Source organism: Dasypus novemcinctus, chromosome 5, assembly GCF_030445035.2.
Source record: "Dasypus novemcinctus isolate mDasNov1 chromosome 5, mDasNov1.1.hap2, whole genome shotgun sequence".
Classification (NCBI taxonomy): Eukaryota; Metazoa; Chordata; class Mammalia; order Cingulata; family Dasypodidae; genus Dasypus; species Dasypus novemcinctus.
Genome location: NC_080677.1, coordinates 60,325,830 through 60,902,545, shown reverse-complemented (window position 1 = coordinate 60,902,545; position 576,716 = coordinate 60,325,830). Strand labels below are relative to the sequence as shown.

General features: G+C 37.3%; 5 protein-coding genes, 1 non-coding gene and 3 pseudogenes across 27 annotated transcripts; 5 read left to right on the top strand and 4 right to left on the bottom strand.

The window, feature by feature from the left end:
- The first annotated feature begins 30,432 nt into the window (after nt 1-30,432).
- On the top strand, nt 30,433-232,937 carry AKAP9 (A-kinase anchoring protein 9). Of its 8 annotated transcripts, none has more exons than XM_058296998.2 (51): nt 30,665-30,940; nt 66,849-67,094; nt 74,541-74,585; nt 79,142-79,195; nt 79,563-79,733; nt 80,856-81,011; nt 82,338-82,535; nt 85,657-88,047; nt 93,756-93,969; nt 95,845-95,924; nt 98,327-98,465; nt 99,053-99,138; nt 107,935-108,040; nt 108,499-108,700; nt 121,849-121,945; nt 122,892-122,984; nt 140,765-141,118; nt 142,428-142,652; nt 143,716-143,856; nt 144,350-144,453; nt 147,203-147,408; nt 158,688-158,920; nt 171,891-172,053; nt 173,054-173,266; nt 174,610-174,648; nt 176,603-176,835; nt 177,719-177,838; nt 180,807-180,983; nt 181,582-181,686; nt 186,094-186,246; nt 187,465-187,644; nt 188,255-189,328; nt 190,226-190,366; nt 190,899-191,387; nt 191,782-191,845; nt 191,933-192,054; nt 192,515-192,706; nt 192,964-193,152; nt 199,939-200,083; nt 203,256-203,466; nt 211,037-211,187; nt 213,420-214,085; nt 214,317-214,525; nt 214,838-214,943; nt 219,902-220,084; nt 221,059-221,259; nt 223,746-223,978; nt 228,610-228,695; nt 230,364-230,493; nt 231,059-231,198; nt 232,382-232,937. In XM_058296998.2, exons 1-51 carry the CDS (start codon nt 30,893-30,895, stop codon nt 232,417-232,419), a joined length of 11,742 nt encoding a protein of 3,913 aa, XP_058152981.1. In that variant the 5' UTR covers nt 30,665-30,892; the 3' UTR covers nt 232,420-232,937. The 8 variants fall into 8 exon arrangements, with proteins under 8 accessions (XP_058152983.1, XP_058152984.1, XP_058152986.1 ...); XM_058296997.2 differs by having other exon boundaries at nt 230,343-230,493; XM_058297000.2 differs by lacking the exon at nt 79,142-79,195 and having other exon boundaries at nt 30,433-30,940; nt 230,343-230,493.
- LOC139438962 (THO complex subunit 7 homolog pseudogene) lies at nt 112,931-121,297 on the top strand (annotated as a pseudogene).
- LOC111759765 (small nucleolar RNA SNORA68) lies at nt 178,641-178,760 on the top strand (annotated as a pseudogene).
- LOC111759761 (small nucleolar RNA SNORA8) lies at nt 226,345-226,483 on the bottom strand. The gene has a single exon (XR_002793653.1). It is a non-coding gene; the product is annotated as a small nucleolar RNA SNORA8 (small nucleolar RNA).
- Nucleotides 232,938-235,032: 2,095 nt separating the features above from the next.
- Nucleotides 235,033-269,125, bottom strand: CYP51A1 (cytochrome P450 family 51 subfamily A member 1). 2 transcript variants are annotated; one of them, XM_058297004.2, is made up of 10 exons: nt 268,959-269,125; nt 264,420-264,518; nt 257,952-258,128; nt 256,804-256,930; nt 254,459-254,633; nt 251,035-251,154; nt 250,454-250,649; nt 244,634-244,729; nt 243,927-244,095; nt 235,033-235,976 (listed from the first exon to the last, which is right to left on the bottom strand). In XM_058297004.2, the coding sequence occupies exons 3-10, from the start codon at nt 258,102-258,104 to the stop codon at nt 235,798-235,800; spliced, it is 1,215 nt and encodes a 404-aa protein (XP_058152987.1). In that variant the 5' UTR covers nt 258,105-258,128; nt 264,420-264,518; nt 268,959-269,125; the 3' UTR covers nt 235,033-235,797. The 2 variants fall into 2 exon arrangements, with proteins under 2 accessions (XP_058152987.1, XP_004475780.1); XM_004475723.5 differs by having other exon boundaries at nt 268,453-269,026.
- A 36,165-nt stretch (nt 269,126-305,290) lies between these two features.
- Nucleotides 305,291-336,377, bottom strand: LRRD1 (leucine rich repeats and death domain containing 1). Its single transcript, XM_004475722.3, has 5 exons — nt 334,369-336,377; nt 326,033-326,231; nt 310,661-310,822; nt 306,343-306,460; nt 305,291-305,660 (listed from the first exon to the last, which is right to left on the bottom strand). The coding sequence occupies exons 1-5, from the start codon at nt 336,304-336,306 to the stop codon at nt 305,474-305,476; spliced, it is 2,604 nt and encodes an 867-aa protein (XP_004475779.1). The 5' UTR covers nt 336,307-336,377; the 3' UTR covers nt 305,291-305,473.
- Nucleotides 336,378-353,646: 17,269 nt separating this feature from the next.
- Nucleotides 353,647-388,288, bottom strand: KRIT1 (KRIT1 ankyrin repeat containing). 10 transcript variants are annotated; one of them, XM_058296990.2, is made up of 19 exons: nt 387,770-388,239; nt 386,399-386,500; nt 385,943-386,062; nt 385,712-385,815; nt 384,086-384,245; nt 381,103-381,195; nt 377,460-377,589; nt 376,597-376,840; nt 375,956-376,071; nt 375,611-375,754; nt 371,224-371,380; nt 370,627-370,734; nt 365,535-365,691; nt 363,483-363,634; nt 359,903-360,069; nt 359,237-359,324; nt 358,562-358,768; nt 354,879-354,995; nt 353,647-354,117 (listed from the first exon to the last, which is right to left on the bottom strand). In XM_058296990.2, exons 4-19 carry the CDS (start codon nt 385,811-385,813, stop codon nt 354,049-354,051), a joined length of 2,211 nt encoding a protein of 736 aa, XP_058152973.1. In that variant the 5' UTR covers nt 385,814-385,815; nt 385,943-386,062; nt 386,399-386,500; nt 387,770-388,239; the 3' UTR covers nt 353,647-354,048. The 10 variants fall into 10 exon arrangements, with proteins under 10 accessions (XP_058152973.1, XP_058152978.1, XP_058152972.1 ...); XM_058296995.2 differs by lacking the exon at nt 363,483-363,634 and adding an exon at nt 363,327-363,418 and having other exon boundaries at nt 387,770-388,237; XM_058296989.2 differs by lacking the exon at nt 386,399-386,500 and having other exon boundaries at nt 387,770-388,252.
- A 399-nt stretch (nt 388,289-388,687) lies between these two features.
- Nucleotides 388,688-575,800, top strand: ANKIB1 (ankyrin repeat and IBR domain containing 1). 5 transcript variants are annotated; one of them, XM_058296987.2, is made up of 21 exons: nt 455,528-455,604; nt 467,490-467,760; nt 472,991-473,270; nt 485,970-486,270; nt 498,307-498,489; nt 508,430-508,547; nt 521,849-522,057; nt 523,199-523,287; nt 525,261-525,405; nt 526,860-527,026; nt 541,348-541,436; nt 547,648-547,778; nt 552,342-552,476; nt 552,779-552,865; nt 552,952-553,018; nt 554,647-554,792; nt 563,835-564,013; nt 564,976-565,027; nt 568,749-568,863; nt 570,052-570,185; nt 570,537-575,800. In XM_058296987.2, exons 3-21 carry the CDS (start codon nt 473,083-473,085, stop codon nt 571,275-571,277), a joined length of 3,276 nt encoding a protein of 1,091 aa, XP_058152970.1. In that variant the 5' UTR covers nt 455,528-455,604; nt 467,490-467,760; nt 472,991-473,082; the 3' UTR covers nt 571,278-575,800. The 5 variants fall into 5 exon arrangements, with proteins under 5 accessions (XP_004475769.2, XP_004475768.2, XP_058152970.1 ...); XM_004475712.5 differs by lacking the exons at nt 455,528-455,604; nt 467,490-467,760 and adding an exon at nt 388,688-388,825 and having other exon boundaries at nt 568,767-568,863; XM_004475711.5 differs by lacking the exons at nt 455,528-455,604; nt 467,490-467,760 and adding an exon at nt 388,688-388,825.
- Nucleotides 466,378-467,339, top strand: LOC139439027 (mortality factor 4-like protein 1 pseudogene; annotated as a pseudogene).
- Nucleotides 575,801-576,716: the final 916 nt, after the last annotated feature.

Here is a 576,716-nt window from a genome sequence, read left to right as displayed (position 1 = left end):
TGTTTCAATCTCTTTACTCGAGATTGGCTTATTTATGTCTTCTCTTTTTTCTAAGAGAGAAAACCACTGTACGTGGTTTGTGTATTTCTAGGAATCTGTCCCTCTCCTGTGCATTGTCTAGTTTTTTGGCATACAGTTTTACATAGTATCCTTTTATGATCTCCCTTATTTCTATAGGGTCACTGGTAATGTCCCCCCTCTCATTTCTGATTTTATTGATTTGCATCTTATCTCTCTTTTTTTTGTCAATCTAGCTAAGGGTTTGTCAATTTTCTTGATCGTCTCAAAGAATCAACTCTTGGTTTGTTGATTCTCTCTATTGTGTTTTTTTGTTGTTGTTCTCAATTTCATTTATTCTGCTCAGATCTTACTCTTTCTTTTCTTTAGCTTGCTTTGGGATTATATGTCTGTTCTTTTTCTACTTCCTCCAGGTCTGCAGTTAGATTTTCAATTTCAGCTCTTTATTCTTTTTTAATGTAATCATTGAGGGCTATAAATTTCCCTCTCAGCACTGCCTTTTCATGTCTCACAGGTTTTGATATGTTATGTTCTCATTTTCATTTGTTTCAAGATCTTTGCTGAATTCTCTGGCAATTTCTCTTTGACCCACTGATTATTTAAGAGAGTGTTGTTTGCTCTCCTTATATTTATGAATTTCCCCTTTTTCTGTCTCCTGTTGATTTCCAGCATCATTCTGTTATAATAAGAGAGTGTTTTGTATAATTTCAATCTTTTAAAATTTATTGAGACTTGTCTTGTGGCCCAACATATGGTCTATCTTGGAGAAGGATCCCTGAGTACTCGAAAAGAATGTATATCCTGATGTTTTGGGGGGTGTAATGCTCTATAGATGGCTATTAGGTCTAATTCACTTATGATCAAAGAAGATTTAATACCAGTCTTACTTAAAGTCTTCCAAAAAATTGAACAGGAAGGAATGCTACCCAACTCTTTCTGTGAGGCCAATATCACCCTAATACCAAAGCCAGATAAAGATACTATGAAAAAAGAAAATTATAGACCCATTTCTCTAATGAATATATATGCAAAAAAATCTCAACAAAATATTTGCTAATTGAAACCATCAACATTTTAAAAGAGTTATTCATCATGATCCAGTGGGTTTTATACCAGACATACATGTGTGGTTTAACACAAGAAAATTAAACAGCATAGTAAACCACATTGATAAATCAAAAAAGAAAATCACATGATCTTATCAACTGATGCAAAAAAAAAGGCAATTGACAAAACACAGCATCCTTTCTTGATGAAAATACTACAAAAGATAGGAATTGAAGGAAACTTTCTCAACATGGTAAAGGCCATCTATGAAAAACCCACAGTTAACACTGTATTCAATGGTGAAAGACTGAAAGCTTTCCCGTGGAGATCCAGAACAAGACAAAAATGCCCACTGTTAACACTGTTATTTAATATAGTGCTAGAGGTTGTAGCTAGAGCAATCAGGATTTTTAAAAATTAAAAGTCTTCCAAAACAGAATAAGTAAAATTTCAGTATTTGCAGATGATATGATCTTATACCTCAAAGTCCCGAAAAATTTACAACAAAGCTGCTAGAGATAATAAATGATTTCATCAAAGGACAGGGTACGAGGTTAATATGCAAAAATCAGTAGTGTTTCTATATGCTAGTAATGGGCAATCTGAGGAGTAAGTAGGAGGAAAAAATTCCATTTACAATACTGACTAAAAGAATAAAAGAATAAAATAAATTTAACCAAGGATGCAATCACTTGTATTCAGAAAACTACAAAACACTGCCAAAAGAAAAATTTAAAAGACCTAAATAAATGGAAAAACATTCCATGTTCATGGATTGGAAGACTAAATATCGTTAAGATGTCAATTCTACCCAAATTGATATACAGATTCAATACAATCCCAGTAAAAATTCCACTAGCATTTTTTAAAGAAATGACGAGCATAATTAACAAATTTATTTTGAAAGGTAAGAGCCCCAGAATACCAAGAAACATCTTAAAAAGGAGGAGTAAACTCAGACAACTTTCACTTCTGGACTTTAAATTATATTACCTAGCTACAATGGTTAAAAAAAAATCATCATGGTTCTGGCATATAGACACATAGACTAATAGATCCAAATTGATGGTTCAGAAACAGACACTCACTTCTATAGTCCAATGATTTTTTTGGACAAAGCTGTCAAACTCACCCAGCTGGGGAAGAACAGTCTATTCAACAAATGGTACTGGGAGAACTGGATATCCATAGCCAAAAGAAAGAAAGAAGACCCCTATCTCATACCTTATACAAAAATTTACTCAAAATTTATCAAAGACCTAACTATAAAATCTACAACCATAAAGCTCCTAGAGGAAAATGTAGGGATATATATTCAAGACTTGTGGTAGTTGGTGGATTCTTGAACCTTATATGGACAACACAAGCAACAAAAGAAAACATGGATAAATGGGACCTCCTCAAACTTAAACACTTTTGTGATTCATAGCACTTTGCCAAGAAGGTGAGAAGACAGTTCACTCATTAGGAGAAAATGTTTGGAAACCACATTAGCAAAAAGAGTTTGATTTCCATTGTATATAAAGAGATCATACAACTCAACAATAAAACAGCAAGCAATTCAACTTAAAAAATGGTCAAAAGAGAAGCGACTTGGCCCAGTGGATAGGGCGTCCGACTAACACATGGGAGGTCCTCGGTTCAAACCCCAGGCCTCCTTGTCCTGTGTGGAGCTGGCCCATCCGCAGTGCTGATGCGTGCAAGGAGTGCCATGCCATGCAGGGGTGTCCCCGTGTAGGGGAGCCCCACGTGCAAGGAGTGCGCCCCGTAAGGAGAGCCACCCAGTGTGAAAAAAGTTCAGCCTGCCCAGGAATGGCACTGCACACATGGAGAGCTGACACACAAGATGATGCAACAAAAAGAAACACAGATTCCTGTGCCGCTGACAACAACAGAAGTGGACAAAGAACACGCAGCAAATGGACACAGAGAGCAGACAACTGGGGAGTTGGGGGGAAGGGGAGAGAAATAAAAAATAAAAATCTTTTTAAAAAATGGTCAAAAGACTTAAATAGACATTCCTCTAAAGAGGAAATACAAATAGTGAAAAGGCCCATGAAAAAAAAATGTACAGTATCACTAGCTATTTGGGAAATGCAAACCAAAACAACAATGAGATATCATCTCACACCACATAGAATGGCCATTTTTAATGAAATGGAAAACAATAAGTGCTGGGGAAGATGTGGAGAAATAAGAACACTCCTTCACTGCTGGTGAGAATGTACAATGAATCAGCCCCTGTGGAAGACAGTTTGATGGTCCCTCTGAAAGCTAATGATAGAACTGCCATATGATCCAGCAGTTCCTCTACAGGAATATATCATATCCAGAAGAACTGAAGATGATGACACAAACAGACATTTGCATACCAGTGTACACAGTGACATTATTCACAATTGCCAAAAGATGGAAATAACCTAGTGTCCATTAACCAACGAATGGATAAACAAAAAGTGGTACATACGTACGATGGGATACAATGCTCTTGTAAGAAGAAATGAAATTAGGACACATGTGATAACATGGATGAACCTTGATGACATTATGTTAAGTGATATAAGCCAGACACAAAAGGACAAATATTGCATGGTCTCACTAATATGAATTAAATACAAAGAATAAATGCATGGAGTTAAACCTAGAACATAGGTTATTAGGAGATAAGAGGAGGGTTGAGAAGGGGTACTGATGCTTAATGTATGTAGTAGACGTTTTAATTAGCTTGACTGTCAAAGAAATCAATAGAGTTGATAGTAACATTATAGTGAGTAGAACTAATACAGCTTTGTTTATAAATGGGATTGTGGCTGAAAAGGGTAGTCTAGGAATGTAAATGTCAATTGAAAGACAGAGAATAATCTAGGGACTGAATAACATAGCGAACCCAGAGGTGGATGAGAATTGTGGTTAATAGTACAAATACATGATGATGGGGGAGAGTGTTACTGTGGGGGGAGTGGTGGGGTGGGGGCAGTGGAGGCGAATGGGGACCTCATATTTTTTTAATGTAATATCTTTTAAAAAATGAATAAATTGAGTAGAATTTGGAAAAAATAAAAATAAAATAAAATAAAATAAAATAAATTAAAAAATTTAAAAACATAGTACAAATACAAAAATGTCCTTCTATGAAACAGAACATCATCATTGCAAGGTAGTAAGAATGTGGAGAAGCGTAGGAAAAATACAATTAATGTAACCTATAGACTATAGTTAACAGCAATACTGTAACATTCTTGCATCAATGCCAAAGATATACTGTGTTAGTAATAGGGAAGGTATGGAAAAAAATATCAAATACACACTATAGACCATAGTTAGTGGTAATATTTTGATGATATTATCTCATAATCTCTAAGAAATGTTCCACAACAATGTAGTGTTTTGTTGGGGTTGGGTTGTATTGAATTCCACACAAGTACATGACTGTTGTGTAAGTTCAAAACCTCTGTAGTAAAAATATATATTTTTAAATTAACCTAATTATATAATTCTGGCATATTTTACTAGGAAATGTAAGCCAAAAAGCATGACTACAACATAGGATACACATCACATGATAATGAAGTTGCACTGATCCTTGTGGAAAATGTACAATAAATCTATTAAAATAATTGAATGCTTATATTTAACAGTAATATTAAAACTTCTATCCTGATATACTCAGAATAGTATGTTCATCATCATCATCACCATTTCTAGCATCAACATCATCTACTATGTGATTATAGAGCAATAAATTGTTTTAAGCTTAAGTGATCAATGATCCTGTTGTCTTGAAAACACTCTGATTTCCTTCTGCAGCTATTTGATGTTGGCCATCTTTAAGATGTTCTGGAATTTTTTATACAGTATAATCTTTTTCGAGGAAGGTAACATTTCACACAATTCAGGAGTATAAAGATAATTTTATATCTCTTCAGATAAACAAGTTTCCTAGTACAAATGTAGAAGTCAACCTCTGGATTTCTGGAATAATATATCTTACATGTTTCCCAGATGTTGCTATAACAGAGATGGACTAACTGGCAACATTCTGGACTACTTTACTGTAATGTCTAGTTCCATTATTTCTTAAAATGGCTTTAAAAATGAAAGATTAGAATGAATGGTGAAAATTTAAATGTTTACAAATCATTTCCCCCTATTACTGTGTTTCTATAGTGCTGTCTCAGCTAAATACAAGATCTAGACTAGACTAATATCCCATAGGCATTTATCACCTACTGTTCCTATGGTTTTCTTCATTCACATATTAGTCTCATAAAAGTCATTAAATTTATTATAAACAGATCATTTAGCCACCCTGGCAACTAATATCTGTATTATCAATCAAAAAATCATTCTTGCAGGTTGATTGAATTCATCTATTAAAACAGACAGAAAAAAAACAGTGAAGTATTTCTTTTTCAGATTGTTTAAGTATTTTGGAAGCAAACATTACAAAAGGAAGAAATTACCCAGATTTCTAATTATATTTCCTAAGCACTTCGCAAAAGATTCTAAGATCACAGTGATTTTCTATAGCAATATCTATAGGTAGTGATTGCTATCCATACATTGTGTCATTTGTCTTATAATAACCCTGGAAATTAGAAATTATTATCCTTGCTCTACAGGTGAGGAAATTGGGACTCAGAAAAGTTAAATAACTTGTCTGCAGTTATTTAGTTAGTAAGATTGTGGCAGAGCTGGACTTGCACCCAGATCTATCAACTCCAAATTCCTATGCTTGCTTACTTGTGAGTGAAAGCAAAGATGTTTCACAGATACTCATCTCCAGAGAATAAAACCAGAGGGAATTAATTTGAATCATAACATGTAGCATATTTGAGTTAGCTATAGGGAATGCTACTTTATCAAAAAGGATGGGGCATGGGAAGGAGCACCCAAGGAGTTGCAATGGTATTGATAATGTTTCAGTTCCTAAGTTAAATGGTGGGCTCACTGGCGTTTATGATACTATATCAACACACTTTATCCCTTATGTGTGTATTACATTTTTCATTGTGTATTAGGATATTATGTAATAAAAATATTTTAAAAGAAAAAGAAAATTTAAAAGAAAAGAGCTGTTGAGGGAGGTTGTCAAATCTTTTTCTAAGTGTCTGAAAAAATAAATACAATATTCTTCCCCCCAATGTAGTCTTTGAGTGGGTAGTCTATGAGTGGGTTTCATGCTGCCTTGGTACACACAGAAGCCCTTGAACATGAGCTTAACTTTCATTATTGTTTTCTTTGCTTTTACTGTGGCAGAACCCAAATGACTCTAGTGGGGATTAAAGAAAATCTACCCCTAAAATAAGATTAGAACAAATCCCAAAAGGATTAATCCTTCCAGGAAGGTCACTTCAATTCAAGTGTACAATTTCAAATTTGGCTTTCAGCATTTGGATAACTCACATTAAGCCCAAAGTCACCTTTCCTTGAGATTAAGATACTAGGTTGTGTTTTTTGAATGATAAACCATTGTAATATGGTTATGTTAAAGTGCAAAAATGTTCAATTTCTCAACATAGTCTCTCTCTGTTGGTATATGCTCTGTCAAAGTGACCCCAAAAGGGCAGGTTAATCTACAATTATTTTCAGTCCTATCCCATTCTCACGGGATATCTGATAGGCCAACCTCTGTTGGAGTTTGGTCTTATTTATTTAACCTTATTGTAAAAGCAATCATGCTTTTGTCAACCCGGGGCTCCAACAAAGGTCCTTGATGAGTTCCAGGAGATGTTGGCTGGAAATTTTTCTCTGAATGCTAAAATTACTTCCTCTTTTAAGGCATTCAACTGATTGAATAAAACGTCACTCATTGCTGACAGCAATCTCCTTGGTTGATTGTAGATATAATCAGTCATCTGTACAATAAAATCACTGGTGACTTAAGTCCATAAATGTCCTTGTATTACAATTAGCCTAGTGCTTGATTGACCAAACAACTGGGCACAATAAAGTCAAATAATACTACAAAGTTTATAATGAAGAACAACAGCCTTTGAGTGTCCAGTCCCTCTCAATCTCTTATGCCCGCTCTGTAGAGACAACTTCTTTCAACTCTTTTATCTTTTTCTTTGACTATTTACGTTCATATTTCTAAATAATATGCTTATACCACTATTAAATATTTTCCATTTAAAATGTTTATATATCAACTTCTTGCTATGAAAAATTTGGCACCTGTATGCCACTTCTCCACATTTCTTTTCTACTCAGCCTCACAGTTTTTGGTCAGATCAGTATTCATTTTTATATTATTACTATATAAATATTACAACTGTGTTGTGGTTAGGTTTTCTTTCTTATGACTTTTTTGTTTTAATTTTTATATTATTTGTTTAGTTTTCTGTTCGCCGATTACTGATTCTTTCACAGACTCTCAAATAGGACTATAAAAAAAATCCTCTCATTGTGAACAGAAATATCCAGTGAGGTATAAGTTCTGTTTTTTTCTAGTAAACATCCTCCTGGAGTTTGGTCTTCCTGCTGCAGTCTGGACTAATTGCTGTCTAGAGCTGGGGCAGGTGATAGCCTAGAATTTTCCCTAATCTCTATCCTGGGTTTTCTTTTCACTCTCTTCCTCTTGAATCCCTTGTGTCTTGAAACCTGCCTTCCTTTTTTTGGTTTTCTCCTCATGTTAATGGAGTCTATTTCCTGATAGCTAACTAAGAAAGAGTTCAAGGGTGCAATACTTTTTTAAAATATTGCAAAACTGATAGTGTCTAAAATTTACTCTCCTACTTGATTAACAGTTTGGCTGGATATAGAATCCAGGTAAGTTGGAAATAATTTCCCCTAGATGACAATTGTCTCTTGTCTTACAGCTTCCAGTGTTGCTGTAGAAAACCATGCCATTCTGGGCTCCTGAATCTGGTTTTTTTCCTCTATGGGAGTCTTTAGAAAACATATACTCATTAACAAATATTTACTGAGCAGCTATTAGTGTGTCAGGTTCTGTTTTAGATGCTTAGTATTACAGCATTGAAAAAAAAAAGGGCACACATTCCTGCCTTTGTGTAGCTGACATTCTAGTGGGGGAGACAGCTGATAAACAAGATAAATAAGTAAAATATATAGTGTGTTAGATAATGCTAGCTAACAGAGCAGAGAAGGAAAATATGTGGTGTTGGATGGAAATTTTGGATAAGAAAGATCTCACTGAGAAGGGAACTTGGAGTAAAGATCTGAAGGAAGTGAGGGAGCAAGCCATGCCCATGTCTAGAGGATGACCATTCTAGGCAGAGAGAAAACTGTACATCGGCCCTGGGATAAGAGTGTATGTGGGTTTTTTGTGATACAGTTGAGGTACAGTCTGAGATACAGTCCCTGTGGCTGGATTAAAGTGAACGCGTGAAAGGCAGAAGGCAATGAGGTTGGAGTGATAAGAAGGAGCCAGATCAAGTAAAGACTTGTCTTTTACTCTATAAGGGATGAGAAGCTATTTGAATAGAAATGTGACTCAATCTGACTTTTAGTAAAGAATTTCCTGATGGAGGGAGGGAGAGTACTTGGGAGGATATTGCAATAATCCAGGTGAAAGATAATGACGGCTTGGACCAGAGTGGTGGCAGCAGAGATGTGAGAAATGGTCAAATACTGGACCTATTTTAAAGGTAGAGCTAACAGTAATTGCTGACTTACTGGATGTGTGTGAGAGAAAGAGAGGAGTTGAGGATGACTCCCAGGTTTTTGGCCTCCAAAAACAGAATAAAGGAGTTCCCTTAACTGAGTTAGGGAAGCTGTTGGGTGGAATAGGTTGTGGGGGAATTATTTATCAATAGCTCAATTTTCTTCATATTAAATTTGAACTGCCAAATAGAAATACCAAACAGACAGGCTGGAGAGAAGTCCAAACTGAGAAATAAATTTAAGACTTTTCAGTACACCAGTGGTATTTAAAGCCATGCAACTGGGTGAGATCACCCAGAAAGGGGGAGTAAATAGAAAAGAGAAGTCCAAGGACTGAGCTCTGAGGAGTCAGCAGTTAAAGACTGAAGAGATGAGAAGGGATCCATGAAAAAGATGAAGAGATTGAACTACAGGGAAGCTGAGATTTGTAGTCTTCCAAATATGTCTTGACACTTTCGAACACTGGTTGCCAACCAAGTCCTGGCAAAATATTTTTCTTTGTTGCTTTCCTGCTTCTTTTTCTGAAAAATTTTCCAGCCCACATCTTCTCTTTCCTGACCTTAGACACTTTGGATGTCCAAAGTCTATTCTTCTTAACCCCAAACTTCTCCTTATGCTCACAATTTCAATTTTTCTCACTCTCTTCTTCTTCAATAATAATGATACTGCCTTGAGAATAACTGTTCTTACAGCTGTTAAGTCAGAGTGATCTGACTTAATGTGAAACTCTAATTGATGGAATTTGAAGGAGAGAGATTTTTTATCCTTCAGTGTCTTTTCCTCCTACCACATTTTTTCTAAAGTAGTTGTAGTTAACTGCTAAAGTGACGCAGACCTTGGTTTGAATCCCAGTTGTCACTCAATGTCTGTGTAATAATGGAAAAATTATTTCACCTCCTTGGGCCTCTATTTGCTTATTGATAAAGTGGAATTAATATTTATTTCACATGGTTGTTATGAGGATTAAACAAAATAATATAAAGAATATTTTTTATCTAGTTTTATTCAGTTTGAGTTGGAGGAAGGAGTATGAAATTAGCCCTGCTACAGAAAACTATCCCCCACTACTCATCAGCAGTTTCCATATCTTCACAAGAGGAACTCTGCAAGGAGTCATAGCTCAGAGAAAGATCCTGGGCTGGTCCAGCACATTGTTCCTAAACTCCAATTGAAAAGCATTCTGTAGGAACAATACTCCATCTGTGACAAGTGAGGATCTTCATTACAATCACATAGTGTCTTGTGTTGTAGACATAGATGGTATGGGACCCATAGTTTATTCCATATTTCCCTATGATGAATTTCACTATTTAATCCCTTGAATAGATGTTGAATATCAGCTTAACTTCTTTTCCCTTACCTATTCTCTTAAAGATGAAGAATTTATATTCAGCTTTATGGCTTGCTAAATATGCTGGGCAACAAGCATATTAAAATTGCAAAATCAAATAAACAAGTAGTTTCTTTTCAATAAATCCTTAGATATATTTAATCCCTATATGTTTTCTTTCTTCTTAGAAACATTCAAAATATTCTAATTAGTTCGATATCTGTAACCACTACTACTTCCTAGGTACTTCAACCCACTGTAGCTCATTTTCTCATGAGGAATCATTACCATTTTTTACACCTTGGGAATCACTGAAGAAATAACACTTTTTCAAAATCAAGCAATTCAAATACATTTTATGCTTTCTTTTGATCATTAGTGCATTGTTTTGCTGCATTCTTAAATGTTTAGATGAGCTGAATAATTGAGGCTTGACAACTAAATACATATTTATATGACACATGGAAGATTTATATAAGAAATTTTTTTTAAAATTCAATATCATCTACCACGTGCCAAACTTTTGGAATTCAGCAATGAACGAAATAAGCAAAGTCACTATTTCCAGGGAACTTTGGGCAAGTGATGGGGGAGAGACATAAAATAAACAAATGGTGTGAGGTCACGGCAAGTGCTATGAAAAATAAAAAGCCAGGCGAGGAATGGAGAAGAACATCTTTATAGGTTCTTAGGAAAGGCCCTCTCTGATAAATGATAATTGTGCAGACAGCTGAAGGGGATTAAGAAGGGACCAATTTGCTATCTGGGGAAAGAACATTCCAGGCAGTGGAAATAGTGAGAGCAGAGGTCCTGAGGCAGGCATATGCTTGGCTTTTTTTTTTTTTTTTTTTTTGAGAATGACCAATCAAACCAGTGTGGCTGAATCAGAGTAAGTGAGGGGGAGAGAGTTTATGAGGTCAGATACCAGATCTGGTAAAGATTTTGGGTTTTACTCTAAATGATATAAAATGTCATTAAAAGGTTTTGAGAAGAGGATGATATGATGTGACATCTTCTGCAAGGATCAGTCTGACTGCTATGTTGGAATATTATATGATGAAGCAAGAGTAAAAGTAGAGAAATCAGTTAGACTTTATCAAAAGTCAAAGTGGGAGATGATAATGGCTTTGAGCAGGTGGTAGTTGGAACAAGTGGCAGGATTATAGATTTTTGTGAACACAATTTGCCGTTAGATGAAGTATAGGTTATGAGAGAAAAAAAAAGAGATGAGGGTGACTTCAAGATTATTGACCTGGGGAACTTATAAAGTAGACTTAACATTTACTGGGATAGGAAAGACTATTGGAAGAGCAGGTTTGGGGGGATTAGGGGAACAAAAGTTTGGTTTTTTAGACATACTTAAATGTCTACTACACATTCAAATAGAGTTGTCTAATAAATAATTGGCTAGATGACTTTAGAATTCAAGCAAAGAATTCAAGCTGGAAATATAAGTAGGCAGCATAAAGATGGTATTTTAAGCAATGGTATTAGATGAAGTCATTAAATTAGTGATAGACAAAAGATCTGTGGGCTGATTTTGGGTACTGCACAATTGAAAGGTCAGGAAAATAAGAAGGAACCAGTGCTGGATTTGGCAACATGTCAGGAATTGGTGACCTTGATAAGAGCATTTTGGATAGTGGTAAGGATGAAAGCCTGCTTTGAATAGGTTCAACAGAGAATAGAGGAATTGGAAACAGTGAGTATAGGCAACTATTTTTAATTAATTGATTGAAATATATCACCCACACACAAACATACATAAACAATAAGTGTATAGTAATAGTTGTGAATTTACAAAACAAACATGTATACCATCATACAGGACTCTCATAACTCACCCTTCCCCCAACACCTTACATTGTTGTTAAACCTTTTTAACTAATGATTAAAGAGCATTGTCAAAGCATTACTACTAACCAAAGTATTTTCCCCCAACCCTCCCTGTTATTATTATCTTTATGTCATTTATATATGAACATACATAAACAATTAAGTGTATAGTAAAAGTTGTGAACTTACAAAGCAAACATGCATCAGATCATCCATGGGTCTCATACATAAGCCCTCCACCAACACCTTGCATTGTTGTGAGACGTTTGTTACAAATTACGAAAGAATATTGTCAAAATTTTACTACTAATTATAGTCCTTATCTTACATTTGGTGTATTTCCCCCCCAACACACCTTATTATTATTTTTAAAATATTTTTTATGAAAGAAATTTTAAACTTATAAAACAATCATGCACATATGCAGGATTCCCAAGCAACACCCCTCTATCAACACACCACACTGTGGTGGAACATTTGTTACAGATAAGATAATATCATCTGATTGTTACCATGCCCATAGTATACATTTGGCTCACATTTTCCATACTGCCCCATTATCAACTCAGTACATCTTTGGCATAGATGCAAGAATATTATATTATTACTGCTAACCACAGTCCATAGGTCATTCCAGTTGTATTTTTCCCATACATTCCCAACACCCTGCTGTAGTGATATACATTTGCTCTAGCTCACAAAGGACACTTTGCATCTGTACCATCAACCACAATTCTCATCCACCTCTTGGTTTACTGTGCTATTCAATTCCTAGATTATTTTTTAGCCTTCTGTCAATTGGCATTTATATCCCTAGACTACCATTTTCAGCCATACCCTATTTGTAAACTAACTATTACTATTTTTACCATACATTCTATACATTTCCACTTTTACATTAAAGCTAATAAAAACTTCTACATACATTAAGTATCAGTAGTCTATCTCAGTTCTTATCTCCATTAAGAACCCACCACCTACCATGAGGTTTATGGTTCTTGCTTTTATTTTTAGGTTTTTGCTCCATTTTGAGTTAATTTTTGGATAAAGTGTGGTATGAGATAGAAGTCCTCTTTCCTTCTTTTGGCTATAGATATCCAGTTCTTGCAGCACCATTTTGCTGAATGGACTGTTCTGCCCGAGCTGTGTGGGTTTGACAAGCTAGTTAAAAATCACTTGACGATACATGTGAGGGTCTGTTTTTGAGACATCAATTTGGTTCCATTGGTCTATGTATCTGTCTTTATGCCAGTGCCATGCTGTTTTTACCACTATAGCTTGGTAGTATGATTTAAGGTCCAGAGATGAGGGTTTGTTTTTCCTTTTATGATGTTCCTGGCTACTCAGGACCCCTTACCCTTCCAAATAAATTTGATAATTGTGTTTTCAATTTTTTTTTAAATGCTGGTGGAATTTTTATCAGGGTTGCATTGAATCTGTATATCAATCTGAGTAGAATTGACGTCTTTATGATATTTAGTCTCCCAATCCATGAGCATGGAGTATTCTTCCATTATTTAGGACTTTTAAAATTTCTCTTAACATTGGATTGCAGTTTTCTGAATACAAGTGCTTTACATCATTGGTTAAGTTTATTCCTGACTACTTGAATTTTATCTGTCATATTTTATTTTTGCCACTCTTTTGACACTTTTGGTTACTTTTATTGATATAATCTTCATTTCTAGACTCTCTTCTAGGCCTCTCTCTCCTGTCTTTTCTTTTCAGGCTCTAGTACACCCGTTAGTATTTCCTGAAAATCTCTCTTGCTTAGAGATTCTCTCAGTTTCTGTTTATCTGTGCATATTCTAACCTCGCCCTCAGTTTTGAAAGACAGTCTTGCTGGATATAAAATTCTTGGCTGGAAGTTTTTCTCCCATAGCATCATACATATATTAGACCACCATCTTCTTGCCTCCATGGTTTCTGGTGAGAAATCAGCACTTAATTTTATTGGATAACCCTTATATGTTATGCACTGCTTTTCTCCTGCTGTTCTCAGAATTCTTTCTTTGTCTTTGGCATTTGACGTTCTGATTAGTATGTGTCTCAGAGTTGGTCTATTAGGATTTTTTTGGATGGGAATACGTTGTGCTTCTTGGACATGGATATCTATGTCCCTCAATAGGGTTGGGAAATTTTCTACCATTATTTCTTTAAATATTCCTTCTGCCCCTTTTCTCTTCTCTTCTCCTTCTGGGACACCTATGACATGTATGTTTGCATGCCTTTTGCTGTCATTTAGTTCCCTGAGACCTTGTTCAATTTTTTCCATCCTTTTCTTCATCTGTTCTTTTGTATGTTCACTTTCAGAGGCCATTTCTTCAAGCTCACCAATCCTTTCTTCTGCCTCCTCAAATCTGCTATTATATGATTCCAATGTTTTTTAAATTTCTTTTATTGCACCTTTCATTCCCATTAGATCTGCTATTTTTCTATGCATGCTTTCAAATTCTTCTTTGTGCTCATCCAGTGTCTTCTTAATATCCTTAATCTCTTTAGCCATCTCATTGAATTTATTAAGGAGATTTGTTTGAACATCTATGATTAGTTGTCTCAAGTCCTTTATGTCATCTGGAGGCTTATCTTGTTCCTTTAACTGGACCATAGCTGTCTGTTTCTTGGTGTGGATTGTAATTTTTTGTTGGTGTCTTGGCATCTGGCTTGCTGGAGTATTTATTCTGGGTGCAGTTTTTCTCTTTATTTTGGGGCTCCCTACCCTTTCTTCATTGCTGGTTGTGCAGTAGAAGCAAAGGATGTAATTGGTGCTATACACTGTGGAGACTCAAGCTGCCCTCATTGCCACAGAAACCAATGAAGCTTCTCCCAACTTTCTCCTTTACAAGAGGTAGGGACAGAGTCACAGTTGTGTGGAATAATCCAAGTCATGCAGGCCTAGACTGTAGTTGCCCAGAGAGCCTGATGAAGCTTCACACTCCTTTCTCCCTTGCCTGGGGCAGGGATGGAGCTGCAGATGTGGGCAGCAATCTATGCAGTGCAGGTCCAAAATGACTGCAGTTGCCCCAGTAGACTTTTTTTTAAAGATTTATTTTTTATTTATTTCTCTCCCCTTCCCCAACGCCCCTAGTTGTCTGCTCCCTGTGTCCATTCACTGTGTGTTCTTCTGTGTCCACTTGTATTCTTGTCAGTGGCATCAGGAATCTGTGTCTCTTTTTGTTGCATCATCTTGCTGCATAAGCTCTCTGTGTGTGTGGCGCCATTCCTGGGCATGATGCACTTTTTTCGCACTGGGCAGCTCTCCTTACAGGGCGTATTCCTTGGCCAGTTCATCACATGGGTCAGGAAGTCCTGGGTTTGAACCTTGGACTTCCCATATGGTAGGCAGACGCCCTATCTGTTGGGCCAAATCCGCTTTCCCCAGAAGACTTTTAATTGTTCAGTCTGTGCCAGCCACAGGTACCCTCAGTTACCTGGATAGACTGGTGCTGAGCTAGCCAGTCTCCTCCCTCCCAGAGGTGGGACTGAAGCCTAGGCTAGAGCTGCAATCTGACCTGGATGGAAAGAAGCCAGTCCCCACCAGCACTGGGATTTTCAGCCCACCCTGCTTCCCTTTGTTCCAGGCACAGAGTTAAGATGGCAGCTCCTGGCCTTAAGATGGCAGCTCCCAGCCTCCTTCTGACTTGGACAGTCTCAAACGTTAGCTGTTCTCAAGAATATACTTTAGCTCCCTGAATTTTACTCATCACTAGCTTAAGTTCGTGCCCAGCGGTCTCTTCCTCTCCCATTTTTGGGAAGAGCTTTCAATTCCTGCCACGGAACAGCTCCCAAGGCGACTTGTGCTTCCAGTGGAGTATGGACACTGACCTCCAGGGCTTGGAGCCTTGACTTATGAGTCTTCTCTGCAGATAAGCAGCCTCCTTCTTCCATTCCTTCAGGGATGTTGCAGGATGCACTTCTAGCCTCTCGAAGCCCCCAAACAGGTGCTTCAGCTAGCTCCAGAGAGCTCTGGGTGTTTGCTAACTGCCCTATAGCAGGAGCTGACTCTAGGAGCTTCTTATTCCTCCACCATCTTGCTAGCTCTCTATAGGCAACTATTTTGAGGAGTTTTGCTGCAAAAGGGAGCACAGAAATGGTTTGGAATCTAGATTACTATATGATATCAAGAGAGGGTTTTTATTTATTTTTTTAAGGAGATACCAGGGATGGACCCAGGACCTTGTACAAAGAAAGCAGGTGCTCAACCACTGAGCTACATCTGCTATCCTGTAAGAGTTGGTTTTTCATTTGTTTGTTTGTTTTAAGAGGAATCAAGGATCAAACCCATGACCTTGTACATGGGAATCAGGTGCTCAATCACTTGAGCTACATCTGCCCCTAGTTTACTCTCTTATTTTTAATAGGTTTTAAAAAAAAAATTTAAGATATATTTTTATTTCTCTCCCCTTCCCCCCCGCCCCAGTTGTCTGCTCTCTGTGTCCATTTGCTGTGTGTTCTTCTGTGTCTGCTTCTATTCTTGTCAGTGGCTCCAGGAATCTGTCCCTTTTTGTTGCATCATCTTGCTGCATCAGCTCTCCATGTGTGTGTGGCACCACTCCTGGGCAGGCTACACTTTTTTCATGTGGGGCAATTCTCCTTGAGGGGCGCACTCCTTGCACATGGGGCTCCCCTACACAGGGGACACCCCTGAGTGGCATGGCACTCCTTGCGCACATCAGCACTGCGCATGGGCCAGCTCACGACATGGGTCAGGAGGCCCTGGGTTTTAACCCTGGACCTCCTATGTGGTAGGCAGACACTCTATCTGTTGAGCCAAATCCACGTCCCCCTAGTTTACTCTTATATCCTTATGGGAATAATCCAGAATAGGGGAAAGTGTAGGTGAGAGATGGAACAATTGTTGAAACATTGTACTTGAGCAGAAAAAAAGGAATGGGATCCAATGGAGGAGTTGGCCTTAAATAGGAGCTATGTGATTATATATTGTTACAGGTGGGAAGGAATTTGTAGAGTAAAGAGGATGTGGGTACACTTGCAAGTAGAGATGGTGGCAGGAACACATGATTTTTTCTGATTATGTCTATCTTCTTAGTAAATAAGAATCAAGGTCACATCTAAGAATGAGAAGAGAATAAAAGGTGTTGGAAATTTGAAGAGAGATAAGATAGGAATTAAGTCAACAAGATAATGGAAAAAAGAATGGGTTCATTAGTAAGATTTCCAGGCAGTTCCCAGAGCAAACTTGAGGTTGCTGAATTTAAAGTAAGACTTGTCACCATAGGTTAGTGTTTTGTTTTCAGCCATGTTCATCTGCTGGATGAGTTTTATTCAAGTGAGGGAAAGGAGAGAAGCAAGAGCAAGGAAGTTAGGACTTATGCAAGGAAAGAATACAATGATGCCCCATAAATCTTAGCTGTGTAAAGAACTAATGAGCACATGGTAGGTGCAAGAAGGTAATGGGCTACATGTCATGATATAAAGAATGATTAGGAGTTGAGGTCCCAGAGAAAATTAGCTTGGAAAAAGAGAGTGAAATACTTCAAATTAGAATTATTAAGCAGGTGCAGACATTAGTAATGGTGAGGTCCACAGGTAAGAGTAGTAAAGGAAAGCTGAGGTAGGATGGAGGGCAAGCTCATTGGAAGATAGAAGTCAACTAATGAGAGGTCAGAATACTAGAAGGATCATCTACATCCTGGAATCACTCAGAATTATGACTGGAAGTATAGTACACTGTTGAAAATCTTCAAGGAATGAGTGACCAGGATGTACAATAAGGAGGGTTGGTAGGTGGTACTGTCTGATAGAGTGAGCTTCAAAAGGCTCATAGTGTTGGATACAGCAAAGAGCAAGAGTACTCTTACCCCACCTCTAGGCCCAGTTGTACAAAGGGTCAGGAAAATAAGAAGGAACCAGCGCTGGATTTGGTAACATGTGACCTTGATAAGAGCACTTTGGGTAGAGTGGTGTAGAGAAACAGCCTCCACTTAGAGGACTGCAGGGAAAGTAGTGTGGTAGAGGAGAGCTGAATTTGAGCAAATCAAGGTATATTGAAAGATCAGAGAAGATATTGCAGATATGGGATTTTGCTGACTCTGATTCTAAAGGGCACACTAGAAAGGTTTGATTTGAGATATGAAAGAGAAATAGGGGGAGGAAAGCCAAAGATAGGGGTGTATTACAGAAAATATGAAATAGTCTCTTTTTAGTTTTGTAAAAAAAAACGAGAATTGAAAAACATTAGCTGAATGATTCCATTGTTTTTGTGCCTTCTAGATTATTGCATTAAATCTTCTCATTAGTGTGTTTTGTGTAGATATAATTTACATAAATTATCAGACATGAAACATGAGATTAAAGAGAAGAGATCAAAGTTGTATACAGGTTCTGCGGATTCATTGTTTCCACTACTTACTCATCTCTAGTTCCTAAAGACTGCAGTGGTGACTACAATAATTTAGATTTAACTACATGGGATAAAAATTATCACAAGAAATAATAAAACCCACTTCATGTTTTTCATTAACTGAACAGGTAATAGAAAAGCAATCATGACAAGTACAGCAATAGTGATAATAAAGTGCAGATCAAGTTTCCAATTTTATTTCATCATACCTAAGATATATATATATATATATTTTAATGAGCCCTTCGTCAGTCTACACAGGATTGAATTTCATTATATCCTGGGGTATAGAAATGAAAAATTAATCAGATGTGCATACCAGAGACAAAGACAAATTTTGTGAAATCTTTACTTATACCAATATATAAAGGCAACATGTTTTTAAAAATATGTTCAAACAAATGAGTTGTATATTTTATATTATTACTTTTTTGAGGGTTGCTCAAGCTACAAACATTCTTATAAATAAAATGAAAATAAAATATTGGCAGGCAACACAATCAATCCAAAATTTACAACCAATGTTTGTCAAGCTATAGAAAGTATCATTCTGTATAAGGTCTGGGAACTGGAAATGTTTGAGCTCTTCTAACAATAAAAAATAAATGCCTTTGAATTATAAATTGAATTCTATAAACACTACCTTTATTATTATATTTACTGTTATGTTTTGCATATCCATCTCATTAAAATTGATACTACTTTCTTAATATCATCTAATACCCAGTTCATGTTCAATATCTTGTGTTGTCTCCGAAATGTTTATTTTCAGTTGTTTGTTTGGAAGAGAATTCAAATGATGTCCATAAATTCTAGGACTGTCCCCTTTCTCCCCTCTGTTAGGGAAATATGTTATGTAGAATTAGTCATGTACAACGTCTCACACTCTGGATTTGACTGAGTGCTTTCTCATGGTGTCTTTTAACTTATTCTTCCACCTCTTGGACTTTCTATAAACTGGTGTTAGATGTAGACGTTTAGTAAGATTCAGGTTCATTTTTTAAGGAAAGAATACTACATTGGTGGTGCTACTGTACTTCTAATTGTATCACATTATGGGACACATAATGTCTGGTTGTCCCACTTTGAATGGTGATGAGTTGGATCAGTGGGTTCAGGTGGTGTAGCCTGATCCTTTCATTATAAAGTTCTCCATTAGTCTTACAACTAATTGTTTTAACATCCATTGATAAATGTTCTCCAAATCCACTATGTCTTTGTGGTTTGCAAATGGTTATTTTCTAACTTTGGTACACAGTAGGGATCATTTGATTTTTCTTTTTTGGGGGTGTGGGGTTAGGGATTGCTTTTTTTGTCCATTTTGATTTAATTTTATCTTATGCAAAGCATTGCATTTAGGTACATTCAGAGAAGTCTAGTTTTACATCTCTGTCTCTTCCATCCTCTTCCCTCCCCTCCTTCTATAGGTAATCATTTAAAAAATAAATTTTATTGATATATATTAATAAAGTATAAATCCATGCAAAGTGTAAAATCAGTGGTATTTGGTGTAATCACATATTTGTGCATTCATCACTTTAATAATTCTTAGAGCATTTTCATTATTCCAATAATAATAAACAAAGAAAACTCATCACCTCTCAATCTCTCTATGCTTCCCCTGCTGTACATAGCTATTCTTTTTCCTTCTCTCTAGGATATTTGTATTTATATTAATATTTTGAAAAAACAGTCATATGTGCAGTATCACCCCATATTCGTGTTTTACATGAGGCTTTACTATCTTACATAGTCCTATAGATAACCAATTTTTAAAGTGCTTGATTGATGCTTCCATTGTTTCTTTCTGAAATTATAAGAAATACATATGTATACACATGTGTATACCCATATTCCTTTGTAAATCAGAGACGGCATACTATAAGCATTGTTCTATGAATTGCTTATTTCGCTTAAAAATAAATTCTGGAGATTGTGCCATATCAGTATACAGAGATTGTTTTTATTCTTTTTCACAGTTATAGAGTGCCCCATGGGTGGCTTCACCATAGTTTATTAAACCAGTCTTTTATTAATGGACATTTGGTCTATTTCCAGTCTTTTGCTGTTATACAACACTGCAATAGCGTAATTGCTTTGGGTATATATAACTTTGTATTTTGCCAATGCATCTTTGGGATGGATTTCTAGAAATGGGATTACTGCATCAAAGAGCAAATACATACACAACCTTGCTAGTTTTTGCCAATTCCCCTTGACAGGAATTGTCAATTTTGCCTTCCTACCAGCAACATATGAGTAGCTCTTTCCCCATAGCCTTGCTACCAGAGTATGTTGTAAAATTTTTGGATTTTTGCCAATCCAATTAGTATAAAATTATTTCTGAAGGTAGTTTTAATTTGCATTTGTCTTATTATGAGCTAGGCCAGCATTTTTACTTTTAAAAAGGATTTATTTTATTTATTTCTCCCCCCTCCATTGTTTGCGCTCACTATTTGCTCTCTGTGTCTGTCTTCTTTTTCAGGAGGCACCAGGAACCAAACACAGGATCTCTCATGTGGGAGGAAGGCACTCAGTGACTTGAGCCACATCCATTCCCTGCTTCTTGTGTCTCTTGTGTTTCCTTCTTCTGTCTCATCATTGCATCATCTTGTTGCATCCTTTAGTTGCGTGTTCTTGTTGCGTCAGCTCATTGTGCCAGCCCTTCGTGTCAGGTTGCTGTCTTGCTCGTGGTCTTTAGGAGGCACCAGGAACCAACCTGGGATCCCCCCCATGTGATAGGCAGGTACCCAACTGCTTGAGCCACATCTGCTTCCCCCAGCATTTTTCATATGTTAAAGTACTATTTACATTTCTTCTTCTGAGAACTCTCTGCAAATATCTTTTGCCTGTTTTTCTAACTTTCATTATTATTTAAAGATGTGCTTCCCTTATTGAGAATTACATCAAACATACATTTCCCCAAATATAAATTCTATAGCAAAAGCTATAACTAAAATTATGGAAACGAAATTATAATTTCAAATCTGCGTTGGTACATATGTGGTAGATGATTGCTCATAGAATAGAAGCCCTTCCCTCAGAACATCTACATCCTTGTCACCTGGGCTGCTTATGAAATGTGCAGATTCCTGAGTCCCCTTACAGACCTGCTCACTGAGGAATTTATATTTCTAATAAGTACTCCATGTAATTCATATACACATTACAGTTTGCAAACTACTGTGTAGAAGGCATGAAATCAAGAAATCAACAAGTATACTCTGGCCCTTAACAAAATGTCTAGTTTTTGTTTGTTTTCTTTTTGCTACTATAGAAATGTTTAAAGATAAAAGTTAATTCCGTCTTATAAAGGATTATCAGCATGTCTATAGCTTTTGAGATTCTGTTTTCTAAATTAGGAATTTAGGAATTTTTTTTCCAAAAAGTGGCACTATGTCATAGCTCAGTTTATTTGTCAGCATAGGCGTCAGATTCAATTCCTTCTAAACATTAACTCTTTTGGCTTTCAGGGTAGCTTTTGGTAAGCCATTGCTGCAGAGTTCCAAATGGTACTCTAGTATTGGATTAAAAAGAGAGGTTTGTGATGATGATTGTTGACTATTAACTTATTCCAAGAGACTCTCTGGTGAAGTTATATAGACTACTATTAATACTACTACTCCACACATACACATACACATGGGTATAGAAACACATTTAGAATGACTTACATATCTTCACAAAGGCTAATTCTATTCCTAGATTCTTAGATGAAGGATGGGAGAATAGAGAATAATGTGAAAATAAATATTAATTCTGAGGATATAGAGAAAGTTCAAATATTTTATATTATTTCTCCCATTTTTAATAGCATACAACTTACATAAGATCTATTTGTTAGGTTCCTTAAAGATGCAAAGAAAAGTCATACTAACATCACTTTTGACAATGGAAGTTTTTCTGTAAGGACATAGTGGGATAGGGAAACGGACTTTGGCCCAGTGGTTAGGGCGTCCGTCTACCACATGGGAGGTCCGCGGTTCAAACCCTGGGCCTCCTTGACCCGTGTGGAGCTGGCCCATGCGCAGTGCTGATGCGCGCAAGGAGTGCCCTGCCACGCAGAGGTGTCCCCCGCGTAGGGGAGCCCCACGCACAAGGAGTGCACCCATAAGGAGAGCCGCCCAGCGGGAGAGAAAGTGCAGCCTGCCCAGGAATGGCGCCACCCACACTTCCTGTGCCGCTAACGACAACAGAAGCGGACAAAGAAACAAGACGCAGCAAAAAGACACAGAAAACAGACAACTGGGGGAGGGGAGGGGAATTAAATAAATAAAAATAAATCTTTGAAAAAAAAAAAAAGGACATAGTGGGATATAAGGTAGCCCAGGACCTTATCTTCTTAGTCATAGTGTTACTCCAGATAGTCCCAAGACTGGGAAATACAGCATGGAAAATTAGAACCATGCCTGAGCTCCAGTGAACTGAGTTCTCATAATTCACAAGCCATCTTACTTCCGAAGGAGAATATGTTTAAGTCTATACATCACCATTAAAAATGGAGTGCCACAATTGGTTAGAATTTTATGCCACACTAAGTCACAGAAGTCACATCTATAAAATGTAGATCATACACCACTAGGTTTCCTCCTATTTTCAGCCTTTACAGTGGTCCAAACATTTACAGACCAGGAAAAACAAAGTTAGTTTCACTCAAAATCAGCATAAACCATATCAACTCCGGGCAGTTGCCTTAAGAAAGGACTTGTAAGTAGAGTGGGTGTTTAAAGTTTCATGGACTTTGGTCTGAAACAGAAGAGACAATAAAAAATTAATTACTTGAAGTTTCCTTTCATATTTTAACTGAATGTATCTTGACTCTAAACACTACATGGATCCTCAATCAACGCTTTTGGAACGTCATTTAGTTTACATTCTGTAACTGCTTAGCAGTACGAAAATACTTGGAGTTCTGAAATTCATATATATCCTATTAATCAGTAACCAACTGTAACATCTTATATTACAGGTTTATAATTCTATCCCATGTTAATAGTAACCACCTTACATTTCTTTAACCTTCATTAGATTATAGGCTACCTCAAATGGGTACTAGATTCATAAATTTAGAATCTTAATACTAACAAATTTGTCATAAATTTTATTTAACACATTCTGTAAGTGTATATTTACTCTTTTAAAACTCTTTTTTTTTTTTTAAGATTTATTTATTTATTTAATTCCACCCCCTCCCCTGGTTGTCTGTTCTCTGTGTCTATTTGCTGCATCTTGTTTCTTTGTTCGCTTCTGTTGTCGTCAGCAGCATGGGAAGTGTGGGCGGCGCCATTCCTGGGCAGGCTGCACTTTCTCTCGCGCTGGGCGGCTCTCCTTACGGGGCGCACTCTTTGCGCGTGGGGCTCCCCTACGCGGGGGACACCCCTGCGTGGCAGGGCACACCTTGCGCGCATCAGCACTGCGCGTGGGCCAGCTCCACACAGGTCAAGGAGGCCCGGGGTTTGAACCGCAGACCTCCCATGTGGTAGACGGACGCCCTAACCACTGGGCCAAGTCCGTTTCCTTCTTTTAAAACTCTAGTACTGATTTTATTTGAGGATCAGTTTAGCAAAATGGAATAAGACTTGAGTTAGGAGTTCTGGGTTCTAGTCTACCTAGTACTTTGCTACCCAACCCTGGAAAATTGGACAAATTATTCAACCTCTCAGACCTCCAATGTCTTATTCTATAAAATGTAGAAGATTCACCACTATGTTTCCTCCTATTTTCTTTATTTATATACCTTTCATCTATATTAACTAGTAAAAAAAAAATCACTATTTTTGGTTTTAGCAGTTGTTTCCTTTTCTTCAGCTTAACCCTAATTTCAAGGGGCAACCGTCACATTTGCAAAATAAGCTCAACTGTATGTCCCATGAATATTTGTCTCATAAAGACTGTGACACTGTGTATGGATTTCTGACATTGTATAAAATGTGATTGAGCAACCAATGCATAGGGAGCCCAGGGAGCACCCATGTGACTAGAATGGAGAGTTGGAGAGGGAGTAGGTGGAGTTAGGGTACATAGTTAACCTGGATTATGGACGGTCTTGAATGATAGCTATAAGAATTTGAAGTTCATCATATGGGTAGGAGGAAGTCATGTTACAATGGAATTATTTAGTTAAAGTAGTCTTTTAGAAAGCTAATTTGACAGAGTTATGAAGACTGGAATGCAGAGGGAAGGAGTGAATCAAACATACCATCTTGGCATCTTCTGAAAATTTCCAAATATAAGATAATATGGGTTTGGTCTTCCATAGTGGTAATAGAACAAAAGATGGAAAGGAATCAAGAGACTCTAGGAAAGAAAATACTAAGGGACACAGTGCCTGATAAGACATGGAGAGTAAGGTGAGAGGAATCAAAATTCAGTCCAAGATTTCAAGTTTAGGAGACTGGAGGAAGGTCATGAACTGAAGTAGAGAAGTTTGGAAGTGGTACCCTCAGAGGGAAGACCTTGAGCACAGTTTTGGGAAGAGTGTAGCAGGTGATGGTGGGGAAAGTTCAGTGGAAAAGGTAGGTGGCTATGTCTTCTTAAGGGAAGGAAAGCCATGAAGGAAGACAACATGGTGAAACAGCCAAGTAAATAATTATTCTATTTGGTTCAGCAGAAAAAATCTCAGATGAAAGTTTTATCTAATTAATTTTGGTCTCTGAATAATTTTATTAGCATAGGATCTTGTACCTGGATCCTCAGTGCTATTAATCAAGACTTGGAAAAATTGAAGGAAGAAATCAGCAAAATCCTTGGAATTTCAGTTCACAATAAATACTTTGGAAAAATGAGAAAAATGGATGCCTATTTATGAAAAGTCATTTGTGACACATTTGAAGGAATTTGACTCAGTACAAGGTAACATTTTAAAATGGTTTGCATAACAAAATATATCACTCACCAGGGGATGCAGTGCCTTAAATAATTGGATTCAAATTCCAAAAGCCTATATACATTTTAGAGATTTGTGGTCAAGAACATGATTGAGTTGCATATTGATTATTTATTCAGATGAAAATCAGGAAAGTCTCTAGAAAGTCACAAGCTAAAGAGGAGATAAAACTGGCTTTGTAAGGGGAAAATAGGTCTGCACTTAAATTAGGCATGAAGTTAATAAATGAATCATGAAGTATTGTCATTAAAATGAGACACAAAAAGGAATTAAGCATGTCGGAAACAAGATAATTGTTCAAACATTTAATGAAAACCATTTGGTTAATGTAAATGAGTTATAGAGAATTTGGCAAAGATCCAGAGAATAACAACTGAAATATTCAAATATATTTTAAGGGGTGCTCCAGAGGGCTACAGAAACACCCAGGTCCTATGGTCATGGCAGATGACTCTGGAGTTCAGTGCCTTGCCAGTGGACCCTACTTTGGAATATGTGCTCCTGAATATGATGGAGTTGGACTCAGATGTGACCTCTCTGTGGTTGGTCCTGGGGTTGGTGTATACTCAGGAGAGTTGAATCTCTGGACTGTCTATGTGCCAGCCAGACCCTGAGCCTCAGCAGAGTTGCAACACCTACTCTCCAATTCATCAGACTTACCCAGGTCAGCTAACAGGGAGGTGAGGATGGTCAAGCACCACACCAGGGAACTGAGAGAGTCTACAACTGCAAGCCCGAGAATCACATCCATCAGCCATGTGGGATCTAAGCCCCCTCTCGATTTAGAGGTGGCGTGGACATCACCATCCCAAGGTCCTCAGGATGGAGGAATAAAATAAGTCCACTAGAGTGGACTTACTGGTATTCTACTACAGAATTATTGTGACTCTAGCAATGGAAGAAATTATGTCATTAATGTGGAGACAGTGGCCACAGGAGTTGCTGAAGGCAGGGAGAGGAAGAGGTATGATATGGGGGCATTTTCGGGTCTTAGAATTGCCCTCAATGATATTGCAGGGACAGACACAGGACATTACATATCCTGCCATAACCCCCTGAATGGACTCGGAGAGAGTATAAACTACAATGTAAACTATAATCCATAGTGTATAACAATGCTCCAAAATGTACTCAACAAATGCAATGAATGTACCACACTAATAAAAGAAGTTGTCCATGTGGGAGAAGTGGGGGTGTGGGGAGTCAGGTATATGGGAACCACTTATATTTTTTAATGTAACATTTTGTGTGATCTATGTATCCCAAAAAAAAAGATATTAAAAAAATGTATATATATTTTTAAGGGAAGTGGATGTGGCTAAAGTGACAGGGCTTTTGCCTACCATATGGGAGGACCCGGGTTCGATCCCTAGGGCCTCCTGATTAAAAAAACAGGAAAAGAAAAAGCATGCCTGCGAGGTGAGCCAGTGCCCACACAACAGGCCAAGTGCCCATGCAAGTGAATCATGCAGCAAAATGATGACGCCAACAAAAGAGAGATGAAGGGGAGAGTCAAGGCTAAGCGCAGTAGAGACTAGGAACTGAGGTGGCACAATTGACAGGGAAACTCTCCACATCAGAGGTGCCCAGGTTTGAATCCTGGTGAATCCTAGAGGAGAGAAAAAAAAAAAAAAAAGAAGAGAAGACAAAAAGAAAAATAGATACAGAAGATCACACGGCAAATGGACACAGCAAAAACAGCAGGGTGGGGGAGGGGAAAAATAATATCTGTATATATTTTTAAAATATACCATATGAGTAAGAGCCAAAGAAAAATTATTTAATCCAAAAGAAAAAAGGCTAACAACAAATTGCAATTTCACTCCTGAATTTAGGAGGTATATACTGTCCCAGAGAATATAGGAGAGAACTATCTTCTATCTTTTTTAAAGAATTGAAGGAATTACTTCAATTGCTGCAGCGTCTTTAGTGAGGTCAAGATCTGAGGATATGTATTGGCTACTAAAAAAGAATGACTGATAGTTTGTACCTGACCACTTTGGGAAAAATCAAATAACATGGAAATGGCAATCACAGTATATCTTGTAGGAGGTCAGGGAAAATATTCTCAAAATATGATTTAGAAGCAGTATAGTACTAACTCTACATACATTAGCTTGCTATCTTGCAAATAAGGAACTAGCATTATTTAAGTGGAAAATATAAAAAGTACCCTTAGAGTCTTGAATTTTATTCCTCTGGGAAAATAATTGTAGTGCAGTAGTCTCACTCTTGAGAAAGCAAGTCAATAATAAAGGAAGTATAGTTTAATTAAATTACGATTTTTACAGATGTTATAACAGAGAGTCAAGAATGAAACTCCAATCAGGGATGGCAAATAGATTTCATTCCCATTAGAAGTGACTGCCAGGGGGCTCTTTGTTGAGAAGTGTACTGAGGCAGTGGTTGCACTCAGTAGGAAAGAATGTAATGACTGATTTGCAATGATTTCCATGGGGGTCTCCAATGACCTCTTTCATTTCTCAGTCCTTGTTTTACTTAACCTATTAGCAGCATTTGCCAGTTGATTATTCCCTCCTCCTCCTTCACTTTCTTCATTTTGCTACTGGTTTTCCTCTTATCTAGTTAGCCACTGTTCTCAGTCTCATTGGCTGATTTCTTTCACCTTACCTTCCTCTTAAGGTTGGAGTGCTCCAAGACTCATTGTATCACTTCTTTATCTAAACTTGCAACTTAGAGCACAGATGTCCTGTACAAAAACAATGTGAGCCACAAATGTGAGCTACATATGCAATTTAAAATTTTCTAGTAGCCACATTTAAAAAGTGAAAATAAACTGGTATAATTAATATGTATTTTATTTAATCCAATATACTTAAATTATTATCATTTCTACATATAATGATTATAAAAATATTAACAGCATATTTTAAGTTCTTTTTTAAAAAAATACTAAGTCTTTGAAATCCAGTGTGTATTAAGTTTACAGCAAATCTCAATTCAGACTAGCCACATCTCACATGCTCAACAGTCACATGTCATATTAGTGTACCCTAGAGGATCTCATCCAAACGCTTAACTTTAAATATCATCAATGGGTGACTACTTTCAAATTCTAACTTGGACTTCTTTCCTAGACTCAGAAATCTAAGTGTGACCTTGGACTAAGTGCCATCACTTCTTGGATGCTTAACGTATATCCCTAATTTACCATCTCCAAAACTGAATTTGTGGATGCCTCCAAATTTGCTCTTCCCCATTTGTTACTGGCAACTCCATCACTGCAGTTGCTGAGGCCAAAAATGCTGGAGTCAACTTTGACTCTTCCCTTTGTCTTAAACCTCACATTCAAAAATATAACTTCTGTGAAGCAATTAGTTCTATGTTCAAAAGATATCCAGAATAAGATCACAATTTAACACCTCCACTACCACTATGATGGTCCAAACTGCCATCATCTCTTGTCTGTATTAATGCAATTGCACCCAAACTGATCCCCCAGTCTTTAATAACATAAACCAGATCATGTCACTCTGCTGAAAATTCTCTAATGGCCCTCATTCTGACACAAAGTAAAAGCCAAAGTCCTAACAATGACCTTCAGAACTCTATAGGAAGTTCTGACCCCATTACCTCTCTGCCCTCATCTCCTACCATGCTCCTTGCTCACTTCACCTCCTGCTGTTCTTTAACACACCAACCGTGCTCTAGCTTCAAGACCTTTGGATTGCTGTACCCTCACTTATTCCATGGCTCATTCTCTCATGTCTGTCAAGTCTTTGCTTACAAATCATCATCTCAGGGAATGAAATGAATTAATGAAGGACATGAATGAATGAATGACAAAAATGAATAGGTACCACAAGGAGAAACCATAGCACGAGTGCCGTGTGTTTGCCCTTCTCAAGGAGGTCAACACAAGTGATATTCAACATTTATTGAGCACCCATTATATAAAGAACAGATATGTGTCTGACTTGGCTGCTAATTAGTAAAGGGAAACATTCAAATAATCTTGTTGCTTTAGAAGATGTTCTTGAATACTTTCAGCACATACTGGCACAAATAGCCAACTTCATTAGTCACTGAGAAAGCAGTATCCATTAAAAAACAGGAATGTCTTCTCAGATACCCTGGGACTTCCTCCTCTTAGGCAATCAGAATCTACAACCATAATCCCTCAAGCCAAGCAGTATTTAATTCACTGCACCATTAGAACACTTGGTCCTAGCTCTACTCTTAGCTTGATTCGCGACTGAGCAAATCACTTCTCCCTTTATTATCTCAATTCTTTTATTATTACAATAAAATGTCTAATCTCACCAGTTCCCAATTCAGGTTAAGATAATAGGACAATATGTAATTTACCAGCTGGCATAATTATGTATACATTGTGGAGCTTGAAAAAAATTTTTACTTAAATCTTATAATTTCTAAATCAGGTCTATTTATAACTAGCCTTAAGTTTGTGGCAGATTTAAGGGTCTTTAGTCTCTCCCTTTTTCTTTTTACTTATCCTCAACTTTCACTCAACACAACTTCTACAATTGAATTCATGGTCTATTTTAGTTCACACCTGCCAGTTTTTCAGTCCACCTTAGCTCAAAACAAAGAAAAACCATGATCAACTTGAGTAATCATCCTGAGACCTTAAAATGTGTAGTTCATCTCAGGAATGAATTTGGAGGTAGGGTACTTAAAATATCACCAGAATAAGAAAGGAAATACAATGAGAAAGAAAACTGTACATTTAATGGGCCAGGGGTTGTCACATATAATCTATTTAATACTAACAACCCTTCCAGAAATTCCAGGTAAGCAAATTGGAGCTCTGGGAGGATGGGCACCTTGCTGAAGGTAATTAAAACTAGAAAGTTAATGTAGGCTGGCTTTGTCTCCACCCCAGGCTCCGAAGCTCATACCCTCTTCAGATCACCTTGCTAAGGGGAATCTCCGAGGAGGTTTTGGGGCAAAGGCCTGAGGGAATAAGCTATGCTTGCAAAGGTCCCCATTGAGGTAGAGGGAATAATAGAGATCAGAATAGCTATTTGGAGGCGGCACCTCAGGTGGGCGTTGAAAGATGAATAGGGTATTGGGCGAGTACCAGTATGGGAAGAGGGAGGGACTTTCAGGCTAAGAATGTCATTAATGAGAGCAGTCTTTGTAGGTTGAAAAAGTGACGCCCCGACTCCCCACCTTTTCCATTGGAGCTTTTCATTGTTTTCTAATTTCACCTTAGATATATATTATTTTTGTAAATTTGAAAAACGCAGTGTTTTAAAAGCAACCACAGACTCTTTTGGACTGTGGCTGGGGGTCTGGCCAAACGCCCTCTTCATCCCCAGCCAGCCGCCACCTGAAGCTGTTCATCTCCGGGGAAGGACAAGAACGTTCCAGGGCTGGAGAAGCGCTCGTTCCCGCGGCTTCCTCTCGGGTTAGAGGCGGGGACCTGCGTGAGCGGGGGTCGCTCCCGCGGTTCGGGCTGGGCTGGGCGGGTCCGCCAGCGCACCTGCCCAGCCCGGCGGGACTCGGGGCGGCTGCGCGGACCGACGTCCACTCCCGCCCCCGCCTCCCTCCCCAACCCGCGCTCCGCCGTGTGTTTACGTGGAGACGAAGATGGCGGCGACGGTGACGGCGCTGCTCGTGCGGCTGGGGACGATCCGCCAGTGAGCGCCGAGACTTGTTCCACTGCGGGCGGGGTGGTGCCTGGCCCGGCCCGGCTCCCTGGGCCTCGGAGCTTGCCGTCCCATCAACGTCGGAACCGACCTTTCGTTTCTACCCCCGATCCCTTTCCTGTCTTCCCCCACCCTTCCCCGCAGAGGCCATGGAGGACGAGGAGCGACAGAAGAAGCTGGAGGCCGGCAAAGCGAAGGTAGGAGAGGCGGGCAGCCGGTCCCGCGGTGGGAGGCGGCGGCTTGGAAGGGTAGGAGGGAGCCTGCGAAGCGGAGATCCTAGCAGCCCCAGTGCGCTGCCTGAGAGGGAGCTGCTGCAGGGGTTTTAATTTACCCTTCGCCACCTCGTCCCTCTTTCCAATAGGGAAAAAAAAGCCCTAGCGAAGGATACTTCCGTGATGATTGGATCCTGTGGCTCCTTTCTTGTGATTGTCCAAATGAAACCCTTCTTTTACTGTATTGCTATAAGCTGGTATTTATTGCTCTTACATCTGCAACCTTTCACTTTTTATTTTATTTTATTTTTTAGGGAGTTTTCTGGGTGGTGCAGGCATAGTGTTTTCCAGGGCGGAGATTTGGGGCTTTTCTCTAGTCTATGGGGGGATTTGTGCGCTAATTATCAGCTTTGACTTCCTTAGGTGGCATGCTGGCACTCTTGGGTGTGTGTGATTGGCCTGTGACAGCTGCCACAGTAGAGGCTTGAGTGTGCCACACAAGTGCCAGCTGTGAACTCCGCGTTAGGGGCGTTTTTTATGCGTGCTTTGTATATTTTTGTTGTGAGGTCTTTGTCATGGCATGCGCTTTTGTATTGTGTGGAATGTTAATGCAGTCTGTAAATGGAACTTCTGGGGACAACAGGTTACGAATTCTAAGCAACACCTATAGAATGCCTCCTTCAAATACTTGGACTGTTTCTTATATACGTATGTGTGTGTGTATTGGTTGAATCCTGATTTCATATATATGTGTATGTGTGTGAAAAAGCCTGTGAAGCACACAATACAAAATTATACACAAGTGTCCCTCATAGGGCTTAATGAAAAATTTGACAGACAATATAAATTAAATAGCATGTTTCTCTTAAAAAATTAATGTTTGGGCATATCTCTTGCCTCAAAGACGCTCTGCAATGAAGTTGCCTTTTGTAGATTATATTCTAATTGTCTTATTAGAGGTAATTGTTAACAATCATACTTGAATCACAATTAAATAATAGCTGTTTTTCCTTTCTTCTTCCTCTCCTCCCATATAAACACAAACAAAGGAAACTGGGTCAATAATTTGGTAATCAGTGAGGGGCTGTACTGCACAGATGCGGTAGTAGATGCTCAGCACAGGGTTGTTAAATGTATAAGTATGTAAATTAGTTTCATATTTCTAAAATACAGCAGGCTTTTCCATAAAATCCCACAATCAAAAGTTAAGGCTTTAGTGCTTAGAAGTACCCAGGTAAATTATTACTTTAGAATCTGTAAAGGGCGGGGGATGTATTCCTCAGAATCCTAAAGTAAATTGTTTACATTTTCTGCAGCTCTGAGGGTCTGAGCCAGCCCTATGCAGCCAAGGAAGTGGAGGTAAATTATGTGCCCCCTTCCAAAAGCATTGAATCTGATTAGGTGGATTATGTTTTGTCTATTACCTCAGAATTTAAACTGCCTGCCCCAGAAATATCCTTCCTAAATGTATGTGAAGCAATCCTATAAAACAAAGTTTACTTGAGACATAACATTTCATAGTATTAGGGGATTTATTTAAATTGCTTGCCCCAATAGTTGATTTGGCAAAATAGAATATTAGTTTCTTTGTATGTGTTTTTTTTTTCTTTCTTTTAAAATTCTACCTATTGAGGTAAAACATCTGTTTCTTTTAACTTTAACTTTTATTGTAGAAGATTATCTTATAATGTTGAGTCCAGTATTTCCATTGAGAAAGAGATACATGAGGATTACAAGGCAAGGTTTGTCTGTTGCAGAATTAGCTATGTAAAATAAAAACATTGGAAACAACCTTCATAGATAACATTAGGAGAATAATTTTCTAAGCTACATAAATGGGATGGCATATTATACAGCCATTAAAATTTTGAAAACTGATAGGAACATGGAAAATAGTGTGAAAACAGCACCGTCAAAAATAGTGTGTATATTATTATTTCAATTGTTTAAATGTGTGAGCTTGTAGATTAGGATTGAAAGGCTCTATGTTATAAATATAAAGTCAATCAGCAAACCTATGTTGAGCGCCTATATTCTACCAAGAACTGGAAATATAAAGATGTTGACATAGTTCTATTCTCAGGGGGATCACAGTTTAGTGAGAGAAACAGATACTGGTTAATAAGTGTAATGAGAGAGGAAGTATGGAAGGATTTGGAGTGATTTTTTTTTTACATTTGTTAAAATGTATTAAGTTCTGCTACTTCATCTTTAAGAATATTTTACAAAGAAGGCTGTTAATATTGCACTAGTAATGCAGCCTAGCATAATGCCTATTAAAATGTTGGTACTTGATAAATATTTGCTTAATGAACGAATGCGCAGAATGACCAATGACTGGATAATATGTGCTACTTTCTTAGCATGGTTGTAATTTAATGGCAGTATTCCAGGGTTCTCTTAATCAGATGTCAGTTCCTAACGGTTGTCACTTTAGTGTAGCCTTGGAACTGTAATTCTTATTTCAGTGCTGCTTGGATTATGTAAAGTTGGCATTCTATATTATTAGATATTTATTGATCTCCTTTCTGTTTTTGTAGTTCTTATCCCTCCTTCCTTGCTATCATTTCTCATTGCTGTGGACTTGTTTACTCTGCCTTGTTTCTCCTCATCCATTTCTTTCCCTAATTTGCTGTTTTAGATTTGCTGTAACTAGAGAGCCCAGGCAACTGAGTTTGATGGAATGGTTTATAAAAATCAAAGGCTGGTGGAGCCTGTTGCATGAGCTTTATGACAGTTTATTTTTTTTGCTGCCTGGAGGTTTACTATTCTCAGCCATGCCCTGAGTCCTCAGGTATTTCCTTAGTACTGATGTTGCAAGAAGCCTGACCCATGTAGATGTAAGACATTACTGCATTATTAAGTAAAAATTTCCAGAGCTGGGGTGACCCCATTTAACACAGGCTGACCAGGACAGCAGTGCATAGATTTTCCTTGTATTGAACCAAACAATTCTAATTTCGCTTTAAATGACTTCATTTTTCCAAGTAAAATTATTCAGAGTTACTATTTAAAGAAAGTGTTAAAACTTTAATGAACAAACTTAGAGGACAGTTGTGTAGTATAAAATATTCTGTAAATTTATATTAGATATACTTTTTTTTTAAGTTCTAATCTGTAGCAGAATTCAATAAAACCAAAATTTTGGACCAAGTGTTTGGCATTTTATAAATTGACATTATTTGTCAGATAATTATCAAGACAGTTTGAGTGTTTTCTGTTTGAAGAGAAGTGATAGTTGTTTACAAAAAAGAACATTGCTACAGGAAAGCTATGTATTTGGTTATTCATTCAATTACCAATTCTACTCAGACAAATAAAGAAAATAATGGGGTAAAATTGTTCTTTGCCTATTTCAGACACACTCCTCCACCACTAAGAAAGTTGCTAGTCCTTCTTATTTCTTTTAAAGTTTTTAGTTGTTTTTTTTTTCTCTTATGCTTATATAACATAGCTTACTTAGCTTTCAAAGTGGATGCAGCAGTTTGATACCTTGAGCAATATTTGTTACAACATCGATTCATTGCCTGAAGTTTAAAACTGTAATGCAAGATCTTCAGGCTTTGCTGGAAAAAAAGCATGGTTATCTTAGAACAGGGATTCTTAACCTTTTTTGTTCCACGGACCCCTCTGCATGTCAGGTGAAAACCATGGACCCCTTACTAAGTCCACACTATACTGTGTATTATTTAATAAATATATCACACCTGCACCAACACAGCCCCACAAGAGTAATATTTTTTTGAATTTCAATTCAAGCTCACACATCCCTTGTTAAGAACCTCTGTCTTAGAGTGTGAGCATTAAGAGAGAGAATATGGAGAAAGGAATAGGCAGGACAAGCTTCTTGAAGTGTAGATTGAACAGAGGTCTCTGAGGAGAATCCAGGAAATTCCAGAGACAGGGATGGAAAAGTGAATGGGATAAAGGACCTGAAGATACAGTGAAGGGAGACTTAGCAAGGAAGTTTCTGGTGTCCTCTAAGAGACTGAATGTTGAAAGATAGCATGTAGAAAAGAGAATATGAAAAAGATAGGATACATCTAAATGCTCTGAATATGACAAGATTGGGGCAGAAAATGTTTTCAAGCAAAACAAGCTCTTATTTTTGTAAAAGGATTTGTAGTAAGACTTAAACTATGACTGCATTTTTATTTTAGGTTACTGATTCTTGAAATGTAAATAAATTTCAACAGAAAGATTTAATCACATTTATCCTTGTATGTAGAAGCTAGAAAAAGTTACCATGTAATAGTAACACTGTATTTATTTTCAGCAAGATTCCACTAAAATTAAAAACTGAGCATTTTATTTCGTTGGTTAGCACCCCTTAAAAAATTTGAATTTGGAAACACTACAGAATTTTAAAAAATTTATTCATTTAGGTTGTTTTGCTCAGATTTTTTGGTGAACTTATAATATTGCTATTTGGCGTGGTAGAAAAGGCACTAGCTTCAGACATTGGAGACATTTATTTTCTCATTTGTTCAACCAGCATTTCTGAACGCCTACAACTATGCAGCTATGGACTTTTACTTAACAAGCATTTATTTAAATTATAACTTTTGTGCTTTACAGTCTTTGGGAAAAATCCTATCACTGTATATGGATTTCACTGGTGTTTTGAAAGATAAATGAGATAATGATTGACAGCTTTTTAAAAATTCTTTTGGTGTTATATATAAAGAAGCTATGATTATTTTTTGACTGCTAGAGTAGATTTACCCCCTTTGGTTAACTTTCAGCAGAGTCAATTGATTTCAACTTCTGCTGTGGATATGATACATTGTTAAGCTCCTGACTTTCAAAAGATGACCATGAAAAATTTTGTTTTTTAATTAGAATATCCTAATACTCAGTCTAGGGCTGTATTTCTTAAGATGGGGTTTGTGAAACTGTGGGGGAGGGGTGCTTATTAAAAAAGCATATTTCTGAGTCCCATTCATACCTCTGAATCAGTCCTCTTAATAAGTACCCTAGGTGATTCTTCCCAAAAGTTTAAAAATTACTTGTATATAGTGGTGAAATAACTTAATTTTTAATAATATTTTTCAGCAGTTTGTAATTAATTATTGCTAAGTGCTTAAAAATTACTTCTATCATTAACCCACTGTGGCCTTTTTTTTAGGTTGGTCCTTTTTAAACACCTTCATATATATATGTATACACACATACATAAAGACTCAAAAATATACACAGAGAGAAAGAGAGAGAGAGATTGCTCTCCAGTGGGATTATTTTACATCTTGTTTTTATGAAGCCCTTTGGGTTTTGCCAAAATATAAACTCTTGCTTCCTTTGACTAATAGGTTCTTGGTGAGTTGATTAGAGCATGATTTCTGTGTGGGCCAGTGAGTCATTCCATTCCACTGCCAGCTGTTTTACAAGTGCATGCTTTGGTCAGAAGGGGCACCTGTTGAGTTTTTGGCTTGAGCATAACCAGTCCATATCCACTGTGGGAAAAAATAGTTTAGTCCTCAGTACTGAAGAATACTGTCATTTTATATATAAACGCAGTAGGTCTGTACAGATACTTCACCAGTGTAAGATATTTTTGGTGTTGTCATATTGATTTCTCTTTTACTTTTAACATTTTGGTCATAGTAGTTCCCAAAATATAATTTAGGATACTAATGCCAGTATAGGGTTTATAAAGTTTTGGTTAATTTACACATGGATTTGGCATTATTCAAAAATTTTGCATTGTTCTATGAGTAGTTATGCCTAGGTTATTTATTTAAATTTATAGATTCTTTTGTGCTGTGTCAAATTCCTTTATCCCCTTTGTTTGTGAACTGTATAGTGTTTGTTCTCAGTTGCCATCAGGGTTCTGATTGTTACTGTGGTTTTCTGTTCACTGAGATTTTTATGTGGTCTAGAAGTTTCTTTGCAAGTCTAAGATTTTTTTTTTCTTTTTAAGAGATCATTTTTTTAAACCCCAAAAGTATGATTATTCAGAACTACATTAAGTGTCACTATACAAAGTCCTAGTCTATTAAAATTTGAATGTCTAAATTGTATTGATTGAATTGGTTCTCTGATTTACAGATCTCTGAAAAACTAAATGGGTATAAAGTCTAGGATATCTGCTTTCTATTCTATTTCTGAACACACAAAAAATTCCTTGTTGTTAACTAAGGATTGCTCATTGTAGGTTCTAGGATTAGAGCATATTTATTCCTCAGAGTATTTCTTTTAATCAAGTTGATGTTGTCTCAGTAGTTGCTTCCTAAGGGAAGATAGAGACAGAACCAATTAATTATAAGTAAAATATTAGATCTCCATATGTATCAAGAATGAAATTTAATCTGGGAAAGTATGGGGGGAGATTGGCAAGGGGTAGGGATGGTCATGGAGCAGTGATCTCTGTTTCATCCTGACACTGTTTATGTTCTATTGACTGTATATGAATATCTTGATTTCTTTAGTCACCATTAGTAGGTGTGTAAAAAATGTGTAAAAACTGCATTAGCAAATAACTCCTGAAAGTTTACATATGAAATAATAGTTTTTGACAGAAAGTTAAAGACACCCTATTTTCTATTCATAGGTAACTTAAAATATATTTAATTTATTGTAAAGGGTAAGAAAGATGACCAGTTTTCTGACTTGAGTAACTGAGGTGATGCAGGTCTTTGAAATAGGGAATATGCATGAATTTGAGGGCAAAGGAAGATTTAAGTGAAATGGGTCTCCGAGATAGGAAATATGGGTGGATTTGGGAAGAAAGAAATATTTGAATAAGATCAAGATGAATTTTGTTTTGTATATGTTGAGTTGGGGTACCTACAGGACATCCAGGAGGAATGGCCCATTGTGAAGCTGAATAGGAGTCTGGAGCTTAAGACAGAAGCCCATGCTAGAGATATGGAACATAAAAATAATAGCTGATAGTCCAGGAGTAGGGAGCTCACCCAGGAAGAAGGCTGAGAGGAGGTGCAAACAGAGTTGAATCCTGGGAAGCACCCACATTTAAATAGCAGGTATAAGAGAAATATCTGCAAAGGAGACTGTGACACTGACTATTCAGAAAGCCTGTGAAACTCAGCGAAGACAGAGTTTAGGTATAGTGAATGACCAGTAGTTGTCAAATGTGAGAAGTCAAATGTGACGCAACATGAAAAGTGACCTTTAGCTTTAGCTACAGTTGGTCAGAGTAGGTACAATGGAAAGTGAAATATAGAATCTAGGTTGCTGTGGGATAAGGAATGAATGGGAGTCAAGAGAAGGAGATGGTGAATGCCAACTGTTTTTTCAAGGAATACAATGTTAGTAAGTTATGAACTTGGATTAGACCAGGCTGCCTGTATCAAATCTTGACTCTACTAATTTTAGCTTCTGTGATGTTAGGTAAGGTACTTAACCTCGCTGTTTCCCATTCCCCACCTATAAAATGAGAATAATAACATTCCTCACGTTGGGGTTGTTGTGAAGATTCATTTAAATACATATAAAGTACTTAGAACATTGTCAAGCTATTAAAAAGTATTCAAGAAGTGTTAGCTATCGTTATCATCATCATTGTCATTCTGGATCGTAGAGGATAAAGTTTTAATCAATAGAGGATTCATTAGGCAGAAAATTAGATTTGAGAAGTAGTCTGGGACCAGATAATGAGGAGCCATATGTGTCATTTAAAGTAATATGGATTTTATCCTAAACGTAGCAGGAAACTTTTAGAATATGTGTTTGGTATGTTTAACCTCAAAAAAAGTTATGCCTTTCTCAAAAAATAATTCCCATATTGAGGTAGGTATACTGCTACCAGGTGGTATTATATGCTGCTGATATTCAGATGAAGCAGTGAAACCACGCTGTTTCTTTTCTTCTCTTTTTTTAAAAATTTATTGAAGTGTATCACTCACACACAAACATACATAAGCAATAAGTGTATAGTAATAGTTGTGAACTTACAAAACAAACATACACAGCATCATACAGGATTTTCATAACTTACCTTAGCACTAATACATTGCATTATTGTTAAACATTTTAAACTAATGATTAAAGAGCATTGTCAACATATTACTACTAATGAAAGTATTTTCCCAACCCACCCTCTTATTATCTTTATATCATTTATATATAAGCATACATAAACAGTAAGTGTATAGTAAAAGTTGTGGACTTACAAATCAAAAATGCATAACATTATACAGGGGTCCCATACATCAACCCTCCACCAACACATTGCATTGTCGTAAGACATTTGTTACAGATTATGAAAGAACATTGTCAAAATCTTACTACTTATTCCTTATCTTACATTTTATGTGTTTTCCCCCAACCCACCTTATTATTATTTTTTAAATGTATTTTTTATGACAGAAGTTGTAAACTTATAAAACAATCATGCACATGTGCAGAATTCCCAAACAACATCCATCTAACAAACACACCACACTGTGGTGGAACATTTGTTTACAGATAAAATAATATCATCTGATTGTTACCATGTCCATAGTGTCCATTTAGCACACATTCTCCATACTGCCCCATTATCAACACAGTACATCATTGGCATAGATGCAATCATATTCATTATTACTGCTAATCAAAATCTGTATGTGTCTCCAGTTGTATTTTTTCCATGCTTCTCCACATTCCCACTACCCTGCAGTAATAATGTACATTTGCTGTAGCTCACAGAGGACATTCTTGCATCTGTACCATCAATCACAGTTCTCATCCACCTCTTGGTTTACTGTGCTATTCAGTTCCTAGATTATTCTCTAGCATTCTGTCAGATGGCTGGCATTTACATCCCTAGACTACCGTTTTCTGCTACATCCCGGTTATAAACTAGCTGTTACCCACTATTTGTTATCATCCACTCTCTACATTTCCACACTTTTACAGTAAAGCTAATTAAAACTTCTACATACGTTAAACATCAATAGTCCATCTTAGTCTTCCTCTTATCTCCTTTAAGAATCCACCACCTACCACCAGGTCTTGAAGATATTTTCCTGTTATTTCTTCTAGAATCTTTATGGTTCTTGCTTTTATATTCAGGTTTTTTATCCATTTTGAGTTAATTTTTGGATGAGGTGTGAGAAAGGGGTACTCTTTGCTTCTTTCAGTTATGGATATCCAGTTCTTTCAGCACCATTTGTTGAATGGACTGTTCTGCCTGAGCTGTATGGGTTTGACAGGCTAGTCAAAAATCACTTGACCATACATGTGAGGGTCTGTTTCTGAACCATAAATTTGGTCCTATTGGTCTATGTCTGTCTTTATGCCAGTACCATGCTGTTTTTACCACTATAGCTAGGGAATATAATTTAAAGTCTGAAGGTGAGAGTTTGCTTTTCCTTTTTAAGATGGCTATTCAGAACCCCTTACCCTTTCAAATAAATTTGATTATTGCGTTTTCAATTTTAAAAAATGCTGGTGAACTTTTTATCAGGATTGCATTGAATCTGTGTATCAATTTGAGTAGAATTGATGTCTTTATAATATTTAGTCTTCCAATCCATGAGCATGGAATGTTCTTCCAGTTATTTAGGCCTTTTTTGATTTCTTTTAACATTGAGTTGCAGTTTTCTGAATACAAGTGCTTTACATCATTCGTTAAATTTATTCCTGTTTGAGTTTCATCTGTCATATTTTATTTTCCCCATTCTTTTGATACTTTTGGTTTCTTTTATTGATAAAAATCTTCATTTCTAGACTCTCTTTCAGGCCTTTCTCTCCTGTCTTTTCTTTTCAGGCCCTAGCGTACCCTTTAGCATTTCCTGAAAATCTGGCCTCTTGTTTAGAAATTTTCTCAGTTTCTGTTCATCTGTGCATATTCTAATCTTGCCCTCATTTTTGAAAGACAGTCTTGCCAGATATAAGATTCTTGACTGGAAACTTTTCTCTTGTAGTATCTTAAATATATCATACCACTGTCTTCCTGCTTCCATGGTTTCTGGTGAGAAATCAGCACTTAATCTTACTGGGTATCTCTTATATGTTATGCATTGCTTTTCTCACTGTTTACAGAATTCTTTCTTTGTCTTTGGCATTTGACATTCTGATTAGTATGTATCTTAGAGTTGGTCTATTCAGATTTTTTCAGATGGCAGTACGTTGTGCTTCTTGGACATGGATATCTATGTCCTTTACTAGGTGCTGCGGCCAGCGGGGGCAAATCCAGGGACCTGGGGAAAGAAGCAGGGTGGGGCAGGAGTCGAGAGAAGAATGGAGACAAGACAGGGTTCTGATCAAGCCTCCGTTTATTTGGGGTAAAACACAGGAATATATAGAGAAGGAAGGGAACGTGTACATCGGTGATAGGCTGGTCTTGTGGGTGGCAGACGTCCAAGGAGGGGATTGGCCAACAGTTCGCGTCGGGTCTGCAGAGTCTCGCGTCTTGCACATGCGTATTGCTGTGGTCGCCAGAGTTGCGGCGGGAAGGGGAGAACAAAGAAACAAAGAGAGTTGTGGCGGGAAGGGGAGAACAAAGAAACAAAGAGGAAGAAGAACGAGGAAATGATAGGGCAGATTTGTGAACTCTGCCATGTTGTGAGATCCGCCATGTTGTGAGATCCGCCATGTTGTGGGCAGCTGTAATTAGGTCTCACAGCGGGTGGCTCCCCACAGGTCCCCCTTTTCTGTTTAATGTGTAATGAATTGAAGAAAGGAACAGCCGGCGACGGCTCACATTAGAGTAGGGCTTATTTTCAGTAGTGGCATGCGGCTGCAAGGTGCTCCCGTGCTGAAAGGGGGGCTGTGCCTGTCTTAGGTCGGGGCTGCACCTGGTAAGCGATTTGCCTTACCCGGTATGCGATCAGTCTTACCCGTCATTGGGAATCATGGCAGCAAAAGGCCACGTCCCTGTCTTAGATTAACTGATGGGTCAGCCCAGTTGCCCGTCATTGGCTAACCAGTCCAGTGCCTCAGCGACAAGTAAGCTATAGCGGGGAGTTCTACACCACGCATGACATGCATGATGTACTGAGATTAGTGGGTGTGGCCACACCTGCCCCGGTCTTGTCAGGCCAGAGTGCCCATTGCTCATTCGAGCCGCTGGATCTTTGCCGAAGCTGTTCAGTGATATCAATTAAACAGAGAAGGTTAAGCCAAGATAAAGGAGGTGGTGACTGTAAGGGGAAAACAGGCAAAGAAATGCTGTCAGGGTACAGGATAGCAAATGAAACAACATAAGAAATTTGCATTTTCAAAGGTCGGCTGTTTGTTCTTCGGTCCGGATGGGTTGGTACTGATGAACAGCGGCAAGATACATCACGTGGGCCGAGATTTGCTTCATCCTTTCTTGGAGAAATTTAAGGAGGCAAGGTGCAAATGCACAGATTAATATGAGAGCGATTAGGGGGCTGAGGAGGGGAGCCAGCCATGTCACGAGAGGGGAAGTGAGCCAGGCTGACAGGGAGGAGGTTGACTGGGAGGGCAGTATCCCTTCCCACAATTCTCGTAGAATTTTAACATTTTGCTCAACAATACCAGATTCATTTATGTAGTAGCAGCATTCCTCCTGAAGGAAAAGGCAGGTTCCCCCTTTTTCCGCTGTAAGTAAATCAAGGGCCCTGCGGTTTTGAAGGGTTACTTGGGCAAGGGAAGTAAGCTGCCTCTGGAGGGATTCAAGGGATTCGGCAGTGGATTGTAGGTTAATCTGCCGTAATGCTTCAAAATGTTGTCCCTGCAGGACAGAGTGTGCCAATCCACCAGCGCTAAGCCCGAGGGTAGTGACTGCGCCTGCAAGGGCCGTTCCGATTAGGATTGGGAGTAAAATGACTCTGGGCTGACGGGGGGCTAAAAGACTGTGCAATTCCCCCTGCATATAGTAGGTTAAGTGGGGGGTAAGAAGAACCGGAATGCAGGGAACAAGGATAGAATTGTTGATGCAGCGAGAGACGGTACCGTTACACCAGTAGAGGAGTGGAGGAGAGGCACAGGTAGCGTTGCCAGTTAGATTGAGAGTACATTTAAATGGGGGGGCAGAGCGAACTGTCGTGTTGAGAAGTATACAGGTGAGATTGCCCTGAGGTGAGGCAAGGGGGAAAATTTTGGCGGTGTCATCTGCGGCGAGAGAACTGTTGAATGAGGGGGTGGCGCTTAGAGGGATTGGGGTAGCAATTAGCAAGGACTGTTGGAAGGCAGTGCAGAGAAAGCAGCTGGTGATTTTTAGCCAATTGGTGTTATTTAAGAATGTCTAGAGTGGTTTGAATAATCTCTGGCCATGTAAGTAAGGGTGTGCTAGCAAGGCTTGCTTTTAAGCTTAACTCTTGTTGCTTTATATCTTCTGCAAGGACTGAAATGTCCCAGGTAGTATTGTACTTAGAGACAGTACAAAATACAGAGATAAAGACAGTGGGTTTGGAGTGCACGACTTCATGGTAGAGAGCCCCTGTGACTCCCGCATTCCACTTACCATATTGGGATCCTGAATATGGAGCCAGGTAGTACCGTTGTGGTGCTGGTGGTAGATACACCATTTGTTGGCGACGCCTCTGCAAGATTGCGGGCGGTCTATGGTACATTGCCAGTAGGGGCACCTGCCATATGTCTTGTTATAACCATGTTGGGTGCAGAAGGTGAGCGTTTGGCAGTGGGGCCAGCACATGTATGAACCAAGGGCAAACAACCCTTCTCCCTTTCTCCGGGTTGCCCTATTGATTACAATGTCGAGGGGACCTTCACACTTGGTTGGACCGCAGTATGCCGTTCCTAGAGGTTTAGAATTTTTCTGGACTAGTGGGTCAGTATATGAGTAAAGTACTGAAAAGATAACTGCATAGTGATCCTTTTTGACCTTACTTGCTGATGTCTGTGGTGCAGGGAATGAGAGAATTAGAACAAGGGTGAGAGAAAACACAAGGGAGTGCATTATGCGTAGGTGGGCTCAGATAACAGGCGATAGTGAGAAGGCGGCAAATATACGTTACGAAGAAGAGAATTAGCAGAACTTTCTCTTGCGTGGTCCAGTCGTTAGGTGCTCCGGTGTAGAGCAGGAGGGCTTCTATGATGATGCCTCCACAGATGAAGAGAATTCCAGGAACGGTGCACGCCTGCATGAAGGTTGACGATTACCGAGACGTCTTCCAGGGAATAGGCAATTCCCTGAAGGTCTCCTCCGCCCAGGCTGAAAGCTCAGGTCTTCCGCCCAGGCTCACGACCCAGGTCTTCCTTATTTACAAAAACCACCTGCGCAGGTTTTCCTTTGTGTATCGGCTTGCTTCTTCCCCCGGGTCCCGTAAACAACGGTGGGCGGGGCCCACGACGTTGGGCGCCACTTGCTCCGGCCGGCGGGGGCAAATCCAGGGACCTGTGGAAAGAAGCAGGGTGGGGCAGGAGTCGAGAGAAGAATGGAGACAAGACAGGGCTCTGATCAAGCCTCCGTTTATTTGGGGTAAAACACAGGAATATATAGAGAAGGAAGGGAACGTGTACATCAGTGAAGGCTGGTCTTGTGGGTGGCAGACATCCAAGGAGGGGATTGGCCGACAGTTCCCGTCGGGTCTGCGGAGTCTCGCGCCTTGCACATGCGTATTGCTGTGGTCGCCAGAGTTGCGGCAGGAAGGGGAGAACAAAGAAACAAAGAGAGTTGTGGCGGGAAGGGGAGAACAAAGAAACAGAGGAAGAAGAACGAGGAAATGACAGGGCAGATTTGTGAACTCCGCCATGTTGTGAGATCCGCCATGTTGTGGGCGGCTGTAAATAGGTTTCACAGCAGGTGGCTCCCCACAACTAGGGTTGGGAAATTTTCTACCATTATTTCTTCAAATATTCCTTCTGCCCTTTTTCCCTTCTCTTCTCCTTCTGTGACACCCATGACACATATGTTCATGTCTTTTGCCGTCTTTAAGTTCCCTGAGACCCTGTTCCATTTTTTCCATTCTTTTCTTCATTTGTTCTTTTGTATGTTCACTTTTTGAGGCCACTTCTTGAAACTCACCAATTCTTTCTTCTGCCTCCTCAAATCTGCTATTATATGATTATATGTTTTTAAAATTTCATTTATTGTGCCTTTCATTCCCATAAGATTTGCTGTTTTTCTGTGTATACTTGTATGCTTTCAAATTCTTCTTTGTGCTCATCTAATGTCTTCTTAATATCCTTAATCTCTTTAGCCATCTCATTGAATTTATTAAGGAGATTTGTTTGAACATCTATGATTAGTTGTCTTAAGTCCTTTATGTCATCTGGAGGCTTATCTTGTTCCTTTAACTGGGCCATATCTTTCTGTTTCTTGGTGTGGATTGTAATTTTTTGTTGGTGTCTTGGCATCTGGCTTGCTGGAGTATTTATTCTGGGTGCAGTTTTTCTCTTTAATTGAGGGCTCCCTACCCTTTCTCCCTTGCTCGTTGTGCAGTAGGGGCCAAGGATATAGCTGGTGCTATAAGCTGTGAAGGCTCAAGCTGCCCTCATTGCCCCAGGGACAGATGAAGCTTCTTTCAACTTTCTCCTTTGCCAGGGGTAAGACAAGTCGTGGAATAATCCAGGTTGTGCAGGCCTAGACTGTAGTTGCCTAGAGAGACTGATGAGGCCTCATGCCCCTTCTCCCCTGCCTGGGACAGGGATGGAGCTGCAGGTGTGGGCAGCAATCTACGCAGTGCTGGTCCAAGAAGACCTCAGTTGCCTCAGTAGACTTCTGATAATTCAGTCTGTGCCAGCCAAAGGTAGCTGTAATTACCTGAATAGGCTGGTCCAGGGCCCACCAGTCTCCTCCCTGCCAGAGTTGGGGTTGAAACCTAGGTAGGGCTGCAGGCCGATCTGGGTGAAAGAAACTGGTTCCTACTGTCACTGTGATTTTTGATCATCCCAGCTTCCCCTCATGCTGGCAGTGGAGTCAAAATGGCAGCCACTGGCCTCTTTCTGACTTGGACAGATTCACACCATAGCTGTTCCTAGGGCTATACCTTAGCCAGCAGAGTCTGCTAATCACTAGCCAAAATCAGTGGTCAACTGTCTCCTCCTCCCCTGTGTTTTGGAAATGGGAGCTTATAATTCCAGTCACAGAATAGCTCCCGGGGCAACTCACACTACCAAAGTAGGAAAATCACCATCCTCTGCAACTTGGCTGGTAATTTCCTGGAGAGGTTGGCACAGGTACCCCCAGCTTCTTCCCTCTCAGAGATGGGGCTGGGGCTTAGGCTAGAGCTGCAATCTTACCTGGATGAAAAGAAGCCGGTCCTCACCAGCACTGTGATTTTCAGTCTCCTCCTCTCCCCCTCACTTCCCCTCATGCCAAGCACGGAGTTAAGATGGCAGCTACTGGCCTCTTACTGACTTGGACAGGCTCAAACGTAAACTGATCTCTGGATTATACTTTAGCTCGTTGAATTTACTCATCAGCAGCTGAAGTTGGTGCCCATTTGTCTCTTCCTCCCCCATTTCTGGGAAGTGGAGCTTTCAAATACAGCCACAGAGCAGCTCCCAAGGCAGCTTGTGCCTTCAGTGGAGGATGCGCACCCTGTTTCTTTTCTTTTTAAATGTAAAGCATTGACTGAATTAAAATAACTCTTGTTGTAAAATAAAGTGGAGAGAAAAGAGGTCATTGTACATGTTGGAGAAAAACAGGCTTACTGGGACACGAGAGTGATATGACCACAGGCAGAGAAAGAATTTATTGGGAAGCTCTCTCAACAGAGGGGGTCTGAATAACAGACTTCAGCCCCCCCATCATGCTCATGAAGAGAAACTTCAGTCTATTCCTGGAAGGGGGGATTTGAATTTATACAGAACTTTCCTGGGCGGGGAAATGATAGTTGGTGGGAAGGGATTGAGGGTCCAAGTGAGGTGCAGGGGCCAATAGGAAACGCTAGAGGTGAAAATTTTCCGATAGTGACTAGAAGATAGTGGGTCAGGGAGTTATGGTTTCTTCAAATGCTGCAGGAGCAGATGTTTCTTTGATCTGTAGGGATTTTATCTCCCTCTGATATGCAGGTAGGGAAGGTTTCCATTTCTCTTTACTCCTGTCTCTATGTGGTTTCTTTGTTTAACCTGTGGGGAAGTGCCATGCCCTTAGACAATGTAGGCTTATGGGGGATGGGATTAGCCTTTCCCCAGTGCATATCAGGGGAAACTGAGCTATAGCTTGTTAATTATTGCAAGACTAACGGTAGAGATACAGAGATTTCCAAAAATGGTCACAGAAGTGTGGTTGATCTTCCTAGAAATTAAAAAGCCCTTAGGAACTGGTGCTCCATCAACTCTTACTTTCTTTCACAATATCTGGTACTTCTCTCTTTGCAGACCATTTTTCTTTGTTTCCTATCCATTTGTGCACAGCCAAAATTGATGGGATGAGTCCCCAAATCTTCTTTGTCCATTGGAGTTGTTTCCCCATTACTAAATTTTGTCTAGGTTCTTGACTATGCTGCAGAAATGAATTTCAAGAGCACATTGGGTGAGTTAGGCCAGTAATTTATTAAGGTAGGGAGGGAAGAGAAATGGGAACATGGGTCCCAGATAGAGAGGAAGGGTCTGAAAAGCGATAAAGCAGGCCGATTTACAGACTACAATTCCCTATTATAGATTATAGATGCCCAGGTTTTACTTGCATGGTGACCATGGCAGGGGAAAAATGGTGAAAGTAGAGCACAGAAGGCAGGAAAGGGGTCCAAAGGCAAGAAAGTGTTCAGGCCTTGTGCCTGGTTTTTGAACCATTAATTATTCCACCCTTTTGCTAATGGCAGGGGAGGAGTTTCAGCTGTTCGATGTTTTGATTGATTGCCCCACCCATCAATCCCCTAGGAGGGAAATGATAAAGTCCTTGAGGAATATCCTGGCTTCTGCAGGAAATGGCAGAATCTTGTGTGTGGGGTGTTCCAGCAGCCATTTTGGGGTTATTGATGTCCATATGAACTTCTTGCCAGGTTCTAGATCCATCTGTTGATTCCCAATCTTACTTTCCGGCTTCACCACTGTGTATTACTTTTTTAAAAAAAGTATGTGTAAAATAGTAAAAGTAATAGTGAAAAGAACACATTTATACCTATCAACTTGTTTAAGAAACAGACCAGTACAAATATATTTGAAACCTTTTCTTGTCTTACCTATCACCTCACCACCTGAGGTAACTGCAATTCTAAACTTTATCATTCATTACCTTGGTTTTCTGTATCACATATGAAGGTGTATATAAACATAATGTTTTCCTGTTTTTGAACTTTATATAATGGAATCATATTGTAAGTAGTCTTCAGTGATTTGCTTTTTGCTCAGTGTTATGTACAGCATATTTACTCCTGCATAGTACTCAATTATGACTATTAATTGTCCATTCTCACATCTATGAATATTTGGTTTGTTTCTAGTTTTTTTGCTATTACAAATACTGCTGCTGTGTTCCTTTTTTTCTGTCTCTGGTGTACATGTGCAAGGATTTCTCAATGTACAGCATGTTCCAAGGACTTAGAGGTGTCCAGAGACCCTGATCACATGCTCTCTTAGTCCTTGGAGATAACTGACTGTTGGGGAATGGGTTAGGAAGAGGAAATGAAACCAAAAGCAAACTGATAATTTTGAGCTTATTAAATGCCTCTTTTCTTCACATAAATGACACTGTCAGAAATCCTTTGGAGCTGTTGATGGACACTGGATATCAGATAGAATAGGCCAATAACCTGACCAGATGTAGCAATCCTTTTATTTTTTTGTCCATATTTTCTGCAAAAAATATTTGTATATCAGAGGAATAATCCTCTATATCCTATGGTTTATAAATGAGCAAACCTCTGGTAAACTAGGCTATGTATTTATGCTATTGTGAGATATAGTATCTATTTGTTATAGATATATCTTTTTTAGAATTCTTCTTTATGTGAATTGTGTAGTGTTATTTTTATTTATTTTAAAGATTTATTTATTTATTTCTCTCCCCCTCCCCGTTGTCTGTTCTCTGTGTCTATTTTCTGCATGTTCTTTGTCCGCTTCTGTTGTTGTCAGCGGCACGGGAATCTGTGTGTCTTTTTGTTGCCTCATCTTGTTTGTCAACTCTCCATGTGTGCAGCGCCATTCCTGGGCAGGCTGCACTTTCTTTCACGCTGGGCGGCTCTCCTTACGGGGCGCACTCCATGCGCGTGGGGCTCCCCTATGCAGGGGACACCCCTGTGTGGCACAGCACTCCTTGTGCACATCAGCACTGTGCGAGGGCCAGCTCTTCACGGGTCAAGGAGGCCCGGGATTTGAACTGTGGGCCTCCCATGTGATAGACGGATGCCCTATTCACTGGGCCAAGTCTGCTTCCCTTGTTTATTTTTAATGAAATTAAACTTCCTTGTACACAGAAACTAGATAAGTTAGGAGAAAAATGCCATTCTTTTCACTGTTCATTGTTAGCAATAGCAATAACTAAGGTGATAATGAAATGAAGCAGAGATAGATGACATCTGAATATCAAAGTGTAATGACCTGTTAGCGTTGGCCAGTTAGTGCTTAGGTGGCATGGGAAAGGTGATGGGAGAGGCTGGTGAAAAAGACCAGGATCCAAGATAGCATATTCCTGGGGCTTCTGCATTATTTCTATCTTCTGGATGAGATTTCTATTAGGTGTGTAGTTGTATTAATATTACATTCTCTTTAAAATAGGGATACTAACATTTGGGCCTATTATAATTTTGTTAGTGAGTATTCCTTAAAGATCTGTGGGGGAGGTAGGCAATGAAGAGCTTTCAAAGAAGGAAACAATCACCCATAGTCCCATAGCCCACAAGTAATTACTGTTAGCAATTTGTTTCCATATCTAAGTATATATATTTTTAAAGATTTATTTATTTATTTTATTTGTCTCCCCTCCCCTTGTGTCTTGCTTGCTGTCTGCCCTCTGTTTCCATTCTCTGTGCATTCTTCTGTGTCTGCTTGACTCCCTTTGTTGTGTCATCTTGCTGTGCCAGCTCTCTGCGGGCGTGGGCCATAAGCTCTCTGCGGGCGCAGGCTGTCAGCTCTCCGTGGGCGCGGGCCAGCTTGCCTTCACAAGGAGGCCTTGGGACGTGAACCCAGGGCCTCCCATATGGTAGACAGGAGCCCAATCGATTGAGCCACAGCCGCTTCCCTCTAAGTTTATTTTTAAACTTAACTTGAATCATACTCAGTATAAAACTTAATCTTTTTTCTTTTTTATCCAACTTTATGTTGAGCATATTTTCCCACAATGTTAAAATTTTTTGAAAAAAATTATCTTCAATAGCTACATAATATTATGTTGCATGGTTGTGCAGTAATGTAACTCTGGACCTATCTTATTTTTAAAGATCCTATACTAGTATTCTGAAGTTCTGAAGAGTAATGCCTACAATTATTGTTTAGTGGTGGCTCTTTTATGAAAAAAATAAATTACTTTTTTTACTCAACAATTATTTATTGAGAGCTGCATTATTCTAGGTTTTGAGTAAAACACCTTGCCTGTCTGGGGCATGAGCCTAAAACAATGTTTTGGTAATTTTATGTATTTAGAAGATTTTTGTTGTAAACACTGTAATGGAACCATTCCACTTTTTATTCTATGTCATCTTTTTTTATGTTTGAGAGCATTTCATAATGGATACAGTTTATTGAATAGTTTTCTCAAACAGTTGTCTCTTTTAAAACTTTTCGTAATGTAGAATTTTAGTTTTTCTCCTTTATAATTAAGTTGAGGGCAGGAAGAAGAGAAGGGAAAGGGAACAATTGAAAAATTTCTCAAAAGCAAAATAAAACAAAAATAGTTTTATCTTAAAAGTGGAAAAAACTTGAAAGAGCCTTCTGATGTATCTCTTCATTGTATATTTGAGGAAACCGAGTTCTGCCAAGGTTAACTGACTTGTCCAGTGTTACGTAATTAGTTGCTAGATAGAGTCTTGGTAGACACAATAGTCTGGTAGTCTATTATATGTAATTTTGAAACATTTTTTTCACTCAACAAATATTTGTGCCTACTATGTGCCAGGCAATGAAATGTGTTGTTAAAGTCAGTATTCCTTCAGTTGCAGAATCTGTAGTGTTCTAGAACCTTTATTTAAAAAAAAACAAACACCACCAATGCCTTGAATGAGATTGTAGGATATAAATAAGACCAATGGCTAAATAAACGTAAACTCCCTTGTTGTCTTTTCCATTCCTGATATCCTTAGGTCTATTTTGTTCTGAAATTTTCCAACAGTTTGTATCTTTGTGGTATTGTTAGAAATTATGCTTCAGATCATCCTTAAAATGTTGCTTTAGCCTACTTTGGCTTTCATTTGCCCTACTTCAGCTCTACATACAAATGGTTTTTAGGTCAACTGGTGCATTCTTCTTTTTGTTTCATAGTTAGGCCCCTGGAATTTTGTTGTATTAGTTGATGTAACATTTTTTTGCATTATTCATTAGAAATATTAAAAAGGTTTAAAGGCAGCACTGACTAGTACCAATGGATACCATAATTAGAATTAATTAGGATTTCTGAAAATTTCTATAGCAGAAAACATCAAAAATGCTCCACTTATAGCTATTTTTTAAATTTTATTTTTATTTTTATTTTTTTTAAAGGTTTATTTTTATTTATTTCTCTCCCCTTCCTCCCTGCCCCATTTTCTCTTCTCTGTGTCCATTCGCTGTGTGTTCCTCTGTGTCCGCTTCTATTTTTGTCAGCGGCACCGGGAATCTGTGTCTCTTTTTGTTGTGTCATCTTGCTGCGTCAGCTCTCCGTGTGTGCAGTGCCATTCCTGGGCAGGCTGGACTTTCTTTCACTCTGAGCGGCCCTCCTTATGGGGTGCACTCCTTGCATGTGGGGCTCCCCTACACGGGGGACACCCTGCGTGGCACCAGACTCCTTGCACATATCAGCACTGCATGCGGGCCAGTTCCACATGGGTCAAGGAGGCTCTGGGTTTGAACCGTGGACCTCCCATGTGGTAGACAGATGCTCTATGCGTTGAGCCAAGTCTGCTTCCCTTATAGGTATTTTTGAAAGCTGGAGAGAATTGATAATATATTTCTTTTTTAAAAAAAAATTTTTTAAAAGATTTTATTTTTATTTCTCTTCCCTTCCCCCCCTCCCCCCCCCCCCGCCCCAGTTGTCTGTTCTCTGTGTTCATTCTCTGAGTGCTCTTTTGTCTGCTTCTGTTGTTGTCAGCGGCATGAGAATCTGTGTCTCTTTTTTTGTTGTTGTGTCATTCTTGCTACGTCAGCTCTCCGTGTGTGTGGTGCCAAACCTGGGCAGAGTGAACTTTCTTTCGCGCTGGGCGGCTCTCCTTATGGGGCGCACTCCTTGCACGTGGGGCTCCCCTACATGGGGGGACACCCCTGCGTGGCACAGCACTCCTTGTGGGCATCAGCACTGCACATGGGCCAGCTTCACACGGGTCAAGGAGGCCTGGGGTTTGAACCACGGACCTCCCATGTGGTAGAAGGACATCCTATCCATTGGGCCAAGTCTGCTTCCAATAATATATTTCTTTAAACATTCTCTTTTGTGTGTGTTGTACTTTTTTTAAGTTTTGTCAGAAAAGCATTTGTTGGTTTGGTGATTTCATTTGGTTTATGCCTTTAAAGTTAATGTTCTAGGATTATGAGGTGTAATGACAAAGGCAGAAAAAGAGTTCACAGTACATAGAAAGCAAAATATAATGGAAAGAATACTGATTTGGAATTAGATGTTTGTGTTTGAATCTGTTTTGCCACTTAGTGATCGTGACCTTGGGCAAGTTATTTTGAGTTTTCTGAAAGCTTTCTCATTAATAAAATGAGGGAAGGAGAAAGTATTTTTATGGTGTGAATGTCATTTATTAAATAAGTTTGTATTATTGAGTGGTTACTCTGTGCTAGACACTGTTATAGGCACAAGTCAAAATATGTGGTCCTAATAGTTGGATCTTTTGTCCAAGGTCAGCCTCTTATTTCATTGAGTTTTGAGAACTACGTGAGATAAAAGAGAGTCTACGGGTTTCATAAGCTCAACAATTCTATATACATTTAAGAAGATAGTGTGGGAACTCCTCTTGTCCTGATTTCTTTAAAGAAGGCTTTCTAGAAGAGGTATGGTTGAAGAGTTTCTAGCTGAGAAGGAAATTACTTGGCATATGTCAGGTGGTCAGTATTCATTACTCAACAAATATTTATTGACTTCCTATAAGGTGTCCAGCCCTGTGCTAAAGACAGGGCAAGTAGTGATAAATAAAATATCTACTTCCATAGATACAATCCAGGAAGGAAAAACAAATGAAACAAATACAGATAACACACAGACATATCATTTCAACCGATAAAATATGCTTTGAAGAAAAAGTATAGGTACTAGTAGAGTATATAACAGACTTAATTTGGATGGGAATTTGGGAAGAAGTCAGGAAAATGCCTTATTGAGAAAAGAATGTGGAAGCTGGGATCTGAAGATTATCAAGAGTCTGCCACGTTGAGATTGACATTGATGTTGTACTTATGAACCTTGTTCTTATGAAATTGAAGCTTAACCTAGTATTACATATTGTCTAAGAGATACCTCCTGAAAGCCTCCTTGTTGCTCAAACGTGGCCTTTCTCTAAGCCAAACTCAGCATATAAACGTACTACCTTCCCCCGAATGTGGGAATGACTCCCAGGGATGAATCTCCCTGGCACTAAGGGATTATCACCAAGTACCAATTAAAAATGCATTTGGAAAAAGACCTTGACCAAAATGAAGAAATATTAAGTAAAAATGAGTTTTTATGGTTAAGAGATTTCAAAGTGAGTTGGGAGGTCATTCTAGAGGTTACCCTTACTCATACCTCAGAAGATTCTCATTGACTGCCACAGTAAACCTTGCTTCAAGCAGTGTGTTCCTGAAGGCTCTAGAGACATCTAGACACTTATAAGCAGGGCAGACAATCTCAGGAATTTGGTACCCTGTCAGTGAGTCATACCTTGGAATAGTTGTTCCCCAGTGTATCAGAGTTAGTTAGACTCATTTATAATTTCCCTGTATATTGCTCTTCTGCCCCTTTTATTTGAACGTATGATTAGCACTATACTTGTGAAATTTATGACCCAGAGACAAATCTTCAATCTGTACATATGCTGGTTAAGCCTTGAATCTCAGCAGAGTTGCAACACCTACTGTCTAATTCATTGGAATTGCCCAGGACAACTAACTAAAGGGTGATTATGGGCAATGGCTATCCCAAAAAACAGAGAGTATCTACAACTACAAGCGAGGTGGTTCCATCCATCTGTCTCATGGGACCTAGGTCTCCTCTTAATCAGAGACAGAGTGGGCATCACCATCCTAAAATCTTCAGGATTGAGGAATGAACAAACATAAGGGAGGAATGCAACTGTGGACTAAAGTAGACTTAAAATTATTCTAGCAATGGAAGAACTTGTAACACTGATATGAAGACAATGACCAGAAATTTTGCAGGGAGGGAGAGGGAGGAATAGGTGTAACATGGGGCTTTTTTGGGGCATTGGAATTCTTCTGAATGACAGTGCAATGATGGATACAGGCCCATTTTACATTTTCTCGAAATCTATAAAAATGGGCAGTGCAAAGTGTAAACTGTAATGTAAACTATTGACCATGATTAGTAACAATGCTTCAATATATGTACATCAATTGTGACAAATATACCACACTAATGAAAGATGTAAATGGGGGAAAGTGTGGGAGGGGGAGGGGATGGAGTATATGAGAATCTTCCTAAATTTTTTTTTTCAAAGATTTATTTATTTTATTTAATCCCCCCCCGTTGTCTGTTCTCTGTGTCTATTTGCTGCGTCTTGTTTCTTTGTCCGCTTCTGTTGTTGTCAGCGGCACGGGAAGTGTGGGCGGCGCCATTCCTGGGCAGGCTGCACTTTCTTTCACCCTGGGCGGCTTTCCTCACGGGCGCACTCCTTGCGCGTGGGGCTCCCCTACATGGGGGACACCCCTGCGTGGCTGGGCACTCCTTGCGCATATCAGCACTGCACATGGGCCAGCTCCACACGGGTCAAGGAGGCCCGGGGTTTGAACCGCAGACCTCCCATGTGGTAGACAGACGCCCTAACCACTGGGCCAAGTCCGTTTCCCCTTCCTAAATTTTTGTTGTATCATTTATGTAACCTAAAGCTTAAAAAAAAAAAAGAGAGAGAGAGAGATAGGAAAGCATGGGACAAAAGAGCTTGAACAAAGGGTGAGGCAGAGAGTACTATCTAGTACAGTCTTGAACTAGAGAGACAACCTGGTCATCAGGGCCTTATAGATTGTGAGACAGCTTTTTTGTTTTATCCTACAGGTAGTGGATAGCCACTGAAGGTTTAAAATGGGATATGTATGTTTCAAATATAAAGAGAAATTAGAAAGTAGAGTGAAGAAAGGGGAGCAAAATGTGATTTAGGGATATAGGAGCAAATAGTTTTTGATAGAAAGTTAGAGTGAAATATTTGAGTTTGACTCCTATAGAAGTTTAGAGAAGGTAAACTTCAGTAGAGTTGAGACTCTGAGTATTTGATAAGAATGAACTAATTTTGTGTTGTGTTTGTACTTGGTGGAAAAATCTAAATTAGAAAGTTATCCTTGATCCAAAAGGGGAAAAGATAAAGACAAATGAGTTTATATGGCTAAGAGACTTGAAAGTGAGTTGGGAGTTCACTCCAGAGGTTACACTTATGCACATCTCAGCAGGATCTCAAATAGTAGGCCTCCTGAGGACTCTGGAGACATCCAGACACTATAGGCAGGGCAGACAGCTCAGGAGTTTGGTGCCCTGCCAGTGAGCCCTACTTTGGAAATGATGCTCCCCACTGTGACAGAGTTGGACTCAGTTCTGGTTCTTCTGCCCCTTCTATTTGAATCTATAGTTAATGCTAGAGTTGAAAGATGTTTGTCCCAGAGACTTAAATCTTTAGGCTGTCCATGTGCCACTGGGCCCTGAATCTTAACAGAATTGCAACACGTACTCTTCATTGGACTTACCCAGGACAACTAACAAGGAGATGAAGATGGATGATGGACGATGGACAACGACCATCCCAAGGAACAGAGAGAGTCTGCAACTGCAAGCAAGATAGTCCCATCCATCTGCCCCATGGGATCTAAACCCCTCTCAATTAAAGGTGGAGTAGTTATCACCATCCCAAAATCCTCAGAATTGGGGAATGAATGAATGATGGACAAGAGTAGACTTACTGGTATTCTACTATAAACTTCTCGTGATTCTAGTAATGCAAGAACTGATATCATTTATGTGGAGGCAGTGGCCACTGGAGGTTCTGAGGGCAGGGAGGGGGAAAACAGGTGTAATATGGGGGCATTTTCAGGACTTGGGAATTGTCCTGAATGACATCGCAATGACAGATATAGGCCATTATGAATCTTGCCATAACTTACAAAATTATGTGGGAGAGAGTGTAAACTACAATATAAACTATAATTCATGCTTAATGGTAATGTTCCAAAACGTGTTCTTCAATTGTAACAAATATACCACACTAATGAAGGATGTTGTTAACAAGGGAAAATGTGGGAAGGGTAGGGAGTGGGGCATATGGGAATCCCCTACATTTTTTTATGTTACATTTATATAATCTAAGTATCTTTAAAATATATATATACTAAAAATAAAAAAATTTTTAAAATCCCACCTTAATTAGAAAAAAATAAAATAAAAAAGAAAGTTATGGGGTTAAGTAGCCCCAACCAAACCACCGGGAGTTACTTATTGCTCAAGATGTCTTTTCCATACCTTGTTTTCTCTTAAATACTATGGGAAATACTGATTTTAAAAGTTGATTTACCAAATAGAGACCAAATAAAACAGAAAATATGAATAAAATGAAAAGTTAGACAATTTCTTCAAAAAGAATTGAAATTCTTGAGTACTTGGAAAGGATTATTTTATCATTTTTTCCCAAAAACCTAATGGCATTAAATGACTATTCAAAACCTCTAGTAGTAATTCTGCTTTAAAATTAAATTATTTTTTAAAAATTAAGATTGGGATTCACCACACTGTCTTTTTTTCATTCATCTTGTATTCACATGTTTATTAAGCACCTTTGTGCCAGATGCTGTGCTGGATGGTTGCTCTCCATTCATAGGCAAGTGGTTCATAGCCCTTGCCCTAATCAAGTGACACTAAATTGTATATAACAGTATGGTGAGGAAGTCTAATTTTTCACATCAGGAAGTAGATAAACTTTTTCCATTAAGAGCCAAATAGTAGGTATCTGGTAGTGTGAGAGCCAAACTTTTGCATGCAAAAGTTTGGCTCTCAGTAGTGGACTACCATGCAGTCTCTGTTGCAGGTATTCAGTTCTCTCATTGTTACATGAAAGCAGCCATTGATGATATATAAAAGAATGGACCTAGCCATGTTCCAATAAAACACTATTTATGGACTCTGAAATTTTAATATCATATAATTTTCACATATAACAAAACTTAATTTTTTCAACTATTTAAAAATATAAAAATCTGTTTTAGTTGGTAGGTCATACAAAAACATGGGCCCACAGTTCACTGTCTCATGTTTTATAGCGATAAAATGTGAAAAATACTATGTAAGAGAAAAGCAGATTGCTATAAGAACACAGTGGAAGTTCCTTTGAGGTGATGTAAAAGTTGGGGCAATGGATATTAGTGATGATAGAACAGTATTGTGAGGTAATTAATACAACTGAATTGTACATTTAAAAGTGATTAAAATGGGAAATTTTGCGTTATACATGCTTTACAATAAAAAGTAAAAAAAACCCCAAAAACATCTTTGTTGAAGTAGGAAGGCTGTGCACAGAGGTTCTGCAAGTGCTTCCTAAATCAGTGCTTCGTAAATTTTAATGTGTACATGAATTACCTGGGTATTCGGCTAAAATGCTTGTTCTGATTCTCTGTGTCTATGGTAGGACCTGAGATTCAAGCTCCCACATGATACAGTGCTGCTGGTCGGTCCAAGGACCACACCTGGAATACCATGGTCCTAGGGAAAATGAGTGGGATCTCTCCTCTCCGCCCACCCCCCCCCCCCCCGCCACCCCAACTTGGCTAGCTCCAACTCATCCTCAGACTTGGCTTTAAATAACACTTTTTTTTTTGGTTGGTCTTGCCTTTATTACTTATAGAACCTGATGGCAGCAGATCAGGGGGAACTCCACACTATCTCTTGGAGGGTAGGTGCTTATAAAGATATTACAGCAGAGAGGAGAAGGGGCAATCCTGGGAACAGCTTTAGAAATGCTACAGGAATATGCTTGTGCATGCGATTCTCAAAACATTCTCATCACATTTTTGCTTTTATCTTCAAGGGCTGCTCGCCAGTTCAACCTGTCCACGTTCCAGGGCCTCGAGTTCATGGAAAGGGCATTTTGCCTTCATTTACCCCACACTCCACCCCAATGCTTTTTCCACCATATAATCTGCCCATTAGATCTTCTGTGATATTTGAGTGGTCAAAGCATTAGAACATTGCATTTACATTCCATAGCAACAATATAAAAGACAGCAGAATAATAGGAGTAACATATACACAACATTGAACATTAGTGCTTGCCAGTGGAATACACAATTCTGGGGGGTTTATAATAATGTTTTGGGTGACTTTTGTTTACCGTGGGCCTCAAATTTCCAACCAGCAAGGCTGCGTAGGCCAGTACCAAAGCCAGAGGACCTTGTTTTACTCAGCTTGTATAGTTGAAGACATAGGCAACAATAGATGATTATTACTTCCCCTTTTGGGCTGTAGGGTGGCTGGCCCTTTAATGTATAATCTCAGTACACAGCATTGGTTTTACTGTTAGCATTTCAGCTGGAGCAGGAATTCAAAAGGGTTAAGGCTGACTACAGTGTCTTAGTCCATTGTCGTAAAGATCCATTACTGCCTTTTATTTGTTCCTTTAAAAGACCATTCATTGTTTCTGTAAAAAGTTCAAATGGTATCCTAGTTCATAGCTCAAGACTGGGTGAGGTGACAGGTAAATGGAGTTCTTTCGTCACTGTCAATTTGGACTGGCATCCCATTTGGGCATTTACATTTTCTAGGCAGTGAATGGTATCCGGCTGGTTACAAGAGTCCCATGGCAGTGAAAGCATACTTTGCCTCTTCCAAAGCAAGAGGGGACCATTGTAATCCACTTGCTGTTGTGCTGCTAGAGTCTGTGCTCCACCACTGTGTCCCAGCTGGTGAGGTAATTGTCACAGTTGTCAGAATGAGCAGGTGGACACTTGTGAGTGATGTCCATGAGCTGCTGGCAAGTAACAAGCAGCTGGAAGTGCTGCCATGGGGTCTGGTAGCCGTTAAGTATCACTTCTTTAGGGAAACTTTCCCTATTTCCTCAATCTATGCTAGACCCCTTTTTGTTGTGGCAAGTGGTAGTTTTCCTCTAACAATAGAGCATTGGTAGTTGTAAAAGATGGTAAGCTTTAATGACTCTGAGGGGACCCTTTTCCCTCCTTTTTTGAAGATTACCAAGGAGTCGTAAGGGAGTTATTTTAGGCCTAACCTTTTCTTATTAAACTAGACAGACATCAAATAGTAGCTGGTTTTTCCTTTTTTTTTTTTTTTTTTAAGGAGGTTCCAGTGATTGAACCCGGGACCTCATACATGGGAAGCAGGCAGTCAACCACTGAACTACACCCACTCCCCTGTAATTGTTCATTTATTTATTTATTTATTTATTTATTTATTTATTTATTTATTTATCTTCCCCTCCCTCCCCCCGCCCTGCTGTTTTTGCTGTCTGTGTCCATTCACTGTGTGTGATCTTCTGTATCTGTTTCTCTTTTTGTCTTCTATTCTTGTCTTTCTCCTCTAGGATTCACTGGGATTCGATCTTGGGATCCTCTGATGTGGAGAGAGGTTCTCTGTCAGTTGTGCCACCTCAGTTCTTGGTCTCTGCTGCACTTCACTTTGATTCTCCCCTTTGTCTCTCTTTTGTTGCGTCATCATCTTGCTGCATGACTCACTTGCGTGGGTACTGGCTCACCATTTAGGCTTTCAGCTTGTTGCGCAGGCACTTGGCTCACCATGCAGGCACTCGCATGGGCACTTGGCTCGCTACATGGGCACTTGGCTCACCACATGGGCACTTTCACAGGCACTGGCTCACTGTGCAGGTACTCACACGGGCACTTGTCTCACTACGTGGGCACTTGTGTGGGCACTTGGCTCACTGCGTGGGCTCTCGGCTTGCCACGTGGGCACTTGGCTTACCACATGGGCACTCATGTGGGGACTCAGTTCACCACATGGGCACTTGGCTTGCCATGCAGGCACCCACATGGGCGCTCGGCTCACCGCACAGAGACTCAGCTCACTCATGGGCACTTGGCTCACCATGTGGGCACTTGACTCTCCACATGGGCACTGGTTCGCTGAACAAGTGGGCTTTTTCTTTTTTTTCAACAAGAGGCCCCAGAGATCGAACCCAGGTTCTCCCATATGGTAGGCGGAGGCCTTATCACCAGCCACATCCACTTCCCCCCTGTTGTTTTTGAAGTGACATTATGAGTACAGCAGTTAAAGTCATTTTATTGAGAACGATCATTTATAAAGTTATAAATCTTGAGTTTTAGGAATAAATTTTCATTTATTTTTAGCCATTCATTCATGTTCTGGCAGGTTAAGACATCTGCTTGAGATCTGAATTTTAAAAGACCAACTGTATATGGACATAATATCTTTCCAGTAAGTCTTGCAACTATTTCTGTGCCTACATATGTTAACATTTTATAATTGGCTTCCAAATGACAAACACAGATGGCTGTAGTCTGAATTTTCAGCATGTTTTTGGATAAATGTTTTCCCAGTGCATCAATTCCGTATCAGATGATAAGCTAATTGAGTAGATTTTCTGATTTTTTCCTTATCTGTTTAGCTTGCTATTTTTCAGATTTGAAATAAAAATAGCTTAGATGGCTATAAGAAATGTATTTATGATATCTTGTTCCCTCTCTCACATTTTTATGAAACAGAGCTCTTACTAAAAACTGTTATGGTATTATTTTTCTGAGAAGAAAATTAGAAAAAAATTTTTCTTTACTGGAGGAGGAAGATTATGGAGAGAGGGATTATATTGTGTTGTAATTCATTTAATAAGCAACTTAAAAATTGTTTAATGCTGAATCTTTGGAACCCTTTTGAGTAGAATTAGATATGCTTGTTATATCATTGTAGCTTTCAGTTTCTGAGTAACAGTGCTTAAAATTATTGCTTAGTAGTGACTTTTCTATAAAAGTTATCTTTTCTCTCTAAGTACATATTTATTGATTACTGTTCTTGTCTTTGAATATATAGCAGTGACCAAACAATTCTTTACCCTCACAGAACTTACCTTTGGTTAATTGTTTTGAAAAAATAATATGATTTCATATAATCAGCAACATAGGTCTAAAACAGATTTTGATACTTTTATACTTAGAAGTAATTTGTTCTAAGTACTGTAATAGAACCATTCCAATTTTTATTTCATTCATGTTATCTTTTTCATTTGGGTTCATTTAGTATTGGATATTTTTTGTCTCAGTTTTTTTTTTAATCGAACTTTATAATGTAGAATTTTAGTTTTTGTCATTTATTATGTATTTATATACATGAATATAAATATAAAAAAATATAAAATTGAACAGAGTTGGAATCATCTTTGTCCTGATATCCTCTGCTTTCTGAATAAATTTTCTGACTTACAATGTGGAATTTCAAGAATTTTGAAATTAAACATAAATGTCATGAATGTCATTGTAAATTTTTTTGTGGCTTTGCATTTTCTCTGAGGGTTCTTTTCTTTTTAAATGATATATACTTTTATTCTTTTTACTAATATTTTCAATAATGTTCCAGTTGGTTTATTTTTAAGAATGAATTTGGTATTCTTCAAGTAGTTTAAATGCATTCCAGCAGCTTAATAAGGTACAAATAGAGACAACTGTTCTTGCACCTGTTCCTTAAGCAGACCTGAGGTGGACTAACTTGCTGGTTGGTAACTAACTGGGGAAAAATTTAAATGTGATATGTTTTTTACATTCCACAAGGTCACATAATGAGAAATTTCTGATTTGTGAGGTAGATATATCTTTATTAAATAGTGTTTAGCTATAAACTTTTTTTGGTCTACTTCAACAGACACAATAAGTATAAAATATGTTTTATGTTATTCTATAAATTCTGATGTTTGTGATATATTTTGTAGTCAATAACAATACCATAATTAACAGGATTACCTTAATACTTTGCTTAATAAGAAATTTACTGTCTATCTTATAATTGGTCTAATAAATAGATGCATTAATATTGGTAGTAAATTTCTCCTTATGACATGAAAGAGCTTACACCTCTTTTTATTCCTTTGTTTCTGTCCTTTCAGAATGATTAAAGAGCTTAAATTTAGGGAATTAGTGGTTAGTAACTGCTTCATATAAATATTAGAACATTTGTTGTATAAAAAGAAAATTTCAATTGAGTACAAAGAAAATCCCCCTGTAATTTCCTGTAAAGTCCAGAAATATACCAAAGTTATTACAGTTACATTCTTTCAGAATTTATCTATACCTGTATGTGCAATGTTGTTATAATTCAAGTCTATTTTTGTTTTTATATATATGTCGAAGGCTATGTTGAGGCCTACGTTCTCTTTGTTAAAAAGGTGCGTGTAACTTTCCTTTCATAAAAAGTTGACTATACTACAATACTATTTTATACCTTCTGTTGTGTCATGAACATCTTGATTCTCAATCATGGTTTGTGTTTTGGTTTCCTAGCTGCTGAAACAAATACTATGCAATGGGTTGACTTACCAACAAGAATATTTTGGGTCATGGTTTCAGAGGCTAGCTAGAAAGCTTGCTTCCTCCTAGGGTCAGTATCTTCTGACTGGGTGCAATCTTTGGGGCCCCTTGGCGTTTCTGTCACATGGAAATGAATATAATATCATCTTCTTTCTGTTCTGGGCCCCATTGTCTTCCCACTTCTTGTTTTTCCCATCGCTTCTTTCTCCATCTGACTTTCACTCTGCTTATAAAGGACAACTGTAATCCAGATTAAAGCCTGACCTGATTTAATTGGGCCACACTTCAACTGAAGTAACACCTTGAAGAAATCCTATTTATAGTAGGTCTGTACCCATCAGGATATGGACCAAGAATGTATCCAAATTTGGACAAATTCATTCTACCACGGTTTGCATTAGTATTTTTTATTTGTATTCAGCGTGGCTAACCCAGTGTTACCCAAAGTATAAAATCATACCTCTGATTTTACAGTGATAAGATATTTTAGGTGGTCTCCTGACCCAGTGTTAAATAACTGGATAATATGTAAGAAAGTTATTACTTTTTCAGTTTTCTCTTAGTCCATCTGTTTATGACATGTCAAAATCTGTTTGATGCTACTATATTCTTAACATCCCCTTAACATGTGCCCATTTTTCTCATTGCCTTAAGCAATGATATCTAACTAAAATTTAATAAAATAATTTCATTTTTGTTGTATTTATTTTTCTTTACCTTAAAAAAAAAAAAAAAGGATTGCAAGTGATACTGGCTTTTAATTCATACCAGGGATAGAAAGCTTTCTTTAAAAACAAATTTTGATAAGAAAAGTACACAGGTTAAAACATGTTAATAACAAGTATAGATGGGACTAGAACATGCAAAAATCTTGATGGTGATATGCAAAAGATTAAGGAGTTGCAAGCATTATTCTTTGAGATTTAAATTATTTCTGATTATTTTCCTATTATAAAAAGGGCTGAACTTTTGAATAGCTAAATCTTTTTACCTAGGCTAATATCTTTACTACAAATTAGTAGAAGTCCCAGAAATTCCATAAAGCCAATGCATTTAGAGCTTCTCATTATATATATTTTCATGTAATCTCAAATCCAGAGATTACATTCTTACCAAACAGTGAATGAGAGTGCCTGCTTCCCTTTTCTATCCAACTCTGGGCTAATTAATTTTCTTCAGAAATGGTATTTTGAGTTCTTACTATTCAGTATTCGAATAGCATTCATTGAAAAATATCTAGATTCTTTGTAATTCAGTAGTTGTTCTTATATTAAAGACTGCAGTAGTTGTCCTTTATTTCAGAGTCTTTTTTTTTTAATTTAAACTTTTAAATTTGAAATACTTTCAAACATTACAGAACAGTTGCAAAAATAATACAAACCTGATCCAGAAAATTCCAGTATATCCCCATCCCCCCAGATGCCCAGATCCACCAATTTTAACATTTTGCCACATTTTCTGTATCATTGTATCTAACCCTAAGCCTGACTGTCTCTATTTATCAATCCATTTTCAAAACACTTAAGTGTTCCTTGAACACTTAATATGTTAATACATTTTCTAAGAACAAGGATATTCACTTATGTATCCACCTTAAGTGCACCTATCAAGTTCCAGAAATTTAATATTGATATGAAATTTATAGTCTTGTTCTAGTTTTTCCATATGTCCCCGAATTATCCTCTTGAACCCTCTCTCTTTCCTTATTAGATTGTATCCAGTATCATGTGTCACCTCTAACTGTCATTGACACTTTAGTTGTTCTTCTTCTCCCCTTCCCACCTCTCCCCTCCCTTCATATATACAACGTAAAATTTCCCATCTCAAGCACTCCAGAGCATACCATTCAGTGAGATGAATAACATTCAGTATTTTCTGGTACCCTTACCACTTTCCGTTTTGAACTTGGCCTTCTCCCCAAATGAAAACCCTATAACCATTTTGCATAACCCACCCTCTATCCCCCAGAACCTGTACACTTCATTTCTGCCACTGTGAGCTTGCATGTTGTCTCATATTTATTTGTGGCTATTATGTACTGAAATTTAAATCCTAAATCTGTAACAATCTCATTGCTTTGATAACAATTTAACTTCAAATAGTATACACAATCTATGTTCCTTTACCTCTCCATCCCCCACCTTATGTAGTGCCTGCCACAAATTACATTTATACATTGTAAGCCCCAAACCACTGATTTATCATTACATTTTATACATTTCCCTTTTAGATCCTGTAGGAAGTAAAAAGTGTAGTTATAAACCAAAAGTACAATAATGTTGGCATTTATATTTACTCTTCTTGTAACTCTTATTTCTTCATACAGCTTCGATCCATTGTCTATTGTTTTTTTCATTTCGATCTGCAGAAATCTTTAGCATCTCTTGTAGAGCTGCTCTAGTAGTAAACTCTCTTAGCTTTTATTCATCTGGAACTGCCTTAATCTCCTGCTCATTTTTGAAAGACAGTTTTGCTGAATATAGAATTCTTTGTCAGTAGTTTTTACTTTCCACACTCTAAATATGTCTTCCCATTACTTTCTTGCCACTGTGGTTTCTGATGAGAAATTGGCTCTTAATCTTATTGAGGTTCTCTTGTATATGATATGTTGCTTCTCTCTTGGATCTTTCACAATTCTAGCTTTATATTTGGCATTCAACACTTTCGATTATAAAATGCTGCAGCATGGGTTTGTTTGGAGTTCATTTAGCATTTTAGATGTGTGTATTCACATCTTTTGTTAAATTTGGGAAGTTTTCAGCCATTATTTCTTTGAACATTCTTTCCTTCTCTTTCTTTCTTCTTCTTGTGGGACTTCCACAATGTATATATTGGTATACTTGCTGGTGTCCCATGGGTTCCTCAGGTTCTGTTTGCTTTTCTTCAGTTCTTTCTCCCTTCCACTTCTCAGACTTGATTTCATTTGTCTCATCTTCAAGTTCACCAATTCTATCTTCTGTCAGCTCCAAGCCGCTGTTGAACCCCCTCTAGGGAATTTTAATTTCTGTTACTGTGGTCTTCATGTCTGGTTCCTTTTCATTGTTTTCTTCTCTCTATTGATATTCCCTTTGTTTTTATCTATCATTTTCCTGATCTCCTTTAGTTCTTTGTCCATGTTTTCCTTTAGTTCTTTGAGCATATTTAGACCATTTTTAAAGTCTTGTGTGTCCCAGGTCTAGTCCTCCTTATTGATGGTTTCTATTACTATAATTTTCTTCTTTGCCTGGCTTATTCCTTCTTGTTTCTTTGTGTGCTTTGTAATGTTTGGTTGAAACCTGGAAATGTTGATATCTTAGTGTATTACTTGAAGAATTTAAATTCTGAGGCTTCTGTTTCTTAAGTTTTTATCAGGCTAGTGTTAAGATAGAGCTTTCCATGAATGCCAAGTGCTAATTTAAAAAAAGGGATAAAAGAAAACACCTTTCCCGTTCTTTGCTGATTGACCTGTGCAAGTGCTTTCTTCAGAGCTTTATCCATACAATGAGTTTATAGAATATCTCCGGACCAAGGTGGTGTAGGGGCCTGCCTGATACCTTCTGTCCATTTATCTTTTCTTGGGCTTGTATTTATGACTCTAGGAATATCCCATTTACACAGATACAAATGTCCCTTCTTCCATAGAAAACAATTTCCTCATCATCTTGGGCACTGCATTCTTTATCCTACATCTAGCAGTCCCTTGCCCCGGGCAGCATGATATGACTACTCTCCCACAGCATTCTGGTTACATAGGTTAGCTGCCTTCTATACACAGGGCATGTTCTAAGTTGGTGTGTCCCTCAGTCACCACCAGACTGATTGAGCCAGACATACATGCTCCCAATATGTAGAAGAGGGTTACTCTGCTTCCTCTGGAACTGGAAGCATGGGCCGGCTCTGCACCAAGCTTGTGAGGGGAGGAAGTAGGGGAATGGTCAGCCAGGGCACCATGAGATCCAACTGTCTTTAAGTAGCTTTTTTCTTGATTTGGTGCTCACACTCTTACTATAGTCTTGCAGCTGTTTTCTGGAGCTTTGAGAAAGATGTTTCTGTCATTTCCTGCTGATTGTTAAAATCTTGGGGGCGGGGGAGAGGAGTGAGGGAGGACTGAGCCCTGAAGCATCTCACTCTCTAACTTGACCTGAGAAAATATAGTCATTTTAATTAGTGATAATTTGATCTTTTAGAGAAAGTGATTCTTTTTTCTTTTTTTTTTTTTAGTGGCAATAAAGAAAAATTATCTTTGATGATAATGACAGTTTCTTTTTTTCTGTAGCTTGCCCAGTTTCGACAAAGGAAAGCTCAATCTGATGGGCAGGATCCTTCTAAAAAGCAGAAAAAAAAGAGAAAAACCTCAAGCAGTAAACATGATGTGTCATCACGTCATGCCTTGAATATGGATCAATCACAGAATGATGAGATGTACATAAATAGTTCTCAGAGAGAAGGATCAGCTGTGATTCCTGACTCCACAATAATGAGAACTTCGCACAGTGGAGAAATAATCAAGCCTTCTGTTGAAGTAAGTATTCATCCAGATTTGTAAACTGTCATAGCCTAAAGAGAAAGTTGTAATAACAACACTCCGTACCCTCTGCAATTTTATTATTGTTTTTTAACTTGTATTTTGAAATAACTTCAAACTTACAGGGCAAATACAAAACTCATACAGGAGAACTTCAATATACCTGCCACCCAGATACCCAGATTCACCAACTTTTAATATTTGCCATGTTTGCTGTATCTCTCTACCCATCTACCTATCTATCCATCATTCCAGCCAGCCATCTATCTGTTTCTAAACATTTGAGAGCGGGTTGTTTACATTAGATTCCTTGAACACTTAATACTTCCATGTTCCTAAGAACAAGGATATTCACTTATATAACCACCTAACTACAGCTGTCAAGTTCAAGAATTTTGATATTGATGTGATGCTTACAGTTTTAGATTCCAAGTTTTTCTTATTTCCCGATAATGTCCTTTTGTGCATTTTCTCTTCTGTTATTAGATACAGTCCAGGATCATGTATTGCATGTAATTGTCATTGTCTCTCTTTTTTTAAATTTTGGAAACATGTATACAGCATAAACTTTCTCATCTCAACCATTCCCAAGCATATTACTCAGTGAGATTAATCACTTTCACAATGCTGTGCTACCCTCACCACCATCCACTACCAGAACTTTCCCATTACTACAGACAGAAACCCTGTACCCACTATGCATTAACTCCCCATGACCCTCCCCACTGCACCTGATAACCTCAACTCTACTTTCTGTCTCTATGAATTTGCATATAGGTATTTCATGTAGGTGGACTTACCATATCTGTCCCTTCATGTCTGACTTCTGTCACTCAACATGATGTCTTCAAGATTCAAGTATCAGAACTTCATTCCCCTTCATGGCTGAATAATATCGCATTATGTGAATATACCACATTTTGTTTATCCATTCATCTGTTGATGGACATTTGAGTTGCTTCCAACTTTTGGCTTTTGTTACTAACGCTCCTATGAACATTGTTCTACAAGTATCTGTCCATGTCCCCGATTTCAGTAATTTTGGTTATATATGAAGAAATGGAATTGCTGGGTCATATGACAATTCCACATTCAACTTTCTGAGGAACTGCCAAACTGTCTTCCACAGTAGTGACTGCACCATTTTTCAGTGCCATCATCTATGTGTAAGGGTTTCAATTTTTTTACATCCTTATTTTTCTGTTTTTTTTTTTTGAAAATAACTATTCTACTGGTATAAAGTGGTATCTCATGATTTTGATTTGCATTTTCCTAATGACTGGTGATGTTGAATATCTTTTCATGTGTTTTTTGGCCATTTTTATATCTTCTTTGGAAAAATGTCTATTCAAGTCATTTGCCATTTTTTAGTTGGGTTATTTGTCTTTTTGTTGTTAAGTTGTGAATATTCTTTATACATTCTGGATATATAAGCAATATAAGGTTTTGGTTAGAATTTATATTCTCCCATTTTGTTGGTTGTCTTTTCACTTTCTTGATGGACAAAAGTTTTTAATTTTGATGAAGTCCATTTTATCTGTTTTTTCTTTTGCTGCTTGTGTTTTGGGTGTCTTACCTAAGAAGTCAGTACTACAAATCCAAAGTTATTAAAATGTTTCCTCCTATTTTTTTTCCTAAGGTTTATGATTTTAGCTATTTATGTTTAGGTCCTTGATCCATTTAGAATTAATTTTTGTATATGGTGTAAGATAGGGTTTAACTTCATTCTTGTCATATACATTTGTGGCCAACTGATTTTTGACAAAGGTACCAAGTATATTATGGGGAAAAATGGCCTCTTTAACAAATGCTACTAGGAAAACTGGGTATATACTTGCAAAAGTATTATTTCATTTTTGATATATTCTCTCTGAACTAAGGATATTCAGTATTATAAATATCAAAATTAAACACCTGTGCTCTTATTTTGGGGACTGTATGACCAAACCAAATTCATTTATCTTTTAAAATATATACCATTGCTCATACTTAGTATTGCTGATCCCTAATCCCTTGCAATAGGTCCCTCACCAATCTATTATTAATAACCTATATTAATAATTTTATTTTCTTGGATGTAGTTACATTACACTTTGAGTTCTTTTATCATGGGTATACAACCAGCAACGAACTCTGAATTTTGAGCAATAGAGAATCTGAGTAATATAATGAAAATTAATAGGCATATGATATTTGCTGGATTTTTTAAAAATTAAAAAAAATTTTAACCGCCATCCCTGGTTATGCTTTTATGCTCACTGTCTGCTCTCTGTGTCCATTTGCTGTGTGCTCTCTCTGTCTGCTTGTCTTCTCTTCTCATCCTCTCTTTAGGAGGCGCTGGGAACCAATTCTTGGTCCTCCGATGTGGGAGAAAGGCATTCAATCACTTGAGCCACCTCAGCTACCTGCTTTGTTGTCCCTCTTCTGTGTCTCCTTTGTTGCGTCATCTTGCTGTGCCAGCTCTCTGTGCAAATGGGCCAGCCTGCTTTCACCAGGAGGTCCTTGCGTCCAAACCTGGGACCCCCATATGGTGGACAGGAGCCTACTCACTTGAGCCACATCCACTTCCCCATTGCTTTTATTATGAAGTAATAATAGTTACTTCACTTTGGGAGCTGTTATGTACCTTGTTAATAGCTCTGAGTGATTCAAGTTAGTTATATAGCCCTATTTTTAGTCCCTTTTTTCTGGTATAGCCATAGCTATGAATTTGTAGATTAAGTTGAATCTGTAGCTTAATTTATACAGAAAGTACTTAATATTCTAAAACGAATCCCCACGTACAAATATGGAATAATAATGATAACTATGAGAGAAAAAGGTTGACCTTTTGATATAAAAATTCTGCAATTGCTCTTTTTGATCTTGCATAGGCAGGGTTGTAGTTTTTCACCAGTCCTCCATCTGAGCCCTATTATTTCTTTTATTTTCCTTCTCTGATTCCATTTTTCCTACCTTAATCATAATTACTCTGCTCATGTGCCTACTTCCTAGTTGCTGGTTTTTTGTGTTTTCTTTAGGCCGTTTTCAAGTCAGCTTTCAAATATTTGTCGACACCATCTGTTTATAAGTTCTTTTTCAAGCTGCACCACCATGGTCCAGACATGATCGTCTCTCCTTTTCAAATCTAAGGACTTAGCTATTCCTCTTCCCTCAAGCCTATGGTGAAGCAGGGCATAAATACCTAAATCTAATCTCTTTTTTCTGTTTATTTTGGTAAAATATATAACTCAAAACGTTGTGTTTTAACCACTTCCAAGTGTATAATTCAGTGATATTAATTACATTAACAAAGTTGTGCTGTCATCACCACCATTTATTACCAAAACGTTTTCATTATCGCATACAGAAGCTCTGGGTACACATTAGTGGTTTTCTCTTTAAAGGTACTTAGATTCAGAAGAATAGGTTGGAGGTAATGGGAGCCTTTAATAAAAGCATGGTAACAGGGAACTTTCCATTAATTATTATTTTGGAGATAACCAAAGAGTTTATATGATCCTAATGTCAGATTTCTCAACCTTGGCACTATTGACGTTTTAGTCAAGATAATTCTTTACTGTCAGGGGTTGTTCTGTACGTTATAGGATGTTTGGTTGCATCCCTAACCTCTACCCACGAAATGCCAGTAGCATTCCCCTGTGCCAAAGTTTGACAATCAAAAATGTCTCCAGGCATTGCCAGATGTCCATTGAAGCTCAGAAGACACCCCTGGTTGGGAAGCACTCGTCTAATATAAAAAAGCATTTTTTGTCACAGGAATCTGATTCATTTCTAAGCTAAACTAACTCACATTTATCAGAGGCCTTTAGATATATTCCTTTTGTCTTAATTGTTTTTTCCCAAATTTTCAAATGACAAAATAGTCTATCAAAAATATCAGAAAAGGGGAAACGGACTTGGCCCAGTGGTTAGGGCGTCCGTCTACCACATGGGAGGTCCGCGGTTCAAACCCCGGGCCTCCTTGACCCGTGTGGAGCTGGCCCATGCGCAGTGCTGATGCGTACAAGGAGTGCCCTGCCACGCAGGGGTGTCCCCCAACATAGGGGAGCCCCACATGCAAGGAGTGCGCCCCGTAAGGAGAGCCGCCCAGCGCGAAAGAAAGTGCAGCCTGCCCAGGAATGGTGCCGCCCACACTTCCCGTGCCACTGACTACAACAGAAACGGACAAAGAAACAAGATGCAGCAAATAGACACAGAGAACAGACAACCGAGGGAGGGGGTGGGAATTAAATAAATAAATAAATCTTTAAAAAAAAAAAAAATCAGAAAAGAACTTCCTCCAGTAGTCAAATCTCAAAATTAGGAAAGTATATCAGGCATTTTAAGGCTTTCTCTCACCTCAGAGTTAAAAGAACATACTCTCTATGTATTTCCTACAATATAGCCAAGGTCTCTCATAACCACATGACACAAAATAAAGCCCAAACTTAAAACCCTGTCTTTCTAGAATGAGGATTCCATATCTAATGGAGATTTAATGTAGTTTGTAATCATAGCATCACAATCATAGTTTCACATTGGTATTTTAATCCAATTTGTACTCAGTATTATTGCAAGTCATGCTTAGCAAAATGCCAGCATCTTTAATAAAAGTAGAAATTAGAGCAAACTGTAGAAGTCATCCCTTGTCTCAATGTTTCCCAGTCAATATGGACCAGTGTGCTATAGTAGTTCATGGTGGCACTGTGCTACCAGTGAGTGGTCTCCTCAGCTTGTGGAATAGATGGTTAAGTAGTGCTTCAGGCGAATAGATTCCTTTAGAACTCTGTAAATTCTCTGGTGTGCTATACAAGTATTATTTTTGTGTATGTATTGTGACTTGAGAAATGTCAGAAATCACTGCATATACCAAGAATGATATGACTGTAATCCTGCTTGCATTGCCAATTTCTTTGTATAAATTCCCCACTATTTATGCAATTTCATTGCATAAATTTGGGTATGAAGTAAATAAGACAGAAATGGTTTCAAATGCTAGTTTTAGCACTTAATTATTTGCATGGCCTTGAATAAGTTATTTAATCATTTTATCCTTAATTTCCTTATTTGAAATATCAGGTTAATAGTCACATTTATAGGGTTGTGGTTTGAGGGAGAATTAATTTCTCTCTCATTCTTGGCAGCCTGTCCCACATCCTGTCACATTCCAAGGTTCAAAAATTGGTTCACAACTAATAACTGCACTCAACTACAGTTTTAAACTGGCTTTAATGTAGGATTCTTTGTCCTGTGGCCTTTCCATGCCTCTATAGCAGTTGCTTTAATGTGCTTGAGGGAAGAATCAACCCCAGAATAAGAATTCCCTAGAACTTTTCTGCCAGCCATTCTCTGTACCCTTTATTATATTCTGTGTCATTCAGTGGGTAGAAGTATTCCTTTTAAATGGGAACATGATAACCTTCAATTTAGAAATTTTCTTGAGGTAACATAGTAATTTCTAGAGGCTTAAATTATCCTCCCTGCATCTCTTACTCCAAATTAGCACAGAATCGTTCAATCAGATTTATGTGTTTCTCTTAAGTTAGAATAAACTTAGGTTTACAAGTTTGTTTCACATTCTGGCCTCAAGTAAAGAAAAAATTGTCAAGGTACCATTGAGTTTAAGAGGTACATATTCACATTAAGACAAATCATGCTTTTAAATTTTAGAAATGTAACAAGTAGGTTCACTAATATTGAATCATTCAGAAGTAATTTATAACTGAAAAGTATGTGCAGCACAATTGACCGTAAAGCATCCAGTAAGCACCAAATTCTCTTGCACTTCTAGGTATTTGCATATGCTGTTCTCTTGGTCTAGAATTTAGAATGTTTATTTGTACATTGGTTAGTATTCTGATATGTGATCTATTAGACAGTATCCTAGTCAGGAATAAAAATAAGATCAGAAGCACTTGTAGCACTTATCTCAAACTTCACTTCCTTTTATAAAATTGTCTCTTTTATATACACCTTCCCTACTAGATTGAAAGAATTTAAGGGCTCTGTTGCAAATGAAGTTAGTTCCTTTGGAAAGAGATTAGGAACTGTTTTATGCCATACTTAGACTCACAGGCAGAATCTGTGAGCCAGGGCTCAGGAGCTGCAGATGTAGACAATGGCAGGGTTATCTCTGAATGACACCCAATTTTAAGAGCTGAACACTCTGGAGAGGAGGCAATAGCCTGAAGTTTTCTTAGCTGGCCTCTCCTGGAGTGGAACCATAGCTTTAAATCCTGGGCAAGAGCTCTTGAGGCCCCAGTATTCTCAGCAGCACCATGCCCAAGGTCAAGCCTCCCTTCCACGAACTGGGGCTGGGCAGAATATGGGACCCCCGCTTCTACCTCATGACTGCACTCACCCCCAACTTGGCCTCAGCAACAGATAGCAGGAGGAGGGGTGCAGGATGAGGAATACAATGAGATTGTTAGATTAGATGACATAGGGTAAAAGGTGAAAGGAGCACTTTTGGAATCATAAAATCTAGATTTTGTCCTTGAGTCTTAGTATTTATTAGCCAAGGCAATCTTGAAATGGCCACTCATTTCATTCCTAACTCCCAGGGATGTAAGATGAAACAAGACTACCTTTGAAAGTGCTTTGTAAACTGCAAAGGTATTGTTATTTTTTTTCTTCAAGTTGTTACTACTTTTCCAGTATTAAGATCTGGTGATTCTCTCTTTTGAACAAGTTGAACTTTTCTGATAGTAACATTTTATAACTTCCTTCTTTTAAAAAGTAGGACAAGGATTAGAAGAATGGTTTCTTATTTGGAGTTTTTGATTTACAAATATAAGACCCTGTGTGAAAGTACCTCTTGATATGTTTATATTTAGAAAAAATATCTGTTGATGAATTTTAGATGTGCAGTTTAGCCATTAGATTAATAATTGTTAAGTGAAATTGTTAAAGACTTAATTATTTTTATTAGTTTTTTAGTGATAATTTAAGTGAATTTTTGCATATGGTACCAATATGGTACCAAAGGCTTGGTAAAGCACATTATTTATTTATTTATTTTTAAAAAAGATTTATTTATTTATTTAATTCCCCTCCCCACCCCCACCCCCCGCCCCCCCGGTTGTCTGTTCTCTGTGTCCATTTGCTGCGTCTTGTTTCTTGTTTCTTTGTCCGCTTCTGTTGTTGTCAGGGGCACGGGAAGTGTGGGCAGCGCCATTCCTGGGCAGGCTGCACTTCCTTTCGCGCTGGGTGGCTCTCCTTACGGGGTGCACTCCTTGCGCATGGGGCTCCCCTGCGTGGCAGGGCACTCCTTGCGCGCATCAGCACTGCGCATGGGCCAGCACCACATGGGTCAAGGAGGCCCGGGGTTTGAACCGTGGACCTCCCATGTGGTAGACGGATGCCCTAACTACTGGGCCAAGTCCGTTTCCCTAAAGTACAGTATTTAACCAAAAAAAAAAAAGAAGTCATAATTGTAATTACATTTCATTTTTGTTTTAGCCGGAAAGTGAAATTTCAACCACAGCAGATGATTACAGTTCAGAGGTAAGAATAAATGATATTATATAAAATGTAATAAATTAATGTGATACTTCACACTATTGCTGACATTTTTTTATAGGTAGTTGGCACTTTATTTATTGTAATTCGCGTGCTTCTCTGTTTTTGTAACTGTAAGTTATGATACAATACTATACATTTCAATACAATACAGTAAAAATTACTATAAAATCTGAAGATTATGCTTTACTGATAGATTTTTTTCCATTTGTTAGCTAATGTTTTAATTCTGTTTGAATAACTTAGTCCTTAATTAGAAACCCTGTTTTAGTTTCTGAGAATATTTTTGATATTGGGTTTCTTTGTTATTGACTGTTATAAGGAATCTATTTAATAAAATAAAAATTTCATAACTAACAGTATTTCATTTTGAGTAATGCTTTTTACATATGCTTGAATTCTAGTTAGTTATATTAATTCCTTTATTGAAATTAGTGTTGCAATAGTGATTTTTATTTAAGGTGATAAAAGCTAGTATAGGCATTGACCACTTTAGGAAATACCTTCTTTATGTGTTGGTAATAAATATGTCATTGTGTTATCTTTTTCTTATTCTTTTAGATGTGATTGTCATTTCTTTGGTCCAGCATTTGAGGACATGGAAAACTATTCCTTACTCTAAATGGTTCAGCAGTTCAGTATATTCCATAAGTCTCAATTTATTGTAGGTTTCTAATAGGAAAACAACAACTACATTATGTTCTTAAAGGAACATATTACTGTTATGGATTGCTAATGAAAGTAAAAAACTTCTGACACTTCAAAAGTTTAACATGGCAGAGAATATACTTAGTCATCTAGTTGGGAAAATGATTAACTAATGTTAAATAAATTGAATCAGTGCTGGATTTAGACTACATAAAGTTACCTTAATGGAAAGTAGCTTGATTAAAAATTACAGCTTGCAATTCAGAGCATCAGCCCTCATGACTTTAAATTTAGAGCTCATATCTGAAAACATTGTTTTTTCCTTTCTATAATGCCTTAATTCCTATAACTTGTCTTTCTTAATTGACAGATTTCAGATGTTCTGGTGCTAGAATTACCTATGTCTTTAGGGTAGGCCCCACAAAGTTTTTTTTCTCCCTACACCAGAATGAATTTTCTTATGTGCCAGGTGGCTATAGGTCAGAATATCCCATGCATGCCCATGAAATTTAGCTAAAATTGATATAGCTGTTTTCTCACATTGGGGTAACAGATCAAAATTTAATTTTATTTATATAGCTTTAAAAAGCTAAAAACATCTAAGTGATGATTTTCAGATTCTCTTTATGAAATATCAATGAATAATATTGGGAATTATTATTATATTAAGATGTTCTTTGCTTAAATTTTTTAAGATTAAAAAATTATTGAAATTTGGGGGGTCCGGAAAAATGTTTTGAAACTATGATACCCAGAAAGTATGATGTGTTTCAAAATAACCTACAAATAGTATTTAAATATACGTGTAAATAAACATGTCTATATATTTATATTCTATATAAATAAAAGTATAAATAGTACTTAACTATAAGTATTATTTAGACATAAATCTTAGAACAATGTTTTTCATACTTGTTGACCATGGTTTACAGTAAGAAATAGATTTACATATATATGCATGTGTAATTATACACACATACATATAGTTACACATATGTGAAATTAAGTGAGTGACAAGGATTCTTTCGATAAATTATTTTTAGAATGAATTAAGATCCTTATTAATTGCTTAATTAGAGCTTACTTTGGATATTGTATATGTGTAGGTATGGTGTGTATTTAATGTTCATGACTGCTATGGCTATTACAATCATTTGGCTGAAGCATGGATTCAGTTCTAGAATGAATCAGTCAAATAATTTATTCTATAATCTATCTCAGATCTTTTTTTGGTAAATATATATCTAATAACATACAGTAGAGAAATCAGACCAAATAAAATATACCCTTCTGATGAATTAAAGTAAATTATGCACAGTCTCTTCAGAGCTTGGTGAAAGGATATGGCATTTCATGTCCAGAATGCCAACTTTGCATGAATTATTTTTATTGACACCCTTTGATCAGCATTCTTTGGAGAAAATTGGGAATGCCAAAGGCAACATTGAGACTTAAAACAGATTAAGGGAATAAGTATGTTTTGCTATGTCTAGAAAGATGAAATGATAGGGCATGTAGTCTCTTTGTACTGATTATGGATTTCATCTGATTATTCAGGACTTCTTATCCAAGATAGCTTGTGTTTTGTATTTTTTAAATTAAAACACACACTGTTTCTGAATGTATGTACTTCCAAATTAGGTATAATAAGAATAATGTATTTATCATAAATAAATTAAAGCATGAGTTACTCTTTTGTGTTTTTAAACTAATGTCCACTGAAGGAAGGAGTCTTGTTGGAAGTCCATTTGACAGTTATATAGTGAAAATTATCTTTCATCTGATTCTTGCTGAAAAGCAGTGATATAGTGTTATGATATGATACTTACCTCTATAGAACTGTTTTAAAATTTAAAATGTACCTTCCTTCCACTTTCCCAGATCTTTCCTTACCTATATAGATTGAGTCACTCTGTGAATCCAGAAAGAATATATAAACAACCTAAAGGCTGAATAATTTTGACAAATGCCCTAGTGAATTAGAACAAAAGTTGGACTCTTTTCAGTTGAAGGTGTCTATTAATCTAAATTTCATGTTTCAATCTATTTACTTTCTTATTAAGGTCTACTAAATATAATGTTAGAAGGCTAGTGTTAGAAGAAGAGAGAATTCCTTTACCCTTTACTAATAAAATAGTTGTCTACTTTAAAAAATTAATTTATTGCTAGCTGTTAATAACCATAATATTCTGTTGAGTGTTCCTGCTCTAATTTTGGAATATAGTTGGTTTTAGTTTAGTTCTGGTGAATACTCTTTTATTACCTATTCATATGATATTAAATTCTTAAAAATTATTAATATTGACAAAGTTTTTACATTTATTGTAACATAATTAAGTTTGGAAAAAATGATTTAACTTAGGGTTCACTGTGTTGTGGGTCACATAGTATTTTAAAAAGACAATAAATGTGAGTTGTTCAAGTATAATTTTGCTTATGAAATCTCCTACCTGAATTAGATAAAAATTAAGCTCAATGTTGATTTTGCAGTATTAAATATAAATATTTATTATAAGCAGGGAATGAATTTGCATAATACTGATACCTTCACTTTAAAGGAGTAGCAGTTGCTTAATATGGTATTTGCAGATATTCATGGAAATTTTTTGATGATAAATTATTTATTCATACAGATATTCACTCTCCATTTTATTACATTGTTAATCTAAGTTAAAAGTTTTAGTGGAAACTTATCAAATTGCTTCATTTTAGAACAAAGAAAAGCTAATGAAATTTGGAAGTATTTCATTTAAAAGTTATTGCAAGCGATTTGATATTTATAATCTTACTAGATAGTACTGCTGTTTTCTGATACTTTTCATAAATTGCAATGTTGTGTTACCGTAAAGAAGGTAATTTTTAAAAAATTTTACTTTGTTTTCAGAAATTGTCCTTGGGAGAAACACACAGGAATCAAATTCTGATTTTTAAAAAACTTCTTGATTAGGGCCTTCAATTTTTTTTTTTATTGAAGTAAAATTCACATCTTATAATCAATCATTTTAAGGTGTACAATTCTTGGTATTAAAACATTCATAAAGACCTTCACTTTTTAAAGTATATGGCCCATGTGGGTCTAATCCTAATTCTGAGATAATCTACCTATATAATTCAACATTAAAAAACATCATTATCTTGTATACTATTAACATATAATTCTGAAAACTACAATGTGGGCCAGCATGAAGTTCATTTTTTTCACTTTTAAGGGGATCTGGGGGTTGTTAAATGGATTAATTGGCCTGAAATTGATCTCCCACCAGGTGAACCCTGGAAGCATATTCTTTCACCCTCCTTCCCCCCACCACAGAATGTCTGTGTTGGAGCTAGGCAGTAATGTAATATGGAAAACCTCCACATCACTCAGGGTTAGCATGACTATTTTAGTGCCACCCCCAGAGCAGAATTCTTGGGGTAGCATCCCTCATCTTCAGTCTCTTCTGTCTCTTGGCCTGCATACTAAACTTAAAGGAATTTGTACCAGTAAAATGTTTTACTTGAAAAGAGATAGAGCTTAATTTAAAAAAAAAACACAATTATTTAACTGACTTTAAGGAAACCACTGTAGAAGAGGATCCAGTAATTTAAAGTTTATAGTTATCCTTCTGAAAACAAAATAGAAGCCATACTTATTTGAACTTTAATTTGCTTAAATGAAAAAAGCATCATATAGTGTCTTTTTGCATTATAAACATTCACATTATTGGAGGATTGGTTGGCATTTGAAATTGTTTTTCAGATGCTTCAATTACATTTAATCACCTTTCTGTTTTTGTCAATGCACCTTTTTCCCTAGATATAAAAGATACATAAATACAGTTAGCAGAAATATGTTAGCTTTAAATAAAATTCTATGTAAAATCATAATATATCAGGAAATTGTTTTTATACAGGTAAATGGTTGCAGTTTTGTGGTGAGAACAGAAAAATCTACAAATGTATTAAGGGTACAGTATTTAAAACTACTTGTAATACTAATGTTTTATACTGTTTAAAACCATGTGGCTTACTAACAAAGCTTTTTCCTGCATATACTTCTTCTATGCCTGATTTATAAATGCTTTTAATATTTTACAAAACAAAGTTGCTCACTTTTTGTTGTAAAACTCAATTATAACAGAATTTACAGCTATCCTTTTATGCTTTTTGAGGTTATAAATCACATTAACAATAACGTAGTTTGCCATAACAGTAAACTCCCAGATGATAAATGATATTTTAAAGTTGACTTTGATATGGAAATCAATATTTGAATCCCTTCCTGGGGAATGTTGCTAGTATTATTGAATTATTTAAAACCTTGGATTGACTTAGGAAGAAGAATTTGGAATTGATGATTCTTATTCTGGACATGGAGCACAGTATAGTCCGACACAACAGGAGCTGACAGAAAATGAATTGGTTCGAAAACAGCATGAGATTGAGGAGCTAAACAGAGAACTAGAAGAAATGAGGGCCACTTATGGTACTGAAGGACTGCAACAGGTATGCTTACAAAACAAAAAAACAAAAATCACTAAAACAAAAATAGGAAGTTTAAATAACTCATTTAAAGCTAGGATTCCATTAACAAGGCTAATAGAAAGTGAATTCCGTATTTACTGAATGAGGCGCCTAGGCCTTGGTTGCTTCAGTAGGATGAGTGTTTTTGTGATCAGCCTGAGAGAAAATTAAGGTACAAATAATATCAAAATAGTATGACTTAAACTCATTAAGAATGTCAGTGAGTCCTTGTAAGTAACCTCTTGTGGTTCTGATGACACCTGCTCTCCTTGGCAGTCAGTTTTTTTTCTTTTTTTTCTTTCTCTCTGTTCCCCCCTCACCATTTCCCTCACCATGTCTGCTCTCTGTGTCCATTTCACTGTGTGTTCTTCTGTGTCTGCTTGTATTCTCATTAGGTGACTTTGGGAACTGATCCTGGGACCTTCTGGAGTGGGAGAAAGGCATTACTCTCTTGCACCACCTCATCTTCCTATTCTGCTATCTTCTTATTTTCTCTCCACTATGTCTCTTGTTATGTCATCTTGTGCCACCTTTCCGCTTCGGCTATTACTCCTGCATGGGGCCACATTCCTGTGTGGGCTGGCACTCTGCGTGGGCCGGTTCTCTGCATGGGCCAGCTTGCCCTCACCAGGAGGCCCTGGGATCGAACCCTGGACCTCCTATGTGGTAGATGGGAGCATGATTGGTTGAACCACATCTGTTTCCCAGGCAGTCAGTTTTGAAAACAAGGTGAAATAGGACACTGGTGAGAATGACAGAATACATTTCAGTGACATCCTCCCCAGAAGTAATGTCTATATGGATTTACTGAGGAACAGTTTGGGGGTTCCCCTAAATATAAAGGCACCTGTCCTTCTAGAAGTAGATGTAGATAAGGCAGGCCTAATGTAGAGTGTTTTCCTTAGTTCAAATAATTTTCTCAAATTTGATTTGAAAGTAAAATTCCCATAAGCTAAGAGTGTTTTAATATGGAAAAGACTCCTTACAAACGGTAAGAATTCTGCCAACAAGTTTGAATCTCATTTTCTTGAAGAACAGTTACTTGTAATAATAATCAATTTTATTTAAGGAAAAAAGGCTAATATTTTCACTGCTTTCTTTTAGTTACAAGAATTTGAAGCTGCCATTAAACAAAGAGATGGCATCATAACCCAGCTTACTGCTAATTTACAGCAAGCAAGAAAAGAAAAGGATGAGACAATGAGAGAATTTTTAGAATTGACAGAACAAAGTCAAAAATTACAGATTCAATTCCAGCATGTAAGTATTGCTATTAGAACAAAATTGGTCAGATTTTTAGTAGTGAATTTTTCAGAAAATTTTCACTTTCCAGAACAAATCTAAATTTGTTAAAGAGCCATTTGTTTACTAAATATTGTATTGGAAAACTTGGTGAATGCCTACTGCTAACCAAGAATTTAATTCATATTTCTTGAATGATTTCCTGCTATTAGTTTTCTTAGAACTTCTTCCTTCCTGGTCTGTATTTTGAAGTCCTATAAAACTTTATAAGGCTGATTGGGTAGATTTTTGTGTAAATTAACCCATAGTCACAACGTACATTGCTACACCTATAGTGGTTTTATTTTAATTAGGTCCTACAATGGTAACTAGATTGACTATATTCTAGTTACCTTTAGTTGGAGCCACAGAAATCTAATAGCGTTACTCAAGGTTTCTAATGGCAAGTAACAGAAAATACATTGAGATAACTTAAGCAAAAGAAAGGAATTTAATATAAAGATACATGGTTATCTTACAGGACTCAAGGGCAGAAATACAACTAGGCCTCTGAAAGGGATTGGAACCAGAAACTAGAAAGACATCAGGAATCCAGGAAGTAATATCTTTCAGGCCATACTTCTCTCTGTATGCCTGCGTTAGTCTCCTCTCTTTTACTAGATCTGCTTTTCCTGCTTTACAATGGTGTTTTGGTTTGATAGTTTGCCAAAAGGCAATATACCAGAAATGGGTTGGCTTTTACAATGGGGATTTATTTGCTTGCAAGCTTACAGTTCTGAGGCCATAAAAATGTCCAAATCAGGGCGTCATCCATGATGCTTTCTCCACAAAGACCAGTTACTGGGGATCTTAGACTTTTCTGTCACATGGCTAGGCACAATAGTGATGTCTGCTGGTCTCTCCTTTATCCTCTGGGTCTCGTTGCTTCAGCTTCCTGCTTCAGTGGCTTTCTCTTTGTCTCTCTTAACATATGCATCCCATTTATAAAGGACTCCAGTAAGAGGAGAAAAATCTACCCTGGGTCTCGCCCTACTAACGTAACCTAATCAAAAGGTCCCACAGGCATGGATTAACTTTAAGAACATAATTTTCTGGGGTCAGTCCAGCATTAAACCGACACACATTGGAACCATAATTTTACAGATTCTCTTTGGGTAATATGTCTGTGAGTCATCCAGTCAGCCATGGTAGCATGTTTGCTGGGGTCTCACACCTGTACTCCAGCCATTGTGAGCTTAGTAGTACTTTAGAAGCAGTATCTACTTCACTTACTCTGCCATTGCTGGTTGAGTCCATTCTCTAATGCAGAATTTTAATACTCAGGGATTTCTTTCTACTTTTAAGTTACAGGCTAGTGAAACTCTGAGGAACAGCACTCATAGTAGCACAGCTGCAGATTTACTGCAAGCCAAACAACAGATCCTCACTCATCAGCAACAACTGGAAGAACAAGACCATCTATTAGAAGACTATCAGAAGAAGAAAGAAGACTTCAAATTACAAATTAATTTCTTGCAAGAGAAAATTAAAACATATGAAATGGTATGTTTATTTTTAAAAAGTCAACCAACTTGCAGTAGCTTTGCAATTAACTTTAAGGTTCTTCATGCAGGTATTTATCTTTTTGTTATACATATGAATCACAAAATTTCAAAATTAAGAAAGGGTTGTTAAGTATATAAAGTAATTAATTTATTTCCAAAGCAACTGGAAGTCTCACAATAATAAGGTAATACTTATTACGGAAAGTGATTAGCCCATGTTAAGTTCCATTCTCAGGCGACTATTAATAAGCTTATAACCAGAATTTCTATCCTTTATTTTTTTTCATCTAAAGGTATTTCCATTTATTGTAGCCATTGTTATAAAATTATGAAAATATTTTTAAAACAATGAATTTCAGTTAGAAAAAATAAATACAGATAATACAGTACATTTTATGAACTTAAGAGTTTCTTCTTCAGCTAGTTGAGTTCAGTTGGCATAATACTGGAAAATGAAGAAATAACCGAGATAAGAATTTTGTTTGGGTAATAATAAAAAAGTATTAGGTAGCATTTATTAATTGTTTACTCAGTACCAGGCACTATTCAAAGCATCCTACGCCTATCAATTCATTGAATCATCACAACAACTCTACGTTGTTTTACAGATGAGGATACTTAAGCAAAGCAAGATGAAGTAATTTTTAACTTGTCCAGTATTTAATCAGTAATAGTAAGTTGGTACAGCCAGATTTCAAACTTAGGTTACCTGACTTGAGAGACTGTGCTCTTAATTTACTATCCATGCTGCCTGTTTAAGAAAAATAGCAAATTTACAAAGTGAAGACACTGAAATTATGAAATGGACAATTTCAAATCAAGGTTATTTAAAACTAATTATGTAGATGTTTACAAGAACACCTTTTTTGTGGCAGGCCCCTGGGAGTGGTACTGTATTGTTTAAGCTGTGCCCTTTTCTTAATGGCATTCATGGTTTAGTAGGGAAAACAGGGCATGTACACAAGGTACCACAAAACAAGGATGAATAGGTAAAAAGTGTTTTGAATGTTCTGAGTAGGTAACTTCTGGCTTTATAGGGGAAGCATTTCAGGGTAGGCTTAAATAGGGAGGTGATATGTGAAGTGGAGCTGTACAAGCAATTTAATGGTATTCTGTTCCCCACAACTGGCATACAACAAAGTAGCTACTCAGTACTTATTTGGTAAACAAATGAATATGTTGTGGCACTAAACTGCTAGAGGTGGGAAGAAGGACATTTTATTTTAGACAGGGAATAGAGCAGTAATAAAGAACTAGGCTGAAACATGTTGAAAATGTGCAGGGAGCAAAGAACAATTTAATTTGACTAGAAAGACAATACTCTTTGAAAGTGAATCTCTAAGAATGGACAGACAGTCTAGGCCCAGGTTAGGAAAACCTGGAAATTAGATTTTATTCCATAGGCAGTAAAATTTGACATAATTTTGAATTCAAGTAATTCATTAGGCAGAATAACCTTTGATTACTTGCTTAGCAAGAATAGTGTTATTATCAGTTTCTCTTTCATTATATGTTTATTTTAACTTCTTAATTTCTTCTTTCTTGTTTTTTCTTTCAGTTAATCCCCCCAAGTGGTATTTTAGTCAGAGTGGCTGACTAGGGCATTAGCTGAAACTGCTTTGGTTCCCTAGAACCCTGCCTTGACGATCACAGGCTTATTCTCTCTGTCCTAATCCTCTGAAATTCCCAGGGTGCAGTAGTCACAGGCTGGAAGTTTATTATTCCCTACTCAGCTCTATGTCCAAAAAATAGAGAGATTATATTCTCAATCACAGAACTGTCTTTTTTGCAACACAAAATAAGTGGCTTAAAACCATGTACATTCAGAATAAAGAGTACTACAAAAAGTAAACCATGATAATTGAATGAAGAATTAAGGCTTTTCATTTGTAATTGTACCAGGAGTTGGACAATTTTGGATTGTTACTTATATATGAGCTCCCCTCCTGAAAAAGAGGAAAAGAAAAGTTATAGAGTTTATAACATCATTTTTCAAGATTAATTACTTATTTAACAAGCTGAAGATGACCATCATGAACTGATTTTACTTATAAGTTCCATATGCCCTATAGATATTTTCCAGTATATAAATAAATTATATATAGCACATTAAGAATAAAGTACCTTAATATATTTTATTTCATTTAAGCTCTTAGAGCATATTCTGTGAGATAGAGGAAATAATATCTCTGTTGTGCAGATGAAAATACCAGGATTTAAAGAGATTGTACAAACCTAACTATATTTTGATTCATTTTGTGGATTTTATTTATTTCTTTTCCTTGAGACTACAACTCTTAATTATGTAAAACAGTAAGTAAGAAGCAAAACATTGGCCCAAGGGTTTCTGTTTGACTGTATGCTGTAATAGTCCTGTCAACAATTGTGATAACAGATATGCCCTGGCCTCTCTTCTAGGTTTAGCCTTATCTATAATTCAATAACAGAGTACTAGATAGGAACTGGGAAAAAGTACCTGCCCTACCTTTAAATTTCTATTTAAACCAAAAGTCAAGGACCAAGTTGGTATGCCATAAATGGTTGGATGTCATTTGAGGTTCAGCCACTTAAACTACATTTCTGAATCACTGAGGAGTTGAGTGAAATTAAAGGAGACTCATAGAAATCTATTTTTGTTGTTGTTTCTCTCTTGTCATAGCACTTGACCATGAAAGACTTTCAAGTTACTAGAATACATGGGAGGAGTCTTGATTTATTTTTATAATAATTGTGTCTAGAGAGTATGTAGAAAATACTAAGTAACTAGAATGTTGATCAGTTAATAAGAAAGATGAAAATATAATGGCCTAGCTATATTTTAATTACACTGGATTTAAAAATATTAACTTTAAATTATTTAGCCTTAAAAGCAATGCGGAGAAAGTTTTTCTCCAAAGAAGGCCAAGACCTACTGTAGTGTCTGCTCATTTCCAGAGCTTGGTACACAAGTCCTGAGTTCATTGTCTTGGAAAAAACTGAAGGGTAGGCCCAATAATTACTTTGTATAGAATTATGTAAAAAACAGACTTCTATCAGTCTTTCAGTAATGGAGTTAAGTGATAATACTTGCTAACAGCTACAAATGCCATTCTTATGTTTTCATTTTTTTCTTTCTTAAGGAACAAGATAAAAAAGTAGAAAATTCAAATAAAAAAGAAATACAAGAAAAGGAGGCAATCATTGAAGAATTAAATACAAAAATAATAGAAGAAGAAAAAAAAACTCTTGAGCTAAAAAATAAAGTAACAGCTGCTGATAAATTACTAGAAGAATTACAAGACCAGGTTGTACAAAAGAACCAAGAGATTAAAAACATGAAATTAGAGATGACTAATTCTAAGCAAAAAGAAAGACAGTGTTCTGAGGAAATAAAACAGTTAATGGGGACCGTTGAAGAACTTCAAAAGAAAAATTATAAAGACAGCCAATTTGAAACTGATACGGTACAAAGACTGGAACAAGAAACACAAAGAAAGCTAGAACAACTCCGGGCAGAACTGGATGAGATGTATGGGCAGCAGATAGTGCAGATGAAACAAGAGTTAATAAAACAACACCTGTCTCAGCTAGAGGAACTTAATATACGACACAAGGGAGAAATGGAGACTGCTTTAAGATCTTATCCACATATTACAGTTAATGAAGATCAAATAAAGTTAATGAATGTGGCAATAAATGAACTGAATATAAAATTGCAAGCTACTAACTCTCAAAAAGAAAAACTCAAGGAAGAACTAGGAATAATTTCAGGAGAAAAGTCTGTTCTACAGGGAAAGCTCAAAGATCTTCTTGAAGAACTGAGCTTTTCAAGAGACCAAATTCAGAGAGCTCGACAGACAATAGCTGAACAGGAAAGTAAACTCAGTGAAGCACATAAATCTCTTAGTACAGTGGAAGATTTGAAAGCTGAGATTGTTTTTGCATCAGAATCCAGGAGGGAACTAGAATTAAAACATGAAGCAGAAGTTACAAATTACAAGATAAAACTTGAAATGTTAGAAAGAGAAAAGAATGCTGTGTTAGACAGAATGGCTGAATCACAAGAAGCTGAATTAGAGAGACTGAGAACACAGCTTCTGTTTAGTCACGAAGAAGAACTTTGTAAACTGAAGGAAGATTTAGAAATTGAACATCAAACAAATATTGAAAAACTTAAAGATAACTTAGGCATTCACTATAGACAGCAAATAGATGGCTTACAGAATGAAATGAGTCAAAAAATAGAAACCATGCAGTTTGAAAAAGACAGTTTGATAACTAAACAGAATCAATTAATTTTGGAAATTTCAAAGCTAAAAGATTTACAACAGTCTCTTGCAAGTTCCCAGTCAGAAGAAATGACTCTTAAAATCAATGAACTTCAAAAAGAAATTGAAATACTCAGACAAGAAGAAAAGGAGAAGGGTACACTTGAGCAAGAAGTTCAGGAATTACAGCTTAAAACTGAATTACTGGAGAAACAAATGAAGGAAAAAGAGAATGACCTTCAAGAAAAATTTACAAAACTTGAAGCAGAGAATGATATTCTTAAAAGTGAAAAGAGAGCTCTTGAAGACATGTTGAAAATATATGCTCCTGTTAACCAAGAAGAAAACTTAATTTTCCTAGATTCTATTAAATCTGAATCCAAAGACTATAGCTGGCAAAAAGAAATAGAAATACTCACTGAAGAAAATGAAGACCTCAAAAAACAATGTTTTCAGCTAAATGAAGAGCTTGAAAAGCAAAGAAACACTTTTTCATTTGCTGAAAAAAACTTTGAAGTTAACTATCAAGAGTTACAGGAGGAATATACCTGCCTTCTCAAGGTAAAAGCTGATTTAGAAGACAGTAAAAACAAACAAGAAGTAGAGTATGAAAGTAAGCTTAAAGCACTTAAGGAAGAGCTTCATCATTTGCAAAGACTAAATCCAACTATATTGCAAACAAAAAGTGTAGTCTTTGATGATGACAAAACTTTTATACCAGAAACATTGGAAATTGGTGAGGTTGTTGAGAAAGATACAACAGAACTTATGGAAAAACTTGAAGTAACCAAGAGAGAAAAATTAGAACTGTCAGAGAGACTATCAGATCTTTCTGAACAATTAAAACAGAAACATGGTGAGATTAGTTTCCTAAGTGATGAAGTTAAATCTTTAAAGCAAGAGAAAGAGCAAGTTTTATTGAGATGTAGAGAGCTAGAAATCATAATTAACCATATGAGGGCTGAAGATGTAAATGTGTTTGATATTCAGTCACACTCTTTGAAAGATGGAGTTGTGACTATGACAAGCAGGGATTTTAGAGGACTGATATCTAAAATAGATAAAGATTTTGGTGAAGAATCAGAAATAACGGAGGAAGATGAAGTTCCTTTTGAAAATCTGGCTGTTGAAAAAGAAAGCAAGCAAGAACAGTTACTTTTGAATCACGTGCCATCAGTGACAAATGAATCAATGCTTGGGGCAATGGAACCAAGTGAGAATGATAAACTTCAGCAGGAACTCAGTGTACTTAAGTCAGAACAGGTATGTTGACTTGCTTATATATGGTAAGCACAATGAAATGTACATTTCTTACTAGCAAAAGTTTTCATCCTTATAAAACAAATTAGCACCCTTGTAAGAGAATGAAAGTGAATCCACTAAAGTAATTCTCATTTATCTTTTTTTTTGAGGTACTGAGGTCAGGTATTGAACTCAGGACCTTGTGTAAGCCAGCACTCCACCACTGAGCCACATTGGCTCCCCTGAGTTGATTTTTTCATTTGTTTGCTTCATTTGTTGTTTGTTTTTTTGTTTTTCGGAGGCACTGGGACTGAATCTGGGACCTCCTGTGTGGGAACAGGTGCTCAACTGCTGGAGCTACATCTGCTCCCCTTTTATCATTCTTTTTATTTAGTTTTTTTAACCATTATTTCTTTTCTTTTGGTTAATCTGTGTTGTACATTCTGCTCAGGAAATAAAACGTACTAATGATTTCACATTTCCTTTGTAAAAGTAAGAGTTTAAATTACTTTGTTGAGAGTCTGAGCTTTAAAGAAGTTATTAATTTTATTTTGTGATTTTTGTTGTAGTGCCAAAGATTGATTTTAGAGTGTCATTTCATACTGGGGTTTTCAAGGTACCATAACTAAAAATTAAGTCTTAAGCTTTTAGTACTCTATATAGTTGTTAAGTAGTTATGGAATTCTATTTCCCTGATAAAAAAATCTAGATTTAAATTCTAGGATTTTCTTAGAGTCTTATTATCCCTGAAGGGGGAAAAAAGTTTTAACTCTAAAAACAGTTAAAGAATGCATATAATTCGAGTAATAATAGATCATTCCTGACAATTTATATTTATCAGATAGTGATATTGGAAATTACAGGAAAAATCTTCCAGGTACTTACTGTAGAATGATGCTATCTAGAGTTATATGGAGGAGTGGGTGTAGCTCAGTGCTTGAGCAACTGCTTCACATGTATGAGGTCCCAGGTCTAATCCCTGGTACCTCCTAAAATAATATAATAATAAGGCTGTATGCATTTCTTCATTTATTCAACAAGTATTAAAATAAATCTATTGCCAAGCATAGGAGTAGGTGGCAAAAGGAGAGAGAAGGTTCCTGCTTGCAAAGAGCTCATATTCTAAGTGTGGGAGACGGGCAGTAAACAAGGAGACAAGTAGGGCATTTACAAATAAGTGATAAATCCTATGAAGAAAATTTAAAGCAGGATAATATGATAGAGAATAATAGAAAGATGAGTGTAGTGGTGGCAGCAGTAAATAGGTTGGCCAAGAAATGTCCTTGGAGGAATTAACATTTGAAATGAGAGGGAGGCAGGAGCCTGCTGCATAGCGATTAGAGCAATTGCAAAGACATGGGAATGAACTTGGGGACTTAAGGAGCAGAATGATGCACAGTATTGTTCAATTTGAAGAGGCAGGGAGAGTGAAAGAAGAGTTTGAAGAAGTAGGACCTTTGTAAGTTTAGATTTTATTCTAAGTACAGTAGAAAGCCATTGGGAACTTTTTTAAATTTCTAATAAATATTTACATTTTGATCTTACATCAAATGTAGAGATATTTTACATTTTAATTACCTGTTTAAGTCAAGAAATTCAAATTGGTTTACTATTAATGCTTTGTAAAATATCTGGAATTTTTATAGAAACAATAATGTGTAGTAATTACTCCTAAAAATGTGACATCCCATGTACAAGGTCCCAGGTTCAAGTCTCCCTACCTCCTAAAAAAAAAAAAGTGATAGAGATGATTTAAATTTTTTAGAAAAGCTGTATTTGAAGAGGACCTGGATTTGAAGCACAGCTGTCAAGTGATCAAATTCAGCAAGGATTTTATTTTCTCTATTAAAGATGTTTTTAGTGGCATCTACATATCTTGCCTTTAGCATTAACTACACAGAGTACCTTAGGTATGAAAATTTCAAGTGAACAAAGTCCAAAATACCTTCTTGACCTGTTTTAATTTTCTTGCCCAATACTTTTTTCCTTTGGATTATCATCCAACCTTTTAAATAAGTCTGTAGACTGCTTATTTCTACTGTTCTTCTGACCTGCTGCCCATCAAGTCTACAGCCTTAGACTCCATGAAGTCAGAATTCACAGAGATGAGATGCAGATTATTTTTTTGTATAATGTCTTAGTAACTTTTCACTTCTGTTAGTATATACTTCTATGTTAAAAAAATAACCTTTATAAAATTTGTCTACCATATGGTAACAGGGTAGCTTATAAAGTTTTGCTTTCACTAAACTTATGCTGATTTTCTTGAGAAAGAAATGGGTTTTCTTCAGAAAAGAAGCAAAAAATCTGAATAAACCAATAACTTAAAGAAATTGAATTATTAGTCAGAAGTTTTGCCTCCTCCTCCCTTCACCACAAATACTAGACTGAGGCAATTTTGCACGTGGATTTTACCAGTTCTTCAAGGAACAAATACATAATTGCTTCCTAAAATAAGATTTGGAAAAAGAAAGAGATAGGCCATCCACTGTATTTTATGAGGCTGGCATAATATTGATATCAAGACCTGACAAGAACAGTACATGAAAGTAAGATTATAGGCCAATCTCACTTATAAATGATTGCAAAAATCCTAAATAAAATATTAGCAACTTTTTCTAAGAATTCGAATAACGTTTAACATCTGATAAAAATATTAATAAGATCTCAACAATCCTACATAGCAGCAGAAAGCCCATATCATCATTTTAATAGGTGCTGAAAAAGAATCCATAAAAAGTTCAATAACTCATTTACAATTAAAAAAAAAAAAAAACAGCAACCTGAAGTCAGCAATAGAAGGGAAATTCCTTAGTCATGATAAATATTTTCTATCAAAACACTGAGCAGATAGCATTCCTAATAGTGAAGTTTAGAAGCATTCCCATTAAAACCAGGAATAGGACTAAGATATCTCCTATCAACTTGACTAATTCAACATTGTCTTGTAGCTCCTAGCCAATGCCAAAAGACAAACACAGAAAATCAGAGATTAAAGGATATGAACAGAAGAGACAGAACTGTTAATTGCAAATGATATGATTTACATTCCGAAATGCATAAGCTATAGACTATCAAGATAATCTACAAATAATTGAAGCCAATAGGGAGAGAACAGCTAAAGTTGTTCTATGTCAGGAATGAACAACTAGTAAAAATAATACAATTTCCAAAGGAACAAAAGCCATAATCTAAAAATAGACATTCCAAAAAAATGAATTACAAAGAAAATTTTAAAATACTGAAGGACAAAAAAATGTGAATATATGGCAAGATATACCATATTCATGGTCAAAGGGTATAATAAAAAGAAAGATGTCAGTTCTCTACAGATTCATTAATTACATACATACTTATATATATATACATAGATACATCAAATTATCATTCATTTAATGATACTCAGTGAGTATCTCCTTCATTCTAGGCTCTGTACTGGATACTGGGGATTTAACAGTGAATAAAAATGGGCAATAAAGAATGAAGATTGTATTTTAGAGGGGTTAGACAGGTATCAAGTAAGACAGACAATAAATAAATAATGTGCCACATGGTGATACATGCTATGAAGAAAATGAAAAAGTATGTTAAGAGGACAGAGATCTACTTGGGTGCTTTTTTAATTAGTCTTTCTGGGAACACCGCTCTGGTTGAGGTGGTATTTGAGCAGACTTGAGCAAAGTGAAAGAATAAGCCTTATCAGCAGGAAATGTTTATAGTGTTCAGTAAATGCCTTTTGGACAATTTACCTTTTGATATTGGGAGTAGGAGGATAGGATAGAGAATTAGATCCTTACTTTATATCCTACAGAAAAAATAATCTCCAGGTTGGTTAAAGACTCAAACATAAAAAGAAAATGGGACCTTGAGATAGGGAAGTATTTTTAATAAAGGAAACCCCAGAAGATTAGTGAATTTTATTATTTTCCAGACAATACTATAAAACAGGTTTACAGGATGGAACATATATTAAATGCAGTATAAAAGGATTACTATCAAGAATATGTAAGAAAAGGTGCAAAGATGGGCAAAGGAAATGCATAGGATTTCAGCATAGGAAACCAAGATGGCCTGTAACACATGAAAAGATACTTTCAACCTTACTAATCAATACAACCATAAAATAGCATTTTCTCCTTATTAGATTGACAAAAATAAGTCTAACAGTAAAAGACATTGTGTGGAGATGGATACTAGAACTGCTGATAGAGCTGTGTAAATTGGTACAATTGCTTAAAAATAACTTGATAAAATCTAATTGAGTTAAAAATATGCATTACCTATGAGCGATCAGTTACTTTTCTAGGTGGTTTTCAAAGTGTGATCTTACCAGAAACAATGGCATCACTTAAGAATGGTTTAGAATGCAAATTCTCAGGCCTCTCCCAGACCTCCTGAAAGGGAATCTCTGAGGGTGGAACACAGCAATCAGTTTGTATAAGCACTTCAACACTTCAGTTGATTCTTTTTTTTCCTTGTTTTTTTTTTTCTTTTTATGAGGTACCAGGGATTGAACCCAGGACCTTGTACATGGCAAGCAGGCACTCAACCACTGAGCTACACCTGCTCCCAATTCAGTTGATTTTGATGCATACAAATGTTTGAGAACTACTATCATAGAGAAACACTAGCACATGTATCCCAGGGAACATGTATAAGAGTTTTCCTGCAGCATTATTTCAAATACCAAAAAACTTGAAATAATCCATCTGATCTCCAGAAAGAAAATGGGTAAACTGTGCTAGTCATATGTGCTATACCACAATTAAATTAAAATGTATCTACATGGATAGAGCTCAGAAGCATTCTTGTTTTTAAAGATGTATTTATTTATTTCTCTCCCCCGGCCCCCACCCCGTTGTCTGCTGTGTCCATTCGCTGTGTGTTCTGTGTCCACTTGCATTCTTGTCAGCACCAGGAATCCGTCTCTTTGTTGCGTCATCTTCCTGTGTCCGCTCTCCGTGTGTGCCGTGCCACTCCTGGGCAGGCTGCCCTTTTTTTACGTGGAGCGACTCTCCTTACAGAGCGCACTCCTTGTGCATGGGGCTCCCCTATGTGGGGGACACCCCTGCGTGGCATGGCACTCCTTGCACACATCAGTACTGCGCGTGGGCCAGCTTACCACATGGATCAGGAGACCCTGGGTTTGAACCCTGGACTTCCCATGTGGTAGGCAGACACACCATCAGTTTGAGTCAAATCCACTTCCCATCATAAGCATGTTGAACGAGAAAAAGAAATTTGCAAAATAAATATAGAATACCATTTATGTGAATTGTTAAAAACATGAAATAATGCACTAGTTACAGATACATGAGGAGTGATAATAAAGAAATTAACTGGACATGGTATTAGTATTCATTAATTTGGGTTGTGAATTCATACGTGTTTATTACATTGTTCTTTTATTTCTCTACATTTAAAAACTCACATTATAAAACATATATAAAAGGTAGGGTAGTACCAGCTATACCCAATATTAAAATTTACTATAAAATTGAGATAATGAAAACATTGTGCTACTTTCCTAAAAAAAAGACAAGTAGATCAATACAACATAAGGAAGACTGAGAAAACAAATCTAGATGTCAGCTCTCTTATATAAATTATAACTTAATTTTACAGATTTTCCACTTGCATTCAGCGTATACAGAGAAATAGACATTATTTGATTTGTCATTGAAAGTTTTCTAATGTGTATGTGTGTGTATATATATATTCACTTTAAGGATGATTTACGGCTACAGATGGAAGCCCAACGGATATGTCTCTCTCTGGTTTATTCAACTCATGTGGATCAGATTCGTGAATATATGGAAAATGAAAAGGATAAAGCTCTTTGTAGTCTTAAAGAGGAGCTTATATCTGCTCAAGAGGGAAAGATCAAGGAACTTCAGAAAATACACCAGTTAGAACTACAGAATTTAAAAACACAACAAACAGGTAAATGGTTTCTGACAAAATCATGTAGTATGAGGCAAATGAGTATCACCTAGAGTTAACCCACCACTTATGGTTCTGTTCTTGTCTTAGAACTTGTAGAGGAAGGTGATTGTAAATTCCAGTCTTGGGGCCATTGTCTTAATGTTCATTGACCATTCATTTAAGTGCCTAAGAAAACCAGAATCCTTGAAGTCACAATCTTGTAGGAACGCAATGTACAGAAAAGTTAACTATTGAAACTCATAGTACTGTGTCTGCAGTATCAGAATGAACAGAGAGGATGGAAGGAGAAAGGAGAAATTTCTCGGGCTTCCTAGGAGGATGAGTATGGTGAGGTGACGGGTAGGAGTAGGGAGGTTGGAATCTTAGGGAGACCTCCAGAATCTTAAGCGTAGATACATGAGAGTCTCGAACCATTCTGAATAATTGAGAGTTCAGGATATGTGAGAAACTAGTGGGGAATTAAGTCTCTAAGAGGAGCTTGATGAGAAAAAAGCTTAATATATTCTGAATGAATCATTCTTAGCTTTATACTACTGGTGATAAGACCTACTACAGGACTTTAAGCAGAGGGGGAGTGACATGGTCAGCTTTTAATTTAAGGTAACACCATTGGGATGAATTGTGGGAGGTGAGATTAGTGCTTGGAAGACCAGTTAAGCAACTTTGGTAGTAATGCTAGTAACCAGTAAGATATTGAACTAAGACAGTATCATTGAGGATGGAATGGAAAGAGAAGATGAAGAGTTAAAGAGGTAGGCTGTAGTTTGCAGTTAGCATTAGCAGTGAAAGGGGAAGAAATTGAGAGTGATTCCTAAGTTTCTGGCTTGGGAAACTGGTTGGAGGGTGGTTCTAGTCACCAAGAGAGAATTATGGGATGAGGAGCAAATTTGTAGGAAAAATATAATTAATTCAATTTGGTACATGGTAAGTTAAAAATACCTGTCGACTTAGAAAAAGAGATGCCCAGTAGCTGTTTGAAAATACAAATCTGAAACTGAGGGGGAAGGTTAAGGCTCATGGTAAAGATTTGGATACCAACATAGAGGTTATTTGAGGCCAGGAACAAGAATGAGATCCTCCTAGGTGACTGTAGACTGAGCCAGGAAACTATAAGATGGCACTTTGGGGCACAACAACCTTTATGAACCCTAAATGGGAAGAAGAGGAACCTGTTTATGGACTAGCTACAGTTAACTTTTTATCTTTAATAATTATTTAATTACTTAGTTAACTAGGCTTCCTCTGCTTAAGGCATCTCTAGGCCTCCATTGTTGCCAGTTCTGCATTTGCGAATGAAGTAATCCCTCTGTTTGTCCCACGAAATTGCTTTATTGAACAGAGTAAAATTTAGAGTGGCTTAAATAAGAATACCACACTTTTTGCTTCAGTAGTTCTTTGGGTTTGAACGAAATATGATTTTAAGCATGTATTTTATGTTTATTGGTATCCTCTTCATATGGTGTCTGTCCATTGTTTTTCAGACCATAGGTTATGACTCATTTTAATGAGCAAAGAAGTTAATCTAGTAAATAATAACTAGACTTTTTTAAAAAAAACAAAAGAATAGAAAAGAACAGGAGTGCGTAGCATGTAAAAAGGGTAAAAATTGGTTTGTGAAATTCTTATTTCAGTTTTATGTGAATGTGTGTAATAGACTATGATGTGCAATGTGTTGCTTGTATTGAGTTAAAGTAAAAATGTTTGAGAGTCACTGCTTTATACTATTTTATAGAATAAAAATGTAAAATCTGACAGAAAGAAATTAGGAATTTAAAACTAATCTTCTTGCAGGGACGTTTCCAGTTGAAACATAGATTAAATATGATAGTAACTACAGTTGTAAACTGAAGTGTTTTTAATGCTATCTATTAGGTGATGATGTGAAGCCTTTACAGATACTCATTGGAAAACTTCACAAGGCAGTGTCTGAGGAATGTTCTTATTTTTCACAGGTAAGGTATTAGTTGAAAAGTACTTTTAGACAAGAAGAGCTAAATTTTAAATTGCTACTAATTTGATGAGCAGAGAATCTCCAACCCGGTTTTCCCCACTGTCTTATTTCAGACCTGCATTTGAAAAGTATTCCTGAGTTTTTAAAGTTTAAAATGAGCATTTTCAATTCCTTCTTATAATCAGTTTGAAACAAAAGAAATTCAGGTCAATTATTCTCACTAATAGAACAGACAAAAGGTATCGCTGATACAAAATAATGAACTATTGGAACCTCAAGCAGTCCTGTTTCCTATCTCCCTCTCCTTCCACCCCGTCTGCTTTGGCTGTTGAGTGAATCTGATATTCACCTGGAGCTTGCACAAGAATACTAGGCAGGATTTCACGCTCTTTAGATTGCCAAAAACTAAAAATTTTAATTATACCAAGTGAAAGTGGAATAAAACAGGCACTCTTACACATTGCTGGTAGGAGTATATAGTACTTCGAGAAACTGCTTGGCAAGGTACATCCCACAACCCAGCCATATACTTCTAGATAGTCACATATGTGCACAACCAAATGTGTTCATTCCTAAGAGTTTCTATGCTAAGTTAAAAATTGGAAATAACTAGAATTTCCATCAACAGATAAATGGATAAGCAAATTGTGATATATCTGTATTTGATAAATCGATGTGGATAAATCTCAAATGAAAAAAAACTATAAAAACATGCATGGTAGAATAATCACCAAATAGTGTTGGGATTGTCTCTGGTTAGAGAGGAGGTATATTAGTTGGGTAAACAGTACTTAACATATAGAGCTTCAGTTTTATATGCAATGTTAAATTTCTTTTTAAAATATGAAGATAATATGACAAAATATTAGGATTTATTGAAGCAAGGTTGTAGATAAACTTCTTTTTTTCTGCAGTTTGAAATAAATCAGCATTTAAAATATATGCCTAGGCTTGTCACAGATCTTCACCTTAGCCTGTGTATTTGTCAATTGAAGAGCGGTATCTGGGTGGGTCAGTATAGCTGCCTTGCCAATTCTGAATACTTATAAAATAGACAATTCCCAAAACAGTATTGGGGGGGAAATTGGAGTCAGAAATAACCACACAGAAGGCCTGTATTCATTCAGCTGCTCTTCATCCTTCACCTCTACCTCCAACCCTGCCACTGGCTTCAGGCACTGAATCCTTTGTTAATAGTCAGTAAATATGCAAAAAGAGCCCAATTCACAATATTAAGTTCATAAGCTGATATAATATTTTCTTTTCTTCCAATAATGTGTTTTTCTGACCTCTAATTTCAAAGTATGAAGCACCGTGGTATAATGGAGTGGTCCTCTGGAGTTGTCAAGGAGCCTGGTTTTGTCATTAATCACTGATGTTGCCATGGATGAGTTAACCTTTCTGGATTCCGGTTTCTTAATCTTTAAATTTGGTGATTATTAAGGTTTCTACCAAAGTCTAAAATGAAGAAATTCCATCTTAGGAGCTCAATTATGAATTGAGTCAATTATAAACTCAATTATTAATTGACAGCATAGTATAGTTTAACTTTTAAACAAATCTCAAGAAATTGCACAATAAACAATTTGGTTTTTAAGTGAAGTTGTTGCTATTTTCATTTGTGGGAGGGGCAATGGTATTTAGAGGGTTTATGGAATGATTATAGGCATTTTTTGTTTTAAAATATTTTTAGAATTATCTTTGCTCAGAAAAAAAATCAGAATAATGTGCCAAATACTTTAATTCTGTGTATGTGTAACCATAAAAAACTGCTCACATGTTAAAGAAAAGCATATGAATAGGGGAGTGGGAGTAGCTTAGTGGTTGAGCACCTGCTTCCCATGTACAAGGTCCTAGGTTCAATCCTTAGTACTTCCTAAAAAAGCTTATGAATGTAATAGTAATCTTCTGCTTGATGTATTACAGTTTCTATAGAATTTATAGAATTTTTTCAAGAATAGTTGACATTGCATGATAACATTAGAATAGGATCAAAGCTAGAAATGGTAAAGTACAAGATAGAAGGAAGCAGAAAAATTTATAGTTTTATACAGTAAAGATTGTTAGTATTTTCCTGATGTAAGAAGACTCGTGTTATAGAGAAAGATTTAGACATAGTTATTTCTTTTGGAGATTGATTTGGAATATGGAGAAATGTGTGTATTGTTTTTTTAAAATTTTCTTGGCTTAATAAATTTTATCTATCTATCTATTCTATATTTATTTTAGGAGGTATTGGGAATTGAACTTAGGAGCTCAACCACTGAATTACACCCAATCCGCAGGAAGAGTATTTTCTTACTGATTTTTTCCATGTCATTTTGACTATTTGATATATCCAGGAGAATAATTTATAATGATCTTTATTCCTTAAAATGCTACATCCAATTTTGTTGTTAACAGACTTTATGCGGTATCCTTGGTGAACATTATACTACTGCTTTAAAATATGAAGTAAATGTAGAAGAGAAAGAAAGTTCTGGTGTTCACACTTCTGAAAATCAAGAAGCAGAATTACAAGATTATAGATATGAAGTTCAAGGTAATAAAAGCTTAGCATAGTATTGAACAGAGTATTTGATTTCGTAATCAGTTGATGATAAAAGCGGACTGCAAGATACCTTGTCTCTTTATCCTCTGTTCTTCTACTCCCCATCTTTATCCTCATTCCAATTCTTTCCTTTAACTTTTTGTACCATATATCTAAACTTATAAAAGTTATTAAATTTACCAAATAAGTTTATATCAATTGTTCATTGTTTTAAAAATGAAAGAAGAAAGTTTTATCTCAATTTAAATCCTGTATTTGTTTAACAAATCACACCCTCAATTAATTAATATTTTGGAGTTCCTTCATAGATAAAATATTTCCTATCCCTGCGCATTTGTATGGAAAAAGAAGAAAATGTTTACAAATTAATGAATACCAAAATTAACATATTTTAATATGAAGTTGTGAGTTATATTTGTAACAGTAGTTTAGAATTATTAAGATTTTAGTCTTTGGTTACTAAAATATATAAGGTTTAGTTTTGGAGGGCAATTTTCTGCAGTTATGGATATATGAGTAATTATTGAAAACAGCAGACAATGGAGTGAAATTATTTTAATTGTTCATTTATTGTCTAGACTTTCAAGAAAACATGCAAACTCTTCTCAACAAAATAACAGAAGAATACAACAAACTCTTGGTACTTCACACACGATTAAACAAGGTCTGTGAAATGGAAATGTATTCTAATGTTTGTATTTGTTGTATGCCTCCTGATTTGTAAGCTGCTTAACAACCAAGAATTACATTTCATGAACATGAAAAAGGAGATTAGGGAAAAAATGACATGTTTATCGTAGGGAATTTGTGTCAATAAACTAAAGGAATTTCTGAAAGTTGAATAATATTTATCCTATTAGAGAGTCTTAGAGATCATGATAAAACATCAAATTATAAACCTTGTAACAGTTGCATTTAATTCTACATATAACATTTTTTAAAGCAATGTCCTTTTTTAGAGAAAAGTAGTGATTAGTTGTTTAGAACATAGCTATTTAGCTTTACATGGTGCTATATATGTCAAAATTTTCAAGGTGTTATTTAAACGTGTGCACAGAAAACTAGGTAAGAGTATCGATGGCCTGCTCTTTCCGTCTTCACCTGCTCTCTTGCCTTTGCCTCCCTGCCTGAAACAGCACACAAGTAAAATGTGGGCATTTGTAATGGGAAACTGTAGTCTGTATATCAGTCTTTTTTCTCTCTTTTCAGCCTCTTCCCCTCTACCTGGGACCTTAATCTGTTATTTTCTACCATTTTTCTTCTCTCCATTCCTTAATAAATTACTGGCCTAACTTAAAAAAAGAGAGAGAGAATATTGATGGCACAGCCTCTTTTTTAACTATATCAGAGATGTAATTTACAGCATATATTGGCAAGGATAAGCATTGTAATCATCATGTTGTAGAAAAGAATTCCAGAAAGATATCAGTGTAGGTTTCTTTGGGGAATTTGGTAATGTTAAGTTACATTGAAGTGTTTGGGTAGATTTAAAAGATTTAACTGATAGGTAGTGAAAGTTACATTGCTAATGACGAATTCTTGTTCTTTCTTTTCCTTTCTCTCTTTCCCCTCTTTCTCCCTTTCCCTCTCTCTCAATTTCTCTCTTTCTTTGTCTCTCTCCCTTCCTCTCTTCCTCCCCACCTCCTGTACCACTAAGCACAATTGTGTCCAGTTTTTCCTAAAACTACACTACCTTATAAATAAGTAGAAAGTCAAGTGATTAGATAAAAATCCTTCTTTAACTCTGCATTTCCTTAAAATTATTACCTTTCTTTCTACAACCGTTCATAGTCAAAATGTTGAAACCTGTTCAGGATAATTGTACCATATTCTTGCAAATACCCTTAGGAATCTAGATCTCTTGTTTTTCTGCTGTCCTTATCCAGCCTCCAAGGACCCTACTTCTCTGCTTATATCTGGTTGTCTGAAGGCTGCTAAGAAAACAGATGGTAATGTGGTTTAGTAACACTATGTAATCATGACCTCTGACCTCAGCTAGACCTTTAGAGTCACTTATTTGGAGTCTTTTATTTGGTCATCTTTCCTTTCGTATTCCCCTGAATAGATATTCTCCAACTTTTACAACTTTCCTCAAGTCACATATTCTACTTCTATTCCCAGTTTTTCTTTACAGATGGCTGTGTCTCCTAGTTCTCTGCAAATATCAGAGCTGTCAATTATAAATTCTCAATCTGAAAATACCTCAATTTATTTTTCTTCTGTCTCAGTAGAAATTATCCCTTTTCATTACAGAGATTATTTTATTTCCTGTGTTCTTGTTACTCTCCCCATCCACCTCTTCTAAGATTGATGTCATGTCCTTTTTCTCCCATGTATTCAGCCTCTATGTCTCTCTCTTTTTACCTCTTTCTTTCCCCTTGCACATTCCTCATTTCTCCCCTATTTTAAATCTAACTAGTCTTCCCCCAATCTATTTTCTCCCTTTGTCTCTAGTTCTCTCTCTCCTTTGGAAGAGTGAACTACAGCAGAATTTCCCATCTCATCTTCTGCTCTCTCCTATCTACTGTAAACAAGCTTTCAGTTTATACTCCACTGAATTTACTTTGGCAGAGGTAACCAGTGAATTCTTTTTTTTTTTTTTTAAAGATTTATTTTTATTTATTTAATTCCCCTCCCCTCCCCCGGTTGTCTGTTTTCTGTGTCTTTTTGCTGCGTCTTGTTTCTTTGTCCGCTTCTGTTGTCGTCAGCGGCATGGGACGTGTGAGCGGCATGGGACGTGTGGGCGGCACCACTACTCGGCAGGCTGCACTTTCTTTCGCGCTGGGCGGCTCTCCTTACGGGGTGCACTCCTTGCGCGTGGGGCTCCCCTACGCGGGGGACACCCCTGTGTAGCACGGCACTCCTTGCACGCATCAGCACTGCGCACGGGCCAGCTCCACACGGGTCAAGGAGACCCGGGGCTTGAACCGCGGACCTCCCATGTGGTAGACGGACGCCCTAACCACTGGGCCAAAGTCCGTTTCCCAACCAGTGAATTCTTAACGATCAAATGTCCTTTCTGCTTTTTTAACTTCTTATTTTTTTTCTTTCTTTTTAAAATGTATTGCTCTTCTTTACAGTAATACACAGTTGAAACTATTGAATAGCATAGGAGGGCTTATAATAAAAATTAGGTAATCCACAGTTGCCTTTGTCATTTTCCCTGCTTTTTTCCATAGGACAGAAGCGGAGAACAGGTTACTTTAATGAGGACATATGTCCCTTCCCCAATGCCAGAACGTGAGAGGCTTTACTCTTGAACACACCTCTTTAATTCTCCCCAGAAGGTTCTTTCCATTTCGTTTGAGAAGAGCCTTTATTAATCACCAGACTTTTGCCTACCTGAGTCAGGAGAAAGGGCTGTGCTGTGATTGATTAAATATCAATGTACTTATTTTCTGATCCCCTTCTCCTTCTTGCCTGTTGTTGTTTTTTTTTAAAGATTAATTTTTTATTTATTTCTCTCCACCCCCTCCGTTGTCTGCTCTCTGTGTCCATTCGCTGTGTGTTCTTCAGCTTCCACTAGCATTCTTGTCAGCAGCTCTGGGGAATCTGTGGCTCTTTTTGTTGCATCATCTTGCTGCATCAGCTGTATGTGTGTACGGCACCACTCCTGGGTGGGCTGTGCTTTTTTTACACGGGGCGGCTCTCCTTGAGGGGCGCACTCCTTGTGTGTGGGGCCCCCTGTGCATGGGTGCCCCTGCATGACACAGTACTCCTTGCGCACATCAGCACTGCGCATGGGCCAGCTCACCACATGGGTCAGGAGGCCTTGGGTTTGAACCCTGGACCTTCCATGTGGTAGGTGGGCGCTCTATCAGTTGAGCCAAATCTGCTTCCCTCTTGCCTGTTATTGAACCTTCTCTCTCTGAGTCTGTGGTCTCTCTGAGGTTCTCCTACCAAGTCAATGGTCAGTGGCTCCCTTCATGTGCGCTTTAGGAGGCTGCTTCCTCCTCCTTGCTTGACCAATACCTTTCCACCCCTTTTCTGTCTTCTAGAAATTGCTTGAAATCTCTCTTAGTCTCTTCTCTTATTTTCTTGTTTATTTTAGATTTATACTTTTTAAAGAGTCTTAACTATTATTTAATTGAGACGTGGTCACAAGTATATGGCAGGTTGGGGCCACAATTATAAATGCCTACAGGAGTTTAGCTCACAAAATAAATGAGGAAAACCCAGTGGAACCTGGAGAAAACATGCCTCATCTAAAGGGAGCAGAGGCTGCTCAGCTTCAGCCTATTTTTGCCATATGTAGGAATGAGGGTCTAATATCACCAGTTCTTTCAATTTACCAATTGCTGAAGCACAGAAGAAGAAAGATGAGGCAGAGGTCCAAATAAATCACTAGCATGTGCACCCATGAAGACCACAGGAGCAGAAAGATGGCATGCCAGAGGCCAGGGACACTGGTTAAAGGTTATCGACTGCATGCTACTGTCTAGAACATCTTTCTCGATGGATTTAGAACTTCCAATGCCATATAAATCTCTGCAGACACCTCTTGAGAATCCCACCTTGCTCATACCAAGTGTTCCCTTTGGTCCTTTTTCCTGGACCTGTGACATTCTGGACAAATTCTTTTCTCAATTGTGACTGGTTGTAATGCATGTATAATAAAATATTTCTTCTGTTTTAGCTGTAGGAAAAAAACAAAGTTGAGAAACAATTTAAAAACAAACAACAACCAAAACCAAATGACTATATAGCCCCAAGAGAACAGTATTTCTATAGTCTGGATTTAAAATTCAAGCCACTACTTTGCAATATTAGGTATAAACACATGCCTGTTGAAGTGCCTTGTACTAGTTTTCTTTTTAATTCTCTTATTTTTTGACTTTGAAGTATTTGCTTCTTTCTTAGAACATTTTCTTTCCCTCTCTTCTGTGACCTCAATTCTATTGCTTTTTAAGACTCCATTGTGGACTCTTCCCACCCTGCATATAGTCACCAAGGATCTGTACTTGACCCTTTTGTTCTCGTCCACTTTCAAGGCTTCCAAATCTCTACATCTAGGTCAGTCCATACTCCTGAACTGTAGAGCCACATATCTAATTAGATCTCTACAAAAATGTCCTTTAGGCATGTCTAACTCAGCATATTAAAATTTGAATTTATTAATAACTGCTTCCCTTTAAACCAACTTCTCTTTTATATTCTCTGTTTTGAAGAATGACATCCAACCAGAAACTTGGGGATCATTCTAGAATATCCTCTCCCCTCATTCCTGTTCTTAGACCATCCTGAAATATACTCTGAAGGGAGCATAAAGAAATGAAAGATATGTGCCTTGTTCATTCATTTATCCAGCCAATAATTATTCTTTGCTAACTGTGCTCTGTATACATTCTATGTATGGAGATAAAGCAGTGCACAATGTAAATGAAATCACTGCACTCAAGGAATTTACAAATTAATGGAATCTGATGTATGCTGTATTAGCCAAAGGAGTGCTGATGCAAAATACCAGAAATTGGTTGGTTTTTATAAAGTGTATTTATTTGGGGTAGGAGGTTACAGATACTAGGCCATAAGGCATAAGTTACTTCCCTCACCAAAGTATTTTCACATGTTGGAGCAAGATGGCTGCTGATGTCTGCAAGGGTTCAGGCTTTCTGGGTTCCTCTGGGCTCAGCTCCTTTGTTTTCTCCACAAGGGCAGCTGTAGTCTATGAGGCTCTCCAGGCTTTGCCTCTCTTCATCACGTCAGCTGTAGACTATCAGGCAAACACCTCTGTCTCTTTCCCCTGGGCTCTAGCTTAAGACTTCAGCATCAAACTCCAACATGAAGAACCCTCAGCTCTGTCCTTTGCCATGCCTTTCCTCTGCGAGTCCCCACCCACCAAGGGGCAGGAACTCAATGCCCTAATTACGTGGCCCAATAAAGCTCTAATCATAACTTAATCAAGCCCAGGTACAGACCAGATTACAAACATAATCCAGTATCTATTTTTGGAATTCATAACCATATCAAACTGCTACATATGTCTACAAATTAGTTTTGTCTATAAAATAATTATCTGAGGCTATATGTAATTAAGTATCTTAAAGGGAAGTATAACCTCAAAAATTTGAAAATAGAATTACCATATGACCTGGCACTCTCATCTCTTGGTATTTATCCAAAAGAATTAAAAGTAGGAACTCGAACTGATATGTTACACCAGTGTTTATAGTGACATTATTGGCAATAGCAACTCAAGTGTCTATCACCAGATGAATGTTTAAACAAAATGCAGTATATATACACAATGGAATATTATTAAGGCATAAGAAACAATAAAGTTCTGTTTCATGCTAAAACATGGGTGAACCTTCAAGACATGTTAAGCAAAATAAGCCGGAACACAAAAATACAAATATCGTATGATATCACTTATGTGAAACATCTAGAAGAAACATTTCATTGAGACAGATAATAGATTATAGGTTACAGAGCTGGAAGAGGGCAGGAAGAGGGAGTTATTGCTTATAACAGAAACAGAGTTTCTGTTTGACATGATGAAAAGGTTGGAGTAATGAATGTTTGGTGATGGTAGTGCAATATTGCAAATGCAGTTAATACTACAGAATTGCATACTTAAAAGTGGTTAAAATGGGAAATTTTGAGTTGTATATAAGAACAAAAAGTTTAAAAAAAGAGTGAAGTATAGATAAGTACCGTTAGGATTAAGGAAACAGATAAGTGAGTATAGGTTGAAAGAATTAAGAAAGATTTCTTGGAGAAAGTGGGACTTGAATTGAACCATGAAAGATGTGTGGGTTTGGATGAGGAATAGAGAGGGAGAATAGCATTTTTGGTGAGAGAGGTGATATGATCAAAATCTTGAGTTGTAAGTGTGATATATCTGGGATGTATTGCTGAGTGCCTAAGGAGCCCTGAGATTAAAGAAGATAGACCATACTGAGCTTTGGATGTTTAGACTGGACTTTTTCTTTAAGATTAACAAGCCATTGGAAGTTTGCGATCTTGGCTAGTCATTGTGAAGTTGGAATGTTAGAGGAAATTTATTGATAGCAATGAGAGGTGGGGAAAAAGGGATGGTTCATAAGATATTTTAAGGAAGAATTAAAAATTTTGTTAGTTGGTTGGGGGGAAAAGGAGTGAAACAAGGCCAAAATGACTCGTTTTTTCTTCACTGAGGCCAAGAAAACTTTGGCCTCAGATGGCTTTATAACAGGGCACAAAGTTTGGGGTATTTCAGGTATCTCTAAGACGACCCATAAGTTTGGAGATTTGCTAAAAGAACTCATAAGACTCAGCTTATAATTGTAATCACTGCTAAGATTTTTTATAGCAAAAAGATACAGAGCGAAATCAGTAAAGGTTTGAAAAGGCACATGGGGTGAAGTCTGTTGGAAATGAGGCACAAATTTCCAAGAGTCCTCTCCCAGTGGAGGTGCACAGAACACACTTAATTCTTCCAGTAATGTGTTGTGACAACATAAGTGAAGTTTTGTCTACCAGGGAAGTTCATCTGAGCCTAGGAGTCCACCCTGGGTTTTACCTAGCACATACCAAAATCCAGACTCCCAGAAGGAAGGCAGGTGTTCAACATAAACCATGTTTGCGGAACAGTCTAGGCATAGTCCTAGCCACTCTTACTATTTAAGGCAAGTTTTATGTCAGTGTAGATGAAGATGACAGCATAGAGCTAAGTTCCTGATGCTAGACAAGCCCAAACTTGCAAGCAGGTCTTTCTAAGTATAGCCAGTCTTACATCTGCTTATGTTAACTGTTCTGCACAATAAATTTCACATTTTAACACTGTGATTTAACTACAATGTATAGGCACTCCAGAGGTTGGTTGGGATGAGAGCCAGGACATTACTGCCTAACTTTTTGGTCTCACATTCTAATCCTTCTCCTCCTCATTTCAGCCATCTTAAACTACTTAGAGTTTCCCAAATGTACTCTGGTTTTTCATACCCCTAGCCTTTTTCTCACACTGTTCATTCTGCCTAATACTGTCCCCTCTCACTCCTCCCTTAGTCTGCCTATTTTGTTCCTATTGTTCTTCCTCTGGTCCTCTTCTTTTGCTGTCTTCCTATACTAGACATTTCTTCCTCTGTTCCCATAGTACAAGCTCATGTTTATTGCACTTAACCATTTTCTGCTTTTTAAAATATTTGATTTCCCATCTGAGTTCTTGTACAAACTTGTATTTGTATCACATTGCTTCTCATGTTATTAGAATTATTTGTTTACCCTTCTGCCTCTTCCATAAGATTGTAAACTTCTCAGAATCAAGGAGTCTTCTTAGAAGCACAGTGGTCCAAAGGCTTAATAAATGTTTGCTGAGTGAGTTACGTAAATTAGGTGAAGAGAAAGTAAGAAAAGAAATGTTGTTCTGGAAACTTATGGCCAGACGAGGGAAGGTCCTCTGTTGAAATGTATGCAGGGAATGGGAGTGGGGTAGCTGACTTGATAAAAGTAGTAAGCAATTAAAACAGCCTTCATGGGAAGTACCTTTACCACATTGATAACTTCTTTTACAGTATCCTTTGTTCATTTAGTCCAGCAAGTTCAAACTCTTTCCCCTTGCTTTTGAGGTCCTCTGTAATCTAGATCTACTTTATTTATCTAGCTTTATTTCCCCCATTTTATCCAAATTGCCCCCCTCTCACCAAGATCCTTGTCTTCACTACTTGCTCTGTAGGTTACTTTCCCAAATGCTCTTATTCTTTACTCCTTATAGCTTTTTAAAATCATTGGCCCAAAATGATTGAGGCTCAAATCAAATTTGACCTCCTTTATCACAGTGCTGGCCACACAGTAGATAATTATTACATATTTGAAGAATGAGTACATTAATAAACATAGGCCTCTGAATAGCTGACATATCGCTGTCTTTTCTTTTTTTCCCTCCCCCTTCCCCCAGCCTGCTGTTTGTTTGTTTTTGGGGTTTTTTTGTTGTTGTTGTTGTTGTCTGTGTCCATTTGCTGTGTGATCTTTGTGCTGTCTGGTTTTAATAATTAAGGAATTAAGCTACAGTTTATCTCTTTTCATTATTTGCCTGCTTTGTATGTAAAGAGGAGCATACCAATTATACTGGCTGTACATAGGATATAATCAAGAGGTAAATAATAGTTATATTATTAAGTTTGATAATATAAAGCTTACTGTGTATGAATTGAAATTTCAGAGACCAAGGCATATTATGAATACTGTTATGAGCTTTCTACCAAAATTCTGTGCAGTGGCTATTTTTCTGTACTAAAATGAACGTCCTTTGGATTTCAAAGCACATTATACTTACTGATACAATTTCACTGCTATGAAGGGAATGGGACTTGAAGCACTTTAACATAAGAGAATATAGAATAACTCAGAAAAATATTTGTGTCATAATGTCACAATTGTAGATGACTTTGAAAAAAATCTTAAATGTAAAGTTGCCTGAGTTTTTAAAATACTGGATCATATATTTATGTCACCGCTTTTCTTCTGTTATTTTCAATAGATTCAGACTGGTGGCGTGAAAATTGACTTTGCGGAGGAAAATATACTGAAAAAGGAAGTGGAGCTTTTATCTGCCCATTCTCAGATGACCAGTTTGCAAGACATTGGTAAGTTTTTATTTTATACCACAATGTGGTATTTTTATACTGAATATTTAATAATTTTATTGTTTAGTTTAAAATTTGAGACAACCTAGTAACCTTGGGCATTTCAGTATAAGCTTTCTGCTCTCAGTTTTCTCATCCTTAAAAACAAAGGTTGAACTACTCATATCTTTGATTACTTTCCACTTCTTACATTCTATGATTTTAAATTGTTTTAAACTTCAAGAAATAAAATTGGTAGATTTAGTGGTACTATAGTCACAAGGATAGAGGAAATGATCTTGAGTTGCCTTATTCATAGTTTCTTGTTTTCATGAGTCAGAATGAATTTAATTTGAAATGTGAGTTATCACAGACATTTTTTTCAAAGAATTGAATATTCTCTGCAAAAGAAGTGATTATGTTACTTCAGTCAGAAATTTCTGTTGTAATCTGCATTTTCTTCTATTCCTATAACTTAGATGTTGATTATAAAAACAACTTACCTTCTTTGCAAAATACTGAAAAAATTAAACAACTCAAAGAACAAGTTCAAGATTTAGAAAACCTCACATCTTCTTTACAACAACAATTGAAAGAAACTGAAGAAAAATATGGGACAGAGATTCATTGCTTGCAGAAGAAACTTCAGACTGTTAGTGAATCCGCTCTTCAGAAGTCAAGGTATCTTTATATTTCATTCAGAAGTGTTTATAGTTCAGTAACAATTGCAGTACCATCTTGGAATGGTTTTATAAAGAAATGTATGGAATAAATTTTGGTGTACACCAAAGACATTTTATTCTAGGAATTTTACTTATGTCTTTATATTATAACAATGCTCATTGTTAGTCTACTGGATTAAACCAGGTGGTTTGCATGTTTGCTTGTTTTTTATTTATTGTATGCCTGGAATGTAAGATTTGATAATTCCAGTCTAGAAGACTGGACTTCCTCCACATGGTTGTCCAATGCTCAAATTCCCATGCCCAAAAATAAACTCCTGATTTTCCTTGAATACTTGGAATCACAGATTAATGGGTTTTACATTGGAGAGTCAGGCTCAATAGCTCTGAGATGGAACCAGGAAATTTATGTTTCTAATAAGAAAATTCTGATTAAGGCAGTCCGTGGATTGACCCTTAGCAACCACTTCAGACCTTAGACTTTCTCAGATGATGGAAGAAAATAAATACATCTCAAGAACTCTCTAATATCCAGCCACTATATTTCAAGTAGTCTTCCATTAATTAGTGGTATTTTCTTTCTAAAACATGAATAAAAGGGAGGTTTCATGGAAATATGGGCTTGCTTTGTTATTTCTGCATTTGAGCTTCTGCCAATTTATCACCCTCACTTAGTTTCTATAATTCTTTTTTTTTTTTAATTTATTTATTTAATTCCCCCCCACCTCCCCCGGTTGTCTGTTCTCTGTGTCTGTTTGCTGCGTCTTGTTTCTTTGTCCTCTTCTGTTGTTGTCAGCTGCATGGGAAGTGTGGGCGGCGCCATTCCTGGGCAGGCTGCACATTCTTTTGCGCTGGGCGGCTCTCCTTACGGGTGCACTCCTTGCGCGTGGGGCTCCCCTACGCGGGGGACACCCCTGTGTGGCGCAGCACTCCTTGTGCGCATCAGCACTGCGCATGGGCCAGCTCCACACGGGTCAAGGAGGCCCGGGGTTTGAACCGTGGACCTCCCATGTGGTAGACGGACGCCCTAACCACTGGGCCAAGTCCGTTTCCCAGTTTCTATAATTCTTAATGGAAATGTATTGATAAAACTTTTCAACTAAAACCATTCTTCCTCATCCTTTCCACCCTTCCAAAAGAAAGAGGTTTACTGACTGCCATGCAGTCTCCTACTAACAGTAAGAAGTTACAGTTATTTCTTGTAAATATCGTTGCATCTTTTGGACACAACTCGAAAACATCTTGAATAAAGTGCATACTGTTCTCCAAATGTAGGTGTGAAATAGTTTTAGAAAAATAATTGAGTTACCCATTTAACAAATATTTGGTGACTTCATACTAGAAACCTCTTTAGGAATTACTATGGGACTAGAAATACCATGGGCTTTAGAGTCAGACAAACCTATATTTGACCCCTCATTTGACCTTTTGCTGGCTCTATGATCTTGGACAGATTATTTAAACATCTCTAACTGTAATAGGGATAATAATAACTGCCCTTAAGGCTCTGAGGACTAAATGAAATAGGGAACAGCCTTGGCTAGATGACTTGGAAGAAGATTTAGATATATATCAAGTGACCCTTTCCTTCAAGGGACTTCAATCCAATCACTGAAATAATAATTTACAAACTAATAATTTCAAGATGTAGTGGTTAGAGATTATAACAAGTTGATACAACCAAAATGCTGGAATTTAAACCCATGTGTGGCATTTTTCACTGCCTGGTGCTACACATTTCTGTGAGACTTCCTGTTAAGGTGGTACCAGTAGAAATAGAAATGTGAAGAGATGAATTTGAGGCACTGGGATGGGAGGAATGGTGGGAGCAAAGCTAAGTTAAAAATCAAAGATAACTCCTTGTTGCTTGAGTCTATGAAATATGGAGAATGATGTTGCATTAATATAAATAGGCACCTCAGGCTAAAAGAGAAGGAGCTTATAGGAAGCGGACATGGCTCAACTGATAGAGTGTCCGTCTACCATGTGGAGGGTCCAGGGTTTGATCCCCAGGGCCTCCTGACTCGTGTGGTAAGCTGGCCTACATGCAGTGCTGCCGCTCACAAGGAGTGCCGTGCCATGCAGGGGCATCCCTGCTTAGCAGTGCCCCATGCACAAGGAGTGCGCCCTGCAAGGAGAGCCGCCCCGCGTGATAAAACTGCAGGCCACCCAGGAGTGGCATTGCACATGCTTGCTGAGAGCTGACTCAGCAAGATGATGCAACAAAAAAGAGATGGGGTTTCCCAGTGCCACCAGATAATGCAAGCAAATGCAGAAGAACACACAGCTATTGGACACAGAGCAGACAACGGGGGGAAGGGGAGAGAAAAAGTAAATCTTGAAAAAAAAAAAAGAGAGAAGGAGCTTAATTATAAGAGGGAAGCAGTGAATTCATTTTTTAAAAAGTAGTTTTATTGACACTACTTGTATTCACATACAATCCACTCAAGGTGTACAATCAGTGGCTTTTATTGTAAGCAGTGTTGTGCACTCTTCATGACAAAAATATTTTTTTTTTCAAATTATTTTCACATTTGCTTTTTTTTTTTAATTCATTTTTTAAAAAATATTACATTAAAAAAATATGAGGTCCTATTCAACCCCACCGCCCCCACCCCACCACTCCCCCCACAGCAACACTCTCTCCCATCATCATGACACATCCATTGCATTTGGTAAGTACATCTCTGGGCATTGCTGCACCTCATGGTCAATGGTCCACATCATAGCCCATACTCTCCCACGTCCATCCCGTGGGCCCTGGGAGGATCTACAGTGTCCGGTAATTGTCCCTGAAGCACCACCCAGGACAACTCCAAGTCCCAAAAACGCCTCCACATCTCATCTCTTCCTCTCATTCCCCACACCCAGCAGCCACCATGGCCACTTTTCCCACACCAATGCCACATTTTCTCTGTGGACCTTGGATTGGTTGTGTCCATTGCACATCTATGTCAAGAGGAGGCTTAGATTCCACATGGATACTGGATGCACTCCTCCTGCTTTCATTTGTAGACACTCTAGGCTCCATGGTGTGGTGGTTGACATTCTTCAACTCCATGTTAGCTGAGTGGGGTAAGTCCAGTAAGTCAGAGTGTAGGAGTTGAAGTCTGTTGAGGCTCAGGGCCTGGCTATCATATTGTCAGTCAGAGATTCAAATCCCCTAGATATATCTTAAACCCCAGCACCAACTACAATTCCAGTAAAGTAGCATGAAAGTCTTGTGAAAAGAGATCCCATCTGAGTCCAGTTCCATCATGCAGAAACACCAGCTCCAAAGAAGGGCCAACTGACATGGCAGTGAACCCCATCTGCCATGACCATAGAGCCCGTGGGTCTCTGTAGCCCTCAAAAGAACCAATACCTGGGGTTGTATCTACTTTATCCATGACAAAAAATTTTTATAACAATTTTGTTATGTGAAACAGAAAAATTCCACACCCCTTAGAAGTCACCTCTCTATCCTGCTATCTGTAGGATAACGTAACCACTAATCTAATTCCATCTTTATAAATTGATTTATATTTACATTTTATATAAATGGAAACATACAATATGTAGTACTTTGTATCTGGTTTCTTTCACTTAGCATAATGTAATTTTTTTGTTTTTGTTTTGTTTTTTTGCCTGATATTAACATCTTGTAACATTAACATAAATTTGTTCATTTTCAAAGAAAAGCAGTCTTACATATGCAAACTCATATTTCACATGAGCTTTCACTATACTATAGAGTCCCTTGTTGCATTTTTTAGTTTTTCTTCTAACAATATACATGACCTTAGACTTTCTTTTCAACTATTGTCATACTCATATAAATAGCATTGCTAGTTACAGACACTATGATATACTTCCACCTTTTCTGTTCATTTCCAGAGATTAATAGACAACAGTTTCACCAATTCTGCGTAGATTAACCCTCAGCTTTCCATTCTCTAATGTCATTCTATTTTCCGGACCTATTTTCTACTTATTAACTTCATGAATTTATGCAATATGTTTAGTCCATAGTAGTGAAATCATACAGTATTTGTCCTTTTGTGTCTGGCTTGCTTTACTCCACATAAGGTACTCCAGGTTCATCCATGTTGTCATATGCTTCACTACTTCATTTCTTCTAACAGCTGCATAATATTCCATCGTGTATATATACCAGTTTGTTTATCCATTCATCAGTTGATGGACACCTGGGTTGTTTCATCTTTTGATAATCTTGAATAACGCCAGTATGAACATTGGTGTGCAGATGTCTGTTCATGTCACTAAGCTCAGTTCTGGATTTATACCCAATAGCAGTATTGTCGGGTCACGTGGCAAATCTATATTGAACTCCTTTAGGAACTGCCAAATAGTCCTCCGTACTGCCTGTATCGTTCTACATTCCTACCAACAGTGAATAAGTGTTCCTGTCTTTCCACATCCTCTCCAACACTTGTGGTTTTCTGTCTTTTTAATAGTGGTCATTCTAATAGGTGTGAAATCATATCTTGTAGTTTTGGTTTGCATTTCCCAAATCTGTAGTGATGTTGAATATTTTTCATGTGCGTGTTTTTGTTTCTGTTTTTTTCCATTTGTATTTCTTCTTTGGACAACGTCTGTTCAGGTCTTTTGCCCATTTTTCAATCAGGTCATTTGTCTTTTTGTTGTTGACTTATAGCATCTCTTTATATATCCTGGATATTAAACCCTTATTGGATATGTGATTTACAAATATCTTCTCTCATTGAGTTGGCTGCCTTTTCACCCTTTTGACAAAGTCCTGTGAGGTGCAAAAGTGTTTAATTTTGAAGGGGTCCCATTTATCTATTTTTTGTTGTTGTTATTGCTCATGCTTTAGGTGGAAGGTCCAAGAAACCACCACCTACTACACGGTCTTTAAGATGCTTCCCTACCTGGCAGTATAATTGGGCTTTATTTTCAGGGAGGTTTTGGACCACAGAGGGGTTTGATGGTGGTGGGGGAGGAATACTGGTGTGGGGTGTTATTGGTGGGAGAGCGCATGGTTGGAAGGTAGTTCTCCAGGGCATATGTGCACAGTGCATAAAAATGTTTGGATAGGGAAGCGGACTTGGCCCAGTGGTTAGGGCGTCTGTCTACCACATGGGAGGCCCGCAGTTCAAACCCCGGGCCTCCTTGACCCATGTGGAGCTGGTCCACGCGCAGTGCTGATGCATGCAAGGAGTGCTGTGCCATGCAGGGTGTCCCCCGCGTGGGAGAGCCCCATGCGCAAGGAGCGCGCCCCGTAGGGAGAGCCGCCCTGTGCGAAGGAAAGTGTAACCTGCCCAGGAATGGCGCCGCACACATGGAGAACTGACGTAGCAAGATGACGCAACAAAAAGAGACACAGATTCCCATGTTGCTGACAACAACATAAGCAGACAAAGAAGAGCACGCAGCAAAATAGACACAGAGAACGGACAACTGGGGGGGGGGGGGGCAGAGGGGAATAAAAAAAAAAAGTTTGGATATTTTCATAATGGTTACAGTTGGGAACGATGGTTTGGGGAGTGCTGAGTTCCTGGCCGGGGGAGCTCTGTCACATTCCCCAGTGGAACAGCAACAATCCTCTGAGTGCAGTGGCTAAGACCAATAAAGAAGGATGGTCTAACAATGAGCCCTGGATGCTAATGACTATGCTTGTGGACCTGTGTGCCTGAAATAAGAACTAGGCCTAGAGCTGCAGGGTGCCTAAGAGTTACCTCCTGAGAGCCTCCATGTTGCTCAAATGTAGCCAGTCTCAAAGCCAAACTCAGCATGTAAATTCCCCCAAGCGTGGCACATGACTCCTGGGGATGAACCTCCCTGGCACCGAGGGATTACTACCAAGTACCAGCTGATAATGTGGCTGGAGAATGACCTTGAATAAAAGGGCCAACTCAGACCAGCAGAATATCTCAGCCTACATGTAATATCAGGAGTTAAAAATGCTTTTCTGACCCTGAATAAAAGGGGGAAATGGAAAGGACAAATGAGTTTATATGGCTGTGAGTCTCCAAAAAAGAGCCAGGAGATCAGAGGGGTTGCCGTTACACATACCTCAGCAGAGTCCCAGAGACAGCTAAAGTGGATACAACCCCAGGTATTGGTTCTTCTGAGGGCTACAGAGACCCACAGGTTCCATGGTCATGGCAGATGGGCTTCAGTGCCATGTCAGTTGGCCCTACTTTGGAGTTTATGGTCCTGAGTGTGATGGAGTTGGACTCAGGTGTGGTCTTTGTTCACAAGCCTTTCCTGTCACTTTTACCGGACCTGTGGTTGGCGCTGGGGTTTAGTGTATACTCAGGGGACCTGAATCTCTGGACTGTCCATGTGATAGCCAGGCCCTGAGCCTCAATAGACTTGCAACTCTTATCCTCTGGTTTATTGGACTTACCCCAGCCAGCTAACAGGGAGGCGAAGAAGGTCAACCACCACACCAGGGAGCCAAGAGTGCCTACAACTGCAAACAGGAGAATTGTATCCATCGTCAAAGTGAAGTCGAGGCACCCTCTCATTAGAGGGGTGGAGTGGACATAGCCATCCCAGGGTCCACAGAATGAAGGAATAGAGTATGGTTTAGAGTGGACTTACTGATACTCTATTCTGGAACTAATGTGATTAGTAGTGGAAGTAAATGTAACACTGAGATGGAGAAAGTGACGTGGTAGCTGCTGAGGGTGGGAATGGGAAGAAGAGATGTGACATGGGGGCATTTTCAGGACTTGGAGGTGTCCTGAGTGGTACTGCAGGGACAGTTATTGGACATTGTATGTCCTTCCACAGCCCACTGGGTGGACTGGGGGAGAGTGTAAACTCTAATGTGGACCATTGACCATGTGGTGCAGCAGTGCTCAGAGATGTATTCACCAAGCACAATGAATGTCCCATGATGATGGAGGAGGTTGTGGTTATGGGAAGAGTGGGGTGAGGGGGGTGGGGGGTATATGGGAACCTCATATTTTTTTAGTGTAACATTAAAAGTAAATAAATTATTTTTAATAAATGCTTCTCTGCATTTTCTTCTAGTAGTTTTATGGTGCTGGCTTTTAAATTTAGGTTTGATCCATTTTGAATTGATTCTTATATAAGGAGTGAGATAGGGTCCTCTTTCATTTTTTGGTGATTGCTATCCAGTTCTCAGCACCATTTATTGAAGAGACTGTTTTGTCCTGATAACATGGACTTGGTAGGTTTGGCTGTAGAAGTGTGGGTTTATTTCTGGACTCTCAATTCTATTTTACTGATCCATGTTTTCTGTTTTTGTGCCAGTACCACCTGTTTTGACCACTGTAGCTTTGTAATATGTTTCAAGGTCAGGCAATGAAATTCCTCCCACAGTGCTTTTCTTTTTTAGGTTGCTTTTGGCTATTCAGTTGCACTTTCCCTTCCAACTGAATTTGTTCTTTTCTATTTTCCAACTGAATTTGTTGCTTTTCTATTTTTGTAAAGTAGGCTATTGGGATTTTGATTGGTATTGCATTAATCTATAATTCAGTTTGGGTAGGATTGACATCTTCATAATACTTAATCTTCCAATCCATGAACATGGAATGTCTTTCTATTTGTTTAGGTGTTCTTTGATTTCTTTTAATATTGCTTTGTAGTTTTTTGCATGTAGGTCTTTGTACTTCTTTGTTTAAACTGGTTCCTAGGTATTTCAGTCTTTTTGCTGCTATTGTAAATGGAATTTTTTTCCCTGATTTCCTCAATTGTTCATACTAGTGCACAGTAACATTACTGATTTTTGCATGTTCATCTTGTATCCTGCCACTTTGCTGAACTTGTTTATTAGTTCAAGTAGCTTTGTTGCAGACATTTCAGAATTTTCTAAATATAGGGTCATGTCATCTGCCAATAGGGCGAGTTTTACTTCCTTTCTTCCTATTTGGATTCCTTTTATTTATTTTTCTTGTCTAATTGCTCTAGCTAGTACTTCTAGCACAATATTGCATAATGGTGACAGTGGGCATCCTTGTCTTTTTCCTGATCTTAGAAGGAAAACTTTAAACTTTTCCCATTGAGAATGATGTTGGCTGTGGGCTTTTCATATATGCCCTTTATCATATTGAGGAATTTTCTTTTTATTCCTGTCTTTTGAGTGCTTTTTTCAAGAAAGGATCCTGGATTTTGTCAAATGCTTTCCTTTTCTGCATTGATCAAGATGATCACGTAGTTTGTTTTCTTCAGTTTATTAATGTGTTGTATTATGTTAATTGATTTTCCTATGTTGAACCACCCTTGAGTACCAAGAATAAATCTCACTTGGTCATGGTGTATAATTCTCTTGATATCCTGTTGGATTTGATTTGCAAGTATTTTCTGTATCAGTCTGCCAAAGGGGTGCTGATGCAAAGTACCAGAAATCTGTTGACTTTTATAAAGGGTATTTTCGGAAGGTAAAAGCTTACTGTCCCAAGGCCATGGAAAGTCCAACTCGGGACCATAAGAGGTACTTTCCCACCATAGTCATCTGCCATGTGTTGAAGCAAGATGGCAGGTGATCTGTGTTGGGTTTCACCCTTCCCCTCTGGGCTTCCTCTTCCTCTTGAGGTTCTGTGGTCCCAGCTTCTTCCTGATCTGAGCTGTTGGCTGGCATAGGGCTTTTCTCTCAGGGCTTCCTATATCAGTCATGGCTCCCTTTCCAAGGACACTTGTAAACTATCAGGCAAATGGTCCATCTCTCCCTGGGACATTAGCTGTTTCAACCTTCTCCTTTCTGTCACATGGCAGGATCAAAATAAAAATTCTTTCCTATGTATCTTCTTGTGTCTATCCATGTGGGTGTCTGTTATATCAGACCCACCAAGGGGGTGGGGACTCAACCTGAGTCACGCCTTACTGATGTGGTCAAATCAAAAAAGCCCTAGCTCAATCTTTTTTTTTTTTTAATTTAATTTAATTTAATTTTTTAAAAAAATATTACATTAAAAAAATATGAGGTCCCATTCAACCCCACCGCCCCCACCCCCCATTCCCCCCACTGCAACACTCTCTCCCATCATCATGACACATCCATTGCACCTGGTAAGTACATCTCTGAGCATCGCTGCACCCCATAGTCAATGGTCCACATCATAGCCCACACTCTCCCACGTTCCATCCAGTGGGCCCTGGGGGGATCTACAATGTCCCGTAGTTGTCCATGAAGCACCACCCAGGACAACTCCACGTCCCGAAAACGCCTCCCCATCTCATCTCAATCTTAACAGATAATCTAATCAAAGAAACCTCTGCTGAATTTAATGTAATCAAGGGGTATCAAACCTAGAGGAACAGACCAGTTTACAAACATAATCTTTCTTTTTTGGGATTCATAAAATAACCTCAAACTGCCAAAGAGTATAATTCTCTTAATATGCTGTTAGAGTCTATTTGCAGGTATTTTGTTGAGAATTTTTGCATATATGTTCATTAGAGAGATTGGTCTGTAATTTTCTCTTCTTGTAGAATCTTTAACTGGTATTGGGGTTATGTTGACTTCATAAAATGTATTGGGTAATTTTTCCTCCAGTTTTTTAGAAGCATTTCAACAGGATTGGTGTTAATTTTTCTTGAAATGCTTGGTACAATTCTCTTGTGAAGCCATCTCATCCTGGACTTTTTGTTGGGAGATTTTTGATGACTGTTTCAGTCTCTTTAAATGTGATTGATTCGTTGAGTGCTTACATTTCATGTAGTCAGTGTAGGTTGTTTATGCATTTCTAGGAATTTGTCCATTTCATCTGTATGGAATTCAGGTTTAACCAGACTTTTATTTTTACAATTTAGGTTAAACATTTTCAAGTACTGTAAAACTTACAGAATGATGTCATTGTGGACTCTGTAGCTCTTTATGGAACTTAGTTTTAATGATTGGATAGCTAGGAAATAGAGTTGAGAATTTTCTAAGCATTGAAAATAAGATTAAGACATGAAGCCAGGGATCTGAATAGTGTATGCAAGGGGCAGGGAGGAAAGAGGCAAAAGGTGAGAATGACAGAAGAACCAGGAAAAGGCAAAGAAGATGAGGGAAATAACTATTTGAAACATGGGATTAACACAGAACATGAAAAGGCATTTCACAGCAGAAGAGTTTTAAATGGCCAGGAAGCATTTGAAAGGACATATTATCTTAAAAATAAAAACAGGCATATTCTCCCCAAAGTTTTAAGATTGTTTCAAGTCCTTGTTGCTGGGGTTTTGAGAAAATACTTATACTATTATGGGAGAAATAGTAACGCAACTTTTTGGAATATGGCACTACCTATTAAAATTTTAAATAGTTAAACCTAACCATTATAAGACGTGATCATATAGAAACATCCACAGAAGTGTGCAAATATATACTTATGAGCCTCTGTATTTAGCTTTGTATGTAACAGTGAAAATTTGGAAACAATGTGAGGTTTAACAGTAGGGGGTTAGTTAGGTAAGTTATGAAATGGGATGATATAGCTTGTATCTAGCCAATTTTGGGCAGAATGAAAGGTGGAAGAGAATAGGAGAAAAAAGGGAGGGATGGGAAAGGGAGAGTGAAACGAATAAGATAGCATGTATCTATGTGAAAAGGGGAGTGAGAAATTATATTAGCCCAAAATGAAAATTTTGGTTTGCCTCATTCATCTTTTTCCCTTGGTTTCTTTTTTTTTTTTAATTTTAAAAAATTTATTTCTCTCCCCTTCCACCTCCCCCACCCCAGTTGTCTGCTCTCTGTGTCCATTCACTCTGTGTTCTTCTCTGACCTCTTCTATCCTTATCAGCGGCCCTGGAATCTGTGTTTTTGTTGCGTCATCTTGTTGTGTCAGCTCACACCATTCTTGGGCAGGCTGCACTTTCTTTCGTGCTGGGTGGCTCTCCTTACAGGGTGCACTCCTTGCACATGGGGCTCCCCTACACAGGGGACACCAGTGCGTGGCAGGGCACTCCTTGTGTGCATCAGCACTGCACATGGGCCAGCTCCACAGGGGTCAAGGAGGCCCGGGGTTTGAACCACAGACCTCCCATGTGGTAGACAGACGCCCTAACCACTGGGCCAAGTCCACTTCCCTCCCTTGGTTTCTAAATACTATTTTAACCTTTTTATGATCTGAGTTAAGCATTTTTTAAAAACTTTTTTTTACAGTATAATGAATGCTTGTAAAACTATACAGAATATAGACATATGAATACTGAAAGGTATGTGAATAAATAAAATTTAAAGGAAACGGACTTTGGCCCAGTGGTTAGGGCGTCCGTCTACCACATGGGAGGTCCGCGGTTCAAACCCCGGGCCTCCTTGACCCGTGTGGAGCTGGCCATGTGCAGTGCTGATGCGCGCAAGGAGTGCCGTGCCACGCAAGGGTGTCCCCCGCGTAGGGGAGCCCCACGCACAAGGAGTGCACCCATGAGGAAAGCCGCCCAGCGTGAAAAGAAAGAGCAGCCTGCCCAGGAATGGCGCCGCCCACACTTCCCGTGCCGCTGACGACAACAGAAGCGGACAAAGAAACAAGACGCAGCCAATAGACACCAAGAACAGACAACCAGGGGAGGGGGGGAAATTAAATAAATAAATAAATCTTTAAAAAAATAAAATAAAATAAAATAAAATAAAATTTAAAAAAATTCCGAAGTAAATATGTATGAAGTAAAAATCTTCCCTTTACTGCCACTAAGGCCTACTTGCACAGAGGAAATCATTGTTAATGTCGATGTGTATTCTTCCAGACTGTCATATATACATATGTTAAAATAATTTTTAAATAAAGGTGAGATTATAAAAAAATTTTTTAATTCAGTAATATATAATCGTTAACTTTTAAAATGTCAGTACCTGGCCGCAGCCCACCTGGCCTTCCCACCCCCCCCACCCACACGGGCCACGGGGCAGCAGGCAGTGGTGCGGCGCAGGGCAGCTCAGGAGCCGCCGCCTCCTCCTCCATGGCTGTTGACCCCGCTGCTTTGCGGGGATTTGACCGTCGCCTCCTCCGCCACTGCCGCCTTAGCTTTCGCCACCGCCGCCGCGCACGCCATGGGCTCTGTGACTTGACGACTAAGTTACACCGAAGCGTCTCCTAATTGATGGAGATAGTGCTGTGATGATCAGAGAATTCATCTTCTAGCGAAGAGTTTAATTAAATGGTGCAGCTCTGGATCCCAGGAAGAGGGATATAGCCAGTACCAAGGTATACTGAGCACCCTGTCACAATGTGACTTTTCAAGGGCCAAGACCTTGTTGATATATGACATGAATCTCAGAGAAATGGAAATTAAGAAAAAATTTACAAAGAAATAGAATGTAGCATTACTGGAGCACATGAAAAAATTGCTGAGTGCAAAAAAGCAAATTCTTCAAAACGAATATAAAAAAATTGCCAAAAATATGATGGTTTGGCAAAAGTGATCCATCATCATCCTGACAGGCATGAGACATTAAAGGAACTAGAGGTCCTGGGAAAAGAGCTGGAGTGTCTTTCACATAGTGAAGAAAGTGTTGAAGATAAGCTGGAATTGAGACTGAAAAGTTTCACATGTTCCTTTGCATTTTCGACGAACTGTAGCAAACCCTGAAAAATTATGAAAAGCTCTCAGAGGCGGAGGAAGCTCAAGAGACAAGTGTGGAAACAAATCCTAAGCCATAGAAAGTATGATTGTTCACCATTCCCAATTATATTGAAATAGCTACATAATGTTAGTGTATTTAGAATTTGTCATGCTGTTGAGATATTTAAAGCTACTTCTTCAGTGAAATAATTTAAACTTTTAAATATTAATGTTCGTTTCCTATTTCTTCACAAAAAGGAATGTGACATTAGTATAGATTTGGTTTTATTAAAATGTTTTTTTATTCCTAGATGTTGAAGGTAGGAAGCAGCACTCCAAAAATGTTTACTAAAATGTTTTCAAACAGGGGGAAAAAAAATGTCAGTACCCATGGAGAGCTCCATGCCATCCATTTAAAAGTAAGCTTTATAAAGTGGTATAATAATCAATGGTGTTCTGTTCAGATACTCCATCATTCAGTTGTGTTACTTTACTTTTAAGTGGAAAGATGAGTCAAAAACATGGTTTAATTTACAGTATCTATAATCCTTGATTATTATTTTTGCTTCCCCTGCCCCAGTCCACCTTTTATGCAGGCTGTAAATTTGGACTAACAGTAAAACACACACATACAACTTAATCCTTTTGCCCTCTTTTATTTATATTTAGTTTCTCCATTGATTCAGTGAGAATTACTGAAACTGATGTACAGAAAACAATATACCCTGGAAGTTACCTTGAACGGAATATTGATGAGACAATAGAGGTATTATATCTTTACTATCATTTTTGTGTCTTTGGTTTAGTAATTATTGAATAAATACTTGCTGAAAGTAAGCACAATAATGAGAATGGTGGGCCTAATACCTTATATAAAAGACCTGAATGAATTTGTAAGTAAAGAATTTAACGTATTTTCGTAGCATACAGAGAGAGTTAAATTAGAGGGGTTGGGTTTTTTTTTGGTTTCTGTTGTTAAATGTTCTAGTTTAAAATTTGTCTTATTTTGTATATCATGTATAGACCATGTGACAATTTACTTTAAATGCCAGTATAGATTCTCTTCTCATCTTGCAAAGTTAATCTAGAGATATTCTAAATAGTTTAAATATTTAATCTAGAAATAGATTAATGTTTAGGAATCCCCAAAATCTAAAATTGTTCTAAGCCAAGGACAGAGGATGAGGCCTTCTCCACCACAGACCATATGTTATATAAAAGCCATTCATCTTTTGAGGTATATGCCATCTAGTTAAATTAGCTCTCCTCACTCTTGTATATATTGCCAATTTATGGCCACTGTTCTCAAACCCCGACTGCCAAACCCTGGTCTTCACTGAGGAGGTTTTTAGCTTCTGAATCCTAAAGAAAATAAAGATCATTGCCCTCTCAATCTGGATACAGTGGAGAGATACTGATACTTGATTTTTTCCCACACTCATCCCATATGGAGTAATGAATGCAATTCACATAATCTGTCATTTTTCATGCTGAGAACATCTTTATAATTTTTAAAAATACATCTCTTTTTGCATCTTTAATCATTAAGTTCACAGTAGTAAATACAGGTACTTAGTGGAATTACTGACTAGAATTATTGTTTTTAATTAAAAGAGCACAAGTAGAATTTATTTTTTGCTAAGAGTATCTAAAAATCTTAAGTTGGAATAATTACTGTAAATAAATATATCATATTTTGCTTTTTAATTTAGTTTTCTGATGAGTTTGGAGTGAGACAGGAAACAAATATGGTTAAGATGCTAGAAAAAAAGTACCAAGAACAATTAGAAGAAGAAGTAGCTAAGGTAAGTTTATAGTTTATCCTGAATTTTACCTTTGTTTATGTTCCCCTCGAAGCTTGAAAAATGTAGATTTTATTGATGGTAATGCCCTTTAGTTTTAGTTAAAAATTTCATGAATAGTTCATCTTTAAGTTGTCAGATAGTAGAATGCTTTTAAATGGAATGTTCTGTGCATTTTTCTTTCAGAAGAGCATTCCTCTTTTGATGTAGAATAATAATTAGAAACTTTACAGAATGCCAACACAAATCTTTTTATATTTATTACCTTATGAGTAGGATTGAAAAAGTTTGGCCTTCTTTGAAAGTGGGGCAGAAGTTAGGAAATGAGAGGAAAAGGTGTTTGACCCGCCATACATTACCTTTGCCTCTTCCACCCAGGTAAGTTACTGTGATGTTAGATAATGACTGCAGATACCAAGGAAGGATAGCTACTTAGCATTAGCACTTGGCTAAGCAGCATTTATCACTCTGAATTTTGTTCATCTCTACATCGTTAGTTTCTGTGCTGAATCATTCTTTTATAGTTTTAAATAGCAATTTTATCACCTAGCGTACCATAAGGGTTCCTTTTTTTTTTCTTTATACTCCCATTTTAAAACATATCCCTTATTGGGTTTATTATAATGGGACAATTGAATTATGAGTTTGTCTGCTTACTTATTTTTTATTGTTTCATGTTCCACTGTAACAATCCCAGTGGGAAATATGCATTTTAAAGGGGGAAAATTGATGAGATATGCAAGAAATACATAAGGAATTGGAGAAAACACAAATGAGATGAGGTGTCAAGACCCAGGGAATTCTGAAGGTCTCCTGTTTACTATGGCTGAACTGACTGTTTAATTCTGTGCTTCCTGGGGATCAAAGTTAGGCACCATCATTTTTATATCACTCTCATTGTTCAGTTCTTCAGAGGAGTCCAAGGTTTCTCTTGTATTTGGCTCTTAAATTCCTCAAATGGAATAACAGGGCATCAAAGTATAGTGACTAAGGGCATGAGGTTTGGTATAGGATATACCATGCTTTAAATTCTCATTCTGGTTTTACTAGATTTGCGAACTTAGGAAAGTTACTTAACTTCTGAGTCTCAGTTCTCTCTAAGTTAAAAGGGGAGAATAGAAATAATAGTTATTGTTTTGAGGATGCAATGAGCTAATGAACATAAAGCACCTGGCAGATCAATTAATATAGTAAAGACTCATAAAATGATGTTTTAAAAGTAGTCTTACTTTGATGATGGCAGTGATATAAAGCTGCTTTGTAAGTCATCTCACATCCAAGCTGGTAGCAGAACACCAAAGTGCAGAACAGTGAAAACTATTCCAAAGGCAGCCAATGTAAGTGTCTGTACATTGATAGTCCAGCTTGGTCCTAGAATAACATAGATTGATAATAATAGTCACCAGGACTGATGAGATTGTGCTGTGTTCCTGAGATCAGCTGTTGGAAAAAAAGACTGAAAACCTCTGCTCTAAAAATACAAACTGTATAGATGAAGCCTAATGAGAATGTCGTTCTCATAGATTGAGAGTATGATTTTGGTACATACTACTGAAAATAGACATTCGTTTACATTTCGCTACCAGGCATTGTTCTAGGTGCTGGAAATAGCAGAGAATATGAGATTAGATCTTTGCTTCTTTTCTCCTTACATTCTAGTTGGGGCAGGTAGGCAATATACAGATGATGATATGAGTTGTGAAGAAGAAAAAAAGCCAAGATAATAAGACTAGGAAATTGCATGGAGAGTAAGGTGGTGATATTTTCTATACAGTGATCCAGGAAGGCTTCATTTTAAAAGTATACTAGAGGAGAGTCCTAAAGAAAGTGAGGGAGTAAATCATGAAGATATCAGGTTGAGGACCTTTCAAGGAAGTGGGATGCATAAGAAAGAGAAGAGTTAAGAATTATTCCAGGAGACATTTCCAATAGATGTCCAGGGAAATTTGGCTAGAGTTTATGAAGTTCACTTGCTCAGCTGCCAGCTCTGCCCAGTTTGTTTCATTTTTCCTACCCCCAGATTCATGGAACTCTTTTCATGAAATATTACGAATTCCTGGCACAGGTTTATTTCCTTAGAAAATGTGTCTGGATGTGGGAGGAAGAAATAGAGTAAAATGGGCAAGGGCTGGCCTTTTAGGGGAAAAATTTCTCCAGATTATTTGACTTGAACCCCTGAAAGTATGGAGTTGCTGTTTACTGCAGTGAATTTAGTAGAATGGAGAAGACCGCAAAGAAATAATTAATTTTTGGAGAGGAGCAGAAGACTTACAAATTCAGCTTTTGATACAATAAATACAAAACATTTACTATATGTTTAAATGTAATTGTGGTGGAGTAGTTGGATAGATAATCCTAGAGTTCAGGAAATAAAATAAAATTATAGAGCTGTAGATATGAGAGTTAGCATTTGGGGTTGTGGTTTTCAAAGTGTCTGAGTTGTAACCCGTTTTTTTTCTTCAAATCAATTTAGTGGGTTATAGGACCTATATTTTAATATTAATAGAATGGTTCAATATATAAACACACATTTAAGTACATATTTGTGCTTTGGTCACAATGTAAAATGTTTTTTACTATTGTGTGTATGTGTATGTGGGGGGGCTTACTTGCTTACCATGGGTTGCATTGAAAAAAGTTTGAAACACTAATTTAAGGAGAGAGTCTCGAGAGAAAACAGGTCCAGTGGTGAACCTGGAGCATGCCAGTATTCAGAGGTAAGAAAAATGAGGATAAACAATGGAGACAGAGAAAGAACAGCAAATTAGAAAGGGGAAGAACCAAAAAAGTTGCATCACAGAAGCCAAGGAATAAAAATATATCAAGAGGAGTGCTTATTAGACTGTGTCAGATGTTTCTGGTAAATCAAGAAAGATTAGAACTGCAGATTATCAGTGGATATAACAATGTGACATTGGTGACTTTCACAAGAATACATTTGATGGAGTGGTGGAGACAAACTGATTAGATTGAGTTAGAATGAGAATGGAGGAGAGGAATTATTTTGAGGAATTTTACTTCAAAGGGGAGCTGAGAAATGTGGTAGCTAAAGGGTTATGTGGTAGGTTCCAGTGGTGTTTTTGTTTAAGATGAGAGATATTACATCATATTTATGTGCTAATAGAAATGACCCAGGAGAAGGAAAAAAACTACCGATTTCAGGAGAGAGAGGAGCAGTTGTTGGCGCAGTGTCCTTGAGTAGATGAGAGGGGATGCGATCCAAGGAAGGGCTGCCCTTAGGTAGGAGCATGGCAGTTTAATCTATAATTACAAGATGGAAGGCAGAGAATATATATGGTTCATGATTCAGTTGTGTTTTCAGATATGGTAATTGGAGCCTGCGGAAGTTCTCTTTTGATTGCTTCCATTTTCTCACTGAAGTAAGAAGCAAGGTCAGCACTTGAGAATGAGAAAGAGAGAGGAGCTATAAGGGAGAAGAAAGAAGGAATAAAAATGTTATTAGACTAGGGAAATTTAGTAGGATTGCCTGGTATTACTAAGGGCCCATTTTAAGGCTAATGGTGATAAATTTAAAATAAAACTAATCAGTTTGGTTATACTTTTTATTCTTCCCCAGTTAAGTTTGGATACTCAGGTAGAGCCACAAAATAGAGAATTCTTTTTTTTTTTTAACTAGAGAAGTTGTGGGTTTACAGAAAACCATGTAAAAAATGCAGCATTTCCTTATACCCCCTATTGTTGACATTTTACATTAATGTGGTACCCCTTTGTTACAGCTGATGAAAGAATATTAAAATTGTACTATTAAGTAAAGTTCATAGATTACATTAAGTATGTATTTTTCCCATACTACCCTGTGTTAGTAACACCTTGTGTTAGTGTGGTACATTTGTTATAATTCCTGAAATAACAATTTTATACTTGTATTATTAACTGTAGTCCATTGTTTACAGAATGGTTTGCTGTGTTATTCAGCCCTACGTTTTAACTTTTAATTTTTATTCTAGTAGCAATATATGATCTAAAATTTCCCCTTTTAACCACATTCTCAAATACAATTCAGTGGTGTTAATGACACTCACCTTCATCCATTTCTAAGACTTTATAGTCTAGTAAAATTAAACAGAAATCTTTTATTTAAATAAAATATTAACTCCCCATTCTCTACTTGAATTCAGCTCCTGGTAACCTGTATTATAGATTCTAAATCTATGAGTTTGCTTTTTCTAATTGTTCATATCAGTGAGATCATAGCAATATTTGTTGTTTTTTGTCTGGCTTATTTCAGGGTTCATCCATGTTGTCTCATGTTATCAGGACTTCATTTTTGTGGCTGACTAGTATTCCATTCTATGTATATATCACATTTTGTTTATCCATTCATAAATTGATGGACAATTGAATTGCCTCCATCTTTTGGCAATTGTGAATAATGCTACTATGAACCTTGGTGTGCAAGTACCTGTTCAAATCCCTGCTTCAGTTCTTTTAGGTATATATACTTAACAGCATTGCCAGATCATATGATTACGTAGCTTTCTGAGAAACTGCAAATTGTCTTCCACAGTGGCTGCACCATTTGCATTCCCACCAGTAGTTAATAAGTGTTCCTATTTTCTGCATCCTCTCCAACACTTGTAATTTTCTGTCTTTTTAATAATATCCATTCTGGTGGGTGTGAAATGATATCTTATTGTGGTTTTGGTTTGCATTTTCTTTATACCTAGTGAAGTTGAACATTTTTTCATGTGCTTTTCAGCCATTTGTATTTCCCCTTTGGAAAAATGTCTATTCAAGCCCTTTCCCCATTTTTAAATTGTGTTTTGTGTCTTTATTGATTTGTATATTCTGTATATTAAACCCTTATCAGATATGTGATTTTCAGATATTTTTCCCATTGAGTAGATTGTATTTTCATTTTTGTAACAAAGTCCTTTCATGTATAGAAGTTCTTAATTTTGGGGAGCAGATAGAGCTCAAGTGATTAAGTGCTTGCTTCCCATTTTTGTGGTCCCAGATTCGATCCCCTTTGCCTACTAAAACAAAAACAAACAGAAAACCCAACTCTCATTGGGGAGCAAATGTAGTTCAGTGGTTGAGTGCCTACTTCCCATGTACAAGGTCCTGAGTTCAATCTCCGTTACCTTCTTTTAAAAAAAAAGGTTTATATTTTGTGGAGGCCCTACTTGTCCATTTTTTCCTTTTGTTGCTTGGTGCTTTGAGTGTAAAATCTAAGAAATCATTGCATAACACAAAATGCTAAAGATACTTCCGTACATTTTCTTCTAGGAGTTTTATTGTTCTTCTTCTTATATTTAGGTCTTTAGACCATTTTCAGTTAATTTTAGGGGTCCTCTTTCATTCTTGTGCATATGGATATTTAGTTTTCCCAGTACTATTTGTTGAAGAGACTGTTCTTTCCCAATTCAGCGAGTGGACTTGGCAGCCTTGTCAAAAATCATTTGGCTATATATATGATGGTCTATTTCTGAACTCTTTAATTTGATTCCATTGCTCAATACATTTATCCTTAAGCCAGTACCATGCTGTTTTGACCACTGTAGCTTTTCCCCCCATACAATAACTTTATTTATAGAGAAATTTTACATTTAAATTATAGGGGGTTCCCATATACCTCACCCTCTTCCCCCGTCTACATTTTCCCCTATTAATAACATTTTATATCATTGCTGGACATTTGTTAACATTTGATGAACAAATAATGAAGCATTGCTACTAACGAAGGTGTATAATTTACATTATGGTTTACACTTTTCACTGTATAATTTTATAAGATTTGACAAAATATATAATGGTCTGTATCCATCATGGCAATCATCATGCAGAAGAATTCCAATGCCCTAAAAATGCTCTATGTTCCACACATTCTTCCCTCTGCCTCCCCACAGAACTTTTGGTAACCACTATCTTTATATCAGTGTTACAAGTTCTTTTGTTACTACAATAATAGTAAGTCTACTTTGGTCCATGGTTGTATTCCCCACTTGTATTTGTTCATCCCTCAGTCTTGAGGATTTTAGGATGGTGATCACCATTCAGCTTCAGACTGAGAGTGGGGTTAGATTATATGAGGCAAATGTAAGGAACTATTTTGCTTGCAGTTGTAGACACTCTGTTTTTTGGAATGGGGATTGTCTGTCGTCATTTTGTTTATTGTCCTGAGCCAGAAATTGGAGAGTAGGTGTTGGCTGCAATACTGCTGAGATTCAGGGCTCAACTGGCATATGAACAGACTGAATATTTAAGTCTCTGGGACATACATTTAATGGGTGTAGTGCTAATTGTAGGTTCAAACAAAAGGGGTAGAAGAATCGTGTAGGGAAATTATAAATGAGTCTTAACTCTGTTATATTGGGAAAATAGGTTATCATATATTCAAGGTAAGGCCCACCAGTGGGGGCCTGATTTCATGGGATTGTCTGCCTTGCCTATAGTGTCTGGTTGTCTCTAGAGCCCTCAGGAGCCACCTCTGTTTCAGTTTTGTTTACTGTGGCATTTAGTGAGATCTGCCTGAGAAGTGTGAAAGTGTAACTTCTGAAATGCTCTCCTGTCTCACTTTGAAATTTCTTAGCCATGAAAATGATTTTGTATTTAATGATCCCCCTTTTGGTTAAGGTCTTTTTCCAAATGCATCGTTGGTTGGTGTTTGGTATTAATCACTTGGTGCCAGGGAAGCTCATTCCCAGGAGTCATATCCCACACTGTGGGGAAGGTAGTGCATTTATTTGCCGAGTTTGGCTTAGAGAGAGGCCACATTTGAGTTCCAAAGAGGTTTTCAGGAGGTCCTTCATAGGCAATAATTATTATTAGGCTAAGTTTCAATTTTACAAGAATAAGGTTCATAAGTACAAGTATTAATATCGTAAGCTTGGGATATTGGTCAGTTTTCATTTTATTAGTCACTGCCTATGTCCTGAGTTCTTGACGCTCTATTTGAGAATGTAGCAAGACTTCCCAGGATGGGAGTTTAATACTTTGTTGGTTATTGTGTGGGTCTCTACCTACTGAGATAACACCCTTTGGCAACTCGAACACATTCATATTCCGTATTCCCCAGGTATACCCGTCCTAACACATCCCCTCATCACCAACATCCTGAACCAGTGACCCTCTGCTGTCACACATACCAAAAGAACACTCTCACAGTTGTATTCTCAACCACAGTCTGCATCGTCCTCAGAGTTCACTTGTTCCTTCCTCAACCCTTCTTCCAGCTCCATGAATGGCCTAACTCATCCCACCAGTCCTTATGAGCTCATACTCATACTCATACTCTAGCACCATCAACCCCACTCATAACCACTATATCCCCATCACCCACGTTCACTACAAACTGCCGCCATCCACCTTATCATAGATTCTGCCAAGATTAAGCATCAGCTCACCATTCTCTACTCTGTTATATCTACTGGTAACCTATCTTCCAGATTCTACCGCCTTTAGTTTGCTCAGTATCTTTAGTTCATATCAGTGAGATCATGGAATGTTTGTCCTTTAATGACTGATTTACTTCACTCAACAAAAGGTCTTGGGGTTTATCCATGTTCTCACATGTATTTCTTTCCTTCTTAGAGCTGAGTAATTATCTATGTATATACCATGTGTATTAGTCAGCTAAAGGGGTGCTGATGCAAAATACCAGAAATTAGTTGGTTTTTTTAAAGGGTATTTATTTGAGGTAGGAGCTTACAAGATACAAGCCATAGCATAAGTTACTACCCCACCAAAGTCTATTTTCATGTGTTGGAGGTAGATGACTGCCGATGTCTGTGAGGGTTCAGGCTTCCTGGGTTCCTCTGGGCTCAGCTCCTCTGTTTTCTCCACAAGGTCAGCTGTAGACTATCAGGAAAACGGGTTTCTCTCTCCCAGGGACTCCAACTTCAGCATCAAACCTCCAACATTAAAAGCTCTAGCATCAAAAAGCTTCAACTGTGTGCTTTGCCATGCCTTTTATCTAAAACCCTTTTATTTAACACCTTAATGACATGGCCCAATCTAAGCCCTAATAATAACGTAATCATGCCCGTGTACAGACCAGATTACAAACATAATTCAGTATCTCTTTTTGGAATTCATAACTGTATCAAACTGCTATACCATATTTTATTCATCTCTTCATCTGTTGATGGACATTTGGGTTGCTTCCAACTTTTGGCAGTTGAGAATAACACCAGGATGAACAACCGGTGTGCATATATCTGTTTGTGTCCCTACTTTCAGTTCTTCTGGGTATATTCCTAGTAGCGTGATTGCTAGATCATATGGCCATTCTATATTTAACTTCTGAGGAATTGCCAAACTGTCCTCCACAGTGGCCATTCTACATTCCCACTAGCAGTGGATGAGTGTTCCTGTTCCTCTCTATCCTCCCTAATACGTGTAGTTTTCTGGGTTGTTTTTTTTTTTTGCTTTGCTTTGCTTTGTTTTGTTTTAATAGCAGCCAATCTAGTAGGTGAAGGATGGTATCTCATTGTAGTTTTGATTTGCATTTCCCTAATAGCTGATGATGGTGAGCATAATTTCATGAGCTTTTTAGCCATCCTATTTAGAAAAGTGTCTATTCAACTCTCTTGCCCATTTTTAAAATGGGTTCTTTGTCTTTTATTATTGAGATGTGCTAGATTATTAGACACTTATCAGATATGTAATTCCCAAATATTTTCTCTCATTCAGTAGGCTGCCTTTTCACTTTTATGACAGATTCCTTTGAAACACAAATGTTTTTAATTTTGAGGAAGTCCCATATATTGATTTTATCTTCTGTTGCTAATGCTTTGAGTGTAAAGTTTATGAAACTATTTCCTAGTACAAGATCTTGTAGATGCTTCCTGACATTATGTTCTAGGAACTTTGTGGTCTTGGCTCTTACATTTAGGTCTTTAACCCATCTTGAGTTAACTTTCGTATAAGGTGTGAGTTGGTGATCATCTTTCATTCTTTGGATATGGATATCCAGTTCTCCCAGCATCATTTTTTTAAATTCATTTATTTATTTATTTTTTAAATAAACTCTTCCATTCCTTCTCACAGATACTCAGAATACACAAATGTTACATAAAAAAATATAGGGGATTCTCATATGCCCCACTCCCCTCCCCCCCACATCAACAACATCCTTCACCAGTGTGGCACACCTGCTAAAATTGATGAACACATTTTGAAGCATTGCCACCAAGCGTGGACCACAGTCCACACTGTAGTTTACAGTCTCTTCTGCAAAATCTTGCAAATTAAGACAAGATATATAATAGCCTGCATCCATCCACCACTGCAGTGCCATCCAGGACAATTCCCAAGTCCTGAAAACTCCCCCATATTACACCTGCTTCTCCCCCTCATTGCCCCCAGAACCCCCAGTGGCCACCACCCCCACATCAATGACAAAAGTTCTTCCATCCAGCAGCATTTGTTGAAGAGACCATTCTTTCCCAATTGAATGAATTTGGTAGCCTTTTCAAAATCCAGTTGTGCCAGTACCATGCTGTTTTGACCACTGTAGCTTTTTAATAAGCTTTGAAGTCAGGAAGTGTGAGTTCTCCAACTTTTTTCTTCTTTTTCAAGATAATTTTGGCATTTGGGATCCCTTACCTTTCTAAATAAATTTGATAATTGGCTTCTCCACTTTTGCAAAGTAGGCTGTTAGAATTTTGATTGGGAATGAATGGAATCTGTAAATCATTTTGGGTTGAATTGACATCTTAATGATGTTTGGTCTTTGAATCCATGAACACAGAATATTCTTCCATTTATTTAGATCTGTGGTTTTTTTTAGATTTGTTTTGTAGTTTTCTGCATATCCTTTATATCCTTGCTTATATTTATTCTTAGATATTTGATTTTTAGTTGCTATTATAAACGGAATTTTTTCATCATTTCCTCTTCACCTTGTTCATTACTACTGTACAGAAACACTTTGTACCCTGCCACTTTAATGAACTTGTTTATTAGCTCTAATAGTTTTGGGTCAGTTTTTCTGGACTTTAGGATCATGTCAATTGTAAATAGTGAAAATTTTACTTCTTCCTAACTAGAAAAAGAAGAGCAAACCATTCCCAAAGAAAAAAAAAAAAAAGGAAAGAAATCATAAAGGTTAAAGCAGAAATAAATGAAACTGAGAACAACAAAAAAGAGAAAATCAACAAAACCAAAATCTGGTTCTTTGAGAAGATTAATAAAATTGACAAACCTTTAGCTAGACTAATAAAGAAAAAAAGAAGATGCAAATAAAGTCAGAAATGAAAGAGAAGTTATGATTGATCCTACAGAAATAAAAAGGATCATAAGTGAATATTATTAGAAACTGTATGTGAGCACAATAGACAACCTAGATGAAGTGGACAAATTCCTAGAAACACACAAACAACCTACATTGACTCTACAAGAAATTTAGGAACTCAACAAACCAATCACAAGCAAAGAGATTGAATCAATCATCAAAAATCTTCCAACAAAGAAAAGTCCAGCAACAGATTGCTTCATAGGTGAATTCTACCAGGCATTTTGCGAAGAATTAACACAAATCATGTTTAAACTCTTCCAAAAAATTGGAGAGAAAATTACAATTACCCAGCATATTTTATGAAGCCAATATCATCCTAGTACCAAAACCAGGTAAAGATACTACAAGGAAAGAAACTTACACATCAATTTCTATAATGAACCATAGACGCAAAAATCCACAACAAAATATTTGTAAATCAAATCCAAGAGCACATTAAAAGAATTATATTCCATGATGAAGTAGATATTAATTTGGGTATACAAGGGTGTTTCAGCATATGAAAATCAATTGATATGATACACCATATTAACAAAGAAAGGGAAAGATATCACATGATTATATCAGTTCATACAGAAAAGGCATTTGACAAAATCCAGCATCCTTTCTTGGTGAAAACACTTTGAAAAATAGAAATAGAAGGAAACTTCCTTGCATTAGTCAGCCAGAGGTACTAATGCAAAGTACCAGAAATCTCTTGGCTTTTATAGTGGGTATTTATTTGAGGTAAAAGCTTACAGTTTCAAGGCCCTAAAAAGTCCAAATCAAGATACCCTAAGAGGTACTTCCTCACCAAAGTCCATTGTCACGTGTTGAAACGAGATGGTGGGTGATGTCTGTGAGGGTTCAGCCTTCCTCTTTCCTCTTAAGGCTCCCTGGTTCCAGCTCCTTCCCATCTCAGCTATAGGCTGGAGGGCTTATTTCTTTCCAGGCTCAGCTGCTCTGTTCTTTTCACAAGGTTGGCTATAAACTATCGGGCAAATGGCTCACTCTTTTCTCAGGGCCACAGGATCAAAGCTATCTCCTCTTCTGTGTCTGTGGTGCTCTCCCTTCACTTGCGTATCTTATTCTGTGTTCTCCTTGAGTGATTGTCCATTAATACAGCCCACCAAGGGACTGGGGCCCAACCCTTCATGCCCTAATGACATGGTTGAATCAAAGCCCTAATCTTAACATAATCAAGTTTGAATTTAATATAATGAAAGGGTATCACACCCAGAGGAACAGACCAGTTTACAAACATAATATCTCTTTTTGGAATTCATAAATAATCTCAAACTGTTCCTCAGCATGGTAAAGGGCATATGAAAAACCTACAGCTAACATCATACTTAATGGTGAAAAACAAAGTTTTCCCACTAGGATCTAGAACAAGACAAGAATGCCCACTGTCACGCTATTAGTCAGCATTGTACTGGGAGCCCTAACCAGAACAGTTAGGCAAGAAAAAAAATGAAAAGCATCTACATAGGAAAAGAGGAAGTAAAACTCTATTTGTGGATGACATGATCCTATGTTTAGTAAATTCTAAAATACCTACAACAAAGCTACTTGAACTAATAATAAACAAGTTCAGCAAAGAGGTAGGATACAAGATCAATGTGCAAAAATTAGTAATGTTCCTGTATACTAGAACAATGTGAGGAAGAAACAAGGGAAAAAGTCCCATTTTCAGTAGCAACAAAGAGATTCAAATACCTAAGAATCAATTTAACCGGAAAGCATAGGACTTATATGCAGAAAACTACAAAACAATGCTAAAAGAAGTCAATGAAAACCTAAACAAATGAAAATACATTCCTTATTCATGGATTGGAAGACTAAATATTGTGAAGATATCACTCTTACCCAAACTGATTTATAGATAATGTAAAGCCAATCAAAATTCCAACAGCCTACTTTACAGAAATAGAAAAGGCAATTACCAAAATTATTTGGAAGGGAAAGTACAGCCAAATAGCCAGAAGCATTCTAAAAAAGAAGAGCAATGTGGAGAACTTTAACTGCCTGACCTGAAACATATTACAAAGCTACAGTGGTCCGAGCAATATGGTATTGGCCTAAAGACTGACTCATCGATCAGTGGAACAGAAATGAGAGTCCAGGAATAAACCCTCACCTCTATAGCCAACTGGTTTTTGACAAACCTTCCAAGTCCACTTCCCAGCACAAAACAGTGTCTTCAACAAATGGTGCTGGGAGAACTGGATATCCATAACAAAATAATGAAAGAGGACCCTACCTCACTCCCTGTACAAGAATCAATTCAAAATGGATCAAAAACCTAAATATAAAAGCCAGGACCATAAACCTAGAAGAAAATATAGGGTAATATCTTAAAGACCTTGTGGTAGGTAGTGGTTTCTTGGGCCTTACACCCAAAGCATGAGCATCAAAAGAAAAAATAGATAGCTGGGACCTCCTCAAAATTAAACAGTTTTTCACCTCCAGGACTTTGACAAAAGGGTAGAAAGGCAGCTGACTCAATGGAAGAAAATATTTGGCAATCACATATCTGATAAAGATTTAATATCCATGATATAGAAAGAGATCATACAACTCAACAATGATTAAAAAATGAATAAATTGAGTAAAATTTGGAAAAAATAAATAAATAAAACACTAGACCAAAAAAAAAATGAAAAGACAAAGAACCTGATCTAAAAAGTGGGCAAAAGACTTAACAGACATTTGTCCAAAGAAGAAGTATAAATGGTAAAAAAAAAAAAAAAAAATGAAAAATTGTTCAACATTGTTAGCGATTAGGGAAATGCAAATCAAAACTACAATGAGATATCATTTCACACCTATTGCAGTGGCTACCATTAAAAAGATAGAGAACTACAAGTGTTGGAGAGGATGTGGAGAGATAGGAGCACTTATTTCCTGTTGGTGGGAATGTGGAATGGTACAGCCCCTGTGGAGGACTGTTTGGCATTTCCTAAAGAAGTAGAATAGATTCGCCTCATGACCTGGCAATACTGATACTGGGTAAATAACCGAGAAGAACTGAGCACAGTGACACAAACAGATATCTGCACACCCATGTTCATATTGGCATTGTTCACAATTGCCAAAGTTGGAAACAACCCAGGTGTCCATCAGCCAATGAATGGATAAAGAAACTGTGGTGTGTACACATGATGGAATATTATACAGCTGTTAAGAAGAAAATGAAGTAGCGAAGCATATGACAACATGGATGAACCTGGAGGACATTATGTTGAGTGAAGCAAGCCAGACACAAAAGGACAAATACTGTATGATTGTACTACTATGAACTAAATATATTGCATAAACTCATGAAGTTAATAACTAGAATATGGGTCACCAGAAAATAGGATGAGGTTAGAGAATGGAAAGCTGAGGATTAACTTGTACAGAATTGATAAAAAGGATGTGTGTTAATCTCTGGAAATGAATAGAAAAGGTAAAAGCCCAACATTATGATTATAAGTAGCAGTACTATTATGTAGATATGATAGTAGTTGAAAGGAAAAGTCTAAGGTAATGCATATTACTAAAAGGAAAGCAAAAAATTGCAGTATTGAGGAAGCAGATGTGGCTCAAGCAATTGAGTTCCTGGGTTCAGTTTCCAGTGCCTCCTGGAGAAGGCAAGCTGATGCGATGGGCAGGCATGGCAAGCTGATGCAGCAAGGTGATGCAACAAAGAGAGGCAGAGGAAAGACAGTGAGAACCACAACAAACCAGGGAGCTGAGGTGGCTCAAGCGATTGAGCGCCTCTCTCCCATGTGGGAGGTTCCCAGTGCCTCCTAAAGAGAAGACAAGCAGACACAAAGACACAACAAATGGACACAGAGAGCAGACAGTGGCCTCAAACATTGGGGAGGAGGGGGAATAAATAAAAATCTTTTTTTAAAAACTTGCAATATGGAATTGTATAGCATAGTAAAACTGCATATGAAATACAAATATGAGTAAAATTGCATATAAAAGACCATTTTTCTTTGAAACAGAACAAATGTAAGCTTTACACCACAAGATGTTAATTTCAGACCAAAAAAAAAATGCTTAGTGAAAGAAACCAAACACAAGATACTACATATTATATAATTCTATTTATATAAAATGTAACTATAAATCAGTTTATAAAGATGAAATTCAATTATTGGGCTGGAGAAAGTGGGATTGAGAGGTGACTGCTAAAGGGTGTTGAGTTTTCTTTTTGGAGTAATGAAATTGTTTGAAAATTTTTTGTGGTAATGAATACACAATATTGTGATTATACTAAAAGCCATTGGTATACACTGTGGTAGATCATATGGTTTATATGCAAATGTAACTCAGTAAAACTGCTTAATAAATATATAAATGTGCAAGAATAGCCAGAAATAGCAACTTTGTATGGATGGATAGTTTGCTTTATTAATATGTATCAGTAAAACTAATTTGTGGGTTTTTTTAACTTTTTTTATTGAAGTATATCATTCATACATGAAGACACATAAACAATAAGTGTATAGTAAAGATTGCGAAGTTACAAAATAAACATACATGACATCACACAGGGGTCTCATACATCACCAACTCCTCGCATTGGTGTGAAACATTTGTTACAAACTATGCAAGAGCATTGTCAAAATATTACTACCAGCTATATTCCTTATCTTACATTTGGTGTATTTTTCCCCCATCCCATACTTTTTTTTTTAAGTATTTTTGTTACAGATATTGTGAACTTGCAAAACAATCATACAGTTGTGGATTTCGCATACAACTCCACACCATGGTGGAACATTTGTTACAGATTATGAGATAATATCATCAGACTATTACCACCAATCATGGTCCATAGCATACATTTGGCACACTTTTTCCATACACCTCCATTATCAGCACAGTATAGTTTGGTATTAATGCAAGAATGGGATTGTGACAGAAAAAGGTAGTCTGGGGAAGTAAATGTCAATAGAAAGCAAGCTAAAGAATAATTTAGGGACTGAATAACACAGTGAACCCAGAGGCGGTTGAGAATTGTGGTTACAAATGCAAGAGAATTTGTTTTTTTTAAAAGGTGCTTTTCCATCTAAGTCAGCTGCCACGTGTTGAAGCAAGATGGCTGCTGATTTTTGCCAAGGCTTAATTAAACTCAGCTGAGGGTCACCAGGCATGAGCTTACCTCTTTCCCAGGCCTGCTCAATCAGCTACTCTGCATTCTCCCTGAGTTCAGCTGTAAGCTGTCAGGCGTATAGCAGGGCTTGTTTCCTCTTGAGCTGTTCAGTGAGTCTAGCCTTTGGGGGCGCTTCCTGCTTAAGCAGTTCTCTCGCTAGTCCTCTCTCACATGGCAGGGTATAAAATGGCAGCTTCCTTTTTTCTGTCTGTGTCCCTCTTTATATGTCTCTGGTTTTTTTTTGTTTTTGTTTTATGCCACAAATCCCCCCCCCCCCCCCCCCCGGTTGTCTGTTCTCTGTGTCTATTTGCTGCGTGTTCTTTGTCTGCTTCTGATGTTGTCAGCGGCACGGGAATCTGTCTTTCATTTTGTGGTGTCATCTTGTTGTGTCAGCTCTTGGTGTGTGCGGCGCCATTCCTGGGCAGGCTGCACTTTCTTTCGTGCTGGGCGGCTCTCCTTACCGGGCGCACTCCTTGCTCGCGACACAGGGGACACCCCTGTATGGCAGGGCACTCCTTGCGCGCATCAGCACTACGCATGGGCCAGCTCCACATGGGTCAGGGAGGCCCGGGGTTTGAACCGCGGATGTCCCATGTGGTAAACGGACGCCCTAACCACTGGGCCAAGTCCGCCGCCATGTGTCTCTTTTTATCAGACCCAGCAAAAGGGTGGAAACTCAACCTGAGTCTGTCCTCACTGTCCAATAAAAAGGCCTAAAGGGATCTTATCAATAATCTAATCAAAGGCCCTCCACTGAATTTAATGCAGTCAAAGGGTATCACACCTTCAGGAACAGATTAGTTTAAAAACATAATCTTTCTCTTTTTGGGATTCATAAAATAACTTCAAACTGCTATATCTCTGATTTATATATCTGCTGTAGCATTTATTAGATATGTGACCTGTGGCTTAGTTCCTAACTTCGCTGCATTTCGATTTTCTCAGCATCAGCTATTGTTATAATTACTCCTCAAGGCCAGTTGTAGCATTATACATCTAGGCAGATTTTTTCAGATGTGGAAGTAATAATATAATGTCATGTTTTCAAAGGTGAGTTAGTAAGATTGCAAGTTTTCAAACCCCAGTTTCCACCATTTATTTACTTTGTGTTTTGGGGTCAAATTACTTAATCTCTTGCATTCTCAATTTCTTCATCTATAAAATGGATAATAGTACCTACTTGATAGGATAGAGTGAGGATTAAATGGAATAATATAAGGACTTAATAGATGATTGCTGCTGAGTTCATGGTTGTTCTTATTATCATCCATATTATTTTTATTGAAGTAGGACTCCACTTAGCAGCTAGAAAACATAGCATCTGGAAGGAAGGAGGCTGTCAGAAACCAGATGGGAATCAGAATCTTAGATAGCCTCTTCAGGTTCAAGACAAGAAATTAAAGCAAAATCCCAATTATACTGCCTAGACCAACAGGGAAACAGAAGACTGAAGCTCAGTAGGCACACTGGTTAACCCCAGTCATGCTTTATCCTGGCTAATGGTAGCCAGGCTTTTTCATTATATGTGTAGAGGAGACTTGCAATAAAGTTACAGAGTACAGTTGGTTCTCAAAGGCTTAGGGACTTCTCAGAGCCAAATCTGCTGTTCACATTTTCTAAGTACCTGTGCTTGGGTAGGATTAAAATAAACAGGGATTCAGGATCATAGCTGTAGTGGATAGTCAAATTGGATTAGATTAAAATATATAATCATACTTACTGATCATACAAACCAAATGTTCCATTTCTGTGAATTTATCATAAGGACTACGTGCAATGATACAGTTATAAAAATTTGATTATAGTGTTGTTTAATAAGAATGGGGCCTAACTCCCTAATAAAAAAGAGAGTTGATTGAATAAATTTGTAATATATCCGTATGTACAATATGAATCTTTGAACTCTTTGAAAATTGAAAACCCATATAGAAATGTTTTATAAACAATAATTATTGTAGCTAAACTGTAAAATAAGATTACAATAGTAGAGTATGATCTCATTTTTGTAGGAAAAAGTACATATCTGTGTCTATTTGTATGAAAAGATGAGAAAGATTTGGAAAAGTATAAAGTGTTTTTGTGTTTATAGTGGAAAAGGAAAATGTAAGAGCATTTCTTTTTTCTGATATCTATAACATGGCTTTTATAGTAAGCAATTTATATTTTATTTAAAAAGGCAGGCAGTACTATAAATACTTTGACATCATTGGCCTCATGTAAATAGAGAATCTTTTAAAGAAATTTCTATCACTTTATCATAAGATTTCTTTTTGTTAAAAACTCTAAGGAATGCTTTTTTCTAATGAACATAATTTTGAGTGGTAACTTGCTTTTTAAAATTCCTCCTGGTGTTTATAAATCTAATCCTTTTTTGTTTGTTTTATTTCTTAGGTTATTGTGTCAATGAGTATAGCATTTGCTCAACAAACAGAGTTGTCTAGGATATCTTGGGAAAAAGAAGATAGCACATCATCGAAACAATCACATACTTTGTGTCCACAAGAACAACATATTTTAAATAAAATGCAGCTATCACAGGGTCAAGTTGGTTTTCAGACTTTTGAAACAATGGACATGGAATTTAAAGAATTTAAGCCACTTAGTAAAGAGTTAGGAGAAGATGGAAAGGAAGTTCTGTTATCCAATAATGATAATCTTGATGATATTCTGGAATTAAAGGATCATGAACTGACTGTATCAGAAGAAATGTTCTCCAAAGATAAAACATTCATTGTCAGAGAATCTGTAAGTATGTCTCCTTGAATATAAAACACGTATTTAAAAAAAAATTGTAGCTTCCTTCACTAAAATTCTTAGCAGAAATGCTTTTTAATGGAGAAGCAAAGTATCAAATTAAATCTTGACTTATGATTCACATTTTTAATGTGTTTTATTAATTGTAAGGTATATAACTGTGTGACTTACTACTTGTATTAAATAATACAAGTCTGGTTCATAGTATTCCTGTTTGTCTTCTACCCAAAGTGCATGGTAAAATCGCATTTTAAGTTTTATCTACATTGATTTTGTTTTAACCAATTGAAGATGAACTACATTCCAATTTGGAAATATCTCTGAATAAAAGATTTGGTAAATTAAATATGACATTAACATCACAAGGAAATAGTTACTTCTTTAAGGAGACAATTTAAAGCATTTTACTATTTTTATTCTAATCCTCTTATTTTTTTACTTATCCATTAATGGAAGATCTATTCTGTGTCTATATGTCACCTATAATATAACAGAAAATAATAAGTACTACTTCTTTTAAAATTATTTATTTTCAGATTTTTGATTAATGATCAGGATAGCTAGTGTCTCATGTACAGAGGCATATTCAAATAAAATGTCTACTTCTTTTAATGAAATACAAAACTTGTGTGGTCTTAATGAAAAGCCTCTTTAATTTACCAACAACTGTTCAAGGTAGAATGAATCATTTAAGTAGTTTCTCTTCAGGAATTGAAGTACTCATAGAAACCCATTAAGGAAGTAACTTCTTGTGAGTATGAGAACCTGAAATATAAATCTTTTATTTTGAAATAAAATTTATCGAGAATTGTTTCTTAACAAGCCATTCCCTATAGTACTGATTATCACTACATAATATAAACTTAAGAGGTAAAATTTCTCCTGTTTTGTACATTTAATTTAAAAATGTAAATATTCCATTGATATTATTTCTCCATCATAAAATGTCAAGAGAACTAATGGAATTATGCTTCATTAAGTGTAGAAGGAATCATGAGTATCTTTATTCTTCTCTTTCCTTAAAATTAAATTATACTAAAACAACTGATAAATTTCTATTTTATTTTTGAAGAATAACATGTATTATGATAAATTAATTTCAAGTTTATTTGGAATAGTAATTAAAACAAATGCTTTTTTAGTTATGTTTTATTTTAATAATGGAAATTAAAAATGAGGTACTTTGTGGGGTTAATAGTAGAATTGCTTTCATATTCATTTAAAAATACCAGTGCTGACAGATTTTCATAAAATGCATTTGGTTAAATTATTTTTTTGTTTTGTTTTTATACTATTATAGATTCATGATGAAACTTTGGTATCAAGCATGGATGCTTCTAGACAGTTAATGTTAAATGAAGAACAATTGGAAGACATGAGGCAGGAACTTGTACGGCAATACCAGGAACATCAACAGGCAACAGAGCTGTTAAGGCAGGCACACATGCGTCAACTGGAGAGACAGCGAGAAGACCAGGAGCAGCTGCAGGAAGAGATTAGGAGGCTTAATAGACAATTATCCCAGGTATCGGACTAACAGTCCCCTTTTCTCCCAAGTAAAATAAGAATATTCATTATTTAGACTTTTTTTTTTTTAAGTGAAAATTATTTTGCCAGATCTGAACTACAAGTATTATACATCAGGAACAGACTCCAGCAGTGCAAAAAGCCATTGTTAGGGACGTATAACTCAACCTTGCAGTGCATTGTTTCCCTACCATTTTGTTTAATTGCTAAAAGGTTGTGGTTATTTTTCCCTCAATCATTCCGTTGACCATTCATGGCAAAAGCACTTTGACAATTTTGGAAATATTTTTTCTGTGGTATTAAAATATGCAGTTGATATCATGCAGTTTCCCCCTATTCATTTACAGTTTTGTGAGCCCTCCAATTAGCATCACCAAGGTTTAACTTTCTCTGTCTTTGATCTACTTTTTAATCAAGAATGGAAATCTTCTGAAGTAGTATGTTTCTGGAACTTTCTCCAGTGAAACATCTCTTTTTGATTTTAGAAATGCAAATTTATATAACATTCTTATTCCTTTTCTTGACTAAATTTAAAAACTTCCTTGGTATTTGGGAGCTGGATTCTTGTCAATTACCGTATATAATATATTTTCAAAATCATTGCAGAAAAGCAAGAAATATTTATATTAAAATTCTTTACAGAGACACTGAATTTTGAAAATAAAAGTTAAAACAGAAAACTCTTAATATATATGCTTTCCAATATAAAATAATAGGAAAATTGAGAGTTGAGAATAAAACATGTTGGAAAAATTAACTTTGCTTTTCTTCATTGCATTTTGTGAATTTGAACTTCTGAATTTTCAATATAAAATTGTCAGTAAAAATAATCCTAATTGAACTACCCAAATTCTTGAATATTATACTTAATATAAACTAAGTTTTTGGAAGTTTCAAATTTTGCGTTGAACTTTATATATGCTTTTAACCCCTTTTAATGGGTTATGGATCATAGAATCACGACCTGTTGGTCCTAAGGGGTTAAAAGAAATCTGCTTGATATTTCTGCTTTTTTCCTCTATCGCAAACAATATTCTCTCATCACCTTTTTTCTTATTTAGAGATCCTCAATAGATAATGAAAACCTGGTTTCAGAGAGAGAGAGGGTGCTTTTAGAGGAACTGGAAGCACTAAAGCTGCTGTCTTTAGCTGGAAGAGAGAAGCTGTGTTGTGAGCTGCGCAACAGCAGTACGCAAACACAGGTAGTATGGACTTTGGCCCACCTAGGAGGAATGGACCAACAATGCAGTAGAATTTGTTTGTCTTTGTTGGTGGTGTGATATGTATTTTTTATAGGTATTGAGTTTAACCTATTTGGATTGCCGACACTCAAGGTAAGTGGAGTCCAAATGCCTTACATTCCATTTAAGGAAATTCAAACCTGATATTGCTATAGCAGCAACTGCTGTTGCACCATGGAGCATTCTAACAAACTTTATTTGTAGCACTATACCAGGCATTAACTTGAGCCCATTAAAAAATTTTTTTCATCTGTGCACTGCAGTGTTTTATATTTCTTTGTTAATTCTAATCTTGTGATAAAATATAGTTAAATATTACTTTAGACAGTATCTGTTTCATGCGTTAGAAGTTTCTGTTTCACCCTAGTACATAGTAGAAGAATGACATGCTATTTCCAAGATGACAGGTTTTCTTTCTGTCTTGTCCTCTCTGCCTTTACCAAAACTTAAACAGAATGGAAATGAGAACCAAGGGGAAGTTGAGGAACAGACCTTTAAAGAAAAGGAATTGGACAGAAAACCTGAAGAGGTGCCACCTGATATCCTGTCTAATGAAAGGTATACAGAATGTGTACTTTTTCTGTACAAAGTGAATTAAAATATTGTTTTGATGTATTAAACTTACCTGTCCTTATTTTTATCTTGTACATTTATACTGTCTTAAAAATCATATACTCTATATACGAAACATGTCCTTCCTATATAATATAAAGGATTATCAATTTTTGATCATTAAAACATAAAAATTTTTTAAAATCTTTTGTATATAAAGTAATTTTGGATTAGAAATATTGATCGTATACAGTTATCAGTAAAGCTTAATGCATTATTTGTATACTGAATCTTTCTTGATTAATTTTTCTTGTTCTTATATGCCATTTTGTGTGCTAAAAAATACAGATGTGATTGTAAGTTTATTCTTTCACTGTATGGACATGTCTTCAGTGTAAGGTACCCCCAGGTTTGTTTATGCTGAGAAAAGCATTACTATAAATGTGAGTATTCCATATTTAGCTTCTTTAATGCATTTCCTGGGTAACAGATGAGAACTTTTAATACATATCCCATTTCTTAGAGAAATAAATTATCAGATGTTAACAAAATTCTCCTTTGATTTTGTAAAGGGTAATATAAAACTGTAAAATATTAAATGAGAAGTGTTATCCCACAGTAATATTAAGGATTTTAAGCACAATATGTAAAAATTTGTTTTGTTCAAAAGAAAATAATTTCTTTAATTTTTAATTTAAACTAATATCTACTAACTTAATTTCATCCTTTTCCAATTTCTGTGACTGCCACCTTCTTGTGTCCTCCTAACCTCCTTCCTCAGCTTGCATGGAGGAATTTGGCCCCTAAGATTTTGGCTTCCCCATTGGATCATCAGTATGGAACACAGTCATTATGGAATTCAAACAAGAAAGACAGTGTATGAAAATTAGTTACCATGGCAATATAAAATAAACATTTTGTTTATTTTATATTATTTTATCTCTAATTGGTATAAATATGTAGTATTTAATTTTTAGGAATTTTTCTAGTGACTGCTGGTAAAAATAGATATTCATAGTTATTTCTTTTTACCAGCATATTCATTTTAACTCTCTTAAGTAGAAATATTTTCAAATTTTCCTAGTCCTGGGGTTTGAGGCTTGAACTAACCTCAGAAAAAGTTAAGGAAATAAAACTCTTGACTTACCTTTACTAAGTAAATTATTTAAGAGTTTTATTTTTAAAACCCTTGCTTACATAAGCAGAGAACTTAATCTAGGTATAAAAATAGAACTCTTTCCCTTGACAAATGCATGTAGAAAAACCTTGTCTTAAAATAGGGATGCCATGTACCCGTGAAAACAGATACCTTTAACTTCTTTTTGGTTATCTCCTACTACAAGATAAAGTTGAGACAGAAAAATATCTTAAGACAGAGGACATTTACCATGAAACTCTCTTATTTTGTCTGCATATATTAAATATAAATTTTGCCACTGTAGTATCTTTGTTGAATTACACTATTAGAAAGAGAGAGTTGTTTAGTTATTCAGAAGAATAATCAGTTCATCTTCTGAGCTACCATTTGTAGAAATATATTTCTTAACATGAAAAGATGTTCATGTAAGTAAAAAAGAAGCTTATAAAACTGTCTAGGATGATCCCACTGGGGAAAAGTCTAGAAGGATAGTCATTAAAATGTTAATAGTGATTATTTCTGGGTGCTGAGAGTTTAGATGGGGGGCAAGGATGGTTAATGGTACTTTCAAATTTTCAAAAACTAAGAATGAACTACTTGCATTTTTAAAAAGAGAGACACACCATTAATTCCATTTGGATGAAAATAGGAAGTTCCTTCTACTGGCTCAAATGAACCTGTTGTGTATAACTTCAGAAATTTGTCTTTGGAGCAGATACATTAGAAAGTGGTCTGTGATATTCTCTCTAGTGTTGACATATGATAAAATTGCACTGTAAACATGTTTTAAAACAGGTCCCTACCAATCCAACTAATATTTTTTAAAATTAAGACATTTAGAACATCACCATTAAGTTGTAATTTCTTTACTGGTGGAATTCTTAAATAATATTTTAAAATATATCATTTAACCATAAAAAAGGTTAAATTTCAACATATATGTTTGTATGTATATTTTGTATATGGTAAAGCACAACTATATAATGAATAACCATGAAGTATTACTGGCTTGATAGCTTGCATCAACTTGTATACTACCATACTTTTTAGAACTTAAATTTTGCATCTCCTTAAAATTTTCTTCTAATCTAGAAACTCTGGTAGCTCAAAAATGTGGTTTATTGGCTTCTTTCAGGTTAATAAAATGCTATACAATTTTTGTTTGCATTTTTTTCTTAATTTTATTGATGCATATCATGCATACATGAACATACATAAACAAGTGTATAGTAAAATTTGTGAACCTACAAAACAAGCATACATAACATCATACAGGGGTCCCATAAATCACCCTACCACCAACACCTTGCATTGTTGTGAAACATTTGTTACAAATTATGAAAAAATGCTTTACACTTTTAAAATGTTATAGTTAATTTATTGATTAACATTTTTCAGAAGAAAACAAATTAGTTTATAATGTATTGTAAAAAATATATATCAAAAGCCAAAAGCACTTCATTGTAGGTGCTACTGCCTATTATTTTAGTAGAGAGGATCATCTGATACTTTTAGTTTCCAGATGAGATATTTTGTAGTAAATTTTTGTGGGACAGAAGCAAAGTGCTTGCTTTAAAAAGATTAAAACATTTTAATAAAGTTTCTTTGTGTATACAGGTATGCACTACAGAAAGCTAATAACAGACTTCTGAAGATCCTCTTAGAAGTTGTAAAGACTACAGCTGCTGTTGAAGAAACAATTGGTCGTCATGTCCTTGGGATTCTTGATAGAACTAGTAAGGGCCAATCACCTGCCAGCCTAATTTGGAGGTCAGAGGCAGAAGCACCTATAAAGTCTTGCATCCATGAGGAACACACAGGAGGTACTAATTTTAGATACTGTTGAAATTATCATCATGTTCAAATCTTCCTGGTTTCAGATTACTTTGCTATGTGTTGAAAATATAGAAGAGAGAATATTAAAGTATTTTTTAACAAATGGACCTCCAAGCCCAACATATTAGAGGTACTCTTCCCAAAATGCTACTGGAAAGTGAGTGTCGTAAGTTGTCATCGTACATACCTGGAGTTGCTACTGTGCCTACGTAAACCCTAAGGTCGTTCCATTTCTTCACCAATGAAAAAAATTCCACTTCATCATTGAGGACTGTTATCCATATCTATGATGTATTGGCAAAATGCGGAAACTACTCTACAGATTAAGAAAAGTCAGGAATAAAGAGCTTTTAAGCAAGCACCAATTTTACCTACCCGTTGAGATGGTTAGAAGGGGGTCTTCTTCCATCCCAAGAAACCCAAGGTTTGGTCTTATCTTTGGACTATTCTTGCCTGGTCCTTTTCTTTCTTTTGGAAAATTATTCAAAATATGGCTGACTGTGTATGGATTTGGAGATTAGGTCCTGTTAATGACATAGCCATCTTTTTAGCTCTGTTTTCTTCCTCCAGCTATGTCGGCTGGGCTCTTACTTCAGTTTCTTACCTTTATGTTACTGACCTGCTGTCCCGCTTATTGTTTCAACTCCTTAATTCTTGCTGGAGAAGAATTGAAGAAATCAAAAGGGGGAACATTTCCGTCACATAGAAAAAGATAGATCTGGGCTCTTGGGTCAGAAGGTTAAGCCCACAGTTCACTACCATTCCACACCCAAGCACTTCTCCCCAGTTAGAAGCAGACCTTCTTTAGAAGCATTTTGAAATACCCAGAGTTTACGCAAATTTTAACAACCTTCTCTTGTTGAGTTCCATGTGGAGCAACAAGGAGAAATTATCCCATTTCCAGAGGGATTGCCTAATTACAGGTTGGCTAGTAGCATGTTTGTAAGTACAGGGAAAAGCTTGATTTGAAATTTTAAGTAAAAATGATTTAAAAACACCACAGTTGAGGTCAAACTCGGTTTTAAAAACTGTTTATTCATAAAATAAGAGCTGAAAGAATGCTGTATATTAACACCTTTCTAATTTACTGTATTTTTCAAGTCAACTTTAAGTTCTTAATGAAAGCTATTTCATTTTTGCCTGTGAACCTTGATGTATTGAGAAGAATAAGGTGATATTTTCTTGTCCTCCATGTAAAATATGTTTAGCAAATTATACTTTTAAAAAAAATTATTTCATAAACTTATTTCTCCTGCCGTGTAGGGAGGGATTTTGCTGTTCCTCTAGTAAGACTTATCAGATTGACACAAAAGACACTCTAAGTAATGTTCTGTAGATTACAAAAACATTTTGTTTACTAGTTCTCTTAGACATTTCTTAAAATGATTGCTGAAATCCTTTGCACTTAAAAGGCAACAAATTACTTTCAGAGCAGTGTTCCCATAACTATAAAAAGACATAGATTGGTAAATTAAATCAAACAGTGAAGGATTATATTTATGTTCATTTTCTAAGAAAAAGCAGACCTAAAATCACATCTGTCTCCCTGCTTGCTTTCTTGCATAGTTATATCTAAAGCTTCCAACATGGATGAAAAGTTGTGTGTCCTGTTTTAAGCTATCCAGTATTTTTCAGTTGTAAGCAGTTTTCTCATTTCAATTCTACAAACATATATGAGCAATTTCTCTATGTTCTCTGCCTTACAGCAATTCATTTTAGTGAAGGGGGCATTGAGATTCCAAATCAAAGCAAAATAAAGACATTGTACTTAATATTTTACTTAAAACCACTTTATATATATATATAGAGAGAGAGAGAGTTGAATCAGTTCACCCTTCTAAAAAGTTAATTATTTAACTGTTGACTATTCTGAAAGAATAATATTAAGATACAAGAGGAAAAATTAATTCACTTAGGAAATATAGTATATAAAGAACAATGTAACAAATAAGGATTTTGCTGGTATTAGCATCTTAGGTTATAATGTGCACTTTCCTTTTAATTACTCAATCTTTATGTTTTGGTGTTTAGCAATGATGTGCTGGTTTTACTAATAAAACAAAGATGACAGCTAATACTATTGGGGATCCAATTTAATATATCTGAAAGGATACTGTAAATTAATAGAATTTATAAAGTCAATTTTCTCATAAACCTTGAAGATAATATTGGCTTAAAATAATGACACTGTGTTCTATATGTAAGAATATCTTCTTATGTTCAGTCAAAATTTTAATGAGGTCATTATGGTAAACTCTAAAACATACTTTAAAAATAGCTTTATGTCTTGTTATAACAGAAAAATTAAATCTCATCTAAAAATTACAATCTATTTAAGAAACAGTTTTTACTTTTCTGTTTTTATATATGAGTTTGTGTTGTAAGTAACACTATGAAATATTCTCAGCCTTCAAGTCTGAACTTGTTTAGTTTTTAAACATGTGTAGACTTGTCACCACTCTAAAAAATAATTGATTTGCTCCCTCATATACATAATAACCCAGTTTATGAAATTGAAGGGAAATTTTGAACCAGTGTGAAACAATTGAACCTAAGTCACAACTAGAACAGTTAAAAAATGAGTTCCTCCAGAACCTGTTGAAAGATTTTCTTTAATCCTGCTCTGTGGTGATTCAGTTGTGGAGTTCTTACCTCTCCCATGGAACACCAGGGACTAAATCTCATTTACTGCATTTTCATTTGGAGCAGGGTGATGTTATAAAAAGAATGGTGAGTTCGTAATCAGATAGCTTTTGTTCTTGTTCTGTCTCACTGTGACCTTGAGCAAATCTCTTAATCTCTAGGGCTTCAGTTGAATTTTCTTTTCTATCAGGTCAGACTATAGTCAGTGGTTTCCAGGTTTTAGCCTTCGGAATCTTTAAGAGGGTCATTGGGGTAAAGGAAGGAAGGTTCTTTCATATTACCCACCCTGCATTAACCTAAGGATCTTATCCTATTTTTAAAATAAAATTTTATTAAGTGTATCATTCATTTATGAACATACATAAACAAGTGTATAGTAAAATTTGTGAATTTATAAAACAGGCATGCATATCATCATACAGGGTTCCCATACATCTCCCCACCATGGACACTTTGCATTGTTATGAAACATTTGTTACAAACTATGAAAAAGCATCATCCAAATATTATTACTAACTGTGGTCCATATCTAACATTTGGTGGATTTCCCCCCAACCAACCCAATTATTAACACCCGATGTTAGTATTATATTTTTGTTATCGTTCAGGAGAAAATGTTGTCATATTTGTCCTGTTAACCGCAGTCTATCATCCACCACTGGATTCCCTGTGTTATCAGTCCAGTGCTCTGTACACTCCATTCAAAGTGTACACTCAGTGGCTTGCATATTCATCACAGAGTTGTGCTGTCTTCACATCAATTTTAGAACATTTTCATTAGTCCAAAAGAAAGAATCCCATTCTCCTTATACCCTCCTATTGTTATCCCTTAGTATTGAAAAAATATCGTCTTGCCATTGCTGCAAAATATTACAATACTACTGTTAACTATCACCTGTAGGTTACATTGGTTGTAAATTTCCCGTGTATAACCGAAAGAAGAGCGTTTTTAAAAAAATATTGAGTACCTTTTTTTTTGAAAGATTTTTATTTTTTTATTTATTTCTTGCCCCTTCTCCCTGCCCCCATCTCCCTTGTCTGTTCTCTGTGTGCATTTGCTGCGTGTTCTTTTTTGTCCTCTTCGTTTGTTGTCAGCGGCACGGGAATCTGTCTCTTTTAGTTGCATCATCTTGAGCCAGCTCTCCGTATGTGTGGCGCCATTCCTGGGCAGGCTGCAGTTTCTTTCGTGCTGGGCGGCTCTCCTTACGGGGTGCACTCCTTACACTTGGGGCTCCCCTACGCGGGGGACACCCCTGTGTGGCAGGGCACTCCTTGCACGCATCAGCACTGCATGGGCCAGCTCCACAGGGGTCAAGGAGGCCTGGGCTTTGAACCGTGGACCTCCCATATGGTAGATGGACACCCTGACCACTGGGCCAAGTCCGCCCCCAGAAGAGTATTTTTATATTTGTACTATTAACCACAATCTTCATCTACCACTGAAATCACTATGTTATACATACCCTAGATTTTTCTCTAGTTTCCTTTCAATTCACATTTACTTACACATACTACCCCTTTCAGCCACAATCACATTCATAGTGTTATACTCATTATGTTACTCTCAACTCTATTCATTTCCATACTTTTACAGTTAACCTTATTAATAATGTTATATACATTAAACACCATCTCCCATTTTCAACCCACCTTTTATTTCTGAGGAGCCCGTACTCTAGAGTTTAGCTCCGTTAGTTTACTTGTCGTATTTAGTTCTTATTAGTGAGACCATGCAATATTTGTATCTTGCTTATTTCACTCAATGTAATGTCGTCTAGGTTCATTCATGTTGTTTATATGCATCTAGATTTCTTCTTACAGGTGAATAGTGTTCCGTTGTGTGAATATGCCGCATTTGGTTTATTATCCATTTATCAGATGATGGACAGTAGGTCTGGTTCCATATTTTAGCAGTTGTGAATAATGCTCCTGTGACCTCTGGTATGCAAAGTTAGTTCACATCCTTGCTTCAGTTCTTCTGAATGTGTTCCTAGTAATGGGATTGCTGGATCATACAGCAGTTCTATGTTTAGCTTCTTATGGTACTGTCAAACTGTCTTCCACAGAGGCTGTACCATTCTACATTCCCACCAACAGTGAGGGAGTATTCCTGTTTCTCCACCTCCTTTCCAGCACTTTTAGTTTTCTGTATTTTTAATAATGCCATTCTATAAGGTGTGAAATGGTATTTCATTGTAGTTTTGATCTGCATTTCCCTAGTAGCAGGTGATGTTGAGCATTTTTTCATGTGCTTTTTGGCCATTTGTATTTCCTCTTTGGATAAATGTCTATTCAAGTCTTTTGCCCATTTTTTATTGGATTGCTTGTCTTTTTACATTGAGATGTATTCTCTCTTTATATAACATAGATATCAAACCCTTATCGTATATGTGGTTTCCCAATATTTTCTCTAATTGAGTAGCTTGTCTTTTTATTTTCTTTAAAGTCTTTTAAGGAACAAAAGTGTTTAATTTTGAGCACATCCCATTTATCTATGTTTTCTTTTGTTGCTCCTGCTTTGGGTGTAAGGTTTAAGAAACTACTGCCTACCACAAGATAATTGAAATTGTTTTCCTACATTTTCTTTAGGATTTTTATAGTTGTAGCTTTTATATTTAGGTCCTTGATTGATTTCGAGTTAATTTTTCTATAAGGTGTAAGATAGGAGTCCACCTTCTTTCGGATATAGAGATTCTTACCCTTCCAAATAAATTTGATAATTTTCTTTTCCATTTCTGCAAAAAAGGCTGTTGAGATTTTTACTGGGATTGCACTAAGTCTGTAAATCAGTTTGGGTAGAATTGACATCTTAATGGTATTGAGTCTTCCAGTGCATGAACACAGAGTGACCTTCCATTTATTTAAGTGTTCCTTGGTTTCTTTTAGCAATGTTTTGTAGTGTTCTGAATACAGGTCCTCTATGTCTTTGGTTAAGTTTATTCCTAAATATTTGATTCTTTCAGTTGCTATTATAAATGAAAATTTTTAAATTTCCTCCTCAGATTGCTCATTAGTATTGTACAGAATTCCTACTGTCACTGATTTTTGTGTTAATCTTTTTTTTTTTAAGATTTATTTTTTATTTATTTCTGTCCCCCTCCCTCCCTACCCCCCACAATTGTCAGCTCTCTGTGTCCATTCGCTGTGTTTTCTTCTGTGTCTGCTTGTATTCTTGTCAGCAGCACTGGGAATCTGTCTCTTTTTGTTGTGTCATCTTGCTGCATCAGCACTCCGACTGTGCAGCGCCACTCCTGAGCAGGCTGCACTTTTTTTTGCACAGGGCGGCTCTCCTTATGGGGCGCACTCCTTGTGCCCATGGGGCTCCCCTATGCAGGGGACACCCCTGTGTGGCAGGGCACTCCTTGAATACATCAGCAGTGCGTGTGGGCCAGTTCCCCACACAGGTCAGGAGGCCCTGGGTTTGAACCCTGGACCTCCCATGTAGTAGGCAGATGCTCTATCAGTTGTGCCAAATCCACTTCCCTGTGTATTAATCTTGTATGCTGCTACTTTGCTAAACTTGTCTATTAGTTCTGGTAGCTTTTTTGTGGATATTTCACAATTTTGTAGATATAGGATATGTCAGTCAATAATGAAAGTTTTACTTCTTCCTTTCCTATTTGGCTGCTTTTTATTTCTTTATCTGGCCTAATTGTTCTGGCTAGAACTTCTAGCACAGTGTTGAATAACAGGAGACAGTGGCATTCTTATCTTGTTCCCCATCTCAGCAGGAAAACTTTCTATCTTTCACTGTTGAATAATGCAGTACTGGCTGTGAGTTTTTTATATATGTGCTTTACCATGTGAGAAAACTTCCATCTCTTCCTATCTTTCAGTGTTTTTATCAACAAAGGATGCTGTATTTTGTCAAATGTCTTTTTCTGTATCAATGGAGAAGATTGTATGATTTTTCTTCTTCAATTTATTAATGTGGTTTATGACACTAATTGATTTTGTTGTGTTGAAAACCCTTGCATACCTGTGATAAAGCCCACTTGATCATGGAGAGTGTGTGTAGCTCGGTGGTTGAGTACCTTCTTCCCATGTATGAGGTGCTGGATTCTATCCCCAGTACCTCTTTAAAAAAATAAACAAAAAAACGGACTTGATCATGGTGTATAATTCTCTTATGTGCTTTTGGATTTGGTTTGTAAATATTTTGTTGAGGATTTTTGTATCCATAGTCATTAGAGATATTGGTCTGTAATTTTTTTCTTTTTCATCGTATCTTTATTTGGTTTTGGTATTTCTTGGTGATATTGGCTTCATAGAATGAGATTGGTAGCATTCCTTCCTGATCAATTTTCTGGAAGATCTTGACCAAGACTGGTATTAGATTGTCTTTGAATGATTGTTAAAATTCACCTGTAAAGCCCTCTGGTCATGGGGTTTTTATCTTTGGGAGATTTTGCTAACTACTTCAATCTCTTTATCTGTGACTACTTTGTTGTGGTCTTCTGGTTCTTCTAGGGTCAATGTAAGTTGTTCATCTGTTTCTAGAAATTGTACATCTCACCTGTGTTATCTGGTAAATTTTTCTGTGGAGTCAGTGTTGATGTCCCAGCTCTCATTTCTGATTTTATTTCTTTGTATCTTCTCTCTTTTTTTCTTTGTCAGTCTAGCTAAGGGTTTGTTAATTTTGTTGGTCTTCTCAAAGAACCAACTTTTGGTTTTGTTGATTCTGTCTATTGTTTTTTGTTCTCAGTTTCATTTAGTTCTGCTCTGATCTTTGTTATTTCTTTCCTTTGGATTGATTTGAGATTAGTTTGCTGTTCTTTTTCTGGTTCTTCCAGATATGCAGTTAATGCTTCTATTTTAGCACTTTCTTCTTTTTTAATGTAAGCATTGAGGGCTGTAAATTTCCCTCTCAGCACTGCCTTTATAGTGTCTGATAGGTTTTGATATGTTGTGTTCTTGTTTTCATTCATCTCAAGATATTCACTGAATTCTCTTTTAATTTCTTCTTTTTTCCACTGATTAATTAAAGTGTGTTGTTTGATCTCTGTGTATTTATGAATTTTCCTTTTTTCTATCCATTATTTATTTCCAGTTTCGTTCCATTTTGATTAGAGAAAGTGTTCTGTATAATTTGTCTTTTTAAATTTATTAAGACCTGTCTTGTGACCCAACATATGGTCTATCCTAGAGAAGGATCCACGAGCCCTCAAAAAGAATGTGTATCCTGCTTTTTTGGAGGAGTATAATACTCTATAAGTATCTATTAGGTCTAGTTCATTTGTCATATTACTCAAACTCTCTGTTTCTTTGTTTATCCTCTGCGTAGATGTTCTGTCCATTGCTGAGAGTGGGTAATAATAGTAGTTGGATTGAAGTCTCCAACTATTGTTGTAGAGATATCTCTGTCTCCCTTCAGTTTTGCCACTGTGTACCTCATGTAACTTGCAGCACCCAGGTTAGGTGCCTAAATATTTATTATAGCTATTTCTTGGTGAAATATCCCCTTTATTAATATATAATGACCTTCTTTATCCCTTATAACAGTTTTGCATTTTAAATATATTATGTCCAATATTAGTATCACTACCCCAGATTTCTTTTGTTTACTATTTTTGTGGACTATCTTTTTGCAACATTTCATTTTCAACCTAGTAGTGTTCTTATGTCTGAGGGAAGTCTCTTGTATATAGCAAATAGCTCATATTTTTGTTTCCAGTCTATCTATGTCTTTTTTTTTTTAAGATTTATTTTATTTTTATTTATTTCTCTCCCCTTACCCCCCACCCCAGTTGTCTGTTCTCTGTGTCTATTTGCTGTGTCTTCTTTGTCCACTTCTGTTGTTGTCAGCGGCATGGGAATCTGTGTTTCTTTTTGTTGTGTCATCTTGTTGTGTCAACTCTCCGTGTGTGCGGTACCATTCTGGGCAGGCTGCACTTTCTTTCACGCTGGGCGGCTCTCCTTATGGGGCGCACTCCTTGCGCGTGGGGCTCCTCTATGCCGGGGACACCCCTGCGTGGCACGGCACTCCTTGCACGCATCAGCACTGTGCATGGGCCCGCTCCACACAGGTCAAGGAGGCCCGAGGTTTGAACCGCGAACCTCCCATGTGGTAGACGGATGCCCTAACCACTGGGCCAAGTCCGCCACCTGTCTATGTCTTTTTACTGGGGAGTTCAAGCTGTTAACATTCAGTGTTATTACTATAAAGGCATTACCAATGACCTCCCAATTTTCAAATCCAATAGCTTCTTTGCAGTCCTTATCATATTTGACTTTGTAAACTAATAAAATTCTTGAAGCCTCTACCTTTGGAAACATTATCTTCTTATCTCCAGGAATGGCTTTCTCAAAATTTTTTCACATGTTCTTTTGTTAACCATTTATATTGAGAGAAGCTCAAATTCTGTTTGTCCTCTCACTATACATTGCTCCTAGGCAAAGTTATCTACCTAACAATGTTTCAGCTCTCTTCCTTACGCAAATGACCTACATCTGCCCAGACCCAAATTTTCAACAGTTAGCTTGACTCCTCCTACACATTATCCATCTAACACTTCAGACTAATCATTTTTCATGCCTACTATATACGCTTTCTCCTGATTTATTAGTATTTCTCTAAATGACTCCTCCCTCATCTAAGAATCAGGTATGCTAGAAATTCAGTCATTGTTTACTTCTTTCCTTTCTCCCTTGATATATTCAGTCTTTTTGAACCTGTGTCTTTTCCCAACCCCTAATCTTCCCTTCCCCTCCCCAACTCCTCTCCCATCATCCCTCATTGTCTTATTTCATATCCTTGTCATCTCTCATCTGGACCATTGAAATAGTCTTGTACCTGGCCTCTCCTCCCTCTCCAAACCTTCCTCTGCATTGCTACAGTTTTCTTCCTTTTTCAGCATTGACCTTTTCCGTCTCAGAAATGACTTGTCTCCCCATTGTTACTAGTGAAAACTCCTAGGTTCTTAGGAAATTTATGACCATCAACAGCTATGTTCCAGGCTACTTTCCAGCTACCTTCTTTTATGTCTGTCCCCTACCTCATCTCCACTTCTCCACATGCCTTGTACGCTTTGGGTTCCCATATTAGACTGTTTTCTTTTCCTCAGATTTGTGATATTCTCTATAAACATGAGAAAGAAAATATCCCCAGAATATTTTTAATTTCTTAAATAAAAATGCTATATAACATAAATATTTTTAGTTTTTTTAAGCAACAGATCAAAGATATTACTATTTCTTGCTTCCATAGCTTTATCAAAACTCTTTATCAGAAATCAAGTTAACTTGATTTGTTAACTCCATAATATACCTTGTACTGTACTTTGTCCGAATTCATTTTGAATTACATGTCATTTAAATTCATTAGTATTTACAAAACATTAGCTCTATTTTCAGAGCATTCAATTTTTAATACATGAAGTAAGCGTTCTCTATTTCCTAACTTTGTGAATGAAAATACAAAGTGAAAACTTTAACTGTTAAACTAAGAATTTGATAATCCTGTGTTTAGCCAACATTTAAGTCATTTCCTAGAATGCAGTTTTAGTCTTCAGCCAGTGACTGGTACAGAGGTCTAAGTGAATTGAGCTGGATTCAAATGTTACATCTGATGATACAATTGATATCATTACTATATGAGATTGAGATAACTCCATGTGGCAATAGCTGCTTTAATAAGACATGTTTTGATAAAAAGCTCTTATTCTCTTGGGTGACTTTCAAACTGAATACTTATTCCAAGTACTTTGAAAATTAAAATGTTTCTTCAGCTTTTAATTTGTTAACTTTGCGCAATTCCTGATAAAAAATATTATATAGAATAAAAGAATAGGCAATTCCTTATCAGGGAATTTCATTGCTGGGTTGTAGCATACTGCCAGGGAGGAGTACTGAATTTAACCTATGCTTTTTATTTCATTTTAGAGAAAACAATTTCACAGCTTATTGTCTGCCCATTTAAACTCTATTTTCTTTACAGTAAGAAATAAGAATAGTCCAGAAAGATAAATCCATAGTTAAATTGGAACTGCTCATAGTCTAACATTTTCCCAGTATACACCTTACTAAAGGTAGCATATTGTAAAATAATCTAAGTGCCCTTTACTATCTTACCATAGCAGGTGCTGCTGTCTAGTGTAGGAATCAAAAATCAAAGTGTCTGCTCCAGACAAATTCAAGCACTTCTTCTATCATCCTGTATTATCTTGAACATCCTATTGCCTGAAATTTTTCTCTCCATGTAGTTAAGTAGGTATTTGTTTCCTTGTTATGCTATAAAGCTTTGAGGATAGGAATCATATATTATCATCTGTGTGTCCACATTACTTAGCAAACCCTATAAGGTGTGTACTTAGTAAATATCTATTTAAAGTTTTTGTAAAAGTTATCAAAGAAAAAATACTACATCAGCCAAGCTTATTTCTACAAAGCTCCATTTGCATAGCATTATCCTTCTCATTCTTATCTGTTTGGTTATTGAATAATGATACATTCTATATTTGTGCAGTTAATTTTGAATCTCAATCAGTTTTGTTTTGTTGCAGTCCTCTTGTTAAAAGACCTTACAGTTTCAATGTTATCATGTTTTAATTTAATGTTACAACTTTTTTTTTACTATAATTATTAGCTGTAATTAATATATACTTTTAAAATACTGTTATTCTAGTTACAGATGAATCTATACCCTCTTATTCTGGAAGTGATATGCCAAGAAATGACAATAGCATGTGGTCAAAAGTAGCTGAAGAAGGAACAGATCTGTCACAACGACTGGTGAGGAGTGGTTTTGCTGGACCTGAAATTGACCCAGAAAATGAAGAACTTATGTTGAACATTAGCTCTCGGTTACAAGCAGCAGTTGAAAAACTCCTGGAAGCCATAAGTGAAACTAGTAGTCAGGTAACTTCCTTATATTTCTAATATGTACTGAGTTTGAGTAGGAATTCTTTTAATCCATGGAATGACGAAAGCTTTTCTCTATATTCTCTCACAGAAATTTAGTTAGGCTCCCTTTTAATAATTGGTTGTCATTGAAACAACCAATACCAATATCAATATTATTCTTTTCAAGTGGTAAGGGTTCATAAACTGGATTGATGAGCCCTTCCAGTTCTAAAATTCATTTTTTTATTAGAAAATTTGTAGGTTTAGAGAAAAATCATACATAAAATATAGAATTTCATATACCACCCTATTATTAACATCTTGCATTAGTGTGATATATTTGTTACAGTTGACAAAAGAACATTTTATATACCGTAGTTCATAGTTTACAGTAGAGTGTACTGTTTGTGTTCTACAGTCCTGTGGATTTTTTAAAATTCTGGTAACATATGTACAACCTAAAAATTCCCCTTTTAACCACACTCAATATCTAAATCATTGATGTTAATTACATTCAAAATGTTGTGGTTCTTCACCACCATCCATTAACAAAACTTTACAGACAACCCAAATAGAAACTGTACAATTTAAGCATTAACTCCCATTCCCTGCACCCACCCCAATCCCTGGTAACCTATAGTCTAGTTTCTGACTCTGAATTTGCTTATTCTAGTTATTTCTTATCAGTGAGCTCATATAATATTTGTCCTTTTATGTCTGCCTTATTTCACTCAGCATGGTGTCTTCAAGGTACATCTGTGTCAGAACCTCATTGCTTTTTTTTTTTGTATTTTTATTTATTTCTCTCCTCTTCCCCCCCTCCCAGTTGTCTGCTGTCTGTGTCCATTTGCTGTCTGTTCTACTGTGACTGCGTCTATCCTTATTAGCGGCACCAGGAATCTGTGTTTCTTTGTTGCCATCTTGTTGTGTCAGCTATCTGTGTGTACGGTCCCATTCTTGGGCAGGCTACACTTTCTTTCACGCTGGGCAGCTCTCCTTACAGGGCGCCCTCCTTGCACGTGGGGCACCCCTACACAGGGGACACCCCTGCGTGGCACAGCTCTCCTTGTGTGCATCAGCACTGTGCATGGGCCAGCTCCACACGGGTGAGGGAGGCCTGGGGTTTGAACCGCAGACCTCCCACGTGGTAGACAGATGCCCTATCCATTGGGCCAAGTCTGCTTCCCTCATTGCTTTTTAAGGCTGAGTGGTATCCCGTTGTATGTAGACCACACCTTGTTTACCCATTCATTGGTTTCTTTATGGACACTGGGTTGCCTCGATCTTTTGATATTTATGAATAATACCACTATGAACATCAGTGTACAAACATCTGTTTGAGTCCTTCCTTTCTGTTATTTGAGTATATTTCTACAAGTAGGACTGCCAAGTCATATGGTAGTTCTGTACTTAACTTTTTGAGGAACTGCCACACTGTCTTCCACAGTATCTGCACCATTTCACATTCCCAGCAGCAATGAGTGGGTGTTCCTATTTCTCCATATCCTCTTCAACATTTGTAATTTTCTTGTTTTTAATGGTAACCTTGCATTTCCCTGGTGGCTAATGATGTCGAACATCTTTTCATGTGCTTTTTTACCGTCTTTTGCCCGTTCTTTAACCAGGTTTTTGCCTTTTTTTTTTTTAGTTGTAGGGCTTCTCTATGTATCTGAACATTAAACCTTATTGGATATGCGGTTTCCGTATATTTTCTCCCATTGGGTAGGTTGTCTTTTTACTTCCATTATAAAGTCCTTTGATGCACAAAAGTTTTTAGTTTTGATGAGGTGCCATTTATCTATTATTTCTATTGTTGGTTATCCTTTTGTTGTAAAGTCTAAAAAATCATTGCCTAAAAAACAAGGTTCTGAAGATGCTTCTCTATGTTTTCTTCTAGGAATTTTATAGTATTTTTTCTTATATTAGGTCTTTGAACCATTTTTTATTGATTTTTGTATTTGATGTGAGGTAGATGTCCACCTTCATTCTTTTGTATATGGACATCTCATTTTCCTTAATTTTTTTTTTTTGGGGCCGGGTTGAACCCAGGACCTCGTATGTGGGAAGCTGGTACCTAACCACTGAGTAACATTAGCTTCCCTGTGTTGGTCTTTTTATTTGTTTTGCTTGTTGTTTGCTTTTGTTTTTTCAAGAGACACTGGTAATCTGACCAGGGACCGCCCATGTGGGAGACAGCTGCTCATATCTACTCCCTGATTTTGTTTTAATTTTAAGGTTTTCTAGACTCTCATATATTACATTTTTTTATACAAAAAGATCTTAAAATAAATATATTAAATTATTATTTAATAATTTAATAACTGCTTAAAATAAATTATTATTTGAATGGAACATTTCATACAATGGAAAAATTAAACAGTTATAAGGAATCTCTAAAACAAAACCATGGGCTTTATTATGTCATAACACACCACTATTACAATATAACGGATCACACTTACAGTTTCTTCACATAATTTTTTCCTGCACTTCAGAAAATAAATGGATTACCTCATTTTACAGATTATCTCCTGATAGGAAATTAGAGTGTACTGTACATTCTTCATTAAAGTACTGTTTTTACTGAAACTTTAAAAACATATAATCATTGTATATATAGCTTAAACTGCGATATTCTCTGTAAAATTTTACACCATGGATGGTAGTTGTCTTTTAAGTTATAGTATTTAGAATTTTAAACATTAATTATTGTTTTTAAAGTGATGAAAATTTACTTACGTAAAAATATTTAACTTAAAACAACAGTAGAATCATAGCTGTCCTGTTAATCAAATGAATGAATGCTTCATTGACATCAGCCACAGGGCCAGTATCATTAACATTATATGCATTGATAAGTTTATTCAGAGAATTCTAGACCCAAGTATATTTATTTCAAGGTGTAGGAGAAATAGAAATTGAGAAATTGAAAGAGTATCTTTGATATTCTGTTATTTCTAATGTCTGACTGTCATTGATGCTACCTTTTTTCTCATAAGAAATTATTCACCATGGTATGACTTTGCAGTAGCAATGACTATTGGACTTAGTAAATCTGATCAATATGTTGTATATTTGGTGATTTACTTCCAGATTCACTTACCTTTAGGTCAGATTAATGATTATAGGCCATTTGTTGAGTCATCTCTGAGCTAGTGACACTTGATATAATATAATTACTCCCTGGTTAACTTATTATTATCAGCCTATTATTATTTTTTCCATCCTGGTAACTTGTTATTGGTTTTCACTGAGGAAGGTGTATGATTCCTGGTGCTTCTTAAAAAACAAATAACAAGCAAACAAACAAAAACAACTCAGGGGAGCCAGTGTTGCTCAGTGGTTGAGTGCCAGCTTCCCTTGTACAAGGTCCCTGGGAAAAAAAGAATGAGAGGTGGAAGCAACGACTTAAAAGACAGAAACTGGGTCACAAATAAAATTTGTGGCAAAGTCATAGTATGTTGGTGTAAATCAGTATGTGTTTCAAGAACAGGTAGTTTGTTTCATAAGACCCTTTGGAATGTGGTAGAAGCCAAGAGTAGTGGGATAGGCAGTGGACACATAGCAAAGTCCTTTGTGGGCTAGTTAAGGAGTTTTAACCTATGCTGAAGAGTGTGGGAAATCCCTGAAATATTTTAATAGGAGAATAATAATTATTAAATGTGTGTTGTAAAGAGATTGCTCAGACAGAAGTGTGAGGGGTGAAATGAGCAAGAGGGTAGTGAGGAAAGCTGTTCAGTGTAGAGACAGGACACAATCTTTTTTTTTTTTTAAAGATTTATTTTATTTATTTCTCTCCCCTTCCCCCCCCCCTCAGGTGTCTATTCTCTGTGTCCATTTTGCTGTGTGTTCTTCTTTTTGTCTGCTTCTTTTGTTGTCAGCGGCATGGGAATCTGTGTTTCTTTTTGTTGCGTCAGCTTTCCGTTGTGTGCAGCACCATTCTTGGGCAGGCTGCACTTTCTTTCGCGCGGGGCTGCTCTCCTTACGGGACGCACTCCTTGCGAGGCACTCCTTGCATGGGGCTGCCCTACGCGGACGGGGGGGAGGGGGGGCATGGGGAACGGATGGACACCCCTGCTTGGCAGGGCACTCTTCCGCGCATCAGCACTGCGCATGGGCCAGCTCCACACGGGTCAAGGAAGCCCAGGGTTTGAACTGCGGACCTCCCATGTGGTAGACAGATGCCCTATCCACTGGACCAAATCCGCTTCCCCACTTAACATTTTGAGTGAGAGGTGATAGAGCTCAAGTTCAGGCAAGAGGGAAGAGAGGATGTTTTTATGGAGCCTGGTTCCTAGGTAAGTGGGGATGGAACCCAGAGCACATGTAGAGGATGTGGCCTTTGGATCAGAGGGATCTTCCATCTATTAAGATTGGAGTGAGGGTAGGCCTGTGGGATTGTGGTTTTGTATAGGGTTAAGTTTCGTTTGAAAAGACTCATAAACTAAGCAAATACTGTCAAATAGTCAAGGTTCTTGGTGGTTGGTTTGTTTTTTAAGATGTGGTTTATGTTGTATAATTAGGGAAGATACTTGATTAAGCCTTGTACTTAGTTTTGAGGTTAAGGCTGCTTTAGGTTCCTTACACCCTGCTTTGATAAAAGAATAAAAAACCATTTTTACTGCCACATATCATGGCATTGGGCAACTATCTACCTTATAGGCTGGTTTCATAAAATATAGCAGTTTTTTGTTTTGTCATGTCCTCACCGCCTTCCGAAATGGCTCCCCCATCTGTCTGCTCATTATTGCGCTTGCTGTTTTTCATTTGCTGTCTGCTCCCTGCGTCTACTCAGAATCTCCAGGAATGAACCCAGGAACTCCCATGTTGGAGGCAGGCGCCTAACTGCTTGAGCCACATCTGCTTTCCTAGAAGTTTTTCACTTTATGTATTTGATCTGAGAAGTGATTTGTCTAATGATATGTTCAAGTCCATACATTTATTATGATACAGTTTACTTCTTTTTTTTTTTTGCCCTGACAGGTTTATATTCAGCCTATTGGTGGTTTCCTGTTGAGTGGGCTAGCTTACATTACAATATGAGGAAAATTGCTTGGAGACTACCCTCGGGTCCTTACAAAGCTAACTCTTTAAACACTGTCATTATTCAGTAATCTCTTTTTGGTTCTGCCATTCTCTTCCATAAGTAGTTTCATAGGTTTCTTGACTCTTGTATCAGAAACAAATAGAAATCAGTCTGTTCTGTGGGACTACTGCTTCAAAAATTAAAGTGTTCCAGAATCCAGGGGTGCTATTTAGACTCATAGGAGATTATTTACCAAGAGATTCCTTTAGGCCCTGGTATAAATTTATGAATAAGGAATTTTTTCCTACAGAATGATTTTCATTAAACCTCCTGAGTTTCCTAATTTTTGTTTTTGAGAATAATGGAACCGAAAATATATGATGCTATATTTTCTCTAAAAGGGAGACTTTTCCTGAGAATAAAACAGGAGTATATACTAAGTTTGTGTTTTATCATTGTCTTTTAAACTTAAATAATTGAAATTCACAGAAACTGCCATCAAGTATTGCCCTCATTGCACTTAGCATTGATCAGGGCTCTGTCAGGGACTTGTACCCAGGATTTAGTCCCTCAACTAACTAACTTATAAAAATAAGTAAAAAAATAAAAATCCAGAAGAACATAAAGAAGTGTTTTAAAATTTAAGGGAAATTATTTATGGGGCAGAGGTTAAGTGGCCTGACATATGGTTAAATTAAAGCTATTTAGTTTGGAAAATATAACTCTATACAGCAAATTAACAACCTTCAAAAATACATTAAGTTTTTAATCTCTCTGAAACCTGAAGGTATGAGCCTATCTGAATAATTGTGTCCTTCTAAAAATTGAAGTTTTTTAATTTTTAAAAATTTTATTAAAGTATGTCATTCATACATGAACATGCATAAACAATAAGTGGATAGTAAGAACTGTAAACTTAAAAAACAAACATGCATTTCATTATACAGGGCTTTCATACATCACTTCATCACCAACACCTTGCATTGTTGTGAAACATTTGTTACAAACTATGAAAGATCATTGTCAAAATATTACTACTAACTATAGCCCATATCTTAAATTTGGTGTCTTTTCCCTCAATCCACCTGATTATTAACACCCTTTAATATACATTTGTTATAATCCATGAGAGATTATACATCACAGTCCATCTTCCACCATTGAATTTCCTGTGTTACATAGTCCCATGTATTATACAGTCCATTCAAAGTGTATACTCAGTGGCTCTCATTTTCATCAGAGAGTTGTGTTGTTATCATCTCAGTCAATTTTAGAATGTTCTCATTACTCCAAAAGGAAGAATTCCATTCCCCTTATGCCCTCCTATTGTCTCTTAGAATTGATATAAGATCTTCTTTGTCATTGCTGCAAAAATATTACAATATTACTGTTAATTGTCATCCATAAGTTACATTATACATTATAATTTTCTCATGTAGCATTATATTCTTAGCCCTTTGTAAAAGAACATTATTATATTTATACTATTAACCATAATCTTCATTGACCAGCAAAATCACTGTTATACATTCCCCAGATTATTCTCTAGTTTACTTTAAATTGACATTTACATCCACAGACTACCACTTAGTTATACTCACTATATTGTGTTTCCATCAACTCTATTCATTTTCATACTGTTACAATAAACATTATTAAAAATTCTACATACATTAAGCATCAGCTTCTATTCTCCACCCACATTCAATCTCCCGGTAACCTATACTCTAGAGTTTACCTCTGTTAGTTTACTTGTTGTATTTAGTTCATGTTAGTGAGACTGTACAATATTTGTCCTTTCGTGTCTGACTTATTTCACTCAACATAATGTCCTCTAGGTTCATCCAAGTTGTCATATGCATCCCGATTTCATTTTTTCTAACAACTAAATAGTATTCCATTGTATGTATATACCACCTTTTGTTTATCCATTCATCAGTTGATGGACACTTGGTCTAGTTCCATATTTTAGGCATTATGAATAATGCTGCTCTGAACATCGTTGTGCAAATGTCAGTTCATGTCCTTGCTTTCAGTTCTTCTGATTATATTTCTAGTAATGGGATTGCTGGATCATACAGCAGTTCTGTATTCAGCTCCTTAAGGTACTGCCAAACTGTCTCCACTGAGGCTGCACATTCTATATTCCCATCAACAGTGAAGGAGTATTCCTATTCTCCACATCCTCTCTAGCACTTGTAGTTTTCTGTTTTGTTTTTAATTTTTAATAATGGCTATTCTATAAGATCAGAAAAGGTATCTTACTGTAGTTTCGAACTGCATTTCCCTAATCGCTAGTGATGTTGAGTATTTTTTCATGTGCTTTTTGGCCATTTGTATTTACTCTTTGGATAAATGTCTCTTCAAGTCATTTGCACATTTTTAATTGGGTTGCTTGTCTTTTTATTATTGAGATGTTTTAGCTCTCTATTTTTAAATATATATATTTTTTTAAGATATTCAGTTTATGTAAATGTTACATAAAAATACAGGGGATTCCCACATGCCCCATTCCCTATACCTCCCACACTTTCCCACATTAACAACATCCTTCATTAGTGTGGTGCATTCATTACAATTGATGAAATTATTTTGGAGCATTGCACTAACCATGGATTATAGTTTACATTGTAATTTACTCTCTTTCCCACACCATTTTGTAGATTATGGCAAGATATGTAATGGCCTATATCTGTCGTTGTAATGTCATTCAGGACAGTTTCCCAACATTATCTACCATTGAGTAGGCTGCCTTTTTACTTCCTTGACAGTCTTTTGAAGAAAGAAAGTGTTTAATTTTGAGGAGATCTCATTCACCAATTTTTTTTCTTTTATTGATCATGCTTTGGGTGTAAGGTTTAAGAAACTACCATCTACCTCAAGGTCTTGAAGATATTATCCTACATTTTCTTTGAGTAGTTTTATGGTTGTAACTTTATTATTTAGGTCCTTGAATTCATTTTGAGTTAATTTTGTATAATATGTGAGATGGGGTCCTCTTTCTTTCTTTTGGATATGGTCCCAGAACCATTTGTTGAAGAGTGGTAGACAGCTATAGTAATAATGTTGGTAGTAGGTATAACAACACCAGTATTTCATTTGCTGTATTATGAAATTTTAGCTAAAGTGAACATTCTACAGTGGATTCTTCACATTTGTATTCAGAAATCATACTCCCATCACAGCAGAAAGAAGTGGAAAACAGAATTGTTCCAACTAAAGAAATAAATTTTGACCAACATGATCATAAATTATATAGTCTGGATTCTCAGTCACCTGCTGTTCTACACAAAACCTAGCAATTACCTCATAATCACAATGTTAGTGATCACTTGGGCATCTGAAATGCAGTGTATCAATTATATTCAATAATCATATTCAAAGCATTATTTTGGAAGAGTGAAGATGATTTGCTCTGTGTATGTGTTTTTTCCTTCACCTTTTTTTTAAAGCCATTTACGAGTGGCTTGTATATGCAAATCCCTAAACTTACTAATTGTTGAGGTTTAGAATAATCAGTCTTTAATTTCTCTGGAAATTGGTATCATTGCTTAAAGAAGTGAATTTAAATATGTGTTTAGGAAGTTCTTAACCTGGAAAATGCATTATTTTTCTTATTCAGTACTACTTATGTTTAAATTTTTATTTTTTAATTATTTTTTGGTTTAAGGTTATTAATCTTAAACAATATGAATGATAGAATTAGATGTTTGAAACTGAAGTAAATTTACTACGAGCCAACAAAGTAATTAGTTGTAAAAATAAGTTTGACTTATATTATTTAGCCAATAATTTGACTAAATTATTAAGTATGTACAAATTATTCAGTACATACTTAATACTCCATCCTGAAACCTTTTAAAAACACATTTAATACGTATGCTACAAAAACATAAGTAGAAATAGAAAAGGGAAAGTAATGTATAATTTCTGTAACAGAGGCTAAGAAAGTCCTCAAAATAATGTGTTATGGTTGGGAAGTTGCCAGAAATAATTATGATTATTCAGTACACTTTGATAACTGTATTAGTAATATGGATGCAAACATACTGATTTCACAATTTTTTTAAAGCATTTTTTTTGATGGGCTGGAAAAACAACAGCTTGTCCTAGAAGCATTATAAATTTGCCTAATTGCTCTGAAAAAAGCTCTGACAGGAAACTTGGATCCTGTTAGGCAGGCTATTTGTGGGCGTATTGATTCACATTCCACCTGTCAGTGTACCTATAGGTAAAGATATTAAACCACACCCTCTGTTCTGACCTTTTCCTCAGGGGACACTGACTAGAATCCTTTGGCTCAGCTGAGAGTTGATTTGCATAGCTCAGTTTAGAAGAGCTTTTCCTTTTGAATTGAGTGAAGCAGCAACAACAAGGGAAATAATGTTGCAACTCTTCTGACTGCTTACTATGGAGATTTAAAACTTGACCTTGCCTGCTAGGTTCTGCTTGGAAGGCTTATAACCACAGACAAATCTGATATTGCAAGTTCTTTATTGCTCAGTTAATGAGATTTTTACATTTTCTTTCTAATATTCTTCAAGGATTTGATTATTCTAATTGAAAAATTTTGTTTGATTTTGGCTTTGTTTTTTTGTTTGTTTTTTTTGGGAGGGGGCTTTTTTGGTTTTGTCTTGTTTTAGATGAAGACTGATGGAGATCTAGTTTTTTTTAGATTTGTGGGGTTTTTTTTCCCTAGGCATTTTTCTCCAGTTTTTTGTTCAATTGTGTGAATTAATTTTGTAATAATTATTTGATCTAAAAATAATTTTTCATACTGACACGGTGTATCTTTATCAACTAAAGAGAGCTTTTTAATGTAGTGGGAACATGGTAAATCGAATGAGGAGGATTAGCAGCTACACCTTCTAGAATGGATCCTTACAGGACTTATTTGAAAACTGTCAAACTCAGTGGTTCATGGTTGGAAGAACAAGATGAAGATATTTATGAGGTTGAATCTCGTGTGCCTTTACCATATCCTTTTCCTCTGTGTGAGCATTTGAATGAAAATAACTCAGTAATTATTAATACTTCTATTTTTCATTTTATTCACAAAAGAAATGGGCATATATTAAAGCTGATTTCTAAAGTTTCATTGCCTACCCCTCCTTATTCAGTAAGTATGAAAAAATATTTATTTAGTTAAAAACTTAGGTATAATGAGAAATGAAATTTTATGTGCCTTTAGTAAGGTTTAGTGCAGTGAAACCTTGTTCTGTTTTTTACTTGCTACCTTACTCATTCATTCTGGAATTATTAAGGGACTAAATTTGGTCTGTGAGCCCCATCTTGGCTCATTTTTAATTCAAGAAAGCAGAATGAGATAATATTACAATTCTCCAATTCCAGGCAGGCTATTTTTAAAAATACTGGTGGAGTTTAATAATTTTGCTTTTGTATTTTATCAATCCTAAGTAAAAATGGAATGATTGTATTTGAGGGACCAAGCATTTTGGTACCTGAAAGTTAAGCCACTTGTCATTGAGCCTATTAGAAAATCATATGGCATATTGACTGTAACACCAGACAAGGAAAAGATTCTAATTTTAGGTAACTCTTTGAGGAAATCATATTCCGTGTTTTTGAAATGCTTACTAATCCTTTAAGGAAATACTCTTTCAAGTTTTTTTTAATGTGAAATGTATTTTATAAACATTGTTAAGGGGGATGATTTAGCATAAAGAGGCCTGCATATTTGTTAAGGTTATTTTGACATATAAATATGTCATGAATGAGTCACAAGTTATTCAGTATAACTACAAGTTATCAGTACTTTTTATGACTTTCATGGCTTTAACTCTACTCCACTGGTTAATATTTAAAAAGCCAGATGTTTTTCAGAAATTAGTTTTATTATCTCTCCTGTAACTTTTAAGTGACAATACTTATTGATACTTTATGTATACTTTTAATGTAATGGTAATTATTAAGCTATTTTAATATTTTGAAAATATTGAATATGAAATCTTTATATGCTTGATATTATTACACATATTAGTACATATTACCAATAAATCATACCTTAACTGGATAGAAAAGATTTTTAAAGTATAAAGTATTTAGATGAACATTTGAAGGAATGACTTATCCCAATAAAGTTTGGAATGGAGCCTATCTCTTATATTAAATCAAATTAGTGTGCTAGATTTGCTGTATTTGTTAAAACTTTTTGTTTATTTTGTTTTGTAAAACCAAAGTTATTTCTTGTGGTTTTATGGAAAATATAATTTAAGTGCACTGTAAGGCTGGTCAGAAAGAAGACTATAGAAGCAAAGACATTTAATTTTTCTATATAAAGCAAATATATATTTTCTTAGTTTGCAAAGTAAATTTGAAAGAGGTAAAAAAATCATATCCTTCTTGGCCATAACTTTGAATGCTTACAGAGGTTACATGTATTTTCCAGATAACTATTATATAATTTACAGAAAAATTGCTTGTGTATAGATAGAAGTAGTTGATATATATTTTTTACAATATAGATTGTAAATCAGGAGTGTAATTTTACACAAATTTGTTCATTTTTTATGGTTATGTTTATAGTAACATTAACATATATTAATTATCCACACTTAAAGGAAAAATACTTCTTTGCCAGTCAAAAGTAAAAATATTTGTAAATTTTATCCTTTTTTTAGGTAACATATCACAGCTATTTTAGGAAGTATTTTATGATTTAACATTAAATTTTCTATTATGAGTCTTAAATGTATATTCATATTATTTTCAGATAAGTCGTGGATGATATTTAAAACATTCACTTAAAACAAGTAATTGAATACTGGATATTTTGGAAGGTAATTTAGAATTATGGTAAAAAGTTGGAACCCTAAAATCCATTTGCTATGGTAAATGCCACTCAAATGTGAAAAAGCAGTCTTTAAAAATAAAATATTCTTACATATCCATACTTTTCTAGTACATTATTTATGTTTGACTATAAATGAGAAACCACACAAGTTTGACTTATATTTTAAGTTTAAAACATAGTGATAATGTCTTTCTAAAACACAAAATACTATTATATAAATTTAGACATTCTTATGATGTTGTAGGCCTATTAATATGTGTAGGACTGTAGGGGATAGTGTTAATGATCTAGAACTAGAAACATTTGAGCTCAGTTTTCAATAATATCAGAAAAGCCAGTTCTGACACCCAGAATCCCAGAAAAGTAAGGCAGAGTCAGTGCTTTTCTGCAGTTTCACACAGAGGATTCAGCAATAGTGATCCAATTAATCTCCTAATTCAGAGCTTTGATCCAAAGTCTGTACTTTACTGTCATCTAAAAATTGTTTACAGATGTAGTTGCTTTGTATCAGTGACATCATTTTCAGAAAGGTGTGTTTATGGTTAATACCTCTGTATCCTAATAATTTGAAAACTAAATATTCATGTAGAGTTTTGTAGAGATTTCACAAACACAAATTTAAAGCTTTTAGTAAAACGGGTGGGTCATAAGTGTAGTTTCTTTTTGTTGTACACTCTGATGTTTTTGTCACTGTTGCCATTTTATTCATCATTTATTATTAGTTTTCCACAGTGTATAACAGATACTATAGGAGTCCCAGTCAATAGACTGTTAAACATAATGATAATAAAGTTTATCATAGAACACAGTCATATAAAATGCGTTAGCAAATTCAAATGAGCCTGTGCTTCACTAACTTTATTTCTCCTTTTAAGTGATAGTACAGATCTAGTGATTTAAAGGGTTTATTTCCAAAAGAAGGATGTTCTTTTGTCCAGTAAAACCAAAATGTATCTCTTATGGAAAATTGTACATAGCTGATCTGTTTATCTGCTCTGATATATCCTGCCTACTAACATTAGTTTGCACTAGAAATATTTAAATGATTGCACTTCAGTAGTATAACTTGATCCTTTTATTTAGTTTTAATGGGGTATTCTCAATAATTTAATGATCTCCTTTTATATATATTTTCCCTTGTTTAGCTTGAACATGCAAAAGTTACACAGACAGAGTTGATGCGTGAGTCATTTAGACAGAAACAAGAAGCAACAGAGTCTCTCAAATGCCAAGAAGAGCTGCGAGAGCGCCTTCATGAGGAGTCCAGGGCCAGAGACCAGCTGGCTGTGGAGCTCAGTAAGGCTGAGGGTGAGCACCTTGTTGACAAATCCAGTTTAGAAACCACCAATCTATTCTAATTAGAATAGCCTCTGAAAAGTAGATATAGTTTGTTTTCAAGGTTCCTCCAAACAATTTTTAAAACTTTATATTTTTTATTATAAAAAGAATTGAGTAGAATTGCAGAAAGTATTAAAAATTGAAGAAAATACAGAAATGGATGGTGGTGAGTTGTTGCCATAATCCCACCATCCTAAGACAGTTCTTGTAATTTAAAGATGAGAAAACTGAAGCTAAGAGATATTAATAAATTAATTGTTCAAGGTCACCATTACATGGTGAAGCAAAGATTTAAACTTCTAAATATCCTCTGCTCTTTATATTATACCATACTGCTGTGGGTGTTGACTTTCTAGAATTACTCAAAATATCAACCTTCTCTAGTATATTTTAAACTATGGTTCCTTTCACAAGCATCTTTTTTCAGCTTTCCAGGAATCTATATCTGTTATAAAATGAGTTATACCTACATGATGTGATACTTTAGCATAACAAAATAAGATAAAGTTCAGAGAATTTTCATATTAAGATTGACAAGAAAACGACTGCATGGAACATACCATATTAAAGGTTAGAAGTTCCTGCCGTCATTAGCAGCAAATTCATGCAACACTTTTTTTTTTTTTTTGAGGTGCCGGGCTTGGGGTTGAACCCAGGACCTCGTATGTGGGAAGCCAGTGCTTAACCAACTGAGTCACATCGGCTCCGCTGAGTTAGTTTATTTGTTTGCTTGTTGTTTTTGTTTTGTTTTCTTTTTTTAGGAGGTACCGGAAACCAAACCTGGCACCTCCCATGCAGGAGGCGGGCACTCAACCTCTTGAGCCACATCCACTCCCCTTCATGCAAGACTTTTAGTGGGTTGTAATGATTTAAAGTTTTGCTAACAATACACCTTTTATTATTTCCATTTATACCTGATGGTAAAATTTGACGAGTAATAATCTGATTCCTTGTTAATTTTATCTAATAGGTGTCATTGATGGCTATGCAGATGAAAAAACACTTTTTGAAAGGCAAATTCAGGAAAAAGCTGATACAATAGATCGTCTTGAGCAGGAGTTGTTATGTGCAGGTAATAGATTACAAGAATTAGAAGCAGAGCGACAGCAGATCCAAGAAGAAAGAGAATTATTGACCAGACAGAAGGAGGCTATGAAAGCAGAGGCAGGCCCTGTTGAACAGCGTATGTATTTTTCAGACTTTATATAAAATATTCTTTTGATTTTATTTTATTCTTTTCAGTGCCATTATCATGTATTTTATATAAGGACTTGAAAATTGATAATTTACATTTTAGATAGATGTCTTATTTGTAACATGTGGAATTGGGATGGTTCTACTTTTTTCTTTTCCCTTTAGCATATGATAGCAGGGAAAAATTATTCATCACCTATCCTCAAGTCTCTGCCTCAAGAGGACACTGAATATAATGTGATTTATATAAATTGTGTAATGGTTCTTTTAATAGCAGAAAGGCAGCAAAAATGTATACTTGGATTAAAGTAACTAAGAGAACTGTGAAGGGTGAGCAGGTAGGAGTAGATTTTGCCCAACAAGTAGAATAGTTTTTGAAGGTCAGTAGCTGCTAGAGCTAGGCCAACATCTAGTTTAATCTAAGGAGTGCAAATAATATATAAATTTATAAGTAGTATTTACTCTTCCTGAAATGAGAATTTAGATATTATTTTGAAGTTAAAATTCTTTTAGAAGTAAAAAATAAATAGCAGTCTTTGTAATGAAACTTTGAGTACTTTTTTACATGCGCTTTCAGCTTTATATTACATAATGCAGCTGAAATTTATGAATGTGTAGTATTACTAATTTAGAAATACAACATTTTTTAAATAATGGTATTCTATCTGGTTACTCAGATTAGTTTAACACAGGTTTAGGGCTGCAGTCTCATTTTTGTTTTGTTTTGTTTTTATAAAGGGTATTTATTTGGGGTAGAAGCTTACAGATACCAGGCCATAAGCATAAGTTACTTCCCTCACCAAAGTCTATTTTCATGTGTTGGAGCAAGATAACTGCCAACATCTGTGAGGATTTACATTTCCTGTGTTCCTCTGAGCTCAACTCCTCTGTTTTCTCCACCATGTCAGCTGTAGACTATGAGGCTCTCTAGGCTTTGCCTCTCTCCACAAGGTCAGCTGTAGACTATCAGGCAAACGGCTGTCTCTCTCCTTGGAGCTCCAGCTTCAGCATCAAACTCCAACATCAAAATTCCAACATTAAAAGCCTCAAGTCTGTCCTTTGCCATGCCTTTTAATTGTGAGTCTCCACCCACCAAGGTGTGGGGACTCAGTGTAGGGCTGCAGTCTTAAATATGGAAAGTATACATGTCCTCTACATAAAATATTCAGGAAATACTTCAACTTTTCATAATTTTACCAATGAAAATAATCATTGGCTTCAACTTTTGCTTCTAATTCTCCTTCTTTGTGTTAGTGTGCATTATCCTGTTTTAGGAAAAAGAAGACATGTAAATTATCATATTTTGTTGTGCTTTTTTTTTTATTCTTATAGGAAATGTAGATGCTGCAGTCGATGCAGCACCTGGAGCAGGTGTGTTTATGCAATTGCATGGCTAATCATTGGGTGATAGACTTATAACTCCAAAAATTGGGTGACCTTTTGATTTTCAACCCACTAACATATTTCTAATTTTGCAGTTTTGCTGTTGTGTTTCATGCTTACGCTTTTTCTTTTTAACAAAAACTTTTATTATAATGCAAGTACCTATTTTTATTTGAAAATAACAATTAGATTCATAGTGACCATCATCTTATTACATCTGTGTTTTTCACAGAGCTTCGGGCTGTTTCATCATTAAGAATATATTTGTTTATTTATTAAAACCTTTTTTTCTTTAACAAATGTATTAAACTCTTGTAGCCTATGAGTTTTTAAAATGCTTTTTGAAATCGGGAGGATATAAGATGATGATATCAAAAGAATCAATGAAATATACATAATGAAGAGACTTTCTGATTGAGTTCCTTTTTATATTAACCCCTAATGTCAGAATTGTTTTAAAAGAAAAGCTTTTGGGGAGCTGGTACAGCTCAGTGGTTGAGCACCTGCTTCCCATATACAAGTCCTAGATTCAATCCCTGGTACCTCCTAAACAAAAAAAAAAAAGGAAAACTGTTTTCCTTTTCTATAAATTCCTAGTCCTGAGTTCATTGTTGGCAGACTAGTTAGTATAAAGACTGTAGGGAGTACCTTCTATCACCTTCATTAGAGAATTGTCTTACTTTTATTCTATATACTTTATTATTATTTTATTAATAATAATTCCTAACACACACAATGCTTACCATATTCTAGGAACTGTTCTTTACATATTTGAACTCTTTTAGTCCTCATAATAACTCTTAAGAGATAGGTACTATTATTAATCCCATTATACATAAAAGGAAACTAAAGGGAAAAAAAAAAAGGAAACTAAAGGACAGCCTTTGAGTAGTACATACAAGATTATCAGCAGAGCTAGAATTTGAACCCACAGTTTTCTCTGTTCTTTTTTTTTTTTTTTAAGATTTATTTATTTATTTAATTCCCCCCCCCCCCCCCCCCCGGTTGTCTGTTTTCTGTGTGTATTTGCTACGTCTTGTTTCTTTGTCCGCTTCTGTTGTCGTCAGCGGCACGGGAAGTGTGGGCGGCGCCATTCCTGGGCAGGCTGCTCTTTCTTTTCACGCTGGGCAGCTCTCCTCACGGGCGCACTCCTTGCGCGTGGGGCTCCCCCACGCGGGGGACACCCTTGCGTGGCACGGCACTCCTTGCGCGCATCAGCACTGTGCATGGCCAGCTCCACACGGGTCAAGAAGGCCTGGGGCTTGAACCGCGGACCTCCCATATGGTAGACGGACGCCCTAACCACTGGGCCAAAGTCCGTTTCCCATTTCTCTGTTCTTAAGCACTGTACCACACTCTCATTCTGGTCAGTTTCCCTTGATACATGTAAGGCAACTCTGGAATGTGGATCTGACTAACAGGAATGTGGGTAAGACTAACAGGAAATTCAGATTACAGTTGTGTTAATTTTTCTATACTCAATAGCTTTAGTTGAACATTTATAGTATTTGATCTTCATGTGCATGATGTATGCATATAAAAGTGACTTTATATGCTTTGGATTTAATTGGTTTTTGCCTGAGGTGAAGGAAAATAGTGAGTTTTCTTATTCTCTAATTTAATTAGATTTTGTTCTCTTCCTCACAGTGAAAACAGATTTATTTCTCATTTGCTAAGCTGTTTACATAAAATATTTTTTCAGTGACAAGACATATCCTTTTTTGTTAATTCCTTAACATTTTATTTATACTAGCTTGCTTACTTATGTAAGCACTATTTAGATGTTTTCATAAGAAAAAATTCATTTTAAAATGTGTTTGAATTAAAATCCAGATCTTTTGTTTCATGAGTGTAAAATATAAACACAGTTCTGGGGTGATTTCACTATCATAACATCATTAATTTTTATTTAGCTTAGTGTACTTTTTGTATTTGTAAACAGAATTATTACAGGAGACAGAAAAATTGATGAAGGAAAAACTCGAAGTACAGTGCCAAGCTGAAAAAGTATGTGATGACCTTCAAAAACAAGTGAAAGCTCTAGAAATAGATGTAGAGGAACAAGTCAGTAGGTTTATAGAGCTGGAACAAGAAAAAAATGCTGAACTAATGGATTTAAGACAGCAAAACCAAGCACTGGAAAAGCAGTTGGAAAAAATGAGAAAATTTTTGGATGTAAGTATTCTCAGTTTGAATATTGATTCTCTCAATGAAATGTTACTTGCTACTATTTTAGGTTGTCAATTTTGAAATTATGAAAAGCGTCTTCAGTTAAAATATTTTTTTATTCTACCAATTGATTGAAAAGTGCTATTCCAAAGAAAACTTCCAGTGATTGTTACTCAGATATCAGAATTGAAAGCAGTACAGCTACATTATGAATAAACCCTTTGGATTATCCTTTCCAAAGATAGAGTTAAGAAACGTGTCATAGTCTTTCCTATAAACAATAACCAAAATAACCATGGATTCTTTGAGCTAATTGGCCACCTCTGCCTCACACGCAGAAGATGCGCACGAAGGGTGGAAATGGAACTGGAACCAAAAGTTGTCATGCTTTCAATTAGTCTCTTCCCAAAAGAGGCTAAACCTCTTTATTTCACATGGGTTTGGTTCTTTGGAGTTTCATTTAAGCCCAGTCAGTGTTCTCTTCACAGATCAGAGAATCATATTTTTACACATTTTACAATTTTAGATGTGAAACATAGAAAAACCAAATAATTGGTTTACTTATTTTGTTTAATGATTAACAGTAGAATTCCTCCTTTGTTCCAAAAATGTAAATGCATTTTAAGGAGAATACTTTTTAAAATTCTCTATTTCACGTTACTGAATAAGAAGGAGCTGTTGTGCTTCAAATAATATTTAAATGCTTCCACTTTTGTGGATGATACAGAATAGGCTATGTACGTGCAGAAATGTTATCTTTTTAAACATTCATGGATTGAGGTAGTCCTTTGCTTTCAAACAAAACTATACCTGTAATAAAAGGGGAAGTAAAGGAAAAATACTTCAAAAATATTGTTTCTTCAGTTACTATTACTGTTTTTAAATTCAGGAGCAAGCAATTGATCGAGAACATGAGAGAGATGTATTCCAACAGGAAATACAGAAATTAGAACACCAGCTTAAGGTTGTACCTCGATTCCAGCCTGTCAATGAACATCAAACTAGAGAGGTAAAAATTTTTCTGACATTGCCTACCTTATAGGAATTTTTTATCTTGAGCGTAAAATAAGTGCATATAATGAAAAAAGTACATTCTATTGTATATGAATCTTTAAAATCAGAAAATTAATTATTACTTTAGCATGAGAGGGTCCTTGAAACCCCCAAAATTAGCATATGATTAAAATTTGGAATATGTTTTTTTTAATCACTCCCATCTGCATACATGTTCTTGTATTGCCCAATTAAATTAACTTTATTCCCATTCCCATTCCCAAAAAAACTGATCAAAAGTTGCCGTATATTGGCTCCCTTTACTTCCCTATCTCCCCTTATCTCAGTCCACTTCAGTGAAGTTTTCAATACCTTTAGATTAGTGGAGTTTTATACCTTCCCTTCTTTGAAACTGTCATTTAGAGGTCACCCACAATCTCATGACAGTATCGAATAATCACCTCTGTCTTCACCTTACGGGACCATACAGAGGCATTCGTTGCAGCCACCTTCTTAAAACCCATCCTTCTCTTGGCTACTCTGACTCAACTACTCCACTGGCTCCTCTCTCTAGTCTTTGCTTCTCCTCTATTCAATATCTGAATGATGGGGTAGATTCTTCTCTATCTATACTCTCTTCCCAGGCAATCAGTTGTATTTGTATTTCCAGCCCTGGCATCTCTGTTGAGCTCTAGTCCCGAGTATTCAACTGCCTACTCTTCATCTCCACTTAGATGTTTCAGACTAATAAATGCATAAAAGAGCTCTTGATTCCTAACTACCCTCCACCACAAAAGACAAGAATAAAACATGTTCCTCTTGCACCCAAACCTAAGAGCCGCAGTTTTGGGTAACAGTGGCTCAAATAGCAAGTGAACCTCATCGCCTTTGGGTGGCTCTGCCGTGCCCCTCAGAGTGAATGTGGAGTTTCTACACCCCCGGGGACAAAAAAATATATGTTCCTTCCTCAACTCAGTAAATTCTGTTCCATGTATGCCTTTCTCATTGTAAAGTTTATTCTTGATTCTGCTTTTTCTCAGATCTCATTTCCAACCCATTGGTGGTTCTGGTCACCTATGTCTTTCCATTCGTCCACCTTCATTCATATCCCTAAATCCTAGCCATCATCGTTTGCATGGATCATTGTGGTAGCCTCATAAACAGTCTTCCCGCTTTTACTTGTACCCAACTCTCCATTTTCCTCACAGAGTATGAAAGCACTATCAGAACTCCATTTTTACCAAAGAATGCAAAACGAATGAGGGAAAGAGTCTGTTGATAAGTAGCATAAGGTGATAAAGAGATTGTGTTTGGAGTAAGACAATCTTTATTTCATGGCTCAGCCATTTACTGGATGTGTGACAATGGCTAACTTACTTAACCTCTCTCAGTCTCTGTTTACTCATTTTTAAAATTGAGATTGTAATAGCCCTACTGTTTTAGGAGTATTGGCCTGGCACACAGTGAACACTTAGTAAACGTTTAATATTATCTCTAGAAAGAATGTAACTAAAATTTGTATATAAAATTTCCATGTAGTATACTGTATTTCATTTCTCTTAAAAAACTTCAAAAGAAATATAAAATACCTTTCTAAGTGTAGTGAATTATTATGTTATCTACATTCTTGTTGAACATAAATTATTCAACATAGAAAACCCTTACCTACTAGGGCAGTAGAAAAGTTTTCAGTCCACAAGAGTTTGTAATTGTTGGCCTTATTCCTGACATATTCTCATCTTTTCAAAAACAGCTGTGTGCTTTTTGAAACTCAACAGGATACTTCCGCTCTACAGCTTAGACTGTCATTTATTATATAGTGTTCCTATAGTTGAAAGGTCTGACCTGCCTCATCTGTGAAAGAGAAGCTTACAAGGACATGTATGTTCGATTTTCTCCAGGAACGTTGTGGTACATTTGCTGTTTCCTTACACCTTGCCAGATTTGATTCCCCAGCTTCTCATTTTCTCTAGGTTTGAAAAATAAAATCTAATATATCTTGTGTTTTGTTGTGCCAGTTTTGTTGCCTTTTCTCTTGAACTTACTCCAAATCTCAGTTCACCCATTACTGTTAAAGTTGTACCTCAGTTGTTTTATTGCTCTCATCCTTGTACCTGTAATTATTATTTAAGCTTGACTTTTTTTCATGTTTTAGGGAATAATTATCATTTAAAAATTTCTTTAATTTATCTCACTGAATTTTATCTCACTAAATTTATCTCACTGAAGTAAGGTAAAATTCCTTTTTTTCTTCCTATCAGATTTCTTTTTTTCCTAACTTGATGAGAACTAATTTCATTAGCTATATTGCTAATTTTTCTTGTACTCTTCCATCACAGAATCACTCGTTTTAAGGGACCAGCATATCAGAATCATTTAGGAAAACTTTTTCAAGCCACACTTACAGATTTCTCTCACCACCCAGATTTTCATCTCTTTTCTGGGCTGGTGGAATGTGTGTACAATGAGAAAGTTTGCAGAGTAATTACATCAAAGCACCCCCATCCACTCTCACCTTTGCAGCATTCAGAACTATTGTATTATTAGATGTATTAACTACAGTCATTTGTGGAATGAAAAATGAACCCTGAAGATTTTCTGGATTTTATCTCATGTAAGAGAGATGCAAACTTGTCATCTCTGTTAGATCTTAGTGTAATTGTGCCATTAAAGTTTATAATTCAGCATTATTCAAAAGTGCTTTTTCCTCCTCCTCCTCCTCCCCCTAACTGGAGAAAGTGTTAGTCTTCACAGAGAAAAAATTTTTAAAGGTTTCCATAAAAACAATATTACTTCTCTTTTACTAGTGCTGCTTAGGTTTTTCAACTCAGAAAATATCACCTTAGTTGGAGACAATAGTTGCTTTCTTTACCAAAAATATAATTAGCATAGCATGTCAAAGTACTTTTTAAAATAGGTATGTGTTGTATAGTTATTAGCTTGCTGAAATATTTAAAAATATTTTTTGCTTATCATGTTTCTAGGTGGAACAGCTAACAAACCATCTGAAAGAAAAAACAGACAAATGCAGTGAGCTTTTGCTATCCAAAGAGCAACTTCAGAGGGATATACAAGAACGGAATGATGAAATTGAGAAACTGGAGTTCAGAGTAAGAGAGCTGGAACAAGCCTTACTCATTAGTGCAGATACTTTTCAAAAGGTGTGATTTTCTTTCAGCTAACTTTACCAAGTGTTTTAATGCAGATTGCTCTTTAAAATGGCTATTTGACATTATTATAGATGTAAATTTTTATCTTGTTGATATCAAAACCATTTCTATTTACACTTATTTCTAAATGTTTTCTGCATACCTTAGTCCCAAGAAAATATTTATTAAACCAGAAGATTTAGTTTATCCTTTTAATCATCAATAAAGTAGTGATTCAAAAATAATAACCAAGTGAAAAAGATACCTATACCAGTTTAGGTTAAACCCAGACTAAAAGCTGATGATATCCATCCCTATGATACAGCAAAAAGCAAAATTGAATCAAAGAAGAGAGCAGGATAAGGAAACTGAGAAGGACTTGATAAGGAGATAACTTCATTTTATCTGAGGAATGAATTTTCAGAGTGTCATACATTCCTGTTCAAATTTACATCACGTGTTCAAGACTGAATATCTGTAACTTCTTGATTATGCCCAAATTGTAGATTATATCCTTTTAATTGGAAACATAGGATTGCTGCATCTCCAATTAAAATATATAATAAGATTTAATGTCTAAAAATTTGAGAAAATGCTTATATATTTCAAGGTGGAGGACCAAAAACAGTTTGGAGCTGTAGAAAATAAAACAGAATTGTCCCTTGAAGTACAATTGCAGGCCGAGCGAGATGCCATAGACAGAAAGGAAAAAGAGGTAAGGGGTTTATTTTTTAAAAAATAAATGTGATTTGAATTATTTTAAATCAGTTACCTTGAAAATAGCTTTTGAACAGAATGGAATTTGTGGTCTAAACCCAAAGCCTGTTTCTTAGCCCATATCCCTAAGTTGACTTTGAAGACAATAGATGAAGACAACTAATACTGGCTGATACGAGGGAAGAGTGTTTCACGTAGAGGGGATAACAGTGTATATAGCAGGAAGAAGTTTGGAGGGACAAATAGAGGACTGATTTGGCAGGTATGAATTGAATAAAGAGGAGAGTAGAAATATATGGTGGTGTTAGGACATAAAGCAGTATCTCTTTTTTCTTGACCATACCACGGGCATTGAGTTATTGTTGATTTGCTGTGGGATTGTGTGCTGTTCGTTTTTTCTTTTTGTTTTTTATGCTGTACTCTCCTGGGAGATTATACTGCTGTTTTATAGTATCCTACACATGATTTTAAAGTGAAGGATTAATCATAAAATAATTAAAGTTCTCCTATGTTTTTCTACTCCTTTCCTTCCAAAGAACATCGATTTTGAAAACAGTAATTTTTCCCTAATTAAATGATACTTTATTTAAATTTTTGTCTTTTTATAGTTTTTAAAAACCATATTCAACATTGTCTAGCTATAGCATATCATTCAAAATGTTTAAAATTTTTAAATTCCTTTTTTTTTTTCCCAGCAGAGAGTATTAATAATTTGCTTTGGAAAAGACAAGAATGATTTAGACATCAACTAAAACTACACCTCCAAGAACTTGTAGTTTAGAGGAAGGAAAAACAGCATCTGTATAAAAAACTGTAATAGAAGTGATCATTTCCATGAGAAGGATCATTTTCTCACCATCACATATTAATGTTTTTCTGAGAGGCTCTTATGGGTTGTTTTGTGTGTGTGTGTTTTCTGGCTCTTTTGTTTATATGTAACCACTTTTGTGTTTTGAAAAGAATTAACATTTAAATACTTTAAGTAATCAAAGAGGTTATCTGCTCCCTATAAAAGATGAACCTTAAACATTGGACCCAAAAATTATGATAGATGATTATAAATAGTTGATTTAGCTTACTAACTTTGTATTTTTATTATCCTTTGAATCTGCAGATAGCACACCATTAAGCTTAATTTCTTGAGTTAAATATCTAATAACTGTTATTTTTTGTTCTGAATCAAGTTATTTGGAACTACAAGAGACCTTACAGAGTTTCCACTAATCAACTCCTAATTTTTACAAATAAGGAGATAGGGTCAGAAATGTTCAATGAGTAAGTTGTTATACTCACAGCTGACTCCTGTCTTCTAAGATTTTAATTACAGTGACAAGTACTCTCTCTTAGAACCCATTACTCACCTGTAACTCAATCCATGGAGTCTGAGAGACAAGAAAGTAAGCAGTCTCCCCTGTGCTAGGCAAATGTTTTCAGGTATCTGGTGGAATCTAAAGATAAGATATTCGTGTGTGTCTTTATATTTGAGATATTTTCCACAACTCCTATAGCCTAAATTTGTATAAAATGTTTTATGAAGTTTGTTAGAATTTTTGGAAATGCAGGATGAATAGGGAGAGAAGAAAACGTTAGAAAAGATAGATGTTTCAAGCTGCTAAGAGAAGTGTGAAGTGAAGTAGAAAGAAGAATTTATTTTAAAACAATGTCTTCAGTAGGGTTTAGCTCTTTATAGAGTTAATGAGATCTAGTTTATAGATAGGAATAATAAATATAGTTTACATTGTTGAAGGCTGTGTTTAGAAATTGCTATTTTAAATGCCTTGTTTCATTTAATCCTTATACTGCCCTTGAGGATAGGCTCTATTGTTATCCATTTTTCAAATGAGTAAACAGAGTCTTGAGAGGGGTTAAGTAACTTGCTCATGGTCCCACAGTAAGTGATTGAGCTAGATTTCTATCCAGATTTCTCTGACTCAGGAGAGTCTTACCTTTGAATGCCAAAGGTAAGCATCCAAGCATGTTCTGCCTCATTAGTAAGAAGCACCAAAGAATGTCATTCTACATTTACTGAGTTCTTGCTGTGTGTAAAGCACTAGTGTCCAGTTGTAAAACCAGTTCCTGACTTCAACAGGTCCACTACTTAAGGAGATATATATGATATATGAAAGAGACAAAAAAAGATATTAAAAAAAGAAAAACATAACTAGGTGCAAATTAATGTAACCCAAACAGTCTGCATATCAACTGGTAGATAAATTAAACCAGATTAAAACAAAGGGCTAGTAGTCTCTGTTTTTAAATCTTACTTTAGTGTTCTTATATTTGGTTATTACAGGCACAAAATTAATAAGATAGCCTGGAGCTGAAATTGGATTCTGTCCAAATAAGAATAAAGGTACCCCATGGTGACATTTTTTGGGGATTCAAGTCCCTGACATGATGCCTCAAGTTTAGCTACTTTTAATAGGAATATTATAGTGCTTTAGACCAGTACTTCTCAAACTTTAATGTGCAAATGAATCCCTTGGGCATCTGGTTAAAGTGCAGATTCTGATTCAGTAAGTCTGGGATGAGCTTGAAATTCCATGTGGCTTACATGCTACAGGTGATTACAATTCTGCTCCTTTACAGCCCATACTTGGATTACCAAGATTTTAGACCACAGAGGTAAGAATTTGACCATAAACTTTTCAAATCAAAAAAGAAAGTAAATGTTGGGTGAGGCAGGGCAGCAGTTTTGAATTCTAAATTCTATGTCTGTGTTGATGTTAAAATAATACCTTGTCATCAAAAGTGATATAGAAGATAGAGATAGGTGTAAACACTATTATATGTATGAGATAACTTTGAATGAGAGATAATCCCCATAGTTCTCAACAAACTAAGCTGATAATTACATTTACACACCACTAAATATATTTAAAATGTGTCTACTGAGTTTAATACCAGTGTTACAGAGAAAACTTTAAGTATGTCTTCGACATTAGTTATTAGAAGCAGGACGAATGATAGTTAAGAATGTAAGACTCCAGAGATAAACTCCCTAGGTTCAAAAGCTGGCTTCCCCATGTAGCCATGTGTGACTTCAGGGCAAGTTACTTTATCTCTCAGTGACTCCCATCTTCATCTCTAAAATGGAATTAATCATAGTATAGACCTCATAAGGTTGTTTTAGGGCTTTAAAAAAAGGTAGGCTTAAACACTAGTTTGGTGCCTACCAGTAAATTGTCTGTAAATGATAATGATGTCTATTTTTACTAGTGGTAATACTACTTCTGTTTAGGAACTCCTAGGCTGAGTGATTTCTAAGATCTTTGCCTTGCCTATGCTAAGATATGATATAATTTCATGTCAGCATGAAATCAGCATATGCCCCTTTCAACTTATAAGGCAGTATATGATTTATAGGCTCCTCTCTGAGTCAGGTATCACTATTGCTGCTCCTGCATCTTAGGTTGCTTTTAATAAATTTTGATCAACGGGTAAACACACATTTGGAAATCCATTCATTAGGGTTTTTTTGGGGTTTTTTTCCTCTGCCCCCTCTCCCCCCAGTTGTCTGCTCTCTGTGTCCATTCACTGTGTGTTCTTCTGTGACCGCTTCTATCCTTAGCAGCACCAGGAATTTGTGTTTCTTTTTGTTGCGTCATCTTGTTGTGTCAGCTCTCCATGTGTGTGTCACCATTCCTGGGCAGGCTGCACTTTTTTTCACGCTGGGCGGCTCGCCTTATGGGGCAGTTACTAACTAACAAAGCAGTGAGCTAAATGTTGTAGAGGTGATTGAGACTGTTCCTGTCCTCAGTTAAACCCACTTTTTAAAATGTAATGAGTAGTTCTTAATATTTGTCATTAGTTTCAGTCTCTGTATAACCATCAATCAGAGCAATTGCTTTACAGATAATGGTAGTCTGTGCTTAGCTAGATGTCTGTTGTCCTACTTATAAGAGCACTCCAGTTTTCTCTTAAATTGTATTAATAACTTACTTAGGTTGTTCCTGTCATTTAGACCTAAGGATTTCTCTAGGTCTTAGTGTCTACCAAACTTTTCATGGCACTATTTAGGTACTTGTGGTCTAAATTGAGCTGATTTCACTTGATGGCTGAAACTACTGACTTAATTCTATAGATTTTTTTCTTTTTAGCATTTTGATAGTAACTAAAGTTAACATAGGTTAAAAGTGTAGGCTTTTTCTCTTTCTCCCATGGCTCTTGTATGCCTCATCAGAAGACATTTCAAGTAGGAAAAGGCTCCTCAGAAGCTCATCTCTCTGCATTAAGCCACGCTGGTTTAAAGGTGTTTAGTTCCCTTTTTTTATGAGTCACATGTTTTCAGTATATCTCCTTTAGAGAGTTAATTTAGCACTCTCCATTCTCTCTTGAGAAAATAAATGTTTGAATAAACTGTTTTGCTTTTTCCACTTCCCTTTTGATAATTTTGGTTTTAAAGATCACAAATTTAGAAGAACAATTAGAGCAATTTAGGGAAGAATTGGAAAATAAGAATGAAGAAGTTCAGCAGCTGCATATGCAATTGGAAATACAGAAAAAAGAATCTACTACCCGCCTACAAGAACTTGAACAAGAAAACAAATTATTTAAGGTAATTAGTTAAGAAAAACTTTTGCCTATAAATAATTTGTATTGTTGGTCTTATGTAGCATTTCAAAGCAAGCTGCTGAATAATACTTAACAGAGAAACATAGGCAGGCAAATGGGCTTACATGGAACTTATTTTCAGCCCAACCTAAACATTTAAATTCATCATAAGTGAAAAATTTTGAGACTTTTCTTCAAACATGTTAAGAATTGTTGATTTGTAATAACTGTGATATTTTGGATTTTTTTATTTGTACATTTTGGGCACTATATCTTTTGTAAGAGTTATGATAGTACAATATTGTGAACGTAATTAACAGCACTGAATTATATCTTTGAATGTGGTTAAAGGGGAAATTTTACGCTATATATATATTAACATAATAAAAATAAAAAACATGGGGCTCTACAACACAAACAGGGAAGCCTAATATAAACCATGACTATAGTTAATAGTACAGTTATAGTACTATTCTCTTGTCAATTTTAACAAATATACCACAGTCATACAAGGTGTTAATGGGGAGCAGGAGTATATGGGAACTCTGTAGTTTCTGCAGTTTTTCTGTAAACCTACAACTTGTCTAATAAAAAAAAAAATGAGGTCCCTCAAGCAGTTAAACATTGAATTACCATGTGAGTCAGCAATTCCACTCTTAGGTATGCACCCCAAATAATTGAAAGCAGGTACTCAAATACTTGTACATGAATGTTCACAGCAAAGCTATTCACAGTTGCCAAAAGGTGGAGATAACTCAGATGTCCAACAATAGATGAATAGATAAGTAAATTGTGGTATATACACACAATAGGATGTTACTCAACCGTAAAAAGGAATGAAGTACAGATACTAAACATTGTTAAGGGTAAGCAGCTAGATACAAAAGGTCACGTATTATATGAACCCATTTATATGAAATATCCAGAATGGATAAAAGGGTGGAAACAGAAAGCCTAGGGAGGAGGGAAGTAACTGCTTAATGGATATGAAGTTTCATTCTGGGGTGATGAGAATATTTTGAAATTTCAGGTAGAGGTGGTAGTTGCACAACATTGTGAATGTGCTAAATGTCACAGAATTGTTCACTTTAAAATGTTTATTTTTATTTTATGTGAATTTCACCTCAAAATAAATAAATAAATAAAACGGAAACATACAAAAGAATGTCCTAAAAATGACATGTAATGATATATCCAACTTGGATGGTTATTTTTGTCCTAGGATGAAATGGACAAACTGGGATTTGCCATAAAGGACTCTGATGCTAAATCTTCTCAGGACCAATATCTGCTGTTTGGGAAATTTGTTCAAATAATGCAGGAAAAAGAGATAGAAATTGACCAATTAAATGAACAAGTAACAAAACTTCAGCAGCAACTTAAAATTACAACAGATAACAAGGTACACTCACTTAAAATTGGTTATTATCTAAAATTAATTTGAATTAGAAATTTAAAGAGCAAAATAGTTATAATTTTCCATCTCCCATTGAATTAAAAAAACAAACTTTAATTCTCCTTTATCCATTAATTTTAATTTATTCACAAAATATTATCAAATTCCCTCCTAATATTATCAGAGTGTCGTCATGTTTTCAAGGTTGTTCTCTGGTGCCTCAGATTGCATCCTGCCATTCTAACCAAATCTATTAAATTATGAGTTAGATGAGATTTACCTTTGGCACCATCTGGTGTAGACTTTATTTCAGTACTTCATACTTTTCAGTTAGACTGTATTGATAATGAATGACTATTTTTCTTATAGAAAATCACCTAAAAATGTAAATCACTTTACATTTGCAGAACTTTCTGAACAATTTTCTACATGAGACTCTTTTTTTAATATAATGGAGGAAGTGTTAATCTGTATTGAAATTAAAGTAACACAATATATCTGAGAAGTATTTTATAGTGTGATGATCCCATTGAGTTCCTGCCCTAAAATGAAATTAAATTCCCAAAATAAATATACTGATTTATTACATGTGTTACCATTTTTTATTAACTGATAGGTTGTTGAAGAAAAAAATGAACTGATAAGGGATCTTGAAACCCAAATAGAGTATTTGATGAGTGATCAAGAACGTGTGAAGAAAAATAAGGAAGAAGAAATAGAGCAACTCAATGAAGTGATTGAAAAACTTCAACAGGAGTTGGCAAATATTGAACAGAAGACATCAGTAGATGCTAGTTCTCTCCCAGAAATGGCAGATAGTTTAAAACATCAGTTGGATATGGTAATAGCTGAAAAGCTGGCTTTGGAACAGCAAGTAGAAACCACTAATGAAGAAATGGCTTTCACAAAAAATGTACTTGAAAAAACTAATTTTAAAATGAATCAGCTAGCACAAGAATTATGTAGCTTAAAGAAGGAGCGTGAAAATATGGAAAAAATCCAAAGTGTACCAGGGAAAAGTGTAAACATGGCTGTAGATAATCTAAGCAAAGATAAACCTCAACTGGAAGTAGTCCTTACTAAGGATACACTTAAACCCCTGGAAAATCAGACTGACTTCAAACCTTTTGAAGAAAACAGCAAAATTTCCATAAGTAGTTTGGAAGCAAGGTTAATACAACTTGAGAACACTGTAAGTGCAAAGGAATTAGAGCTTGTCCAGTGTTATAAACAAATAAAAGACATGCAAGAGCAAGGTCAGTCTGAAACAGAAATGCTTACAAAGAAGATTGTAAACCTACAGAAAATACTTGAGGAAAAAGTTGCTGCTGCCCTTGTAAGTCAAGTGCAACTTGAGGCAGTTCAGGAATATGCTAAATTCTACCAAGATATACAAACAGTTTCCTCAAAACCTGAAAGAACAGATATACAGAATTTAAGCCAACTAAGAGAAAAAGAGATGGAGTCAAACATAGCATTAACCTTGAGAATATCAGAATTAGAAAGTGAGCTGGTTGAAATGCATACTAGTTTAATTTTAGAAAAAGAACAAGTAGATACTGCAGAGAAAAATGCTCTGGAAAAAGAAAAGAAGCTACTAGAACTACAGAAGCTATTAGAGGACAATGAGAGAAAACACGGAGGAAAAGAGAGGAAAAGAAGCCCACAAGGAGATTTTGAAGTCCTCAAGGTTAGTCTGTTTGATTTTTTACTTAAATACCCCTAGCACCTCTCTTTGCCTTTTATTCCTTAAGCTGATTACTAATTTTACTAAAATAAATACCATGTTCTTTATATCTAGCAGTTCACACATAAAGGACTTTATATATATTATTATTATACTGTACAGTTATTATCACTAGAACAATGGATACGAACTACTGTTTGGTCTTCAAATTACCATATTTAAGTCATTAGCGTAGTTACTAAATACAGTAATCAGAAGAAGTTTTGAAACATTACATTTAAGCAAATGTTTTGTAGAATTGAAATTGGTTTTTTTCCTCCCCTTATATTCCCTGTAATAGGCATGATGCATGGTCACTTACTAAATGTGTAGTTTAGAATAGTGGAAATGTAGTCTTACCTTGGAACGAAAGGATTCTGTAATTATACAGTTTACTTTGTAAAGGAAAATAATTCTCACCATTTATTGGGCTTGTACTCCTAGCTTATTGGAACCATCAAATACTACAAATAATCTTAAAATAGTAATATGTCTCTCCATATATATATAACTCCTAAGACATATTTTAGTTATACCTGGTGTCTTTTGAGGAAAATGATATTCATGTGAAACACTTTTGAGTTGAAAAAAAAGAATGTTTTCAGTAATAATTTTTTAAGTTTTTAGGTTATATACTTATGATATTACTTCCTTTCCCTGAAAATCACTCTTTTCTTATTGTCTTAAGAATGTAAAATGATAGTTCTTAAAAGTTTACTTTCGAAGGAGCATTGATCCTTTCAGCCCCTTTTTATCGCTAAGCAGTCATTCCTGGAAAAGCTTTATTAGAATTATTAAGTGCTTCAAAATGGCCATATAGTTGTAAATGATGTGTTTCTTATGTTTTCCTCTGCCATTCAGGCAACCAGTAAACTATTTCATACCAGTGAGGAAAATGTGTTTATTGGTGAACTTAAGGCTCTTAGAACTGAATTAGCACTTACCACAGAAGAACTTGCCAGATATAAAGAAAAGGCAGAAAAACTTCAAGAAGAGCTTTTGGTAAGATAAACAGTAGACTTCTTAATTCACTTATTTCTACCTATCTTAATTTAATTTCAAAGTTTTTTCTCTTCTATAAGAGCAAACCCAGATCCATAATTTAAAAGCTAGAAAAAAATAAAGTTGTTTGTGGATTTGATGAAAAGTTCCATGCATTATAAAATGTCTTTATCAGTATCTTCTTGCTTGGTTTTTCTGGGAATCTTTCTTAGAAGGATGCTTTCAGCCTCTAGTCTGTTAAATGATGGAGGAGAAAGGAGCAAAAGAGGGTAATACATCCCATGAGAACCAAAAGTAGAGGCTGGTAAAATGACTTCACTTCTATAGCTCATTTGTGAGCATACACGTATATGAATATTTATGTGAATGTATGTATGCATATATATGGAAAGCGAGAGTATTTGTAAATGTTTTTCCTCTGACTCTGAGGAAAATATGCACAGCACGAGTTACACTCCGTACACGCAAATTCTACATTTCCTATGGAAAACTTTTAACAGAATGCTATACTATTCTATTTATTATGTTTCAGGTAAAGGAAACAAATATGGCATTTCTTCAGAAAGACTTAAGCCAAGTTAGGGACCAACTTACAGAGGCAAAAGAGAAATTATCCAACTTCTTAGAAAAAGAAGATAAGACTGAGGTCCAAGAAAGCAGAAAGGTCTGCAGACTAGAGCCACTTCCTAGTGAAATGGGTAAAAGCTCTGCATGGAAGACAGATTGGACTTTGAAGGTCAATAGCAGCAATCAGACTCCACAAATTCTTGTTAGAAATGCAGGAATCCAAATTGATTTGCAGAGTGAATGTTCATCAGAAGAAGTCACTGATATAATCAGTCAGTTTTCTGAAAAAATTGAGCAGATGCAAGATCTACATGCTGCTGAAATTTTAGATATGGAATCCAGACATATTACAGAATCTGAAACCTTAAAGAGAGAACATTATGTTGCTGTTCAGTTACTAACAGAGGAATGTAATACATTGAAGGCAGTAATACAATGCCTGAGAACTAAAGAGGTACTTAGTTTTCATTGCATGTATTTTTTTTCAACGTTCTATGATTTTATTCTTCAACATTCTGTGTTTTTAAGAAAAAAGGGAGTGTGGGAACAGTCTCTTAGGATACAATTGCGATTTTAAACCTTTCATTGTAGAGAGTTCTATAATAACTGTACACAAAGTCCCTGTGCAGATTTGGAACCTGATGTTACTATTCCTTAACTCATTAATGTTTCTTCTTATGGTAATATCCATCAAGAAAAAATGAGAGACTTGTTGTAAACCATGGATTAGTTTCATTTATTGTGAAAGATGTGACAGACTTGATTAATATTAGAAAAGAAAATTATTCATTGGACCATATTTTTATTAAGGCAAAAATATGATTTGTTTGTTTGTTTTCTCTAATTAGGAATCCTCAAATCCTGAACTAACACATTCTGACTCTTACCAAGCTAGAGAAATATGTTCCAGTGGTAAGTTTTAGAAATTTCTGGAATTTTTGTATTATTGGTTTCAAAAGATTTTTTTAAAAAAGGAAATGGTTCTTTTCTTTATTCTAGATTCTGGATCAGATTGGGGTCAGGGAATTTATCTTACACAAAGTCAAGGATTTGACACAGCATCAGAAGGACGAGGCGAAGAGGGTGAAAGTTCAACAGATTCATTTCCAAAGAAAATAAAGGTACTAAAAGAGTGACATCTTTTAGTAAATTTAGCCGGTGTTGTTTCTGTACTGAACATAGTAGATTATTAGAAGTTATGTAGTAAGATTCTCTCTGAAGAGAGAATTTTAGAGTCAGAAGAGACCTTGGAGATCTATTTAAGCCCAGTTCATATTTTCAGATAATAAAATATTAATGATTTCTCTGAAGATTTTTTAAAAGTAATTCTTGTTCCTGATATTTTTGTTTGCCAGAATCATTTATGCAATCTCAAGGAGTATAAGTTAGCTCCCAGGTATATGTTTTGGTCAAATCAGTGACAAATCATTAAATCCAAGGAGAGGACATTGGGTAAATAGAAGAAACTTAGAAAAGCTAAACAGTAAAGATACCTTGCTTAATATTTAATTTATCTCTGTATGTCTAATTTTGAAGTCCTTGAAGAAGTCATATTTCTGGCTTTTGGGTTTTCGTTTCTAGGGATTACTGAGAGCTGTCCATAATGAGGGCATGCAGGTGCTTTCTCTCACTGAGTCTCCCTATGGTGATGGAGAGGACCATTCTGTTCAGCAAGTTTCAGAATCTTGGGTAGAAGAGAGAAGAGCTTATCTGAGTACAATCTCATCTCTTAAGGATTTGATTACCAAAATGCAAATGCAAAGAGATGCTGAGGTACCCAAAGAATATTACCCATTTAAATTGTTTTATTTTACTTTTTATCAACAGTAAGTCACTTTACAAATAAATATCTTTTATCACATGATTTTATATGAATTACTATGTATTATTTAAATGCCAAAGTCACACACATGAAAATAAATTCATACCCTGGTTTTTAATATTTATTTTGCTTAAGTAAATCAGTATCATTTCAGAACATTTGAAAAACATGCTTATTTGAAAACTAATTTTTTTTTATGCTTTGCTAGATATATGATAGTTCTCAGTCTCATGAGAGCTTCTCAGACTGGCGAGGTGAACTTCTGCTTGCCCTTCAGCAAGTTTTCTTAAAGGAACGCAGTGTTTTACTAGCTACATTTCAGACCGAGGTGACAGCTCTAGGTTCCAGAGATACAACTGGATTATTAAACTTTTTGGAGCAGAAAATACAAGAACAGGTATCAAAATGAAACTTTGTTTTAAGAAATACTTTTTAATATTAATAAGAAAAATAAATTATTGGTTTATTTTAGTTTTAAGTTCAGTATGAAAGTTAAAATTTTAACAGAAACCACCAAGTCTTTAGGAAAAAGTTATTACCTTAAATGTTTTGCTTTTTTCTAGAAAATATGAAAAAATAAAATAAGTTAATCAAACAACTTGGGAAGTTGGGGGGGAGGGGTGGGGGATGGCAGAATGAACCCAAAGAAAGAAAAGGAACAAAATAATAAAAAAAAGAGATTAATGAAAAACATACATTGCTACAATAAAGAGGATCAAGAAGTTATTAGTAGATTCTTTGAAAAGGCTAATAAAATAGAAACATTATTGGAGGAATTAATTAAAAAAGAAAGCACGTGTTTTTACAAATTAGGAGTGAAAATGAGATCATAACTAAAAATACAGCTGAGATTTAAAACAATATTATTAATAATTTTGTGTCAATAAATTTATAAACTTGGTGAAACACAGATTTTTTAGAAAAATATTACTTGTTAAAATTCATTTAGGAAGAAATGGAAAACCTAGAATGATCTATAACTAAGAAAGGAATCAGATAGGTAGTTAAAAATCTTCTCACAGCACTTAGTGCCCAGATTTGGTTTTTAAATACGTTCTCCTTTAAAAATGACCAGGGCTCCTTGGAATAATGGCAGCTTTTAGGGCTGGAGCGGTAAATACAAGATGAGCCTGGAATATCTCTTTTTACTGGGAAAGAAGAAATTGCACAAGAATGAAGGGGAAATGTCAAAATGTCATACATGGAGCCAGCTTGATAGGGTTACCAAATATATAAACTTGAGCATCAAACTATGTATTGACAGATTGTAAACCAGGGAATAAAATAAGGAGTGATAAGTTAATTCTCAATTAAATAGGTAGGTTGGTTGGTCAGTAGGGAAAAACTCATTTTTAAAGTAGAATACTAACTACTAAATGTAGAAATAATGTGAGATTAGAAAATTACCATTTTTTAAACACTGTAATCAGGCAATAATCAGCAATGGATACTAACTGAAAACTAATGGAAACTACATGAAACTGATGAGAAAAGTATATTTACATAGTCTCAAAGTTAACTGCCTTACAAAGAGACAGGTAACTTTAAAATGGAGAAACCCTTGCACACACCACTTTAATTAAGTAATCAGAGTTACCATCACTTGTAATGAAACAGGCATGATGTACCTCCTGATATGATGCACTGAGAAAGACATAACACCACTTTTGTGGTGTTTCTGTTAAGAATGCAGAACCTGGATCTAATCATGGGGGAAATATCAGACTGAAACAATCGAGGCCATGACACCCTTAACGGAATGGACAAAATAAAAAAATGCCAAGTGCTGGCAAGGATGCAGAGAACCTGCATTTGTCATACATTGCTGATAGGAATGTACATGGTAGAGCCACTCTGGAAAATAATCTGGCAGTACCTTATAAAGTTGAAGATAATGACCTGGCAGTCACACTCCTAGATATTTAATTAGAAGTGAAAACTTATGTCTGCATAAAAACCTATAAATGAACATAGCAGTTTGCTTTGTAGCAGCCAAAAACTGGAAACAACCCAAATGTCTTTCAACAGATGAGTGAAACTGGTATATCCATGTGATAGAATACTTTTCAGTAATAAAAGGGAGCAAACTATTGATATACTTAACAACGTGTTAGGTACACTCTTATAATGACAGAATTATAGTGATAGAGATCACATCAGTGGTTGCTAGGGGTTAGGATTGGAGAGGAGAGTTCTAGGAAGATGGTGTCGGAATAGGCAGGTAGGACTCAAATCTCTCAAAAACAGCAGAAAAAGGGTGAAAAACCCTCCAAGGGACCTGCTTTGAGGATCAGCAGATGAGGACAATGCTACACAACCCTTAAGAATTCCCCATATGTTAATCCCAAATATGTTTAATAATGGGAAATTCCTTGTAACACCCCTCCCTTTTCTTTTTGCTAATGCCTTCTAAACCTCCTTTAGAATTAGGCAGTATTCCCTTCTCTTCAGATTTTTGTAAGAGTTTGATCAAAATTAGAGTTGAGTCTTGGAATATTTGGTAGAATTCCCCTGTAAAGCAACCTGATCTTGGGCTTTTCTTTGGAGGTTTTTGATTACTTTATCAATTTCTTTACTAGTTATTAGTTTGTTGACATCTTCTATTTCTTCTTGAGGCAGTGTAGGTAATCTAAGAATTTGTCCATTTTATCTAGTTTATTTCTTGGCTTACTATTGTTCATAATGTCCTTATAGTCCTGTTTATTTCAGCAGTGTGTGTAGTAATGTCCCCTTTCCATTTCTAAGTTTAGTTATTTGTATCCTCTTTCTTTTTATCTTTGTCAGTCTAGCTAAAGGTTTATCAATTCTGTGATCTTTTCCAAGAACCAGCTTTTGGTTTTGTTGATAATTTCTATTGATTTTGTGTGTGTGTGTTTTCTATTTCATTTATTTGTCTTTGTTCTTCCTTCCTTTTGCTTGCATTGGATTTAGTTTGCTCTTCTTTTTCTAGTTCTTCCAATTTTCAGGTTAGGTCTTCCAGATTTGAAGTCTTTCTTCTTTTTTAATGTGAATTTTAGAGTTATAAATTTCCCTCTAAGCACTGTCTTCGCTGAATCCCATAAGTTTTGGTATGTTGTATTTTCATTTACCTCAAGATATTTCCTAATTTCACTTCTAATTTCCTCTTTAACCCATTTGTTGTTTAAGATTATGCTGATTACGTATTTGTGGCTTTTACATTTCTCCTTCAGTTATTGATTTCTAGCTTCATTCTTCTGTAGTTGGAGAATATGCTTTGTAAGATTTCAGTATTTTTTAATTTATTGAGACTTCTTTTGTGACCTAATATATGGTCTATCCTGGAGATTGATCCATGTGCACTTGAAAAGAATGTGTTTTCTGTATATGTTGGGTGAAGTCTATATATGTCTGTTGAGTCTAGTTAATTTAGAGTATCATTCAAGTCTTGTACTTCCTTATTGATTTTCTGACTAGGTGTTCTATCCATTATTGAGAGTGTGTATTAAATTCTCCTACTATTAACGTAGAACAAAAAATTTCTCCCTTAAAATTTGTCAATATTTGCTTCATATATTTGGTGCTCTGCTGTTAGGTGCATATATATTTATAATTGTTACATCTTCCTCTTGAATTAGCCCTTTTATCAGTATATAATGATTGTTTTTGTTGCTTGTAACTATTTTTGACTATTTTGTCTGACAGTGTATTGTTACCCCAGCTCTGTTTTGGTTACTTCGTGCATGATATATTTTTTCCATTCTTTCACCCTCAACCTACTTGTCTCATTGAATTTAAGGTGAGTCATCTTCTAACAATCCTACTGTTCCTTGAACTGTTTTTTGCAGTTATTCTGTAAGTCTGAAATTAGATGAAAATATTAAGTTAAAAAGAATTTTTTAAAAATCTACCCACAATAATTGTAATAGGCCCAAGGTTTTACTGGTGAATTCTACCAAATATTCAGGAAACAAGTCAGATTTTACACATATACTCCTAATTTTTGGGTGGTGGGGGACAGTTGAGGTCATGCCCTATCTTTTTGTTAGTAAACAAGTATAACCATGTGACCTAATTTCCTGGGACTGCTGTAATAAATTACCACAAATTGGGTGGCTTAAAACAACAGAAATGTGTTTTCTCACAGTTCCAGAGGTGAGAGGTCTAAAATCTAGGTGTCTCAACAGGACCATGTTCTGCCTGAAAACGGGAATCTGTTCCATGCCTCCCTGCTGGCTTCTTTTGGTGGCCAGCAATCCTCGATGTTCCCTGGCTTGTAGATGCCTCCTCCATTTTCATAGGACCTCACTGTTGTCTGCTTGTCTCATATCCAAATCCCTCTTCTTAAAAGGACACCAGTCATATTGGATTGGCCTTACTGAGCTAATCACATCTCTACAAACCTATTTCCGAACAAGGTCACATTCATGGTCCCGTGGGTTAGGACTTGAACACATCTTTTGGTGGGATGTATTTCAACACAAACACCCTGTTCCCCAAATCAGGCAAAGATAGTGCAAGAAAGGAAAATTATGGGCCCTTTTTATTCATGAAAGTAGATGGAAGATTCCTAAACAAAATATTAACAAACCAAATGCACCAGTGTGTCCTTTTTAAAGACACAAATCACATTAGACTTATGTCAGGGATGCAGGGTTATAGCATTAAAAATTACTACTGTGGGAAGCGGACTTCGCCCAGCGGTTAGGGCGTCCGTCTACCACATGGGAGGTCCGCGGTTCAGTCCCCGGGCCTCCTTGACCCGTGTGGAGCTGGCCCATGCACAGTGCTGATGCGGGCAAGGAGTGCCCTGCCACACAGGGGTGTCCCCGTGTAGGGGAGCCCCACGTGCAAGGAGTACGCCCTGTAAGGAGAGCTGCCCAGCGCCAAAGAAAGTGCAACCTCCCTAAGAATGGTGCCACCCACACAGAGAGATGACACAACAAGATGATGCAGCAAAAAGAAACACAGATTCCCGTGCCGCTGACAATAGCAGAAGTGGACAAAGAAGACACAGCAAATAGACACAGAGAACAGACAACCGGGGTGGGTGGGAAGGGGAGAGAAATAAATAAATAAATCTTTTTTTTTAAAATTAATCTAATTGTTACTTTAACTAAGGAGGAAAAAACATTGATCAGTAAAAGCAGCTAACAAAATTTCATGTTTTATGATACCTTAAAATAAATAGCTCTTAACAAACTAGAAATAAAAGAGAATTCTTTAACTAAATGAAGAGTATGTCTAGGAAATACCTTCAGCAAACATCATATCTAAGAGTGAAATGTTAAATATATTTCCTTCACAGAGGGTTTGATGTCTGTTCAGCCATGTTCTGGAGATCTCAGTTGCACAGAAAAGCAATAAAAAGAAATCAAATATATAGAGATTGGAAAGGATTGCAAGAGTGGTGGAAACTTCTCATTCACTCAAGAGAATCTCTACAAATAGATTTTTAGAACTAATAAGAAAATTTGACAAGGTTACTGGATATAAGATCAAGATACCAAAGTCTGTTTTTGCAACAACAAACAAAATGTAATTTTTTAATGATTTACAATAGTAAGTTCTTAGAAACAAATTACTAAAACTGACTCAAAAAGAAATAGAGGGGAGCAGATATGACTAGCAGTTGGGCACTCACCTCCCACATGGGAGTCCTGGGTTCGGTTTGCACTGCCTTCTAAAGATGAAAAGTGAACACAACGAGCAGACAACAAGTAGACAACACCAGCAGACAGAGGAGGGAGCCATCTTGGCAGACCGTAGGGGTGGGGGGTGGGGAGGAAAGGTAGAAAATCTGAATAAACTGTAAGAAATAAAGAAATTAAATTAGTCACTTTCAAACTTCCCACAAAGGAAAGCCCAGTCAGTACCAGATGGCTTTACTGGTGAATTCTGTCAAACATTTAAAGAAGAATTACCACTCCTTCACAAACTCTTTAAATAAGTAACCAAGTAAGTAAGTAAAAGTAAATAAGTAAGAGAGAGTACTTTATTAATCCATTTGGCGAGGCCAGTATTGCCCAGATAACAAAGCCAGGTAAAGATAATTGCAAGAAAATAAACAGTAGACTAGTATCTAGTGAGAATAAAACAAAGGAAAAATGGACAAATGAGATAAACATAAGCTCATTGAAGACAATAAAAACTATGCAACAACATGAAAAGATGCTCAGGTAAAATGTACATTTTGTTTTGGTTTTTTCCTTCACTTTTTTTATTTTTTAAAAGATACTTCGATTACATAAATGTTAGAATATATACAGTATTCCTAAATGCCGTACTCCCCACACCTTCCACATTTTCCCACATTAGCAACATCTTTCATCAGTGCGGTACATTCATTGCAATTAGTAAACAAATTTTATATTTTAAAATTTACATTTTATAGTTACAAATTTTATAGTTTACATTCAACTCTCTCCCATTCAACGCTGAAGGTTATGGCCGAATATGTAATGGCCTGTGTTTTTCGTTGTAATGTCATTCTGGATGATTCCCACGTCCCAAAAATATGCCCCTATTACACCTATTTTTCCTTCTTCCTAACCCCAGAACATCCATCGGTCACTGCCTCCACAACCATAAGTCTTTAGTAGAATACTAGTACCTTAGTTTTAGTCCATAGTTCGTTTCCCAATCCTGAGAACTCTGGAATGGTTATGCCCATTCCACCATTAATTGAGGGAGTCTTTGATTCCATACGTCCGATAAATGGGACTTTTTTGCTTGCAGTTTAGGCACTCTTGGTTCCTTGGTATGTTGTTTGTCCATCATCTCCTCCCCAATAGTTGTCCTGGCTAAGTCCATTGAACTGGAGAGTAGGTGTTGCTTAGGGATATGTGTGAATATAAAGAGTACATGAAAGTAGCAAACACCAAAGTTAGAATTTGACTATGCCTTGGGCAGAGTATACAGAAGATTATATTCAGGGACGTGTATTCAGTAGACTTTAGCTGTATAGGTGCTATTTCTTATACTAAGTATATGGGTATTTATTATATTGTTCGTAATATCCTATTGTGTGTTTGAAGTATTTTGAAATAAATATAAAAATTAATAGCTAAAAAAATATAGGATTTCATACTGAGCAGAAACAGAAAAATAATATAATTCCAGAACTTTAGCATATGTGTTCCATTCATTCCTCTTCAGACTTCCTAGTTGTTAATTTTATGTTTACTATTACCTTTACTTGATATTTTACTTTGCTTTTTTACAGGGTATTGAATATCAAGCAGCTATGGAATGCCTCCAGAAAGCAGATAGAAGGAGTTTGTTATCTGAAATTCAAGCACTGCATGCACAAATGAATGACAGGAAGATAACTCTGAAAAGAGAGCAAGAGAGTGATCCAGCAAGCCAAGGTATGTTGAATAACAAGCTCATTTGGTTACACAGATAAATGAAAATATTTCCACTTTGTTTCCCTTTTTATTGTTATTACTCGAAACACATTTCCTTAATCACGTTTTTTTCTCATTCTCATAACATTAAGGAGATAATCTATATTAATTACCATAAGGATTAAAGGATTGTCTAATTGGTCTTAAACAGATATATTTATTTAAAAATAAACAATCAGTTGCCTTCATCAATGAGCATCAATTTAAGCCCATTAAATGCATTAGCTTTCTTTATTTTGAACTTTGTTGTGAACTGTAACACATAAAGAAAATTGCAAAATATATGCTATGGCAAATTATTAAATAAATATTTGTGAAAACATCACCCATATATAAAAGTAGACTATTACCAGTGTTCCAGAAGCCCCTTCCCAAAGAGATAACCTAGAGATAACCTGAATTTTCTTTAGTTTTACTACCTAAGTTGAAGTTTTTCCTGTTTTGAACTTTATCAGACTGTACATTTTGTGTCTTGCTTCTTTTACCTTTCTTTGTTATATTCATTCAAGTGAGTGCATCTACTTGTTCCTTCCTTTTTGGTACCGTATAAAATTCAATCGTGTAGATATTCAGCAATTTATACACATATTCTTTGGTTGAACACTTGGATTATTTCTGCTTTTTAACTATTACAGTCAAATTCTAGATGTTGTTATGCAATGATTCTGATGCATATGTGATTGAGGTTTCTGGGCCTATACCTATGAATTGAATTGCTGGGTCATAGGGTGCATATATTCAGATTTATTAGATTTTGGTAAAGTGTTTTCCAAAGGGATTGTGTAAGTTTGTATACTAATGTTGGTTCACATCTTTCTCTGGTAGATGTGCAGTGGATTCCCATTGTGGTTTTAATTTACATTTTCCAAATTACTGAAGTGGTTTAATCCTTTTTCTTATGATTTTTGGAGAGTTGGATTGCTGATTTTGTGATGTGCCTGTTCAGGTCTTTGGCTCATTTTTTGATAGGACTGTCTGTTCATTTAAATTGAACTACAGATGGAAATCATTAGAGATTAAAATGAAATCTAGTTTATACCCTGTATTAGTCAGCCAAAGGGGTGCTGATGCAAAATACCAGAAATCTGTTGACTTTTATAAAGGGTATTTATTTGGGGTAGGAGCTTACAGATACCAGGCCATAATGCATAAGTTACTTCCCTCACCAAAGTCTATTTCCACGTGTTGGAGCAAGATGGCTGCCAACATCTGCCAGGGTTCAGGCTTCCTGGGTTCCTCCCTTCCTAGGTCTTGCTTCTGTCTGGGCTCAGGGCCTCTGTTTTCCCCACAAGGTCTGCTGTAGACAATGATGCTCTATGAGGCCTCTCTCCACAAGGTCAGCTGTAGACTATCAGGCGAACAGCTCCTGTCTCTCTCCCCAGGGTTTCTCCTGTGTCTAAGGAGCCATCTCTATTTCTCTGTGTTCTTCTCCTGGTTCAGGTTCTCTCTTCCCGGGGCTTGCTTCTCTTTCCTCTGTGTGAAAATCAAAGTCTTCAACTTTCTTCTTTTGTCATGTCTTTTATCTATGAATTCCCACCCACCAAAGGGTAGGGACTTATTGCCCTACTGACATGGCCCAATCAAAGCCCTAATCATAATTTAATCATGCCCAGGTACAGACCAATTTACAAACATAATCCAGTATCTGTTTTTGGAATTCATAACTATATCAAACTGCTACACACTGTCTGGTGGAGATACACATCTGTGTCTTCAGTTTTATTGAATTAAATTGTAGAAATACCTAAACTGCAAATTTTGAAAGTTACACTGTAAACTCCTCACATTTGTTCTTTATAAAAAGTTGAAGCAGATTAAAATTAAGTCAGGAAAAGCTGGTATAATGAGATTACAAACAAATCCCTTATATTTAGACATAGGCTTAAAGACTTTGTTGTGGGAAGCGGACTTGGCCCAGTGGTTAGGGCGTCCGTCTACCACATGGGAGGTCCGTGGTTCAAACCCCAGGCCTCCTTGACCCATGTGGAGCTAGCTGGCCCATGCACACTGCTGATGCGCACAAGGAGTGCCGTGCCACGCAGGGGTGTCCCCCGCGTAGGGGAGCCCCACGTGCAAGGAGTGTGCCCCATAAGGAGAGCCGCCCAGAGGGAAGGAAAGTGCAGCCTGCTCAGGAATGGTGCCGAACACACAGAGGACTGATGCAGCAAGATGACACAACAAAAAGAGATACAGATTCCCGTGCCGCTGACAACAACAGAAGCGGACAAAGAACACGCAGCAAATGGACACAGAGAACAGACAACTGGGGCAGGGGGAGAGAGAAATAAATAAATAAATCTTAAAATTAAAAAAAAAAGAAACACAGATTCCCATGCCGCTGACAACAACAGAAGTGGACAAAGAAGGCTTAGCAAATAGACACAGAGAACAGACAACCAGGGCAGGGTGGTGGGGGGGAAGGGGAGAGAAATAAAAAAATAAATCTTTTTTTAAAAAAAGACTTTGTTGTAAGGGATAATGAATTAATATTGTTTTATTTAAGTTAAATAGAACTCCATTGAATGCTTAATAGTATCACACAAATTTATATTTATACATGTAAAACCTTAGCACCTGCTCCCTAAGAAATAACTTTTAAAACATAAATTAACAAAATTATCCCTCAGTCTACAATCCTGAGATGACCAGTAACACCTTTATAACTATTGTCCCCACACCTTTTCTATGTTTTTCACAAGAAAAGGGGGTCCTGATGCATATGTTCCAACCTGCTTTTTTCTTTTAACGTACTTGGGGATTTAGGTTTTTAATTTGTAACAGTTATAGCAAGGGTTTGGTTGGTTTTTTAAAGAAAAACACCATAAGCCAAGCTAGGGTTTGGACTTCCTACTTCCAGAGACAGAGTTAGAAGAAAGTTCCTGGGGACTGCTGTAAGGGAGGGGGCGCTGAATAAAATAAGCAATCATTGTTGCTCATTGTAGTCATAGTCACATGGATACTTCCTGCAAGAACTTTGTGTTCAGACTATCAAAATTCATTGAAATTTTTAATGAGAGCTGTTGAAATTCTGAATGAAAAAACATTATTCCCTAAATATATTGCATGAACATTTAAAGGGCTTGTTTTCTGTTTCAAGTCCTGTATCCATTAATGTTCCATTTAAAATTCCTAGAATATAATATTCAGCAGAAGCAGACTCAAATGCTGGAGATGCAGGTGGAGCTCAGCAGTGTGAAAGACAAAGCAACAGAACTGCAGGAACAGCTGAGCTCTGAGAAAATGGTTGTTGCTGAACTCAAGAATGAAGTTGCACAAACTAAACTGGAACTTGAAACGACACTGAAGGCACAGCATAAGCACTTGAAGGAAATAGAGGCATTCAGGTATGTAAACTTTCTTATCATAAACCTGTATTAGTGATGGACTTGGAATATTTTGTCATAAACTTTGCAGATATTATAAAAATATAATGTTATACATGATGTTTAAATATTTTGAAACTGTATATTTATAGAAAAACCTGCAGGAGAGAGGAAACACTAATTAATGTGCTCTCAAAAGAAAGAGACCCAAAATGTTTGCAAGAGATTGCTGCTCTGTATCGTGTGTAATACTTTTTCCGAATTGTAATCTCATGATTAGGAATTCTCATACAGTGGCTTCAGTTCTACTTGAGACTTGCTGTTGAATAAGTTATATAATTATTTATTTCAACCACTAAATTAGTTGAAGTGATTTTTATTATTTCGGTGGAATTTATGGTTGTTACTAAAATATGCAAAGTGCTTAAGAAGATAATACTTTTTATAAGACTTTGATGGCATAGATACTGAAATACTCTGCTTGGCAAAAACACATTCCATGTTCAGTCATTGTTTTGAACAGCGGTTGCATGTACACAAACATGGTGATTCCTGTGTTCAGTAAAAGGCAAGGGCAAATTTTTATTGACATTATTGTACTATAAAAATAAATTATTTGTATAATTGTTTGAATTGGTAAATGATAACTAATTGTTTTACTACTAGAAATAATTTATTTGAATTAATCTTTAATCTGAGGCAGGGCTAGATGGCAGCAGAGGAAGGAGCTCCAAGAGTCAGCTCGTCATTCAGGGTAGTTAGTAATCACCCAGAGCTATCTAAAGACCAGAACAGTATCCTGTAACATCCTTGAAAGTATGGTCAGAGGCGATGGCCCATCTGTAGAGAAGATTCATGAGTAGATTGCGACGGTTTGCTCGGTCGGTAGAGGTGGGGTCTGGCTGCGGACGAGGGGTCGGTCCAGCTCAGGACGAGGGGTCGGTCCCACTTGGGACGAGGGGTCGGTCCGGCAGCAGACGAGGGGTCGGTCTCACAGGGGTTGCGCAGTTCGGCTGACGGGGTCACCTGGCGAAGCCGGCGACGAAGGGGTCGCCTGGAGAAGCAGGCGACGAACTGGGGACAAGGGAGGCCAGGCCCTTGTCGGGGGCTCTCAGGACTGGAGGGCGCACGGCAGAAGAACTACCGCGGAGACGAGGTAAACACGCAAGTCCACTTTATTGAGGGAGAGGCAACAGTTTTATAGGGGCTGGCGAAGGCTGATTGGTCGAAGCCACGCCCTGTTCTGATTGGTTGCCGGAGAAAGGTCAGTGGGAGGTACTGGACGGGGGAGGGGTGGTGATTAGGGATTGGCTGTTGCTGTTGCTGGGGGAAGTGGCAGAGTTTAGTGATTGGTGGCTGCTGTTGCTGGGGTAGAGGGCAGACTTGAGTTTCCCGCCTTGTGCCTGGCTGTTGCTGCTGTCGGGGGGGATAAAAGGGCAGACTGGAATTTTCCGCCCTGCGCCTGCGCAGGGAGAAAGAAGAAGAAGGCATCGTGTGGTGCTATCTGGGAGGAGGGGCGGCCACGGAAGCATGGCTGCCGAGAAGGGGAGACCCGAGGGCACTCTGCGCCCATGCCGAGCTTCCTTCAGGGATGGCGGTGGGCCCGACCAACCACCCTATTATGGGGGCAGTGGTTTGGAATAGGCCTACCGCGGCCGCCGCCCCCCTCCAGGCCAGCAAACCACACTTCAGCCCGAGGGGTGGCCGCAGTAGATCCCTCCACGCCATGGAGGATGGTGCCCCCAGTTCAGGAAGCCTCCAGAGCTATTCTGTGGCTGGAGTTGGAAGCTCCATTTCCCAAAGGAAGGGACAGTTAGCCACCTACTTCAGCTACTGATTAGTAAATTCAGCTGGCTAAAGTATAATCCTGAAAACACCTTAATTTTGAACCTGTCCAAGTTGAAAAGAGACCAGTAGCCACCATTTTAACTGTTTCCAGAATGAGGGGAAACAGGACTGATTGAAAATCCATAATGTCTAGGAACCAGCTTGTTTCCACTGAGATGCGATTGCAGCTCTAGCCTAAACCCTAGTCCTACCTGTGGTAGGGAGGAAGCTGGAGGGACCTGCACCAGCCTCTCCAGGAAACTGCAGGCCATACCGCGGAGGCTGGTGCCCATCTTCCACTGGCGGCACAGACCACCTCAGGAGCTATTCTGTGACTGTAGTTCGAAGATCTATTTCCCAAAAGGAAGAGACAGTTGGCCACCAACTTCAGCTATTGATTAGTAAGCTTGGCTGGTGAAAGTATAACCTTGAATTTGTCCAAGTTGGAAAGAGGCTGATAGCCGCCATTTTGACTCCACCCCCAGCATGAGGGGAAGGAGGGTTAAATGAAAATCACAGTGAAGTTCAGGACCGGCTTCTTTTCCACCAAGATTGGATTGCAGCCCCACCTCCGGCAGGGAGGAAGCTGGGGTAATCTGCAGCAGCCTATCCAGGTAACTGCAGGCTCTTTTGGCCAGCACAGACTGAATAGTCAGACACCTGGACCTTCATCCCCACAATCCAGTAGAATAGGAGAAGAGTTTTGTTTCCTTGGCCTCTCCAGGCAACTGCAGGCATTTTCATCCCACACAAACTGGTTTGTAGAGCACCTTCAATTCCATCTCCATCTCTGCCCCACCTCCATAGGATAGGAGGAGACTGGTGTTTCCTCAGCCTCTCAGGGCAACTGCAGGTGATTTGGCCTGCATAAACTCAACTGTTGGGCACCTGTGGCTCCACCCCCACCCCCAATAGGACAAGAGAGGGACTGTGTTTCCTCAGCCTATCTGTGTAACTGCAGGTGCTTTTGGCCCACACAGACTGAGTAGTCAGATACCTGTACCTCCATCCCCAACCCCAAATAGAATTGGAGGGAAGCTGGATTTCCTCAGCCTTTCTGGGCAACAGCAGGCATTTTGGCATGCATGGCCTGGACTGGCGAGTACCTCTGAATCCACCCCACCCCCTAATTGGAAAGAAGGGGGCTGGTGTTTCCACAGCCTTTCTGAGCAACGGCAGGTACTTTCAGCCTACACTGACTGAACTGTTGGGCACCTGTGGATCCACCCCACTCTCTTATAGGATAGGAGGGGTCTGGTATCCCCTCTGCCTCTCTGGAAAAGAGTGGATACTTTCAGCCTACAGAGACTGAACTGTCAGGTGCCTGTGGATCCACCCCTATTGCCCATTAAGATAGGAGGGGGTTGGTGTTTCCTCAGCCTTCCAGACAACAGCAGGCACTTTTAACCTACAAAGACTGAACAGTTGAGTGTTGATTCTTCTGTTCCCACCCCCAGAAGGGCAGAAGGGACAGTACTTCCTGAGCCCCTCAGGGCAAATCCAGGCATATTCAGCCCACACAGATTAGATTATTGGGCACTCCAGAGGGTCCATTTCCATTGCTGGCAGGGGGCAGGAGGGGCCAATGCTACATTAGTCTACCTGGGCAACTCCAGTCATTTTGGACCTGTATGGCATAGGTTGCTGCCTATACCCACAGCTCCATCCCCGCCCCAGGTAGGGGAGGTAGGGGTGTGACGCATCATCAGTCTCTCCAGGCAACTACAGATGGTCTTGGCCTGCACAACTTGGATTATTATACATGGCTGTGGCTCTCACCCTATCCCTGGCAGAGGAGAAAGGAGGCGGGAGAAGTTTTTTCATTCCTGGGCCAGTGTGGGTAGCTGTAGCCTCCACAGCTTATGGCTCCAACTGTATCCTTGGCTCCTACTACACAACCAGCAAGGGATAAATACAAGAAAATCCTAAGCTAAAGGAAGAAACTGCACCCAGAATAAATATATCTAGCAAGCCAGATGCCAAGACAACCACAAAAAACTTACAATCTCTACTAAAAAACATGACGATATAGCCCAGTTAAAGGAACAGGATAAACCTCCAGATGGCATAAAAGAGCTGTGACAGCTAATCATAGATGTTCAAATAAATCTTCTTAATAGATTCAATGAGATGGCTAAAAAGATTTAAGATATTAAGAAGACACTGGGTAAGCACAAAGAAGAATTTGAACATATTCTTAAAAAAACAGATCTTATGGGAATGAAAGGCACAATAAATGAGATTAAAAATACACTGGAGGCAAATAACAGCAGATTTGAGGAGGCAGAAGAAAGGATCAGTGAGCTTGAAGACATGGTCTCCGAAAGCAAACATAAAAAGAACAAATGAAAAAATGAGTGGGAAAAAATTGAACAGCATTTCAGGGAAATAAATGACAGCAAGAGACATGCAAACATACATGCCATTGGTGTCCCAGAAGGAGAAGAGAATGGAAAGGGGGCAGAAGGAATACTTGAAGAAATAATGGTAGAAAATTTCCCAGCCCTGCTGAAGAACATAGATACCCATGTCCAAGAAGCACCACATAACTGTAACAGTTTGATATTAATGAATTCCTAAAAAGAGATATTGATTATCTGGTAAACTGGGTAGTTCCTCTGGGCATGATTCCCTTTGATTGATTTAAATTAAAAGGCTTTATGTTTATTTGACTAAATCAAGATTAGGGCTTGATTCAACCACATCATTAGGGCATGCAGAGTTGAGTCCCCACCTCCTTGGTGGGCTATATAAATGGACATTCAGTCAAGAACGTAGAAGAAATACACAAGGGAAGAGTGCTCTGTAGACACAGCAGAGGAGAGAAATTTAATCCTGCACCCTGGGGAGAGAGATGAGCCATTTGCCTGATAGTTTATAACCAACCTTGTGAAAAGAACAGAGCAGCTGAGCTAGAAAGAAATGAGCCCTCCAGCCTACAGCTGAGATCAGAAGAAGCTGGGCCCACAGAGCCTTAAGAGAAAGAGAAAGGCTGAACCCTCACAGACATCATTCGCTATCTTGCTTCAACACATGGCAAATGAGTTTGGGTGAGAAATCAACCTTGAGTTGTACTCTTTAGGGCCTTGTAACTGTAAGCTTTTACCCCAAATATTTCTGGTACTTTGCATCATGACCCCTTTGGCTGAATAATACAGTACCCCCTTCCAAATAAATCTGAATAAACCAACTCCAAGACACATACTAATCAGAATGTCAAATGCCAAAGGCAAAGAGAATTCTGAGAGCAGCAACAGAAAAATAATGCAAAAACATATAAAAGATATCCAATAAGATTGTGTCACTTTCTCATCACAAACCATAGAGGCAAGAAGGCAGTTGTATGATATATTTAAGATATGGCAAGAGAAAAACTACCAAAAAAGTAGAGGGTTAGTTTAGAATATTTACAGATAAACAGAAACTGAGGGAGTTTATAACAAATCAGCTTTACAGGAAATACTGAAGGGAATGTTACAGCCTGAAAAGACAAGACAGGATAGAGACACTTGGAAGAGTGTCTAGAAATGAAGATTTTATCAGTAACAGTAATTAAAAATATCAAGAGAGTGGTGAAAATGAAATATAATCGATAAAACCCAGAAGCCAAAATGGGTGAAATAAGAACTGCCTTTACAATAATAACATTGAATGTTAAAAAATTTAACTCTCCAATCGAAAGACACAGACTGGTAGACTGGATAACAAAATGTGAGCCATCTGTATGCTATCTACAAGAGACTCACCTTAGATCCAAGGATACCAATAGATTGAAAGTGAAAGGTTGAAAAAAGATAGTCCATGCATGCAGTAATCAATAAAAAGCTGGAATAGCTACACTTAAATCGGATGAAATAGACTTTAAAAGTAAAACTGTTGTTAGAGACAAGGAAGAACATTTTATATTAATAAAAGGGGCAATTCACCAGAAAGAAATAACAATCATACATGTACATGTACCTAACCAGGATGCCCCAAGATACATGAGTCAAACACTTGCAAAACAAAAGGGAGAAATAGATATCTCTACAATAACAAGAACAGACATCTGCACACCAATGTTCATAGCAGCATTATTCACAACTGCCAAAAGATGGAAAGAGTCTAAGTGCCCAACAACCAGCAAATGGATAAACAAAATGTGCTATATACATACAATGGAATACTATGCCACAGTAAGAAGAAAGGAAATCAGGATACGTATGATAACATGGGTGAATCTTGAAGACATTATGCTAAGTGAAGTAAGCTAGACATTAATTTAGTTCACTAATATGAACTAAATATGAAGAATAAATGCATGGAGTTAAAAAGTAGAGTATAAAGTTATTAGAAGATAGGAAGGTTGAGAAGAACTACTGACGCTAATGTATATAGAAGTTTTAATTGGCTAATGGGTATGGGGAATGGCAGGAAGAGACGAGATGTGGAGGTGTCTTAGAGACTTGGAGCTGCTCTGGATGGTGCTTCAGGGGCAATCACCGGACATTGTAAATCCTCACAGGGCCCACTGGATGGAATGGGGGAGAGTATGGGCCATGATGTGGACCATTGACCATGAGGTGCAGAGGTGCCCAGAGATGTACTTACCAAATGCAATGTATGTGTCATGATGATGGGAATGAGTGTTGCTGGGGGGGGAGTGGTGGGGTGGGGGTGGTGGGGTTGAAGGGGTCCTCATATATATTTTTTTAATGTAATATTTTTACAAAATCAATTTTAAAAAATAATAAAGTGAAAAAAAAACACAATTACTCAAAAGAAAAAAAAAAGAAGTTTTAATTAACTTGACTGTTAAAGAGTAGAAATGAATGGAGTTAATGGTAGCACATTATAGTGAGTAGAACTAATGCAGCTGGTTTATACATTGATTGTGGTTTAAAAGGGTAGTCTGGGCATGTAAATGTCATTTGAAGGAAAGCTGGAGAATAATCTAGGGATTGAATAACATAGTGAACCCAGAGGTGGATGAGAATTGTGGTTAATAGTATAAATACAAGAATGTCCTTCTATGAGCTAGAGCAATTGTATGTTACTATTGTAGGGTGGTGGGAATATAGAGAAGCATGTGGAAAATGCTGGTGTGACCTATGGACTGTGGTTAACAGCAATACTGTAATTATTCTTGCATCAGTGCCAAAGATAAACTGTGTTGATAATGGGTAGGTATGGAAAAATTGTGCCAAATGTATGCTATGGACCATGGTTTGTGGTAATAGTCTGATGATATTATCTCATAATCTGTAACAAATATTCCAACACGGTGTGGTATATTGGTGAAAAGGTGTTGTATGGGAAATCTACACATGTGCATGCTTGTTTTGTAAATTCACAACCTCTGTAATAAAAATATATTCTTCCAAAATAGAGTGGGTTGTGGGAAAAATACACCAAATATAAGATATGGACTATAGTTAGTAGTAATATTTTGATGATGCTCCTGCATAATTTGTAACAGATGTTCAACAGCAATGCAAGGGGTGATAAATGGGACCCTGTTATGATGTTATGCAAGTCTATTTTGTAAGTTCATAACTTTTACCATACGCTTATTGATATTCATGTGTAAATGATATACTTAATTAAAATACATATTTTTTAAAATCTTTACTGTTTACATGGTTTATATCTTTCCTTTTACCTGATTTAGAATATGCCTCAGTCCTAGTGGACAGCTTTTCAGTGGAAATTGTTGTTGTTTTTTCACTTAGAATAGACTTTGTCAAAATAGTTTTATGAAAGTTCATTTGTCTGTCTGATTTAGGTTGGAAGTTAAAGAAAAAACAGATGAAGTCCATTTGCTTAATGATACATTAGCAAGTGAACAGAAAAAATCAAGAGAGCTTCTGTGGACTTTGGAGAAAGAGAAAGCCAAATTGGGACGCAATGAAGAACGGGATAAAGAAGAACTTGAGGTATTCGTTTAGTTTTTAAATGTCACTGGGAAATCCAAAACAAACAACAGAAAGAGCCGCTGGCTGTATGTTGAGTCCTAGTTTAGTGTTACCTAAACTGTATTATGAGGAAATGGTAATGGTATGATGATTTTTTTTCATTTGTATTGCTACATCCAAGAATGCACAAAGACTATTGTGCTACAACATGTGTTTTTTGTTTGTTTGGTTTTGGTTTTTAAAGAGATACTACCAGTTGAACCCAGGACCTTGTACATGTGAAGCAGGAGCTCAACCACTGAGCTGCACTTGCTCCCCAACATGTGGTTTTTTTTTGGTTTTTTTTTGGTTTTTTTTTTAAAGATTTATTTATTTATTTAATATCCCCCCCTCCCCCGGTTGTCTGTTCTTGGTGTCTGTTTGCTGCGTCTTGTTTCTTTGTCCGCTTCTGTTGTCATCAGTGGCACGGGAAGTGTGGGCGGCACCATTCCTGGGCAGGCTGCTCTTTCTTTTCACGCTGGGCGGCTTTCCTCACGGGCGCACTCCTTGCGCATGGGGGTTCCCCCACGCGGGGGACACCCCTGCGTGGCACGGCACTCCTTGCGCGCATCAGCACTGCGCATGGCCAGCTCCACACGGGTCAAGGAGGCCCGGGGTTTGAACCGCGGACCTCCCATATGGTAGACGGACGCCCTAACCACTGGGCCAAAGTCCGTTTCCCGCAACATGTGGTTTTGTTAATGCAAATTAGTACACGTATGATTGGCAAATAGGGACATCATGTCTGTTAATGTAAAATAGTGTTCGTCCATGTAATGTTTTCTCCTAGGCAAAGGGAGTAGTCATAGTGGAAGCAGAATTACCCAGTTCCACCTGCATGATATTTTCTGGCAGCAGGAGCCATTGCTACTACATTTTAAGACTATTTAAAATGAGTCCCTTCACTCCACGCTCTCACAGAGAAACACTCTCAGTCTTTCATGGTTTTCAACTCAAGGCAGGTTGCTCTGTGTCCCATTCTCAGTTTAATGGGAGCCCCACTGACTCAGAGCTCCACTTCATCCTCATCATCCCAGTACCTACTAACTCTGTGCTAAAAAATCATGTTGCCCACATTTCTGCCCTATTAATTTGATTTTCTTATTTTTTTATTTTAATGTTTACTTGTGTTCCCCAGACTTAATGAGTTCTGCCCAGCAAGGACATGTTTTCTTCCTAGTACTAATTTTTTTTTTCTTAATTAGAATAGTTGTGGGTTTATAGCGCACTCATGCATAAAATACAGAATTTCCATAGATACCAGCACCTATCCCCTCTGTTATTAACACCTTGTGTTGGTGTCATACATTCATTACAATTGATAATAGCACATTTTTATAAGTGTACTATTACCTGTATTCCATGGTTTAATTTAGGGTTCACTGTGTAGTATAGATCCATGGACTTTTTTCAGATTTTTCTAGTATCATATATATAACCTACATTTCCCCATTTAACCACATTCAGATATATGTTTCAATGCTTTAATTATGTTTACAGTATTGGGTTACATCACCAACATCCATTAACAAAATATTTCCATTGTTCAAAGAGAAACCTTGTACATTTTAATTCTTAACTCCCTATTCCCTATCCCCCACCCCATCCCTTGGTAATCTATATTCTAGATTCTGACTCTATGATTTGCTTTTTCTTATTATTTCATATCATGAGATCATACAATATTTGTTCTTTTGTGTCTGGCTTTGTCACTCAACATAATGTCTTCAAGGTTTGTCCTTGAGGCATTTTTCTCCCCAGGTACTAATTTTTTTTCAGATTATTACAAATTTGCTTAAGTTTTAAGTAAATTGCCCCTAATCCTGCTTTCCCCATAAGCCCTACCATTTTTAGCATGTGATATTGCAAAATACAAGATTTTTCAGGAACTTGTGTTGTATCAGAAACACTTGTATTTTTAAAGGTTGTTCTTAGGGGAGCTATATCCTGTTTTATATTCTATTGCCAGAGATAATTAATGTTTTGAAAGAAAGGATTATTTAGCCTACCTATCTTTTGTGTCTATTTGATGAAACCAGTACTTTGGCTACGCATACTGTCAGGGCTCTAACCTCTAAAAATGAGTTTAATGAACTAGAGAGTCATTACCAGTTCTATAACCAACTCTTACCAACTTAATTAAGACATAGTTCTATACTTATAAAATATTTTAACTAATATTTTAAAATTCTAAATTTCATTTTCTCCTACAAGGATTTAAAATTTTCACTTGAGAGTCAGAAACAAAGGAATGTTCAGCTAAATCTACTTTTGGAACAACAGAAACAATTATTAAATGATTCGCAGCAAAAAATAGAATCACAGAGAGTGCTGTATGATGCCCAGTTAGCAGAAGAACGAGATCGCAACTTAGAGCTTCAAGTACTTCTTGAATCTGAGAAAGTTCGAATTCAGGAAATGAGAAGTACCTTGGATAGGGAGCGGGAGCTGCATGCACAACTGCAGGGCAGTGATGACAGCGGGCAACCTCGGCCACCCTTACCCTCTGAGGATCTGCTTAAAGAGCTACAGAAACAGCTAGAGGAAAAACACCGTCGTATAGTAGAATTGTTAAATGAGACTGAGAAATATAAACTGGATTCTTTGCAAACAAGACAGCAAATGGAAAAAGATAGGCAGGTTCATAGGAAGACTTTGCAAACAGAACAGGAGGCCAACACTGAGGGAAAGAAAAAAATGCATGAACTCCAGTCCAAAGTGGAAGACCTTCAGCGCCAGCTAGAAGAGAAAAGACAACAAGTTTATAAGTTGGACCTTGAAGGAAAGCGATTACAAGGAATTATGCAAGAATTCCAGAAGCAAGAACTAGAACGAGAAGAAAAACGAGAAAGTAGAATTCTGTATCAGAATCTTAATGAGGTACAGTGATACTTTGTTTCTTTTTATATTTCATGAAAGACAATTATAGCCCCTTTATCATCAGATTTTGGTATTAGATTCATTGAGTTAGAAAGCCATGATTAAATCCTTTAAAAATGAAATCTGTAGTTTATTTGGAACATAAACAATGTTTGTGTTTTTAAGAAAGAATGTGTGATATGCTCTTCATTTATAATTAGTGCATTTTCTTTTTCTGCTCAAAATTGGCAGCCAACCATATGGAGTTTAACCAATGATAGAACTAGAAATTGGGTTCTTCAGCAGAAAATAGAAGGAGAGACAAAAGAATCAAGCTATCCTGAAGTGACTGAAATGAATGGAGGAAGAAGTAGCTGTAATCATGAATTAGAAATGATCAGACAAAGGCTTCAATGCATGGCTTCAAAACTTCAGCATCTAGCACAGAAAGCTTCTAACAGGTTGGACATTTCTGCTTGACCTTTGGAAATAGTGTCCTTAGGCTGGACAGAGTCCATTACTGCCCCTTGCTAATAGCTAGCCAAGTGAAGACTTGAAAATTTAAAGTTAATGCATCTTTACATTAGGAGGTGATATTCTTTAGTAAAAGTCATACACCTGAAACCAAATATCTTGATACCTTGACCCAGGGAAAGAGAACAAAGAAAAAATGATAGGTGAAGCAGAATGTGGCCTGAACTGCAGTATTTGTATTGTTTGCTGATAAACACCCCAAATTGAGGTGTATTTTGACTTTGTGTCTTTTCTTTAAGACTACAGTTTGAAACAGCAGATGATGATGACTTCATTTGGGTCCAGGAAAATATTGATGGAATTATTTTACAACTGCAGAAATTAACTGACCAATCAGGTGAAGAGGTAAGACTTTTTTCCTTAAATTGTTTATTTTGAAATAATTTCAAACTTACAGGAGAGTTTCAAAAATAATACACAGAATTCCAATATGCTCCACCCCCAGATACCCAGATCCACCCATTTTGCCACATTTGCTGTGCCATTCTCCCTATCATCCATCCATCCATCTATCCATCTTGTAAACACCTGAGAAAAGATTGTATACATCATGCTGCTTGAACACTTAATATTTCCATATATATTCCTTAAGAACAAGGCTATCCACTTATGTAACTACCTTCAGTAAGTTCAAGAAATTTAGCATTGATACAAAGTTTACAATCTGTATCCCAATTTTTTTCTATGTCCCAATTAAAGGTAAGACTTTTTTAAGCTCTTTGCACAGTATTGAGAGCAAAAATTAACAGAAACTCTATTGATCACTTAGGCAGCATTTTTTTAACTTTTTATTTATTTTAAATATTAGTGTTTTCCTTACCCCAATGAAAGAGTGAAAGTTTGGGGAGAAATTAACTTTCATTATCCTTCTTGAATAATGCTCACCTTTTATTGTATCAAGAGACCAGTGTTGGGAAGCAGATTTGGCCCAACAGATAGGGCATCTGCCTACCACATGGGAGGCCCAAGGTTCAAACCCAGGACCTCCTGACCCATGTGATGAGCTGGCCCACATGCAGTGCTGATGAGTGCAAGAAGTACCATGCCATGCAGGGGTTTTCCCCCGTGTAGGGGAGCCCCACACGCAAGGAATGCGCCCCAAAAGGAGAGCCGCCCAATGCGAAAGAAAGCGCAGCCTGCCCAGGAATGGTGCCGCACACACGGAGAGCTGACGCAGCAAGATGACGCAACAAGGCGAGATATAGATTCTGGGTGCTGCTGACAGAATACAAGTGGACACTAAAGAACACACAGCGAATGGACACAGAGAGCAGACAACTAGGGGGAGCGGGTAATGGGCGGGGAAGGGGAGAGAAATAAATTAAAATATAACCTTTGAAAAAAAAAAAAAATGAGAGAGACCAGTGTCTTTAGAGTGGCTTGTACCCTCTGCTGCTCTGTCCTTACCTTCCATCCAGTCCCCCTGCAGTCTGGCTACTACCCTCAGTACTGCACAAACCACTGTTAGAATGCTACCAATGTCTTCACAGTTGTCTACTCTGGTGAATTTTTCAGTCCCTGTCTTTCTTCTCCAAGGCATTTGACACTTCTCACTTCTTCCATCTTCTTAAAGCTTTCTCCTTCCTTGCCTTTTGTGTCAGTATTCTTTCATTCTTTCTTTAGTCACCTTCATGGGTTTCTCTTCCTCCAGTCCATTGTCCATCTCTTCCTCTAACTCTCACCATGAAAGTTCAGCCATCCCCCACAGCCTGAGCTCCCACTAGACTCAATTACTGAATAAATAAATATATTGAGCTCCTACTATGTGTCAGTTACTCTACTAGGTTCTGGGGATACAGTGAACAAAATGGACAAAAATCTCACCCTGAAGGAGCTTACTTTCTAGTGTATGATGGTTCTAGTCTAGACCTTTTTCCTGAGGTCCAAGATTATATCTTCAGTTGGTTACTAGGTATCTTGCCCTAGGAAAATATACCCCATAAAGACTCCGTAGGGAGCTCACAGGTACATTTCAAACTGAACATCTTCCCATTTTTTTTCTTGCTCAACACCCACATTGCTACTTATAGTCCTGATGATGGTCTAAGTATCTCCCAGTTATGTAGAAAGCTGGAACTTGTTATAGACCACCCTCCACCCCTACCTACATATCCTGTGCCTCTGCCTCCTAAATATTCATTGCATTTGCTCATTATTTTCCATCCCTTAGTCATTGCCTTCATTTAAGGTCTTTGACATTTCTTACCTAGTTTGTTGTAACAAATACCTGAATCACCTCTCTAACACCAGGATCTATATTTCCTAATTCATTCTCCTTTGCACACTGCTGCCAAAGTAATCTATCAATAACACAATAATTTTATTGTGAGGCACACCTCAGAGATATCACAGGCTCAGTTCCAGATCTACACAATAAAGTAAATATCTCAGTAAGCGAGTCAACACAAATTTTTTGGTTTCCCAGTGCGCATTAAAGTAATATTTACACTAAAGTCTATGATATGTGCAATAGCATTATGTCTAAAAAAATAATGTACATACCTTCATTTAAAAATATTTTATTGCTGAAAAATGCTAACCATCGTCTGAACCTTTAATGAGTTGTAATCTTTTGACTGGTGGAGAATTGTACCTCAATGTTGATGGCTGCTGACTGATCAGGATTTTGGTTGCTGAAGGTTGGGGTGGCTGTGGCAATTTGTTAAAATAAGACAACACTGAAGTTTGCCACATCAATTGATTCTTCCTTTTATGAAAGATGTCTCTGTAGCATGTGATGCTGTTTGTAGCATTTTACTCACAGTAGTTCCTTCAAAATTGGAGTCAGTCCTCTCAAACCCTGCCCCTGCTTTATCAACTAAGTTGATGTAATATTCTAAAGCCTTTGTTGTCATTTCAACAAAGTGCACAGCATCTTCACCATGAGTAGGTTCCATCTCAGGAAACCACTTTCTTTGTTCGTCTGTAGGAAGCAATTCCTCGTCCATTCAAGTTTTATCATTGCAGCAATTCAGTCTCTAATTCTGCTTCTCTTGTTAGTTCTACCACATCTGCAGTTAATTTCCTCCACTGAAGTTTTGAGCCCCTCAAGGTCATCCATGAGGTTTGAAATCATCTTCTTCCAAACTCCTGTGAATGTTGCTATATTGACCTCTTCCCACGAATCACGATTATTCTTACATCTAGAATGGTAAATCTTTTCCAGAAGATACTCAGTTTACTTTTTCCACATCCATCAGAGGAATCACAATCTGTGGCAGCTATAGCATTACAAACTGAATTTATTAAATAATAGGACTTGAAAGTCACAATGCCGCCTTGATCCGTGGGCTACAGAATGCTTGTTGTGTTAGCAGACCTAAAAACAACATTAATCTAGTTGTACATCTCCCTGGATGACAGGTACATTGTCAGTGAGCAGTCATATTTTGAAAGGAATCTTTTTTTTCTGAGCAGCAGGTCTCAACAGTGGTCTTCAGATACCTAGTAAACCATGTTCTAAGCAGATACGCTGTTATCCAGGCATTGTTTTTCCATTCATAGTGCACAGGCATACTGGATTTAGCATAATTCTTAAGAGCCCTGGGGTTTTCAGAATGGTAAATGAGCATTGACTTCAACTCAAAGTCACCAGCTACATTAGCCTCTAACGAGGGAGTCATCTTATCCTTTGAAGCTTTGAAGCACGCATTGACTTCTCTCCAGCTATTAAGAGATGTATGGGGAAGCGGACTTGGCCCAGTGGTTAGGGCGTCCATCTACCACATGGGAGGTCTGCGGTTCAAACCCCAGGCCTCCTTGACCCATGTGGAGCTGGCCCACGCACAGTGCTGCTGCGTGCAAGGAGTGCCATGCCACGCAGGGGTGTCCCCCGCATAGTGGAGCCCCACGCGCAAGGAGTGCGCCCCATAAGGAGAGCCGCCCAACGTGAAAGAAAATGCAAGCTGACTAAGAATGGCGCCACCCACACGAAGAGCTGACACAACAAGATGACACAATAAAAAGAAATACAGATTCCCGTGCCGCTGACAATAACAGAAGCGGACAAAGAAGACGATGCAGCAAATAGACACAGAGAACAGACAACCGGGGTGGGGGGGAAGGGGAGAGAAATAAATTAATCTTTTAAAAATGAAAAGGAAAGAGTGAGTCTTCTTTAAAAAAAAAAAAAGATATACGGCATTGTCTTCCAAAGCAAGCTGATTTGTCTATATTGAAAATTTGTTATTTAGTGTAGCCACTTTCATCACTGATCTTAGGTAGATCTTCTGGCTAATTGCTACAGCTTCTATATCCGCACCTGCTGCTTTTATGTTATGGACATGGCTTCTTTCCTTAAACTTCATGAACCAACTTCTCCTAACTTCCACCTTTTCTTCTGCAACTTCCTAACCTCTCTATGCCTTCCGAGAATTTAAGAGAATTATGGCATTACTCTGGATTAGGATTTGACTTAAGGGAACATTGTGACTGGTTTGCCAGACCCCTAAAACTTTCCAAACCATCACCAGTAAGGCTATCTCACTTTCTTATCATTTGTGTGTTCTCTAGAGTAACACTTTTCATTTCCTTCAAGAAATTTTCCTTTTGTATTTACAACCTGGCCAACTCTTTGGTGCCAAAGATCTATCTGTCATTCTTTTTCAGCTTTTGGCATGCCTTCCTTGCTAATCATAATCATTTCTAACTTTTGATTTAAAATGAGAGAACGTAACTCTTCCTTTCACTTGAACACTTAAAGGCCATTGTAGAGTTGTGTCTCAGGGAATAGGAAGGTCTAAGGAGAGGGAGAGAGGGGAACGGCGAGTCCATGGAGGAGTCAGAACACACACAATATTTATCAATTAAGTTTGCCATCTTATATGATGTGGTACATAGAGTCCCAAAACAATTACTTTAGTAATATCAAAGATCACAGTTCATATATAGTCATAACTATAATAATGAAAAGATTTGAAATATTGCAAGAATTACCAGGATGTGACACACAGACATGAGCACATGTTGGAAAAATGATGCCAATAGATTTGCATAACGCAGGGTTACCACAAACTCATTTTGTTAAAAAAAAAAAAAGAAAAAATGCTGTATCTGTGAAGCACAGTAAAATAAGGTATGCCTCTAGTTCCCTAAAAACAGGATACTCTCACTCAAGCTTTTGTGTCTTTATACATGCTGTTCCTTCAGTTTAATATACCCTTCCCTCTCTTTTTTCCTGCTTATTATTTAAGACTTCACTCAGCCATCATTTCTTTGTGAAATCCTTCATATCTGTCCACATTTTATATACATTTATTCACCTTTGTGCTTATGTGCCCTTATGCGATTTTTCCTCTTTCTAGCCCAGCTTAGTGTCTCCAAATACTTCATGTGGCTCATTGACTGAAAGACTACTGAGACAAAATGCGGAGCTGACAGGGTATATCAGCCAACTGACCGAAGAAAAGAATGATTTAAGGAACATGGTTATGAAGCTGGAAGAGCAGATCAGGTGGTATCGACAAACCAGAGCTGGTAGAGATTATGTACGTCTATTTTTAGCCTGTCTGCATATTAGAAATAGTCCAAAATTACAATTTCTGCATCCTATTTTAATTTTTAACCCTGATAATATGAAAACTATCAAGTACGTGATTCTTAGTAGGGCCTATGGAAACTTTTTAGGGGTGAAAATAATAACAGCTATTGTTGCTTGGGAGCATTCTCTGTAAAAGATTCTGGTTTATATACGTACAGAATCTCTAATCCACACCAGCCTTGCACATGAGAAAACTGAACTGAAATTAGTAATCGGTAGTCAAACCAAGTTCTACTTTTCTCTATAGCCAGATGCTTTGCTATGTATAGACTAGCAGCAGATGCATGTTAGGAAAAGTTTAGTGAGAAACATTTATAAAAAGCCCTAGGAATGTTCAAATATCAATCCTTACTTTTCAGTTCTCAGTGTTCATGGCTCACCATGAAAGATACAAATTCTGTATTTCACTCTAATAAACAACTCCTGGGATTTACTTTAAAAAAAACTTTAAAAATTTTTGCTGGCTCCAGTAATCAACAGAAATAAAGACAGGAAAGACCTATAGATGACTTTATAGTCACATATATCCACACAGCCTGTGATGTGATCCGCTTAAATGTATACATGTCAAGCTGGTTTTTACCTTACTTTCCCAATGCACTATTTTAAGCCCAAGCTCAGCATTTGGACCCAAATGGTCTACCTATTTTTTAGTTCGAAGCTTTGCTAAGTCTGAACAACTTCTCTGAGACCAGACTTTCACAAGGATTTTTGGTTTTAAAGCTCATTAAAACTGGTCATTAAAAGGACTATATACTTAAAAATTATTCTTTAATGTTAATTGGTGATATTGGCTTTGACTTCCCTGAGGTTGGAAGCCTGAACTTTCTGTATCTACCATGGGGATATCTTGAAGATATTTAATTCCGTCTTCAAAGAATTGTCCTTAAAAATCACGCAAGTAGGTTTTTGTCTCTGCAGTCTTCTAGGTTTCCATTCAGTGGTGGCACCAACATTGAAGCCATCATTTCTTCTGAAAAAGAAGTCTGGAACAGAGAGAAGTTGGCTCTCCAAAAATCTTTGAAAATGGCAGAAGCAGAAGTGTACAAATTGAAAGCTGAACTGAGAAATGAGGCTTTACTTCAAAATCTGAACCCTGATTCTGAACATGCCACTTTAAAGGTGGGAGACCTCTTCCCTCTAACCATGAGATACATCACATCTGGTCATATGCGTTTGTCTTGTTTCACCTCTCGCTGGCATTAATCAAGTAGACTAAAGAAATGCAGGTGGTGCTCAGTCTGTGTCTCTAGATTTCTTTACTCAATCTGTGTTGTGCATTCAGGACTTCAGCTGTTCACAAAAGATTTGTGAAGAGGCATGCCTAGAACTGGGACCAGATCAAGTGCAATTAACAGTCACGATAACAGCACCTTGGGATCTTGCTCCCACTCCCCATAGTCTTGCCCCTAGAAGACCATAGAATATTATCTTTTCATTTCCCAACCAAAGCTCTACCACTGTCAGTGTAAGAGCCTTGTGTTCAGTAGGATGGTAAACCCTTGAAAAGCCTCTCTTGAAGGACTAATACTGAATTTTATGGTAAAACTACCTTATTCAGTGAGCATAAAATTTAAAAAAAGGGGGGAGGGGGAATGTTTAGAATATTTCTTCTTGCTATGAATGTAATTTGTGACTCCTAAAGCAACAGTACACATTGACATTATAAAAGTTAAATAGATTAATGATCAGAATAATAAGTTGTTCTCTGTAATTGAGAAACTTTAGACAATAATGGAATGACAGAAATATTTTAGTGAATATGATGAATAGGGGCTGAAATTCAAAATAATCAAAAAGCACACTGAAACTGTAAGGTTAATATTCAGACTCCATTGACTAAAAAGCAAAAGTGAAAAAGTTGAAATCACCTTTACTTTCAGCTTTGCTGATAAAATAGAAAATAATAATGTTACCTGCCATTCCACTAACTCTTCTTTTTAAATAAAATCTAGATTATCTTCCCCTTTATGGAACTGATTGGAAATAATCTGTCTCTACTTAGGCTAACTCTCTGCCCAGCCTCTGTGTTGGCGTTCATTAGGGCTCTAGTTCTGGCTTATATTCTTTACTTATTCTTGCCCTGAGTAATCTGATCCACTCCCAGTGGTCTAACTTTGGCCTAAACCTCTCTTGTGGGCTCCAGAAAATGGGTACCAACTATTAATATGTCTGGTTGTAGTTTGTCTGTCCCATGGTGTATCCCACAGTTAGCATGCTCAAAATTGAACTCCTTATCTTACCACAAAACATGTTCTTTACCCATCCTCTTCATCTATCCAGTTGTCCAATTCAAAAGCAAAGAAGTCAACCTTGATTTCATTCCCTCCTTTTCTCCCTCCATCCAGTATGTCACCAAAGAACACCCTTTCACCCAACAAAATGAGGAAACAGAAGCACAGACTACTTTAGACAAGAGTCTTATAGCTGACAAGAGGTGGGCCAGGATGTGAGCGTAGGTAGTCTGACTCCAGGACCCATGCTCTTAATTGTGCTGTATACTACCAGGGACTTGTGAAAAAGAAACAATGCCTTATTTAGTTGAACTTCCTTACTTGGAAATAGAATGCTTCTGTTGTAGTGGACTTTCACTTAATGTAAAGTCCAGGATCCTTTAAGAGCATGAAATATTCAAATCTGTATCTTAAAATCGTTATATGGGTATTATATTGAGACAGAAACCAGTGGCACCTAGCACAGTGCCTGGGCATTGTGAGTGCCCAGTAAACATGAGAATATTCTCATGGGAGTAGATAGGCTCCTTTCTGAAACAGAAGGCAGAGTCATTGCTTTGGAGGTTTCTGGTTAGATCTGGGAGGACTTCATTGGAGTAGCTGTAGGCTTCTGAGACTTATTATTGTCCTCAAATCTTCAGGATGGTTCCAGGGACTCAAGACCCACCCCCTAAGACTTTGTAAGGATCTATAACATGTAATTCATAGATCAAAATCAGTCTGCCAATATGTGCATTTGTTTTTCATTTGGATTGAATTGACACAGTTCTTATCCATTTCCTGTTGTTTTATACTCTACTCACCCAAATATTTTGCTCATTTATGTTGTTTATGTGGCCATAACTACATAGGTTTGATTGAGGATTTGGGCCAGACACTGACCTGCTGTAGCAACTACTCCTTTTGGTCAGTGGCTGAGTGCTGGGCATTTTGCCTACTGGTAGTTTGGGGGTTTAAGATTTATTATCTTAGTCCCATATTATATCTGCTAGGCCTCTCCAAAGACCATTTAAACAGGAAAACCTCCCAAGTAGTTTTTTGAACTCTTTAAAAAACAATTTTCATATTAATGGAAGACTTTATGGTTTGACACTAGCCAATACAGTAAAAATCAGCTATAGAAAGAACAAAACTCTATGGCAGGGTTCCAACAACCTTCCAGAATCATTGATCTCTTTTTGCTTCAATTCATTTCTCTCCTTATAGTAAAGGTGGTCTACCTGTGATGCAGTAGAGACTCATTGGGTGAATTTATGTAACATAATGTTTGCGTTGCAAGGGCCACAAGTGCACACCACTTCTACTCTGGATTCCGAAAGAACAATTAGAATGACTTCTTAATAGTCTTCATGTTCTTCCCTTCTTTAAACATAGAGAATTTATGGTAAATACCTGAGAGCAGAAAGTTTTCGGAAAGCTCTCATTTATCAGAAGAAATACCTGCTGCTGTTACTGGGTGGTTTCCAAGAATGTGAAGATGCCACCCTGGCCCTGCTTGCCCGGATGGGAGGGCAGCCAGCCTTCACAGATATGGAGGTGATCACCAACCGTCCCAGGGCCTTTACCAAGTTCCGGTCTGCTGTCAGAGTATCCATTGCTATTTCAAGGTAATATACTTGGGAGGAAAATGCATTTTAATAGACTCTCTGAAATGATTATTTTTAAAGCAGTTGTATTGAGATATACTCACATGCCATACAGTCTATCCAAAGTGTATAATCAATGGCTTTTAGTATAATCACAAAGTTGTACATCCATCACCACAAAAAATTTTAGAACAATTTCATAACTCAAAAAAGAAAAGCTCCATACCCCCTTAGCAGTCACCTCTCAATCCCTCTATGAAAGGACTGTTTCTAATCCTCACTCTTTGCCTTGTCTGTTTTACTCTCTTCATAACATGAGACATTTGCCATCACTAAAAACTTAGCTGCTTATTTCTTTCTGTGTCTTCACCCTTTTAGCAGGGACACTTTGTGTTGTACTCTATAGAACCCTATGGAAAGGACCTTTCCAGATACAGGCAGCTGGTGCCTCAGAGATGGCACATCTGCAGCCTGGACTTCCTTTAAAAACAAAAAAACAAAAAAACTAGGCCCATAAACTAGCTCTGACATAAGTAAGAGAGATAATAAAAGGAAAGAAAATGATTTTGAAAATTACTGCTTAGGCTGCAATACAATCATTTTCTTCCTTACTGAAATAACACACTCCTAAGGCCCAGCCCAGGAAAGCCCTTGGCCTAACTGCATTCAGATCAAAGATTAGCTAGCACGTTGGACTCTGCTAGTCGACTCTGCTAGTGGGTTGTTGTTTCTTTTTTAAAGATTTATTTTATTTATTTATTTCCCCTTCCCCTCCTGCCCCAGTAGTCTGTTCTCTGTGTCTGTTTGCTGCATGTTCTTCTTTGTCTGCTTCTGTTGTTGTCAGCAGTACGGGAATCTGTGTTTCTTTTTGCTGAGTCAGCTCTCTGTGTGTGTGCAGCACCATTCCTGGGCAGACTGAACTTTCTTTTACACTGGGCGGCTCTCCTTACGGGGCACGCTCCTTGCGCATGGAGCTCCCCTACACGGAGGACACCCCTGCGTGGCAGGGCACTCCTTGCGCGCATCAGCACTGCACATGGGCCAGCTCCACACGGGTCAAGGAGGCCCGGGGTTTGAACTGCGGACCTCCCATGTGGTAGACGGACGCCCTAACCACTCGGCCAAGTCCGCTCCCCGTCTGCTAGTGGTTTTATCACTCTTTCTCTAGTAGACCCAAGCAGAAATTTAGTCCAAATAAGAACTCTAATACTCATTCTGTAGGTTATTGAAATGAAGCCAAGACTCAGACCACCTTGAGGTCTACTGCAGCCATCTGACCTAGTCTATATCCTGACACCCAGGCTTCCCTAGGAGCCAGCCAGTGTCTCAAAGACATTTTGCTTTTTAAAATTTTCCTGTCAGATCACATATAACACTTCTTCAAGGAGTTTTATCCTTTTTTCTTATTTTTCTTTGAAAAAATTGGGTGCAGAATTTTACTAGAAGCCATCTGAGATGCTTAGTGCAGAATCTCCTTTGACAGATGAAGAAACTGAGACAGGGAGACGTAACAAAGCCATTAGTGATAGAACTGGGAAACAAGCCAGGTTTCCTGAGTCTCATCCATGCTGGCTCTATAATGGTAACTCAAGTGTTATTTTATTGAGATTGTAGCCCCTCCCTGCCTGTACTAATCAACATTTTTAATCTTTCTTCACTTTAATTTCCAGTTATCACCTTGAACTGGATAAACCAGATTACGTATTGGGAAATGTACTAATGAAAAAGATATGATCCCTGCCCTAAAGGCAATCCACTTTTTACTGGGGAACACCAATATGGCATAACTTAGAAGACCTTGAGAAGTGGGGAAGGTCACAGGAGTTAGTCATTAATTTTAATTAGAGGAGTTTAGAAAGGCTCTGTGAAAGTAGGGTAGAAGTTGCTGTTAAAAGACTTTAACATCCTGTTTTTCTTGTTCTCATGTATTCATTGTATTTTTTTCCCCTACAGTGTAAAGAGTATTTTTTTGTGTGTGTAGCATATTAAAAGTTAATAAATTTTTTTATGGAATTCAAGACATGATCATTCCACTGAAGTCGTTTTGAAGTCAACGTAGTTCCTCTGAAGCTTGAAACAAGATTTATCCTCAAGATAGCCATTTTAAAAAGAATCCACAACTTTTTCCAGTCAGCCTTGTCACAATTCTTTTAGATGGACTACTTTTCATCTCCACTCATGTATGTTCAAACTGATGTATGCTTCAGAAATTCCCCACCTATTTATAGAATTCTTAGATCCTAATTTCTTCAAATAATTTTAGGTCCTTTAGAAGCAGAATTGGTGGATCTGCATGGTTCAGAATTTCAGGCAACCTAAAAAAACCAAAGGCTTGATTCTTCTTGATGATTACATCAATCTGGGCATTATTGGAAAACCTATGGAAATGCTGCACCAATAGAAATACCAGGTGTAACATGCACAGAGCCAAGAAGACCAGCAATGCCAGATACTGAATTTTTATAGCACTTTCTTTTGAATACCCCAGCAGGAGAAAAATGCTGAGTGCAGAGACCATGCAGTGCAATCGTATTTTTTTAATCCCCCCCCACCCCCACCCCGGCTGCTCTCTCTGTCCATTTGCTGCGTATTCTTCTGTGACTGCTTCTATCCTTATTAGCGGCACTGGGAATCTGTGTTTCTCTTTGTTGCATCATCTGGGTGCGTCAGCTCTCTGTGTGTGCGGTGCCATTCCTGGGCAGGCTGCACTTTCTTTCGCGCTGGGCAGCTCTCCTTACAGGGCGCACTCCTTGCGCATGGAGCTCCCCTACACGGGGGACACCCCTGCGTGGCAGGGCACTCCTTGCACACATCAGCACTGTGTGTGGCCCGCTCCACACAGATCAAGGAGTCCTGGGGTTTGAACCGCGGACCTCCCATGTGGTAGGCGGATGCCCTATCCATTGGGCCAAGTCCACTTTCCCGTATTTTTTTAAACTTTATTTTTAGAGAAGTTTTAGATTATAGAAAAGTCACATCAGAAATATAGAGGATTCCCATTTATCCTAACCCCTTCTGCTCTCACATTTTCCACTATTAATAACATCTTACATTAGTGTGATGCATTTGTTAACAGTTGATGAATGGCTATTGAAGCATTGCTACTAACCATGGTCTGTAGTTTCCATTATAGCTTACACTTTGTACCATATAGTTTTATAAGTTTTGACAAAATGTATAATGGCTTGTATCCATCATTGCAGTATCATGCAGAACATTTCCAATGCACTAAAATGCCCTATGTTCCACCTTTCTTCCCTCTCTCTCCCCTCAGAACCTCTGGTAGCCACTATCTTTCTAGCAATGTGACAAGTTCTTCCATTACTACAAAAATAAGACTACTTTGGTCCATGGTTGCATCCCCCCTTATGTTTGTTCATTCCTTAGTCTTGAGGATTTGGGAATGGTGATTCCCACTCTGCTTCAGATTGAAAGGGGACTTCGATCTTATGGGGAAGATGGAAGGAACTGTTTTGCTTGCTGTTTAGATATTCTTTGCTTTTGGGGATGAGGTTGCCCATCATCATCATTTTGTTAGTTGTCCTGGGCAAGGCCAATTAACTGGAGAGTAGGTGTTGGGTGCAACTCTGCTGCAATTCAGGGACCAACCAATGTATGAGGAAACGAAAGATTTAAATCTCTGGGACATATATTTAATGGGTATAGTGCTAGTTATAGGTTCAAATAAAAGGGGTAAAAAAATCATGTGTAGAGAACTATTGTTCATTGTATTTTGACCCTTTTAACTGTACCTTAAAACTGGTTTGTATTAAAAAATCAGAATTGGGGAAACGGACTTGGCCCAGTGGTCAGGGCGTCCGTCTACCACATGGGAGGTCCGCGGTTCAAACCCCGGGCCTCCTTGACCCGTGTGCAGCTGGTCCATGCGCAGTGCTGATGCGTGCAAGGAGTGCTGTGTCACGCAGGGGTGTCCCCCGCGTAGGGGAGCCCCACGCGCAAGGAGTGCACCCGTAAGGAGAGCCACCCAGCGCGAGAGAAAGTGCAGCCTGCCCAGGAATGGCGCCGCCCACACTTCGAGAGCCGCTGACGACAACAGAAGCGGACAAAGAAACAAGACGCAGCAAATAGACACCGAGAACAGATAAACGGGGGGGGGGGGGCGGGATTAAATAAAGAAATCTTTAAAAAAAAATCAGAATTGGCACTCCATAAAACTCCTTGGCCCAGGTTAGGCAGGAAGTGGCTTTCTACAGCTGGTACATGACACTCCCACTCCTTTTGAAAGCAACCTCTTCATCCATCATCACATGGCCTCACCCATCTTCCAGCATTCCCAGCATTAGCTCACCCTTATTACCAGCTTAAGGGTCTTTCTTCTCTCTCCACCTCATCTGCCTTTTATTCTCCATTCTCTACTCCCCTTTTCATTCTCTCCCTTTCCTTGCCCATCCACTTTTCTCCTCTCTACCTTTGCCCTTCTTGTGTCCCATTCTCAAGCCCTGTTCCTCTCTGCGATTGATTTTGCCACAAGCCGGGGTCATTTGCCTAGTTCTTGCTTAAGCAGTAATGTGATTATATTGAAATTTGTTACGATTCATATTTAAATATATGCTTGGTTTTTGTGGGAAGTGTATCTTTATACTGTTTACATCATAGATATATTCTGAAATTTATCTTGGGATCTTTTTTAGAATGAAATTTTTGGTTCGACGGTGGCATCGAGTCACAGGTTCTTGTTCTGTCAATATTAACAGGGATGGCTTTGGACTGAATGCAGGTGAAGTCAAAATAGCATCTTTCTTATGTTTGTCTTACATTTGTGATTCTCTAAAATTACCATCTGTATATATGTACCCAAATAACATAGTCCAGAGTGGTATCCAAAGACAGAGCCCATATTATTACTAACAAAACAGGGACATCTCAGTTCTGAGGTGCTAAATAATACTGATCTTTATGCAGCACCTGTTCTGGGCTAGGCCCTGCTGTTTTCATGTTTTCTCATGTATTCTCCCAAACCTCTGATATGACTACAATTCCTGTTTTAGCCATAAGAAACTGAGGCCTGGAAAGCATATATCATTTGCCACAGATTACCCAGCAGGGCAGTGGTAGAGCCAGGATCAAATTCTGGCTCTGGAGTCCACCCTCCTTTTGGCTGCCTTTAAGGCTCTGGTTCAAGATAGGATTGCAGTTATGTGGAGGAGTTATGCTGGAAATGTTCAGTTTAGCCATATTTACAACATTATTGAAGTTTACCCATAGGATGCATAATAAGTTAAAATTCCTTCTCCCCACACCTATCTTGATTAGAAGTAGAAACAAAAGAATTAGGGCTTGAAACATTTTAGGCATAAGGAAGAGTTGGAAGGTAGGGAGCATACAGAGTTAGAGACACAGCATGACTGTGCTATGCCCGGGTATTAAACTACCTGGCATATGCGACCAGTAGCTGAGCAGCAGAGAAAGGGGAAATAGACTTGGTGCCAGATGCAGTGTTTTGAAATATGCATCTGTATTAGTCAGGGTTCTCTAGGGAAACAGAATCAACAAGAGATATCTGTCAATAGTATATGATTTTATAAGCATCTGTCACGTGACCATGGGGATGCACAAGTCCATGTTCCACAGGCAGGCTGTGACCAGGGGCTCCTATTAAAGTCCAGTGAAGGTTCTTGATGAGTTCTGGGAGACATTGGCTGTCCAAAGATGAGCCGGAAAGTTCTCTCAATGCAAGAATCACTTCCCTTTTTAAGGCATTCAGCTGATTGGATTAAGCATCACTCATTGCTGATGGCAATCTCCCTGATTGATGTAATTATAACCAGCTATCTATGATTTACTACTGCAGTAAAGTCAATGGTGACTAAAGTCTATAAATGCCCTTGTATTACAATTACCCAGCGCTTGCTTGACCAAACAGTTGGGCACAGTTACCTGGCCGAGTTCACACATTAGCCTAACCGTCACAGCATCCTTACCCCGAAACAGCTGCAATTTGTACCATAATGAGTTCCTTGTTATATTAAGAGTTAGCAAATCTTGATTTCAAGTTTTTTTCTGATGAATTCAATAGACTAGAGTGAAAAAAGGACTGGGTACATTAGTCTGATCTTTTTAATCCACACCGTCTTTTCCCCCAAACCACATACACTCTGACACTTTCACCTCTCATCTAGTTAACACTAAGAAGGGGTCTTTAAAAAAAAATAATAATCCAATTCGTTTCTTTGAGGTGTAGTTTCAAATGATCAGAAATAACCTATATTTAAAGGCAAACAAAATTACATTTGAAAGCCAAGTTTTGGGTTGTAATGTATCCTTTAGAATCATTGGAAGTGACTGTAAAAGGAGATAGTGCAATGTATATATTGTAACTTTTGTAGAAATTTTTCAAGGGTATGGTATTTTTTTTCTGTACAAGGCACGTTTTGGATTACTTTAGGTACTGAAAAGACTGATCCATATTGTCATTCTTCTGGTGGGCTGGAGCTGTATGGAGAACAAAGACATACTACCTATCGCTCAAGATCAGATCTGGACTATCCTAGGTCTCCTTTACCATTTCAAAATAGGTAAGAATTGGATAAAACTCACCTGGAATATATACATTAATATTTGAGAGAAAAATGGACCTTATTAGGGCTTTGACTTCTTTCATTAAGATAGCTAGGTGTATATTTATATATAATTTACATAATCTAAGGCTCAAAATCAAAACCAGCTTTTCAATTTCTAACTGGTTTCCAAGGGTATAGGAAACACCTGACCAGATAGGCCCCAAGTATCAGGTACTGTATGCTATGGCTAGACAATTAGAAGAGTATTCACTAAAATTGATGGTCTCTGGCCATTATGAAATCTTAAGTCTGTGAGACAAAATACATTCATACATATCCAACATTTATTGAGGACCTTTGCATAAGGCATTGTACTGGGTATTCTTATGACTTAGAAACTTCTTTGAATGTATTGAAGTTTTTCCTTTTCATCATTCCAAAGTCAGTAGCACAGGGGATATAGATTAGGTAATGTCCAAGAGGCCTACCTTTTGGAAGTATGGTCTGGAGACAGGTTGGTAACTTACTTGCATTTTTTCTGGGTAATTTGGATTCATGTGTATACTTTTTAATCTTGTAGGTACCCAGGCCCTCCAGCCGATTTAAATCCTGGTTCCTTAGCATGTTCTCAGCTTCAGAATTATGATCCTGACAGAGCTCTCACAGATTATATCACTCGGCTAGAGGCACTGCAGAGACGACTTGGAACTGTACAGTCAGGTACTCTGAGTTTAAACATGTATTGGCAACACCACAGGTCTAGACCCACAGCTCTTTTTTGAAATTCCTTGATGCTCCTCCTCAGGATAATCATCACATTTTCCAATTCAGTACATAAATTGCCAGGTTTACCAAGCTTAAATGTATGAATTTAAATTAAGACATGATTTATCACGTCTGCCCTCTCTCTTACCTGTTGTCCCCCCACAACACCCACCTCCACACACAGGATTCCCTATTGTCTTCATTTAGCAAATTAGACAAAATATACAGTGAACACCAATGGGTGCAGATTACTGGGAGGCTACAGACTAGTGGAGAACCTGTTGCTAAATACATGGTAAAAAGTGGAGAGGCATGCAAATAAGAGGTAGGTTGATGAGAGGAGGAAGCAATTACTTTGAGTACTTAATGCAGTCATTTTATGTATGATCTTAAAATCCATCTCATTCAAGACTGTAAGAATGATGACCTTTTGTTTCTCTGTTCAAATACACGCAAATTTAATACTTAATAGTGGTGTATTCCATTCATTGTAGGAAAATCTAACTCCCTTCTTTTCACTAATTCAAAGACTTTGAATCATTTTAGTACTATACTGTCAGCCTTTATGTTTTACTTTTATTAAAGATGCTTTTATTTTTTTCCTAATACCACAAACTATTGGCTTATTTTAAGCCATAGTTATTTTTTTTACCTGTTTTATGTTAACAGATTATTTTAACCTAATTTATCTCTTCATTCAAGAAATCATTTGTTTAACCTAAAGTAACTTGTAGTCATAGGAAACTTATTGTCATGGCTGGGTTTTGTATGTTGGGTTGGTTGGTTTAGTGTGGATTAGTTTTGTTTTGAGCATCCAAATTTCACCCAACCCAGATTTTGTAGACCAAAAGATTTATCAGGAGGAAGGAGGTGTGGAACATTCCTCCTGCAGGGCATTTTAAAGAAAATCTTAACATTAGTTTTACTTACCTTGTTAGAGAGCCAACACATTGGCTTCTAATTATAAATGTATTTAAAACCTCTTTTAAAAGTTCAAAGAAAAATAAAACTTCCTAAAGAAAAAAGAAAGGCATTTTTTAAAAAATGGAGGGTAATTGTCATTTTTAAGTAACTAATTACTCCGGTATAAGTAGGAATATAATGTGAAATTATTTAATATCCTGTTTTTCTCTCATAGGTTCAACTACTCAGTTTCATGCTGGCATTAGAAGATAATCCCTTGAAACATTAACTGAAGTGATTTTAAACAAATTCCCTTTTGTAAATCAGTGTTTCTTTTGTGTTTTTGTATTGTCAATATCCAATGGGACCAATATGAACACAGCTTATGATTGTATACAAATCCTTTGCCAGCACATGAAAACAAACTGGAACTTGTAGATATATAAGCACTGTGTATGTATTCATGCACAATAATCATTAAATTACATGTATATTTGTGGAATGCTAATTTAAATGATTAAATTATAAAGCTTTGTGTATTTATCAAATGGGTGAAAAGATTAAGCTTTTGCGCATTATGATACTGCTGAATGTGTAGTTTGAGGTGTCCTGCACTTTTCTTATATAAGCCTTCTGAAGTTACTTGTATCTGCCTAATATATTTGCTACTGGTGATGCAGACAGAAAATATCACTTGTAGAGACCTATTTTTGTATAATGGCAGAAGTTTTGCATTTTATGGGGTTTTTGTCAAGTACTGAAATAAAACTGACTTCACAATTTTAACCAAACTGTTTATTTGAACCCTCTTCATTTTAACCAAGCCGTGATTCTTGGTGCATATCCTTTCATTACTTGTCTCAGATATATGATTTACAGGTTGAGAGTTGTACTTAATCTTAACAAATGATACTTTGTTACTTGTGTCCAAAGATGTGTCACCAAAAAGTCATGTTCCACTAAAAAGCTATAGAAATCATCTCACGCAAAGACTTAAATTTTATTAACCACATTGCAGCACAGTTAAACAGTATTCCTGCTGAACGAGCTGTAATCAGACTGGGAAGCTCTCACAGACATATTACAAATCCCAGTGGTATATCTTTCTTGAGTTCTCCCCTATTAAAAAGATAGCAACTCATTAAAATAGCAAGAGTAGTGGTGTTTGATGCTTATATCTAAAGGATTTTGTCTTGTCATTTGATGTTCTAGGATTTAGACCACCACAAGCAGGCTATGGTATCAAGTTTTATATTCTTGGAGATTTCACAATACCTAAAGTTTTTATATTATTAATAGCATCTGGGGGGTTCTATGCAGAGGAATTATAGAAATAGCAAAAGTATTCTAAAGCAGCTAGTTGAAGGGAGAGGTTTTGGGTAAAACCTTTTACACTTAGCATCGCTTGTCATTCAAGACTATTCTGCTCTAGAATGGCAAAAGGAGCAGATGGACAATCTTAGTTCATTCTCATTGTTTGACCAGTAGCCCTCCTTTAAGGTGTCAGGCCTCTGCAATCTTAAGCTTGTTAATGCTTCTCAGTAAGTAGTCTGTGGTTTTTGTTTTTTTTATAATTTATTTCTCCCCACTCCCAACCCCCATTGTCTGCTTTCTGTGTCCTTTCTGTGTGCTTGTATTCTCAATAGGCAGCTCCAGGTACCCATCCTGGGACCTTGCATAGTGAGACAGGCAATCATTCTCTTATGCCAACTCAGCTCCCTGATCTCCTGCGTCTCTTATTGTTGCATCATCTTGCTGCTCCAGCTCTTTACCTGGACCAGCACTCCTGCACAGGCCAGCTCTCTGCGTAGACCAGCACTCTGTGTGGGCCAGCTCACCACACAGGCCAGCGTGCCCTCACCAGGAGACCCTGAAGATCGAACCCTGGACCTCCAATATGGTAGACAGGAGTCCAATTGCTTGAGCCACATCTACTCACCAGTAGTCTGTGATTAAAAACTAAACCCTTAAAAGTATACAACAAGCCAGTCACTAAATGGAGACTAGCCTTACCTTGAATTTTTTAACTTTTGTGCCATGAACCTCTTCAGGAGACTATGAGTCTCTTCTCAGGAGAATGCTTTTTAAATATATAAAGTATATATAAAAATAGTACAGACTTTTCTTAAAAATTTGTGATACATAAGATTAGAGCAGTAAGTAAGATCTAACAGTAGGTCTAATAACTATCAATTTCAAAATAGTGATGAGTAAAAGATCTTTCAAGATCCCCGCAACATCTGTAATATGAAAATATATGATTTCTATTGACAAAATCATGAAGATTGCTATGACTATTGTGGTTTGTTGCCTAAATTCATAATTGAATTTTGAAATACTAAATTCCATTTAGAAATTAGTGAAAACAAAGATGTAATTTTTTCCCATTTAAGTTCCTGGATTCTGAATTCTTCTCACTGAAGCACACATTTTAAATATTTGAGAGTACACATTATATTTTTTTCAGAGGTCTTTAATGTGAAAAATTGTCTAAGAGCAGAGATTTTTCCTTTACAAATAGAGCTTTACATGCATCTTTCAGCTTCTTTGACCATAAGCAGAACTTACATACGTAAGACAAAATATTTGTTCTCATCTAGTAAAACAGGGTAGGTGGTCAAATTATAGGTATCTCATATAGTCAGGCCTCCAGTTATAATTTGAAGTAACTTGATTTCTTGAAAACTGACAGGCTTTACAGAATGTGACCAACAACACTACCCCCCAAGAACCCTGCTTCCTATCACCCCATGTTGTTCAGATTTCCTATTTTTTTAAAAAAGCTGGTAAACCTAAATTAAGTTCTAATCAACAAACTAGTAATGGAAACATTCCTAATTGATTCTGGGGAGGAAACAGGGAACAACCTTGAGCCAAAGAAGAAAATTATCCCCTAAAGACTTTATTTTGGACTTTCACACATATATGGTGTGGGAAACCAGATAAATTATTAGATGGACAAATATGTAATATTTAGCAATTAGATCAAGTTAGATGAACTTTGATAGTAATTATTTTATGATTAAGTCTTGGTCACAGATCCAGTTCTCAGATTCAATAGAGCTTCCAATTACAGTTTCTAATGAACAGCTGCTCCATCACTGCTCAGTATCATCATACCATCCAAAAACAAGTAATAGTATTCTCTTCCTTTTTCAAGGCTTTAAATGTATTTCCTACCCACCCCACCCACAAAAATTTTTTTAAATTTAATTGCCTAGGAAAATTAATAACCTGTGCTTCTTGTATCTCACTGGGATTTCTACACCTTAAAAAACTAGTTTAAGATTTGTACACCCAGTAGTTACTTGCCAAGAGCTATGTATGCTCTTAAAATTAGTGCCCAGAAATTGTTATTTAGAATTTACCAAATACCTAGGATCCTCCCCGCCAAACAATTTAAATCATTTTATTAATGAGCCTGACTTCCTCAAATCACAAGAAGCAAGCATCTTATCAAACTATTAAAACATGTTGGAATGCCATTAGAATTGATTAAACTAGTTACATTTTAAGTTGTAAGTTAAACTGGCTATCTTTTTAAATCACACACTCAAACAACAGTACACTGAGTGTTTAACACTTCATTCTTTTCAAATGCTTTTGCAGTGTTACAGTGATATTTCACACGTTAGTTCCTTGTAGCTTTTTTCATTTTGATCTTTGCTTGTATTGGATTACTGGGTTTTCAGGGGTGTGAATCATGGTTGTATAATTCACAGTGGGAAAATATCCATCAATGAGATCAAATTCATATAAACGAAGCATAGTAGACCAAATTGTCTTGATTTGAACATAGGCAAAATTTTCACCAATACAACGATGACGTCCTGCAAAAAAAAAAAAAAAAAAAAAAAAAATTCTTTTAGCCTGGAGTGATAACATTTGTTAAATTTGTTTATCCACAGTTTACATAGAAAACAGAAATTACAATAAGATGACATTCTTTTCACATGAATGTAAACAATTAAAAAATCCCAGGAGATGTTTAATGTCTGTTTTTAGGAGAAAGGCACTTCACTATTTGCAATGACTTTTCTAATTACTTTTTTGAAATTTAATATATATGTAAGATTTGAATGACAGTAATATAGTTCAGGAATATACAAGAAATATTAGCCTCTTTCCCACAAAAGCCCTAGTTAAAAGTCAGTATGAACCTTTCAATCAAAATTTCAAATATATGATGAAGATATAAACATCCAAAATAGCCACACACATATGGAGATCAAAATTTAAAAGATCATACATGTAGAAATTGACAGGGTGATTCTAAAATGTATATGGAAATGCAAGGGACCTTCAATATCGAAAGCAATCTTAGAAAAGAAGAACTAAATTGGAAGACTTTAACTGATTTCAAGTCTTACTGTAAAGCTACAGTATGGTACTGGCCTAAGCAACAAATAAAAGAGTAAAGACCCTAGAAATACTGACATGGTTTTTTTGAGCAATAAAGATGCTAAAGCAAGCCAGTGGAAAAAAGGTCTTTTCAACACATGGTGCTGGAATAACAGGAATATCTACATGTTAGAAAATGGACCTCAATTCCTACCTTACACCATACTCAAAAATTAATTTCAGGGAAGAGAATGTGGCTGAAGCAATTGGGCTCCTATCTACTATGTAGGAAATCTAGGGTTCAATTCCCAGGGCCTCCTTGTGAAGGTGAGCTGGCCCAAGCAGAGTGCTGGCCCATGCAGACAGCTGGAAGAGCAAGGTGTCAAAACAAAAAAAAAGAGGAAATGCAATGAGAGACGCAACAGACCTGGGAGCTGAAGTGGCACAAGAGATTAAGCACCTCTCTCCCACTCTGGAAGGTCCTAGGATCAGTTTCCAGTGCCGCCTTAAAAGAAGACAAGCAGACGCAGAAGGACCCACAGCAAATGGACACACAGAGCAAACAGCGAGTATAAAAACAATGGCGGGGGGACACAACCAACAAGAAGACGGCAGAGTAAGGAACTCGTAGAGTCAGTTCCTACTACAGGGCAGTTAGGAAACACCCAGAACTATCTGGAGCCCAGCTGAAGCACCTGTTGGGGGCTCCAGGAGACCAGAAGAGCATCCTGCAACATCCTTGAAGGAATGGAAGAAGACTACACAGAAGATGGGCTGGTGCCCCATCCTCCATCCTGGTGCCTAAGCCATCTCGGAAGCAGTTCCGCAGCTGAAATTGAAAGCTCCACTTCCCAAAAACAGGAGAAAGAGATGGTTGGGCACCAACTTCATACTACTGATGAGTAAATTCAGCAGCCTAAAATATAATCCTAAGAATAGCTAAAGTTTGAGCCTGTCCAAGTCAGAAAGAGGCCGGTAGCCGCCATCTTAACTTTGCCTGGCACAAGGGGAAGCGGGGCAGACCAGCTTCTTTACATCCAGATCAGATTGCAGCTCCAGCTAGGCCCCAGCCCCACCTCCAGCAGGGAAGAAGCTAGGGGGACCTGCGCCAGCCTCTCTAAGAAATTACTGGCCAAGCCACAAAAGCTGGTGATTATCCTGCACTGCCAGTGCAAGCCACCCCAGGAGCTATTCTGTGGCTAGAACTGAAAGCTACATTTCCCAAAAATGGGGGAAGAGGAGACAGCCACCAATTTCAGCTATTGATTAGTAGACTGGGCTGGCTAAGGTATAACCCTAGGAAAGACTGGGGTGTGATCTGTCCAAGCCAGAGAGGCCAGTAGCTGCCATTTTGACTCTGCACCCAGCATGAGGGGAAGCCCAGCTGACCAAAAATCACAGTGACAGTAGGAACTAGTTTCTTTGGCCCAGATCAGCCCACAGCCCTAGCCTAGGCTTTAGCCCTATGTCTGTCAGGGAGGACGCTGGCAGGCCGTACACCTGCCTATCCAGATAACTGCAGGTATCTTTGGCTGGCACAGACCGAATAATAAGTAAGTCTACTGGGGCAACTGTGGTCATTTTGGACCCACACTGTGTAGACTGCTGCCCATACCTGCAGCTCCATCCCTGCCCCAGGAAGAGGAGAAAAGGGCAAAAAGCTTCATCAGTTTCTCTGGGCAACTACAGTCTAGGCCTGCATGACTTGGATTATTCCACACTGTCCCTACCAGGGCAAAGGAGAAAGTTGGGAGATGCTTCATCAGTCCCTGGGGCAATGAAGGCAGCTTGAGCCTCAACAGCTTATAGCACCAACTACATCCTCATCTCCTACTGCACAACCAGCAAGGGAGAAAGAGCAAGAAGCCCAAAACTACAGGAAAAAACTGCACCCAGAATAAATACACTAGTAAGCCAGATGCCAAGACACCAACAAAAAATTACAATCCACACCAAAAAACAGGAAGGTATGGCCCAGTTGAAGGAACAAGATAAGCCTCCAGATGACATAAAGGAGTTGAGACAACTAATCATCGATGTTCAAACAAATCTTAATAAATTCAATGAGATGACTAAAAAGATTAAGGATATTAAGACACTGGATGAGCACAAAGAAGAATTTGAAAGCATACATAGAAAAATAGCAGATCTTATGGGAATGAAAGGTACAATAAATGAAACTTTAAGAACATTGGAATCATATAATAGCAGATTTGAGGAAGCAGAAGAAAGGATTGGTAAGCTTGAAGAAATGGCCTTAAAGTGAACATACAGAAGAAAAAATGAAGAATGGAAAAAATTGAACAAGGTCTCAGGGAACTAAATGACAGCAAAAGGCATGCAAACATATGTGTCATGGGTGTCCCAGAAAAAGAGAAGGGAAAAGGGGCAGAAGGAATATTTGAAGAAATAATGGTAGAAAATTTCCCAGCCCTATTGAAGGACATAGATATTCATGTCCAAGAAGCATAACATACCCCCATCCGAAAAAATCCAAATAGACCAACTCCAAGACACATACTCATCAGAATGTCAAAGACAAAGTGAGAATTCTGAGAGCAGCAAGAGAAAAGCAATGCATAACATATAAGGGATACCTAATAAGAATAAGTGCTGATTTCTCACCAGAAACCATGGAGGCAGGAAGATAGTGGGCTGATATATTTAAGACACTACAAGAGAAAAAATTTCAGCCAAGAATCTTGTATCCAACAAGACTACCATTCAAAAATGAGGGCAAGATTAGAATATTCACAGATAAACAGAAACTGAGAGAATTTCTAAACAAGAGACCAGATTTCAGGAAATACTAAAGGGCATGCTACAGCCTGATAAGAAAATACAGGAGGCCTGGCAGAGAGTCTAGAAATGAAGATTATATCAGTAAAAGTAACCAAAGTATCAAAAGAGTGGTAAAAATATGATAGATAAAACTCAAATAGTCAGAAATAAACTTAACCAAAGATGTAAAGCACTTGAATTCAGAAAACTACAACTCAATGTTAAAAAGAAATAAAAAAAGGCCTAAATAGCTAGAATATTCCATGCTCATGGATTGGAAGACTAAATATCATTAAGATGTCAATTCTACTCAAATTGATATATGCAGATTCAGTGCAATCCTGAAAAATATTCCACCAGCGTTTAAAAAAGAAAAAATTGAAAACACAATTACTACATTTTTTTGGAAGGGTAAGGGGTCCTGAATAGCCAGAAACATCATAAAAAGGAAACACAAACCCTCATCTCCAGACTTTAAATCACATTACTTAGCTACGGTGGTAAAAATAGCATGGTACTGGCATAAAGACAGATCCATGGACTAATGGAACTGAACTGATGGTTCAGAAACAGACCCTCGCATCTATAGTCAAGTGATTTTTTACTACCCTGTCAAACACACCCAGCACAGGCGGAACAGTCCATTCAACAAATGGTGCTGAAAGAACTGGATATCCATAGCTGAAAGAAGGGAAGAGGACCCCTATCTCACACCTTATCCAAAAATTAACTCAAAATGGATCAAAAACCTAAAAATAAAAGCAAGAACCATACAAGGCTTGTAGAAGAAATTATAGGAAAATATCTTCAAGACCTGGCGGTAGGTGGTGGATTCTTAAAGGAGATAAGAGGAAGACTGAGATGAACTACTGATGTTTAATGTATGTAGAAATTTTAATTAGCTTTACTGTAAAAATGTGTAAATTTATAAAGTGGATGGTAACAAATAGTGATTAACAGCTATTATATAAATGGGGATGTGGCTAAAAATGGTAGTCTAGGGATGTAAATGCCATTTGACAGAACGTTAGAGAATAATCTAGGAACTGAATAGCACAGTAAACCAAGAGGTGGATGAGAATTGTGGTTGATGGTACAAATGCAAGAGTGTCCTTTGTGAGCTAGAGCAAATGTACATCATTACTGCAGGGTGGTGGGAATGTGGAGAAGCATGGGAAAAATACAACTGGAGTGACCTATGGACTGTGGTTAGCAGTAACAATATAATATTCTTGCATCTATGCCAAAGATGTGTACTGTGCTGATAATGGGGCCATATGGAAAATGTGAACCAAATGTACACTATGGATGTGGTAACAATCAGATGATACTATCTGATCTGTAATCAGTGTTCCACCACGGTGTGGTGTGTTTGCTGATAGAGGGGTGTTGTCTGGGAATTGTGTGCATGTGCATGACTTTCATAAGTTTACAACTTCTGTCATAAAAAATATATATTTAAAAAATAATAAGGTGGGTTGGGGGAAAAAACACACCAAATGTAAGATAAGGACTATAATTAGTAGTAAGATTTTGACAATATTCTTTCAAATTTTTAACAAAAGTCTCAAGACAATGCAAGGTATTGGTGGAAGGTTGATGTATGGGACCCCTGTATGATGTTATGCATGTTTGCTTTGTAAATTCACAACTTTTACTATTATACACTTAATGTTTATGTATGTTTATATATAAATGATATAAAGATAATAATAATAGGGTGGGGGGAATACTTGGGTTAGTAATATTTTGACAATGCTCTTTAATCATTAGTTAAAAAGGTTTAATAACAATGCAAGGTATTGGTGGTAGGGTGAGTTATGGGAGTCGTGTATGTTATATGTTTGTAAGTTTACAACTATTACTGTAGGGCGACAGACTTGGCCCAGTGGTTAGGGCATCCGTCTACCACATGGAAGATCCGCGGTTCAAACCCTGGGCCTCCTTGACCCGTGTGCAGCTGGCCCATGCGCAGTGCTGATGCATGCAAGGAGTGCCGTGCCATGCAGGGGTGTCCCTGCACTGGGGAGCCCCACGCGCAAGGAGTGTGCCCCGTAAGGAGAGCCACCCAGTACGAAACAAAGTCCAGCCTGCCTAGGAATGGCGCCGCCCACACGGGGAACTGACACAACATGACGCAACAAAAAGAAACACAGATTCCCGTGCAGCTGACAACAACAGAAGCGGACAAAGAAGAGCAGCAAATAGACACAGAGAACAGACAACTGGGGTGGGGGGGAAGGGGAGAGAAATAAATAAATAAATCTTAAAAAAAAAAAAACTATTACTATATACTTATTATTTATGTTTATGTATGAGTGATATATTTCAATAAATTAAAAAAATACAATGGGGGTAGGGGGAATAAATAAATAAATCTGTTTAAAAAGTTAATTTGAGATGGGTCACAGACCTAAACATAAATGCTAAAATTATCAAATTTTAATAAAGAACAGAAGAATACTTTCATGACTGGAGATGAGCAAAGATTTTTCAGACAGGACCAAAAAGCTATAACCATTAAAAATGGATAAATTAGACTTAGACCTGGATGAGGTATACAAGTGTATTTGTCAAAACACCAAGAATGTTGACTTCAGATTTGGGCATCTCACTGTATGTAAAATTTTATGTCAAAAGGGGAAAAAAAACCTAAAACACTGAATTCTGTTAACTTGCATGCTTAAGTAGTCTGGGGGAAGAGTACTAATATGTGTAATTTAGTTTCAAATGCATCTAGAAAATAACATGGATTGATGGATGAATAGATATGTATGATAAGTATAGTAAAATGTTAATGTCAGAACCTAGGTAGTGGATATACAGGTGTTCACTGTAAAATTCTTGCACCTCTGCTTATGTTTGAAAATTTTCTAACTAAAATGGGAAAGATTTAATAAAATATCATTTAAATGGAAAGAAAAATATCAAAACAAAAGCTAAAAAGTAAGATAAAAGCTTTTAAAAGCTGGTATTAGGAATACTTAAGCCACAAATAACTGATACTTTCCAACCCTCTCCTACCTACCAAAATCCCTCAAAGGAGTAAGCTCAAGAACAAAAGGCACTTTTTCAGGGAACACATACACTAAAAACAAAACAAATAAGTAAAAAACAGGACAAATTATTGGAAATGAAAAAGTTAACCTCTCAATTTCCTTTTCTAAAAGGTGAGTTTCCTTTTTCTCATAGCACAGTTGTGAGGATTAAATGGGGGGAAAAATGAATTTAAGGTGCTAAGCATTAGTAGAGTGCCCAGTCCATAACTAAACTAAATTCTGGGAGCAGAATTTTAGAGGGGCATCTACAAACTAGTCCATATTCAAATATAACAACTAACAAGAGATAAGAAGAATAGTTAAAAGATTATTTTTCATAACAAACTATGAATCCACTGAAGAATGAAATTGATAATTCACAAAATGTAATATGAAACATTTGTACATTGTTATACTATATGCACCAACATAAAAAGCACAATTACAAGTAAAAGAATAGTTGAAGAAATTGGAGATATTTAACATAACTAAAGAAGAAGCTGAGGCAACATTATAGCTACATTCAAATATCTCAAGAGATACTAAATAAAGAACTCAGATCACAATTAAGAACTGTAAACAGGATGTTAAAAGGAAACATATAGCTTTAATATAAGTCTCTAAAAATATGAGCTGTCCAAAAGTATAAACAAGCTGCCATATAAGGTAACTGAGGGCTATCATTACCTGAAAAGTTCAAGTGGAAGCCAGATAATTACCAGTATATAGAATTTGGGCCTATAGAGCCCTTTTCAGCTATTAACACTCTGTTTCTTTTATATGGTGAATCAAATTATATATAACCTATACTGTATTATTAACTTTATTATTAAATGAACTTATTAAAATCTGGAATTTCCAAAGGCTTGATACTTTCTGTTAAGTGAAAAAAGTGTGACCAACCACAGAAATGTCACACTAAAGTAATCTCTTTAGAAAGACCAAGAAGTCACAGGATATAGTTCACTGGAGGATTCTGCAGTACTTTAGGATTTTAGTGAAATGTAGAGGTTCACAAAACTAAGCACCACCTACGCAAATTTAAAGACCTAAAGGACGTTCTCAGGAAGTCAGAATGTTCACTAACAAGTCAGAAAATTTTCCATTTTAAAAAGGCTGCCTTGGGGAGTTGACGTTGCTCCGTGGTTGAGCACCTTCTTCCCATGTATGAGGTTCTGGGTTCAATCTCCAGAACCTCCTAAAAAAAAAGTTGCTTTTGCTCTTTCTGAAAATCTGTAATGTTTCTAATGTTTCTATATTTAGTCTGAAATAACTGCCTGAATAGTGCACTAATTCCAATGATCCTTTAGAAGAGAATTCAAAACGAGTTTTAAATACATTAAAGGAAAAAAAAGGATGGACTATAAAAATTGGACCTGATAAAACCAGAAAGGTTAGAAGGTATTGAAGCATTATATAAGGATTCACAGAACAACTGTCCTTAGTACAAATGAAATATTTTTTCCAAATTACCAAGATTCTACGTCTATAAAAATTTATGTGAATGTCCCTAGAAGGAAAGAGAAAGATATCTGCACATAAACTTCATATAGATTATTTTGGCAGGGACAATTATGTTATCAGGACAAATATTTCAAATCTAAAATATAATCATCTTACCAGCTCCAAATGGCACATAGGCAAATTTCTCTCCTGATGCTGGGTTTTCCTGCAAATAGCGATCAGGATTAAAGTCCAGGCGTTCTACCCATAAGTCTTTAAGTCTTTGATTAACAGTGGGAGACACACACACCTGATGTCCTGGAGGAATGGTATACCCTCCCACAGTCTACAAAAGAAAGCAACACATTTCTTTAGATAATTAAGAAATATTCTACCAAATAATCATAACATTATGTAATAAAGCATTAAGATATAAGAGATATGCATATATTTAAAAACTAGCTAGATGATAGGCCAGGTAAAATTATTTAATTCAAAATTATTTCCAAATGACCTAATATTGGGTTGTACATATACAAATCTAAAAAATAGAATGCCTTGGTGGTATGGGTGGGATTTTAGGGACCCTTTATCTGGTTTATATACTCCTATACTACTAGGATTTTTTTTTTACAGTAAACCATATATTACTTTTAAAAATAAGGATAAAAAGATACTTCCATTTGAAAAAGCCTAAATGTTAAATGAAAATACAGAAGACAGATTATAGCATGTATATTGCAATTATGTAATATTTATATATCTAGAATATATAAAATTGAAAATGTATGAGTTATTTTTTTTTTAATTTTTTGATATTATTATACTTCCTCTTTTCAACAAATAAAAACTGTGAAGGGGTAAGATCCAGTGAAGAGACTCACCTGGGGAGTTTTGGCCATTCTCATCATGGTCATTATAGGAGGTCTAAGTCTTAACGTTTCTTTTATACATCGATCAAGTAAATTGAGCTCCTTGAGCTAAAAAAGAGAAAATGATTCCTGATTTTTACAAATCTGATTTTTACAAATATTTAATATTTTTCAAGAGTACAAAAATTATATTTTACTTTATAGTTAGTACAAGATAGCTTGTGTTCTGAGTGGAAGAACAGTGGTAACCAATTGACCAAGATTGTAATTACCTTATTCTATCAATGTCCAAGGTAAACAAGAGAAAAAAGAGAGGGCAAGATGAAAGGAAGAGAGGATAGCACCCTGAAGAATGACACAGAAGGGCCTACAAAAACTCACTCCAGAAATTGTCAGAGACAACTTTTTCAGAACTCTAGAAATAAAGACTTGTAACAAATCCAAAGAGTTAATTGAAGAAAAATTGCCAAATTATCAGTGAGAACAGTGAACTCCATGGTGTTATATAATATGCCCTCCCTATTCTCATCCCTGCCTCCCCTGAACTCCACAGTAAGTAGCATTTCAAACCAACAGCCTGGCAACTAAGCAACTATGAATACCAGTAAACTGCTAGAGGTGGCAGAATGTGTTTGAAACTCCCCAGGCATCCCATGCCCAGAGAATTGTCAATATTTGACTGTGCAGCAGCTCCCTGGAAAAGCTCCATTCTCAAGGCCTGTCTTTATTTGGCCTAATTCAGAGTTGTCTCTATGCAAAGAACCCTTTCCCTAGGACGTTGATCTGCAGAAATTCTTTAATATCACAGCTGCCTAAGGCCATCATATCAGTTGAGAATAATGAGAGCTGGAACAAAAACTGCAAAAAGAAAAATGGGAATGAGTTGTCCACAGGGGGCTTTGAGAAGTTCCAACATATTCTAGCAATTTAGAAGGACACATGAATGTGCAGCACCATATGGGTATTCAGAAAAGACCTGAAAGGCTCCTAATTTCTCACCCCAGGCTGACCTTGAGTATCTGTACATCAGGAAATGAAGGACACTTTATAATGATAGCAAAACTTACTACACCGAATTGGAAAGGAAGAAGTAAAACTCCCTCTTTGCAGATGGCATGATCCTATATAAAGAAAATGCTGAAAAATCTGAAACGAAGCTCTTAGAGCTAATAAATGAATTAAGCAAAGTGGCAGGGTACAAGATCAACAACCAAGAATTGTTAGTATTTCTATACACTAGTAATGACCAATCTGAAGAATGATGGTATACCCCTACCTCATAGTATATACAAAACAAACTCAAAATGGATCAAAGACATAAATATAAGTGCCAGAACTACAAACTCCTAGAAGAAAACATAGAGAAGCAACTTCAGGACCTTGTTTTAAGCAAAGGTTTCTTATACTTTACACAAAAAGCAAAACAAAAGAAATAAGTGATAAATAGGACCTCATCAAAACTAAAAATTTTTGTAACCCATAGGACTTTATCATGAAATAAAATGATAAGGCACACAATGGGAGAAAATATTTGGAACCACATATCTGATAAGGATTTAATATCCAGAATATAATTTTTACAAATACTTCCCCTTCCCTCCTTTCCCCATCCTCAGTAATTTCTAAGCTGCTTTCTATCTGCAAATTTGTTATTCTTGGTCATCTTTTATAAATGATATCAGATAATTTTTGTCTCCATGTGTCTCGCATATTTCACAGAGCATTAATATTTTCAAGGTTCTTCTATATTACAGCATATCCCCTAATGGCTGAATAATATTCCATTGTGTGTATGTACCACATTCATTTGCTGATGGACACTCGACTTGTTTTTACCTTTTAGCAATTGTGAATAATGCTGCTACAAACACTGATGTGCAAGGTACCTCTTTGCAATCCTGTTTTTACTATCTTTGGGTATATAACTAGAAATGGAATTACCTGGTGATATGGTACTTCTGTATTTAACTTTTTGAGGGCCTGCCATATTACTTGCTACAGTGGCTGTATCATTTTACATTCCCACCAATAATGCAAGAGTCCCAATTTTTCTGCATACTCTCCAACCCTTGTTATTTTCCATTTTTAAATACAGCCATCATTAGTTGTATGAAGTCATATCTCATTGTGGTTTTAATTTGCATTTCCTTAATGGCTAATGACAATGAGTATTTTTTCATGTTTACTAGACATTTGTATTATCTTCTTTGGAGAAATATCTATTCAAGTCTTTTGCTCATGTTTTAGTTGAGTTATTTATCTTTTAATTGATGCACTGTGAAAGTTCTTTACATATTCTAAGTATTAAAACTTTATCAGAGGGAGCAGATGTGGCTCAAACAATTGAGCACCTGCTTCCCATATAAGAGGTCCCACGTTCAGTTCTCAATGCCTCCCAGAAACAAAGACAAAACAACAAGCAAAACAAACAAAGAAACCAACTGAGGGGAGCTAATGTGGCTCAGTGGTTGAGCACTGGTTTCCCACATACAAGGTCCCTGGTTCAATCCCCAGTCCCATACCTATTAAAAAAAAAAAAAAAAAACCTCATCTGATATATAGTTTGAAACTATTTCTCCCATTTTGTAGGTTGTCTTCTCACTTTTCCTCATAATTTCCTTCAATACTCATAAGTTTTTCTTTTTTGTTTTGTTTTTTTGAGGTACCATGCCGGGGATTGAAACCATGACCTTGCATGTGGGAAGCTCCCTCATAAGTTTTTCTGTTTGTTTTTGTTTTTTTAAGGAGGTATCAGGGGTTGAACCCAGGACCTCGTACATGTGAAGCAGGCAATCAACCACTGAGCTAGATCTGCTCCCCAGTGAGAGCTGGTTTTCTCATTTCTTTGTTTTTGTGTCTAGGAGGTACTGGGCATTAAACTCAGGACATTGTACATGGAGCAGGCACTCAACCACTTGAACTATATCCACTATATACCCACTATATCCACTATATCCACTCCTCTCATTAGTTTTTATTTTTAGGAAATCAAATTCATCTATTTGTCGCTCATACCTATGGGGTCATATCTAAGAATCCACCGTCATATCCCAGGTCATAAAGATTTGATCCTATGTTATCTCTAAAGAGTCTTATAGCTTAAGAACTTCTATTTAGGTCATGGATCCATTTTGAATTGATTTCTACTTGGTGTGGGTTGTCAATTATTTTTTTTGGAGGGGGGGGATACTAGGGATTGAACCTGGGACCGAGTAGACGCTCAACCACTGAGCTACTTCTGCTCCCTGGTCACCTGATTATTTTTGTTTTGGTTTTTTTTTGTTTCTTTCCCCAGGAGGTACTGGGGATTGAACCCAGGACCTCATATATGTGAAGCAGGCACTCAACCACTGAGCTACACCTGTTCCTCAAATCCTCCCAAGCCCCAAGATGGTGCCTTCATCTGTTTGCTCATTGTTTTTGCTCATTGTTTTATGCTCATTGTCTGTTTTTTCGAAATCGAACCTGGGACCTCCCATGGAGGAGGGAGCACAACTGCCTAAGCCACATCTGATCCCCATTCAACTGATTTTTCACATGAGTGCCAAGACTATTCAATGGGGAAATAATAGTCTTTTCAACAAATGGTGCTAGGACAATTGGAAAGCCAAATACAAAAGAATGAATTTGGAACTTTCCCTCTTAAAATATACAGAACTGATCAAAGACCTAAAAATAAGAACAAAAATTATAGATATCTTAGAAAACAGATAAATTCTTTTTCTTTTTTTTGAATTAAACCTTGGATTTGGCCAAGGAATCTGAGATGACACCAAAAGCACAAGAAAAAGGAAAAAATTAGATAAATTAGGCTTCATCAAAATAAAAAACATCAGGGAGGACAGATAATTAGCAAGACACAGGACCCACTTCTCTCCCAGAGAAACAGCAAGAGGATAAGCAGAAACTACCTGGGGCTTAGGATATCAGAGCACCACCCAAAAGAGAACAAAAGCTGAGGTTTAACCTGTGTAAATTGGTAAAAAGGTTGTTCATAAATCTTTGGAAATGAATAGAAATCTTCATATATTGCTGGTGGGAACACAAAAAGTTCAGTTACTTTGGAAACCAGCCTGGCAGTTCCTCAAAATGCAAATCATAGAGTTATCATAGACTCAGCAATTCCGATCCTAGGTATATACTTAGGAGAACTGAAAAACTAAGTCCATATAACCTGCCCACAAGTGTTAAAGCAGACTTACTCATAAAAAGGAAACAACCTAAATTTCCATCAACTGATGAATGGATAAATAAAATGTGGTATATTCATACGAGTAAAGTACTGATACACACTACAACATGGATAAACTCTGAAATCATTAAATGAATAAGCCAGTCACAAAAGGCCACCTATTAAATGATTCCATTTATAAGAAATGTCCAGAATAGGCAAGCCATAGAAACATTAAGTTGATTATAATGGTTTCCAAGGGTTGGGGAGGAGAAATAGGAATGGAGAGTCCCTGCCAATGAATGTAGGATTTCATTTTGGGGTGATTAAACACTCTAAAATTAAATTATGAGATGGGTGTACAACTCTGAATATACTAAAAAACCACTGAACTGTATACTTTTAAAAGGTGAATTTTATGGTATGTGAATTGATATCAATAAATCTGTTATTTAAAAATTTTTACTAAAAACAGGGACAAAAGGACAATACTATCAACCTTCAGAAATAAAGTTATAGAAAGTTTAACAACTATTATTATACACTTTTTGTTTATGTATGTTGATATATGAGTGATATACTTCAATAAATTAATTTTAAAAATTAAAAAATAAAATATATGGAAATACTATGAGCAATTGTATGCCAACAAATTAGGTAGCCTAGATGAACAAATTCCTAGAAAGATACACATTACAAAAACTGATCCAAGAAGAAATCAAAAATCTCTACAGATCTATAATAACATACAAAGAGACTGAATTATAATCAAAAAACTTCTCACAAAGAAAACGGTCAAGCCAGATGGTGTCAGTGATGAATCCTACCAAACATTTAAAAAATTAACAATCTTTCATAAACTTTTCCAAAAACCAGAAGAGGAGGGAACACCTCCCTACTTAACCTATGAAGTCAGTATTATCCTGTTAACCAAAACCAGACAAAATTATCACAAGAATGAAAACTACAGAATGATCTCTCTCATGAATTCAGATGCAAAAATGCCCAAACCAGCAAACTGAATCCAATACATGCCATGACCAAATACAATTAGTGCCAGGAATTTAAGATTGTAAAATATCAGAAAATTGCTGTAATATAAATATTAATATTCTATATTAATAGAATAAAGGATTTTTTTAAAAAGATAACAGAAAGAAAGTATGACCAGGGTGTGTTTCAAAGATAGAAACCAGGTTTTACAGTGAGTTAGTTTTCTCTTCCTTTTCACTCAGCAACTAAGTGTAGTATATGTAAAATTTCTAGTTTCCCATTACTACCACTACTATTTTGGGAGGACACCACCCAGGTACAAGTCATTCTGGCCTTGTAGGATTCTGAAGAATTCTGAGCAATTACATACTTCATAAGACACACAACACACACATAGTATCCTCTATACCCAGGTGCCAGACTTTGAAGCAGAGGAAAGAAGTACGAAGGAGGCTATTTAAGGAACCAACCCTAAACACATCTGATAAAGTAATGGTAAGAAGCAACATCACTGGAACATATCAGCGAGGGTTGTGGGAAGTCCTCTAAAAATAAAGCTAAGAAATTTATTCTACAGTTATAGAAAACCTCAAATTGTCCCACATAAAAAAATAGCCACAATATACTCAAAGTTAAAAGGCAGCAATGAAACTGAAAACCAAACAAACCTGGTCATAAATTAAAGGAGGCAGATCATCTCCGCAGACTGCTTTCTGTTCTAAATAACATTTTTCTTGAAGTGTTTTGTCTCTGGCCAAAAAGAAGCCCATCCAAGCACTAGTAGTTGAAGATGTGTGCTGCCCTGCCAAGAGTAGTCCAATAAGCATCCCTGCTACTTCATCATCTGTTAAAGGACGCCCATCCCTACAAAATGAACCACACACACAATCTGAACATTTATTTAGCAAACATTTCTTGCCTTTCAAAAAGTCATAATTAATGAACTTTTCAGATTAATGATTTGTTCCATTTGCCTATCACAAATCAGAATTATTTTTTCCTGTAGGTAAAAGACCATAGAAAATATGATTTGATTACAAAATATTTCATTGGCAATTTACCAGCAAACTCTTCACTACCCAGTAAAGGCATGTGAGCCCACCAATTTATGTCTTATCCATTTGAAAAGTCCAAAGATGACTGTTACCAACTTGTTTTGTCAACATAATTTTTAAATTGAAAATATTTAATGATGTTTTAATGTGTAATTTCCTGTTTCAGCTTAATATAGTATCTGAACTGTTCTTACTTATATGTAGTCTCTAGTAAAGTTTGGAGAAAGTCATCAATTTTTTCCTTTGATTGTCTGCGTTTCTGGATTGCCTTATAGAAAATATTCTTCATCTCTCGATGAGCTCTATCCCTGCGTCTGTAATTCAAAGACAAAAAATGATTTTTAAAAAGTAAGCAATACTTTCTAGCATCAAAATCATTCTGAAAATAATTAGGACCTATCTAATCACAACCTTTTTTAATGAACTTTAATGACTTTAAAATACTGACAAAACTCCAGAACCAAAAGAAAAAAAGTCACATAAAGCTAATTTGGTATTAAGACTGCCTGTGCCTCTTCTATATATATATATCCAATCCTTACATACATACCCTACCTGTCTACTAAGTATAGGTTTACAACAAACAAGTCTCAAATGATTATTTCTTCAGAAGCATTTTAACCAAGTCAATTCTTGAAGCAGAAAGTGAGTTACTCTGGTTCTTGTACAGGATTTGATTCTACTTTTCATTTTCTAAGACAATGTAGTTTAGCAGGGGGACAAAATACTACTAGTATCATAAAACAAGCTTCAAGTCCCAAAATGTTACCTTTAAAGTATTAAGGTACGATAAGGAATTTTAAATCAGGTACCTCAAGCTCCAATCAATCAATCCTGCTAAAAAAAAATTCCTGTCCTGCTTCATTTTCAAGACTGTTATTGAAATCAACCAAGATAACAGAAGGGAAAAAGGCACAGAAGCTTAATAGCATAAACATGGCAGCCAGGTATTTCACACAAGGCCTGTTGAAGAAAGTGAATGGAATAACTTCATTAAATTTCATTAAATCAGTTGGTACATTTAACACAGAGAAAGAGTGGAACCTATTATACCTAGCCAGAAATTCTAACTTTATCCAGGAAATAGGGTAGGTAGCAATTTGCTTGATGCGCATTATGAAAAATCTACTATGGGCCAAACACCAGGCTGGATGTTCTAACAAAATATGGAAGCATTTTGGAAACTGCAAAGTGCCTTATAAATAAAAACTACGAGTTCAAGAGAACTCCAGGAACTTCTCCTGGTTCCTTCTGTTACTCCCACCCATCTTTGATTCTGTAACTGGATAAAGACAGGAGAAATACAGAAGCAGACTTGGTCCAGTGGATAGGGCGTTTGTCTACCACATGTGAGGTCTGCGGTTCAAACCCCGGGCCTCCTTGACCCGTGTGGAGCTGGCCCATGCCTAGTGCTGATGCGTGCAAGGAGTGCTGTGCCACGCAGGGGTGTCCCCCGCGTAGGGGAGCCCATGCACAAGGAGTGTGCCCCATAAGGAAAGCTACCCAGTGTGAAAGAAAGTGCAGCCTGCCCAAGAACGACACCACACGCAGAGAGAGCTGACACAACAAGATGACACAACGAAAAGAAACAGATTCCCGGGGCCACTGATAAGGATAGAAGCGGTCACAGAAGAACACAGAGCGAATGGACACAGAGCAGACAACCGTGGAGGAGGGGGGTGGAAGGGGAGAGAAATAAATTAAAAATTAAAAAATAAAATCTTAAAAAAAAAAAAAAAAGACAGCAGAAATAGAAAGGTAAGGGAATGCCAATTCAGTGCCTCTCAATTCCTTACCTGAACAGAAATGAATCACCAAAGATACAAAAAGCCTACTAATATGCAAGACACAAAGCTATGTCAACTGCTATGAGCAATATTTATTTGTATCAGAGACAGTCCCTGCCCTTAACGAAATAAAAGTACTTTTGGCAAGGAAACAAATAGAAAATGAAATACAGGCTGCTGATACTTCAAAACAAAGAAGTTTCACAATATAGCCATAGTACAAAACAGGCAAAGATTATTCAAACAAATGCTTAGAGGAAGTATATACCACTTTTAGGTAGAGTTTATAGGTTTTACCTATTCAAGAAATAAATGAGGAAGGGAAGTGGACATGGCTCAACTGAGTGACCATCTACCATATGGAGGGTCCAGGGCTTGCTATCCAGGGTCTCCTGATCCATATGGTAAGCTGGCCCATGTGCAGTGCTGCCACACGCAAGGAGTGCAGTGCCATGCAGGGGCACCCCCATGTAGGGGAGCCCCACGCACAAGTAGTGTACCCCACAAGAAGAGCTGCCCCACGTGAAAAAAGCACAGCCCTCCCAGGCGTGGCGCCGCACACACAGAGAGTTGAAGCAGCAAGATGATGCAACGAAAAAGAGACGCAGTTTCCCACTGCTACTGAGAAAGCAAGAGGATGCAGGCGAACACACAACGAATGGACACAGAGAGCAGACAATGGGAAGGGGGGGAAAGCGGAGAGAAATAAAATAAATCTTTAAAAAAAGAAATATATGAGGGAAGAGGATGTGGCTCAACTGATAGTTTCCACCTACCATATAGGAGGTCTAGAATTTGAACCCAGGGTCGGTCTCCTGGCCTGTGTGGTGAGCTGGCCCACATGCAGTGCTGCCACATGCAAGGCAGGGGTGTCCCCCACATAGGTGAGCCCCACACGCAAGGACAAGGAGAGCCACCCCAGGCAAAAAAAAAACACGGCCCACCCAGGAGTGGTGCCTCACACATGGAGAACTGACGCAAGATGACGCAACAAAAAAAAAAAGAGACACAGGGTGGAGGACTTGGCGCAGTGGTTAGGGCGTCCGTCTACCTCATGGGAGGTCCGCGGTTCAAACCCCGGGCCTCCTTGACCCGTGTGGAGCTGGCCCATGCACAGTGCTGATGCTCGCAAGGAGTGCCCTGCCATGCAGGGGTGTCCCCCGCGTAGGGGAGCCCCATGCGCAAGGAGTGCGCCCCGTAAGGAGAGCGCCCAGTGTGAAAGAAAGTGCTGCCTGCCTAGGAATGGTGCTGCACACACGGAGAGCTAAAACAAGATGACGCAACAAAAAGAAACACAGATTCCCGTGCCGCTCACAACAACAGAAAGCAGGCAAAGATGATGCAGCAAATAGAAACAGGGAACAGACAACTGGGGTGGGGGGGAAGGGGAGAGAAATAAATAAATAAAACAAATCTTTAAAAAAAAAAAAAAAGAGACACAGATTCCCAGTGCCACTAAGAATGCGAGCAGCCACAGAAGAACACACAGCAAACCAACACAAGAGATAAAACAACGGGGTGGTAGGGGAAGGAGAGAGAAATAAATAAAATAAATCTTAAAAAAAAAAAAGAAATATATGAGATACATAATTTTTAAAATATTATAATGGACAACAAACCACCTTTTTAATAAATTGAAACTTACCTCAAATGAGTTCACTACATACTTTAAAAAACCTTTATTAATGAATTCTCCTGTAATAAGGATTCATAATCACCTACTTTGTTTTATCATTTTAACTCTTATCTTTGTTAAAGCAAAGCATATCAACACTACTGTAATTACACAAATTCAGTTAGTTAATCAAGAGTAATATATTTTTATCCATACCTGAAACTAGGTAAAGGAAGCCAACCTGGCAATAGCCAGGCTGCATGGGTAAAACCTCCATCTAGATCTGCATACAGCTGTGCCACTTTCTCATTGAGTTGACTTCTGATTTCCTTTCCATGTAAACAATGGCTGGCTGTTAGAATTATAAGCTCAGAAAGAGCTTCAAACAAATCTAAGGGGAAAAAAATCATTCTTATTAATATGACAAAAATTCTTGAGATAGTCTGTTTTCTTAGAGAAATAAAGGAATTATGGAAAAAAACTGCAACCTCAAACTTAAAAAGTCAATAACTTGACTTAAAGAGTCATCCTATTTATATCATCAAAAAAGTTTATAGACAGGGAAGCGGACTTGGCCCAATGGATAGGACGTCCGCCTACCACATGGGAGGTCCATGGTTCAAACCCCGGGCCTCCTTGACCCGTGTGGAGCTGGCCCATGTGCAGTGCTGATGCGTGCAAGGAATGCCATGCCATGCAGGGATGTCTCCCGTGTAGGAAAGTTCCACGCGCAAGGAGTGCACCCCTTAAGGAGAGCCGCCCAGTGCGAAAGAAAGTGCAGACTTCCCAGGAATGGCGCTGCACACACGAAAAGCTGACACAACAAGATGACACAACAAAAAGAAACACAGATTCCTGGGGCCGCTGATAGGGATAGAAGTGGTCACAGAAGAACACAGAAGAAGCGAATGGACACGGAAAGCAGACAACTGGGGGGTGGAGTGTGGAAGGGGAGAGAAACTAAAATAAGTAAATAAATAAATAAATCTTTACAAAAAAAGTTTATAGACAGATACGTAACTCTACACAGAACACTGAAGAGAGGCAATAAACACAATGATGGGAAGCACACCACCCCTCTGGACAGCCAAAATAATTGTCACAAAGGCCATGACCTAACCTCACTTTAGGACCCTCTCTCCATTTTGAAGACAAAAATGTATGTAGTTATCTGATTTCAAGGCCACAGTATATCAATGGCAATAAATGGGAAGAATGGCAAGTGGGCTGACTGCTAGAAACAGGTATAATAACAGCACCAGCAGCATGGCATAGAGGCAAAAAACAAAACTAAAGTCAGAGGATTCAAAAAATTGGAATCAGAGGTTCATGTAAGGACAATAATTACGTGCTTCCCAAGGAATCATTGTCCAAAGACTAAAGAAAGGATTTCTCAGGTCAAAAGCAGGAAGATCAGGACTACAAATTTAAGTCTTGACCATATGTAAATTATACTAATTGGCATAACTCAACAGTGGAGACAGATGCATTAGGCAAGTACAAAAGTACACTCTGATGACATCTAAAAATCATAAAGATCATCCCATCAATTCCCTCTTCTTTAATTCCATGTTCATTAAATGAACTTCTGATTATTTGGCTTTCCACTTAGATTTGCCAATAAAGATCAGCAAATATTCTGGTCTTGGTGCTAAAATTACGTATCTCACTTGTAGTTATTAAACTGACATTCTAGTTTACATATTAGTTTCTTGTATGGTTAGAAATATATTACATCAACTTAAACTTAAAATAAAACTGAGTTTCTGGACCTTTTGAAAAAGCTGAAGACCAGACCCAGAATTGTGTTGATCTACACAGAAGTCCTGCTGCCCTGAGGGCGAATGCTGCTTCCTGCTCTGGGTATGCCACTTGCCTCTGAAGGGGGCACTTACTGCAGTCCAATAGCCTGTCCCCAAAGCACAAGTAACATCCAAAGGTCAAGTTACATTCAGTATACTCTTTATAACACAATATAAAGCCTGTCCCCAAAGGTTAAGTTACATTCAGTAAATTCTTTATAACACAAGAAAACATGGAACACATTTTTAAAGATTTCTATTGGAAATGGCTAAAAGCAAACTTATGGCAAAAAAGTAAGATTGTGTTTGTCTAAATTTCTTTGTGTGTGTGAGTATCTAACATATCACTCCCATACAATACTAGAGAAGGTGTAACATATATACTTAATCTGTCTGGAATTTTATTTGTCCCTTGGGAGTAAAAATTATTTTACTTATTATCTTAAAATGACCTGGCAACAATTTATTATATTCCACTTATTTCAAAATTTAATCATGAATTGTTTTTGTATTATCTGTACAAATGAGCTGAATAATATGCTTCTTAATTAACCTATTGCCAAGTAAGCAGAAATAATCACTTCCTCTCAGGTCTTTTTAACTCCATGATAATCGTAACATACTCCTTACAATAAGTTCACAAGGTTTTGTCTAAATTTGTTTTAAGTACACACACACTCCCACTCACATATTTTCTCACTTATATTTCTATTCACAGAAAGACAGAAATAGTAGAACAAATGCAAATGTTTTGCTTACTTTTTTCTCCACTTTCTCCCCAGCTTTCAAAGTATTCCTTCGTTTCTTTTTCAATTATAGAAACATGCTGCCTAAAGTGGGCTATGTTAAGGCCACTTTTTAACATTTTCTTCTGCTCCAAGAAAACCTTTAAAAGTAAAGATATATACAACATTAAAGCACATTTTTGTTTTATCACAAGATCTACTTGAGTTGGAATGACTATGTAACTCTCAAAGAAAACCTTCTGAAAAACCGAAATGAAAATTGAAAGCTTTTTTAAAACTACACCAGATATAGGATACTTATAGTGCTAATGCATATATTAATATTTGAAGTAACATGCAAAGGACACCTGCCACCAGGGTCCTAGACAAATGATAAACTAGGAATCCCATCTCCTGCCTTCCTTTCTATAAACCCTTTTCCCACTCCTGACTCCAATACCCACTTTTCCTGTTCTAGTCATTCATTGTCTTCCAACCCAATCCTGATGCTAACTTATTCTCCCAAAGGTGCATAAGGCTTCAATATTATTTTTATCCTCCCTCACATATTCTCGAATTCTATTCCCAAAATTCATTCCTTGCTAACACTATCCTACTTACCCTCACACGTTGAACACTGTGTTCAATTAGAACACAGTCTTACTAAAATAAATTAAAACACGGACAACTAATGGTTTTACCCTTCTGGGACATTTATATTTTAAGAATCTAATAAGCTGCATGAAGAAATAAAGCTTTATGAGTAGAGAGATTTTCCAGGGCTTTTTTTTTGGCCTTGAGGAGTCCTTTCCCTATCCTCTCCCACCCCAGAGGCAACATTTAACATCAACTATAAGCTGCTATACAAGGGTGCTAGGTTATGTGTGATACAGGCAGGAGTGGGTATAAGAAGGAGAAACAATGGGATTTTCTTGAATCAAATCCCAATATGCTGAATTACCACCGATCCTGTGTATTTTTACAGGAAGGCCTTTAAAACTGATTAGGCTTACATGACAGCAACTATAAAACAAAAGGCCTTTTCCTTGTTAGGTATCCATCGCTTTTCTTCAGGCTTTTGAACCAAGAAAGATATTTTTCCATATTTTAAATACATACTATTTACACTACTAGTTATAATTTTTCTGGCATAGATTTGTGTTTCTCAACAATGTCACCTACTGGATTAGGCACATCATATGCAACTCCCTTCCCAAACACAGGTGTTGTCAGATGACTGTAGACATCTTCTGCATTCAGATCTTCATTTTTACTGTTAAAAAGTAGTGCAGCAGCATCACTCCCCAGAAGGTAAGTAAACGTCTTGCCCAACATGGTAAAACTAAATATAGGTCCATACTAAAGAGAGAAAAGGATCCATAGTGATGTTACCAAAAAAGAAACAGCACCAAGACACTAATTTCTTAAGACACAAGACAATACATTTCTGAAAAAATAAAACATCCATAAACATTAATACAATTCTTTTTATTTTGCCATATACCTGCCCCAGTCTTTGTGCAAATTCACAATTATGATTTACCAAGCTCTAATTATAAGCTTTTATTATGCTTCTATTCAGTTTATATTGAAAATATTATCCATTTTTACACAGATACCATAATGTTAATTTTTCTTAGCTTCTCTTCTACTAGTGGACATATGGATGGCCTCACAGTTTTTTACTTATTATAGATACTTCTTCAATGAACATCTCTGAGAATAAAGAATTTTTCCCTTTGGTAAAAGATAAATTTACAGGACAGAACAAAGGACAGAACCTTTTCTATAGCTCTTGCTAGATGAAGACACCAAAAGTTTATTATTTAACAGTTTTACCACAATACACCAAGAATGAATGACTTCATTTTTTCTTCAACTGGTTAGGTGTAAAACACTTTACCTTTCAGATTTTTTATTTTAACTTGAAGACTGTGCTAGGAACTGGGGATATAACAGTGAACAAAACCACTGTCCCTGACTCCTGAAGCTTAGTCTACTGAAAAATGATATAAATTAATCAAATGATCACATTAACTAGTATAAAATTACACATGTGACGATTATTAAAAAGAATGGAACTCTGTGATAAGAGAACCTATAAAGGGGAGATCTGATCAAGGAAGCAAAACCTGAGCTGAATCCTGAAGCAGGAGAAGAAGGTAATTGACCGCCAATCATATATAAAGGTTCTAAAGTAAGAGAAAGAGGAAAACTGAGATGGAGATGAGGGTTGAGAAGAAGGCAGGGCCTAGACCATGCAGAGCCTCACAGGCCATATTAAGGAAGTTTATTTCCTTACACACCCTAGGAAGTCACTCAAGAGTTTTAAACTGCCTGGAGAAGACAGGTTAATCTATACATATTTTCAAAGAAAGACCCCCTGTATTCAGTGTGGAGTGGATGACAGAATAGGGGGCAAAAGGAATGTCAGAGGACAAGTTATGTCCTATTGCAGAAACCTGATAATGAACATTTGGTAGAAGGTAATGGTAATTGGTGGTGGTGGTGGTGGTGGTGGAGTTACAAGCTGACAGATTCTGAACTATTTTGGAGACAAGAATCTAAAGATCTGGTGATAGACTGACAATGAAGGAGGGGGAAATACTAAGAATGAATCCTAGTTAAACTTTAGAAATGTTAGCTTTTAGGTGCCTTTGAAGCAAGTTAGAGAAAAAGTCATGTGGGACTGGGATGTCTAAGTCTGGAGCTCAAAGAAGTGGCCTGAGTCAGAGTTTGTTTTTTTTTTTTAAGATTTATTTTTAATTTATTTCTCATCCCGCCCCCCCCCCTCCCCAGTTGTCTGCTCTCTATGTCCATTCACTGTGTGTTCTTCTGTGACTGCTTTTATCCTTATCAGCAGCACCGGGAATGTTTCTTTTTGTTGCATCATCTTGGGTCAGCTCTCCGTGTGTGAGGCGCCACTTCTGGGCAGGCTGCACTTCCTTTCGCACTGGGCGGCTTTCCTTATGGGGCGCACTCCTTGCACGTGGGGCTCCCCTATGCTGGGGACACCCCTGCATGGCACGGCACTCCTTGCACACATCAGCACTGTGCCTGGACCAGCTCCACACGGGTCAAGAAGGCCCGGGGTTTAAACCGCCGACCTCCCAAGTGGTAGGCAGACGCCCTATCCATTGGGCCAAGCCCGCTTCCCCTGAATCAGAGATATTAATTAGGGTATAAACTATACATGAATGGTAACTGAGCCAAAAGTACAGATGAGGGCACCTAGGGAAAAATAAGGTATGAAAACATTGGAAAGCCTAGAACTGAACCTCAGAGAACCACAACACTTAATGGCAATGCATGAGCCCACAAACTAGGGAGCAGTCAAAGACATAAGAGAAAAAACAAGGGAGATGCCATGAGCGGCATGTAATTTAAGAAGGGAATGGTCATCAGTGAAGAATGCAGCTGAGAGGTCAAGTTCATTGTATCTCACTGGTGAAAAGACTGGAAGACAAACTAGAGCAGAATGAAGAGTATATAAATAGAATGTATGGAAATAAAGCTAGGGAATATAGTCAACTCTTTGAAAGGAGAAGGAAGTGAGAAGAGACAGAGTCAAAAGAAGCTTTGGTCCTTTTAAAAAGGTCGACACAGGGAAGAGGACATGGCTCAAACAGTTGGGTGTCTGCCTACCACATGAGAGGTCCCAGATTCAGTTCCTAATGCCTCCTAAGGAAAACTAGCAAGACAAGGAGCTGATGTGATGGGCTGGCACAGCAAGCTGACACAACAAGATGATGACACAAAAATGAAATACAATGAAAAGAACATAAAAAGCAGGAAGCAGAGGTGGCTCAAGCAATTGGGTATCTCCCTCCCAATTTTAGTTCCCAGTGTCTCCTAAGAAAGAAGATGAGCAGACACAGAGCGCACACAACAAGCAGATAGTATGCGCAAACAACTGTGGGGAGAAATAAATAAATCTTGAAAAAAAAAAAAAGGTGGACACTACTTAGAAGTTATCAGAAAACAGGAAAGATCCAATTGAGAGAAAACTCAGCTATGCATTTGAGGGGAGAAATAATAACATAAGGTTCCTAGACAAAAGAGAGGGTTATAGAATTTAGTCATAATAGGAAGCAAGATAGTATAGAAAAATAAGGGTAGTAGAGCAGTTTATTATTATACATGAATTCCAAAAAGAAATACTGGATTATGTTTGTAACCTGATCTTTTCCTCTGGGCATATTAGATTATATCAGACTCATAGGTTTACTTGATTAAGTAATTACATAAATCTCTTTTGACAGTAGGGTTTTGAGTCCCCACCCTTTAAGTAATTATGTAAACCTCTTATGTGAGTAGGGGGTTGAGTCTCCACCCTTTGGTGGGTGGGGACTCACAGATAAAAGGCATGGCAAAGGACAGAGTTCAGGGTTTTTGATGTTGGAGTTTTGATGTTGGAATTTCATGCTGAAGCCTTAAGCTGGAGCCCCAGGAAGAGAGGAACCCTAAGCCTGGAAAGAAGCAAGCCCTGGGAAGAGAGGAACCCAGGAAGCAAGACCCCTTGCAGACGTCAGCCATCTTGCTCCAACACGTGAAAATAGACTTTGGTGAGGGAAGTACTTATGCTTTATTATCTGGTATCTGTAAGCTCCTACCCAAAATAAATACCCTTTATAAAAACCAACCAATTTCCAGTATTTTGTATCAACGCCCCTTTGGCTGACTAATACAGGTAGTATAGCATACTGGGTTAGTAAACAAGATTCTTGAGCAGATGGCCTGGGTGCAAATCCCAGGTCCTGCGACTATTAGCTATGTTACTTTGGTCATATGGTCAGAGAACATAATACCTGTGGCTCAGTTTTCTCCATCTATAAAGTAGAAATAATAATTACTTACTTCACAGAGCTGTGATGATTAAATAAATTAACATATAGAAAGGGGAACATTCCTTGGCCATAGTAAGAATTACGTGTTTTCCATTATTAAAAGCACAGGCTCTGAAATCACACTATGTTTAAATATTGACCTTGGTCACCTGCTAGGTAAAGACTAAGGGCAAAATATATTACCTCATCTAAAAACTAGAAATACCTCAAGGGGTTTTATGGGGCTTTTGTTTCTCATCATTATAGGTTGATTTATATTTACATTTTATTTAAATGGAATCCATACAATATACAGCACTTTGTGTCTGCTTTCTTTCACTTAGCATGGTTTTTTTTGCCTGATATTAACATCTTGTAATATTAACATGTTTGTTCAGGTTCAAAGAAAAATGGTCACGGGAAGAGAATGAGGCTCAAGCAGTTGGGCCCCTGCCTACCACATGGAAGGTCCCAGGTTTGGTTCCCAGCACCTCCTAAAAAAAGAAGATGAGCAGACACAGAGAGCAGACAGCGAGCAGACAGTGAGTGCAAACAATGGGGGAGGGCAGGGTAGGAGAGATAAATAAATCTTAAAAAAAAAAAAAAACCCAAGTCTTATATATACAATTTTACCTATGTTCATATGTCACAAGTGGTTTTACTATGTTAAACAGTTCCATGTTACGTTTTTTTAGCTTTCCTTTTAGTAATATACATAATCTTAGATTTCCCTTTAAACTATTTCCATATCCACATATTAATAGTACTGCTAATTACAAATATTATGTTGGGCTTTCACTTCTTCAGGCATTTCCAAAGATCCTTTTTACCAATTCTGTAGAAGTTAACCCTCAACTTTCCATTCTCTAACCTCATTCTTTTTTCTAGTGACCCATATTCAAGTTATTAACTCCACGGTATTATACCATATATTTAGTTCATAGAAACATAATCATACAGTATTTGTCCTGTTGGGTCTGGCTTGCATCACTCAACATAATGTCTTCCAGGTTCATCCATGTTGTCATATGCTTTACAATTTCATAATTTTTTTTTATAGTTGCATAATATTCCATTATGGGAATACACCAGTTTGATTAGCCATTCATTGGCTGATGGACACCTGATTTGTTTCCAACTTATGCGATCATGAATAACGCTGCTATGATCAATGGTGTGTGGATGTCTCTTCATGTCATTGCTCTCAGTTCTTCTAGGTATATACCCAGTAGTGATACTGCTGGTCACGTGGTAAATCTATATTCAGCTTCTTTAGGAACTGCCAAACAGATCTGCACAGTGACTATACCATTCTCCATTCCCAACAAAAGGAAATAAGTGTTCCTATCTCTCCACATCCTCTCCAACACTTGTAGTTTTCTGTCTTTTTAATAGTGGCCATTCTGATGGATGTGAAATATCTCACTGTAGTTTTGATTTGCATTCCTCTAGAGATGCTGAACATTTTCTTCTTGTGGTTTTTTTTTTTTTGTCATTTGCATTTCTTCTTTGGACAAATGTCTATTCAAGTCCATTTTTTAATTGGGTCATTTGTCTTTTTATTGATTTGCAGCATCTCTTTATATATCATGGATATCAAACCTTTTTATGGGGCTTTGGTAGAATAATCTATATAAAGAACTAAGTATTGTCACATAGTAAATGTGAAATAAATGTAAGTAAGCTATTTTTACTGTTACTATTATTATAATAGGAAGGAAAAAAGAAGAGGATTTCATAGATGTGAGTAGGTTTGTATGTTTGAAATTGGGAACACAAGGGGGTTCTCATCAGATGATTTTTATTCGCTCTCTAAATAGGATACAAAGTCATCTGCTGTGACAGAGAGGTAGGAAGATTCAGAAGTTTAGAAAAGTGAAAGTTTAAATTAGTCATTGTGATGAGTGGGAAAAGCTGACTACAGGAACACAATAGGATTGCTGAGCAAGGTTCAAGGCTTATTCAAGGCTGGCAATCATGAAATTAATGTATAGGGAAAGAGAAAATGGCTAACTAGCTTCCAGGATTAGGGTTTTACTAAGTGACAACAATGAAAAGATTCAGGGGAAAGGAAATTTAATGTATTAGCAAGAGTATAACTAAAATGATGGACCATGGACACAAAATGGACAAAGGAGGAAAGTGAAGAAATAAAGCTCATACATAAGGAGAAAGTAAATGGAACAATGGACTGAAGAGCTAATGAGGTCAAAGAATGGTTTTAATGGTAGGAATTGAATAAGCAAACCTGGGGAAGGGAGAGTTGTAGTCTAAGAATAGGATGTCTAAATCACTATTTGGACTGAAAGTTAAGAGTAACAATAAGTACAAATGTGACTGTGGGATTAAAGGCTGAATTGGTATGAAGAAGGTCACTGGAGAGGAGAGAGGCAAAGACCTAAGTGGCCATGGTGTCCAATTGGGTCATCTAAGTCAACAGTGAAATCACAAAAAAGGTATACAGCAGATTAGAAAATTTCACATATGCATGGTTAAGAAAAACAAGGGTCAGTTAAAATCAATTTTAACTATCATATGTTAATACAAAATGTTGACAAGTTGTATTTACACCATAATTGCCATAAGTACAGGCTTTCTCAGAGGTATCCCAGGAAACACCCCAGGAGAACCTTAGAGACCCTAATATGGTAGGTCTCTAATGCCCCTCTATCTCAAACTGGAGCACCTTCAATTTTATCTGTTTCCTATCCTGGGAATAAGCATAAGATTATAATTTTTTAAAATATTCTCCCATGTAAAAGAAAAGTTTGAAAAGCACACATTTAAACTGGTTTCTTTTGCTCTAATGATTTGGAAGACTTACCTTCTCATATGCATTTTCTAGGAATTCAATTGGGCTTTTCCCAAATGCTACTGCATGTCCAAAGAATGGAATTGGAGAGAAAATGTATGGTGGACTTTTCTGCAAGAGGAAGAAAAACAAAAATCAAAAAACAAACTTTCGGTTCTCATTTCATTTTAAGCAACTCAGTTTAGTTTCATACCAAACAATTAAATGAAATTTGCCGTTAATAAAGTTACCAAAAAATGATGCATCAAAAGTAACCTAATAAAACAGGCATCTATCTCTTTACCTACATTTCTTTGTGTAAGTAAAATGTAAGTGCCATTTAAATTGGTTATATATGGCAGGAATGAGAAATTTAAAGAGTAAAAACTATTTTGGGGGAAGCAGATGTGGCTCAAGTGATAAGGCCTCTGCCTACCATATGGGAGGACCCAGGTTTGATCCCTGGGACCTCCTGGTGAAAAAGAAAAAGAGAAAGCATGTCTGCACGCTGAGCCAGTGCCCCCACAGTGAATCAAGTGTCTGCATGAGTACCCGCATGGTGAGCCAAGTGCCCATGTGAGTGCCCACGTGATGAGCCAGTGCCCGCACGAGTGAGTCATGCAGCAAGATGATGACGCAACAAAAGAGAGACGAAGAGGAGAGTCAAAGTGAAGCACAACAGTGACCAGGAAGTGAAGCACAACTGACAGGGAATCTCTCTTCACATTAGAGGTCCCCAGGATGGAATCCCTCTGAATCCTATAGGAGAAAGATGAGAAGACAAAAAAGAGAAAAAGATACAGAAGATCACACAGCAAATGGACACAGACAACAAAAACAGCAGGGCAGGAGTGAGGGAGGGGAAAAAATAAATCAATCTTTTTTAAAAAGCTATTTTTGCTTCTACAAACAAGAAGATGCTGGTCACAAGGAAAATATTTAGCTAGGCAAATATCTGACTTTTACTCAAACTGTAAGTCTGGTGGGAACCCCTCATCCTATTCATCCTCAATTTCTTTCCCCCAATCCCCACAAGCCAAGACATTTCTCTGGATAAGAATTTCACCGTCTATGCCTGGAGTTCATTAGGTATCTTAAATTTGTAGTAACCTTACCACACCTCTCTACCTTGTACACACCCTCAAGGTTAGCTTTGCAGTTAAATTCAGATAATAGGTATAGTATGAAATCTTATGTATGAAAATAAAGTAATACAAATTTTTAAAAAGTAACCAAATATCCAAACTGCAAATAGCCAGGGTAAAAAGATGAGAAATTCAAAAAGGCATATGATAAATGACTAAACATAAAGGCATTGCAGGCACTGCAATTTTAGGTACTGGTCACTGTCTAGAACATGTCCAATATTTCAATGGTTCCAGGCTACTGAATATTAGTAGCTAAAAACAGGAAAGCCACACTACAGTTTCTTCACCCTGATTTCTACTACTACTATTCACAATTTTAACCCCAAATCTTACCTACAGGAGGCAGAGAAAACAAGAAACAATAAAGTATAGAAAGTAGGGAAAGCGTTTAAACAGCTACATCAATCAGTAAAGAGAAGATAACTCATGCTTTTCGCACTATAACTGAACTAGATAGATCTGCTGATTTTAAAGAGAAAATGAGTAGATCAGCTCTAGCAGGACCTCTCTAGCACTCACTATAAACGGTATTTCAGCTGTCCCAAAATGAGACTTACAGATTGTAACAATACTTCTAGAAATCAAACTTGCAATGATAAAAAAGGACACTTTTCCTCAGCTCTTTGGTGGTCTCAAATACAAAGGAGCACAACAAGCTCAGAGTATAATCTTAAAACACTAAAGCATACCTTTTTCTTTCCAAACACAAAATAACACTGCCTCAAAAATCCCATAGGTAGGAAAATTAAGAATTTTGTCTCAGACCTCTTATGGTTCAAACAAAAATTATTTTAAAAGCTATTTGGTCATAGGTCAGACACAAAGGAACATATTGTATCATTCCACTTATATGAAACAACCAGAATGTGCAAATTTACAGAATAGAAAGTAGACTGACATTTATCACAGGCAGTGGCAGCAATGGAAGGGGGAGTTAATGCAAATAGTATGCTTGGGAGTGGTTGAGATCAGAAATTTTACATTATCTCTTTTTATTATTAAAATAAGCGATTTGGTCAATAATTTGTAAATTCCATTGTCAGCAAAAGGGTATTTTTTTAAAACTACTTGGTGATTAGTTAAGGATGCATTCATCTTGGGGAAGATAAATTAATCGTCAATAAAGCTGTTAAACCAGAGAAACTCTAACTGATGATAAATTAGCAAATGTTTTAGCCATCTAAATTGTATTTTAGGCACTTATTAACCCTCTGATATACTGCAATATAGCCTTGAGGAATGTCATACTTTTAAAACAGCCAGAAGCAAATATCTATAACTACCTTGCCTCACTGACCTGTAACCTAGATGTTTTGTTTCTTTTCTTTGACGTTGATGCTTTGTTTTGTAAACTGCATAATCTTGACTGAGCAGTAAAGAAACAACTCATAACTGCCCCCCAACCCCAACCCCGCTTGTATCCCCTTATCTCGTTTTGCAACCCTTAAGTCTGATATTCCAGTAGGCAGCCCTCAATGTTTATTAACGAAATAAGATGAATCAGCACAGAATTAACCAAGCGAGTTTTTTTAATAGATGTTGAACTGTGTTAGGTTCTCAGGTATATATATACACACACACACACACATACTTTTTTAAGATTTATTTATTTAAACACCCCCCCCAAGTTGTCTGCTCTCTGTATGTTCCTCTGTGTCTGCTTCTATCCCTGTCAGCGGCCCAGAAATCTGTCTCCTTCTTTTGCATCATCTTGCTGCATTAGCTCTCCATGTGTACAGCGCCACTCCCAGCCAGGCTGGACTTTCTTTCACTCTGGGCGGCTCTCCTTAACGGGGTGCACTCCTTGCGAGTGGGGCTCCCCTACACGGGGGACACCCTGCATGGCATGGCAAACCGGCCAGCTCCACACGGGTCAAAGAGGCCCGGGGTTTGAACCGCGGGCCTCCCATGTGGTAGGCAGACGCTCTATCCATTGAGCCAAGTCCGCTTCCCCCAAGCCAGTTCTAATTAGTTAGCGCACCTGACATGCACAATAGCCTAACCCTCAAACTCCATGTGAACTAAGCATGTAATCAATCTGCACATACTCAGAGATAAACTATCTCTAACTCCATCACCTCAAACCACCTACCTACTCACACTCAAAATATCATGCAACATATTATTTAAGTCAGTATGATGCCCATCTGCCATGTTCCCCACTAATGTACTATCTTCCCCTGAGCCGTCACAAACCCACCTCCCTTCTCGTTCAATCCCAGAAAAACCCTATGCACTTCCACTTCAGAAAGACAGATTTGAGGACTGCCCACCAGCCTTCACAAGGCTAGCCTTTGCGAAATAAACTCTACTAAGAATCCTGATGTCACCTAACTGACTTTCTGGTGTGCATCGGGCAGACTCGCTTTTCAGCTACAACAAACTGATGTATTAGCATCATAGGAAGACCCCCACAATTTTCTAGTCACCCTCACTCTACCAAACTGAACGTATCCCTTAATACTGCTATAAATCCCCATTAGGGGCAATGCTACAGCCTGCAGGACACTGAACAACGGAAGGCGGCCACCAGGATGATGCCACCAGGCGGCAGCTGCCGAAAGCATGGCTATTGGAGCCCCCACCAAGGCCCCGTCTTCACGCTGGCGACCAACACGGCCACGGACTGGCACAGCCATCACCACAACCACAAACACGGAAGCACGACCCCGGCCAGGACCAGTCACACCGCCAGCGCGGCTGTGGCCACGACCACTGGCAGGATCGCCGCCGCCAAAACGGGCTCCAGCACCAACGCCAGCAAAGCCAGCGGCAGTGGCGCCTCCGCGGCCCCCACCCCGGCCGCAGGGCACCCGCAGCGCAGGCTCCGCTCAGCATCTTTGCGGTCGCCGCCGCCGCGACCTCCAGCGCCTCCTTGGCCGCGGCGCGCCCGTCCCAGTCGCCGAGAGTGCAGGTACCTCTCCGGCCGGCAGCTGGGCCAGGTGGCTAACGGTGAGACGCAGCAGGTAGACGAGGCTGAGCGTGAAGCAGCAGGCGACGAGCAGCGTGGACAGGAGACTACCGCCTGTTACTTGTGCCATTGTCTGCGCCAGCACCGACCCGCCCGCCTGCAATAAGCCCAGCAACGCCATCCCAGCCGCCGCCGCCGCTTTAGCCGGCCGGAGACGCTGGAGACCGAGATCGCCGCCGGTTTTCGGGTTCTACCGAGAGAGAAAAGCCGGCCGCTGGGCGTCCGGAGGCGGCCCCGGCCCCCGGATCTCCTTCTAAGGCCACGCCCACCGCCCCACCCCCGACCGCCCGCGCGCCAATCGGCGCGTCACAGGACGGGGCGGGACCTCAGCTGTCTACCCCCCTGACCCATCACCCCTCAACGTCGCGGTCTCCTTGCGCCGGGGACTTTAAGGAGCGGGCTGTGCCTAAGGCACAGGTGGCACAAGTGGCACAGAGACGGAAGAGAACGTACGCTGGAGGGGACATCGCACTATGAGAGGCGCAGGTTGCAGCCTGAGCGCCTTGAGGGCGGGGCGCCACGACACAGCCGAGCGGAGGGATCTCTGGACTGGATTGGTGCAGGGCGGTCGTTGCGTTGGCAGCGGAGCGCTCTGTGATAGCACCGTGCGTTTGTGAGGTGAGGTCGGCCTATGTCGCGTCAGTGGGTCTGGTGGCGTGAGCGCCGCCCCCTGCCTGGTTGAGCGTATTAGCTGCACCTGAGGGAAACACGAGAATGGGAAGACACGGCCTACACGGTGACGTGATGCCACCGTCCCACCCCAATCGAAATCAGTTTAACGGGTTTATACGGTCATAACGTTAATTATAGATAGGTAATGTTGGTTGTTAGGTATGCCGGGTTATACGGAAACAGCTTTTCCAAAACAAATTCGGATTTTCTAGGATATTGTAAGCTATTTAAGGCACCATTACCCAAGAACCCCACTTATTCTGGTGACTTAGCGACCAGGACATTTTTGAAGGGAAGATTCAATCCTGCAGCCACAGTCTCTTACACGTACTTCGTTTCAAATAACCATCTTCTCTGAGGTGACTACCAAATTTAATCCTCCTTCCAGGTGACTATCACGATCTCCTGACCAGATTTATTTATTTAGCCAATATTGAAAACCAGGTTAGGCACTGGGGATACAGCAGTGAATCAGACAAGTACACAAACTGCAAGCCCTGGGAAAATGAGCAGGAATATCCAAGTACCTCCTCTACTCCTCCACCTAGAGATCTATCCAGCACCACAGTCAGTAAATCCGTAACTAAACTCATCTTCTGCCAGGTTCCAGATCTGCCTATTGATTCCTAATCTACTAGCCTGCCTCACTCCTGCCTCAGAGAGTTTACACCTTTATCATTTAAGGGGTGCTTAAGGACAATGGTCCTTCTTCTGTAATTACTTGCTGCTGGCTAGGGGCAGTAAACCCTACCTGACAAGGTGTAAAGCCTTCATGTTATTCTATCGCGGTTAGAGGAAGACAAGTCTGGCATCCTGGGTGAAGCTGGATGAAATCCACATATGGCTAATAAAATGTTGATTCTGGAAGAAATTTGAACTTTGAAGATATAGGGTCCTACTAAAAAGATACTAAACCACGAAAGTGGAAAAGGCCAGGGAACTCTGAAGGCTGAATCTTCCTCCTGGAGTTGGTGGGCTTTATTCTGAAGGTTATGAATGCTGTTTAGGATTATTTAAATTATTTACATAGTCATGGCATTTTTCTGTAAGGAAAAGACATATTCCTCCCCATGCTGTAGTTAGCATGTTAAGTGCCCTGTTACTTTGCAACACCACAGCAGCAAGGGAGTCTGTTTGCTGTTTAGAGTTTCTCAGGCACTCCTGGTTTCTTTTATGCTGTTAACTAGTTCTAGGGAATGATTGTAATATAGTGTTTCAGTCTGTCACACCTTGTCCTTCCCCCACAGCTCTTGCATAGAGAATGGCATGGGTTAAGGCAGGTTAAAAAGTTTAGGAAAAACTTTTCCTTTCCTAATAGTTTCTATATCCAGATTTCTATATTATCTTTCCATCCTGCTCAGCCTAATTTGGGCTCCAGGAATACTTATTCACATGTATAACCACATATATGATTTTTCCATTTGAATAGACCCTGTTTAAGAATTTTCATTTGTTTAATTTGTCACCATCCTGATGTGCGAAGATACATATTGAGTAAATAAGCACACAAGAGTTTGACAAAGAAACACACAACTCACTGTTATAATTTTCATTCTATTACAGAATAAGTTCAACTATAAGATAACATTTAAAAGATTTCTTTGAAGTCTCTTTATAATTACTCTAATTTGCACTGTAATCATGCAGTTTTGCACAAGAATTTCGTTCCTTAATTATTGGCTTATAACCAAAATGTCCCCCAATCTTTTAATATAATTTTCCTTTGCTTCAGAACTTTGCTTATTTCCCACTTTGATTTTAGCAGACCTTGGATGAGCAAGACTAATTCTATGTATACTCACTAAGGCTATGAAAGCCTTAGGAAAACTGGTTTCTCTCATGAATTGCCACTTTTAGGAACCCCTGACAGTTAAGGCAAGAGGCCTCCCTCACTTCCCAGTTCTCAGAGATAACAGGACTCCAGTGGCCCTGGCCTGGAAGAGTGGACATTAAACCCTAAGGGTTGAGAATTCTACCAGGCAGCAATTTAGTCCATACTTGGAGCCACGAGAGAAAGCAGGGTCACTAATACCAGTAGGACAGGAAACAGGGATGTCTTAAGTTTGCTTTCCCCTGAGCCATAGGAGCAGAAGCTGTCATGAAATAACCATAAGCAAAGGTAAGGAGTGAGGCTAGGCCTGAAGTAACCATAAACAAAGGTAAGATTACTCTTACAATAGTAGTATAAATCTACCCAGTTATAATTTCAGTTATTATCCTTCTGCTGTTTTATAATATAAAGGCATCTATATAGTGATCTTAATTCTTAGTTACATTTTTTAGTAAGTTTTTACTTTAAGGCTAATTGGGGACCTTTATTAACCAAGCCACAAGAATTTTATTAGTAACAACTTTTCTAAGTTTTCTGCTTTTCTAGCAGTTGAACAACTTCCACTTGTGATAATCTATACATCAAATTCAATTGCAAGACAGTATTAACATTTAAAGACTCATTTTTAGGTTACCTTTCACCGTTATTCAATTTGTAACAGGTGAACCCCAAATCTGATTACCTAGGCACAAGCAAACTGACAAAGTTAAACACATCTCAAAGTTAAGCACAGATTAATACAGAAAAGATAATTTTATCCCTTAGCATTTCTAGGAACTTTTTTATCTTAATTGATGGCACATGAGGTTTCTTATTTTCCGGGAGAGGTTTAGTAACCAGTTTGGATCTTGATCCCTATTGACACCCCTTAATAGGCACAACTGAGTTTAAAACTGAAAAGACTGTCTCTTAAAAGGAGTTAATGGAAGTTGGAGGTGAATTTCCTCATTTTTTTAAGGAGACATGTCATGGTGTTTCTGGCCTTCAGATCTATCTGTTCTCTCTTACACTGGTCTAACTGGAATTCAGGGTCTCATACAGAGGCTGCTCTTGGCTATATGTGGCCATGTAGACCAGCAATAGGCAAATTTTCCTGATTTCTGAGAAGACACTCCTATGGGGAGTCTACTGGCAGGCTAGAGACCATGCCCATTATTCTAGGAAGATGAAGAAGCACTTTTTATCCCGTAAAAAGCATCCCAGAGTCCTATCCTGACTAAAACGTTTACCACTCTGTAGCAGTTTGATATTATTGATGAATTCCAAAAAGAAATATTGGGTTATGTTTGTAAACTGGTCTTTTCCTTTGGGCATATTAGATTATATTGGATTCTTGTGCCAGTAGGGCATTGAGCCCCCACCCTTGGTGGGTGGGGACTCACAGATAAAAGACATGACAAAGGACAGAGGTGTGGGTTTTTTGTTTTTTTTTTTTTTTAATTTTTTTATTTTTTATTGACTTTGTAATAATATTACATTAAAAATATATAGGTGAGGTCCCATTCAACCCCACCCCCCCACCCCCCCTCTCCCCCCCCCCAACAACACTCGTTCCCATCATCATGACACATCCATTGGATTTGGTAAGTACATCTTTGGGCACCTCTGCACCTCATATACATTGGTTCACATCATGGCCCATACTCTCCTCTATTCCATCATGTAGGCCCTGTGAGGATTTACAATGTCCGGTGATTAGAGGTGTGGGTTTTTGATGTTGGAGTTTGATGCTGAAGCCTTAAGCAGGAGCCCTGGGAAGTAAACTCATAGAGGAAAGAGAAGTAAGCCCCAGGAAGAGAGGAGCCCTAAGTCCAGGAAGAAGCAAACCCTGAGAAAAGAGGAACCCTGAACCCAGAGAGAAGCAAGACCCTGGAAGGGAGGAACTCAGGAAACCTGAACCCTCACAGATGTCAGCAGCCATCTTGCTCCAACATGTGAAAATAGACTTTGGTAAGGGAAGTAACTTATGCTTTATGGCCTGGTACCTGTAAGCTCCTACCCCAAATAAATACCCTTTATAAAAACGAACCAGTTCCTGGTATTTTGCATCTACAACCCTTTGACTGACTAATACACACTCCAAATAATTTGGAGCTGATGCTCTGATCTCAGTGTCCTGAGAAATTAATTCTAAGCCCTGCCAATGGGCATCCCCATAGCCGACCTATGTCTTAATTGATGATCTGAAAACCCCAGAAGTTCAGACCAAAGCTACCAAGCCAAAATGGTGGGAGATGTTGGGAGCAGTTGCCCAAACGCAAGCACCTGAACTAAGTCTTGGAACGTTTAGCTGCCCTTTGAACCAAAGCACCCACGGGCTATCTTGCGAGTCATTCAGAATTACTGCTCTGGTCTCTGAACTGAAGCACCCAGAGCATATCTAAGGGGAAGTTCAGAGTTACTGCCCTGCTTCCTGCCACCCCATAAATCACAGGACCCTTGCCACTAGGCATTTATGGGGCCATTCTGGACTTGGGAGATGCCCAGAGTAGATTCTGAGCCAAAGCTTCCAAGCCAATTATTGCTCCTTGGAAAAGGGGCAAAAACAACTTCTTCCACCTATTCTTACAAATGTCTTAAAAAGCTGTATTAGCTTTATGACTCTACTGTCTGGGAGTTTCCCAGTTAAACCAGCCATCAAAGGCCATTAAGACATTAAGATCAGTTGTTCCAGCTAACAGATTTTGAAGCCTGCAGCAGTATCTTCCTCCCTCCCACCATTGGTAGGCCCAAAACCCACTGGTATTGTGGGAAACTGGCTTACCTATCTGTTGCTTCCTGTGATTGTACATGGTGTTGCAATTGCTTTCTGTTATTGTAAATGTAACCTAACTGGAGATGTTGCAGTTGCTTCATGCTATTGTAAAAGATGTTGCAAGTTGCTTCCTGCTGTTGTCTAAGATGTTACAAGTTGCTTCCTGTAGCAAACAGCTGCTCTTTAGCTTTCAAATAATACCATGTGGAAACTAGGGTTGAGGCTCAGTTTCAAAAGCTGTGAAGTCCTCTGGTCCCATCTTTGTTTCTTCTCTTGTGTCTTTCTTTCTGTCCTTTTACTTCTTCAGTTCTGCATCACCTTGCCTTTGTGCAGACTTATTGCTGAGCTGGTCTCAGCACGCTAGCAAATGCATTCAGTGTCTTAAGACATTCCAAGGCTTTTTATGAACCCATGATGAGAAATTCAGTAATAGGAAGTGGGAAGATTAAATGTGGAGTCAAGGTTAATTATGTAGGGAGCCCTGGCCCATGACCTCTTGGGAAAGGGAACATGGGCTGCCTCATGGCACCCACCTCAGCCTTGCCCGCTGCTGCCTTCCTACCCCATCCCACACCAGGTAGCTGGGTGTGGTCAATACGAAGGTGAGCCTGCAAAGGCATGGACCCATGTGGAGAACAAGCCCCATGCTCCTCTGCCATTGCCGCTGCCACCGAGGGGAGAAGGTGGGAGAAGGTGGGAGAAGCCAGGCCCAAGGGCAAAGCCAGCGGCTGGCAAAAAGGCTTGAAAAAGTGGCTTCTCTGTCCCCAGAGCTCAGGCTGGAAACATATGTCTTGGCAGGTCCCAGCTTTGAGCCCCTACCCTGTGCCCCTGCCCTCTTGGCTGGGGTCAGGCCTAACAAGCCTGGCCATATGGTGCAGATGCAGAGAGGTCCCATGCCCCAGCTGCCTTCCACACGGGATTATGTTCTGTGGGAGCCCATAGGTGAACCCATTTAAAATGGATAACTAAGGGGTGGAGCCAAGATGGTGGAAGAGTCAGCTTGTGAAACAGGGCAGTTGGTCACCCAGAACTACCTAAAGCACTGGTTTGGAGGACCCAGGAGAGCAGAGGAGTATCCTACAACATCCTTGACTGTGGAAGAAGAAGACTACCCATCTGCACAGAGGAATCGTGAGTAGAGCACTCCACGCTGCAGAGGTCAGTGCCTGTGGCATTCAAGTCACCTCAGGAGCTATTCCGTGGTTGGAGTTGGAAGTTCCATTTCCCATAAACAGTGGAAGAAGAGACAGATGTCCACTGAACTTAGCTACTGATTAGTGGACTTGGCTGGCTAAAGTATAATCTTAGAGACAGCTAGGGTCTGAATGTGTCCAAGTTGGAAAGAGTCTGGTAGCTGCCATTTTGACTCTACCCCCCAGCATGAGGGGGAGCCAGGCTGACTGAAATCCAGTGAAGTTAGGGACTGGTTTCTTTCCACCAAGATCGGACTGCAACCCTAGCCTAGGCTTCTCCCCTACCTGCAGCAGAGAGGTAGCTGGCGGGACCTGCACCAGGCTCTCCAGGCAACTGCAAGTGCTCTCTGCTGGAACAAATGAATAGTCATACACCTGGGGCTGCATCCCTGCACCCCAAGAGAGTATGAGAGGAGCTGGGTATCTTCAGCATCTCCAGGCAATGGCATGAGTTTTCAGCCCACACAAACAGGTTTGTTGAGTGCTTTTGAGGCCATCTCCACCTCTGTCCCCCCACAGGATAGGAGGGGGCTGGTGTTGCCTCAACCTCTCAGGGCAACAGTTTTGGGCTGCACAAATCTGACTGTTGGGCACCTGTGGCTCCACTTCCATCCCCAATAGTGCTTCATCACTTCCTGGGGCAATGTGGGCAGCTTCAGCCTCCATAGCTTACAGCAACAACTACATCCTTGGCTCCTACTACAAAACCAGCAAGGGAGAAAAGATAAGAAATCCCTAAACTAAAGGGAGATACTGCACCCAGAATAAATACATCTAGCAATCCAGATGCAGAAGTGCCAACAAAAAAATTGCAATTCATACCAAGAAACAGGAAGAAATGGTCCAATTAAAGGAACAAAATAAGCCAGCAGATGACAAAGGAGCTGAGACAACTAATCTTAGATTTTCAAACAAATCTCCTTAATAAATTCAATGGGATGGCTAAAGAGATTAAGGATATTAAGAAGATATTTCATGAGCATAAAGAAGAATTTGAAAGCATACATAGAAATATAGCAGACCTTATGGGAATGAAAGGTGCAATAAATGAAATTAAAAATATCCTGGAGGCATATAAAAGCAGATTTGAGGAAGCAGAAGAAAGGATCAGTGAGCTCAAAGACATGGCCTCTGAAAGCAAACAAACAAAAGAACAGATGGAGAAAGAATGGAAAAAATTGAACAGGGTCTCAGGGAACTAAATGACAGCAAGAGATGTGCAAACATACATGTCATGAGTGTCCCAGAAGGAGAAGAGCAGGGAAAAGGGGCAGAAGGAATATATGAAGAAATAATGGTGGAAATTTTCCCAACCCTATTGAAGGACATAGATATCAGTGTCCAAGAAGCACAACATACTCCCATCTGAATAAATCCAAATAGACCAACTCTGAGACACATAGTAATCAGAATGTCAAATGCCAGAGACAAAGAGAATTCTGAGAGCAGCAAGAGAAATGCAATGGAATGTTACAGCCTGAAAAGAAAAGACAGGAGAGAGAGGCCTGGAAGAGAGTCTAGAAATGACAACTGTATCAGTAACGGTAACTGAAAGTGTCAAATACTAAATGACAGATAAAACACAAAGATCAAAATGAATGAAATAAGAAATGCCTTTACAGTAATAACATTGAATGTTAATGGATTAAACTCCCCAATCAAAAGACACAGATTGCGGGGAGCAGACTTAGCCCAATGGTTAGGGCGCCCGTCTACCACATGGGAGGTCCGCAGTTCAAACCCTGGACCTCCTTGACCCATGTAGAGCTGGCCCATGCGCAGTGCTGATGAGCGCAAGGAGTGCCATGTCACGCAGGGTTGTCCCCTGCATAGGGGAGCCCCACACACAAGGAGTGCACCCCGTAAGGAGAGACACCCAGCATGAAAGAGCAGCCTGCCCAGGAATGGCACCACACACACGGAGAGCTGACACAACAAGATGACGCAACAAAAAGAAACACAGATTCCTGTGCTGCTGACAACAACAGAAGTGGACAAAGAAAAACACGCAGCAAATAGAAACAGAGAAAAGACAACTGGGGTGGGGGTGAGGGGAGAAACAAATAAATAAATAAATCTTAAAAAAAAAAGACACAGACTGGCAGAATGAATAAGAAAATATAAGCCATCTATATGTTGTCTGCAAGAGGCTCACTTTAGACCCAAGGATACCAATAAATTGAAAGTGAAAGATTGGAAAAAGATATTCCACACATGCAATAATGCTGAGACCAACTCAGCAATAGGTCTGCACAAAGGGAAGGTGATGCAGAACTGAAGAAATAAAAGGACAGAAAGAAAGACACAAGAGGAAACGAAGATGGGACCAGGGAACTTCACAGTTTTTGAAACTGAAAGCTTCACCCCTAGTTTGCACATCATATTTACTTGAAAGCTAATGAGCAGCTGTTTGCTACAGGAAGCAACTTGCACCATCCTCTACAATAACAGGAAACAACTTGCAACATCTTCTACAATAACAGGAAGCAACTGCAACATCTTTTATAATAACAGGAAGTAACAAATAGGTAAAGCCAGTTCCCGGCAATATATCCCCTTTTTTGTTTTTATAAAGCAATGAAGACAGATTTGGTGGTTTCTTACTGCCTTATACCCCAAAGGGCCCATTGCGTGTTTATTGTTTAAGTAACAATTTTGAATCAGAGAACATTTTATACATAATTCATAATTACAGCAAATTTATACAAACTTCCAACTAACAGATGATTTATTTCTCATGGGCTTTAAATTTCCTACCAGCAAAGCTTTATAGGCCAGTACTCGATCAAAAATAACTTAATTTCCCCCTATTTGTATAGTGTGAGGCATAGGCATTGACAAATTATTGTTACTTCCCCATTTTGGGCTGTGGGGCAGCTGGAAGTTTATCACATAATTTCAATGCCTTCATTGGTTCTGCTCTTAGCATCTTCACTGAACCTGGGGCCACAACTCAGTATTGAATTAGCTTAGTTCATCATTGTGAGGACCCATTTTCCAGGCAGAAAACAATAGCTGGCTTGTTATGAGTCCCAGTGTAGTGTCTTTAAGAGTGAAAGTACATCCTGCCCTTCCCAAGAGCAGGAGGGGGCTGATGTCATAGTCATTGAAGTGAGCTTGAAGGACATTCATGGGTGATGTCCACAAACTGCTGGTGAACAACAGGCAGCTGGAACCACTGGGCTAGGCACCACAAGGTCTGGTACTCACAGTCCTGAGAAGGATGTGGGCTGGGATGTAAGAAACTGGCAGGGACATGACAGCAGTTACCTGTCACTGCTGGCAGGTGTCCCAGATGTTCTTCCACAGATCTCTCCCCCATAGAGGGTAATTGACAACAGTCCGTCATTTTTGTCTTGCTTTTAGTATTTGCAATCCACACCTGGATAGGGATGGCAGTCTTCAGAGAAACCAGACACTACTGGATTAAGCCTTTCACTTTTAGCAGGGCTTCCTATGCTGCACACAATTGCTTTTTTATATTGAACTTATTGCCTTTTCCCACAATTGTGACTAAAGCCCGAGGGGTACTCAATTAGAATGTTGCCTTTGCCACAAAGACCATGGTTGACTTTTCTATAGGTAGGAGAATGCAGGCTGGCTTGACCTGCCTAAGGAAATACTAAAGAAAGGCTTAGCAAGTTTTAAAACAAAGTCATACTGACACAGTTGGGTATTAATTTCTTGCAACAAACTAGCAATATTTGGGACTACTGCATACTAAAATGGTTTAATTTATGATAAGAGGTCATTTCTGTGACACATACTATTTGATACCAAAGCTTTTAAAATTTTATAGATAGACCCATCAAATCTTACTGAACTTAAATCACAAAAATTCCTTTTCCACAAACCTTCTGCACTGTTTGTATTCATTCAGGTTTTGTCCTACACCCTACTCTTTCTTAATAACCAATCATTCTATTTTTAGGAGAAAATTATTTTCTGTTTCTTTAATAATAAAAACACACTCTATACATCCTACATACACAAGTTACCAAAATAGTTTTGGAAACTGTCTCCAATCAAACCTCTTACAACATACAATTACCATTAACACTAAACAAACTTGTTAAAATAATAATTCAGTTTGGTTATATGCAAATATAACTTCTTTATTTCAGATACCTAGTAGCATGCAATATTAGAAACAGTCTTTTAGAAACAAGTTGGCAGGGGAAGTTGGCTGCCAACAATTTTTTCTGTTATAAAATTACCTTTTGTTATTATCAGTTCAATAATGACTTCCTGGAATTAGTCACTTAAATACCTCAATTCAAACAATGCTTCCACAAACTTCTTATAATTATTTATAACCATATAGACTATAATTGTATTATTATTATTTTTTAAGATTTATTTATTTATTTAACCCCCCCCCCCCCCCCCCGGTTGTCTGTTCTCTGTGTCCATTTGCTGCGTCTTGTTTCTTTGTCCGCTTCTGTTGTCGTCAGCAGCACGGGAAGTGTGGGCAGCGCCATCCTGTGCAGGCTGCACTTTCTTTCGCGCTGGGTGGCTCTCCTTATGGGGCACACTCCTTGCGTGTGGGGCTCCCCTATGCGGGGGACACCCCTGCATGGCAGGGCACTCCTTGCGCGCATCAGCACTGCGCATGGGCCAGCTCCACACGGGTCAAAGAGGCCCGGGGTTTGAACTGCGGACCTCCCATGTGGTAGACGGATGCCCTAACCACTGGGCCAAGTCCGTTTCCCTAATTGTATTATTTTAAGATGATTTTCACCTTTACAGAACACATTCCCTTACTTAAAATTACCCTTTTACAACTTGCCACATGCATTCAAGTTTTGTCCTGCATATTTCCATTTTGATTTTATGAAAACTAGCTATCTTCCTTTAGGACAAAACATACTTTTACTTTTTTTTTTTTAATCAGACTTATCAAATTTCAGTCAGCACTACCACAAACTTTTTACCTTTTTAAATATTCATTTTAAGTTTTACATCCTTCATTTTATCCTGTGAAGAAAAATATTCATTTCAATTTGGGCAAGAACTATTCTTTATGAAGAGACTTATAGTTATTTCATTAATCAAGACTTACAATTTTTATTATTGTAGAGATCTTATTAGCATTTAAAATTATGTATTAATATAAGCACTTGTTTAATTTTTGGCCATTTGAATAGAGCTCTTTTAGAAATTTTTATTTATTAATTTATATCACCATCTGGAGGTGTCAAAATATATACTGACAATTAAAAATCACAAAACCATTACAACATGCACTGAAACAATTACCACACAAACACTGACATTGAAAAAACAGATAAACACAAAACGATTACAACACATCAACAGAAACATAAAGTTTACTAATTTGACCCATAATTCTTACTCTTTTGGTATAGCTGTTTCCAAGCCCTCCATCATTTCACATCTTAGATTTTACTGCTTTTAAGGCCTCTTCTGGAACCTATGTTGCCTGTAATATGCAAGCTTGTTCTTAGAAACACTTTTATTAGTAATAAGCAACCAGTTGGGATAACTTAAATGCAGTTAAGCTCTTATGTATTTAGACAAACAATACACATTTTTTTGATTACTAGTTTTTAAGACTACACTGAGACTTGAAGTTCAGGAGTAAGCTATTAATTCAACACTGAAAATTTCTTTTAACACCTTGATAAAAATTTTGTACTAATTTTATTAATTTGGTTAAATAAGCCCAATCAGAATCAGCATGTAAACAAAAAAGAACACCAATGTTGCCATGTTTTCCTCCTCTTCCAGAGGTTTAATTCTGTTAGCCCCCCCCCCAACCCACAGCCACATTATCATTTAGGCAGCAAGGGGTTTGCAGAGTTTCTGCCAGAATATTTTCCTTAACACTTTAACAGAGAGTTTTCTTACAAGCATGATTTCACTAACAAGGGCCTTATTTAGCACTTTTGCCTGTACGGGACGTTATATTTGTGAGTTAATCTTTCCTTGCACAAGTGGCTCAACATAATTTCCATCCATTCTAGTTTGCAAGATGCCCTATTGTAAAGCTGACAACTTTGACTGAGCATCTCCAGGTATAGGAGGGGGAGGAGGTGTCAGCAGTGGGGAAAGTGACTTTCTAAAGTCAGTTAATGAGGGAGTTGAAGGCAAAACAACTTCAGATTTAGTACCAAAACATTAGTAATGGCGGTGGACTTGGCCCAGCGGTTAGGGCGTCCGTCTACCACATGGGAGGTCCACGGTTCAAACCCCGGGCCTCCTTGACCCGTGTAGAGCTGGCCCATGCGCAGTGCTGATGCACGCAAGGAGTGCTGTGCCACGCAGGGGTGTCCCCCGCATAGGGGAGCACCACGTGCAAGAAGTGTGCCCCGTAAGGAGAGCCGCCCAGCGCCAAAGAAAGTGCAGCCTGCCCAGGAATGGCACCGCACACACGGAGAGCTGACACAGCAAGGTGACGCAACGAAAAGAAACACGGATTCCTGTGCCGCTGATAACAGAAGCGGACAAAGAAAGAAGACGCAGCAAATAGACACAGAGAACAGACAACGAAGGGTGGGGGGAGGGGAGAGATATTAATTTAAAAATATATATATATTAGTAATAACCCAAGTGGGCCAAATAGTAACAGGGAGCAAAACACCTTGTACATGTAAAATTTTAAACTTTTTCCTCCTCTTTCCTAATCTCCTAATTCTAAACTTCCTATTGCTGCGAACTATGAGCAATATTTTTCTATAATCTCTAAGAGTTCTAAAATATGAGACTCACTGGCCTCGGCTCCTCCTACATTGAGGAGTTTTTTGAGGAGACATACAGGCAATTTTTTGTTGAACTGTCTCCATTTCCCATCGTAACCCTGCTAGAATACCTGAGAGTGTCCTTACTCACCAAGGACTTGGAAGGCCTTCCAAAACACTCAGGGCTCTGCACCGTGATGACACCTTTAATTTAGCTCTCTCTTTCCCTCGAGTCCCTGTTTGGGTGCCAGTTGCTGAGTCCAGCTCAGCAATAAGTCTGCATGAAGGGAAGGCGACACAGAACTGAAGAAATAAAAGGACAGAAAGAAAGACACAAGAGAGGAAACAAAGATGGGACCAGGGGACTTCACAGCTTTTGAAACTGAGAGCCTCAACCCTAGTTTCCACATCATATTATTTGAAAGCTAATGAGCAGATGTTTGCTATAGGAAGTAACTTGCAACATCCTCTATAATAACAGGAAGCAACTTGCAACATCTTCTACAGTAACAAGCAACTTGCAACATCTACAATAACAGGAAGCATCTTTCTACAATAACAGGAAGCAACTTGCAACATCTTTTACAATAACAGGAAGCAACAAATAAGTAAAGCCAGTTTCCCACAACACAGTAACCAAAAAAGAAAAAAAAAAAAAAAAGCTGGGGTAGCTATACTTATATTAGATGATATAGACTTTAAAAAACAAAACCATTATTAGAGATAAGGAAGGACATTACATATTAATAAATATGGGAAGAAATAGCAATCATAAATATATATATACACCTAACCAGGATGCCCCAAGATACATGAGGCACACACTGGCAAAACTGAAGAGAGAAATAGACAATAGTTGGAGACTTCAATATACCACTCTCAGCATTGGATAGAACATCTGGGCCACTCAATAAAGAAACAGAAAGATTGAATAATATGATAAATGGACTAAACCTAATAGACATATATAGAACACTGCACCCGAAAAAGCAGAATATGCATTCTTTTCAAGTGCACACGGATCTTTCTCCAGGATAGACCATATGTTGGAACACAAAGCAGATCTCAATAAATTCAACAAAATTGAAATTATACAAAGCACTTTCTCTGATCATAATGGAGTAAAGCTGGAAATCAACAAGTGGCAAATAAAGGGAAAATTCACATATATATGGAGATTAAACACATTCTTAAATAATCAGTGGGTCGAAGAAATTTCAAGAGAAATCAATATCTTGAGATGAATGACAATGAGAATACAACATATCAGAACCTATGAGATCTGCAAAGGCAGTGTTGAGAGAAAAATTTATAGCCCTCAATGCTTACATTAAAAAAGAAGAGCTAAAATCAATGACCTAACTACACAGCTGGAGGAACTAGGAAAAAAACAAGAAGATAATCCCAAAGCAAGTAGAAAGAATGAAATAACAAAGATCAGAGCAGAAATAAAATGAAATTGAGAACAACAACAACAAAAAAAAAACAATAGACAAAAACAAAACCAAAAGTTGGTTCTTCAAGATTAACAAAATTGACAAACCCTTAGCTAGACTGACTAAGAAAAAAAGAGAGAAGATGCAAATAAATGAAATAAAAAATGAAAAGGGGAACCTTACCACTGACCCCATAGAAATAAGAGCACTCATAACAGAATACTGTGAACAGCTTTATGCTAAAAAACTAGACAATGTAGATGAAATGGAAAAATTCCTAGGAATACAAACAACCTACACTGACATTAGAAGAAAGAGAAGACCTCAACAAACCACTCACAAGTAAAGAGATTGAAACAGTCATCAAACAGCTCCCCATTGAAAAGCCCAGGACCAGCCAATTTCACAGGGGAGTTCTACCAAGCATTCAAAGAAGACTTAAGACCAATCTTACTCAAGCTCTTTCAAAATATTGAATAAGAAGGAATGTTATCAAACTTGTTCTATGAAGCCAATATCACCCTAATACCAAAGTCAGATAAAGATATTACAAAAAAAGAAAATCACAGACCCATTTCTCTAATGAATACAGATGTAAAAATCCTCAACAAAATACTTGCTAATCGAATCCAACAACACGTTAAAGGGATTATCCATCATGATCAAGTGGGTTTTATACCAGGTGTGCAAGGACCTATCTACAGTGGTAAAACAGCATGGTATTGGCATAAAGAGAGACACATAGACCAATGGAACTGAATTGATGGTTCAGAAACAGATCCTTATATCTATGGCCAAGTGATTTTTGACAAGCCTGTCCAGCCCTCCCAGTTGGGGCAGAACAGTTTATTCAACAAATGGTGTTGGGAGAACTGGATATCCATAGCCAAGAGAAAGAAAGAAGACCCCTACCTCACACCTTACACAAAAAATAATTCAAAATGGATCGAAGACCTAAATATAAATGGAAGTACAGTAAAGCTCCTAGAAGAAAATGTAGGGAAACATCTTCAAGACCTGGTGGTAGGTGGTAGATTCTTAAACCTTACACCAAAAGCACGAGCAACAAAAGAAAACATGGATAAATGGAACCTCCTCAAATTTAAACATTTCTGTGATTCAAAGGACTTCATCAAGGAGGTGAAAAGGCAGCCCAGTCAATGGGAGAAAATATTTGGAAACCACTTATCTGATAAGGGTTTGATTTCCATTTTATATAAAGAGATCAAACAACTCAACAATAAAAGAGCAAGAGATGCAAATAAAAGATGGGCAAAAGATTTAAATAGACATTTCTCTAAAGAAGAAATACAAATGGCCAAAAAGCACATGAAAAAATGTTCATATCACTAGCTATTAGGGAAATGAAAATTAAAACAACAATGAGATATAATCTAACACCACATAGAACGGTCATTATTTAAAAAAAACAAAAACAATAAGTGCTGGGGAGGATGTGGAGAAATAGGAATACTCCTTCACTGTTGGTGGGAGTGTAAAATGATGCAGCCTCTGTGGAAGACAGTTTGGCGGTTCCTCAAGAAACTAAATATAGAACTGCCATATGATCCAGCAATTCCTCTACTAGGAGTATATCCAGAAGAACTAAAAACTATGACACAAACACCAAAGTTCATAGTGGCATTGTTCACAATTGCCAAAAGATGGAAACAACCCAAGTGTCCATCCACCAGTGAATGGATAAACAAAGTGTGGTGTGTACATACAATGGAATACTATGCTGCAGTAAGAAGAAATGAAATTGGGACATACATGATAACATGGATGAGTCTTGAAGTATACTAAGTGAAGTAAGCCAGACACAAAAGGAAAAATATTACATGGTCTCATTAATATGAACTAAATACAAATAATAAACACATGGAATTTAAACCTAGAGTATAGGTTATTAGGAGATAAGAGGAGGGTTGAGAAGAACTATGGATGCTTAATGTATGTAGGAGTTTTAATTAACTTGACTGTAAAAGTGTGGAGATGGATAGAGTTGATAGTAACACATTATAGTGAGTAGCAACTGGTTTATAAATGGGATTGTGACTGAAAAAGGTAGTCTGGGGAAGTAAATGTCAATAGAAAGCTAAAGAATAATCTAGGGACTGAATAATACAGTGAACCCAGAGGTGGTTGAGAATTGTGGTTAAGGGTACAAATGCAAGAGAGTCCTTCTGTGAGATAGAGCAGATGTACATCACTATTGCAGGGTCATGGCAATATGGAGAAACATGGGAAAACTACAATTGGTGTGACCTATAATAGACTGTGGTTAACAGCAGTACTATAGATGTATTCTTGCATCAATGCCAAAGCTGTACTGTGTTGATAATGGAGGTGTATGGAAAAAGTGTGCCAAGTGTATGCTATGGACCATGATTGGTGGTAATAGTCTGATGATATTGTCTCATAATCTGTAACAAATATTCCACCAGGGTGTGGAGTTGTATGGGAAATCTACACATCTATATGATTGTTTTGCAAGTTCACAATATCTGTAACTAAAATATATATTTTTTTAAAATTGTATGGGTTGGGGGAAAAATACACCAAATGTAAGATAAGGACTATAGTTGGTAGTATTATTTTGACAGTGCTCTTGCACAGTTTGTAACAAATGTTTCACACCAATGCAAAGAGTTGGTGGAGGGGTGATGTATGAGACCCCTGTGTGATGTTATGTATGTTTATTTTGTAAGCTCACAATCTTTACTATACACTTATTTATGTGTGTTCATGTATGAATGATATACTTCAATAAAAATTAAAAAAATTTTTTTAAAAAAAGGATAACCAAAAGAGGGCATTAAAACAGGCTGTAATTCATACTTAGCATAGTTTGACTCACCAATATTTCTTCTCCTGGCTAGGTTTGCCAAAAGTTCATATTCTGCATTACAACTAACCTTTAAGTTACTATCACTGATTGAGAAGAGTATTTGTAATTATCTGAAAAAGATATTAAAATATTCCTTTGTTCAAATACACATATGTTTGATATCAGATTTTCTTAATACACTTCAACCAAAGCAACATTTAAGAGTGTAAAACGGTCCAAGAACTGAAAATTTTGAAAACTGCTGACCTAGAATATGGTTTGTAGGATTTTCAGTTTTCTCTGTAGAAACAAGTCCTGTCCCACAAGTAACTAACCTTTAAAGTACTAAGTGAAGCAATTTTTAAAAAATACATTTTACTCATCAAATACCTACCATTATTACATGTAGCAGTTTGATATGGTTGCAAATTCCAAAAATAGATATTGGATTATGTTTGTAATCTGTGCTATACCTGGGTGTGATTAAGTTATGATTAGGGTTTTGATTGGGCCATGTTAACATAGTTTGTGCATGAGTTCAAAATTATCTAATTCTGTACCCAAGTTTCTAATTATCTAATTCTGTATGCCTAGTTTCTAGAAAGCCAATTAAATAATATAGGCCCTATAGGCTTTAAATATTCAGAAAGGATGTAGACTGAATGTGTATTCAAAGTTACATCCAGATGGAATGTGGGTGATATGTTAATTCAAGCTTACCTGGAGGTAGGCAATATGTTAATTCAAGCTTACCTGGAATGTGGGTGATATGTTAATTCAAAACCTATCTAGTATTCAGATAAACACTTAAAACTCTAAGAAACTAACAGAGAAAAGTTCTTTTCTCATAAAAACACTGTTTAACTCCTACATCCTCTGTATAAAAGGGTCCCAGAAATCTTATTCAGGTCTTGTCTTTTTGGACAGGAGTCCCTGGGCCCAGCTGGTCATAATAAATTTTTCCTTCTCAAGAATATTCCTGAGTCCTGGCCTTCAATATGTGATCATTGAATCTCACCCCAAGGGGTGGAGACTCACAGATAAGACATGGCAAAGGACAGAGTTGGGGTTTTTGATGTTGGGGTTTTCATGTTGGAGTTTGATGCTGAAACCTTAAGCTAGAGTCCAGGAAGTAAAATCACAGAGGAAAGAGAAGCAAGCCCCAGGAAGAGGAACCCTGAGCCCAAGAAGAAGCAAGTCTTGGGAAGAGAGGAACTCAACCCAGAGAGAAGCAAGATGCTGGAAGGGACGACCCAGGAATCCTGAACCCTCGCAGATGTCAGCAACCACCTTGCTCCAACATGTCAAAATAGACTTTGGTGAAGGAAGTAACTTATGCTTTATGACCTGGTACCTGTAAGCTCCTACCCCAAATAAATACCCTTTTTAAAAGCCAACAGATTTCTGGTATTTTGCATCAGTGCCCCTTTGGTTGATTAATATATTACATAACCATGGCTTTTGTTTATTTCAGTATGAGTTTCCCAAGATGATGTTTCAGAAGCACATCATAAAGTGAAAAGGGAGATTATTGACTAATATTGGAGTTTCCCCCAGTATTGTCCTATTAGTTGAGTATGGTAATGCAACTTTTTCCTACAATGTCCATATTTCTCATCAGACTACTCTTTTTAACATTGTTAAAATTAAACGTAAGCCCTTATTCTGAACTGAGAGTGTACTGAAGAGTGGGAAGACTGCTAAGCAAGGCATCTGTGCCCAAAGCCAAAGTTTCTTTGTTTCAATATATTTAATGTTTATTTAAAACATGAAATAAAAGACTTGAAGAAAAAATTAGGTAGAATAATTTATTTAATGTATATTTCTAAATATTCATTAAAAGAATAGTTTTCTTTTCTGAAAACTTTCTGATATATTTGAAAGAGGGGGAATTTTATTAAATTGACCCCTGATTCAGTCCAATTTGAAGCCATTTCTCCAAATCATGCTCTTCCTCTCTTAGCCTCTGGTTACTTTCCTAGAACTCCAGGGCTATTGTACTCCAATAAGATGCTGCTCTCTGAGTGAAAGGGTGATTTCCTTAAATCCCCCAAAGTACACCATCTAGCTACCACCTTACCTTTACAAGAAATTTTACAGAAGGCTGGTAAATACCAAAAGGAATATTTAGGACCCAAGATAAAAACTAAAAGCAGATGCTAAATATGACTGTTTCTAAAATTAAAGAAAAAACAAAAGTTAAAGATTTCATGTGGGTTGGGAGTTCCCTTTACATACATACACCAGTATCTATTTGGTTGCCCTGTCCACCACACACTTCCAACCCTACCCCGTCTGCAGTAGGGCAATTCACAGGATAGTTATTTAAAAACTTCTCCCAAAATAGGAGCTTTTTCAGTAGGAGGCAGTCCAGCAAAACTGTCTTGTATGACATCTCAGTTCATTCCCATCATTTCTTCAAACCAGCATGAAATAAAAATGTACATCATCCATTCCTCCTGTAGTTTTTGTTCTCGCCACTTTTATTCTCTGGTTCAGATGACATCAGAATGAAGAAATGCGACCTCAGAACAATCAAATTTTATTTAATCACAGCTCAGTATTAAATTTGAACCTGGTCAGGGTGATGACGGAAACACCCCCAGTATTGCTGCACAAGCCTAGCCAAGTCACAAGCCTGTCTGAGGCACCAGTGGAAATGCCTTCAGTATTACAGCTCAAGCCAGGGCCAAGGCACAAGCCTGGCTGAGATGCCGGTGGAAGCACCTTTAGCATTATAGCTCAAGCCCGGGCCAAAGCACAAGCCTGGCCGAGGCAGTGGTGCAAGCACACGGCCTCGGCATTGCAGCTCAACTTGGTGTTTGTAGCTTGACTCAGCATTCTTAGATTAACTCAGCGATCATAGCTCAACTTTGCAGCTTTGTGTTGCATCTCAGAGTTCAGCATTCATTGTCGCTGCTCAGCTTGGCAGTTTGACACAACTCTGCAGCTTGATTGGACTCAGCAGCTTGACTCAGCATTCACAGCTAAGTGTTCCTCTGGCCACACCAAAGATGGAAAGGGCGCTCAGAGCTTAGGAGCCATATACTTGATACAGTCTAGCTGTGTAATCGCCCCTGGGGGTGGAGCCCCAGTTGTGATGGTCTGTTTGGTCAATCACTGGTTCTGAACCAAGGGCATTGGTTAGGGTTTGAAAACCAGATTAGCATATTATGTAAACCAGGTATCCTAACTGGGAGATGCTGATTGGCTGACTACGAGAGGTGCTGATTGGCTGATTATTAATTAAAGCAATGGATTCTATTTGTTGAAAACTCTCTTACCCTATTGGTTGACTCAGGATCCCTCTTCCCATTGGTTAGTTAAGGATCCCTCTGCCTAGGAGTCCCGGGCTTAGTTGCTGCTCGCTCCTTTTGTTTTTTGGTGAATAACTATTGGACCGTGCACATGCACACACCAAGAACAAATGTTTCTTAGTGCTGGGACAATGCAAATCCAAATGAAAGGAGAGAAACATTTTCCTAAATGCAGCAAAATTCACATAACCCTGCACATGATCATGCAGAGTAGAACTGGTTTTCTATTGTTCTTCACTGGGTTTCAGACCATGCCAACCAGAGCATTTGAAATGACAGAACCACTTACTGCTGATGAGCACTTTTAGGTGACACAAAACGATCTGGCAGTAGCTTTGAAATTTTAGCTTTTCTTTATAATAGGTCAGCACAAATTATCTCTTTATTTTTTTCTTTCATTGTTTATACTTTTGGTGTCATATCTGAGAAATCATTACCCAATCCAAGGTCATGAAGGTTTATATCTATGTTTTCTTCTAAGGGTTTAATAATTTTAGTTCTTACATTTTGGTCTTTGATTCATTTTGAGTTTGTTTTTGTATAAGGTGTATGGAAGGGGTCCAACTTCATTCTTTTGCATGTAGATATCCATTTGTCTCAGCACCATTTTTTAAAAATTCCATTCTTTCCTACTTTGAGTTGTCATAGCACCATTGAAAAAAATCAATTGACTGTACATGAGAGAGTTTATTTCTGGACTCCCAATTGTATTCCATTGAGTTATATGTCTTACTCCAGTATCAAACTGTCTTGATTACTGTACATTTGTAGTAAATTTGCAATCAGGAAGTATATGTCCTCCAACATTGTTATTAATTTTCAAGATTGTTTTGGCTATTCTGGGCCCTTGAATTTTCCAATGAATTTAGGATCAGCATGTCAACTTCTACAAAGATGTCAGATGGGATTTTAATGAGGATTGAGTTGACTCTGAAGAACAATTTAGGGAGTACTACCCTCCTAACAACATTTAATCTTCCAACACTTCAGCATGTCTCTCCTTTTATTTAGGTCTTCTTTAATTTCTTTCAATGACACTACTTTTTGGTTTACAACGCTTGCATTTGGTTTGTTAGATGTATTTGTAAGTATTTTAGTCTTTTGATGTCATTTAAAATGGAATTGTTTTCTTAAATACCATTTTTAATTGTTCATTGTAAATGTATAAAAATATAGTTGATTTTTCTTTATTCCTCTTGAACTCTGCAACCTTGCTGAAATCATTTATTAGTTCTAATAGATTTTTAGTGGATTTCTTAGGATTTTTAATGTACAAGATCATTTAATCTGCAAATATAGATACTTGTACTTCTCTCTTTCCTATCTTGATGAATTTATGCCATTCTCTTGCCTAATTGTTATGGTTAGATGCTCCAGTACAATGTTGAATAGAAGTGGTGAAAGCAGGCATCCTTGTCATGCTCCAGAGCTTAGGGGGAAATCATTGAGTCTTTCACCATGAATTATGTTAGCTGTGGGTTTTTCATAGATGACCTTTATCAGGATGAGCAATTTCCCTTCTATTTCTAGTTAATAACATTTTTATTGTGAATAGGTGTGGCGTTTTATCAAATGCCTTTTCTATGTCTATTGAGATGATCATGTGGTTTTTGTCCTTTATTCTATTAAAATGGCATATTACATTGGTTGTTTATATATATTTAAGATAAAATTTTATTGATATATATAGTTCATACATGAACATAAACAATAAATGTGTAGTAAAACTTGTGAATTTACAAAGCAAACATGCATATCATCATACAAGGCTCCCATACATCTCTCCACCACCAACAACTTGCATGGTTGTGAAACATTTATTACAAACTATGAAAAGGCATCTTCAAAATATTACTAACTATAACACATATCTTTCATTTATTGTATTTTTCACACAACCCACCAAATTATTAACATCCTATATTAGTATTAAATATTTGTTATTGTTTAGGAGAACATATTTTCATATTTGTTATGTTAACAACAGTCCATCATCTACCACTGGATTCCTTGTACATTGGTTTCATATGTTGACCCAACCTAGCATTTGTTGGATAAATCCTAATTGCTTATAGTGTTTAATACTTTTTATATGGTGCTGGATTTGGTTTATTAGTATTTTGTTCAGGGTCTTTACTTCTATATTTATAAGAGATATTGGTTTGAATTTTCTTTTTTAGTAATGGACTTTGGTATCAGGGTAAAATTTGCCTCATAGAATGAATTAGAAAGTGTTCCCTTTTCTATTTTCTGGGAGAGTGTGGGAATAATTGATATTAATACTGCTTTAAATGTTTAGTAGAATTCATCAGTGAAGCTATTTGGACCTGGGCTTGTTTTTTGAGTTTTTTTTATTACTACTGAGTCCATCTCGTTATTTGTTATAGGTCTATTCAGATATTCTGTTGTTTTTTGAGTCAATGTCAGTAATTTGTGTCTTCTAGGAATTTCCCATTTTTGCTGATTCTATTTTTCCATTCTTTATTTCATTTCTATCCACTCCAATCTTTATTATTTCCTTCCTTCTGCTTCCTTTGAGTTTAGTTTGATCTTCTTTTTCCAGTTATTAGGTTATTTATTTGGGACCTTTTTTCCTTATTAATTTAGGCATTTATAGCTATAAATTTCCCTCTAAGTATTGCTTTTACTGCATCCCTTTATTGATATTGGTATTGATATGTTGTGTCTTCATTTTTATTCATCTCAATGTATTCTCCCATTTCCCTTTTTATTTCTTCTTTGGTCCGTTGATTATTTAGGAGTCTCTAGTATCATTTTCACCTATTTCTTGAATTTCTCAAATTTCTTCCTCTTATTCTAATTTCACTCCATCTAATTTCACTCCATTTTGATAGATGAACATACTCTGTATGATTTCCATCTCTTTCCCTTTATTGAGGCTTGTCTTATAGCCTAGCATATGACCTGTACTGGAGAATGTTCCAAGTTCATGGAGTCTTCTACAGATGTTTATTAGGTTTATAGTCTTGTTCAAATCTTCAATTTTTTGTTGTTGTTGCTCTTCTGTTTAGTTTTTCTGTCCACTATTGAAAGGGGGGTATTGAAGTGTTAAGCTATTATTGTTGAGTTATCTATTTCTATCTTCAATTTAGTCCATTTTGGGAGCCTGATGGAAGTTATAACAATTGTGAACATATTCACACAATGATATTAATAGAACACAAAAATATATGGAGCATTATTGCCTCTTTTTTTTAAAGGTTTGTTTTATTTATTTATTCCCCCCCACCCTACTGTATGTGCTCACTGTGTCCATTCACTGTTTGTTCTCTGTGCCTGCTATTCTTCTCTTTAGGAGGCACCAGGAACCAAACACAGGCCCTTCCATGTGAGAGAGCAGTGCTCAACTGCCTGAGCCACCTTCACTCCCTGCTTTGTTGTATCTCTCATTGGGTTTCCTCTTTGCGTCTTCTTGTTGTGTCATCTTGTTGCATCAGCACACCACACCAGCTTACCACTCCAACCTGTCACGCCAACTTGCCATCCTGCTTATCTTTTCCAGGAAGCACCAGGAACCAAACCCAGGACCAACCCCCACATGTGGTAGGCAGGAGTTCAATTGCTTGAGCCACATCTGCTTCACTTTAAAAAAAATTATTTTATTTTTTTATTTCTCCCCAGCTTATTAATCAGAGTTCTCTAGGGAAACAGAATCAACAGGAGATATCTGTAAATAGTATGAGATTTTATAAGAGTCTCTCCCGTGACCGTGAGGATGCACAAATCCAGGTTCTACAGGCAGGCTGCAAACCAGGGGCTCCAATGAAAGTCCACTGAAGGTCCATGATGAGTTTCTGGGAGCCTTTGGCTGTCCAAAGATGAGCTGGGAAATTCTCTCTGAATACTGAAATCACTTCCCCTTTTAAGGCATTCAACTGATTGGATTAATCATCACCCATTGCTGATGGCAATCTCCCTGATTGATAGAGATGTAATCAACTATCTATGCAATAAACTCACTGATGATTAAAGTCCATAAATGATCTGTATTACAATTAGCCCAGTGTCCAAACAACTGGCTGAGTTGACACATTAGCCTAAACATCACCATCCCTCCTCATTGTTTGCACTCACTGTCTGCTTTCTCTGTCCATTCTTTGTATGCATTCTGTGTCTGCTTTTATTTTATTATTTTTTTCTTTAGGAGGCATTGGGACCAAATCCAGGGCCTCCCATGTGGGAGAGAGGTACTCAATCATTTGAGCCATTTCTGCTCCCTCATCATTGCTTCTTTTAAAAGATTTATTTATTTATTTATTTATTTATTTCCCCCTGCCCCATTGTTTGTGCTTACATCTGCTCTCTGTGTCCATTTGCTATGTGTTCTTTTGTGTCTGCTTGTCTTCTTTTTATTTTTATTTATTTTTAAAAAAGATTTATTTATTTATTTATTTCTCTCCCCTTCCCCCCCCCCCCCACCCCGGTTGTCTGTTCTGTGTCTATTTGCTGCGTCTTCTTTGTCCGCTTCTGTTGTTGTCAGTGGCACAGGAATCTGTGTTTCCTTTGGTTGTGTCATCTTGTGACAGCTCTCCGTGTGGGCAGCTCCATTTTGAGGCAGGCTGCACTTTCTTTCGTGCTGGGCGGCTCTCCTTACAGGGCGACACCCCTGTGTGGCAGGGCACTCCTTGCGTGCATCAGCACTGCGCATGGGCCAGCTCCACATGGGTCAAGGAGGCCCAGGGTTTGAACCATGGACCTCCCATATGGTAGATGTGAGCCCATCACTTGAGCCATCATTGTCTCTTAATCTTAAACTTCATCACAAAATAGTTTCATCCGGCACCTTCAAATTAATTTTATCATAATATCTCAATTTTAACTCCTTTCTGAGGCTTTTTTTTTTTCAGTGTAGCTACTGCCAAAGGTTTATCAGCTGCTACTTCATGAAGGAGGAACCAGGTCTGCCTAAAGAAGTTCATAATTAGCCCAGGAGTAGCAGTAAAAGGTGATGATAGTGACAATGAGGGCTGAACTTAGGGTATGACCCTTATATAAAACATTGTAACAGTAAAAGGCAGAGTACTTAAGTTATTCATCCAGATATACTGATTTCAGTACTCAGATATTAGCTAGGAAATTATTTGGAACAAAATCAAAGATGTTTTATGCAGAAATATCTATGAAAGCCAAGTTTCAAAAACAATGTAAATGCCCAACATTTTCAGACTACTTTATTATTGTAATAGCATGATGGGATATTAAATAACAGGATGGTATAGCCATCAAAATATAAATATGGTAAAATGCAAAATATGCCATAGAATTGGTTGAGATTGCATTGAATTTTAAATTGGTTTGGGTAGAATTGACATCTTAATTATATTTAATTGTATACAATATTAGTTAATACGATATGTATTAATAGTTGCTAGTTAAAAACACACATTATGTGCCAGGCACTGTATTTCTTAAAAACTTATTAATACATGAAATGCATTATATACATTAAATCCTCATACATTAAGTCCTAAATTTCTTAGGAGTTCTGTCCAGCAGAAGAGAAAATCAAGATGCAGAATTAAGAATTTGTTTGAGGCCAAGTAGCTAATTAATGGCAAAGCGGGGATGCAAAATTGCTCGGCTCCAAAGCCCAATAAATTTACCTTACTGTTATTATATAAATACAAAATATATGGGTACTAGACAGCCAAAGGGGTGCTGATGCAAAGTACCAGAAATCTCTTGGCTTTTATAAAGGGTGTTTATTTGGGGTGAAAGCTTACAGTTACAAGGCCCTAAGACTCCAACTCAAGGTACTACATGAGGTACTTTCTCACCCAGTCTGTTGCCACATGTTGATGCAAGATGGTGCGTGACATCTGCCTTCTTCTTCCCTCTTAAGGCTCTGTGGGTTCAGCGTCTTCCAGTCTCAACAGTAAGGTGACATAAGGATCATCTCTTTCCCCAGGACCCTTTTTTTTCTGGGCCTAGCTGCTCTCTTCTCTTCACAAGGTCAGCTCTAAACTATCGGGCGAATGGCTCAACTCTCCCCAGGGCTCCAGCATCAAAACGAAGTTCTCTCCTCTGCCATGTCTTTTTGTGTGTATCTACTTCCATGTTCTCCTGAGTTTCCGTATATATAGCCCATGAAGGGTGGGGTGGGCGGGGAATTGCCCTAATGATGTGGTTGAATCATGTCATTTTAACATATCTTAACATAACTTAATCAAAGACATCTCAGCTGAATCTAATACAAAGGGATCATGCCCAGAGGAACAAACCAGTTTACAAACATAACCTATATCTCTTTTTGGAATTCATAAATAATATCAAACTGCCACAATATGTGTATGGTTACAGACTCCAAGATAATATACAAACATGGTGTGGCACTTTGAAATTATTTTATGAAACCCAAAAATTAAGACTGCAGTTTAAAAAAAGATTTATTTATTTATTTATTTCTCCCCTGCCTCATTGTTTTTGTGCTCACTGTCTGCTTTCTATGTCCATTTGCTGTGTGTTCTTTTGTGTTTGCTTGTCTTCTCTTTAGGTGGCACTGGGAACCGATCCTGGGACCTTCCAGAGTGGAAGAGAGGCACTTAATCTCTTGAACCACCTCAGCTCCCTGGTCTGCTGCATCTCTTATTGTCTGTCCTCTGTGTCTCTTTTTGTTGCATCATCTAGCTGCGCCAGCTCTCTGCACAGGCCAGCACTTGTGCTTGAGCCAGTCTGCAAGGTGGGCCAGCACTCCATCTGGGCCAGCTCTCAGCTTGGGTCAGCTCGCCACATGGGCCAGCTTGCCTTCACCAGCAGGCCCTGGGAAATGAACCCTGGACCTCCTGTATGGTAGGCAGGAGTCCAATCGCTTGAGCTACATCTGGTTCCCAAAAGATTATCATTTTAAATTAATCTATTCCTGTGGGTGTGATACTCTTTGATTGCATTAAATTCAGTAGAGATTGCTTTAGGGATTTTGATTGGACTAGGTCAATTAGGCATGACTCAAGTTGAGTTTCCACCCCCTTGCTGGGTCTGATACCCAGAGACATGAAGAGAGACAGAGAGACACAGGTAAAGAAAGCCACCATATTTGATCCTGCCATGTGGGAGAGGTTTCACCCAGAGCTGAGCTGCAAAGAGAGAAACCCCCAAAAAGGCTCAAAGAGCTGAGGTCAAGAGAAAGAGGAAGCCTGTTAAGAGACAAGCCCTATTTGAAGTTTGTCTACAGCTGTAGAAAGGCAGAGACCTTGGCAGAGATCAGCAGCTACCTTGCTTCACCACATGGCAGCTGACTTTGGTGAGAAAGCACCTCTTATGGTAATTTGAGTTGGACTTTTACAGCCTTGGAACTGTAAGCTTTGACCCCAAATAAATCCCCTTTATAAAAGCCAACCCATTTCTGGTACTTTGCATCAGCAGTCCTTTGAGAAACTAAAACACATATAATTGGCTGTGGTAATAAAATTATGTGACTTTCTCTATACTCTTTGTACCACATACTTAATGTTTTAAAAAAAAATAGAAAATTCAAATGAGCAAAAAGAAGTTTACTGTAATCTCAGTCCCCCAGATTTAACTACTATTATGTTGTTGCACTAATATATTAAAAACTTCTTTTAATGTCATTTCACCATATTTCCAAATTAAAATGTACTAAAATGGGGAAGCGGCTGTGGCTCAATCAGTTGGGCTCCCGTCTACCATATGGGAGGCCCTGGGTTCACGTCCCAGAGCCTCCTTGTGAAGGCAGGCTTACCTGTATGCTGTCGAGAGCCACCAGCCTGCAAGTGCCACAGAGTGCTGCCTGGTCCGCAAGTGCCATGGAGAGCTGACTCAGAAAGGTGATGCAACAAAAAGGGAGAAAAGTTAAAAAAAAACACAGAAGAGCACATAGCAAATGGACACAGAGAGCAGAGAACAAGCCACAAGGGGGGAGAATAAATAAAAATAAAAAATACAGACACACAGAAGAACACATAGCAAATGGACACAGAGAACAGACAGCAAGCAAGCTGCAAGGGGGGGGAATAAAAAAAAAGATATATAGGCACCGGACTTGGCCCAGTGGTTAGGGCGTCCATCTACCACATGGGAGGTCCGCGGTTCAAACCCCGGGCCTCCTTGACCCATGTGGAGCTGATGCGTGCAAGGAGTGGCCTGCCATGCAGGGGTGTCCCCCGCTGTAGGGGAGTCCCATGCACGAGGAGTGTGCCCCAGAAGGAGTTCCGCCCAGCACGAAAGAAAGTGCAGCCTGCCAAGGAATGGTGCCGCACACATGGAGAACTGACACAACAAGATGACGCAATCAAAAGAAACACAGATTCCCATGCCACTGACAACAACAGAGCGGACAAAGAAGATGCAGCAAATAGACACAGAGAACAGACAACCGGGGTGGGAGGGGAAGGGGAAATAAATAAATAAATAAATCTTAAAAAAATATATATGTATATATTTTTTAAAAATGTAATAAAGTGAATGTACAATGTATGATAACCCAAGGTAAGTTGTGATAAATTCTTTTGAGATATACTAGAGGGGCATAATAAACTGTCATAAATATTAAGGAGGCTTAACATCTTAAAGTGTTCATTGGAACTCTGTTAGTAATTCCCATTTATTAAGCATTTTCGTCTGCCAAACACTTATTTGTTGGTGACTTCTAGAGAAAGTCCCAGTCTTCTCTTAGTTCTCTACTTCTCCTTCATTCTACTAATAAGTAGGATGCTAGTATTGATGAAGGGAAGTTAAGAGCATTTATCGAGTCACAGAGCCTTTGTTAATCTATGTTTCTTTTCTATCCACAAGTTTGGTGGTAGGGCATACCTGCAACTTCTCTTGCTTGGGAGATGTCACTATTTGTCAGGGTAAACTAACTGCTACAACAAGAAGTCCTCAGTCTCTTAACTCAATAAATGCTTATTTCTCACTGAGACAGCAGTACAAAGTGGCTGTCACTGGTTGAGGGACTCTTCCAAGTGGAGACTAGGGACCCAAATATCCATCTATCCTATGGTTCTGTCATTCTCTGGACCTCCAGTCAGGCAGTCAGGGAGAGGCACATGGAATGTCTTTAGGAGCTAGGCCTGGAGGCACTTCTGTCCACATTTCATTAATGAGAAATCAGTCACATGAGACACATCTACCCATAAAAGAGGCTGGGAAATATAGCCTAGCCACATGCCCAGAAGGAAAAGAAAATGGGGTTTGGAGAAGAGATAGCAGTTACTACATATAACCTAACTTGGCCTGGGTTGGGGAGATGGACTATGCCACCTCTGTTCTATGTTTTAGGGTTAACAATTTCCTCTTGCTGCTATATTTTTCCTTAGACTGCCTTTCTTCACCATGAGAGCTGTGAAAATAAGTTTAGAGATATTAGGAACTATTCACCTGTTCTGGTTGTAAGTCGCTAAGATATAGCTGGTATAGGTAAGTGGAGTTCTCTACATGATTTAGTTTAGCTCTCCAGAAAACTACATTTAGATTTTGGTTACAAAGTCTTATAGTAATAAAGAACATGTGTATGTCATGGATATATTTTGTTTTCATCTTCCCAGAAGACATTAACTCCTCAATCTTTTAACAGCACTGTGCCACCTTTCCTTAAGGGAATTTCTCCTTCCCCACCTGATGGGTTAATGGTTCAGCTCCCAATCACGGTATCTAAACACAGAGTGGGCATATCACCCAAGCCTAGCCAATCACAGTAGCCTCTATTGTAGTATCTCATATCCCTGGTTAGTGATAAAGAAGAGGTAGGCTTATAGCACAAACCAAGCCAATCAGACTCCTTTTCTAGAATACCCAAATACAGAGAGATAGGCTCTTTTTAAAAATATATTTATCATTAGCTGCCAACAGCCATCCCATATCACAGAAAAGAGCCTGAGAACCTTGCCTTCTCTAATCCTTGGGGGACAAACCCACTCTTCAGACCTATGGGGCATTGACCTCAACCTCCCTAATCCTTGGGGAATGCGCTCCATCCTCTCTACATCCTGGGGTGACAACTCTCCCTGAATATCAGGCAGGAATAGCCACCTCTTGAAATGCTGGGCAAACTCACCCTTTCTGTACACATGGGTGGGGTTCCTCTCTTGGTCCAAGGCATTGCCTTAATTCCAGATCTCAACTTCCATGGTTTTCCCCTTAAAGCTGTTTCTCCATCAATCTTTCCCTTCCATGTCCCTTTTAGTCCAAGCTGACAGTGGTTTTGTTCATACAGCTTTCTCAAAAAGCTTATTGGTTTAGCATGCAAGAAGCAGGAGTCCAAGCCATCAGACAGTAAGACTTTCCTAGATAACTGCATCTTCAATCCTGGTTTACAAGTTCCAAGTTTAGTCAAGTCCTCAAATAAGGCTCTATCATCTGGGGGCTTGATTGCCAGAGGCTTGGGATTTCCAGAATCAGTTTTTGGTTTCTTTGTGCCCAACAATTCAGTCCTCAGCTTATCTTGCTCATCTAGCATTTTGCTATAAGCTACAAGGAGGAGCCAAGCCACACTCTCCAAGTTTACTTTAGAAAGTTCTTCTGCTAAATGTCCAGGCTTGCCATTTTCAAATTCTGCCTTCCATAAAACACCAGGAGTTCATCTTGCTAAGTTCTCTGCAACTTTAAAACATGGATCACTTTTCCTCCAGTTTCCAATAACAGTTTCATCATTTACTTCTAAGGCATCATAAAAATTCTCTTTAGCATCTATATTACTAACAGTGTCCTCAAAACAAGCTAGGCCTTTTCCATCAACCACCTCACAATTCCTCCAAAAAGTACCCCTTACCCATTTATAAAACCTTTCCAGCATTTTGGTAATTGCAAAAACAATCCTACTCTCCAGTACCAAATTCTGTATTAATCAGACAAAAGGGTGCTGATGCAAAATACCAGAAATCTGTTGGATTTTATAAAAGGTATTTACTTAGGGTAGAAGGCTTCTAGTTACCAGGCCATAAAGCATAAGTTACGTCCCTCACCAAAGTCTATTGCCATGTGTTGGAGCAAGATGGCTGCCAACATCTGCAAGGGTTCAGACTCCCTGGGTTCCTCTCTTCTGGGGGCTTGTTTCTCTCTGGGCTCAGCTGCTCTGTTCTCCCATGTGTTTACTTCCCAGGCTTCAGCTCAAAACTCCAACCCCCCTTCTCTTTGGTGCTGAATCTCCCTGTGAGTCCCCACGTACCAAGGGGGTAGAAACTCAATGTCCTACTGACATGGCCCAATCAAAGCCCCAATCATTATTTAATCAATTAAAAGTGAAACCTCTGAATCCAATATAATGTAATATGTCCAGAGGAGCAGACCACTTTACAAATATAACCCAATATCCATTTTTGGAATTCATAAATAATGCCAAATGCTACATTCTCCATATATACCCCATGTTTAAAGGACTCGATTAAGAGGAGTAAGACCCACCCTGAACCACACCTTACTGAAGTAACCTAATCAAAAGGTCCCATCTACAATAGGTCTACACCCACAGAAATGGATTAGCTTTAAGAACATGATTTTCTGGGGTCCATCCAGCTTCAAATCATCACAAATAAAGTCTTTCATTGTTTTCATTGCTTCAAATGTTTGTGAAAATTTGTTTAGTTAAATTAGATAAGTCACAAAATAATTACTGCAACAATTAGTTGCCATGGTTTAAAATTGTATCTTTATGTAAATTATTCAACAGTAAGTTTCCTAAGCTTTCTTAAAGGTATATTGTATTCAAAGACTCTAAAAACGACAGTTTGAAATTATGGTATTAAAGAGGTAATCCTACTCTACCTAGGGAGTAGAATTTTAATAAAATGATTTCTGGCAGCTGACTTGGCCCAGTGGTTAGGGCGTCCGTCTACCACATGGGAGGTCCGCGGTTCAAACCCCAGGCCTCCTTGACCCGTGTGGAGCCGGCCCATATACAGTGCTGATGTGCATGCGCAAGGAGTGCACCCCGTAAGGAGAGCTGCCCAGCCTGAAAGAAAGTGCAGCCTGCCCAGGAATGGTGCTTCACACACGGAGAGTTGACACAGCAAGATGAGGCAACCAAAAGAAACACAGATCCCTGTGCCGCTGACAACAACAGAAGCAGACAAAGAAGACACAGCAAATAGACACAGAAAACAGACAACCGGGGTGGGGGCGGGGAGGGGAGAGAAATAAATTAATAAATCTTAAAAAAAAAATTTCTGACTGTTTTTCACCTCTAAAGCCCATACAAACTACAATGCTTTTTGTTTTGTTAAACTTTTCTTTCTCACTGTTGATTCTAAAGCTAGCTTCAGCTATGTCTTCTCTGGTTTTACTTACTTGATTATGGTTTCCTTTTAGCCTAACTAGATACAGTTTCTATCATTTGCACTGAAAGGGTTTTGACAAAATAAAATGTGTTTGCCTGGTCTCATCCTTTCAACAAAGGGCTTTTTCCAGATCATCAGATCATCTGTTATGGCAGTAACAGAGCATAATTCTGGTCTTCGTGTCTCAGACAAACACCATCATCCCATTTCAAAATGACTAATATCCTATATTATCTTTAATCTCCATACAAACCTACAAAATACGTAACACTCTTGATGTCCCATTCATTTCTCCTTGACATGTTCCTTTACATGCTCTAGGTGTTCCTAACACATGCACCTGCAACTCTCTACCTTAGTTTTCTCTTGGCCACCATGGGGCAGGCTAGAAGTCCTATGGAGTTAAATCCCCCAGAAACAGCCCTCAGCCAATGGTGAAATGGAGTTGGAGAATAACTACCCCAGTTTTCTCACCATTGGATTGAACAACTCTGAAGCATGTTCCATACCCTCTCCCAGATAGCCTCAGAGGGGTTGAAAACTGGTTGTCCACAATTGGAACCCACTTATTAGGGCACCCTGAATTAGCTCTACTGGTAATTCCTGGGATCATCTCCAAATTAAACCATCTGCACTGAAATCGTTGTCTCGTGGTCCACTTCTGGGGAAACCCAGTCCCAGACACCACATTTTACGGATTAGGAAACTGAGATTCAGGGAGGTTAAGTAACATGTGCAACTTCACACCTATATTAGTTGCAGGATATGGGATTCAAACATATGCCTGTATCCAGGATCCGTGCTTGTTGCCACCTCAACACATGTCTTTTGAAATATAAACATTTATGCACATTAGATAATCTATTTCTGAGGAAGATACAATATATCCAAAGGTTCAAAAGGCCCTATTCATGATCAGATCTATGTTTCTCTTATCATGTCATCTCCTGTCATTTCGTATAAACCTTTTTTTATGTCAGTGTCATATTTTCTATGCTTTTGCAGCTCTTCTCTGACTTCAAACACCAATTGGGTCTTGGTTTTAATTTTACTCTACTAAGCTAAAATGTTAGCCTGTTACTGTTTCATAGATGCTGGCAAAAGACATAAGATTCCTAAGTCAGACACAAAGGACTTTATTACTCAGGGCCAACAAGCAGCATAAAGCATCAATATGTTTGTATCTATCCCTTTTGCCCCCCAAGTCCTAGGCAGGCAAGGTAATGCTGCACACATAAAAGATTTTTATCTTAGCTGAGGAGCATTGAGTTTGTGGAAACAGTAAGCAAGACTGCTCTTTGTCTCAGAAAGAAATTACTTCATTATTTGATGTTGTTCACTGTATACAAATTCCCGAGAAATGGCCCCAGGAAAGAGCAGTCAGAGCCTTGCATTCTTGATATACACAGCAAGATGCACAGGAGCAGGAGAGACCCACGGGACCCATGGGAAGTGTGTCCCCAACAGTGCCCTTCTTTTTTTTTTTAAGATTTATTTATTTCTCTCCCATCCCTCCATTGTCTGCTCTCTGTGTCCATTCACTGTGTGTTCTTCTGTGTCTGCTTGTATTCTCATTAGGCGGCTCCATGAACCGATCCTGGGAACTTGTGGAGTGGGAGAGGTGATTTCTCTTGTGCCACCTCAGCTCCCTGGCCATCTGCATCTCTCATTGTCTCTCCTCTGGTCTCTTTTTGTTGCATCATCTTGCTGTGTCAGCCCTCTGCCTGGGCCAGCACTTCTGAGCAGGACAGCACTCCTGCATGGGGCAGCACTCCACATGGGCCAGCTCACCACATGGGCCAGCGTGCCTTCACCAGGACGCCCTGGGTATCAAACCTTGGACCTCCTATATGGTAGATGGAAGCCCAATTGCTTGAGCCACATCTGCTTCCCCACCCTTCCTTCTTTATATAGCTTTTTGACATCCTTTAAAGTTGAGGACAATTTTCACCTTCCCCAGAAAGACTGCTCTGACATTATGATATAGGTATTTCTGCTCTCTATTCTCATAATGGTTTCTTCTTCTTACGTCTATCCTAATACATCACACTCTACTGTAATCAGTCAATTTTTCATTCAAATATCCAAAAATATTTACTGGGCTCCTATCATATGCCAAATATCAGTAGGTGCTGGATTCAAAGTTGTGATAAAAAGACAGTCTCTCTTCTAATGGAGCTAATAAACACATTAAAAGGTGAGATAACTCAGGGCAATATGATTGAGAGTGACTATGGGAAAAAAGATTTGAATTTAGAGGTCAGAAAAGGTTTCTTTAAAGGAGGCAACATTTGAGTTGGGAACTGGATGGTGAGAAGGAACAAACCATGATAAAAGGAAGAGCATTCTAGTTAGAAGGAATAGCAAGTACAAAGATCCTGAGTTAGGGATGGGAAAGTTGGTTGGTTCAAGGAACAGAATAGATAGCAAATGTGGCTGGACATGATGGATGAAGGAGAGAAAGGTCAGTGACAGATATGCAACTTTTTGTTATCACATATGTAATTTAAAATACTTCAATATAGGCAGTATGACATCAAGTGTTAGTATATGTTGCTCTAATCTGGAATTACATGCTAGGGATAGTCAGCTAGAACTTTCATGAGAAAGAACATACTCCAGAGGCAGTTACTAAAAGCTGCATACCAGAGGCTTTGCTAACTTGCATAGTGAATTCTAGAAATGTGTTTTCAGTGGTAAAATTATAGCATGTTAATATAACATGGTATATATAATATGTGTTAGAAATGGCTTTCATTATAGAAATTAGAGGTATTCAGTATATTGGCTGAAATATTTTACAGACCTTTCTGAATATAAAAATTATATTCAGCTGTATATCCTATTCCCTTTGGGATGACACTCAAAGCTCAATCCTGAACTGTTCTGTGTCCAACTAGAAATTTGAAGAAATTTAGTTGCTTGATACATGGTAAGGATAACTGAATCTTGCTTCTAGTATAATATTGCATTTACCTCTAATGAATCTTTCCTAAAAGGTGTAGTTAGGATATCAAAAATGTAAAAGCTGGCACTTCATTATACTTATAGAACTGATTGTATGGCTTTTTTTTTCTTTTGCCTGCCTATTTCCACAAATTTGTGGAATAATTTAGTTTAGGACTTACTTCATTGTGAGGCTGTGGTAGACTATAACTAATCCTCACCCACAGGAAACTATCACTGTCTACAAAAAAAAGAAAAGAAAAGAAAAAGAAAGACAACAACCCACAAGATTCATATCCTACCACCAGAGAGAAGGCATCTTTCTTGATAGCTCTAGCAGACAGGTCCTTGAGACTGGCCTTTCCTGAATTAATCACTGTGGCTACATGGCAGAAGACCTTGGTGTTAGTGGCTACACGGGAAAGGGTGAGCGTTACATTTGACAAGGTCCGCTCCTCCCCAAACACATGAAATGAGTTTCCCGTATGAAAAAGGATTTCTGATAGAAGAATATGAGGAGAAGCATGCATGACATGAAAAACAATAGGCAGCCAGTTCACCATTCCTTTCTGGACATGCAACTAGAGCATTACTGGTCCTGGTCTTCATTTATATTTAACAAAGCCATCCCACATCCAATGGCGAAAAAGTAGGGGTGGGTACATTCATTTCAGTTTTTAAATCAATATCTAAAAAGAAACTACTTTCTAACTCCAATCAAAGTCTAGTGACCTTATTACCTATAAATTTTGGGTTATGTAAGAGAAGTATATAAAAACAAATTTTTGAATGCAATTATTTCTTTTTAAATTCAAAATCATCCCGAGGCTACAGAAAAGACTACACAAGACAATGACTGTAATATTTTACTATAATCACAATTATGGTGTTAACTACAAATTGTCATCATTTCTTAGGAAGAGAGACATGACATGCAATTGTCTTATATGATAAAGTAAAATGGGATGGTTCAAAACTCCAGTTCCAATTGTATAAATTCATCATAACTTTTCAGTTTTTATTATGGTTCTACTGTTCAGAATTTGACTGTACATGTAAAAAGTTTTAGAGCCATTATTTTGTCCATAACTTCATGTGCCCCTATCATAGTCAGTGCCCGAATCAGTTGGTCTCTTAAGGCAACAGGGGTTAGCAACAAATTGTTACTCTCCATCTTCCATATATCAAATGCTTGTTGGACTCTTTCACTTAATGACACTTTGCTGAAAATTTAAAAAATAATTATTTTCATTACTAATTAAGAACATTGTTTTAAACTATTTAAATATTTAATAACTAGGCTTTCAATCCAATTTATCAGATTGTTGTGGGAGTTTAATTAGTGAGGAGAGTCCATATGAAAGTTCAGCACAGAACTTGACATATAAAAAGTTCTCAGTGAATGTTAGCTCCACCCCGTCCTTTCTTATAGAATATCAACACTTTAGTTTACACTCAATTATCAGAGATTTGCTCAAGACCTCAAAATAATCGTAATTGTGGATTATTTATTTGCAATTGGTACATTACTGCTACTGTACTATGCGCTTTATTTATAACAAGATCTCATTTAATCCTCATGACAACTCTTTACATAGGTATTATCAATTTTACCAGTGAAGAAACTGAGGCACAGAGAAGTTAAAGGATTTGCCCATGGTCACAAAGCTATTATAGTAAATGGTAGAGAAGGAATTTAAAGCTGAGCAGTCTGTCTTTAGAGCCCTTGCTTTTAACTGCTACAAGATAAGTAGTCACAGCATGGGACTCAAAGATATAATCAATGAAACTCAGACTTCTATAGAAAATTAGCATTCATGATATATGAATGTTTCACAAAGTACATAATGGCAATAAACTGGAATATGAGCATAAATTTATGTTACATCTTTCATTCACACGTACCTCTGGGTAGGCATAACAATTTCTGAGTTTTTCAGGTTTAGTTTTTGACATAAAAAGGTGAAACTTGTTTCAGTGATGTTGTTAGCAACTATCTTGAAGATCTTCTCTAAAATTTTCTCTACATATGAACATAAAAGAAAATTTAAGTCATCTCTTTTGAAAAAGATACTCTATTTTATTCTTACTCAACAGATTCTTTTTGTGCTTCTATCAAACGTATATATCAAGTAAAATCAAAAGTTAAAATGTAGATCTAATATATGAACTGAAAGTTGAACCGTTTATTCCATTTCTTATAAAATCTGAATAATCCTACACCTTAAAATCGCTATGTCAAAGAATATTGTAAGAGACTTCACAATGATTTCAAAACTTTTTTTTTAATTCTTTCAGAATCTGTTTGAAATGAATTTGACTCCTTCCTTCAATTCTAGCTGTTATATGTGCTTATGTACCAAATTGAGAAACTACGTTCACAACTATTATAAATACAGCACATATATGCATATTTTATATTCAGATCACTTAATTAGTTTTGGCTTATATATAATAGTGCTTTAGTTAAAAAAAAAAAGGCTTCCAGCTAATTAGAACTACCTCCATTTTTAATTGGCCAGGGTAGTTGGGAATTTCAGGAATTAGTGATCTCACCCCCTTCCCCCTCTAAACATCTCAAATATGTTATATGCTTTCTTTTTTTTTTTATTAATTTATTTATTTCTCCCCACCCCCTCATTGTTTGCACTTGCTGTGTCTGTTCGTTGTCTTCCTTGTTTCTTTAGGAGGCACTCGGAACCAAATTTAGGACCTCTGATATGGGAGGAAGGTACCTAATTGCTGAGCCACCTCCATTCCTTGCTTTATTGTGTCTCTCATTGTGTTTTTCTTGTAGTGTCTTATGTTGCATCAGCTTGCCATGCCTGCCTATCTTGCCAGCTCGCTATCTTCTTTAGGAGGCACCAGGTACCAAACCAGGAACCTCCCATGTGGTAGGTGGGAGCTCAATCACTTGAGCCACCTCCTCTTCCCTATATGCTTTCTAATATTGTACTTTATACATACTATTAATCCCTCAGGCTAGATTATATGCTATTTATATAAATGAAACTTCCAATCACCTAATGGAAATTTTAAGAAAGGGACTCCACACTCTTTATTAATTGCAGAATAAAAATATTTCCGATGCTATCTTTGGGCCCCAACTCTTCATTTTCAGGACTCCCTGCAGTACAAAGTTTCTTTGGACATAGAGAAAGGTGATAAATGGCTAGGATTCTTTTATATGTGCTGATCTTTACCTGTTTCCATTGCCTATTGCACTTTCCTCATAGAGGCCAGAACCATATGAATCCTTCTTTAGGAACTTGAGAAATAGAATTTTAGCAAGTTGGAATGGGTACAGTCCCTTTTGTAACTTTACAGACATTCTCTAAAGTATTGTACCTAAAAGGAATACTTTATAGATACTTGTAAACCTTTAAAGCCTTATTATATAGAAATTAGCAGAACCAGCTTACACAGCATGCTAGAGGAGACAGCTTCTAAGACTTTTACATTTATCTCTTCAGTTCCTTCCATCAGTGAGGCCCAAAGCTTGCAATTGTTTCTGAGTGTTAGCTATACATATGGATGTATACTGTGGCTTACAGAGGACAGTACATTTCTATGAAAGCCTAGCTGTTGGGTCCCCAGCCCCAGAGAAAGAGCTGTACAGTGAAATTTCCCTCTCAGAGGCTTGGAGAAACCAGTGACCCTCTGGTCCAATGGACATCTAAAGCAAATGGCCCTGCTGTTAGAAATAATTAGGAACATACAAAGGAAAGCTCAAGGACAGAAGTGATGAAGGCTAAGGACTGCAGATAGATGGTCGCAGTGGGCCAAAAACGAACTGGCCTAATGGAAAGGATCTGTGTGAACTTCTTTCAAGACCAAATATGGGGTAGGGAAGTGGACTTGGCCCAATGGATAGGGCGTCCGCCTACCACCTGGGAGGTCTGCAGTTCAAACCCTGGGCCTCCTTGACCCGTGTGGAGCTGGCCCATGTGCAGTGCTGATGCCCACAAGAAGTGCCCTGCCATGCAGGGGTGTCCCCTGCATAGGGGAGCCCCATGCACAAGGAGTATGCCCTGTAAGGAGAGCCGCCCAGCATGAAAGAAAGTACAGCCTGCCCAAGAATGGCCCACACACACGGAGAGCTGACACAACAAGATGATGCAACAAAAAAAAAGAAACAGATTCCCAGTGCTGCTGCTAAGGATAGAAGCAGTCACAGAAGAACACAGCGAATGGACACAGAAAGCAGACAACTGGGGGGCGGGTAAGGGGAGAGAAATAAATAAATAAATCTTTAAAAAAAAAAAACCAACTTCCCCCCAGCGTGGGACATGACACCCGGGGATGAGCCTCCCTGGCAATGAGGGACCACTATCAACTACCAACTGATGATGCAACTGGAAAATGACCTTATATGGAAGGTTCAATGCGGATCAGCAGAATATCCATGTCTACATAAAATACCATGACTTTAAAATGCTGTTTGACCTAAAGTAAGGGGGAAATGGAAAGGAGAAATGAGTTTATATGGCTACGAGTTTCTAAAAAAGAGTCTGGAGGCTGGCAGAAGGATTGCCCTCATGCACAACTGAGCAGAGTCAGAGAGACAGATAAAGCAGATACAACCCCCAGATATTGGTTCCTTTGAGGGCTAAAGAGACCCATGGGAGTTATGGTCATGGCCGATGGAGTTAACTACCAGGGCAGATGGCCCCTCTTTGGAAATGGTGTTTATGTGTGATGAATCTGGACTCAAATGGGATCTCCCTTCATAAGACTTTCATGCTAATGTGCTGGAGGTGCAGTTAATGTTGGGGTTTAAGATATATTTAGGGGATTTGAATCTCTGGACTGACAATGTGATAGCCAGGTCCTGAGCCTCAACAGACTCCAGCACCTACAATCTGATCTATTGGACTTACCACACTCAGCTAAGATGGAGTTGAAGAAGGACAACCACCACACCATGGAGCCTAGAGTGATTACAACTGAAAATGGGAGGATTGCATCCAGCATCCATGTGGAATCTGAGCCTCCTCTTGACATAGAGGTGCAATGGACACAACCAATCCAATGTCCACATAGAAGAGGTGGCATTGGATTGGGAAAAGTGGACATGGTGGACGATGGGTATGGGGAAAGGCAGGAAGAGATGAGAGGTGGAGGCGTCTTTGGGACATGGAGCTGCCCTGGATGGTGCTTCAGAGGTAATCACCGGACACTGTAAATCCTCACAGGGCCCACTGGATGGAATGGAAGAGAGTATGGGCCATGATGTGAACCATTGTCTATGAGGTGCAAAGGTGCCCAAAGATGTACTTACCAAATCCAATGGATGTGTCATGATGATGGGAACGAGTGTTGTTGGGGGGTGGGGGGAGAGGGGGGGTGGGGGGGTGGGGTTGAATGGAACCTCACATATATATTTTTAATGTAATATTATTACAAAGTCAATAAAAAAAAAAACCTAAAAAAAAAAAAAAAAAAAAAAACCAAATATGGGGCAGTGGATTTGGCTCAACTGCTAGAGCATTCGCCTACCACATGGGAGGTCCAGGGTTCAAACCCAGGGCCTCCTGTCCCGTGTGGAGCTGGCCCACACACAATGCTGATGCGTACAAGGAGTGCCATGCCACACAGGAGTGTCCCCACATAGGGGAGCCCCACACACAAGGAGTGTGCCCCATAAGGAGAGCCGCCCCGTGCAAAAAAAAGTTCAGCCTGCCCAGGAGTGGTGCTGCATACACAGAGAACTGACACAGCAAGATGATGCAACAAAAAGAGACGCAGATTCCCAGGTGCCACTGACAAGAACCCAAGTGGACACAGAAGAACATACACAGTGAATGGACACAGAAAGCAGACAATGAGGGGGAAGGCATAAATTAAATAAATCTTTCAAAAAAAAAGACCAAATATGTCTTTTAGAACCACAACGTGTGGTAAGGCAGATCATAACTGATGATGAAATCAGTGTGGATTCTGAGTCTGGCTGCAACCATTGATAATAAACTTATTAAAGGGGATCAAGGCCAATGGATGAAAAGCATCCTACTTCTCCACTTGGATTCACCTGTTTTCAATGGCCCAGTTGTTATGGACCTGGATTAAATAATCTGATCAAAATCAACTCCTAACCTTCAGAAAAGAGGAAATGAAAAACATTTTAATAACTCTGCCAGATTGAAAGCCTTCAATTAAAGCAAACTTATTCACAGATAATACTAGAAAATGACTTTTAAGTAGTCATCTACTCATCACCTACCATCTCTTTCATCTGCCCTCTGTAGATAGAGCACAATAGTATACAACTGTTTTCCATTACAGATTTCCATTGGAGGCCTCAGCAAAGGATTGTCATCAAAATTTATCTCCTTCAGTGAAACAAGACTGTGGATACCACTAGGCAAAGCTGTCAGATTATTTTCTAGTAGAAAAAGAAAGTATAATTGAATCATGCTTTTCTGTATTTCTATACTTTTCTATAGTTTTAAAACTATGGAGACAACTAATACCTATGTGTCAGACATGTACTATATCTGTTGGCAAAGTAACAGAGAACCCTCATGATGCTGGCAAATTATAAGTTCCTACAGTTGTCCACTTGCTAGGAGTGAAAAGGAAGGTGTATAGAAACAGGGATGTGATTTGTTTCTTTCCTAGAGGATGGCAACATGAGAAAGGAGACTTTCCTCTTATAAATATATATATATAAAACAAATGACTTTAGATGTGAAGGAAAGTCTTTATCTTTGCATTAGTATTTAATATTTATATATTTATAATTATATTATTTATACAATATAAATATTAATAAAGGAGCTATGGTTCCTTTTAGTAGATGATATTTACAAACCAAGATCTCAGTACTAGTTTTGTTCATTGCTTCTCTGTGTATACGTGTGTGTGCATGTGAATGTATATATATTTATATTTTTATATTTAAATGTATAAGTTTATATTATGTTTATGCTGTATTATATAAACAATGAGCAAAACTAGTGCGCAGATCTTGATTACCAATACCATTCTTCACTAAAGTTACCAGAATATATATATTTGAATTCATAGTGTCATACTGCTACCTTCAACAATCTACACCACAGGGGTTTTCCCTATTTTTGCTGTTTTTCTATGTAGTATGTGAAACATTAACATAATTCCATAAGTCATAATTACATACAAACGTATATTCAGAGAAATGTCACTCTCTCCTAACCATTTCATCCTATTACCACACCCCATCATTTTCATTCCATTCCCACCCACGGACAGTTGATAATCTCACTGTTGTCTGGTTTATCCTTTGGTGTTTCTTTTATCCAAACAAGCAGATACACAAATATTCTCATATAGCACCTTCTTTATTACACAAAAGGGAGCATACTATAAAAACTCTTTCATTTGCCTTGTTCACAATATATCCTGGAAATCACTTTATATCACTTTTTAGAGATCTTTCTCTCTTTTTCTGACAGCTGCATAATACTCCATAGTGCAGATGTACCATAGTTTATTTAACCACTCTCCTTTTTTTTTTTTTTTCCTTTTATTAATTTTTTTATTTTTTATTGACTTTATAATAATATTACCTTAAAAATATATATGTGAGGTCCCATTCAACCCCACCCCCCCACCCCCCCTCTCCCCCCCCCCCAACAACACTCGTTCCCATCATCATGACACATCCATTGGATTTGGTAAGTACATCTTTGTAACCACTCTCCTTTAAAGATTTATTTTTTGTTTCTCTCCCTGTCCCCCTCCACCCCAGTTGTCTGTTCCATGTCTATTTGCTGCGTGTTCTTCTTTTGTCCGCTTCTGTTGTTGTCAGCAGCATGGGAATCTGTCTCTTTTTGTTGCGTCATCTTGCTGCATCAGCTCTCTGTGTGTGCGGCGCCATTCTTGGGCAGGCTGAACTTTCTTTCACGCTGGGCAGCTCTCCTTACAGGGTGCACTCCTTGCACGTGGGGCTCTCCTAAGTGGGGGCATCCCTGTTTGGCACAGCACTCCTTGCATACATCAGCACTGCGCATGGGCCAGCTCCACACAGGTCAAGGAGGCCTGGGATTTGAACCGTGGACCTCCCATGTGGTAGACGGACACCCTATCCACTGGGCCAAGTCCGCTTCCCTAACCACTCTCCTTTGTTTCCAATATTTTGCAATTACAAAACTTCTATAATGAGTAACCTGTGCATATTGTTGAAGGTATATCTTCAGAGTAAATCCTTAGAAGTGAGACTGCCAGATCAAAAAGTAAAAGCGTACGTAGTTTTGTTAGATATTGCCAAGATCCTGTCTATAAGAGTGGAACCAATTTGCATTTCCATCAGTGCAATATAAAAGCCTGTTGTTTCCCCCACAGCCTCACCCACAGAATGTGTCAAATTGCTTAATTTTGCCAATCTAAAGTGAGAAATGGTATCATAGTGTAGTTTTAATTAGCATTTCTCTAATTATGAATGATTTTGAGTATCTTTTCATATATTTAAGGGACATTTAAAAACATCTTTCCTTAAGGATCCAACAGTGAGCCCCTGATACTAATGACTATGCTTGTGAGCCTATACGCCTGAAATAAGAACAAGGCCTACAGCAGCACTGTGCCTAGGAGTTTCCTCCTGACAGCTTTCATGTTACTCAAATGTGGCCAGTCTCGAAGCCAAACTCAGCATGTAAATGCGATGCATTCCCCCCAGTGTGGGACATGACACCCAGGGATGAGCCTCCCTGGCACTGAGGGATCACTACCAAGTACCAGCTGATGATGCAACTAGAAAATGACCTTGAATTAAAGGTACAACGTGGACCAGCAGAATATCCCTGTCTACATATAATAACAGGAGTTTAAAATGCTGTTTGACCTAATGTAAGGGGGAAATGGAAAGGAGAAATGAGTTTATATGGCTATGAGTCTCTAAAAAAAGAGTCTGGAGGATGTCAGAAGGATTGCCCTTATGCACACCTGAGCAGAGTCTCAGAGACAGATAAAGTAGATACAACCCCAGGTATTGGTTCTTTTGAGGGCTAAAGAGACCCACAGGTTCTATGGTCATGGCAGATGCGGTTCACTGCCATGTCAGTTGGCCCTTCTTTGGAGCTGGTGTTTCTGCGTGATGGAGCTGGACACAGATGGGATCTCTTTTCACAAGACTTTCATGCTACTTTACTGGAATTGTAGTTGGTGCTGGGGTTTAAGATATATCTAGGGGATTTGAATCTCTGGACTGACAGTATGATAGCCAGGCCCTGAGCCTCAACAGACTTCAACTCCTACACTCTGATTTATTGGACTTACTCCACTCAGCTAACATGGAGTTGAAGAATGTCAACCACCACACCATGGAGCCTAGAGTGCCTACAACTGAAAGCATGAGGACTGCATCCAGTATCCGTGGAATCTAAGCCTCCTCTTGACATATATGTGCAATGGACACAACCAATCCAAGGCCCACAGAGAAAATGTGGCATTGGTGTGGGAAAAGTGGCCATGGTGGCTGCTGGGTGCGGGGAATGGGAGGAAGAGATGAGATGTGGAGGCATTTTCGGGACTTGGAGTTGTCCTGGGTGGTGCTTCAGGGATAATTACCGGACATTTTAGATCCTCCCAGGGCCCACTGGATGGAACGTGGGAGAGTATGGGCTATGATGTGGACCTTGACCGTGAGGTGCAGTGATGCCCAGAGATATACTTACCAAATGCAATGGATTTGTCATGATGATGGGAGAGAGTGTTGCTGTGTGGGGAGTGGTGGGGTGGGGGCGGTGGGGTTGAATGGGACCTCATATTTTTTTAATGTAAAATTTTTAAAAAATGAATTAAAAAATTTTTTTAAAAATCTTTCTTTTTGGACTTGTTCAATGTGATTTGTCCATTTGCCTCACAAGGTTTATGGTCCCTTTTCCCTAAAAAAAACTTAAGGTGTAATTCACATACAATAAAACTCACACTTACTGATGTACAGTTCTATAGGTTTTAACAAACATATACAGTCATGTAATCACCACCACAATCTAGATATAGAAATTTTTCATTACCTTTCAAAATTCCCTAGTGCCCTTTTTTTAAAAAAAGATTTATTTATTTCTTCCCAACCCCTTGTTGTTTTCATTTACTGTGTCTGTTTGTTGTGTACTCATCTTCCATTTTTGTTTGTTTGTTTTTTTTTTTGTTTTAGGAGGCACCAGGAACCTAACCCAGGACCTCCTGTGTGGGAGGGAGGTGCCTAATTGCTTGAGCCACCTCCACTCCCTGCTTTATTGTGTCTCTCATTATGTCTTCCTCTTTGTGTTATCTTGGTGCATCAGCTTGCTGCACCAGCCTGTCACACCAGCTCACTGTCTTGCTCATCTTTTTTAGGAGGCACCAGGAACCAAACCTGGGACCTCCCTTGTGATAGTTTGAGCCACATCTGCTTCCCCCTGATGCCCTTTTATAGTTAACTCTTACCTTCACATCAGGAAACCACTGACCTCTTTTCTGTCCCAATAGTTTTGCTTTTCCTAGAAGTCACATAAATGGTATATTAGTCAGCCAAAGGGAGGCTGATGCAAAATACCATAAATTAGTTGGTTTTTATAAAGGGTATTTATTTGAGGTAGAAGCTTACAGATACCAGGCCATAAAGCATAAACTACTTCCCTCACCAAAGTCTATTTTCTCATGTTGGAGCAAGAGGGCTGCCAATGTCTGTGAGGGTTCAGGCTTCCTGGGTTCCTCTGGGCTCAGTTCCTGTTTTCTCCACAAGGACAGCTGTAGACTATGAGGTTCTCTAGGCTTTGCCTTTCTCCACAAGGTCAGCTGTAGACTATCAGGCAAATGGCTCTGTTTCTCTCCTCAGGGCTCCAGCTTAAGACTTCATCATCAAACTCCAACATTATGACACCCCAACTCTGTCATTTGCCATGCCTTTTATCTGTGAGTCTCCACCCACCAAGGAGCAGGGACTCAATGTCCTAATGATGTGGCCCAATTAAAGCCCTAATCATAACTCAGTCAGGCCCAGGTACAGATCAGATTACAAACATAATCCGATATCTAGTTTTGGAATTCATAATAATTTCAAACTGCTACAAATGGAATCATACCCTTTGGATTCTGATTTCTTTCACTTCGAGTAATGTATATGAGATTCATTGATGTTGTTGCAAGTATCAGTAGTTATTGACAAGAAATATTCCGTTATACAGATACACCACAATTTATCCATTCACAAGATAAAGAACATTTGGGGTGTTTCTAGTTTTTGTCCACTATGAAAGGCCACTAGTACATTTGCACTCAGTTTTCAAATCTGAATATATGTTTAATTTCACTTGAAATGAAAATGTAATTGGAGTATGATTGGTGGATCATATGGTAAGTATATGTATAATTTTATAAGAAACTAACAAACTGTTTTCTAAAGTGGTTGTACCATTTTGCATTCCTACTATCAGTGTATCAGAGTGGAAATTATTCCATATGGTTAATTGGTATTGCCAAATTTTAATTTAGCTATTCTAATAGTGATATTTTTTCCTAATTTCAAGTTGGATTTCCCTAGTGACTAAATAGCGAGCATATTTTTGTGCTTGTTGTTCATATACTTCTTTATCCAAATTTGCCCATTTTTGGAGTTGAAATCTTATTTTTGAGTTTTGAGTTATTTTTGGTATATTCAGCAAGTATTTTCTGCCAGTCTGTGGCTTTTCTTTTCTTTCTCTAAATAGTGCCTTTTGTAGACCAGAAGCTTCTAATTTTGATGAATTTTGATCAAATTTATAAATTATTTTTATTCATGGGTTGTTCTTTTGGTACATTCCAGGAATGGTAACTATATGGGTAAATACAGAAGCCAGTGTTGTATTTTTGGTTTGCAACTCCTCCCTCTATTTCCTACATGAGTAAAAGAAAAATGAATAAAGCAATAAATATAAAAATATGCTAAAGGACACAATATATAACAATGTAATTTATGACAACAACATAAGAGGGGGGTGGAGCTGTTTAGGAGGCAAGTTTTGCATGTTATTAAAGCTACGTTGTTATTGATTCAAAGTAGATTGTTATAAATTTACGATGTTAAATGAAGTCCTTATGGATACCACTAAGAAAATATCTGAAAAATATACACAAAAATAAGGAATCAAAACAGTGAACTACCAAAAAAAAAAAAAATTAAACGCAAAAGTAAGGGAAGAAATGAGGAACAAAAATGGTATAATACCTACAGAAAACAAATAGCTAAATGGCAAAAGTAAGTTGTTCTTTAGTATTAGTAATTACTTTATATCTAGATGGATTAAATACTCCACTTGGAAGACAGAGATTGGAAGTATGGATTTAAAAAAAAAAAAACTATATATACTATCTAAAAGAGACTCACTTTACATCCAAAGATACAAATAGATTGAAAAGTAAAAGGCTGGAAAAAGATATTCCATCCAAATAGTAACCAAAAGACAGGTAGGGTGGCAATACAAATATCAGCTAGATTCACTTTCAGTCAAAACTATTACAAGAGACAGAGAAGGGCATTATGTATTGATAAAAGGTCAATTCATCAACAAAATATAACAATTATAAACATATATATACCAATTAACAGAGCCCAAAAAGACATGAAGTAAGCATTGACAGAAATGAGGGAGAAATAGACATTTATACAGTAATAGTTGATAACATCATTATCTTATTTTCAATAATGGACAGAACTTCTAGACATAAATTCAGTAGGACTTGAACACATATATAAATCAATTATAGCATAAGCTAGACTATAATCCAACAGATACATATACCATCACCAAACAGTAGAATACACATTCTTCTCAAACACACAAGAAATATTCTTCAGATAGACCATATATTAGGCCTAAATTTACAATTTGAGAAACTAGAAAAATAAGGGGAAATTAATCCTAAGGCCAGCATAGGAAGTTAATAACAAAGATTAGTGCAGAGATAAATGAAAGAGAATGAAAAAACAAGAGGGAGATGATGAGCTGTTCCTAGGGGTGCCACTTCAGATCTGAAAGGGTTGGGCTTGAGAGAGGGTCAACATGTCTTCGGCTAGAGATTTACTGCATCGGTCCTCGGAAGAGGAAATGAAAAAACACAAAAAGAAACGGCTAGTTCAAAGTCCAAATTCTTATTTTATGGATGTAAAATGTCCAGGTTGCTACAAAATTACCACGGTGTTCAGCCATGTTCACACAGTGGGTTTTGGTTTTTTTTCCCTCTCTTGTCTGGTTGCATCATCGTCTTTTTGGTGTGTAGCGATGCGGTGTGGGGAGCCTGCACCTCTCCACACCTGGCAGGTCTGGAATGCCTTTTTTCTTTTTCTTTTTTTTTTTTTACCAGGAGGTCCCGGGGATGGAATCCGGATCCTCCATATGGTAAACGAGGGAGGGCTCAATTGCTTGAGCCACAGCCACTTCCCAAGACAGTGGTTCTTTATATATGTTGTTCAATAGTGTTGTGCCAGCCTACGGGAGGAGAGGCCAGACTCACGGAAGGATGTTTACTTAGAAGAAAACAACACTAACGAATTATCCACCCAACTCTCTGAATTTAAGAATACCTTAACAATTCAGTAATTCTAGTTAACCTACCAAGATAATGGAATTATGTTTGATTTTGTAAGATATGCAGCAGTGATCTCCTATTTTGGTGTCAGTTTTTCAATAAAGTTTTGATGATGGCCAAAAAAAAAAAAAAAAATAGAGTCAACAAAACCAAAAGTAGATTCTTTGAAAAGATGAACAAATTGACAGACTTTTAGCTAGACTGAAAAAGAAAAAAGTGAGAAATGAATGGGGGCATTACATTTTATCTTACAGACATAAAAATGATTGTAAGAGAATACCATGCACAATATACACAAATTATCTATCCTAGATGAAATGGACAAATTCCTAATGACACACAAACTACCAAAACTGACTTAAGAAGAAATATTTGAACAGACCTATAAGCAACAAGATTGAATCTGTAATTAAAAAAAAGCTCCCCATCAAGAAAAGTCCAGGATCAGACAGCCTCATTGATGGAGTCTGCCAATCATTTAAAGAAGAGTTTACACCAATCATTCTCAACCTCTTCCAGATAACAGAAGAGGGAAAACTTTCTAACTCATTCTATGAGGCCAATTTTACTCTGAAAACAAAGTCAGATAAAGATACCAACAGAAAAGAAAACTACAGTGCAATGTCCCTTATGAATACAGATGCAAAATCCTCCATAAAATATTAACAAATAGAAATCCAATAACATATTAAAAGAATTATACACCATCACCACATTGAATTTATCCTAGGAATGCAAGGGTGAATTCAACATAAGAATATCAATCAAGGTAATACACCATTTTAATGAAATGAAAGGGGGAAAAAATCCCACATAATCATCTTAAGTGATGCAGAAAAGGCATTTGGCAAAAATCAAATATCCTCTCATGATAAAACACTCAGAACACAGAATCATGCCTGCATTATGAGACCCCTGTATATAGTCAGGAGACTTGCAGCCCCTATGATAATCTTCCATCATTGAAAAAATGTTTAATACATGGCTGCTGCACTGGGAGATTGACGCATTCTGACTTTGCCTGCTAAGGACACGGAAGCTTGCGACCGAGACCCTCTCAGACCTCACCCTATGTTTCTCCTCTTTTGGCTTCTTCTTATTTAATGATGCTTTTGATGTGGGCCTGTACTGTGTTTCCTTGATGATTTTTTGGAGAAGGTAGCTTATAAGCTGGACCAGGTGAATAAGAAGGAGTTTTCCAGGTTAATGCCACTGAAAAAAGATCTTTGTTTATCTGTACCTTGACCACATCACTTTGCTGCTCAAGCACCTGCTATGACTCCCTATTTCCTGCTATAATAATTCTAAGCCCATGCAACCTGGTTTCCAACATCTGGTTCACATGACTCTTGCCAATGGGAAAGCTGTGCTCACCCGTCTGGGTAGTTCCTGAAGAAGAACCCCCCTCATAAGTCCATAAATCTTTTTTTCTCACCCTTCAAGAGTCTTGAAGCCTATCCTGACTCAATCCAGCCTTGCTCCAACATTCCCATACCCACATAGCCCTTTCCCACAGGATTTCTGCTGTCTGCTATACATCTCTCCTGTTCCCCTGCTTAGAAATTCCTGGAATTAGAACTTTAGAACCTCATTACACAGACTTGTGTACAGTAGGCACTCCATAAATCTCAGTTGATCAAATGAATGAATGAATGAATTTTAAAAGCCCTCAGAATACATGGAGGAGAAGAGAACTTCCCCAATATATTAAAGGGCATTAATGAAAAACTTACCACTTATGCTATACTCAATGGTGAAAGACTAAAAATATTTCCCCTAAAATCAGAAACAAGATAAGGATGCTCACGTTCACTACTACTATTCAACACTGTACTGGAAATTCTAGCCCAAGCAATTAAGCAAGATAAAAAAAAAATTACACCAGGTAGCAAAGGAATAAATATAACTATCTCTATTTACAGTTGATATGAACCCATATATGGGAAACCCCAAAAAATCCACAAGAAAGCTATTGGAGCTAATTTTAAAAATCAGCATAGTTGCAGGGCAGAAGATCAAAGTGCAAAAATAAATTGTGTTTCTATATACCAATGATGAACATTTCAAAAAAGAAATAAAGAAAATACTTTACAAAACACCCAAAAGAATAAAATACCTAGGAATAAATTTAACCAAGGAGGTACAAGATGAGTACATTGAAAACTACAAAGCATTGCTGAAAGAAAATTTAAAATACCTAAATAAATAGAAAGATATCCTGCGTTTATGGAATGAAAGACAATATTGTTAAGATGGCAATACTGCCCAAAGTGATCTATAGATTCAATGTAATCACTACCATAATTTCAGTGGTCTTTTTTGAAGTAGAAAAGCTGATCTTTACATTTATATAGAATTTCAAGGCACTCTGAAGAGTCAAAACAACTTGAGAGAGAAAGCAAAGTTAGGAAATTCACACTTCTCAATTTAAAAATTACTAATCTACAGTAATCAAAACAATATGGTACTGGCACAAGGACAGATATATAGACCAATGGGATAGAATTAAGAATTCAGAAAGAAAGTCATATATCTATTGCCAATTGATTTTCAGCAAGGGTGTCAAGAATAGTCAATGGGGGAAAGAATAGTCTCTTCAACAAGTGGTGGTGGGATAACTGGCTCTTTACATGCAAAAGAATGAAATTAGAATCTGACTTCACACCATATACAAAAATTAACACAAAATGAATCAATGACTTAACTATAAGAACTAAAGCCATAAAACTAACAGAAGAAAACATAAGAGTAAATCTTCATTATTTTGGATTTGGCAATAGACTCTTAGATATGATACCAAAAGTACAAGCAACAACAACAGAAAGAAAAATTTGGCTTCATCAAAATTAAAAACATTTGTGCACTGAAGAACATAATTAATAAAGTGAACAGCCTACAAAATCAGAGAAAATAGTTGCACATCATGTATTTTTCAAGTGTCTCTATCTAGGCTATTTAAGAACTCTTAAAACCAACAACAAAAAAACAACCAAATTTTAAAATGAGCAAAGAATCTGAATAGAATTTTCTCCAAATAAGATATACAATGGCCAATAAGCACATGAAAAGATGCTCAACATTATTAGTCCTTAGGGAAATGCAAAGCAAAACCTTGATGAGATTCCACTCCACAACCACTAGAAATAACAAGTGCCGTCAAGCATGTAGTGAAATTGAAACCCTTGAACATTTTGGGGAATGTTAAATGGTTCACCCACTGTGGAAAACAGTTTGGCAGCTACTCAAAAAATTAAACATAAAATTACCATAAGACCCAGTAATTCCACTTCTAGGTTTATATCCAAAAGAATTTAAAACAAGTAAGCAAACAAATACAATGTACAACAATGTTCATTGTAACACTATACACAGTAGCCAAAGGGTGAAAACTGCTCAAAGGTCCATCAACAGATGAATTAATTTAAAAAGTGGTATATATATATATATATACAATAGAATAGCATTCAGCCATAAAAAGAATATGCATGCTACAATATGGATAAACCTTTAAAATATTATGCTATGTGAAAGAAGCCATACACAAAAGGCCAACTATTATATGGTTGCATTTATGTGAAATATCCTGTTTAGGTAAATCCATAAAGAAATAATACAAATTGTGGTTGCCAGAAACTGGGGAAGGGAGAAATAGGGAGCAACTGATAATGGATATGGGCTTCATTTGTGTTGAAAAAAATATTTAGGAACTAGATAGAGATGGTATTTTCACAACATTTTAAATGTACTAATTTAAATCTCACTTTAAAATGATTAATTATGTTATGTAATTTTACCCTCAATAATAGGAAAAAACCAACCACACCGAGGCACAGCATAGTCAGACTGCTGAAAACCAAACATAAAGACAAAATCTGGAAAGTATCCAGAGAAAAACAAACCAACAAGAACACAAGACCATGATCAATCATAATTTAAAAATTTTTTTCTGAGTAATAAAATCATTTTTTGTCCCACCTGTATCACCATATTCTTCTATTACCTTAAATTATGCCCTTCTGCCCCTCTTCCCATTTTCACAACTATCTTCATAGCAGTGATCTATCTTACCTTATATCCTCACTTCATCCATCAAGCTTTCAAGGTAAACACTGCACTTACCTCCCTTCCACTTTCCCTTTCCTTCTAACCAAAGCAATAGTTGTAAAGTTTGTTCTTCCAAAGCCCTTTTCATGATGTCATTCAAAGGTACTCCATACACTTAGAGGCTGATCCTCATTCCCCCCGAGGGTAACTGCAAATTATGAGTGAGATGGCTTGCGTGTCTTTTCTGTCTCAACAACCTGCTTTTATCTTCTGTAAACCAGACAAATATGTGCTTCCCCATTGCACAGACCAGCATTTTTCCCCTTCTGAGCATGTAGGTCCTCTCAGGCATGATCCTGACCTGTCTATACCCTCCTTCAATTACTTTTCCAACACTTCTTCTAGCCACCATTCCTCACATTTATACTCCCTTTGCCCTCTATGCATCTGGTGCTTAATAACTATTTTCAGAGTGAATTTTGTGAACACTGTCACAAATTTAAATATATTTAAATTGCATGTAATTAATCACTAAATTCATAATAAAAACTCATGGTCACCTGGAGCATATCTATAAGGCATATAAATGTGTTCAAGTGTTCATGGGGCATTGTCATGGTGGGTGGAGAGTCACACAATAACAGAAAGAATATCAAATTCCCATCCTGGGGAGCTCTGCCACATTCTCTAATGGGACAGCAAGAATCCCCCAAGTATAGGGGCAGTGAATAGTCAGAGCAGTTTGATATTATTGATGAATTCCAAAAAGCAATATTGGATTATGTCTGTAAACTGATCTTTTCCTCTGGGCATATTAGATTATATTGGGTTCATAAGTTTACTTAAGTAATTATGTAAACCTCTTGTGCCAATAGTGCATTGAGTCCTCACCCTTTGGTGGGTGGGGACTCACAGATGAAAGGCATGGCAGAGGACAGAGTTAAGGGTTTTTGATGTTTGGGTTTTGATGTTGGAGTTTGATGCTGAAGCCTTAAGCTGAAACCCCAGGAAGTAAGCTCACAGAGGAAAGAGAGGCAAGCCCCAGAAAGAGAGGAACACTGAGCCCAGGAAAAAGAACGCTGAGGAAAGGAGGAACCAAAGAAGCCTGAACCCTTGCAGACATCAGCAGACATCTTGCTCCAATATGTGGAAATAGACTTTGGTAAGGGAAGTAATTTATGCTTTACGGCCTGGTATCTGTAAGCTCCTACCCCAAATAAATACCCTTTATAAAAACCAACCAATTTCTGGTATTTTTTATCATTACCCCTTTGGCTGACTAATACACTAGTGAAGGAGGATGGACCACTGACAGCCCCCTGACTGTACTGTACTTAAGTAAGCAATGACTGTACTTATGAACTTTTACTTTTGAAATAGAAACTTAGCCTAGTATTACAGGGTACCTAAGAGTTATTCCCTGAGAGCCTCCTTTTTCCTCAAATGTGGCCTCTCTCTAAGCCAAACTCAGCATATAAATGCATTATCTTCCTACAAGCATGGGACATGACTCCCAGGGATGAGCCTCTCTGGTACTGAGGGATTACTACCAAGCACCAACTAGCAATACAACTGGAAAAAGACCTTGATCAAAAGGGGGAAAAGGTAAAGACAAATGAATTTATATGGCTAAGAAACTTCAAAGTGACTTTGAAGGTCATTCCAGAGGTTACACTTATGCACATCTCAACAGGATCTCATTCACTGCCAAAGTAAATATTGCCTCAAATAGCAGGGTTCCTGAGGTCTCTGGAGACATCGAGACACTACAGGCAGGGGAGATGGCTCAGGAGTTTGGTGCCCTGCCAGTGGGCCCTACTTTGGAATTGATGCTCCCCAGTGTGACAGAGTTGGATCCAGTTGTGGTCTACACATGGCTCTTCTGTCCCTTCTATTTGAACCTTTAGTTAGTACTAGAGTTGATAGGTATATGTCCAAGAGACTTAAATCTTTGGGCTGTCCATGTGCCATTGGGACCTGAATCTCAACAGATTTGCAACACTTACTCTCCAGTTCATTGGACTTACCCAGGACAACTGACAAAGAGATGATGATGGACAACTACCATACCAAGGAACAGAGACTGTCTGCAACTGCAAGCAAGATAGTTCCATCTATCTGCTTCTTGGGATCTAAGCCCCCTCTCAATTACAGGTGGAGAGATTATCACCATCTCAGAATCCTCAGGATTGGGAAATGAATGATGGACGAGAGTAGACTTACTGATATTCTAAGATAGACTTTGTATGATTCTAGCAATGGAAGAAATTTTATCATGGATATGGAGGCAATGGGAAGTTCTGAGTGGAGGGAGATGGAAAAACAGGTATAATTTGGGGGCATTTTCAGAACTTGGGAATAGTCCTGAATGACATTGGAATGACACGTATGGGCCATTATATATCTTGTCATAACTTACAAAATTGTGTGGGAGAAAGTGTAAACTACATTGTAATATGTACAATGCTGTAATCGATGCTTATGGCAATGCTCCAAAATGTGTTCATCAATTGTAATAAATGTACCACGCTAATGAAGGATGTTGTTAATGTGGGAAAGTGTGGGAGGGGTAGGGAGCCGGGCATATGGGAATCCCTATATTATTTATGTAATATTTATGTAACCTAAGTATCTTTTAAAAAATTAAAAAGTATATTAAAAAAACCTCAAGGTATACAAGCACAACTTTATGAATGAACAGAGGAAGTCTACCAAAATCACTTCCTTGTGGATATTTTCACTGTAATATGTTAAAAATTTTTCCAGTTATTATTGACATTTCAATCTCAATTCTATTACTAGTATTCAGGAAACTACAAATTTTTCTACTCCTTGGGTTTTGCTCCTAACTGAAAGACAGATATGAATCTCATGAATTGTCAGTGCTATAGGAATGAGAACTCTCATATAGTCCTGGTGAATATGTAAGCTGTTATAACCACAGTGGACATCAATTCCTCAAAAACCTTGTGATACTGAAGATGTGCATTCCTTTGATTCAGCAACTGTACTCTTAGCTATATGCCCTAAAGCAACTCAAGAATATTTACACAGGGGACATGTACAAGTATGTTTACATTAGCAAACAAATAGGAAACAACCTAATTGTCTGTAACAGAAGAGCAGATTATTGTTTAATCATATAGTTGAATATTATACATTATTTAAAATAAATGTGTTCATGTGTATTATTAACATGGATTAATCTTATAAATATGATGTGTGACTAAAGCAAGTTATAGAATGACCCATATAGTGTGATATAATTTAATAAAACTTAAAACTTCAATATAGTATTATATTTATATATATATATATATATACATATGCACATAGAGTATAAAAACATGAATTGAAAAGATAGATACCAGTTTCAGTGGTGTGGTTGCTTCTAGTTTGGAGAGAAGTGCAAAAAAAGTTTCAACTCAATAACTATTATTTTATTACTTAAAAATATCTCAAATAAATATCACAAAGTGTTAAAATCCTTTATATCTGGGAATAGGTCCATAGGTATTTATTATTTTCTGTGTTTTCTGTAAGTTTGAAATATTTTATAATAAAAATTATTTTAAAAATATCAGTTGAGTATTTGTTGTGCTTTGGGCTTTCTGATATCTTCAGAGTGAGTGATTTATTCTTTTTAATTTTTGTGTGTAAGGTATTGGAGTTTTGTAGGGTATAGGAGTGGGATTAGGGGAGCCAGCAGAGAAAGGAACACAGAAAACACTGACCTGAGGTTGTTTAGGTATGTGTAGGAGGGGTGAGGTCAGGTTACAAAAGGAAGAAATACTGAATAACTGGATATAGGCAGAGAAGACAGAAAAGAAATGAAAATATGTTCAGCTACCTCTTTCAGGGCAGGAATAAGACTTTATGCTTTTTCTTTTTCTGCACCTGGGATAGTCATCTCCTTCTAATGGGCACCAAATATATTGTGTTGACTGCCATTCTTTTCTTGTCAGCAAAATTCTCAGTTTGGACACTAATAATCTACTTACTGATTATGTTTGACACTCACCACTCAAGTTTAGTTGCTGGAGATCATGTAAAGATAGAAAAGATGGTGGTAGATGACTTATTTGATTGTTGCATGCATTTAAATTAACCAAACTTCTCAATTCCCCTATATTTCTTGGAAGCTCTCTGATTGCATTGTTTGAGATATCAAGGTCTTTAAGTTGTGTCATTTTAGGTAGTTCTTCTGGAAGTCCTGTTAACTGTAATAAATATAAAACAATAATACTTTTTATAAGTATTTGGATGGCAAAAACTTTTTCTAAAATCAAAAAGCAGAGATTTATTTTATCTTAGAAAGGGGATATTTTCATCAGGTCACAAATAAGTAAAATAAATAAAAATAGTTAATTCTCCTCCTATCTAAAACCCAAAAGATATTTTGTGGCATCCAAGTACATTCTCAATGTGGCCAATGCTACCAGTTCAACCCTATGATCTGCTTTCCCCACTCTACCAACACTTGGTATTCTTTGCCACCTTATCCCTTTCTTTCTACCTCCCTCTTCTTCCTTACCAAAATCTGACCCCACTTTGGTTTCTTCTCCTCTCTGAAGTCTTTCCCAGCTATTTTATCATACTCTCATCTCTTTATTCCTGGACTCACCAATCAGGGAAACATTGTTATTTATTAGTTTCTTGTCTGTTTTCCTTGTAGTCTTAGAAGACATTTTATGCATGTTTTATACTTTTTGTGCATGTGTTTCCAAGTTGTACACATTTTGAGTAAATACTCAATAAACTCCTGTAGAATGGAATCACACAGTTTGGCAATGTGATTTCAAATAAAAAGCCCTAGTACAAAAAGTGTTGCAAAATAGTAGAAATAAAACCCTCAGCTATGATGAAGAAGAAATATGCATATTTAGAGAAAATAAGGTCATTAAAAGTAGATTTTGAAATAAAGGAATTTCTATGAATGAACTAAAAGAATTTTGAATATATGGACCCTCTCAGAAAGAAACCAACCAACAATGTGCCTGTTGGGCATTGTGCTTAGTGATTTTTACTATATAAAAAAGCACAAGAGTTCTTTTGGCCAGAACTGCCATCTTGCAGTAATTCGCCAGAAATGACGAACACAAAGGGAAAGAGGAGAGGAACCCAATATATGTTTTCTAGGCCTTTTAGAAAACATGGAGTTGTTCCTTTGGCTACATGTATGCAAATCTACAAGAAAGGTGATTTCATAGACATAAAAGGACTGGGTGCTTTTCAAAAAGGAATGCCTCACAAATGTTACCATAGCAAAACCAGAAGAGTTTACAATGTCACCCAGCATGCTGTTGGTATAGTGGTAAACAAACAGATTAAGGGCAAGATTCTTGCCAAGAGAATTAATATATGCATTGAGCATATTAAGCACGATAGCTTCCTAAAACATGTGAAGGAAAATGATCAGAAAAAGAAGGAAACTGAAGAGAAAGGTACCGGGGTCCAACTAAGGTGCCAGCCTGCTCGACACAGGGAAACACACTATGTGAGAACCCATAGAAAAGAGCCTGAGCTACCGAAACCTATTCCCTATGAATTCATGGCATAAATGATGTAAAATAATAATAATAATTAAAAAATAATTATAAAAGACTTGTGGATTGTAAAAAAAAAAAATAGCATAAGAGGATGTGGATAGAGCTCAGTGATTGAGTACATATCTCCCATATATGAAGTCCTGGTTTCAAAACAAAAGTATAAAGGGGAAGTGATACAGCTTCCATCTACCATATGGAGGGGCCCAGGATTGATCCCTAGGGCTTCCTGGTGATAAAGAACAAGAGAAAATGTGCCCGCACAGCGAGACAGTGCCCGCACAAGCGCCCATGCAGTGAGCCAGTGCCCGCACAAGAGAGTCACACAGCAAGATGATGACACATCAAAGGAGAGACAAGAGGAGAGTCAAGGTGAAGTGCAACAGAAACCAGGAACTGAGGTGGCACAATTGACAGGGAACCTCTCTCTACATCAGGAGTCTCCAGGATCGAATCCCAGTGAATCCTAGAGGAGAAAAAATGAGAAGACAAAAAGAGAACTAGATACAGAAGATCACACAGCAAATAGACAAAGACAGCAGGGTGCAAGGAGGGGAAGGGAGAAAATAAATAAATCTTTTTTAAAAAAGGCATAAGAGATGGTCCTTGATTTTATTTTATTTTTTAAAAGGATTTATTTCTCTCCCCCTCCCCCACATTGTCTGTTCTCTGTGTCCACTCACTTTTGTGTTCTTCTGTGTCCTCTTGCACCCTCGTAGGCACAGGGAAACTGTGTCTCTTTTTTTGTTGCATCATCTTGCTGCATCAGTTCTCCTTGTGTGTGGTGCCCCTCCTGGGTGGGCTGCGCTTTTTTCATGTGGGGTGGCTCTCCTTGCAAGACACACTCCTTGCACATGGGGCACCCCCATATATGGGCACCCCTGCGTGGCACAGCACTCCTTGTGTGTTGGAGCACTGCGCATGGGCCAGCTCACCACAGAGGTCAGCAGCCCTGGGTTTGAACCCTGGACCCTCCCATATGGTAGGCAGATGCTCCATCAGTTGAGCCACATCCGCTTCCCAGTCCTTGATTTTAAGGAGACTAAATTTTAGTTTAGGGAACAAAATACATTCATGTGAAACAACCAGGAAATGGAATGAAGCAATAAGTAATCAAATGTCAAAATGAAGAGTACAAATAAGGACAACTGTATGGATGTTTAGATAAAGTATATCAGTACAAATCAGAGAACTAAAGGATTTAGTCCTACCTTCTAACATAGGACTTGAATGGCTTAAGAATGAATAGGGGGAAATGGATATGGCTTAACCAATTGGGCTCCCGTCTACCATATAGGAGGTCCAGGCTTTGATGCCCAGGGCCTCCTGGTGAGGGCAAGCTGGCCCATGTGGTGAGCTGGCCCACACAGAGTGCCAGCCCACACTGGAATGCTGCCCTACGCAGGAGTGCCCCCCTGCATGGGAATGCCACCCAGCATGGGAAAGCCACCCACACAGGAGTGCTGGCCGATGTGGAGAGCTGGCACAGGAAAATGACACAACAAGAGACACAGAGGAGAGAAAATAAGATGTAACAGAACAGGGAGTTGAGGTGGCGCAAAAGAGTAATCGCCTCTCTCCAACTCCAGAAGGTCCCAGGATCGGTTCCCAGAGCCATCTAATGAGAATACAAGCAGACACAGAAGAACACACAGTGAATGGACACAGAGAACAGACAATGGGGGGAACGGGGTGGGAAGAATAAATAACATAAATCATAAAAAAAAAAAAGAATGAATAGGGGGAAGCGATGTGGCTCAAGCAACTGGGCTTCCAGTTACCACATGGGAGGTCCCAGGTTCAGATCCCAGTGCCTCCTGGAGAAGGCGAGCTGCTGTGACAGGAAGGCTCAGTGAGCTAATGCAACAAAGAGACACAAAGAGGAAAGACAATGAGAGACACAACAAACCAGGGAGCTGAGGTGGCTCAAGCAATTGTGTGCCTCTCTCCCACATGGGAAGTCCAAGATTTGGTTCCCGGTGCCTCCTAAAGAGAAGATGAGCAGACACAGAAAGCACACAGCACATGAACACAGAGAACAGACAGCAGCCGCAAACAGTGGGGGGGGGGGGGGTGTCAATAAATAAATAAAATAAATCTTAAAAAAAAAAAGAATGAATAAGGGAAGTGACTGTGGCTCAAGCAGTTGAGCGCCCATCTCCCACAAAAGAGATTCCAAGTTCAGTTTCCAGTGCCTCCTGAGAAAACAAAAACAACAAGCAAAGTGAGAAAACCAACTCAGGAAAGCCAATGTGGCTTAATGGTTGAGTGACGGCTTCCCACATACAAGTTCCCAAGTTCAATCCCTGGTACCTCAAAAAAAAGAAGAAAAAAAAAGAAGAAAAAAACAAAAGAATGAATAGGACTCCTCTGAATCTCAGTAGAGTTGTAGCCAACAGCTACTCTCCAGTTCATCAGAATTCCTAGGACAACTAACTAAATGATGATGATAGACAACCCCCCATTCCAAAAAGCAGAGTATCTATAAATGCAAACAAAACAGTTCCTTCCATCTGCCCCATAAGATCTAAGCCCCCTCTCAATCTGAAACAGAGCAGACATCACTGTCCCCAAATCCTCAAGATTGAAGAATGAACAAACTTAAGAGGAGAATTCAGCCGTGGACCAAAGTAGACTTATTATTACTGTAGTAATGGGAGAACTTTTAACATTGATAGAAAGGTAGTGGTAACCATAGGTTCTGAAGGAAGAGAGAGGGAAGAATAGGTGGAACACAGGGCAGTTTTAGGGCATTGGAATTGTTCTGCTGGATATTGCAATGATGGATACATGCCATTTTACATTTTGTCAAAAACCTGTAAAATTTTACAGGGCCAAGAGTAAACTATAATGTAAACTATGCACCATGGTTAGTAGCAATGCTTCATTATTTGTTCATCAATTGCAACAATGGTACTATACTCGTGTAAGATATTATCAATAGGGGAAAATGTGAGAGGGGGATGGGTGGGGTATATGGGAATCCCCTATACTTTCAATGTAATTTTTCTGTAATCTAAAATTTCCTGAAAAGTAAAGTTAAAAAAGAAAAAAAATAATGGGGGAGTGTGTGTAGCTCAGTGGTTGAGTGCCTGCTTTCCATGTATAAGGTCCTGATTTCAATCCCTGGTACCTCCTTAAAAAATAAACAGAATAGGATTTGTGGGGAAGTTACAGGAAACTTAAGGCAAGACAAATATAATGCATAAAAAGGCCAGTGAGAATATGACCAGTAAACAGAGATTATGAGAAGCAGAAGGAGAAACATTTGTATAACGAACCAAGCTATGGCAAGCCTTGGAAGCCAGGCCTGTGAGGTAGGAGTCAGATCAAGACAAGTGGGCAGTGTCATAATTTGACATTCCTCAAACAAATATTCTTTAATTACTTGTTAATATTTATTAGAGGCACTGACTGAGAGCTGTGAGATAAAATTCCTACAGAAGGAAAGCTTCTATTAGGCATCCTTCACATAGCAAAATAAAAACTCTGTGATTAACTGAACACTCTTGAGGCAGGATAGAATAGGGACCTAAGGAGGAGGGACAGAAAACCCAATAAGCCACACAAATTCCACATGGTAAGAGAGGCTGAGGCAACAGTCTGCTGACTTGCAAGTTATCAGGGGGCAATTTGAAGCACATACCCTGCAGCTGCATTATCTGAAAGCAGCTTAGGGCAGAGGGGCACCACCACCCCCACCCACCCACTTTCATATCACCTTGTGCAGCAAAAAAACTGAGCTCGCGGACAGCAGCCAGAAACCATCAGAAAGCAACCCCTAGAAATTAAACCACCCAATAAATCTTTCCCACTTAGTTTCAAATATGCCAATCCACACAGACCCTGTACCCATGGGTTAGCTCATAAAACCGGGAAACCCAAAGCAAAGGAAGTATGTCTCTACCTTGAGCATGCCCACACTCACTTACTTACTTTTCTAACTTTTTCATGACTTTGGTGCACCTTTGAAGTCTTTCTTACAACATAAACAAGAACCTGGAAATCAGCTCTGGCAACACTTTTTCTTCAGATGACTGTTTAGTGACTATCTTCTGTTATATCAGTTAATACTTTGGGCATCTCTCCAACCCCAAGGGGGTTATCAAAGTGACATTCCCAACCATATAGGCTATTTTTCCCCCTAAGTGGTATCCTTTGAAATGATGTTATAAAGATGGGGATTGGAGCCCTTGGCAACCACCTACTTTGCATAGGCAATAGAAATGCAATCTGGATTCCTGACAGGCAGGTGTGATATAATAAGACTAATCCTCTGGGAAGTAGATGTGGCTCAAGGGATAAGTCCTCTACCTACCATATGGGACACTTGGGTTAGATCCCTGGGACCTCCTGGTGAAAAAGAAGAAGAGAAATCATGCCTGCCCAGTGAGCCAGTGCCCATGTGGTGAGCCAAGTGCCCATACAGTAAGCCACGTGCCCACAAGGTGAGCCAAGTGCCTGTGTGGCGAGCCAAGTGTTCATGTGGTGAGCCAAGTGCCCGCACGAGTGCCCGTGTGACTAGCCAAGTGCCTGCATGGTGAGTTGAGTGCCCGTGTGGTGAGCTGAGGCCCACGTGGTGAGCCAAGTGCCCACATGGCTAGCTGAGTACCCATGCAAGTGAGTCATGTAGCAAGATGACGCAACAAAAGAGAGACGAAGGGGAGAGTCAAGGTTAAGTGCAGCAGAGACCAGGAACTGAGGTGGTACAATTGACAGGGAACCTCTCTCCATGTCAGAGGTTCCCAGGATGGAATCCCCATGAATCCTAGAGTATAAAGACAAGAGGACAAAAAGAGAAATATATACAGAAGAGCACACAGCAGATAGACACAGACAGCAAAAACAGCAGACCTGGGGAGGGAGATGGGGAGGGGAAGAAGGGGGGAAAGAAAAGAATAATCCTCTGGAATGAACTTTGCTGGCTTTGGCAAGGGAGTCAGAAAAAATAGCCAGGAGGCTTATAGAAAAATCTAGGCCTGAAGTGATGACCATGGACTAGGATGATAGTGAGATAGAAAAATTAGGGAGATAATCCAAGAGCTATTTCAAAGGAAAAATTAGACAATTTTGGTATATGCTTGGGTATAACTGATGATGGAAATGGAAGAAAGATGATTCAATGTTTTCTAGCCTGGTATATTTGAAGTTGGCTTCATAAACAAATGGAAGGGTTTTGAACAGAGTTAGACTTGAATGAAAGATGAGTTTGATTTTGAAGTTATGCTGAAGTTATGTTGATATAATAGAAGAGTAAAATAATTATTTTCAGTGAAAATTGGGAGATATAGGACTAGAGTACTTGTTTTATAGATTAGATTTGGGGGTCTTGTGCATGTAAGTGACAACAAGCCGAGGAAATAAGGTCGAGGAAAGAATTAATAGAGAGGAAATAAGGAAGTCAAGGACACAACCTTGGAGACACCCACAGTTAAGGTAAAGGAGGAGAAAATGAGAGGATTACAGATCAGCCCACAAAGTAGCATAATACAGAACTGAACTCAAAATTGTCTTTTAGTACAAAAGCAATTGTAAGAATACAACAGATATCATTATTTCCTCTTCTCCAGTATTCCCTGGAGTACCCTTCCTGGAAATGTATTTTATGGCAGGTGTTAGGTTAAAGATGGTCAAATAAGTTTGGGAAATAAGGGTTAAACCAGAGAAAAACTGGTTTTATTAGTGCAGGAGTTTTCAGATTCTTTAACATAGTATTCACTGTAACTCTCTAAGAGATGACTTAATGCTTCCCAAAGCTATTTGATCACAATCTCCTCTCTGCCTCAATCCCTGCCACTTTTTTTGAGGACAAGCTAATGGGATCGTGCTTTTAGGAATAGATTTTGGGATATATTGCTCCAGCAAATGACTATTCCTGACCAAATTAAAGACAGCCAGATGATAACTGTATTCCTTTCATTATTTTACTGAGAACTTAACGTCAATCAGTAATGATTTAATTTTAAAAACCTACCCATAAAATTCACTCTTAGAGTTTAAGTAAAATAAAATGCTTTAAGAATGTTTATTTCCATTGATCCAGAAATTCTTTAGGGAAAATCTAAGAAAATGGTCCAAAGTAGGAAAAAGGCTGTATTTATGTACAAGTTTATCAGAGCATCATTTATGATGATGAAAAATTACAATATTCCCAAATGCGTAACAGAGGTTACTTACATAAATCATGTATGGATTACAATGTTTAACAGAATTTATGTCATATAATAGGGTAGTGGTTATGAACTGTTAAATGAAAAAAGAAGATTTAAAACTTGAGTGTACAGTCTTTTAACAGTTGTTTATAAAAGTACACACATAAGAAAAAACAACAAGAAAGAAATTGTGCCAACATACAACCAGTAGTTACACTAAAATTGTGTGTTTGAGGGATGATTTATTTACTGCTCTATATTCCATTCATAACTTTATTTTTTTCTTCTTTTCATAACTTTAAAGTTCCTTTTACAATTAAACTGAAATAAAAAGAAATCTACAAAATTGATAGGTTTAATTATTTGGCATTTCATTTTAATGAAATACCTTCCTTTAAAGTTTTTGTGTTGAAAAGTGTATATGTAATCCATAACTAGAAAATAAAGGCCTCTCCTTTAAAAAATACAATATTCTAACTAAGTTTAAAACACACACAAGTGGGGGTGGTAGGGTTCAATGGGACCTCATATATATATATTTTTAATGTAATATTATTACAAAGTCAATTAAAAAAAAAAAACACACACACAAGTACACTACAACTTTAACCCTCTCCAGACCCTCCTTCCCCTAAAAATCGAACATATAAGACTCTTACCTTTTTCCCATTTATCTGACTTATATTCAGCTCTTCCAATGAGTGAAGTCGGCACAGTTCAACAGGAAAATACATAAACTGATTGCTTGACAGATTTAATTTCTTGATTCCTTTTAAGTTACAGATCTCTAAAGGGATTTTCTGTATTTGGTTTTCTGAAAGATCAAGTACTTGCAAATTTTCTAAAGTACACAATTCTCTAGGGAAATTTTCAAATTTATTACAGCACAAAATGAGTACATGGAGTGACACCATATTGGAAATAGATGGTGGAATTTTCTCTATATGGTTTTTACCAAGATCCAGGTATTTAAGATTAATAAGGGAACATAAGTACTCAGAAAATATATGGAGTTTATTTTCATTAAATTCTAAATGAAGCAGTTGTTTACTGAAAGATATGTCTATAGGTATTTCTGAAATATAATTTCCATTAAAACTCAAATAATAAAGAGAATCCAAAGCACATAGTCCCACTGGAAAGTATATTATTTTGTTATAGCTCAATTTAACTCTAGTTATTTTTCTGCAGTTTTTTATTTCAATGGGAACATCTGTGATTAGATTTCCTGAAAATTCTAGACTGTATATATTATTAAGATGTGAGATATCTTCAGTTATTCTCAACATATAATTTCCATTTACATGGAGTTTCCTTAAATTTTTAAGTTTATGGATATTCTTAGGAAGTTCTGTTAATTTATTACCATCAAGGCTAAGGCATTCCAACATTACACAGTGGGAAATTTTCTCTGAAATATATTTTAATAAATTTTTATCAAGTGTAAGAATCCTAAGTTCCCTGAAATTCTCAATATTGTGTGAAATAACTTCCAATTTATTGTCTGACAATCTGAGTTCTTTCATTTTGAGTAATCGAAAAATTTCCACAGCCAAAAAACTAAGTTTATTGTGATCCATTAGAAAGATTTCTAAATTCTTAAGCTCCCTAATTTCTTTTGGCAAACTGCTTATCAGGTTTCCAGTAAGGTTTAGTGAAATTAACTTTGGAAGGAAGCATAGAGCTTTAGGAAATATTGTTAACTGATTATATTCCAGATTGAGAACACTCAAATTTTTCAAACTAGGCAGAGTTTCTGGTATATGTCTTAACTTATTTCTAGCCAAATTTAAAATTTCCAAATTTCCAAGACTTTCTAAGTCAGAGGGAAAGTTTTCAATGTAATTGTTGTTAAAAAAGAGTTGCCTGATATTCCCAAGATGTGATATTTCTTTAGGTATATGTGATATTTGGTTGTGACTGACATTTAAGATCCTTAAATTATGAAGTAACTGAATTTCAGGTGGAAGTGATGATAACCCATTTTCTTTCAAGGATAGAATTTCAAGTCCTAACAGATCACCCGAGTCTGCAACTTGAAAAGTTTTGATTTGGTTCTTGTCTAAATATAGATATTTTACATATTTTATTTTTAAAATATCCTTAGGGAATTCTTGTAAACCCTTGGCTTCAAGGTTAACCATGAAGTTATCTGATTCTAGGTCAGGTCCTTGCTGATTTTCTTCAGGCAGTTGTGAACTAATTTTTCTCGTTTCATGAGAGAGAGATTTAATAAAATCCTGATATTCTTGAATTTTATCAGTCATTGATTCTGATTTACTTAGTGAAATTTCTGTTTTCGATTGTGAGCTGAGATTTCTAGTGCTTGTTTCAAAAAATTGAAGCTTTTGCCTTTGTTCATCATTTCTCTTAGACTTAGTTCCAAAGGAAGATGTTGACTGTAATTTATTCTTTTGAGGGTGAGTTCCATAAACCAGGTTAGAATTTTTTCTTTCCAGGTAATCAAACACTTCATTTAATGAGTTTGATGTTTCTTTATTTAATTCATGCTCCCGCACTGACTGTGATCTAGATTTGTTTCCAAATTGATCAGTAATATCTTCTTGCTCTTCTGAAGTACTCTTCTTTTCAGACATCTTATTTGCTGATATATTTTATACCAATTCAAGATTGTAAACTGATTTTAATTTTCATGTTTCATTTTTTCTTTGAACCTACAAAACAAATATTGATATTAAAACAAGAAATACAGCAAGATGTCAAAATTACAATTAAATTTTTACTACGACTGCTTTAATTTGTAAGGAATAATTTAAAATACACAATATATTTATAATTATAAATAAACCAAATATACATGTATCATTATATGATTCCTGGTTAAAGAAAGTTTATTGATTTCATGTATTGCCTGTTACTCTTGAAATCACATTGAAATGATCTACAGGGATTTCTACTTGACCAAAATGGCAGTTCTGGGTTCTGTTCCCCCACAGAACCTATGAACAAATAGCAAAAACTGGCAGAGCCATTTTCCTCAGAATTCTGGCACAGCTAGAAGGTTGTAGCAACAGGGCAAGTGCCAAATCAAGAAAAATGCTCCTTAAAAATGGTAAAAGGAGGTTGGTGAGCCATTGCTGGTCCCTCCCTACATACCCTGGCTACCATGATGGGCAGCCAGCCTGTATTCCCATTGTGTGTCCCCAGCCCTGTTCTGGAGGGAGCAGAGAAACCTCTATATTTATACTGGGGTGCCTGTTTGTCAGTGCCAATCTGTGGCATGGCAGTCTGAAAGAGTGAGCCAGGACCCTTGTCTCCTTCATAGAACATGCCCTGCAAGCAGATGCAGCTTACACATAGGTAAAGCAGTATAAGAAACATTCAAATTGAAGTGGCCTAGAGCAAAGGATTACCAGCCTCAAGACTTATATAATAGAACACCTTGGTTAGGAAGGCTTCAAATGGAGTAAAAGGGGGCATTTGAATTCCTGTAATTGTTAATAACTAATAAGTTCATGCTCAGGACAGGACACATACTCCAAAAAGACAGAGGACCCCATATCTTCACCTTGAGCTGATCATCCTGAGAAGAGGGCTAAATTCTGAAGAAGAGCATCAGCCAACACAGAAACAATTTTTAAAGACTGTGAAAGGCATTTTTTGTATGGACTATTTGTTTTTCTTAGCTCCTGACACTCAAGAAAATCTCTTTCATGTCCCTAGCAGTATACAAATTTAAGGAACAGAAAGCTCAGTTTAGACTTAACACATTAAAATGTAAAAATCTATAGTATGCAACAAAAGATTACAAGACAAAGAAACAGGAAATGATGGCCCAGGCAAAGGAATAAAAGAGAACTTCAGAAACCATCAATGAAGAAGACCAGACTTTGGACATACCAATCAAAGCCTTTAAAGAAATAATCTATATGTTCAAAGAGTCAAAGGAAAACATGGAAAAAGAACTAATGGATATTAGGAAAATGATAACTGAACAAAATTAGAATTTCAGTAAAGAAATAGAAATTACAAAAAGGAACCTCACAGTAATATTGGAGTTGAAGATCACAAAGTGAAATAAAAATTCCTTAGATGTTACAACAGCAGACTGAAGCTGGCAGAAGAAAGGGTCAGTGAACACAAACACAAGACAATGGAAATTATTCAGGCTAAGGAACAGAAAGAAAAAAAAAATGAAGTGAATAGAGCCTGAGAAACCTGTGGGACAATGTATTAGTCAGCCAAAGGGGTGCTGATGCAAAGTACCGGAAATCTGCTAGCATTTATAAAGGGTATTTATTTGGGGTAGAACTTTACAGTCATAAGGCCATAAAGCATAAGTTACTTCCCTCACCAAAGTCTGTTGCTACGTGTTGGAGCAAGATGACTGCCAGTATCTGCAAGGGTTCAGCCTTCTTCTTCCTCCTAAGGCCCTGTGGTTCCAGCTCCTTCCATTCTCAGCTGTAGGCTAGCATAAGGCCTGCCTTTCTCCCCAGAACTCATTTCTTTCTGGCCTCTTCAGCTGTTCAGGGCTCTGTTCTTTTCAGCTACAATCAGATGAACAGCTTGGCTCTCTCCGTGGGGTTCCAGCATCCCAAGCTAAACTTTCTGTGTTCTTCTCCATATATTTACTTCCCTATCTTTGAGCATCTGTTTATATAGCTCCCAGCTGTAGGCTAGCTGTAGGCAGGGACTCAAACTGAGTCACCATTATGGGGATCCCTACAATTTCAGGGGTCCCTACCATTGATTCTGTGCAAAGAAGTCAGGACTAGACTAATGGCTGATGAGAGACACATGGTCAGTTATACCAGTATTCAGCCAACCAATGCCCAGAAGCAGAGCAATTCTCTGACTGGCAGCTGACCACAGATGCAAGGGTGAGCACAGCCAAGATCACCAGAACTGTCCAGCTAAGCTAAGCCCAGACCAATTTGCTAACTCACGAATTGTTACGCAGTAAAAGCTAACTGATAGTGGGGGCAAATCGAAGATAGCCAGCACGAATTCCAGAATTTTAAGATTTGCTTTTCACAATTGTTTAATCCATATGGAAGTTATATGTGAAAGTCTATTTATGAACTCTCATGGCCAGTATGTCTTTATTTTTTAAAGATTTCTTTATTTAATCACCTCCCCCCACTCCTGTCATCTTCTCTCTGTATCCATTTGCTGTGTGTTCTTCTGTGCCTACTTGTCTTCTTTTTAGGTGTCACCAGGAACCAATCCCAGGACCTTGCGGTACGGAAGAGAGGTGCACAATCTCCTGTGCCACCTCAGCTCCCTGGTCTGCTCTTACTGTCTCTCCTCTGGGTCTCTTTTTGTTGCATCATTTTGCTGCACCGCTCTCCACTCAGGCCAGCTTGCCACATGGGCCAGCACTCCTCACGGACCAGTCTCCAGTCAGGCCAGCTTGGTTTCACCAGGAGGCCCCAGGAATTGAACCCATGTGTGCGGTGCCATTCTTGGGCAGGCTGCACTTTCTTTCGTGCTGGGCGGCTCTCCTTATGGGGCGCACTCTTTGAGCATGGGCCTCCCCTACATGGGGGACACCCCCGCGTGACAGGGCACTCCTTGTGCGCATCAGCACTGTGCATGGGCCAGCTCCACACGGGTCAAGGAGGTCCTAGGTTTGAACTGTGGACCTGGGCAGATACCCTATCCACTGGACCAAGTCCACTTCCAGAATTCACATCTTAACAATATTAAATCTTCCAATCCATGAATGCAGAAAGTCCTTCCATTCATTTAAGTCTTCTTTGATTTCTTTCAGCAAATTCTGTAGTTTTCTGTATTCAAGTTTTTGCATCCTTGGTTATATTGATTTCTAGATATTTGATTCTTAGTTGCTATTGTAAAAGGTTTTTTCCTTGATTTCCTCTTCAGATTGTTCATTACTAGTTTATAGAAATATTACTGATTTTGGCATGTTAATCTTGTAACCCACCACTTTGCTGAATTCACTTACCAGCCTGGTTGTGGATTTTTCAGGATTTTCTTTATATATAGGATCATGTCACCTGAAAATAGTGAACGTCTCATTTCTTCCTGTCCGATTTGGATTCCTTTTATTTCTTTTTTCTTGTTTAATTGCTCTGACTAGAACTTCCAGTTCAGTGTTGAATAGGACTGGTGACAGTGGGTATCTTGTCTTGTTCCTGATCATAGGGATAGCTTTCAGGATTTCAACACTGAGTAGGCTGTTATCTGTGGGTTTTTCATATATGTTCTTTATTATGTTGAGGGAGTTTTAGTCTTTTCCCAATTTTCTAAGTGTTTGTTTCAAGAAAGGATGCTGAGTTTTTTTCAAATGCCTTTTCTGGGTTAATTGAAATAATCATACTTTGTTTTCCTTTGCTCTGTAAATGTATTACATTGGTTTTCTTATGTTGAACCAATCTTGCATATATGGGATAAATTCCAGTTTATCATAGTGTATAATCCTTTAATGTGCTATTGGATTCATTTTGCTAGTATTTTGTTGAGGATTTTGGCATCTATATTCATAAGGGATATTGTTCCGTAATTTCTTTTCTTGTGGTATCTTTATTTGGCTTTAGTATTAGGGTGATGTTGGCCTCATAGAATGAATTAGGAGTATTTCCTCCTCTTCAATTCTTTTGGAAGATTTTGAGCAATTGGCAATAGTTATTCTTGCAATGTTTAGTAAAATTCACCAATAAAGTCATCTGGTCCTAGACTTTTCTCTACTGGAAAGTCACTTGACTTGTTATTGGTCTGTTGAGAAGTTCTATTTCTTCTTGAGTCAATGTAGGAAGATTGTGTGTTCCTAGGAATTTGTCCATTACATCTAGGTTATCTAATTTGTTGGCATACAGTTGGTCATAATGTCCTCTTATAAGCCTTTTTATTTCCATGGAATCTGAAATAATGTCTTCCCTTTCATGTCTGATTTTAGTTATTTGTGCCTTCTCTTTTTTTTTTTTCTTTGTCTCTTAGCTAAAGGTTTACTGATTTTACTGATCTTTTCAAAGAACCAACTTTCGGTTTTGGTGATGTTCTCCATTGCTTTTTTATATTTTATATAATTTACCTCTGCTCAAATCTTTATTTCCTTCCTTCTGCTTGCATGAATTTTGTTTGATCTTCTTTTTCTAGATTCTCCAGTTGTGAGGCTAGGTCTCTATGATTTGAGATCTTCCTTTTTGTTTTTTAAAGATTTATTTATTTAATTCTCCCCCCACCCCCGGTTGTCTGTTCTCTGTGTCTATTTGCTGCATCGTTTCTTTGTCCACTTCTGTTGTCGTCAGCGGCTCGGGAAGTGTGGGCGGCGCCATTCCTGGGCAGGCTGCACTTTCTTTCGCGCTGGGCGGCTCTCCTTACGGGTGCACTCCTTGCGCGTGGGGCTCCCCTACGCGGGGGACACCCCTGCATGGCGCGGCACTCCTTGCGCGCATCAGCACTGCACATGGGCCAGCTCCACACAGGTCAAGGAGGCCCGGGGTTTGAACCGTGGACCTCCCATGTGGTAGACGGACGCCCTAACCACTGGGCCAAGTCCGTTTCCGAGAGCTTCCTTTTTGAATGTTAGCCATCTAGAGCTATAAATTTCCCTCTCAGCACTGTCTTTACTGTGTCCTTAATTTTTGGTATGTTGTGTTTTTCATTTTCATTTGTTTCAATATATTTCCTAATTTGCCTTGTGACTTATTTCTTCGATCCACTGGTTAAGAATGCGTTGTTGAATTTCCATACATTTTTCGATTTTCCAGTTCTGTTATTTCTAGCTTCATTTCATTGTGATCAGAGAAGAAACACTGTAAGATTTTAATATTTTTAAATTTATTGAGTTTTTTTTTTTTTGTGACCCAACATATGATCTATCCTGGAGACTGCTCCATGTGCACTAAAGAAGAATATATATTCTGTTGCTATTGGATTGTCCTGGTTTGTATTTTGTGGACCCCAGAAAATTATGTTCTTAAACTAACCCTTACCTGTGCCTATAAATGCAGTGTAGAAGGGGCCTTTTGATTAGATTCAGTTAAGGGATCTTTGATTAGATCACTTTCAATTAGCTCACTTCAGGGCTTTTGATTGGACTGTGTCAGTGAGGCATGAACCCAGGTTGGGTCTCCGCCCTCTTGCAGTGTCTTATATATTCTGAGAACACACAGAAAGAGAGAGAGACACAGAAAGGGAGCTCCGCCATTTTAACCCTGCCACATGAGAAAGAAGACTCCAGGTTCACTTACAGCTGTAGAAAACAGACCCTGAGAGGTTCAAGTAATTGAGGTCCAGGGAGAGATGCCTGATTGCCTGCAGCTGAGGAGAAAGTAGAGCGACCAGCAGACCTGCCATCTTGCCTTGCCACATGGAAGGACTCTAGTATCTGCTAGCAGCCAAACTTTGGTGAGAAAACATCTATGATTATATCTTAATTTGAACATTTTTGCAGCCTGGGAACTGTTAAGATTTTCCCCTAATAAATCCCCATTATAAAAGCCAACCCATTTCTAGTATTTTTGCATCAGCAGCTTTAGCAAACTAAAATGTGGGTGAAGTATTCTATATATGTCTGTTAAGTCTGGTTGAATTATAATAGTATTGTTCAAGTCTTCCATTTCTTTAATGACCTTCTGTCCATGTGTTCTGATATTGAAAGTGGTATATTGAAGTCTCTTTCTATTAATTTAGAACATCTAATTTTCTTTTCAAATCTGCCATGTTTGCTTCATATATTTTGAGGCTTTGCCATTAGGTGCAAACATAGTTATAATTTTTATTTGTCTTCTTATTGAATTGATGCATTATCAGTATATAGTAGCCTTTTTGTCCCTTATAACAGTTTTCGACTTAAAGTCTATTTTATCTGATATCGTTGTAGCTACTCTAGCTTTTGTTTGCTTAACATTTTTCCCACACTTTCACTTTCAAGCTACCTGTATCTTTGAATTAAGAAGAGTTTCTTGTAATAGCACATAGTTGGGTCATTCTACTTTTTGTCCATTCTGCCAATCTCTGCCTTTTGATTGGAAAGTTTAATCCATTTACAATTAGTGTAGCTACTGATAATGCAGGACTTTCTCCTGCCATTTTTTAATTTAATATTTGTAAGTTGTATACATTTTTATCCCTCAATTCTTCCATTAAATGCCTCCTTTTGTATTTACACGATTTTTGTAGTGTATCATTTTAATGTGGTATATTTCTGTTTTAGTAAGCCAAAGGGGTGCTAATGCAATATACCAGAAATCTGTTGGCATTTATAAAGGGTATTTATTTGGGGTAGAAGCTTACAGTCACAAGGCCATAAGGTGTAAGTTACTTCCCTCACTTATTGCCATGTGTTAGAGCAAATGGCTCTGGGAGGGTTCAGCCTTACTCTTCCTCCTAAGGCTCCATAGTCCCAGCTTCTTCTGATCGCAATTAGCGAAAGGCTTATCTCTCTGGCCAGGCTTGTTTCTTTCTGGACTTTCTCAGCTGTTCAGGACTCTGGTCTCTTCAGCTGCAAACTATCAGGCAAATGGCTTGGCTCTCTCCCCAGGGCTCCAATGTCCAAAACTAAACTCTCTGTGTTCTCCTTCTCCATGTACTTACTTCCCTGTCTTTAACTGAGCATCCGTTTATGTAGCCCACAAAGTGGAGGGTGTGGGGGTGTGGGACTTAAACTAAGTTGCTCTAATGATGTGGTCAAATAAGAGCCCTAATTGTGATTTAATAAAGTGAAACCTCTGAATCTAATACCATCTAATATGCCCAGAGGAACAGACCTGTTTACAAACACAATCTAATATCTATTTTTGGAATTCATGAATAATACCAAATTGCCACAATTACAATAGATTTTCTTTATTGATCTCGCATCTTTTTTTTTTCCAAATTCTACTCAATTTATTCATTTTTTTAAAAGATATTACATTAAAAAAATATGAGGTCCCCATTCACCCCCACCGCATTTCTTTTATTAACCAAACTGGTAATGATGTATTACTTTTTACTTCTGAATTAGATGTATGTTTACTCAGAATTTTTCCTCCTGCATTCATTAGTAATTTTGTTGAAAATTCTCCTTTTTTGGTACTGTCCTTGTCCAGTTTTGTTGTCAAGGTTATACTACCCTAATAAAATGAGCTGGGTAACTTAAGACAAAATGTACTTATTGAAGCATTTTATATATTCTAGGGATAATCTACTCCTTGATGGTTTGGTAAAATTCACTTATGATCTCTTATTAAATAGATTTAATGATTATTGGTTTGTTCAGGTTTTCTTTTTCTTCATATGGTATGTGGGGAAGTAAACTCCTTCCCCTGATTTCATGTTTCCATGTGGAGGAAACTCTACTTATGTAATGCCCTTGGCCCTGGCCTCATCCCTCTGCAATGGAGGAGACTTGGCTGACTGATGAGATCAGAAGGGTTTGGACCTTCATGGCTCAGCCCTTTCTGAGCTCTCTCCTCTGGGCCTCTCTGCCTATAGGCATTGTGTTCTAATCAGCTGTCTTCCATAAAATAAGAGGGTTCCATGCCTATTAGGGGAGACCAAAGTCATGCAGCTGTGTGATATATCGAGTAATTATGTGAATTCAGGGGTGAATTATTATAAGTCCATTTAGCAGCAGAACAAAGTCATTTTTTTCTACATTACTTTATCAGTGATAAAGGTTGTATTTAATCCCATCTTCTGTTTAACTATAATGATACAGAGCTTAGGAGGAGAAGAAAGCGGTTTTATTCATTGACCACTGCTCAAATTCTAACATCCAGTGTGTTTGCTGAAAAACAAATTCTTTTGATATTTTGTCTGCTAAAAATAAAAGGTTGGACAAATTAAAGCTCTAAGGTGGTGATGGTGTATGGCTTATGGTTTTAGTGTTTTGACCTTGGCATTTTGTCGCAACTTACATTGTGTAGTTGGCTTTCAGAGGGATGGCTTTAGGAGACATTAGCCCTTGGGCTTTAGTAAGCATGGCATACATGGACTGTGATCTTGATAGGTCACAGAGCTTCAGATAGTTTTGAATTCAGGTATTGGGTTATTTTTATTCAAACAGACTGTTTTGAAAAGATGTTGAACTTTGATACTAAACAAAAGTTGCACTGCCTTTGTTGTGTGGATACCTACAGACTGACCTTGAAAGCTGCAATGAGCTTAAGCTGGTATTAGAAGAGAATCTGAGATAGAAACTACACCTCCTGTCTCTTTGGCCACTTGCTCAACCCAGAACCAATGGCTGTGGCCAGGAGCTAAATAATGTTGTTGTCTTAGGTAGGGCCACATGGTTAATCCATATAGGGGAGTCAGGGTAGCATTTGCCTCCTCAAAATCAAAGAGTTTTGTGGGGGAGGAAGAGATACCCAAAGGAAGAGCAGATGCTGGAGAATCAACTACGATGACTCCTATACCCACATCTTAGAGACAACCACTGGTGCCATATCACACACAGTCATATATACATATAGTAAAATTGAAGTCTTACTATACATATAGTTTCACAGTTTAATACAGTGGCTACTAGCCAAGTGTGGCTATTTAAATTTAAAGTAAATAAAATTACAATTCAGTTCCTTATTCATGCTAACCATATCTCAAATGCTCAATAGCCACAAATAGCTTATTGAACAGTGAAAATAATGGCCATTTCCATCATTGCAAAATATGTATAGTCGCAAATCCTGACTTAAAATATTTTAATACACAGTAATCATTTCCTCTTAAAATCAAATATTTGAGGAGCCAATGTGTGTGTGTGTAACAAGAGCCAATCTTTCATGGCTATAAAAATCTATTGAAGGGTGTGTCATCAATTATTTCATCATTTACATATTGTTGAGCATTTAGATTATATTGTGCTTCATTTTTATGGAGATGCACATGCTTGAAAACAAATCTTTAACTAGATCTATAATTGTTTTCTTTGGATAAAGAGGAAATACTGTCTTCAATTGTATGAACATTTTAAAACTCACTACACAGCTAAGTAAGATTCTAAAAATGCATAGAAAAAAACCTTTCTTCCCTCTCACAAACACTAAGAGTCTTATAATAAAAACAAATATTGTCAAATTAATAGGCAAAAATAGATGCCAACTGTTTTGATATATAAGTAAAGTTGAACAATGATCCAAAGTAATTTGTTACATATCTAAAAGATTTTTGTATTTCTGGCCAGTCAAAAAGCCACAGGACATTTTCATACAGTGCAGTATGAGCAAATTGTTTCCCAAGAGTATGGGGAAAAGGCCCACTCAGTAGGGTCTAAAGCAAAATGGAACAGAATGTAAACATGTGAAAAGTAGCTGGCCCATGTGCAGTGCTGATGTGTGCAAGGAGTGCCCTGCCATGCAGGGGTGTCCCGGCATAGGGGAGCCCCACGCCCCGTAAGGAGAGCCGGCCAGCCTGAAAGAAAGTGCAGCCTGCCCAGGAATGGCGCTGTACACACGGGAGAGCTGACACAACAAGACGACGCAACAAAAAGAGACACAGATTCCCGTGCTGCTGACAACAGAAGCAGACAAAGAAGAACACGCAGGAAATAGACACAGAGAACAGACAATGGTGATGGGGGGGAAGGGGGAGATAAATAAATAAATAAATCTTAAAAAACCGTGAGAGGTGGATATCCCTTGAGCACACAGAAGTTTGCAGGAAATGCGAACCTGCAGGTTTTGAGGGAAAACGGGAGAGGAGAGAACCTGGGTTTCGGTCAGAGGGCCCTTGAAGTCACAGCGCTTCCCTTCACCTGGGGTCTCACGCTGAAGGCGGCGGCTCGGGTCGCGGGGTGGGCAGGGCACACGCCGGCAGAGCTTTCAGTGACTCTGGCGCCGGCGGAGGCGCCTGCCGGCCGCTGCCGAGTACTGAGGCCGCGGCTTCCCGGGCCTGGGGTCCTTCGGTGCCGGTGCCGGTGCGGGGGTGACGGCCGTGCACACGTGCGTTTGTGAGCTGGTCCTCGGTCACAGTAGGATACCGGAGGAGGCCCGAGGCCTTCATTCAATTCCGTCGGATTGGGGCACGGCACGGCACGGTGCTGGGTAACGCACGCTTTAGAATCCCCCGGGGATTTTACACCCCCGCCCCCTGGAAGTCCTGATTCAGTTGGTCTGGGGGCTGCTTCCGGGATGGAGAACCACTGTGGCCTGGACCCCGATCCTCAGAGGCTCTCACTCATTGTGATGAGCCTGATGAGTCCAACTTCACGGGAAGGGTGCATTCTGAGGAGCTTCTACCGAGATTTATTTTCCGCCTGATTTCCAGGTTTGCTAAAAGAATGAAAAGCAGGCGATACACGCAGGGCGAAAATGACAGGGACGTGGAGGACCCCAACGGTCACTGTTAAACCAAACCACCTCACCATTCCGGCCTCGTTTGTCTCCTTGAGATCCCTGAGCCCAGTCTGCAGGCACCGCCGGGCTTCCAAGCCAGGAACCCTGGTGAAGGTGAGCGACAGGAGCCAGGAATAAATAAACGTGCTTTGTCGGGAGGGGGCGTTTGCACCGCTATTTAAAAGAGCTCGCGGAGACCAGGAGGATTTGGAGTTTGGGAGGCCGCTTTAAAGGCCTTTGCGGGGAAAACGGACTTTGGCCCAGTGGTTAGGGCGTCTGTCTACCATATGGGAGGTCCGCGGTTCAAACCCCGGGCCTCCTTGACCCGTGTGGAGCTGGCCATGCGCAGTGCTTATGCGCGCAAGGAGTGCCCTGCCACGCAAGGGTGCCCCCTGCGTGGGGGAGCCCCACCGCACTTGCGCCGTGAGGAAAAGCCTCCCAGCGTGAAAAGAAAGAGCAGCCTGCCCAGGAATGGCCCCGCCCACACTTCCCATGCCGCTGACGACAACAGAAGCGGACAAAGACGCAGCAAATAGACACCAAGAACAGACAACCAGGGGAGGGGAGGGGAGGGGAGGGGAGGGGAGGGGAGGGGAGGGGAGGGGGGAGGGGAGGGGAGGGGGAGGGGAGGGGAGGGGAGGGGAGAGGGAGGGGAGGGGAGGGGAGGGGAGGGGAGGGGAGGGGAGGGGAGGGAGGGGAGGGGAGGGGAGGGGAGGGGAGGGGAGGGGAGGGGAGGGGAGGGGAGGGGAGGGGAGGGGAGGGAGGGGAGGGGAGGGAGGGGAGGGGAGGGGAGGGGAGGGGAGGGAGGGGAGGGGAGGGGAGGGGAGGGGAGGGGAGGGGAGGGGAGGGGGAGGGGAGGGGAGGGGAGGGGAGGGGAGGGGAGGGGAGGGAGGGGAGGGGAGGGGAGGGGAGGGGAGGGGAGGGGAGGGGAGGGAGGGGAGGGGAGGGGAGGGGAGGGGAGGGGAGGGGAGGGGAGGGGAGGGGAGGGGAGGGGAGGGGAGGGGAGGGGAGGGGAGGGGAGGGGAGGGGAGGGGAGGGAGGGGAGGGGAGGGGAGGGGAGGGGAGGGAGGGGAGGGGAGGGGAGGGGAGGGGAGGGGAGGGGAGGGGAGGGGAGGGGAGGGGAGGGGAGGGGAGGGGAGGGGAGGGGAGGGGAGGGGAGGGGAGGTTAAATAAATAAATAAATCTTTAAAAATAAATAAATAAATAAATAAAGGCCTTTGCGGTTCCTGAAGCATGTAATAGACACTGAATAAATATTGAATGAATGTAAGAATGAATGTGGTCAGTGAATGAAGGAGCTGAGCAACTATTTTAAAAATGAATTAATGAGTTAATAAACAAATAATTCAAAGAATAAGTTGAGTAAATTGATGATTCTATGGACATTAAAAAATAAGTCTTGGCCGTCAATTTGCATATGTCCCAGAGAAAAAACTTGACTCTGACTTCAGATTTTATCTGTTAATATGAGAGAAGAGGAGATGAAAATAAAAACACCAAAAACAAAGGTAAATGATTCTGACACTGAACCTATTTTAGAGCATCTAAAAGGTGGTTCTCCTTGGTGATAATATAATAGAAAGATTATGAAGAAGAGAAACAAAGGGAGCTAATTCATATAAATCCTGTCATTTTGCCTAGTTTCATAGTCCTTACTTTGTTTTCTGTAAAACACTTCTTGGTACCTACCATGTAGATTTTGCATGTAGAAGTAGATGTTCCCATGTTGAATGAACTTCCATCCTGGGCAACTTGCTGTGTGTGGAATAGGGTGTTGCACCCGGCCTGGCCATGGCTGCCCTGAAGAGGCACTCCAGGTTATCAGGATGGTTGGCCTGAAGCTCTTCTCAGCCCTCCTTCCCTTTGCCCACCATCATTTTCAAACAGTCTATATTTGATGCCCCCCACCCCATCACCACCAACTTCCAAATGAGAATTTAAATCGAATGAATAAGATTAACTTTCTAGAATTTATGAAAACTAGCAAGCCTCCCATTACTGTAATAATACAACAGGTGTAGCCTTTTTAGTATACTACTTTGTGGACTGGATTTGCCTAATTAAGTCGATCTTACAAAATTTGGTAATGGGAAATACATTGTAACTGCTGTTCCCAAAGTCTATGTGGTGCTTTTTTTTCTTTTTCTTTTTAAATCATGGCATTTAAAAGCTGCTGCTTGTTATACTTATGCTTCTTTACTCAGCATAAGGTATAAGTGAAAACGATTTCTTAATTTTAACATGGCAATTTATATAACCTTTGGTCTTTACAATCCTGGTAGTATTCTTCCCTTTCAAGGGGTTTACATTCTAAATTTCTGACCTGTAATTTAAACTCCACATTAGAAAACAGATTGGCATTATCTTTTCCTAAGATTTGTCTCAAATTTTATTTATAACTTGACAATAAAAATGTTGTCCTAGTGTTTCATTTCCTTGAAAAATTTCTATTTCTTTATCTTTCATTTATTCAATAATGTAAATGTAAAATTATATGTTACCATCCATTTTAATGACTGATTGTGACTAAGCATTTTGACTAAGAAAGTTAATTGTATTGCATTCAGGAAAACCAGCTTTGAAGCTGCTTTAAAACATAAAATACTTTGTGTATAGATATCCATATAAAATACTAAATAAAATCAAGCAGATGTTCAGATAAAAATAATTAAAATCCAACTTCTAACTATGTACAGTTGATTCTTTCTTAGTGACTTAGCTAAAATAAATGAAAAATCCAGGCTGGCTTTTCTTCCCCCTTAAGTGGTTATTTACACAAAACTAAATTTAATATTAATTGAAAGCAAATGATTCATTTTCCTATCTGCAGATAATTTATCATTTTTAATTCTTTCTCTCTCAACTGTCCTACTAGTATATAGTCAGTAAATAAAAGCAAAAATAAATAGCATTTATAAAATATAACTGGAAGGTAATTTATCAAAACATCACATGGGCAAAAGTGAACAAATGATTATCTGATTAATGGCTTGGGATTATTTATGCTGTTTACTTCATATACTTTTAAAATTGAGTTGATGGTATAACTGCATTACTCTATAACAACTAAAGGATTTGGTATACCCTGGGGAGACTTGTTTTAAAAACAATTGCCTTGTATATATATTGTTTTTAACTGTATAATTTTGTCCCACTTTGGAGTACTGCTAGAAAACAATAATTTTCCCTCCTGTTCAACTGTAGCACATATAAGTTACTCTCTAGGCAAGCGCGAAAACTGTACAAAGAAAGCACTGCTAGTGAGAAATGTGGGCAGAGGTGGAATTATCAGGTCAAAGGGACTATTGGGGATTGAATCATGTCCCCCATAAAAGGCAGGTTCTGCTCCCAACTCCTGGTCCTGTGGGTGTGAACCCATAATTAAATAGGACCTTTGAAGATGTTAATGCCAAGTTTTAGTTAAGGTGTGCCCAAACTTTGATCCAATATGGCTGAAGTCCTAAACACAAAGCAAAAGCAACAAAAGAAAAAATAGATAAATGGGGTCTCTTCAAATTGAATACTTTTGTGCTTCAAGTCACTCTGCCAAGAAAGAAAAAAGGCAGATTACTCAATGAGAGAAAATATTTGGAAACCACATATCTGATACGACTTTAGTATCTAAAATACACACACATAAAACCTATAGGGGAGCGGATGTGTGCCTGCTTCCCACATGGGAGGTCCTGGGTTCAGTCCCAGGTGCCTCCTAAAAACACAAAGAAACAAAAAAACAACAAGGAAACAAATGAAAAAACCAACTCAGGGGAGCTGATGTGGTTCAGTGGTTGAGTGCCAGCTTCCCACATGCCAGATCCTGGGTTCATTCCCCAGCCCCAGTACCTCACCAAAAAACCCACCAAAACCCAAAAACCTATAGCTCAACAATAAAAGCCAATTAAAAAATGGACAATAGACTTTAAGGTACTTTTCCAAAGGGGAAATACAAATGGCTAAAAAGTACATGATATGATGCTCAACTTCACTATTAGGGAAATACAAATCAAAACCACAATGAGATATTATTTCTCACATACTTGAATGGCCACTATTAAAAAAGTAGAAAACTACAAGTGTTGGAAAGGACGTGAAAAATAGGAAGACTTATTCACTGCTGGTAGGAATGTAGAAAGGTACAGTCACCATGGAAGACAGTTTGGTGGCTCATCAGGAAGCTAAGTACGAAATTGCCACACAATCCAGCAATCTTCCCCCTAGGTATATATATATATTTTTTCTATGTTATTTTTTAAATTAAAGTTATTAGATCACAAGGAGTGTTACACTAAAAAACATAAAAGGGAAGTGGACTTGGCCCAGTGGATAGGGCGTCCGTCTACCACATGGGAGGTCCGCGGTTCAAACCCCAGGCCTCCTTGACCCATGTGGAGCTGGCCCATGTGCAGTGCTGATGCGTGCAAGGAGTGCCGTGCCATGCAGGGGTGTCCCCCACGTAGGGGAGCCCCATGGGCAAGGAGTGCACCCTGTAAGGAGAGCTGCCCAGCACGAAAAAAAGTGCAGCCTGTCCAGGAATGGCGCCGCACACACGGAGAACTGACACAACAAGATGATGCGGCAAGATGACGCAACAACAAAGAGACAGATTCCCATGACCCGATAACAACAGAAGTGGACAAAAAGAACATGCAGCAAAATGGACACAGAGTACGACAACTGGGGCGGGGGAGGGGGGAAGGAGAGAGAAATTAAAAAAAAATAAAGATGAGGAAACTGTGGCATGGAAAAGCTAACTAACATGCCCAAAAAATAAAAAACATTAAAAAACAAAAAAAACATAAGAAGTTCCCATATAATCCACTCCCCACCTCATTTTTGTAAATTGTATTTTTTTGAAGATATATACATCACACAAAAAATGTTACATTAAAAAATATGAGGTTCCCATATACCCCCTACCCCTCCACCCCACTCCTCCCACACCAACAATCTCCCCCATCATTGTGGCACACTCATCATACTCGGTGAACACATTTTGGGGTGCTGCTGCACTATATAGATAATAGTTTATCCTGTAGTTCACACTCTATCCCAGTACATTCAGTGGGTTATGGCAGGATATATAAAGTCCAACATCTGACCCTGAAATATCATTTAGAACAACTCAAAATCCCAAAAATGCCCCCACATCACATCTCAATTTCCCTCTCCCTGCCCTCAGCAAATAGTGTGGCTACTTTCTCCACCTTGATGCTAAAATTTCTTCTATTTCTGGTCACAATAGTTTTATAGTAGAATATCATTAAGTCCACTCTAGTCCATATTTTATGCCTTCATTCTGTGGACCCTGGTATGCTGATGCCCTCTCCACCTCTAGATCAAGAGGGGGCTTAGGTATATACTCTTAAGAGTAGGAAGCAGGTACACAAACAGACATGTGCACACTGATGTTCATAGGCATACTGGCATTATTCACAACTGCAAAAGATGCAGACAACCCAAGTGTCCATCAACCAATGAATGGATAAATAAAATGTGGTATATACATACGATGAAATATTATTCAACTGTTAAGAAAGAATGAATTCCTGATGTATGTGGCCACAAGGATGCATCTTTAGGATATTAGGTTGAGTGAAATAAGCCAGACAAAAAAAGGACAAATATTGTATGATTTCACTAATATGAATTATTATAGTGAGCAAACTCATGGATTTAAAATCTAGAACACAGGTTACCAGGAGTTGGAATGAGGGTAGAGAATAAAGAGCTGATGTTTAATTTGTACATAATTTTTAATATGGTTGATAGTATCACATTATCGTGTATATAACTAACAGTGCTGAATTGTGTAATTGTGGTTGAAAGGGGAAGTTTAGGGTCATATATGTCACTAGAAGGAAAGCTAAAGGTTGATACATGGGACTATATAACCTAGTGAAACCTGTTGTGGACTATGAATATAGTTAATAGTAGAAATGCAAACTATGGTTAACTAATATTGTAACATTCTTTCATCAGTTGTAACAAAGGTACCACACCAATGCTAAGTGTCAATAATAGGGGGTTATAAGGAGTATGGGGGTTTTCTTTTTGGAGCAATGAAAATGTCCTAAAATTGATTGTGGTGATGAATGCGCAACTCTTGAAAGCCATTGATTATTCACTTTGGATGGATTGTATGCTGCATGAATTACTAAAGTCATTAAACCACAGATTAATCAAGTTAGCCCCTAAGTATAATATCAATACTCCTCTATATGAAACAGTCAGATCTTTGGTGATCTACTTCTTACTAAGTAAAGGCAATATAAATAAACTATTAATCAACTCAAAAAATATCTGTCCTTAACAAATGCAATTACTAATATCCAGAGATTGTTACTTTATCTGTGTGTCTATGTATGTGTGTGTTTGTGTACCAGGAAGTTTTGCGTAATTTTGTACTTTAATCATCTAAATTCCTTTTTGGATGTCAAATTATTTCAATGGAAAAAATTTTTTTAGTATTCTCAGGTCCTGCTACTTACAGAGATTGACTGAACCTGTGTAATATGAGTCTTTGAAATTCTCATTTTCAAAAGGCACCTGGGCATTTCTGATGCAGAAGGTTCAAGAAGTAGACTCTGAGAAACACTACCTTATAGCAGATCTATAGCCTAACAGAGATTTTAAAAAATACATTGAGAAATGTTCCCAGATTACACGTTTTCAAGTAACAGTATTACATAGTTTAAATATAGAAAATGCATTTTCTTTATTCAAATCATGTTCACTTTCAGTATATTTTATATTAACACATACAGTCATACCAAACTTAAACTTTCACACTGCATTCCAAATATTTTACCATTTACAAAAAAATAACATTTTATAAAGCTAACTATAGTCTCATATCATACAGACTATCAATCTACACTTTTTTGCATATTTCTCTAAAAAATTAGAATAGCTTATAAGGATATTATATATAATGAATTGGTATATTACACACCGAACTTAAGTACAGATTCTGTACAATTTATATATATAGTAAGACTAAATGTCTTATTAAAGGTAAAATTTTAGGAAATCTTTCATGGAAAAAAATCTTCATCACAAAATGTAGTGGTGTAAGTATCAACTGCTTTCCTTTCATAAATTTCTTTCGGTGGGCATTAACTGTCCATTTAGCTTCATTAACAGTTTTACCACAAGACCAGCCTACAAAGTAAAAAATATATTAATGATAAATATGAAACATAGAAGAATGTGTGGCAGTAGGCAGTTTTCTATCCATTTGTAAGGTAACTCTCTGCAACTTGACAAAAAAACAATTCTTCTAAAACTGAAATTATTAAGATAAGTTTCTGGCTGTTTGCTTAGGAAAGGCCTGCCTCTTTTCCTTGGTTTCTTAGGGAAATGGATATGGCTCAACCAATTGGGCTCCCATCTACGATATAGGAGATCCAGGGTTTGATGCCTAGAGCCTCCTGTTGAGGGCAAGCTGACCCAGGAGGAGTGCTAGCCCACACTGGAATGCTGCCCCGCGCAGGAGTGCCCCCTTGCATGGGAATGTCACCCAGTGCGGGAAAGCTGCCCTGCATATGAGTTCCAGCTGATGCTGAGAGCTAGAACAGCAAGATGACACAAGAGACACAGAAAATAAGAAGACATAAAACAGGGAGTTGAGGTGGCTCAAGAGAGTAATAGCCTCTCTCCAACTCTGAAAGGTCCCAGGATTGGTTCCCAGAGCAGCCTATGAGAATACAAGCAGACACAGAAGAACACACAACAAATGGATACAGAGAGCAGACAAAGGGGGGAAGGGGGGAGGGGAATAAACAAATCTTTAAAAAAAAATTATTTTTGTTTTATGTAATAACAGTTTTTCCTTGATGTAAAGTGGATTATGTCACTTAACAAAAATCAACTTTATTAATGCAGTAGCTCATTATTAGAAGTCCAAAAAAATTAATACTTACCTGTTTTGTATGTACAATAAAGCTCATTTTATTTTCCATACTATGGATCTGAAAACAAGTATCGGCATCTCCAAGTTGCCACATAAAACAACCATACTTAAGACTGATAAGTAAAGCCTGCAACGTAATTAGAAATTGTTATATTCAAATATTTATTAAAAACATCACCTATCTTCTTTTACTATCTGCACTAATCCAGTCAGGTCTAAAATAATGATTTTTAATATTATAATAAGCCTATTGAAAGTACTCCAACTCTAACTTAGTTCTAACTTCACATATTCTGCAGCACAGAATTACATATATTGTAGATTCTCAATAGACTACCTTGAGCAATGATATTCTCTGTACCAGAATGCCAAAAACTTTTAAAGATGTTCATTGTATCAGTGACTCAGAAAAATTAAATGTACTACAATCTTACTTTCTGCATATTAAAAACAATTCCTTTTATTTTGTACCTTATTTTTGAAGATTTACATAGTTCTTTTGGATGCAAAATTTATGTAACAAGGGTAAAATTGCCTTAGGAATTCCAACCAATTGAAAATAGTACACTGACACATTTATTGTAAAAATAAGCATAATTTAAAAAATAATACAACATTCATAAATTCAACAGAATTAAAAATGAAAATTAGAGTAACCTATCCCAACAGTTTCATAGAGTACAATGTTGTATTTAAGTAGGCATTCAATATAGCATTTTGATTATTTTTTTTAATCATTTTCTCCTGATAGTAATTTACATTTTCTTGCCCTAGTACATGTATTCCTTGTACACACATATACAAAGAAAAGTGTTCATGCCATTCCTTAAAATATGTATATTTAGAAACATTAGCATTCCATGACTTGCAGTTCTTATAATACTGACTATAAATAATAAACTAAGGGTATGCCAACAAGATAACAGTTTAGAGCACTTTTAAAGAGAGGTTCTATAAGTGAAACAGTATAATTAATTTACATGAGTCTACATTATATGTAACAAGGGAATTAGTAACATCTCTTGTCTAAAAAACAGCTCTCTACATTCAATTGTAAAACATAACTTCATAGAGAAGATATCCTAAAATAGCTACTTAACAAGGTAAAGAAAAAAACATTGATTCAAGATATTGTAACACCATAAACTGCCTATCTTTTGGATGGGTCACTTGAAATTTCTTTAATCCAGAGCCAGAAACAAATCATCAACATAGACCAAAACAGTTTAATTGATATACACAAAATATACATCTATGGTTCAGCAACTACTCAATTATATGGTGGTCAGATTACCAACACAAGTACTGAAACCATAAATTAAAAACTTTTCTTTTAAAAAAGCAATGTGCAGTGAGGAAGGAATTCTAGAAAATCCCACAAGAATGACAACATCTGAACGGAGTTAAAAGAGCCAAAGAATCCATATGGCAGTTCTGAGTAATTGATATCCTCCAGAAAAAGAAAGCAGCTCTCATTAGGAAGTAAAATCTACAAGGTACAAGGTACTCAAAAAGGGACTTCAAAAAGTACAAAAGAAATGGCAAGAATAGCTGGCAGAAGAAAAGGAAAACTATACCACCACCTAACAGACCAGCAGACAGGAAAAATAGTGATGGTGACAAAGTGGCAATAGAAAAGAATGGAGCTAGCAACAATTAGCAAATGAGATAATAGTTTATAGCCAGTTTTATTTGAGAAGGGCATATGGTCATGATAAAGTGACACAAGGATATTCAACTGTCTGAGAATGGAGGTGGTACTGCTAAGGTCGAAGACATCAAGAAGAGTACAGTTCAGCTGTGAAGATTCCAACATGTTTACTATAGTAAAGGGAAATGTGCCACAACACAACACAGTACATTAATCTACTCAATAGTGTCCATATTTTATGTTAAGTAGAACAGTCAAGTCTCTGATGAGCATGTGAAATTGACTGTGCTATATTTTCTGAGGGTAAATTTCGTATTTCAAAGAGAAACAAGATATAGAAGGCACAAGTAATTGATGAAAAACAACCAATAAAACACATGGCTGTATTCTCTGGCTTTTCCTGAGAATTAATTTGAAGCTACTGTACCCCTTGAACAGTTTGAAGATATTTTTGGAGAGGAAGGTATTTATTATATTTCAGCAAAGCTTGTCAAATTCCAGCCAAAGATTCTGGTGAATATTAAACAACTGAAGAGAAGCTGATTGTTCTCACCTTTGATGACTGTAAAATGTAATCACCTTAGAGTTTTCAAAGGAGCTATAAACTTATCAGAGGTTTACAGAGCATAAGGTAATGATAACATGGACAAAAACATCTTTACCTTTTGGTTCAATCATCCTTTTGTATATCTGAGGATAGCATTTCTATTTATATTGCTAGAAATTTAAAATATTTTCCTGAAAAAGCAGAACTGGTAACAAGCTAAGTAAGCAGCCTATTTTATGTAAGCATACTAGTTTTAATAGAAAGTGTTAAGTGAATGACCCCAAAAGAAGCTGACAACAGACACTTCAAGAAATCAAGTTTCAGTTCAATTACTGAAGTCAGTCTCTGTTCAGCAATTTGTCCTAAATACTCTCTATTTTCATTCACAGGTATGTCTAACATCATGGTAAGATAACTGTTGCCCATTATAATGATCCTAAGTTATAATGAAATGACTAAACCATGACTGGTATACTTTAAGAAATATGTGATTACCTAAATTTAAAAAAGCTTATAAAAATGAAAATAAAAATTAGTTTTAAGATGTTTCCTAATCTAGAATATCTTTTAAAATTTATAGTTTAGTTACTATTACTATTATTTATTAATTACTTTAAATAATTTGGAAAATGGTCTATTCTTACCAAATCTGAATTAAGAGATTAGATTTGAATTCTATTAGCTTATTATAAACCAGAAAGATGTTCATCAAAATGTGTTAAATTAAAAAAATAAAATAAAATGTGTTAAATATACTAAAAAGAGTTGGTAATAACCTCCCATTTTATATTATAGTGACTTTGATTAGAAAAGAGAACCCAATACACTAAGAAATCTCACATGAAAAACTCTTAAAATGGGAATCACAATCCCTGCCACATTTCATCCTTTCCCCTTGGCAAAAGGTTATTACTAATTCTAGTTTTCAAAGTGAAATTTGTGTCACATATTAGATTTTTAAAAATCTGTATTTTATTCATTTAAACCTAATTAATTAAAAAATATAGGTAATGTATTCACAGAAAAAATTTAAAGTTACAAAATGATACATAAAGTCTACCTCTTACTCCTGTTCCTAGTTTCCTTCTCTTACAGCAACTGATGAGATCAGTTTCTGGTGTGTCCTTCCAGAGATTTTTTTCATTCATACACAAGCAATTTGTATTTTGTAAATATAGTCTTCCCCTCCCTCCATTTTTACACAGTCAGCAGTATATTACATACAATTCAGCACCCTTTTTCACTTATCATTTTATATAAAAATATTCTTCATTCTTTTATGGCTGCAAAGAATTCCAATGTAGAAATCTACTTAATATATTAACCCCTTACCGACAGTCATTTAGTTTTTTCTCAATAATCTTTTGCTATTATATAGGAAGTTGCAATGAACAATCTTGTATGTATGACATTTTCAGATTTTTCATGTAGAAGGATACTGTTATTTTAGATATTAAATTATGTGACAGGTCAATCACAGCTGAAAATCTACTACCTTAGTTTCCATGTTGAGAAGATGAAGTCCTTTTATATTCACTCCTACATATACAGGGATAACTTTATGATTGCTGGGGCTTGCCTTTGTAAATATCTGGCCTGTGAAAAAAGCTGCTCCATATGTAGGAATTTCCCAACAATTTTGTAGGAACATGCGTTGAAGGTGATGCATTTCTTTACTGACACCCTCACTTGTACTAAGATTCTAAAAACAAATAAGAGATGTGAAAAAAGAAACATCAACAATTTCTCAAAAGCATGTCTGCCTCCTAAAGTAGAATAAAATTGTCTGACATTTCCCCAAGAGTACTTTTTTTTTGAGGTCTTAATATTAAAAAATTTAAAAAGATAAATATTTAACTCTAAAAATATTCTTTGCCTAATCCTTTAGGTTTTGAGAGTCTCATGGACAGGGGGTGCATTATTTCAACTTTTTAATTTCTAGCCTCTACTATGGTATGTGGCATGGAGAAGGTACTCAGTAAATACTACCTGAAAAAAATATATTATCAAAACTAAAAAATATTTCGTTACATTTTATTTTAGGCATATGAACTGGAAGATCCATTCCTAATTTCAAGACTATAAATTTAATGAATATGTTTAAAACACATTGATAACAAAATTCCAACTAGATGATAAAATATCTTTTTATTTCCATTAAAAATCTTACCTTGTATTCATGAAGTATTCGATTTGTCCAGTGAGGTGCCTTACTTTTCAATTTGGTGATAGGCACAATGGATTTTAGATTTTCTTCACTGTAAATATACATGTCAACATCCTTTAGATAAATCATCTTTAGTAGCTAAACTATGATCACTCTATCGCAAATGATTTTAAGGCACAGGAATTTTAAGCTGAAAAACACTATGTTTTAAAAAGCCACAATTCTAACATTCATTATATACCTGGTGGAATTCTTAAGTGTATCTCCCTTATAATATTTTTCTATTTCATTTTCAAGTCAGGTTTTAGAGAACTTATTTAGACATATAGTAAAGAAAGATATATGAAAGAAAAAATATAAATATAAGAAATACATCAAACAAATATAAAAAAATAATTTTGGGGATAATATAACTTAAGAATACTATATTACAGATTTTTTTTAAGGTAGTTCTAGGAATTGAACCTAGGCCTCATACATGGGAAGAGAAGCTCAACCACTGCACTACACTGGCTACCCTGTACTATAGTTTTTTTTCCCTTTCCATTCTATGCCTTGTATTGTTTAATTCCAAGCCAATGTAAAAATATCTCAACATTTTAAAACTTTTTTGGTTAAACAGAATCTTTTTTAAGTGTAACAAAAACATACACTGTATTAAAAACTTACTTTAGGAAACCTTGCTTGTGTTTCTTACTTTCGTAATTTCCATAAACTATTTGCAAAAGTAAACTTGCCAATGTTATAAGTTTAGCATCAGGAGCTGTATAAAAGCCCTTCAATAAATTATATCTGGCTTCATCAAACAGAATAAGAATAGCTAGTGGGTCTTCAATCTTAAAAGAAAAAATATAATTTGATTATTAGGCTACAATTTCATATTACAAAGGTATAACACATTGTTCCTAACATGGAAAAGTAAAAGATGCATATTTGTATATATATGAGCTGCTACAGCTTTAAGAGCAGGGGTTTGCAAACTAATTCTGTAAAGGGATAAATAGCAGTATTTTAAGCTTTGTGAGCCATACAGTTTCTGTTGCAATTATTCAATCTGCCATTTAGTGCAATAACACCAATAGACAAGATGTAAGTGAATGGGTGCAGGTGAGTTCCAATAAAACTTTATTTGTAAACATTTCTCTAATACCTAAGCTCCATACAATATTACAGTAATAAATCTCAAAGAAAAGGGAGTGTGTCAATTCCCAGAAGGGTACATATAGTTAAAAAAAAAACAAAACAGGGAAACGGACTTGGCCCAGTGGTTAGGGCATCTGTCTACCACATGGGAGGTCTGTGGTTCAAACCCTGGGCAAGGAATGTGCCCCCTAAGGAGAGCCGCCCAGCGCGAAAGAAAGTGCCCAGGAGTGGTGCCACCCACATGGAGAGCTGACACAACAAGATGATGCAACAAAAAGAGACACAGATTCCTGTGCCGCTGACAACAACAGAAGCAGACAAAGAAACAAGATGCAGCAAATAGACACAGAGAACAGACAACCGGGGTGGGGGGAGGGGAAATAAATATTTAAAAAAAAAAACAAAAAAAAACCCAACTTGTTTTAAAACAAATATTTTTTATTTTATTTGACTAAATTCATCATATTTTAAAATAACATTTGGAAACGGACTTGGCCCACTGGTTAGGGCATCCGTCTACCACATGGAAGGTCCGACGTTCGAACCCTGGGTCTCCTTGACCCGTGTGGAGCTGGCTGATGTGCGCAAGGAGTGCCGTGCCCCGCAGGGGTGTCCCCCGTGTAGGGGAGCCCCATGCGCAAGGAGTGCACCCCGTAAGGAAAGCTACCCAGTGCGAAAGAAAGTGCAGGAATAAGGCCGCACACACAGAGAGCTGACACAATAAGATGATGCAACAAAAAGAAACACAGATTCCCGTGCTGCTGACAACAACAGAAGCAGACAAAGAAGACAAGCAAATAGACACAGAACAGACAACCGGGGTGGGGGGAAAGGGGAGATAAATAAAATAAATAAATAAATAAATAACATTAAAGGAGAACATAGATTTTTGGATTTTGTTTTTAAAACTTTGAAGTTTCACTTTATCTAAAAAGAGTAACAAAGACTGAGAAATGCTAGCCTATAAAATGTATTTCTACACTTATAATCACCAAATTACAAAGTTTCTTAATTTACTTAAAGTATTTCCAAATAAAATTCATAATTCCAATTCCTTATGGTAAACTGATCTTTGTCACACTATCTAAAATAATGCTATTTTTCTAACATAAACTCTAACATAAAATAACTGAAGCAGGATTTCATGGGAAAAAAATTATGGGGGGGTGTTCTAGATAAGAGACTAAAGATAAAACAACCATGTATATTGTGTGAATGTTAACTAGATCCTTCAGAGTGGGAGCTGTAACACTTTTAGGAACTGAGTAAAGACTGAATTTGGATCAGATATTAAGCTGCCACACAGAAATATTGATTTTATTAGTCTGAAATGGCATTGTGGTTTGCAGAAATGTTCTTGATCTTAGGAGATGCATGCTGAAATATGAAGTGCCATGATATGTGCAATCACTTTTAAATGACTCACAAACAAAAAAAGAAAAGATGAAGCAAATGAAGCAAAATGTTAGCAATTGATGAATTCAATGAATGCTACACGGTGTGAGTTGTAGTACTCTAACTTTCCCATGGGTTCTAAATTTTTCAAAGTAAAATGCTGGGAAAAAAGACTATATGAAAACATACTTTTAAAATATAAAGTGACAGTGAATTTTAATAGTTTGAGTAGATATTAACAGTCATATAATTCTTAACAAATAATATGTTCAATGAGTATTAGTTGATATTTGTTCTTTTCTCATGAAATCAGGCTGTTTTCATGCTAAAAAAAGCACCAGTACTAACCAATAAATGCAATTCCTCTATTTTTCACATGGCAAAAGTAGGAATTTCTTAATTATATAAGTGAAAGAACAAAACTATTTTACCAAATGACAACATTCTTATTTACCCTAACAAAAACTTACTAATAAGCCTTGCTTTCTTGATTTGAGCTCACTTTTTATTTTACAGCAAAATTATGTAATAATGTATTACCTAAGCATTATCCCTACTGCTCCTTTCTTTTACCAGTTAATTTTTAAAATACTACTTGGGTACAGAAGGAAGATGAAATGAGTACACTTGGATTATTTGCAGATTTCATGTATCTAAATAGATTTTTAAATTAAGTCAGGACCTTAGATTTTGGTAAATTTCATACAAATATCTAAGTAACTCCCAGGATATTTAGCTATACCAATCAACTCTATCTTTTGTTTGATAATATAAGAGGCACAATATAAGTAGTTAGACAAAAATGCTTTAAAATAGCCAATGAAATTTTCAGGTGCTAAAATTTGCCTAACCTTGCCTGATTAATTTTCTTTTGCATAAAGAATCTGAAATTGCACTGTATTTTCTTACTTCACCACAGTTATAAAACCTTTTAACTATTTTTTCTTCTCAATTTTAAGCTACCTTTGTATTTAGATACTCAAACCTAAATTAACCTGTTGCGATCTCTTCCTCAGGTAATACTTTTGTCCACTCATCCTATAAATGGTACGATGTCACTTCTCCCCTAAAATTTATAGTACTTCAAACCCAAACATACCTGTGTGACAATCAGATCTTTTTATCAAATGTAAATTCTAGCCTCATTTTTTATTATTATTTTTATAGTTTTCTACTGACTACAGACAGAATAGGTACTTGGTATCTGGTATCTCTTGAGAATAACTTTCTTCTTTCTCATGCTCCTCTTGTAAATAAAATTTCCACCTAGAATGCTTTTCTTGTTCTTCCACAATGTCCCTTTCTTCAAAATTTACACAACTGATTACCCCTTTATTAAGTATACCTATGAAGTTACATAATATTTCAATGACACATATACAAATGCACTGGTGTGGTATTTTTTTTTTTGTATAATTTAATTCCTTATCTGATTGCTTATTTTCTTTAACATAGCTTCATTAGTTATTTTGTATCCTTAAGACAATAGGAGTGGTAATGGAAAGACCAACCAAAGGTTCTGGAAGTAAACCTATATTCAAATTCTTCCACTTACCACAGGATGTGAGAATTGAACAGGAAAACAGAAGTAAAGCCCCCAGTATAGAAGAGCACAGTATATGCTATTTTTCTTTCTGCCTCTAGTGCCTACAATAGGAATTCAAAAGATTATGTGCATACAAATGACTGTATATAAGATTTCCAAGCAAACCTTCTTTTCAACTTCCAAAGGAAGTCTAACATCTCTTCTGAGGAAAAGCTGTGGTGTTTCCCTTTGGGGATCCAAATTAGTCAATTCAGCAAGTATTTCTGGCCAGTCACGAACATGTTGCAAGGGTTTGTGATAAGGCTTGAGTTGAAGGCCTGAAAAACATCTTTCCTTTTATAAATGATAACGTAAAAACAAATCAATTATATCAATGAATACAGACCTTGTATTAAACTATCTGCAGTTAAATCCAGAATACACACAATTAAAGGTCTAAATTTATATTGATAGTGATTTTAATATTATTACCAAATTTGAGGATAATTCCTTTTGTTTTTAAGAATATATGATATTTAAATAAAATATACCACATGTATTAAAACCCTTAAATTCATTACAGCATATTATGATACAATTAGAAGAATCTGGTGATAAAAATACAATTAAACCAATGGATAACCAATCACAATCACCTCAATTAAAGCCTTTATGTATTTGCAATATTTGTCTTGAGAGAAAATCTATAGCTATATTAGACTGAATTAAAAATTTAAAAACTAACATAAAGAAAAAGAACATCTGTATAATTTTGAAGTGGGGTGAGTACCAAAATAAAGGCAAGTGGTATGAGCAAAATACTTAATGGCATTCAAATCAAACATCACTGGCCAAATAAGAAAGGTTTTAGTCCTTATTACTTTAAAAAATGCTTGAGCCACACTTTGATATATATAAACTTATATATGTTTAATTTATATGAAATAAAAAAAAGAATGAGCTGTGTCCATTGTCTCCATTTTCAGCTATATGGAACTCCTTAACCTAGGGGCTTATTCAGTAAACTAGAAGCGAATAAAGAACAATATCCATGTGGCTGTATTGCAGTATCAGTAAACAGCTTTTCTAAGAAGGCTAGCTTCTCACTGGGAACAGAGGAAAAATTCTGCCTCAGGCAGTACAATAAACACTAAAGGATATTTCTCCAAAAGTGCTCACATTTTTATTATTCAAACATCTTTCCCTAAAATTTATGGAAAAGAACATCAAAAACAAAAACAAAAAAACCCTCTGCTAAGTTAATAACCAGTATAAAAAAATAACTTCAAACATGAGCTACAAGTCACAAATCACTATACTTCAAAAACACAGTCAAAAAAACTGTCTTTAAAATCTGTCTTGGCCATCATCATTTTACTAAGAATTAAAAAAAATATGCTAAGCAACACATCAGTCAATAATTACAGGTTCTCCTTTAAATTTCAATTTCATGAAAAAAGTTTTCTTCTTCCCGTTAATTTTCCAAACCAAGGTTGTGACACAACATTTTCTTCTACACAATCTGCCAATAATATAAGGTAATACTTATATTTTCTCAGTTCATGTTCCCATTAGTGCCTTTTAATTAATCAATCAATCAATCAATCAATCAATTTAGGTACTACAGATTGAACCCAGAACCTTGTATGTGGGAAACTGGTGCTCAACCGCTGAGCCCACTGGCATCCCTGAGTTGGTTTTTACACTTGTTTTGCTTGTTGTTTCCATTTTCTTTAGGAGGCACTGGGAACCAAACTTGGGGTCTCCCATGTGGGAAGCAGGCACTCAACCGCTTGAGCCATATCCACTCCCCTGCCTTTTTATTTTAAAGATGGCTGACCCCTTAATATTCAAAACTACCTCCTCTTCAGAACAAAACAAATACGGAACAAAAAGAAAGACATGGAATGGATTATACAGCATAGCAAAATTAAATTTTTAATATGCTCTGGAATGCTACATTTTACATCTCTAGAGCAGCAAAAGTATTTTCAAATTAAATGTTCTCTGGCACCCCAATTTACAAAACAGGTACCAGTAAAAGTTTTAATGAAGAAGGGTAAGAAGCACCCAGAGGCTTACTTGTTTCAATAATATAGAAACAACTTATATAGAAGGGAAGGTGAATTAAGCCTTTTCAAAATTTAAAGGTCAATAATGAGGATGTATTATACTTGTTTATCATCCCACCCCCAAAAAGGACCAATGAGGTTTACATGACAATAAAAACTTTCTTACTGAGGTTTTCTGAACATATCCAAATAGTGAAGTATTGCTGTGTTTCTTGAGAAAGACGCATTCCTTCCATAATCTGCTGCACTGTGGTATTATTTCCATGTTTCAATTCAACAGAACGGTATGATCCATCCATTCTGTATATTCGAACTTTTTCATACTAGGACAATTAATAATACATTATGCAACTTGCTTAGCAATTACATTTCCCAAATCAACAGGTCACTTTTTAAACTTCAAATGCCTTATCATATGATAATGCAGAAAATATCTAAAAAACTTCAAGGATGTATTGGAAATATTTTTAAAAAACATTTTACTTGTTATTTAGATTTTCTAGTAACTGTTCCTCTGGATGTTCAATGGTCATATAAGCTTGGGAAACTAAGGTAAATGGTTTTTAAAAAATTATTAAACTTCAAACTCTGATGAAAGGTTGTTTTTAACATACCATGAGTCTTTAGAATTCAGTGCAAATCTGCATATAGAGGATACAGATTTGCTTATTAAATCCTTTTGGTCAAATACTTCATGAGTCCAGTGGGCCACAAATCATTGTAGAAAATGTGAAGGAAATATAATTTGTTCTAAGGGGATTTTGTGGTTGAAGATTTCTCAGGTAAAAGTTGTGGAACAATGGACTCTGGGTCACATTCTTTTCTCTAGTTCAGAAAAAATCAAAAGGAGTATTATTCTCAATGTGTTTTTATTGTTATGGGAAACAACCTATCTTCCCCAACAACTTTTAGGCCAGTTCAGTTTGGATACCCTTTTCACGGTATCCTAGCCATTCAGAATATAAAAGTGATACCATGAATAAAAAAGTATTATAGTTATATTGTTAGAAAATATATTGCAATGAATTATAAAATTAGGGTGCCAATTCCACTTACCTTTTCCTTTGAACTCATGGAATAGTGTTTTGACATAATGTGTCTAAGAGTGTTACGTATGAATAATACTTAAAGGCAGAGATCATATATTTATATACTATATCACTTGCAGAATTTTACAGTGTTAAATCCATGGAAATCAACTATACTTAATGGCGAGTTGATGGCAATGTCTGAATGCACCAATTTATTGAGTATACTCCTGGTACAAAACTTTTATTAACAATTTCTCTTGAAGAATCTTTTTATCAAGTTTGTAGGTTTTCAAACAGCTTTTAAAAAAATTACATATAACTTCATTTATTTTTTTATTAGAGAAGTTGTAGGTTTACAGAAAAATCATGCAGAAAATAAAGTGATCCATACCCCCTCCCTTAATTAACTTTTCATTAGTGTGGTACCTTTGGTACAATTGATGAAACAATAGTATAACTGTACTTAAAAAAAAATTTCCCTACCCCTGAGATGGCTCCCTTGTCTGTCTGCTCCTCTACTTTAGGAGGCCATGGGAACCGAACTCGGGACTTCCCATGTGGGAGGCGAATGCCCAACCACGTGGGCCACTTCCATTCCCTGCTAGTTGTAGAGTCTGCTGGTTGCTGAGTATACTGGTTGTGGCATCTGCTCATTGTCTTTAGGAGATGCTGGGAACCAAACCTAGGACCTCGTATGTGGGAGGCAGGCCCTCAACTGCTTGAGCCACATCCGCTCTCCCTGTACTATTAACTATAGTCCTTAGTTTACAACAGGGCTCACTGTTTGTGTTGCACAATCCTGTGGTTTTGCTATTTTTTCTTTTACTTTTTCTCTCATAATATAAAACCTAAAATTTCTTACATGAACCATTCAAATACATAATTCAGTGGTGTTCATTACATAGACAATATTATACTACCATCACTGATATTCATTACCAAAACTTTCCCATCACCCCACCCCTGTACCAAAAATTAACTTCCCATTCCCCTACTCCCACCCCAGGCCCAACCAGTATCCTAGTTTCTCACACTACTAATTTTCTTATTTTAATTATTTCATATTAGTGACATCTTGCAATATTTGTCCTTTTGTCTCTAGCTTTTTCACTCAATATGATTTAAAGATTCAACCATGTTGTTGTATGTATCAGAACTCCATTGCTTTCCAAGGCTGAATAATATTTCACTGCATGTATATACTACATTTTGTTTATCCATTCTTGTGTTCCTGGACACTGAGGTTGCTTCCATCTTTTAGATACTGAGAATAATGCCACTATGAACATCAGTGTGCAAATACCTGTTTGAGCCCTGGCTTCCAATTCATTTCAATTCATTGGTTATATACTAGAAGTGGGATTGCCAGGTAATTCTATACTTAACTTTGTGATGAACTACTAGTTTTCCACAGCAGCTATGGAACAATGGACAAGTCTTCTTAATTTCTCCAGTCTCTCCAAATCTGGTTATTTTCCATTTACTAACAGTAGCAATTTTAGTGGGTATGTAATGGTATCTCGTGGTTTTGATTTGTATTTCCCTAATGGTTAATGATGTTGAGCATCTTTGCATGTGCTTTTTGGCCATCTATATATCTTCTTTGGAGAAATAGATATCTAAGACTTCTGCTTTTTAAAAAAATTGGGTTGTCTTTTTGTTGTTGAGTTTTAGGATTTATGTATTCTGCATATACAACCCTTATCAGATACGGGGTTTTCAAATACTTTATCCCATTCTGTAGGTTTCTTTTTTTTAAAGATTTACTTTTTATTTATTTCTCTTCCCTGCTCCCCCCCCCCGTTGTCTGCTCTGTGTCCATTCGCTGAGTGTTCTTCTGTGACCGCTTCTATCCTTATCAGCGGCACCAGGAATCTGTGTTTCTTTTTGTTGCATCATCTTGCTGTGTCAGCTCTCGGTGTGTGTGGCGCCATTCTTGGGCAGGCTGTACTTTCTTTCATGCTGGGCGGCTCTCCTTATGGGGTGCACTCCTTGCACATTGGGTTCCCCTGCCCAGGCGACACCCCTGCATGGCAGAGCCCTCCTTGCATGGATCAGCACCGTGCATTGGCCAGCTCCACATGGATCAAGGAGACCCGAGGTTTGAACCGTGGACCTCCCATGCGGTAGGCAGACACCCTACCCATTGGGTCAAGTCCGCTTCCCTGTACGTTTCTTTTACTTGCAAGATGAAGTCCTTTGATGCAGACATTTTTAATTTTGATGAAGCCCACATATCTATTATTTTCCTTTTGTTGCTTGTGCTTATGGTATCAGGTCTAAAAACACCACTGCCTAACACAAGGCCCTGATGATGTTTCCCTACATTTTCTTTTAGGAGTTTGATAATTCTGGCACTTATATTGGATTAGGTCTTTAATCCAATTTCAGCTGATTTTAGTTTACGGTACTAGGCAGGGATTTACCTTCATTCTTTTGTGAATGGAGATCCAGTTTTCCTAACACCTTTTGTTTGAAAGACTTATCTTTTCCACTTGAACAGACTTGGTACCCTTGTCAAAATCAATTGGCCAGAGGTGAGGATCTATTTCTACCCGCTTGAATTCAATTCCATTGTCTATACTTCTGTCCTTGTGCCAGTAGCATGCTGTTTTCATTACTGTAGCTTTGTAGTCAGTTTTAAAACTATGAAGTGTGAGTTCTCCAACTTGAATCTTCTTTTTCAAGATGGGTTTGTCTATGTGGGGTCCCTTACTTTTCCATATAAATTAGATGATTGGCTTTTCCATTCCTGTAAAGAGTGCTGTTGGAATTTTGATTGGAATAGCATTGAATATGTAACCTGCTTTGGAAAAAAATTCTTAACAGTATTTAGTCTTTCAATCCATGAACACAGAACGTCCTTCCATTTATTTAGGTCATCGTTGGTTTCTTTAGTAATGTTTCAGGCTGCAACTCATCTGATTATGACATATAGGCACCCTACTATGTAAATAGAGGTCATTGTGCTCTCATTGGAACGGGGATAGGTATCTATCCACAGTGGAAGTGTAAGTTATGCTACACCATGCCAGAAAGGCAAAGGGGGAGGGGCCAGTAAAGGCATCATGAGCTTTGTCTATTTCTTGATTTGCACTCACCCAGGTTTTAGAAACTTTTAAATGTTTTCTGGAGTTTTGATGAATAAAGCTCTGCCATTTATGCTGGATGTTCAAAAATTCTGTGGTCTTATGCTGTCATCTTGGATCTCACACTTTTCAAACAGTTTTTAAGTTGATAATTTTATCATCACTTTAACTTTTAGTCATATAAAGTTTCTAATCTTTAATTCTTCTCTAATGTCACTATTATAAATTAAGTCAAACTTCATTCTTATTAATATAATACTCTTTCAAACGGTATATGTGCTCCATGTTAGATTTATGAGTTTATTTTGGAGTAATTAGATGGAAAGACCAGGTTGAACTAGCAGAATAAAAGTGCTAGGATATCACTATTTCAACCCTTTCATTTGTTTTGGGAGGAAAATGCACCTGTAATAGATACAGTAATTTGCTGGGACTAAATTAATGAATTTTTAAATGTGCAATACTATTATTTAAAAGGATGCTTAGAAAGCTCAAGCAGGGAGTGGATGTGGCTCAAGCAGTTGAGTGCCCACCTCAGTTTCTAAAGATCCTGAGTTCAGTTTCCAAAGAAGACAAATGATAAGTACATAACAAGCAGAGCAGACATCAGCAAAAAACAAACAAAACAATGAGCAAACTGAGTAGAAAACGAGCAAAAAGAAAAGAGCATTTTGTTTGATATATGTATCTTAAAAAAAAAAACAAGCAGGGAGCAGATCTGGCTTAAGCAGTTGAACACCTGCTTCCCACATGGGAGGTACTGTGCTCAGTTCCCAGTTCCTCCTAAAAGAAAACAAAACAGACAAGGAGACAACTAGCTAAAAAAAAGGCTCCAGCAGGGAGATATGTTTTAGTGAATATATTAGAATGATTTATAAAAGGCTATCAACTACAGAGATTATACTGAAAATCAGATTAAGTTTTAGTGCTCTAAAAGTTTTATTTTGTTATACAAAAAATAAATGTCTGAATGTTAAGGATGATACAAATTTATTACCTTTGAAAAACAATGAGGTTTTATAAAAGCTGTAAAAAGCCATCCTTCCATCCATCCTTCAACTCTTACCACAGAACCTCAAATTACTTATCAATTTAAATACTATATTTGGCTCTAACTATTTATGAAGATAATTCTTACTGGTTTATTAATGGCTTCCTTCAACAATTTTGCAGTTTCTTCCCAATTATTTTGCTTGTTTTCTTCACAAATATTTAATGGGGATCTTCCTTGTTGGTCTGTTATGTGCTAGAAATGTGGAGGGAAAAAGAGAGAGACAAGGCAAATATTTTATATTCTACAGGAAAATGTTATTCATTTAACCAGTTTCATAAAAAAGACTTGTCCAGCACTTAAGTAAATATTAACCATACTTAGTACATACTAACTTAAAATAAAAATGGTTTGCCAAGGATAAAAAATTCAAAGCATCAGTCAATGTGATTATGGTTTTTAAATGTTCTGATTACAAATACAACAAATGTTTTTCCTACTATTTCTCCCTTTATAAAACAATTGTTTTATAAAGACATTTTTTTGAAATATAAGAAAATTAAATGAATGCTAGTTAAATTTTATGTACAAATGCAGTGCTTATACATAAATATTGTTATATAAAGTAGGTGAAATTTGTTTTTATTTTCCAGTTGACCTATCAAGTATACAATGAACATTTTAGCATCATTACTTGTTATGAACTTTTGGAACACTTTTTTTTAAACCTGGAAAACAACTTACTCTGTCAACTTCTGGGTGGTTTAGAAGAATGTGTACTATTTCAGCATGTCCTCCTCCAGCAGCAAAATGAAGAGGAGAACTAAGCTGTCCATTTAAAAGGTTTGGATTGCATTTTCCTTTCTCTAATAATATACGGGTGGCCTCAACTTTTCCATACCTATAAAAAAATAAAACTTACCTAAAAAAAGTCATCTAAAATGTTTTAAAAATGCAATTTTTTAGGTGACAGCCCAAAGATTTCTAAGATTTTTTAGGACACAGAACAAGGGATTATGACATGGATGTAATGTTTGCAGGTTCCAGGGATTTCTTATAATTCTGGCTCAGATCAACTGTTTCTACTTCTGATTGGCTGGGAGAAAACAAAATATAAGGTAGAGCACATGATAGAGAAGTAACCCACACAAAGTAAAGTACAATAATTAAAATAGGAAGATGCAATTTTTAATTAAAAATAGGCTAAAAACAGAAAATAACTTGCAAACTTACTAAAAAATTTTTTCTTGCCTTGGAGCTGGTGTAGCTCGGTGGTTAAGCCCACACTCCACATGTATGAGGTCCCAGGTTCAATTCCTAGGACCTCTGTTAAAAAAAAAGTGTTTTTTTTTTTTTGCTTAGGCTTGACTGTGATTTACAATATAGGCTCGAGATATCATTTTATATAGCTGCTGTATTAGGCAATTTGGATGAAACACAGGTGTGTAACATATGTGACAAGGCTCTGATAAAGGCTGACAATCTTATCAGGGAGGGAAAACAAACATGATAAGTTAATGCAATAAAATTTAGATAAGGCACTATATAATTGTCAAATCAAAATAGTATATAATTAATGCTAAAAAGTCAGAAAAGAGAAGGATGACTCAAAGGTCCTGCAAAGTGTTTTGATGGAAGAAAAATTTGATCTGGATTTTAAATAAAAAAGAATGCAAAGATATCAAAGAGAGGTAAAATATCATAGGTAGGGGAAAAAGGAGTAAGCAAAAGCAAGAACCTTTAAGTATACAAAGCAGATATCAGGAACAGTTAAAGATACATGTAAGGCAGTAATCTCAAAGGAAAAGTAATTTGCTGTTTGGTTTCCTCTGTTTCTCAAAAGAAAAGTAATTTGCTGTTTGGTGTTGTGGGTGAGAGGGGGACGGTGGAAGGGAAATTTGATTTTAGATATGGTATATTTGAGGGGAAAATAAAATATCTTTAGGAATAATCTGATTTCAAGACTATCTACGATCTGCCTATAACTTTTTCTTCCTCTTCACAAATTCTACGGTTTTCTATACCCTGAACTTGCCACTTACAGCCTACTCCTTATTCATATGACTTTTTGCTCATGTTCTATGCTATTCTTTAAGGTACCCTTTTCCACTCATTTTTTTCAGGTTAAATTCTATTATTTCTCTGAAACAGCTGAAAAATCTACCTCTTCTATACTCCCACTATATTCTTTAAGGTACCCTTTTCCACTCATTTTTTTTAGGTTAAATTCTATTATTTCTCTGAAACAGCTGAAAAATGTACCTCTTCTATACTCCCACTATATTTTAGCATTTTAGTTTTACTTTTTTAATAGAAATGATCTCATTTGATCTAATTTCACTATTGTTTATAGATATCTGTTTCACTACCCTCCTGGAAATTCCTTGAGGGTAAGAATGATGTCTTTGTATTCTCCAAGTTGCCTATTACAAAAAAAAATTACCAAATTACTAAACTCTCCAGTAGGCAAATGAAAATGCAGGTACTCAGGAAGGCAGCAAATGCTTGGAATATATATCTGAAAATTCCCAAATTTATTTAACTGGGCAGAAAGTAAATTTAAATAGCTTTTGAAATATTGATTCCAAAAAGTAAAGAACAATTTTTATGTACCTGGTCACCAATATGAGAATTTTAAAAGCTTAGAACAAACCTAGGGGTAATATAATAAAGCAGTACACAAAGGGTGGTGTGCGGAATTCATGGGAATCCCTGAAATCTTTTCTCCCAGATCAAATATATTTTCATAATATTAATGTTATGTGTCCTTATCACTTTCATTTCTTCTTGAGTGTACAGTGGAGTTTTCTAGAAATTACATCACACTGACTACTGGAACAGATTGAAAGCACAAGCAGATGTGAGACTCCAACTACTTCCTATTAAGCTAAATAGTAAAGGGATTTATAAAAATATAAAACAAAGCCACTTTTCTCACCAAATTTCTTATTTTGGAAAAAGGTGTCACTTTTTATGAATTACATTATGTTAATATATAGTAGCTTTGTTATTTAAAAATACATAAACTTAAAAAATATTTCTCTATAATTTTAATTTCTAATATATAAATAGCATTAGATATAATCCTCATAAAAGTTCTCTGGAGACCTTAATTTTTAAGAGCAAAAATGGGTCCTTAGGCCAAAACATTTGAGAACTAATGTTCTAATAAAAATCCTCATTTTAGTCATGAGGAAAAAGTCCAAGAGAATGAAACATCTTGCCCACACTTACAAGAATAGGACCCAAACCCAGTTTTCTAATATAGCCCAGTGTCCTACTCCCCTCAATCTTTGCTTAGTAAGAGTCCATTTCCAAGATAAAGTAAGTTCTTTACTAAATAGCTAAAACATTCTTAATTCAAATTCACATCAATCAAAAGATCTGATTAAAATTATTACTGTAAGGTGATCCATGTTATTTCTAGTGTATTAAATGATTATTAATTCTAGTTGCTGGAAAATAAATTTTATCAAAGGATAAAACTTTTTGTGTATTAAATAGCAAAAACATTTTGCACTTTTTAAACCACTACAGATTAGTGGATTTTAGATTTAGACATCAAAATATTTAAACTTTTAAATATTTTAATAACAGCCAACATCTACTGAGTGCTTACTACGGGCCAGATACTCTTAACATACTTTATTTGCCTTTTCTCCTTTACTCATAAAGGAAGTATTATTATTACTACTATTAAGCCCATCTTGTGGATAAGGAAACTGACCCTTAAGAGACATTAAGTAATTTGCTAAGTCACATTTTTAGAAATTAACCATTGGATCTGAAACCCAGGTACATTCCAAAGCCCATTAAGTACTAGACAAAAACATCACAGTTCTTTCATTAGAAAAGAAAATGATTCCCTGGTACAAAAATGGGTAGTAATACAGCCAAATATAAATTTGGGATTACTAATATAAAATTCATTGCCTCTCTGTTCCTAGTTCCATGGTGTACTTTAAAAAATTATTTTAAATTTTTATTTTTTCTTGCTTTGTCTTTTTTTTGTTTGTTTTGATTATTTTTTCCCCAAGAGTGTACTTATTCTTGGGGTTTAAATTATAGCCCCTATCCCTTTCTGTTTAGCTCCAGATAAAGCATACTTTGTCTTTTAGCCCTGAAGAAACAACTAGTAGTTCAGTTCAAGATGATTTGGGGTCACATTCGAAATCTGAATATAAAAATTCTCTATAATGGGAAACAAGTGTATGTTTATAGAATAAAGGAGCACATTTTCAAGGAATCAGAAAAAAGGTATATAAAGATGAATATTAAAACAACCATGTTTTAGCTACTTGATAATCAATATTAGAATAAAGAAATCCAAAGAATTTTGAGCTGGAAAGAAGCTTAGAAATGGTCTAATTGGTACATTTTACATATAGATAAACAAACTGAGATACAATGAAGTGAAGTGAAATATGGACACTGTAGATTATAAAATTTGTCAAGAGCGATTTTCCAATAAGAATTAGTGGTAAAAATCTCATTATGTCCTTTCTAGAGTATGGGTTACAGCAAACTACCTCTCTGAACACTAATTGAAGAACTCAGCCCAGCTGAGGGGAAGAATTATTATTATATTGAGATAAGTAGGAGAGCAAGAGCTATAGTAGACAACTAATGGAAAGACCTAGCCCCATTCCTCCCCCAACACTCACTTCCATACAACTATGATCCCAATGAAGGCTTATGTGATCCCAATGAAGGTTTTTTGGTGGGCTCCATAGCTTCCCAAAGAACTCAAAGGATAGTTTTCTAACATGATGCAAAGTCAAATCAAAGTTAACATAGCACATGTAAATTTTATAGTAAGGTTAACCAAACATAACATAACCCCAGTATAAAACAACAACAACTGCAGTGAATAAGAGAGCTAGCTAAGCACATTTACTAGCAATTAGCTACAATACTGAATGCAATGCCTAAAAACACCAAGGATACTTTTCTTGTGTTGGAAATTCCACACAATGGCACATAAACAATAATCAAAGTTCTAAAGAGAAAGCTCATAAGGCAAACAAAGAAAAAATGCTGAGAATGAGAGAAGAGTTTGAAAAGAAGCATTAATATTTATAACTAAGAATTCATTCTTTCTAAAAAAGAAAAGAATAAGTAATCCATTTACCAGCATGCATAGTGAATGGGTGCCCAGTGGTCACTATCTAATTGGTTAACTGAAAATCTTTCACTGAGAAGACGGCTTAATAATTCTGAATCTCCTTCACAGGCACTTCGATGAAGAGGGAAGTCATCTACCCACTGTCGTTCCCTAGTTATTAAAAACAAAAAAATATAAACAACACAGTTGAAATTCAAATTGTTTCAAAACAACCATGACATATCTATGAAAACCACTGAGCAACTCAAAACTAAATAGTGATTTCATTACATACTAACTGAATATGTAAATAAAAAAATAAACATTAGAATCTAAGTTTTCAAAGAACAACACAGTAAAACCAAATAGTACTTGTCTTCTGTGACACTGCTCATGCTTCTCTGCCATTTTTCCTGTTTGGGAATTTGAATTTTTGAATAGTCTGGAGCTCCTAGACCGAAGTATGGATTTATTACCACTTTATCTACCTAGAAAGGAAAAACAAAAGAAGAAGCTTTAGATACCTACTTTAATATAGAGAGTTTAAATGGGATGTCATTTTTTTTTTTTTAAGATTTATTTTATTTATTTCTCCCCACCCCCTTGTTGTTTGCATTTGCTGTGCTTATTTGTCTTCCTTTTAGGAGGCACCAGGAACTGAGACCAGGGCCTTCCATGTGGGAGGGAGGTGCCTAATCACTTGAGCCATCTCCACTCCCTGCTTTGCCGTGTCTCTCATTATGTTTTTCTCCCTGTCTCTTGTTGCATCTGCTTTCTGCACCAGTCATAGCATCAGCTTGCTGTCTTGCTTGTCTTCTTTAGGAGGCTCTAGGAACTGAACCCAGGTCCTCCCATGTGGCAGGTGGGAGCTCAATTGCTTGAGCCACATCCACTTTCTGGGATGCCATCTTAATTTTATAATTAAGAAAAGATGTATTTATCTCAGAAAAAAAAAATTAAATTGAAGACTAAATGTCTTTTGAAACCAGAACTAAAACTCATTCAATTCTTACCCGGTTTGTATACTGAAGATCGGATCCAAACAAAGGATTGTAAATACAAGTATCTGCCTTTTCTAGGGCTATCATTTTACTCTTTATTTCTAGTGCACTGTAGCCCATATGAAGTGAGTTTTCTGCCTGACCTGATTCAGCAGCATATGCAGGGTTTATTACATTAGTTTTTATTCGCTCAAGAGGAGAAGGTCGGAATAAAGCTGGAATAAAATGAGATTGTGCATGACGTTCATCTAGCCACCTGCAAAAAAGGAAGAAGTCACAGAAGTATTTGTTAAAAAATAAAGATAAACAAAGTAGACTAGTACTTAACTCTTATACATGAGAGACTTTATAATATTAAATTCAGATTTTTATAACTTCAGTATTGGTTAAGTATACATATTTTTTAATCAATGAAAGTTTTGTTAATGGGCACAGTGAACAAATTTTAGAAATGTTTATACCAGAATAATAATTATTTTAAAAATCTTGAAAAAACACGAAGTACTATTTAAACTTGAACCACTGAGATACAGGTGACATTAGCCTTATTGTTATGGCAAGATAAAGGAATAGGTCGGGAGGTTCATTGATTAAGAGCAATTCAGAACAAAATCTAGTTTTATTAAAGGGGAAGCTTAATTCTTGAGCCGAGGGTGCCTCTGTGAATAATAAAATTAAACAGCTGCACGCAAACCAGGAAAATCTTGTTTTGGGAATTTTCCTTTTCATGTTATACTTCAAAAGCATACCATTTTCTTAATATAAACATTATTAATTTCATTATTTTCCTCCAAAAATCTGTATACCTATCAGAACCAATTTCTACTATAAATGTATTTGATTTATTAGTAAATATTTTTAATGGCATTTCATACTTATCCAAGGCTATTAACATCCTTGCTGTAAGTGTAGCAAAGTGAGTGCTGGATTCACTACAGACTCGCATAATGTCTTGTAAGCAGTAAAAAATTGGGCATCCTGGCGTATATGTATATTTAGTATTATCTAAAAAAAAAAGAATTATGCAATTATATAAAAGGTTTACAATTGCACATTTTCTATTTAAAAGTATGTAGTATCATAAAAACTTAAAACTTGTTATAGAACACTTCACCCAACAGCAGCAGTATACTGTCTAAAGTACACATGTCATTTTCCAGGACAGACCAAAAAACAAGACTCAAGAAATTTAAGGAAAAAAGAAAGACTGAAATCATATAAAATATCTTCCCCTATCACATGGAATAAAGCAAGAAATAACAGAAGGAAAATTCACAAATACGTGGAAATTAAACAATACACTCTTTAACAACCAATGGGTCAAAAAAAGAAATCACAAGGGAAATTAGAAAATACCTTGAGACAAATGAAAATACCATCAGAAATATACATATCAAGATTCACAGAAAGAATGTGTGAAACCAAAATTTGTTTCTTTGAAAAGCTCAATAAAACTGACAAACCTTTGGCTGGCCTAATAAAAACCAGAAATGCAAGGGGGGACATTTTATCAAACTTAGAGAAAGAAGAAGATACTATGAACTGTATACCAACAAATTAGATAACCTAGATGAAAAGGGCAAAGTCCTAAAAACACAAATTACCTAAACTAAGAAGAAATAAGAAATCTCAGCAAACCAATATCAAGTAAAGATATAGAATCAGCCACCAAAACCCTCCCAACAAAGTCCAGAACAGATGGGCTTCATTGATGAGATCTACCAAATATTCTAAGAATAACTGACCCCAATCTTTCTCAAACTCTTGCCCCCCCAAAAAAGAAGAGAAAGGAACACTTCCTAAGTCATTCTATGAGGCCAGCATTATACTAACAGCAAAGCCCAATAAAGAAATCATAAAAAATAAAATTATAGACCACTTTCCTTATAAATGTAAATGCAAAATACCCAACAAAATACTAGCAAACTAAATACAATTGCACATTAAAAGGATTATATACCATGACCAAGTGGGATTTTCACAGGAATACAAGAGTGGTTAAACATAAGAAAATCAAAGTAATATACCACTTTAATAGAAATGAAGGAAAAGAAAAAACACATGATCATCTCAATGGACCCAGAAGGGACATCTGACAAAGTACCATTGCTGATGAAAACACTTAGCCAACTAGGAATATAAGGGAACTTCCTGAACATGATAAAGCCATTTATGAGAAACGCACAGCTACCATCATTCTCAATGTTAAAAGACCAAAAACTTTTCCCCTGAGATCAAGAACAAGACAAAGATGCCCACTTTCACCACTGCAATTCCACATCACACTGAAATTTCTAGCCAGAGCAATTAGGCAAGAAAAAGAAATAAAAGGCATCCAAATGGAAATGGAGAAATAAAACTCTCTCTATATGCAGATGACATGAACCTGTATGTAGAAAATTCCAAAAAATTCATATGAAAACTAATAGAATAAATTCAGCAAAGTTACAGGGTACAAGGCCAACATGCAAAAATCAGTTCTGTTTTTATATGTAAGCAATTAGCAACCTGAAAAGGAAATCAAGGGAGCAATTCCATTTACAATGGGCTCTAAAAGAACAAAATACCTAAGAAAAAATTTAAGGATATAAAAGACTTGCACACTGTAAACTATAAAGCACTGCTGAAAGAAATTAAGGTGACCTAAACAAATGGAAAGACACTTATGTTCCAGGAGGTAAGAATTTTTTGTTAAGATATCAGCCCAAAGTCATCTAAAGTTTCAATGCAGTTCCTATCAAAATTCCAGCAGACTTCTTTGCAGAAATGGAAAAGCCAATCATCAAATTCATATGGGCCAACAAAGGGCCCCAAGTAGCCAAAACCATCTTGAGAAAGAAGTACAAAGTTGGAGGACTCACACATCCTGATTTCAAAACTACTACAAAGCTGCAGTAATCAAAACAGTGTGGTACTGGCATAAGGAATAGATCAATGGAATAGAATTATGGACTCAAAAACATATATTTATGACTGATTTTTGACAAGGGTGTCGGTCAAGTTCACTTAATGGTGGAAAAAATAGTCTCTGACAAATGGTGCTGGGGCTACTCGATATCGATATATGAAAGACGAAACTGGGCCACTTCGTATATAAAAATGATCTCAAAGTAGATCAACAACCTAAATATAAATAAGGGCTAGAACCATAAAATTCTTAGAACATAGGGGAAAATGTTCAAGACCTTGTATCAGGCAATATATTCTTAGATACAACATTAAAACTATGAGCAACAAAAGAAAAAAATTGATATTGGACTTCATCAAAACAAAAAAAATTGTACATTAAGAAAAATGAAAAGGCAACTACAGAAAGAGAAAATATTTGAAAATCATATATCTGATAAAGGTTTAATACCCAGAATACAGAAACTATTCTTACAACTCAACAAAAAGACAGCTAACCCCCCCCAAAAAAACGATAGCTAACCCAATTAAAAAATGGACAAAAATTGAATAGATATTTTTCCAAAGAAGATATACAAATGGCCAATAAGCACATGAAAAGATACACAGCATCATTAACCATTAGGGAAATGCAAATCAAAACCACAATGAGATACAACTTCACATCTATCGGAAATGTTATTATTAAAAAAGGGGGGAAGCAGATGTGGCTCAAGTGATAGGGCCTCTGCCTACCATATTAGAGGACCTGGGTTTGATCCCTAGGGCCTCCTGGTGAAAAAGAAGAAGAGAAAGCGTGCCTTCGAGCACCATTTAAAATACTGAACTTTCTAAAGTAAGTATGTCTGGAAAAAACATGTATCTGGAATGCTAAAGCTGGTTACTAAAATAGATGTAGGCACTGTGTAACAGCAGGCTGAAGGTATATCCACGGTGCATTATTAAATTTCACGTAAGGCCAATACTCTAGTCTCCAAAGTACTTTTGTGTTCAATACTTCAATGAATTCTTCAAGCTCTATGAAACAAGTAAGGGTTAATTTTACAGAATACTTAAATATCTAGTTCTACTCTATTTTCTTTGAAAAATACTTTGTTAAAACCTTAACAGGTTTTGTTTTTTTTTTAAAGGAGGTACCAGGGTTGAACCTAGGACTTTGTACACTGGAAGCAGGCACTCAACCATTGAACTACATCTGCTCCACAATGAGAGTTAGTTTTTTTGTTGTTGTTGGTTGGTTTGTTTTTAGGAGGTACTGGGGCTCGAACCCAGGACCTCATACAAGGGAAGCTGGGGTTCAACCACTTGAGCTACATTTGCTCCCAGCATGTTTAATTTCAATTACAGCTTCCTTCCTCTTCATTTCTCCATCCTAACTTAGAAAATGCAAACAAAAATGTTAATGTTAAGCCCAGAAGGCTGTTTATTATTTTGAAATCAAAACAGCTTTCCTTAAGTGGCCAATATTCCCATCTTCCATTAATTTAAAAACAACACGTATATTACAACAGTATCACAGTAATCAGTATGAATGCAAATTCCTATGTTCCTCAAAAGAACTTAAGTTAGGATCTTAAGTATAAATATTTGTGAGATTAACAGAGACTTTACCTTTGACGACTGATGGAACAATAAATAGTGCTGCTTCTCTGCCCATTTTTTCTCCATCCAGAGGAAATGTCTTCAGTAGTATCACTCGTTTCCCTGAAAAAAATTTTAAACATCAGCAAAAATAAAAATAATTGATTTTTAGATCTTACAAATTACCATGAGAATTAGAAAATAAATTAAAAAATAAGGTAGCATTAACAGGACTGTAAATATAAAAAGAGTCAATTTTATTATAAACACTAAGGAAAACGAATAATTCTGATCATGTACAATCATATTATGGTAGGTTGAGGGTCCTAAACTTGACTTGCTAGAAGATAATTTTTCTATGTAAAGAAAGGAAAACTGTCCTGTTAAGAAAGAATAGCTGAATATCAAGGTACTCTGAAAGGGGCAACAGGCATATACTTCCTCAGTCAGCTGAGATGCAGAAGGGGTAAGAATTGTAAAAGTCAGAGCTGGCTAAGGAGGGTGGTATACATAAATGTGAATGCCTTATAGTTTAGTATTAGTCTGTTTTTACAGATTTGGCAGCAAGGCTATAAATGCAAGCCTTGCATTTTAACACTCTTATCTTCTATATATCTTTGCCATGATTTTTATCAACCTTTTCAATATCCCTACCCAAGAAAGAGAACAATGCTTCTGATACAGCTAGGCATGCCTAGCTGGCAGATGAGATGCCTTCTGCGAACCAGTGAATAATGTAGACAATGTTAAGAGCTGACAGAGATTCATGTAATCCAAAATACGGAGTGAATATTTATGGTGATTATGGCCCTTATTACTATAGCCTTCAAAGAATTATTTTATAAAATGGACAACTGTACAAACTACAAATGTTAGATATGGAATAACATTCTAGTAAAGGTTAGAGGTAATATTTCCTTTGTCTGGTTTGAGGTCTTGTTCTCATTTAATCTTCCCTTCCTTGACCTTCCCAAAATCTAGCTCTGGCTCAATTGTTTGTCCATTTTGCAAAGTTTAATTACATGTCTATAACCATTACATCTGTTGTGAGGATAAAAACAAAACAAAACACTAACTATATACGGGTTGGGAGATAAGGGCTCTAGTCCTAATTCTTCCACTACTGAAATATGATCTTTGCAGGTAACAACCTTTCCTTTTTATTTTTTTAAGTTAATATTTTGATTTATTTCCTTCGACTTTTTCTATGCAAAAATTTTAATGTCATTAAATCATACCATATATAAAACCATCCATTTTTTTTTTGGTACCACAGCATTTTCCTGTCATGCTATGTAAAATAATTTTTATCACTGTAAGATTTCACCAAACGGTATACTATAATTTGACCTCTGTAATATGGAATTTTTTTTTATTTCTCCAATATACAGATACACAAATCTTTGCCTTTGCACAAACCTCTTCCTGATTACAAAGTAACATAGGTTTATTGTTTAGCATTCAAACATTACAGAAATATATAATTCAGAACAATGTTTTTCAAACAGTGGGTGGGAAACCCAAATAGGTGGGAGCAACTGGCACTTAAGAAAATTAAATGTAACTAAAAATACAACTAAAAATTTCCCATTTTGACTACTTTCTTGTACATCTACATTTCCATTTTATGGATGTGAACATGACCACGTGCTAACTTACTGTATAAATTTAAGAATTTAATGAATAAATATGTTACAGTGCTTTGTAAATTATATACAGCACTACACAAAAATGTTTAAGGCAAAACTACTACTAAAGTTTTCCGTGATTTTCATGTGTTCTCATATAATGAATTATTTTACCCTAAAATACACTTTAAACATTTTGAAAAACTCAATTGAATAGGGTATTCAAGATACACAACGGTTCATTTATTTTACTGTATAAGGGTATAATTGTGTTAACACAGTTTCAGGGCACCTGTCTGTTCATCAAGCCTCTCAAGGGAAACTACCTCACCCTTTAGGCCAGAAGACATTTTTGGTAACAATGACTTCTTTTCCTTTGTCCTTCTGGATGAATGGACTCAGCTGCAGAGCTTGGATGATCCACAGTAAACCATGACTTGCCTATCTCAACTTGAATATGTGATTTGGGCTAATCATATTTCTGTTTCTAGAAATTAGTCTTAGGGTAGATACTGATAATAACCACAACAATTTAGCAATAGTGGAACAAGTAGGTAAAACCTTATCAGAGAGTACAAGACTGAGGCAGAAAAGACTGATTAAATTCCTGGCAGCCAAAGGGGGTCTTTCACATGCCTGGAAATCCATAAGGATAATCGCTTTCCCCCTAAGATCAGTTTCTAGATCATGTGATTAAAAAGTGAATCTGATAATGAAAGGGATTCCTTTTGCCTTTTTAATTATAATGCCTAGATTCTGGACACATTTCATAGTTTCTGCAACCTGATTGTTATCTGCTTCTTTTGAGGCTGAGGCCTAAAAAAACTCATTATGAATTTTTAATCCATTTATTAGGCTATACATTATCTAATATTTTAAGTGGGTCTACAGCCTTTCATGGTTAATATCTGTAGAGCTTAGTTTGGCTATTTGAAACGTGTCTACCTCAAATGGGAAGAAAACCTCTGCTACCTCATAACTTGTTAAGACTCTTCCCTGAACCATGAATCTCAGCTTTTACTTACTTATAAAGGTCTACATAGTAGTTTCCTCTGTCCTAGAGTTAGATGAATAAAAGGAGCAGCTCAAAGACACTTATCTAGGGTAATTTGTACTTTTACGTTTTCAAATCACCACTTGGTGTCCTCTCTCCTTTCTACTGAACAAATCATCATTATGTGATATCTTTAAGCATTTTCCAGCTTTTAAAAATTACAGGGAAATTACTTCTTGAAGGTGATTGGCTGTACCTTACGAAAAACCTTTCTGAGTCTTTGGGTTCTTTAAATGGAAATGAACAAAAAAGGACAAACATATAAAGGTCTTTACAAGTATTGAACACAAACTGCCGAAAGAAAGAAAAAGGAGAAAGAGAATTCTCTTACCTCTGATACCCTGGTTTGCAGGAGAAATTGGTTTGGTGGATTCTACTACATAATCCAATATGCCTTGTGTTATTTCACTAGTACCCTGAAGTTTAGTTTCCAGCAAAACTTTCTTTCTTTTTTTTTTCTGTCCTTCAATGGGAACTTCATGCAACAAAATCTTAGATGAGAAAAATAATATTGAGAAAGTTTAAAATAAATATTTACTTGCCCCAGAATACAATAGTAGGTAGAAGTCTTTCTCAACTGTAGCTGCATATTAAAATAGCCTAGGAAGCTTTTAAAACATACTATTGCCCAGACCCAGCACAGACCTATTAAAATTAGAATCTCTGAGGAAGGAGTAGAGTCACGGTACTACAAAGTTTTGAAAGTTCCCCAGATGATTCTAAAGTGTAATCAGGATTAAGAACCACTAAGTGAAAGTACAGCTGCAGCATTAGCTTTAAGAGAATCCCTGGACCATTTTTCTTTGAAGCTGAACAAATATAAGTTTAAGACCACAAGATGTTAATATCAGACCAAAAAAATAAATAAATGAAAAACAACACCCCAAAACATTATATTAAGTGAAGGAGACCAGACACAGAGTACTATATGTTCTATGATTCCATTTATATAAAATGTAAATAATTTATAATGATGAAATGAGATTAGTGGTTGTGTACATCTGAGGAAAGAATGCTAAGGGGAGTAATGAAATTGTTATAACATTTTTTGAGAGGATGAATGTACAACATTGTGATTATACTAAAAGCCAAAGATTATACACTTTGGATAGAATAGCCAGAAACAGCAGCTATGTGCAGTGGGGAAACATAGAGAGACTGATAGGTAATTTTCTTATTTGTTGTTACTATTATTGAAATAATGAAAATGCTCTAATAGTGATTGAAGTGATGAATGTACAACTATGTGATTATACCTATTACCACTGATTGTACACTTTGGATGAATTGTACGTTTTATTAATATGGTCAATAAAATTGATTTGTTTAAAAAAAAAACCAAACTCCTACTGTACCTTTTAATGGTTTCAGACAACCTTAAAAATCAGTTTAAGCAAAATGCTTGAGAAATTAGCAAGAGACAGCTTAGATTAGAATTTCAAGGGGTTTGGTCCCACAGAAAAGACAATTCTGTTATATACATTTCTGTCTCAATTACATGTTTACTAGTACAGGTAATATAATTCAAGACTATAGAGAAGTAAATTTAATTGTCTAAAGCTGATTTAAAGGTAAAAAGATATTCTTTAACGAACTGTTAAAATATTTATTTGGAAAATAACCAAGAATAATATTTAGACTGAAATTTTGAATGTGCTGACTTTTTGTGAAGTGGTCTTAAAAGTTGTGACAGCCATAAATTGTACTAACAACTACATATATAAATTATGAGGAAAACTCAAACAAGTAGTTTTTAATATCTAATAGCCTACACATATTGATGAATAGCAAAATGGTCATAAGGCAGGCAGCAGATAAAAGACACAGTGGTAAGCAGAAATCTAAAATATTAGCTCATCAATAAGAATTTACCATATGTGGTAATACTTTACATGTAAATTATAATGCAGAGTGAGTTTTAATGGTGGCAAATAAAATATTATTAAAATTTTCTCACTTCATAAGACTTAGCTCTGTATTCCCGAGAATTGAGACTGGCAGTATTCTTTGGACGAATGACAGCAACATATGCATCTTCAATATTTTCTGGATTACCCATTGCTTGATAAAACAACAAAAAAAATCCCTTCAAAGATCAAATTAAATGGCATAATTGGAGGCAAGTTTAAAGATATAGTATTGTTAACTTAAGTATAAATGCTTTAATCTCTTGTGTTTAGGAACACACCTAGGCATTACTTGCACTTTCATTAGGTTACAGGCTTCATTCCTTATGTCAACAAGTTTTTTCTTCATATTTATAGACTATAATCTCCTGGAAGCCAGAGATAACTTTCTTTGGAGATGCCTATCATAGAGCCATAAACAACTCGTTAGTTGACAAAAGCCTTTTGTAATACAGAAAAAGATTCAGTATATGAATATGGATATTGTAAATTTGGTATGCAGACTTCAAAGCTGACAAGATGATTTACTAATCTGGAAGTATATACTAATAAAAATTACCCAAAATGATCAGAAAGCACATCTCCACTGAAAATAAAAAGGGAGCATTATAGGACTCTAAGATGTTTCCAAGACAGAAAGAGATGATCCCCCTCCCTCTAGCCTTAAGCAATGTATTTCAACCTTTTTAACCCATACCAATTTTTAATAACCAAATCAAAAACAAAAAAGAACTTACCCTTCACAAAGGTGAAAATTGCTAGTAAAATCTATTTTTTTGCATTCCCACCGGTCAAAAAGATTTTATATCAAGTTGTCCTCAAGTTTTTGCTTTCATTTTCTAAAATGTAACATTTAATATGCTTCAAAAATCCAAAATTAATACTTACGTTTATGATATGCTAGACAGTCCTAAGTGCTATATATATATTAACTCATTTTATTCCCCTCCAAAAAACTCTATTAAGTAGGTATTATTATTGTTATCCCCATTTTACAGGAGAGAACATTGAGGTAGAGAGATGTTCAGTTACTTAAGGTCCCTTCCCCCTTCTCGAACACTTCACTATTTTAAAGCACTATATTATTCAAGAGGGGAGATGGCAACTAAATATCAGTGCAAATTTCCCTACAGGCATTTAATGACCATAAAATCCTCTCCCTTTGCTACCCAAATTGGTTTATGGTAATAAAAGTGGAGAAATTAAAAATAAAGCAGAATAGAGGATAGCCATTTGGTGCTACCTCTAAGGCAGCTTTACCACCTTCCTTATCCCTACTGTCACTTAATATCAAAAAGCATCACTAATAACTTCACTTTATTTCTATTATGCCATTTTATTCTGTAATTTAAGATCTTTAATACACCTTCTAATAGTTTTTGCAAGCAATTATGCTAAATATGGCTAAAAGAGAAGGAACTAAGTAATACCGGAATTCCTTCAAGGAACCCAAGTACATTTAATGAGGTTATTATAGGAGCACGAATTGGGGATGCAAAGTATATCCCAATATGCTGTATATCAGCTGCTCCTCTAGTTCTACAACTCAATTCTAAGGGAGAAAGAACTAATAAAATAACAAGGATTGAGGGGAAAAGATGATCATGGAATGAATTATTTGGCTTTATATCGTTTATGAAAACACTTGAGTTTTTGTCTTTCCGCCAAATGAGATGAGGCCATCACAGCAGTTAACAGACTGGAGAAGCAGAGAAAAGAGCGACTGGTAAAGAGAAATCATATATAGGAAGACACAGAACAGAAGCTCTCCAAGAGGAAAGGAGTGGAGTTGATATCCTAAGTTAAGTCTGCTAGATAAAAGACTTCTGGTGACGGTAAAAACACCGGGGAGGGGTGGAGGTGGGGGGCTGGGGAGCAAAAAAGGAAAGCAAAAACCCTTGAAAGAAGCGGGGAGAGTAAAGCTAAAACGACAAGCAGTGTAAATCGCTTTCCCTCAAACGACAAAAATACACTCTGCCTGGGAGCTTTTCCCCTCTGCCACCACCCATCAACATCAAATACCAGGAGTGGACGTGGAAGCCTTCAAAGAGCTTCCACTCAGAATGTTGTTTTGGGTTCTCTGTAACTACTGGAAAGAATCTGCTTGCCTGGAGAAACTAGACGTGGAGACGGCTGAGTATTCCACCGCTGAGTTTACTGCGGCTGAAGTCTGGGGCTTGCTCCTCTTTCTTTCCCCGAAGGAAACTCAGCGGACTCACCCGCGCGGGCGACCGAACGGCTTCACAATCGCTACATTCAACTCACGGGGTGGGACAGTGACCAGAAGGGTGGGAGACCGTCACCGCTTAATCATTCTTCCTCCCTTCTACAGGCACTGCTGCAGAGGCGATGCCACGGTTCAGGCCCAACTTCCTGTGACGGGAAAATCCTCCGGCAGAAGTCACCCGGCGCGTTCGCGTTCCCCACCCCGCGCTCGGGTCTCCAGGAGAACCTCCTGCCACCAGCTCTTGCCCACCAGCGCCTCGCACCTCAGCATCAAGCACCTGGCAGCCTCTGTCGAAACCAAGGGCTCCCGGGTCTTCACAGGCCTTAGCTTCCCATCCAGCTACCGGGGCGTGGAAATCGCTTCCGGGTTCACATTCCTTGCTGCCTCGCGGTTGGAGACAGAAGAGTTTCCGGGTCGGCAGCCTAGTAGCTGCCGTTTTTGCTGCTTCTGGTCGGGGTTGCGGGATTTCTGGAGCTAGTGGTGGACGGCTTGGTGGCGGGAGTGGCGGCGGCGGGGGCGCTCGTGGTTGACAGCAGGCGGGTGATGGGAGCGGGGCGGCCAGGGCTGCGCGCGGGGCTCTAGAATGAGCCGGACTTAACCGCGAGGCAAGAGCCACCGCCCCCTCTTCCCCTCCCCCGAGTGAGGCGGCACGGCAGCTAGTGAGGGATGGGGGGCGGCCGCCCAGCCTGAGCCTCGCTGCCTGCGCCTCTGGCTCACGCGGCGCTCTCCGCGGCTCTCTAGTTTGCACCCCGGCTCCAGCAGCCTCAACTCGCGGGCGCACGGAGCCGGCGCGGATTGGGGCGCCAGCCTGGGTGGGTGGGGCGGTAGGGTACTTGAGGTCACCCGCTCGGCGCATGAGGCCCGGCGGCCGCGGCGGAAGCTGAACTACAGAGCTGCAAAGTCCACCCGACCGTCACCATCTTCCCGAAAAGTAAATGTAAGTAGCAGCTTCGCGGTCTGGATCTGTCTGCGGCTAACTCAACCCATTTTCGGCTCGGAGTTCAGCGCTGTCTCGTTCACGCCCTCCCGCTTCTCCAATGGATGTGCCTTCCCCTCCGTTGAGGATTGTCCCTCCGTCCCCATCCCTGAACTGGCAGCATCCTCAGTCAATTTCATGGGGTTCTTCTCTGAGCCGATCTGCAAGTCTTCGGGTCTCCCTGGCGTTTCCCATCCTCCCCATGTGGATGCATCTCCTTGTCCCTCTGTCCGCAAAGAATCTGTGTCCTTCCTCTATTTGTATCCACATCCCAAAGCTCACAGCTGCCTCCGCCCATCCTTTCAGACGAGGATAGCCGAGGGTTCTGCAGACCTTGGGGGCTAGGCGGGTCTAGAGGACCGGGTGGGTCTGCAGGGCTGTCAGGGGTGGGGATAGGTGCAGATTGCCATGGTGGACCTTTATTTTTCATCATCAACTACCAAAAGAAAAGAATGGGGAAAGAATGGGACGCTCTCCTGGACCCCCACCCCTCTCTCTTCCTGTGTGTCAGCTTTTTTTCTCTCCGGAGTCGCAGGAAATTGGAACTTGAGCTGTAATTAAGCGTCTCCTGAGGAGGTTTGAGAATTAGTCTCACAAGCTCTATTCACACGATAATTAAACATTGAACAATCTTGTGTTGAAATGATGACCCACTCATTTCAGAAGAGCTTTACTAGTAAATCTGAGAAATGAATGGGAAAACAAGAGTCTGATGGTTCAAATAATACTAAGGGTTTTGGATACCTAATTTTTACCTAATTTACATCCGGTTCTTTATTTACAAATGGGGAGGGGGCGGGGAGAGTTTATTTCGTGAAAATCTTTAGAAGGCTTTGAAAGGTGTTGCTTTGTTAGTGAGAACTTATATCGTTGTAAAGAAAATACCTAACACCAAAGTGATTTTTAAAGATCGTGTCCGATTACATCTAATAAGATGTTTTAAGTCTTTAATGTCAGAGAAACCTTTTTTATTGATTTGGATTCAACCACCCACAGATGTTTCACCCCTCGGTGCCTGTGCCTTCCCCGCTTAGTTAAAAACAAAAACAAAAATTGTGAATAACTTCAATGTGTATTTACATATTTTGGATTTGACTTCTTTTCTCTTAAAAATTTGGTTTGCATTTTAAACTGCTACTGAAAGCTTTCCAGAAATTAATTTTTAAAATAATTTAATTCTCTCAGTGATTGGACAGTAGCCTTTAAATTCTTTTCTGTATTTGATACTTTAAAGGCACTGTAGGAAGCAAATTATAATTGCAGAATAATTTTACTCTGAGTTGCAGATTCTCTGTTATTATTATGTTGATTACCCTAATGTAGATTGGTAAAAATTTTTTTCTGAAAATCATTTTCATTTTATCAAGAAAGGTAGATGTGTTCAATGACTTTTTTTTTCCTCCCCATAACCTTCCAGCAATTGATTTTGGCCTATTTGGTTTGTGACTTCACACTGTTCACAGATTTTACTTTGAAGTAGGCTCAGGAGATATAACTCCAACTGCCTCCCTGGAAATGTACTTTACTGGCTTGTTTCAGAAGCTAAGTACTGTGCAGAGCTGAATATATTACTAAGGATATGTTTTATACTTTTTGTAAAATTATTCCATTTCCAGAAAGGAAGAGTAGTGTGCTGTAGTGAGGTGATGAACAATAACTTGGAGAGTTTATTCTTTTTTTTTTTTAATCCATTGATCTCTTCTTGTCTTTAGGAGTAAGGTGGAGAAGACTGGACTATATTTTCATATTACACTTGTTCCCATACCCATTGCACTGGAAAATTTTTGAGTTTTCTATGTGAAAGGTTAAGAATCTGTACAGACTGTACCATAAACATGGGTTCTAACTGGTGGCTGCTGAGACATGGGAGAAATTTTGTAAGCTGTACCTATGGCACTGTCGACCTCTGAGAGAGTTGGTTTTCCTTTTTCTGCTTCCTTTTCTGGGGTTTGCACTCAAACTTGTGAAAGTGAAATATGTGTATTTACAACATAATTGTAGACAAAAATTCAAGTTAATTCTTTTATGTAAGTAGACATAAATGTTATGTGAGTTAGGTTTATTTGATTTTCCCTGACCAGGAGTTAGAACTAGGATTTGCTCTTTGGAAAGCCAGTTCTACATAAACTAAAACGATTTAAGTTTCCATCAGTACTTTGGATATTATCCACCTTCCCACCCCTCCACCCTCGGATCACACAACATTTATTATATGGAAATTAAAAAGTATTACTTTCAAATATTAGACTTCATACCCGACACATTACCCAAAAACTATTTTAGAGTGACTCAGCCATTTTTTGAAAAGGCAGTCTAACAGAAGTTTCTATGCATGGTTCTAAAAATACTAAGGTATTTTATATCCTTTCTCAAAGTGACTTGTTTAAGGGAAAGTAATTTATGGACTTCCAGTTTTTCAGACAACTTCAGACTACCTCTTTTTTTTCCTTTCCACACATTGCTTTTTATTTTTATTTTATTTTTTAATTTATTTTTTAGGTGGTACCAGTGATTGAGCCCAGGACCTTGTACATGGGAAGCAGGCACTCAATTACTGAGCTACACCCCTCTACTTCTTTTTTTTTCCCTTGCAGAGAGCTTACTTACATGCTCATTTCATTTAAGCAAACCTTTGCTGAGCACTTACTATGTGTTCAGGCACTGTGTTAGATTCTGGGACGACAAGGATGAATAACTAAAGATTCCTTTTCTCATTGAATTTACCAGTCTAGATATTTTACAATGATTCCATCCTGTCTACCTTTATAGACTTTTCTAGAGTAAATTTTTAAGCCACTTGACCTTATTTCAGGGTTGTTTCACATCCTTTCTATAAGAAAATACAAAAATGGCATCTATTAAATGTTTTATTTGTGCTCGCCACCATGCTAAGTTCTATATATATGTTACCTTATTTGTTTTGTTTTGTTTTAAGATTTATTTATTTCTCTTCCCCCCCCCCCCCCCCCGTCCGCTCTCTGTGTCCATTCACTGTGTGTTCTTCTGTGTCCGCTTGCATTCTTGGTGGTAACGGAAATCTATGTCTCTTTTTGTTGCATCATCTTGTGGCATCAGCTCTCTGTGCGGCGCCACTCCTGGGTGGGCTGCACTTTTTTTGCGCGGGTGGCTCAGTTTGGGGCACAGTACTTGCTCATGGGGCTTCCCTATGCAGTGGACACACCTGAGTGGCTTGGCACTCCTTGCACAGGGCCAGCTTACCACACGGGCCAGGAGGCCCTGGGTTTGAACCCTGGACCTCCCATATGGTAGGCAGATACTCTATCAGTTGAGCCACATCTGCTTCCCTTATTTGGTTTTTAGAACAGTCCTAAGCAGCAAGTGCTGTTCCCTCCATTTTCAAACCGTACAGATTCTGATTTATAGTTGTGCTGATTAATGTTTTACTTGTAATATGCTAGAAAAGATTTCACCTATACTCCTTAAGAGGAGGAAGTTTGTAATATAGTCATAATATAGTGTTTCATTCTGCAATAATGCTTTACATAGAAAAATTTTGATTTCAGAAGGTATTACTATATTTTTGTGTTCTAAAGCAAATGAATTATGTATAGCAAAATGTAATTTTCAGTTGTAGTTATTTAAACCTTTGAAAAGACATAATTCTGAAGTTCATTGTGGTTAACAATAACAGATCTTTAAGTGTGGTATATCTTTATTCTTTGAGTTTAGCAGTGGGACCCAGAACTTATATAAAATTTACTAAAAATGTGTATATTCTCTGGAAAGGATGGAATATTGAGCTTTGTGAAATCTAAGCCTTTTGAAATTTTGAGTTTAATTTTAACAATTATCTAGTTGCCTTGAAGAGTTTTTAGTTTCTTTAATTAAAATATCGTAATTCCTTCAGATTTGAAGATAACCTAGGATATATGCTTTTTAGCAATTTTACATGCTTCAGTCTAATCATTTTTCAGACCCTCTAACTAGTGGCCACATTTTTGTAAAGACAATTTTCTCCTGTTAGCTCTTTTCTTCAAAAGTCTCATTTGTATTATATTTTATTTTATTTTATTTTTCTTAAACTGTTAATTTGCCATTTTTTAGGCTAAGGCCTTTTACTGTTGGTTACACAGTCTTCTATTTTTAGGATTGTAGAGAAAATAAATATTCCTCCAAGTTCCTAAGAATGATAATCTTTGATATTTTTTTGCCCTCACAATCTTTTAACTTGATATAGGCAGTTTTTCTCTTTCAGTGTAGCAAAATCCTTGGTACTCAGGTCACTATTTTTTTATTGGAACAATATTTGGAGTAGAATCCCCATTCCAGGACATAACAATGACTAAATTATAAATATGTTGAGTGGGATTACAAAGATGAATAAACCATGATTCCTTTCCTCATTTAGCAGTAATATACCCACTTAAAATCCATGGAAATAGGAAGGTTCATTTATACCATTGAGAGGCTCTGGGTTCTCCAAATACATAAAAGTATTGTCCTCATTGTTAATATATCCCCTTCAAATACTGTAAAGGAAAGTTTGTAAATAAGCATGTTAAGGCAGGGTTTTCATTCGATTCCCTGGCCTTGGATTCAGACGATAGTTGATTCACATTTACTCTAGCACTTGATGTTCTATGTCACATCTTTAATTCAGAGTAAAAAAAAAATTTTTGAAGTAATTCCAAACTAACAAAAAAATTGCCAGATTAGTACAAAGAATTATAGCGTCTCCCTTCATCCAGGTACTCCCATTATTAACCTTTTTTTAAAATTTGAGGTACCTGGGGCTGGGGACTGAACCCAGGACCTCTTATGTGGGAAGCTGGTGTTCAACCACTGAGCCACATCGACTTGCCTGAGTTGTTTTTTTGGTTTGTTTTGCTTGTTTTTGTTGTTTTTTCTTCCAAGAGGGACTGGGAACCAAACCTGGGATCTCCCTTTTGGGAACCGGTGCTCAACTGCTTGAGCCACATCTGCTCCCCCATTGTTGACATGCTATTGCATTTCTTCTATTGGTTACTGTCTCTTTCTGTCTCCATACATGTGTATATGTGTCCTGTCACCTCTAAACACCATGATATATATTTCTTAAAAACAAGTCACTCTCTTACATAACTAGCATACAACCCACCAAGTCAGAAAATCAGCATAGGTTTAACACTGCTATAAAATCCAAAAAACCTATTCAAATTTCATCACCTATTCCAGTAGTATCTCTCTTTAGTCCAGGATCATATATTGGAATACATGTTATATTAAGTTGTCATGTGTTTTGAGACTTCTTTAATCTAGTTTTTCTGTTTTTCATGTCCTTGACAGTTTTAGAATGTGTGAGTCCTACATCCTGTAGGATGATCCTCAACTTATATCTGTTTGATATTTCCGCATGACCCCTATCAGGTCAAGCATTCCTGGCAAGAATACCACAGAAATGGTGCTGTGCTCTCCTCAGTGAATTTCAGCCTGAGGCATACGTGTCAAACTGTGCCACTACTGGTGATGTTAATCATGTCCCTGTTCTTTTGTAATTGATGCGTATTTGTGGGGAGGTATTCCAAAATTATGCTAGTATTCTGTTTCTCTTTTCATAAACCTCAACCCACTAGCTTTAGCATTCACTGAAGACTCCCACCTGAATGAACCACTTTTATGATGCTTGCCAAATGATATTCTTTATTTCCATTATTTCTTCTGCATTTATTAATTGGAATTCTATTGTAAGGAAGAATTTACCTTTCTTCCCTATTTATTTCATTATTAAATCAGAATGGGCTCATGGATTCCTACTTTATTCAATGGATTGTGATTTATAATTGTCATGTTTATTTTCATGATCAAGTTGTCTCCAATTTAGTGGAGCAACCTTTCAAGCTGGCACCTGTGTCCTTTTACCATGCTCCCATGTCATTCATTTTGCATTTCCATTTCCTTAGGACTTTTCTGGCAGAACAAGCTACTCCTACTACATCTTATACTTTGTAGCCCTAGCCTTAGAATCAGACAAGGAGGCTTGGTTTCATTTAGGAAAGATTTGGGGGAATAGTGTGCTCATTGCTACTGAGGTGCCATTATCTCTAGGCCATCTCAGTAGACAGCTAGGAAATGTATGATATGTGTGTGCATGTAGACACAGATACATAATATACACATATATGCATACATAATTATTTCTATATCTGTTTGTATTATAAAACCATCAGTTGTTCCTATACTTTCAAACCCTGTCTCACATTCCAGTGTTCTTTCTAGCCATCCCCTTTCCATCTTTATAAATACCTTCTCCGCCAGTAAGAAATTAACCTCATTAACCTCAATATAGTTATATTTGCTTCCTTGTTTTACTTACTTGCTCACTGTGTTACAAATTTCCAAGCCAGATAAGCTATCTCCTACCTACTACTGCCCCCTCCCACTCCACATCGTTGACCACCGGGCCCACCAGCCTATCCTGCTTGGTAGCTCCACAACCCCTCACTGGGCCCTCAACTTTGTGCAACTACCTATCGCCAACCCCACACAATACCCTATTATCTTTGCCTCAGGGCCAATTGGCCCTCACCTCTGCTGCCCTTCTTAATATGCCCTCACTGCCCAACATCCTCTGCTGCCATACTGACTCTTGTGCTGGGAAGGGAAGGGGAAGATTTTTAATTTTTATTTTTATCATTTAGTTAGTTAGTTTAGTATTTAGTTAGTTAACTTATACTTATATTTCAAGGATTTATAATGATACATATATATGATAAAATACATATTTTTCCCACACAAACACAAATTGTAACATACTATAGTAAATGTTCTATACTTCCCCCCCCCCTTTTTTTTTTTTCCTTTTTGCTTACTTTTTTCAAGCAAATACCACAAAATGAGTTGGGTTAAACAATTTGGAATTTATTTGCTCATGGTTTGAGGTTGGGAAAATACCAAATCAAGACATCATAAAGGCAGTGCTTTCTTCCCAAAGATTGTGGCTTTATGGGGCTGGCAACTGGCAATCTTTATTTCTTAGCTTGTAACATGGCAAGGTACATGGGAGCATCTCCTGGTCTCTTCCTTCTCTTCCAGGTCCCTTTGATGTTCAGCTTCTTGCTTCCTGTGGCTTTATTTCTCTCTGTCTGAATTTCACTCTGCTTATAAAGGACTCCAGTAATAGGATTAAGACCTATCTTGATTGAGGTGGGCCACACCTTAACTGAAGTAAAGGTGCTTTGTTTCAGAAGGTCCACAGGTACAGGAATGAATGGGGTTTAAGAACATGTATTTCTGGGGTACTTAACAGTTTCAAACCACCACACTTAGCATATCTTGAAGAACTTTCCACATGAGTACGTAAAGCATTGCCTCATTCTTTTTAATAGCTTTATAGTATTCCATTTCATGTTGTGTACATCCAGAGATAAATATGTATACCTACCTACCCATAGTAGAGTGTTTAGTGACCGCAAATTCCTCCCATCCCTTTATGAAATCCCCATTTCAGTGTGGCTTTGTTACTTCTCCTATCTAGAGATGGAATCCATATCTCCACCTTTTGAGTCATGGATGGACTTAGGACTTGCTTTGACCAATGAATATGGCAGAAATGTCTTGCGAGTTCTGGAGCCCAGGCCTTCAGAGGCCTTGCACCTTCAGCCTTTTTCCTGTTAGACTGCTTTCCTGTGACTGCCATGTAAAAAAACTGGCCTAGCCTACATAAGGATGAGAAGTCGCTTTGAGGAGAACCAAGACACCAACTTGAAAATTGGTTACCTTAGACCTACTTAGCCCAAATATCCCTTTAGCTGAATGCATCTGCAGAGGAACCAGAGGTGAGACCAACAGGGGAACTGCCTAGCCAACCCACAAAGTCATGAGAAATAACATCTTTTTATTGTTTAAACCACTAAATTTGCCGTGGTTTGTTATTTAGCAATAGATATCTGAGGTCATTTTGTGTTCATTTAAGACATCTAGGTTGTCTCTATCTTCTATTATGAACAATATTATAATGAATGTCTTTGTATATAGTACAGGCATATCTTGGAGATATTGCAGGTTCAGTTCCAGACCACCACGATAAAGTGAATATCATGACAAAACTTGTGTAAATACACAAGTTTTTTGGTTTCCCAGTGTGTATTAAAGTTATGTTTATCCTATACTGTAGTCTCTTAAGTAGCATTATGTCTAAAAACACAACATACAAACCTTAACTTCAAAATACCTTATTGCTAAAAAAAAATGTTAACATCATGTGAGCCTTCAGTGAGTTGTAATCTTTTGGCTTGTAGAGAGTCTTGCTTTGATGTTTGTGGCTGCTAACTAATCAGGGTGGTGGTTGCTGAGGGTTGGGGTGTTTCTGGCAATTTCTTAATGAGAAAACAGTGAAATTTGCTGCATTGATTGACTCTTCCTTTCATGAAAGATTACTTTGTAGCATGTGATGCTGTTTGATAGCATTGTACTCACAGTAGAACTTTCAAAACTAACGTCTGGCTTCTTAAACCCTGGCTCTGCTTTATCAACTAAGTTGATGTATATTCTAAATCCTTTGTTGTCATTTCAACATTGTTCACAGCATCTTCACCAGGAGTAGATTCCTTCTCAAGAAAATGATTTCTTTGCTCATCCATAGGAAGCAACTCTTCACCCATTCAAGCTTTATCATGAGATTGCAGCAATTTGGTCATGTCTGCAAGCTCCACTTCTAATTCTGCTTCTCTTGCTGTTTCCACCATATCTGCCAGTTACTTCCTCCACTGAAGTCTTGAGCCCCTCAAAGTCATCCATGGGTACTGGAATCAACTTCTTCCAAACTCCTGTGAATATTGCTAATTTGACCTCCTCCCATGAATCACAAATGTTCTTAATGGCATCTAGAATTGCAAATCCTTTCCAGAAGGTTTTCAATTTACTTTTCCTAGATCCATCAGAGGAATCACAATCTATGGCTGATATAGCATTACGAAATGTATTTCTTAAATAATAAGATTTGAACGTCGAAATGACTCCTTGATCTATGGGCTGCAGAATGGATATTGTGATAGCAGGCACGAAAACATTAATCTCATTGTACATCTCCATGAGAGCTCTTGGGTAACCCAGTGCATTGTCAGTGAACAATAATAGTTTGAAAGGAATCTTTTTTCCTAAGCAGTGGCTCTCAATTCAAATATTCAGTAAATCATATTGTAAACAGATGTGCTGTCATCCAAGCTTTGTTGTGCCATTTATGGAGCACAGGAAGAGTAGATATAGCATATTCTCAATGGCTGTAGGATTTTCAGAGTGGGTAATGAGCATTAATTGGAGCACTTAAAGTCACCGGTTGCATTAGTCCCTAATAAAGAGAGTCATCCTGCACTTTGAAGCTTTGAAGCCAGGCAGTGACTTCTCCTTTCCAACTATGGAAGTCCTAGATGGCATCTTCCAATAGAAAGCTGATTAGTCTACATTGAAAATCTGTTGTTTTTACCTAGGTCTTCTGGATAGCTTGCTACAGCTTCTGCATCAGCACTTGCTGCTTCACCTTGCGCTTTTATGCTATGGAGGTGGCTTCTTTCCTTAAAGCCCATTAACCCACCTCCTAGCTTCCAACTTTCCTTTTTTAAAAAGATTTGTTTAATTTATTTCCCACTCTCCCATTTCCCCCATGTCTTCTCTCTGTGTCCATTCACCGTGTGTTCTTCTGTGTCTGCTTGAATTCTCATTAGGCAGATCCAGGACTGATCCTGGGACCTTCCAGAGAGGGAAAGAGGCGATTACTCTGTTGCACCACCTCAACTCCCTGTTCTGCTTCGTCTTCTTATTTTCTCTCCTCTTTGTCTCCTGTTGCATTATCTTGCTGCACCAGCTCTCTGTGTCAGATGGCACTCCTGTGTGGTACGGCATTCCCACTCGGCAGCACTCCTGTGTGGGGCAACATTCCTGCATGGGTCAGCACTTTGCATGGTCCAGCTCGCTGCATGGGTCAGCTCACCTTCACCAGGAGACCCTGGGCATCAAACCCTGGACCCCCTATGTTGTAGGCGGGAGCCCAATTGGTTGAGCCATATCTGTTTCCCCCAATTTTTCTTCTATTAGCTTGGCCTTCATATAATTGAAGAGAGAGCCTCCCTCTGGATTAGGATTTGTTTAAGAGAATCCTGTGGCTGGTTTGATCTTCTGCTAGATCACTAAAACTTTCCCCATAGTAGCAATAAGGCTCTTTCACTTTCTTATTTGCTTATTCACCAGAGTAGCACTTTTCATTTCCTTCACAATGATCCATTCACAGCTTGGCTAACTGGTGCCAGAGGCCCAACTTTCATCCTTTTTTCAGCTGTTGACATGCCTTCCTCACCAAGCTTAATCATTTCTAGCTTTTGATTTAAAGTGAGAGATGTGTGACTCTTCTTTCAGTTGAAGACTTAAAGGACCTTGTAGGGTTATTACGTGGCCCAATTTCACATTGTGTCTCAGGGAATAGGAAGGCTTGAGGAAAGGGAAAGAAAAAGGAAACCAATGGTTATTGGAGTAATCAGAACCCACACATTTATCAATTAAGTTCGCAGTCTTAAATGGGTGTGGTTCATATAGCCCCCAAGTAATTAGAATAGTAACGTCAAAGGTCACAGATCAACATAACAGATATAATAATGAAAAATTTTCATATATTGCAAGAATCATCAAAATATAAAATAGACACATGAAGCAAGCCACATGCTGTTGGAAAAATTGTACTGCTAGACTTGCTCAATGCGGGTTGCTGCAAACCTTCTATTTGTAAAAAGTACAATAAAGTGAAGAGGAATAAAACGAGTTTTACCTGTGTGTGCAGTTTTAATACATAATATTGCTACCATTAATGTCTGAGAGTAACTTTTCCACACTATTACTGAATGTTTTCCTTTGAAAAATAGAATTTTTTAAAAAGCTTCTTACAGTACTTAATTCTGCATTTCACTAACTCAGAGGCTGAGCATCTTTTTGTATTTACTGGTTGTTTTCATTTTCATTTCTATGAATTGCTTTTTCATATATCTACCCTTTTTTTTTTTTACTATTGGCCCTGAGATGGCATTCCAGGGTGAGCAACAACTTCCTGTTTTTTCTTTCATCATCCATGGCTGTTTGTTTTAACTAAGGGGGTTTTCCATTTTGGGGATTCTTACCTCTGGGGACGGGACCCAGATAAAGCAGCTTCCCCATAATAAGTTCTTTTGAAACCATTTTTCCCTTTTTTAAAAAAAGGAATCCTAATTTTGCTTTCTGTATCATAATAAATATATCTGTAGAATGAGGTCTCAGAACTTTTTTCTTTAAGCTATTGCCATATTTTTTAAATTTGATTTTGGTTTTTTAATAGACATGTTTTTAATTAATTATCTCTTCAGAGTTATTTACAAACAATAGATAAGTGCTATTATGTTCTCAAATTGAAAACTAATATTTTGGTAACCTAGAGGTTTATTTATATGTTCAATAAATAATATTTGTTAAAGATATTTTATGTGCCAGGAACTATGGTAAGCAGTGAGTATAAAACTGAATATGGTATGATCCTTTTCCTCAATGAAATTACCTGATAATCAGGAAGTAGTTAAATAAACATTTAATTATAGGAATAGGCGGTAAGTTGAGTATACTACCAGAAGTGCAGGGCATCTAACCACATTGGTTGAGGGTTGGGGAGCTATGATCAGGGAAGTTTATAGAGAAAATGACTTTAAAGCGGGTTTAAGCAAGGACCTGCATGACTAATAGGAGTTAATCTATTGAAGAATAGCTGGGGGGGGGGGGGGTTGCTATTCCAGGCAGATGCAAAGTACTAGAGGGGAGGGAGCATCTCTTATCTTTGGGGAAGCTTTGACAACTCAGTGGGCAGGGGTGAGTTATACGAGATAGGATGAAGAAATAAATTTTGGTCTTGGTAGCGACTTTCCTTAAGAACAAGGAGCCTTTGGAAGGTTTTTAAAATGGATTTGGATAAGACCAGATTTGTCCTTTCATAAAATTAGTCTGGTTGTGGAGGGAAGAATGGAGTTGGGGATGGAATCTAGAAGCAAGGGCACCTGTTAAGAAGTTTATCTGATATATTAAAATTTATTCCAGGATTAGTTAAGTAAGTATTTATTGAACACCTGTGTACATGTAATGTGGGGGGAAATACAGAGATATGTAAACATAGTTCCGATCCTCGAGTTTATATTTTAAAATAATGAAGGACTAGGTAGTGACAATATGAAGCAATATACATATAGCCTTTGTCCTATTGTGGTGGTTTGAAGCTTATATATCCCAGAAAAACATGTTCTGAAACTTAATACATTCCTGTGGATGTGAATTCATAGTGAGTAGGCCCTTTGGATGAGGTTACTTCAGTTAAGGTGTAGCCCACCTCTGTCAGGATAAGTCTTAATTCTATTGCTGGATTCCTTTATTAGTGGAATGAATGCAGAGAGAAAGCCACATAAAGCAAGAAGCTGAAATCAGTGAACCTGAAAGAGAAGGGAGAGACCAGCAGATACTGCTGTCTGTGTGCCTTGCCATGTGGAAGAAGAGCCAAGGATTGCTGGCAGTGGATCTTTGGAAAGAAAGCATTGCCTTGATGATGCCTTTATTTGAACATTTTTCTGGACTGAGTGAATAAATTCCCATTGTGTAAGTTGAATCATTCATGGTATTTGTTTGAGCAGACTAGGAAACTACAACACCTCTACAATGAAGGTGAAGTAAGGACTGGAATTAAGACTTGAACCCAGAAGATCTTCAAAGCCCATTCTGGTATTCAGGGAGAGTATGGCCACTGAGCAACTGCTTGGAGGGGTGGGACTGATGCTTCCTCAGGCCCAGAGAACAAAACATTGTTCTATAAATGACTCCCAGACCTTGAAATCTAATGGAATATGCCCTGCTGGGTTTTGGAATTGTTTGTGACCCCTAACTTCTGTTCATCTTCCAATTTTTCCTTATGGGAATGGGAATGTTTATCCTATGCCTGTTTCTCCACTGTATATAGGAAGCAGATAACTTGTTCTCTAGGTTTCAAAGATCCACAGAAGGAGGGGAATTGTGGCCCAGGACAGACCACACTCATAATTGATTTGGATGAGATGTTAAGCTAAGCATTATTTCTGAAATTTCTTAAGGCTTTTGGGATATTTTGATAGAATGAATGCATTTTGCATATAGAAAGAACATGTCTTTTTGGGGTCCAGAGGGTGGTGTGTGATGGTTTGAAGCCATATTTACTCCAGAAATCATGTTCTTGAACTAAATTCATTCCTGTGGGTGTGAACCCATTGTAATTAGGACCTTTGGATAAAATTACTTTAGTTAAGGTGTAGCCCACCTCCGTCAGGATGGATCTTAATCCTATTACTGGAGTCTTTTATAAGAGAATGAAATTCCCCTTGACTTATTCTTTGTTGCTTGTTAAGTTATCTCAGAAACCTTGTGAAATAAAATTAGAGTACGAATAAAATGGTTTTCCCTTTGGCACACAAAGTATCAAACAGGTCCTCTCTGGCTATTTTTCTAGGCAGTCTCTGAGTTGAGTGGAGTTTAACCATGAAGATAAAGGTCCTGTTGGCCATAAAAATTGCCATATTCCCTGAATGAAGCAATTGTGAACAGTCTCAAGATTAGTTTCTGCGAAATTTAGTGTTGATAGGACAGCTAGATGCATTCTTACTGATGTTAAGGTTCTGCTTTATATATTTAATATATTGAGCAAGGAATGAGAAGAGGTCACACATTATCGCCAATAGGTGAATAAAGCAGTGTTGGTTTTTGATGATGTATTTGTTTTTATTTCCAGAAGTAGTTGTAAAAGTAAAGATTGTTTTAATCTTTTTCAATCCCTAATTTATTTAAAGCTATTAAACTAGCTATCTAGACTCAAGCCAGGTAAAGATAGCTGAAGATTATAATTTTATCTTTGGTCTTTCTGGACTTTTGTATAGGGTGTATTTACCATGTGATCTCTCTGGGCTTCAGTTTTCTCATCTGTAGAGTGGTGAAATTGCATAAATAATCATCTGATTATCCTTGTGCTGAGATGTGACTTGATATAATATCCACAAAATTACTTAAAAAGTTAGGATATGAATAGGGAGGACAAGGAAGGGAGGCTAAACTTTACTTGAGAAAATCTGAGCCTTAATGCTCTAAGGCCGATTCTCAAACTTTAACCTGTATCAGAATCACCTGGAGGACTTGTTAATCCACAGCTTGGCGGGCCCCATACCCAGAGTTTCTGATTCAGTAATCCTGGGTGGAGCCCTAGAGTTTTCATGTCTGAAGTTTCCAGGTGTTACTGCCATCTATTATATGAAATAAAATAATTTTTCTCCTCTCCCTCTAGAATGGTACTAGTTATCCTATAGTCATTGGGAGGATTAAAAAAGTACTCAACCCATTCTTTATCTTTTGCCTTAAGTGAAGAATTCTAATTGAGAAAGTCTGGATGGGTAGGGAGATTAAAAAAAAAAAAGATGAAATTAGCTATAATTCCAAAGGAATCTCTTAAGAGAAGGTAAAGACATTTGCATGACCATATAGTAAGATTAATCTGTAAGTCATATTTAGAGTGGATTGGTGTAGGGAAAGACAGAGGATGTGAGTTCATGTAGTTAGGATATGATTTAAAAGAGACTTCTATCCATTTGAAATTTTTTGCCCTAGACCTAGATAGCATCATTCACTCTTCAAGGACAGATTTTAAACATAGCCACATACCATGTCAGTGTGCCATTTTGTAACCTAAAAGCTGTGTAGTTAAATATTTAACTTTCTCCATAACTCTTTCCTACCTTCCTTATTACCTACCTCACTCTTTCTCTTTGGTATAGTTGGTATGTACTTTGTCTCCCTAATTGGATTTCTGGCTTCTAATTTAAGTATCTTGTTTAACATGTATGTATTAAATTATTTATAGTTCAGTTATTTAGATCAGGAGATGAATCACAGCATTTTATGATCAGAAAATGCATGTGGACAACATTAGTGGAGTTATGTCTTTCAAAAAAGACAATTTTGTGCAAGCAATTTCATATCATTTCTGCATTGTCAACTTTCAAACTGTATCCCTATCCCAGACGTCTCTACTCACCCCCAGACTTGTATGTCTCTTTTTGCCTATCTGACATCTAATAGGCCTCTCAAATGTAACATGATTAAATATAAACTAACCACCTCCTCCCACTTAAACCTTCACCTCTTGCAGTCTTTCCCCTCTCAGTAATGGTAATCCTATCCAGATGCTCAGTCCAAGAAAGAACCTTGTAGACATTCTTAACTTTTCCTTCTTTCTCACTCCTACCACCATTCTGCCAGTAAATTCTCTTTGCTCTTACCTTCAGAGTATATCCAGTACATCTAAGCTACCGTCATCTTTTGCCTAGATTAATGCAGCAGCTTCCTAAATGGTCTCCCTGCTTCTACCCTTGTTCACTCCATTAGTCTTCTCAAAAGCCAGCCAGAGTAATCCTGTCAACTGGAAGTCAGATTATTTTCCTCTCTAAAAACCTGCCGGTAGCTTTCCTTTTCACTCAGAATAAAAATCCAGGGATGTATGACAACCTTTTAAACCTTAAACAGTCTTCCTGCCCCCATTACTTCTCTTGAAGTAATGTTCTGCTACTTAGTGCACTGCACTGCACTATATAATAAATAGCACTGGCCTCCTTTCTGTTTTTTGAACATGTAGGGCATGCTCCTTTACATCGACTGTTTCCTTTGCCTGGATGCTCTTTTTTCCCTAGATACCACATGGCTCACTACATTACTTTGTCCAGTGTTTACTCACTATCATTTTGTTGAGACCTTTCCTGATGATGTTTTTAAAAATTGCAACATATCAACACTCTATCTCCTTCCTAGCTTTATTGTTTTCGAACTAACTGCTTGTACTATTGAATATAAAGTACAAACTCCATAGGGACAGGGATTTTAGTTCATTTTGTTCCTACTGTATCTACCTACACCTAGAATATTGCCTGGCATATAGTAGATGCTCATTAAATATTTGTTATGGATTTATTATTTTATCTGCCTACAAGAGTATCCCCTTCCTCCAACTATACTTTAAAACCATATGATTCTCATCACATAAGCTACTAATCACCCATCCCTCAGCCTTTATTATTCTGCTACATCTATTTCTAGAAGGAATATGCTTTTGCTCTCATTTGGATTTGAAGTTACCATTTGGCTGATTTTTATTGCGATTTTCTTCCCCTGACATAAACTGTACATCCTAAGTTCAGATATCTTTTTTTTTTTTTTAAGATTTATTTTTTATTTATTCCCCCCTCCCCTCCCCAGTTGTCTGCTCTCTGTGTCCATTCTCTGTGTGTTCTTCTATGACCACTTCTATCCTTATCACTGGTACAGGAATCTGTGTTTCTTTTTGTTGCATCATCTTGTGTCAGCTCTCTCTGTGTGTGGCGCCATTCTTGGGCAGACTGCACTTTCTTTCGCGCTGGGCAGCTCTCCTTACTCCTTGGGTGTGGGGCTCCGCTCCGCGGGGGACACCCCAGCATGGCACAGCACTCCTTGCATGCATCAGCACTGTGCATTGGCCAGCTCCACATGGGCCAAGGAGGCCCAGGGTTTGAATCGCGGACCTTCCATGTGGTAGGTGGACGCCCTATCCATTGGGCCAAGTCCACTTCCCTCAGGTATCATTTTGAAAAATAATTCAGCATCCGTTAATTCTTTTTTAAAAGTATTTGAATTATTAATTTCTGTCATTGAGTGTGGTATTTCCTAACAAAGTAATATTTGGTGAGTATTTGCTTTGGAATGACTCTAATTTATAACTATATACCATAGCCTTTTCATTTCTTCGAGATAGGTCAATGCCTTTTTCTGCTCGTAAATCTGAATTTTTTTGTACTTGCTATGGAAGCCATGTGCTTTGTGTTTTCCATTTCAGGTATTGTATGCTATTTTAAGATCATGTTTGAATCATGGCCTTTTCAATTTGAAAAAGAGCCTCTGTAGCACTTAGGTTCATCTTGTTGCTATTTCTTCAGGTGCAGGGAAGCATAGGTGCTCAGTTCTCATTCTTCATATACTTTTAGATGTCAAAGCCTGTGATATTGATATGTCCTTCATATTTCATTGAGATGTATGGAATATAAGATGATTCAAAAGCATTAGGCAAATGCATAGGATTACAGTTCACGTTTCCGATTCTAAGTATCTCACTATAAGTTTTCTGGCTTTGGCAACAGACAATAGACATGAGGAAGTTCATAACCTCAGTTATATTTTGTTGCTATGGGATATTCTTAATGCTAAGATTCAGTATCAATAGCCAGAGAAATATAAAGTATAAATTGTTTCCTCTAGATGCATACCAGGTCTTGAATGTCAACATGTATTGTAATAATAATTATTACATGTAAATTATTATCTGAATGGTAGAATTTGGAATTATTAAAACATTGTGTTCAAAGAATATATATCACATGGGAAAATGCTCATGATGAAAGCAAGTTTCAAAAAAAAAACATTCCGAATTTATTATACAGCATGAGCCATTTCTAGTTAAAAGAAGGCTACTTATGTATAGAAAAAAATGCAGAAGAAAATATACTAATATGTAACAGTCGTTATTTCAGGTGTGGTTTTGTATTGCTCTTTGTAACTGCTATATGTTTTGTACTATATTGTTTTATCAGGAAATATTTGGAAAGGAAAAATGGTTTTCGGAAATATATTGTGTGATTTTAGGAAAATTAATTAGTAGTAATGATGGCTACATTATACTGAGTAACTACTATTTATCAAATATTGTATGTACTTCACACAGGTATTGTCACCTTTTTTTAAAATAACCTCCAGAAATGGAGATCATCTTATGGACATTTTACGAACTGGGGAACAAGAATAATTTTCAAGTAGCTTTTAAGCTAGTAAGTTGTAGAACCATGATTCAAACCAGAGTTTGTCTTCAGGATTTTCTTAATATACCATAAAGCCTTTGCAAAATAATTAAATTCCATAAACTTCTTTTGTCTTACTATAAAATATATGTTTTGCAGATTAAATGAGATAAAGTAAATAATAAACCACAGGACTGGGTTTTTTTCCCATGATCATCTTAAAGATCCAGGCTTCTGATCTTCCACAGTCCACTTTTATACATGTATTCCTTTTTTTAAAAAAATCAGAATAAGTATTTTTAAAGGAGCTTTAGATTACATAAATGTTATGTCAAAAATATAAGGGATTTCCATATACCCCACCCTCTCACATTTTCCCCTATTAATAATATCTTACGTGAGTGTGGTACATTTGTTACAATTGGTGAACACGTACTGAAGCATTGCTACTAACTATGAACTATAGTTTACATAATTGTTTACACTTTGCATCACACAGTTTTATAGGTTTGACAAATGTGTAACGGTCTGTGTCTGTCATTGTAATACCATGCAGAATAATTCCAGAGTCCAAAAAGGCCCCATGTTACACCTCTTCTTCCTTCCATCTCTCCTTAGAACCTCTGGTGACCACTGTCTTTTGTCATTGTTACAAGCTCTTCCATTACTCAAATACTAGTAAGTCTACTTTAGTCCATGGTTGCCTTCCTCACTTACGTTTGTTCATTCCTCAATCTTGAGGATTTTAGATGGTGATGCCCATCCTGTTTCCAATTGAGATGGGGCTTAGATCCCATGGAGCAGATGGATGAAACTGTCTTGCTTGCAGTTGTAGATCATCTCTGTTTTTTTGGGATGGGCATTGTGCATCATCATCCTTCTTTTAGTTGTCCTGGTTGGGTTCAATGAACTGGAGAGCAGGTTTGACTGCAACTCTGCTGCGCTTCAGAGCTCAACTGGTATATGAACAGCCAGAAGATTTAAGCCTCTGGCACATGTATTTATATTTATACATATATTTATATTTTATAAGCATTGTGCTAAATATAGGCTCACATAAAAGGGGCAGAAGAACTATGTACAGGAAAATTATAAATACGTCTAATTCTGGTACATTGACGTTATCGTATATTCCAAGGTAAGGCCAACTAACAGGTTGAGCATTTCCTGGAGTTGTCGGCCCTGCCTATACTGTGTAGATGTCCGTAGAGCCCCCGGAAGCATCCCTCCTTGAGGCACTGTTTACTGTGGCATTTAGTGAGATCCTCCCGGGATGTGCATAGCTTAACCTCTGGAATGACCTCTGGACCCACTTTAAATCCATGCAATAAACAAGATAATATTAAATTACCACTGTGGGGAGTCCTGCTACATTCTCAAACAAAGGGGCAAGAATCTCTCTAGTACATAGGCAGTGCCGAATAAAAGAAAACAGACCAGTATGTCAAGTCCTTAGTATTAATGCATGTAACTATGAACCTTATTCTTCAAACAATTAAAATTTAGTGGTTTCATAGATTCCAAGGGGAGGGGGAAGGAAGAACGGGTAGAATATAGGGCATTTTTGGGACATTGGAATTGTTCTGCTTGATATTACATTGACAGTTACAGGCCATTAGATATTTTGTCAGAACCTATAAACATGTACAGTATAAAATGTAAACCATAATGTAAATCATTGACCATGATTAGTAGCAATGCTTCGATATTTGCTCATCAATTGAAACAAATATACCATACTCATGTAGGATGTTTTCGGTAGGGGAGGATGTGTGTGGGGGAGTATATGGGAATCCCCTATATTTTCTCTGTGACTTATCTGTAACCTAAAGTTTCTTAGAAAATAAAGTGGATAACACAATAAGACACTGGGGGAACATAGAGAAGAAATTGCCAATTTACTTAAAAGATAACATCTTATGGTGACGAAAGGCCCAAAGCAAAAAAAAAAGTTTTTATTATTTTATTTTATTTTTTGGCTTGTTTTGGGGGAGGTTTTGAATTGCAGAAGGGTTGCAACTGTGGGAGGGTGTATCAGTGGTGGGGGAATGGTGGGGAGGGGTGGACCTGAGGCATGCCTCTTTGGAATATGAATGTGTTTGTGTGGTCATGAGGTGTTGTCTCGGTGGGTGGAGACACAGTAACTGATAGAATATTGTATTCCCATCCTGGGAAGTCTTGCTACATTCTCTAATAGAGTAACAAGGATCTCTAGAGTATATGGACAGTGCCTAGTGAAGGTGGATAGACCAGTATACCAGGGACTTGATATAAATGCTTGTACTTAGGAACTTTCTTCTTGTGAAATTGAAACAGTCTCGTAATATATATTGCTTAAGAGTTACCTACTGAAAGCCTCCTTGTTGCTCAAATGTGGCCTTTTTCTAAGTCAAACTCAATATATAAATTCACTACCAACTCCCATCCCATTTTCCAGGCATGGGACATGACTCCCTGGGATGAGCCTCCCTGGCACTGAGGGATTATTACCAATCACCAACTAGCGATGCATTTGGATAAGACATAGACCCAAAGGGGACAATATTTAAATACAAATGAGTTTTTATGCACATGTATTCTTTTTTTTAATTAAAATTTTAAACTTTATTTTGTATATTTAATGATTGAAAATATAAACAATTAAAATTTTTTAAAAACACAGTTGAATAAAAACATACATTTCTCAAATTTACTGGATACCTGTACATTTTTTTTGAATCATACAATATGTTACACAGTATATTTGATTCATAGTAATGCAGTCATACAGTATTTGTCCTTTTCTGTCTACCTTGCTTCACTCAAGATAATGTGCTCCAGGTTCATCCATGTTGTCATATGTTTTACACCTTCATTTCTTCTTACAACTGCATAATATTCCATCATGTGAATAGACCACAGATGCCCATCCATTTATCCATTCATCTGTTGATGGACACCTGTGTTGTTTCCAGCTTTTGGCAATTGTGAATAATGTCGCTTTGAAAATTGGTGTGCAGATGTCTATTCATGTCACTGCTGTCAGTTCTGGGTATATACCCAGTAGTGGTATTGCAGGGTCATGTGGCAATTCTATATTCAACTTCTTTAGGAACTACCAAAGAGTCCTTCACAGTGGCTGTACCATTCTGCATTCGCACCAGCAGTGAATAAGTGTTCCTGTCTCTCCACATCCTCTCCAACACTTGTGGTTCTCACTCTTTTAAGAGTGGCCATTCTGATAGGTGTGAAATGATATCTCATTGTATTTTTGGTTTGCATTTCCCTAATCATTAGTGATGTTGAGCATTTCTTCATGTGTTTTTTTGCCATTTGTATTTCTTCTTTGGACAAATGTCTGTTCAAGTCCTTTGCCCATTTTTTGTTTGGGCCATTTGTCTTTTCATTGTTGAGTTGTAACATCTCTTTATATATCCTGATATTTAACCCTTATCTGACGTGTGATTTCCAAATATTTTCTCCCAATTACTTGACTGCCTTTTCACCCTTTTGACAAAGTCCTGTCAAAGTCCTGGGCGTAAGGTCCAAGAAACCACCACCTACTGTAGGGTCTTTAAGATGTTTCCCAACATTTTTCTCTAGTAGTTTTATGGTCCTGGTTTTTATATTTAGGTCTTTGATCTGTTTTGAGTTGATTCTTGTATAGGGAGTGAGGTAGGGGTCCTCTTTCATTCTTTTGGTTATAGGTATCAGTTGTCCCAAACCATTTGTTGAAAAGACTGTTTTGTCCCATTAACACTGACTTGGTAGGTTTGTCAAACAGTTGACTGAATAGGTGAGGGTGTATTTCTGGGATCTTAATTCTGTTCCACTGATCAATGTGTCTTTCTTTATGACAGTACCATGCTGTTTTGATCACTGTAGCTTTGTAATATGTAATATATTTCAGGTCAGGCAGTAAAATTCTCTCTTCTTTTTTAGGATGCTTTTGGCTATTTGGGTGTACTTTCCCTTCCAAATTAATTTGGTAATTGCCTTTTCTAATTCTGTAAAGTAAGCAGTTGGGATTTTGATTGGTATTGTATTGAATCTATAAATCAGTTTAGGTGAGATTGACATTTTCCTGATATTTACTCTTCCAATTCATGAATGGAATATCTTTCCATTTGTTTAGGTCTTTTTAAATTTCTTTTAGCATTGTTTTGTAGTTTTCTGTATATTGTTCTATACTTCTTTGGTTAAATTAATTTCTAGGATTTAAGTTTTTTGGTTGGTATTGAAAATTGAATTTTTCCTGATTTACTCCTCAGAGTGTTCAGTGCTAGTCTACCAAAAATTACTGATTTTTCTGTGTTAATCTTGTATCCTGACACTTTGCTGAACTCATTTATTAGCGCAAATAGCTTTTTGTGAATACTTCATGATCTTCTAAGTACAGGATCATGTCAAACACAAACAGAGAGAGTTTTCCTTACTCTTTTCCTCTTTGGATGACTTTAATTTTTTTTTCTTGTCTAATTGCACCAGCTAGAATTTCTAGAACAGTATTGAATAACAATGGTAACAGTGGGCATCCTTGTCTTGTTCCTGATCTCAGAGGGAAAGATTTCAACCTTTCCTCATTGAGTATGATGTTGGCTGTGGGCTTTTCGTATATGCCTTTTATCATACTGAGGAATTTTCCTTCTATTCCTGTCTTTTGAAGTGTTCTTATCAAAAAAGGATGCTGGAGTTTGTTGAATGCCTTTTTGTATCAATTTAGATGATCCTGTCTTATTTTTGTCTGTCTTTTTACTCTTTTGGTTATCCTTTCTGCTATTCTTTTTTCTATACTCTCCCCCAAGCCTGTCTTTCCTGTCTTTTTCTTTCATATTCTAAGGCTTCCTTTAATATTTCCTGCAAGTTTACTTTTTTGTAAACTCTCTTAGTTTCTGTTTGTTTGTGAATATTTTATACTCACCTTCATATTTGCAGGACAGTTTTGCTGGATAAAGAATTCTCATCTGGCAGTTTTTCTCTTTTAGTATCCTAATTGTATCATACCACTGTCTTCTTGCCTCCATGGTTTCTGAAGAGAAATCTGTACTAAGTCTTACTGGATGTCCCTTGTATGTGATGGTTTGCTTCTCCCTTCTCTGAGAATTTTCTCTTTATCTTTGCCATTTGCCATTCTGAATAATATGTGTCTTGGAGTAGGTCCATTTATTCTGATTGGGATATGGTGTGCTTCTTGGACATATAAGTTCATTTTTCTTCATAAGCGTTAGAAAATTTTCAGCTATAGTTTCCACAAATCTCTCTGTCCCTTTTCACTTCTCTTCTCCTTCTGGAACTCCCCTGACAGGTATGTTGTTGGATTTTGTGTTGTCATTCAACTCTCTGAACCCTTGCTCAATTTTTTCCATTCGTTTCAATTTCTGTTCTTTCCTCTCTTCAATTTTAGCTCTTCTATCTTTGGCATCACTTATTCTTCTATCATTTTGTGTCTGCTGTTGTATGCCTCAAGTGTTTTTTGTGTTTTTTAAAAGATTTATTTATTTATTTCTCTCTCCCCTCCACCCCGGTTGTCTGTTCTCTGTGTCTGTATGCCACATCTTCTTTGTCTGCTTCTGTTGTTGTCAGCGGCACGGGAATCTGTGTTTCTTTTTGTTGCGTCATCTTGTGTCAGCTCTCCGTGCCCATTCCTGGGCAGGCTACAGTCTTTTGCACTGGGCGGCTCTCCTTACGGGGCGCACTCCTTGCACGTGGGGCTCCCCTATGCGGGGGACACCCCTGTGTGGCAGGGCACTCCTTGTGTGCATCAGCACTGTGCATGCGCCAGCTACACACAGGTCAAGGAGGCCTGGGGTTTGAACCACGGACCTCCCATGTGGTGGACGGATGCCCTAACCACTGGGCCAAGTCCACCGCCCTCAAGTGTGTTTTTTATCTCACCTGTTGTGTCTTTCATTCCCATGAGCTCTGTTACTTTTCTGTTCAGGAGTTTAAATTCTTCTTTGCTCTCACTGAATGTCTTCTTGATGTCATTGATCTCTTTGACCATACTGTCTTTCAACTCCTTAATTTGATTTTGGAAATTTGTGCTCATCTCACTGATTAGTTCTTTCAAATTCTGCATCTCTTCTGGGGCTTTGATATATTTCTTTTCTTGGGCTATGTCTTGTATTTTCTTAGTATGGCTTGTGATTTTTTGCTGATATCTAGGCATCTATTTAGGATGTAGTTTACTCAGATATTCAATTTCTTTCTCTTTTTTTAGGTATTTAGTGGCAGGAGCCTGTGTGGTACCACTGCACTTTGATTCCTGGCTCGACCTGGATTGTTAGGATTTTCCTATTGGTTCCTCAAAACTGGTTACTGGACCCAGTAATTGGTTGTGGAGTTACTTCCTAGGCACTGGCAGAAAGTGGCTATAGAGGCTGGAAAAAAGGCTATAGAGGCTCCAACTTTAAAAAAAATTTTTTTTAAAGATTTATTTATTTCTCTCCCTTCCCCCCCCTCCAGTTGTCTGCTCTCTGTGTCCATTCACTGTGTGTTCTTCTGTGCTTCTATCCTTATCAGCGGCACCAGGAATCTGTGTTTCTTTTTGTTGCATCATCTTGTTCATGTCATGTTGTTGTGTCAGCTTTCCATGTGTGCGGTGCCATTCTTGGGCAGGCCACACTTTCTTTTGCGCTGGGCGGCTCTCCTCACGGGGCACACTCCTTGCATGTGGGGCTCCCCTACGCAGGGGACACCCGTGCGTGGCACGGCACTCCTTGCGCGCATCAGCACTGCGCATGGGCCAACTCCACACGGGTCAAGGAGGCCCAGGGTTTGAACCGCGGACCTCCCATGTGGTAGGTGGATGCCCTATCCATTGGGCCAAGTCCGCTTCCCTTAAAATTTTCCTGTGTGCACTTTCTTGGTCTGCCAACAAATGGCGCTCTTTGGCAGCTCTCATTTCAATGCCTGGGCAGTTTTTTGTTGCAACACAGACTGAATCAATGTCATAGAGCTTCCTGTCTGGAGGCTATGAGCCTTGTAATTCATACTTTCTCTGAGACAATTCTCCAGCCTTCTCAGTCAGCTCCTTCCCTTTTCCCCGGGTCAGAAGTATTCCCACTCCCCTCTGAGTCCTCAGCGGTCAGTCCCTGTAAGTAGAAGAAGAGTTTGGGAGTGTTGTATATCCTTAGCCCCTTGCCATCTCCAAAGCAAACAGTGGCACAGCCCCACCCGACCTGGAAGGGCTCCTGGGACCCAGCAGACCAAATTTGTGAGTCAAAAGCTGAGTCAGCCGTAGGGCTTTGGCAGTCTCTCTCCCCTTTCCTGGGGAGTCCTCAACAGTTAGTCCTAGCTAGGAGAGAAAGAGGTTGGAGAGTCGGATTTCTTCAGTTCTTCCCCAGGTCCCAAGGCAAGCCAGTGTGTGGTCCCACCTGGCCTGGAAGGGCTTGTGGGACACAGCAGACCAAATTTGTGGGTCAGAAGCTGAGTCATCCTTACACTGTGTCCCTTTCTCTCTCCTTTCCTGGAGTAGTAGATTCCTGGAGTCCCCTTTGTCTGTAGTCAAGGCCCAGAGGCCCCAGAATTCTAAGTGTCTTTAGTTTGTGAGAATGGTGCTGGCGGTGGAAGCCGCTGGTTTCAACTCACAATTCCATCAATTTCCCGTCTTTGTCCCTCTTTCCTCTGGACAGTGTCCAGCCTTCGCTTGGTGTCCTAAACCCTAGAAGATCTTTTTCTAGGCTGTTTTAGCCTGTCCTTTAGCTATTTTTCTAGAGGAGAGGAGTGTCCAATGTCTTTCTAGTCTGCCATCTTCCCAGAAGTCCCTCCACCTGTATTTTTAGAGTGCTGTTGTTTATCATTTCCGTTAACATTAATTGAAGTTTATCTCTGTAATATTGAATCTGTAGGGTACATTTCTTCAAAGAAAAGCAAAGTTAAACCATTGATTGGAACTTAATTCTTTAAAGTTTTTACAAGTCATATGGTGCCATTTTTTTATTCCCTCCCCCCATCTTGCTTGCTGTCTGCTCTCTGTGTTCGTTCACTGTGTGTTCTTCTGTGTGTCTGTATTTTTTATTTATCCCCGTCCCTGCCGCAGCTTGCTTGTTGTCTGCTCTCTGTGTCCATTCATTGTGCCCTCTCCTGTGTTTTTACTTGTCTCCCTTTTTGTTGCGTCACCTTGCTAAATCAGCTCACCGCGGTGCTTGCAGGCTGAATGGCTCTCCGCAGCTCTTGAAGGCCTACGGTTCTCGTGGCATGCGGGCAAGCCTGCCTTCCCAAGGAGGCCCCGGAATGTGAACCCAGGGCCTCCCATATGGTAGACGGGAGCCCAACTGATTGAGCCACAGCTGCTTCCCCCTATATGGTGCAATTTTCTAGTAATTTATTTGGAGTTTCGTTTTCATAAAGCTTATTGATGTGGTACTGGCATAAAGATAGTCAAATAGGCCAGTAGAACAGAATTGAAAGTCAAGAAGTACAACCACGCTTCTTTGGCCTATTGATTTTTGTCAGTGGTGCTAAGTACATACTGTGGGCATAGAATAGTCTCTTCAGTAGGTGGTTTGGAGAAAACTGGGTATCCACATGTAAAAGAATCGGAGTTAGACCCCTACTTTACATCAGACACAAAACTCAACTCATAATGGATCAAGGACCAAAATGTAAGTGCTGAAACTATAAAACTCTTTAGAAAGTAACTTAGGGCCAAATCTTCATGACCTGGGATTTGTCATTGGATTCTTAGATATGACACCAAAAGCATGAATAATAGAAGAAACAATAGATAGATTTGATTTCATCAAAATTAAAAACTTTTATGCATCAAAGGAATTTATCAAGAAAGTAAGAAGACAACCTACAGAATAAGAGAAAATAGTTTCAAACCATAAATCAGATAAGATCTTAATATCCAGGATATATAAAGAATTTTTACAGTGAGACAACAAAAAGATAACCCAGTTAATAAATGGCCAAGGGCCTTGAATAAACATTTCTTCAAAAAAGATTTGCAGGGAAGGGGACTTGGCCCAGTGGTTAGGGCGTCCGTCTACCACATGGGAGGTCCGTGGTTCAAACCCCAGGCCTCTTTGACCCGTGTGGAGCTGGCCCATGCACAGTGCTAATGTGCGCAAGGAGTGCCGTGCCACGGCACACATGGGTGTCCCCCGTGTAGGGGAGCCCCATGTGCAAGGAGTGCGCCCCGTAAAGAGAGCCACCCAGCGCGAAAGAAAGTGCAGCCTACCTAAGAATGGCGCCGCCCACACGGAGAGCTGACACAGCAAGATGACGCAACAAAAGAAACACAGATTCCTGTGCCGTTGACAACAACAGAGGTGGACAAAGACAATGACACAGCAAATTGACACAGAGAACAGACAACTGGAGTGGGGGGGAGGGGAGAGAAATAAATAAATAAATAAATCTTTTTTTAAAAAAGTATGTTGTTTAAATTTAAAAAAAAAAAAAAGATTTGCAGAAGGCCAGAAAACAAGTGGAAGAATGCTGAACATCATTACCCATTAGGGAAATGCAAATCAAACCCACAATAAGGTAAGATACTGCTTCACTCCAGAAGAATGGCAATTAATAAAAAAGAAGAAGAAGAAGAAGTGTTGTAGAGGGTGTGGAGGAATTGAAACTCTAGTGTTTGTGGGAATGTAAATATGGTTCATCCAGGATGGAAAATAATATGGCAGTTCCTCAAGAAGTGAAGTATAGAATTACCATATGATCCAACAATTCCACTTCTAGGTATATACCCAAAGATAGTAAAAAACAGGGTCTCAAACAGATACATGTACAGTCAAAAGGTGGAAACAACCTAAGGGTCTATCAACAAATAAATGAATAAAGAAAATATGGTAATATACACAGTGGAATATTATTCAGTCATAAGAAAGAATAAGTTATAAGACATGCTGCAACATGGAAGAATCTTGAAAACATGCTCAGTGAAATAAGCAAGGCACATAAGGACAAATGTATATATCACTTATAAGTGATGACTAGAAATAGCGAATTCTCAGAGAAAAAAAGTAAATTAGAAGTTAATGAGGGTGAGCCATGGAGGGGAGAAAGAGTGGGGAAAAATCAGTTGTGCTTTGTTAAAACAGGTGAAACTTCTCTTTCTCATCTTCTTTAAAATGTGTTTTAAGAATCCTGATCTTTTGTTGGGTTTGAAGGGGGCCCATTTATAGCATCTTTGTTCCCTGAGTTCTAAACCAATTAAGAAGAAAAAGCAGTAAGCATATCCAATTTTTTCTTCCTAGATTTACATACCCCTGGGGTAGAGTGGAGTCAGGAATATTATACCAGTTATACCTACTTTCAAATGAAGGAATCATTAGGAATGGGAAAGAAATGTTTCCCTCATTGCCTCTTTCAAATTTCATACTTTTGTTTAGAGGCTAGTGTAAAAATTGCTGCAGTGTACAATGAAGAAGATGCTAGCTGATAGCTATCATTATAGTCTGCAAGATCTATATGAAGATATATGTATGTCTATATGTAATCATACAAATACACAGAGACTGCTTACTCTATGTTTGGAGTTATACTGTTATTCATGGGTACAATGAACATACTTCCCAGAACATCCAGGATAAGTGTGATTTCAAGTACTATATTTGTCTTCTGTATTTTTCTACTTGTGTGTCTTAATTTTGGCTTTGGAAAAATAGACATTGTTTTTGGGAAATACAAAAGATGTGTTTTTACTCATAAGTTTACAGTTTGATTAGATAAATAAAACATTCCTTAAGTTCAATGGTTTATTCATATATTTTAACTTACTGCATTCCATTCCATTGCAGGATTAACTACCTACTTATTTTATCTATTCTACTGATGATTATTTCCACATTTTTAAAAAACTAACTTTGGTGTAGTTTTTCTGAAGAGAGTGGGAGAAGGGCTGTGTCAGAGGGAGGTCCTAATTATATATTATTTATTTTTTAAAATAAATCTGAAACAATTATAGAGAAAAAGAAGTAACTTGAAAGACACAAAGTACCTTAAGTGAATGGTAACAGTGATAAGAATTCAGAGGAAGATAATACTTTCAGGAATAAATCTTCCAGTAAATATTTATTAAGCAATTTTTATGTGCTAAATGTTAGGTGCTAGCTTACACTAGCAAGTAAACAATTGTGGTCTCTGCCCTTATCAAACTGACAGTGTAACACAGTTGACAAATGGTAAACATATAAAAAAATCTAATGTGTGGCAAATGTTTTGAAGGAAAATGTAAGATTTAATGATAGAATGTAATGTGGAGGCAGGGATGAAGACCTACTTACTATGGTCAAGGAAGGTGTCTCTAAGGACATGACTTTTAAGACAAAAATGGAAGGATGAGAACACTTTTTCTTTTAAGCCTAAGAGGGGAGGGAGTAATATTAAGAGTATTTTAGATTTAAAAAAAGTGTATATGCACAATCCTTGAGGTAAAAAAGAAAGAAAGAAAGAAAGAAAAGGAGCTTGGCCTACTCAAGGAGCAGAAAAAGTGCCAGTATTATGACTCGAGCATATTGTCCGAGGGGTGGGAGAGATTTATATACTATTCCTATTCAAGCTCTAAGCCACTGAATTATGCTACCAAAACAGTCTTCAGGCTGCTGTGTGGAGAATCGATTATAGGGTAGAAGTGGGAAACCGATATACTTGTCCAGATAAGTAGTGAAGGTGACTTGGACTGAGGTTGTCCAAGAGATGGTGAGAATTAGTCAGATATATAATGTATTTTGGGAATGGAGCTGACAAACCTTACTGATAGGAATTTGTGGTATGGGAGGAAAAGAGGACTCAAGGATGATTTCCGTGTTTTTGTCCTGAGTGACCAGATCATAATGCCATTTATGAGATGTGTAAGATTGGGGTGGGACAAATTGGGGGTGGGGAAGGATCAAGAGGACATGTTTTGTCTGGGGTAGCCAATTATTCATCTGACACAGGATGCCAAATAGACATAAAGGAGTCTGGATTTCAGAAGAGAGGTCAGCGGTTATGAAGTTGGAAGTCATCAGTATATTTATGTGGTAAACTCATGAAAGTGAATGATATCTCTTAGGGGAAAATGTAATTAGAGAAGTAGGTGTAGCTTATGACCAAACTTAGAAGAACACCAATATTTATAGGTCAGATATATTCAATAAGGAGTTTGAGAAGGAACCATCAGTGAGGTAGGAGGAAAGCCAGCATGGCCTGGTATCGTGGAATTAGAAAGAGGAAAGTATTTCAGAAAAGAGGAGGAGAAAACATTTGTACAGAAGACTGCTAAAAGCTCAGGATGAAAGTAGAAAAATACATACTGGATTTGATGACATGGTTACATGGTGTATTGGTCAGGGTCCACATAGTAATTTGAAAAGGGAAAGTTAAATGTAAAGAATTATTAACCATAACAGCATGTTACCTATTAAAGGTAAAGGAAAACTCTAAAGAATATAGGTATAGAGGATCCAGAGAACAAGGACTACCTCTAGGCCTGACGCAGAGACCAAGATTCAGATTTATTGGAGAGGGCATGACCTGGCCTGCTGGAGAGCAGAGAATTTCTCTGGGTTGCTGCACTGACAGAACTCACTGGAAAACTGTCCTTTAACCAGGTGAAGTTGCCCAATGGGAAGTATGCACTGCCTAGAGAAGCTGTCTTCTGGGTGCTGGGGGAAACCATTTAAAGGAAGGTGCCACTCCCATGAGGTGGTCCAAGACTAGAGTTCCAGAACAGGAGAACGAAAATGGAAAGCCCCAGGATAACAGATGTGCAAGAGGAAAAGAGAGCAACTGACTCTCTCCCCGGAGTAGGGATTTGATAGAATATTTTATTTGCCTGTGTATATATGCCTGTGTATATAACAATGCAGATAGGTTCTGGTAAATCTGTTGGGACCTTGTGGGAAAAAAAAAGAGTAGTTAAGTAGAAATATGAAAATTGAAAAAAAAAAGAATTATCAATTCTGGGAAATTCAAAAGTTACACAAGAGGAAATGCAATGTATGTGTCAGGATACTTTCAGATTCAGATAATAGAAAACTCATTTTGACATAAATGAGAGATTTATTTTCTTACAAAATGGCATTAACAATGAGAAAGACATAATCTTAGTCCACAAAATGGTTCAGTGTTAATTCAGTGGTTCAGTGACATCCTCAAAGACTGGGATTCTTTCCATATTTCTTTTTTTTCTACCTTTTTTAAAAATAAATTTTTATCGAAGTATATCATTCATACATGAGCATACATAAACAATTTCTGTTTCCAATCAAGAACTTGTACTATGTCTTTCCCCTGAACTATGGGTATTATTACATATTCCTCAAATACAGGTGCCTATAAACAACTTTTAAAGCTTGTATTGACTGTGTGCAAGGCAGTATTTAGCACTTTTTTAAAAAGGAAAGATAAAACAATACAGAGGTATAAACATGGTCCCTAACTATAAGGAACCTATGTTTACCTTAGAGCAGCAGGACATATATATAAAAATGAGTTATGCTTAGAGAAATAATACATTCTAATAATATAGAATTTAAGATTATAAATGCTAATATGTTACTTTATTGGTGTGCCCTTAAAAATTTTTTTACAATAATTATAATTCTGAAGAGTTCTAAATAGACAAATTGTATTTTAGATGTATATCATTTTGTAAACCCAGTTATTTTCCTGGGGTTCCTTTTTCTTTTAAAATAATGTTTCTCAATGCATAGTGGTGGCGGTGGACAGGGGAGAGGGGCAATGTACTACTGCCATTTTAGGTGTGTCAATTTTTGTTGTGTAGAGCTGTACCACTCATTTCACAATGTTTAGCATCCCTGACCTCTGCCCACTAAATGTCTGTAATGTCTCCCAGACATTGTTATAACTGAAACATCTGCAAGTATTTCCAGATATTCTGGTGGGGTGATGGTGGACAACACCATCCCCAGTTGAGAACCATAGTTTAAAAATTATCCACTTTGTTTGATGAAAGTATATTAAATATAAATAATAGCTGTGCAGAGATGTCTATATCTTATAGCCCTTAGTAATCATGTACAATTGAAAACTAGTTCAATATACTCCTGAAATCCCATTGAATGACAGTAAAAGAAAAAAGAGGAATAAGTCTACAAGGTTAAAAAGAACGAGAGGAGATACAAAGGAGGAGCAACTTGAAGAGAGCTTTGTAAGCTGAAAAGCAGATACACAAAAGGCAACTGATTTAGTCAAACCAGTTAAGCAAAGATCAAACCTAATTCTCAACTCAGAAAGAAAAAAAAAGTAGACTAAAGAACACCCAAAAAAGCACAGGAATTGGAGACACAGGTAGCTCTGAATGAAGGAGTATGGGGTATATCCAAAAACAGTAGAGATTGAAAAGTCTGTATGTATAATAAGACCAATTATAGATCCCCTGCTCCAACCCATAAGTCCTCTGTCATGGCGTGAGGTTTATTATCTAGACAACATGTGCCAAAAAGACAGTGACAGCTGAGGGTACATATGATGCGCTATTTTGTAAATGGGATTAAGTGGAAATATTTGTACTAAATGGTGAGACATCCCCCATCTTCTTTTCCCCACTTAGCCTAAGAGAACAGATCTAAAAATTCTAACAGTTGGGGTTCCCATTCAACCCTTCCCCCTAGTCAGTTTCATCCTGCCTTAGTGCCTGCTGGTTGCCAAGTCCTGCTATTATAAATAATACTGAAATAAACATCTTTCTACATGTGTTTTTTTGTTCCTTTCAGGGTTTATCCTGTTAAATTTTTTAGTCATAACCCATAGTAATAAGTAATTTTGTATCATTAGATTATACGCATACATACACCATATGTATTTGTGTATAAATACATATAATTCACAAAATTATACCTCAGTAAATAGATATACTCTGATACTTGTAAATTGTTTTTTGAAAAAGTTGTTCTTTATTGATCTTACTGAGTTTGAAAATATATATGAACATATAGAAGTAAATTTATATTGAAAATGCATTTGATAAGAATATGTAGGATATCCGTAGAATTCCTAGAACTAAGATATATTCATTTTCAACATGAATAAATATTACAAAACTGCTATACAGAATGCTTGTTCCAAATTACACTTTCACCAGCAATGTATAAGTATTCCAATTTGTGTTTCGAGATTCTTGCCAATCTAATAAGGAGAAATGGCATCTGTGACAGATACTGTATATATGCTGAACCAATCTTTATTTTAAATCTTCTCTTTCTTCCTGTTTCAACTATGAAAACCTTAAGAGGACAAAGGTTCATTCCCAGGTTTCCGTGCAGTAGCTGTGTGATCCATTTTTAGTCATTGAGACGTATGCTTGGAATGCAGTGTGGAGATGTAGCAGCCCATTTTATGACCAAGCAAGTAATGGGCTCAGACAAAGAATGGCAGAGTATAAAAACAGGGATCTCAAGACATTTACGACATTGTAATTTACACAAAGCTCTGGATTATGTACTTGTAATTTTATAGTTATGTGTTAAAAATAAACCCTTGCCTATTAAGCCATATTTATACATTTTACAGGTTCCCTATCTGTGAATTGCCTGTTCATTCCTATATTAATTAGCTTGGACCAGTTTCTGTTCTAGAAACAAATGACCACAAAATTTAAGTGGCTTATACCAACAGAAATTTATTATTCCATCACTTTTATGTCAGCTGCAGGTTGACTTCAGCTTTCCTCCATGTCCTTTTCATTCTGGGAGCCAAGCTGAAGTAGAAGCTCCTGTCTTGGTCTTGTGGCAGAGGGAAAAATACCAGTGGATAGAACCCCATGATAGTTCTTAAAACTTCAACTCAGAAATGTCGACATATAATCCTCTTTTAGAGAGGGCGGTGACTAATTGGGACAGTAATACAACCTTCCATAGTATCCTTTACTTTTTTGTTAGCAGTTTGTGAAAATTCTTTATACACTCTGGATACTAACTTCTTGGTTTATCTTTTACAATTTTGTGATCCATCTTGTATTAACTTGTGTGAGCTGCAGTAGAAGCCAAGTTTGATATTGTTTTTATGTGAATATCCGTTATTCCAGCTACATTTGACAAATGGGCTTAACTTTCCCAGTTGGATAACTTTGGTAACTTTGCTGAAAATCAAATGGCCATTTATGTGTGGGTCTCTTTCTGAGAGATCATTCTGTTCCCTTGATCTGTTTGTTGAACTCTATGCCAGTACTACAGTTTCAATTAAGTAAACCTTGAAACCATGTAAGGAAAGTTGTTCAACTTAGTTCTCTCTCTTTTTTTTTTCCTGCATCCCATACTATTTTACTTTTATTTTTTTGTGATGTGTGTGCCTCAGCATCTTTTTAAAAAATTTTTTTAAATTAATAGATCGCAAGGAATGTTACATTAAAAAACATAAAAAAACAAAAAACATAAGAGATTCCCATATAACCCACTCCCCACCACATCATTGTTGTAAATTGTATTTTTTGGAAGATAATATACATCACAAAAAAAACTGTTACAATAAAAAATACGAGTTTTCTCTATACCCCCCTCCCTCCCACCCCACTCCTCCCACACCAACAACCTCCCTCATCGTCGCAGCACCCTCATTGCACTCAATGAACACATTTTGGGGCACTGCAGCACTACACAGTTAATAGTTTACCCTGTAGTTCTCACTGTCCCCCAGTACATTCAGTGGGTTGTGCAGGATATATAAAGTCCAGCATCTTACCCTGCAATATCATTAAGGCAACTTAACATCCCAAAAATGCCCCCATATCATCTCTTCTACCCTCTCCCTGCCTTCAGCCACTTTCTCCACCTCGATGCTAAAATTTCTTCTATTACTCATCACAATAGTTTTAGAGTAGAATATCAGTAAGTCCACTCTAGTCCATATTTTATTCCTCCATTCTGTGGACCCTGGGATGGCGATGTCCCCTCCACCTCTAGATTAAGAGGGGGCTTAGATTCCACATGGATGATGGATGCAATTCCTTTGTTTACAGTTGTAGGCACTCTTGATTCCCTGGTATGGTGGTTGACCATCTTCACCTCCCTGTTAGCTGACCTGGGTAACACCAATGAACCTGAGAGTAGGAGTCGCTACTCTGCTGAGGCTTAGGGCCTAGCTGGCACATGGGCTGTCCAGAGATTCAAGTCTCCTGGGTATGGACCATCCCTAGCGCCAAACACAGGTTGAGTAAAAGTGACAGAAGAGGCATGTGTAGAAAAGTCACATCTGAGTCCAGCTCTGTCACACTCGGGCACAAATTCCAAAGTAGGGCCCTCTGACATGGCACAGAGCTCCAAATCCATCTGCCATGATTATATATCCTGTGGATCTCCACAGCCTTCAGGAGAACCAGTACCTAGGGTTGTATCTATTTTGGCTTTTTCTGGGGTCCTGCTGAGGTGTGCATAAGCGCGACCCCTCTGATGACCTTCCGACTCTTTTTGGAAGGCTCTTAGCCATATCAACTCATTTCTCTTTGCCATTTCCCCCTTTTATTCAAAGTCAAAGAGCAGTTTTTAACACTTGATCCAATATGTAGGCTGAGATATTCTGCTGGTCTGAGTTGACCCTTTTATTCAAGGTCTCTTTCTAGTTGCTTCTCCAGTTAGTGATTGGTAGTAATCCCTCGGCACTAGGGAGGCTTATCCCCAGGAGTCATGTCCCACATTGGGCGGAAGGTACTGCATTTACATACTGAGTTTGGCTTAGAGAGTGGCCACATTTGAGCAACATGGAGGCTCTCAGGAGGTAATTCTTAGGCACCCTACAGCTCTAGACCTAATTCATTTTTCAGGCACACAGGCTCCTAAGCATAGTCATCAGTATCAAGGGCTCATTATTGGACCATCCTTACTTGTTGATCTTTGCCGTTGCACTTGGGGGATTATTGTTGTTCCATTGGGGAATGTGACAGAGCTCCCCTGGGTGGGAACTCAGCACTCCCTCAGTTGACGTTTGTAACTGTAACTACTATAAAAATACCCAACATACATCCTGGCATATTTATGTTCCCTATATACTTGCCCTGGAGATCTCCCCCCCCACCCATGTACCCCCCATCAATAACACCCCACGCCAGAGTTCCTCCCCTGCCATAGTTGAACCTCTCTGTGATCCAAAACTTCTTCAACAATGAATCTTAATAATATATTTGCCAAATTCAGTTAATAGAAAATTGAAATACAGTGATGGGTTTAAAGTTTAGAAATAGAATACATAGTAATTTAGAAGTACTAAAATAAAAATAAATCGGTGTATTAATAAAATGGAAAATATAAAGCTTTGTTTCTAACATTTTGCCTTTCATCACTGTAATAGGTGTTGCCTTGTATGTACAGTGGCAAGACATTTTCATTTCTTCCTCAGTGTCTACATCCTTTCTTTTTTTTTTCTAATTTTTATTTTTGTCTTCAAAAAAGTTTTAGATCACAGTAATTCACATACACAGTATAGGGGACTCCCAGATATCCAACATCAAACCCTTTTTCCCCTTTCCCCAACAATGATCTCTTTACATGTTCATGTTATATTTGCTGTAGCTGATGTACAAATTTTGAAACATAGCTATCAAATATGGTTCCATTTTGGTTTACATTATTGTTTATATTTTAGACTGTACAAATTTCTAAATTTTTAGTTTCCTTTTGTTTTACATTTTAGTTCATAGACTTTTATACACTTTAGATGTAAGTTGACATGTCCATCATTGCATTATTTTGTGGAGCACTTCCATTGCCCCCAGTTCCCTGCTTCCATCCATGCTATACTTCTCTCCCCCTCCCCTCAGGGCACACCATGACACTCAGTCTTCACTAGTTGAGGAACCAGATTTACAGATACTGCAACAATGCTAAGGGCTTGACATACTAGCCTGCCCTAACTAACTGGGAGGCAGCAATCCTCTTGAGAGACACAATTCCCTCTCTTTGGGAACATCAGGTCTCCCCAGGATGTGGGTACACCTTCACACTCATTGTATGGGTCTCCACTCAATGATATAACACACTATGACAAAATGATCACTCACAAACTCCCTAGAAGCTTGCCCCTGTACCAGATGCCGCCGCCCCACCCCCATTAAACACGTGATCCTTATTATATTTTCTAAAGAGTTTTCTCAGCGGTAAAGTTTCAACCATATACATGACATTCTCCCATATTCAGTGGTTCCCCCCAGCCCTCCCTCCAATTCCTTGGGTCATCTGACCCATCCTCCCAACCCTAGCCCCCTCAAAACTCCACCCAAAGGTATCCTTATGTCCCCATCTTATTCCTTCCCTGGACAAATACTTACCTCAAGCTTGTCATAGATTTCACCTGTAGGTGATGTAGGCATCAGCGTGCAACTTTCCTCATCCCCCCAGATTCCTTTAAGCCTATCTTCCAGGATTTAGCTCTCTGAGACAGCTCAGTTTGCTTTTTTCATGTCAGAGAGGTCATGTAATATTTGTCTTTCAATGCCTGGCTTGCTTCACTCAAGATAAGGTTCTCAAGATTTATCCATGTTATAACATGTGTTTGTACTGTATTCCTTCTTATAGCTGAGTAGTATTCCATTGTGTATATATACCACATTGTATTTATCCATTCATCCAGTGATGGGCATTTGGGTTGATTCCATCTTTTGGCAATAGTGTATAATGCTACTTTGAACATTGGTGTGCATATATCGGTTTGTGTCCTTATTTTCAGGTCTTCTGGGTACATACCCAGCAGTGGAATTGCTGGGTCATATGGCAAATCTATAGCTAGTTTCTTGAGAAACTGCCAAACTGTCCTCCAGAATGGCTGGATCCTTCTGCATTCCAACCAGCAGTGGATGAGTGTTCCCCGTTCCTCCACATCCTCTCCAGCACTTGTAGTCTTCTGGGTTTTTTTGCTAGCTGCCGGTCTTATGGGAGTAAGATGGTATCTCATTGTAGTTTTGATTTGCATTTTCCTAATAGCTAGTGATTTTGAGCATTTTTTCATGTGCTTTTTAGCCATTTGTTTTTCTTCTTTGGAAAAGCATCTGTTCAAATCTTTTTCTCGTTTTTTAAATGGATTGTTTGTCTTTTTATTTTCAAGATATAGGAGTTCTTTATATATGCTGGATGTAAGTCTCCTATCAGATATATGGTTACCAAATATTTTCTGCCATTGTGTAGGCTCTCTTTTCACTTTCTTGACAAACTCCTTTGAGGTGCAAAAGGCTTTAATTTTGAGGAAGTCCCATTTATCTATTCTTTTGCTGCTCGTGCTTTGGGTGTGAAGTTCATGAAGCCATTTCCTGTTGCAAGGTCCTGTAGATGCTTCCCTACATTGTTTTCCAAGGTCTTTATGGTCTTGGCGCTTATATTTAGGTCTTTGATCCATCTTGAGTTGATTTTTGTATAAGGTGTGAGATGGTAATCCTCTTTCCCTTTTTGCATATTGATATCCAATTCTCTAGACACCATTTGTTGAAGAGGCCATTCTCTCCAGTTGAGTGGGCTTGGTGGCCTTGTTGAATATCAGATGACTGTATATATAAGGGTCTGTATCAGAAGTCTCATTTCAGTTCCATTGGTCAATGTGTCTATCCTTGTTCCAATACCATGCCATTTTCACCACTGTAGCTTTGTAGTATGTTTTGAAGTCAGGTAGTGTGATTCCTCCAGTTTCATTTTTCTTTTCCGATATGTCTTTGGCTATTCAGGACCTCTTTCCTCTCCAAATAAATTCAGAATTAGTTTTTCTAGCTCATTAAAAAATGCTGTATTGATTTTTATTAGGATTGCATTGAATCTGTAGATCAGTTTTGGTAGGATAGACATCTTAATAATATTTAGTCTTCCTATCCATGAACAGGGAATATTCTTCCATTTGTTTAGGTCTTCTTTGATTTCCTTGAACAGTTTTGTGTAGTTTTCTGTGTATAAGTCTTTTACATCTTTGGTCAAATTTATTCCTAGGTATTTGATTTTTTAATTTACTATTGTAAATGGTATTTGTTGCTTGGTTTCCTCCTCAGATTGCTCATCATTGGTGTACAGAAATGCTACTGATTTTTGTGCATTGATCTTATACCCTGTGACTTTACTGAACTCATAAGTTCCAGAAGCTTTATTGTAGACTTCTCAGGGCTTTCTATGTATAGGATCATGTCATCTGCAAATAGTGAATTTTGACTGCTTCCTTTCCTATTTGAATTCCTTTTATATCTGAGTCTTGCCTAAGTGCTTGAGCAAGTACTTCTAACACAATGTTAAATAAGAGTGATAGTGGACATCCTTGTCTTGTCCCTGATCTTAGAGGGAAAGATTTTAGGATTTCACCATTGTAAATGATGTCCTCTGTGGGTTTTTCATATATGACGTTTATTATGTTCAGAACGTTTCCTTCTATTCCTATCTTTTGTAGTGTTTTTATCAAGAAAGGGTGCTGTATTTTGTCAAATGCTTTTTCTGCGTCTATAGATATGATCATGTGATTTTTTTCCTTCAATCTGTTTATGTGGTGTATTACATTAATTGATTTTCTTATGTTGAACCATCCTTGCATACCAGGAATGAAGCCCACTTGCTCGTGGTGTATAATTTGTTTAATGTGTTGTTGAATACAATTAGCAAGTATTTTGTTGAGGATTTTTGCATCTAGGTTCATTGGAGAGATTGGTCTGTAATTTTCCTTTCTTGGTGTCTTTGTTTGGCTTTGGTTTTAGGGTAATGTTGGCGTCATAGAATGAATTAGGCAATGTTCCTTCAATTTCAATTTTTTGGAAGAGTTTAAGCAAAATTGGTGTTATTTCTTTCTGGAATGTTTGGTAGAATTCATCTGTGAAGCCATCTGGCCCAGGGTTCTTCTTAGTTGGGAAGTTTTTAATGACTGACTCTATCTCTACTTGTGATTGGTTTGTCAGGATCATTGATTTTTTCTTTTGTCAATGTAAGCTGCTTATGTGTTTCTAGGAATTTGTCCATTTCCTCTAAATTGTCTTTCATGTTGGAATACAGTTTTTCAAAGTATCCTCTTATGATAGTATTTATTTCAGTGGGGTCAGTGGTGATATCACCCTTCTTATTTCTTATTTTGTGTATTTGCATCTTCCCTCTTTTTTTCTTTGTTAGTCTAGCTAAGGGTTTGTCAATTTTATTGATCTTCTCAAAGAACCAGCTCTTTGTTTCGTTTATTTTTTTGAGTGTTTTCCTATTTTCTATTTCATTTAGTTCTGCTCTGATCTTTGTTATTTCTTTCTTTCTTCTTTCTCTGGGGTTAGTTTATTTTTTTTTTTAACTAATTCCTCCAATTGTTCAGTTTTTCAATTTTAGCTCTTTTTTTGATGTATGAATTTATGGCTATGAATTTCCCTCTCAGTACAGCTTTTGCTGCATCCCACAAGTTTTGATATGTTGTGTTATCATTTTCATTAGTTTCAAGGTAGTCATTTGATTTCTTTTGAGATTTCCTCCTTACCCATTGTTTTTCTAAGAATGTGTTGTTTAACTTCCATATCTTCGTGCCAAATCTGGGTCTTTGGCCCTTGCAGATTTCCAGCTTCACTCCAGTGTGGTCAGAGAAATTATTTTGTATGATTTCAATCTTTCTAAATTCATTGAGACTTTCTTTGTGGCCTAGCATATCGTCTATCTTGGAGAATGATCCATGTGTACTTGAGAAAAATGTATATCCTGCTGTATTTGGATATAATATTCTGTATATGTCTGTTAGGTCCAGATTCTCTAATATATTGTTCGAAGTCTTTTGTTTCTTTATTGATTCTCTTTTGAGATGTTCTGTCCAATGGTGATAGTGGTGTGTTAAAGTTTCCCACTATAATTGTAGAGGCATCTATTCCTTCACTTAGTTTCTCCAGTGTTTGCTTCACGTATGTGGAGGCTCCCTTGTTAGGGACATAAATGTTTATGATTGTTCTTTCTTCTTGAAAGATTATCCCTTTCACAAATATGTAGTGTCCATCTTTGTCTCTCACAATTGTTTTGCATTTAAAGTCTATTTTGTCTGATATTAGTATAGCTACACCTGCCCTTTTTTTTGTTATTGTTTGCCTGTAGGATTGTTTTCCAGCCATTCACTTTAAATCTCCTTGAATCCCTGGGTCTAAGATGAGTTTCTTGTAGACAACATATAGATGGGTCATATTTCCTTATCTGATCTTCCAGTGTGTGTCTCTTAACAGGTGAGTTTAATCCATTGAAATTTAGTGTTTATTACTTTCAAGGAATTATTTATATTAGCCATATTTTCTTTACATTTTTGTCTGTCTTATATTGTTTGATTTTTTTTCTCTTTTTGTAGTTTTAGTTGTTCTTACACTCTCCTCCAAGTCTGTATCTCCTGGTTTTTTTTCCTCCTGTAGAACTCCCTTTAGTATTTCTTGAAGGGCAGGTTTCTTGTTGACATACTCTCTTAGTTTCTGTTTATCTGTGAATATTTTGAACTCTCCATCATTTTTGAATGCTAGCTTTGCTGGAGAGAGTATTCTTGGTTGGAAATTCTTTTCTTTTAGTACCTTGACTATGTCATACCACTGCCTTCTTGCCTCCATGGTTTCAGATGAGAGATCAGCATTTAATCTTATGGAGCCTCCCTTGTATGTGATGGTTCTCTTATCTCTTGGTGCTTTTAGTATTTTCTCTTTGTCTTAAGCATTGGATAGTTTGACAAGTATATGTCTTGGGGTAGGCCTGTTGGGATTTATACTGTTTGGGGTGCATTGTGCTTCCTGGACATGTACATGCATCTCCCTCAATAGGTTTGGGAAGTTTTCGGCCATTATTTCCTCCCAACACCCCTTCAGTCCCCTTTCCCTTCTCTTCTCCTTCTGGGATGCCTATAATGCATATGTTTGTGTGTTTTGCGTTATCATTTGGGTCCCTAAGTCTCTGCTGGATTTTTTCTATCTTTTTATCAATTAATTCTGCAATCTGTTTGATTTCAAATGTACTGTCTTCCACATCACTAATTCTTTCTTCTGCCTCTTCAAATCTGATGTTATTTTCTGAGAGTGTATTTTTGATTTCTTGGATTGTGCTGTTGATCCCCATCATCTCCGTGATCTTTTTGTGTATGATCACAATTTCTTCTGTATGTTCTCCACGTGTTTTCTTAATATGCTTAATCTCTTCCTTCACTTCATTGAATTGGTCCATGATACATATTTTGAGAGTTTGAATTACTTGTTCAATGTTCCACTTCTCTTCCTGGTTTTTAGTTTGTTCATTGGATTTGTCCATGTTTTCCTAATTATTGGTATGGTTTGTAGTTTTTTGTTGCTGTCTGGTCATCATTTTATCTTGTTGGGTTTATTCTGTTGATTATCTTCTTATTCTAGTCTTGGGTTTCATTAGTTGTTTTTTTGTATATGTTGTCTTTTCTTTGTCACTTTTTTCTTCTTATTCTATTTCTTTTTTGTTGGCTAAGTTCCCTTGAAGAAAAATATTAGTTCCAGAGAAAGCAAAAGGGGCAAGGAAAGAAAAATGTTATAGTAGTATTAATAGTGAATGTTAGCAGAAAAATCATGTGAGATCTAGAAGAATGGATATAGAACTCATGGAAGCTGTGTATAGTTATAACCATAAGAAAGTAGAGTACCTATTATGAGATATTAAACTGAATATGGGGAGGAATATACTATGAATTAAAAGGTCAATGTGGTCAGGAGAGAGGGAAAAAGAAAAGAGGATAGTAATATAAAGAATGAATAAATGATAGAAAACATATTAGAGGTATTAGAAATAAAAAGTCAGGAATATTGGGGGCTAAACAGAGAGAGGTGGAATGTAAGAGAAACAATAAATGATGCAGGAGAGAATGATGTAAAGGAAAGGGGATAGCGTTGGTAACCAAAATCAGTGTGCAGAGAAAAGAGAAAATTGAGAATGAGGACACACAGCAAATAAGAAATGTTGTATGCAGCACTAATATAAAAAAAGAAAAAAGGATAAAAAAGGGAAAAAGAATGGGAAAAAAAGGCAGAGCAAGAAAAGAGAAGGGAGGAAAAAGGAAAAAAAAAATGGTGGTGGTGGGGATAAAGAGAAAGAAAAAACAAGAAAACAAACAAAAAGACCAGAAATTGCCTCAGAATCCTCTTTGCAATTGAATAAACGGATTAGGAGTCTGACCTTTCCCCTTTCTCACTTCCTCACTTCCCTCTTTCCCAAGGCAGCAGGAAGGCTATGTGAGGGCTCCTGTAGGAAATTCAAATGGGTCCCTGGTGAACCAACTTACCTGAGAAAATAATGACTCTTAATTTCTTGACAGAGCACCCACCCCTTGCCAGGAACCCTAAATATGCTATTGGAAGCCTGTAAAGCATGCTCTCCCTTAGGTGTGCTACAAGGAGGCTAATTTTCTGACTCCACTTTCTACCAGACCAAGTTTCCTATCCCAGGGCATTTAGGTAAATTGGGCTTCCACCTGATTCGTCTCTTCTCTCTTCCTAGACTCTCCCCAAGTCAGCTGATATGCTCCTCCAAACTCAATAAAAGGGGGGACCAGAAAATTGAACCTGCATTCCTTGGCCCCTCTGCACTTCCCACCTAAAGTCTCCCACTCCTGGAGTTAGTCCGCAATGGGAGGGGTAGGGCAATGCCGGATTTCCAGGAGTGCTGGACTCAGGAAACAGAGGCCCTGGAGAATGTGGACTAGGGGTATGTAGTCTTTGAAACGTGGGCTGCGGGGGTTCAGGGGACACAGGTTTGGGGTTCACGTGTTTGGAAAACACGGGGCTTGGGAACTCCACCCCACGACTGGCAGTACTCTGTGAACGCCCTGGATCTTAGCCCTAGCGGGGAGGGGATGCACCTTCCCACGGCTTCCGAGTTCAGTGTTAGAAACCCGCAGTTCTACCTTGAGCAAACACTACTTTTGCTTCAGTCTTGCCAGATCAATGTCCAGACACCTCCTGCCCTGCAGGTTCCAAAAACAGCCTGCTCTGGTAGGACTCCGTCACCACACAGCTGGTCTTTTGTAAGAGAGATGACGATGTACTTAACTCAGACACCATCTTGGCCCCACCTCCTCCCTAGTTCTCTTTTTCAAGATTGCTTGGATATCTTTACAGTTCCATGTTGAGCCTTCCAATCTATGAACATGGTTTCTTGCTCCATTTATTTAGGTCTTCTTTAATCCCAACAGTGTTTGTAGTTTTTATCATAGAGATCTTACACATCTTTGTTAAGTTTATTCTTAAATATCTTGTTTTTTGATGCTAATGTAAATAGAATTAACATTTTTTTCCCTACTCATTTGTTTTTCCTAATTTATAAAACTTTTGTACAGTTGAATTTCGTATATAATTTTTGAGTGACTTTTGTTTACATGATTTTGCTATTGCAAAAACAATGCTTCAATGAATAATCTTGAACATGTATCTTTTCTAGGTATATATTATTCATGTGCTGTAATATATAATCTAGATCTTTAATCTTTCTGTAATCTATTACTTTACACACCATTATTAGATCTAGTTTTACACTATTTTTAGATTTTTTGGGGGGGAGAGGATGTATCAGAGATTGAAACCAGGACCTCGTACATGGAAAGCAGGTGCTCAACCACTGATTTACATCTGCTCCCTAGAATTTTTTGAAAAATACCAAGGAAGGAGGGATGGAGAAAGGGAGGAAAGGGGAAAAGGAAAAAAATTCCTAGGACAACTTATAGTTCTCCCACCAGAGAAAACCAGAGTTAACAGTATAGATTTCCTTAGTCTTTTTTCTATGGATGTATATATATTATTTAGCTGAGATTACAATGTATGTAATTTTATATTTACCTTATATATTATGTAAGCATTTTCTCACATCAAATTGTAAACATGATTTTTGTGACTATATTCTAGCATTCTGTTGAATAGACTTATCTTAAATTGATTAGAATCTAAATAAGGAAATTTTGTTCATTGGTTTTTTTACAAAATTTAAAATACAAAAGTAATTCAACTACATTTAAATTATTTGAGTCAGTCCATTTTTCACATATATTTGAAAATGGACTAAAAATTAACCTTGCCCCTTAAATTCAAAATTAATAAAATATTCTTTTTACTTGACTTCTTTATTCTAAAAATAGCATAAATGTTTTACAAACTCAAAACCTTTTGTGACTTATTTTGTAGTGTAATTTGTTTATTCCATTATGGATATTTCTAATATTTCTAATGTTTTTATTTTTTTGAAGGGATTGTATGTTATTTATTGAGTTATGGAACATCTGGTTTATAAACACCAGTGCATAGTGATAATCATCTTGAGCTAAGGTCAAGTAAGGAAATGAGCCAGTTTAAATAGTTTGTAAAATAGTCTGTGAGTTCCATTCAAGGAACTTAAAACTGAAATTTTGGAAGAGGGGTGTATTTTATTTATATATATATATATATTTTTTTTTTTCCTTGTAAAGATTTATTTATTTATTTCAACCCCCTCCCTCCATTGTCTGCTCTCTCTGTCCATTCTCTGTGTGTTCGTCTGTGTTCTGCCAATTTTCATTAGGCGGCTCTGGGAACCAATCCTGGGACCTTCCAGAATGGGAGAGAGGCGATCATTCTCTTGCGTCACCTCAACTTCCTGTTCTACATCTCTTATTGTCCCTCCTTTGTGTCTCTTCTTGTTGGATCATCTTGCTGCGTTAGGTCTCTGCATGGACTGACACTCCTGCGTGGGGTGGCACTCCTATGTAGGCGTCACTCCTGCATGGGTGGCGCTCCTGCATGGGCGGCACTCCTCCTAGCGCAGGCCAGCTTGCCTTCACCAGGAGGCCCTAGGTATCAAACCCTGGACCTCCTATATGGTAGATGGGAGCCCAATTGCTTGAGCCACAACAGCTTCCCTATTTTATATTTTAGGAATAGAAGAACAGTGATGTGTTTACTGACTTCACGTGTGTCTAGAGCATGATAAAGACAAGAAAAGAACTAGGCATTGTTATTCCATGGGTTTCTCTCTCTGTAGTCTATAAGTAGGATAGGAACTTTGAAGGTTAATGAGACACTCATTCTTGTCCCTGTTAATGGTCTTCAAATACCTTACATGAATGAAAGGGCTGTGATATCAGAAGAAAATTAGCTCTGTCCCTTCTTTTCTTCTCTTTACTTTTCTTAGCACTGTGTAGTAGGAAATGCTAATTACCTTCTTGTAATCAGAGATTGAATGTTAATCTGGAAATGTATCATATTTTTAAAACCCCTAAAGTGGGGATTTGATTTTTTTTTTTTTTTAATTATTATTCTCCCCTCCCCCCCCCCAGTTGTCTACTCTCTGTGTCCATTTGCTGTGTGTTCTTCTGTGACCACTTCTATCCTTATCAGCGGCACCGGGAATCTGTTTCTTTTAATTACATCATCTTGTTGTGTCAGCTCTCCGTGTGTGCAGTGCCATTCTTGGGCAGGCTGTACTTTCTTGTGCTGGGTGGCTCTCCTTACGGGGCATTGAAGTATGCCATTCATACATGGACATAGATAAACAATAAATGTATTGTAAAATTTTTGGCTTTACAAAACAGACATGCATATCATCATACAAGGTTCCCATACATCTCCCCACCAACACCTTACATGGTTGTGAAAGTTTGTTACAGATGACAAACTGTGCAAGAGCATAGTGTCTTATATTTGGTGTATTTTTCCCCTTTCCCACCCAATTATAAACACACTATATTAGATTTATATTTGTTACCGTTCAGGAAAAAAATTCTCATATTTGTTATATTAATCACAGTCTGTCATCCATCTTTAGATTCTCTGTGTTATACAGTTCCATGCTTTATACAGTGCAAAGTATATGCATAGTGGCTCTCATTTTCATCACAGAGTTGTGCTGTCATCACCTCAGTCAAATTTTAGAACATTTTCATTAATCCAAAAGGAAAAATCTTATCCCCCTTATACCTCCCCATTGTTGTCCCTTAGTATTGAAAAAATAGCATCTTGCCATTGCTGCAAAATAGTACAGCATTAATGTTAACTATCGTCCTTAAGTAATTTTCCCATGTATCACCATATTCTTAGCACTTTTTAAAAGAAAAGCATTGTTGTATTTATACTATTAAACACAACCTTCTCCTACCACTGAAATCCCTGTTATGTATCTTCTAGATTATTCTCTAGTTTCCTTTCAATTTACATTTATATCCAGACTATGCCTTTCAGCCACAATCACATTGCTACATACATTAAGCATCAGCTTCCATTCTCAACCCACATTCTGTTCCCTAGTTACCTATACTCTAGAGCAGGGGTTCTTAACCAGGGTTGCACAGACCCCTAAGGGATCCATGGAAAGATTTCAATGGATCCTTGAGCTTGGATTGAAAAAAATCAACTTCTTACATTATTTTCTCTGACCTCCAACTGAAATCTAGCATTTCCTTCACTTAGGAATGTATGCAATAAATTACAATAGTATTCATTTCATATCACATGACAGTTGTCGGAATATCTTGAAAAATGGCTTACGGTCATCCATACTTCAAAATTATGGTAGTTAGACCCGACGCTAGTTGAGTGTCATAAAACTATCTACTGCTATATTCTATGAAGGCATCTGTAGTTTTCACTTGCCTGGAAAGGGGTCCTTGGAACAATAAATGTTAACCCCTGCTCTAGAGTTTATTTCCATGAACTTCCTCATAATATTTAGTTCATATTAGTGAGACCATACTATATTTGTCATTTTGTGTCTGGTTTATTTCACTTAATATAGTATCCTCTAGATTCACCCATGTTGTCATAGACATCCTGACTTCATTTCTTCTTCGAGCTGAATAGTATTCCATTTGTGTGTATATACCACATTTTGTTCATCAGCTTCATTCAACTGATTCATTCATCAGTTGATGGACACTTGAGCTCATTTCATGTATTAGCAATTGTGAATACTGCTGCTATGAATATTGGTGTACAAATGTCATGTCCTTGCTTTCAGTTCTTCTGAATATATTCCTAGTAATGGGATTGCTGGATCATATAGCGGTTCTGTGTTCAGCTTCTTGAGATACTGCCAAACTGTCTTCCACAGAGGCAGCACCATTGTGTATTCCCAAGACAGTGAAGGAGTGTTCTTGTTTCTCCACATCCTTTCCAGCACTTGTAGTTTTTTTAAATAATGGCCTTTCTGTAAGGTATGAAATGGTATCTCATGGTAGTTTTGATCTGCATTTCACTATTAGCTAGTAATGTTGAGCATTTGTTTCATGTGCTTTTTGACCATTTGTATTTCCTTTTTGGAGAAATGTCTGTTCAAGTCCTTTGTCCAGTTTTTAATTGGGTTGCTTGTCTTTTTATTGTTGGGTTGTGTGATCTCTTTAGATATCGTGGGTAGCAAACTCTTGTCAGATATGAGGTTTCCAAATATTTTCCTCCGTTGTGTAAGCTGCCTTTTCACCTTCTTGACAAAGTCTTTTGAAGAAGAAGAGTTTAATTTTGAGGCAGTCCCATTTATCTATTTTTTCTTTCATTTGTCATTCTTTGGATGTAAGGTTTAAGAAAGTAACACCTACCACAAGATACAGAAGATGTTTTCCTACATTTTCTTCTGGAAGTTTTTTGATTGTAGCTTTTATTTTTAGGACCTTGATCCATTTTTTTGTGTTTATAGATTTTTTATTAGAGAAATTGCAAACTTACAAAACAATCATGCATGATGTACAGAAATCCCATACAACATCCCACCACCAACATTTTATGTTGCTGTGAAACACTTATTACAGATTATGAGAGAAGATTATCAGACTATTACCACTAACTATGGTCTGTAGGGTGCATTTGGTATAATTTTTCCATACCGCCCATTATTAACACAGTACCTTCTTTGACACTGATACAAGAATATTACAATATTGCTATTAACTATAGTCCATAAGTTACATTAATTGTGTTTTTCCCATGCATCTCCATATTCTTACCACCTTGTAATAGGGATATACATTTGTTCTAGGTCATAGAAGAACATTCTTGTATTTGTACTGTATCTTTCAATTGACATTTATATCCTTAGATAACCCTCTTCAGTCATACTCCCATTTATAAACCAGCTGTGTTAGTTATACTCACTGTAATGTGTTACTCTTCTATTTCCACACTTTTACAGTCAAACTAATTAAAAATTCTACACACACTAAGCATCAATACACCTCCTCAACTCTCATCCTATCTCCTTGTAACCTATACTCTAGGTTTTAACTCTGTCTTTATTCTTCATATTTAGTTCATATTAATGAGAACATATGTATTAGTCAGCCAAAGAGGTGCTGATACAAAACACCAGAAATCTGCTGGGCATTATAAAGTGTATTTATCTGGGGTAGGAGCTTACAGAAACCAGGCCATAAAGCATAAGTTACTTCCCTCACCAAAGTCTATTTGGCTGCCAATGTCTGTGAGGGTTCAGGCTTCCTGGGTTTCTACATTCCTGGGTCTGGCTTCTCTTTCCTCTGTGAGCTTACTTCTCAGGGCTCCAGCTTAAGCCTTCAGCATCAAACTTTAACATCAAAACTCCAAAGTCAGAAACCTGCAACTCTGTCCTTTGCCATGCCTTTTATCTGTGAATCCCCACCCACCAAGGGGTGGGGACTCAATGCCCTAATGATGTGGCCCAATTAAAGCCCTAATCATAACTCATTTGGGCCCAGGTACAGATCAGATTACAAACATAATCCAGTACCTATTTTTTAAATTCATAACCATATCAAACTGCTATACTGTAAGAATATTTTTCCTTTCATATCTGGTTTATTTCACTCAGCATAATGTCTTCAAATTCATCCATGTTATCAAATGTGTCCCAATGTCATTTCTTCTCACAGCAACATATAGCCATCAAATGTATATACCACATTTTGTTTATTCATATATTGGTTAATGGTCATTTGGGTTGTTTCCACCTTTTAGAGTTGTGAATAAAACTGCTATAACATCAGTTTGAAAATGTCTGTTCATGCCCCTGTTTTCAGTTCTTTGGGATATGTTCCTAGTAGAGGGATTGCTGGATCATATGGCAGTTCTGTATTTAGCTTCCTGAGGAACTGCCAAACTGTCTTCCACAGAGGCTGTACCATTTTCCATTCCCACCAACAGTGAAAGAATGTTCCTGTGTCTCTACATCCTCTCCACCATTTTTGTTTGTTTTTTTAAATAACGGCCATTCTATGAGTTGTAAGATGATAATCTCATTGTAGTTTTGATTTCCGTTTCCCTAATAGCTAGTGATATTGAGCATGGAAATCAAACCCTTATCAGATATGTGCTTTCCAATTATTTTTTCCTGTTGAGTAGGCTGCTTTTTCACCTTGACAAAGTACTTTAAATCAAAAAGTTTGAGGTCCAATTTATATATTTTTTCTTTTGTTGCAGGTATTTTTGGTGTAAGGTTTAACAATCCACCACCTACCACCAGGTCTTTTTTCTTAATAGTTAATTTTGTTTTTTAAGAAGCTTTAGATTACATAAGTGTTACATAAAAAATATAAGGGATGCCTGGGATTCATGGGATCCTGATGTGACTCAAGTAGTTGGGCACCTGCCTACCACAGGGGAGGTCCTGGGTTTGGTTCCCAGTGCCTCCTAAAGAAGATGAGCAAGGCAGTGAGCTGACATGATGGACTGGCATGGTGAGCTGATGAAATAAGAGGACAAGTCGAGGTGACACAATAAGGAAACAGAGCAACAGACACAGCAAGCAGGGAGTGGATGTGGCTCGAGTGATTGGGCACCTTCCTCCTACATGGAAGGTCTTGGGTTTAGTTCCTGGTGCTTTTTGAAAAAAGAAGACAAGCAGACACAAAGAACACACAATGAACAGACACAGAGAGCAGAGAGTGCAAACAATGAAGGGGGAGAGGTAGAAATAAATATTTAAGAAGTATATTTGAATTTCTAACAGATTCCCAGAGACTACACTTAAATATATATATATATGTGAATATGAGATTCCCATATGCTTCACTCCTTCCCCCTCCCATGCTTTCCCACATTAACAATATCCTTCATTAGCTGGTTCATTTGTTATAATTGATGAGCCCATGTTGAAGCATTGCTACTAACCATGGACTACAGTTTACATTATAGTTTACACTTTGTCCAGCACAATTTTGTAAGTTAAGACGAAGTATATGATGGCCTATTCCATCACTGCAGTGCCATGCAGAATAAATCCAATATCCCCAAAATGCCCCCATATTACACCTATTCTTCCCTCTCCCATCCCTCAGGACCTCTGGTGGCCACTCCCTTTATATCAATGATAGGAACTCTTCCATTGCTAGAATAATAATTCAAGTCTACAGTAGAATAAGAGTAAGTCTACTTTAGTCCATTGTTCATTCCCCAATCTTGAGGATTTGGGGACAGTGATGCCCACCCTGCTGCTAATTAATTGAAAGGTTGTTTAGATCTCATGGGGCAGATGAATGGAGTTATCTTGCTTGCAGTTGCAGGATACTCTTTGTTCCTTAGGTTAGGCTTTGTCTACCATCATCTCCTTGTTAGGTGTCCTGGGTGTGTCCAGTGAACTGGAGAGTAGGTGTTGCAACTCTGCTGAAATTCAGGGCTCCACTGGCACATAGATGGACTAAAGATTCAAGTCTCTGGGACATATATCACGTATAATGCTAATTATGGGTTCAAATAAAAGGGCCTAAAGAGCCATGTGTAGAAAACCTGTAAATGAGTCTAACTCTTTTACACGGGGGAGCATAAATTCCAAAATAAGGCCCACTCACAGGTTGTTGAATTCCTGAGCTGTCTACCCTGCTTATAGTTTCTGGATATCTCTAGAGCCCTCAGGAGCTGTGCTATTTGAGGCACTGTTTACTGTGGCAGTCAATGAGAACTTTTTGAGACCTGCATAAGTGTAACCTCTGGAAAAGCTTCCCAACTCCCTCTGAAGTTGCTTAGCCACAAAACTCATTTTTATTTACCATTTCCCCCTTTTGGTCAAGGTCTTTTTCCAGATGCATTGCTAGTTGGTGCTTGGTAATAATCCCTCAGTGCCAGAAAGCTCCCAGGTCTTGAATATGTTTACCTATGTTTTCTTCTAGGAGTTTTATGGTTGTAGCTTTTATATTTAGGTGTTTGGCCCATTTGGAATTATTTTTTGTGTAACGGGTGAGATAGGCTTTTTAAAGACATTCCTGGCTACTTGGGGCTCTTTTCCCTTCCAAATAAATTTGATAATTGGCTTTTCATTTTTCTACAAAAAGAATGCTGGTATTTTTATTGAAATTAAGTTGAATGTGTATATCAGTTTGGGTAGAATTGAAGTCTTAATGATGTTAGTCTTCCAGTCCATGAACATGAAATGTCCTTCCATTTATTTAATTCTTCTTCCAATTCTTTTGGCAATGTTTTGTAGTTTTCTGAATACAGATCCTTTATGTTCTTGGTTAAGTTTATCTTAAGTATTTGATTCTTTTAGTTGCTATTGTAGATGGAATATTTTTCTGACTTCCTCCTCAGAGATGTATAGAAAACACTACTGATTTTTGCATATCAATCTTGTATCCACTTTGCTGAACTCATCTGTTCTAGTAGCTTTGTTGTAGGTTTTTTCAGGATTTTCTAGATAAAGGGTCATATAATCAGCAAATAGTGAACGTTTTACATCTTCCTTATCTATTTACATGCCTTTTATTTCTTTCTAGCACACTATTAAATAATAGTGATGACAGTGGCCATCTTTGTCTTGTTCCCCATCCCAATGGGAAAGCTTTCATTCAGTCTTCACCATTGAGTACAATACAAGCTGTGGGCTTTTCATATATGTACTTTACCATGTTAAGGAAGCTTCCTTCTATTCCTATCTTTTTTAGTGTTTTTATCAAGAAAGGATGTGTATTTTGTCAGATGCCTTTTCTGCATCAATTGAGAGGTTCATGTGATTTTTCTTCAATTTATTAATGTGGTTTATTACAGTAACTGATTTTATGTGTTGCAGAACCCTTGCACATCTGAGCTAAAACCCACTTGATCATGGTGTATAATTCTTTTAATGTGCTTTTGGATTCGGTTTGCAAGTATTTTGTTGAGGGTTTTTGCATCCATATTCATTAGAGAGGTTTGTAATTTTCTTTTTTTCAAAGTATCTTTATCTGGTTTTCGTATTAGGTTGATGCTGGCTTCATAGAATGACTTTGATCGTGTCTTTCTTGTTCAGCTTTTTGGATTAACTTGAGTATGTTTGGTATTGGGTCATTTTTGAGTGATTGATAAAATTCACCTGTGAAGCCGTCTGGTCCTGGGCTTTTCATCTTTGGGAGGTTTTTGGTGCTGTTTCACTCTCTTATGATTCGTTTGTTGATATCTTCTCATTCTTAGGGTCATTGTAGGTTGTTTGAGTGTTTCTAGGAATTTGTCCATTTGATCTACATTGTCTGGTTTTGGGCATCCAGATGGTTGTGGTCTCCTTTTAACATCTCTATTATTTCTGTGTGGTCAGTGGTAATGTCCCCCCTCTCATTTCTTTTCTTTTTTTTTTTTTAAGATTTAATTTATTTATCTCTCCTCCCTTCCTCCATTTTCTACTTTCTGTGTCCATTCACTGTGTGTTCTTCTGTGTCTGCTTGTATTCTCATTAGGCAGCTCCGGGAACCAATCCTGGGACCTTCCGGAGTAGGAGATTGGCAATCATTGTCTTGAGCCACCTCAGCTCCCTTGGTCTACTGCATTTCTTATTATCTCCCTTTGATGTCTCTTTCTGTTGCGTCATCTTGCTGCGCCAGCACTCCTGTGCAGGGCAGCATTCCTGTGCAGGGCAGCACTCCACATGGGCTGGCTTGCCACATGGGTCAACTTGCCTTCACCAGGAGGCCCTGAGTATTGAACCCTGGACCTCCTATATGGTAGACAGGAGCCCAATTGCTTGAGCCACACCCACTTCCCTCCCCTCTCTTTTCTGATTTTAGTTATTTGCATTTTCTTTCTTTATCTCTTTGTCAGTCTACCTAAGGTTTATGGGTTTTGTTGATCTTCTCAAAGAACCAATATTTGGTTTGGTTGATTCCTTCTATTGTTTTATTGTTTTCAATTTCATTTATATCTGCTCAGATATTTATTTGTTTCCTTAAGCTTGGTTTGGGATTAGTTTGCTGTTCTTTATCTATTTCCTCCAGGTGTGCAGTTAGCTCTTCAATTTTAGTGTAAGCATTGAGGCTATAAATTTCTCTCTCAGCACTACTTTTGCAGTGTCCGGTAGGTTTTGAAATGTTGTGTTCTCATTCTCCTCTGTCTCAAGATATTTACTCAATTCTCTTGCAGTTTCTTCTTTGACCCACTGATTATTTAAGAGTGTGTTGTTTCATCTCCATATATTTGCAAATTGTTCCCTTTCCATCTGTTAATGATTACTAGCTTCATTCTGTTATGATCAGAGAAAGTGTTTTGGATAATTTCCATCTTTTAAAATTTATTGAGACCTCTTATCACCTAACATTGTCTATCCTGGAGAAGTATCTATCCATGAGTGCTTGGAAAGAATGTGTATCCTCCTGTTTTGGGATGTAATACTCTGTAAATGTTTGTTAGTTAGGTATATTTCACTTATGCTATTATTCAGCCCCACTGTTTCTTTATCCTTTGTCCAGATGTTTTATGCAATGGTGAGAGTGGTGTATTGAAGTCTAAAACTGTTATTGTAGACATATGTGTTTCTCCCTTCAGTTTTGTCAGGGAGTGCCTCATGTATCTTGGCACACCCAGGTTAAGTGCATAGATATTTATTATGGTTATTTCTTCTCAGTGAATTACTCCTTTTATTAATATGTAATAACCTTCTTCATCCCTTATAACAGTTTTAATTTAAAATCTATTTTGGGGAGTAGATGTGGCTCAAGAAGTTGAGCTCCCATCTCCCACACAGGTGCCTCCTGAAAAAACAAAAACAAATGAAAAAACCAACTCTGGGAATCTGATGTGGCTCAGTGTTTGAGTGCCTGCTTCCCATGTACGAAATCCCAGGTTCAATCCCCAACCCCCAGTACCTTAAAAAAAATTTTTTCCCCCAATATTAGTATAGCTATTCCAGATATTTTTTTGGTTGCTATTTGCATGGAATATATTTTCCCAACCTTTCACTTTTGACCTGGTTGTGTCCTTATGTCTGAAGCGAGTCTCTTGTAGACATCATATAGATAGCTCATATTTTTTTAATGCATTCTATCAGTTTGTATCTTTTTTATTACTGTAAAGGCATTCCTTACTTTGTCTATTTAATCTTTCGACTTTTTGTTGTTATATTTTACTATTGTCTGTCTTTTTATCCTTTAAGTTACCCTTCCAAATAATCTTCCTTTCTATACTATTCTCCAAGTTTCTTACCCTTTCAGGCTACAGCACTCCCTTTAGTATCTCTTGTAATTCTGGCCTTTTGGTAACATTTTCTGTCAGTTTTTGTTTGTCTGTGGAGACTTTAAACTCACCTTTGTTTTTGGAGGCCAGTTTTACCAGATACAGAATTCTTGGCTGGTAGTATTTTTCTTTCAGTTCCTTAAGTACATCATACCACTTCCCTCTCGTCTCCAGAGTTTCTGATAAGAGGTTGGCATTTAATCTTACTGAGGTTCCCCTGTATGTGATACTTTGCTTTTCTCTTCCTGCTTTCAGAATTCTCTCTTTATCTCTGATAATTCAATTTTGAATAGGTGTAAATTTATAGACATCTCGTTTGCATGTCATGGAAATAATGGGCAACACAAATTTATCCTGTTTTAAAATTTAGTGTGTGCCTGGTCTTTCTTTGTCTTAAAAAAAAAATGTATATATTGGGTTTAGTTTCGTTAACTTTTTAAGTTAATCCAGTGTTTAACATAAGGATTAGATTTCAAGCCTTTTTGTACTCTAGTTTTAGAGAATTTGTAATGTAAGATAGGTTTGTCAAGGGTTCCCAAGACAACCCTTGGATTTTGTGATTCTTTCGGAGGACTCACAGAACTCGGCATATGGTTATACCTACGGTTGAAATTTATTACAGAAAAAGAAACAAAACAAAAATCTGCAGAGGGAAAATGCTTATGAAAAGTTCACAGGAAACCAGGCAGAAGCTTCAGAAATTCCTTACCCCATGCAGCTGGGTGAGACATCTTGAGTATTGATTTCAGTTGTGTCCTTTAGGGATCTTGGATTTAGCCAGTTAAAACAAATTCCATTAACCATAAAGGTATGTCTTAGAAAGCTGCTGGTTTACCCTTCAAATTTCTGTATTAAACCTTTTTTTTTTTTTTTTTTTTTTTTTAAACTCATTTGAAGCATTAATTCTGACACAGAACCACTCTGGCTGGTAAGCTGAAGTTGACCTGAATGCCTGTGAAGGCTCAATTAGTGTCACGGTATTCAGGATACATGTACAAGTACATTCCCAGAGGGCACACACAGTACCCTCAGAAACAAAAGAGTTTATAATTTTTAGGTCACCCTAAGCAGAATATATCTTAGGTAATATAAGTTAAGAGCCCTCCCTCCTCCCCCCCCCCAATGTGGCCTCCCACCATGGGGTCTCTGTCTCAGTCCAGTCCAATTCTCAGTCCAGTCCAATTAATTTAATTCAGTCCTTGGTTTCTAAAGACTGCCTGAAGGCTGGCAATTCTAAACAGATTTGTTTGCCTCTGATGTCAGTTCATTCACCTAACAATTGTGGGTGAGACCTGGAGATATTTTGTATGGACAGTGCAGGAGCTGTGACTTCCGTCTTCTCTCTCATAGTCAGTGCTGTCCGGTGTAATCATAAGCTCAGTCAGTTTGAATTGAAAGGGCTCACAGCTACTTGGAAAGGCAGCATCAGTTTTCCTTTAGAAAGAAGTGGAAAGCTTCCAAGCACGGTTTTCACAAACAAAGATCATAAATGCCTTTTCCCATGTAGCCCCAGATGATGGATTTTTGTGTTTTCTTTGTTTTAACAAAATGAGTGTATCCCTATTATCAGTCATAACTACATTTTTTCACTCATTTCCTACTTGTGCCCAAATCATTTGTCCAGAAGGGGTGATATAAGAGGGGCACAATCATTTTCATCAAAAACATTTGTATATACTTTGATCAGGAGGACATTATATTCATGAATTGGTCAGGTTTAAATCCTGAGTTTTCAGTACTTTTCAAAATGAGTCTTTATAACCTCCCCCCTCTTTTATCCTGCTTAATTTTCTAGTGAGTAGTGTCAAAAAGATGATCTCTTGCGTCACAGCCACATTTAATCATCAAACTGCCTTACTGTAAGGCATGTGTATCAAAGAAAGGTGAGGGAAATATAACCAGGCTATTGGTCTATTGTTGCAAATCTGGAAACTTGAACACAGGTGAAGAGCAATGAGACACCCCCAGAGGTGATCCAGAATCTGATTTGTCAGGAGTGACTGGAAGGGTCAAACTTCTTTACTGTGTCTTTACCCAACTTACAGCTTTTGCAGGAGTCACAAGTTAGGAATCCGATTAGTTTCTGCATCAGAAACATATGGCCAATCAGCAGCCCAAGTCCAGATGGTCCCTTATAGAGAATAAGCCATTTTCCTATGGGCATCTGCAAATGACCATACAATCCAATGAGCATCCATGATATTTCATAGTTTAGGGCCCCACAGAGCGTTGTCCTAAATCTGCTACAGGGCCAGAGTCTGAACAGAGTCCATTGGTCATATATCTGCTTTACTTTTCAGCATAGCTCATGCATTAGTCTGAAATAACCCATATCAGACAGTATCAGGTGTTAGCTTAAGTCAGATCCAGGCAATTAGAATCTGTTAATTCAGGATTCCAAAAAAGCCAACAGCTTCTCTTGTACTGTGGCACAGCCAAGACACTGCAAGGCCAAGGAGCTGTGTTCCAAGACTCTTTTTTATCTAATCAAATTTACTTACTCAAAAATATGCACATGATTCTTGAAAATCATCACCCTCTCAGGGTCAGATATTTCATAAGCACTCAGTAGCAACTAAAAACTGCTTTTTAAAAGTCCAAAACCTGTCTCTGCCTAGAGATTGCATCTCTTTTTGTTATCAGTTATGCAGATAATATTCAAAGAATTTAAATTCCAGTCTTGTCATCAGCTGCAAAAAGCCAAGGGAATTTTGTGCCATTAACATTTTTTCTTCACAGCTTTCCTGATCAAGATGATCTTCTAGCATTTATGAAATTACAAGCATGTAATATTTTATGTTAATTTTTATCATATATCCAGATGCACAGAATACAGTAGCCACAGAATACAAAGTCATTTTGTAAAATGTCTTCCTTTTTTTTCTCATTGCAAATTTATTTAAATCCCTAACAATAAATTTAGCATTTACATGGTTACATTACAGCTGTGGGAATGGGGAGGTGGGGATATCCTGGCTAGAATACAAAGGTGGGAGGGGAGGGGAGCAGTAGCCGCTAAGCTGAAGAAACTCCTGGGTTGTTTCTCTTCTCACCACCCCCCTTTTTTCCTCTGGCTTATGGTAAACTTTGTTCCAGCCTTGCACTGATTTAGCCTTTTCTCCTCCCCACTTTGGAGGAAAGAGTGATGTAAATTTTTAACTTTTTTTTGTCTTACCTAAAGCTCACCTTTGCAAATATTTAGGCCCTTTCTCCCAACTGGAGTAGAGAACAAAAACCAAAGGCACCACTTGGGTTGTGCTTTATTTTTATCCTTGTGTTAGCCAGTAAAAAAAAAGGCAGCCAGGGAATCAAGCAAACCAACACACCTAGAATTAGATCTATAATTTTCAAGTTCTATAGCTAACTTTGATCTCTCATAATAGCTGCTGAGCTGCTCTTTTATATCATGGGTGATTCTGTACCACCCAGGCACCAAATGTCTGTCATACCCTATCCCATCATCCTTTTCTCCCAAACAATGCTTTTGCCATATTTTAGTGAGTAAAGGTCAGAGAATCCCACTTCTGACACCACTTTGTTGGAGGATGGTCCTCAGGACTACCCCTGGGTTTGGCAGTTCACTAGGAGGACTCACAGGACAATTTATAGTTATACTCACAGCAAAGAATTATTATAGCAAAAAGATGTGAAGCAGAATTATCAAAGAGAAAAGACACACACATGAGGAGATCAAAGGAAATTAGGACAGGCTTCCGGGAGTCCTCTCCCCAAACAGTCACACACGGGTCATGCTTAATTCCTCCAGCACAGAATTGTGATAACATGTAAGGTGGGGTTGTATATCAAGGACGCTCATTAGAGGCTAGTGCCAATGGTTCTTATTGGCAGGCTGGTCGTCGTTTAGGCACCCTCTGTCTGGCAGGTACCAAAATTTGAGAGTTCCATAAGGAACATAGGTGTTTAACATAAACTACATTATTTATACACACAGGTTAGGCACCATGATCCACACCACTCTTTATCAATTAGCGAATGGTGGTAACCGTCCTAGAATCCAAGTCCCTGGACACCAGCCAAAGGCCAGCCTTTCAAGCAGTCATAGACTTTCTATGTTAACATAAACTGTTTTCTGAACAATAGGATAGAGCATCCTCAGGCAAATGGGTTTGAATGAATATTAAATAAGCTTAGTTTAACTTGATCAATTCCTTTAGATTTAGCAGGATAAAAAGAAACACTGGGAACTCCTAGAAACTCAAACAATTTTGTTCCCTGATATAATACTTGCATATTTTTTCCTATAACAATAATTTTAAATGAGTACCTCACAATGGAGGGCACAACAGAAACAGAAACATTCATGGATTTTAAAACTAGGGTTAGAGGGGGGGGATTTTCTCATGCAGGTAGTTAAACAATTTTACATTATTGCAATTTGTATTTGTTCTTTGTAGTTAATTTGAAAGAGAGAATTGCTCTCTTACAATACTTTTTTGAAAAGTTATATGAAATTTGAGTATGTGGACTTAGAAGAGAGATGTTAGTGAGAAATTTTGTTCCTGAAGTATAAACACAAAATTCCCATTTACATTTTACCTAATTTATTTTTCTGTCAAGCACATAATACTGCTTATAAACAATAAAGATTAATGATTCACTTTTTCTATTGAGGTAAAACTCACGTAACAAACTATTTAAATTGTACAATTTAAATTGTACAATTGTATGGCATTTAGTATATTCACAGTTTTGTACAGCCGTCACTTCTCTCTAGTTCCAAGACACCTGTAAAAAGAAGTGCCACACCGGTTAAGCAGCCACTCCCCATTCTCTCCTCCTCCTGGCAATCACTAATCTACTTTCTGTCTTTATAAATTTAACTGTTCCGTGCGTGTCATATAAATGGGAACATATAATAATATGTGACCTTTTGTGTCTGGCTTTTTTCACATTTGCAAGGCTCATACAGTTCACTTTTTTTTCTTTTTTCTCCCATAGTTCACTTATTTTTAACTTTAATTTGTACATTTAATAATTGAAAATATAAACAGTTACAAACTAAAGAGAAAACATATTTGAATAAAAACATTTCTCATTTAAATGTACTGGATACCTATAAAGTTTTTTTGAGGGAAGTGGACGTGGCTCAACTGATGAATTGTCTGTCTATCATATGGAGGATCCAGGGTTCAATCCCCAGGGCCTCCTGACCCTTTGCATGGGGCAGCTCTCCTTACGGTTCACAGTCCTTGCTTGTGGGGCTTCCCTACACGGGGGACACCCCTGTGTGGCACAGTTCTCCTTGCACGCATTAGCACTGTGCAATGGGCCTGCTCACCACATGGGTCAGAAGGCCCTGGGTTTGAACCGTGGACCTTCCATTTGGTAGGTGGATGCTCTGTCAGTTGAGCCAAATCCACTTCCCTCAAGCGTGTTTTTGATTTCACCTATTGTGTCTTTCATTCCCATGAGCTCTGTTACTTTTCTTTTTTTTAAAGATTTATTTTATTTATTTCTGTCCCCTCCCCCCCACCCCAGTTGTCTCTTCTCTGTGTCCATTTGCTGTGTGTTCTTCTTTTTTGTCTGCTTCTGTTATTGTCAGTGGCACAGGAATCTGTGTTTCTTTTTGTTGTGTCATCTTGCTGCATCAGCTCTCCGTGTGTGCGGTACCATTCCTGGGCAGGCTGCACTTCGTTTCGCACTGGGCAGCTCTCCTTACGGGGAGCTCTCCTTTGCGGGGGGCACCCCTGCGTGGCACAGCACTCCTTGCGTGCATCAGCACTGTGCGTGGGCCAGCTCCACATGGGTCAAGGAGGCCCAGGGTTTGAACCGCGGACCTCCCATATGGTAGACGGACGCCCTATCCACTGAGCCAAGTCCGCTTCCCTCTGTTACTTTTCTATTCAGGATTTCACATTCTTCTTTGAGCTCACTGAATGTCTTCTTGATGTCATTTATCTCTTTGACCATAGTGTCTTTCAGCTCCTTAATTTGATTTTGGAAATTTGTGCTCATCTCACTGATGAGTTTTCTCAAATTCTGCATCTTTTCTGGGGCTTTGATATATTCCTTTTCTTGGGCCATGTCTTATATTTTCTTAGTATGGCTCATGATTTTTTGCTGATATATAGTCATCTGATTAGTATTTAGTTTACTCAGATGTTCAATTTCTTTCTCTTTTGTAGGGATTTAGTGGCACAAGACTGTTTGTTACCACTGCTCTTTGATTCTTGGCCTGACCTGGATTGTTAGGATTATCTTGCTTTTTGGTCAGAACTGGGCACTGGACCCAGTAATTGGTTGTAGAGTCACTTCTTAAGGCCTTGGGAAGAAAGGCTATAGAGGCCTGAAAAAGCCTCTCCTACCTATTTTTTATTTTCGTGTATGTACTTCCTTGGTTTGCTAGTAGATGGTGCTCTTTGGCAGTTCTCAGTTCAGTGCCTGGTCGGAGTATATTTGTTGCAACACAGGTGAAATCAATGTGATTGAGTTTCCTGTCTGGACGCTATAAGCCTTGTAATTCAAACTTTCTCTGAGACAGTTCTCCAGCCTTCTCTGGCAGCCCCCTCCCTTTTCCCAGTTCGGAAATATTTCCACTCCCCTCCGAGTCCTCAACTCTGAGTCACAGTTAGTAGAGGGGGAGACTGGGAGGATTGTATATCTATATTCCTTTGCAGGCTCCAAGGCAAACAATGGTGCAGCTCCACCCGGCCTGGAATGGCTCCTGGGACACAGCAAACCAAATTTATGGGTTAGAAGCTGAATCATCCTCAGGCTGTGTTCTTCTCTTTCCCATTTCCTGGAGTGGTAGTTCCCCGGAGCCCCCTTAGTCTGTAGTCACAGGCATAGAGGCCTTAGAGTTCTAAAGTGTCTTTAGTGTGGGAGGTGGAGGCAGCAACAGCAGCTGCTGATTTCAACTCACAGTTCTGTCGTTGCAATTTCCCTCCTTTGTTCCTCTCTCCTCTTGGTGGTGTTTAGCCTTCACCTGGTGTCCTAAATCCTAGAAGATCTTTTTCTAGCCTGTTGCTGCCTGTTCTCTAGCTATTTTTCTGGAGAAGAGAGTCCTCTCTCTTTCCAGTCCGCTATCTTTCCAGAAGTCTCCCCACAATTCAGTTTTTTTTTTTTACAGAGCTGTTCTTTTTTTTTTAAGATTTATTTATTTATTTAATTCCCCTCCCTCCCCCGGTTGTCTGTTCTCTTTGTCTATTTGCTGCATCTTGTTTCTTTGTCTGCTTCTGTTGTCATCAGTGGCACGGAAGTGTGGGCGGCGCCATTCCTGGGCAGGCTGCACTTTCTTTCGCGCTGGGCGGCTCTCCTTACGGGGCGCACTCCTTGTGCGTGGGGCTCCCCTACGCGGGGGACACCCCTGCATGGCAGGGCACTCCTTGCGCACATCAGCACTGTTCATGGGCCAGCTCCACACGGGTCAAGGAGGCCCGGGGTTTGAACTGCGGACCTCCCATGTGGTAGACGGACGCCCTAACCACTGGGCCAAGTCTGTTTCCCCCTTTTTTTTTTTTTAAGATTTACTTTTTATTTATTTTTCTCCCCTTCCACCCCTCAGTCCCATTGTCTGCTCTCTGTGTCCATTCACTGTGTTCTTCTGTGTCTGCTTGCATTCTTGTCAGCGGCACCAGGAATCTGTGTCTCTTTTTGTTGCATCATCTTGCTGCGTCAGCTCTCCCTGTGTGGCGCCACTCCTGGGCAGGCCGCACTTTTTTTGTGCAGGGCAGCTCTTCTTACAGGGCGTACTCTTTGTGCATGGGGCTCCCCTACACAGGGGACACCCCTGCATGGCACAGCACTCCTTGAGCGTATCAGCACTGCGTGGGCCAGCTCATCACACATGGGTCAGGAGGCCCTGGGTTTGGACCCTGGACCTCCCATGTGGTAGGTGGACTCACTATCAGTTGAGCCAAATCTGCTTCCCCTAACAATTCATTTTTAAGACAGTATTTGACTTCAAATTTCTAAAACTCATACACAGTGTGTAATTTTTCTTTTTCTTCAAAATGTATATAGGTTGATTCAAGTTTAAGGAGCTTCAGTTTGAGGCTCAAGTTTTGCCTTTTGAATTAAAATAATTATCTTCATTTTAGTTGTATCAGCTTTGAGACCTTGTCTTCCTAATATCCACACAAATACTTCCAATGCAATATTTTCACTTGTTTATGAAATAAGGACAGTATAGTATTTTAAAATTAAGAAATCAGACACTGCTAAATAGAGATAAGTTATTGAAATTTAACCTATTTCTGACAGCACCATAGAATTAGTATTTGAAATATTTATTTTTCAGCCATCGTATGAAATTCTGAATTCAAAGTATAAAATGTAGCTTTGAAGGGGGAGTTAAAGTATAAAGCATAATATTTCTAGTAATTGGAAAGTCAAATGTAATGAAGCTAAGAATTTCCGAGGAAAAATTCCAGCTATCTTAAAAATTTACTGGGAAGCAGCTGTGACTCAAGCAATTGGGCTCCTGCTTACCATATGGAGGGTCTTGGGTTTGATTTCTAGGGCCTCCTAGTGAAAAAGCAAGCTGGCCCACGCAGTACAGAAAGCTGGCTGGCCCGCATGGTGTGGAGAACTGGCACAACAAGATGTCACAACAAAAAGAGACACAGAGTAGAGACAGTGAGGGACACAACAAACCAGGGAGCTAAGGTAGCTTAAGCGATTGAGTGCCTCTCTCCCACATTGGAAGGTGCTTGGATTGGTTCCCGGTGCCTCCTAAAGAGAAGACGAGAAGAGAATATAAGCAGAAAGAGAAGAACACACAGTGAATGGACACAGAGAGCAGATAGCTAGTGCAACCGGCAGTGGGGCTGGGATAAAAAAATAAAATAAAAAATTATGTGGAATGTTCCACGTTCGGTGATTATTACAAGTAATTGAATAGGAAATTAAAATGTCAACAGTGTTCCGTATTACAGTAGTTGTATCCCAAGTTAGGATAGTTTTTGACCTGTGAACCTTATGCTGCCTATTTTCAGTGTTTGTTTGCCAGTTTGGCAGAAAGAAGTAGTCATCTGCTGCCTTTTGAAGCTATTTTCATTTCTTCTCTTATTACTGCAACATACTTTTGTACACTGTGAAAACTATGTAGATATAAAAAGTATCTACAAGGAGTTTGTTTGGTTATCTCCTTTTACTTGGTTACCTAGAAACCTCAGGCAACCATCCTGCCACATAGTTTCTTTGTTTTTAAATTATTATTATCATAATACTTTTGAGTTTGTGGTGCCATTTATTTTGAATGTTGCCATGTTAAGATTTTGGAATAATAGCTAAGTGATTATTAACTCTGGAAAGCCTATTAGGAGGAATTTGCTTTCTTTGTTGTAAGATTTTTCTCAGTTTAGTTCATTTTCAGGAACTCTTTAATACTCAAGAATTTTCTTATAGACTGTAGGTATTCATGAACTTCTTCAAGGAAACCACAACAGGAGCCATTTAACTTCCACTTAATATGCAATTTCAAACTCAACTCTAAAATTTCTTAAACCGTACTTCATTTCTGTAACATTTAAAATTAAGACCTTTTTGCTCCCTGCCAGAGGCAAGGGTGTATGTGTGTGCCTGTGTATGTATATGGGTACGTATCTGTTGTATGCATGTATTTTTGCATGAACGCCCAGTGTGGGATTCATTCTCTTGCTCCTGACTTTGTACTCATCATTTCTATGTCCCTTTCACTTAGTATTTATAATTAGAGCTACATAGGAGGAATCTTTGTAAATACTGATAGTGATTTAGAAAAGTAATGGAAATGGAAATAATCTTTATTTAGAATACAGTGGAAAATACATTTTTAAAAGAAATTTGCCAAAAACACCTCATGATAAAGACAGTTTAACTGTAGAAAAAATAGCTTCTGGCTATATATTGTTGATACACAGCATAGAATTGGTGACATTTTCATTAAGATTTTATCATCTTTTAAAAAGAATGTGTTCTTTGAAGGCAGTGACTATCAATTGCTTGCATATTCTGGTAGGGGAATAGAACTGAAATTTATTGAGCACTTACTGTGTGCATAAGGTGCTGTATTAGGTACTTTACCTATGTAATCCCAACAGTCCTTCAGGGTAGGTAGGCTCTTCTTCATTTACACATGAAAACTTGAGATATAGAAAGGTTAAGTAATTCGTGTAGAACTAGGAAAGTGGTAGATGTTGGATTTCAACTCAAATTATACTGTGCTATGTTTTTTCCAGGGATTGCAAACTACAGCCCATGGGCCAACTGATCCCCTGCTTGTTTTCATAAATAAAAATTTATTGAAACATAGCTATGACCATTCTTTAATGTATTGCCTTTAGCTTTAAAGCTATAACAGCAGAGTTGAGTAGCTGCAATAGAGACAAAGCCTAACATATTTACTATCTGACTTTTTACAGAAAAAGTTTGCCGACCTCTGTGTTAAGCCATACATTGCTTAGAGGTGCTGTAAACTGAGTGCACATTCAGTAACGTAAATTTCAAAATCACTGAAGCCTTAGAATTAGAAGAGACCAATGAAGGAGATTCTCAATAATCTAATGAGAAAGGCAAAGTAATGACTAACAACAAGCCATGAATGTTCAAAAGCGTTTGTATGAAATTTGAAAAGTTTGACTGGGAAAATTTAAATGTCTTTTCCATTCCTATGATTTTTTTTTTTAGAAGTTGTGGGTTTACAGAAAAACCATGCATAGAATATAAGATTATCCTATAACACCCTATTAATTAACGCCTTGAATTAGTGTAGCACCTTTGTTATACTTGATGAAAGCACATTTTTTATGATTGTACTATTAGCTATTGTCCATAGTTGAACTTAGGGTTCACGTGTTGTGCAGTTCCATGGATTTAAAAAGAACTTTTATTCTAGTAACATATACAGCCTAAAATTTCCCCTTTTAAACCACATTCAGATATGTAATTCATTGCGATTAATTGCATTCACAATATTATCCTACCATCACCACCATCCATTACCAAACTTTTCCATTGTCTCAAATAGAAACTACATTTTAAGCCTTAACTCTTTAAGCCATTCTGTATCCCCACCCCTGTCCTCTGGTAATAACCTTTATTCTAGATTCTAACTCTCTAAGTTTGTTTATTCTAATTATTTCTTATGAATGAGATCATACAATTCTTATCTTTTTGTGTCTGCCTTATTTTGCCAACATGATGTCTTCAAGGTCCATCCACATGTTCGCATTGCATTTGCAGAATTTCATTCCTTTTTATGGCTTAATATTATTCCAGTGCATGTATATTCCTATGATTTTATGTATTATACTTTATTTAAAATTCAATACAAAGTTTGCTTTTGAGGGTAAGTTTAAATTGCCTTTTTTTAGCCTTATTTTTTTTATGTTCAAATACAAGTGAATATTTCAGTAGTGTATTATGATATTTAAGCTATAGCAATGAATGTTGATATTTATGATAAGATTTTTGTTTATGTCAAAATACAGTACTGCGTAAATTTTTAAAAGCTGTTGTACTAAGAGGATTAAAATAACAGGTTGTATGTTGTAACAGGGATACATAGGCACCAGCTGCTACAGTGAGTAACATTATAGGGGAATGTAAGATTCCTTGGTAGACTCTTGCCAGTTTGCCATCACAATTCTAAAAGCTTTCTTTAATTTTATTTGGCAGGTCAAAGCCAGCCTTTTGTATCTCAAGTCCAGTTCCTGAGTGAACGGCAACAATTTCTTCATATTACAGTCTTTCTAGTAAGGTTTTGCTATTGTTGTTAGGTCTTAAAATGTGCAAGGACATTTTTTGTTTTGTTTTGTTTTTTTGAGGTACCAGGAGCTGGGGCCTGAACCCAAGAGCCTAAACATGGGAAGCCAGTGCTCCACCACTGAACCACATCAGCTTCCCTGAGTTGATTTTCTTGTTTGCTTTTGTTCCTTCAGGAGGCACTAGGAACTGGACTCGGGACCTCCGTGTGGGAGGTGGGTGCTCAGCCACTTGAGCCATGTCTGCTCCCTGCATAGTCTTTTTTTTTTCCTTCCCCTCCCCATACTCTGCCCTGCTGTTTTTGCTGTTTGTTTCCATTCTCTATGTGATCCTCTGTATCCATTCCTCCCCTTGTCTTCTCTTCTCGTCCTTCTCTAGAATTCACTGGGATTCAATCCTGGGACCTCCAATGTGGAGAGAGGTTCCCTGTCAATTGTGCCACCTCAGTTCCTGGTCCTGCTGTGCTTCACCTTGACTTTCAGTTCAGTACTACAAACATGTCATTTTTTACATAAAGAAAATAAGGCATATCTCATACTGGTGGATTTTATAGTCTTAAGAGAAAGAGAACTTACATTTTGTGGATTATTTCTTATGAATGGAACTTTATATACATTATCAAATTTCATCTTAACAGTGGCCCTCTGAAATTAGTATTATTTTTCTTTTAGATGAGAAAGCGAAAGTTGTAATTAAAAGGCTTGCCAAGATTTTAGCCTAGATATTTCTAATTTTTTTTTAAAGATGTATTTATTTTTATTTCTCTCCCCTGCCCCCCTCCCCACACCCGCCCAGTTGTCTGCTTTCTGTGTCCGTTTGCTGTGTGTTCTTCTGTGTCCACTTATATTCTTGCCAGAAGCACTGGGAGTCTGTGTCTCTTTTTGTTGCATCATCTTGCTGCGCCAGCTCTCTGTGTGTGCGGCACCACTCCTGGGCAGGCTGCACTTTTTTCGCACTGGGCAGCTCTCCTTACGGGGCGCGCTCCTTGCGCGTGGGGCTCCCCTACACGGGGGACACCCCTGCGTGGCACGGCACTCCTTGCGTGCATCAGCGCTGCATGTGGGCCTGCTCATCCCACGGGTCTATCTGTTGAGCCAAATCCATTTTCCTTGTATTTCTAATTTAAAAGTTCTTTCAACTCACTACATCCATTGCATTAGTCTGTCAGAGTAAACAGAGTATACAGATAACACCAAATAACATGCCAATTTTAAAATAGCCATAATTATAAGTGAGCTGTCGTTTCAGGGGTGTGAAGGAGCATTAAAGACTGTGGTGACCTGAAATTAACTTGAGAAAGCTAAAGCTGAAATTGAAGTCTCCGGAGGGAGGTCAAGTGTCCAGCCCTACTTAGTATTACCTCTGCTTGTTCCCTTACAAATCCCTAGGTTCAGGCAAACTGACCATTCTTAAAACATGCTTTTATGGTGTAGCCTTAGTTATATACGTCCTATATATTTGATTTTACCCTGTCATCTGTTGGAAACCACTGAAGATTTTACAGAAGGCAACTTCTAATGACAACCACTACTCCTTCATGTACATACTTACAAGATCAAATCCCAAACCCTAATATTACTCAAGCTGATGATACATCCTAGACTCTTCGAGAGGCCAGTATATAACCCTTTTCCTTATTCCCTCCGAATGAAATGTGTAATGTCATAGAATCTTCAAGGACGTAGTTGGACCCGAGTACTAGGGAGTGTACCTTTTAGTTGCAGGGAAGCAAATTGGACTTGGATTGAGGCAGCTATTAACCTTTTCATCTTCTTCTGTCTCTTCTTACCATCAGAGATATCTAGGCTAGAGGGTTCAATTGTGGTTTATAAATGGCACAACTTAATATATTGAGCTAAGAGAATATATAGGAGTTAGAAATTTGGTACCTAACTTAGTAATAAATAATATTGATTTGTCTTAGAGTATCATTTCTGCTTATTTTCCAGTGGCCAGATGGTCCTTCAATGATTATGAATTTACAGTATTGGCCCTATTTTATTCTACTGGATAATTAATAACCCAGATTGCTCTATTTATACAATCTTTTTAAGGGTTTCTTCTAAGAAATACTATCCATCATTTATCTAGAATCCAAATTCTTTTCATCATCTCCATTATTACAGTCCTCATCCAAGCTCCTCTCATCTGTACCTGGAGTACTCAACAGCCTCCAAATGGATCTGCTTCTCTTTGTAACTTCCTATATTCTATTTTCAACATAAGAGCTAGAAACATCTTTTTTTTTTTTTTTTTTGCCTATTTTTAAATAATTTTAGACTTACAGAGAAATTGCAATGACAGTAGTTACCATCTACCTTTCACCCAGTTTCCTCTACGGTTAACATCTTGCATAACCATAGTACAATTATCAAAACTAAGAAATTAGCATTGGCGCAGTACTATTGATTAAACTATATGCTTTATTTAGATTTCATCGTTTCGCATTAATTTTTCTGTTCCAGAATCCAATCTAGAATCCTACTTTGCATTTAGTTGTCATACCTCTTTAGTCTCCTTTATTCCGTGAACAGTTCTGCAGTATTCCCCTTTCTTTGCCTCAACATTTTTGAAAAGTAGTGGTCAATTATTTTGTAAGACGTCCCTCAATTTGAGTTTGCCCACTATTTTCTTATATTAAATTGAGGGTATGTATCTATTGGCAGGGTGTTACACAAGCGATATGCCCTTTTCAATGCATCAAATTGGTGTAAATGATATCATTATGACCTGTTACTGGTAATTTAACCTTGATCACTTGATTAAGGTGGAACTCCATGTTTCTCCCCTGTAGAATTGCTATGCTTCCCTTTGTGTAATTATTAAATATTTGGGGGAGATACTTTGAGTCTATGCAAATATCCTGTTCCTCCAACAGCTTTTGCCCACTTATTTTAATGTTCATCTAGTCAAGGCAGTAAGGCTAGAAAAGGAAATAAAACTGCCTCTATAATAGATCATGTTTGCTTATTTTAGATAATCCCAAAGAATCTACAAAAAAGCACCTAGATTAATAAGTGAATTTAGCAAGGTCACAAGATACAAGACCAATATATAAAAATTAATTAGATTTCTATATACTGAACATTTGGATTTTATATTTTAAATTTAAAGTTCCATTTATAATGGTACCCCTTAAAAAGAAATACTTAGGTATAAATTAACAAAATATCTGCATAATCTGTGTGATGCAAAAGGCAAAACACTGATTGAAAACCCTGTCAGACAATATAAATAAATGGATTGAGTCTCCATTTTGTTAAAATGCCAGTTCTCCCTAAATTGACATATAGGTTCAACACAATCCCAATTAAAATCTCATCTAAAATCCACATTGTACTTTTTTTTGCAGATAACGAAGAGCTGGTTAAAGGTTACCTGGAAAGGCAAAAGAATTGGTACAGTCAAACCAGTTATGAAAAAGAACAACAAAATTCAGCAGCTTACTATAAAACAGTAATCAAGACTAGTATTGCTGAAAGGATAGACATATAAATCAATGGAATGCTTAGAGAATCTAGAAGTGGACACACTCAAATATAGTCTGGTTTTTGACAAAGATGTAAAGACAGTTCAGTGAAGAAAGTAGAGGTAGTCTTTCAATAAATGGTGCTAAAACTGTAGGATATCCATAGCAAAGCATAATGAACCAACAGCATCATAGAGCCTGGTGCCACCACTGCTGCCTACACTGCCATTGCCCCACAATGACCACTGCTGCCCCTGCCCTGCAGCTGCCACCAGCCACCTGTTTCCCTACCACCTCAGGACCAGCTATAAGACTAGGCCACAATCTTCAATGAGTAAACCTATTCCTTATTTCTGTGGTGTTTCCTTACACATTTATGGAGTTTCTAAAGGGCAGTGGCAATTACTGCCAGGCACAGCATAACCTCTGTATGGTTATTCATTACTACTCCATCAAGGAACCCCCATTAGAGGGTTAACCTGGACACAGAGATGTTGGATTGAAATCCTAGAACATTTTACAAGAGTTCTGACTTGGATGGGGTCTTGGGAGAGCTCCAGTGCTTATTACTCTAGCATTGATTGAAGGTGGAGTGAAATACAAAGATACGGTATAGTTCCTAAGACAAAAGGGGCGTGGAGTTTTTAACAGCAAACAACTTTCGTATTTGGAGAAGTGTTGTTTTAAATTGGGCCTGTGGTTTAAAGATTCCAGTGGTCACAGAAACAACTGTTATGTTCAAGAAATTTGGGGTGCTTGATACTATTGCCTTGGAAATGAAACTTGAAAGAGGACCTAATTTGCTGTATGTATTGGCCAACATGTTGGTGAATAAGTCTGTTGAAACTTCCATAGGAATATTGAAAAGCAGTTTAACCATGCTGCACGTTTGACAAAATTGCAACCGCTATTAGTTACGTCAGCCTACTTGGACACTTAGCAAAAGATTCTTGCTGGTTAGCATTTAAAATGGGCTTATCATTTGTAACAATTGACCTTCCCAGAAATCGTGGAGTAGTGAGTAATAACTCTCCTTTAAATCTATCCCCATGCCAGAATCCTATCAATATATAAGAAATTTTGAGCAATTAGGTACCAAAAATAATGAACACAATACGTGTGTATTTTTAGTATCATACAGAACTTAAAATTTCAGGAAATATGAACACTCTAGACCTCATGTTCTTTATTCCTTCAGTCATTTCAAACATTGAAAGTAGGGCCTGTATAGTTATTTGCCTGTTCAGTTTGTTTACATCTCCCACATTCATACCAGTATACGTCAGTTTTGTGCAACCTTTGAATTTTGTTGGAATTTGTACCGAGTTTATAGTGATTATTTAATGTGTATGTATATCATTTTGTGACTCGAGAAAACCTCCATTTTGAAAATGTGCAAAAGCCCATGTCTTTAATGTCTCCAGACAAAAAAAATCCTTACAGTTAATTTAATATTTGTAACTTAACTGGGAGGCCTGGAAAATGAATGACTGGACTATTAAACATTTTTAGTAAAATGTTGCTTTGTCTCATGCAGAATATGTAGAATATGCTCTTTAATTTAGTAAAGAAATTTTTTAAAGGTAGAAATGCTGGGGAGTGGATGTGGCTAAAGTATATAAGCACCTGCATCCCACACGGGAGGTTCCCAGTGCCTCCTAAAAACAAAAAAGAACAAACAACAAGCAAAAACATGAAAAAACCAACTCAGTAGCTGATGTGGCTCACTGGTTGAGCACTGACTTCTCATATACAAAGTTCCAGGTTTAGTCCCTGGCAACAGTACCTCAAAAAAAAATTTTTTTTTTAGAAATGCTTCTTAATCATAACACTTCTGAAATTCTTGCAATTTTTACATATCTACTAAGAGTTCTTTAACAGTTATTATTTTTATTTGAAGTGTGATTTTTTTTCCTTCTTTTTCCAACCTCTTACAATAAAAAAGAAATAGGTTTCTGCTAATGAATTCAGCAGGCAACTAATATTTTATATGCCTTTTGAGCTGTGTAACTTAATCTTTGGATACTTGATAATTTTGTTTTACTATGAGATTGATAAAATAGCATTGTGTATGAATATGGGTTATAGTCCTGTAGAAGAAATAATTTATGAGCATTCTCCAGCTTCTAAAAACATCGTGCCAGAGCTTAAACATCTAAATAAGTAATAAAATGCATTTATGATAAAAACAAACCCCAAAAATGCAATAAAACCATAATGAACCTCATTCCATAGTACATATCTCAAAAATTAACTCAAAATTAACCAAAAAGGGAGCAGATGTGGCTTAATCAGTTGAGTGCCAGCTTCCCACATGGGAGGTTCTGGATTTGGTTCCCAGTACCTCCTAAAAACAAGCAAATAAACCAAAAAAAAAACAACTCAAGGAGGCCAATGTGGCTTTAAGGGTTGAATGCTGGCTTCCCACTTACAAGGTCCTAGATTCAATCCCTGACCCCAGTACTTAAAAAAAAAATAGTACCACAGACTTAAATATAAAACCTAAAACTATAAAACTTTTAGAAGAAAATATAGGAGAAAATCTTTGTGTCCTTGGGTTATGCAAGGAAATTTTAGATATAACATCAAAAAGCATGACCATAAAAGAAAAATAATTGTTAAATTTGACTTTACCAAATTTAAAAGCTTTTAATCTGTGAAAAACTGTTAAGAGAATGAAAAATGAAGTTACAGCTGACCAGGAACATTCATACATTCCTAGTAAGAATGAAAACTGGTGTATCTACTTGTAAAACAGTTTGATGGTTTCCTATAAAGTTGAACATAAAGCTTACCACAGGACCTGGCAATTCCACTCCTAGGCATTAAAACTTATATACATGGGGCGGCAGACTTGGCTCAGTGGTTAGGGCATCTATCTACCACATGGGAGGTCCACGGTTCAAACCCCGGGCCTCCTTGACCCATGTGCAGTGGGCCCACATGCAGTGCTGATGCGCGCAAGGAGTGCCGTGCCATGCAGGGGTGTCCCCAGCGTAGGGGAGCCCCACGTGCAAGGAGTGCGCCCCATAAGGAGAGCTGCCCAGCGCGAAAGAAAGTGCAACCTGCCCAGGAATGGTGCTGCACACACGGAGAGCTGACACAGCAAGTTGACACAACAAAAAGAAACAGATTCCCGTGCTGCTGACAACAACAGAAGCAGACAAAGAAGACGCAGCAAATAGACACAGAGAACAGACAACCGGGGGCGGGGTGGGAGGGGGTGAAGGGGAGAGAAATAAATAAATCTTAAAAAAAAAAAAAACTTATATACAGGAGACTTCCACAAATATGGCAGATTAGAAACACAGGTCTCTCTACTCTCCCACAAAAAATAGCTAGAGGAAGGGTAGAAATGGCCTGGAAAACAATGTTCTAGGCTTTAGGACACCAAGGGAAGGCTGGGCACTGCCCCAAAGAGAGAGGGGCACAGGAAAAGATTCTCGAAGGAAATACTGTGAGTAGAAGCTGCAGCTCCAGCCAACCAGTGCCCTTACCCCATTGTATGAGCAGAAAATTTTGAATTCTACAGCCTGAGGCTGATAGTTACAGAAAAAGGGGGCTGCAGGGATCCACTTACCCAGGAAAGGGGAGAGAGAGGGATCTAGGCTAAGGCTGATTCAGCTTTTTGGCACATAAGTTTGGTCTGCTGTGTCCCATAAGCACCTTCAGGCTAGATGGGCCCCAGGAAAGGGGGAGGGGTGGAGCTGGGTGAGGCTGTGCCATTGTTTGTCTTGGGAGCCAGCAAGAGAGAAAAGAGTTCTGATCCTCTCAGTCTCCTTCTCTACTGACTAGGACTAGTTGTTGAGGACTCAGAGGGGTGTAGAATTACTTCCTACCTGGGAAAAGGGAGGGGTTTGCCAGCAAAGGTTAGAGAACTGCCTCTGAGAAAGTTTGAATTGCAAGCCCCTTAACCTCCAGGCAGGAATCTCTATCATATTGATCCAGTCCTTGTTGCAGCAAATACACTCGGACCTGGCATTGAACTGAGAGAGCTGCCAAAGAACGCCATCTCCTGGCAGACCAAAGAAGTGTATGTAAGAAAATTAGAAGTAAAATGAGTAAGAGAAGCTCTTCTCAGCCTTTACAACCTCCCTTCCCAAGAGCCCAGATTTGAGCAACAGGGACAATCCTAAAGACTCAGAAAAGATTGAACCAATAAGCAAAGAACAGCAGTAACACACTGCCTCCCGCCACTAAACCCCTATGAAAGAGAGAAATAGAGCATCTAAGTAAACTCACCATCCTAATGAGATGCATAGACATTGGCCAAAAATTACAAGCCATACTAAGAAAATGAAAGAAATGACCCAGGAAAATAATATATCAAAGCCACAGAAGTCTGCAGGATTTGAGAAAACAAACAACAAGATGCACACAAATTTCCAAAATCAAATTGAGTTGAAAGACAAAAATGGACAAAGAGAGAAAGAACATCAAGAAGATAGTGAACAAAAAGAAGAATTAGAAAACCTGAATAAAAAGAGCTCATGGGAATGATATACATGATAGGTGAGATGAAAAGCATATTAGAGGCATACAACAGCAGACTTGAAATGGTAAAAGAAAGCATAAGTGATACAGAAGATGAAAAGAGCTGAAATTGATGAGGGAAAAGAACAAAGAGAGAAAAGAGTGGAAAAAATAGAGCAAGATCTCAGGGAGTTGAATAATACGATGAAACACAGCAACACTTGCTTCATGGGAATTTCAGAAGGAGAAGAGAAGGACAAGGGGGCAGAGAAGATATTTGAGGAAATAATAGCTGAAATTTTTCCAACACTCACAAAAGGAATGAACGTACATGTCCAAGAAGCACAGCATACCCCAATCAGAATAAATATGAATAGACCTCCAAACACGTACTACTCAGAATGTCAAAGATAAAGAGAAAATTCTGAGAGCAGCAGAGGGGAAGCAAACCACCACATACAAGGGATGTCCGGTAAGACTTAGTGTTGATTTCTCATCAGAAACCATAGAGGTGTGGTATGATACAATTAGGAGATTGAAAGAGAAAAACTGCCAGCCAAGAACTTTTATCTGGCAAAATTGTCCTTCAGATATGAAGGTGAATTTAAAACATTCACAAAGAAACATCAACTAAGAGAGTTCATAAAAAAAGAATCCACCTTTGCTGGAAATGTTAAAGGAAACCTAACAGCCTGAAAAGAGAATAAAGGAGAGAGAGGCTTGAGAGAGAGAAGAGAAAAAAGAATTGCAGAAAGGGTAACCAAAAGAGCTAAAAAACAGATAAAAATAGGATATGACATATGAAAACCAAAGAGTAAGATGGTGGAAGTAAATAATGCATTTACAGTAATAGCATTGAATGTGAATAGATTAAATTCCCTAATCAAAAGGTAAAGGCTGACAGTATGGATAAAAAAACATGAGCCATCTATATGCTGCTTATAAGAGACTCACCTTAGATCAGGGGTTCTTAGCCTTTTTTGTTCCATGGACCCCTCTGCCAAGTGAAAACCATGGACCCGTTACCAAATCCACACTATACTGTGTATTATTTAATAAATACATCACACCAACACATCCCCACAAGAATAATGTTTGTTTGAATTTCGGTTCAAGCTCAGGGACCCCTTGTTAAGAACCCCTATCTTAGAGATTGAACCTTAAAAGAAAGAATACAGAGAAAGGAATGGACAGGACAGGCTTCTTGAAGTATAATTGAATAAAGGTCTCAGAAAAATCCAGAAAATTCCAGAGATAGGGACCAAGAGGTGAATGGGATAAAAGGCCTGAAGATCTAATAAAGGGATATTTAGCAAGAGGTTTCTGGTGTCCTCTAAGAGAGACAGAATGTTGAATGATAGCATGTAGAAAAGAAAATATTTTTTATGTTTATATGGTATAGCTTCCTTAGCTTTCAGTGTGGATGCAGCAGTTTGATACCTTGATCAACATTTGTTACAACATTGATTCATTGCCTATGGTTTAAAACGGTAATTCATGACTTTCAGGCTTTGCTGGGAAAAAAAAACATAGTTAACTTAGAGCAGGGGTTCTTAACCTTTTTTGTTCCTCAGACCCCTTTGCCAGTCAGGTGAAAACCATAGACCCCTTACTAAGACCACACTATACTGTGTATTATTTAATAAATACTCACACCAACACCTACCCACAAGAGTAATGTTTTGAATTTCAATTCAAGCTCACACACCCTTTATTAAGAACTCTTGTTTTAAAGCCTAAGAGGCATCAAGTTCAAAAGCCTGCAATGGTTCCCCATTGCACTGAGAATAAAATTCAAAATCTTACAATATTTGCATACTCCCACTAGTATATAATTTATATTTACTAAAGAAAGTATATGTTAATACTCCTCATTTACAGATGAGAAAACAATTCAAGGTTAAGCTCATTAAAACAGAAACAGATTTAACAAAGCTTCTTCCAACTAACTATATTGTTTATCTCTTCAAAGATCTAATAGGATATATATATATATATATACTAATAGGATATTCGACATACATATTAAGACATTTAAGGAAATGGGCTAACAAGTCTTAAATTTGTAGGGTGGGCCACCAGTGTGAAAACTCAGGAGTTGAAATTGTAGTCTTACAGCAGAATTTTTTCTCCTCCCGGAAACTTCAGTTTTTGCTCTTCATACCTTCAAAAGATTGGATGATGCCAACCCCCATTATCAAGGGAATCTACTTAAAGTCAGCTCATTGTAGATGTTACTCTCATCTACAAAACCCTTTCATTTTAACATCTCGACTAATGTATGGCCAAACAACTGGGCACCATAACCTAGCCAGGTTGACCCATAAAATTAGCCATCACATTTCTTGCCAACACCTTTGCCTTAGAATAGTTTCAAAACTAGTCCATGGTTCTCAACGTAAAATGTCATCTGGGGGAATTGGGTGGAATAGAGAGTATGGGGTGGTAATGGGCATGGTGGGAGGAGAAGGTGGTGAATCACGTATAAATGGTTTCTGTGGGGAGCAGATGTGGCTCAAGTGGTTAAGACCCTGCTTGCCACATGGAGATTCCCAAGTTTGGTTCTTAGTGCGTCCTAAAAACAAAAAAAAAGAAGAGCAGATATGGCTCAAGCAGTTGGGTGCCTGCCTCCCGCTTATGCCTCCTGAAAATCAAAAAACAAACAAAACAAACTGAGAAACCAACTCAGGGAAGCTGATGTGGCTCCAGTGGTTGAGTGCCAGCTTCCCTCATACAAGGTCCTGAGTTCAGTTCCTAGCCCCAGGTACCTTAAAAAAAAAAAAAAATGAGCGTCTATGTGACCTGGAAGCTGAGTGAGTGCTGTGCTTTCATGGGCTTTGCTTTATGAAACAAAGTGTGTCAAGGTTGCCATTAAAGGCAAACAAGTAAACTACTTCATACATTACAGTGGGTGGAATAAAAACTGGGATATATGGGTTCCAGAAAGCAGAGTACTCAAATTCATGGATACCAATCCACAGAAAGAGAGAGAACTTAAAAAGCCAAACAAGCACAATATGCAGAAGGGGAGAGGGGCTTCCCCAGGGAAGAGGACACCTGGTCTGCAGTAGAAAAGCGTTGACGTAAAAACAAAACAGAACAAACATTAAAACACCTGGAAATGAACATGGTGATAGTACCAGTGAGACACCTCGGCCTCCTTGGAATAAAGGGGCCCGAGTAGATCCAACTGTTGAAAACGAGGAAACAATCGTGAACAGAGTTTACTTAGTAAAGATTCCTGAAGAACTAAAACCATGGCTTGCTAATGACTGGGCCTTAATTACCAGGCAAAAACAGCTCTTTTATCTTCCTGCCAAGAAGGTGAGTTCCATTCTCAAGGGTTATGCAAATTACAAGATATGTTAAGGAAACAAGTTAATGTAGTATAAGCTGTAATGAAGTGGCAGGGATAAAAGAATACTTCATTGTAATGTTGGGCACTTTTCTACAAATTTGAGAGACTGTAGTATGCTGATCACCCTGATGCGCCATGTCCCAAATGTATGGAGTGCCACACCCACTGAGATTATTTGTATGAATTGGAGCCTGTATACCTCTGGATGAGAAGAGCCTTGCTTTCTTATTGAACCATCTTCATGATTTCCTAAAGTATCTGGCAAAGAATTCTGTAGTTTTGCTTAGTGCAGGCAATTATGAAATGGCTTCTCCTGAGTACCATCAGAAAGCTGTGTCAGACTGCTGGCACTCACTTATGTTTGAATCTTTGTTAACACATTTTTGTTCCTAGTCCTTCTCTTGTACAAATGATGTACTTTGAAAATGTTAACGTGTAACAGAATTGATGGATGTTTGTTTTATATGTAATTTTTTTTTTAAAGATTGATTTGTTTTCCCCCTTTCCCCTCCACCTGTCCTGCTGTTTTTGCTGTCTATGTTGTCTTCTTTTCTATGTTGTTTTCTCTCCTCTAGGATTCACTGGGACTTGATCCTGGAGACCTCTGATGAGGAGAGAGGTTCCCTGTCAATTGCGCCACTTCAGTTCCTGGTTTCTGCTGCACTTCACCTTCACTCTTCCCTTGTCTCTCTTTTGATGCATCATCACCTTGCTGCGTGACTCACTTGTGCAGGGCACTGGCTCACCATGTGGGCACTCGCACAGGCACTGGCTTGCCACGCGGACATGCTTTCTCTTCTTTATGACCAGGAGGCCCCAGGGATCGAACCCAGGTCCTCCCATATGGTAGGCGGAAACCCTATCACTTGAGCCACCTCTGCTTCCCTGTTTTCTGTGTAATTTTAAACAGAGAAAATAGAAGGGGTTTAGCTCCTTTTTCTTTTTTTTTTTCCCATTTAAAAATTGCTCTCAGGGTATTCAGTGATGGACAACAGAGAGGCATGCTGTAGAGTGTACTACTGCCTAATTGACAAAGCTGCATTTGAATTCTGTTCTATTCCTTTGGCACTACACAGTTTTGTAATATGTCTTAATGCTGTGACAGAGTGATCTGATTACTGTCGAAGGTTCAATTCAGTTTATGTAACTGAACACACTCATCTATTTGTCCTCCTTTGCTTCCCCCCCCCAATGATACTTGAGGAGCCCAACCTTTGCAAGTCATTCATGTTGTTCCTTAGGTATTTTCTCTTTGCTCAGATTGTTGTAGAATGGTGGCTTGTCCATTGCTTTTGTATTTGTGTAATGCATATTTTAACATGATGACGCAATGCATTGTATAGTCATAGTTTTCTGAAAAAGTTAATCCTCTAGAATTGCTTTTCTGATCTTCAGTATGTTTTTCTTCAAATTTCAAAAAAAAAAAAAATCTCATTTGGGGAGCTTCAGAAAGTCTCTGGCCTCCCTCGCCCCCATGAAATCAGCTGAAATCACTTCCCCAAGTGAATTTGCACACTGACAACTGAAAATTACTAGAGTAGGTGGTCGGTACAGGCTTATTGAATGGTTGAATAAATGGAGTTCATAGCTTAGTATATCATTTGCTCACATGCTTTTTGTCTGCTGTAGTATATTGACTTTTCCTGCTTTATTTTCCTTTTATCTTTTTTTCCCCTTACCTTACCCCTTGAAAGTTCTTTTAGATTTCCCTCATGTTTAACTATCCTCTCCTTTTCTTTAAGTATTATTATGGTAATAACTGGAACATTTCTTTGGACTCAGAACTTTCTGAAGTCCTTTTTCTAGAGGCTCATCTCTGTGATGCGGTTGGGACCTACTAGTAGCATCAACTTTCTACAAAACTATTTCTCTACTGGCTAAACAGACGTTTAGTTGTAGATTTGAGGTAGTTATTCTTTTAGTGCAGATGAATGCAGAAAGTGAAATCAGTATTTTATGAAAGTGTGTGTGTGTGTGTGTAATATTGGGTTTTCTTCTAGTTAAGTGAAGAATGGGAGCTAGTTGTTTTATCTTGTTCAACAACTGCAATTCATAAATATGACTTTAAAAATAATTTATTTCTGGGAAAACCCGTAAATTACTAGTTGGTTATTTCTAAAGAACCTCATCTTCTATAAAAGCTTTCTGGGAGTAGTTTATTAATTAAATGTACTTGCATTTTTGTTGCAGATTGTTAAGCAAGAATGGCAAGGTTGGGAAACAAAGATTTAAATAAAGGTAGCATGATTGAGCCCTTCACAATTACAGGTTAATGAAAAATTAGGTAAAGAATTCTGGGGTCCATTGACAGGCTAAACTCCCCTCCCCATAAAATACTTATTAATTGCTGTGCTTGACTGCCCAAAGATGATTAAGCATTGTGCAGGTTTTCCTCTAAAAACTAGGAAGCCCAAAATAAGTAATTATTTTTGCTTCTTTAATAACCCATTTCCTGCCTCAGAAGGCGCTATCCATAGACTTATCTTGGAGTTGGAGAAATGTTACTTATGGGTTTTGATTCAAATAATGAGGCTACAACTTTGAGGTAATTAACTGAAGTGATTTCAGTTCATACTAGCTATGGCTATGAAAAAGTGGACACATCTGGCAAATTTCTTAGCAGGGACATGTGAGAAAAAAATGTCAGGGAATGGAACTATGACTTTTAAATAGTGTGTTTCCTTGGGACTTTCAGGCTTATTGAAGTCAAATTTTAAAAATGAAAAAGCCTTGAAATATGTGAGCCACAAAAATATTTCTAAATGCCATTACACTTTTCAGTGTGACTAACGGTAACTTTTAATGCACATTCGTGGTAAAATTAAGTTTTAAAAAAATATCTTGTTACTTTAAATAAGTGCCCTAATATAGAGAGCATTGCTTTCTAAGATACTTCTTTTTCCATATCTCAAGTGCAAATTATGTTCTTATGGAACATAATGTTAACGTAACAATGAAAATCAAATGAAAAATGTGTTATTCATTAATCTAATCAAAACTCTGATAATTTTATAATTTAAACTGTAGTCTGTCAGGCAATATAAGGCCAAAATAACTGAAGGTTTCCAAATCCTTGGAAAAGACCCATCAGAACCCTCATGATATCCTTTGTATTGGTTTTAAATAAAATGTATATTAAACTGAGTGGAGTTCTTATGAAGAATGTTAAAATACCTAAAGCAGTGAAACAAAACAATTTCGCTGAGAATAAGCACATGCACCTAGATTTTGCAAAAAAAGAAAAGGAAAAATCTGATATGTCCCTAAAAATTCCCAAAGATAGCTATTGTATACCTGATAAGCATAGGGTATAGGAGGAAGGAATTTGTGCCTCTCATTCAAAACAAGATGATAAAGTACTAGTACTTTATATGAAAGGTTCAGCAGCCCTCCCAGAAATTAAAAGTAAAAATTATATAGTGTGATACAATTAATGTGTATGAATATTATGCATACAAACACATACATACATTATAGTCAGGGTGGTTATATATCAAAAATGTTAATAATGGTTGTCTTCCAGCAAAGAGATTATGGATGTATATCCTTTTTCTTACGTCATACTTTCAAAAATTTCTACTGTGGAAATGCATAGGTATATTAAATAAAAAATCAGTAAATTAAAGAAAATTTTTTTTTATTTTGACTGAAATACAAAATCAGTCATCTTCAAAGACCCAAATGGTGACCTCATTAAGTATAGATTTAGGCCAGAAAATGTGCTAACACCTATCTCTAAAATAGCCTTGGCGATATCTTACCCAATCGCTCACCTGTATATCCTACTTAGATATACCAAATGTCCAGAGGAATCTAAGAGCTTTTTTATAACATTGGTGTCTGCACATTGGAATCACCCCCAGGATGGATATACCTTGTTTTTGGGACTTTTTGAGGTGCCAGAGCTGAGGATTAAACCCGGGACCTCATGGTGGGAAAATGGAGCTCAACCACTGAAACACACAGAGGCTCCCCCATTAGGACTTTTTAAAATTCCCCAGTCTATCATAATGTCCATTCAAGGCTGAGATCCACTGTTTCATAAGGAACTTAAGGAAACAGCTCATTCATTTTTTTGGTCTTTTAAATTGTATTCTGTTATAACTATAGCTACCCTGTAACAAGCTTGTGCTTAACATACCATACATATATATACACACACACACAGTAATATATGTATACTACATATAATACACATATTCTGCATATTATTTTCAACTTTTTTTTTTTAAGATTTTTAAAAAAAATTTCTCTCCCTTTCCCACTTCTGCCCCGCAGTTGTCTGCTCTCTGTGTCCACTCGCTGTGTGTTCTTCTGTGTCCACTTGTATTCTTGTCAATGGAACGGGGAATCTGTGTGTCTTTTTGTTGTGTCATCTTGCTGCATCAGCTCTCTGTGTGTGTGGTGCCATTCCTGGGCAGGCTGGACTTTTTTTTTTTTTCCTGCACTGGGCGACTCTCCTTAGCCTTAGCACACCTAGCACACCTTAGCCTTAGCACACCTTGCACGTGGGGCTCCCCTATGCGGGGGACACCCCTCCCTATGTGGCACGGCACTCCTTCGGTGTATCAGCACTGCACGTGGGCCAGCTCACTGCACAGGTCAGGAGATCCTGGGTTTGAACCCTGGACCTCCCATGTGGTAGGTGGATACTCCGTCCGTTGAGCCAAATCTGTTTCCCATCAACTTATTTTTTTTTAACTATGCATGTCCAATCTGCCACTGTGTTTACTGTGTGACATAAACTCTTGTATTCTCTGCCTGCGCTTTTTTCTCCTTGCAGTCTATCTTCTACTACCATTGTTAACTTCCTGAAGTATAAAATAATTATGTTACTGCCCTGAATTGTCTGTTCTGTACAGGCTAAAGTATATGTTCCTTAGCCCTTCACAGTCTGGCCCCAACCTATTTTCAGTTTTCTCTCGTTTCAGAACAATACCAGAGACCCTGACTTCCAACCATACTTTTTTTTTTAATGTTCTTGCCTTTACATATATTGTTTCCTTTGTCAGTAATATTGACCATAGTTCAACAGTAGGTTCAAAAAACAAAATTTATTGGAACAGACTGAAACTAGCATTTATTGACTACATTAGCCAAGGACTGTGCTAGATACTTATAATCCTCATAGCGATCCTAAGAAATGGTCATTTGTCTCATTGTATTAATAGGAACCTAAGGCATTTAGAGGGTAAACAACTTGCTCAAAATTACACAGGCTGAATATGGGGCAAAGATGACATTCCAAAGTCCAAGTCCAATATTTTGTTTCAATGCCTTTTTCCCCACACCCACCATCACACAGCTTCAGTAGTAAATGTCTAAATAATCATGATCATGTCCTCTTTCCAAGCATGGTATGCATAAATATTTAATTTTTTTTTACCCTTGATTTCAGTTCTTTAAGTACAAGGAAATAAATTTAATGGTCTTAAAAGGTAGAATAATTGCTGTTTCCATTATTCTGTATATAATCTTTTATCAGTTTTATTAAATAAATTGCTGTGATTATCTGATTATCATTGAATTATATAGTCCTATATATTTATATTTTTAAAATCTTTTCTCTGATATATGTCCTTATAAGTACTGAGCAATGTTATTTTTCCTTTACTGCAGTTTAGCACTTATTCTTTAGTTCTTATGTGAGCAAAATTTCCTGTGTTTTTCAGTATCACACAGATTGTCTGCCTTGACTAAAACTTACATACATAATTTATACATAAATGTAAGTGTATTTTGCATCCATAGAATTCAGTCAAGCTCATTTCCTGCCTGTATGAGGATGAATATTTAAAGCTCATGTATGTGTAGATGACTTTTAGAATACAAAGTGCAGCCTGTGAAACCTTAACAGTCTCTGTGTGGGAAAATGTTACCATTTAACAAGTTAATTTGGACAGTGTTAAATTTGAGACTTTTTGGCTACTGAAATTTGGTAAAATGTAATATAGTTTGTTCCCTTACATATGCTTCCTAGGTTATATTAATCTTTCTAATTGTAATATTGTTTATTTGAGGATATTGCTTCATCATTTTTGTTACAGTCTAATTTGAATAATTTTTCCTCCATTAGAATGTGAAACATGTTGCAGAAGCATTCAAGGAGTAGCTGAAGGGGGAAGGAAAAACGTGCTACTGCCTCTCAGAAAAAAGAAAAAAAAAACCATGGGAAATACAACCACCAAATTCCGTAAAGCACTCATTAGTGGTGATGAAAACCTGGCCTGCCAAATATATGAAAACAACCCTCAGCTAAAAGAATCCCTTGATCCAAACACATCTTATGGGGAGCCCTACCAGCACAATACTCCTTTACACTATGCTGCTAGACATGGAATGAATAGAATATTAGGGTAAGTATTACTGTAATTCAGTTGATGACAGATGTTGAAAAGAAAAAAAATGTTATCTTTGAAAATATATACATACATATGTGCATGCCATTTGGTAGTCTAATGACTTAAATTTCCTAAAATTGAATGTCTTAATTATTTGGTATCAGTTTCTTTATTATACCTAAATTAGACCAAAAGTTTTTAATAATGAGGTTGTTTTGTTGCTGTAAATTTATTTTCATCCTCAGTATGTTTCATAGTATAAATTCTTGATGGGAGTATAGTATTTAATTTGCAACATTTTAAGTTCTCGGAAAGTACTGATTAGCTATCAAAAAATTGAATGGTATCTGAGGCAAAATTTCTAAGCTGTAATTAGCCAGTTTGTTGAAAAACAGATGTGTTTGCCTTGTCTTGTCATGATCAGGTTTGAGTGTCCTCTTTGAAAAATGGGATTCAGTTACTTGGAAAGATTTCTCTAAAAGTAAAACATTTTTCTTCAACACTGCCAATAACTTAAAAAAAAAAAAAAAGACCAGCAAGAAAGCATTAGAATAACCATAGCAAATATTTTTATATGGAAATTCTTGGCCTAATTACTTGGAAATTATATTTGATATTTGTAGCCTAGAAAATGTAAGCAGCAAAGGCTAGAAAAGTGGTTCCAATATACATTGAAAGAAATTTTTTTTCAGGTAGGTTATTATGAGCTATGGAAGTCTGATGCTAGAAAGGAAAGAACGGACCACTTCTTTGCTTACACAGTGAAGTCTTAAGTCTTAAATTAGGAATCAAGGCTCTTTAGACCTTGACAGAGACCTTAACTTTCTACCTTATTTCTGTTTCTTCTGTATACAAATTATTATTCAAGTTAAGCTGCCCTTATTGGTGTCCTTTGAAACATGCCCCTTGTGTTATCCACCATGAGTTCCCTTTTTCTCCCAGACTTCTTAACTTTCTCTGACTTGTTTAAAATTTGCCTTTCCTTCATGGTCTTGTGCCTGCTGGTTTTGTCTTCTTGAACTCTCTCAACTCATAATACCACCAATCTTTTTTTGAATCCCTGTGGCTCATTTTGGTTGCTTGATTTGTTTGTATATAATTTTGTATATCTTCTGTCTGCTTATCTAAATTATTGTTTTTTTTTTTAAGTATCTTCTTTATATACTTCTAGTATCAAGCATAGTGTCTTACACAGAGTAGAAAGAAGTTTTATAAAATATTACCTAGGGAAATATTTTTACGATCAGGATTGGTGAGTAAGAAAAATTACGTAAATAACTTAATTCATCCAGGAACATGACTTAAGCAAGTATATCTAGAGTTAAAAATAGGTATTTCTGCCCTTTCCCTGTCATTTTTGCATGTATCTTTTATTTTCAGCAACTAAAAATACCTACTTAGAAGCCACCTCAAATTCAGCTTGTTTGAAATTTTCTATCTTTCCTCTTAAAACTGGTTCCACCCTATTGTTATTGATACCAAACTGTTGTGCTGATAAAATAATGGCAAACATTTATGATTCTTATTATTTTCAGGTACTATTAGCAGTTCTCTACATGAGGTAGTTTGTTGTTATCTGTACTTTAGAGATTTGGAAACTGAAGCACAGAAAGGTCAAGTCACTTGTTAGAACTCTCAGTTTATAAGTGACAAAGCTAGTTGTCCAGAATGATGTACCCTGTGTTATGGACTCTTCACCACTGTGCTATAAGGCTCTTATCTTTGCACAGTCAGATAAGCTTGTTGAGGGCTGCCTCAGCCATTTATTAGCAAACTAAGTAACTTAGTCACTCTGGACTTCAGTTTCTTTATCTGTAAAATGGATATCTGTCTTACAATTGTGGAACAATGAAAAGAATTAATATGTACTTGCCTTCTTGGACTGCCTAATGTCCAGTATGCATTCTATAAATGTTTATTACTTCTCAGCTTTATAACCATAAATATCTTCAACTCATCCTTGACTTATTCTTCTCCTTTACCTAACCTGATACTAATGCTAAGTTCACTAAGTCTTACTCTCTTTGATTCACTTCTTTCCATACCCATTGCCCCAAGCTTATTTTACTCTTTTCAACCCCTGCTCTCAGTATTTAAGATGTGTGGCAGCTAAATAGTCTTTTTTAAGTTTTTTTCTCTTATAATAGCATGTCCAAATTAATCTTCATAAATTTTCATTAGTCATTGAAAAGCATAGATTTTTCAATGTTATTTATATCATCATCATAAAGCTGTAACAATACTCTATTGCCTGCATTGTTCTGTTTGGGGTCCAGAACTCTCTTTACACAGCCTATATTCTACCCAGTCATCCTAATCTCATTACTCTCTAATACAGGGGTTTTTAACAAGAGGTCCATGAGCATGACCTGAAATTTTGAAAAAAAACAACACGTTATTCTTGTGGGGATGTGTTGGGGTGGTGTGATATATTCCCTTAAATAATACACATTATAGTGTGAACTTAGTAAGGGGTCAGTGGTTTTCACCTGACTGGCAAAGGGGTCTGTGGAACAGAAAAGGTTAAGAACCCCTACCATCAGTCAGGCTGATTGATTGACTTCCCTGTTGTTTTCCCTATTTTTAGGAATGCTATCCCCTTAGCTTTATCCCTGTTGCTTCCTGATTCTTAAATGTGTCTGCTTTCTTCTCTCATTTCCTGTGCTTTAATTCACAAATTAGTTTCTGCCTTGTTCATGAATTCATCCCCAGTACATCATACTGACATAAAATATTCTTTCTTACCTCTGAAATGTCTACTTACCTATGTTTTAAACCATACTCCATTCTATCATTTTATTTATTTATTTTTTGTTATTATTTTATTTTATTTATTCATTTTTTAAAAAAATATTACATTAAAAAAATATGAGGTCCCCATTCACCCCCGCCGCCCCCACCCCACCACTCCCCCCACAGCAACACTCTCCCCCATCATCATGACACATCCATTGCACTTGGTGAGTACATCTCTGGGCATCGCTGCACCTCATGGTCAATGGTCCACATCATAGCCCATACTCTCCCACGTTCCATCCAGTGGGCCGTGGGAGGATCTACAATGTCCGGTAATTGTCCTTGCAGCACCACCCAGGACAACTCCAAGTCCTGAAAATGCCTCCACATCTCATCTCTTCCTCCCATTCCCCACACCCAGCAGCCACCTTGGCCACTTTTTCCACACCAATGCCACATTTTCTCTATTATTAAGCACAGTAGTTCATGAATAGAATATCAGTAAGTCTACTCTAATCCTTACTATATTCCTCCTTCCTGTGGACCTTGGCTTGGTTGTGTCCATTCCACATCTATGTCAAGAGGGGGCTTAGATTCCACATGGATACTGGCTGCAATCCTCCTGCTTTCAGTTGTAGGCACTCTAGGCTCCATGGTGTGGTGGTTGACATTCTTCAACTCCATGTTAGCTGAGTGGGGTAAGTCCAATAAATCAGAGTGTAGGAGCTGAAGTCTGTTGAGGCTCAGGGCCTGGCTATTATATTGTCAGTCCAGAGATTCAAATCTCCTAGATATATCTTAAACCCCAGCACCAACTACAATTCCAGTAAAGTAGCATGAAAGGCTTGTGAAAAGAGATCACATCTGAGTCCAGCTCCATCACGCAGAAACACCAGCTCTAAAGAAGGGCCAACTGACATGGTAGTATCATTTTAAAACTATGTTCACATCAGTCACCTCCTCTACTAGATGGTAATATCATAAATACAATGCTAAACATTAGTTTGCAGTGGATTGCTTAAACTATTAAGGCTCTCCAACGTGGCCTTTCTCTTTCTTTTTTTTTAAGTTGAATATTTTCAGTGAAATTACAAAATTGTTGCTTTAACTTCCTAATATTGAGTACTCTAATAGTATTTACTGTCAAGTCTTGCTACATGATTAATTAAAACTTTGCATGAATGCCTCAGTAAAATATATTTAAACATTATTATTAATGTAATGTGTACACCTTATACCTTAAACCAAATAGCAAACACTTTTTAACCATTTATAGTGTAATTTACAAATATAATCACTCATCAGGTGACTAGTCTGAGGATGCTCAACATGAGCCCAAACCATTTTCACATAATTCTAAGACATTATTTGCCTTTTTGTGGTATATTGCCATTCAGTGTGATAGTGCAAAAGCAATACACAGTAAAAGTGCTTATACCTTTAGTGGCACCAGACAGTACTAGTAGTCATTTTATTAATCACTGCTAGGAACTGGCAGTTAAAATACAAAACAAAACAAAAGTTTCATTCAAAAATATATTTGATAAAGCAGTAAAAATGATTAATTTTAATTAATCTCTACCCTTGAATATATATCTTTTTTAATATTCTGCATGACAAATTGGGAAGTATATATATAAAGCACTTCTGCTGCATTCAAAGTATGATGATAGCCTTGAGGAAGAGAACTTGTGCTGTTATGCAAGGTGCTAGTTAAACTGCCAGGTTTTTTCTAGAACACCATTTTTATTGGCAAGAACAACCAACAAAAAAATGTTATAGTTATTCAGACAGGTATTTTGCCAGCATATTCTTGAAAACAAAGTGAGCCTGTCACTTCAAGGAAAACAACTGACAGTATTTTTGGCCAGTGAATAAATTTGAGCTTTCAAGTGAAAATTAGAATTTTGGAAAATTTATATCCACTGTTATGAGAAGCATGACAGCTTCTCAGTGCTTCGAGACTTTACTGATAAAATTGGAAGTGATGTAGACTAATGTGATTTTTTTAAAATGTATCACATGATGAAATGTGATCCAGAAGATCTGTGTAACTCAGTGAATCAGTATTTTCCAGAAGATCAATGTATGATGTTACAAAATCATGCATGGGTAAAACATCTGTTAAAAATGCAAGGTTATGTCAGATTTTAATATACAGAGTACAATGAGTTCATTGATATTTTAGATTCCACATTGCAACTAACCTTTAAGAAGCTACCATGTGTTGAAATTTGTTACAGTATCAAAGGTGAATATTCACAATTATCTGAAAAGGCTATTTTGAAAGAATTCTCCCTTTTCTAGCTGCATAAAAGGCTGGCTTTAGTTCATATACTTCATCCATTTCATATACTTCATTCATTATAATAGATTGAATGCTATGAGAATCTAGCCGTCTTCTATTAAGCGAGTCATTAAGAAATTTGTGAAACAATGCCATTCTTCTTAAATTTTTTTGAAAGTATAGTTATTTCATTTTAAAATGTTAAACATATTTAATATATAGTGGATTTATTTTTCTTATTTTAAATGAAATATTTTCAAAATTTGTTTTAATTTTTAGTTTAGTAAATATAAATATATATAACCCACATAAACTAAAGCTCTTTGAAATCATCAATTATTTTTAAAAGTATAAAAGGGTCCCATGAATAAAAAGTTTAGAAATTGCTGATCTGGCGTATATTCTTGATTTCTCTAAGCAGGATTATATAGCTTTCTTTCCCCATGATATGTTTATGTATGTTTAATGATTATTTAAAGACCTACAGAAAAGGTGATTGTAATATTCCCTTTTAATTACCAGTTTGAACAACTTTTATAATTTGGCCATTTTACTTTATACCTAGCTTTTTTTTTTTAAAGATTTATTATTTTATTTCTCTCCCCTTTCCCCCACTCCGCCCCAGTTGTCTGTTCTCTGTGTCTATCTGCTGCTTGTTCTTTGTCCGCTTCTGTTGTTGTCAGCTGCATGGGAATCTGTGTTTCTTTTTGTTGTGTCATCTTGTTGTGTCAGCTCTCTGTGTGTGTGGTGCCATTCCTGGGCAGGCTGCACTTTCTTTCGCACTGAGCAGCTCTCCTGATGGGGCACACTCCTTGTGCATGGGGCTCCCCTACGCGGGGGACACCCCTGTGTGGCAGGGCCCTCCTTGCACACATCAGCACTGCGCATGGGCCAGCTGCATACAGGTCAAGGAGGCTCGGGGTTTGAACCGTGGACCTCCCATGTGGTAGACCGATGCCCTAACCACTGGGCCAAGTCTGCTTCCCTATACTTAGCTTTTAATTGCAGCCTAACGTGTTCAGTCAGGTGTTTTCTCTTTCTTTCCTTAGTTGTTTTCAGAACAGTGGCTCATAACTTTTTGTTAAAACCATTAACCTACAATATTGGAATCAAATTCCCCTTTTTGCTCTCTCTTCCTCAGAATAAATGGTAATTTATTTAATGTGTGTTATTTTGTTTTCGAAAAATTACTGAGATCAGTGCAGAATTAAATTATATTAAATGATTGGTTGCTTTTGGAATAAAAAATTAAGTTTTTAATAGTGGCACATTGTATTTTATGTTATATAGGATAAATAGCTTTTTCTCATGAGCATTAAATAAAATACCAACTTTATTTTGATTATTTGTATTTTAGATGATGTGAAATGTTTCAGTGTATGTAACCTTGCTTAATTTTCTAACAAGTGGATAGCCATTGTTTTCTCATGCTGTCTCTGTAATATGGGGTACATGCTTTCTATTTTTAGCTTAAATGTAGACTGACTCATCTCGGATGGATGCCTAACTTGTTATATTTATGGGTTGGCAAAGGTGGACATACTTTGATAAGGATGTGGTAGTCTTCAAATAAAGCACACATTTGGGATAAGGCCTTAATTTTATCCCCATTTACTTTAGCTTTCATTGTACCTGCAAGAACAGGCATCATTTTCCTTTCCTCTTAGCCAAAATAGTATGGTAAAAGAGGAGTTTATGGTACAGCAGCAAGTTTGCATCTGTATCTTGCCAAAACCAAATATTGTGTCTTTATGTTATACCATGCCACAATGCCTCTTTCATAGAAAACTAACTCCATCCTGAAACAGTTACTGCTTAATGTAGGAAAAAGACCATGGACTTTGGAATCAGCGTGTTTTAATTTTTACATATAATTTATTAGTTGTATCTCCTTGTGAAAGTAATATAATTTTTTTTATCTCATGGAGATTATAATACTTATTCCTTAGATTTTTACAGAATAGCTTATTTTTGTTTGGAAACAAAGGGTCTATATTTTGGCATAAATAAAACAAAATCTTTATTAGAGCATGTCACAGATATAAATATGTTAATATCAAGGTCTTACTTTGAGGATTAAAGTTTTCAATTATTGATTTCGGTTTTTTGATATATATTTCAGGAGGTAAGTTCTTTTAAATGAATTGAAATGCAGGCTTCCCCTCCCTCCCCCAACACCTTATCTTGTATGCAAATTGCATAAAGACAGGGACTTAGTCTGTTTTCTTCATAGTAGGCCTACCTCCTAGAATGGTATCTGGAAAATAATGGCTGTTCAGTAACTATTTGTTGAAAGAAAGAGAAAATTTTAAAGGAACTGAAGGTCGAAAGTGTTTGTGTATATTAGTGACTAGGAAAGTAATATAAGGTTGTTACTGCATGAAATTGAAGTTCTGGGAGAGGAGACTGGTATTTTGAAGTGAGCTCAGTTGATTATGAAATGATAGTGGACCAATAGTATATAGTCATTTGAAGCTGTATGTACCCCCAGAAAATCATGTTCTTAAAGCTAATCCATTCCTATGGGCGTAAACCTATTGTAAGTGGTACCTTTTGATTAGGTTACTGGAGTTAAGGTGTGGCACAGGGTGGGTCTTAAATCATTTTTACTAGAAATGGGGTTGATGAGGGGGGTGGGAGAAGAACGTGCCACAGAACCAAGAATCTGAAAACAATGAAGCCTGGAAGAGAAGGGAGAGACCAGCACATGATGCCAGTTGCCTTGCCATATGCCAGAAGAGTCCAGGATACCTGCAGGCACTCTTCAGGAAGGGAACGTCATCTTGATTATGCTTAGATTTGGACATTTTCGTAGCTTCAAAACTATTAGCTTGTACGCTAATAAATTCCCATAGTTAAAGCCAATGCATTTTGTGGTATCTGCTTTTGGGAGCAAAGCAAACTAAAGCAAAGTGTTAGAAATACAAGTAGAAAGATCAGAAGATGTTATGGGTTGAATTGTGCTCCAAAAAAGATGTTGAGATCCTGACATATCCTAGCAAACCACCAGAAGCTGGAATGAGGCAAGGAAGAATTCTCCCCTGCATGTTTTAGAGGGACCTGACCCTATTGACACCTTGATTTTGGACTTTTAATCTCCGGAACTGTGAGACAATACGTTTCTGTTGTTTTAAGTCACCTTGTTTGTGGTTCTTTGTTAGGGCAATCCTAGGAAACGAATACATATGAGAAGTTAGACAGAACAATAGAATGTAAGAGAGTTAGGGCAAATGTAATAGTGAAAGCTGTCCTGGGTATCAAATCCTGGACCCTCCATGTGGTTGGCAGACGCTCTATCCTTTGAGCCACATCCACCTCCCTAATTTTCTTTTCTTTTTTTTTTTTTTTAGAAAGTACCAGGGATTGAACCCAGGACCTCATTCATGTGAAGCAGGCACCCAACCACTGAGCTACAACCACTCCACTAATTTTCTTTTCTTGTGATATCTTTTATCTGGCTTTCGTAGAAGGGTAATGCTGGCCTCATGATTTAATTAGGAAGAGTTCCCTCCTGTTGCATGTTTTAGAAGAGTTTGAAAAGAATTGGTATTAATTTTTTAAATGTTCATTAGAATTCACCCATGAAGCCATCTGGTTGGTCCTTGGTCAAAGAATGTTTTTGATTATTGATTCAATCTCTATACTTTGATCTGTTAAGGTTTTCTTATTCTTCTTGAATCAGTTTAGGTAATTGGTGTGTTTCTAGGAATTTGTCCCTTTCATGTAGATTATCTATACTATTGGCATGCATTTGTTCATAATATTCTCTTAAAATCCTTTTTATTTCTGGATATTGCCATATTTTTGACCAGTATACTATACTGTCGCCTTCAGAGAGCCTCAATCCCAGATTTCTTATACAAGTTTAATATGCATTGCATTTGTTTATCAAAGTTATAGTGAAAGTCAGCTATGTACCTGACCCTGTTCAAGAACAGTATGTAACGAAGCGGATTTGGCCCAACAGATAGGGCATCTGCCTACCACATGGGAGGTCCAAGGTTCAAACCCAGGGCCTCCTGACCCGTGCGGTGAGCTGGCCCACGTGCAGTGCTGATGCGCAAAAGGAGTGCTGTGCCACGCAGGGTTGTCCCCCACATAGGGGAGCCCCACATGCAAGGAGTGTGCCCCGTAAGGAGAACCGCCCAGTGCAAAGAAAGTGCATCCTGCCCAGGAGTGGCACTGCACACCTGGAGAGCTGACGCAGAAAGATGATGCAACAAAAAAGAGATACAGATTCCGGGTGCTGCTGACAAGAATACAGGTGGACACAGAAGAACATACAGCAAATGAACACAGAAAGCAGTCAATGGGGTGGGGGAAAGGAAGAGAAATAAATAAAAATAAATCTTTTTTTTTCAAAAAGAACAATATGTATAGACTTTGCATGTGAAGGCTTATAAACTAAGGGGTGGGGTGAGGGAAGGTTAGATATATCAGGAAATAACTATAATAGAATGTAATGCGACTAGGATTGTATATGAATACAAAGAAGGGAATGGCCAACTCAAGTTGGGGAGGTTGCCTAGTATAAAGAGACTTCAAATCAGATTGGATTTGCTTCCATGGTTTGGGTCAGTTCCTAGAACAAGCAATGGAGGGTCTATACGTGTATTCTGGGGATCAGAAGGCCATAAAGGCTATGTGTGACTGTTGAGAAAATATGCAAAGTTAAGACTTTCTGAGCAAATTCTAATGAACAATTTGGGACATGGGCTAACGACAAGCCTTGGAAGTTAAATCATGACTAAATAGAGATTGAGAACTTGGCAAGATTTAATTCCCTGAATGTGTGTGTTCACATTTAGGAGTAGCGGTGATTTACAAAACCTGGAGATAGTCCCTAGGTTTTATTTTTTTAAAGATTTGTTTACTTCTCCTCCCCACCTCCATCTTGTTTGTACTTGCTGTCTGCTCTCTGTGTATGTTTGTTGTGTGCTGTGTCTGCTCAGCTTCTTTTTAGGAGGCACTGGGAACTGAACCTGGAGGGAGGCACCCAATCGTTTGAGCTACCTCCATTCCCTGCTTGTTGTGTCTCATTGTGTTTCCTCATTGTGTCTCCTTTTTATTTATTTATTCCCCCCATCCCCCCACTGGTTGTGCTTGCTGTCTGCTCTCTGTGTCCTTTCGTTGCACATTCTCCTGTGTCTGCCTGTCTTCTCATATTCTCTTTAGGAGGCACTGGGAACTGATACTGGTACCTTCCAACATGGAAGAGGGGCTCTCAGTCTCTTGAGCCACCTCAGCTCCCTGGTTTGTTGTACCTCTCATTGTCTTTCCTCTGTGTCTCTTTTTTGTTGTGTCAGCTGTCCATATGGGCCAATTCGCCTTCATCAGTAGGCACTGCGAACCATCTGGGACCTCCCATGTGGTAGATGGGAGCCCAATCACTTGAGCCACATCTGCTTCCCCATTGTGTCTCTTTGTTGTGTCATCTCATTGCATTATCTTTTTGCATCATCTTGCTGCATCAGCTCACTGTCTTACTCGTCATCTTTAGGAGGCATCAGGAACCAAACCCAGTACCTCCCATGTGGTAGGCAGGCAGCCAACTTCTTGAACCACATTCACTTCCCCCTAGATTTCAAATTCAGAGATACTAGTTTTATTTTCTCCTAGTTTCTCCTAGTTCTCTTAGTTTCTTTTAGTTTCTTAGTAACTGCATTCCAAAAGTTAAGAACAGAGGATGTTTCCTGAGAATTTGTTGCACTGTAGGATAAGGTTGTTTTCCCCTCTTTCCCGCAGGCAAGAGGTTTGTTACAATCGCCATCTTGTCTAACCTAAATTCTTACTTTTGGGCTTCCTTGCTGTATAAGTTTCCTATTGCTGCTATAATAAATTACCGCAAATTTAGTGGCTTAAGAAGACAAATATATTAATTTACAATTCTGGAGGTCAGAAATCCAAAACGGGTTTCTCTGGGTGAAAGTCAAGGTGATAGTAGGGCTATGTCCTTTAAGAAGCTTAGAAGAAAATTCATTCCCTTGCCTTTGCCTTTCAAGCTTCTATCTAGAAGCTGACTCCATTCTTTGGGTTGTGGTCTCTACCTCTATCTGAAAAGCCAGCAGCATAATAGCTTACATTCTGTTCTCTGACTCTGACCCTTCTGACTTCTTACAAGGACCCTTTTGATTACATTGGGCCTACCAGGATTTCCCCATCTCAGAATCCTTAATTTAATCACACCTGCAAAGTCTCTCTTGCCATGTGAGGTAACATATTCACAGGTGCCAGGGTTAGGATGTGGACGTCTTTGGAGGCCATTATTCTGCCTACCATACTCACCAACAGTGCAACCTTTAGTATACATAGGGTGGATCTGATCTGGCTCTGATTGCGTTGCTTCAGTGGGAAGAATTGGATTAATGAGGACCTGGCATGGTTATTGTAAGTAATAATAATTCATCTGTCCCTGCTCCTAAGACCTACTTTTCAGGACAATTTGAGTACATGTAGATATTGAAAACTTAACAGGGAGTGCATTTGGCTCAAGCAGTTGAGCACCTGCCTCTGACATGGGAGGTCTGGGTTCAGTTCCTAGTGCTTCTTGGAAAAACAAAAATAAGCAAGAAAACCAACTCAGGGTAGCCAGTGTGGTTGAGTGCCTGCTTCCCACATACAAGGTCCTAGGTTCAATCCCCAGCCCCAGTACCTCAAAAGAATAAAATATCACTAGTTTCAAAGGATTGTACTGATGAACTCTCTGGAGTCTTGAATGGTAAGAGCAGATCCAGAGTTTTTGTTTCTCTAACTGACTGATATTGTTACTGCCTTACACTGGACCTCTCACTCATCTTTTTCTCATAAGGGTTTTTCAGGTTGTCTAATTCATTCAAATGGAAGAGCCCATGCTAGATCCTTTATGGTTGTTTTCTTCTGTTAGAACCATGTGTTCTAAGGCTGAAACTACCCTAAAGACAATCCAAACATAACTAGGATTTAAGGTTTGGCTCTGCTCTCTTCCCATGCTGTTGTGAACTTGGACATAGGAATCCTAATGATCTCACTCCTCCACAGTAAATGCAGGCATTCATCTTCATATAGTCTCTGTTTCTGGCATTATGCCCATTTCATAGTGTATATGTATCTGTGTTTTCTAGTATAGTGTAGACTGTAGCAGGTCTCTCCCAACCCATTTCCAGTCTCCTTATCCACTGAATCATCTCAACTATTAATCCTGTGATCCTACCTCACTGTTAAAGAGTTAAGCGAAATCCTCAGATCTGGATTTGGCAGTAGGTATGGCAGCTTACCTATACCTGTGTCTGATAAATATGTTTTGACATATTAGTTTACAAATTTCCCCTTTTTACCTTTCCTTCCACTCCCTTCCCTCTTTCCGTCCTCCTCCCCTCTCCTCTTCCCCTTTTCTTTCCTTTCCTTTCTTCCTTTTCCCTTCCTTTTCTATTCCCTTCTACTTCATTTTTTTTCTTCCCTTTCTTTCTTTATCCTTCCCATCTTCTTTTCTTTCATTAGCAAGTACTGTGAGGATATGCAAGTTTGCTTTTTTAAATTATTGTTTTATAATGATTTTTTTTTTTGCTATAAAAACAATTCAACCTACTGTGAACTAGATACTTCAGTAGAAATTGGATTATCAGTTCAGAAATAGAGCTGATCTTTTACATTTATCTTCTCTTATTTCAAGGTAAGAAAAAACTGTTTTTCATCTTTTTCCTCTACCATTTTAGGACTTTTCTTTTTGGTAGAGATGGAAATCCAAATAAAAGGAATGTGCACAATGAAACGTCTATGCATTTGTTGTGTATGGGACCTCAAATTATGATATCTGAAGGAGCCCTGCATCCTCGCTTAGCACGCCCTTCTGAAGATGATTTCAGAAGAGCAGATTGCCTGCAGATGATCTTAAGCTGGAAAGGAGCAAAACTTGACCAAGGCGAATATGAGACAGCAGCTATTGATGCTGTGGATAACAAAAAAAACACACCCCTGCATTATGCTGCTGCCTCGGGGATGAAAACCTGTGTAGAGGTAAAGTTTTTGTTTTTTGTTTTTTCATTTTAAATTCTGCATGGTAAATTTTATGTCTTGGTAATAGGTAATAATTAGTAAGTTTGTTTTGCTTAACACTTAGTTTTATCATTTTGTCCCCTTTGTGGTTCTAAAAGAACAAGAACCCCTTCTAAATAAAGTTATTCATTTCTTTTAAGGAAAGGGAAAAAAAAAAAGGAAGCCCTCAAGTAAACAATCAACCCTGGTAATAAAATGGAATCCATATCATAATTTGCTAGCATCCCCTAAAATAATGGTTATCATTAAGCACTATCTTATTGAGATTAATAGTCTTAATAAGAGATACATTCTAGTTTTTTGCTGATTTTTAATGGCGAATTTATAAAGTTTATACATGTCACATATGAGAATTCTTTGCAAGTGGGACCTACATCCATGTTATCGAAAGGTGATCAAAATAAAAGAAATAAATAAAGTTGATCACTTCCCTTGCCAAGGAACAAATATTAATGTATACATTTATTGGGGTCTTTTTAAAAACATTTGTAATTTTAAATTGTGTCATCTTTTCTAATCAATTGCGTTAAAGTCCTTCTGAGTACATACCATATTATATTTGAGTTTTTCTATGTATTTATTTCTTATACATGTATATATAGTATTTAACAATAGGATTAGGTGAAATCGACCATATTATATAGGACCTTAGTTAAGAAATCATTACTCTTTACAGTAGCAACACTGCTATTCATACAATAGAACAGATTTTTCTCAGCTACCAACATGCACCTAGTCAAGACATAACTTTCATGAGTTTTTTTGTGTAGATGTGTTTAAGTATGAGTAGGGAGCAGAATTTGTTGTATCACAGAGTATCTTCATTACCAAAATGTATACCTTTATTGGAAAAGCAATAATCCAAATGATAGTATAATATATATGAATGTTATTTAGGTATATACACTTCTACATTGATAAATGTACCCAAAAATGAAAGTCATTCATTTCCCTACTCCTGTTAAAATATTACAGCAATTTATATCATTTCTTTTTTATTTTTGCAAGAGTTTCATTTTAAAACTCTTGTGATATTGCCACCTGTTTACTGCTCTTATTTGTGATACATCTTAATCTTTTAGAATCTTTTTCATTTCATCTCTTAGGTTTGTGTCACCTTTGCCCACGAGGTACTTAGTGTCAGTAATTAACTTGGAGCTATTTTTTTAAGCAGTGCTTTCTAACATTGATTCACAGTGTGGCGAAGGCCTAGGATTTGGAAGTAGAAGTGGGTTAATAGCTTTTTACATATGCATTTCTGTATATTATGCTTTGCCCACTTCCTGTGAGGAAATCCCTGCTGCTATGACTTCCTGTTGGTAATGGAACTATACCATCTTCCTGAAGTGCATTAGGGTAGTGAATAGCTTATTCTTGATAGTAGTAATAATGCTTTTAAATGGCTACTTTAACATCTCCCTTCAAACGATTTTCCGTAAGCATTGTTTTAGTAATTGTTAATTTTGAAGTATATTTCCAGCGTTATCCTTATTGAATTGTTCAGAAAACTGAGTGTGGTGGTTTTACCAGCCTTCTTTTTTGTTTGGTGAAATAAATTAGTGGCAGGTTTTTTCTATGCTATTGGGTAGGCTTGATGATTTTCTTGACATGTATGTGTGAGTATGTGAATATGTGTGTTTTAACTATTTGATCTATCAGCATATCATATTACATAAACCATACCATTTAATTACTACTTTCATTTTTCGATGTTCAGAGGAGTTCTTGATTTAATATAAAACTTCTGACACATTTATTCTAGTTTTTAATCAATAACTTTCAAGGTTGTTTACCTATATAAAGCTGTTCTTTATCTCTTTTATATACTGTACACTTGCACATCCTTAGGCCCTACATAACTATTGGTTATGTTTACTGCCAGATAAACTAGAAGAGTTTCCCAAGAAGTGTATGTTACTAGTTTTCAGGGGCCTTATAATGTTTTCTGGTATGAGTGCATTAAGAAAATGTAAAAACATAACCCACTGTATAAGTTCAATTCCTAGAGTATTAGTTTTCAGGTGTCTTCATTTGCTATCATACTCTTTTGATGAATAGGAAAGACATAAAATTATGCAGTTATGGGTCATTTAAAACTTAATTTTTTCTGAACTTTATTCAACCTGCTTCTGCTGCCTGTATGTTCATTGTTTTTATAGTCTTTAGTCTTAAGAATAATAGTTAAGGGAAAACGGACTTGGCCCAGTGGTTAGGGTGTCCATCTACCACATGGGAGGTCCACGGTTCAAACCCCGGGCCTCCTTGACCCGTGTGGAGCTGGCCCATGCGCAGTGCTGATGCGCGCAAGGGGTGCCGTGCCACGCAGGGGTGTCCCCCGCGTAGGGGAGCCCCACGCGCAAGGAGTGCGCCCCGTAAGGAGAGCCGCCCAACGCGAAAGAAAGTGCAGCCTGCCCAGGAATGGCGCCGCCCACACTTCCCGTGCCACTGACGACAACAGAAGCAGACAAAGAAACAAGACGCAGCAAATAAACACAGAGAACAGACAATCGGGGGAGGGGGGGAATTAAAATAAAAATAAATAAATCTTAAAAAAAAAAAAGAATAATAGTTAAAACAACTAGCATTTGTACAGTGCTTTCTTATTTTCGTAGTGCTCTTTGGTACCAAGCATGATATAAAATCTGGGTTGAAGCCAGCCTAATATTAGTCCTAACTCCATATGTATTACTGCTTAACCTGTAGTAGTGATTCAGTCAATGGTAGATGTGGCAGCTGTAGTTGTTATTGTTAATGGTGCTTCACTCTTTGTGAAAGACATTCTAAAAAAATGTGTTATTTTAGCCATTTCCAAATGCACCCCTGTTCTTGCTTTTCTCCAAATCTTTAAGTGTAGCTACTAAGTGTCAGGTCAAATAGAGGGCATTGGAAAATCAAATATGCTAAGTCACACTTTTCCCTTTTCAGCCACTGGGCCTATTTGGCACTTGGGCAGCTACCAGAGCATTTCACACTTAATAGAAAAGCCATAAAAAACATTGGCAGATTAGACATGGAGTTTTAAACTGTGAAAAGAATATAGGAATTGTAGTCCCATCATAGCAACTTAGTAGGAATTTTGCCTGTCTGGGCCTCGTTTTTCTAGTTTTTAATCAACAGAGTTATGGTCTCATTTTTGCCCCCCAAATGTTCTGATGCTAAGAGCCGTGTTAATTATATATGCCATAACTGTTACAGGCATTGAAAAGCAAGAGCAATCACTTTAGTTATACTTGTATGTCCTGGAAGGTTTCATGGGTAGTGGTAAGACTTGAGTGCGTAAGATTTCAGTTTAAGTAGTTGGAGGAGGCTACTCAAAATGTGGTTCTCAGACCTGCAGTATCACCTGCTCCTGGGAGATTATTAGAAATGCAGTCAGGCCCCACCAGACCTCCAGATTCCAAATCTGAATATTTAAGGTTAGACCTGCAGAATGTTTTTAGCAAGTTCTCCAGGTGACTCTTTTGCTTGCTAGAGTTTGAGCAGCACTGTTGTATGTCTTAAGCATATGCAGAGTGAAGGTTTTTTGTTTTTTGTTTTTAGGAATAACAAGAAAGATGACTTAAAATGGAATTAGAAGGTCAAGAATTAAGGGTTTATTTTTTAGAAAATTGAACCATTGAAAATTTTTGATTGGAGAAGTGATAAGAAAGCCATGTGGTATGATTTATTTAATGGTAATAATGTAGAGTAGATTTGAATGGGGTACGTCTAAAAGTAGTATTTCTTAAATCCTTACTACTCAAAGAATGTTGTATTAGTCAGCAAAAGAGGTGCTATTGCAAAATACCAGAAACTGGTTGGTTTCTATAAAGGGTATTTATTTGGGGTAGGAGCTTACAGACACCAGGCCATAAAGCATAAGTTACTTCCCTCAACAAAGTCTCTTTGCACATGTTGGAGCAAGATGGCTGGCAGCAGCTGCCAGAGTTCCTCTTTTCCCAGGTCCTGCTTCTCTCTGGGCTCAGGTCCTCTGTTTTCACCACAAGGTCAGCTGTAGACTATGCAGCCTATGAGGCTCTCTGGACTTTGCCTCTCTCTATAAGGCCAACTGTAGACTATCAGGCAAACGGCTCTGTCTGTCTCTCCGGAGTTTCTGCCATGTCTAAGGAGCCATCTTTATTCCTCTGTCTTCTCCTGGCTCAGGTCCTCTCTTCCCGGGGCTCTAGCTCAAGACTCCAGCATCAAACTCCAAATCAAAGCTCCAACATCAAAATGCTTCAACTCTGTCCTTTGCTATGTCTTTTATCTGTGAGTCCCCACCCACCAAGGGGTAAGGACTCAATGCCCTAACTATGTGGCCCAATCGACGCCCTAATCATAACTTAATCATGCCTAAGTATAGACCAAATTACAAACATAATCCCGTATCTCTTCTTGGAATTCATAACCATATCAAACTGCTACAAATGTGGTCCTCAAATTGGCATTGGCATTGATCACTTGGGAACTTGCTGAAACAGAATCTAAGACCCCATTCCCAGAACCACTGAATCTGAATCTATATTTTAATAAGACCTGAAGGCAGTTTAGATTTACATTAAAGTCTGAAAAACCTTGGCTTAAATTACAGGACAGCCATTGGGCCAGTACATTGGAATCACCTGTAAAAAGTGTACATCTCTAATCCCCACCTGACACCCACCTAATCAAAATACCAAGTTACCCAGGTGATTCTTAGTTTGGAAACCTGTGTGCTAGAACAGTGGTCCTAACCATGTCTTCACAAAACATCCCATTATGTAGCCCATACTCAGATCAGTAAAGCTAAAATCTCTGGGGGTGGGCCCAGACACTGGTATGTTAAGATTTTCCAAGTGATTACTGTATGCAGCCAAGGTTAAGAACAGTGTACTAAAAGAGTTAGAAAATTATTGCATTAATTCTGATGTAAGATGATACAGAGCGTGGATTGGTGTGGTGGCATTACAAATGGAAAGAATAAGACAGGTGCAATGTACATCATAAAGAATTGGTAGCATTTAGTGTCAGGGTTAGTTGATACAAGAAAGCAAGGGAGAGATGGATTAACAACTGGTGGAAGTAAAATATTAACAATGGTGTGCTATTTTTGGAAGATAAAATTTGCTCTTTGATTTTTCTCATATTTTCTATAATCCGATATCACAAATATAATGAGGATGAAATAAAATTAATTTTATTTTAAAATAAAATGAATATACATTTTTGTAGGTTTTTTTCTGAGGTACTAAGGCCAGAGATTGAACTCAGGATCTTGTAGGTACGAAGCCAGCACTTAACCATTAAGCCACTTTGGCTCCTCTGAGTTGGTTTTTTGTTTGTTTTTTTGTTTTGCTTGTTTGTTTTTTTTTCTAGGAGATACAGGGAACCAAACCCAGGACCTCCTGCGTGGGAAGCAGGCGTTCAACTGCTTGAGCCACATCCACTCTTCTGAGTATAGTTTTGAACCTGGGTGACTTGGAAACCTGCTAACAATGAATAGACATTTAAAAAGTGAGAAAAGGTGTAGAAATTAGTTGGAAGGGAAGAACACTAAATTCATGTAGAAGAGGAAATTTAAGTCTTAGATTATCCACACAGCTGTTGAAAATTAGGATTAAATATTTTAGAATTAAGAATGTAGGTTAGAATTCAGTGTCATCTGGATAGAGTTGATAGCTAAAACCAAGATACTGTGCAGCTTAGAAATTCAAGAAAACATTTAGATTACAGATAAAAGATTTTTAATTGCTGCATTAATTTGGAGAATGCCTGTGTTCAAAGTGGGTTAGTGGGAAGCGGACTTGGCCCAGTGGTTAGGGCATCTGGCTACCACATGGAAGGTCCATGGTTCAAATCCTGGGCCTGCTTGACCCGTGTGGAGCTGGCCCATGTGCAGTGCTGATGCGCACAAGGAAAAGAAAGTGTAGCCTACCCAGGAATGGCACCACACACACAGAGAGCTGACACAACAAGATGACGCAACAAAAAGAAACACAGATTCCCGTGCCACTGACAACAACAGAAACGGACAAAGAAGGACACACAGCAAATAGACACAGAGAACAGACAACTGAGGGGGAGAAGGGGAGAGAAAATAAACAAATAAATAAATAAATAAAGTGGGTTAGCACAAGAATTGGTTCCTATATTAGTCAGCCAAAGGGGTGCTGATGCAAAATAGCAGAAACCAGTTGGTTTTTATAAAGGATATTTATTTGGGGTAGAAGCTAACAGTCACAAGGTCCTGCAGAGTCCAACTCAAGGTACCATAAGAGGTACTTTCTCACCCAGAGTACGTTGCCACATGTTGATGCATGATGGCAGGCATTGTCTGCAAGGGTTCAGTCTTCCTCCTCCTCCCAAGGCTCCATGGTCCCAGCTTCTTCCATTCTCAACCACAGGCTAGGACAAGTCTTGTCTCTCTCCTGGGGCTTATTTCTCTCTGGCTCAGTTGCTCTCCTCTCTCCAAAAGACCAGCTGTGAACTGCCAGGCTAACGACTCATCTCTCTTCCCAGGGCCTCTGCCATATCTAACGGAGCCTTCTCTGTGGGCTTACTTCCCAGGCTCCAGGATCAAAACTCTACAACTGTCTCTTCTGCCATGTTGTTTTCTCCCTGAGTCCCTACCCACCAAGGGGGTGGGGACTCAATGTGCTACTGACATGGCCCAATCAAAGCCTTAATCATAATTCAATCAAGTAAGAGTAAAGTCTCTGAATCCAATACAGTATAATATGCCCAGAGGAAAAGACCAGTTCACAAATATAATTCAATATCTGTTTTTGAAATTCATAAGCAATATCAAACTGCTACAGAGTCCATGAAGGGAACAGAAGCAGAGAATTAAAAGAATCAAGATAATACAGTGTCGGGAAACGGACTTTGGCCCAGTGGTTAGGGCGTCCGTCTACCATATGGGAGGTCCACGGTTCAAACCCCGGACCTCCTTGACCCGTGTGGAGCTGGCCATGCGCAGCGCTGATGCACGCAAGGAGTGCCGTGCCACGCAAGGGTGTCCCCCGCGTGGGGCTCCCCCACGCGCAAGGAGTGCGCCCGTGAGGAAAAGCCGCCCAGCGTGAAATGAAAGAGCAGCCTGCCGAGGAATGGCGCCGCCCACACTTCCCGTGCCGCTGACGACAACAGAAGCGGACAAAGAAACAAGACGCAGCAAATAGACACCAAGAACAGACAACCAGGGGAGGGGGGGAAATTAAATAAATAAATAAATCTTAAAAAAAAAAAAAAAAAGAAGAGAGAACTTTCAACATTCCTTTGACCACACAAAACATGCAAGTTCTCTTTTAAAAAAAAAAAAAAAAAAAAAAAAAGATAATACAGTGTCAAAGATGCCAAGAGAAGAATTTCAGGGGGAGGAAATGGTCAGTCATGTGACATGCTATAGGAAGGTTAAGGAAATGGAGGACTGAAAAAGGCAGTTGGATTTTCTGTTCAGAGGTTATTAGTGACTCTTGGGAATATTGTTTCCATAAAATGGTCAGGGGAGAAGTCAGATTGCAGGCAGTAATTGAGGCAGTTATTTTGTGAGGAAGCAGAGAGAGAGTGGGTATCAATCACTAATTTGAGAAATGTGGCTGAGAAAGAAAGGAAAGTATTAGGAAGGATGGCAGAATTAAGATAGGGTATCCCTGTCTAGGGACCAGTGGAAAGCTGGAAAGTGTATATGGGAAAGAGAACGAGTAAAAGAATCCTCAGGGTCAGAAAGGAAATTAAAATGGTATTTGTAAAACTAGAACAGACTTCAAGGATCATCTTGTTTTTGCCTTTTCTTTCAAGATTATATGAGCTATGAAGAATATAATTTACCAATGGACCTGTGTAATTTAAGGCTTAAAGAGGTTAAATGGTCAGCAGCCATTAGATATTGCATCAAAAGGGTGGGGAGGTTTTTTTTTTTTATTATTGGAGGTACCCGTCTTCCTCTGGGATGGGAAGGGAAACAAAGGGAGAACAGATGGCCATACTTGAGATGGTGAAAATTAGGTGTTTTGAGGTAGTATGTTTCAGGTACCACCAAGGGTCTGAGATAGGCTAATGAACAGATTTGAATGAAAACATTTAGTCCTCCTGATCTTACTTGAATGTGGGTGCTTTCGCAGAAGCATTTTAAAACTCCCTCTTCAGAATCAGTAACTCTTTATTACGTAAAAACAAAATGCAACAGCAATTTAACAGATATTGCCATCTAATATGACTCACCTACTGATATTTCATACCTTATGCCCTAATGGTCAGCAAGCTGAAATACTTTTTAATGCATATCCCTTTGATGTCAGGCATAATGCTGCTAGCCAGCCAGCCTCTATACCAAGGTAACATACATGCTGAATTTTTTTTGCAAAACAAATGCTACAAATGTGGACTCCCCCATTCCACCATCATTTACGAGTTTCTCTACAGATGCCTGTTGCAACAATGAAGCACAAGTCTTTGTGCTACCCTCCATCCCCTACCCCCAATCTCATTTGGGGATTCCTTGAAAAGTTAGCCAACCAGGCAAGAAATCTCACCTTACCCAAGTTCTTGCAATGGTCAGCTTTCTGTCAACAATGGCTTCTCCCATATCCCCTCTCCACACACTCCTTTTGTTGTTGTTTATCCCCAAAAGAACAGAGTCCACACTCTGGCATATCCTTTTAAGAAGTTTCCATTTACCAAAAGTCCAGAATGGTGCAATCTCCTAAATTTTATCTTTGTTAAAGATAAAACTGAGGCATTAAGTTACAGAGGATTTGTGTTTGTTAGTATTTAGAATCCCTTTTATGATACTTTATGTGTAAAAGCAAATCAAATTATGACTTTGGAAGAGCTCCCAGTGTGCTATTTAAAAGTCATTTTCTACAACTCTGAATAGAGAACGGGAAACTAAAGTCAGCTGTCTTAATTCTGCCACAATCAGAAACAATGCAGTAGTTCATTTTTTAATTTAGGCAATGAGTAATCCGTGAAGCAGAAAAACTAAAAATGGTAGCACAGCTCTGTGAATATACTAATACCATTGCATTTTATACTTTAAAGGGTGAATTGTATGGTATGTGAGTTATATCTCAATAACACTGTAAAAAGGCCAACACCCCTACCCCATCCAATCTCCCCCCCAAAAAAAGAAATGTTAATAGTTGCTGCTTATAGGTATGGTGAGTTTGTGGTCTTCCAAGTACTCAGTATTGAGTTGATTAGGGAATAAAATTTTATGTTTCTACATTTGAGTTTCAGAGTTTTATGAGCACAAGAATCTCCTGGAGATCAGAATCAAATTCTAATTTAGAAGCCTGGGGTAGGAGAGGTTTGGGTGATGATGCTGAGATTCTGCAGTTATAACAGACTCCTAGGGGTTACCACCCTTGCACTAACAAGATAAATAGCATTGATATGACCTTTCCATCACACTCCAGAAGTTAGGTGCAGCAATGACTGCCTAAAGCTAGGGTCAGCAATTTTTTTCTCTAAAGAGCCAGGTAGTACATATTTTTAAGCTTTGTGGGCGCAAGTCTAGTCTCCTATTCTTGGTTTGTTTGTTTCCTTGTTTCTACAATTTTTACGAAAAATTCTAAACTCTACTTCACCCTGAGGCATACTTCTGGCCTAGAGGAAGACACTGAAGTCAAATCCATTGGGTTCACAAGTTAGCCTTTAGCTCCAGCCTGGCGTTGATGTTAAGTCCTTTATTTTGTCAGGCCCTTTGGGTTTGACGGTAGATGAACAATTTATTTGTTTCCTAGGGCTGCGGGAACAAAAGTACCACAACCGGTACCGTAGTTCTGGAGGCTAGAAGTTCAAAATCAAAGTGTGGCAGGACCATGCTCCCATGCCTCCATCTTCACATGGCTTTCCTCCCCTGTGTTTCTGTCAGTCTCTTCTCTTCTTACAAGGACACCATTCACATTGGATTAAGAGCCCACTCTATGCCTTATCTTAAGAAATTACATCTACTTCGACCCTATATCCAAATAAGGTCAAATTCTGAGATACTGGGAATTAAGATTTCAGCATATCTTTTTGGAGGACACAGTTCAACCCATGGCAAACCATAAGGATTCCAGTTCCAAAAGCTGTAAAGGAACTTTACAGGAAGGTGTATGTGTATTTATTGGGGGCAGGGAAGATAAAATTATTTGGAAGAAAATGAAAGGACATTACTGTTTTGCTTAATACCCATAAAAAATTAAAACCCCTAAAAGGTACTCAAATTTGGATCATAAATAAGAGCATAGGCAGAGTTTTGTGGTAAACCCAGGATACATTTGATTTTTTCAGTTTATGTGATTATCCTATACTACAAGCCAAAAAAAATACTGAATTGTGGCTAAGAACATGGTTGACTTCAGTTAGCTTAAGTTTAAGCCCTTGTACATTTTGCCCATAACTTTTTACAAAGAAGTTCTGTTACTGCACATTCAGAGAATTTTATATTTGGTGTACATGTACATAAACTTCCAATCATCTTTTGTCTCTTGGAGATTGTTGAATACAGCTTGTCTAAGAGGGATGGGACTAGATTCTAAAATTTATTTGGGGCTATGGGAATGATAGTTGGGAGACTATAACAGGTACTTTTTGCTGCTGGTTTTATGAAATATTTATTGAACATTTTGACAAAGATTTATTTTTGTAATCTAAAAGCTTTTAGAGTTGTTTTTTGTTTTTTTTTTCCAGTGAATGTCTGGCACATTTCAATCCTCAGACATGTGGTTATCTTGTGGTACTGGCATAATCAGTGAGTTGTCTATTCAGCAGTTAACACTTGGACAATTTTTATCAGCAAGCAATATTTTCAATTAATAATATTTGAAAATCGTGTAAGACTACATTTAAACTTGTTGAATGTAGTAACTACTATATTAGTTTAGATGCTAGCACTGCATGTGTTGTGCATATTCTGTTTTTATTAAAATAAAAAATTAAACTGAAAAAAAGGAAACCAGAACATGTTTGAACTTATGTCTGAATCCTAGATCCACAACTTTCTAGCCAGGTGACTTTGGTCAAGTACCTAACTTTTCTGAGATGTAGTAATACCCTGTCTCACAGGGTATTAGGATTTAATGAAAATGTGTATTCACACAATGAAAAGACACAGCAAGCACAAACAGCGGGGGCAGGGAGAGGAGGAGTAAATCACTAAATAAAATCTTTAAAAATATATTGCACAGTGCTTGTCACTTAGAAAGCATTCAGTAAATGGTAGCTGTTAACCATATTATTATAAATGTGACTGAATTCTATAAAAGAATCAGCTCCATGACTATTTGTCATACTGTTCTTTAGGTTGTCCTAGTTATGGGGCTCTCACTGTGTTCACTCCCTTCCTAATGTTTCTGCATATATACTGCGAATCTTGAACCTACAGCCCTGGTAAAAGCATATCTACTTTCTGCAAAGCCAGCAGAACCTCAGTAGTGAACAAGTTAAGTCACTGTTCCATGGCTTTTTAAAGGTAGGCTTTCTTTGGGCCAAAGAGAAATTGTTTGATAGAGTATCTCCCCAACTTGGCTATCAGTTGCTATTCCCATCACTTATTTTGAAGAATATTGAAAACAGTTTTGCTTCAATGACTTGCTCATCTTAGTTTCATTTTAGTGTTTCACAGGATAATGAATGACAGAAGTGAAAACTTTGGTCTGCTATGGCAGGACAGTCAGGTATTAGTGGCTAAAGTGATAGTATCAGCAGCGTCCTTGTTTAACAATGATTTATAGAAATTATAAGAATTTTGAAAATTTAAAGCATTGAATAACTATAAAAATTTTTTAAGTAAAACTGTGTTTTTGGATTGGACAAAATGCTCAAGAATATTTTAAAGTTTAAGAAATTGTTTTGTTGTTTTTAACCAAGAATTACTAATCTCAGAATCCAGAGTATTGGTATCTAAATAACTTATTGTCATTGCAAATATATGTTGTGCATTCTGTTGCATTTTTGTGGTGCTTATTTTTATATTTTAATACTTCTTTTTTAATATATAGTATGAATTCCTTTAAATCTGTGGTTACTAGTTTTTGAAAAAAGCTTTTTTAGCTTTTAGTAAAACATGGAGGAGACTTGTTTGCTGAGAATGAAAATAAAGATACTCCTTGTGACTGTGCTGAAAAGCAACACCACAAAGATTTGGCCCTTAATTTGGAGTCTCAAATGGTATTCTCACGAGATCCTGAAGCTGAAGAAATAGAAGCTGAATATGCAGCATTAGACAAACGAGAAGTAAGTGGGGTTTTTTTAATGACAAAAATTGTATATAATATTTTTAAATTTTATGTTAAAATTTATTTCTTTTAAGCCCAGTTTATGTGGTCTTCTTTGTAATGTTTTAAATATCCTGTCATCTATATAGCCATAAGTATAAAAATACTTCTAGAAAACCTGGGGGGAATGTTTTTCCTCCAACATATGTGAATATGTGTATTCATAAGTAGAGGTGCTCATTTCTGTTATGCATCCTATGCATTTCTGCTACTCTAAGACTCCTATTCATCAGTCTCCCCCTTTCCTCCTAATTGTTCTTACCATCAAACACGCTTTATTTAATAATCCATCTTAAGCAAGCAAACAAACTTGACAACAACTTTCTGTTGAATACCCTTTCCCCAACCCTGTCCCATTCCCCTTCCAGTTATAGACCCATATCTCTGATCGTCACATGAGAGAAGCAAAACTTAACAGTTGTCTATATACACCAACCTCCTCACTTTCATTTACTCTTTAGCCGCCAGCAGTGTGATTTTCTTCCCTTCTGCTTTAATGGAACCACTTGTCCTGGATATTAAGAGCCACCATGTTGCCAAATCTGTAGGTAGTTTTTTCTCCTCATCTTATTTGAATTCATCAGCAACACTTGACACAATTGAGAACTCCTTTTTTCGTGAAACACTCTTCCTACTGGCTTCTGAGACAAAGTTTTTTCCTGGTTTGCCTTTAACTCTTTCCTATCTCAATAAGTATAACCTCCATTTGCTGAGTTGCTCAAGCAGAAATATAGCAAGCATCCTTAATTCTTCATATCCAAACAACCAAGAAATCCTATGAGTTTTACCTCCAAAAATATAACTTAAATCCAATTGCTCCTCCCAGCTCCCTAGGCCTTCACCACCCTCACTTGTCATCTAAACTACTATTACTGTAGTTACATATCTCCTAACTGGTCTCCTTCCTTCTATTCTGGTCCCCTTAGAATCCATTTTGTAAACAGAAACCAGAATGAAAATTAAACTTAAATTAGGTCACATCTGTCTTAGTTTTCAGGCTGCTGTGACAGATACCACATAACAATGAGTTGGCTTAACTAATGGAAATTTTTTACCTCATGGTTTTGAAGCTAGAAGAAGTCCAAAATCAATATATTGGCAAGGCTTGTATTCTGGTGCTGGGTCCTGGCAATTCCTGGAGTTCTTGGCTGGTAGTTCTGCCTCCCATCACATGACATGTCCTCTTTTCTACTGTCTTGACTTCCAGGTTCTCCTTATAAGGCTTTCAGCAATCCAAAATAAGACCCATCCTCTTTCAATTGGGCAGCACCAAAACTAAAAATACCATCCTCAAGAGGTCCTATTTACAGTGGGTTCACACACACAGGAATGTAGATTCAGATTAAGAACATGTATCCGTTGGGGAACGTAAGTCAACGTATCATACCACCACTTGAATCATGTAGTGGTTTTTCACTGTGTTTATAATAAAATCCAAGCTAAACGCTTGTGTGATCTGACCACTACCTACCTCTCCATTGTCATCTCAAATCTTTCTTCCCCTAGCACACTTTGCTCTAGCCAGTTCCTGGACTACATCAAGGCTTTTCCATCTGCTGTTTCCTAAGTTTGAAATGTCCTCTCAGTTTCTCTCTTGGTGGCTCAATATCAGTGCCTCAGAGGCCGACTTAGACCATTCTTTCTAAGTTAGGCCCCTTTTGTTCCATTATTCTTTTACATAATACCCTATCTATTTTTCATAACACTTATGCTATAATTATCTTGTTTATATATTTGTTTATTTGTTTACTGCCTTTCTCTCCTATTAAATTATCAAGCCATGAGGGCCAAAGGTAAATCTGCTTTGTTTAGCATAGTATTATCAGTGGCTCACAAAGTGCTTACAAAAAAATTGACATCCATAGGTAATTCTCAAATAAAGAAACTATGACCATAAATTTTTTCCTCCAAAAGTGATTCTGTTCCTCCATTTTAAGTGCTAACCTGATCTAAAAGGAATTATTAATATATAACTATTAGTTTGTATTTAAAAGATTATATTGTTTTATTTTTCCCATGAATTCCCTACAATTTTTGAACTTTTATATTCCCCAGATGGCCCAAAGAACTGAGTTTCTTTTAATAAAAATTAAGTTTCTTTATCTTTTGTGTTTCTTTAGTTAGGCTATTTTATAGAAAAGCTTATTCAGATTAAGTATGCTTAGAGAAAGTACCTATGTACTGAGCATTTTGCTGGCACTTTCACTTTGTTATTGAATCTACATAATAACCTAAAAACATGCCAGTTATGTCCCCTTTAAAAAAAATAAATAAGAAGGCTAAACCAGAGAATAGTTGAACAACTTGCCAGGATCACAGTGATCTGGTCCAGGTTGCCATACTGCCTACCTTCTAACAATCCATGATCTTGAGTCAGATACAGAAATTATTAACATTATATAATAGAAAGTCAGGAGACAACATTTTAAAATAATATTTCAGAAATAATATTGATGTGATTAAATTGGAAGATCTTTATGACTGCTGGTTTCCCATATGCTAAAACAAATACCATATAATAAGTTGACTAAAAACAGTGGGAATTTATTGACTCACAGTTTTGAGGCCAGGAGAAGTCCAAATTCAAGGTGTCAACAAGGTGATGCTTTCTCACTAAAGACGGTGGCATCCAGGCACTGGCTGTGGGTGATTCTTGGGTCCTTGGCTTTTCCGTCATATGGCAATGCACATGGCACTTTTCCTTTCTCTTCTGGTTCCTTTGGCTTCCAGCTCCTTGATTCCCCAACATAACTTTCTCTATTTATCACTGAATTTCTTCTGTTTCTAAAGGATTCTGGTCAATCCAGATTAAAACCCTTCCTATTTCAGTTGGTCACACCTTAACTATCATAACATCTTCAGAAGGTCCTATTTGCAATGGATACACACTTACAGGAATGGATTAAGATTAAGAACATGTTTTTCTGGGGTACATAACCTACCTCAACTATATTTAGAATTTTTTTCCTCCAAGATGCTATCTTAATTTAATTTATAGTTAAATCAGAAAATAATAGCACTCATCAATAGACTTAAGGCATAAAAGAATTTAGTATAACTGTAATAAATATTATGTTAAGTTTTTAAAAGATAAGAAAATTTGATACTAATTATATAGAAAAAATATTGCATGCAACAAAACATCATTGTTGATATAGGTCATCTCCTTTACTATTACCTTTTTTTCTGTTTTCATGCATGTCCTCAATCAAAATGAATATTTATTGCTAAAATATAAATGTAAACTCCTCCTAACTTTACTCCCTGATAAGGGTAATTTATTGTATATAAAAGCATATATACATATTAGAATTTTTTAAAATGTATTGAAGTATGTCATTCATACATGAATATATATAAACAATAAGTATATAGTAAAAGTTGCGAACTTAGAAAACAAACATGGATATCACCACGCAGGGCTCCCATACAACACCCTAACAGCAACGCCTTGCATTGTTGTGAAACATTTGTTACAAACTATGAAAAAGCACCATCAAAATATTACTACTAACTAGAGCCTATATCTTACACTTGGTATATTTTCCCTCCACCCACCCTGATTACCAACACCCTGTATTAATATGATATATTTTTAAGAGGTCACAGAAGAACACACAGCGAATGGACACGAGCAGACAACTGGGGGGGGGTTGGGGAGGGAAGGAAGGGGAGAGAAATAAATAAAAAATAAATCTTTAAAAAATATATATATGATATACTTTTTATCAGTCATGAGACAACAGTCTCATATTTGTACTGTTAACTGCAGCCCACTGAATTCCCTGTGGTATCCCATGCTTTGTATAATCCATTCAAAGTAATTGCTCAGTGGCTCTCATTTTAATCACAGATTTGTACTGTCATCACCTCATTCAATTTTAGAATGTTTTCATTGCTCCAAGTGTCTATCAACTTAAGAATTACCTTCGCATTAAAAATTCTATATGTATATATGTTTTATGTTTGGTATAGCACACAATAAATTACCTCTATCAGGAGGTAGTTACAAGAGACAAAACTTTTTACATTTTTTACCAACACATATTCATTATGCTTTTCAGAACACACATGAAAATAGAAAAAAAGTAATAGTAAAGGAAATGCCCATATCAAACAATGATCATTTTGGTGTTCTTTAATCTTCTATCTGCAAAATATTTTTCTACATAATTAGTATCAAACTAATTGTTGAGTGAAAAAGGCCAGATACAAAAGGAAAAATATTGTATTAAATCACTAATATGAACAAAATACGATGAGTAGACTTACGGAGATAAACTCTAGAGTATAGGTTTCTATACCTACCGCCTTATAGCCCCCTATTGTTGTCTCTCAGAATTGATATATCTTCTTGCCATTGCTGCAAAATATTACAATATTACTGTTAACTATCGTTCATAAGTTACATTAGTTATAATTTTCCCATGTATCACCATATTGTTAATGCTTTGTAAAAGAACATTCTTGTATTTATACTATTAATCACAATCTTCATCTACCCCCAGAATCACTGTTATACCTGCCATAGATTATTCTCTTGTTTCCTTTCAGTTGACCTTTACCCCTTTCAGCCACAATCACATTTATAAATCAGCAGTGTTAGTTATACTCATTGTAATGTTACCATCAGCTCTATTCATTTCCACACTTCTTTAATCAACTTCAGTAAAAAGTTTACATACTATAAGCCTCATCTGCCATTCTCAACCCACATTCTAGCTCGCAGTAACCTATACTCTAGAGATTACCTCCGTGAGATTACTCATCATATTTTGTTCATATTAGTGATTTAATACAATATTTTTCCTTTTGTATCTGGCCTTTTTCACTCAACAATTAGTTTGATACTAATTATGTAGAAAAATATTTTGCAGATAGAAAAAAAGATTAAAGAACACCAAAATGATCATTGTTTGATATGGGCATTTCCTTTACTATTACTTTTTTTTTCTATTTTCATGTGTGTCCTGAAAAGCATAATGAATATGTGCTGGTAAAAAATGTAAAAAGTTTTGTCTCTTCTAACTACCTCCTGATAGAGGTAATTTATTGTGTGTTATACCAAACATAAAACATATATACATATAGAATTTTTAATGCGAAGGTAATTCTTAAGTTGATAGACACTTGGGCTGGTTCTGTATTTTAGCGATTGTAAATAATACTGCTATGCACATCAGTGTGCAAATGTCAGGTTGTGTCCTTGTTTTCAGTTCTTCTGAATATATTCCTAGTAACAAGATTGTTGGATCATATGGCAGTTTTATATTCAGCTTCCTGAAGCACCGCCACACTGTCTTCCCCAGAGAAAAGCACCATTCTGCATTCCCATCAGCAAGGAAGGAGTGTTCCTACTTCTCCACATCCTCTCCAGCACTTGAAGTTTTTGGTTTTTTTAATAATGGCCATTCTTTAAGGTGTGAAAAGGTATCTCATTGTAGTTTTGATACGCGTTTCCCTAATAGCTAGTGATGTTGAACATTTTTTCATTTCCTTTCTGGCCATTTGTACTTCTTTTTTGGAGAAATATCCAAGTATTTTGCCCATTTTTTAATTGGGTCGTTTGTTTTTTTATTTGAGTTGTAGCATCTCTTTATATATCATCAATATCAAACCCTTGTCAGATATGTGGTTTCCAAATATTTTCTCCCATTGCTTGGGCTGCCTTTTTACTTTCTTGACAAAGTCCTTTGAAGAACGAAAGTGTTTAATTTTGAGGCGATCCCTTTTACCTATATTTTCTTTTGTTGCTCATGCTTTGGGTGTAAGGTTTAAGAAACTACCGCCTACCACAAGATCTTGAAGATGCTTCCCTACATTTTCTTCTAGAAATTTTAGGGTTGTAGCTTTAATGTTTATGTCCTTGCTCTATTTTAAGCTAATTTTGTATAAGGTATGAGATAGGGGTCCTCTTGTTTCTTTCTTTTGGATATGGATATCCAACTCTCCCAGCACCATTTGTTGAATAGTGTGTTCTGACCCAGCTGGATGGGTTTGACGGGCTTGTCAAAAATCCCTTCACCTTAGATGTGAGAGTCTATTTCTGTGTTCTCAATTCAGTTATATTTTTCAGTCTTATCTTTATGCCAGTACCATGCTATTTTTACCTATGTAGCTAAAAAATATGCCTTAAAGTCCTCTACTTCCCTTAATGTACATTTGGGTTATTTGTGTTTTCCCCCTTAATGTACATTGGGTTATTTGCAGATACATGAGAACTTTAACATTGCAAATGGCCACATTTTTTTTTTTAAGATTTATTTTTTATTTATTTCTCTCCCCTTCCCTGCTCCTGCCGCGCCCCCCCCCCCCCAGTTGTCTGCTCTGCTCTCGGTGACCATTCGCTGTGTGTTCTTCTGTGCCCACTTGTATTCTTGTCAGCGGCACCCAGAATCTGTGTCTTGTTTTGTTGCGTCATCTTGCTGCATCAGCTCTCCGTGTGTGCGGCACCATTCCTGGGTGGGCTGCACTTTTTTCGTGCTGGGCGGCTCTTCTTACAGGGCGCACTCCTTGCACTTGGGCTTCCCTATATATATGCAGGGGACACCCCTGCGTGGCACAGCACTCCTTGCACACATCAGCACTGCGCATGGTCCAGCTTATCACATGGGTCAGGAGGCCCTGGGTTTGAACCTTGGACCTCCCATGTGGTAGGCGGATGCCCTATCCGTTGGGCCAAATCCTCTTTCTGACAAATGGCCAATTTTACCCACATTTGTAATTACACTTTAAGATAAATTCCTACAAGTAAAATTACTGAGTCAAACGATATGAATATTTTAAAGGTTCTTGAAACATGATGCTTGGTTATTAAATAATACAGTTTTTATTTTCATCAGTATATGAGAGGACTTTACCAACATTGAATATTGTCTTTTTTTTTTCCCTTTTAACCTTGTCCAATTTGATAGGTAGGTAAAGAGTATGTAGCACATTTTAATATGCAGTCTCAAATTACTTTAAAGATGTTTGTGTTTTTATAACTGTTTTAAATTTTTTGTTTACTGATTATCACAAATTCTTTATTATATATTAAGGGTAACACACTTTTCATGTTTAAATCTTAACAGATTGTTAAGTAGTCATGTCTGTAAATCTATTCTGTCATTAATTATCCATTGCTGTCTCTGCCAGAAGAAAGGTCTAAGGAGCAGGAGCTTATCTTGTTGACTGAGAGAAATTGTCCTTGATAAATAGTCCTAGTTATATAGAGTTGAATTAGAGCTAATGATACTATAAAACAAAGCAAGAAATAAAGACAAATATAATTCTAAAATATCTGTAAATCAACTACAATAGGGCTCTCTGGCGACTGTGATAAATGCTGCCAGAGGATATCCTCAATGGTGGTGGTTCTGATAAATGCTTGGGAATTTCTTCTGCTTTTTTAACTATGACCTTCAGATATTCCATGCTTACTGTGATAAACTAAATACATTTGTTTAAAGCAATGAAGTAAATGTGTGTCAATATTAATGACAAAAATATAGCCTTGATTTAAAAATTAAGAAAAGAAAAATTACCTACTAACATATGTAATGTCATGCCCTAATATTATGACAGCTATAAATCAAATTCATGATAGTGATTGCCATAGGCAAGCATAGGGGCAAATTATGAAAATGAATGGGGAAAACATCCCAAAGATATTACAGCTTTACAAAATCTTGCTTCTACTGGAGTTAGCCAAACTGAGGTTTGAGGATACAGTCCTCCAGACTGCTAAGTCTGCCCAAGACTTCTGAAACCATCCGTAGGAATTGGTGTCCAGTTACAAAGTTAGAGGGAAGAGGCCACACAAGACTACCCTCACTTCTGATTCAAATGCAAGTTCAGAAAGGGAGGGCCCCCAAAACAACCTTAGGTTTGATAGTCACTAGGACCCACAGAACTCACAGAAAACTATTATACTCACAATTACGGTTTATTACAGGGAAATAATTCAAATGAAAAATCAGACAAAGAGAGGTGTAAGACAGAACCTGGGAGGTTTTCAAATGTGAAAACTTCCATTGTCCTCAAGATGGGTTACCCTCTCGGTGTCAGTATGTATACACATGGAGTATTGCCAACTAAGGAAGCTCACCTGAGCCTTGATGTTCATAGCTTTTATTGTAGCTCCATTACATAGCCATAACTGATCCTTTTATTGCCTACATGATTGATCTCCGCTTCCAGGTTTACTGCTACCTTATGACCCAAAACCCCCACCTTAAATCACACGGTTGGTCTTTCCCAAGTGTGGCCAGCCCCCACCTTAAACAAAGAAATAAAGATACTCCTATCAGGTATGGCATGGATTACCTGCCAGAAACCAAGGACAAAGGCAACATCTCCTTTCTCTTTGGAACAAAGCTAAATTCTTTATTATATAGTTTTTCCCTAATTTTTTTGTTTTGTTTTGTTTTCCCTTAAGGACTTGAAACAAGTGTGTCAAAATATTATCAGTAATTGTTTCTGAATAGTGAGAACGCTTGTGACTTTTATTCTTTATATATTTTCTGTTAAAAGCCAACATAAATAGTAAAGGAATAAAAATCCTGAGGTGATACAATACCTAGATGAAGAAAACTAATATAATATTCTTGCATCTATGTGAAAGATGTACTATGTTGATACTGAGGCAGTATGGAAAGTGTGAGCCAGAGGTACACTATGGACATGGTAACAATCAGATGATATTATTTTATCTGTAACAAATGACACACCACATTGTGGTGTGTTGATGGAAGGATGTCGTTTGGGAATTCTGCACATGTGCATGATTGTTTTATAAGTTTACAACTTCTGTCATAAGAAACATATTTTTAAAATCATAATAGGGTGGATTGGGGGAAAAACAAACCAAATGTAAGATAAGGACTATGATTAGTATTAAGATTTTGACAATATTCTTTCACCATTTATAAGAAATGTCTCACAACAATGCAGGTTGTTGGTGAAGGGTTGATGGGTGGGACCCCTGTATGATGTTATGCATGTTTGCTTTGTAAGTTCACAACTTTTACTATACGCTTAATTGTTTATGTATGTTCCTATATAAATGCTATAAAGATAATAATAATAGGGTTGGTTGGGGGAAAATACTTTGGTTAGTAGTAATATTTTGACAATGCTCTTTAATCATTAGTTAAAAAGGTTTAACAACAATGCAGGTTATTGGTGGTAGGGTGAGTTATATGAGAGCCCTGTATGGTATTATATATGTTTTTTTGGTAAGTTCACAACTATTATTAAACACTTGAGTGATATACTTCAATAAATTAATTATAAAAAAAAAGAACATTTGGATAAACAAAGAGATAATATGTTTTTGAGCAACAACCTTGAATACTATGGTATACCTACTTCTCTCCAAATTAATAGATAAAATGTAATCCTAGCAATCCCAACTGGGTTTTGGTTAGAATTCAATAAAGGCTATAATTCATTGGAAGAAATAAACAGAAAAAGATATCCAGTAAATATTTGAGAAAACAAAAAGGAGTGAAGATTGACTTTTTACTTTTTCATGTAATTTATTTGTGAAAAATAACAGAATAGATAAAAATACATGAGAATTTTAATCATGATTATTAGTGGTTAAATGATAGGTTTTTCTAATATCTTTTTATATTATCTAAATTTTCAAAACTGTAAAGTAAGATGATATTGTCATTGCAGTATGATACTTTTGTTATAAATAATAAGGCACATGAGCTCAGCATCTAATTTCCTCCTTAAAAGAGGTTGTAAATTGTAGTTTGAAGTCCATATAATGAAGCATAAGACTTTTTAAATTCAAAATTCAAATTGAAACTGAAAGATAAATTATAATCATATTTTTTGTTTATAAGTGTTTAGATATTTCTTAAGGGCATATAATGAATTTAACTTTGTTTTTCTTCCTTTCAAAGCCATATGAAGGATTAAGGCCTCAGGATCTTCGTAGATTGAAAGATATGCTTATTGTGGAAACTGCAGACATGCTTCAAGCTCCACTATTTACTGCTGAAGCTTTACTTCGAGCTCATGGTAATGAAATAAATGTCCTAATGCTTCTTATATGATACGAGTGCCTTTTAAAACTTGCCAGAGGTTTTGTTGTTGTTTTTTATGGACTATTTTATTATTTTAATATAAAACAAAATAGTTCATTAAACAAGCCTAAGTTGTCTTCTGTGCAGTGGTTATTGCTATACTCAGTATCCTCATGACATTTTGTATTCCAAAGAATAAACTGGCTTGAAATTATAGAGGAAAATTAGGAATTTTCTTTTTTGTTCAAACAGAGCACTTAAATCAACTAATTTTAGAAATGTGTCTGATTTGAGTGGGATTAGAATTTGGAATCCAGAGTCCTAGTCCTGGTTTTGACATTAATATTTGCTAAAGTCATGTCAGATATAAAATGGTGGTTATTCGGTTAAATACTTAAGAGTTGTGTTATTGGTATTGTCAATTCTATTTATTTTGTATAAAAGACATTTCTTGCCATGAATTGCACAAAGTAAGGTGGTTGAATCAACTCAGGAATATTCTGTCCCTTTTAAGGGGTTTCATTTCTTAGGAAAGCTTTTGTATAAGTTCTCTGTGATTCTTAAGACAGCATTCTGGGAGTTGTCACATGCTGAGTTAGACCCTCTACTGCACACTTAATAATAATTAACTATAAATCTTGGTAATCTATAAAAACATATAATGCCAATGTTCAGAATTTTTATATGATCTTTTGATCAGAAGAAAATTTTTAAATGTCATATTTCATCATCCCTTGATCACCAATATTAATAATTTGGTATATAACCCTTTAGAATCATTGCCTTCAGTATTGATGTTTCCCTGGGTTCTACACTTGGCATTTCTTTTCTTTCTTTATATGCTGGCACTTCTTAAATTTTAATCTAAATAACAATTATCTGGGAAACTAAAACCCTGATTCATTAGGTCTGGGGTGAGGCATAAAAATATGCATTGTAAGTAGGCCTGCTGTTATGGATTGAAGTGTGTCCCCACAAAATATATGTTCCAAATGTAACCCATTTGGAAAGGCGTCTTTGAAGATATTATTAGGGTGGGCCCTAATCCAATTTCATTGGTGTCCTTATGAGAAGAATAAATTTGGACACAGAATGAGAAGGCAGCCATGTGATGGAGGCAGAGAATAAGCTATGCCATAAGCGAAAGAATGCCACTGCCAGAACTGCAGTATACTGCGTATTTCAAAGGAAGCATAACCATGCTGACCCCTTGGTTTCAGACTTCTAGCTTCCAGAACTGTGAGAATAAATTTCTGTTGTTTTAAGCCATCCAGTTTGTGGTACTTTGTTAGGCACCCTAGCAAGCTAAGACACATGCCAAGCAGAACACTGAGAAACTCTGTTAATACACATAAATGTGTTATATACCCCAATGAAACAAGTGCTTTCAAAAATCCCCTGGAAAATAAACACTAAGTACTATATCTACAACCTAGACTTTAATCAAGCATTCTGTGCTGTATTTCTAAATGCCTTTTTAACATTTTCTCTTTATTCTAAGAATGTCCACAACTGAATTCATTATCTCTCAACCTGCCTTGTTTAGTGGCCCAAATGTTTACCCAATTACCATAGTCAGAAACTTGAAAATCAAAGTTTATTTTTTATCTGTTACCTTATGTATTTAGCAATATAGTCTATATTATTTAGAGTAGGCTAGCAGCCGAAACAAAAGTGTAGGCTCAAATACAGTAAACATTCACTTAATTTGTCTTGTAATAGTCCAAAGCCTTTCCACTTAGAAGAGGAGGTTGGAAGAGGACTCTGCTCCACACAGTTATTCAGGGACCCTGACTGGCTGGCACTCTGCCATTATAGATAAAGTGGTTTCCCGGGTTGCCACAGAAATTATCTCCAACCAGTCAGTCAGAAAGGGAAAAGAACATGGAGGAATAAGTGTTGGAGGTTTTTATGGGACCGTCTTGGACGTTGCATGCATCACTTCTACACAAAATCCTTTGACCAGACCTTAGTCATATAGCCACACCCAACTACAACCAACAGTTCCACACTACAGCATTTTTGTGTACAGATAGCCATCTCTGCTCCCCAGCTATTTATTCAACTAAATAATATAATGTATCATAACTGAAAGTGGCAGTATATTATTGAACCTAAGAATCACTTTATCAGTAATTTCACTGATATTAAAGGAACATTTTCCTCCTTTTATTTTTCATGCATTGTTGCATTACATTTGATTAAGTGAATCAATGCCATTATTACTCTATTGATATTTCCTTTAATTGCTTCTTTCACATAATAGGGTTTACTTCTAATAAGGTGAAATCTCACGGAATTTTCCTACTTAGTTGGAATTTATCTTTTTTGTGATAACTTTAAGAGTTTGTTCTATATTTTATTCCCCAAATAAGATATGAAAGGAGGAAAATGAATGTTTTTAAATGGACGTGTCTTCTATATTGTTTAGGTAATGTCAGTGACGTTTGAGAATCAGGTAATATTTACAGAGATAAATTATGTTAGTGAGTAAAATAGTGCACAGAGCTCCAGTTTACCTTAATTGCCCTTAATGCCAGGATGGGCTCTGTTTAAGTTCCATTAAACAGAAATATTTGTAAGATTTATAGATGGTATCCTTGGTGTTGGTCATTCAACTTTACAAAGGAAATAGATTTGAGAATTATACTGTCCATTGTCAAATTGAGTTTCCCAGCAGTGAAGTTGATCTAGATTAAGCATTAGGCAGAAGTACTTGCAGTATTTACTAAATAGTAATTAAATTTTATGGGAGACTGTCAGGAATACAAAGATCATTCTCTGAGTATTTCCTTAGTAATAAAAGTAACTTATATAATTGAATGCTACCTAATGAGAAAATAAAATTTACAAGATATGAGACTAAGGCTAATTTTCTTAAGATTAGAGTAAGTTTACATTAAAATATTTTTAACTCCTTTGGAGGCTTATTCTCATCCACAAGCAATAAAATATACATGGTCCTTATCTTCCCTTTTCCCTCTATATTCTCTTCGTAGAAAATCTTATCCTCTCCCAGTGCTTTAGTAAATACGATTTCCCTCTCCAGCCTATACCTCTCTTCTGAACTCCATATCCTTCTATCTAACTGTCTATTTGACAGCACCTATTGCATATCTCAAAAATATCTCAAACTTATCATGTCGAAAGTTTGAATCATGGTCTTTCACATCTACCTGGTTCTCTCATATTCCCAGCACCAGCCAACTGGCATTCAAAGCAGAAACCTTATACACTAACTGTGACATTTCCCTTTCCCTTATACCTTATATTCTGTCATCCCCAAATTGTCACTTTCACTTTTAAATCTTAAACTGCCCCCTTCTTCATCTCCATTGCTGCCACCTAATCCTAGCTGCCATCATCTCTAACTAAATGCTCTTGTGTGGTCTCTCCTTCCTCCACTCTTGCTTTACCCAGTTTGCTTGCTTGCTTTTCCACACTGTAGTCAGAATGACCTTTTCAAATCTAATAGTAACCTGTCCTTCCTAACCCCAGTCCCAGTTTTTCACGGACTTTCCTGTGCTGAAGACAGAACTGTTTGTAAAAAGCCATGTTTGACCTAGCCCCTGCCTAGTTCTCTGACCTCATCCTACACACTGCTTCCCCTCTGCACTCCATACTCCAGTTGTGTTCACCTTTTTAATTTCATAAGGGTGTACCCCCTTCTGTAACAAGGTCTTTGAACCTGCTGTGTTCCATGTGTCTAGAATGTCTTTCCCTCTTCCCTTAACCTAGTTAACCCCCATTGATCCCTCAGATGTCTTCTTCATCATCTGGCCTCCCTCACTGGGATTCTCAAGGTGCTTCTGACAGTGGTGTTTTTGTTTGTGTATTTATTTTTTTGATGTCCTTTTCCTTTGTAGACTGTACACTCCATGAAGTCAGGGATTATGTCTGGTTTTTCCTAATAGTGTTTCCCCACTGCCTGACATAGTATATAGCACATAAAAGGCACTCAAAAAATATTTGCTACTGATGTGATAACATCAAAGCAGAAAATGTGCTGAAAGGTATTTGTAACATTAGCATTTTCACCAAATCTTAGGTCATGTGTATTACTAGATGGAAAGCTAAATTAAAAAACATGGGACTGGGAAACGGACTTTGGCCCAGTGGTTAGGGCGTCCGTCTACCACATGGGAGGCCCGCGGTTCAAGCCCCGGGCCTCCTTGACCCGTGTGGAGCTGGCCCATGCGCAGTGCTGATGCGCGCAGGGAGTGCCCTGCCACGCAGGGGTGTCCCCCACGTAGGGGAGCCCCACGCGCAAGGAGTGCACCCATAAGGAGAGCCGCCCAGCGCGAAGGAGGGAGCAGCCTGCCCAGGAATGGCGCCGCCCACACTTCCCGTGCCGCTGACGACAACAGAAGCGGACAAAGAAACAAGACGCAGCAAGAAGACACAGAAAACAGACAACTGGGGGGTAGGGAGGGGAATTAAATAAAAAAAAAAAACAAAAAAAAAAAAACATGGGACTGTGTAGTATAGTGAAACCTCATTTGAAATATGAATATCAGTAATATTGCATACATGAGACTTTCTTTGAAACTGAATAAATGTGTTATTGTTACATATTAATATCAGGCGGGAAAAAAACTACATTGTGCTGAGTGAGAAACAGACTCAGAGTACTACATATTGTCTTATTCTATTTATATAAAATGTAAATATAAATCAGCTTATAAAAATGGAATTAGATTAGTGGTTTTATATAGGGCTGGGAAAGGATAGAGGGAATGAGAGGTGAATGCTTAGGGGTGTGGAGTTTTTCTTTTTGGAGTAATGAAATAGTTCTAAAATTTTTTATGGAAATGAATGCACAACACTGTGATTATACTAAAAGGCCATTGATTGTACACTTTGGGTGGGATATATAGTAAATGAATATATCTCAACTGTTTTAAAAATAAATAATCAAATCTATATATATAAATAAGAATAATTGTTTTACTTTATTTTAAAAAGTGACTTAATGGAAACTTTTGAAAATAATCATACTTCCCTAAGAAAATTATTTTATTTTGTATGTTCCACACTTTTGATAACATGTGGCATGTTTTTAATAGTATATATGTATTTTTATTGCAATTTCTTCATATAGAGTCCTAAATATTTTTCTATAGTTTTTATAATTACCACTTATAAATGGCTGCGTATATGCGTTTTTATATATAGTTGTTGATTTAATCTTTCCAGTATTGTTGAACTTTTTCAGGTTTTATTATCTAATGCAGCAGCAAACATCTTCATGCATGTTTTAGTGTTTCTCTTAGGATAAAACTTTAATCTTTTGTAACCCATTGGGCAAATGGCATAATTTCAATTTGGTCTCGTTGCATTGTTTAGTAACAATTTACCTGACAGTTTATCATATTAAGGTTTCATTTTGTGCCTTTAAGATAGGAAAACTGTTTTGTACATGCTTAGGCGAAGTAAATTTGGGAGATAACACTCTTTTTTAAATTTATTTCTCTCTTCCCCTGCTCCCCTGTTGCCCCTGTTGTCTGCTCTCTGTGTCCATTTGCTGTGTGTTCTTCTGTATCTACTTGTATTCTTATTAGGCGGCTCTGGGAACTGATTCTGGGACCTTGCAGTGTGGGAGAGAGGCCAGTGCTCTCTTGTGGCACCTCAGCTCCCCTGTTCTACTACGTCTTCTTATTTTCTCTCCTCTGTGTCTCTTGTTGCATTATCTTGCTGCGCCAGCTGTCCAGGTCAGCTGGCACTCCCACGCGGGTCAGCTTTCCCTCAGGGGGCACATTCCCACGTGGGGCTGCATTCCCAAGTGGGCCAGCACTCCACATGGGCCAGCTCACCATGTGGGCCAGCTTGCTCTCACCAGGAGGCCCTGGGCTGCGAATCCTAGACCTCCTGTATGGTAGACAGGAGCCCAATTGTTTGAGCCACATCTGTTTCCCGATAACACTTATACTTGAATTAATTTGTGATTATTTTATTCCAAAGAAAAAGTTTAAGAATTGACTGTACTTAATGCTAATTATTGGAATCCTTTTGTGTTGTTCCTATACATAATGCTTTACAAACATTGAGCCTTGAAAGACTTAGGGGCAGATTGGATGTAGTCACCCTGGGTTTGGCTTAAGTTCATATAGTTTAATAACTGGCAGATCTGGAATTTGAACTGAAGTGACCCTAGTTTCAAAGGATGATCTTTATATTATGGCCCATTGCTGACATTCTTGAATGGTAGTTATAGCAAAATTTCAGGAGCTATATGGGGAATGCATTCCAGACATCAGACAATATACTACATCAATACAATATTGTCAGACAAATTATAGGAAATGACTTAATATTCCCTGTTGTTCCCTGGTTTGGTCAAAAAGAACTATTTTCTGACAATGAAAATTTTTGAATAGGAAAATAAATTGCTAGGAAGAAAAGTAGAAGAAATAAAAATGAGCATTTTTTAAACTAAAAATGACTGTTGATTTTTATGTAATTCTAAAATTAATGTATCATCTATGTAAAAGTGAACTTAACATTGTTTTTAACAATAATAAGATCATTCTGCATATGCTACTTTATAATCTGTTTTTAAAATTAATACGTGATATAAAGCTCTCCATATCAATAAATATATGGCTACATGATCTTCCAATTATACATGCATACTGTTTTCTCTGTTATTTGCGCCACTGTTTCTTTTGCAATTTTAAATAATGCTTTGTTCTGGTTTTCTATAAAACTTCTGGAAGATAACGTAGGGAAATAACTACAAGATCTTATACCCAAGCATGGGCAACAAAAGAACTAGTAGATAAGTGGCACCTTCTCAAAATTAAATATTTCTGCACCTCAAAGGACTTTGTCAAGAGAGTTAAAAGGCAGCCTACTTGATGGGAGAAAATATTTGGAAATCACACATCCAACAAGGGTCTAATATCCATGATATATAAAGGATCCTACAACTCAACAGTAAAAAGAAAAATGACCTGATTGAAAAATGGGCAAAAGACCTGAACAGACATTTTTCTAAAGAAGAAATGAAAATGGTGAAAAAACACATGAAAAAAAGTTCAACATCACTGGCTATTAGGAAAATGCAAATCAAAGCTACAATGAGATATCATTTCATACTTATTAGAATGGCTACTATTAACAAAACAGGAAACTGCAAGTGTTGGAAAGGATGTGGAAAGATAGGAACACTTATTCACTGTTGATGTGAATATAGAGTGCTACAGCCACTGTGGAAATCTGTTTGGCAGTTCCTAAGGAAGTTAGATATAGATCTACCATGTGATCCAGCGATACTACTAGATATATACCTAGAAGAACTGAGAGCAATGACGTGTGGCAGTATTCACAATTGCCAAAAGATGGAAACAACCCACGTGTCCATCAACTGATGAATGGATAAACAAACTGGTGTGTACACATAATGGAATATTATGCAGCTATGAGAAATGAAGTTGTGAAACATATGACAATATGGATGAACCTGCAGGACATTATGTTGAGTGAAGCAAGTCAGACACAAAAGGACAAACACTGCATGATTGCACTTTGGTGAACTAAATATATTGCATAAACTCATGGAGTTAAGAGCTAGAGTATCAGTCACCAGGAAAAAAAAATGTAGTTAAAGAATGAAAAGCTGAGGTTTAATTTGTGCAGAATTGGTAAAAAGTTGTTTGGAAATGTTTGGAAATGAAAAGAAATGGTGAAAGCATACCGTAAAATCTGTAATTAGTAACGTTAACATATGGGTATGATGGTTTGTTTTTTAGTGTTTTTGGTTTTGTTTTTTTTTTTTGAATAATGAAAATTCTTTAATATTAATTGAAGTGATAAATGTGCAATTCGGTGATTATAACAGCTGCCATTGGTTGTACACTTTAGATAAATTATATGGCTTATGAACAAAAAAAATATTAGGGAGGGTTGGTGGGAAAATGTAAGATGGGGGCTATCAGTAGTAATACCTTGATGATGCTTTTTCATAATTTGTTAGAAATGTTTTATAACAATGCAAGGTATTTGTGGTGGGGTGATGTGTAGGAGCCCTGTATGATGTTATGTATCATACAGGATTCCCATACGTCACCCCTCTAAGAACACCTTTCATTGTTGTGGCACATTCATTACAGATGATGAAAGAGCGTCATCAAAATATTATCGCTAACTTACATTTTGTGTAAGTTACATTTTGTGTATATTTTTGTCATAAACCACCTGTGATTAATGCCATGTATTAGTACTGTACATTTGTTATAGTTCATAAGTATATGAACTATAGCTTACATTTTGTGTATTTTTTTGTCATAAACCACCCTGTGATTAATGCCATGTATTAGTACTGTACATTTGTTATAGTTCATAAGAGTACATATTTGTACTGTTAACCACAGTCCATCATCCACCATGGGGTTCATTATATTATATGGTGCCATGCCTATACAGTCCATCCAAAGTGTACACACTCAGTGGCTCTCATTTTCATCACAGGGTTGTGCTGTCACCACCTCCATTTCTTTCTCCCTTCAGTTTTGAGTCTTTGACTCATGTATTTTGGGACACTCAGGTTAGTAATATTTATTACTGTTATTTTTTCTTGGTGAATTGCCCCTTTTATTCATTATGATGTCCTTTTTCGTCTCTTATAACAGTTTTGCATTTAAAATCTATTTTGCCCAATTTTAATCTAGCTACACCAATTCACTTTTGGTTACTGTTTGTGTGGAATATCTTTTTCTACCCTTTCACTTTCAGCCTGTTTGTGTCCTTGTGTCTCAGATGAGTCTCTTGTAGACAGCATATAGATGGCTCATGTTTTTTTAATCCATTCTGCCAGTCTGTGTCTTTTGATTAGGGAGTTCAATCCATTAACATTCAGTGTTACTACTATAAAGGCATTTATGTCAACCATTTTATCCCGTGGCTTTCCGTTGTCCTACCTTTTAAAATAACAGACATTTAGCTACAACCCTACTTAAAAATAAAAGAAAATTAACATCAACTTTCATAGCATCCTTTAACTTTCCAATGTAATTGCCTTAAAATAAAGTCTGTTTTTAAGAGTATGTTTTTAATCAACAGATTATTAATATAAAATAAGTAAAAGAAGAAAGATGCAAATGAAGCATTTAATTGGATATTTCACCACCATATTGATATTTTAATGACATTTTTTAAAAAATTCTTAGTTGATTTTCAGTAAAATAAATTAGACTTATATTGTGCCTCATTTAGCATAAAGTTCTAACTGGTGTTTTAAATTTTATTTTAGTCTATCATTCTTCAAAGAAGAAATGCTGTCTCCTTGTGCTCACATTTTCATTAAAGCTACTAACTGGAGTCTTATTTTAAGGGACAAGATGAGGTTATTAGTAAACATTTTCTAGCCTATATAATCATTTGTTTGCCCCCTGAATCTAATTTATTTATTCCCTAATGCTTTAAGTTTCCAGAGTAAGTTCCTGCTTCCTCACCAAAGTACTCTAGCTAAATCCCTTATTTCTGTTGCTTGAGCTGGAATTCATACTATAATACCTATACCTTGAGATCATCAAGAATAGTTTGATAAGCCCTGAAATACCCTATGCCTAATAATAGTGTTTATACTGTTGTGTGTCAGATACTATTTCAAACATGTTACATGTATTCCTTTAGTCCTCATATCAACCCTATAAAATAGATACTATCATTTTGTTCAGTTAACTGAAAAAAAAAAAGACTGAGATCCAAAGAGGCTAAGTAACTTGCCCATTACCTCTCTTTTTAAAATTGATGGCATTTTGTGAAAATAGATGTAGCAGATCAGTTTTTCAATATGACTGCAAATTCCTACAGCTGCTAAAAAAAACAACAGACTCTCTTTACCTGTCTTTAGTCAATAACACATTTTTAAATATTTTTAAGTATCTGCACACCAAGTTTTTTTTTCTCTTTATTAGAGAAGATGTGGATTTACAGAACAATTATGCCTAAAATACAGGATTCCCATATACCACCACATTAACACCTTGCTTTGGTGTGGAACATTTGTTACAATTGATAATACATTTTTATAATTGTACTATTAATTAAAGTCTGTGGTTTACTTTGGGTTCATTGTGTATATACAATCTAACATTTCCCCTTTTAAACACATTCAGATATATATTTCAGTGCTGTTAAATTATATTCACAATGCTGTGCTACCATCACTACCATGCATTACCAAAACATTTCCATCACATTCCAAATCAGAAATCTGTATATTTTGAGCCTTAAGACCAGGGAGCAATGAAACAATGGCTGCTGCCACCCTTGTGCAGGGTGGGTTGAAACATAGTTGCCCTCACAGCTGGGACCCAGCAATCAGAATTTGCTAATCAAAAGCCTTGATCAGTGATTGACCCTGCCCACCTTTTTCTTGGAGTATAGGATTTTTATGTCTCTTTGTGACACCAGCAGCATGGGCTGGACCCCATGGCGGCCTACCACACAAAGATACCCATTTATAGTTCTTTGCGGTAACTTATCAGCCTCTTCCTCCTGCTCGTCCCTAGATGCTGGACAGCAGGAGTTCTTAACCTTTTTTATTCCACGAACTCCTTTGCCAATCAGCTCAAAACCACAGACCCCTTCTCAGAATGTAACGACAAATAGTTTTTTGACACTCAAGTAGCATTGGGGCTAACAACTACTGTAACTTCAACGTGTGGATGAGCATAAACGATTTTTCAAGATAAGCAGCAACTGTAATGTGATATGAAATGAATACTTCTGTAATTTATGCATGCATTCATAAGTGAAGAAATGCAACATTTCAGTTGGAGGTCAGAGAAAATAAAGATAAGTTGATTTTTTTTCAATTTAAGTTCATAGACCCCCTGAAATCTTTCCACACAGACCCCTTGGTGGTCTCCGGATCGCTGGTTAAGAACCCCTGTTATACAGTGTTCTTCTGGCCTCTGGAGTTTCAAAATAGTTGTTTCTGACAGTTCCTGCCTGTTTAATAGCTTTTTTGCCATCTTCCCTGGAAGTCCTGCATGCTAACTTTTAAGAGCCTATCATGATATTGTATGATGCCATTAGAACTAGCAGTAGTCTGGTAAAAATTTGATTTTTGAGAAACTCCAAAAATTATTTAGTTCTCTCATCTGTACTAAGTCTTCAATAAAAGTATATTCATATAAAGGATTGCTTTTGTATTTTAAAATGCCTTTCTTCAGATAAAGCTGTATATGTTATTAGCAAATTTGTCAAATTTTATGCCATACATTTTAGAAGCAAAACCTAACTACTGTTGGTTGGAAATGTAAGTACCTTTTTTATATATAGGTACATACATAACATGCACATATATAAATTTGTAATACATGTAGAAAATGTCGATTTCTAATGTTATGTTTGAAAATATGTGTAATTTTGAGCAACGGTCCACAGTACCACAAGAAAGTGAACTATTGTGTACAGGCCATGATCTTATTAATATCAGTAAGTAATTAATGATCTCTACAGAACACTAAGTCTATTTAACAGCATTTCGTCGGAGACAATCTTTTCACTTATTAGATTTTTCTTCCCCTTTATAATCTGACTCCTGTTTCCAATCTTATTTCCTATCTCCCCAAAACACAGCATTCTATATTGTAACTCTATAGAACTACTCAGGTCTCTCCATTATGCCTCTGTGACTTTACATATGTGATTTCCTCCCCTGAAAATATACTCTTTCTACCTTGTTTGCATGTCTAAGTAATACTTATCCTGCTAAACCACCAAATGCATTGACTTAATCAGTTGAAAAAAATCTTCAGTAGAAATTCTCCACCACTATTTGTATTTTAAATATGAAATTTTGAAGAATGCCCTGCAATGGAAAATTTACCTTTTAATATTCTTGAAAAATAGAGTTCTTAGTGAGAAGAACAAGCTTTGGAACACAGAAATCATTTTCAAATCTTATCCATGTGAGCTTGGACAAGTTATTTAACTTCCCTGAGTCTTGGTTTCTGCACCTAAATAATGATTGAAAAGTTTGTTGGGAGAAATAAATGAATTATTATATGCAAAATAACTAGCAAAATAATGGATATATTAGATTTTTTCAGGGTTAAGTTTTTACAGTCTTTTTTTTTTTTTTTTTTTTATGAACAAGTTTATTTATAATTCTTGAACCGATATTGTGAAATTTAACAGAAATGGCTTACAATGCCAAACACAACCTCTGGTGGGTTGTCCATACAGTTGCTCTGTTCCCAAACTAGCTCAGGTCCTCACCTGCAGGTTGGCCCCCCCACCCCCAGCCCTTTCTTCCTCTGAAATGAGACACAGCTAGCACCGAGCTTCTGCCAGCTTCACCGTTTAAAGAGACAAACAGAGGCAGGGAAGGGTGAGAACAACCACAGTATAAATTGTAATAATAATAAAAAAAATAGTGGTCAAAGAATCGATAGCAAACCCATTTCTGTCTCAGATTAATGGCTTGGCTGAAAGAAGTCGGGGGAGGTCCTTGGGGAGAGAGAGGAAAGGAGAGGGAGGCAGATGCAGAAGTTGGCTGGTGAGACACTGACCCGGGAACGGAACTGCGGGGTGGGCAGCCCAAGCTGAGGAGGCAGAGAATTGTGGAGACAGGTCCCCAGAGGGGCCTCTGGCTGCATCCTGGGCTCAGGGGAAAGGTCAGTGCTGGGCCCCAACGAAGTGCATGGGAGAGTGCACATCTCTCAGTGGCCACTTTAAATGCATTCACAATAGGAAGTTAATTTTTAAAAAATTAAGCCAAATATGAACACACTTAACATAGTATTTATACTACTTCACTGAAACTTTACGACCATGATCCCTTTAGAAGGTCCTTCTGCCTTCAAACTGTTTTTCAAATGAGTTTTAGGGTTTATTATTGGCATTTTGGTATGTTTACATGATATTTTTATAACTTGCACAAGTAAAGCCAAATGCAAAATTATTTATTTTTCTTGAAAGTGGAAAGGTGAAATTAAATCTATGCCAACAAAATTGAGTAAATTCCAAAACTGTTGTGTGAGCCACTTTTTTGGATTATTAATAGAAATTAATGAGAATGTTCATATTGTTAGATATTGAAATGATTATAAGCCCCACGGTTGGTTATGAAAGCATTTAAATTCTGTTTAAAAATATTAATAGAAATAACATACCTGGATATTCATATGCAATGGCTACTTTGATAGAATTCATTTTTCTTCCTTATATGACATATATATACATATTTTTTTAATTTATCCTCACTGTTTCTTTTGTTATATAGCTTTTAAAACATCACTATATTTCTGATATGTGAGAGATATCATTCTGATTTTCTTAAAGACTGGGACAGGGAGAAATTACTTGAAGCTTGGATGTCTAACCCAGAGAACTGCTGCCAACGATCAGGAGTTCAAATGCCAACTCCACCGCCAAGTGGGTATAATGCCTGGGACACACTCCCTTCTCCAAGAACTCCAAGGACCACACGTTCTTCTGTCACCTCTCCAGATGATATCAGTTTATCTCCTGGGGATTTGGACACGAGTTTGGTATGGTTCAGTATTCAAAGTGCTTTCCGTAATTTTGTTTTTGTTTTTAATCTTTTAACTTTTAACTTATTTAATACTGTTTCATGGAGCCTCTGGTTGTATTCTTGCAATTGAATCCTGTACCTTAAAGGGTTCAATTATTTTCATGTTTTTAGAAATATTACTATCAGAATATTTGTGTGATCTCTAAACTACAGACTAAAAAACAAAAGAATTTGGGGGAAACCATCAGCTATATTTTTGCTTAGAAACTCCAGTGAAAGTTTTAAACCCAACATACTGAAATATATTAGAAGTTGAAAGAGTTTGTAATAGGCACTTAAAACCAAAATACAAAAACATTTTTGTTATTTCTTGAAAGCTACTAATTTCCAGCATGTTCTGATAATTATGTATTTGTTTCAATAAAGGTTTTGGAGTTTCTCATCTAGATACATTTCCATAATGTTTCCTTTTTGTTTTGAAACAATACTGCCATTGTCACATTTGACACATTTGACATAACATTGGTGTGCCTTTATAGGAAATTTTAACATTTCTTGAATTATTCAACCACTCAAAATATGTGATATGTATGAAAGTTCTCCTCATTTTGTCTAGGCCTTTTTGGAAAACCAAATCCCACTTCTTTAATTTGAATCTTTAATATTATAAAGTTTGCTTCTAGAAAGTCCCTGTTTAGAAAATACATAGTTTTATAGCAGGGTTCCCTGGTTGGATAGCCTTAAATGCTGCTCTGAATATTCTGATTTATAATTAAAACACAAAATGATTGTAATTTTGTAGATTTTTCTGGGGTGTGCATAGGGTGAAGGACTTGATATTGAAATGATTATTTTGCAAGAATTTTATCTTGAACTGAATAGATTATAATGATTTATTTCTAGTATGTCATTTTCCAAATGCATAGTTAATGATTGATACATAAATTTAGGATTTAAGAGTTTAACTTTTGTATTGAAATATTTAAATCCCACAGTAAAATGAAGTTAAGGATAGTATATATATATTCAATTAGGTGGGCACATTAATTTTAACTTTCCTTGTAACTTTGATACACTTTAAAATTTATAATTACTGTGTTTTTACTTTTGCCTTTAATGTATTGAAACATTTTTATGAATGTATTATTCTTCTCCAGTGTGACATTTGTATGTGTAGTATTTCTGTATTTGAAGATCCAGTGGATATGCCCTGTGGACATGACTTTTGTAGAGGATGTTGGGAGTCGTGAGTATATGAACAGTTTAGCATTTCTTACTGCATGATAGTACTCTAATTTGGAAATAATAGTTTGCTTTCAATAATTAATGATATGGTTTATTTATATTGGGTTCGAAGTTAAACTAAAATATATTACATTTCACCATTATTAAAGAAGAACGTTTTTGCTTTTCTTATTTTCATATTTTCCTACCTACTTCCAGTAATGTTATTTAACCTAATATAAGGTGGAATGAAAATCAGTTTACATCTTAAGTTCCAAGAATGTTCAACATTTTTTCTTGTGCTTTCTCTTTACTTTTTGTGACAGTCTTAAAAATCTGTGTGAATATGGATGTTTAATATTTGTTTATAATCAGTTCAAAGTTAAATGTCTTGCTAGGCATGGTTGGATATATATTACAAATGGAAATTTTATCTTTTTTCTCTTATTTCTCTTTACTCTCCTTCCCATTATCTTGCCAAGATTTTTGCTTTCCCACCATCCATTATCTTTGCATTTGGTTGAGAAAGGGTTTGAGGGATGGGCAAAATTTGAGCATATTTATTGTGCCAGGGATAAGACCAGTTTTGATATTGAGAAGTTATAAAGATAGAGAATAGGCTAATGAATAGCACAAGACCCAGACAGGCATGAGGATATGAGGATTAGCCTAGAAATAAAGGAGGAACCTCTGTCACTGAAATGTGTGAGAAGAAGGCTAAAGATACAGCTTAGTTTGAGATGTTGTAGGGAAGACATTAAGCTCCTAATAGGGGAACTCTTTTCTCTGAAGTGACAAAATGAAGGTGTGGAGGAAAAAGGAGATAGAGCAGAGGAAGCAATCTGATGAGTTCTTAGTGAAGTCGATTTTTAAAAGTGCAGTGGAATTAAGGGCCAGAGAGAAAGATATTATTTCAGTGACTTCAGTATCTTTTTCTGTGACTTTGGAATAACAAGTCGCTTTAGGCTGGGTCTGTCAGGCTGGGGCACAAAGCCAGCCCTTAGAGCCAATCCTTATCCCAAAGTTACAGAAAAAGGTATTGAAGTCAGTGAAATAATAAAACTGTTGATAGCAATAACTGGGGATTTGTTGTTCCAAGTTTTCTGTTTTATTTTCTCTAGGTTTAAGTATTAAATCCAATATAATCCATACCTTATTGCTTTTCCATGGGCAATATTAAATAATAATCTTTGCTAAGGTTCATAAATTCTTATTCTATATTTGACACCATGCCAATTTCATATATGTTACATTTTATTTTTAAACCGTGCAACCCTGTGAAGTGTATATTATTATCTCCATTTTACAAATAGTGAAACTGAGGCTCAGAAAGATTAAATAAATTGCTTAAAATCCTATAAGCAATATGTGGCAGACCTGGACTTTTTAACTCAAAACCACGCTCTTAACCACTTAATTCACCCTGGACTAGATTCCTGCCACTTTCCTGGATGCCTTTTCCCTAGTACCTCAACTAGTATGCCTAGGGTAGGACATAAAACTAATTTTAATATTCATCTAAATGAAATCTAAAGAGAAAATATTTTCTTCAAAAAAACATGCTATATTCCAATGCCACCCCAAATACATACCTATGGTTAACTTCTGTACCATTGTGCCCTTTGTTTAAGGTATAGAATATTGAGAATTTAATATAACCAATCTACTCATTTCTGAGCTTTCGATATTAAATTTTTAAAAATTGTTTTAAATTTTTAGATAGGATAAAGCAAAACAGGAACATGTAAAAACATACATATACATAAAACATAAGCATATATGTCAATATATAAAGAATGACTGGGCATATGGTAAGTGTTCAGTAATGTTTGTGAATTATATAAACCGATATAATACAATTGATATTCCACGCTATATTCATTGGCATTATTTTAATTATACTTTAACAAAAAATTCAGCATAAAGAAAATTTTCTTAGAACATGCAAATAGATTATATCCTTCCTTTCTTTCTACCAATTGATAATTTTAATAGGTTTTTGAATCTGAAAATTCAAGAAGGTGAAGCTCACAACATTTTCTGCCCTGCATACGATTGCTTCCAACTTGTGCCTGTGGATATCATAGAAAGTGTAGTTTCTAAGGAGATGGACAAACGATACCTACAGTTTGATATTAAGGTACACTGCCAATTATTTATCTGATTCCATAATTTTAATTTCACCAAACATATAAAAGAAATAGTATGCAATATTTTGTTTTATTTAATGGACTTACTTTTGTGTCTTAAAAATTGAATAAAGGAATATTGGAATTAATTAGAGTTTTAAGTGAAAGCATTATTTTATAATAATAAAAGGAAAAGGAAAAGACTAAAGTAGAAGTTTAACAACCAAAAATGAAAATTATGGCTCAGAATTATTTACTAATTTGCCTTGTTACAATTTTATAACTGATTGATCAAAATAATGTTCAAGGGAAACAGATGTGGCCCACGCAATTAGGGTCCTGTCTACCATTTAGGAGTCCAGGGTTCGATGCCCAGGGCCTCCTGGTGAAGGCAAGCTGGACTACATGGCAAGCTGGCCCACGTGGGCGTGCTGCCGTGCTCAGGCGTGCCAGCTGACGCCGCGAGCTGGCGCAGCAAGATGATGCAACAAGAGACACAGAGGAGAGACAATAAGAGATATAGCAGAACAGGGAGCTGAGGTAGCATAAGAGAATGATCACCTCTCTCCCACTTCGGAAGGTCCCAGGATCTGTTCCCAGAGCTGCCTAATGAGAATACAAGCAGACATAGAAGAACACACAGTGAATGGACACAAAGAGAGACAGTAGTGGGAGGGGAAGGGGGGGGGCGAGAAATAAATAAAATCTTTAAAAAAAAAAAAGTGTTAAAAATAGATAGTACCTACTTAGAGTTTTCCTAAAGGCATTGTTTTATACTCCTAAATAGAAATATTCAGAAATAAAGATTCTCAACTTAGAAATTTATGGTATTTTATTCCAAGTAATTATTTCATATAATGAATTATAGTATTTATTTCATTTTTTTCTCTATTTTTCATTCAGGAGTTTTTTTTCATTCAGGAATAATTCAAAGCATGTGAAAATTACTTTCTTTTTTGTGAGATTTTTTATTTCAACTGCCTTGTTCAGCAGATTTTCCTAGTCTCAACTCTAAAATAAGGACTTTTAAAAAAGAAATCCTACTGCTTCTTTAGCATAAAATAAATAATATTGATTTTTATTGATTATTAGGATGCCTTTAGAAATTTACTGTTCTAATGCAACCAATAATCATAAGCAATATTCTTTTTGTGATGTACATTGTATGAAAAAGCATTTTTAAATTACACATTCCTTATGTGAATAACTACATTTTCAATTTATCATCCACCTAGTTTTTAAAGAAAATACCAATTTTAAAAATTATGTCTTTACTGAGTTAATTGCCATTACTTCCTTGAGATTTTTCAAACTTTCCAGTTTTAAGTATTTCTTGAGACTGACAACTCCTGTTTTTTATTTCATTCTTTTTTGCTTTAAAGTAAATTACCATAGATGTGCACTCTGTATGAGAATTTAGAGTTAAAATATTTTCTGTTATGTTTTGTTATTGCTTTTAAAACAGGCCTTTGTTGAAAATAATCCTGCCATTAAATGGTGCCCTACTCCAGGCTGTGAAAGAGCAGTCAGACTAACAAAACAAGGGTCCAATACATCTGGATCTGATACACTCAGCTTCCCATTGCTGAGAGCTCCTGCTGTGGATTGTGGGAAAGGACACCTTTTCTGCTGGTTAGTATGAGACAAATTGGACTCAGCCTAATCACCTTCTTACAGAGAATTTGTATTTTGAATCAGGCCTTGAAATGGTAGTGTGTGTGATATTATTCTGACTAATAAAAAGAATAAGTAATAGTGATATTTATGTGATATCATATTTATGATATACTTATTATGTGCCAGGTACTGTGCCAGTTATTTTTTTATATATATATTGAACTCTCCCACCAGTGCTGTAAGTTGAGTTCTGTTATTTGACCAATGTTTCAACTAAGGAAACTCAGACACAGAGAAGGTGCCCAGGGTTATGCAGCTAAGAAATGGCAGAAATGGGATTTGAGTCTAGCTTTGATTCCAAAGCATATACACTTAAACTAAGATACCACATTGACTATGAGTCAGAAAATGTTGAGTTTTTTATTCTTAAAATATAAATCTCTAGCAGTGATTCTTAACCAGGGATGCACAGAATTACTATAGGATATTTTCCAAATATTCATCCTGGTTTCCCATCAATTGAGATTTTGATTTAGTAGGTTTCATAATGGGGAAGGGGGTCCACAAAAAAGCTCCCCAGGTGATTTGTTTTTCAGAGATTGGCATTGTCTTCTTAAGCACACTAGTTTCTGTGGTCTAGTTTTTACTTTCTTGTATTGTTCCCACCCCTTTTCATATGGAAGCAATAAGTTTGAATTAGGTAAAGAAACTAATGGAAAACCTACCAAAATAAATCAGACTAAAAACTATATTATATATATATGTCGATAAACAAAGATGCTATGTACTCTAAATTTTTAGAGCAAAGTTTGGAGAAGTTTTAGTAAGTTTACTCTTTCTCACACCTCAGAGTATCAGGATGGTTATACACAAGAGCCTTTGGATCATAGGCTCTACTTTGAATTTTATCCTAGGTCAAGGAGTTTATGAATGGCAATGTAGATTCAAGGTCATATTTGGTAATTACTTACTTTTTATCCTATTCTTAAGGGTAGTGAGGAACTTAACAAATAGCATCATCATTTTCTATACCCAGCACATGGGGGAAAGAAAAGGTGGCTTAAATGAGATAAAAGTAATTTTTAATGGAGAACAAACTCAGATTTAAGTTCCTCAACTTAACTTTGTTGCTCTTCAGTTTTAATATCCATTAAGCAATAGACCGTGATATGTAAAGGTATGTGATAAATATATAGCTAAGATTTTTTTATTGCCCGTTTTACCCCTACGCATTAATATGCAGGCCCTGTTTTTGCGTTCTTAGCACCTTATTCTTACTCATACACTGTAAGAACGTTCATTATAATCAGAAATTCTAAGTAAAATTGATCACATTTTGTCTGCTTGGTTTTATCTCATGTTTCAAAGAAAAACAAATACTGCTTTATGCAAAAGAAATCTTTACAAAAGAGATCTTTATAAAATAAAGGCATGTGATTCTGGCTTGGCTATGCTTCTTTCTTTCCCCCAAAATAATTACTTAAAGATGACTTCAAGTGCCACAACAGATAACAATAATAATTTCTTCTTCTTAACAACACACATGACAGAATCGATTGCGAGCCATCCTCAAGAGATGGCTGCCTGGATATAACTGAATTTGTTCATTGTTGGGAAAGCAGGTGGGAGTAAGCATTTCCCCTTCGCACCACAGGAAAGCCCTTTCTGTGGTACCTTGTTCACTAACAAGTTCTGTACCCCTTCATAGTTGGACCTAAAATGCTTACTTCCCCTAGCCTATATAATCACGATTTCTCTAATCAGGGCAAAATTAGCCCCAGACAGCATTCAAAACCTAGATGGCTTTCATGTGACCTTTTCCCTTCCTTTTCTTTATGGGAAGGTAGACTATGCTTCTCTGCCCTCTGAACTGACATAAAATCTCTTCCCCGCAGCAGCTCTTTAAAAATTTGTCAAAATACATCTGAGCCACCAAAATGCTGCTCTTTCAGGAGAAAAGCTCAAATGTAACTTAGTATTAGTGGTCATTTCTCTCCTGTATCCCTCAGAATGTCCTCTGGTCCCTTTAATCACCAATATTACCTTTGGAAACTGAGAAACTTACTTGGAATTCTTCTAAAACCATAGACAGTTAAACTTATTTTAGAGTTACTCAGTGAAATTACTTGACAGAAATATTCTAAATAATCATATGGTGGTTTTTTTTTTTAATACAGCACCCAGCAATAGAGCACTTATTTACTGGAACTACTGAAAGAAACCTTTAAAGTAGTATGACCTCCACCAAAAAGCAAAGATTTGAATCATAGTGTTGCACCTAGTCCCATTTAAGTTTCCAGTGAATCCGAGTACAATGTGCAGACATTATCAAGTGTTTGGGGGAAAACTCTGAAAGTGAGTGAGTCATTAAAGTCATCATCAACTCATTTTGTTTTCCTTCTATTCCACAATCAGGTTGTTTTTTAACAAATCAATTTATCAATACATATTAATAAAGCCTACAGTTCATCCAAAGGGTACAATCAGTGGTATGTGGTAAAATCACAGTTGTGCATTTTTCATTTCATTATTTTTAGAGCAGTTTCATTATTTCAATAATAATAATAAAAAAACAGACAGAAAAGAAAATTCTTCACCTCTCAATCTGTTTCCCCTGCTACACATAGCTGTTATTTCTGACTATTCTTACACAATTATTTACTTTATTAAGCAGTTTTATTAAGATATATTCACATACCATAAGATCTAAAGTATAATCACAATGTTGTGCATTCATCATCACAAAAAATTTTAGAATTATTTCATTCCTCCAAAAAGAAAAACTCCACACCTCTTAGCATGCCTTCCCTAATCACTAATCAAATTTCATCCTTATAAATTCATTTATATTTACATTTTATATAAATGGAATCATACAATATGTTACACAATATATTTAGTTCATAGTAACGAAATCATAAAGTATTTGTCCTTTTGTGTCTGGCTTGCTTCACTCAACATAATGTCCTCCAAGTTTATCCATGTTTTCTTATGCTTTACAACTTCATTTCTTCTTAGAGCTGTATAATATTCCATTGAGTGAATATACCACAGTTTGTTTATCCATTTATCAGTTGATGGACACCTGGATTGTTTCCAGCTTTTGGCAATCATGAATAATGCCACTATGAACATTGGTATCCAGATGTTTATTCATGTCTCTATTCTCAGTTCTTCTGGGAATATATCCAGTAATGGTATTTCAGAGTCACATGGCAAATCTATATTCAGCTTCTTTAGGAGCTGCCAGATAGTCCTCCACAGTAGCTGTACCATTCTGCATTCTCATCAACAGTAAATACATGTTCCTATCTCTACATCCTCTCTAACAGTTATAGTTCTGTCTTTTTAATAGTAGCCATTCTGGTAAGTGTGAAATGATATCCCATTGTAGTTTTGATTTGCATTTCCCTAATCATTAGTGACATTGAACATATTTTCATGTGTTTTTCACTGTATTTCTTCGAGTCTTTTGCGCATTTTCTGATTGACTCGTTTGTCCTTTTATTGTTGAGTTGTAACATCTCTTTATATATCATGGATATTAAACCCTTATTGGACATGTGATTTCCAAATAATCTCTCCTATTAAGTCAGCTGCCTTCTCACCCTTTTGACAGAGTTCTTCGAGGTACAAAAGTATTTAATTTTGAGGGGGTCCCATTTATCTACTTTTTACTTTGTTGCACGTGCTATGGGTGTAAGGTCAAAGAAACTACCACCTACCACAAGGTCTTTAAGATGTTTCCCTACATTTTCTTCTGTAGTTCTATTGTCCTGGCTTTTCCATGTAGATCTTTGATCCATTTTGAGTTGATTCTTGTATAGGGAGTGAGATAGTGGTCCGCTTTCATTCTTTTGGTTATAGAGATCCATTTCTCCCAGTACCATTTGTTGAAGAGTTTTGTCCCATTAACATGGACTTGGTAGATGTGTCAAAAAACAGTTGACTATAGAGGTAAGGGTTTATTTCTGGACTCTCTATTCTATTCCACTGATTGATGTGTCTATCTTTATGACAATACCATGCTGTTTGACCACTATAGCTTTGTAATGTGTTTCAAGGTCAGGCAGTGAAATTCCTCCCATGTCACTCTTCTTTTTTGGAATGCTTTTGACTATTTGGGTGCACTTTCCCTTCCAAATGAATTTGGTAATTGCCTTTCCTATTTCTGTAAAGTAGGCTCTTTTAATTTCTATTGGTATTGCATTGAATCTATAAATTAATTTGGGTAGAATTGACATCGTCACAATATTTAGTCTTCCAATGCATGAATACGAAATGTCTTTCCATTTGTTTAGGTCTTCCATTGATTTCTTTTAGCATTGTTTTGTAGTTTTCTGCATATAGGTCCTGTACGTCTTTGGTTAAATTGATTCCTAGGTATTTTGAGTATTTTTGTTGCTATTATAAATGGAATTTCCCCCCTGATTTCCTCCTCAGATTGTTCAGTACTGATCTTTGTGTGTTTATCTTGCATCCCTCCCCTTTTCTGAACTCATTTATTAGCTCAAGTAGCTTTGCCATAAACATTTAAGAATTTCCTAAATATAGGATCATGTCTTCCTTAAATAGTGAGAATTTTACTTCCTTTTTTCTTCTTTGGATGTCTTTTTTTTTTTTTCTTGTATAATTGCTCTGGCTAGAACTTGTAGTAAATGTTGAGTTATACTGGTGACAGTAGGCACCCTTGTTTTATTCCTGATCTCGGAGAGACAGCTTTCAACCTTTCCTCATTGAGTACAATGTTGCCTTTGGTTTTTTCATATATATCTTTTATCATAGTGAGGAATTTTCCGTCTATTCCTGTCTTTTGAAGTGTTTTTATCAAGAAAGGATGCTGGATTTTGTCAAATGCTTTTTCTGTGTTGATTGTGATGATCATGGGTTTTTCCTTTGATTTGTTAATTTGATCTATTATGTTGATTGATTTTCTTATGTTGAAACAGCTTTGCACACCAGGAATCCCACTTGGTCATGAACTGTAAGTCTTTTAATATGCTATTGCCTTTGATTTGCAAGAATTTTGTTTAGAATTTTTGCATCTATGTTCATTAGAGAGATTGGTTTGTATATTTCTTTTCCTGTAATGTCTTAATCTGGCTTTGGTATTGGGGTGATGTTGGCTTCATAAAATGTTTTGGGTAATTTTCCCTCCTCCTCAGTTTTTTGGCAGAGTTTAAACAGGATTGGTGTTCATTCTTTTTTAAATGCTTGGTAGAATTCACCCATTAAGCCAGTCCTGGACTTCTCTTGTTGGGAGATTTTTGATGATGGATTTCAGTCTCTTTAAATATGATTGGTTTGTTAAGTTCTTGTATTTCTTGTAGCGTGAATGTACGTGGTTTGTGCATTTCTGGGGTTAGAGATTTCTTCCTTATAAAGTTTATAATGATTAACTGATTACGAGGTTTACAATGGTTAATAAACAGTGACTTGCATTCCCATGACATAGTCCCCTATCCCTAGCCTACATGTTCAGATACAGTTCATTTCCTCACAAGAATAGACAAAGGAGCCATATGACACCACCAACCCCTTCCACATCACTAGAATTCACTACCCCTAGCCCACCACCTCCTAGCCATCCCTATTGGCCCTCAGATCTTACCCAAGTCCCAACCCCTCCCACTGACTAAGCGTTTTCCTGCCTATAGATGTAATGTATAAATTCTGACTACCTCTGCCAGAGGTGGACTTAGGTTTCTCTTCAGACCCCCAGCATGCTGGCAGAGGTGCTGAAGTCTCTCTTCAGATCCCCTCCATGGGGAGAGCTTCCCAATAAACTTTCCGCCTGCAGTCATCAGTCTCCATGTCCACCATTTTTTTCTCTAAAACTAGGAATTTGTCCATTTCATCTAAGTTGTTTTGTTTTTTGGTGTACAGTTTCTCATAATATCCTCTTATGGTCCTTTTTATTTCTGTGGTGTCAGACATAACTTCCCTCTTTATTTCTGATTGTATTTATTTGCATCTTCTCTCTTTTTTTCTTTGTTAGTCTAGCTAGGGGTTTGTATATTTTACTGATCATCTCAAAGAACCAGTTTTTGGTTTTGTTGATTTTCTCTGTTTTTGTTGTTGTTGTTTTTGTTCTCGGTTTCTTGTATTTTTGTCCCAATCTTTATTATTTCTTTCCTCCTTCTAGCTTTGGGATTGGTTTGCTGTCATTTTTCTATTTTCTCTAGTTGTTCAATTAAATCTTTGTGTTTAGCTCTTCTTTTTTTAATATAGGCAGTTAGGGCTGTAAATTTCCCTCTTAAGACTGCTTTCACTGTATCCAATCAGTTTTTTAAGATTTATTTTATTTATTTATTGCCCCCCACCCCCACCTCTTGCTGTTTGCACTTGCCCTCTGCTCTCTGTCTGCTTGTTACGTGCTCAACTTATTTTTTTAGATGGCACCAGGAACCAACCCTGGGACCTTCCATGTGGGAGTGAGGTGTCCAATCACTTGAACCACCTCCACTCCCTACTTTTTGTGCACCTCATTATGTTTCCTCATTGTGTCTCTTCATTACATCATCTTGTTGCATCTGTTTGCCGTGCCAGCCAGTCTGTCAGCTCAGTGTCTTGCTTGTCTTCTTTAGGAGGGACTGGGAGCCAAACCCAGTACCACACACACACATCCTTGTGGTAGGCAGGTGCCCAATGCTTGAGCAACATCCACTTCTCTGTGTCTCATAAGTTTTGATAAGTTGTGTTCTCAATTTCATTTGTCTCAGTATATACTGATTTAACTCGCAATTTCTACTTTGACCCAATGATTATTTAAGAATCTGTTGTTAAGCCTCCACACATTTGCGAATTTACCTTTTTCCTATCTACTGTTGATTTCCAGTTTTATTCCATTATGATCTGAGAAGGTGCTTTGTATAATTTCAGTCTTTTTATATTTACTGAGAGATGCATTGTGACCTAACATCTAGTCTATCCTGGAGAAAATACCATGGACACTTGAGAAGAATGTATAATCCACAGAGTTTGGATGCAACATTCTGTATGTCTTTTAGGTCTAATTCGTTTATCATATTGTTCTAGTTCTCTGTTTCCTTGTTGATCTTCTATCTAGTGTTGTATCTAATGATGTGAGTGATGTGGTGAAGTTTCCAATGATTATTGTAGTGCTGTCTGTTTCTCCCTTCAGTTTTGCCAGAGTCTGTCTCATGTATTTTGCTGCACCATAGTTAGGTGCATAAATATTTATGACTGTTCTATCTTCCTGGTAGATTGTCCCTTTTATTAATATATAATGGTCTTCTGTATCTCATAACTTTTTTACATTTAAAGTCTGTTTTGTCCAATTAGTATAGTTACCCTTGCTCTTTTTGTTTACTATTTTCATGGAGTTGCTTTTTCCAACCTTGAACTTTCAACCAGTTTGTATACCTGGGTCTACGGTGAGTCTCTTGTAACCAGCATATGGATGGCTCATGTGCTTTTATCCATTCTGTCTGCCTCTATCTTTTGATTAGGGAATTTAATCCATTCACATTCAGTGATATTCCTATAAATGCATTACTTACTTCCACCATTTTCTTTGGGTTTCATATGTCATATCTTATTTTCCTCTCTCTTTTTACTTTTTTGGCTATCCTTTTTGCTGCTTTTTCTTCTATACTCTCTTCTATAAGCCTTTCTCTCCTGTCTTTTTCTTTCAGGGTCTAAGGCTTCCTTTTACTATTTCCTGCAAAGGTGGGTTCTTCTTTTACAAACTTTCTTAGTTTCTGTTTGTTCATGAATATTTTATACTCACCTTCATATTTGAAGGACAATTTTGCTGGACAAAGAATTCTTGGCAGACAGTTTTTTTCTCTTTCATTCTCCTAATTGTATCAGTGGTATGCATTGTCTCCTTACTGCCATGGTTTCTGATAAGAAATCTGCACTAAGTCTTACTGGTCATCCCTTGTACCATGGTTTCCTTCTGCCTTGATGCTCTGAAAATTTTCTGTTTATCTTTGACATTTGGCATTCCGAGTAGTATGTATCTTGAAGTAGGTCTATTCAGATTTATTCTGATTGGGGTACTATGACCTTCTTGGACATGTACCTTCATTTCTTTCATGAGGATTAGGAAATTTTCGGCTATTATTTCTTCAAATACTCTTTCTGTCCCTTTTCCCTTCCTTTCTTCTTCTGGAATTCCCATGATATGTATGGTGTTGCATTACTTGTCATTCAACTCCCTGGGACCCTGCTCAATTTTTTCCATTCTTTCCTCTCTCTAATTTCAGCTGTTCTGTCTTCAGTATCACTTATTCTTTCTTCTGTCATTCTGAGTCTGCTGTTGTATGCCAAAATATGTTTTTGATCTCACCTATCATGTGTTTCCAATGAGCTCTGTTACTTTTCTATTCAGGATTTCAAATTCTTTGTGCTCACTGAATGTCTTCTTGATGTCATTTATCTCTTTATCCATATTGTCCTTGAACTCATTAATTTGGTTTTGGAGATTTGTGTGCATCTCATTAATTAATTCTCTCAAATCCTGCATTCCTTTTCATGGGCCATGTCTTCCATTTTCTTAGTATGGCTTGTAGGTTTTTGCTGATGTCTAAGCATTTGATTAGGATGGTAGTTTACTCAGATGCCTCCTTTGTAGGGATTTAGTGGCAGGAAGCTGTGTGTTACTGCTGTTCTTTGAGTCTTGGTTCAGCCTGGATTGTTAGGATTGTTCCTGATAGTTCCTCAAAACAGGGCTGCAGACTCAGAAATAGGTTGCAGATGTGCTTCCTAGGACTTTGGGAAGGAAGGCTATAAGGGCCGGTATAAAGCCTCTTGTTTTTTATTTTCTCACATGCACTCCCTTAGCCTGCCAGGTGGTGGCACAGTTTGGCAACCCTTTCAGTTCAATGCCTGTCCAAGTGTGTTTGCTGCAACACAGACTGGATCAGTGTAATAGAGGTTCCTGCCTGGAGGCTAAGAGCCTTACAATTCTACAACCTTGGGCAGCAGACTTGGCCCAGTGGTTAGGGTGTCTGTCTACCACATGGGAGGTCCGCGGTTCAAACCCCAGGCCTCCTTGACCCATGTGGAGCTGGCCCATGTGCAGTGCTGGTGCGCGCAAGGAGTGCCCTACCACGCAGTGGTGTCCCCCACATAGGGGAGCTCCACGTGCAAGGAGTGTGCCCCGTAAGGAGAGCCACCCAGTGTGAAAGAAAGTGCAGCCTGCCCAGGAATGGCACCGCCCACATGGAGAGCTGACACAACAAGATGACACAGCAACAAAAAAAGAAACACAGATTCCCATGCCGCTGACAACAACAGAAACGGACAAAGACGACGACGCAGGGAATAGACACAGAGAGCAGACAACCGGGGCGTTGGGGGGGGGGTGAGAAAAAAATAAATAAATCTTTAAAAAAAACCAAAACAACTATCTCCAACCTTCTCTGGAAGCCCCCTCCCTTTTTCCCAGATAGGAAATGTAATTCCACTCACCTCTGTGTTCTCAACAGTCAGTCCTGGTAAGTAGAGAAGATTGAGAGGGTCAGATTTCTTTAGTCCCTTTTTTGGCTCCCAAGGGAAAAAATGGCACAGCCCCACCTGGCCTGGAAGGGATGGTGGTGACCAAATTTGTGGGTCAAAACTGAGTCAGCCTTAGGCTGTGTCCCTCTCTTTCCCCTTTCCTGGGGCAGTGGATCCCTGGAGTCCACTTTGTCAAAGCCAACTAAGAGACTTGAGAATTCTAAGGTGTCTTCGGTGTGGGGAAGGATGCCAGCAGTAGCAGCCGCTGGTTTTAACTCAGTTTTGTCTATTCCCCTCCTTTGTCCCTCTCTCTTCTGGGCGGTGTCCAGCCTTCTGGTTTCCTGAACCCAGAAGATCTTTTTCTAGGTCGTTTTAGTCTGTTCTCTAAGTATTTTTCTGGAGGAGAAGAAAGTCCTGTGTCTTCCTAGTCCCCACAATCAGGTTTTGATAACATCTGCCCCCTTGTTAAGGTCATGAATCTTGATTGAGTTAAAGCAATAGTTTCACACTTCAGCTACTTCCACAGATTTCACAGGCAAGGGAAAGATTCTCCAAGAGTTCTTTGGGGAAAATAAATGAAGTTGTCCTTATTTACCTAATAGTTTAGTCCCATCTTCTCTTGCGCTGATTTCCAACCTGGCAGTATATGTCTATATAAGCAATAGACTCTTGAAAAATTGAAAAAAATATCTTCTTAGGCCTAGAAATGAAAACATGATGCTTTTTATTTGGTAGAGTTCAATCATAAGGCCCTGTTTATCTTTATCTGTTTCCTAGGGCTACTGTAACAAATTACTACACACTGGATGGCTTAAAGCAACAGAAATTTATTCCCTCGCAGTTCTGTAAGCTAGAAATTTGAAATCAAGGTGTCAGCAGAGCCATGCTCGCTCTGCAGTGTCTAGAAAGAATCCTACCTGCCTTTTCCTAGCTTCTGGGGGTTCCCAGCAATCATCGACATTGCTAGGCTTGTAGATGCATCACTCCAATCTCTTCCTTCATGTTCACATCACATCTAATGTATGTCTGTCTGTGTGTCTTTCCTCCTCTTACAAGGACTCCATGTGAATTTAGGACCCACCCTAATCCAGTATGACCTCATATTAATTACATCTGCAAAGACTATTTCCAAATAAGGTCACATTCTGAGGTTCCAGGTCGACATGAATTTGGGGATTACTGTTCAACTCAATACACTATATAAATAAATACTTCAGAGTTCAATTTATCAAGCAAGTTTCAGTGGAGCACATGATTAACATTAAACTAGAGACATGAGACCTGCATTTGAGACTTGGCTGTGCCACTAAATAGCATGTGATTCCCCTTTCACTGGCTTTTACTGAGGTTTTGAAATGCAGACTCAACAAAAGGTACCAAAGCCTTCAGAATATTTGTTGCCAGCCATAGTGTCTTGGTTACAAACAAAACCAAGTTTAGCTTTGTAGTATCTGCAGAGCATTCCAGTAACTTCATTACTTTCTTAGAATAACCTTTCTCCCTACCTATTGCATGAGCTAGATTATCAGCCACCCATTATTTATTATTTCTTCAGTTATTGCCATAGTTTGAAGAAGTCTGGTATTTTCCCAGGTGCCTTAGTTTTCAGTGATATTTAATTCTATTAAATAGCAACCCCTAGCCTGCTTCCTGATTTACAGTTCTTACTCAAGCTTCTTCTTTATTTATAAACATCTCCTTTTATATCATCTTTTGTATTGCATTAGAAACTTGTAGAAACTATGCTAACCAGGAACCTAGAAGTGTTCCTACTGATTGATGCAGCACCTGAGGAAGCAGCTGGTTTGTGTCCTCCTGTAAGGTTCTGGAAAAGAAAACCTTCTAATGCTATCTAATGCAACACAGCCTTGGAAAAACAGTGCATACTGGATAGCTAGTTATGCCTTTTCAAGAAGTGCCCTTTTTTTTCGAGATTATATTTGAAAACCCTGGATTCCTCCCACCCCCCATGATTTATTTCCTTTTTGCTATTAGAAAATGTTCTAACAGGGAAACGGACTTTGGCCCAGTGGTTAGGGCGTCCGTCTACCACATGGGAGGTCCACGGTTCAAACCCCAGGCCTCCTTGACCTGTGTGGAGCTAGCCCATGCGCAGTGCTGATACGCGCAAGGAGTGCCCTGCCATGCAGGGGTGTCCCCCGCGTAGGGGAGCCCCACGCACAAGGAGTGCACCCCGTAAGGAGAGCCGCCCAGCGCGAAAGAAAGTGCAGCCTGCCCAGTAGTGGTGCCGCCCACACATCCCATTCCGCTCACACGTCCCATGCCGCTGACGACAACAGAAGCGGACAAAGAAACAAGACGCAGCAAAAAGACACAGAAAACAGACAACCGGGGGAGGGGAGGGGAATTAAATTAAAAAAATAAATCTTTAAAAAAAAAAAAAAAGAAAATGTTCTAACAGTAGAACAATCACACTGGTATTGATTCTGCGAGGAAAAAAATATTGAATATTCTGCTTAATCTCCATGGGGGGGGAAGGAATCTTAAACTTAATGGAAATAGTCTATGTCATTAACTTCATTTATTTTGTTGTAGAGACACTGAAGATGTATACATTTTGCACCTCAAACTTTTTTTAATAAGTTGTGAGAAATCTAGATTCTTTATTCCCACAGGTATTCTCAAGCACCATATGGAAACACTATTACATATTTCTTAGTCTAGTGAATGCTAATATATGTGCCAAACTTAAATTACCAGTTATTACAGTATCCCCTACATTGCTGGAAAACAGTTGATTTTCAAATGCACTAAAATAAATCTAACATATCTATTTCCATTTTTAATCAACCCAGTATGTTTTAATTTCTTAAGTTACCACTGAGTTGCTAGGAGCTCTATAAAACCACAATTATGGAAAAGATTTCCCAAATGCCAGTTTAGGTGCTAATTTAGGAACTTAAGGAAACTAAATTACCCTTTTAAAGTAATTGTTATATTCTTAATAAAGTGAAATATTACCTGTCAGTTTGTAAGACTTTTCCTGAGTCAGTTGGCATGTTTTCTTAACACAATTAAACTTTGCAAATAAGATATTTGTATAAAATAACACTAATGATAATAGTGGTGATGACGATGTCGCTGCCTCTGCCTCCAAATTGCACTTTCTCCCTCAAAAAAGACATTTTATCATTAACTGGAATAATTACCTTTATGACATGTAAGTATAGCATCATATTGAATTAAAATGTGCAATTTGTAAAGACTTTGTGTCCTTTTGAATGTTTGACTTTTTAATATATATCAAAGAATATGAAGTTGTTACAAATATTAAAATATGTTTTTAATTATTTAAACCAAAATTTGCCAAATTTCAATGAAACCAAAAGTTGGGACACATCTAACTCATAAATTGTATTGGACTACCTATTACTTGGTGATACAAAGAGATAAACATAACTACAAAAATGTATTTTCAATAGTACTTCTCAAACTTTAAAATGCAGAAGAGTTACATGAAGATTATGATAAAATGCAGATTCTAACCAGTACTGCTCATGATGACTGCTTTTCTGCTTGCCTAACAAGGTCCTGGCTGATTGTGATGCTACTAGCCAAGGGAACATTCCTTGAGTAGCAAGAATTTGAACTGTTAGTGAGGGCAAACTTAATTGATAAAAAATGTTTTATAGCTCTTAAGATGTGTGAAGCTAAGTTATAAATGTTAGGTGGTGTTTTAGTCAGCGAAGGGGTGCTCATGTAAAATAACCAGAAATCTGCTGGCCATTATAAAGGGTATTTATTCGGGATAGGGGCTTACAGATACCAGGCCATAAAGCATAAGTTACTTCCCTCACCAAAGTCTATTTTCACATGTTGGAGGAAGATGGCTGCTGATGTCTGAGAGGGTTCAGGCTTCCTGGGCTCCTCTGGGCTTAGCACCTCTGTTTTCTCCCAAGGTCAGCTGTAGACTACGGGGCTCTCTAGACTTTGCCTCTCTCTACAGGGTCAGCTCTAGACTATCAGGTGAATGGCTCTGTCTCTCTCCCTGGGGTTTCTGCTGTGTCTAAGGAGCCATCGCTGTTCCTTTGTGTTCTCCTGGCTCAGGTCCTCTCTTCCTGGGGCTTGCTTCTCTTTCCTCTGTGTGCTGACTTCCTGGGGCTCCAGGTTAAGACTTCAGCATCAAACTCCAACATCAAAAACCCCCAGCATCAAAAAGCTTCAACTCTGTCCTTTGCCATGCCTTTTATCTGTGAGTCCCCACCCACCCTAATGATATGGCCCAATCAAAGCCCTAATCATAACTTAATTCTGCCCAGGTACAGACCAGATTACAAATGTAAGCCATTATCTCTTTCTGGAATTCCTAACTATATCAAACTGCTATACCAAGGCTTGCTTCTTCCTGGGCTCAGAGTTCCTCTGTTCCTGGGGCTTGCTTCTCCTACTTCTGTGTGCTTGCTTCCAGGGCTCCAGCTTAAGGCTTCAGCTACAAACTCCAACATCAAAACTCCAACATCAAAAACCCTCAACTCTGTACTCTGCCATGCATTTTATCTGTGAGTCCCCACCCACCAAGGGTACAGACCAGATTACAAGCATAATCCAATATCTATTTTTGGAATTCAAAACCATCTCAAACTGCTACAGGTGGTCTGTTTGGAACTTTTAAATGTGTAAATGAATGTACTGATTAAAAATGAAAATAAAATAAAAAACTGGCCTGGTAATATCAACTTTTAAAATCACTTGCATTTTCTATTGTCCATTGAAATGCTTCATCTCTTAGTAGTCACTGTATGTTTGTTTTCTCAACTTAAAAATTGAAAGAGTACCTCCCACGCATTTTTTCAACTTAGTGTTGATGAAGAATGTTTTTAAATTGCCTTTTCTGTTTTTCTCTTTAGGGAGTGCCTGGGTGAAGCACATGAGCCTTGTGATTGCCAAACATGGAAAAACTGGCTACAAAAAATAACTGAAATGAAACCAGAAGAGCGTAAGAGGAATTTTAGATGACTATGCTACATACTTCTAATATTATTAAAAAGATAGTATGGTCATATTATATTCTTCATTTAAGAAATTTTCAAGCTTGTTAATGCTAGAGTTCCCCTTTCCTAATGTCACCTCTCTGACCATCATCCCTTAAGAGATCACAGGGTTTTTTTGAGGGGGAATCATGGGCAGGCTACACATTTTTTATAGGATTTATTCCCCAGCCTAAGGTAACCAGGGTAAACAGGTCACATTTAAGCCCTCCCACTACAGTCCTTCCCATTTTTCCTGGGGTAGGCTAATCAATTTTTCTGTATTTTATGGGAAGAAGTGAATGTTCTGTAGCGAGGGGAAGCTTCCAGTAAAAGATAAGACATTTTAATCCCTTGATATTCCTTGGTTCTATAGATTCACTTATATTAAATAACACACCTTTAACTTTTTATTGAGATATCTATAAATATATTATTTGTTAATAAATGCTGTGAGGTTTGACATTAGTAATCCCATTTTGCAAATGATAAGACTAATGCTTAGATAGGTTGAGTGACACAGGGCACATACCTGGTAAATAGAATAAGGTTTGACTTCTCTGTGGGGACTTTATTTTACAGCCTTCCTAATAGTAATTCCCACATTTAACAAGTAAATCAACTGCTTTGCTTCCCATTTCCTAGTATTATATGGCAACTGATTTTCTTTAAAATTAATATAAATGAAAATCAGTGTAGTTCAGGTCATTTTGTTTTGTTTAGGTACTGGAGTTATATTGAGATATTAGAAATCAAAATAGAAAATTCAGGCAGTGAGTCTACATTTATTATAAGTCAAACATAATAATAATGAGTTTGGAGTCTAGAAGAGATAGTCATATAATTATAGTATCATATGATAAATGATAGAGCTAGGAAAGATAAGAGTACAGAAATGAGAATAACTTACTTAGGTGGGGGCAGGAGTGATCAAAGAATCTTCCTGAAGGAAGTGAAATGTAAACTGGGTTTCCACATATCTGCAGAGGCAAAAATGTGGTGGGGATTCCTGTCAGCAGCTGAACTGGCCCTGGCAAAGACTGGCTGCCAGCCATAGGATCTTACAGATTTGTATTATATTTGGGAGTTTACCATTGCCCAAGGGCTGACCCTCAGCTTTTTAGATGCCTGAGGTCCCTTTTGTCCACTGACTTGGGGTTATTCAAACCCATGAAGGAGAGAATACTATGTAAACTGGAATACCAGATTTGTTGATTGATAATATGAAAATCCCTTTCATGTGATTATAAGACTCAAGGCCCTTATCCAGAGCAAAGGGAAGTGAATATTTTATAGTGAGGCCTGATTAAATAAAGAGTTCCATCCTGTTAACTTATAATTCAATCAGCAAAAAAAATTTTGAGTACCTGTCTTATGCTAGGTACTTCCCAAATCAAAAAATGCAATATAGATTGTTCTTGCTTTCCCCAGTTTCATTGTGTCCCTCCCTTGAATGCTTGATGTAGTTTGCCATTATGCTATTGGTATCCATCCATTTTCCCTATTCTCCTGGTGTGTGTGTGCGCGCGTGTTCCATATATTTTATAGAGAGAAACATATATACAAAGCTAGGAAAAAGAGTTTTAAGAATGCTTTGAAAGAACAGTGTACCTATAGTACACTATGGTGGGGGAAGGCAAAGAAAGAGGAGGTCATTTATCTCTAGGAAAGAGTTAAGAAAAGATTTACAAAAGAATTGCTGTTTAAGATGTAACCTGAAAAGTAAGTAGATAGTCCTCATGCAGTCCAGAATGAGAACAGTCTAGGGTGAGGTAGGGCAGTGTTGACACATTCAAGGACTGTAAATAACTCACCTTTAAGGTAATCCAAACAGGGTTTTGGTTCAGGAAGATGGAGGAAATGTAGAAAATAAGACAGAAGGCAAGAGACTGGAGACATCTGGGAAGTGGTCTGTCAGAAAAGGAGCCAGGGCCAAGACAGCAGAGAAGGTTCAGTTTGTCTAAGAAAAACCTAGGTGTTTCCCAGTGTACGGATGTATGTCCTCCACACTGAAAGAATATTTTCAGTAGACCATTAAATTACTATTAATGGCCACTTCAGTTTATGAAACTTATTAGGGTGAGGTTTAAAGCAAGCTATGATATGTTAACTACAATACTCACATAGGACATCATCACTTAATAAATATGATATTCAAAAAAAAGTATGATTAAATGCTGTTTCGAGTTTATATATTACTTTATTTTTTTTTTAAGATTTATTTTTTATTTCTCTACCCTTCCCCCTCCCCTCCCTCCCCAGGTGTCTGTTCTCTGTGTCCCTTCGCAGTGCATTCCTCTGTGACCACTTCTATCCTTATCAGCGGCACCCGAATCTGTGCCGCTCCTTGTTGCATCATCTTGCTGTGTCAGCTCTCCATGCGTACGGCGCCATTCCTGGGCAGGCTGCACTTTCTTTCGCCTTGGGCGGCTCTCCCTACAGGGCGCACCCCCCTCATGTGGGACTCCCCTACACGGGGGACACCCCTGCATGGCATGGCACTCCCCGTGCGCATCAGCACTGTGCATGGGCCAGCTCCACACGGGTCAAGGAGGCCTGGGGTTTGAACCTCGGACCTCCCATGTGGTAGGTGGATGCCCCATCCATTGGGCCACGTCCACTTCCCACATATTACTTTAGATTATGATAACATTTCTTTGGTATAAATGCTTTTAACAGAACTTATAGGCTCATGAGATAGATTTCTCCCTTATGCTTACTTTTCCAAAGGCTTTGAGTAATGAAACTGAAAAGGAATGACAAAATCTAACTAATGAGAAAAAGTATTAGAAAATATGCTGAGATCAGTTTAAAGAAATTATTCCATACAAAGATTCAAATAATGTTTCGTAAGTACTGAAATTGCCTTTATTGTATCTAATCAGAATAGGAAACATGTATGGTTATATTTTCTGTGAAATGATAGTTAATTTATAAAATTTACAGACCAGTTGGTTCATAATATATGATCACTGAATGTTTTTTTAATGGAATTCAAATCACCTTTTTAAGAATTCAGTATTTGAAAGCAATTTTGTTTTCACTTGCATACATATAGATTCTACAGCTCTTTGATTCTGTTATACTCTCTAATGCTTGATTAAATGAATTTAATATTTCTTACAAAGAGAGCATACTGATTTTTAAGGATAGAGCAAAGTATAATAGATAACAGAAGTGAAGGGAAGAGTTTGAAAGTCAGTAAGGGTGAAGAAGATTCAGGTAAATTGAAGGGGGATAACAATGCAGATATTAAGAACAGTATGTGCAAAGGAACAGATGTATGAGATAAGATTTTTAGAGAATTGAAAGTAAAGGCATTTTTCCAGCATAAGTTTTTATTGTAATCATAGTTGGTTATTTCCTAAACACAATTTCCCTCATGCAAGCCATTATAATATATTTAGGAAGTAGCATTCTAACCAAGTGTGGAAGAAAAAAATTACATTGCTGGCAACACAGCTGCTTTGTTTTAAATGGCTTTGTGCTTTATTTGTTGTAACAATAGACAATAAAGGTCATAAGAATATGTTAGCGCTTCTGAGCTAAAAATAGTGTTGATGCTGAAGGAAGTAGAAAGACCACTATTTTTTAAGCAAAAATTAGATGTCTTAAATGTGAAATGTACTTAATGATTAGGTTTTATAGCAATACTCTTGTAAACAGTATTACCTCCTCAGACTAAGGGACAAAATTGACATTTCTCTTATTTTTACAATTACTAGCTCAACTTCATTGGCCTGAAATATGCTATTACTCCTGAGACTACCTTTCTCCACCACATTATCTGAAAATTCTCCCACTACCACCCTAATCAAACCATCTTCTACCAAGTGGGTATAGAACTAGAGTCTGATTGAACATCACTGCTATTGTTTTTCTTTGCTATGCAGAATTAAAAACCAAACCAATGCTTTACAGTCCAGCAGTAGCTGCTGGTTCATTGTTGATATGGATTTAATAGTAAGGAACTTGGGGTTCTATATAGCAAGGCAGTCCTACCCCTCCACTGTTAAGTTCTGACATAGGGTTGCTTTTAAGGCTCAGCCCTTCCAGTTCACCTGCAGAGCCACATTCAAGGGGTCAGTAAGTCCGAATCTTTGTCCCTCTTCCCTCTAGTCACTTATAACCAGAGGTCGGGTAACTTTTGCTTTTAAACTTTAAAACTCATGGTCTGATTTATCCCCTGCCTTTGGACAGTAGGGCTAAACTCTGAGAATGTCTGCATGCAATCACAGACTCAATTGCATGGGCTACTTTCAGTGATTCCAAATGGATTTTCTTGCATCTCTTTCAGTAAAAAAAATATGTGTGTGTGTGTGTATATTTGTGTATATGGCTTCCCAGTACACTTTGAGCTAGAAAACAAAACAAGTTTTATTACCGACTTCCTTGTAAGGTACGAAATTTTTTTAATTGGCAATCTAGTCTAGCCCCCAAGCTCCTTTTCTCCATTGGGGAAATAATATTTGTAGAATGTAATACATAAAATTTAGTATCTTAAAGCACCATGGGGAGTAGATGCGGCCAAAGAGGATGAGCTCCTGCTTCCCACACAGGAGGTCCTGGGTTTGGTTCCTAGTGCCTCCTGAAAAAAAAAACAAAAACAAACAAGCTAAACAAAAGAAAAAACCAACTCGGGGAAGCTGATGTGGCTTGGTGGTTGAGCACTAGCTTCTAAATACAATGTCCCAGGTTCAATCCCTGGCCCTGGGTACCTCAAAAAAAAAAAAGAAAAGAAAAACAAAACAACCATGACATTTCTTAGTATTGCAAATCTCAAATTATAGTAGAATAAATTTCATTTAAGATGACAAAGTTCTGTAAGATTGGTGTGGGGACAGAAGGTAGAAGTAGCTTGATGTGTAGATGAGCTAAATTATGAAGGGCATTGTATTCTTTGCTAAAGGAATTTGATTTTATCTTGTAGGCAATGGGAGCAATTATAAGAAACTGTGTTTTTTTGTTTTGTTTTGTTTTTAAGATTTATTTATTTATTTATTTCTCTCCCCTCCACCCCCCACCGGTTGTCTGTTCTCTGTGTCTATTTGCTGCGTCTTGTTTCTTTGTCCACTTCTGTCATTGTCAGTGGCACGGGGAATCTGTGTTTTCTTTTTGTTGTGTCATCTTGTGTCAGTTTTCCGTGTGAGCGGCACCATTCCTGGGCAGGCTGCACTTTCTTTTGCACTGGGCAGCTCTCCTTTTGGGTGCACTCCTTGCGCGTGGGGCTCCCCTACGCGGGGGACACCCCTGCGTGGCAGGGCACTCCTTGCGCGCATCAGCACTGCGCATGGGCCAGCTCCACACGGGTCAAGGAGGCCCGGGGTTTGAACCGCGGACCTCCCATGTAGTAGACGGACGCCCTGACCACTGGGCCAAGTCCATTTCCCAGAAGCTGTGTTTTTTAAAATACCAATATAATAGGAGTGGGAGGGAGGAGGAGCTGGAGAGAGAGGTTGGCTGGCTACATTTTTATAGTCCAGGTAAGAGGTGTACAGAACCAAAACTAAAGCAATTAAATACTTAGAAAGGGTAGGAGAAAGATATGAGAGAGAAAGAAGTAGAATCCATGGGATGCTGTGAGTGAGATACCTAGATCACACCCCTCTTGGATTGACTCTGGGTAGAGGGTCATAAATTTACCAGGACAGGGAGTAGTGAAAGGAGCAGGTTTAAGGGAAATGATTACTTTTAGACATGTTTGATTAATTTTATCTAAAATAATTATGGATGAAAATATATGGGTATTTCTGTGTAATTTTCATGCTTTTCACTATGGTGAAGAGTTTTCGATAATTGTATTTACAACAGGCCTATTTAAGAAATTATTGTCTGAAGTAACCATTCTTCCTACAGTTTTCTTTGATGTACTTAGTTTTTTTAAATAGGGAGCAACATTATTACTTCTGTTTGTTTTCTTCCCCCGTGTAATTGGATGTACGTTTAGGAAGAAATCTCCTTTTATCAGTTTTCATCAAGCTTTTGGAATATGGCTCCTTGTCCTATAATTATGCTATTCAAAATGAAACAGTTTAAAAGCTTTGCCGTAGACCCTAATAAGAAAATAAATATATGATGGTAATTGAGCAGCAGTGTCCAAAGAAATGTTTGGGTTTTTTTTTCTCCTTTAAGTTGTATACTAAATCATTTATTTTTGTGTTTGTGCTTGATATCCCAAAGTTGTGGGAGTTAGTGAAGCTTATGAGGATGCTGCCAATTGTCTCTGGTTGTTGACTAACTCCAAGCCTTGTGCTAACTGTAAGTCTCCAATACAGAAGAATGAGGGCTGCAATCACATGCAGTGTGCTAAGGTAAGAAGTCAAAGAGGAGTTTGTGTGCTTTGCAGTTTGATTGTCAATCCAAAGGAGGAATGTTATAAGCATAAAAATTGTGTTGGGTTTCAGATGGGTTCTAGGAGATTACATTCTACATTCTTTGTTCAATAATCTAAGTGTTAATTTATATTACTAAATTTTACATTCACAGTGGTGTTTAAAGTAAGGATGGGGATTCAGTGGTATTTGGCCAGAACATCCAGGAATGCCTGAATCATTCCCTGCCAGTCATCTCCCCAGTGAGGGTCCTGAGAGAGTTTCATGTATGTACACATATTAATAGCGAATGACAAACAAAGTGCTACCTTTTTTATTAGCTATGCTCATGCCAAATAGTCACCCATATATATTTCTTGCAAACCTGGTTTTGGAGCACTCAGCTTAGACTGAAGGTCCTAGCCAGGCCCCAGGCAGCCTCCCTAAGTACAAATCTAAATCTTGATGTCTTAACTGCCCTTTGTTAACTGTCTAATAAAGGTCCCCAAAGCAGGCCAGGCCTTATGTCTGCTAATGAGACCACAAATTAAATACATAATCCATTGCTATATTGAAAATGGAAATGCAACGAAGATCCATTTTGCTAAAATATAACTATTTAATATAAATAATTACTGTTAGAGAACTGAAGGCTAGATAGAATATACTCTTGTAGACTTAATTGCAAAGAAAGAAACATGTTTAAAACAATTGTTTTTTATTTGGATTACATTTTATTAATTCATGCCTACATTTATAAATATTTTTGTTTTGAAATTGTAATGATATTCCAATTTTTTTATTTTTTTATTTTTTTGTTTTGTTTTGTTTTAAAGATTTATTTATTTATTTCTCTCCCTTTTCCCCCCTCACCCTGGTTGTCTGTTCTCTGTGTCTATTTGCTGCGTGTTCTTTGTCCACTTCTGTTGTTGTCAGTGGCACAGGAATCTGTATTTCTTTTTGTTGCGTCATCTTCTTGTGTCAGCTCTCCATGTGTGCGGCACCATTCCTGGGCAGGCTGCATTTTCTTTCACGCTGGGTGGCTTTCCTTACGGGGGGCACTCCTTGCGCGTGGGGCTCCCCTACGCAGGGGACACCCCAGCATGGCACGGCACTCCTTGCGCCTATCAGCACTGTGCATGGGCCAGCTGCACACAGGTCAAGGAGGCCCAGGGTTTGAACCACGGACCTCCCATGTGGTAGGCAGACACCCTAACCACTGGGCAAAGTCCGCAGCCCAATTTTTTTATTCTTAGTACAAGTGTAATACATGTGTAAAACATTATTGTAGCAGAGCAAGTACAGCTCAATGGTTGAGCTTCTGCTGTGCAATTACAAAGTCCTATGTACAATCCCCAGTACCGCCAAAAAAAATTATTATATGTTAGAGAGAAGGACATTGTAAATTTTCTAACTTGGGATATAAAAAAAACCTAACTAGTTAAGGAGATTCTAAAAAAACATATCAATATCTTCTCTCTATGTTTTAATTGAGTTTTTTCCCTTTTTGAGGTACCCAGGGCTGGAGATCGAACCCGGGACCTTGTATGTGGGAAGTTGGCAATCAACCACTGAGCCACGTTGGCTTCCTTGAGTTGGTTTTATCATTTGTTTGCTTGTTGTTTGTTTTTGTTTTTTTTTTTAGGAGGCACTAGGAACTGAACATGGGACCTCCCATGTGGGAGGCAAGTGCTCAACTGCTTGTGCCACATCCACTCCCTCCTTAATTGACTTTTAACCTTGAAGCTTCATAATCATTATTATTATGACTCGCAAAATAATGACAGTTACCAGATAATTTTTGCAAGTCTAAATTCCTGTAAAATTAACACAACTGAATTTGTGAGGCAGTAATAATGATATTTTAAGGGCAGAAAGAAAAACTTACTACAGTGTTCTGAAAAGAATAGTCAGAAGCTGAAAGTAGCTGAAAATTAGGCCAAAATTACTTTATCTATTTGTGGTTATATCTCCAACACCCATTAGTTTTTTCTTGCAAAACCCAATATTGAATACCTAGGTATATAAAGAAACTATAAATTGACCATAAAAATCAGCAATGCCCACCCACAAAAGACAAAATCTAATATTACTTTAATTTCCTTAACAACCCACCAGTGGTAGATTCTTGATATGAATGTATTGAGTATATGACTATTTTCATGAGTTAATCAGGCTAATGATATAAAGTAATCCATTTTAAATAGATTTCCTTTAAGCCTCTTTTGCATTTAAATGAAGCACTTTCTTACATACTATATAATGCCATCATCTTGTTTAATGTAGCATCTGAAGTGTTTGCATTGAACAAAAAGAAACTGAAAAGTAGTTTTTTAAATTCTGGTACTGAAAATTATGGCATATAGGTGGGTTCATCTGGAAGATAATAAGCTTGCTGGAGCAAAATTTTATATTTTTAGAAGTTGTTTTGTTTTTTTTAATGTAACATGTCATGTATAATTGAATTCATGAGCTAACACAATGATTCAATCATAATATACTTTATTAATGCCTCAGTGGTGATTATCATTCAGTAGAAAGTTTTTATTTTTTCGAATCAAGTATGCTAAACATTTTTAAAGAATGAAAAATTTGGTCCTATAAAAATATGCTAATTTATTTTAAAAGCACTCATTTCATTTCCCTTTAGATACTTTCCAGGAGACTTTAAATTTTGCATTCTTCTATATTTTGAAGAACTTACAGTAATTCTCTTCATTTGACTCTATATATGTTCCAAGTAAATAATAAAAATCATTAAAGTTCTATATTCTTTTTCCCATCTTAGAATTTAAAATTTGGCTGTCTTAGAGAAAGTTTTGCCATTTATATTAAGATAGCAATAAAGCTATATTGAAGGATACTTGTGTAAAATCAGGGAGTATAAGTCTGCTTGTACAGTACAGGAAAAGAACTTACATACTGCCAGAGCCTTGTAGTAAGCCCACAATTTAGTAAGTACATGTTGTGAAGGTGTAGATGAGTATGGGGAGTTTAATTCTCTGTCCATAATGTATCTGATATACAAGTAGTAAGAAAATACATAAAAGACCAAAATTACATAATTACATACTACTAAGGTAATTTCTATATATTCAAACTCTGTATCCCAAAAATGTGGGTTTTACTTTCTTTTCAAGTACCCATGGGACATTCACAAAAACATTGATCTTTGATTATCAAAGGAAACCTCGATAATCCAGGAAATGTACAAAAAACATTCTGATCATAATGAAATAAAGTATTATTTAATGAAGTTATGAGACAAATGGGCCTTTTCATTTAGAAACTTTAAATCTCTCAAACAATTTTTGAGTCAAAAAGGAACTAAAATGGAAATTACAGAATTTCTAGAAAACAAGGACAGTGAAAATACTAATTTGAGCAGAACTTGAGGACTATAACTAAAGTAATGCTCTGGAATATGCATAACCTTATACAGTTAAAGCAATACAAAATAAAGAATATAAAAAAGTGAAGCATCTGACTCGAAAATTAGAAAAACAAAATAAACTTAAAAAAACAAAGATGAATGATTTTTAGGAAAAAAAAGATTAATGAGTTTATCCCTGAAAAACAGTACAACCAATAGGTAAATCAAGAAGTGGTTTTCTGTAGAAAAATAAATCAGTAAGCCAATATCACCAAGGAAAAACGGGTGAAAGAGCCCAAATATATACTATAAGAAATAAGGGGAATAATCAGAAACATGAAGCAAATTAAAAGAATAATAAGAATTTTTTTTGAACTCTTACAGATAAATTTGAACTTGGGTGAAATGGATTAATTTTCTAAGAAAATGTAATTGAGCAAAACTGACCCTAAACAAGGTAGAGTAGCCAAACAAACCCATTTCCACAAAAGAAAGAGAAATCATTTTTTTAAAAAATCTTCTCCCATTTTATAGTAATAGTCACTGACAGTCTCACAGTAGAATTTTATCAGACCTTTAAAGAACTGATAAAGTCAGGAATGTAACTTTAAACCATTCCTGAGAACTCATACTGTATACTGTATATACTCTGATAAATTCCAAATAGCTCAAAGGTTTAAATGTTTATTTTTATTTTAATAAAATAAACCAGAAGAAAATATGGAGAATTCCTTTATAACTTGGAGTAAGAATGTCTTTCTAACTGACTCAAAATCTGTAACTCTAAAAGAAAAAAGTGAGAAACAGGCTTTATGCCAGCTCTTCCATGTAGACTCATAGACTAAAGTAAAATTACCATGCACTTGAAACACATCTGTTGGTATATCTTTTTATTTGGAAAGAATATCCTATTGATATATTTTAATAATTCCTTGTGTTTAGTTCATAATATTATGATTTATATTTTAATTTTTCCTTGTAAGCAATAATTTTGAACTACCCCAACATCTTTCCATAGTGAAAATAAGGTTTCCAGAGGAAACATGAGAATGAGGGCATGTCTTTGAGAAGATTTCTTTTTGGTCACACAGGCAGAATTGTTTAATCTCTACAAATTAGTTGACTAGAAAGTAGAAAATACTCTGCATGCTAACATGCAGAGACGTTTACATATATGTTTTCTTTCAAAGTGCAAGTATGACTTTTGCTGGATCTGTCTAGAAGAATGGAAAAAACACAGTTCTTCCACTGGAGGTTATTACAGATGTACCCGGTATGAAGTCATTCAACATGTGGAAGAGCAATCCAAGGAAATGACTGTGGAGGTAAAGAGAACTGTTTAAGACAAAAGAACTCTAAGCCACTTAATATCATTGAAAGTATTTTGCATTTCTTTTCCTAGCTTCATCTTGATGAGGCATCAAATTGAATACACTTTAAAGTAGACTTTAAATAAAATAGCTCTATAAACTCAAGAGCTGATTTTTTTAAGTTTTCCTGTCTTTTTAAATTTTAGTGAAGATAAGAAAAGTTCTGTATATCTCAGCCTGCCTCTGTAATGACTTAAAAACTATTTTAAATAGCTAGTAGTTTTTCTAAGAGTCATTTATGGACTTTTGTTTCCTAGGCTGAGAAAAAACACAAACGATTTCAGGAACTTGACAGATTTATGCACTATTATACAAGATTTAAAAACCATGAGCATAGCTATCAGGTATGTTCCAAACCACTTCAAATGAACTAAGTAGTACTGTTGTGGTTAAAGAGAGTGGTTTAAATGATTTGTTTCTGTTCCTTTAGTTAGAACAACGCCTTCTTAAAACAGCCAAAGAAAAGATGGAACAATTGAGTAGAGCTCTCAAAGAAAGTAAGTTTTTTAAGATGGTGTGTGTGGTAATTAACATAAAATATTCTTCCAAACTTAAGTCACTTCACTGCTAAGAGTCTAGGACTCTAAAGAATATATTATTCCTGTTAACCCATTCTGCTGTTTGAGTTCTCTGTAGCCTTGAGTGCTGCTCAGCATATGTGGCCTACGTGGTTGGATTTCCCACCTGGTTTATTTAACATGCTCGTCTTAATGCAGCCCGTGCTAGTACCAGTGAACACCCATCATAATTTTGCTTACTCTTTGTCACTGCTGTAACTCTACTGTGTTGGAAAAAGTGGATAGACTCTCAAGGGGATACCTGACCTAGCCAAAGAAGCAAAATATGCTTGCTACCCAATTTTCATGTGAATGAATATCCAAAAATTCTTGAGAAAATTTAACAGAGTGCCTAAAGGAGTGGAAATCAACCACAGTTTTGGGAGAAATCATCTGACTGGTAATGCATATTTAGGGTCAAAATTTATGAATCCCAAAGTGGAAGTTCTAAAAGAACATTCCTATAGATGAATTGCATATTGATTACATCATTTTAATTTAACATCCTACAACTACCACACACAGTACAGGTTCTGATAGTTTGTTTTTAAAAGTCACATTTAAAAATGATCGTAACTTACATATATAAAGTTAGGTTTTAAGCCTAAAAATATCATGTTGTATTTGTCCCGTTCATAACATTCCTAATGCTTAGAAAATTCCTGAAACACAGTAAAACACCCAACAAATATTTGTAGAGGTGAATTACTGCTTCTTTTCAACATTCTGAAGATTTCAGGCAGGGATGTAAGATATGAAGATGTCAAAATAAGGTGTAAAAGATGTGAAAGTAAGATGTAAAAAAGAATTAAAACATTTAACAACTGGAAAGGAATAAAACTTTACACACATCTCACTTATAACAGTTTATAACATAACACTTATAACATAACAAAAAAACAGAAGTTGCTTTGTTTTTCTTTATATCTTCCTTAGTTTAAATACCTACCCTTGGGATTCAGTGCACTCAGAAATTTTGGCGTGGTCCGAAATTATGATGCCATTACATATACATAAGTATGCAGTGTATACATATGTAGGCTTACAGAATAATCTGATTTTCGACAGTGCTTCTGAACTTAGATTCTACTACTTACTTTTTATTTATTTACAGTTAAAGAAAAAGTTTGAATGATATGATATTTCAGGAACAGTCTCATATTATATTAAGGCAGTTCCTCCCTCTGTCCTCCTCATTCTTCCTCCCATTCTCTCTTTCCCTGAAGTTTTTTATTCAGTAGCTTTAATTCTCCTAAAGCTAGCTTTGTTTACCAACAGGGTAAGAGCAGAATCCAGGATCAGTGTGTGCGTTCTTTCATGGCTACCATCAGTGCTTGTGGTCCCCTGCGACACGTGCTTCACTTTTAAAAGCATATGTCAAGCATGTGTTTTTTATGTAGGCTTTTAGTCTATATAAACAAGGTTTTAGTTCAGATAAGTATTCTCATAGCTACATCAAACTGTTATTCTAAGGATTCTTCTTTTTTTTAAAGGAAACATGGTTGCTTAATTAATTTTATAAGGGCATATTTACAAAATAAATTTCACTGTGCCTAACTTCTTTATAGCTGAAGGAGGCTCTCCAGATACCACTTTCATTGAAGATGCAGTTCACGTGCTCTTAAAAACTCGACGCATTCTCAAGTGTTCTTATCCATACGGATTTTTCTTAGAACCTAAAAGCACAAAGAAAGAAATATTTGAACTCATGCAGGTAACTTTTTAATTAAGGTAACTTTTTAATTAAGTTTAAATGGTAGTTATAAAAAACATTTTTCTCCTTTCAAACACACCACTTAACTAAATTCTATCTTAATTAGATATAATTAGTAGGCAATTTTGTTTTCATTTTTAGAATGGTTTTAAAGAAAAGATTACCATTAATAAACTGAAATTATCTTTAAAATTGTCATTCTGCAGGTCTGAAAGAGTTGTGATCTATGCAGACATTTCCTACTGCATTTATTTATTTCTTTGTTGTACAACTCAAAGTGTTACTGTATTCTAGGGGTGCGAATGTGGCTCAAGCAGTTGAGCGTCTGCTTCCCACATGGGAGGTTCCACTGTCCCGGGTTGGGTCCCTACTGCCTTGTTAAAAAACAGCAACAACAACAACAAGCAAACAAATGAAAAAAACAACTCAGGGGAGCTGATGTGGCTTAGTGGTTACTTCCAGCTTCCCTCATATGAGGTCCCAGAGTCAATCCCCAGCCCCAATACCTTAAAAAAAAAAGTTATAATATTTTCAAAAAACAGGTCCTGGAAGGCAACTCAGGACTAAAGAGATCCAAACCTCTCAATCTCCCTATCTACTAACCAGGACAGATTGTTAAGGATGCACCTCCCCAGAAAAATGTGACCTGAAAGGCTGACTTAGCTTTTGACTCACAAATATGGTCTGCCATGGCCCATGAGCCCTTCCTGGCCAGGTGGAACCATTCCACTTTTAACCTGGGAGCCAGCTAAAGACTAAAGAGAGCTGGGACTAAAAAGATCCAACACTCTCAATTTCCCTCTCTACTAAGCAGAACTGATTGTCAAGGATACAGAGGAGAGGGTAATTACTTCCTGGGAAAAAGGAGGAGGCTGCTAGCAAAGGTTGGAGAACTATCTCTGAAAAAGTTTTAATTACAAGGCTTTTAGCCTCCAGGCAGAAACCTATATCATATTGATCCTGTCCTTGTTGCAGCAGACACACATCCAACCAGGCATTGAACTGAGAGAGTTGCTAGAGCATACCCTCTGCCGGCAGACCAAGGAAATGCACATGACAAAATTAAAGAGATGCCTTTTTTCTGGCCTTTATAGCCTCCCTTCCCATGACTCTAGGAAATGGGTCTGAAACCCTACACTAGGTCCAGGGCCGAGTTTTGAACAACTAACAGGGACAATCATAAAGACCCATGTTGAACAGCAGTAACACACAGCCTCCCACCACTAAATTCCTACAAAAGAGAGAGAAATGGAGGATCTGAGTAAAACTCACCATCCTAATCAGCTACCTAGACATCAGCAGAAGATTACTAAGAAAATGGAAGACGTGGTCTGAGAACAGGAATGTCTCAAAGCCCCAGAAGAGGCACAGGGTTTGAGACACCTAATTAATAAGATGCACACAAATTTCCAAATTCAAATTAATGAGTAGAAAGACAATATGACTAAACAGATAACATCAAGAAAACATTGAGCAAGTACAAAAAAGAATTTGAAAACCTGTATAGGAAAGTAACAGAGCTCATGGGAAGAATAGACACAATAGGTAAGATCAAAAATGCATCAGAAGCATACAACAGCAGACTCAAAATGATAGAAGAAAGAATAAATGATACTGAAGACAGAATACCTGAAATTGATGAGAAAAAAGAATGAAAAATTGAGCAGGGCCTCAGAGAGTTGGATCACAACATGAAATACAACAACATACATGTCATGGGTTTTCTAGAAGGAGAAGAGAAGGGAAAAGGGGCAGAGTATCTGAAGAAATAATAGCTGAAAATATCCCAACTCTCACAAAAGAATTGAACTTATATGTCCAAGAAATGTAGTGTACACCAATCAAAATAAACCCAAATAGACCTACTCCCAAGATACATACTACTCAGAATGTCAAACGTCAAAGATAAAGAGAAAATTCTGAAAGCAGCAAGGCAGAAGGAAACCATGGTACAAGGGACACCCAGTGAGACTTAGTGTGGATTTCTCATCAGAAACCATGGACAAAGTATGATACAATTAGGATACTATAAGAGAAAAACAGTCAGTGGAGAATTATTTATCTGGCAAAATTGTCCTTCAAATATGAAGGTGAGTTTAAAATATTCACAAACACAACCAGAAACTAAGAGACTTGATAAAAAGAGTCCACTTTGCAGGAAATATTAAAGGAAGACTTAGACCCCGAAAGAGACAGGAGAGAGAGGCTTGGTCGAGAGTATAAAAGAAAGAATAGCAGTAAGGATAACCGAAAGAGTGAAAAGACAGAGGAAAATAAGATATACATATGAAAATCAAAGAATAAAATGGTGGAAGTAAATAATGCATTTACAGTAATATCATTGAATGGGAATATATTACACTCCCCAGTTAAAAGATATAGACTGGGAAGCAAATGTGGCTCAAGCAGTTGGGCACCCACATACCACATGGGAAATTCGAGGTTTGGTTCCTGGTGCCTCCTAGAGAAGATGAGCAAAGCAACAAGCTGATGCAATAATAAGGCACAAGGAGGAAAACACAATGAGAGACTCAAGCAGGGTGCAGAGGTGGCTCAAGCGATTAGGTGCCTCCCTCCCACACAGGAAGGAGGTCCCAGGTTTGGTTCCTGGTGCCTCCTAAAAAAAATGATAAGCACACAACAAACAGATACAGAGAGCAGACAGTGGGTGCAAACAACAAGGAGGGAGAGATAAATGAATCTTAAAAAAAAAAAGATATAGGCTGACAAAATGGATAAAAAAACATGAGCCATGTTTTTTTCCGTATGCTGATTACAAGAGACTCACCTTAGACCCAGGGATACAAACCAGCTGAAAGTGAAAGTATGGAAAATGCTATTCCATGCAAATAGTAAAAAAAATAAGGAGTAGGGGTAGCTATACAAATATTGGATAAAAAAACACTTTAAATGCAAAAAAAAGTTAGATATGAAAGGAAGAATCCACCAAGAAGAAATAAGTCATAAATATCTATGCAGTTAACCAGAGTGCCCCAAAATATATGAGGCAAACTCTGGCAAAACTGAAGAGAGAAATAAACATCTCTCCAATAATAGTTGGAGACTTCAACATATCACACACATCATTAGATAGAACAAATAGATAGAAGATCAACAAGGACACAGAACTTGAACAGTATGATAAATGAATTAGACCTAACAGAATGTTGCACCCAAACTCAGCAGATTATACATTCTTCTCAAGTGCCCATGGATCTTCCTCCAAGATAGAACACTTGTTAGGTCACAATCCAGTTCCTAATAAATATAAAAAGATTGAAATTATACAAAGTACCTTCTCAGATGATGATGGAATGAAACTTGAAATCAATAATAGACAGGAAAGAGGTAAATTTGCACATGTGTGGAGGCTAAACAACACACTCCAAAATAATCATTGGGTCAAAGAAGAAATTGCAAGTGAAATCTGTAAATACATTGAGGCATATGAAGACAAGAACACAACTTATCAAAACTTACGGGGTACAGCAAAGGCAGTCTTGAGAGGGAAATTTATAGCCCTGAAGGCCTATATTAAAGAAGAAGCAACAAAAAGAGACACAGAGGAGAGACAATACTAGATGCAGCAGACCAGGGAGTTGAGGTGGCACAAGAGATTGAGTACCTCTCTCCCACTCTGGAAGGTCCCAGATTGGTTCCCATTGCCACCTAAAAAGAGGATAAGCAGACACAGAAGAACATATAGTGAATGGACACAGAGAGTAAACAAAGGAGGGGGAAGGGGGAAGGATAAATCTTTAAAAGTAAATAAGTTTTAAAATTTAATTAAACTGACTACTTAAGCAAAAATAATATATTATGGGGTTTGTAGTATGTGTAGAAGTAAAAAGCAATAAGGCAAGAAAACAAAATAAAAGGCATACAGATTGGAAAAGGAAAATAAATAAAGAAGAAACAGGAGTGGATGTGGCTCAAGTGGTTGATCACCTGCTTCCCACATGGTATATCTTGGATTCAACTCCCGGTGCCTCCAAAAACAAAAAGCAAGCAAACAAATGAAAACACCAAGTCAGGGGAACCAGTGTGCCTCAGTGGTTGAATGCCAGCTTCCCACATAAGCAGTCCCACATGCAATCCCCAGCCCCCATACCTCAAAAAGTAATAAGAGAAAGAAGAAAGAAAAAGTTAAAAATAAAGATCTAACTGAACTGGAGACACTAGAAAAAGAACAGCAAACCAATCCCAAAGCAAGGAGAAGGAAAAAAATAATAAAGATTAGAGCAGAAATAAATGAAATTGAGAACAACAACCAAAAAAAAAAAAAACAAAACAAAACAGTAGAGAAAATCAGCAAAACCAAAAGCTGGTCCTTTGAGAAGATCAATAAAATTGACAAACTCTTAACCTCTACTAATAGAGAAAAAAAAGATACAAATAAATAAAATCATAAATGATAGAGGACAAGTTACAACTGACCCCACAGAAATAAAAAGGATCATAAGAGAAAATCAACAAAACAAAAAGCTGGTTCTTTGACATCACTAAAATCAGCAAACCCTTAGCTAGACTAATAGAAGGGGAAAAAGAAGATGCAAATAAATAAAATCAGAAATGAGGGGAGGGAAGTTATGACTGACCACACAAAAAAGGGATCATAGAAGGATATTATGAGAAACTGTATGCCAACAAACTAGACAACCTAGTTGAAGTGGACAAATGACTAGAAATGCACAATCAGTGTACACTGATGCTACAAGAAATACAAGAACTTAACAAACCATTTACATTTAAAGAGATTGAATCAATCATCAAAAATCTCTCAACAAAGAAAAGTCCAGGACCAGAGGACTTCACAGGTGAATTCTGCCAAGCATTTTGAAAGGTGTTAACACCAATTCTGTTTAAACTCTTCCAAAAAATTGAAGATGAGGGAAAATTACCCAATACATTTTATGAAGCCAACATCACTCTAATACCACAGCCAGATAAAACCACTACAAGAAAATAAAATTACAGACCAATCTCTCTAATGAACATAGATGTAAAAATTCTAAACAAAATACTTGCAAATCTAATCCAACAGCATATCAAAGGACTTTTACATTACAATCAAGTGGGATTTTTTCCTGCTATGCAAGTGTGGCAGTTTGAGATGATTTATGAATTCCAAAAAAAAGAGATTATGTCTGTAAATTGATCTATTCCTCTGAGTGTGATACCCTTTGATTGTATTAGAGTCGGCTGAGATGCTTTGATTAACTTATATTAAGATAAGGGCTTTTATTACACAGAAGAAGATACACAGAAATAGAGAGAGCTTCATAGATATGGCAGAGGAGAAAACTGGGCTCCAGAGAGAAATGAGCCATTTGCCTGATAGCTTGCAGCTGAAGAGACTAGAGCCCTGAGCAGCTAAGAAGGCCCTGGAAAGAAATGAGCCCCCCCCCCCCCCCCAGCCTACAACTGAGATCAGAAGAAACTGGGTCCATGGAGCCTTAAGAGGAAAGAGGAAGGCTAAACCCTTGCAGATATCACTCACTGTCTTGCTGCAGCATGTGGCAACAGAGTTTGGTGAGGAAGTAACCTTGAGTTGGACTCTTTAGGGCCTTGTCACTCTCAGCTTCTACCCCAAATAAATACCCTTTGTAAGTGCCAACATATTTCTGGTACTTCACATCAGCACCCCTTTGGCTGACTAATACAGCAAGGCTGGTTCAACATAAGAAAATCAATCAAAATAATACACCACGTTAACAAATTCAAGGGAAAGAAACAAATGATCAACTAAATTGATGCAGAAAAAGCATTCAACAAAATCTAGTACCCTTTCTTGATAAAAACACTTCAAAGATAGAAATATTAATAGAAGGAAAATTCTTCAGTATGCTAAAAGGCACATACGAAAAATCCACAGCCAACAATCATACTCAATGGGGAAAGGTTGAAAGCTTTCCTTCTAAGATCAAGAAAAGAGAAGGATGTCCACTGTCACCATTATTATGCAACATTGTATTAGAAATTCTAGCTAGAGCAATAGGACAAGAAAAAATAAATAGTCATCCAAACAGGAAAGAAGAAGTAAAACTGAGGTGAATATCAGGGAACAAATTCCACTTACAACAGCAAAAAAAGACTCATACTTAGGAATCAGTTTAACCAAAGCAGTACAAGACCTATATGCAGAAAACTACAAAACAATTCTAAAAGAAATCAGTGAAGACCTAAACAAATGGAAAGAACATTCCATGTTCATGAATTGGAAGACTAAACATCGAGAAGATGTCAATCCTACCCAAACTGATTTATAGATTAATACAGTACCAATCAAAATTCTAATAGCCTACTTTACAGAAATAGAAAAGGCAATTACCACATCCATTTGGAAGGGAAAGTGTACCCAAATAGCCAAAAGCATTCCAAAAAAGAAGAGTAACATGGGAGGAATTTCACTTCTGGCCTTGAAATATATTACAAAGCTGCAGTGGTCAAAATAGCATGGTACTGGCATAAAGATAGACACATTGATCAGTGGAATAAAATTAAGAATTCAGAAATAAACCCTTACCTCTATGGCCAGCTGGTTTTTGACAAACATACCAAGTCATGTTAACAGGACGAAACAGTCTCTACAACAAATGGTGCTGGGAGAAATGGACTCTATAACCAGAAGAATGAAAGAGAACCCCTATCTCACTCCCCATACAAGAATCAACTCAAAATGGATCAAAGACATAAATATAAAAGCCAGGAACATATAAAACTACTAGAAGAAAACTTAAAGACCTTGTGGTTGGGAAGCAGACTTGGCCCAGTGGTTAGGGCGTCTGTCTACCACATGGGAGGTCCGTGGTTCAAACCCCGGGCCTCCTTGACCCATGTGGAGCTGGCCCATGCGCAGTGCTGATGCACGCAAGGAGTGCCATGCCATGCAGGGGTGTCCCCCCGCATAGAGCAGCCTCACACGCAAGGAGTGCACCCCATGAAAGAAAGTGCAGCCTGCCTAAGAATGGCACTGCCCACACGGAGAGCTGACACAACAAGATGACACGACAAAAAGAAACACAGATTCCCATGCCACTGACAACAGAAGTGGACAAAGAAGAAGAAGCAGCAAAATAGACACAGAGAACAGGGGGGCGGGGGGAAGGGGAGAGAAATGAATAAATAAATCTTTAAAAATAAAAAATAAAAAAGACCTTGTGGTAGGTGGTGGTTTCTTGGACCTTACACCAAAAGCGTGTGCAACAAAATAAAAAATATGTAAATGGGAGCTCCTCAAAATTAAATACTTTTGCATCTCACAGGTCTTTATCAAAAGGGTGAAAAAGCAGCGAACTCATTAGGAGAAAATATTTGAAAATCACATGCCACTAACGGTTTAATATCCATGATATAAAAAGAGATGTTGGGAAGTGGACTTGGCCCAGTGGTTAGGAGGTACGCAGTTCAAACCCCAGGCCTCCTTGACCTGTGTGCAGCTGGCCCATGCGCAGTGCTGATGCACGCAAGGAGTGCCCTGCCACGTAGGGGTGTCCCTGCGTAAGAAAGCCCCACACACAAGGAGTGCGCTCCATAAGGAGAGCTGCCCAGCGCCAAAGAAAGTGCAGCCTGCCCAGGAATGGCACCATACACACAGAGAACTGATACAACAAGATGATATAACAAAAAGCACAGGGGAAGCGGACTTGGCCCAGTGGTTAGGGCGTCCGTCTACCACATGGGAGGTCCGCGGTTCAAACTCCGGGCCTCCTTGACCCCTGTGAAGCTGGCCCCTGTACAGTGCTGATCCGCGCAAGGAGTGCCCTACCACGCAGGGGTGTCTCCCGTGTAGGGGAGCCCCACGCGCAAGGAGTGCGCCCCATAAGGAGAGCCGCCCAGCGCAAAAGAAAGTGCAGCCTGCTCAGGAATGGCGCCACACACACACGGAGAGCTGACACAACATGATGACACAACAAAAAGAAACACAGATTCCCGTGCCTCTGACAACAACATTAGCGGACAAAGAAAAACACACAGCAAATAGACAGAGAACAGACAACTGGGGCGGCGATAGGGGCAGGGGGGCGATAAATAAATAAATCTTTTTTAAAAGAAAAAAAAGATGTTACAGCTCCACAATAAAAAGACAAATGGCACAATAGAAAATGGGCAAAATACATAAATAAATAATTGTCCAAAGAAGAAATACAAATGGTGATAAAAACACATGAAAAAAATGTTCAGCATCACTAATTATTAGGGAAATGCAAATCAAACGTACAATGAGATATCACACCTATCAGAATGGCCATTTTAAAAAGAACTACAAGTGTTGGAAAGGATGTGGAGAGATAGGAACACTTACTCAATGTTGGTGGGAATGTAGAATGGTACAGCTACTGTGGAGGACTATTTGGCAGTTCCTAAAGAAGTTGAATATAGACTTGCCACGTGACCCTGCTTTACCACTACTGGGTATATATTCAGAAGAACTGAGAGCAGTGACAGAGCAGTGACACAGTGACACATCAGTATATACTGATGTTCACAGCAGCATTATTTACGCTTGCCAAAAGTTGGAAACAACGCACATGTCCATCAACCAATGAATGGATAAACTGTGATGTATTCACACAATGAAATATTATGCAACTATAAGAAGAAACAAAGTCAGAAAGCATATAAAAACATAAATCAGGAGGACATTATGTTGAGTGAAGGAAGTCACAGAAAAAGACAAATACCGTATGATTGTGCTACTATGAGCTACATATATTGTATAACATATGAGCCAATTTATAAAAAATGTAAATATAAATCAATTTATAAAGATGAAATTAGATTAGTGGTTATATAGGGCTGGGGACGTCATGCTAAGGGGTATAGAGTTTTTCTTTTTGGAGTAATGAAATGGTTCTAAAATTTTTGTGATGAATGCACAACATTGTGATTATACTAAAAACCATGGATTATACACTTTAGATAGTTTGGGGTTAATTTCTTACTTCAAAAGACTCAAATTTTACTGAGAAACCAGAGACTTGTGTTTACTCTTGACTAACCCCCTTAGCCTATAATCTCGTTTTTTCTCTTTTCCTATAGACAGACCTAGAGATGGTCACTGAAGACCTTGCACAAAAAGTCAATAGGCCTTATCTTCGCACACCCCGCCACAAGATCATCAAGGCGGCATGCCTTGTACAGCAGAAGAGGCAGGAGTTCTTGGCATCTGTGGCTCGAGGAGTTGCTCCTGCTGACTCTCCAGAAGCTCCAAGGCGCAGGTAAAAAGGATGTACATTGTGGAAATCATCCTAGCTTCTTCCACACATGCCAGCAGTTTTCTTTTTCATCCAACTAGAGTTCACATTCTAAGTAGTTACTTGAACTTAGGATGAGCTATAGCTGATAAAAGTTAACTTGTTTTTAGTAATTTCCCCCGGTGCTGTTTCTATTTTTCTTGTTATTTTTAGTTTGTCCTTATGTAGTTTCTCAGACTAAATTGGGCTAGGTTAATTTCACACTTTGGGTAAACTCAATTGAAAGAATATTCTGGGAGTGGATGTGTGTGGCACAAGTGGTTGAGTGCCTCCTTCCCACGTGAGAGGTCCCAGGTTTGGTTCCATTGCCTCCTAAACAACAACAAAAACAAAATAGCAAGGAAAACAAACAAAAAACCAATTCAGGGGAGCTGATGTGGCTCAGTGGTATGTAGTGATATGGTAGTATACATATCTTATGATGTAATAGTTGAAAACCTTGCCAACTTGATAAGCATATCTGTCTTTATATGGTAAAAGATTGAGAAAACATTTGAAATCTCATATTAGTAAATTTATTCAAGTGATGTAAATAATCCATTAAAGAACAGTTGAGTTTTGGTTGTTTTATTTCAGATACTTACACTGCTTTTGCCATTATAAATTGAACCATATTTTCTTATAATCATTGTAGACAATAGAAATTCCTTTGACCCCATTTTTACATAAATAATTAGAAGCAATCATGAAATACTTTGTTATAATATGTTGACTTTTTTCCATCATTTCACACAAACATAAAACAATTTAGAATTTGAAAGAAAAAAAGGTGGTCATTTTAAATATATTTTTATAGTTGATTTACTTTATTTAAGCATGTTCCAAAGAGAGGAATGAAAAGTAATGTTCAGAGGGCACAAGGGTCTGATTGTTCGCACTTTGTAGTACTAATAATAAATCAAATGGTATGTCTAATTTCTTTGTAGCTTTGCTGGTGGAACATGGGATTGGGAATATTTAGGATTTGCATCACCTGAGGTAATTGCTTTTGGGGCTTTTTTTTTTTTTTTTTTAATTGTATTTTTCCTTAGCAGTCCTGCTTGCATTTGTTCCCTCGTGTACTTTAAATCCTACTGAGATTGTCAGCTACGCTTTCTCTTTATTTTGTAACAAAACTTTCTCAATAGAGCTATATACCATATTGGATTCTTATCACATTATTAAAGGCATCCCCTTTTATTGTTTTTAATTACTGAAAAGTCAAAATTAAGGCAAATTTACAGCATGTGTTTTTAGAAAATATATTCCAATTTATTCGTAGAGATATAAATTTTGTTAGAAATGTTAGAATATTTCTAGTTGTAATATTGTTTCAGTCTATTAAAAAATATAAAGAAACAAGTCTGTTTTTATAATGTTATTACAACAACCTAAGAGAATTGATTTGTAATTAATTGCTAAAGCAGAAAGCTGACCTTAACAATGTTAATGCAGAAGGAAATTTGCTTCTTGGTTGCATTCTACTTCCCTTTAGGATTTTCACACTACTCTTAGCTTGTTTGCTATTGATACAACTTTTCGAAAATGTTTTAAAAATATTTAAAATACTAATACTGCAAGTAGCCTGCTGAAAGGTAGCTACAAAATAAAAATTAGAGTAAAAACCTTAATTATATTGCTTTTTTCCAAGATTTAAATTGCCACTGTCATCACTGAGTCTAATTTGAAATTGATTTAGCAGTTCTACTTCTGCATACTCCCTTGTTTTTTATGAAAGAGTAGTCCATTCAATGTTTATATTATTATAACTTTTTAGCTTAATTGTTGGAGGGGATCAGAGCAAATGGCAAAACTTTGTTTATACTTATAGCTTATGTGTTTTCTGTAAGAAAAACAGTGAAATTGTTATCCAAAAATGACCGTGGCTTATTTAAATCAGATCCTTTCTCTTTTCAGCTGCTGAGGATACTTGCAATCACCTTGTAGCCTTTTGTATTAGTAGATATATCCAAGAAAATATTGAGGGGAACAAAGTGTGCTTAGATTTCTGATATGGAAATGTTAAGTAAATTGAAAAAAAAAAGTTAAAACTAATGAAATTTTTATTGTAAACCAAATTATGAATCTTTTTCTCTACCTAATCTTACACTTATTATTTCTGTTATAATACAGTCACAGCTTTGGATATATTGTCATAAATTTCTACCTAAAAAGAAGAATAAACGAGCTTCAGATATTTAAATTTTTAAAAATGTAAAAATGTTAGTATTTCAAGGTAGAAACATATTTTATCATAAATAAAATCTTTACCAATCTATTCACAATCATGTATGCATCATTTTGCAGCTTCCAGCTCTGACAGTGACCTTAGGAGTGCTGAAGCATTTGACATTGAATACTTAAGAATCTACTAATATGACTGTCTTAGCTTCATTTAGAAATGAATAGGAAGACTTGCCACCCCACATATGAATATTTATACATAAAATTATTGAGCACTTTTTTCTCCAGAGATTGAAAATTATGAAAGTATAGATAACATTTCCTCCTTAAATTTACTTTGTGACTTGATAAATTTTACAAATATTATCTAATTCACTATTTTTCTATTCTTTAAAGTCTTTGGCACATTAAAACACCAAGTTTTTATGTAAACCTTATTGCAAATCTAAGAAATTACTACATAATTTGAAACTTTCACATTCTGTATGTGTGTTCCTGAATATCAAGTAGCTACCAAAACTATATTTAAATCTATTCATTCTTTGCCTAATACAGAAGATGAAAAAATTAATTTTGCCAAACGCCAATAGACTTTTGGATTGAATTTATATTTTTTTCAGTAAAATTGGTTTTAAGGGAACAAATATTTATTTTATATGTTTTATATGTTTGTTTTATATGACTTTGTTTTATATGACTTCAATATGACTTCAAAGGCAGTAGAATGCAGGGGAAAGAGTAACACCTGGATTCATATAAGTTCTAGCTCTGTAACTTACAAAGAACTTAAGCTGTATTCTTCCTTAATTTCTCATCTTTAAAATATGGGTGGTGATACCTACCCCACAGGAATTCTGGAAGGATTAAGGAACTAGGTAAGTCACTGACAAAATTGGTGCCCAATAAATTGTAGCTGTTGTTTAAAAACAAAAACAAAAACAGAAACTAAAACAAAAAACGTCTAGCATGTTTTTCCCTATAAATCCTAGAACTTTTCAATCTACTCTGTAGCCTTAACACTCAAGTTATTTATAGTATCCTAACTGTAGCCTTTTCATATGTTTAGATCTTAGGACTCCTTGGAAATTTTCATATGAATTTAAGTTTACAAAAACTGTTTTTTAAGCCTGTTGTGTTGTGAGAGAATATCATGGATTTTCTATCAAAATAGAAATATTTGCATACTTGTTTTTAAATCACTATGTTTTCTTAAATTGGAAATATGTATATTCAGTGGTCAGTAATAGTTTATTTAGTTGAGAATAAATTTGTAACATTGTCAAGTCTACAAAGTAAACAAATTCTCCCTAAAACTTGTATTGAGATAAACTTTTCATGTCAATTTGCTTAAGAAATATGATGACCCATTGAGCCATAATACATAACAGGTCATCTCATTTGAGGTCATGGGCCTCCAGGAAATGTGGAAATGATGCCCCTGTTCCACAGAAAATTTTAAAGAATCTAAATAACCCCTTGCGCACCCTTGGGGCACCTGTAGTATTTTCCCTTGATTGGTGTCTAATCTGGTAAGGTACTTCCCACCTCATATTAGAGTGTGTTTAGGTAAATAAGTTTAAATAAATTTAACCAAAATGATATGATGTTAACCTTGTCTTCACTTAGTCCTAGTACTTTGACAGTATAAGCATATTGAATATTCTGGGTAACCAGGATAATCAATAAACCTCATGTTTTAGTGTTTATCATGGAAAGTTTCTATTATAATTCTCAAAATTACACTGCTATGCTGACCTCTTTTCTATTCTTCTGTCACTAAAATGTGGAAAAGTAAATTCCTACTCAGGTAGCAGGTAGTCCCAGGCCTTTGGTAATAGTCTTTGGTCACAGCAGATCCATTTAAACTGTTGTTGGAAATGTAAAACAGACTTGGGGACATCCATCAAAATCTGTGTTCTTCCCATATGCTAAATAGAACACATTTCCCCTGTCTGCGTTGTAGATAACCCCACTTCTTGTCTAATATACAATTAGGAAGCCAAATAACTTCTTCTTTTAAAACAAACCTAATATTTTTATTTTAATCTAGTCATGTGGCTTGTGAGTATAGAATGTGTCAGTCCAAAAGAATACAAAAATACAACAATCTGGCAGATACTAAACAGTGTGTATTCTTTTGTTGTTGTTCTGTTGCATATATCATGGTCACTTTTTCAAACGTACACCTCTAAGAAGAGCCAACTTATATTAGTAAAATTATTATTTTATTAGTGATATTAAATAACAAGACCCTAGAAATCATAAGACATATGAAGTAAGGCCAGTTATGATACAGCATGGGGCTTGCAAGTATTCCCAATTTATCTAGACAATTATAATGGCTATTTGACAATTTTCTTTTTCCATTTTACCTTTTCTGTTCCTTGGCATGGCAATACTTGAAGTTTCTTTCTCCAAGTGATTTTATAATATATGTATAAAATCACACTTTTTCCCCTGGGAAAAAAGTGTGTTTGTTTTATTTGCATAAAAACTTGCATGCTCTTCTGTATTTTATAACCTTTGGTTTATGCAGGAATATGCTGAATTTCAGTATCGAAGGAGGCACAGACAACAACGCCGTCGAGGAGATGTGCACAGTCTGCTCGGGAATCCTCCAGACCCTGAAGAGCCAAGTGAAAGCACTTTAGGTAAGCATTTGGGTTGGCTGTGTTTTATGAGACTGACTCATTTAAATGTTTATGAAATAGTTTGTAATTTAGACTTACAATAAATGTGTAAAACTTTCTCTTGTCCCAGGATACATTAGAACAGGGGGCTTAGAAACATGGGCTGTGGATTCATCCCCGATCTCTGTTTGTATTAGCTGTGTAACTTTATTCAGGTCACTTAACCTCTCTAAGCTCCCATTTCTTCATTATACAGAAGCAATAATACTGCCACCTTGTAGGTTTATTGTGATGCTACCTTGAAGCTTCACTGTGAGGATTGAGACGATGCATCTAAAACCCTATATATGTAGCACCTAGTGAACGTTCAGTAAATTGATACTATTATTGTGTTCATGGAATATTTTTCTCCTAGCCTCTATTCACCTATGAACATTCTTTATAAGAGAATTTCTAGTACTTAGAGATAAATTATTTTAATCATTCAACTTTTAAATGTTACATTATTAACTAAAAATCTTGAAACTATGTCAGCAGATCATCAATAAATCAGGGTCAATGGGACTAAAGATTTGCTTTTCAGGTTATTATAATTCCCCAGGTTTTTTTCTCCTTTCATGTTAATTTATTGGTCTTATGCAATTATTTATTCTTTTTCTAATATTTCTTTTTCTTTAGATAAAAAAATAAATTTTTTTAGAAAAAATTTATTGAACTATGTCATTCATACATGAACATAAACAAAAAGTATAGTAAAATTTGTGAATTTACAAAACAAACATGCATATCATCACACAAGGCTCCCATACATCTCCCCACCACCACCACCTTGCATTGTTGTGAAACATTTGTCACGAACTATGACCCAAATGTTTTAATTTTAATAAATCCAAAAACAAAAAAGCCTTTGTTATTGCTTAAGAAAAAAGAGAAATGAATAGTAGCACTTAGGTTTGTGAATAGAACTATATATGTTGCAAGCAGCAATGCAGGAGTTAAAACATGGCTTTGAAATAATAGTTTTAGATATATATTGTTGCTTATGGTAAGTCAAACATGGATGAGAAATAACTGAAAGATTAAGTGAAGGTTAGACAAAAGTTTCCGCCAGCACTGAATGAATGAGAAATCGCCATTAAAACGCCTTATGGGTAAAAGAAATCAATCTTACTTGCCCATTGTTTCTGGTACCACCTGCTTTTGACACAGATACCCCAGAAGGTGGCAGCAGCCGCAGACCAGGCGCCTCTGTAGTAAGTTCTGCGTCTATGAGTGTGCTGCACAGCTCTTCCCTGCGTGACTACACCCCTGCCAGTCGCTCAGAAAACCAGGACTCTCTTCAGGTAGCTTTCCCAGACAGCCTCACTGTCCAAGCTTTTGCTCTCTTCCTGTTTAGCTTGGTTTCCTATTTTTATTTTTATTGCTTTCCTTCTTCTTTCCATTCTAAAATCTTTGTTTTGAAGATGTGCTAGGAAAAAAGATTCTTGCATTTCAGGTTTTTCTTAAGCATCTTTTTTTTTCTTTTAACATGGGCATGGAGAAAATTATAAGATTTAAGTGGATGAAATAATTCTCCCATATAAATAGAAGTAATCAGTTTTCTGTTTGGTAAAGGAAAGGTTGTAAACCACATTGGGTTAAATCATTTTTCCTTTAGTCAAATTTTAAAATGGTTTTACTTTCTATTGCCTCAGGCTCTGAGTTCCTTAGATGAAGATGATCCCAATATCCTCCTCGCAATACAGTTATCACTGCAAGAGTCTGGGCTGACCATGGATGAAGACACTAGAGACTTCCTTAGTAATGAAGCATCCTTAGGAGCTATAGGCACTTCTTTACCTTCTAGGCTGGACTCGGTGCCTAGGAATACAGGTAGCCCTCGGGCTGCTTTGAGCAGCTCTGAGCTGTTGGAACTTGGTGACAGCCTCATAAGACTAGGGGCAGAAAGTGACCCGTTTTCAACTGATACCCTTAGTTCACACCCTCTCAGTGAATCAAGAAGTGAATTCTTTCCCTCATCCAGTGATCCCAACACAGCTGGCCAGGACCCCAACATCAGTGACAATCTTCTTGGCAACATCATGGCTTGGTTTCACGACATGAACCCTCAGAGTATTGCCCTGATTCCTCCAGCAACTACTGAGGTCAGTGCAGATTCTCAGCTACCCTGTGTCAAAAATGAGTCAGAATATATGAGGGATGTGGAACAGGTACAACCAGAAGAAGATTCAGTTTTTGAAGATGCTGTTGTAAGTGAAGATAGAAGACACCAAATAGAAGAAGAAAATTCTTTGGATGAAAATATTCTGGCTGGGGAAGCAACATCTCATGTCAACAGTGGTGAGGAGGAAACCAGCAAGGGGGATGGTTTAGATATCTCAAGTCAAGCACCTCAAACCTCAAGTGACTGGCCTGAACAAATACATTTAGTGTGAACTGCAAAATCCCAGGTACAGATGGAACACTAGGTGGAATATGCATTACAGAGACTTTGATCCACTTAATTCCAACTCGATTATAAACCACTAACATTAGAAACATATGAAAGGAGTTCCCTTGAATGGTAGCTTCGTTTTCCATTTTAACCTTACAGGGAATTTCTTTTGTATTTAATGGGATAGCTTTCCCCTTTTTTGCTGACAAAGAAGAGCATGAAAAAGAGAGAGAAATTCAAATGGAATAAATATGTTATATTCCACAGTGTAAGTAAATGCAGTTTTCTGTTTAGCCTAAGGTTGGTAATACTTAAATTGAACGTTTAAATTATAGGCTTACTGCCTAATCCTTGGGTGGTTTTCCTTTTTTTTTTTTTTTTCATTCTAGGAGTTGACTTTGGAGAGATCTAATAACATTTTGTTCCTCAATCTCTTTTTATGCTCTTCCAAAACTTTATTTCCTTCCTTTTTGTCTGAGCAGTGTGAATTGGTGTATCCAGTGCTTCTTTTTAGTGCTGCATCTACCACATTGTAATTAGTTTTAATTTTCACATGATTCAAAGATTTCTTTTTATGTCTATTTACAGTCCAATTGTGCCAAACTCTGACTAGTGCGCTGACTAACAAGGTGTTTTGGTGTGCCGTGTCCTAGAGTGCCCCGAAGCAGTTTCACCATTTTCGGAAGTAAAAGGTGCCACTTGGTAGCAATGATATTTCAGAATTTAAGGGGCTTTCGTTGCCAGGGAGACTGCATTTTTTAAAAATGTAGCCTGTAGCTTAAATTAACTAAACCTAATGCTGCTGTTAAATACAGTTTATTTTAATAATTAAAATACAGTTGATTAGCAACAGCGGTGCTGTATTTTAAGAGACACTTTATTGGAAGTGCAATCATAGTTCTTTGTTTTCACAATTTTACAGTGCATTCTAATTACTAATGGGTGCAATTACTTTTAATGGTGTTTTATAAAATAGAAAAAAAGTGGAGTTTTCATGAGTTAGAGTAAATCCCACAATTATTAAAAAGTTGAATAAAACATCCTACGCAACATGTTACTGTGCCTTTGCCTAACCTAAATGGATAGTTGCCAGTTAAATAAGTGAGTAATTCAAATTTCAATGTCTCTTCTGAAGTAACTATGCTATGAATTGCAAAGACCTCCATAAAACCACCCATGGCCTTGCCTTTACAGTAAATATAACAACTAAATGTTCAATCAGTTTGTTTGCCTAAATAGCAAATGCTGAGATGTGTTTGTTCTATTGCACAATACTCATTTGTTGTGTGATTATGTTTAGTGTTGAAACAAATCACCTTCCTAGTTATCAGTGTCTTACTGTGAAGAAAATATTGGTCTTTGTTGTAATTAAGATAAATTGGTACAGTGTGTAATTAAAACTAGAGTAAACTGTTGGAATGGCTGTTTTACTTACATATTATCAAAACTAGTATAACATAAGCAAGATAGATATGCAACACTCCATTTAAATGTTTTCCCAGAAATCTACAGATACCAAAATTTCAGTACCGTGTTTCTCCAGGCAAGTCCTGGGCTGGATAAAAGATTAAATTAGTATTACTATCCACCTGAGTTGTGATTATGGTTTTGATTATTTCTTTGTTCCCAACCTTGCTTTTGAAATCTTTGGATTCATATGGCTAGGACATTATATTAAAGTATTTAATATTCCTCAGGTTCCCATGGAATAAACTGTGTGGAAATTGCTCCTATGCCGTGGATATCACAAGTACACATTAGTTTTTATTTCCCCAATTATCAGAAGCATTGGCATCAATCTTTACTACAGTTAGTTGGGAAAATATTAGCTTTATCTACAGTGTATTACTGTATATTAAACTGAAATAGTCCATTAAAGGATTTTTTTACAAATTTATTTTGGATTAAAAATAACACCAATAAGTTTTTAGACCAAGTTGTAATTTTTTCAATAGAAAGAGTCTTTGTGTCACATTGAGACATCTTGCAAAGCTGCAATAAGGTGAGAAAGAGTGCTGTGTGTGAAGGCAGTAGTGGTGGGTTCTGGTTTCCTTGACCTTGTGCCAGTATCCTTTGTTTCTGCGCTGTTCTCTCCTGAGCATGAAAATGATCATTATCCAGTTTGTATTTCCTCGGTACATATTTTAAACAACAACATAGTCATTGACTTTAGCAATTCAGAAGTAACATTTGGCAAAGCCTATTTTGTAAACAAGTTAATTTTATAATGTAAAAAAAAAATTAATCTAACCTTGACTTGTTATTTGCACTTTCATAGTCTCTACTTGATACATTCCCACTTTATATACAGTAGAATTCTACAAACGTGTAGATGTTTGGCCAAATGAATGCTGTTAATAATATGTAAAATTCTTTGATTAAAATTTATTACTTAAACTACTTCCATTTTGTCTCATTACATTATGGACTTCATTTTAATCAAGTCAGGAAGCTGAGTTTCATCAAATTAAATTCCCTCCCATATGATGGGATGAATTTGCTTCTTACGTGTAATTGATTACACTAGACCACTCACTGAGCATTTTATACCCTAATGATTAACCCCAAAATAGTGCATGACAATGTGTTAAAACATTGTGACTCCAATGCTCATTTTATTTTCATCACTATATCTTTCAGGAGAAAATGTTCAAACTTTTCCATGAAACCTCTAATAGAAATACACAAAAAGTTATGATTTTGTGATGGTTTGTGAAGTTGCTTAGGACAGGGAAATTTTTTTATGCTAGATGAACAGAAATTCCTGCCTCTCTATCCATTTTTATTATTCCATTCCTTCTTAGTTACCAGAACAGCCTTGGCATCTGAACTTCTGTGCACACACACAAGTTCCAGGCCACCAGTTGGTGCTTCATGGAGCATCCCAGTGATAATCTTTTAAAGTCATGTCATTTTATTTATGCTTTTCATTGTGTGGAGCTGAAGCTTCACTACCAATATGCATACAATGAGTTCTTTAAATGTTATTTGTCACAGCCACTGATTCTCTCCCTTCTTACCTGTTAAGAATTGAAAAACAGTTACAGATAGTATATCTCTAAAGAAGTAAATTTTGGAATCTAAGTATTACATGTTAAACTTTTTTTTTTTAAGCTGAAATAAAAACTCCATAGGAAAAACATTTTCTTCGACTGAGTAGCAGTTTTATCTCAGCATTGGTTATGAATTTACTGGGTGTTCTCCTTGTTCTAACTTTCTCACCAGAATAGTAGATTTCTGTCTAGGAAGATATAAGTGGACCTTTCTAGACTGTATTATGTGATAGTCCCTTATGTTTAGGAACTGGCTGCAGTCATAACTCAAAGAAAGATGGGCCATAAAAGTCTCCTTTACCTCTGTGTTTCACTTAAGACTGACAGGTGGCTGATAAACTGAGGGCTGGCTAAACTTGTGAAGGAATTCATTCTTTACAGTCTTTAATACTGTAATAGTAAATATTTTTGATAAGGCTATACTGCATCTCTTAGCCAGCCATCTTATCATCTATTGCACAAGGGCCTAGCCTGCAAGAGGCATCCGTTTACTGGCAGTTTTATAGAGATAGACATGAAAGAGTGGACAAACAAAATAGAAAGGGACAAATCTAGGAAGAGACGGTCCTCCTTGGGCCTCCTATGCTTCTACACATCTTGCTCAGTGTTTCTAGCAAGGCCCTGATTGCAATTTTACCTGGGCCATTTCTCAGTTTACTCAGCTGGTAACCTTGATAAAGTAACATCTTCCCAGACAAAGAACAGGCTGAACTGCTTTCTATAAAAACAGTGGGTTCCTCACTACAACATAAACCTGCTGCAGACTTGGCAACCATCTGGGCCCACTGCATTGCCCCTGTGGAACTGGGAACAAGGGGAACTGATGGAAACATTCTGGTGTCTTTACTGTCTGTTGTGCCATCAGTGATAAGAGCATTTGCCTCTAACCCAGGAGCCCTATGTCTTTTGTCAGCATCAATGAAACCGACAGGCTGACCTACTGGTTTATCATAGGGAAAAATCAATCCCAGGCCCAACAGTTTTGGCAACAGGGATGGGATGCTGACAAGGACATGATTTTCTGGAAGAGGAACCATGGACAAAGTTCAGGAATATAAGAAGAGACCCTGAGATCTGGTAATGAATGTTCTCACCCAAGTGATCGTTAAGGGCCAGGAACAAGTAAGGGTTCCCCACTGTCCTACCTATTTATGAATAAGAGTAAATATTTAGAGGCTTAGTTGTGAGAGGTATGCTTGCAATCAGAGAAATGTTTTCATGATGAGGGGTCAGCAATTCCTGCAACCCTACCTGAAAAGACAGTACAGCTGAGTCTGAAAGTCCCAAAATATTGCTTGATGGGTACAGAATTTGTTTTGGGTGATGAAAACGTCTTGCTAATTGATGGTGGTAATGGCAGCATAATATAAATGAGTGTAATTAATGCCACTGAATTGTATACTTAATGATCAAAATGGCAAATTTTATGTTATATATGTTACCACAATAAAGTGAATTTTTTAAAAAAGAAGTCCCCATACCTAAAATAAATGTTATTAGCAATGAGGACCTTGCTATTCAATTAAGGGCTTTGGGTGAATTAAAAACATGAGAAGTTCATTTGATTGAGCTTCGCTGGGTCAAAGTACTGTTCTCACGTGAAAGTGAGCACAAAGCCTTGCTGAAAAACGCAGAGCAGGCCACAGTCACGTACCTGGCCCCTACCACAGCCAATCAGCCAGCAACAAGAACAAGGTGCTGGGTGCAGGAGTAGCAGAAGGCACCAAATACTGCAAAATAAAATGCAGTTCCCTGGGCTTTGGTTCTCTCTGGATGCTGAGAGGTACCTTGCTGCCACTGGAGAGGTAATGTGAGGGCGCACGGCGGACAGCGGGCGGTGTCAAGGGCGGACGCACAGTGGCGCGAACATTGCTGCGGAGACGGAGAGTGGTGGCAACGCGTCTGCTTTATTGAGGAAGACAAGTGTTTATATAGGCTAGGGCGCTGGCGGTAGCAAGGCTAAGCCAAATAAGGCAATGTATGTGAGGGGAGGCCGCTAATTGGCTGGGGGACGGTTTGGGGGTGAGGTACAAGGGTAAGGGGCGACGTGTGGGGTGCGGATTGGCTTAAGCTGAAGGCGACCTCCAATTGGTTGTTGGAGGCTGTTGCTAGGTAAAGGGGCAGAGGTGAGGTTATCATTCTGGCAGGGGGTATATGGAGGCTGGGGCAGAAGATAAGGGGAAGTTGTGGGTTGGGTTCTGGTGAGGCGCGGGAGAGGCAGGCCTATTACCCTAGGGCGGCCCCTATGGAGACTGGATGCTGGGTGGAGATAGAGGAGGCAGCCGTTAGGGGCAAGAGTAGCAGGGGGGCGACAATCTACCCGCACCAAGCACTCACCCAGCAGGAGACGAGGCCTCATCTCAACGTGCTGGAGATGTTAAGCCATT

Bases quoted from the DNA above. Each gene is read 5' to 3' on its own strand.
- LRRD1 (XM_004475722.3), bottom strand. From the start codon at position 336,306: ATGTCTGAAAAGAAGAGTACTTCAGAAGAGCAAGAAGATATTACTGAT. The intron at 310,823-326,032 runs GTGAGTGTCAAA...TTTTTCTACTAG, and splicing joins CCAGCAACTAAACTTGAGTG to AAAATAATCTGACAGCTTTG. The intron at 306,461-310,660 runs GTAGGTGATGAG...GTTCATATGTAG, and splicing joins GAGGGCAGATGAAAGAGATG to AGAAAATTTTAGAGAAGATC.
- AKAP9 (XM_058296997.2), top strand. From the start codon at position 30,893: ATGGAGGACGAGGAGCGACAGAAGAAGCTGGAGGCCGGCAAAGCGAAG. The intron at 172,054-173,053 runs GTGAGCACCTTG...TTTATCTAATAG, and splicing joins GGAGCTCAGTAAGGCTGAGG to GTGTCATTGATGGCTATGCA. The intron at 191,846-191,932 runs GTAAGTTTTAGA...TCTTTATTCTAG, and splicing joins TAGAGAAATATGTTCCAGTG to ATTCTGGATCAGATTGGGGT.
- KRIT1 (XM_004475714.5), bottom strand. From the start codon at position 385,813: ATGGGTAATCCAGAAAATATTGAAGATGCATATGTTGCTGTCATTCGT. The intron at 377,590-381,102 runs GTAAAGTCTCTG...TTTTTTTTTTAG, and splicing joins TGTTCCATCAGTCGTCAAAG to ATAATACTAAATATACATAT. The intron at 354,118-354,878 runs GTAAGTATTAAT...TTTACTTTGTAG, and splicing joins TTATTGTACATACAAAACAG to GCTGGTCTTGTGGTAAAACT.
- CYP51A1 (XM_004475723.5), bottom strand. From the start codon at position 268,626: ATGGCGTTGCTGGGCTTATTGCAGGCGGGCGGGTCGGTGCTGGCGCAG. The intron at 258,129-264,419 runs GTAAGTCTTCCA...TTCTCTCTTTAG, and splicing joins TAGAAAATGCATATGAGAAG to TATGGACCTATATTTAGTTT. The intron at 251,155-254,458 runs GTATGGATAAAA...TTTGAATTACAG, and splicing joins CTTCCTTTACCTAGTTTCAG to ACGCAGGGATAGAGCTCATC.
- ANKIB1 (XM_004475711.5), top strand. From the start codon at position 473,083: ATGGGAAATACAACCACCAAATTCCGTAAAGCACTCATTAGTGGTGAT. The intron at 541,437-547,647 runs GTAAGAGGAATT...GATATCCCAAAG, and splicing joins TGAAATGAAACCAGAAGAGC to TTGTGGGAGTTAGTGAAGCT. The intron at 552,866-552,951 runs GTATGTTCCAAA...CTGTTCCTTTAG, and splicing joins ACCATGAGCATAGCTATCAG to TTAGAACAACGCCTTCTTAA.